The 576,716-nt window shown below is 37.4% G+C and overlaps 1 protein-coding gene across 2 annotated transcripts; it reads right to left on the bottom strand.

The window, feature by feature from the left end:
* Positions 1-294,219: 294,219 nt before the first annotated feature.
* On the bottom strand, positions 294,220-525,960 carry DIAPH2 (diaphanous related formin 2). 2 transcript variants are annotated; one of them, XM_080624841.1, is made up of 27 exons: positions 525,687-525,960; positions 505,522-505,698; positions 503,992-504,096; positions 499,748-499,768; positions 494,052-494,191; positions 493,620-493,694; positions 493,468-493,537; positions 492,012-492,148; positions 490,711-490,819; positions 486,911-487,021; positions 485,379-485,497; positions 484,343-484,459; positions 483,013-483,131; positions 482,310-482,374; positions 480,400-480,504; positions 479,090-479,683; positions 472,019-472,133; positions 449,213-449,314; positions 447,644-447,738; positions 441,278-441,379; positions 435,021-435,260; positions 427,149-427,278; positions 413,598-413,721; positions 390,400-390,565; positions 374,364-374,499; positions 356,160-356,255; positions 294,220-294,755 (listed from the first exon to the last, which is right to left on the bottom strand). In XM_080624841.1, exons 1-27 carry the CDS (start codon positions 525,804-525,806, stop codon positions 294,691-294,693), a joined length of 3,555 nt encoding a protein of 1,184 aa, XP_080480967.1. In that variant the 5' UTR covers positions 525,807-525,960; the 3' UTR covers positions 294,220-294,690. The 2 variants fall into 2 exon arrangements, with proteins under 2 accessions (XP_080480967.1, XP_080480968.1); XM_080624842.1 differs by lacking the exon at positions 499,748-499,768.
* Between the last annotated feature and the right edge of the window lie 50,756 nt (positions 525,961-576,716).

The following is a 576,716-nucleotide window of genomic DNA, read 5'->3' as shown; positions in this document are numbered from 1 at the left end:
CCTGAAGTTTGCACAGCCTGTGGGAAGTGCGCCAGCAGTAAAATATTTACACACCACATTGGCTTTTTCAAGCTCTGCCACTGTTAATGGCAGAGGAATCTCATCTCAAACTTTTTCAGCATACTGATCAGAAATGTTTTAAGGAGCTGGAAGCCAAACCACATTGCAACAAAATTATGTTCTGAAAGACTGTAACTTTGAGTTAAATAGCAAAGATATTTTCTTAATATTGGTAAACATAACTTGACCCAACTAGAGGTCACAGTGATGGTGACTGACAGGCAAAGTCATTTCAGATAGCAAGCGAAAGCTTTTGGGTAGGCACTTTGAACTCAAAATTCCACATACTATGACTTGTAAGGTTACTAGAAACGCTCACAGCAATCCCACCAGCATCGTACCTGGGGCTGACTGACAGTAAAAGCAGCAAAGTTGATCATGGAGTGTAAAAGACACAGCCATTTTGAGTAGACTGTGCTAACCTGCCATTGTCACTTGGGGCTTGATCTTTGGAAGGTCTGAAGGTGTTCTTTTCAAGTGGTTCTTCAGGCCTGGTTTGTCAGGATGTCCAGTCCTTCCAAGGATATTAGCAATTCACTTGTGTCATCCCTGAAAGAGCTGGTAACATTTTACTGTGTTCTCAGCTTTCCCAGAACTGCTTTTTCTGGGAAGAGCAGGTCTTCAAATGCCTCTCCAAGTTGTTTCCCCTGTCCATAGCAATTACCCTCTCGATGGTTAAAATAAGATTATTTTCTTAAATCTCTCCCAAAGAATTACATGCTTTGTCTCTTCTGCAGGCCGTAGTCCAGCGAGGAAATGAAATAAATTAGATTGTAGACAGTCATATCAGAGTTTCAGTAGTGCATTATGAAATGGGGTCTCTTTTTGTATAGGCCAACGGAGACGAGGTTTTTAAGTTTTACTAAAATACAACAATGAAGAATGTTCATACTGTGGCTGCTCTACAAGACAACTGAAAATGTGCACTATACTCATCGCTAGGTCATAACTATCCATTGAGTGATGCAAATATCAGTTCTAGCACTTCTAAATAGAAGTGCCTTGGTGCTATGCTTTAACACCCAATAAAAACAGAACACATTGCAATCCCTTTTTCAAACTGGGATTAAAGGACCTGCCTAAAAAAAGGTCCGAAATACACATTTTTATCTCAGACTACTGTGTGCTGAGTTTCTCTATTTTCCAGTAAAAATTTTGTCCTGTTCTATTTGGTTAGAAATAAGTCTTTATTTTCCTGGAATTTCCAGACATTAAGCAAACAGTAGTTCTAAAGAAAAACCTCAAGCACATGGAAGTCCAAGGCCAGCAGTCACAAAGGCATATGTAAGACTAAGCACATAAACACTGTCTGCTATGTCCTTCATTTGATGTGCCTGCACTTCAGGGATTTTTGCCCTCCTATTTACTGTCCAGGGAGTCCCAGTAAGGATATACAAGTTCTGTCCTTTCTGAAGAAGATAAATATGAACAAGAGCAAAAAGGAATTGAACCAGAATCCGTCAAGTACTTCTGGGGCATCCCGACCCAAGCATGAAATAACCTGACAAATAAAGAGTTGTGCTCTTAATTCTGATCTTAGCCTCTAAAGTTCAAAACAAAAAGGTCATTTAATTGTAAGATTCTGATGCAGATTTAAGCCTTTGAGAACACAATACGCAATCAGGGTTTTACTATCTGAAATGAAACCCATTCTAAGAGGATGATTAAGTGTCTGGAGATTGACGTACTATATAGGTGTACTGTTTCAGATTGAGTATTGTCCTGCTCTAGTTACAAGGACAGGGTGCATTAAAGAGGAAGCCCCTGACCTCTTCCGACTTGTTAAGAGTCTCTATTCTTATCTGTACCATTGGCCCTTACATTATGAAGGCTTCCTTGTGAAAAGCTAGCTAGGATCTTTTTGAGGTCAGTTTTGGAGTCTGGCACCAGTCAGGCTATTAGAGCTTCACTACCAATGTTTGTTACAATGCCCAATATTGACTTACTGTTTGCTTGCACTTCCTCATGTTTATAAGCTTTTAAGTTGCTATTTTATAAACAAACTGCATGGTTGTTGATGGTGGGGCTTTATCCTCTCATTCCTAATGCTGTTCTGTCCAATTATTTTATTCTTGTTTACCCTGCTACACAATTCCTGTTCAAAGGGCACGCAACACAGAAGCACAGTGGTCTACAACTGACATTGTCAATGCCAAGAAAACATCAACGGCAAAAGCAGTGAACAGCAACTCCTCTCCTAAATAGATGCAAGATGCTGCTTTCAAATCACAAATAACAAAGGTGTGGTTACTCTCTTCAATCAGTATTTGCATTGCATAAAAAGCAGCTATTTAATACTTGTCTTTTTTTTTCCAATGAGAGATGCGACAGAGAAGACATAAAAATTATGGATAAGTTGTTTAATGTCTCAGCAAGATACGCTGATTATGATTCTTGGCCTGGTAATGTGGACAGTGAATACTAATGAACCTGGAATCCTTATTTGCAGATTCCAGTTTAATCAATCTTTTCTAAAAATAGATAAAAATGGAAGTACCATTTCTAAACCTATGAGCAAACTGTCCCCGTGGCAGGAATCTCCTGGGAAGCTGAGTTTTCCGTGTGACTTGATACGCAATTGTGAAAAGATGGGCAAAGATTTTTCCAGTTATGATTTACACTGAAACTTGAGCATATCTGTAACCTAGCAGTCCTCTGTATTTTAAGGTAAGGTCTTCAGTTGCTTAAGTGGGTTTGCTGGTGAGGTTTTAGGGGTTTTTATTGTGTTTTTGTTGGCGTTTTTTTTTTCATTTTGGCTTTTGGGGGGGATGGGGTGGATACTTATGAAAAGATAAATAGTTTGTACAAGTTATTTTGCTAGCCTAGACAATAACTGAAGAAATCCATCCCCCTGTGGAAAACATGTCAACTTGAGAACTATTTTAATTTATCATCTAGTAGCATTTTAGAAAGTGGGTTTTGTTATTCAAATGTCTCATGTGTGAGCAAATATGCATCTACTTCTAAGACTTCGGAATCAAGAAAGTTGGGGAGCTAACAAGCATAAAAGCACCAGCCATACTAAAAAGAAAAAAGAAAAGCAAAAAAGTGCTCACAGTTTTCGTACTGGATCCTGAGAACAAAAGTAACCAGAGACATTAGATTTGTTCAATGTCTATGAAATTTTTACTGGAACGCAATGAACTGTTGATTTTCCAATATGAACAGCTTAGTAAATAGAAATAAGGCAAAACTAATGGATTTTCATCATGAAAACTACAATCCAAGTATGACTTTCCGGGTCTCAACAGAGCACTGCTTACAGTCCATTCAATCCTTAAAACTTCAAGTAAAATTCCAAAACTGAGCTAGTGATAGGACAAGGGGTGATGGGTTCAAACTGAAACAGGGGAAGTTCAGGTGGGAGATAAGGAAGAAGTTCTTTACTGTGAGGGTGCTGAGGCAGTGGCACAGGGTGCCCATGGAAATGGTAAATGCTCCATCCCTGGCAGTGTTCAAGGCCAGGTTGGACAGAGCCTTGGTGTGAAGCATCCCTGCCTATGGCAGGAGGTTGAAACTGGATGATCTTAAGGTCCTTTCCAACCCAAACCATTCTATCTTTAAAACAAATGAGAGACCAGCAATAAGACCAAACAAACCAATAGACCATCTCACAAGGAAATATTTCATAGCTTTGGAAAAAAACAAATTCTACAAAGTTTTAGTCCAGAAGTCATATTCCATTCTATGATTGACATAACAAAGTTATTTGTCCAAATTTAGAACAAGCATTCTAGAAAAATATGAACTGACTCAAAACTAATTCAACAGCTGCAATGAACTGACTAGACAATATAGATTCTTCTATTTCCAGAGCACTTTTGAGACATTAACATCAGAGAAAAGCGATGGCAGACCTGAAAAATTTAAAGTAAACATGACTTATGCAAATCAATAGATTCATCTCTTTATTGAAACCAGGACTTGCAAATCTAAAAAGAAGAAGTCATCGTCTAAGAATCTAAGAACTTTAATTTGAATTTGTGGTTTTGTTTTGATAATCACCTTTAAACATCAGAATTTGGCCCTCTAGACACAATTCAAGAAGGTACATAATGTACTTTCTGATATAATTTACAGGTACTAGAAGTAACTGACTGAATTTTACAGCTGCAGAAAAAACAGGCACAATGAAAGTTACTGAGACATTGTTTCCATTAGACATAAAACTGCAGTAAGGATATTGCATTTAATTGAGAAGATTTTATTTAAACTCAGAAGTTACACTTGCTTTAAGGAGGATTTAGAGTATTTTCTCACTTTCTATATGGATGGGTAGAAATGGCAAAGTGTAAAGCTTCCAGCAGCTTATTATTTTATGCTATAGAGAAACAATTTAGTCAACAAGTCCTAGCCAGCAAAAGTTTGCCAAAATGGGAAGCTAGGAAATACCTCAGCACTTAATAGGAGAGTTAGTGTAAGGCCCTTTAAGACAGTTTAAATTATCTGTAAGTGGAATTAAACACATCTGAATCACTTGTCAGCAGTTTGAAATCAGATGCTTTCCCTTTCTAACAAGCTCTTACCAATTAATGTTTATTATTTTATATCTTGTTATCAATCACTTGTCACAATTGCAAGCTCCAACAGAAATTTATCATTCAATGCTACCTACAATCACTTTAATGGGGAGTGCAAACAATCCAGATTTTGCTGGCCCATTTTTACAGTGCTTTGTTCTCTGCCTAGGGCACAAAGAGTACTTGTCTGGAAGCATCTAGAGAAATAGAACCTTAATGTATACTGAGTGTAGTTACCAGTTGTGCATAGTTCAACAGAAACTCATTTTCCCTTTACTTTCAAAGTAGGTATCACACCACCAGCACTAACTGCTGTTAGCTAATCATTCCAAAGAATGTGCTATAAAGGAAGCTGCCTTTCTTGAGCAGCATAGTCTGCAGTTTTGTAACTGATTACCTCTGATACAGGTAGCATAACCCCATTTGGGTTTAAGTCTGGAAACTTTATGGGAAGTCAAATAACGCTGGTCTTCGTCATTGTCCCTCATCAGAGGGTAGAGACTTTGAATATTCCCCTTATGCTGATGATAATTCTCAGTCTATGATTTACAGACCATTGTTAGAATGCAAGATCATCCTAAACACTCCTGAGCTAGTCTGCAAATTTTCCTATATTGTTTTGGCTAACAGTGCACTGGTAATACTGCATAATTGTCTAGGAGGATTGAGAATTACTGTGGTTGAGCTTCCCATAGAAGTGTTTCAGTGTGTACACCACAAATTGCATTGTCTAGACTTACTTTCAGTGTTTTTATCATTTAAAAACCAAAACTTACTGCTTCTCTGTTTAAGAGAAGCAGTGTCATCTGAGTGTGTGCAATTTAAAGTAAGATTGCTTGCATCCTGCATAACAATGTGAAGAGTGAAATGCTTGGAGATCTAGTAAAACTGAGCTGCAAGAGGACTTCAAATAAGCCTACAGAAGCCAAATAAACTATCTAGAATTTTCTAACTGAACAAAGAAAGGGAAAAATAATAATTCATAGAAAAAGCATCTAAGTTCGCTAATGTAGGAGACTTCAGCCATTTTAAATTGGAGAGAAAAATGTTAAACTACTTCCACAGTGATATAAAACAAACTGGAAAAGAATTTACTTCATAAATGTCAGGACTGACAATTAGACTGGTTCAAGATGTGCATGCACAAAGTACCCTCTGGGAGCAGCTTCAGCATACTTCTACATAACAGACGATGCAGACACCTGAAGTGTCCAAAACTAAATGAAATTAGTAAATGGAATGATGAAGAAGAACCTCCTTTTATTACTGAGAAAATGAACAGATTTTTTCAGTATTACTCAACAAGCACAGATAAAGACACCGTCATTCCTCACAACCAAATGAGCCACACCACACAGCAACCAACCACAATAAAAACGTCCAACATTCCCAAAATTTACTTGGATACTTCCCCTTCCTACCAAAAAACCTCCTCCAAAAAACCCAACCCTCTGTCCCAGGAGCATTTGGTATTAAAGATAAAATCTGAGATTTGCAGAGAACATTAATCATGTGCTTTTTTCCAAACGTAATACAAAGACACATTTGTAGCTGCAGATTCCTCAGAATCATGTTAATTGTGTTGGGGTTTTCTATCTGAACCACACTAATTCTCCCCCCACTAGAACTCCCGCCCACTCAAGTTAACGTGCTCCAAAAGTTCACTCCTCCTAAATGCGCAGATTAAAATGCAGTGTAACAAACAGAGGCCACGGAGAAGAAATCCACAAGAAGTGACAGAACAGCCTGGAGAGCAGCTGCCACTTGAAAACCCCAGCACTGAGAATTCTCTGAAGCTGCAGAACTTCTCATTAACGTCTGGTTTTTTATCCCTTCATAGTCCAAAGATCACATATTTTCAAGGTGAGACACGAAGCAGGTATTCTCCTGCTTGACAAGACACCTTCCAGACATCACAGCTGTCTGTGTGCAGAAGCACTAGCATCCTGAGAAGGAAGGATGACTCAGATCTGCAGATACCATTAACCCCTATCCAGCAAACAAGAGAAGTGAAGCAAACACAGAGCTATTCCAGGCTTGAACAACATATTTTTTCCTGGAGTACTCTCCTTTGAATTCTTTGAATTTGTTTCTATCATAATCTTTTAAGAACATATCTTAATACTTGCAAATGTCCAGACATGCACAGTTTAGTAGTCAAGAAAAATGTCAGATTGACTCCTCTGGAGGTGTAGCTTCTCCAGGCACAAACTAGATAATAAAAATCACAAGGGTGAATCGTGTGATTATGTTGCCAGAGAACATTAAACCTGTTCCAAATTAAGATCCTCAAGCAGTGGAAAGAAGCCATATTTCAGTCACTAATGCTGTTTAGTCATTAGCTTCCCTCCAAAGACATAAATGTAGAAACACGAATTTGTGCCAAACATAACGATTCTGTGACCTGAAACTTTAGGACCGAACAAAACATCGGTTGATACCAACTGCGAAACATGACTGGCTTTGGCCACTTAAACACATACACCCAGAGCCAACTAATTAAGCATCCAATATTCCTATTTGAGCCCTCTTCATTTAATATGCCTTTGTATGATTTAAAACAGTTTCTCCAAAAAATAATCTCTCTTGGCTTATTTGCCTGGCTGTGTTCTTACATGTATGGAGTAAGGTGACTGAATAAACTTAACATATCTATTGCTGCGCATTGCAGGACATCAAGCACCTCTTTTGTTACAATAATACTACCTGTGTCTTGCCCAGATTTTTTTTTACCCTCAAGTACCTCATAAACAGTTAATCCAATAAAATAGTAGTACAATAGTGAAAGATTCAATTGTTTCCAGAAGCTTCAACTATTTCATTGCCGATACATTTCTGCTTTTGTACATGAAAAGCACTGAGTAGCCTGCCAGAAACAGCTGTGCATTTGACAGGAAGGAGACGCTCCAGGAGGACTGTTTCAAATCCTAAAAAGAGGGAGTAAGCAGTTTCACTTTGCAATTATTTTCCTCTAGTTCTAAACCAAGTCTCTTCCTGTTTTTCAGAGAATTTCTCATAATGCCTTTCCTTCTCTAGGAGGCAAGGGCTCAGTTGATTTCCAGTTTCAACATCCTTAACAACCAGTGGCTTTTTGGGAAAACAAAAGCTTATTTAAACCTCTAGCTATGAGTTCTCAATCTCGTAGAGCTGTGGTCAGCAGCCCACGCCACAGACACAGCTTTTCTGCTTCCTTACCCTCTCTAAGTACTTGGTGATCAGGAGTCTGCCGACCCTGCTGTCTTCTTTTGCTTCTCTGTGCTCAGAGAAACGTTGGGTCAAGAAGTTAAAAAATACAAGCATTTTCTCTTTGATCATCAGCCATTGTATGCCTCTGGGATTTAAGGGACGTTAGCTACGCGCCATACTTCCACTGCAGAGAAAGAGAGAAGGCAAACGTCAGAAAGAGATAAAGTGATAGAATAAAAGCCAGTAAAGTGCTCTGATGACAAAGGTTATGCAAGCGTGAAGGAACACTCTTACACTTCTCATCAGTAGGGAGGAAGGGACTTTGAAGCGCAATTTAATGGCCAAACAGAAGTCATGAACTGACAAAGTTTCAGTTCAGGTACAAAGTACAGCAGTGACAGAATACACAGTGACAGAATATATATCTATCACCCGGGACAATTCTGACATGCATAAAAAAGAATCTGATAAAGCAGCAGACCTTTTAAAACATGCAATTTTCATGCCTCAGAATCAGACAATGATGACTGCACACCCTAGAACCTTTCTCCAGAGAAGGTAGGCTCTGCTGTGCATTTTACACAATCATAAGCAAGAACAAACCCAGCACTGAAAAGCAGTCAATACATGCCAGATTAGCAGAATCGGAAAATTGTAAGGAATATTGTAAATACATTAAAAATTGATACTAGCATATTTTTTAAGACACTTAAAATTAACTAGGCATTCTCTATCCTGCTTGCTCTAAAGAAAAACATCCAAAATGGAGAGCATGCTGAATATAAAATAAATTTAAATCAGGTATCTTACTCTATATATTTTTCAAAACATTCAACAGGAAAACCTGTCTCTTGCTGAAATAAAAAATATTCAGGTCTGTTTTCTTTCGGATATGATTAGGCCACTGCCTGCTACCTCACATTTTCCTTCTGAGATAGCATGTTCTCTACTCCTCCTCCATCATATGCATTCAGCATATTCAGGCTCCCCATCCTCACATGCTGCAGGAGCCCTTTTCCTGACCCAGTGCTCCACGTGCAAAATGCAGGCAGAAAGAAACCCAAATAAACCTTATACTCCCCAGACACATCCTTACCCCCTTTCTCTGCTATATCCATGTATAATCCTGTCTGCCTGAGACCATACAGACTAGAACCCAACAAACCCTAAAGCTGTCAGCAAGGCTTGTTCCACCAATGTCTACAGCACCCCTTAAGCAGTGAGGTTGTCAGAAACTGCTAATGAAATCCTTTCCCCCATTTAATGAACATGGTAAACAGTAGATGGAAAATATCCCATGGAAGCCACTAAATCAAACGCAATTTGCTTACGTAGCAACAGCATGGCAATGAAGAGTTTTGAGTACACATACATGTATATAAATATAAATAATGGGAGAAAAAGGACCTTTAGATCATCCATAAAGTTCAAGCTCTGCTCCTATTTTCCAGAGCCTGATTTATAAATCTAATATTTAAATTTCAAGCCGCTAACCTTCCACAAAAGGAAACAAATCACACACAAGAACAAACAAAACAAAAACAACCCCACAAAAACTCCAACAAATTACCAACCTCAAACCCAAAGCAGGTTCTTAAAGCGATTTTGGTCTCCCATATTTTCTGTTTCCTTTAACTTTATGGTTGCAGTACATTTGTCTGTTATGTTTCTAGAAATAATGGGCTCCCTTAATAAAACTTACTTTTATTCCTAAGCAAAATTGCATAAAAATCAGATGCAGATTATAGCGACTTCTCCCCCAAATTATACCATGAAATAATTTTGATGGATTTTTATAAATTTTTAAGTAATGTTTACTTCTGAAATGCAGCAATAGTTGATGACATTCTTTGATCTATACTCAATTTTATCTATTTTTATTGTGCTATAGAATACACCTGGTTCATATATTGACATCTTTTGATGTACTGAAGTCTTCATATAAATTTCTGTTGTGCATCATACTTAAAAAAATGGATAAACAAACATATGGAGAATATTTATATACTGTGTGCAGCAGATCACAGGTAAATTCAGTCAGTTGTTCATGAATAATAGAGAGCAAAATTCTGATTGAAAACAACTTTTTTATGTTTAGACTGCATGCATCTAAACTTAACATTACTTATACCACTAACCTATGTTCTTAGCAAGATGCAGTCCGTAAGTTCTCATGTAGTTATACTCATTCCCTAACATATATGACCTCAAAGTTTTGCATGTATACAAAATGCACGGTTCTCTCTTCCTTCTACACAGCATAGGGACCACATTCACTGGCGCTTCCATTTCCCCTCCGACAGAGGCAGAGAAAAATCTAAGTGTCAGGTAAAGTTCCTAGGAGAATAGCAGTAACAGAAAAGCAGCACTTTTTCCTTCCAGGTAGAGTCCAGGTCTACGCTCTCACGCTGCAATGTACGCAGTTGCTCTGTGCAGTGTATCTACAGCTCTATTCCTGTAGAGCAAATAATCCCTGCCCAAAGTGCATCAACACTTCAGAGCGGACCACTCCTTCATTGATTGCTGAACTTAAGCCAGAACAGCATCCAGGTGAGCTGCTCATCTAAGTCTATTGCAAATAGGGTTTTTTGGCAGAGGTGATTTAGAAGGTCTCTGCCTATGTCTGCTCAGTTCACACACCAGGGAAACGAAACCTTGGTGGCTGCAATTGTCTCAAACAAAACAGGACTCCTGCACTGGACTTACCTGAAACTTGAAGGGATGACAATAATGGCAGCTTTCAACAAAGTGGCCATCACCAGCACTACACAAATACCTGGAACACAGGTGAGGAAATCGGCTACGAACCTCAGAAGTGTCACAAGGACAGAAAGCAGCTCTCTGAGAAAGCTTGTAAGATTCCAGAAGAAAAGCAAAGAGCATCACGCAGCAAGAGGCTGGACCAAACTGAAATGGTGGTAGATGTGTTTGCCCTCCACGGCACACATCAGGGTAGTGAAGGGAGTCTAGAAAGTCTCCCAAAAGAGCATGGACATGTGTCCACTGGGAGAACGCACAGCCTCTAAAAGAAGAGAGGGTGTGACATAGTGGTTAAAAGATCAACACAGAACTATTAATTTAATATGTTAAGATATGGACTTACAGAAAATCCTACACATCATAAATATCATATTTACATGTGCTAAAAATAACTTAAAACAGTGAAATCTTGAACCATGTGCCATAATAAATTTTAATGCAGCTCAATAAGGGAGCCAATAGCAAGGACTTTTGCATACCTTTGTGTAGTATCTTTTAAAGCAAACTAACAAACAAAACCCCAGTAAAGTTGCACAGGTTTTATCATCACATCGATGACCAGAACTTATTTTCATTTGCATTACCAAAATCTGCTGCTTCTTCCACTCCTTTCTTGGTTAAATAATTAGTTACCATGGAAACAAATATATTTCTGGTACAGGCACCAATTTCTGACATCAACATTAATAATGTGAAGCGTCTCCTCATTCTACAGATACATATGGACAGTGGTGACCATGAAATACACTCTGTGCTATAAACAGCTTCACACTGTGATGACAAACAATATTAACTTTGGATAACTTTGCAAAGCTGTACAAATAATAAGAAATTACAATTATTCTTTATTTTAATGGAAATTGTCTTAGATTTTATGGGGAAAGTGTTTCTTCTTCCTCTCTTTACCGCTATTTTAACTAACTGCTTTTGAAAAGTGAATCAGAATCAAATCTACAGAGGAGGAACTGGGTGTCACCCAGACCTCCAATGACAACAGAATACATGTATTTTTCACTTCAACTACTCCATAAAACCTGGCTGGCTGGCAAAAGGAAGTTATCTATAATGCCACCTCAAGAGACTTTGATTTAAGCGAGTAATTGGAGCTCTTTCATCAACTCCTCTCGCTTGAAGATATAAATGGCCCTCAGAAATATGAGGGTGCAGAAGCACTCATGTCAACATTTACCCTCACAGGTATTCCTATGCAAATAAATGCATGCTACTAGATGTAGGAGAGCTACTCCCATGAGTAAAGATGTGCAAGCCTACCCCTTAATTAGAACATAGCTTCCTGTCATTTAAAAACTGTTTCATATGCAGATACAGTAAGAGACATCTAAATGAAATCATTTATTCCTACGATTATTTCAACATGAAAAGGAATGTCAAAGTATGAAACTATGACTGAAAACTGACGTGGTTTTAAGGTTGTAAATACTACCCTGTATTTTCAGATTCATAACTGCATAAATACAGCACTTAATTTACTTTTTTCTGGCAAGGGAAGGGAGAGAAATAACGATTGGGAAGGTATGAAAGGATGGCAAAGAAGAGGAATAATCGTATTTTGGATAAATTTTGCATAAGATCTCTTTAAAATATTTAAAGCCTCACAATTCTGGGTAGTTTTCTCAGGCTTACCATTTCTATCTTCCAAATACTTAGGTTTACATTAGCTTGAATTATCGATTCGTTTAGAGGATTCTTCTTGTAACCCAAGTAAATGGATACACTGGGAAAAGAAGAGTGGAAATTAAAAAGAAGTCAACAAGAAATTCTTCAAATAGCACACGTCCTACTGTTTCTTCAGCACACTTCTTCAGAAGCTAAGAAAGCAGACTCCTCTAAAGGAACTGAAGACAGAGGATATGCTGTATATAACCCACAGTGATATAAAAACAAGATCAATGTGTGCATGGACTGGAGATCCATGTTTGTTCTATGCCATCATATACATCCTAACATATTAGGCACCCTCAGCTGCTGATACCCATAAACTCATCAATGAAGAGGATCATGGATCACACACTTCATTAAGGCACCCTTTTTTCCTCTTTGTTACTGTTGTCAACAAATATAAATCTGCCTTCCCTTCCACTCTAGGCATGAAGCATGCATTGTACAATGCACCCGTATACTCAGACTTATCTATGCCATGCTTCACTGAACCTCACTATAAGGGCCCCCAGCCTTCTGTGAAAGAGTAAAGGCAACACTCACCCACACCTAATTATCTCTGCCATTTCCTTTCTGAAAGAGAGGATCATAAACTGGGTAACCAACTTTTAAGACAGCTCAAGCACCCCTGGCCACTGCATTTGAAAGAAGAGACCTGCAAGTTGCCTCTAGGCAGAGTGGCAAGAGCATGCCAGGCTGCCAGCACAACAGTAAACCAGGCAGAAATACACAACACACACTAAAACCCAGAGATACATCAATACACAGAATATCAACACTTGGACTTCACCTTAACCAGTAGTAAAAACTCCTCTAACACAGACTGTCACACAAGAGTTGGGAAATGTAAATTGTTTTCTTTACATGGTTTGAGTAATTATGCAACTGTGTGGCCTGCAAATTAAAAAGACAACAGAAATTTAAACTGCTAAAATATTGGGCACAGTAAAACCTTTCACAGAATCACAGACTGGTTTGGGCTGGAAGAGACCTTAAACCTCATCCAGTTCCAACTCCCTGCCACAGGCAGGGCCACCTTCCACTAGACCAGGTTGCTCTAAGCCCTGTCCAACCTGCCCTTGACTGTCTATCCAGACAAATCCATAATTAAACTTTCAAATCATGACTGATGTTTGCAGCACAGTACATTATATTGGTTATAACTCCTTCAGTAATCAGCCATCAATTAAGAAAGATTAGATGTGCAAAATAGTTCATACTAGCAATGACAAGACTTCTCACACGGTATATGGTTGCAAAAATGCAAGCTCAATAAATTTTTGTTCTTTAACACCAAGTTACCAATGTTCAGTTGAAGCCCATTTTACTTTTCCATGTGATCCTCACCCTGAAATGTGACCATCACACTTCACCACGGTAATTATTTCAGTGGCTCTCTCAATCATTTGGTTACCCTCACAGTGTAATTGCATTCAAATTGTCACCAGGGTAAGCTGTTAATGGGATAGTAATATCACAGGTGACTACCTACCCATGCCCTGATGTCTCTCTCAGACCTGAAACCTAACAGAGTGAAGGTTTTTAGAGATACCACAAAAATATCTTTAACTATTCACCAGAAACTGTCTCCAGCTGTTGTTAGAAGAGCATTTTAGCTTTTTTGCCTTCTTTTCTAAGCAAGGACAGCTGACACAATCACACTGTGAAGTGCAAATTGGCAGTTTAAGCACCCATCACACTGCTGGATGTCAGTCATACTTGATAACTATTGAGCTGACTGACCAATTATAACCACTATGACAAAAGCACAGCAGCTTCACAGACCATTAAATTCCTGATTGGGGGGGGGTGTAAGGGACAGAGAATTAGAAGGGTGATAGGGATATAATATCAAAATTAGTGTGCCTTGCCACAGTAAAGCTTCCATGTCACCCGAATCGGTCTTTCTTCAATCAATGAGTACTTAGCTGGAATTATTTATGGTGCTTGTTTTCTATCATTCAGCTAGAACAACAGAAGAGTTTGAGAATGCTGTGTAAGAAGGGGCAACTGGAGGTGGGAGGAAGTACATGAGCCTGTTAACACTTCAGGAGAGCTCAGGAAATAAAGAATATGGTGCTGAAGTGTAAGAGACTAACAGGAAAACTACAGGAGGCCCAAGTCCATTAGTTCTCCTTAGGCACAAATCAATTTTGTCATCATCTGCCCACCAAGCACTCTAAGATGTCTGACAGCTAGTTTCTTCTCAAAGAGAAAATCCTCTACAGAACCACATTCAAAGCAGTGGTTTCAAAACTAAATCATCCAATCAAAATATGCTGATAAAAGATAAAGACATATGCCATCATTATCTGTCACATGCCTACCTCATTGTTTCAGTATTTACCACCTATCACTCCATACCATGCTCTTCTAATCATAGAATAGATGATGATGAATCATCATCAGCCTCAGAGAATGACCAAGTTCCATGGGCAGCAAAACAATTTTTCCCCTTGAGAATTAATGTAATAAAGAGGGAATATGTTCAAGGACTTCTGAAATATATAGACAGTATATACAGTAAGAAGGACAGAAGGCAGGAGCAGATTCATCAAGCTCAGTAGTCAGAGTAGATGCGGGTATTTTAGAGGCTGAAAGCCACTCACCTACAAGACTCAATTCCTGATCATCTCTCCTTTTTCCTCCACCTTGTTTATCGTCAATGAATTTGCATTCATCTGAGGAAAGCAATGTTGATGACAATGAAAATGTAACTATTGAGGAAGACACAGCAAAAACACTCATGCTAATGGATTAGCATCTCATTGATCAAGCGGCCTGGATATTTCAGAACAAAGATTCATTCCAAAAGAGCCAGTGTCTGCCTTGGACCTCTGGGGATGTCATTCACAGGATGCTGTGGATGAGCAAATCGATACTGAGGTTTTGTAAGGAATAGTCTCTGGAAGTTGGAGCCCTAAGAAAGCACTGATATGATGAGTGATGAAAGGATGATCAGATAATAGGGAAGCTGGAGAAGGTGGAACAAGACTGAACATGATAATGCTGACGCTGCTGGACAGAAGAGACACTGGCCAATGACCAGGCAGACAAATGGTACCTCTGCACATGTTTACCCTCAACTTTTCCCTCTGCTCACTAGCAGCCATGCTGCCGCACCGTGTGAAGGATACCAGACAGCCCTCCCAATAATGCTTTACCCCAGGAAAAACAAAACACAAAACCCCAAAAGCTCCCCCTACACACACACAGAGCAGATGGAGAGGTGTGAACAGACCTCTCAGCATGTGCTTGGGCCTCTACACCAATCTATTTCTCAATATCCTTGTATGTGGGACTTCCTTTATACAACACCTTCGTAGAATTTCTCAGATACTCCACAACTTGCATTTAGGTTGCAGTGACAATATGCCCCACAGTGACTTCATTTCCATGTTGGATTAAGAAGGAGCAAAGTGGGGCAAATTTCTTTGTCAGGAATTCAGGTCAAGTTCAGTTCTACCAAGAGCGCTCAGTACTCGTGTGTGAAATATTTACATGTGGATGAGGCATATTTTGACACGCAGAGAACCAGACACAGGCAAATATCTATGATCTGCCATCTTAAGTGGAGGAATAATAATTCCATTTCCTTTTGGACTACAGTCTGTTTGACAGCTCAAGTCTAGAATCCACAACACTGACACTAAGTCAAACTGTCACTGACATTTCTCTGTCTGAGAAATCCTGAATCTCACAGGTAAACTGTGAAGTCTGAGAAGCGGGGAGTGAAAGTGTGAGGCTCATAACTGCGACAGTAGACAAACTCTTAAGAATCACTTTGTATGACCTCTGCTTTTTCATGACTGGGGGCAGGATAAAACTGGAAAATAGGAAGGAATAAAAAAACCCACAGGACTTCTTGCAGACGGAAGAAACATATGCTCTACTAGTAAAACAAAAATTACTCATATGTGGTAGACTAGATGAGCCAGACATTATTTAAAGTGAAATATACCCTTTACATCTAGATAAAGAATGCAAGAAATACATTTATGTTGTCATTTTTATACACTGTTGATCAGGAGAAAAGGAAAATACAAGTCTGAATTTCTCAGCTGATTTTTCTTCTGTACTTTTAGAGAAGGAGAATGTATGGTGGTTTTCTTACAGGCAAAAGAAGAACCAAGACCTACCGAGCTCTATAATTACAATTTATTGATTTGACGTGTTTGTATCCTGGCAGTATATTTAATGCTGTTAACATTTACACAGACAGATAGATCTCATTAAGATGACACTCACATTCTGAATATTCCCTTTCCCCAAAAAGAAAGAAAAAAAGCTCTTCTCTAATACAGGAAAATTTTAGCACTTCAAAGGATCTAACAAATGTGACTCATGAACACCACAAGCCTAGAAGATAAATCACATGCCCTCTCAGAGCAAAAGTAAAGCTGAAGTTCCTCAGACAAAACAGAAGCACAAAAGCACATCTTATCTGTAGTGACTCTTTATCACCTCATTAATACAAAGTCTTCCAGACACAAAATAGCTTCCACTAAAAGGAGAAGGGCTCAAGATATTTACTGGAAACATTAAGGACCAGCACTCCAGGAGATATCTTTTGTCAAGTCAATTAATCCACTAAGAAAACAAGTAAAACTTTCAGGAGAACACCGCAAATCACTAACTGGATTAAAAAGTCTTTATTTTAAGCTATTTATAAGCACAAATTTGTGCATTATAGAAAACCAGAGAATATGCCCAAAGGCATTAGATAATATGTCATGAAACACACCTACGTTTTGTACTGGTTTAGGAACTTTCACCTGAGAATATCCAGAAGATGTTCACAAAGGAATAAAAGGGTTTATTAACCTTTTAGAAAATACAGATAAATTAGGCATAAAACCACAAGGAAAAAAATAAATCTAAGTCCTGCAACAGGATGGTAAAAGAATTAGGAACAGATTTGTACCCTGAGTTTTTGATTAGCTATGCTTAAAATTGAGTATTTTTCCTAACAGCATTGAATAAGATTCTGAAGCAGGTACACCTGGTTTAAATAATCAGGGAAGTCTGATGGGAATATAATACCTCCAAACACTGTATTGTCTAGATTTGAATTCATAATCTCTTACTCCAAAAGGACGAGAGGCAACATGCAGAAATTAAGACACAGGAAATTCCAGATGAACACAAGAAAATATTAAATACTTCTGTTTTCTGTGTACAAGTGGTCAAATACTGGAGCAGGTTTCCCAGAGAGAGATTCAAAACCCAACTGGGCACAGTCAAAGGCAACGCACTCTCTGACACTGCCTGAGCAAGGCGGTTGGACTTGATGATCTTAGGAGGTTGTTTCCAACCTTTGTATCTCTGTGAAAGTTGTGATGAAGCAGACATCAGTCATCTGTTTACCATCTCTGATATTTTTGGGCCTTAGCCAATATATGGTGTACATAATATGATGAATTTAATATCATGAATATAACCTGACTGCAGTTTTCCCAAATTCCCAAGTGCCGGAACTTTCCAGAGTTGAATTCACTTAAAAAGTAAACCAAGCAAAACCTCACCCCCATCCCAAACTGCACAAAGTTGTTCCAAGTACTTAATATTCTTCAATAACCTGTGCTCCTCAGCCTTCTGAAATCTACCCTGGATCTCTGCACTGTACCCCAAAGCTGCAGAGAAATTTAGGGCCAATTTTGTAATCCTGTTTTGTGAAGAACACACTTTGCATTTGCATAATCTTGTCCAAGCAATCTGCTACTTCATACTAAAGATTCTGTATGCAGTGTTTGTACCTGAGTTAGCTTTCCACAATCACCCAACCTTGAATTTTAAAGCCAGTTTAGTCATGTAAGCAGTCTGACAATACACATTTTACAGGGGAGAGCTGTCAGGCATGGAGGAGCTGAGTAACAAGCTAAATCAGCAGTACAAATAGGAGCAGTAGAACTACCTTCTCCAACAGTTAAAATAATTGCATGATGGATGAGGAATACAGAGGCATATTTTCCTTTAGAAGCCATGGAAGGTATCAGAAAAGAAAACCAAATTTCTGTACTGATCAACAGAACTACCCCAATTTCGGGATCCTCACACAGCTATTCCCCTGTCCTTCAGCATAATCTAAAGACCATCTGCAAAGTAGAGGAGAAAATGTATAGAAAAATTCCAGGCTCATTAAATTCCTGGCCAGAATGGACAGAAATACCTGTGGTGAGTAACACTGGAGGAAGACCTTGAACTGGTGACCCCACATGAGCAGACATATACTTCACCAATTCCCAGAGTTAGAATTTACAATGTGACTCAACCCGCTATTTCCGCAGAAGCAACCAAGAACTTTAACTTACAAATACATCTATCTTAATACTTACAAGGTATCTCCCAGTTTGACATGTCTATATATATATATATATTCAAACACATTGAACAAAATATCAAACTATGCTTGTAAGATCAGCATCTAAGTGACTAAACTCAGTATTTAATTTAAATTAACTTCAAGGAGCTAAGGTCACAAAGGTTAGCAAAAGTCTCTTAGCATTTTCCAGAGCTAGAGCATTGTATGTAGAGATTCTGCTGGGCTGCCAAGCTGTAGAGCCAATTTGGATTATTAGTTGTTAATAAAGAGTGACGTTTTGTGTTCAGGAAGCATATGACAGGAGCTGCCATGCACCTTGTCACGCTGCAGAGACTACAACTGCTGATAGTGCTGGGTAAAGTGGTTTTGAAACTGTTTCCAGGTGCACACATACACACACCAGGTCTTTATAATAAGAACTCTGTGTTAGTGGTATCAAAATTTTAAGATTTGGACATTTTATTCATTGAAGGAAAGGTTAAAATAGAAACTGCTCAAGATGCTATGCCCTTCACTTTACTTGCAAATACTACACCAATGTCTTTTCTAGCTCCTGTGGAAACAAGCTGTGTATCTTGAAATGACATTTGGTACTAGACAGAAACACACACATTGGATAGAATATAGATATGATTATATACAAGTAATATTTGCAACTATTTTGGTTTATAACTAGCTCTATACAAATGACAAGTCCAGCTCTCTGAAACATGGCACCATACAGAAAAAAACCCCACACAATAGCTCAGAAAGTACAGACTTCCTATTTCAGCCTCTTATTTTTGTTGTAAGCTCAACACAATTGAGAACCTTCTGTATTAAAACACAAAAATCTGATTCCAAGTCATTTGCAATCCAAGCTAACTTGAGCACTGCACAGGATGGTGCTGAGTTTCAAGCCAGAGCATTCACCCAGTGTCTCATACGGATTTATTTTTTCACAGGCTGCTCATGTAATATTTCAGTAGAATTATCCTGAGAACACAAATGTTCTGAAAAAATGTCTGAGAAGCTGTGATTCACATCCTTTATGTTATGGAGCCTGTCTACAGCTGGGTGCTTAAGAATAACCAGCCCCATATGACCAGTGACTTACTCTTTAAAATTTACCTGAAATTCCACATGGAAGTCAGACTTAGGGAAAGCTTATGTGTCCTATAGGCAACTAACAGTAAGTCTACATCAAGCACCTTTGCCAAGACCAGATGAAATCTAGGCAGTTCATTTATCTGGACTACAAAACCTTTAGTTTATTAGAAGCATACTGGATTCTCCCCTATGTGACCTATTTTATGAGTTTCCATCAGTACTGAGGAAGCCTCTAAATTAAGTAGTAACCTTAATGCTGCCTTTTATTAGCATGCTAGACTTATTCCTACACAATTTTTTTCTTTATTTTTAATATACGGTTTAGTATATGTTGCTATAAAAAGCTTTTAAAGAATCCAATGAATCTTTTACAACAGACTATGCAACCTCAAACAGCACATATTAAAACCTGATTGTTATAAGTGCAAAATGAATTAACACGGTAGAGTTCTGTGTACTACATTAAGTTAAAGAATATTTGACAGATGTGTATTTATAGCAGAATTACACAGACATATAAATTCGTTGCACAATAAAACGTCTACACATTCAGTACACTGCTATTCTATTCCATTTATGTAATGATTTGTAGTTTCTAAAAGTTGTTAGGCATTCTAAAAGCCAAAGTATGAATGGGATTACAATCTAACCTAAAATTTACTGCTTTCAGTAAAGTAGCAGAGCACTCAGGCTTTGAAATCATGTACTGCAAAGGCTGTTTATTCCGCACATAAAGTCTTTCAGGATATTGTACGGAAGAAGATATAAGGGCTGCAGCAGAACAGACTGCTAAAGAGCTCCAATATTAATTTATTATCTTCCAAAGTTGTGTTCAGAGAGCATACAGAATGGAATGAAATAAAATAAATGAAGGATTGGTTTTTAACCAATAACTAGTTGGCCATTCTGCAGTTTAGAGTTTGAGTATTTTAAGGCTGCGAGTTATGTGAATGGAAGATGAATGTGAACAAATGGATTTATAAAGTAGATTTTTTAATCCATATCATTAAGGCTATTTCTTTTCTCTACACTTACAAACATGAAAGATGGTAAAAGCAAGAAGAAGAGCTGTAAGGAGAAGATATTGGAACAAGAAAAGGGAACAGGAAAAGCAGCTCTGTAAAAGATTATTTCCCCTCCATTAAACCTTCTGAAATACTATGGATTTCCTTCCCTTCCTAAATTTAGTGATTATCAAGAAGCCATGTTCTTGCTTCCACCTACTGCTTCTTCTACGCATTTCTTGAATCATGCGCAGAAGGAGAAGAGCACTAATCCTGTATTCACACTGGTGGTGTACCTGCCCCAAATGTCTGAGAATATAGGTCCTGAAAACCAAATGTCCATTCCCAAAACAACTGTGACAGAAGTTCTTTTAAAAGGAGCAGAATTAATTTTTATCTACTGATGTGGATGCATCCATAAAGCTTTGTATTTATGACTTCTAACACTACAAAATAGCAACCCGAACATCCTTTTAATTGTGGAGCACTTGAATTAATATGCATTACACTTAGACATATTTATAATAGTTTCTTCTATCCTGAAAACTCCTATAGCGGATGACCTTACATATGGCACTATTTCTGTGTAGGTGTTCTGTATTTAAAGCTGGAAGGTGAGAGAAGAGGAGGAGGTAGAGGCATGTCCTGTCTCATTTCAACTCCAATTACAAAGAAACCTGATCACATAAGCTTTCACTAACCAGATGCCATTTCTTAGGGATTAAAAAGCAAAAGCTGAGAGGCAAGGGACTTGCTCAAAGAAACAGACCTCTGTATCTAGAGTGACCCCTATCTAGAGTGATAACCTAAAACTCAAGTTCTGTATTTCAGCCAGAAGAAAGTTGTTCTCTCTGAAAATTAATGATGATTAGTTCCAAATGAAGCATAGTCTTCACTGGGTGATTTTCCATACCCTGCAGCCATGAACACTAACGAGACAGCAACTGATATTAAGAATGCTGCTGGCTTCTGTAATGTGGGCATCTGTGTGTCAGGAACTGAACTAACAGGCCAAATCTTATTATGCATTTCACTGAGAAGACCAAAAGAAATCTTTGTGCAGGATGGTTGGAATCCATGATCTGTCCTGTAAACATCTTCAGACCTCTCAGAATCTAAATAATAAAGTTTTATTGCTTTGCAATGGCAACACCTTAATCCTTTAATAAAAAACTGCTTCACAACGTGAATTTTATATTGGAGATGTACTTCCAGTATAATGAAAGGAGTCCATAATATACCTACTATGAAACTGAACCAACAAGCCTGCATATTCAGAGGCAGTGGCTGCATCACTAAGTAATAACCCTTAGTAATCCCTGCCTCCAATGAAGGTTTCATTGGTTTAGTTTGGGGGTGTTTGTTTGGTGCTGCGCATTTTGTTGTTGTTGTTGGGTTGTTCAGGGTTTTTTTACTGATTTTTATTTTTAAAGGGATCATACCTCTTTCAGTAATTCCTATGCAGTTGATACCTTCTGGGCCAAAGGAAACTTGTGGAGCATCTGCTGCTTCTGTGCATACGCTAAAGAAAATGCATGAACAGAAGACTAGAAACTTTGAAGTTGCAGGGATAAAGAGTATCTGGGAGCAGACACAGTAGCTATCCCCAGAACTGAGGCACAAACGTCTTGCATTACATACACTGAGATTCCTGTACTGGTCATGTCAACTACAGGAGTATTTTTGCTAGCATGCGACATTGCTAATTTCAAGATTCACCATGTCAAGCCACTGACAATCTTCTTTTTCTTGCAGGAAACTGGGCCAAGCTACAGTATTAAGAAACAGCCTGTTCAGCCACAGAATATTTCTCTATGTCAAAGCATCCAAGGTAAAAAAGACAAGAAAACTTCTTCCTACTAGAGAGAGATTTGCTCTTTTTTTCAGCAACATAAGACCAACTCTGGATGCTAAAAAGAAACTGACTTCAAGCAGAAGACTGCAAGAGAAGTGCCATCAAAAGCCAGTTTGATGGGAGAGGCTGCTTGTTTCTTACTAACATGCAGCTCCACTCCAGTCAAAAGTAGCACAGATGCTTCGAGCAGTTACATTCATGGCGATGTTTTCTGAAAGTAATAATTACTTGCCAGCACACTGTTCCTTCTTTGAATTATACAGAAGCCCTGAAAATGTTTGTACAGATACAATATGGGAAGTTTTCAACAAGAGAAGCCAGTTTGTACCAAACAAGTGCCATGTGCCGTGATAAGGATTGACTGATTCCTATGGATATGCTGTATAAATTATGAGCACAGTAGTCAGTTAAAAACCCTGTACAAACAAGCATTAATTGCACCAGGAATATCACACCACAATTGACAGATCACATCTCTTCATCGAGTATTTACAAACTACTATAAAAATCAAAGTTTATTATTTACCTCATTCAGAATCATATCAAAGTTGTTATCATGATGTACTAGGGGTAAAGAATTCAAAAGTTCAATATTTGTCACTGACTGCATCAAGAAATCCAAATAATTAAGTGTTTTTCTAACAGCCTTTCTGGCTGATCTGTAGAGAAAACTTGTGTGAAAACTGCCTGCTGAGTTGTCCAGATCATTCTGAAATACATGCCAACTTCTACTGCAACAACTAAAAAAGAGAAATCCAGTGAGCAAGGTTCCCTTAGCAACCAGTAAAATATTATCTACGTCATTCATATTAACATTATTTACAGTACCCTATAACTAAGAGATACCAATTCACAAAGAGCATACACATTCCTCATTACACAACTCGTTAGCTTTGAAAATTCAGTGATGCTTTTAAGTCCTAACATTTCCATTTAGTTCTTCCCTGCAAGAACTATATCCTGCTGTTTTGTGCCAAACTAAATCTCCTTTCTGTTTCCGAGCACAGTTCTGTTTCACAATGACTGTAAACTCAGTTCAAAGGCATGTTTGACATGAATGAATCTTTTTTGATTCTGAACACGCTCTGCATACAGGTGTGGTATCCTCATCACACTGAAAGCAGAGCTAAATTCAGGTGGACATCTGTTTGGAAGATTTCTTTACAAACTAATTTAGTAATGTGAAAGTCCTCCTTGCTCTAAGGTATGGTCCCAAGGGATTTGTGGCATTATCTCTGTTGTGCCTTGCAAATGTGGTCATCCAGTTTGGTAGGAGAGAGATTTCACCCGTATCCTGTAGCCATTATAAGAAGCAGTAACGACTTACCAGTGTTTATAACTGAGGCCACTCAGAAGAGGCTTAAGTTTCCCATTTGTGGTTTTAGACACCTAGTGTACCATCACATCAATATTGAAAACGATTACTTTCATTCCCTGCACAAGTTATTCACAATAGTGAAGTAGACAAACATGTAAGCAAAAATGTATAACACCTAATACTAAAGATGAAATACCACTAAGAAATTACACATTGTTAGTCAGAGATAACAACTGTTTACAGCTGTACATTTAGCCTAGAAAATGTTGGAAAGTTTTGAGTTCAGAGGAAAAAACATACAATCAAATATCACTTCAAAAAACCAATTCCCTTCCCTTAACCAGAATATTAGATCAAGTAATGCTTCCATCATTTCAAACGCCCCGTTCTCAAGGTACCAGAGCCATGACTTACAGCACAGAGATATTTCTGCTTGACTTCTGGTTATTTCAGCAATGGACATGTAGGAAAGCATGGGAAGGAAGGAAGAACTGAAGAAACCTTTTACTAATTTCCAAAACTGAAAGATGTGCTGATTTCTGGGTGTAAGTTCAAGGTCTGAAATAATGTTCTAAATTTTCCAAACACTTTCACCTATCACTTTCCATTGTCATAATGGGAACAAACACATAATGTTTAAATGAAATGTAAAATTACAACTTAAGCAACATAAGCCTACAGTGATTTCATATATTATTACAAACTGCATGCACATCACAAATATCAGCATACTGACTCCATTAGTTAACAACAGAACATTGCTAACATAAGGGTTATAAACACTGAACTTCAAAAGAGTGGAAAAACATTATGCTAATCATGTGTTCTTATGGAACAATTAAAATTAGAATCAGGATGACACTAAGATCTAAAATCCATACATAGAGAACAATTAACCAAAGCCTGAATTAATATACTGTGAATTGTCTTACCAAGGGTCATTTCAGATGCATATATGGTTTTATAAATAGGATGAAGAACAGAGGAAATGTAAAAAGGAGCATAGCTCTTCAAGCATTTTTTTCATGAGAAGTGCATTTTCTTAATGATTAGAATTTTATTTATAACCAATACAAGACGCCCGTGTGATTACATCTGCTGCTTAGCTGTTCTTCACTATTGATGATAAAAATTGTTCTCCTTCATGCACTTGGAAAATACGAGTTTAAAGAGAGAGGAGGAGACTAAAGTGTTCAGCAGCAGATACGTAGGCGTTTGCTGAAACTCGGCCAAGACATACGACTTTTCTGATCAAAGAGGATAAAACTGAGTTTGGGGGGAAAGAATTGTTGTTAATGAGACTAACAAAGAGCGACACCTACTAGGAAGAATCAATAGCCCAGGGCACTAGCTTGTCAGACCCAGAACGACTAGAGTGAAAATCAGCTCTCCTTTGCTAAGGCTGTATTCTGATTGCATGTGAAGAACGTTCATTGCTCTCCAGATCAGCTTCAGGGAACCAAGTCATTTTATTATCATAAAAAGCAAATGGGAAACCAACTTTCCTCTACTTCATGTATCAGCTAGATGCCCATTCCAATTACAACATACTACACTAAAGAAACAACACAGCTTTTCTAGCAGAAAACTCTAGATCAAAAATGTCTAGTGAGACTTGCCTCACTGGCAAAGCAAGAGCACATTTCTTAGGAGAGGCATCATTAAGACTAACTAATTCACCTCACTGGAGGTGAACAAAAACAGGTCAGGTTTCTTTACGCATTCTCTCAAAAATGATATTCATTATTTTCGCCTTTAAATCTATTTAAAAGAAAGAGCCAAAATAATCTTCACATTCAGAATAACTTCTTTTTCTTCAAACGGGCAAATGACATAGGAAGGTAAATCACATACTTTTAACAGCTCTTTAAAACAACTTGGCTTCTCAAAAATAGACTGACTTGTTCTCGGTAGTTATAACCAGTTTATTTCAAAAGGCACTGAAAAGTAAATGGTTAAGCACTACTTAAAACCCCACAAACCAACAAACCCCCAGGAAACAACAAGAACAAACATTGCTCAATGTCTCTGCATCTGTTTGTCACTAAATGGCGTTATAAAATAGAGTCCAGGCTTCTCTGATTTTATGAAATCTGGCTTAATATTTTTCTAACAGCCCTAGGTTACCTATATGCTTTTACGCATAGTCTTTTTTTACAACAGCCTTTCTTTCTCCAATGTAAATGGTGATTTCACACCTGACATAGTGCATTTAAAATAATGCAGTAAAAGAACTAGAAGTGAGTCTGTCCAGATCCTGTTCCCATTTGGTTCCCTTCACTGGTACTTGACACATCCTAACACATCTAGTTGTGGATTTTCTGGTGTTTGTTAGTATGTTTTTGGGTTTGACACATTTGTTAAACACATCCCTCTCATCAACATATAGATCAGAGACTATCTCATGACCCCTAAATTCCTACAAATCCTAATGCCACAAGACGCGTTTCAAGGTGCACTTCAGTACAATTCTAAGGAGGTGACAAAAAAGGCAAAGAGAGATAGAAAAGGTGTGAACTTCATGTTTTTACTACTAATCCTAAATTAAATAGTGTTGCAAACCTGCCCCAATGTCCTTCTCTCTGCTTTAATAAATTTAAATTCAAAACAAAAAAGAACCACATTGGTTGAACTTGAAGGGTTATACAGAGGAAATTTCAATATCCCTTCCCCCTACGTAGGACAAATAAATGAATAAATAAATTTAAAGATCAAATACTCCAACTTATAAACTTAGTATCTTTGGGGGAGAGTAAAGTTATTTTTAGTTACTTTGGGGAGCAAAAGATTGATTTGTTTTTTCTAGGCAACCTCTGTATTCTTAAAGCTTAGCACAGGCAGATTAGCAGCAGTGCAAATAGTTGTCTCTATCAAACAAACCTCGTGTTGTGTTTCTACTTAGACTTTTTGCCTAGACCAACCTTGTACGTTTAGGGATTCACTTACACTTGCACTACATGGATACACCGGTAGCTCTTTCAGCTTCTGTGTTTAGCGTTGTCCTTCAAATACAAGTTAAGGGGCAGATTTACAATCTGAAAAACAAGGTGCTTGAACACTAACAGCTTTGGTGGAGCAGACCCAGAAGGCTTGCAATAACTCTGCACATGCTTTCATACAGTTATTGGATATCCTTTCTTGAGAAGAATGCTTGACAAGGGACATAGCATGTGTTTCCACTCCCTTCAGCAATTTGATATAAGGTTTGCTAGAAACCCCAGCAAAGGCAATATGAGTCTATTTATCAGCTGTGCAGTGTTCTTATTTTCAGCAAGCAGCTAGGTGATCCTTTACATAGTATGACCACTCCATGACATTCCCAGGCATCTTTTAATAGACAATAGTAACATTACACATGAATCAAAAGTTAACAGAATATAATCATATTGACATAAAGGTGCAGAATTCACCAACAACAGGAATAAGAAAAATGACATATAAACAGAAAGTCCACTTTCTACACGCTTAGTTCCAAACTGGCTTCAACGGAAGGTTAGTCACAAAATCACTTAGGTCACAAAAATGACATAAGCAAATACAAACCACCCATGGCTAAATATCCCAAAGTATACATTAACCTGAAGAATTCACAACAAGTCTAAATGAAAACCTAATGCTTCACAGCTTAAGTGACCTCTAAATATTGAATCTACACCAGAGAAAGAGAGCACATGCTGCATTATAACTCGGTAAGTATATGTCTTTTAACTCCTATATATGTCTAGTACCAAAGTAACAGCAGATCACAGTACAGGCATATAACAATACTTAAAATGATGCACACCACATGCACATAGTCCTTTCCTGTGGACTTTCAATATTTTTACATCCCCTGAGGCAGAGATTCATGAGTGTGATTCTGTATAAACAACCACTACCAAAACCATGGGGAAATCACCAAATCATCAAACAAAATTTAGAATGGAGAAACCACAGAGAGAAACCAAGCTACATTCCCAGACTCGTACAAGGAGCCATGTATTATTGTCTGCCATGTACCAAGTGAATTATACTTCTTGAATCTAACCAAGCTTGATACATGTCGCCCTGACCCTTCTGATTCATTTACACTATGCTCCTTAGCAGTATGAACAACCTGAACCCACCATGTCTTTGGTTTGCTTTATTTGCCTATACCAACATGTAATCAATATTTCTTGAAGTCCAGATGACTTAGATAACTTTGAGGAAAACAGACTTACAAAACAGAACAAAGCCCCCAAAAATAATCACCATGACACAGCCTTATTTTTAAACATTAACTTCTAATAAGTGTATGCATTATGGTAAACATTCATCTTGTTCTCTGAAAGCTATTTTTAGGAAACACATTTGCATTCAGGCTGAAATTCTGTAGAACCTGAACATGCTGCAATTGAGAAAATTAATTAAAGCAAAAAAAAAATGGAGCCTCAGAAATACTGCCTCAGCCCCTGTAATGACAGCAAAATGGTTGAAAGATTTTGCAAGCTGTATCTGATCCAGTTTGAATTTATTGGCAGAATCTTACAGGCAAGAGACTAAGCCACTTCCGAATACAGAATTAAACGGTTGGGTTTATTTAATATCCACATAATACTACTTTGAAAAGAAATCCTTTATTCTATTGCCGCTAGAACAAGAGAAATGCAGAGTTTCCTCTACTGCCTGTCAAGTGAAGCCCTTTTTTCTTTTTTCTTTATGTACATGTGCTGTGTGAAATCCAGCCATTTCGTTTCACAGACTGTCTCTGGCATTAGCCACAGTGTAATGTGGAACTACTGAAGTTCATCTGATTTCACACCTAACCCATGCAGCCTCAGAAATTGCACATTCCTTCAATGAAAAGAAACATAAATTGCCAAAGTTTTTCTGGGGAAAAATTTCATATTCCTTGAGTTTTCTGATCAAGACAAGCTTGCCAATGAACACAACATGTGCTTACGCTTTGTCATACGATGTCTACATGGAACCACGAGATTTCCGGGTCAAGGTTTTTTGCTGGTGTTTTGGGTTGTTTCTTCCTCCCTCAGAAAACACTGTATAATGATGACATTTAAAAAAATCACACTTCATGCACAACTTCTGTCTCAATATTGTGGAAAATTAATGCAAGACTTTCATAACTGGAATAAAATTTTTCCATCCTTCAACTATGTGAACATTTCTGTCCACGTTAATGTCTTCCACCAAATGTAAAGCAACATATTTGGAGGAGATTATGCAGGGATAGTTACAAAAGAACAATGGCTTTTAATGTTCTCACAGCTTCATCTAGATCACCACTGCACTCTGGATTTCATGATCCCAGCCTCATGTCCCTACCATCCTGCTGCCACAAATCCTAAGCTGGTTTTGACCACTTTCCAGTCATCTTCAGCTCTAATGATGCATTTATTGCCCCTCCTGTTGAAGTCCTCTGGCTACATACCTTATCCTAAAAGGCAGATCCCAGCAGTGGTTCAATCTTTGTGCTAGGTGCTGCAGAGCATGCAGCAAAAGAAGCACAGAAAGCGTCATCCCACCTAGCAAGTAAATAGCTCATTCTTGCTCAGCTGTTTATGGAGCCTGACTACATACAGCCTTTTACCTTCAAGCATGGGCTTAACAAAGAAACAGCCCTCAAATAATTCTCATTTATTTCAGGGTAAATGTTCTGCATAGTCTGGGATCATAAAACCAGAATAGTGATTGGAAAAAAGAGAGGTTATGGCAGAAAGCTGGAATAAACAACTGTACACGGCTCATCTTTTGTTCATTAAGGACTATCCTACAGTGCGCTTCTAGAAACACAACAGCAGTGGTGTAATGAATTCTACCACAGTAATTTCAGCTGCTGAAGGATCTTCAGAAAGTAGCTTGGGGCAGGGGAGGTGAAGCCCCAAAAGACACTCACCAGTCATCACGTTAGGGATAACAGGTAAGAATCTAGGGACATCAGAACGTATTAATTTCATCAGACCAAATCTTTATCCCCCCAAAATTACCTCTAGGGTAACTTGTTTAAAGGATATTCCCTGCATATACCTTTAATTACAAGTCAGCATACATTTTATCCTTTAGCCATAATTTACATTCCTTTTATCACCTCTGTTTTGAAACAATGTGCTTTCCCACTTTCATCTGGAATCCACACCACTATGTACCCAGCACTGCCATACCATTTTTCTGCAACTCCCTTTTCCCCTTAGCAGTCAATCAACACTCGCAAACATACAAGAGAGATGCAGCTTGAAGTACAGCTTAGCTATTGCCATTTCAGATGCGAAAAGACAGAATTTTCAGGAAGGAAGGCTAATACACTGAGGGGGGAGGAGATGTGCCCATTCTCTTACATCTCCTTTTTAAGATGCACATCTTATTTTCCTCATTTGTTTCAGCCGTCATTTCTGCCTGCAAGGGAGAACAGCTTCACTTTATCACCCACTGATACTTGGTACTATTTTGACTGGCAGCCTGTTCAGAGACAAAATGAGAGGAACAAGCACCCCAACATTAATGTCACAGAACACATCATTACGTTCCTGCCCTATCCCGGAGCACAATAAACTCCCAGCATCCAGGAATTACGCATGCAGGCAGCGGTTAACCAGCAGACACTCATCCTTCTATAACAAAAAAGTAACAGAAAATCTTTGTCATGAGAAGCTGATTCTTTATCTATATCAATATTTTTTCTTATAAATCACAGAAAGAGAGCTACTTCACAGGAATAGAAAATAACCTTGTGGATAAACAGCCAATGTCACTGAGACTTGCAGCTCTGCATTTCATGCAAATAAATTTCAGGTTTTCTCAATTTGGAGCCAACTATTTAAATTGATATTGAAGCACATTGATGAATTTACTGCCTGAAGTTATTAGGAGCACATACACTAATAATAAAAACAATGAATATGTCACCTAGGGCATGAGTGTATGATAATTTCCATATCTTTTTTAGACAAAACTCTCCCTGGACTAAGTAATTGGTCGTTGTTCATGCATGTTTTAATAGCCTTCAAAAGAAAGGCTTCCCAACAAATGCTAGCTAGTAGGAAAGACTACTTGAACTGCCTTTATTCTTATGGCAGATCTCCCTAGTTGGCCAATTAATTACAAGGTATGAAAGTCTTCTTAAAGTCACTTGAAAAAAGGAAAAACACAACACATAAGCCAAGACAGACAGTTATGGGGTTTTGTTCCTGTCTTGAACTGATTCTGCTAATGTACACAGAACTGCTAGAAATGTTATATCTAATATTTCCAGTACAAGCCTGTAAAGTCATCAACATTAGCAAATAAGGTTACATTTCTACACACTAATTTTCCCTCATTCAACTAACACAGATCACTTAATTAAAAGTGACAGCACGAAAGGTGCCTACTTGTAACTATGTGAAAAGTATACTGCTTTGTGTGTACTGTACTCGGAGAAACCAAAATTACCTGGGGAAGTCACAAACCAGCATGACAAACAAAATGTCATTGTAAGGAACTGAATTCACAGCTTTTCATGCTGGCATTTTTTTGCACAGAGATGTAACAAAAATAACGGCAACAAATGAGCTTCAACAAGAACCTTTATAATTGACAAGTTAGACGTGCACATTCAGAAAAGCAAGATGGCATTCCAGCTACCTGATTTATAGGACTAAACATTTAATGAATCCTTTATTCTCTCTGGGTGTAGCAAAAGCTCCTCCTAACAGGATGAAAGCTTCTGGAACACTGAAATGGAATTTGTATCAATTTCTTCAGATACAAACATGTTGTAAACCCACTAGCTGTCTGCCAGGAAGGTTCAGGCATCACAGCAGGACAAGGCATCATAAGAAAGATCCTCTGTTTATTCAGAGCAGCAGTGAAATCTAATTCTTGACTTACTTCTATCACTCTGACCATCCCACAGCTTCTCAACACAGCTGCAGCTACCAGGGTCATGATGAAGAACAAAGCATCAGAAACAGTGCTCAACAATCCAACAGCCATTAGAGGCTTACATTTGGTTTGGATTAGCTAAAAATTTAATGCATATGGAAAACTAAAGTTTGGACCTTTAGAACTGTAATGAAATGCTGGAAGCTACACTTCCAGATGCAACCTCAACCATCAAAGAGGCGATAATATGACGTTTAACTTTGTTCTACTTGTGAATACTATTTCTTTTTGTCTATGCATGCTCTTCATAGAGCTTTCTAGCCTTCTTCAAGGAGAGGAGGCTACTTCTGCAAAAAGAAAAGTAGCAGAGCCTAAGGGTATTAAAAAGGTATCACCAGGTTAATACAAACAAAAGGATTACAAAGTAGTAAATTTAAGACAGAGAAATTCATCCGTGGAACCTCATTTGAATTGTCATTATTATTGTCAGCACTAACAATTGATAAAGGACTGTTTTAAGATGACACTGATGGCAGAAGGGAAGAGAAAGCAGATTGTACAGAGCTTCTGTGGATGTGCATGGTATAGCATACTGCTTGATCTAGTGCAGCAACCGGAGAAGTCACCTAGCTGGAATTCATAGTATATGCATATGAAGCAAAGGCTCCTGATTGAATGTTCTGTCCTAACCTACTGCTTCTCACTCAAGTGTCTGTAAAAAAACCCGATACCCAGAGATTAAGTTAAGAAGCTATTTCCAGAAGCTCAACAAATTAAAACATGAGGAATGGCCCAACAGGAGCTGCGAATAACAGGGAATTAATTGTCTGATTTAATATGGCAGTGAATCAAGTTCACTGAAGTAGGCAACTTTCAAAGCATGACTGTCCTCTTCCTTAATTGTCATTTTTTTCTGTGCCATCTTTGTGCTAAAATTCTCAAGTACCTTGTTTGTTTTCTGGTAAAAAAGGTGTGGCTGCATTTATTCTACTTCCCAAGCCTGTTTTATCAATCTGTTTTGTGCCCAGATCTCTAGCAGCATCTTTCCTCCTGCTTGGTAAAGAAGCCAGAGGGATGAATGGAGGAGAGTGTTAGTTTGTTATGCTGCTGCTTCTTTCTCTCATTTTTATTTCTTCAGTAACAACAAAGCAGCACTCGGGAAAATTATTAAAGAAAACATCCCAGAAATAAATTAGAGTCTAAATGAGGCTGACATTGTCAGTAAGCTTAAACAAATTACAGCAGTTATTCTTAGAAAAACAGCCCTCTCCAGCAGACAACACATCAGTACAATGAAGAATATACATAGCACGCTGCTGAAGCCTGTTTCCTTGGCAATATACACCAAAATAATGCATCAGGAATGTTACCGTTATTATGAAGTTTTTTATCAACACCTAGAAATCAATAATCTGTGGCCACTCAAGCTTGCTGTAATGCAAGTCATACAATATTTCAGAGATAGAAAAAGAAATCCACAGTAAGCATTTCAGTAGTATAATTATTTTGGGAGGAGAAAAGGATAGAAGGGAGAGCTGCAATAGTTTGCAACTGTAAATCACAAAGTGATGCACGGTTTGCTAATAAAGGCCCAAAATATTATCCTTGGTGCCCAAGAAACTATGCTGGCCTACAAATATATAGCGTAACAAGAGAGATTAGGTCCTTTCTGTATGCAGCTATCAGTGCTGCGGGTCTTTTCCTCCTTGATGTTTGAAGCAGCTGTATCGTATCAAACAGGATTAATTTAGATCTGAACAGTACATTCTTGATTTCCGCTCCAGCAGCATTCAGACCTATTCAGAACTATTGCCTAATGCATAGCTGCTCACTGCAAACCATTAAACTCGCTCCATTTGTGCTAAGAGTTGCAACTGGACTTGTTACCCTAGGAGTACAATGCTTATATGTCAGACTAATGTATACTTCTTTCCAATACAACTTGTATGTCATTAAAGCAACTCTCCTTTCACTGCAATTCTGCTATTTTTTTATACTTCTCCTGTTAGCGAGCAAAGCCGATGTTATTCACCTACCTGACATACCTTAACAGCAGAATAATTTTCCCTGTTTGTAGAAACACTGAATACCCAGTGTTCAAACATGTATAGGTATAGCTGGTAATACAGCAATGTAAAATCATAGAATCATAGAATAAGGTAGGATATTAAAAATGTTCTCATACAGAAAGGATGAGGTCTCAATTCCATGTTTTGAAACACAGAGGGCACACATGATAGATGTATTATTACAAAGGAATGGTGCATTCCACATGATGGTCTAGCTTCCTTGCGACATTGGACGCCTTTTTATTCTCTACCAAGGAACAAAGTCCTCCTCATCTGTTTCTGTTATTATTTGAACTTGAGAGGAACTGTTAACTCCATCAGTGTCTCTAGGAAAAGGTAAATCTAGAAGAGTGAAAAAAAAGAATCACTGATCAGCTCTTAATTTTGACAGGTTGAGACTGTTCTCCAGACAATGCACTACGCATGGGAAGTCTCATAACTATCATAAATACCCATCTTAAAATCCCACTTACTAGATATATTAAATCACAAAGCAAACTCCCAGCGAAAGAAACAAAACCAAGTTTCCAGACTGGCTGTTGCTTAGAGTTGAGTGTAAAGTAACAGAAGTTGAAAACAGATTTATGACTTTAAGTGCAAAACTTGCATTTTAGAATGGCATTGTTCTTAATGGTTCACACAAGTTCTTATTTGAGCTTTTTTAAATATGTATTTTTCTGTTGAGAGTTCTGAGACCGTAATTCCAAAAGACAAAAACCTTCCAAAAAAGCCAGGAGACAATTAATCCAGCTACTCTAAAGTCTGTAAGGGTTAGTGACACCAAATGCAACAAATCTGAAGAAATTAAAATATTAGTTATTTAACATTCAGTTTAAAAGATACCTTTTACTACCCATAATAGTATTGATCTTACGGAAATTAGAGGGATTAGCAGACTTCAGAGGAAAAACTCAACAGTGTTGGAAGCATGATAGGCATAAAGAACACTTCTTTGGCTAACTAGCTCCTTTCATTTGTGAATATGATGTGTGAAAATCACTCAGTCTCTTCAGAGGGAGAAAAAAAAGAATGAGGCAAAGGACCCCCCTTTCAATTGTGTGAAGCCCACAGAAGAATCAGGCACAAACAATGCTTGGTCTTAGGCAATGGCCTTTTAGATAAAAAAAAGTCTAACTTTCCATACCAATCTGCTAACTATGTCTGCCTGAGGCACATAGATTGCACTCACCAAAACATGATTCTCTACACTGGAGAATCATCATACATGTACGTTTCTTCATAAAGCTTTCTAGTGACAGTGCTCTACAAGGCCTGGTTAGTAGGGCTTTTCGTACTTGGCAAAACAATGTCTCATGAACTCCATACACATTAACTATTTGGTAGACAGAGAAACAGTTTTCATACCTACAGGCACAAATTCTAAGTCTATTTCTTTATTAGTCAACTGCATTAGCCATGTGTATTGTCTGATTGTCTGTTAGCCATGTAGCTGGCATATCTTAATCAAGGCATTTGCTGTGCCACAGACAATGGGCAACCTAAAAGATTGACAAGAGATTCTATATGCATTCAAAACAGAAAATAATTCAGCTTCACACCTCAGCAACAGCAAAGCAGAGTTTCTCAGCAACTGCCAAACAAGGCAAGGAGGACTCAAAAGTTTGGATTTACAGTTTTGCATAAGTAAATGATAGAACAAGGGAAGAATATTGCAAATGGCAGTTCATTATGGATACTCCAACATTTTTTCTTGTCCTTATTCTCTCCACAAGAGTCTGAGCATGGATCCAAATGTGATCCAAACTTGTAAGAATTGAGACATATATTTTTATAATTGCATAAAAAGCACAAGTAGGCAAAAGAATGTTGCAAAGATAGAGGAGCCTGAATAGCACAAGTTAAAAAAGGAAGACATGAAAATGCCCCAAAATTAGACTCTGAGTGTTAAACCACTTCTTTAATTTCATGAACTTGTAGGGCTTGTAAGGAGTTAAGGTTCAAAAATAAGTATGAAAAATCTTTGTATATGCATTTTAAATTCAGATTTGCTCCCTCCAAACATTCCAATTCACAACTGTTTATTTGAAACAAGAATGTTTTCCCAGAGATTTGCCTAACTTGCTCCTGCCCCTTCTCCGCTCCTGGCCATATAAATCCAACAGAGCACTATGAGGCCTGAATATCACATTAACAGAGTTGATAGGCAACAATTGAACTACAAAGCAAAATCAATGTGACTGTTTAGTCCTTGGTGCAAATTCAGAAGTGCAACCAAGGATTGATTTGGTTGGCAGGATCTTTCTGGCAATGGTGCACAGAAGCTCAAAAGGATATAGCTCAATTTCCTAATTCTAAAACAAGCTTTCTAGAGATTTTAACTTCATATATATATATATATATTCTTTATAACTGTGAAGTAAACAAAATTTTCTCAGAAGTCACCAAGACAACATGAGATCTTGAAGGATGGCAGCTTCTATTTAACAATTTTAAACACGGAACTCACTAAAAAGCATGTTTTAAAAGTGAAATGTTACTATTAACATGCAAATCTTCAGCTTCTGAATTCCCAGGAAAGAAATGAAAACTCCTTTCTAATCATGCACATCAACCCCAATTCATGGCAAGTCAAGTGAATCTCATTACTGCACCTTCTGCACACTACAGAGGAGGTTTCAGTCGGTAGCAATAAACAGGAACCAGCGGGCCCCTTCACAGGAGGAATGACTTTTGACAAATGATGACTGACAGCTATAGTTCTCGTCCAAGCAATGAACAAGCTACCGGAGGATCCTTGGAAGAGAATGGCTCTTTAAGTGAAAGGAAGATGGCCTTATTTCTGTGACTTCTTCTTCTATATTTCCATGATCCTTCTAACAGCTCCCTATATGACAAACTGGGATGAGGGATTTTTTTAGATTACTGATCCTAAGGAAGACTTCAGGAAAAACAAAATCATGAAATTTAAATTCAGTTGACACAGTAAATACACGCTTTGGGGAAATACCAGTCATTTTTGTCAGTTTTTTCCTCTAGGATAAATGCTAAATTTTAGCTTTCAGAGACAGCAGAAAAACCAAGGCAAAACCAGCATTCTCTTGGATAGCATTTCCCTAAGGGAAAAGTCAAGGTCTTTCATAATTGCCGTAATTGTTTTTGATGCTGGGTAAGCTAAGCAATAAAAACAGGATACAAAAATGTTGCCTTTCAATATAAAAAACTCTCAGCATATGCCCTCCAGGAACACCTCTCTGTTTAAAGCTCGATCAATCAATCTTCTAAAAAGTGCTTACTTATTTTTACCTTTAAAGCAAGCATTTTCATCTAATGAGATTAACAAAGCTGAAGCAGCACCTGGGCTGCAAAACACTGGCTTTATGTCAGGTCTTTACCCATACAGGAAAATAAGCTGGTCCCAAGGCACTAGTGTATCTGGTATGGTATATATGATTATATCCCGCTTTTGAAATCTGCCTTTGAGCTCAGACATAGGAACCTGGCACAGAGAAAACAGAAGATTAAGCAGAGCATGATGGAAGGAATCATCCCAAAAATGCTTAGGTGAAACATGGAAATAGCAACTGACCTATAGGGAAGTTGAGGACAAAGACCTTCTGTCCTCTGTTTCTGGAAATCACTGCAGCACTCTCATAGAGAATGTGCCTGTGCCCAGCCTCTCCATGTGCAAGGGCTCTCCCCAGCCCTTTGCCAGAATGCCATAACTGGGCCATAACTGCCACACTGAGATATTGACTGGAAAAAAAAGAAATAGATGATGAAAAAAGTTATTTTTTTCTCTAGTGCCCAGTGACTTTCTACATCACATTGCTAAAGGACAAGCGAACCAACTCTACAAGGCCGGAACAATGGCACACAATGACACACAATGAAAACAGGCATCTAAGAAACACACGCACTTCTGACTATTTGGATGACATTTGTCATTTCTTTCTAAAAACATCCCAACAGTCCTTGTTTCACAGGGTAAAAAAGGGATAAATACAACACAAGATAGAGAACATGCAGCAATAAAAATTAAAACATGACCCTTAGAAGTAATATAAAGTTGGGAATAAGCAATTAAGCTGACAAAACATGCATTTCACAGCAACCTAATTCACATTCAGATGTCGAGGACTGACTAGATACAGGGTTACCCATTGAGCAGCTAATCACGAGCACGGCTTGTCTAATTTACAGTCAGCACATGAACTTCTCTTGTATGGTTCTTTTTTCACAAAGACAATCTCCTTCCTCCCTCCTTTCCAACAATTTCAATCTTTCCCCTCCTCTCATCTCTAGAATACAGTTGTCCATTAAAATACCCGGACAGCCATCAAGTATGGAGAGATGTGATTTTCACAGAGTGAAATCAATAGTTTTCTCTTTATTTCATCCAACAAACTGCTGCCAAGGAAGAAACAGCTTTGTGTCTCTGCTGGGAAGTGCCCACTGGGATCTCACTCTTTGTGGAAATCCCAAACTCCCAAACACAAGACTGTGACTGTGACAACCCCAGGCTTTATGGATGCCACTACATAAGGATAAAGTGAATACACTTCGCTCAGCTCTTAAATTTTATACCAGAACTCATCTGCAATGATAATGTACCAGTAATTAGCCACCATCAGAAGAAAAAGGACCGTCGAACTGTTTACTTTACATCACCAATAGCATTAACATAGAAAAGCAACACAAGCATATCATATTTACTCAGTCTATGCCATTTGTTTTCACTGAATGACCTGCTGTACAGTATTTGTGGCTTCTTTCTTACACTACATTTCCTTTTCTTGGCACGTTGTCCCAGCATGTACCAGGCTGCCAGTTTTGACATCCCAACTGTTTATAATAAAAGGAAGGGCAGTGAATGGGTTTCAATGCAGACACACACACTCAGGAATAACCAGCAAACCTGCTGCACCCTTACAACTTTTGAGAGCTGCTATCAAATCAAACACAAAGGCAGAGAACAGAACTGTTTCAGAACAGTGATGTTACAGTCTTTTTCAGGAGACAACCTCCTGACCCACTGAGGCTTATGTGTTGCAGCAAACTCAAGAACTGTGATAAAAGAAGTTTTTACTCCTAGGTGCACCACTCGAGGAGAACAGGGGCACTGTGGAAAGCAGGCTGCTGAACACCCAGGCTTGGTGCCTGCCCCATGCCTTCCTGAAAACACAGGACTATAGCATCACAAAACCCCAACCACTGACGGAAGCAGTATAAGGGAGGGACAAAGGCAGTGAATGGAATTGAATCCTCCAGGTGTTCTTTCAGTTTGCCACTGATCAGTAAAAGGGGGTGGGGGAGCAGAACCAAAAACAAACCCATAAAATTTTGTGGGTGAAAAAAAACCCACCTTTCCAGGGTAATTTATGGCTCTGGAATTGTGAATGTTGAAAATAAATGTTGCTCCAAATGGAATCATCAAAGTTTCTGTGCAACATCGAATATAAAACTTGAAGTGTCAGGATACATGGCAGGGGGGTTGGAACTAGATGATCTTAAGGTCCTTTCCAACCCTAACTATTCTATGATTCCATGATTCTACAATTTAAACTTCAGAATTCTGGAATGCAAGAAATAAGGGGAAAAAATCCTGGTAAAATTTTATTTCAGGGTGAAAGTCTTTTATCTCCAGTATTTTTCCTTTCACTGCATATATATGTCTCACGTGCACAGAGCCTCCACAAAACACTAGATATCACAGTCTGTATTTCAGCTCCCAGTCCAAACAGACATTAAGCCCAAGTCAGCACTCATTATTTAACATCCGAAAGGTAACACACTGGTCAGCTGCCACTCAGCAACACCCCAGAGCACTGCTACAACCCATGCAGGGTTTGCTTCCTATGACTTCTTTTATAACCTTCTTCCTGACTTTGAGAGTGAAGCTCACTTTCTTCCATTCAAGAGCACTACTCTCAGCCTAGGTGACTTCAATTTTCACTTTAATGAACGTCTTGCCAGTGCTTCTCATTAACCTTCCCCTTCACTCTCCAGCTCTGGCCTGTCTTTCACAGTCACTGGCTTGTTGATTCAGGGCCTGACCTGGCAAACTCGCATGCTCATGAATAATTTCCCTCCTGGGAATAGCCAGCCTAACTTTCGTGCGATTTCTCCCAGAAGTTAAATTACTTGCATGGATGTGGCCAAAAGGATGGGGTTTTTTGTTTGCTCATTTTTACTTTCTGACCTTCCAGGTCTTAGTTCTGGCACCTTCACTATTACTGATGTCTTCTATTATTTTATTTTAGGGTTTTGAGGCTTATTCATCAGACCGTAGTGAATAATTGATAAAGCATAATTGGAAAATACTGGACATATGTATATGCTATATTGCAGGTAAGTAGATACTCATGATTATATAGATATCATAGATTCTCCAAATGGTTTTTGTTCTATTTGATTAATTTTAAATATTCCAAAGGAAAACTGAATTGTTCTTAAGTCCACAAATGTAACATTCAAGTTGCCAGTGGTGTTAACCAAGTTAGTGACAAAATAAGTCATGTGCTGCATGACATGGTGGAATCCTACATACCCATTAACACTTCCACAACATTTACAGTCACTCCCTGTGAACATTCACCCTAGTTTTGCTCAGTTTTTTGACTGGAGAAATAAACAGCAGGAGAAAGGGAGTGAAACCAAGTTCTGTTTAGAAACCTGAATACTAATTTGCAGACATTTTTTTAGCCAATTTCAGGTTTGTGTTACTCTCCCCACATTTGTCATAAGCGATTTTAACTTCTTTGAATTAAAATTTCCTAGTTTTGTAATTCTTTATGCTTTCCTATCTCTTTAATCATGTTTCCCTAATGCTCCTATCTTCATCCATGCCCTTTCATGCATTTTACCCCCATAACCTACAGTATGCTCTGTTATGTTTCTGTCTCTCTTCATCTTTGTAACCTACTGACTCTTACACTATTTAACTTACTTTTCATTCTTGGTCTGCCACGTTTTCCCTTTCCTAAGTTGCTTCCCTACCACCCCCTGGGTATCTACACTTTGAGCTCTATGCAATTTGAATAACCCTGTGTCATAACTGATAGAATGATCCTTTAACCCTTATTCTCGGGGATTTTAATATTGGAACTAACCCTGAATTTTAAAAAATACTCTAAATGTGGGTTTCAGGACAACCTCTTCAGAGTACCTACATGGAAGTACACATGGTTGCACAAGTATTCATTGTTAATACAAATATGCACGCAATACTTTTATAACATGTAGTTTTATTTGTACACGCAGGAGAGACTGAAAACATAAAATACAAAAACCTGATTCTAGAAAAATTAAGAAGATAGAAGGCAAGAATTAAATAGCATCTTAACACCTGAAAATTATGATAGCAAAACCAGCTTTCTATGTTGGAAGCTAGGCAGAGTGGATTATCTCTACTGTTTGACAAGGTGGGTGACAGTAATAACTACACTAACATCCCAGAACATCCTTGATCTCATCACTTCACCTCTTTGATTTTACAATGACTGTACCTTCAAAATTAAATATTGCTCTCATCACTGATGCTGTCTAATGTGAAGACAATGCACTGCACAAATCTGAGAGCAGCAATTCAGTGCTGTTCCACTGCCTCGGAAGGCACTGGTTAGGGAGCTCTCAATAGAGAACAAATCAGAACCAAACAAGAGAATATTCAGATACATCACAACCAGTCAACTCAATCACATAAAGAGATACTCATGCATTATTCATTCTATGAAATCTGGGAGTTTTTCCAGAGAATATGCCAGAGACTAGAGATAGGGTTTATCAGCTGTTTTAAATCAGCATGTTTTATCTAATACAATAACAATTTATTTACTGAGGATATTTATACCATCAGAGCTTTTCCAGGCTTAATTGATTCTTTTCATCAAGATCCTCTGCACTGGGAAAACCAACTCACAAAGGAATCTGAAAAGAAACTATGCTGAATATCTACAAAATTATTTAGGTAATAATGGGGTGAAGTTATGGATCTGTTAGCATTTCAATTACCAGATTCTTTACCTTGGGAGCTATTCTACAAGGTCCTCCTCGTTTAAAGGATGGCAAAAATAGTTTTCCTTTTTAGAAAACAGTTTATATGGACTTAAATAATCATTAATCACCAAAGCTACAGTTAGGCAAGACAGTTTGCAAATATACCGCTTGCATTGACAAAAATCTTTACACAAAAGCTAACATAAAATGGAAATTTTAACTACAAGTGTATCAAGATTGATAGAAGTACAGATCAAGCACAATTCGGTTCAGTGCTTTTCCCCTAAGCTTGCCATCAACCACTTCAGTGAGGCAAGTCTTACCACTGCAAGAAAACCGCAGCAGGTCAGTGTTTATCCCTGCAAATCAGTAAGGTTAAGTATTGCCAAGCTCAAACTTCAAAAATCATGAGCCAGACACCTAAAATTATGAAAATATTCTAAAATGAGATTAATAAAAACCAGTTGCTGAGCTAATTCATCACTTGATGTTCAACCTTTAGTCTTTTCATTCCAGTATCTGGTTATTTAAGACATTAAAATATTAACTCAGGAGATAAATGACAGCACACAATTCAAATGAACAGAACTATGCTAGTCAGAAAAGCTGCAGTTACCAGACGCCAGCAGTAACTGGCTGGATTAATAGGAAGCCAGACCCTTGTGCCAGTCTGAGGCCAGGGAAATCAGGAGGAGATAATTAGCATTCCCTTTAATTGTAACAGAAGCTAATACAAGAGAGAAACACTTCCAGACTACATTCTGTTCTGACCGAAAAGAGTAATTGCAGAATAAGGTTTTAGATCCAAAAGCAAGGACACTTTCTAATTACCTATGTTCAGATGGCTAAGTGCCTAGTAGCAGGGTAAAGAATTCTGTTGTAGATGATGTTTGGATAAATCACAGCGACGAGGAAAGTCAACACAAACTCCTTTAACATATTGCAGCTGTTTAATTGAATAAAAGCAAGCAGATGTTGCTGCAGCAGGTAAAGGAATTTGCACCTTTAAAGACAGACTACATGATTAGAGAACATTTCATTTATGTCTGAAAAGTCTGTATGTAAAAAGTTTCACTTCTGTGTGGAATCCTAGCTAGAAATATTAGCCTCTCTGGTAAAGAGATTTCTTTTTCCCCTTCTCTTTAAAGGATTAACAACAGATTCTAGTGTAATGTAAAGAGTATTTATGATACATTTCTAACAAAACTCTTCTAAATCCTTTTGACACAGAACGCTATTCCTGCTAAGCACTGGCTGGAGTACAGCTGAATGACAAAGCAGCAGGGTAGCAGAGTACTAAGGAAATAAGAACCAGCATTCTGCCATCCCCTGTTGCTAGATCCTAGCCCTCCATGCCACGCTCTTTGTTCTCTGAATTCAGCTAACTTCTCCACATATGAGTCTTTGACCACTAGTTTCTTGTCTGCAGGTTTTTCACCTCGACCAAAAGAGGTTTTTTGTTTGTGTCATTTGTTGGCTGGGTCTCTGGGTTTGTTTGCTTACTTCAATTTAAATGCAAAAGCCTCTTTATCCAGGAAGGTAAATGTTCTTTAGTTCCAAATACCCAAAGTTGTTTTGTGAGGCCACTTTTTATAAGGCATAGTTTCACAGCTTCTGAACCCATCCCTGAATTAATCTGCCTGCACATAGCACCATATCCAGCCAATAACTGCAAGTCCTACTAAGGCCCGCTCGTCCCAGAGGATCTGCCTTTAAAGACAAAATAACTTGGAGAAGGAACAATACAATATGTAAAGGGACAGCAGATTAAAGTGTGATGGAAATTGAAAGTTTAAAAAGCATGAGATAGCAATTAACCAAGGAACAATCTTATGTTTCGAAGCATACAGAAACTCAGGGTCTGTGACAGAATCAAAGTCTCCCAGAAAAAAATGAAAAAAAAAAGGTAGCAAGGGAAACTGCTTAAAAATTAAAGTGTTTATCTTTTGTGTAAGGGCTGTAAGATAAGTGCTATTTCAGCTCCAAATCCACGGTACAGAGACAGAGGTAGAAGCATTAAAATAAGCAACGCTAAAACCAAGTCATGCAAGAATCATCAGCAAGGCTCCAGAGCTAGACTGGACTCCACTGACAGTGGTTTGCCAGTTATATTCAGGATCCAAATGAATTGTCAGATACTAATGAAATATTCAAATTAACTCTGAGATCTGCAATTCAACAGCTTCCTGATGTGAAATGAAAAATAGATCAATAGATTGATCTCAAGCTTTATTTAGTCTTACGACTTTCTATGTATTTTATATGGAGTAAAGAAGTAGCAACTCTTTTCCAGGTTCCTAGGGACTTTTGCTCCTCTACTCACACAGGTTTCCTCCTCTGAAATAGCATAAAGATATCATCTAACTTCTTTCAAAACACCTGTTAACAAAGTACATCACAAAAGTTTGCTGAAGAAGATATGGTTACAGAGGAAAGACACCTCTGCTCATTGGAAGTGCAGACAATAGAGCAAAGAAAGGGCTTTTTAGGAAGGAGTACATATTAAAGTGGCATAAAATTGCACTAGAATAAAATACAGTTGAGGAAATTTGAAGTGACCTGTAGAATACAGTTGATCAAGTATCATGACACAAGTGAATATGCAACATTTACAGATCCAAGGTAATGCAGAAATTTTACATACTTGCATATAATGGCACATTCTCAACCAACTATAACTTTGAAAACAGACCAGGACATTGCTGTGCAAAGTCAGTGAGACCATTGACTTCTCCTGCAATAGTGGATGAAACCAAAGAGAATTAAATGAGATAAAACTCATCTGGAGAGAATATAACCATGATGCAAGTGAGCAGTACAGCCTCCTCTGTAATAATCCATGTTCTTTTTGCCCCTTTGTAAAAAGACAGCAGGAAGAAAAGCTGCTAAATGAATATGAACTGCCCCAGATTGATCAAATACAAACTTTTTTGTCCCCCTGAGACTTCAATCAATCTCCAGTTGAACAAAAGATTATCAAAGAATCGTGTTCTAATGTGCTTGCTAAAATGAAGCAATGCGTGGCTCAGCAAATTAAGATTGTGACTGTTATCTGGGCTCAATGACTTTAAACAAGTTACCTAACCTTCCCTTACCTCAATTTCCTAACCTCTTTAAAAGGGTGAAGCACTTTTTTGTTGGAAAACCTCCAGCAAAACCCAAGCTGTTGTGATAATTATTAAAAAATTAATAAGCATTTCATTAGGTTAATTTTAAAAGATATTTCTAAATCCTTAATTCAGTGTAGAGAAAAACACCATTTGTTACCAGACAACCAGAGCAGAAAGCAATGTAAGGCAGCAAAAGCTGTTCCAGTAACAGAAACAGTAGCTACATCATTAAGAACAATTTTAAATGCTTACGGCTTTCGTAATCACTTTCATTTTATTTTCCAACTTTTTTATTAGAACATCGACTCCTCATTATCCCAGCAGAGCTAAAGTGGGACACAATCAATGCCCTGCAGACTGTCTGCTCTGCTGTTTGTGATAAACACTGTCTAACAAGTTACAAAATAATCCATTTTGATACTGCTTCCCAATTAGACCTGTTAAATGTCTTCTGAATGACTAAACTTTGTTTGGTTTTACACCTAAACGTGTTGCTAACCTAACAGTTTAAAGAGAAGAGCATTGTGCCATTTCTAGTCCCTTTCTTATCAAATTTCAAGCTAAGCAAATCAAATCATAATTGCTTTCTTAGGATTCAATGCAGGTTAATACGTACCTGGTAACTTTCGGAATTCTAGTCACTCATTTTCACAGCAGCTGACCTAGATACACACTCAGGAAATTATGTCATTAATGCCATGCTATGAGACACCCCTTCCTACATGTGCTCAGTGTGAAGCATGCCAAAATAAACCCACCAAATATAATTAACACTAATGCCTGCCCCATTTAATGATATCGCAAAAGTCAGTTTTCATAGAATCCCAGACTGGTTTGAGTTTGAAGGGACCTTAAAGCTCATATAGCTCCAGCCCCTCTGCCACAAGCAGGGACACTTTCCACTAGAGCAGCTTGCTCCAAGCCCCATCCAACCTGGCCTTGAACACTGCCAGGGATGGGGCAGCCACAGCTTCTCTGGGCACCCTGTGCCAGCGCCTCAGCATCCTCATGGTGAAAAACTTCTTACTCATGCCCAATCTAAATCTACCCTCTTTCAGTTTAAAACTGTTGCCCCTTGCTCTGTCACTACAGGGTCTGGTAAAAAGGTCTTTCTCCACCTTTACACAGTGAAAGGCTGCAATAAGGTTTCCCCAGAGCCATCTCTTCTCCAGGTTCAAAGGGAAAAAGTTTCTTCACATCCATTTTGGAAGGATCCTCACCAGTGGAGCTTCCACACAGGCTACAGACAGACTGCTCAGCTACACATCTCTTCTCCGCAAAACTTTTCAAAGCCACTCTCATTCTAGACTTGACTGGTAAAATACCAATGGTGCTGTAACTGTAAGATATCCAAGTCAAAGAAAAAGGCTACCTCAGATCATTTAAACAATAGATTCTGAAATATTTTATTCTCATTAAAGATCATTTTCCACATAAAATTAGAACATCTTAAATATGTTTTTTCCTTCTGCACTAGTGAACTTAAGAAACCTTTCATCTTTTTGTTCAAGCTGACCTCTGTCCTTCCTTCTCTTACCCTTTTACCCTATCTTCACGTTATATTATCTGTCTGCATTAAGCTTGTAATTTTTTCCACTTGCAAAATCATTTAATCATCGATGTAACTTGCCTCTAAGTTATGCATACTTCAGTTTAATGAACCTGTATTTTCACATCTTAACAGTCTGGGTCACCAACTGTAATGAATATTAAAAAATGTAAGCAAGCATATAAAGATCTAGCTAATGGACCTGCCACATAGAAACAAGAATAAACCAACTGAGTATTCTCAAAACTCTGTACTCTGGGGGTTATTAAGACATAATCTTAAAAAAGAATGAAGATATTAAGCTGTTTTATTAACAAAACCAAACTTCTATGAAAGAAGTTACTAGCTGCAGATGAGCAGTCTACCAGGACTGTTCATGTCTGTTCAGTGTACTCAGAGTGTTTAGACCTGAAGTGTTCCAACATCATCTAAATGACTACTTCACTCATTGCCATTGCACCAGTTTACACTAAACACATCCTAGTTTTGGCACTGAATTTTCATTGTTGTTTCTGCCAGCAATCTCCTCAAATCACTGCCTTAGCTGTTATTAATGACTAGGATCCTAGAAATACTGTTTTGGAAACATGAAGCCCATTATAACTAAATGATCAAATTCTTCTGACCAAGGAGAAGGTAAGGATATGATGTATCATGTAAGGGTAGTGCTGAGTGTCTTAAGGAAAAATTTAAATGAAGTAAAATTTTAAACCATATAGTATGGCACAGCTAGAAGAGACAGGATGTTTCGTTTAGGTACAAGAAGGCTTTATATGCAGCCTTACATTCAGCATGGATAGAAATTCTCTTATTTTACATTAAATGATTGTTAAAGTTACACCAAAAAATTCACTTGGAAAGGACAGAGAGCCTGAATTTGCTGCCATTTTATATCACCCACTCAGGAATAAATGACATTAAATCAAACAAAAGGTATTCTTCCCCAGATATTTATGATAAAAAGCCACACAGGTTTACTGTTCAGAAATGGTTCTTGAAATAATTTTCCATAGCAACTGATGGCTATTTTTGCTATAAATAATTGCTTTCTGCTACTTTTATTTACTTTTCTTTTCATTCTTTCATATTACTTGAATACATTTGAAGCCACTGATGACTACGGAATTCTTTCAATCTGTTTAAATAAAACAGGACAAAAAATTCTGGGCAAAATGCACAGAAGACCCTATTCTTCAAACAAAAATAGCAATAAAAGAAACTTTAAGTTATCCCAGAGCTGTGGAGACAATGAGAGCATGTATTTGCAGTCAAAACACTACTTGTTCACAACAAACATATTGTATTTTTAGTATGAAATCAAAACAACTTGATTTTATCAAAGTAGCATTTCTTAAACAATTAACAATGACACTATTCGGGTTTAAAAAGTCACAAAGTACTAGATAGGAGCTATCAGTAACATTTTTGTTTCTTCATTATGGGGGAATGGGAAGAAGCTCTAATTACTGCTAAAAGTGACTGTAGTATGAAAACTGCTGTCTTTAATTGCTAGCAGGAATTCATATGCTTTAGGGTAAAACAGGTATAAACACCTGTAGCCTATAAATAATGTAGCTGTCACTCTCACACCCTGGAGAAGTTAAACTGCTGCTGATTCAGCATGAGCAAAAATCAAAGTGCTCTTCCAAGAGGCTTCAGAAAGCACTGTTTTAGAGACTAGATACGTCAAGGTACAATAAATCCATGGAACAGGTTATTCTGTGTGTTATTTGAATTTAGAAACATGAATAACATCTGGTATGAAGAAGAAAATTTCCAAGCCCAGCAGGATGATGTTATTTCAACAGCCAGACCTCAAAATTAACTTGTAAAGGAAGTGCTCCTGCCACCAGAAATAATCCATGTTGCGCCACTTAAACTTCCAAGACCTGACTGCTAAACTGTGCCCCCAACTGCAAACTTGGGTATGTAATTTCCTATTTTCTAAATCTATTCAGAAATCTTCATCGATCTTGGTCCCCAATGAAGTCCTATAGAAAACATGAGTACACAAAAATAAAATCTCATCTTATTCCAGAGCTATTGGTTGTCTTAAGTTTTTGAAGGACATACATAATTCTGAGATCCTCTGTCACCCAAGAACAACACCCTGAAGGAAGTTGTTTGTCTTTCTTTCAGGAACAAATTAGGTCAAACCAATGAAGTAGGCACTGAAGCAGCCTGAGTTGGATCTCTAATTAGCAAATGATTTACTGAATTAGCTCTGGGTTTTGTTTTTGCTTTTTCCTAGTTCTTTGGTTTGTGGAAATCTGTGTTCACATGAGAATAAGATTACCAGTGAACCATTTGTGTACCAGTGATTACACTGATTGCCTATGACATCCATATGACGGCAATACTACCAGTCTTGGGAGAGTCTAAATGCACCACAATGATTGCCAGTTTAGTGATCATTTGTAGCAAAAGCAAGTAGATTTAACATTCAGGACTATTCCCCCTCTATTACCATGGTCACTTCAATAGCTAGAAGCCAATTTACTGTACAGAATGGATATAGTGAGCATATGAAAACCAGCGAGCTACTGAAGCCAGCCAGCCTCAGCAACCAGACAGTGTTGATGTCTTACCTCATGTTCAGCCAGACCATTTTTAAAGTCCTTTTTTATGGGTATGAATTTCCAGGCAGTTTTCACTCTGCCCATTTGTTAATAGTGACCATAAATTTAGTTTGGTGCCCTTAATTTGCTACATTTTGTATTCTTAGAAGTATTCTGCATTGCAGAATTTACTGCCCAACCAAAGACCTTCAATTTCTGCTACTCAGATGAGCTCTGGCAGTACTGCTGATTAAACATATTGCTAATGTTTCAGCTGATGTATTTTCCTGGGCTATGGAGGTATGCATGCATGTGTCTCAGTGGTGATGATTTGTGAATACTTATGAACTGATCCACATGCACAGTACTGAAAAAAAATTGTTAAAATGTAAATTATGGGGCATCACTGGCAATGGCTTGACAATATTATGACATTAAAAAGAGGCAAAACTACGCAGGACAAGAACATTCGCCTCTGAAATGAAACACTTTGAACAAAGTAAAATCATATTCACTGATAAAGGCTAAGGAAGAAAGCAAGAAAAAATAAACATCAGGGAGGGTCAAAACCAGAAGTGGAGCTAGTAATGTGATACTAACAAAAATATAGCCAATTTATACAGACTGATAAGGAGATTCAAAGCAATTAGTACAAACTTCTGATCTTGAACTATTAAACAAGTGCAGAAGAAAATAATCCATCAAATGGATTTACTAAGGCAATGCAGTCAGCAGGACTAAAACAATAAATGATAAAAAATAGGACTAAAGCATTGAACTGAAGAGCAATAACCAGAAAGTTATTATTGAAAAAAAAAATCAAGAATACTTTGGGGAAGACACCTCATACAGACAGGAAAGAAGGTGATCGTGGTTTAGACACTTCTGCTGATGCACACAAAATGGTGAACTAAACCATTATAACCATGCCAGAGCAGGCATTTAGTCAACACCTCTGGAATCATTTCACTAAGGGAAGGTATCAAACAAACCACTCAAACCCTCACACACAGAGATAAGGAAATAGATTCTAAACTTCTGACAGAAGTTCCAGCCGAAATTCCAATGAAGAAATTCCAATGAGAGATTTTTAGCGCTCAAGACTGAAATACCCCTTTTCTTTGAGGTGTTTGGCATATGACTAACAACAGAAAAGAAACATTCTTCTGCCACCACTTACAACTGTTAGATAACATAGCTTAAATCTCCAGGGTTAGCAGGTTGTCATGAGCCCTATGCTAACAGAAGGAGTATTTTACTCTAGAAGACACTTGTTATTTCTGGCAGTTAAACAAGTTATTCCAATAAAGTAGAAAAGATCGTGAAGGAAAGTTAATATTCCATTTCTCTTTCTGTACTGATTTGTATGATACATATTGAAATAATAAATAGACAATTAAATCACAGCATTTTTTGATGGGCATTTCTATTCCAGCTTTACCAGGACAGTGTTGGGTTTAGATTACATTTTGTTAAATGTGCTTGCCATTTGGCACAACTTGTGGAAGCTTAATGTCAGGAATGACACTGAAATGACCGAATTTGAGAGCAGGCTGAAGCCACCTTTCCTTACAGAACCTTTCCATTTTTACACAAAGATTTTCAGGAGCTCTGAAATATCATTTTCTTTTTCTACTTATATGATCTTGAAGAGTCAATAAACCCTCTGCTCGAAAAGAGAACTTGTCCTGTGCTCCCCCTTCACACAGCTCTGCAGGACTCCACAGCAGGTTTTCCTTTTCTTCATCTGGTTTATTTTAAACTATGTATATTGAATTCCATTGCAGAAGCCATCCAAGGGTTTTATCCATAAAAACTGAATGGGGTTATAGCTTCCGCTGCCAATGTGATATCTGTGTGATTGGATTAGGTTTAGAAATATTCCTGGTGGTGGTAAGGAGATAAAACCCCCACAACTCTATGGGCAGAACATTTCAAACAGAGCTTTTAAATTTAGCTATTCTCCTCAAAGTTTCTTGAAGGCATTCAATATCTTTCTGCAAATAATTGTTCTCCACTCAGTTAAATCAACCACTTGTGTTTGGTTTGTTGTTTTTGCAAGCTCACTGCTTTGGTTAAACCACTACCTACTCAGGACAACAGAAAGTGGCAAATGTCAATTAAAACTGTTCACAACTCCCTCAGTTAGCGTTCTGCAACATAAAATTGAGAGTGAAAATGAAAAGCAGAGCCTCCAAACCAAATATAATTCAACTGGAGACTTGACTTTTTACATTTTATAGTGAAACAATCTTTTTCTAAGGTTTGTTTATTCTCTTTCAGTACATTATAAATTAAATGAGTTCCTTCCTGGTCTGTTTCTATTCAGCGCTAACAAGAGAACCTGATGTGCTATAGAATCTGTAGAGATGAGAGGTGAACACAAATCCTGCATAAACCAGCATTTCTGAATGTCAGGGAGGTCTGAATAGAGATCTGATTTTTTGGTCTACCTTGAGCTATAATAAAGCCAACAAAGCACTAGATTCTACTCTGGCTAAGAACCTTTGTAGTTGAGGTGACACCACGGGGTCATGGTATATACTTTTCATTTCACAGGGGAAGATGTTAACAGTAAAATATACCCTTATATAGGGGTTAAGTAGGTATGTACATTTGCTAAACACTCCTTTTAAAAAGGCAAGTGTGAAGGTAGCCCTGTATCAAAGTAAACCGTCACTTCCTAGAAAATATTATCCAATTGAGAAAACACTTAATTAGATCACTTACGATGATTAAAAAGATCCAGCATAAGATTCATTATGCGGCAGATCTCTGAAATACATTGTATCCTAATTGAATGTTTGTGAAGAAATTCATATTGTGTTTTATGGTACAATTTTATGCATCATCAACTAGCAATTGGACCAATTTAAAACTCTGAACCCTTGAAAGCTTCAAGCACAAAGCAAATATTGTTGCCTATATTCATTTCAAGAGCAAACTGACAAGGAATGTTGAGCCTGTTACACATTCTGGAATATCCTTCCCATGTTGCTTGCACACACACAAGATCATAGAATAGAATCATAGAATAGTTAGGGTTGGAAGAGGACCTTAAGATCATCCAGTTCCAATCCCCCTGCCATGGGCAGGGACACCTCACACTAAACTATGTCACCCAAGGCTCTGTCCAACCTGGCCAAACAAGCAAGCAATAGAGCCAACCCCACGCAAATAGAACAACCTCAGCCAAAATAAAGCATCTCTCACGCCAAGGATGAAGAGAACCTGAACCCTGTATTCCAGAATAAATGGAATTTCAATTAGCACTTTGGATTTTCATGTTTTTATCCCCATGGCTGTTCTTATCCAAATCCTCACCAGAGTTGCATCAACCTCTTACTATATATGCAAATGTACTGTATTGAAATCTTTATAATCCTGTTCTGAAAATCCAGAGGATACAGATGAGCACTTGATATTGCTCCATATCATAACCTTGGTTTCTCTATCATACATCAATATTTGCAACAGAACTGACTGACGGAATTAAAGGAAAGACAAGAATGAAACACCACAGAGGCAGGAAGAATGCACAAATTCATAGCAGATTTAGTCTGAGATAGCTTCTGCAAATTAAGCTAATACAGTCTAGCTATACTTACATGGGAATAACTATGTACTCTTTAATATTTATTCACTGGGTATGATTCGCTCTGCTATAAAGCACTCAAGGACGTTACGCTTAATGCCTTGGTCTTGTGATCCCAGTCAAACTCAGGACTGACACCTCATCTGAGGCTAGAAACAGCAAAAACAACAACAAAATAATCACTCCCCCATTTGCAGAACACTCACATTTTCTGCATCTCACCTTAGTACAGGCAGCAAAATAATCTCATATCAGGAGATACTGCATTGCATTAGCAGCTATTGAAGATACTGGCAAAACTGCAGCACAGTTTTCTTTGAACTGACCAATGCATCTGTTTCTGGATAAGAACAAAAGGGGGTAAAAATTAAAATCCATCCCACCTATAGCTTGGCTTCCAGGATTTTCTGTCAAATTTTCATCATGTTTTTTCCAATGACTTTTTTTTTCCCGTCTGTAAACCTGTGCGAGAACAACTGGATGTTGGTACTATACTTTACTCACATGAAAATGTCAAGCCAAGCAAGGAAGCAATAAAAAACAAAGCAGAAATACGCTGAGAATTTATAATGCGATCTTAGTAGGCATCTTGCTTCTCTGATGTGTAGTGTTGTCTGCAAAAACGTAGAGCCAGATTAATGAGAGCTACAGGAAGAAAACATTTGTCATGTATATCGTTTTAACCAATAAAAGCACTTGTATAGTACTTATTCTCAGTACTCAGCAAAATATTTCTAGTGTTCATTTCTAGATTGGTAAAATAGCAAGTTTAGCTATTTAGCACCTTTTCATATTATTTAAGGTAATATTTGCCCTGCATGTGTTTTTACTTAGGAGTCACAGGTTCTGGGTGGATGTAACAGCACTGATGTAAAGCAACACAGATACGTGCATCATAAAATGGAGAGGGGGGGAATGAGACTAGTACTACAATTGTAAACTGCAATTCCAACCCCTGCAACAACCCACAGGGTTACTAAACACTTACAAAAACAGATCAGGCTACCCTTTAGTACTGATCTTGCCCGGGGCAGGAGCTGAATCTGTCCCTAAAATGCAGGACCTAATAACAGCCTTGTGCAAGGATGCTCTTAATGCAATACCACCTCTCTGTGCCACTCTGTACCCAGTACACCATTTCCATTTGTGACTCAGGGAGGGGACACTGCACCATCAACTATGTTTTCTTACAGGAGGTAGTATTCTTCTTTTGTATATGATTTCTGTTTGACATATATTGTTAGTGACTATTGATGTTAAACAGGCTTTGGCTGCTTGTACCGCAGCACTCCTGATTTATCTTTCCCACTGTAGAGAAGTTACTCTGCTTACTAATATGTTCTGTCCTCCTGACATGGACAATTGAGACATGAGATTAACAGAGCAAGAGCTGGGATTCACAGCATGTGTTCACAAAGCAATATTAACACTGGAGCTACTGGATCTTGACACTGCGTGTTCTACTGCAAACATGTGTGAGTTGGGGTTTTTGCCCCAATATAATCTCTTCTTCGCTTGCTTTTAGGTTCTTCCCTGTTGAGAACCACTGTTTGGTATGTTTGAAAGCACCTAGGGTAGGCACACACCTTTCTCAGAGACTCCATAAACACTGGCATGCCTAAGCAGCAGTAGTCTCTACTCCACAACACAGAAGATGCAAGACAGAGCAGAAGAGGAGATGTGGAAAAAAAAGCATTTAATACCTTTAACAGGCACATAAATGACAATAACCATTTAAGTGTTTGCTAAAGTAGCATATTGCAAGGAACACTCACAATGAAAAAGCTCTTGGAGATGAAAGAGCAGAAAGTGAGCTTTTTTTCCCTCCCATGTGTGGTCAAATAAATACATTTATCTCTTGTATTTCCTTAATTGTACACACGGAAGAGCACTCTTTTACATTGTCTCTCAGACACTCCCCACCCCTTCTCCAGCATACTTTTCGCCATTTGCAGTATTATATCTGAGAAAAGCCCAAGTTTGCTTCTCAGATCCAGTGAGCAAAGTTCAACAAAGGCCCTCTGGTTTTCTTTCCAGAGAAAGCTGGATCATGTTCTCCAGCTTTCTTTGGAAATACCGTATCCAGAAACATTTTTATGACACATCATTTGAATTGCTTTTTTTAATTCCATTAATACTTAGCACTTCTAAAAAAATCAGAAAAAAAACCCACAAGAAATGGAAGGTAGCATCAAAGTCACTAGCACTTGTGTCATTTTCTTTGTACCGTTTCTCAGGAAGCCTCAGCCAGTTTATTGCTATCTGCTGCAAACTAAAACATTCCACGGAGAGCTTCTGCACAATTTAGCCATGACTATTATCTCCATTTTTACCTGGTTCCTTCCAGCAAACACTTTTCGACTTCTGTATTTCTTCCTGTTCTTCTATTCTTAAAGGTGTATTCCACATCCTCTCAGTCACTGTCCCCTCCTCACTTTAAATTCATTTCAGCTGTAAAATCTCTACACTAATCTTCACAGCACAAGGCAAGCAAATCCTTCTGCCCCACTAACACAAACTGCTTTCGAGATGCAGAGGTGAGAGCAAGAAAATTCAATTCTGACACCTGTGTGCTTTACTCTATTTTATCACTTCTCTTTTGATTGCCAGCAGTATTAATTTGATTGTGCATCACGGAAGACTTTCTTTTACATCTGTATGAGCTTCCTGATAGGTTAAAGAGGGAATTTCTTCCCCATTCTGCATAATACAAAGCACGGTGTACACTCACAATTGTTTTGTTTTAATAACAATATTTTTACCTGTTGGCCTCAGGATGGAAGCTAAAAGTTCACAGGCTTCTAGTATTTGGAAACAACTGTAATGGCTTCTTTCTCATTAGATCAAAATTACCCTTGCAGGATATTTTATTTATTCAACTCTTCATAATTCTGGGGAATTTTGCAGATCTTCCCCACTGGCAACAGAAAATACACCCTAAGGAGTATGAGTGTATTTAGTTATTTTAGAGCTGCACTCTAAAACTCCTCTAACAATAAGGAAAATAATGACCCACTTAGAAAGTAACCCTAGTACAATCCATCAAACACTGCTTGAAGAGAATGGGATACGCATCGAATCTCAACTAGGAGACATTGTGGATCTGCTGTATAAGTTGGCTACATTCCTTTCAAAACCTGTTTCATGGGAACAAGCAGTAATCAAATAAAACCTGGGATTTGTTTATTCATGGTTAAAAAAAACAGAGCAGGGATTACACACATTGTCTTTAGGACGAAACTGACCAAAAGAGCTAACATTTTTTGCATCAGTGTAAATTACATTTACAGTGCATAAATACACACTCACTACTATGCTTGCATGCACATTTTGCAATATGGATAAAAGAACATTTAAACACAATGAACTCTAAAGCTCTGTTTACAGCATACTTTCATCCTTCTTTTCTGATTACGGGGTACTCCCATGAAAGATTACACTGATTTCAGTAAGGGCAAGATAAGGGCATACATGAAAATACACGTTTTCCTTTCCTTTAAGTGCTACAAAAGTTTGCTGAGCATCTTTAAAAAGGGCAATGAATACATCTCTCCACGTTTAAACAGTTCTGGAAAGCATTAGGTAAAATATTTACTTAACAACCTAAGAACTCATGTTCTGCCACCCAAAAAAGGCAAGCATGCCCTCCAAACAAAAAATCGAAAATATCCCACCCCCAAAATGAGCCAAAAATGTTTAGAAATTACCTATTAAAAATAAATAAATAAGGGGAAAAAAAGGACAAAAAGCCTGAGAACAAAACATATTTGGTGTAACAGGAAATGGAAATGCCTTTTACATGTTCTCTACTCTAGGATGCAACTTTGCCAGGAAAAACTCTAAGCTTCTTCAAGCACTGTAAACAGAAAAGAATTGTGGCAGACAATCAAAAAGTGGTAAGACAGTAGGAATAAACTAAATTCAGGTCTTCCTTGTTATGTCTTCAGTCAGGACAAGCAGTAATTACTCGATTCTTCCTTTCAAAGCCTATTTTTCGAGTGCCCATGCTGTCGCCTCTTAGCTTTGTCACCGAAATACCTTTTTACATGTAGTAAATTGCATGTCACAAACCTTTCAACTTCCCTAATTTTCGCAAGGTAAGCACTTACTTTCACTTTGCTTCAAACTGTGTAAATATCCTTCAATAAATTTTATCAAAAATGGTACGAAACATTTCCTTTTTCACTGTTACCTAAGAAACCGCATGTATCTGGGCACGATGAGCATGCTGGTTTTTAATGGGTAACTTTCTCTTCTACTGACACTATGATCTAACTCAGACAGCATTTTGAGACTAGAAGGCTTTTACCTTGATGAAAACAAAATACAAAAGTTACCACAGATGTTACTTATCATTCAGAGTTAAAGGTACAATGTGGTGTTTATACCAGTATCGCTACTAAAATGAGAATGGGCACGTGCAGAATTGAGTCACGTATCTTTCTGCTTCAGGTGCAGAGCTGTATGAACCACTAATTTCTTTTGCCACTTAGACTAGTTTGCTATTATTTACCAGATTGTTTTCTCCTTATGCATGCAAGAGGACTGCATTGGGAAATGCTTATTTGAATTACTCACATTTTCATACAGCTCAGTACCAGTTATTCAGCTACCAGAATCATATATTTATATCTCCCTCCCCTCAAAGGTCTCTGCAACCAGTTAGGGAAAAAGTACCACTTTATCAACCAGACATGCGGAACAAAACCAGAACATCAAGTGAAGGCACTGCTTAGGAACTAATCAAAGCAGTTTTACAGGTATTCACCAATAATGAACGCACTACATTAACTTTTAACTTACATGAAGTTAAATATTGGTTAATTTTGTTACAAGCAGCCACTTAAAAAGACAGCTCCTGCTGCTGGGTAAAATCCTTACAATGCATAGCCAAAATTGAGTTTTGCTGCTCAAAAAATAAGGCACTGAGGCTTAGCTGGGGAAAGGCAGCTGTTGTAAGAAGGAATGTGAGAGAATGGGAGAGGGAATTGCAGAGCCTGACTGGTTCTTGCCATGGCCAAGGTAAGCAGAGATTCAAGCACAGCTATTGCTTCTTCATGGAACAGCCATCCATCCCAGCACTGGAAAAAGCCTACTCTCCCATATATTGGCCTTCTGTAGCAGCAGCAGTTCAGCTCTCCACAGCATTAATGCTGCAAAATTAGCCAGAAAAATGATTCTGTTGCTCTAGGCAACTGCATGCATCATTTTTTGCATCACTTTTTTGTAAACTTGAAACTTTCTGTAATGCTTATTTTTGTTTGCACGTTACAAAGTGCTGGTAGAGTCTTCAAATCCCGCCATTAAACAGTATTTCCCATCAGCATCCACTTAAAGATCACAACCATGTACAAGATCATTATGCTTACAGACATGAAAATTCATTTTTATAGATCCTTATCTGTAGAGCCTACAACCATATTTTAGCAACTGCCCAATCTGTTCTCATAATTAAAAGTTTTTGCTCCATTCTTATTTTCACCCAGTATTGAATAGTTACATGTTAATAGCGTTCTATTTCTTAGAGTTTATTTTTAGTTCTGCTCCCCTTCATCTGTAAATAAGTCATGGGAAGAAAAGGAATTATTTTCCCTTTCAAGCTGAGCTGTCACATAATAAAATATTTCATCACATTTGACTATATTAAGAATATAACTTTCAATGTATATCCTTTCTTCCAAGATTTCTGAATATATATATGTCGAAATTGAGCAAGTGTGACATAGTTCTTGGTTCCCTTGGGAACAATATTCTGAGCTCATTTGAGTTGTGACCTGCTTATGCTGCCAGGGAGTATTAGTATTTTTGTTGGATCTTTGGAACAGAGATCTGGAATGAAGGACGAAGGTAAAAAATAAGACACTTTAACTTCACTGATGGAAAACAGATGAGATATTGCCCTATTTCAGAAGAGAGTTTTGTCTTTTTATAGGATCTGCCCCATTTTGTAAACTCAACTGGAGAGATTAGGTTTTTTTTCATAGTAAAATTTTTCAGATTAACTATGCATGGAGAAGCCTACACAGCTGTCTGCAGCACAGCTTATGGTCAAGAGGTCTGAACAGGTTTCAATATAGAAATAAGAATGCAAATTAACTTCAAACCAGACTATATTGGCAAATCCTATAATATTGCCTTTTGTCTCCTGACATGATCACCCAATATAGATTATCCATTACATTAAATGGTTCAGTTATCATTTCTGCTTACAACACAGGACTATGTACAATTTAACCCATGACTTGGGCCCTATGAGTTACATTAATTCAAATAATACTTATTGATGCTTCCTTCATCTGACTTTTAAACTTCACTTCTAACATATTATCCTTTCAGTGCATTGATACTCACAAAAATCCATCCTCTCACACACAGTTCCTGTCATAACAGGATCAGGCTCTCTTTCTGGCAATACTTTCACTCATATTCTCTTTTGATCAGTTAAAAGCAGGATGAGGCCAGTGAATACTTTTCCATATCTCTTCTTCAACCTGCTTTGGGTTATATTGCTCCTCTTCCAGTCCTTTCTTTCATTTTATGTAAGGAATGGCATTCACAGCTGTGTCATCACTTACTGATCTTGCATCAGTATTGCATAGTGCTTGTGAGAGCTGATCTTAACTGTGTGCATGCATCTATTTGAAGCCATGTATGTGCCTTAATATTAGTGCCATTTGGTGTAGTCATTCCCTGAAGTGTTTATCACTACAAAACATTTCTGAAGTAAATAACCATTTTACAAGTGAAAAAGTTTCCAGCACTCACATAACAAAAATGCTATTTCAAGACCTCTTAATAGCAGATGAGTTGGATTTGGAAAGGTTTGAGACCTTGCTTGGCTGACAGTGGAAGCATCCAACAAGCGCACGAAAATAAATAGCAGGGAATTAAAGGTAATAATTCAAGTCCAAGATTTCTGCTTCTGGAATCTCCTTTACACCATAAATGCAACACATACAGACAGTTTTATCCATCAGATAATTCACAAAAGAAAACTTTTTGCTTATGAGCTGCCTCTCTCTGAAGCCTTCTTCAGTTCTGATCTGTTTCTGGATCCAACAGAAGAAAGCAGCTGATAGGTCAAAAAACCCTGCTCAGAGACACCGGTTAGATACCAAGGAATTTTCCTCCAGTGCAGATAATCAACACATTTCTGTTAACATAGAGACATTTTTAATACTTCACTGAATCATCTTGAGCTTATTAAACTGCCTCATGTTACAAGGTTGAGACAGTTGTATTTAGACATGGCAACAAGTTAAGGAAAAAAGAAATCTTATTCCTGAAGAGAACAGCAAATATGAATGTGTTATATTAGGTTTCAAAACCAGTTTGCCTTTTCATGTATTCCCCACCCCCAACACAACACTGATGTTGTTCCTCCTGAATAGACTTAATTTATCATTGTTTTTTCAATGGTCTTGTTTTGCCACCTGAACTTCTTCTTTGCAGTACCTTTTTCCTGCAGCAGGACAAAAATCTTTTCAGGTTAACCTGCTAAATTAATAAACTGCACTTTCAGTTTTAGTTGTGTTAAATGGAGCTGCATAAAATTGTTATGACATAGCCACAAACCAGCAGCAGATGCAATATGTTCAAAATGATTATTTTCTTTTAATTTTATAAACATACAGAAAGTTTGCATTATAGCCTCTGTTTAATTTACATCCCTGCTGTAAATTAAAGATGTGCCAGATTAGCTCCAAACACATTTTGCATCAAAAAACCACGCGAGGTGGCATACTGCAAGATGACAGCAGCAAGGCAGAGTTGCAAGCATTGGCCAGTAAGGTATAAACCTCAGTCCTTAGGGAGTATATAAGCAAACCAGGTTTACCTACCCATGGAACAACAGTTCCCACATTCACTGAAACTAAGAAAGATTGCTCAGAGAAACAATGTGCTGAAAAATGGGGTAATGCACGATGTCACAGGCAACCATTGAAGAACACAAAGAAAGAACAGATAACAATGGAGAGGGCCTCCAACTGAGCATAATATAACAAAGTACTTTACAATATTAGTATAGAAGACTTCTTTAGAGATGGTGACTTGCTGGTCAGATGTCTTTTTGAAAAGCACTTATGTACAAATGTCAGGCTTTTAGGAAAGCTAATGCAGGATTTAAAAAAAATCATTACAAATCAACTGGCAATCTCTTTGGAAAAGCAGATGTCAAAGGTAACTGCACTGTGAGGGCTTAGAAAGTTTTCTGATGCTGTACAGAAGTAATAAACCTGCAGTCTTTTAATGCCAATTTGATTTTCTTGGAGGGTGTGGGGGATTTAAAATGAGAAAGGAAACAAATACCACACATTTGTGCTCTTCCTAATGCAGGTATGTCACATCTTGTATTATTATGCTGAGACATTCCAGAGGATTTTAGTACTGTTGTGGCAGCGAAGGCACATGCTGTCTTTGCACCTATTTGTCCCTTTTACTACTGAATTAGATATAATGGGGTTCTGTGTGGCATTTACCTAGATATATACAGAATATTTATATGTCTCATTTCATGGGAGAGGGGGGTGTTAATGAAAGACAGTCAACCTCAGCCTGAAAAATGTCAGCCTGATAAACACACAGAATAATTCCATTTGTCTTTTACGTGAAAATACTAACAATTCTGTGGAGGCCATGCTTAGAGTTACAAGGTGGAAAACAATTTGCCCGTTAGGACTGGACTTCTAAAAGTAAGGAGATCTTCCAAAACATTAAGCATGCGCAATTAATAACAATACCCACAACTTCTTTGGCATGCAGTATACCAGGGGAGTGTTAATTAGAACACCACAAAATAAGTAAGTTACAAGTAGGAACCTTATGTCTCTAGTTAGTTGCATGCAGAGTTTCTTCACCTGACTAAAAAGCTGTTGGGTTTTGGGGGTGTTTCGTTGGTTGGTTAGGCATTTCTTGGTGCTGTTTTTTGGAAGGTAGAAAAGCATTTCATTCCCCAAAGGTTTTAAACCAAGCTGTTGCACACCATCATGTCACAGCACTGCAAGAGCACTCAGCTCTTCACCACTAAACTGGCAGAATGAGAGAATACCAAGGAATTCAAACAAAATGCATTTAGAGTTGGCTTCCAAAATGCAGCTCTTTTTTCTAGCGATATAATAATAGCAGTAAAATTGTAAGATATAAGGATATAGTTCTTCAACACAGAGTAAAGCATTTTACAAATCTAGAAAGAAATAGTTATAGATCTCTATATATTTGGACAAATAAATGGCACCATAACTACTTCTAAACAAGGTTTTACACAATATTAATAGACTCTGCAGAGTTATTCAGAGATAAGACTATAAATAAGAAAATTATATTTTCACTCCCCAGTGTTATCCTCTGGGATCAGAATGAAGGGTCTGAGTGTCTCAGAAAATATGCGAGATGTCAGGGTACAAGACAAACTGGAATTGACTCATAAAGAGGATTGTGTCAAAGAACGAAGACTAGTGTAGTTTTAGTAGTAGTAGTAACAAAGTTTCTGCGCAATAGACAATTCTGTCAAAAGACCATAAAAAAAATCTAGGGTAAGTTATCTGCTGATGAGTAGAAACCTGAGTAAACCAGTACAGAGACAGAACAACAAGCCTCTCAAATTACATAGAATCAGATCTCAAAAGGAAAAAAAACCCCAAGGTAACAAGAGAACATACACATTCCTGTAAGCTTTCTATAAAGAAAAAAATCCATATTTAGAGATAACATTTGTATGCATTTTCAAAACGTACATTAACTGCCCTAATCTGCTTTAGCTTGGTATTGCAAAAGCATTCAAAATTCATGCAGTGTTTCATAGATTTGACAACTACTAAACATTGATCCAAGCTTCAATCAAGGTGAGAGGAGACCCTATGTTGACCTCAATTAGCTTTTGATCAAGCCTTAAGAGAATTAACAATCCTCTAAACAGTCATCGTTCGTGGGTATATGCATAGACAAAGTGTTAACACCTTCAGAATATGCAGTTACTCTAATTGAGCACAAGACCAGTCCATCCTGGGGGTTTTTTAAGCAATGATTTCATTAAAAGTCTGCTAAGTCAGGCTTGCCCAACTGCTGAACTAAACCTCCAGGTAACCTGAAAAGAATTAAATGCAGAGAAAAGAAAACAGAGTTGGTGACCTCAAGCAATTTCACATTCAACAAAGGCTTCTGAATCAGGCTTATCTTCATAACTGAGGGGCTGGGTAGCTGGGCAGCTTAGAGAAACTTTAGCCTTAGCAAAGTTCACTTGAAGAACAGCCGTGAATTGAGAAGCAGCAAGCACATTTTCCTACTTCTTCAAATCAATTCCTCACTAATAATTTGTATGCTCTTGTGATCCTAATTCTCAAGGGCAGAAGGAGAACTAATGAAGAAACTGAGAAAGAAAGGATGCGGATGGGGAGATTTATTATAAAAGTAAGATACAACAACACACAGCTTAAAAGAAACGCCACCAACATTAAGCCTTGATTCACACTTCTTCAATAGCTAATAAAAATATGTTTGATCGCTAGACACTCTCTTTTGATACAAGGTGACAATTGAGTAAGACTGCATTACAGAGTTCCCAAATGCAGGTTGAGTAACCATAGCCAACTGTCAAAGCTAGTAATGAAGGCTGAGATATCACTACAATTGAAAACAACAGGGAAATGAAGAAAACTGAATGCTAATTATTTGTGATTAGCTTCTCCATTCAAGGAAGACGACTCACTGCTCCTTCAGCTTGAACTACCTCAGCACGTGATTCTAGTGCTTTATATGAACTACATTATCTCAAATTCAAGCAAGGTGCAGATCTTAATCAGATACAGACAAACTGTCACTAATTTCTCTATATGTTGGTACCATTCAAAAGATGCCCGGTCAAAATAGAACCCTGCATGGTTTTGATCCCCTAGGCTTTTGGAAAAGCAATCTTTTTAATGGAAATCTTTTTCCATGCCCTTAATTTTCTCTTGTCCTAGCTCCTCCTGAGTACTGAAAGTGCTATAACCCCTGAAATACTTCACACTTCAATCTAAACAGGTCACTTGTAAGATGCCAGACCCAAGTAAAGTTCTTAGCATCTTCCATGAGACTTTCATAAATTTGCAAGGTAAAACTGTTACAAAAAGAATTGTTACACTCTTATTTCAAGGACGTTTTCAAGAGACACCGCAACAAGAACGTAATGAGAACTTCCTTGGTTCATGAAGAGAACTAAAGGATGAAAAAAGTGACATTTGAATATACATCCAGTTCAAATGAGCACATGACGCAGCTTTTGGCACATATTGAGAAATCAGGGGGAAGAGAAAGGAAACAAGGGAAACAACAAACCTTCAGCATATATATAGTGCTAAATAACTGTGCAGTGTAAAGCCTCACCAACCCTATTTCCATGATATGCATCATGGAAAGCACGATGCATACAGCAGTGTGAATATGGGCATTTGTATTTCAGTCTAACAGGAGTTACTAACACACTAACAACAGAAAAGGAGGCTCAGGGGAGACCTTATCACCATGTGATATTATCACTCCCTTTTTACAAGGAGTCACATGAAAACATGAGGAGTGATGGGCACAAGTCACTCATGGGGAGATTCTTACTGCACACAAGAGGAAAATGTTTCAGTAAGAAAAATCAGGCATTGGAATAATCTCCCTGAGGAAATGGTGGATTCCCAAACACTGGACACTTAAGATGTGGCTTGACAGGGACATCTAGTCTAGGTCATGCTCTGCCTAGAAAGACTGGACCAGCTGATCCTTGAGGTTCCTTCCAACCTAGTGCTCTGTGATAGTATGATACAGGGAAAGGAGAATACATAGCTACCCCATCATTTCTGGCCTATGTTAAATTTCAGTCAAGTCAGAACAAACCCCTATATTCAGCAGTAGAAACACTATTTTCTGACAATTGTATTGGACAAAATGTTGAAACATGCTAAGTAGTTTGCAGGGAAAGAAGTAGGATTATCTGATATACCTTCTAAAATACCATTTGAGGTATTTTAACTAGCCCATAACTAGTTTCCTTAGCTATCAATTCTCACCACGTGAAATATTGAAACCACAAGTGATTTCTCCCTGATTTACACCACAAGGAATCCTAACTATGACAAGCTAGCGAGCATTTAACAGAGACTGAGCCTTGCATCAGTTTGAAGATAAACACTGGGCACCAGCGCCATTGGTAACTGATCAGATTTAATCATCTTATACTGATACCATCATCTTTTAGTCTGAGGGAAGAAAAACTCCACATCTAGACTGAACTCCAAAGTACATGTACATGAATCATAGCTTATTTTTAATTTCTTCTGGATAAACAAAGGTTTTAATTATACAGGTCCCTATTTGTTCTGTTTGTTTTCTAATTAGAGAAAAATGGCAAGTCTCCCAACCCAAGCTCTTTCCCTCTGCAGAATTTAACAATACATTTGGACAGACACATATATTTATTTGGAAGCTACACAATGAATGAAATCCCATTTGCTCTTAACAGAGCAAAGTTTGCCAGAATTCCGTATGTGAGCCAAGGCTCCACACTCTGCTAATGGCAAAAATGGCTGTCCCTGCAGTTGAGCACTGGATTATGTATTTTCCTCTTGGCAACTTTAAGCCTGGAAACACCCACAACACCTGTTGTTTATTATAAATGGCTGTACTGAAAACAGACATGTTCCTACTGTGAATATGAAAAAAGGGAAAGAAAGAAGTGTGTGCACGGGGAAATTATGGACAAAGATGGTAAATGCCAACTCTGACCTGATCCTGCTGGAAGTACCTAGCTGCAAAGTGCATTTATATAATAACTTTCACCTAAAACCCTCAAAACACAAAAGCTTTCTGGAAGGACAGGTAAAGATTATTGTTAAGGCAAAAGGAGATGAGGGAACTTATGGGAGTCCGGATGAAAGCCAAGACACTTGAATTCTAGTGACAAAGCAAATGACCAGAATTCTGTACTTGGTTAAATCTGAACTAACACGTGTGGTTCCATGAAAATTCTCTCAATGTATTTAACCAATTTAGAACTAAAATCAGTAAATTGTGTGCAATTACTTTCCATATACTACTTGCATGAGCATACTGAAACATTACCAAGTAACAAGGAGATGGAATGCAAGTACCTTAAACAGTTATCTATCTAACGGGAAAAACAGAAAGAAAGAAAGAAAAAAAAAAATCACTGAAAATCCCCTACAGCTTTTACCAGTAAACACAATGAGATCTAAGTCCTAAGACCTCTTCCTATTCCCATTTGTTTAGACTGAGTCATTCTCCTGTATGACTCCCCAGCTCTATCCTCTTCTGTGAGGAAGCTATCTCTCAGCTTTGTCTTGAGAAAGTCTTTCTGCAGCAGGTATCAGCCACTGCATTGTTTTCCTTTTGTCTGCAGCTTTTTGAGGTGATAATGGAATTATGCTGGTATGAATTTTAACTGCCTTAATCCCTACCAGTAGGATACTGTGATCAGATCATGGGTCCTGACCTTGCTTTTTCCCTTTATGAAATATGTCACTGAGCATCTCTTTCAACAACTCTGTTTACATAAAAAATAACAGCACTAACAATTATACTGCAGAGCAGATACCAGTTATTTCTTTCACCTTGCAAACAGCATGATGGTATGTAGTTCCCATCAACAAACTGCACATCTTACAGTACACCACCTACTCTCTCTCAGGATTGTTATGATTAAGTGGGGTATTATCATGTTTAATTGTGAGAAACAAAGGCACAGAAAAAAAAAGCATCCATAGGAAATCCCCAACAGACATCAAAAGCAGACCTCCAAAGCCGATCAAATATCCAGTCTGTAAGACTTCCCCCTCTTTCTTTTGGCAAGTCACCTCAGTAGAAGGAATTTTGCTGGTTTTATTAAAAGGGTCTTGACATACTTACTTAAAGGATTAAAAAGATCCTAGTCATTTGTACTCAGCCTGGGACAGCATTTGTCAGCTTCAGCCCCCTGCTTAACAAGCTGGACTTAATTTCCTTTTCCAGTAGGCTTTTCTATCCTTCTTCCAAATTAAACCATGCTTTCCCCACTTTTCATACCCTACAACCAAGCATCCCTATGGACAATTCACCTCCAATACATTTTTAATACTTTGTCTCCTCCAGTGCACGCAGTGATTTTCCCAATTCTAAAACTGCCTTTGCATTTCTCTAACCCATCCTAAAAGCAAGCCAACCTATTGTATGAGTATTTTTTGTGTAACTCAGCTTTGAGCCTGGCTTTCTCACCCATCGACTGAAAGGCAGACCCGCTCAAAGCTGTCAACAGAACAAAGTCAAGCTGAGCTGTGCCATGATTTATGCAGGTAGGGCCAGACCTGTCAGTTCCACTGGCATGACAGCAGGGAGGAACAGAGGGGCACAATTCTTCCTGCTGAAAGTCTGGATTCACCACATCAGAAACTCAACACCGATTCCAAAATGACAGAATGTAATTCAAAAAACACATTTCCCTAACACAACAGCAGGATAAATAAATCTATACTAATATTTGAAGCCTAAGAGCAGACTGCTTACTTTCCCCATTTAGATTCCAGACTGAGGCTAAAACATTTTGGTTAAACAGAGGAACAGAAAAGAAAAAACCACAATTTGACTTATGATTTAAAGAGAAATCACATGTATTCAATTATTACTATTTATTTGTCATTTCTCACAACTCTGTTAGAATTTAATACCTTCAAAACATCAGAATTCACCTTGACAAGGCTACCTGCATTTCACCCCAAGCAGGATTTATGTGGATGAAGTTGTCCTTGGGTTATAAAATTATTCCTTTGTTACCAATTTCCCAGCATTACCTGAGTCACCTGATGAAAATCAGTATTTAAGTATTACAGTGATCCATATTTCAGCTCCTGTCATAACTGATAAACCATGTTATTTGGGAAAGGGAATAAAAGAGTTCCGGCCAGCTGCCAACACACTAAACATACTAAATGCAATGTTTTGCATTGGTGATGCACTTCTGCTTATTCTCACAATTAACACATACATTAGCAAAGTAGATTCACGTACCATTTTGTCAGACAACTCTGAAACTAAAGAAAATCACTCATTCAATTTATAAATGGAACCAGTGTTTCAACTGTAAGAAACACCTGCGTATGTAGGTAATCACTCCATTTGAACTGGCATATGTGTGCTTGTGGCCACTTATTTGTGGGAGTCTTGCAAGACATGCATGTAGAACTAAGCTAACCAAAAGGGTTCATTGGTCTTTCTGTCTTCAGTAGCAAGTACACCTCATAGATATTATGGACACTCATTAACAGTCTGACCTGGTTTCAGTTGCTTTAACCACAACACAGTGACAGGCTTTTTTTCACTAAGTTGTCTTGATTTGGTTTTTTTATTGTATGTTTGGCATTCTGCTAAGACTACAAGCAAAATATCTATAGCAGCTACTTGAACTGCCAGAATCAGCTTAATTTAAACTAGCTTTAATGCAAGTGAAATGACTGGCATTAAATATTTGGAGAAACACAGGGAAGATTCTTCAACATAGTAAGTTTCCTTAACATGATTTGTTTTGAAGCTTCTTTTTCTTGGTTACTAAGTGGAATAATTCATGCATACTAGATGCACACAGGAACCACAGACAGGTAAGAAGAGAATGAAATGGCTGATTTCAAGTTGCCAAAACCAAGAGGAAGGTAAAAAATGCCATCATCATCTGCCCTCTTTCCTTATGAAGGGATCATGCCTATAGCAGTTTCTTTCTTAGCATTTTGCTTGCAGCTATTTGTTAGATTCCTCCCTCATTCAGTACACACACTCCCTGTTATCAGACTGGGACTATAAAATGAAAACCCACTGTCGAAAAAAAAGGGCATCTAATTGCTCCCTTTCTTGGAGGTGCATCATTCAGTTCTCTTGTATGACTGATACAATCTGACATGAGCATTGTAATTCAATGCATCAACTAGAAAATGCATAAAGACAGCTTTTCTGAAAGGGCAGCCACATTATTTTTTCAGAATACAAGAAGAGAATAGGAAGTAAACCTAATGTATGCCTTATCTTTATCTTGACAGGAGGAGTATATAAAATGTACAACAGCAAGCAATATTGTGCATATCATTACACACACAAATCTAAGCACCTATAAATGCGAACAATAGTCTGATATCCTGTCAAAGTAAGAAACCTGGATCATAGAAATAGACAGTATGTGGTGGAGTTGCTTTTTATTTTTTAAATTAATGATGTGGAGATTATATATAAAAGCCAGGGGGAAAGTGCTTTTCTGCTACTAGTAAATATGCATTGCTTAAAACGTTCGCTGAGGATTATGCTTTTCTATGAGCAGTTCAATTTTTACCCATTTACTCTACCTGCTAAATAACATCAAACCTAAATGAAGGCTTTCTATCACTAACACACAAAAAAAGCATTCAGTTGGCTGGAAACATTCAGGGTTTCCCCCCCCCCCCCCCCCATTTTATCACTTATTTCCCTTCTTCATGGATTTCTGAGCTATACAGTAAAATACCAGTGTATGCCACTCTGTTTCGATAACCAAAAGTCTAAATGTAAAATGCCAAAGCAAATAAGTAACAATCTGAGACAGAAAGACACGACTTTTTTCCTTCTAGGAGAAGCAAAGTGGTTTGGTTTTGGTTGGTTTGCTTAGGGTTCTTTTCTGGATGTGTTTATGAAAATTAGCCAGGCACCTAGACCCGCAGAATACTACAATTCTCAAGAAGAGTCACTGGATATTCTGCTTTCTTGAACAAAAGCCCACAAAGAAAGTAAAGTCATCTGCCTTTCTTATTTAAGTTTTATACATATATATATATAAAAAAAAATATACATATGTATATATTAAAAAACACTTTCAGTCATTTTTCAGGATGCAACTACAGGATGTTTTATACTTATCAATCACTCAAAGGTGCTTACAGGAGCACTTCAGATCTTTCAGATGAAGCTAAACGCTAGCAAGTGCATGTGTGTGGATAAGCTGGAACTCCATTCTCCATATACCTGATTTCTTCAACCACGAGTAAAACCAATCTTTTGTATTTCTTTGTTACGAAATAAGCACCTGATCATGAATGTGCAAGCAAATGGTCAACTACTATTCCCTAGCTAACATAGAAAGTCCTCAGCATTTAATTTTCCTGTAAATTATAATGATAATGAAAGGGCAAGTGCCTAAAGTCATTACTCAGCCTGATAAAAGAAATCAAACTCAGTATGCTTGAATGACAACATACTCCATTTCTTCCCTGGAATCCATTAATCTCTTTTATACAACAGCTCTAACAGATGTTTTTATTATTTTTTTTTACCTAGATACAAGGTTCTTTTATTATCAGTTACTCTATCACATGCTGCTCTAAAAAACGTACTCTGCACACAGCCGGTAGTTAGAGGGCTCACAAATTAAATGGCTATCTTGTCTAGTGGCAATAAAATATCACTATGGAAAATAAAGAGGTTGTCAGTGATAGAAATATAAAATTCAACAAGATACCTGTTGACTGCAATAGATAAAGACTTAAAAGCCATACATGACAGAAAGAAAAAAAGCAGCACCAACTCACATTGATAACTGAAAGCTGTGGTTTACTCCCTTTGCAACCCTTCAATAGCATCTTACTCTGCAAGAAATCCAATTGAAATGAGCAAAGAGAGGTGGCATCAGTGCAAGTACAGGTCAGAGAAGACTCAACAGAAACTAGTGCTGAACTGGAAAAACACAGCATTGTGTTATGCCCATCTTCATTGACATACCATGCATCTACTCTACCTGGAGAAAATACAATTCTGTAATTTCAGTTGTTGAAATTAGTGCTGCCTTAAATTTCTTTTCCTACATAATTTATTATGACTATTAAGCATCTCTTTATTCCACCCTTTTCTCCATCCTTCACACAATGGATACACTTGTATTTGCCTCGTTACTCTAAAACTGAAGTGAGAAGCGTCTACCAAAACGTAAGCAGAAAACTGCATAGCTATGCTTATTTATTAATAAAAATTAAGAAATGGCAAGATGATATAGTGAACACATGATGCTTTAATAGAGTAGCCTTGGGCAACAGTAGTACATGAATAGTGTACACTTCTTTTAGTCAAGCAATTTATAATACATTGCTCAGGCCCTATGGGATCTCAGAGCAGCTTTTTACAGTCAATTCAGGGAAAAGAAATACAAAGGCTTTTTGCAGATGTCTGTTAACACTCCTCCAAGTCCTAAAGTAGCAAATTCCCTGTTTATCCCAGCCCAAAAGATTGTAAGAAATAGAACTGCAACTGAAAACTCCCAATATTGCTGCCCTCACTTTGACTTCCCACCCATCTTTCACTTACACAGCCTTCAAACCAGTTGCAGAGCCTATTTCTAGCTGGTGAGTGCAACCAAACAAGCTCCCAACAAGAGCTCAAAGGCAGAGAACCAGGTTTTTGAACCTTCCCTGCTCCCTTGTGATACAAAATGAAGATAAGGATTACTCAAGCTGCTAAGTCTTACGGGTTCTGTTTGTCTGTTCTGAATTTTTCCACTTCTTCAATAGGGCCAGGCCATGTTTTTGGAGAGCTCCAACATCACCTCCCTACCACACCGGACAGCTATTCCCATTGCTTCACAGCTTCCCTTCTTTTCCCAAGTCAAACGCCAACCGCAGCCCCTCAGGACTTTGTCAATCCAGTAAACTAAAAAGGCCTTGCAGGTACAAGCACTGTCCCACAGCCACTTACACTGCCAATCATTCAGCTGCACTTATATCAAGTAGCTTGCATTTACATCACTCCTTATGTCAAGTAGTAAAATAACTGGTCCTGCTTCAAGAAACAGGAAAAATAGGAACTGCATCCAACTGTAAATACAGATGACACTGTTGTGGGGCATTTGGCTTTACAGAACTGATTTGTTCCACGGCACTCACCCCCAAGACCTGGGAATAAGTGCTGTCCTTTTTTATTTCCAAATATAGGTGTAGCCTCATGGTCTCCGAACAGTAAATCGGCCATTGCAATACTATTATCTGGAGTTATACATGGCTACCTCCATTTACTTCAAAGAATTAAAGACATGCAGGAGTCATCAGATGCACAAAGGACTCAAGTTACAAGGTTGAATTTAGAGAGATCACTGCTTAAAATCCACAGTGCACAGAATGACAACACTAGTTAAAGTTGCACTAGTTAAAGTCTGTTTCTTATAGCAATATAAGCACTAATGCAGCTACCAACCACTGAATGCATGAAAAATCATGTACAATGGCATATAAGACAAAGGTACAGAACTGAAGTTGCTTAGACATTATCCAGTCCCAAATGAAACAAATAGCATTTAATAAATTTGATTTTCAAGGTAACTGATTTTGTAACCTTCCCTAGGTTATTTTTAAACAACAAAGCTGGGAAAAGGAATAAAATAAAAATCAAGGCTTAATTTGATCATTTCACCACATTTCACTTGACACTGAGCATGCTAAAAAGGAAAGAACAAAGATACAAATCCTGATACTGTTCCTTTGTAAAACAAAGGTATTTTGTATTAATAATTTAGCTAAAATTTTCTTTGTCTATTCTAAAACAAGAAACCCTACAATTTTTGTATTTTTTTAATGGTATTTGGCAATTAAAATTACTCTTCCCCAAAGCCCTAAAGATTTCTTTGTTTCTCCTGTGCAGGTGAAATTTCCATGAGGAAAACAGTAAATCACAAAATTCAAGATGATCTGTGCTATATTCCAGAGACACTGATAAATTTTTTTCATTAAAAGAATTCAGCACTTCCTACACCCAGTACATCCAAACGCTGTATTTCACACATCAGTTTTTGATCATAATTTATGCACAGACTTTGCTCTTGCAATACCTCCTTACTAGAGACAAATAAAAAAGCCTTGCAATCTCACCACTGTGGAAACATATGCTCGATTTAAATACTCTAACCCACACACACTCCTACCTATAGCAGTCCCAACATGACTTATGTCCTTTTGTCTGTTTATTGACTAAATGGAATAGCAAAGTCATTTGTATCCTTGCCTTTATGAAGTAGTCCTTTGCAAATACAAGTTCAACTAACACAGTAGAGAGCTTCAGCTTCAAATAATTTACATAGGAACAGCAATATTGTACCAGTGTACCTGAGCCATTTTAAGATAAGAAAATCACATACCTGTGTGGTTGAACAACAATGCTAACCTCTTTAAGCCCTGAAAAATATAATACAAATCTCCCTAAGGAAAAAAATAATAAAAACCAACTAGGGATAATAAGCAAGTTTACTGAGCTTTAATGTGTCTTAGTTCATGGTATATATGGTCAATCTTATTCAAGTGTAGTGATAGCTATAATTTAGAGACAAGTAGGTACTATGAGGTTGCCATCACTGTCTTCTCTGTTGCCTCCTTGATTAACAAACTGAGCTCCTAATGGCTTCTATACACCAAATGCACTGAGACTATTCTCAGCTTAGAGCAGATAGGAATTGGAAAACGAGGACATGCACTGGAACAGCCACCTAACAGGGGAGACACAAAAGCAATGCTTACAGATCATTTCCAGGACCTAACCTGAACAAGTCAAACTCTTTTCCTTCAATCTTATACCACGGTCAATCACCAAAAAAACCCTGAGCAAGTACTCACACACAAATTCTTTGCAGAAGCAGTACCTTTCAAGTCACTTGTACTGGATTCACGCTTAGCTCAGACCTCTCTAAAGCAACAGAAACTTCCATTAGCTGAAGACACAAGACCCTGGGAATGTCCCTGAGTGAGGAAGTCAACAGGTAGATAAAGAATACTGCATGCAGATTTACCTCCATCTCATACCTTCTAACTACTATAAAAAGAAAATTTGCATACAACATTTGTTTTAAAAGGTCCTGAAGGTATCTAGCAACTGAAGATCCACTGTCACATTGCTCTAACAACAGCAGGTGCCTCCCTCCTTCATTCAAGTAAACTGGTATTGCATCAGGTCAAAGAAAAGTAACGGGTTAACACACACGTAAATCAACAATCAAAAAGGATGAAAGGTTTGGAAATACTGTAATATTTTAACAAGCTCACCAATGCACATATGGTGTGTGCAGAAAACAGATTCAAGTTTGTCCTTTTGGATATTCTTTTCTAATGCTGCCTGATGTATGCTAGCAGGCCCCCCAAATATTACTGTTTCTGAAGAAAACAGATTTCACTTGGTGAATATATTTCAGAAATCAGAAAAGTGTAAAACATCAAAGACTTATCATGTCACTAATACGTCTGTCAACAGATGATGCAGAAATTCTTATTACAGTGCATTGGCACGTTTAGCTCAGTTATAATGAGATGAGGCTTTCATCATTTCCCTTTTGGAAACAGCTTCATCGTTTGTTGAAATTTACTTATTTAGGTTTTTTTGTCCTAAAATACAACATTAAGTCTTCTTTTCTTCAATTTTTCTTTGCTGCTTTCAGGATTTATATTGCTGAAAACATCTCTGTCCTTCCTGGGTGTCTCGACCACTCAATCTCTTGCATGTGCCTATCCACTGGACTTTTTAGAGCAAGAATCTCAGCTACTGTAGTTACCTATGGAAAAGTTAGATTGCAGCCTGCTCAGTATCTTAGACATTTGGATAATATTTGTCCTTTCAATAAGAAGAGAAGCCAAATATCCCTTTTTATAGTTTTCTAGCACACTAAAAAGGTGACAGAGTCAAAAAATCAGATTACTGCAGTCATTTGGCTAAGTATGGCAATATTAGGACTTACACTGCAGCATTTACATGGCAGATACGCTCATAACAGACAACCATTCATTCCTGACCTACCATTTCACTAATACTATCTACTGCGGAATCAACTGTTCTGAACAGCAGCATTTAAAGGCTGCATACTTGAGTGTAAAAAATTTAGTACAAAGCAGCACAACCACTGGTTCACAACAGACATACTTTAGCATTCCCAGAATTCACTTTAACATGCATGATCTAGGGAAAAGCCTTGCCAGTCTTATGAGGCTGTCTTTCCTATAACCTGTCTGCATTCTTTTGCAAGGCTGACTTAAATTCTGCCCTTGAAGCATGGTTCCAATATTGTTGTCAAGATGCACAAAATTCTTTCTCATCCTGGATTTCTCTTATCACAAAATTTCTGCAGACAATCTTCGCTCAGCACTGCTGGCATGACGTCTTTTGCTTTCCAATTACATTCTTCAGCAACACAATAGAATACAGCCCCACAGATGAGTCACAGCTGTGCTTATTGTGGTACCAACAGCTATCTTATGAGGCTATCATCAGTTGACACAGATACTAATCTAACGGGATATTGGCAATGTGACCTGCAGATATACTGAGCTTTGACTTACTCCTGAAGCAGCAGCAACATACAAAAAAGTGATAAAAAATGTTTTTGCGGAGCCAGTATGCATAAAGACTTCCCATAAACCATTGCCTTGCTGATGCCCTTGAGCCTTTCCAGGCTTCTCTAGGCCTTAATAGTGAAGAGTCCTGACCCAGAAGAATGAAAAGTGCTACAGTGGAAGTTTTCCATTCCCTACTTACTACAGTTGGTGCCTACATGAAAATCATGCTTGGAAGTACTTCAAATTCCTTCCATGTACAGTCGTGTCATGGATCTTGCTTAATGCACTACTGCCTTAGCAAAAGCATCTTTATGTCACTTATTGAAATGATACTTCCTAATTTAACAGTCTAATTACTCCTAGATGCAGGTAATATCAAAAATAGAGTTAATCCAAACCATGACTAATATAAAGAAATAACCATTCATTTTATCAGGGACATTTAACAGTTCTCACATACATTCTCTTTTTTATCTTGCCTTTTATTTTAATCTTTTTATCATCTGCAGATCATCAACAGAAAAAAACCTGATTCCTCCTTGGGAAAAGACCTATTTTTATTACCATAATTACTTTTGTTGGTCTGTAGACTACTGGTGTAACCCAAGTCAATTGAAAGCAGTCAGAATAAATCAAATGGATGTTTACTGCCATACAAAGAAAGTAGCTTTATACACAGGTTTCCACATTTCCCAAAACAATGCAAAGTGAGTATGAGGTCCAGTAAGAGTTCACAGACTTTGGAGATAAAAAACTTGATACACTAACAGAAGCAATAGTGATCCAAATATTGACTGTATTAACAGCTTTTAAGAAGCACTGACAGCTCCCACTCATTGCCTGAACATCAGACTTTATTCTGCTGCCTGAAACATACTGCCTTGGAACTGCTCTATATCAATGGTTATTAGGAAAAATCTCAGTATAGAGCTCAAAGATGACTATCTTTCAGTCCACAGGAAAGAGAACAGAGTCATACCTGTGTACACAGGAAACTAAACTGTAAGAGGTCCTTAATATTCTTCCACATCCAAAAGAATTTGTAACATTTCCAACTAAATATCTCTGCCCTTCATACATATGACTTACTGTATACTCCTTGGAGTACTGAGCTGCACTTTTCTGGGGGACTTTGAAAGCACCTCTCATGCTTTGCCAAGTACTGCAATAAATTATAACTGGCCCGAGAATCTTTAAATGTACATTTTTTGGCTGTCCCCATCCACATTAAGTAACTGCAGTCTATCATCTCTGTTTCATAGCATCTGAGCACCATGGACAAGTGAATAATTAGCTTCAATAAGAATAACCAGATTTATGTTAGGAAAAATTTAACTCCTAGAAAGCTCAGCAACTCAAGAGATGGATTTCTCTCTTCACGCAACACTAATCTCAGTTCATATTTCCCATGTAGTTAAGACAAATTGGTGAAAATGGACATGATTTAATTAAAATCTGAAGCCTTCACAGTGCTTGTCTCCTAAATGAAATTTCTAATGAAAATGAAAAAGACTATTTCTAAAAACTGCAAGCACTACATTTTTTTTTTATTTAATAAATAACTCATCAATAGAGTCTTCCTTGTAGTAATATAAGTAGACAGGAACCACAACTTTCAGGATCCTCCCCCCTCAACATGGAGTATTACTCTCTAGCTCTATAAAATCCATCCCATGTGAAAGCACCGAATGAAGGGTAACGGTCATTCCATGCTTCCTGAAGTAGCTGCCCAGCACACTGAAAAGAGCTAGCCCAATATGTGACATACTGTTTTGTCAGCATTTTAATGAAACAAATAACCAGTATCCCAACAAGGGGTGTTAGCGTTTGTCCTGTGAAGGTTCAGAAGGTTGACCTGTTTCATTTCCTGGCTGCTTCCTCCCTGAGGGATACCAAATAAAAATCAGAAGGCTAAAAATATTCCCCTTCCCCTCCCATCATTGTTGCATTGCAGATCTGAAGTTAAATTTCTTTTAGCAGACAAGTTTAAGCAGGTGATTTCTGGTTTGTTGTTTTCCTTTAATGCTCGCACAGACATAAATCCAGTACCTCGGGGTATGGCTTTTGAGCAGCATAGTTTTTAATTTTCTTCTTTGGTATGGGTTCACTCTTTGACTTTGTAAAACATCAGTTAAAAACTGCACCCCCAGGACTTCAGCAGAATGCAACACTGAGCATAGCTACGCAGAGAGCATCTAAGAGAAAAACACCTCCCTCTACCAGCACCAGTACCCTGAGATTTATATCCAGGTTCAAACACTATCTCCTACAGGGAAATGTGCAGGCCATCGAAGTTAAAGTATGAAGTGGAAATACAGAGAAAGACAACCCCCAGCATAGCATGCCTTTTATCATAAATCACTAGCTACAGTAAGAATGCAATATGAACTCTCCTTTTATTAAAAGTCTCTAAAAGCATTCACAACTTCATGACTACAGTAAACTGTTTGTAAGGAAAGGACATTACAAAAAGGTCACTATCTAGTACTTAAGTATGCACACACAGATTGTTTCAGAGTGCAACATCAAACCTGCACAGAATTAATGGAGAACTAGTAAAAAAACGAAGCTGAAATATAAGGCCGGCTATTATGTTCTCTCTCTCACTCATCTTCACAGGCATGAACCGAAAGAATGCTACAATTAAAAAATATCTACTGGTTTCTACTTCCAACGAGTGTCAAGCAGAAGTCACCAAAGTTGGTTTCATTTGTACATGGGCTCAACTGTTTTCCTTTCCACACATTTTTGATTAAGGGCTATTAAACACAAATACAAACCCTCTAGTTCAAGAAGCTCTGAACCCAAAAGTTCCTGAAAGCAAAAGGTATTATGGGGAAATATTGTTGGTGTTCACCTCATCCTTACATTTCTCTTTTGCCATCCGCTGCTGGCCACTATAGGCAACAGCACCTTGTACTAGATACAGGTTTGGTCTGATCAAATAAATACACAGATTTTCACATTATTTTAAGTTCTGTTTCTACGGGAAATGCCAATCAAGCATTCACACTCTCCATCTGTCTGCCTGCCCATACTTCATATCCCACTACGATTCTGGAATCAGCAAGTCAGTTTCAGCAAAGTTTTCAGTGATTATTTTATTCTTAACAGGTTTTGTGAAACTCTGGCTGCTGGGTGTGGGAGACCCAGTATCTATTGGTAGTGGCTCCCCAACAAGTACATTTAGAGCTCCAGCCAGTGTTGCCATCCCTTGCCACAGGAGGACAACACAGAAAGGAGGAACAGGATCATTCAAGTTACTCCATTATCACACTAGGGGTGGAAACTATGAAAAAGGAGACAAAAGAAGAGGAAAAACCTACTTCCATCATTACTCCACATAAAGAATTCATTTTCAGCTCAATCCTGTTAAACTCTAGCACTACATGAAAAGACAGAGGTATTAGAATAACCAATACTGAGAGAAATTGAAATTACATCTATATTCATTTCTAGCAGCCCAGCTAAAGATCTAGTTCAGAGTTCCTAAGACATTCATTATTAGAACTAAATGCAAACTAAGAAAACAAAGTAATTGCTTCTTCCAGCTGTTCTCTCTTCAAAATATAAAAACAAAAAATAGCAAGAATGGCAATTCTATTGCAATACAAAGTGATGGACTTTCAACAGGACCTTGATTCAATGTCTGTAAAATCAGAAGATTTCATAGCTGAAGTCTGAATCACCACTAATGATAAAACAAGAGTATTTTAACTGAAAAAGTCTTTGCTCAGTTTTGATACTGTTGTGTATTATAAAGTAGAAAGCCAACGGAATAAACTGTTCTTTATTTAATGATGCTGTGCTTTATATGCAAAACCATGGTTCTGTTTTTTGTAACCCACCAATAACAAACAGAGAAGATATGCATTATTGATTAGTTGCCATCTTCTGAATTAAAAAGAAGTGCTGAAATTGTCCACACAGCTCTTACGAACTTGAAGCTGATTGCAAATGCAAATCTCTCTTCTAGAATAGAAAAGGAAAAAAACAAGACTTCTATTAGAATTACATTTTTGTAGGGGATAAAGAAACACCAACCCAAAACAAGTGACTTTTCCAAGTGACTTAGTTTCTGGCAACAAACTGGGTTTTTAAACAACACATAGGCAGCTGAGGAGCAGGAGTTGTAAGGATGAAAAACTTTGCAAAGAGCGCTGGCATTAGCTCCCCAGCCTCCCTAACCCACAAAATATCAAGTTGTATTTCTCAGTTGATTTTCCAGCTCTCTTTTTCCAAACTAAGCTTCTCTTTCCATAGGAACTTCCTGCTGTCAAATTATACAAATCCTAAACCACTTTCTCGGTTCCACTAAACCTCACATTACAGAAGTGCTTCACTGTCTACATGCTGCATATGGAGCTTGTGCATCTAATTAAAGACATTTAGCTGAGTCACTTGATAACGTGACACCCAGAAGTGTTAAACTGCTCGACCTTAATCCCTAGTAAGGGCTGATGGTTCCAGGGTTAAATGCAGTTGGAGCTGGTTAGTGCCAAACATAGTTCCAAGTGACCCACAAAAATCCTTTTTGCTTTCCCTTCTCCCCTTCACTCCCCTCTATGTACACCTGCCACAATCACTGCTCTTTCTGTGGTCACCCTTTAACCTCTTAAATGTCATTTATCCTCCTTCAGAACCCACGTCTGAGAAGGTCTATCCACTGCAACCCCATGAAGTCCCACATCTATATACCACTCCTGCACTAAACCAGGCTTTCTTCCTCTCACCCGAAGATTCCCTTCAGCCTTTAATAATACTTCTTAAGCTTTAACTCACTCCAATGCCTACAAATGAAGGCCTTTTTTTAGTATCGTGCCTATTTTTTGCTATCCACTGAGGAATGAACACATTTTAACAAATCAAGAATGCATGAAAAATTCATTCATGTATTTGTACAAGTCTTTTACAACACAATAATGAATCCTTGATTTGCCATATTTTAGAAACTGTCCGATTAATAGCAGAAATCCTAATTTGTAAAAAGCAAATTGACCTACTGTACAGTTCAAGATGGTATCTTTATTTAGAATGAGTTTAGAGAGGAATCCAAAAGGATGTCTAAAAAATAGACAATATACCACTGGGAGATGTTTTATTCATACAGACACTGCGCAAAGAGAATTGAAACATTGAAGATGACTTAATTACAATCTTGAAATTAATGAAACAATTATATGTATTTCTCTAGGCAATGTATGAACTTTTAACATAGGATGGGGCAGTACCGGGCTACAGATTTTGGGGGAAGAATTGGACGTAACAAGATTTCAAATCTATTTCACTTTCTTTCCTGGATTTATTGGGTTTGTTTAAGGTAAAACTATAAAATAGTAGAAAAAAGGAAAAAAAGAGTATTTTTTTTTAACAGAAATTCTCTGCAATTCTACAACAGGCTGTATTGTTTGACCTTTAGGCGACAGCACAGTAATTCAACAGAACATATGACTGGGAAAGTGTATTTCCCACATGAAAGTAAGGACTTCAAGATGAGGGGCAACTATTTAAACACCCCAGGGCAAGTGTATAGAGAGTGGGGAGTGAGCACAAACAAAACCCTCCTTCCTTTTGTGCCTTCCTTGAAGGCACAGCTATGATGATGCAAGTATGAATAAAGATAAAGCAGCTATGACCTGGCATAGGAAGTATTTAATATACAGGAATAGCCAGAGTTGAACCTGTTCAGAGGCCCAACAGTAACTGTGGTCAAAGGCTGCTACCCAGCAATACCTATAAGACATCACAAAAGGCACTTAGAAATGGTCTTCTTAATACCTTTGGAATCATCTGGTAAGAACTCCAGAGCTGCGATTGCTCTGAAAGCTACAACAAATCTGGTGCTGACACCTTCTGTTTTTTAATTACAAAAGATACAGTGAGGTGATACAATTCAACTGCAGCTAGTATTTTCTTCATATCACTTCTACACAGAAAAAAATGTGTAAAACGATTGATTGGGACAAATGACAGAAATTTTATATTCAATATTGTTGTTGCTTTTTGTTTCCTTTGTTCGTTTTCTACTTTTTTGCCGCTGAATGCTACTCTGATGAAAACGAACTACAGAATTCATTTAAGTCAACGAGGTTTTATGCCATACAGTCATAGTATGGCCGAAATTACAGAGCCTGCAGCTTTGTACCCCAATGAACCCAGTACAACTCCCTTGTAATAGGCACCAGGCTGCATGTCATGTTAACACAGGGCTCTGGTTTTGTCTGGTCTTTCTTGGACTGCCTGAAAAAAAGAATTGGGTTTTGCCTGTTAAACAGCAGCAACTGGCTGATGATCACTGCCTCATTTCTTTTAGGCTTTGTATGACTGTGGTGTTACCTCTACTGTTACAAACATACGTATGTATTTCTTGAACTATTAGATAGTAATAGCACATAATTATTCTGTGCAGAATGAACTAGCTATGATCCTAGTATAATAATGCAAAGGAGTATAGCCATCGGATAGTAGCAAATGCCCTAAAAGTGTAGGCACAACATAACAGATGTCAGGCTAAGCAACCACTGGTCAATTATTGGCCAAATGCAGCATAACTTAGGAACTGGGTAAGCCTAGCTTTAGGAATAAAGTTAACAGAGATCAACTATTCAATATGTGTAAGACATATATGCAATACATTCAGATGTGACATATTTGCAGACCAAAGACATGAGAAAGAACACAGCATATGATATACTTAAGTATAGATCACATAACCCACAGAGATAACAGCCTCTCTGGCAGACCCACATATGATTACTCTGTTTCAGTTCATGTGCAAGGAAAGAGAGAGAAAGAAAAAAGGAAAACCAATCAAGCCTCCATTTAAAATATCAACATTTAACATGAGCCAGAAGTGAAATGCAGAAATGTTATTTGCTTTCTTCACAAAGAGCGCAAAAAGTAAAAGTTTACAGCATGGTTTTAAAGCAAAGAATGTAAGAAACATTTGCTTACTGATCTGCAGCCTATCAGACATCTGGGAGGTTTTTATTATAGTTTTGGCCTAAGCTAACTGACCTAGAACAACTAATTAATGATTCCATGCCTTAATTTGTCCATCTAAAAAACAGACTTTCACCTGAAGAGCCTTGGGAGGTGCCTTTAATAGAAGTGCAAATTCATATCGCAGGTTTACAAATTGCAGTGCATTTCAAACCACTGGAAATAAAGCCTTCTTCAGTATCCAGGGAGAATTCTGCAGACTTCCTTTGCTCAAAAGTAGATTTCCAAGTTTAAAGATTATCACTTCAGCAACTATTTCTATTATAATGTGAAGTGCCTTATGTTTTTATTAATTCTAAACAAGTAACTTCTTTATTAAAGGAAAAATAATTCCCTCCCATTATAATGCTTGAGGCATGTGGTAACACCTGAGATGAGTTTTGTCTGTCTCTAATTCATGTTAGGATTTACAACTGAGCAAGACACAGCTTACCATTTTTAAAACTCATGGTATAGGAAACGACTTCAATTCTCATGATGTTTCTTCACTTATTACTTTGTGGGGGCAAACAAAAACCAGAATACATCAGCTGCGCTAAAAACTCTTCAGCTTTTACTCCGACCCAGATGAAATTTATTTCTTAATGGAGTGGAAAAAACCCCACGCAGTTGGTGGAGTTACCCAAGAATTAAAAACCATAAGTAAATAAAATGTCTCAGCTATTAAAACTGTGCCTCAGATGTGTTCTCCAAATTAGTATGCCCTGAAAGGATGTTTGAAACAGCAACACACAGCTGGTGTAGTGAAAAGCTTTTAAACAGAGATGTAATGATGTGGAAATAAAATCTAAGGTCAGCGCAATATTTGGTATTGACTCACTTCATCAGAAAATGATGTTCAGATTGGTTTGGGTGCCCTGGTCCTCATAGCAGACCTGTTCTTTGTTTGCTAGAGCAGGAAAAACAAGTAGGGAAAGTCAATCTTGGTAAGATGAAAGAAAAGGTGCAAAATAAAGGGAATTAGTGGTCATTCTCTTACGACACCACTAAAACCAACTTCCACCTGCCTTGCAAACATTTACCTCATTGCAACTAAATTATTTCACCTGTCCTTCAAACTACCACATAAGGACACATTGCACCACACACACTGCACTTACCACAGAATGCTATGAGCTTGGCATTTATTTTGGGACAGCAAATTGTTACCTTTACTGAAATATGGACCACAAAGGTACCGGCTAGTGTGCTTTATGTTCACAGGTTTCTGACCTACACATAGCAGACACTCAGTACTGTAGTCAAGCAGTACACTTGGAGAATGATTTGCAAGGAAACTAGTCCTGCTACTTGAATACCTCCTACCAGTCTAGCACGATTTGCCACAACCATTAAATAGCAAGTAAACTACTCACACAGCACCAATGTGACTTCTGTGCTTACTAATCCTGTGTCCTACTTCATTTCCTTCATTCACCCACTGCATCAGTCAAAAATATTCAGGTCAGAGCAGTTTAAAAAAGTTCAATTTCTACATGTCTATTTTAAAACCTGTTCTTTCTAAAAGGTATTATCATATCATCACCTTCATCCCACCTGCCAATTCTGCCACCTCATGAACCCTCCCTGACATACAAACACATTGGAACAAAATCTCAGATGGCCTTTCAAAGAGATGTGAATGGGTGCTCCTGCGCTGTTGGGGTGGCTGCTGGTAAAGGCACAGCTGTACAGGGATGACTGGCAGGAAAATGAGGCCTTCAGAAAAGTTTTGTCTGTTTTGGCATGTAATAATTTGCACTAAAAATATTTTTTAAAAGCAATGTCATCTTTCATGTTTAACGATGTTCCTCACAAACCACAAGCAGGAAGCACTACAGCAGCAGTCTGGATTTTTCCAAATAACTAGCTGAAGTTAATGCCATTTTAAGAGAGTTTAGGAGCAAAGTTGTAGTGGAGAGCTAATTACAGTGAGCTGAGAATGTCTCCAGTTTAAAAGTTACTTAATCCCTGATGGTAGAGCTGTGGGTGCCGACTTTCTTACCCTCTTTCTAAAGTGCAACCTGTTAAAAATGCTAATTGTCTGAATGCACGAAATTCTCCCTTCAAAGATAAATAAAACGGGTTTGAAAGGCAGCTTTTGAATACTATCTTGATTCTAAAGCAGCCTATTTAGAGAAAATGGGATCCATAAATGTCAACACCACCTGTAGTCTGCCTGAAAATGTGCCTGCTTTCTGACAACAGCATTGATAAGCCACAGGCACACTAGAACAAACAGCCCTCACTTTATCTGCTACATGAAAGTTGAAAGAGGTGGTGGTTACTAGGAAACTTTCTGTTCCTAATTTGTTTCAACAGAAATCTCCAAATACAAGAATAAGCCCCAAACAATGCTAAATAAAATTCAGTAAGTTAGCATTTTTGCTTAAGAAGACAGAAAAGTTATGAGAAGCCTTCTTGGGTTTAGTGACAACCTCTGCAAAACAGGACAAAACCATGCAACATTTGAAGGCAAATTGTCTTCTGAGTGAATAGTGACCACGAGAAAAAGCTGTTTCACATTTTATAGGAGAAGTAGCCATTCTGATAGCGCAGAACACAATCTTTTGTCTTCTACTTACAGGAAGGGCATGAGAGAAATAGTCTTTAGGCAGGCAGAACACCTTAGAGTTATAATATAAATATATTTAGATAGTATTTTACATTAAACTACTGGATATAAGTTATGGCTGTCCAATTATAAAGAAAGCAATTTTGGTATTGTGATAAGCACAGCTAAAAAGAACAAAGGAGGAAAAGCTATACCTAATAAAGTGGTTTGGTTTTTTTTTCCCCCCTAGATATTTCCTGAGGGAACTTTTAATAATGGATGCCATATTTCTACAGCACTGAAAATGGTGGCTTAAACCCAAAGAGAAAATAAACACTTCAAAAGAAATGCCCAGGAAGTTGTAAAAACCTTTGTGGTCATTTTGTAATGAAAGGTGATTGTAACAGAAAGGGATCAAAATGTGATGTCCTGATGATCCCTTCTCTACTGCTTCAGAAGAATAATAAATGAAACCTGAAGTCAACAGCATCACAGTCCTCTATGAAATATTCATTACGACTTGAACAGAACAATTTCAATGTTGTTTTGCATGAAAATCTTCTGAGGAGAATAAAAAAAGGAAAACACACAGATCACTGGAGTTCCCATGCAAAAGGGTAAGGCCAATGACCCATCTAGATCAATATCTTACTAACGGTAACAGATAATTACAGTGATTACAGACATCAGAGAACATAGGAAAGGTTTTACCATCAGGAACCATTCTCAAACTGGGAAATCACTGTAAGACTGTTCAGATTCATGTTTTCCCCACCCCTCTACAAAAGTCAATGTATCTCAACCATCCAGAGTCTGGACCACTCATACAATTCTTCTTTTCAGACTCTAGGAATTCCCCTGTGGTTGCAAGAGCTGAGCAAAAAAAGATGTAACAAAAAATTTAATACTTCCCCACACCAGTTCAAGACTGTTTCCACAGCATGGTATGTGTACTATCCAACACAGCTTCCAATAAAAATCAAGCCAAAGGGCTTCAAAACTATTTCAGACAGATCATTGCAACATCTAATACATTTTGTTGGTTCTAAGTAAAAGACTTTCTTTCATTAGCTCAATTTAATTCCCTTAGTGAGTTGCTATTCTTTTGAGTCTACCAAAATACTCCAATTATTCCACAGTGGTTATAAAAGAGGCTTTGAATACTCGTTAATAACTCCTTTCAGTTTGCCAGCCTTTTAAAAACCTAGGCCAAACTCTCTATTACTATAAGTCAACATAGCAAAATTGAAATTCATTACAGCAAACATGAACCTGCAAGAATCCAGGTGGAAGAAGGATTAAGAAGTTGGACAAAACAGAATACACGGGCATTATGTCTCACCTGTTTATTTTGCCATCAAAGGATGACAAAAGGACGGGAATCCAGTTCTATTTAATAAGCCAATAATGCTTTTATTCTGCAAAAATATCTTGGGGAGTATTTGCATATTTATTTTGGTTGTCCACATTGCACATTCCTATTTGGACTTCTTTCCTTTTTCCTTCTCCAGACAGCTAGTGGTGGCTGCTTAAGTTTCAAACAAGTTCTAGAAGGTTAACTATCCCTGAGTGTTAGACATGACTTTCTTAACCTGGTGTCGTGGTTTAAGCCAGTCGGCAAGTCAGCCACACAGTTTCTACTCCCCCCCCCCCCAAAGGGATGGGGAGGAGAATCGAAAGAATGTAACTCCCATGGGTTGAGATAAGAGCAGTCCAGTAACTAAGGTATAACACAAATCACTGCTGCTACCACCAATAATAATGATGATAAGGGAAGTAACAAGGGAAGAGAATACAATACCACCTGCCAAAAACGAGCCCAACAGAGCAGAGGACGTGCCCTTCTGGGAAACTCCCAGTTACATCCGGGGCATGACGTGCTGTGGTATGGAATACCTCTTTGGTTAGTTTGGGTCAGGTGTCCTGTGCCTGCTTCCGCCCAGCTTCTCCTCCTCCCTGGCAGAGCATGAGACTCACAAAGTCCTTGGTCAGGGTAAACATTCTGATCAGCAACTGAAAACATCAGCTTTATCAGTATTATTCCCAGGCCAAAAGTTAAAACCACAGCGCTGCACCAGCTACTAAGAAGGAGAAAAAGTGACTGCTACTGCTGAACCCAGGACACCTGGTCTCCTTAATTTCATAGATAAACTCATGTGAAGAGGTTATTTCTATCAGTTCCAGTTTTCTCTTTCAATTAATAGAGATGCCTGCACTTTGCATGCACCAACTGAGCTACTTCTATGTTTTTTACCTAATAAAAGAATTGTAAGATTCTCTGGAGCTTTAAGACCTGCATGAAATCAGACACAACTCTGACATGAGTCATTTTTTGTTTGGTTGGAGTTTTTTCCTAAATGTTCTGTGATTTTTCTTTTAATCACCTCATCACATATACTCATTAACAATATTGATTTAACCACAAATGAAACCAAACTCTTAAATAGCTACTGAACAAAGAGAGCAGCGAAAACAGGAGCAAAGACTTCCCCTGTCCCAAACTGCCCTCCCTATATTCCTCAATACACAATGAAAAAGCATATCATTTGTAGGCACATTTGAAAAACTTAGCTTATATCATTTGCTTTGAGACTACTATAAAGGACATAAACCAGTGGCAGTCAAAATGAGAATCCTCGATTTCGATATACAAAAAGAGAACATTTGCCAGAAATATTATATATTCTGACTCCAGCTTTATAGACTTGTACTTCCACAATCCAGCACTGAAACTCTGTCAATACAACTTGTATCCTATTGTAATACAGAAATGCCAGAATCATACTACATTTTTCCTGAGGCATTCCATATAATGCTATTGTAGAATCCCTGAATAAAATCAGACCAGATAGGTCAACAACAACAACAACAAAAAAAAAAAAAAAAAAAAAAAAAAAAAATTTTCCATGACACTGGTTTCTTTCCCTTCTAACTTACATTTTGCATAGTATCAACCTCTTCCCTTCCTCTGACAGCCCCTTTTAGCTGGATGTCAGAGAGAGAGCAAAAGGAGGAAGTAACTTTTCAATGTCATCTTCCTTAGCTGAAAGGTCTAGCTAGGGCATGGATAAGCAAAGATTGCCTTCAGCATGAAGAGAAGACAGATGTTTAACACACGTTTTCTACGTTGACACTCTGGCTCAGGACTGACACTATGACATTGCTTCAGCTGCCAGTGGCTCAGAACGGGGCACTGATTTTCAACTCACAATTACCTAAAGTTTTTGGATTGTGTTAGAAGTTTCCATGGGCTTGACACCAAAATGTGCTCCTATTAGCAAGATCACATAATTGAGTTTATTATTTCATCAAGGAATTGACTGTCTTGCACTTGAATACTTTATAAAGACTTCAGAGGAAACATTTTGAAGCTTCATTATTGTGGTATGATGTCAGTTGCAGAAAGCTGATTTATTCTCAATACAGAAAGTTCTTTCAAAAAACCATGCTGCAGTCTAAGAAAATCTGTAACTAATAAAGAAATCCTTATGTATATCTGGTCAAACTAAGAACTACCTTTGTTGGTAAGCTCTCATAGAAAAAGCAAAATAGGATGACTCCTCACTCTAAGAGACAAACATTAAACCTTACACCTTCAGTAGTTAAAAGGATTTTTCCACTTGGTCATGTATTTATATGAAACTGAGGAAAGAAAGCAGGCCTCAAAATTCTAGATAAGAATATCTCCCAAAAACTAACCTATTTCCGGCTTCCATCTGTGATGTCATTAAAGCTCCAATCTGTTCAAAACCATAAAGTCAAGCTCAAGTGGAAGTGTCTCAGTCTGATTTTCATATGTCTTAGAGCTAGTTATCCAGACTTCTAATTTAATAACAGTTCGGGTCAGCTATAAATTCTACATTCTCTAATTGTCAGACTACTTGCTAGCACAATAAACCAAAGATTCAGTTTTCAAATGTTGGTTGCTATTCAAAAGATGGACATTTGCTCAAGTCCACTTCTGCTTAGAAGAAACTGAACTGACCAAGGTGCCTACAGTCAGAGATGAAATTCCCATGCATGATGCAGTATACCAGTCTGGGTCCAGGAAGTTGAGAACCCACTTTATCACATGGCTTGGTCTGGTAAACTCTGTCTCCTTGATGTCTATAAAAGATGTCTCTTTTATTTCCAGATCCTGCAGGCATAGGGCTCTTTGCACTCACTTGTCACTGCGTGGTGTAAAGGGACTGTGACTTGCTTCTAATTTACACTGTTAAAGAGGACAAAGTCTGCTAGTTTAAATGAAGATTTGGGCTAATTTTCATGCCTCAAAGCTGTGTCGCCCGCCCCCACCCCCAGCTTCCATCTCCTCCTCTACAACTTCCTAGAAAAAATAAATATAACTGGATTTTTCTAGAAATGTCAAAGGAAAGGTTAAACTGTTCCTGTCTCATTCACCAGCATTATTTTTTCCCTCTTTTCATACTCTTCTTTCTGTGGTACAAAATAAAGTAGCAGATGTTTTGAAATAGCACTAAATGACAAATACGGGAGTTTTATTTTCAACCAAAGAAATCTGCTGTTAGATCGTGTACAAAACCCCCTAACAGTTGACACTACATTTTTTTTCTTATATATCTGATTTCTGACATTCAAGAATGTGACCTTCAAAATTAATTTCCTTTTGAGTCTGATTTTTTCGGTTCCTTCTTCTTCAACAGTGAAGTATCTCATAAGCACACGCTGTACATCAAAGTAGAGAACTACCACAACACAGACCTTACTTTATTTTTCTCCATTTGTTGTACTTCAAGTTTTCACCTCTCCTGATGCATCTGCTTCAAGGTGTAAAGAAGATTCTTCCCATTTGAGCAAATCTTCCCATACTTATTTATTGCAAACCAGCACCTGTTGTCCCTCCAAGCCCGGCTGTTTGCTGCACCTTCTGTGATTGCACAGCAGTTGACCATGGTTGGTTTTGGCATATCCAAGCTTTTAAAGCAATACTCACCATGCCTCATTCCACTTCATTGCACCTAATGTGTAGGGGAAAGAGCTGGAGAATTTAGGAGCAAGGAAACAGCATTTTTGTTCTTGTAGAGTTTTATATGCTGAATCAAGAACACATAAACCAGTCTCCACAATGAATTATAGCAGCTTCCTACCATGAAACTGCATAAATAATCATTGAAAGAGTGGCTCTCTACCTGAAAAGCAGATAAATACCTCTGCAAGCATAAACACAGAGAACACTTAACATCTAAGTACTTTAACTGGCCCTATTCCATTACTACTAAGGAGAATTTAACTATTTACAGTTTCCATCTGGAATGTCATTCCAATGGCAATACTAGAGGCAAGCAAGAGTGCTGAAAATGAAAGCAGCCCAATCTAGCTTTTGCATTCCTTAAACTGTCAATAATTCAGATCCAAATGTATGATTTCATGACATGGGTTATGTCTAAAAATAGACATACTACAGCCAAAGGATTATAAGAATTAATAGGCCTAGTTTCAAGTTCTTTCAAAAATTAGGCTATCAAAGGAAGTTTAGCATCTGAGCTCCCACAGCTGCAGGATGGGGGCTGTGTTGTGTTTTAGATTTATTTTTCCACACGGAGATGAAACACCTATAAACTGCATGAAAGAAGCAGGTACATGATTTTAGAACAACATCAAGTTTCTTTTCCAGTAGAAAAAGAGAAGGGAATCTTCTACCAGGACTTGTTCTATCTCAGAAAAATAAAGATGAGGCCTTAAGAGAAGTCCAATCTAAGCTCAGTATTCCACTCATTAAAAGCTGATGCAGCTACTAATTCTCTAAATTGCCACAAAAATAACATGTCCCTGAGGAGTAGGTATAAAGAACCCGGTGAACCTAATCTTTGGGAGCTGACCTATTCTCCTTATCTACATACATAAATCTTGCCTATATCCAGTGCCACCAGGGCAACAAAGATAGCTCTGTGAAGAATCATTTCCAAGGAATTACAGACAAAATTGAGGGAGAGGCTTCCCATCAGCAATCATAAAATCCAACTTCAGTTTAAATTTTGAAAGCAGCAGAGGTAAACTGGCTCTTGATGAAACCTATGCAGCAGAAGGCTGTCACTGGTACAAACATTACACTATAGCACCATTTCATTAACTCACAACAGCACATTCTACTCTTTCCATTCCCTTCTAAAAGAAATCAAGCTGGGATGAGGCAGAAAAGCAGGATGTTTTAAAAGAACCTTCAGAAAGAGAGCCACCTGAAGAGGTTTGTTCTGATGGGGCTAAGCACCACAAAACCTAATTTTACCAGAGAGTAAATTAGGAACAAAGTTATTGAGAGTAAGATTCTTCTACTCTCATCAATGTAACGTTTATTACTTGCATTATGATAATGCCCACATGTATCTGTAAGACTAAGACATGTTGTAGTAGCCACTGTTAAATATTTATGGGTGTTATCCAAGGATTAAGACTGTCTTGAAAAATTAAAATAACATACCTACTCCTAGGCATGATCTTTGAAAGTTGAATTATCAATATAAAAGCACTTTCAGCTACTTAAATAATACACAGGGAAGCGAAAAGCACCATAACCCAGATGAAAGCTGTGTTGCTTGTCAACACCACTGGCCTTTTTCTTTTAAATCCCTACAACTTTCCCTACCTCTATGTAGGAAACAGAAGAAAAAGGTGCATGCTGAGGGGCTCAGAGACTCTTCATGTTTCCTTCCCACTCATAATCATGAGATGACTGTCAAAAGATTTTTAATTTCCTGTACTATGGAGATCAGGTTAATCTTCAGTGATAGGTGTTAACAAAATCCTATAAGCACAGCTAAGTTCTATGCACTGAAAGTTAAAACCATTGACATCCATCATTAGTAATTATTCCTATGCCCAAATAAATCTTTTTATATGCCAATCACTACATACATTAACTGGAATTCTGATGTGCATGTGTAACTACTGAATTAAAAGTGTGAAGTATTTACAACTTGTTCTGGACAGGTAGCAAGCCTTCTGGCTTTAGGAACTTCTGGAGTTTTACAGAATCTGACAGTAATATGCAAGAATTCTTGACGTGAAAGCCACTCGTACCAAAATCCCTAAGAATTATTAGCATGAAGATTGCCGATCAGATCAATCAAAGGCTTTAGGCTTTGCACATCTCTACCTAAGCAACATTCACTCTTGAATTTGTTTTCACTTGTATAGAATGAAGTAGCAGGACAGAACCCACTAAAGCTTCCAAACCTACTACTCACAGCCACTGAGAGTGCCAGGTTTCAAAGATGATGGCTAAAAGTTTACGTAATATTAAGCATAAGCTAATAGGTGTATTTCTCAGCCTGCATGTTATCTGCTCATGATATTCCAGTACCTGAAAACCCCCGAGCTGTCTGCTGATTTCTGTTTGAACATATACAATGAAGTATTCTTCCTTTGTCTTGATGTCTCATTCATTGCTTCAGATGCACATAGCAAGTTTGCTCTGAACAGTTCCCAAGCCAAAAGTACAACCTAGTCAGGAAAAGCAGCTCCGTAACTAAATGCAAGAAAATCGCGCACCACAGATAATCACAGAATTGTTAGAACTGTTCTCCTGTCCCTAATGGTCAGTAATGTGTTCCTCTCGGACACATCTTGGACCCTGAATAGAAAGGTATTAAAGGATCACAAAGTCAATTTCTAACACAGTATTTTAATAGCCTTATTATTACACCAGGTTTGACATATAGATTCAAAAGGTGTGTGTGTACCAGTATTTTAGGACTTCAGAAAATTCTGGCATTTGTAGCCTCCTTTTATACAGTGGTTGACATTGCAAAGTGATCTAAGAGTGCCTGAGTTGAATTCCTTTCAGACATATCTAATCCAAAAGATGAACTCCAAAATCATACTTAATGCTATGAAACCACTAACAGACTCGATTCACAAACTGGATCCTGTTAAGTGTGCAGAGCATGGACATCAGCTTCTCAGCACCATCATTTCTGACACTATAAATCCTCTTCTACTGTGCTGCATTAATTTGAAAGTCAGCTTTAATGTCAGCCATGATCTCAGTTTTTGAAATACATAAATGTTTCTATGTTGTCATTCATAATGACACAATGCTGAGCGATGTCTGGGCCTTCGCACAAGTTCTCAAGTGAACTCTTTCCAGTCACAGAAGAGATGACTTTCCCACAAAGTCAACATTCAATCACAACAGAAACACATTTGCTTTAATAGTACATGCAGTTATTTGGGCAAGAAAGATTAACTAGGAGAACTTAATTCTAACCCAGGGCTAGTTTTTGCTGCTGCCTTGTCATAGTACCTGCTACCTTTCCAGTTTTAATTTCCTCTAAACTACAAAAGTCTGAAGTATCAGCAGCAAGAAAAATTAAACAAGTGGAGAACAGGGCCCAACCACTGTAATGAGTGAGAATGTTAGAGAAGCTGACACAAAAAATTGCACAAATTACTTTTCTATTTTCCTTGCTCAGGGAAAAAAATCACCCAGTGGTATAAGTACATATCTAATATAGTCTGATTTTCATCCACTGTTCCTCTATTCTCCAATCAGTGTAGGTGCTGTCATGTCATTTTGTACCACTATTGACTTTTCACCATACAAGCTGCCTTTGTTAAAATTGCATCTGTGATAGTGTAGCTTCTGGAGCCAAAACTAGGTCCACAATACAACCTGGCTGGCTTAATCTGTCATCACACATACTCAAACTGACAACATTAAACAACCACAAAAAACAATGGTCTCACTATGGAAATCCTGGTAATGGATATACCCAATAATCATGTACAACTGTATCTGCTGTGGCACTCTGATAACAATCATGCAGTGCTACACCGCAATGCTGAAGCACTGTAATGGCAGCAAGAAAGACATTAGGTATATAGATTATAAAGGGAATAGATTATGTCTACAATCTTCCATCTCTCTGTGGGAAGACTTCAAGCTCACAGGGCTTTTTTTGGTGCAGTTTTTGAAGTTTAGTGTTTTGGTACTTCTATTCTACTCCTCTGCAAAACAAGTTAAAAGAGAATGGGGAAAATTATTTATTAGACTGCTGGGAGGAGGTGGGTTTTCTCTTAGAGCATTTATCATTCTTTCAAGTCTCTGTGCTTCAACATATTTAGCTACATCAAAGTCAAAGCATACACTTCTAAGTTTTTTATTTACTGCCAAAATCCACATTCTTGGATGCCAAAGTGTTTGCTCTGCTTTCTCCAAGCTTAGGAGCTAGTTTTGGTACTGACACTGCTAGAAGACCACTAGTTCAGATGACTGCAATCTGCAAGAATACCTACCAAGAAAAGAACAGGTTCATTGTTTAGGAAGCATAAATTAAGGCTAAACATTTACAGGAACGTTCTTTTTATTCCTTCTATCCCTGCAGCTAAATTCTCAGTCATACACTGGCTCCCAAAACTTGAATTTATGACATGAAATAAAACTGGTGTCATCTGCCTTCACAATAAAACACCAGGGTTCACACTGTGCTTTTAAGACAATGGAAATTTTCCCTTCCAGGTGTCAAGGTTTCCTCACACCACGCTTCTAAACTAGCAAACTGCACCCCAGATGCCCATCTCTCTCCTCTCAGCTCGTCTCAAACATCTGAGATATATTGTCAGACCTCAAACTGAGAGACACCCAAAAGCAGGAAAATATTGCTCGTTGTGCTGAGTGTGTAACACAGACCTGCTCTCAGTTTTTCCATTGTTGTTGATTAGTACTTCAGCTGGTTAGAGAAAGCACACGTGAGAGGTGCTGGCTGAACCCTATTTCTCAGAGTTGCTGTACTCAGGATTGGCAGACATTTCCAAAAGGCTTCATGACAACTTATTCCCTGTGCATGAAGGAAATAAAACAATAGATGAAGCAGAGCATAAGAAATTCAAAGAGAAAGGTTTTCACCTTGAATACTACAAATATTCTTCCCATTTATATCTAGAATAAGTCTCTTACCAGGTATTCACTGTAGTGACTAAGAACTAAGGAAATCAAGAATTACTTCACATTACACACCATGTTGTTGAAAAAAGAATACATATATGAGATAGCAAAAAGCCTACTTTGAGAGGCTACATAAAAGCAAAATAAGCAGAAAGCAATCTTCCCAACTTTGTGTTTACTTAAATTCTAAGTCCAAGCCAAACTATATGTCTGGCGATAACAGCACAAAAAGCTCAAATGTGAAGCATCTGACAGCTTGATACACACGTTTGGCCAAATTAACAGTTACCATTGTCAAGACACTGTTAGATTATATGGTTTATCCTCTGGCTTAGTATTTGTCCCTCTGTGCCAACCGGTTACTATCACCAAAAATCTTTCCTGTTTCAAAGACATGCTGATTACACAGAAGCTTGTTACTGAGCAAGCTAAACAAGCAGCTTGATGCACTAATTTGTATGCAGCTATCACATTTACAGCTCGACCTCATGGTTTCTAAAAAGCCAGAATACTTTCCACATACTACTTCAGAAAAGTAATTCAATAGACTTCAATCCTCTTTACAAATTAGCCTTCAGCTGGCAATTTTCACTGCAAAACTATTGTAACAATTTGCTTTTCTATAGAAAACCAATTCAGCTCAAGCAATAGCTATTCAACAGCATTTTCCAAGTACGGATAAATACACAGATTTGTCAGTTTACATGTCCAGAAAAGCCTTTATAGGCTATTAATATATTTCCTATTTTGTATATGGATTGTATGCTACTTTGGAATATAACAGTCAATTCAAAACTCTCACTGAAAAAAGGCAAACCCCAAAGAAGCCATGTGCTTCATTCACCTAATCAAACGCTACCACCCCACTCATCACCCTCAACCCAAACCGAACCACCCCACAGAAATGAGGAACAGAGGAAATTTTCAGTCCTTAAATAAGCAGTCACCACTCATTGTGAAGCACATAGACACAACTTCCCCTAAAAGTAACACTGCTTACAGAACAGAGAGCAGGATTAATCCCCAGTCATCAAGTACAATAAAAGCCTTGACTGTTTTTATTATGAGCAAGAGGACAAATCGGTCTTTTCTCAGCCAGAGATATGCCAATAATCCAATATGACGTAGTCACAAAGAAAAGAAATTCTTGCAGAAAAAAGTTCTTGTTTCAATATTTAATATCCAATAGAAAGATACACTTAAACCAATATGCTTTGCACTATGTAATAATGAAAATTCCTCTTGTGGAGTCCAACAGAAAAGCTACAAAGACTTATGAAATCACAACATACCAAAGATCTTTGCTGCCAATTCCTAGCAACTACCTGTGTGCTGTAAAGTTGTATATTTCTTTTATCATCAAGTTACACATTACAGACATTTAATATCATTCAAAGACCGTGTTTGACACCTTTCCGAGATACACAGCATTCACACTGCAGCTATGATTTGATTTTTTGTTTTAGCTAGTTAAAAAAGTACAGGAAGCATTACATAATTTGAAAAAGGCCATTCCTCTAAGACTTTATTCAAGAGTAGAAATAAGTTGCAAAGTGTTATACAAACTATACTTAGTAACAAGTATTATGGCAATTACTATGCCGTTTCCTGGAAAAAAAAATTCTAATGAATTAAAGTACAGAAGTGTGCAGCTCCAAATTCAAGAAATATGAATTACCAATTACCTAAGCATTTGTTAAGTAAGAAGCTGTTGAAATAAACCCTAACACAGTTCCCAAGAGTTTCAGTTAAAAACCTGTGATTTCAGTATTAGATATATGTTCCATTAGTGGTTGCACAAAATTCCCAGTCTTTAGCTCTGCACGTTTTACTGTAGTGGGTAATGGAACAAATTGTGTAGCAGCCTCTTATGAGCCAATGGTGGCAAAAACTGTATTAAAAAGGTAAACTAAGGAAGAGATTGCTATATAAAGGTTAAACATAAGAGGAAAGGAAAAATCAATGGAAATTAGGAAAAAAATTTCGAAAGCTTCTGAAGAAATATGAGTTTGTCCCAAAGGCTTTCTTACATATTGAAAGGCTGGTTTGGGGCTTTGGGTTGTCCTCGGTCAGTTGGTTGGTTTTTGTTCTTCCTAACCACAGAGGTCATCACAAATCAATGCAATGGAGAACTGAAAACTTTAAAGAGCAATACAAATTCCCTTCAGTTGCAAGGCATTTTTATTCATAAACATCTCAATTGGAATAAAAGTTTGCAGCAAGAGATCAGCAAAAGCCATGCAAAACTATCAATTTTCTCTTCACCGAGTCTGAGTGTTTCCAGACACGTAAGCTTCAGGGAGTCACCTCACTCCCTGCTCAAAACTGTACAATTACTGTGTGGGGTGGCATGAATCCAACCCTGATGAGAATGAAGGCTGCAGTAGTGGCTACACAACGCAACCTTTTACCTGACCCTCTCCCACTCGCAACATGCATTGTAAAGGTAGAACTAGTGGAGGAGTCACTGCTATTTGTGGGTCCCAAAACCTGAATTTTAAAGGCTGTTTGCTATGAGGACATAAATAAATAAAATGCACCAATGGGCAAGTTCTCCCTCCCTTCCTACCGCCTTTTCAAAACTCTGCTTCACAAGCTTCCAGAGATAGTTTATGCTATTACTGCATAGTAACACAGATAGAAGGATAAGGATGATTTCAGCTTTGTAAAACTAGCACTGATTTGACATGAAAGAGCATAGCTAATAAGTGGTTCCAAACAGACTAAAGGCAAGTAAGATATCATTTCAAAGTGCAAAGCTCCCCTGTTTGTAGTACTTAGCTGCCTTTCAATTACCTAGAACACCAAAACTACACTGCTCTTGGCAAGGGTTAAAATACATTCTGGAGATATTAAGTGGATACTTTAAGTCCAGAGGTTAAAAACAATGGACATGCAAGTGGAAACTCAATCACATTCACTAGTGAGAACTACTCAAAAATATGGAGATCAGAATGAACAGTAAATCCTGAACACAAAGGTGTAATGGTTCTAATGTAGCAATTAAAGACTGTGGCAATTGCTCCAGATAGTATTTCTGAAAATAGACTCTCTCAAAAGAAATGAGTCCCTTAATCATTATAATGGCAATGGTGCATTAGGTTCTGAAAAAAAGTGTTCATCATAACTGAATAAGATTGGGTGGACAATAAAACTTGAATTTAGCAGAACATAATGGAAGATACCTAAAGAACAGCATGTGTAACTGATCAAGAATGCCTCATTTAAGGTGGACAAGCTTAGCATAGACCATAGCACGACTGTGTCATTAATTGTTAAAAAAAAAAGCAAATGAATTAGAAAGCAGAAAATTCACGGACTCTGAGGTTCCTGTTGCGGAAGATTTTAAGTAACAGCCCTTAAGTGTAAGAAGCCATTAGAAATGTTACTGATACAGTAAAATCAGCCAGTTGTATGACTGGTTACAAAACTCGTATTTGCGCAACATGCACATACATGCGTCCCAAAAAATTCCTGATATATAAGTAAAGAAAATAAACAAGAAAGATGTAATACAAATTCTCTTGTAAATCATGTGCAATCCTGTCTTAAATTACTGCTGCCAGGCAATACAGTGATGTGGCTCAAAAAAGCCATCCCTTTTATAGTCACTGTGATTTCTATGCATTTCAAAATACGCTTCACTGAGAAGACAGCTCTGGAAGTAAGAACTGGCAGAGTCTTGTTGGAAGCCGCAACAATCAAACCTATCATACTGCCAAGCTCAGCCTGTAGTATAATTGTAATTAATCCTCAAATATGGGATCACTTGTTATAAAAACTGTAACAGAAAATGTAGAACAGAGGCTGGAGACCCCTTCATGGATTTCAAAGCGGAGCAACACCCACTGTCAAAGGACGAACAGCTCTCACTTAAACTTAGCAACTATAAAAGCCTTCAAATTCTCTATTCTGTTTTTCCCTCAGTCCTAACCTCCACTCTATAACCTCTGACTGGACCGAGGAAGGAGAATCACTCCATGGGGCCCAGAGAACGACAGCCTCCATGCCTGAAGGGACAGCAGCCATCATCTTCTGGAGTATCGCAACCTACAGTAGTCCCCAAAGGTCTCCATTCTGGAGTGCCCCTTCCCCTAACTTCCAATATATAACTGCAGCCTCATCTCAAATTGTACAGAATCAAATCATTAAGAAGTACTGAGGTGAAAAATGAGCAAGTGGCACCTCTCAGTCTTTCAAAAAGTGAATGTTTTCCTTGTCAGGACTCCCTTTCTCTAATTTAACACTCAGATTTTTGAGATAGCTGCCTACTTAGTAGATATATTCAGCTGAACTTAAAGAAATACATAATCTTTCAAAAATTATTAGTCTCTTTTTTGACACTTTTTCTTTATCTAGAACTATATTTATTGGGTTTTAGCTTTCTGAAATTAGTCAGCTAATATTTGGCAAGAATAAGTGAAAAACCTTTAACTAGTGCAATAGATTTTAGAAATTCTGCAACTTTTACAGAAATAGACATTGATTTTTCATGAAAGCAAGCACTGCTGAAGAGGAACATTAAAACAGTTCAAGCAGTACAGGAAAAATATGCAACACTAAAAGAAAGTGAAGGTGTTACTACACTTGATCAAAACTGCAGAAGCTTAGACACACAGCATGCAATTACTTGCATTTAAGTGAGTTGCCTAAAAGAAGGCAAACATGTCATAATAGTCTAAAGGTCTTCTGAAGAACAAGAGATATAGTGAAAAAAAGCCTTTTGCATATCACTATAGACAGTAAGAGACCTTACTCTTACCAAGAAAGTACTGAATATCTAATTAAAGACTACGCAGTGCTACAGACATTATTATATTCAGAACTGTTCCACAGAGAAAAAACATCCCTTTCACAGGTATAAAATTTGAGTTTACAGTTGTCAGACAAGAGCTCAACATCTATGTCAGTCAATAAGAATGACTTGCAAGAGACACACATCTATTAGCATAAGTGAATAGATAGTGCTTCTATTCAGAACACTTAGTGTTGCTTGTCCACATAATACACCACAAATAAAGGCACATGTTAAATGCACTGCATTATTTATAAGAATCATAATAATACCAAGAAACCTCTTATCTCCTTCATATGGCCATTTTAGTCAAATTAGAAATAATCAAATCCAGTAGAAAAGCTTAGTAAAAACCAGGAGCAATCAACTCTCAAATAGTCTCTTTAAAAGTTAATGGGCTTTGTTTAAAGAGACTTAAGTCAGAGCCACAATTTAGGGCCATGAAGAGGATTAAAGAGTTCAAACACCTCTCTTGTGAGAAGACACTGTGAAGGCTGGGACAGTTCCGCTTTGAGAAGTCAAGTCTCAGGGGGATTTTTATCAATCTGTATAAGTACTGAATGTGAGGATGCAAAAAAGTTGGAGCCTGACTCTCCTCAGTAGTATCCAGTGAGAAGAAAGAGACAATAGGCAAAGACTTATATACAAGAAATTAACTTTATACTGAAGAAAAATTAATGAAAAAAACCTACCCAAAACCATAACAGCACCACAAAAACATGCCACCATGTTCTGTTTGCTTGAGGTTTTTTGTTTGTTCATTTGTTTGCTTGTTTTTAAGTGAGGCTGAAATGGGTTTTGGAGCCTCTACCTTTGTAGGTATTCAAAACCTGACTGGAAAAAGATCTGAGCAACCTGTTCAGTTGACCCTGCTTTGAATAGGGATCAGACTAGATGGTCTTCAGCGGTCCCTTTCCACATCAGCAATCCTGTGAAATCCCTGCCCATAAATTATCCACAGGTTGCTGTCACTGATGAGTTGCTGCCTGAATTCCTTGATTTGTTGATCTTCATTAAAAACTAATGCAGATTTTCCAGGTTTTTCAGAAAAACAAAATGGTTTAAGTTGGGTTAGCACTCCCAGTTAACCTACCATAGCGTCTCAGTCAGAGCTACAGCCTTGATTTTTGTCCAAGAAATGATGCCAGAATCAAAGAGTCATAAGATGTATTATGGATTTTAGTTGCTAATTTATACTTAAAAGTAGATCTTACCCCTTTTCACTTTCACATTTTTAAAGTTGGGGTTTGGGTTTTGTTTTGTTTTTGTTATTTTTTTCAACAGATATGCATAAGTAATCTAATTTGTAGGAACAGGAATACAAGGTCAAACAAAAGACCCATGTAGTTCAATACTCTGTCTCCCAGCAGCAGCCAACAGCAGATGACTGAGTAAGCTTGTAAGAACATGACAAGTATACAGGGATAAAGAGTACACAGTGTTCTGTGAGAATGTTCTACAATACAGAGATTGGCAAGTCAAGAATTTATTTTTAAAAAAGTCATTTTTTGCATACAATAAGTCCTAATAATTTGAATTTGTCACCTGCTTGACTAACTGCTTTTGAAGCCACACAAACTTCAGGATGTACGTACAATACACTGGATCAGCAACTTCCACTGCCTCACTTCATGCTATGTGAGAAACCATTTTCTTTAATCATACTGAACCAACACTTGCTGAGTCTGATAGCCCTTAATTCTTTTACTGGAAGAGGCAACAACCTCCTGTTCTCTTTTTCCATGTCCTTCATATTTCCTCTGTATTATTCTCTTTTCCATACTAAAACCTCCTAGAATAACTGAGTTGTTGTTACTAAACAAAAGGTTCATTCTACTGATCATCCTTTAGCATTCTTCTCTAGATCTTCTCTGGTTCTACTACATCTCAAGAAAAATCAAACCAACAGACAAATGAGATGCCTGTACAGTACGGATTTCGAGAGATACGTAACGATGTTCTTCATTTTTCAGTCCCTATTCATCTCCTAGTAAATCTTAACGTTCTGCCTACCTTTCTGGATTGTTTAACCACTTCTCAGTAATTTTAACAAGCCATAAGGAGTGCCAGGATCTTGTTTTGGAACCTATCATTTAATTTGTAAAGCTAGGGCTGTCCAATATACATGGAATGAATATGGTGGAAACTGGGATATTTTACTTAGCCACATAATTTTAGCATCATTGTCTATCAGACTTCAAATGTACTTTGCAGGTGCATTTGCCAGCACTTCCCAGTAAATACATCCATCATGCATTTTCTTATTGGAAGAGTCTTTCCCGAAGGAAATACAAGGCTAACAAACCCATGGTTTTACATCTGGGAGAAAACAGTTCCCAAGCCAATAGAGCCAATACTAACATCTGCACATAATTTGAGAGGCAAACTGCAGTCAGTATGTGTTACTACCAGGGGCTGTACTACAGAATCTCATCTGTGGCATCAAATAGTTCTCCGTAATTCATGGCCCAATTCTATAAAATACATGTCCTTTTTGTCTCCACAGCAAGTTAATTATCTTGAAAAAAATAATTAATAAAAATTCAAAATTACCTATAAGTCTTCTAAATTCAATAATTTGCAGTTTTGCACACTCCTGAAGCATGTTTTCACAAGATTGTAAAGTCAGGAACTTTATGACCCATGTGCAGAACAGAAACAAAGATGGACACAACAAAAATTCACTGGTCTTATATGGATTTTTTTTTTATCATAGAAATTATGTTTTCTACCAGAAAAAAAAAATAAAATCAGTTCAATTCAAAACTCACAGTGCAACAGTATTTGGACTTCTTAGTCAAACTCCATCTCCTAAAATATTCTAGCATGCAAATTTTCTAACTTGTATTTAATAATCTGCTCTCCATGCCTACTAGTAGCATGTCACCATTCACATTTCTATACCATTTTATTCTTCTGGGATAACGGCTTAAGCATCCCTGCTGGATTTGTTTTGCTTTGCTCTGGAATGGTAACATATATCATGTGCTTACTTTTTCTCTAAAACAACTCAAAAACATTTGAACCTCTGTGCCAAAGTAGCTCAAACCCTTATTACTACCCCACAGGTCTTCATCAGAAGCTAATCCTTCCGAGTCAAACGATCCCAAATTTTATATCCATTCCTTGTAGTAAACATATCTAAGGGATGACATCCCTGCTTACGGCAGGGAGGTTGGAACTAGATGATCTTAAGGTCCTTACAACCCTAACTATTCTATGTTTCTACGATTCTAAGATATACACTCAGAATTAATCCAAAGCAATTCAATCTGGCATTAATTCTGGTCCTGAGGACTCACAAATCCAAAAAGTCAGTTTTATAAAATATATTAAGTTTTGAAAACTAACTTCAACCTTAACAAACAGACCTTTATCCCTTCAGATATCAGTCTATATTTCTTAGGCGTACAGACTTGTGCAACCCAGCAATCAACCCAACTCTTCAGACTTACGCTGCAAAACACTGATCTTCATATCCAAACTGCAGGGTCAGCCATGTAGCAAAAAAGGTACATCTGCTTCTACCAGTCTCAGACAACTTCTCAGTGTTTGCTCTGTGTAGAAGGCAAAAACCCCTGTGCTATCAGGACCACAGACCTGACAACACTTAAGAGAAGGTCCACAAAAGTAGACTGAAAATTGGACTAAGAGCAGCTGCCCTCAGTTTGTTCTGGGTATGGAGAGGTCGTGAGCCTGGAGCCAGACCTTGAGGTAAGAGACTTTACAGGAAGAAGCAGTAAGCATACTAAGCCCTACAGGCAATTTTAACCTTAGCAGGTTCAACTGTAGTCAGTGACATGAACTGTCTGTTAAATACAGCATTATTTAACTATACGTTAATATTTAACATATAAAATATACAACATATTTATGGCCAATGACAGTGTATCAAACCCAATAGACACTCCTGCCAAATGTGACAGGCATCCATTAAACCCCCTGCTTTTTAGAAGAAAAGAAAAAACAATTAGTAAATGCTATATATTGTTTTCACCCCATAAGTAATCATCTTATAGTATTTATTAAGCATCAAACTGAACACTATCAAAACTCTGGAATTCCCAGAAATATACAGAACACATTTAGGCAGCTCCTGAGTAGAAATGATGCCGCATTACTAAGCAGTTCACATTTTCATGTGTATTCGTTAGGGAATTTTCTGTACAGGCTTCTGTTATCAGAGTGGCAATTTGCATCTTTTGTTTTCTCTCTGAAACCTGCCAGGATAATTAAACTCACAACTCAGCATGTCTCAGTGACTACAGAATCTTCTGGACAGACATCAGAAGCCTGGCATGGCAGCAGCTCATGTCTCTTTTAACGAAGAGGAGAAAATCTCCAGCACCAGATGTCCAGCTAATCCAGCCTCAAAGGCAAAAAAAAAACCCAACCAAAAAACCAAATCAAACCAAAAAAGAACCATCACCCCCTCCCCACCAAAAGGACTGCTGAATAGATATACCTGTAGTATTTGACATGACCAAGTGCACATCCTGAAGAAACCAAAATGCAAAAAGAAACAAGAAACAAAACTTTATTATTGCAGCCTTCATTTCAACCCCGTCCTCATAAAAGTAACCCACAGTTTATTATGATGTCCACAGAGCAACATGCTTCTATTGTAGATCTGCGTTATTTCACCACATTCCCAAGCATCCCTCCCAGTATAATTTGCGTGTGGTCCAAACAGACCACCTGCATAAATTACAAAGTTCAATCTACGAATCTGGAATCTACCTTTAGCAGCTTCAAGTAATCACAAATGATTTAGATTTGATATTGGGAAAATTCCTTCAGTGAAAGGGTTCACCATCATTATCAGGCTGCCCAGGGAAGTGGTGGAGTCACCATCCCTGGAAGCATTTATAAGATGTGTAGATGTGATGCTTAGGGACATGGTTTAGTGGTGGACTAGGCAGTGCTGGGTTAACTTGATGATCTTATAGGTCTTTTCCAGTCTAAACAATTCTATGATTCTGTGCAGAAGTCTCAAATCCTGTCACTTGTGTAGGCCTAGGTGCAAGAAAACTCTTACACCATGCGTTCCTCCCATGTGAGGCTCATTTTGTCAAATATTCTCAGAAAATAAAAATTTGGCTTTACAAATGGAGATTTTTATATCTAATGAGTGCAAGAGGAAGGAAACATTTGGGAACTGTCTGGCTAGCCATGTGCGTCTGTCTGTCAAAAAGCCTATTTGAAGATATTCACCCAGGAAAGAGGATATCTATTCTCACTTCCTCTATCTGACTTACTTAAGCACGTGTTTTGACTCAGTTATTTCATGCTAAAGTCATTCTAAAAGATTAAGTCCACTGGATTTTCAAGTCTTTCTTGAACAGTCTTACTGACACCATGTTATTCTGCATAATTACCCATAGTCTTCAGCTAAGAGCAGGCCCAGTCAACCCTCTGAGCTTCACCTTAGCACTTCACAGTGTCTCCTTTAGGTATCTCCCACTCAGAACACTGGCTTCTGCAAATTCCACATCTAGAATGCAACACTTATTAAATATTTTATAGCAATACTCTTTTGTAATTCAAAACTAGGTATTTCTTCAAGCACTAACTAGTAGCACTGCGACTAGGAATCAGACAGATATGTCAGTTCACTGCATAAAACCAGGCACACCGCAACTCACCTTTCCCTATCTGAAAGAGAAACCTGCAGCTCAATTGTCAGAAGCACGTATTTCATCCAGTGCAAAAAAGATACTTAAAATATGCAGCATGAAGTAGGCACATTACAAGATGGTCAGATTTTTAAAGCAAAAAAAATGGCCTTGTTATAGAATCTGACCCATATACTGTGAGACTGAACAGATACTAAGGAACCTTTTTTGTGCATTTGGATTTGGTTTTAAAGACACAAAGTCTAATGACATTAAGAAGTTTCAGTAGCTGGATATTGACCAGATCTCTCAGGCACAGCAATGAGAAAGTCTGTAAGGTTGTCTCAGCCCTGTGTATACTATTGTCCAAAGTGATCTGAAGAAGACTTAATGTATATGCTCACTAACAGTTATGGAAGAACAGATACTGGTGGAAATGGAAGAGCTATACATTATAATCTTCTACTGTTTGACATTCAGTTCAGAACCCACTGCCAAAAAGCAAACATTAATAAATTATTTTAAGCTTCTTTTATACATCTTCTTGAGTCAGGGATCCAAACATCCCATTACAAACTACAGGATTTAATTGACTGTATGCCTATACAAAGCTGTCAGGGTTCACAGAATCTTTCTGAAGACAGGTACACCAGCTCAAACAGAACTGCAAACTAACAGCTCCTGGACCAAGACTGGGTGTCATTATATAGCACTCTCGATGCTGTGCAGAGTGTCACAGGCTACTCCAGGAACTTAGAACCAAGGCAGGTAATAGATATCCTCAATAAGCTCCTAAAGACCTTCCTCCATAATATGTATCAGGAAGTTCTAGTGTCCTTAAAGACATAATGAATGTTTTCCTCAAGAGAAGAAAGAAGGATTGCAAACTTTACACTCTGAAAGTAAGGTACCATTCTTTTTTTTCCAAACTAGCATCATGTGTCGGGAGATACTTAGTAAGAAGTTTTCAAAGCCAACAAATGCCTTATTTCAGTAGTTCCAGTAAAGCATCATTATTTCTATTGTTCTCCAGGGTTAAGCTTCACTTTGTCCATTTAATGTAATAGAAGAATAATCAGAAATTGTTCAAAAGTGTTCAAGTACCAGCACAAAGTTTGAGTGCTTTGATGGCAAAACGCCATGTTTCCAAACCAGCATGGCCTAAAGGCTCTATTCAGTGATAACTGATTTTTCAGCATTCCAAACTCCTTTTAAAATTCCTTTTAAAGTAAGTTTCTCATCTCTTATTTCACAAACACCAGTGAAAGTCAGAAAAGTACATTGGAAATGGTAGCTGAGTCTGATCATCTGCATATACAACACATTCCCATGACTTGACCAGTAACAACAGGACAGAAAGAAAAATACTGCAACATGGAGCAAATCCTTCCTGTCAACATGATGAAAGCTTGAGAACAGTGGAAAAGCAATTTTGATTTCAAGAATGATATACTAACTGTGCTGACCACGAAAGGTAAAACGTAAACTGAAGTTCTGTTGCAGCAAAACGCCACTAAAGTTCCATGGGTCAGCATTTATGATGCTGGCACTCCTATTTTTTCAAATCTTTCAGGGCACAGTCAAGGAAATTGTATTTGCTGTCCTTCAGTCTAGAAGAGGTCTTTTTAAAGAGCAAATGATGCATACTTTGTTTTTATAATAAGCTCTATTTAATATTTTGCCAATTTAAAGAGAATGTTTTCCAAAAGAAAAATAATTTCTAGATTTTTATGTTGACAAATACAAAAAAAAGCAACAACAATAAAAAGATGCTTTAGTTATGAAAAAGAAGGAAGTTATTAAAGGTTTTTTTTCAGGGGTGAGGGAGTGGGGGGACATACGTTTTTTAAATATGGCCTTAATTTGAGGGAGATAGTCTTAAATATAAAGATTCCCCTCATCTTTTAATGCAGCCATTAGTCATTTTTCCTTGAACACTTGTCAAATTCCTGCTGTTCTCCCATTCGAAATACTGCAAGTTTCATCTGCATCCCTGCGTATGGATTATCTTGAAGTTCTCTCTAATTAGAATAAAGGCAGCCTTGAGTCAGTAGAGCACTTAAGCCACCAAATGATCATTTTGTTAGATTTAACCTTTCCCATGAGATACATCTTCTAGCTACAATAGAAAATTTAACAAAATTAATTATTTGATAGTCTTTACTCAAACATATTGTACAATACATTAAGACTGCTTCTATTTGATCAATGTGTAAAAAAAGAGCCTTCTATGTTAACCTCTTCATTGGCAGGCATCTGTGTGCACTGTAATGTTTAGCGTTATTTCACTCAAAGATACACAACTGAGCACATAAACTATTTCCACACAAAAATACTACGAACAAGCAGAGGCTGGCAGACAGTTCCTATTGTATAACTGCTGTGTACATGACTGTACATTTACAGGCAAAAGATAAATCCAACCAAAAGTCTTTACACATACAACACACAGAAAGGAAACTATCGCTCCAGCAGACAGGAAACTCAGCTTCCCTTCCTACAAATCTTCACCAAACATAACCCCTTGAAAACATTTCTATTTCAAGAGATGGGCACACAAAGCTGCTGCTTGTTTTATTCACTTATTTAAATAACAACCAACCAAAAAACCTGTGCTATTTAATGCTTTTTACAGTCTGTAGTTCTGCTGATGTCATCAACTTAATCAGTCATAAAACTATTCACCAAGATCTCTATCTACCATCATGGTAATGTCAAAATAAGCTACATATATTCAGGTTCTGTGATCTAAATATCAAACTATGGCAAATATAAGACGGTAACAAAGCTAAAGTTTAGACACAATTATTTTCTCTCCACAATGACTATGTCATTTATAAACTGAGCAAACAAAACACTACCTTTATTCTGGCAATGAGATTTAGACAACTGGGAAAAGTCCAGTCCAGCACAATGAAACATATTTTTTTGTATAACATATGTTGAAAGATGTTATGTACATACCCATGCTATTCAAGGGAAATATAAACCATCATATGTGTGGAGCAGATCAGGAGCCCCTGCCTTTCATGTAGGAAGGGTTTGTTATGGCACTTATTGGGGTTTTGCTTCAGCCTTCAAACATGAAGGGCTGTACTGAAAAGGAAGGGGCTAATCTGTTGTATAAGCCCGGATTTGTGAGAATACAACATAATAAATGGCAGGAAGGAAAAGTCAAGCCAATACTAGAAAAAATTGTCTACAGTAAAGGCAAAGTGCTAGAATAGGCTGCCTGCAGAGAACATAAACATTTAAAATTGTCAGCTAGAAACAGGTTAGCAAAAGGCCTGTGAAGGATGACAGTTACAGCTGAATGTTGTCAGGGGTAGGAGACATTTAGGCCCATGATTTTTTAAATTGTGAGAAAGAAAGACATTCCACATAAATCCACACATTTCAGCCTTCCAATATCTGAAGGGGGGGGCTACAAGGATGCCAGAGAGGGACTCTTCTTCAGGGACCGTAGCAAAAAGGCAAAGGGTGATGGGTTTAAACTTAAAACAGGGGAAGTTCAGTTGAGATATAAGGCAGAAGCTCATCCCTGGGAGGGTGCTGAAGCGCTGGCACAGGGTTTCCAGAGGAGCTGTGGCTGCCCCATCCCTGGCAGTGTTCAAGACCAGTTTGGATGGGGCTTGGAGCAAGCTGCTCTAGTGTGAGGTGTCACTGCCTATAGCAGGGGGGTTGGAAACGGGTGAGCTTAAGGTCTCTTCCAGCACAAGGCCAGTCTGGGATTCTGTGAAATCCCTGAAAACTTAAAATCAACTCTCCACAAAAGCATCATTACTTTTTAATAAATGGTAACATTTTAACTTTTTTTTTTTTTTTAAACACAATCCAAGTGCCAATTATATTTATGCCCACTTGTTTGTGTTTTTAGGGAAGAGATCCATCTGAAAGCCAGTACAGCCAAAAATACTTCATCCACTACCACCATGTAGGCAGTTCTTAGGAAAGGACAAGAACACGTAGCTGTGGGTAGGAGAGAAAGGTAGGAGCATGGCATCCCTACCTCTCTTAGCTTTACCACTCACAGAATCACACTGTAAATAGTAGGTATGAAAATTCTTCTAATATACTGCAAAACCCAATGTAAATCTGAAAGTGATTTTTAGTTCCCTGTTTATATCAGGCATTTAACAATCAAAATAGGATGTGTTAATCAGTATGCTTTCAAAATATTAGTAAAAGCAGTTAAATCTTTCTTCAAAAAGAGATAATAAAGTACACCTTTGCCAACATGGAAAAATAACCACAGAAAGACACAGGGTGTAGGGCCTGGCAATAGCTGTAAGAATATTTTTATACTGATGTTATTAAGTCAGGATGCTTTTAGTTTGATTTTATTCCTAATAGCATAAAAACACAATTCAAGAACACAGTGATCAAAAACCTTTGTAAAAAACCATTTGCACCTGGCATGTATTCATTAATATGTAAAAACACAACCAAAAGTATAGTTTTATATTAGCTTTGCATATTTGCAAGGATAAAAAAATTCCAAACTAACTAGAATTTAATTTCCTCTTGAAAAATCCCCTACAAGTCTGCAACTATGAATGCTGAAGGAGGCAAAACACTTCCCATTAGATAGTGTTACAGTCTCCTCTAACAAACCTATCAATGGATGAGCTATACCATTAAGAGAAATTAAAGGATGCAAAACTAGCATCTTGAGGTGGGGTGGGGGCAGAATTTCATAGTAAGAGAGTTCTGTCCGAGCCCATTCTCAAGCGAAGAACTGCGTAACTTCATAAGCATCTTTGTATTCCAGAAGAATGATATAAATCAGGTGAATTTAATAAACCTGTCCGTGGTGTGTTCTTCTATTATCACCTACCAGAGTCAATATTTTCATATGCAAGGAATATCAGCAGAAACTTCATCCACAGAATACCTTGGAACAAACTGCTTACCGAGGAAAGTCCAGCGAGTTCACCGGTGAGAAAAATAATGGAGGAATATGCCCTGTTTTGCATTTTAATCTTGATTCATTTTAAAGAGTTCTGAAAACTGCACACATTTGCAAAAAAGATAAATATATAAAAATTATACATATATAAAATAAAAAATATGATAAAAATAAAAAATAAATATATACAACTATAAATTACAGAGCAAGACTAGTTTTGCTTTCTGATGTCAAAGCCTACTGGCTCTGGCAATATATGCCACATTTGTATGTGATGAAGACTGTTCCAGACCTCTTTTACCATCAAATACTGTACAGTAATGGCATTCAATGAGTTACTTTCTGATGGAAGCCACAGGCATTATGCCAACCCATTTTTTCAATGGAGCAAATCTGTTGATATTAAATTCACACTACTAGATTAGACCAAAACTACCACCCACATTCTGGGCCAATTCTTAATTTCTCCTCTGCTGGAGACTTCATCTCAACTTACTTGTCTGATAGAACTGGATGCCTTTCAAATTTCTTCTTGCATCTTTTAAGACATGTGATGTTTGCCTGCGTGCTTGCTCAGTACGCATAATGACCATGTAGCTGGCTCTTGTATACTTTAAAGTCTGATTTTGCTTTCCAAAACAATTTGCAACTTTTGTCTCTATTGAAAGTTTGGAGGAAATGAACACTCCACTACGTAAGATCAATTATCATTAATTTTGTTCTCTTTTGCATTTAGTTATTTTAATTCTCATTATCTTCAAAAAAACAGAAGATGCAGCTTCACACACGTTCCCATTCTGAAATGTCCAGTTTTTTTCTCCAGCAATGCTGCTTTCAGTTAACAAGTGTAAATGAGATGAACACACAATTAAGAAGCTGCTGCTGTGCTCAAGATACTTAAAAACTTTACAAAAGGCAATAAAGGTCCTACCAAAGAACAAGTATGCAAATCTGATCAATTCCTTTGCAGTGAGGGAGAAAACTATCACATACATATGCACAAATATCTTGCCTGTAGCTACTTATTTCCATTGTTAATTACAGAGCTTACTGTGGAAAGCAAGGAATGGTATCTGGTTCATAAAGATGGTTAGTAACCAACAAGTACTTATCACACAACTCCTCATTTAAAAATGCATACTTTATTACAGTTGTGTTGGTTTTCTGCATTATATTTACTGTGTAGGATTTTCTCTGTAAGGGATCAGATAACACAGATCATTATTATTTTGCTTTGAGATATATATATATATATATATATATGTATGGCAGAGACCCAAGATACATTATGAAAAAATAAATAGACCCTTTCAGTTCCAGGGAAAAAAAAAAAAAAAAAAAAAAAGAGAGAGATCAGTTAAAACCCAAAATAAAACCAGGAAAGATGACTCCTATTTAATGACAGCAAATTCTAGTAGAAAGTCAACTGCTCATTCAAACCAGGTCACAGCTATTTTTGCTTTTTAGAACTACATAATCTCAATGCACCTCAAAACGACAATAAAGCCACATATCCAGCTATTGTCATAAGCTCATTTTTAATATGGTCATTAATGGTTACATCAAACCACAGTTTGAGGTCTCTGCAAGCAGATAATCTGATCTGGTGTAAGCACAGTATGATCAAACACTGTTGGATTTTAGCTACATGCTCTTCAGTCACTCCTATGAACCTGCATTGAAGATTTTCAGGATGTGTTAACAAATAAGCCGCATAACAAAATTCAAGGGGCAGCTCAGCACTGTTCAGTAGAGGAGTAACATATTCCATTTTTGAAATTATGGTAGTTCAACAACATAAAACAAAATCAAAGTGAAGGTCCCTGAGAACTATTAACTATGATTCAGAAAGGTAAGGTACAGTTCTAAGTAGATTAATCTAAAATGCCAGAAACACCATCATCTTCAGCTGTCCCCACTACTCATCAAGATTAGTGCTGCACCACCAGGAACCACTGAGGAACAACGAACGTAAACCCTAACAAGTCAGTTGTTAATCTAGCACTTAATTATGAACTGCAGCTGGCAATGGTTTGCACTAAGATCTATAAACTATGCCCTATTCAGCTGTCCCTGCTGGCTATCCTAGCACCAGAAATTATCAGTTCATTCTCAAGCTGATTAACCTCCGGGTTTTGGACTTTTTCTTCTTTCAGTTACTCAACAGGCTATCCAAGCGTAAAGCCTACGTAAGAAGCGTTTCTTTCTTGTATCTTTTTTGCATTAGTATTTGTCTATTGGCATTATTTTGTTGAAACAGGAATAAGTAAAATATTTGCCAAGATTCAATCTTCTACAAGTCATGCAAGAACACAATACTAGGGACGATTGAAAATTACTTTTTGATTTGTTAGGGTACAAAAGCATTAGAGAATCCCATTATGTTGTTGCAAACATCTTTCAAATACAAAAGGCTGGACTTCCATAAAAAGTCAATTCATTGCTTAGGTTTTGTTAGTTTTGTCTGTGAACTGAAAAAAATAAAAAGGCTTATCACAATTCCATCCTCATCTTCGCTACTGCAGCCCATAGCCTCTAAGGGCAATCCCTCATTAAGGAACAGGTGGGATTGTGATTAGACTTGAACAGCAGCACCTGTAGAGCACCTCCACAGAGTCCACAATTTCAGTTTAAACCTGCAATTTGGAAATGAATGCATTTTTTGTTTTGCATTGGAATCAACTAGGAACAAAGGAAGACAAAGCTCCTCTAAGGCACTCCTTGGACTTCCACTCAATCTTCATAATCATGCTGATGATTTGTAATCATTCTCCTCATTCCACTCATGACCATCACTCATCTTTTACTTCTATAAACCTAACCCCACTCAATTATTTAGCTATAAACTAAGTCACTCAAAGGTATTAGAAAACAATCTCTCAATACTCTCCATAGTTTATTTCACAGCAGCAAAACTTTGAGGTAAATAGGTAAAAATTGTCTTGCAACAGTTCAGAAAAACATTAATCCTTGCTAATTTGACTGACTTGACCTACCTCAATCTGTGCTTCTAAACAACTCAAACACTCTTTTTGTTAACTGATTAGATTTTTGGTTAGAATATTTCCTCATCTGAAAAGGCTTCTATTTTAGAAGTATGTTCAAACAGCTATTCATTCATCTGGTTCTTTAAAGCAATCCATTTATTCCTTGAGGAAGACACTTAACAAAGTAGTAGATTCTTTGAGACTAAGAGCTGTAGCATCTCACTTTGGCTCAGTATTATTACCTTCTCAAGCAATTTCATTAGGATAGATGATAGACACCGTCCTACTTTTGCATTATTCTTTTATTTTACATATTGTGATTAAGGTCTGGATTGATGCATTTTAACTAAAACTTCCTTCACGCAGGTGTAGGAGGCAACAAAGCACACATGAGTTAGCACTCTACCAAATAAAATTCACTTCTTTCCAAAACAGCTCTTTAGAAAAGTTTTGAATCAGAAAACAAACATTCCAGCACCTCTCAAATGCCAAGAGACAGTACAAATTGCAGAACAAAATACAGAACCAGAGACCTCTGAAAACACACAAACCTATTAGCAACTGTACCAAAAGTGTAACCCAACCCCACCCCATTAATCTTAATGCTCAAAGGCCAAGGTTGGGAAGGTGCAGAAGGGCTCTGCTTCTAAGGAAGGGGAGCCACACGTGATAACACAAGCCCTTTCACACTGTACCTTTGCTTGTGGAGAGCAGAGAAAGCACCACGTCTAAGCAAGACTTGAGATCCTCCAGCAAGTTCACAGCAACAAGGCAGAGCCCAAGTCAAGCCAGGAAGGCAGTGCCTGAGGTCCGAACTCTGAAGGGAGAGTACACACAGCTGGGCCAGGGTGGGAATACCACAGCTGAAGCAGATCAGGGCAATTACGAACCACCAGTGCACACAAATCCTGACAAAGGTTCTCTTCTTTCCTGAAGGTATGAGTATAGGACCAATCTTAATTTCATTTTAAGGTGACTTAGCAATGAATAGATAGTCTACAGAAAGTCTCCTTATAAAATACTATCACGCAACTGGCAATCTGCTCTAGCTGAAGTTTTTCATTTGTTTCCGTCTGCAGCCCACAAAGAAAAGGACTGCAGTAACCCACTCTGGGAAGGACAAGATTAGAGATCAAAACACACAATCTTCTTCCAAAGCAGATAAAAGAAAAATAATATTCCACGGTCATGTCACTGCATCGAAAGCCAGGTGAAGATAAGCAGTACTAAGAAATTACAAAATGAGTCAGAAAATAGAACCTGGAAAAGAGATAGATATTAGTCCTGGTATCAAATTAATTGACTCTTCCCCCAACAACCCACAAATAATATCTAGCTTGCACCGAATCAATTGACTTTCCTCCAAAGACCAATCTCAGCCAAATTTCTTAATAAAAAATAAAAAAAACAGGGAAGGAGAAGAAGGAAATCAATAAAACCAAAATGAGCTGCTTAAAAACAAGCACTATGAAATATTTTTGCCTTTAATAATTCAAAACTGGAACTTGCTGCCTTATAAGTGAAACAAGGAAATACAGACTGTTCCAAAAATAATTAGACATGTTAAAGAACAATACTATCTCCATAATTACATAATGTTTCCCCTCGATCTTAAAAAGGAGTGAAGCTTGTGCTACAAGATACAGGTCAACAACTAATGAACAAGATGAAGGATAAATGTGTTTAGAGAGACTCAGGCAGCTGTTTGCAGAAGGAGCAATAAGGCAATGGCAACCTCTTAACCTTTCCTGGGTTAGCTCACAGTCTGGTAAGAGATAAGAGACCCGTAATCTTTTTATGGGATTTATTAGAAATAGTAATACAACAAATGCATAAAATGCATATACAAACCACTATATAGTAAGCTTACTGAAGATGAAACAATAAAATGAAAGAAGATCGTAAGAGAAATATCCTGTAGCAGATGCTTCGAGAAAGAATATGAGAAACAGGGCAACAACCCTTTCCTCGTTCTTCCCTCCCAGGTATAATCCCTAGTTTCAGAACACCTATCTTTGAGTTCTTTGGAAACCTATTTTCAGCTGCTCCCAGTGGACCTATCTTCCATAAGAGTTGCATATAATCCTTTTTGGAACCCATTTATAATTTGGCTTCTGCAATGCCCAGTGCAAAGACTTCCATAATTTATTTAGACACTGCATGAAAAAAAGGTTTTTTCTTAAACTTCCACATGATAAATTTATTGAAGCAGAGACTAGCTCTTAAACAAAACATAATTTAAATGGCACAAGTGCTAGGGACAGGAATATTTAGCAATAATCAATACTACCTATACCAAAAGAATAATTGAATTCCAGTAGTTTGCCTAAAGACAAAGACAAAAAGATGAGACAACATTATAGCAATCATCAGGAAAATAAAAGACTGTTGAAAAGAGGAACGGAATGATCTGTTCTTCATCTCCACAGCAAATAAGCAATAGGTTTAAACTGCAGTAAGGAAGCTCAAAGCTGGATATTAGGGAGAGGGGGATGTTGGGGACAGCAAGTAAAATGACTGCTTGGGATAGTTGCATAGTTTCTCTAACAGAAAACTGGATGAGAACTTCTCTGAAATGACATGGATCTTTTAATCTTGTTTTAGCAAAGAGAACTGCATTAAATGACCTCTTGATGTCCCTTCCTATGTAGTACCACACAATTAGAAATAAAGGAAGTCAACCGACATCTAGCGCAGTGGTTTATTTTACTCCATTAGTCTTGTGTTGTTTCTGACTTACTTTATATTACTAGAAAATACTTGAGCTTCTCTGCCATTCAGAAGGAAATACACAGCACTGAGACTACCCTAAATATAACACAGTAACTAGACAGTGAAGATACACAGAATTTATGATCATATTTACACTCAATCAACCATGTGACCATATTCCAGTTGCTTTGGCAATGGATAATTCCCAGGCATTGCAATAGCACCTGCTACAAACCAGCTTTCTGTACTCTCTAAATTAAAAATATAAATTAGAAAACAATAACCTAGTTTTCTGACAGCTATTGTGCCTTTGCCTTTTGGATAACATTGTACGAGTTGTGATCAAAACTGTAGTTTTCAGTGGTAAAAAGGAAAATAATTAAAAAATAAAGACCCAGTGACCATCTAAATCTAAATCCCTTGCTTTCCTACAGTAAGCTCAAGCAATGGAAATCACTGGAATTGTGTATGTTTAGCACTATACGCAGTGAGAATGTAGCTTTTGGGGTTTAGCCTTTCTAGCCACATTCTAGCCTTGGAAGACAAGCCAAAGGACATATAATAATCTCTTACATAAACCTTTAAAGGTAGTATATTCTGATGAGCAGATGATCAGACTGGTTCTTCAGCACCACAACATTTGTGCTACCACAACAGGGAGACACAGAATTAACAGGAAGTGGCTAAGAGCAGGGAAGTACTGCTTCCTCCTGCGGCAGCACCGCCTGGGACATCACCGGGTGGAGAGGCTTTACTGATAAATGCCTTGCAGCTCCACTGCAGCAAATACACTTTGTAGAATGTTAATCATGTAAAGCAGAAATCAATGTGTACAGAAATAAAGCCAAAACTTTGTACTTTGCAAAAATAGCAACTCTGAGGCAATGTATACCCATTCACTTTTCCAATATCAACTTGTCTACCAGCTATGCGGTTATTCATTACGCATTACTTGGTTTGTTATTTTCCTTTATTCCATTTCCTATTTCAGCATCCTCATTAATTTTTATGCACTTTTGTTTTCATTTGTATACTTTTCATCACTTCAATTTCCTAATATTTCAGCAGTCCAATTAGCTACTTGCATATCTTAATCACACCGAGACTCCTTATTCAGCTATAAATACAATTTTATTACTGCTGTTTTAATGACTAACTGTTATAATAACTATATTAAATAAAATAATTTCTCTTCAAACTTTCCCCATTTCCTTCACTTGTCTGCAATTCAGTCCATCTCTCACCATATTTTGTTCAGTGGATCTTATATCATCCTAACATGCTTCCTGTACTAAAAACTTATTACCTGCGGAGGGGGTAAAATTTCACTTTGCTTCACTATAAACATTTCCTCCCCATTTATCAGACTGTCCTAAAGTTGCTAGATGCAACCCAAAATTGAAGAGATACTATCTCCACATTAGAAGGCATACTCTTTCAATAAATATGAAAGTACAGCCTGGATAGGCATTATGAATACAGCACATAGCGCTGTTGTTGTGAATATTAACATCACCAATAAAAACCATGTGTGAGCAATATATGAAGCCATAACTTCTGAATTGGAAACCCAGCTCTATTGTCATCTTTAGTTTCTGTAACAAGATATACTTGCAGTGAAATAGTTAATATTTACTTCCAACTTCTATAAAATCTCTAATATTTCAGGCAGTTCATTAACTTCTCTAAGACCTGAGATGCTGATGCTTCAAACTAGCAAATAAACAGGGATGAAAGTCTCCAAAATGGACTGGTCTGATTCTGCTCAAACTATTAAATTTTTTTGTGTTCTAATGATCCACATTGTGTGAGCTACAAGATTTGTCTGTGGTGTAAAGGTACAGATGAGAGCAAGGGCTTCTATACGAAAAGCACATGCAAACGCTTATGTCATGTTCTACTGTATATAGAACTTCAATGTGATATGAAATCAAACAGAATTTCAGGTCTGCCTCATGAAGTATATTCAGGTTCAACAATTTTTATTTATTTTCTTTTAAATTTCTCTTGAACTGCTGTACTTCTAAACTTTAACTTGTTTCTAATTCAAAGATTAAAAGGCAGTGCATGGTTACACATTTTTAAAGTTACTCTGTGTCTAAGTAATGAAATTCACTGGTCAATCCCCATCATGCTGAAATTCTTACAAGGGGAGCTAAGACATTTTTGTGGGGCTGTTTTGTACAACCTGCTTCACTCACTTCATACACTTCATAGTGCACTTCTTGTCTCCGGTGAGGTGGGCTGGAGCTGTGCAGTATCACACTTTTACCAGTTCATGCCCTGCCACATGCTTCATTCTAAGCTCTTCTGACTCTGCTCTATTATAACCTACTGCGAAGCTGTCTCTGCTTGAAACCTTCCTTTACAAATGCTGGCTTTTGCTTAAGGGATTCAGAGAATACTGACATTCAGTAAGGATGTATTAGAGGACTGTTTTTACAGGAGGAAATATCTTTGTGCTTCTTGTTACCCAAAATGGAGACCTAAATAATGTTATTATGTACACACTGCATTAGTTTAAGACAAGTCAGGTGGGCATTAGACTTACTGTTGGATTTTAGACTCAGAAGCATAAAATCTTTATAAACCAGATCTAATTGTATTAATATCACTGTCAATTTCCATCAGCTGAATATGTGACTGCGTTTTACAAACCCTAAATTCATTTGCTGATCCCAAAGGATACCAGAAAAATGGTTTTGTCAAGTGTATATGTTTCCTAAAATAATTTTCAGTAAATCATATCACAGATTTAAGATATAAATCGATTATGTAATGTTTCATATTTGTTAATTTGTATAATGGATCACCTGGAGTTCTGCTAGCTTTGGAACATTTACCCTTTCAGTGGTAAATAAAGTAACTTTGTCAGCTACTGAGACAATTTGATTTAATTCCACAGAAATACACAAGCTTAGGCATGTTCTCAGGGCATTAATTGACATATCTAATTACTACTGATGTATACTGTTTAAAATCCTCTTCTACTTTCTACTGAAATATACTATTAAATATTTGAATTTAGCAATTGCTGGTACACAGAGTTTGTTAATGACTACTAAAAAAAATAGCACTGATACCAAGACGTAATACCTAGAAGCTGCTAAAATCTGTTTTAATGATAATTTCTAAACCAATTTATTATTGTTAAAAAATGACAGCTATTCACTATTTTACACATTCTTTCTTCACTTTGATATTCTTTTCACCCATCAGAAAGAAGTCTCCCCCTCCTTTATGGGTTTTCACCCCTAGGAAATAACTTGATATGTATTCAGTAGGAATTCCTTTTATAATCTATGCCGTGGCCCACAGTTGATTTTCTCCTCAAGTTAACAGAAGCTGAACTTCAAACAGCTGCTAACCTTTTTTGCAGAAGCAGAGGTGGTCATGTTTAACCAGTCTGACTGATCTTTACAAATGGCCCCATCCTAAGGACTAATATCCTAAACAACAAGGAAGAAAATGAACTTGTTTTGCAACATGACAATGTTTTCAGAAGAAATTCCAGAAGCAATCAACATGTCATACATCCATCAAGCATATAAATTTAACTGTCTTAAAGACCAGGATAGCAAAATAGTCAGATCTCACATACCTTACTATGTATGTACCATTTTGAGTTCTCTTAAAACACAGTAATCACTCTCCCCACCAAAAAAAAAACCAAACCAAAATGAACCCTAATGAACCCCAAACTCTAATGAACCAAAACTTTCAGCCATGATCTTCATGCAGATTAAATTCTAGCTCTGACAAGTGTTTTCAATGTGCTACACCTTTTCTGCAATGCCATGTATTATACTCATCAAGAAGCCCCCCCACCAAAGAGTATGTATATTGAAAATCAGTAACTTGCTGTCTTTCAGCCTTATTAAGAAACTTTACTGCCTTAACCTAACTTATTATCAGTGCAATAACACTTTCCTTGATTTGATACCTTCCATTACTCTTTTATGTTTGGATAGATCCATTTTTTTAACAATACACAGTTCATTTCCTTCTTACTATCATCACTCTTCCTGTATTCTCTACATTTTTTTCTCCTGTTTCAAATTCAAATAGCTGGCAAGATGCTGTCAAAACCTGGATGTTTCAGTAATGTCTCAAAACTTTTTGAGACATAAAAATATCATTTCTTCAAGCTATCTGGAACTGCAAAATATCACAGGACAAAATTTAAAATGTCTTGAGTGAAATGTTTTGTTCATCATTGCATCTCTGTTTCAGTAAGGTCTCTTCTATCCAAGTGTACAAAAGGCAGACTAGATGTCACTTGAGAAGGATAGAAACCTCTAACAGAAGGTCAACAAAAAAAAAGGATAGTAGAATATATAAACATTTCACATGAGGTCACCCAATACTGTATAAGCACGATACATGACCCAAAGGTCACCCAAATCTATGCTCTAGTCAGCATGTTTCCCTTTTATAAAGTTGGATTTTACGGCACTTCCAAGGCACAGCACTGACACGGGTAACTATTCATCCAACCAGTTTTGGTTTCCACTGGTAGACTAATATTGATGTGTCAATCTCACTGACCTGAGTTTGCTATCTCCAGAAATTCACATGCAGTAGGTTCATCACAGCCCAGATTCATTGGACTCCTTGTACAAGAGCTGTGCAGTAACTCTTTTTGTGCACAGCAGTCATTTCTTTGACATTTCTGAAGTTCTAAAGCTCATCAGGACATCACAGGGAATATGAACATCCTAAATGCTATGGTAAGAGACTATGCCTAGAAAAATCTGGATGTTCGAAAGACTCAGGTGCAGCCGTGGAAAAAACCCAACAAACAAATGAACAACTTCAGAATAACTAACCAATATTTTGCATTATTTTTCTTCTTTTCTTGTAAGCCGTGAAAGTATTTATCCTTCAAATCCAACCCACTGTGGAACTATAACAGACATTCTAACAGTACTCATCAAAAACTTATTCTTGATCACGGTTTTCTCCATAAGCAGTAAGTGTCTGTGCTTGCATTCTGTTCCTATGTCATGATTATAATCATGCAATAATTGGTTATTCTTCACATCAGACAAAGATAGAAGAATAATTGTTTTTAGAATGGAGTTAAAAGACACACTCCACTGCTTACAGAGTACCTTTGTCTCTCTGCATATGTTCCTCAGAGGATAATAAGATTTAGGACCTGAGAATGCTTGTAATCTTAGGTCAACAAGGGTACAATATAAACCCAAAACAATGGAAATACATTAATATTGATTTAGGAATGAAACACTGACAATGCTGAGATATTTGCTGAGAAAGGCAGTGAGCTGTTAGAAGGAATGAAAATAGATAGAAGCTGATTTCTCAAATTTCTTTGTTTCTAGAAGGAATGAACTTTTTATCCTAAATCTGCTCCTCTACCAAACCCAAAGTATTTCATACATTTAGAATAACAAAGTTCGTAATAAAGATCATTCTACTCAAAAAGCAGAAACTACAAAGCTATGGGAAGATATTTGGCCTATTCAGAGAGTCCTTCACGACTCTTCTCAAAGTCAACTCTTCAAACCGTATAATTACCCTTCCTTTTTATTATCCTTGCCAATGATTCCCTAAACAATACCCACAATTTTAAGCTGGCAGATTTCTTTTGGCATGTTCTCCCCAGGGACTAAACTTCTTTATCATCATTCTATACTGCTGTGGAGCCTTGGAGGAGCGACCACAGGTTTGGGTGCAGGGCTCCAGACATTAGGAATGACACCTATTTGCAGTAAACAATCATAACAAATAAGGGCAACACAAAAGAATCAAAACAAACTTGTTACAGCACTATCTTATTTCTAACAGCAAGGAGTCATTTCCTCCAAGAGATTGTCTTCCAGTGTTTACAAGATAACAAACAATAACCGTTCAGTGCTGGTTACATGGAAAGAAAAAGGTTATAGAAATTTCTAGGCCAAGCCTAGGTAAATATGACCGTTGTATTTCCACTACAGACATCTAGACATTTCCAGCTGTTGAAATTATTGCTAAATATATTTACAGTCTTTGTACAATAAAAAGCTTTATTACTTTTACTACAGGCAGAAGAAAAAAGCTTTAAATCTTTAGTTCTGAAGCAGTATCTCCTGTCTTAAAAGCAATGAAGCCTTTCAAAGGAAAAAAACAGCACACTCTAAAAAGGTGGTTTATGATGTTGTATCTTTGTTGCAATTTCGGTTCATATATTTTTATTAAGTGTAACCTTTATATGTAAATGAAATTATTATCTAACACAAAGTACTGTTTTCATAAAGTAAGAGTAGGTTTTATGTCCTAAAAGATAAAGCAGCATAAACCAGTCAGGCAGCTCAGCATGTATTTGATGGCTGTGAAATGAACTATTTGATTTCCTATTACAGCCTTAACACTCTGCACTGTACCATAGCCACCAAACCCATGTGATTAGGCAACTAACCTTTCATTAGGGAGCCGAGCAATGTAAAGCAAGTTCTGCATTTCTAATAGCTAAAATACCTCATTTAAAAATCTGTGCTTGGAAATAATGCTTACATTGTGAAAGTTAGAGAGAGAAATGGAGAGCATATTCTGAAAACCCAGAGAGAGATGAATGTACTTAGCACAAAAGAAAAGCTTCTAGATCAAATGTGCTTAGTTTGTATGTAAAATGTGGCTTTATTCTCTCCCTCCCCTTCAAGTGCAGCAGGCCCCATCTAGGAATAGAAAGGCAACTTTACACCTGCTTCCCACGTCACTGGACTGTGAGGCAGAACACAGCACCCTGGCTGACAGACAGATCTAAGGATGCATCACGCTCTGTCATGAATCAGGACATGAGGTTTCTGCGATGGCAATCTGTCTGACAATGCTAGCACTGATTCATAGAAGGGCTTTACAGAATCAAGGGAAATAAAATGAGCCAAATTCTACATTTTAATTTTGTCTATAGCTCTTATGCTAGGAAGAAGACAACTAAAGCCATAAGTTTAACCAACAGGTAGCATGAAAGAAGACAAGAGGATGCTTTTTAAGATTCATTTTTCTAATAGTTATCATAACAAAACAAAGCCTTGCAAGCATGGCATAAGCCTTCCTCACTTAAATTTGAATATAAGATAGAGGCTACCAAATAATGCTGCATGTCTATCTTCCTCTGGACAAAAACCTGATTAAGCCTGGATTTACCGAGATGTACAGGAAAAGATAAAATCACCTGACAAATCTAAAAAGCTTGCATATCTTTATATTTCTCTAAACCTCCTCTTTGGTTTGGGCACATACAGAAGGACAAAGTCCAACTCACTATGGGATCACCAGGAAAGCCCATAGAAGTGCCTCATTTTAACAGGAGTGAAAGTGGCTAAGAGCCACAAAATTCATTCTACTCCAATCCCAGCAGGCAAATTAGAACTGACGCTGAACAGCTTTTCGTGTAAGCAGCTGTCGCAACCATTTTTATTAATAAATTGAGGAATAAAGTTGTTTTGCTTCTACACATATTTCTTTATTCCTGAATCAACAACCCTCAAAAATCCCCCACACTTTCCTCAGAAAATCTTGCTGTTTGTTATACAAATCTGAGTCCTCACAATGCATCTATTTGTTATCTCTTTATTGTCTTGTTAAGCAGGTGTACAATACTGAGCACAATGTCTCCTCATTAGGTCCTGTAAATGCTACAACAACAAAGAATAAAACTACCACAAAACAATCCACTGCTTCAGTCCCTGTATTTTTCTGGGTTTACAATTGGTGGTCTTGGACAATAATTTATCATCATGAGAGAATCTGTCAATAAAGAGAGTTATGGAAACAAGACAGAATTGGAGAAAAAAATATATATAGATTTTTTACCTTGGGTGATTAAGTTCTCACTGACATTAACATATGACAACCTGTTGGAATGATTTGTACGTCTTTACAGTTTTATAAATAGCTTTATCTCTTCATTCCACATGAGGAAAAAGAGAAGTATTATTTATTGTACCTTTCTACCACCACAGCATGGAATATTTCAAAGACTTACTTTAAGTTTTGTGGAAGTCTCTTGATATTAAAGGACTGCAGATACAAGATGATGAAACCTTCTTTATATCATCTGCCCCCCTGCTGTACATGTTGTTACACACTGTTTTGTAAAAGAACTAGCTCTAATCCACACAAAGGAATGCTTTCCTTTTATTGTCATGCAGTTGTAAAGCTAAAGCAAGCCATCATAATTTCATTAAATCATGCTGAATTACTTAGAAATGCTGAGAATGACTCATAATATGTAATGTTTGCTTTACAAATGGATTGAATATTTATAATATTTAGTTTATACCATGGTATTTATTCTTAAAAAAATGACATATTTGGTTTTGTTTTCTTAGTAGAGCATAAGGCAAATTACATTAATTAGGCTATTTACATGATTTCCTAACTTGGAGCACTGAAAGTTGCCTTCAGCTAGCAAATAATTGCAATTACAATTGCTGGAGATATCACAAGTTTTTTAATTATATCAAGCTCCATCAAGCTCTGATAGGACCTTAATAGTTACTTCCCCTCACTGCCAGTGCTTTCTCTTCCCGCTAAGCCATTCCAGGCTACTCAAAGCCATAAAACAGAAATATATGACAAGAAACAATAATCTTCCAATTTTATTCCCCAGGCCTCAGGTTTACTGGTATATCCCTTTGGGAACATAATGACAGAGCTTGTCTTCTAAAAGGACATTGGAAATAGATTGTAGTCTAAAAGTTACCATAAGATTTTGGATAAGCAACCAGTTTTGTTAGAAATAAAAGTGAAGTATGAAAAATACAGAAAGGCTAACACAGCACAAATATATTTTAGCACAGTAGAAAATTCTTGCCAACAGGAATAGTTTCTCCTTTGCCTTTGGGAATCGAAGGGGAGGAAGAAGCTCACTAACTCAACATTTCATTTCTAAAACATAGGGAAAACTCAATGAAACACAAGTTTCTATGACAAGAAGAGAATTGCAGAACAGCTATGATAAGGTGCATGGAATCTAGGCTTATGTCAAGTTTGATTTTAATTAATAGGCGTCACTTGCTCTCATTAAAGCTGTGAATAACGTTTATTTTTCTAGTCTAGCAGTGTTACTCCAATAACTTTGGACAAAAGACTTGAGAGCATTAAAAAGTGCTTCAGAGGCAGAAAATGAACCTGTTCCAAATGATCACCATGAACGAAAGGGATACACAAACGTTATTCTTTCAAGTCAAATGCTCCTTGATTCGAAAAGATTGTCCTGTGCCAACCTATTTTAACCAATCAGCTATCTCTGCAGCAGTTAGCAAATGCATACAAAATGTAAGTGAAAATAGGTATCTCACCCCACTGGACAGAAGCAGCAGAGCAGAAACTCAGTTTCACCATCCTTTCACTTACCAAAAAGTGCCATGGGTTGAACACCTAAAGACTGATGAATATTTAGCCATTGTGGGCAGTTTGTAGAATTTTTTTGCCTGTTTTATATTGTTTGAACTTTTCCAGGCAATTCCAGCTCCTAAAAGGGCACAAATATGTGAGAGTTACAGTCTGGCTGGAGGTGTGCTTTGCTGAAGTTTTTACATCAAGTTTCTAGCCAGCTCCAATAGATGGAACAACAACTGTAAAAATCTAAAGGTTACATACAAATCTGCACAAGTTAAACACTAATGATCGAACACTAATGCTTGAACTTATTTCTTGTTTTAAAACATCATAATCCTGATTCCTTTAAAGAGTTGCAAATAGAAATGCCCCTTCCTAAGGCATCTTCAAAAAATCCACAGTTCATGACCTCCAGTGTTCACCACTCCAGTTTTATATTCCCACCATCTCTATAGCCCACCAGAACCTTGTTTTCTCATTTAAAGTATCACACGATGCCTTACCCAGCCCCTATGGTTTGCACTGATCATACATGAGGAGAGAGCATAAAGAAATACTTGTACCTTTTTTTTTAAAGAGGAGCAGGGACAGTTTTGGGTTAATTTCTGGTCAAAATGGTGTCTCTAGCAACACAAGAGAACAACATCCACTGTTGGACCTGAATGTCTACCAACAATCTTTTAAAACCACTACATTATGATGAATACAGAGAAAGACGCTTGTGCATTTAGTACTGAATGTTTACAGGTTCTCTATTTCTCAGATGCCAGGAAGCTGTTCAAAGCTTGGTATTGGGCTGGACTAACTACTTCAGAAAATCCATGAAGCACAAGAAAAAATGAGCAAAACTCCAGTAAATGTTTTCAGGAGTTCTGTTTGGAGAACCGAAACCTCAGTTAACCTCTCAGGAGTTGGTGTACAAAAATTTGGAGATTAAATTCAATTACAGAGTGAAATTGGGATTTTTTGTTTCTGCTGCAAGTGCAAGTTGCAACACATTGTTGAAGATTAAGCTATTTCTAAAGCCTCCATTACAGTTTTAAGGAGAAAAATAACCTCTGAAATTTTCATTATTTGTTGCCTGTTAATAATGTGAGTGCCTCAGAAGGAGTTAAAAAGGGTGCTGAGGCATTGGCACAGGGTGCCCAGAGAAGCTGTGGCTGCCCCATCCCTGGCAGTGTTCAAGGCCAGGTTGGACACAGGGGCTTGGAGCAAGCTGCTGTAAGTGGAAGGTGTCCCTGCCCGTGGCAGGGGTTGGAGCTGGAGGAGCTTTAAGGTTCCTTCCAACCCAAATCGGTCTGGGATTCTACCTATGAGGTAGATAACTAATTAAGATGAGATACAAACCAAGGCATGTGAATGCACAGAAGCAAAACACATTTTAGTCCTCTGAGCCCAGAGTAAATCTGCACCTGTCCATTCAGATACAATAAATCCCTTCTAAAGAGCAGAACTTCATTTGAACAATATGCTATAAAAATATGAATGTTCTAAATAGATGATGCTCATGACTTTGCTGTTGCTGCTGCAGCAACATCAATGCTCTTTTTTTATCTTTGTCCTTTGACTTGCCTATTCTATATCTGTCACTAACACTGTGTTAAGGAAAAGCTCGGCAAAGCACTACAGAAACTAAAAGGGAGTCGTGGAAGACAAATGACAGTATAATCTTATACTAGAAAAAACACCGCTGAAGATGAGTGCAAATGCACAATTCAAATTCTACTGCCCAAACACTACAGTGTGACACACACTGGTGTTCAACTGAGACAGTTAAACGTATATGCACGTGCACCCTTACAGGAGTAGTCCCAGGCAACAGGATGAAACACAGATATGCTGCCCATGACAGACTCCACTGCTACTTTAAGACCACGCCCAGTGTACTGAGTCCTGTCTCAACTTCTTATCACCCAAAATTCTAGGGAGTAAATGCTGGTGACAATATTTGGCCTTATCGAGGCTGTTGGGTTTAATGCCTTCCACAGCACTTGAGGAGATGAAATACTTTGCCACAGCCTTCAACCCAAAATTGAAAAAAATAAATGATTCTTTGAGGAAGGTGTTAGAAACAAAAAAAGAACCCACCCAAACTCAGCCTGGCACTGCAACCATTGCAATCTATTTCAGCCAGTGGTGGGCTGAAGTTAAGGCTAGGAGTTGGGTAACCTGATGTCCTCTTCCTGCCGGTATTCAAGCTGAGATATGGTTCATGCTTGGCATGTACAGTTGCTCATCTCATTAACACCCTTACCACTTGCTGCTGCTCAGACAAAGCCCTCACTTCCCAAACTGTTGAAGGCACACTGGCAACATATGCATGAGAGGAAGTTATTTTCCCTGGCTTGCAAATGGGGAAGCTTACATGCAGAAAGGCTGCAGCTTAGATCTTTAAAATGCCTGTGAATTGGCAGTGCAGGAGCCGGGTGCACTGATGCCCAAGCACTGTATCACTGGGCAAAGCGCTTGGGATAACACTGTGGGTGCAGTGCCCACTGCAGACACCAAAGAGGCTTTGATTCTCACAGGTGATAATTTAATGGTAAGGACATTTAACCAGGGTGGCCCAGTGAATGAAGCAAAGACGTGCCAGATGAAATAGGTGTACAGAAGCTCAGCAGACACGGAGCTCTATCCCTCTGCCTGCGCCAGGGCCTCCAGCCTTCTCTTACCCAACAGCTTTCAGTAGTTGCTGTGCCATAAAACCTGCTGGGGGAACCCTCTTCCTTCCCACTACCCTGGGGCTGGTCCCTGTGGCCACAAAGCCCGCATTATATATGGTGGCGGGCCCTGCCCTTCCCCTGCCTGCAGGGACCATCTTCCAGAAGCTTCAATCAGCCCATTGCAGTGAGTGGGGCCACCGCTGCTTTGACACTCAGAGCTTACAGTCAAAGCAGCCAGCCCCAGCAAGAAGCCATCCTTCAGCTTCATCGCCGAGGGCAGGAGTGCTTCCACAGCTCTTAAGGTAGGGACTTCTGTTTTACCGTGGAGCAGAAGGGGGGGATAGGAGCCACACAAAGGTGGGGTCAGTGAGGTCTCAATTATCCTGATTTTGCCCTCAATGTGATGCATATCAAAGGAAAGTCTTCACTTTCCTGGGGCAATTTGAAGAGCTGTGCCCTTAGTCTGAGCTTGAAGGGAAAAAAATGGGAATAAACACTTGACCCATTTGCCTCCAGAAGGTCAGTATGTGGAGAGGAGACTTTTTGCTCCAGGCAGTTTTCTGTAGACACCAGCTACTTCTCATCATATCGAGTTAATCAGCCTTTTCTGTGTTTTTAAGGATTACAGACAGTGATTACAACAAAGCTCTGCTCTTTTTCTGACAGTTTCACTGCACAGCCATGAAAGCATTACCACAGAAGTATTGCTGTGAAACAGCATCTTCCTGCAAGTGCAACCTCATTTAAATATCAAGGCAAGAGCCCAAAATGTGCGCCCAGCTTTCCACAACAAGCACGGAAGCATCCAATGCGAGAGATTTTAAGGAGGCTGAGTGAAGAAAAATTATGCCTGTTTTCCTTATTTCCAGCTCAAAACAGGATTATACAACACTGCTTATGTCTTAATTGGATTTTTTAAAAGATATTTTAAATTATTGTGTTATTTTACATTCTCTCCACTGGGAAATCAAAGCTGACAATGATACATTTTTCACTCATCTACATATTTCATCCTCATTAAGTGAACTATGCTGTATTCTATGCATTATTCTTTCAGAAATTAGACTTTTGGGGAGCTATGACCTATGTTTCTCTTATTGGGAAGAAAATGTACTTTTTGCCTTAGAACCATAGAATCATAGAATAGTTAGGGTTGGAAAGGACCTTGAGATCATCTAATTCCAACCCCCCTGCCATGGGCAGGGACACCCCACACTAAACCATGGCACCCAAGGCCTCATCCAACCTGGCCTTGAACACCACCAAGGATGGAGCATTCACAGTCTCCCTGGGCAACCCATTCCAGTGCCTCACCACCCTCTCAGTAAAGAATTTCTTCCTTAGATCCAATCTAAACTTCCCCTGTTTAAGTTTGAACCCGTTACCCCTTGTCCTGTCACTACAGTCCCTGATGAAGAGTCCCTCCCCAGCATCCTTGTAGGCCCCCTTCAGATACTGGAAGGCTGCTATGCGGTCTCCACGCAGCCTTCTCTTCTCCAGGCTGAACAGCCCCAACTTCCTCAGCCTCCCATCATACAGGAGGTGCTCCAGTCCCCTGATCATCCTCGTGGCCCTCCTCTGGACTTGTTCCAACAGTTCCGTGTCCTTTTTATGTTGAGGACACCAGAACTGCACACAATACTCCAAGTGAGGTCTCATAAGAGCAGAGTAGAGGGGCAGGATCACCTCCTTTGACCTGCTGGTCACGCTCCTTTTGATGCAGCCCAGGATACGGTTGCTTTCTGGTCTGCGAGCGCACACTGAAGCCGGCTCATGTTCATTTTCTCATCGACCAACACCCCCAAGTCCTCCTCCGCAGGGCTCCTCTGAATCTCACGCATATCTCATGCATATCTCATGCCTTCATGCATACATGCAAAGAAGTTAGGCGTTGGCTATTTTGATGTAATCATTCTACTATGAACTGAAAGACTTTAATTCAGGATAATTATATTTATCAAAATTACCAGTAAGTAAATAAAGAAAAAGCACATTCAATAAGCAATATATATATTGTGAGTTTAGGATTGTAACCTAAACTCATAAAAGATACCAAAACCTCAACATTTTTGTAGGTGTTGACATTTTGGTTTGAGAATTTCATCCTGAACACACCAACTTACAGTACGAAAAATGGTGAGAAACATAGCAGTAAGTTTTTTGGACCCATTCTAAACAAACTACCACAAGGAAACCAGAGGCAAAACTGAGCCCCAGGTACTGCATTTGTATTTGGAAGAACAGTGTTTTAGTAGTGGAATCTGTAAAAGAACAGCTTAGTAGCCAGTATATTGCTAGGCTTTAGGAGGAAAATAAATCAACGTACCTGAACCCTTCCCACTTTTACTCAAGAGTCTACATGCAACATGAAGCAAGTCATCAAGTTTCCACATCTGGAAAACACTCACAGTACTTCACTACCACAACAAAAGGCTGTTAGGAAGGGGATGGGTATGAAACAAATAGGACCAGATTTAGGGAAACAGAAGAATAAGGAATGGACATGCCAAAAGAGAAAAAGCTGAACTCTGACTACAGGTCTTAAGCACGATAATTCATAACTTGAGTAATAATAAAACACAAGGGGAAGGAATATATTAAATAGGGAGAGAAAGTTTATTGTGACTGGCATGTTCCTCCTGCAGTAAGAAATAAATCTGGTTTGGCAAGAACTAGTCTCGCTATACTGCATTTTGCACCACCAGTCTGCTGTTCCTTCACTGATACAATTAAAGAGGTGTCATAGGACCTACTTACTTTCACACTGAGAGTAAGGAACAACTGCTGATACAAGCTAACAGCTGGAAATATGTACAATAAACATCAGCTAAGCTACTGAAATCACAGATCCTTTTGAAGAAAAGGCTGTCTGTCAATCAAACCATATGCCATGCAGCCCTAAAGTAAAAGTTAGGAAGAATAATCAGGCCTAAGTGTTTTTTTTGTAAGGTAATGGATCAGAAAGATGCATTGTTTTAAATCAGTCATCAGCTAAAGAAGTAGCAGTTCTTTAATAATGCCAGGATTCATTTTATAAGTGAATAAACCAGCAAAAAGCTGGCTGGGTGCACTAGTAATCTTCAAAGCTTGATTGCTTTTTCTGATAGCTTTAGAAAATTAGTGGATGAAAGCATGTGTAATATATCTGGTCTGAGTAAAACACTTGATGTAGTGTCTTACAAAATCTCTACTTGCAAAATTAATTCAAATTGGCTTGGACATGGAATACTGTCACTTGGATTTAAAAATGGCTGGCTGAGTGCAAATAAAGGGTAATGAAAAATGGCAATGCATCAAGTTGGTGGGAGGTGTCTGGTGGAGCTCTGCAGGGATCACTGTTTGGTCCTGTTTATTTAACGTCTTCATTAACAATCTGGACTAGGGAGTGAAACAGCATGTTAATTAAACTGACACATAATAATAAATCAGAAATTGCTTCTAATGCCAGCAGTAATACTTTACAGAAAAGCAGCATACTACCAAGGTTTCAAGAAAGGTTAAAGTTTCAATAACAAAGACTCAGCTGAGATATTATAATGGCATTCTACCTTTCAAATAAAATAGTCCAAAACATACACTAAGTGGGAGTCAGAAGCCTATTAGCAATCTACTAATTTAGAGCATGATTGCACAGTGTATATAAACCAAAGTAACTAGAAACTTCCACTTTCTTTTCCCACTGACATTTGCATTGCATTACATTTGCTGGTAAAGACCAACTCAGTTGAGTTCACTAAACTGATAGAAAACTAGTATTTGAGGAGAGGGTTGTTAAATCAGTTTTTTAGTTGTTTCAAGAAGGGATCAACTGCTAAATACAATGTAAAGGATAAAAAAGAAGGACAAGATGAATCAGTGATAGGACCACATCTTTCAGTATCACTCAAATTTAAATTGGATTAGATAACATAAACCACCCCTTCAAGTATAGTTTTATAGTTTCATACGACTGCCAAGAGTCAGCATTTCAGAGTACTGTTTCCACAGCAGTCTACTGATACAGCATGCTGAATTTGCTTTAATTATAAATATTTCTAAAAAACCTCAAATAGGTAAGTAAAGATGCAGTTGTTGACTGAACAGTGATGAAAATTGATCAAAGACTACAGTGAGTCACAGAAAAAGAGTTCTCAAGAATAGGCTGGGATGATAGTACTCAGTCAGAGACACCGATTTCTCTTTTACAAATTTATGTATTAATAAGATAGGTCTTAATAGCGTTGTTATCTCCCTGCTTTGATTGATTTACAGCAGCTTTTCTAGGCTGGCCCTTGGGCTGCAGTACTGCACTGAATCATAAACAGAGACTTATTTTTAAAGGGTGGTTTGATGCTACTTCCTAAAAGGCAAAAAAAAAGAAAGATAATTTTTATGGTCTCCTTTACCCAGTTTAAATTGTTCTGGGAACTCATGAAGTCCCCAGAAAACGCAAGTGTAAAGTAAAGGAAAAGAAAGGAAAGCTTTGCAGTCCCCAATCTAAATGCTTTGTTCTGTCAGCTTGTTGTTGCATCTTTTGGAGGGCAAAGCCCTATAGTCAGACAGGAATACATAGACAAGCAATTCCATTGGTCCAAAGGAACTCCACTCCAGAATGGACCTCCAGAATTCCTTGTCTTCACTAAATTGAATCTGTCATGCTTTCTGTTTAAAATGAGCATCAACCTATTAGGGGAACCAGATAACTGGATGCACCGTTCTGATGTCACAGGTAAATTTCTTTTGCTGAACTAGATGCTGATTCACCATTCAGAGGTGTAAAACATGAACTGTCTGAAGCCAGTAGTAACACTGATGTAAACGAGAAGAGAAAAACCCAAATTCATTTGCCAATATGTAATAAAATATGATGTATGTATAAAAGTGTTCAATGCTCTTTAGCTGCAGTAGAGAGAAATTCTCTTGGCAGCTGTTATGCAATACCCAATAACCTCTCTTGCAATAGTATAGTGAAAACTCACAAAAACATTAAAGGTTGTTTAGGTATCAGCTATTGTACTACACTTTTCTCAAGTAATTTATTCTCCGTGGTCTTGTCCCAGATGCTACTATCCATTAATGGCACCAGTTTTTCTCTAGGTTTAGTTTTAATTCTCTCCTTTTAAGGATTTCTTTTCTCCTGTTGTTTGGCTTTTTGTTGGTTTGTTTTGTTGTGGGGTTTTTTTTTTTTTTGTAAACTCCAGTAATTTGTGAAGCAGCTGCATTGGTCACAAACTACTCACATTTTACAATACCTACAATGATTTTTAAGCAGAAAGAATCCGCTCCTGGGAATGCTAATCCTTCCATTATAGAAATAATTAAGCTCTTTTATTCACAAGATGAAAATCTTTAGGGAACATATGAAAACTAGCAAAGAGCAAATTTTCTTTTTTTAAGGAGGAAAAATGATGATATAAACATTCCTGCCAGTGTCTATTAAACTGTGGCATATGGAAAGGCATACAAACACTTACATAAATCTTTCTCAGTAGTTCTTCCATTTGGCTCAGAAAAAAAGGATATTCTACAAACTTTCTTTACAAAAACATGATGGCAAATTCTCTCAAGATCTTTTCAATGTTAATACACTTCCATGCTTTTATGCGAAATGTTAACCTAAACACTGTTATTCTATCTTTCTAGTCTATAATTATCTATAGACGGTACTTGTTTGCAAAACACACTCTTCCCCAGTTAAACAAAACAACTTGTATTAGATTTTTATTTACTTGATTTAGTTTATGATGTTGTGGTGCATTTTAAATGCAGCAACTTCTGTTCCTAAGCCTCCTACATTATTTGATTCTATACACTGCACTGTATCTACACATACAGGACTTAGCACATTTCCACTCAAATATTTTTGAAAGCTTACTGACATAGAAGTGCTATCCAATCATCAGATTATGGACTACAAAACAGAAAGCAATATAGGATATATTCCTTGACTGGCCACACCTGGTGATGATGCCATAGGGGAAAGTGAACAGCTGAGGTTACTGAATTGGGATGGAGCAGTATTTAGAGGATAAAAACCAGAAAGCAGACTTAATTTCTTTTTCCTCTGCTCACCCGACAAGTTGCTTTGTGAGTGTTTTATTTGAGGCTTGCTTTCCTGCTGGAGAAGACTACACACCTGCCTGCCCATGGGAAGTGGTGAATGAATTCCTTGCTTTGCTTTGTTTGTGCATGCAGATTTTGCTTCACCTGTTAAATTGTTTTTATCTCAACCCACAAGTTTTCTCACTCTTACCCTTCTGATTCTCTCCCCTATCCCACTTTCAGGGAGTGAGTTAGCAGCTGTATGGAGCTTAGCTACCTACTGGGGTTAAACCACAATAGGCAGGAAGAGATGTGAAGGAAGGGCTGGTCACTTACAACAGGATTATCTAAATGGAGAGAAAAAATATCCAGGTAGGAGGAACAGGGAAGATTATGTTCTTGATTAATAACACCATGACAAAAGGTATTGACAAGATCCCTCACTAAAGGCTTCTAAAGAAATTAAGTTACTTGGGGATATAGGTCAGTTTTTACAGAGGAGAAAGGTTGTATCAGGGTTAGACAGCACTTGTTCTTTTATTTCTGTTGTTTCTATTCTTCCAGAAGATGGACAGAGAACTTGCACCCCTTGGTTTTGTTTTGTTTTAAATAGAATGTGATGTAATAAAATTCTTGTAAATGAATATTAATATTATATGAGGTTGGCTTTTTATATTTCCTACTTATGTGCATACTTCACCAATGAAATATTTTAAACTGTTAAATGCTTAAAATGCAAAAAGGAAACCAAAAATAATCTATTCAGTAAGCAAGTACAACACACTGGAAACTTTATGACAGTATTTTCTAGCAGCACAGCTGGTATTTTGTTCTTGTCCTGGTTAAAAACAAGAGAGGAGCAAAGATTAATTAAAATAATATCAGCTTTTGAAAAAGCTCCTCTTGATTTTTGAGTTTACCTTTTTTCTGAATTGGAGCAGTGGCACAGTTCCAGATGTGAGGTTGCTGATCATGGCAGTTACCACACAATTCTGCCATTGTTCTCTTAAGAGTTTGTTTGTATTCTAACCTACAAAGCATCCAACATCTCATTTAACACATGCTTATTAAATATAATTATTTCTCTATATATGTCAGACTTCTATTCAAATGTTGATTTGGTTGTTGGAAATCAAGTTAAACTTCAGCTTCCAGCTGAGTTATGAACTGGGAAAAATAAGATATCATTCCACAAATACTGACCTAACAGCTTTTAAGCCTTCCACAGGGAAGGATTCACCAGTTCTGCTAAGAGCGTATAAGCTGCAGCATTCTGCGTTTGCATTTTCATCTATAAACTGTTTATAGACTGAAAAGATAAAAGAGAATAAGACAGAGTATTTCTGAAATCACCTTTTGAGAATATCATTTAGACCGATATTCAAACAGCTGCAGGTGATTGTTATAGACTAGTTTGAGAAAGTCACCATCTTGTCAAGTAGACTAAGTGATTGCTTCTGTACTCCTCTTTACTTCTGTGTGTCAGAGTTCCACAGAAGAAATCAGATTATGACAAATTATCCAGCTGGAAAACTTAAAAGGTTATTTCTTCATGGGTCAAACGAGGCCTTTCATGACCCATTGCAGAAATGAAGGCCTCCAGTCAGGCTTAAGGATACAGAAATCTCAATCCCTCACCCTGTGCATGCAGAACAAGGATAAATTGCTTCTAATAAAGACTAAGAGCCTAGCACAAACGCAGGGAGCACCACATGAAAAAGTGCTGGGAGATCCTGAAGTCACAGGGCTCCTATCCTGTCTAAGGCAGATACGCCTTCATCTGTGTAACAGTAGAGCTGGTGTGGCTTTTGAAGACTCTCTGTCCCTAGAGGTGTTTTTGTGGTGTGGGGTTTATTTTAACCACCATCATATAGATGATGAGCATCCTGATGAGCAGATGAATGATCTACAGCAAACTTAAAGTTATACCTAAAATGCATCTGTAGAAGTGATTTGTCTTACAGCACACAACTACCTGTGATACTATTCAGTTTGAGTTTTTCTGCAGTACGTGGTAAGCAATCAGACAAGATCAGTCCTTTAGTTGAGGAGTGACTTGCAGCAAGCTTTTCTGTGCTTTAACTGACTTCCAAGACACAAAGATGACTGTATCAGACTTAAAATGTAGATGAGACTTTCAAAGGGAGAGCTGCAGAAATTATAGCAGCTACTCTGTTGATTTCTACCATGAGCTAAACACTGTCTTGCCTGCTATATAGAGAACTTCCTCAACTCTGACAGAAATCAAGGAGAATTAAAAAAATCCCAGGATTCTTTCAATTGCTTTAATATTCAGTGATACCCCTGTAGACATCCTATGCTTCTTGAGAAGGATACGCTGAGGAAATGACTGAATTCTGACGCAGTCCGCATATGAGACAGGGTTTTGCAAAACATCATTATCTTATGAGCCAGAATATTTAAACAATTCATGGCAAACTAATGCAATTTGTGCTGCTATATTCAGTGTTATGGTATGTTGATCTGTGAAAGCAGCTACCAGCAATACCTGCAATGCCCTGGAGCAAATGTGCCCGAGTATCGAGTTTCCAAGGTACTATAAGAAGAAACTGCTATGTTTAACCTAATTAAAATATGTTCTAATAAACAGTAAATTGGAAGAAACTGACATAAAAAAGTGTAAAAACCAAAACCCATTTGCTTTAGGCAAAATTCAGTATTAAACAGTACCCAACAGGCAAAGGGTTAGCAGCCTTAAATTAGCTGAAGTAGCCTTTTTCTTTGAGTACCTCACGTCCCTTGTATACTCAGGCAAATATGTATCTGACAGGGAAGACAACAACTCTTCCAAATCCTTGTGGACAATACCTACTTAAAAATCCTGCAGTTTTGTATTGTCCTGAAAAGATAATCTTCATTTTTTTGTAGCTTTTGGGTTTTTCTGTGGGGTGCAGATACCCAAAGAAAAGAGTGTATCCTTCCTGCCCCACATCTGAAGAGGGATGGATTTGACTGAGAGGTTCAACTGTTCAATTTGTAGTGTCTATACGTATCAGTATACCTGATGAGTGATGCTACTCATCAGATGTACTGACGTCTGGCTTGTTACAGTAATAGCTAAAAACAGTCAAAGTTTTAGATAACCAAAAGCTATTTTTAAAAAAGCCTATTAAAAAAGATCTGTAAAGCTGAATAGAATGTTTCTCTGAATATTTACCTTTCCTTCCTTTTAGTATCTGAAGCTGCATTTGAAATGTAGCAAAAAGTCATATTGTATTCCTGCTGCTGAGGTCACGCAGATTCTCCATGAAACTCAATATAATGCAAAACTAATTAGTAAGAGTGGCATATTATTTTTATGATCACTAATTCAGACTACAACTGACTGTCAAAGATGAAAGAGGACAGTAATTTGTAGGGAGATAATGTAGTTGTATAAGAATTGAATTTGGTATCTAGACTTTCTGGAATCACAAGCTCTAAAGCAGATATAATCCACTCACTGTTTTATCTGCCTGAATTTAATAGACTAAGTTTAGTATTATGCAGTTTACTGTGATGCAAAATCATACCAGGGAGCTTTAAAAAAGCTTAGTGAGCATCCTTTCAGTCTTCCATCTTACTTTCCAATAGCATGTTACTGAGTCCATTCTTAATCATTTTTGGTAATTTGATGAAGGTTGCTACTTGATTTGAGAACTTTAGAATTTGATCTAAAGCGTTTAGCAGGAAAAAAAGAAAAATCACTGTAATTGCGACCAAATACTGTGATAAAGATCAGGCGCACATGCGCACAGCAATGAAAATGTTAGAAAAGTTAGCACTATTGTGACTTCCTATCTGAGGATCATTACGTGTGGATTCACAGGTATGAACCCTCAAGATTTTCTCCTGATCCTTAAAGAAAACTTGAGATTCTAATGAGTAACTAATATTTAACCAGAAAAAGAGGTGACAAATTTGAATTGGACATAATAATGTGACAAGCATGCACCCTAATATACCCCCTACTTGGTAGAGTATTCATGAAATGCTAGTTAACAGAAATTAAATACATTTTTTCATTACATGATAAAGTGGACTTAGATCTTTGTCAGGTAAACGGGTCATCACTGCATCTGTTCTGCCTGAAGTGGTTTGCAGGGAAACGTTTAAGTGCAAGATTTGGAAATATCATAATTACAGGAGGAAGTGGTAAGTAGAGCAGAGTTTACATAGACCTTGCATGTCTGGTAAATGACTGCTGTTTATTTCTTTGTGTTTCTGGTTATGTAGCATCTGCTAAATGAGAAATTGAGAATTTGGGGCACAGCAATTAAAATTCTGAATGAAACGTGCATACATAAAGCAATTACTTCACATTGCGCTGCCTGCAGTCATGTAGACATGAGTATGAAGGAAAATGCCCTCACCTCATCAGCCGATCTTGTATGAGCTGCTGGCAGGTCTCTGTGCACCCCTGGGGTTTCTCCTGCTCAGGAAACCCCCCATGTGCACCACAATATCCCACTCCTCTGCAGCACACACCTGCACCAGAGTTGTTCATCTCTGTGATCTACTTCAGTAGCTCTCTGAATCACTGTGTTGACATAAAGGACCCAGTTTTTAAGCATTATGCTCCCCCAGGTTAGAGATGCCAGCCTCTTCAGTACTGGGATTTGTCATCATTTCTGACATAAGATTTCTCAAGCTTGGTGAAAACCTGCAATGTCTTTAGAATCCAGCTCTTCCTGTATGCAGGGTCTAAATCATAGAACCACAAATTGGTTTGGGTTGGAAGGGCGCTTAAAACTCATCCAGTTCCAACTCTCTGCCACGGGCAGGGACACCTTCCACTAGAGCAGGTTGCTCCAAGCCCCTGTGTCCAACCTGGCTTTGAACACTGCCAGGGATGGGGCAGCCACAGCTTCGCTGGGCACCCTGTGCCAATGCCTCACCACCCTCACAGTAAAGAATTTCTTCCTTATAGCTAACCCTGAATCTCCCCTATTTAAGTTTTCATCCCTACTGCTATGAAAAAGAAAGAAATGAAAAATGAAAAAAAGAATGAAAGTGAAAAAATGAAAAGAGCACACCAAGCAATACTGCGGTCACTGTGGACTTTGTTATTCTCTGTAGTTAATGTGGTTTCAATAAAGAAAATGTCCCTGCCTAGACAGGAAAAGTATGCTAACTCCAATACTAAATCCATCTAGCACAATAAAGTCAATATATACTCCATGACTGTTAATCCTGAAAACACCCATACACAACAGAACAGAGTAGTAGAGTGCTGGTCTATGTAATCAGACCTCTATATAGACCTTTACGCAACAGAGACATCACAGAACCAAGTATGTATCCTAGGATCATTATTTTTGTTTTTATCATTTTACATGTTAGGTTTACTTTTTTCACTTCTATGTCTCCTGTACCTTTATGTAATGGATAATTACTTAAATCATTTTATATTCTAAATTCTGAGTTAATAAGCAGCATAAAAGTATGCCACTACCTAAAGTTTTCAGTTCTTTCATAACTCACTTGAATAGCCCCTGTGCTTTTCTGCTTTACAGAATTTATGGACCTGACCTCATTGATTAGCATTAAAGAATTTAGTACTTTGTAAATTAATGTCCCTACATAAAAGAGATGTGAAACAAAATGATCTGCCAAAAATCAATATACGTTCCATATATTAAATAGCTAGAAAGATGTTAAAAGTGTTATCAAGTGGGGATGTCAATTACTTAGAAATGAAAATACTTCTGTACTAGAGAAATGATCTGGGAGAAAAGTAAATATGCATTAAAGCTCACATTAAGAAAGACAACAGGAGAGAAGCTTGGACTGTACTTGGTGAGATTATACATGTTGGCAAAAAGACAAACCTTTAATGACTACCTTTGAGAACAGAAAATATCAGTAATACTAAAATGCAAGAAAATATTGCTAACTGTCCCCAAACCCTTTCTGAAGATGTCATCCCTGACAGTCAGATCTTGCTGTAATTTCTGAGCATTTAATTAGAAATTGTTTTAACATGAAATAAGGTATGACACTGTCAGTTGGACATTTCAATAGGTAAAACGGAAGCATTAAACCATTTAGACTTACAACTCAGGTGTATGAGCAGTGACAGAAATTAAAGTAAACAGAATTTTCATTAGAAGAAGGTTGAGTTGTGAGTAGTATGAAGAGTAGTTCCAACAAGCCTAAAGCCACTCAGAGTACAACAGTCTCTTTCCTACTCCAGAAAGTCTTTATTACATTCCTTGCTTATAAATGTCAGATTAGCACGCATTTCCCAACATTTAGATGAGCAACTCAATTTATCTTTTAAAATTTGTGCCCTGAAAACTCCCAAGATAATTTTTTTAAATTAATTGCAAGTATGAGAAGTTATTTCAGGAAACACAGAGAAGACAGCGTTTCCACACCACAGAGAAAGATATTAAAGCAGTTTGACACTTCTAATCCACTGGTAAAATATTTAACAAGAATTAAACTGCAGGTTCCTACTGGAAGGTCTAAGGAAAACCAGAAACTTAGTGGAATTCCTCTGTAAGAGCTGTTGTAAGAATTTCTGGAATCTGTCTATGCAACCTTAAACATTTTTATCTTGCCATGGAAATGTCTAAAGTAAAATCAGTGTTACAATTTAAGGATAATATACTGCTATCATGGGCTTGTCTGAAAATTCTGGAATGACTTCTTTTAGTTCAATATCTGTCTTGGAGTTACAATAGAAGTTTGGTCCAACTATTGAGATTTTTAAATGGTTGAGAGGTGCTCTTACAAAACTGTGTCTCCGACTGCTTTGCCTGCTCAGTAATCTGTCAGCTTCAGTTATTATTTCAGACTAAGAAATATTGTAGGCAACCTGGAAAAGTTAATAATTTGATAAATAAAGAAGAGACAAGTACACTCTATAATCCTGATAAACATGATTAGCAAGAAAAGTATTAGCAAATGAGAATACAGATTTTTTTTTTTTTTCCCCTGTTGAAATTAGAAATTCAAATCTCTTTCTGGAAAAACTCTGAATTTTGATTGATGATAATGCTTTTCCAACATAATTATGGCAAACTCTCTTAAAGAGCAATTAAACAATATAAATAGGATTTAAAAGCTGATTCAAAATGTGATTTAAGTGACTTTTAAGGGGACTTGCTAAGGTATTCAATTTCTGAGTCTGAAATATCTTTGCACTGAGTTGCCTTTTTATCCAAGTACATGGAAACTCACTATATTTATTCGCTGGTATAATTCAGAATACGAGGCTAAATTTTCACAAGTGATAGGTTTGATTCTTATTTTCTTTTCTTCCCCAAGCTTATTTTAATCAGTTTTATTCTATTTCACTGATAATATAACTGGAAAGATATAAATAATACTGTTTTAAGAAGGAATTCAGCCTCTCAATCTTTTTTAACAAGAAAATTTATCCGCTGTAGAAATAGCAAATATTTCAGTTCTTATCTAGGAAGTGACTTGAAATGAAAACAAAGCCAAATAACTGAAAGCTTGAGGTTCAACAAAATCACTATGTTTGAAACAACCCCAATACTCAGAAAACATTAATGCTATGATTATGGATTCAATTAAAACAATATAATTAAACATATAGCTGAATGGAATGTAGGAATAACAGAGTTTCTGATTTAGCATTCCAGAGAATCAGAGAGATGCAGAGTAGAAATAATACTCTTATTCATTCTAAAAATCTTCGGCAGAGAGAAAGGACCACTTTTCATCCATGGACTAGAAGACTGGTTCATTTTGTATGAGGGGATAAACTTAAGGAACTGAAGATGTGAAAATGTAACATTTATAAAATTTTAATTTGACAAACTCCTTAGTTTATCTTTCTATGGCAGACTGATAAGAAAAACTAATGTAGTCCAGGAGAGTGCAGGCCAATGAATTCGTTCTTGCAATGAGAAAATGAAACAGAGTTTGCCCATAAAGTATATGTCTACCCTAAGGCGAGTGGTAAGAATAATGATAAATTCTTTGGTCTGAGAATTTCATTAGAAAAAGAAGGTTGCATTTATCTGAAGAGTACATAAGGAGAGAAAAAGCATGAAAACTTTTATATTCATAGCAAATGAACAGGAGGGCCTCATGGCCAGAAGAAAATGCAAGAATAATTTGGATTTAAGATTAAGAACTTCCAGAAATTTAGTGAATATTTACAAATTATATTTCAGGGATTCTGAAATAGCAATGAATTTAATGTTAAATTTAGTATTAATGAAAGCAACACTAAAACGGAAATATAAAAAGCATTTTAGCCATAAATTTCAAATTGGTAGACGTTAGGTCACAGAGAAAAAGGAAGAAATAAAATGAAATGAAACTGTCTGCATAAGTATGGGAATTCAGGTTATTGTGGCTTTCCAAACAAGAAACCTGTATAGATACGCCCAGCCGAAATACTTTCATGTCCTTCTATAGCAAGCTGTATTTGTTAACACTAATTTTTAACAACTGGTTTGAACTGATCTTCCTAAAATCTCTAAGTTTTTTAAATAAAAATTAAACTGAACAATTCTTTTTTGATCCTTCAAAAACCTGTTTAATAATATGCAATTAAAATGTTCATATACTCAACAGTATGAATACTCTACAACACAGTCTTCATCAGGGCACTATATATGACACTTGTTGCTTGGAATGGTGGGGGTTTTTTCCCAGTTAGCTTCATTTGTATAGTTCCCAACATGCAGCAGTAAAACGTTCAACAGAAGTTACACTGGTTTAAACATCGCAATGGTGGCTTATTATGTCTTATTGTTGATAATAAAGAAGGCACCAGAGTTTCATAAAAATAAGAAATCAGTGTTATTTAGTTTACATTACGTCATCTATTTAGTCTGGGATTTATTTAAGCTATTATTTATTTAAGCACACATTATCTAAACTGGTGACTGACACCTTAAAAGCTTGGAGAAGCTTTATTCACATGTAGAAAATTGATTAATTTATATGATCTGTAAGTTAGAAAAATTATTGCTCTAACAATGATCTGATAATATCATCCTATAACACCCATCACTGCTAAGTCACTATCACGCTTATATTTTTTATATCATGCTTATATATACTTATATTTTAAGTATATATACTTATATTAAACTATAATATATATGTGTATATAATTAAATATACATATCTATAACATATAATATAAAGTAATTCAATTATTTCAACCATAATATTACTGTAATTTATTAAGTGAATAAATTATATGCTAAAATTGATTGTAAATAAAATATATTTTCCTTTTCCTTGCACTCAAATACATTTTACAGGTTTAGAACATCCACCTGGTCTCAGGCCTGTGTTTAATTGAGAAGTACAAATATAACCAAGGAGATTCTATTCAGCTGCAAATATCTCACAGGGGAAAAAAAAAATAAATGAAGGAATGAAACTAGTTGGGAAAACCAGGAAACCGGTCTCTGAATGTACAAATGCAGAAACTGCAGAAGTCAGTTATTTCACCATAGTGAACTTGACAAGTATTGACAAACAGTGTTTGAATTTGCATCCAGATACTCAGTCCTAGGGAATATTAGAATTATTTGGTCAAGTAATATAAACAGAATTACACTATTTACATGACCAAAGAACAAGAGGCAAAATCTCAATTTTATAGTTGAATCTCAATTCTATAGTAGAATGTTCTGTATTCCACTTTTATCATAATGGATGTGATTACTTATAGAAGATTATATGCTTCCAATTTCATTATCTGTTTTTTTCCCTTATGGTAAAATTCTTTAACATCACTGCAACAGAAAGAAGCTGAGTAAATTCCAATTTTGTTACCAGAAGCCTTCTGGAAGAGTGATTCCAACAACCCAGTCTTCAGTATTCTGGACTGCACATTCCCTCAGCAGTAATGGAAAACATCTGCATTCTACCTCAGGAATACGTTAGCACTTTAACTATCTTCAAAATATTATCTCTGAAATGCAAAATGCAAACTACTTTCTAGGGTATGTGGTGACATCTCTGGAGCTAAAGTAATAGGAAAAAGAGAACCAAACCAGGTATGTATCTCCTTATGTCCCTTGCTCCCTCCATCAGGCAGAAATCCTGATTATTCTCTTACTCTGTACAGTTTCAATGACCCACAAAAGCTTCATAGTTCATTAGCAGGTTCAAGCAGCTAAACTTTTACATATGCAAATGCTGCAGAAAGACAGATGTGAAGATGTTCTCTCGCTAAGGCAAACTGTAACATAATTTTTCAAAGTAAATGGAAGCTGCCACCATCTTTGTACTGCTTGGTCTCAATATCCATATGAAGCAAACCATGTTTGTCTTTAAACTACTTATTAGAACAAAGGCAGTTTAAGGTATAAGGAAACAGAAAGGACCCTTTTAGCTGTAAATATGTCTTAAAAGAAAAAACAAAGGGGAAGGTTTGATTCGGCTTTACAGCTAGATGTTTTGCAAGGATCTAGTTTTCATCTATGTGAAGCACTTTCTTATGCTTTATTTGTGTTTACACTACTCTAAGCTGATGATGTCTAGGTCTGCATTTTCTAATTGTCCTCTCTTTTGATTATGTTTGTCTTAGGGGCAGGAGGAAGCAAGGAGGTTACACTAAACTTCCTCAGACATCCTTGTTATACTAATGATTACTGTATCTTGCGCAACGGTTCAGTTTTAAATGCAGCTTTCTAGCAAGGAGATTGATAGTATTCAGTTTGGTACAGCGAACGATCTAACTGAATTCAAATGAACACCACACAAAGAAGGGTCAGAACCATTCAATTCCCAGTGCATCAATCCTTTCTTGCTGATTAAGAAATAAAACAATTCCAAGCCACAGCCTTCACACTATAAACAATCCAAACCCTCAAAACCAAAGACAATTTATGACAGAAAACATCAGGACTAAGTGCAATCCATGTCCTTACAAATACTAGGCTTCCTTTCTGTAAATATATGAAATTAATATCTAACTAAATATCTAACTATCTTAGCCTAAAGCACAAAAAAGGTGGAAAAGATGTATGTCCTCTGGCTTAGTGCTTTCCCTGGGGTGACTTCTAAAGTGGTTTCTACACTCTTAACAGAAAGTAAAGAGGGTGAGGGGGTGGGAATAGCTTATATAAAGGCAGAATTAACAAAATAAGCATCAGTTGAAAGACATTTTCAATTTTGTAAATGTTTTGCAAACTCAGTGGAACAATTTTATTTAAAATAAAGGCATGAGGATTCAGAACTGAGGTGAACAGCGGATTTACCTCTAAACACAAACACTGCTCTGTCACAGCGGAATTGCTTAAATACCATTGGATGGGGTTTGCATGGCAAGGTAGCAGGGAGGCTGCAGGGATGGATTCTGTGAGAGGCTCCTAGAAGCAGCAGCTTGTGAAGAACTGCAACCTCTGGGAAGGACTCGCGTTGAAGAACTCTGTGGAAGACTCTGTCCTGTGGGAGGGACCCCATGGTGGAGTAGGGGAAGAGCGTGAGGAGTCCTCCCCTGAAGGGGAAGGAGCAGCAGAGACAACGTGTGATGAACTGTCCACAACCCCCATTCCCTGTCCCCCTGTGCCACTGAAGAGGGGAGGCAGAGAATTTGGGACTGAAGTTAAGTCCAGGAAGAAGGGAGGGGTGGAGGGAAGGTGTTTAAAGATTTGGTTTTATTTCTCATTATCCTACCCTGATTTGATTGGTAATAAATTAATTTCCCACATCAGGTCTGGTTTGACAATAATTTGAGAGTGATCTCTCCCTGTCCTTGTCTGGACCCATGATACATGGTATTTTCTTTCCCCTCTCCAAGCTGAGGAGAAGGGTGACAGAGTGGCTTTGGTAGGCACCTGGTGTCCAGCCAGGATCAATCCACTACAGTCATGCTTTTGATCTTGTTTGATTATTTTTCAGGTTGTAAAATAATGATTTGAAAACAGAAGAGCGAGCAGCTTGTATTTGGAAGGGAAATACAGCAATTTCAGTCTGTTATGAACAAACCTCAGTATGACCTGTTGGATGTAGAGAGAAAAATAGAAAAAGTCGTATTAGCACAAAACCTTCTTTTATTCCCTCTGGGAATAAAGTTTTCTAAACTTGCATACTACAAAACAGAAATCGTGCCAAGTAAGGTCATTTACTCAGGTTAGAGGAGACAAACAGTTCTCATCCAAAGAAGCACACACACGTACGCCTAGCTGCTGAATATCAAAGCGCCCAGAACAGTGTGTCAGGAAGGGACAAAAACGAATGTCTCCTCTAAGAGCACCTGTAGTGAGAAGCTGTGCAAATTTCAGGTACAAATAAAAACTCTTTTGAGACGGTGAGGCTTCTAACAACACAAATCCAATCCAAAAGTCAGACTTATTATTCCGAGAGAGTGGAAAATATTCACATCTATTGCTGGAAGGAATACTGTGAAGAGCTGTTCTGCACATCCAGTGACTATCAAAGTCCCATGGAGAAAAACTGATCAAACCAGAAACATTTCCCCATTTAGATCAAAGCTAAAAACAGCAGTAAAAAAATAAACCACAAACAAACAACCCACACACACACCTAAAGCAATGGACAACATAGCACCAGAACTGCTAAAAGCATCAAATAAAAATCAATCCATGTTTTCCACACAATCTCTAAGAGTCTGGAGTCTTCGGCTACAAAAGGCTTCTATGACATTTATGACAGTAAAAAACCGCATAGGGAAGAATTCTGCAGTTCTGTCTGAAACATGCACCGAAGTTAGAGTTTGTACCTTATGAACAAACAGGGAAAAGATCTCCATTACCAGATGAGTTTATCTCTTTTTTTTTTTTTTTTTTTTTTTGTGATGTAACTTTAATTAAAAAGAGTTTTCTTTAATGAATTTGAAGATGGCCTATGCAGGATCGAGATTGTTTTGGACTTGCATCAAATGCAGATTTAGCTGCTTCCTCATATCTTTGGGGATTGTGAAATTTTAAACTAGTTTGAAATTTCTTTATAAGTCCTTAAGCATATTTTGGTAACATTATTAATAGAGTGTCTCTAATTACTGGGTACTTTCAGTGTAATTATGAAAATGTTCCTGGTACACAGTATTCATTTCTTCCAGTACTTCTGAGCTGGTGCACTGATGTATAACACATTCTAATGCTACCCACAAATGCAACCAGGAATGGGCTGAAAACCTGTATGTTTCACAGGGAAAAAGCAGATCAGTGAAGAGGTTTAGCTGCATGCTTTCTCCAGCTTAAAAAAGCAAATCAAATCCACTCTATGCAATTGCTGTTTATTTGTACAGCTGTCTCCATTTAACTTTCCTAACCTTCCCAGTGCCTGCTGTTGGAAGATGTGGCAAAGGTTCATCTATGTTTAATGATAAGTAGACTCTAGCAGTTGTACAATACTGTACGAGTTCCTGTAGAGACTTTCAAAATACATTATGAATATGACACAAATACAAATACCTGGCTTTAGAGTAGTTTTTCCCTCTAGCTCTTAATCTAAAGCTTTATGATTTCTTATTCCTAGAGGCAAAATAACCTACCAGTGACACTTGGCATGTTTCTGAAAAAGCCACCATCAAACCCCTTACACCCTGAGTTTTGGCACAGAAAGAACTGTCAAGCTTGTAATTGTTTATTCTCTTAGGAAGAGAAGACAGCGGCAATGCACCCCAGCCTTAATGAATAACTCAGATAAGACTTCTGTTGTAACCACCATGGGAATTATTACCCTTTCCATGCACAAAAGGAAAAGGGTTTTTTTTCATTTCAGATTAGAAAAGAAAGAAAGGAGTAAACATATTTCTATCAAAGAAAGCCACGTATTAGTCTCTATTACCAGCATCAGAAATGGACTCCTGACCCTAATTCTAGAGAAATCAGAAAAAAAGGAGAAAAACATTGGAAAAAAAAGTTATTTTATCTATTTATGTAAGTAAATGTGCCACCAATATAGATTTTTAAACACACAGTATGCAGCTGGGTAGGAAACAATGATCACTGGGATATCAACCATACACTTAGACTGTGAAAATCCTCACATTCAAAAAAACCAGTTGAGCAATTTTCACATGCCCATATACTTGTCTATATTTGAGCAAACCTGCAAGACAATTACTCCCAAGTTATGTACTAAATGCAAGACAGTGACAGAATGATTTAACGGAGTGTTTAAAGGAAGAACCTGACTTCTCAGTAAGTTGTATGACTACATTATTGCTCTCAGGATTATTATCAGATCTAAGCAAATATGACAAAAGAAGTTCTGCAATTGCTTCTCTCCAGCTGTATTTGCACAACTTTAAGACCCAGTTTTCTTTAACATTTGGCTGAGCAACCTCTATGGACAGTCACACCCTCAGAAATAACTGCGTTACCATGACTTCACAAGTCATCACCTATCAAACAACTAATAATACAGATACTGAGTAACAATTAGAAATCAAAATCTATTGATTTGAACCATCTTCATGGTGACTTAAACTAAGAGTTTTAGTTTGCAACCACAGGCAATGTGGTCTATTAGTTACTCAGGATAATCATTCATTTAAGTCCAGGAGCATGGTAGCTTTCTGCTGCATGCTGATGTAACTGCTAGAATGAAATCATGTTGGAACACTAATATAGTATGTTTTATATGAAAGCTTCGTATATTGCACAAGATATAGCTAGAGAAATCATACAAAAAAGAATGACTTGGAGTTGCGTCTAACAGACTCTTATTTTACTCTCTGTACTAATATATTTGCTAAATAAAGTATTCAGCTGGCATCTGAGAGCCTCTGCCACATTGAAAAGTTCTAAGAAGGCTATGTGCACTCAACGTACATTTCTGATGATGGTGGATGTTGGGGAATAAATCAGACAGTTATAGCTAACAGTCCCTGGGCCAAATGGGGCAGAGCTGCCCCACTGTGTATAGCAGAGCCTTAGTCCCTCGGCCTGTCTGGAGGAAAGCTCTAGGTCAAGAAGAAACACTTGTCCACCACTCTGGCACATGAGCAGGAGGGAGAGGGCAAGTGCTCCAGCCAGTCCCCTGCTGGGAATGGCCAAAGGGCTGGGTACTGTGCATATTCACTGCAAGTGCACGCTGCTAGGATAAACACCCTGGAATCAGAACAGAATAGCAAGGCAGGCTGCCATGGTAGCAGCTGAGAACTTTGAACATAATAATAATAATAATCACCATTTTTCATAGAACTCCAGAAAAAGTAATAAATTTAGTGAGAAAAAATATATAGTCTAAACATACTTGTCAGCTTTGCTTAACAGTTCTACTTGTGTGATCTCTGATTAGCAGAGCTGCCTCTTTTTGTCCACATGTAGAGAGAGGCACAGCAGTACAGATTCCCCTCTGGTCTGAAGACTATCTGAGATTTTACAGAACCACTTTTAGCCCAACCCCCAAATCAATTGTTATGATCTATAAAAACAAGAATACCTCCTTATCTTTGGAAGAGTTTAATTAGTAGGCAATGCTACATTTTAAAAAGAGAATATATAATTAATAACTCCAGCAAAGGTGAACAAAGAAGAAAGAGACAGTAGTCTTTGCACATCCTTAAAAGCATTTAACACGCTATTTATCTAAAATTAACTATCAAATTGTGTAGGAATAAGTGAGAAAAAAAGCTCAAATGATATCACTGACTGTATTTTTATTCTCAGTCTCTCAATGAAAGATGGTTTCACTGCCTGTCTATGGCTTCTTGCTGGGTCTGAATTAGGTCTTTTAATTAAGAGCTAAACTATTAAGAGCTAAACTGTCATGACTAAGCGATATATTTGTCAAGGATTCTTTTCTTGCCATTCTGAAGTATGTTGACAAAGAACAAATCATTAATACATAAAAGATTTATAAATTTGAGATGCCTTTCCCAGATAAGGTATTTTGAGGGAGCAGGTACGGAAGATGGATTGTTTTCCCTTTAATGAATATTCCAGAAGTTCAGATATTCCAGATTTAGAAAAGATTCTGTAGAACTTCACAGGATGCCTTCTGGGCTACCAAAGGACATATTCACAGTGAGGACAAGAAAACAAACATTATGTTGACTTCCTAGCTTTACTGTGTCACATTCCTTGTATATAATTGTGGGAATACTCCAGCAACAATTCTCTAATTCTTTAAGTAATTTGCTAGTGGAATAAATATGCAAACAGAGTTTCTTCACACTGTTTTGAACAAAGACCCTGAGGCTCTTTGTTCTGGGTATGGATTGACAGAATGTAACCCAGAAAGGAGAAATCAAACAGAAAAAAAATGGTCAGGTCTGGCATTTAAAGCGGCATACTGGTTGTGAGGGCTTGAATAGAACAAATCTGCTTATCTCACTTGTGTTCTAAAGATGATAGAAGATACGGCAGATATAAGATACACTTCATCTGGAAAACAAGCCAAATTATACCTTATTTACTTCTTAGAACAGAGTGAGGAATTTACTGAGCTCCCCAAGAAACTAGTTATTTTGGGCTTTTTCATTCTAAGACACCTGCAGACAGTTCTGTGATAGGTACAGTGAAGATTTCCGCTTAGAAGCAGTATTCAGACTCTTACAGATTGCCTATAGGTAGTCGCTGATGATTTTATACCAAGGACACTTTTGTTGGCAAGAGGCATCTGATACAGATTTCAGAATTTTCAGTAACAGGCTGAAAACGACAGCAATTTTATCAGTATTCTTATTTCTGTGTTTCAAAGCACAGGTTTCATTGCCTCTGCCTGTCAACAAGGCAAGGAAAGTAGTTTTAAACAACCTCGGGGGAACATTCAGGAAATTTGCAGCCCAGCCAGTTTGAAATCATGCAATTAATTTGCTCCGGGTTATTTATGCATGCAAAGTTGAAGTCAAACTTACCAAAACTTTGTGATTTGGTAAGTTTAAAAAGACTTTTATTTGGATCGGTTTTTGCCAATTCTGATTAAGTTATGGGACAAAGACTGAAGATTTGAGAGGCATAAACACACATCTCCCACACTACATTAAAAAACCCCAGAACAAAACAAACAAAATAAATTCTAATCACCATCTTTCATTCTATTCAAATGTGCTATTATCCCTAATGTGAGCCTTTACACTCCATTAGTCTACTGCTTAGACAGATTTATTTATTGTGTGTAATGTTTAATATTTTGATCTAGATTTTGCAATTTAACACACAAATGATATGAAATCAACATTGGGGGTACAACCCCCAATTTTTACTGAAATGGCAGCTTCAGATATGGAAGTTACCCCTATTCTATTTCAGCAATACTGTGTTAATGGAGGGTTTGTTTTACATAGGATGAACTCGCACGTTTTAAGATAAAATAATGTTAAAGCTCAGATTTAATTATTTAAAAAAGTTGGAAGTAAAATCTACTTTGAAATAATTAATAGAATGATTTAATAGCTAAATCCTATTGTTTTAGCCTGAATAATTGTTAATCATTTAGTTTATGTACAGTTCTATTAAGACACTTCATAATTAGAGAATTACAGAGAGAAAAGCTGGAGAGAGTCCATTCTCTTTTTGAAATGTAGCTTTTTGCACATATCTGCTTTTGTTTCTCTGTCTCCACTTTTCTATTTCTTTCATTTTATTTGTACCCTGCCTTCCACATTTCTTTTTTCTTAAGTTTACCGGGTTTTGCCCCAGCCTTTCCTTCACAGGTATATCGAGTTCACTGACAGGGCACAACTATACTATTCCTTAGTGTCTCCATTAGCAGCAACGTGCCCAGAGGGAAAAGGAGATAGCAAAAAGTAACTTCTTCAGGCTAAGTCAATCATTGGCAGAAACATTTTGGCCTAAAGTTCTATCACAATTAAAGATCTATCACAATTAAAGATCTATCACAATTAAAGATCTATCATCATTTATCCACATTCTAATTCTAACCTAGTATGAATAAATTAAATTAATTTTTGCAGTCAGGTCATTTTCATAGCAGCATTTCCCAGCTCACCTGGAACACGGCACTGTGATTCTGAGGCAGTACCACTACCTCTCTATATATGACTTAAATAAATCTCTTGGACTTTGGAAAGCTGCTTCCACCCCTCAAGCACAAACAGAGAAAGTATTTTCAATACCCACAAAACAAGACAATGAAGTTAAAAAAGGACCGACAATGTAAACCAAAAAAAATAAAACAAAACCAAAACCACCCTCCAAGGAACTGATCAAGAACAAAATGAAGTTAAGAGGATTTAAACTATTGATATCTTCTTTCTGAAAGATTAATTTTAGAACTTCCTATCTTAAAAGAGCCAGAAACCTTGTATTCCAGAGGCCGCAACTACAAATATTTGGTCAGGCAAACTGGAAATACTCTGATTTTGTGTGTGTATATATATATACAAAAAGTATTTTTTACAAGTTAATTATTTTCATATATATAAATAAATATGTCTATTGGGGAAAAGAAGGGGACCTAGGGGGAAAATGGGGGAGGAAAGAGAGACCATTTCCATGTCAATAAGCCATTACACAGGTATGTAATGGCTTATTGAAAATCAGATATAACAAACAAGATAATTTTACTTTTTTCCCCTTCTTCAGTGTTTTATTTAGTCCTTTATTTGAAATCCTTTTTACTAGTCTACAACTTCAGCAACATACCACCACACGTAAGAGGGTTCTGCTACTATGCCAACACTGAATACCACAAGGACATCTAAATCGCCAGTTCCAAAACCACATAAGCTCCATTTGAGCCACAATTTACTCTACCTGGCATTCTTACGTTGATATACTATTGATAAAATCCATAAAGGTAATCCTAAGATTCATTCTGGGGTCTGTCCAGCTCAGTTCATGAACAGCACTGGTGTTCAACTTACTGTATTTATGTGAGCTTTGGGGCAGAGGAAGGAGACATTTTCATTTTTCAGGGAATACTATCAAAGTTTTCTGTGCTATAAAGACAGAAGATGAGCACATTAACTAGAGTTGCAAATTCCTTCTTGATACATCATTGGAGATAGTTTATTTTACTTTATCATGAAGTTAAATGAACTCAAAACCTTAATCTAGTAGTTGAAAAAGCAGAATTGTAAAGCTGGATTTAGAATCAGAACAAAACATAGGCAGGCTCAAACCTAAAAAGTTAAGCTAAAAGTCTTCTTTTTGTCTGCTTGGTCTTTTTTCCCCCATTTTTTCTTATTTCTAACCTTACTACAGCATCGGTGTCTATTCAGCAGATAATATTGATTTGAAATTTTCCTCAAAGAAAACAACAAACTTTAATTGATTGTTTAAAAGCAGATTCAGGTACTCAGAAGAAAGGTGTTAGAGAGACAAAAGCACACAAGAAATTCAGTTTATGATTTCATCAAACCTTTCAGGAAATGCACAAGTCTGACACTTTCATCAACTTTTAGTGAACTCAGTGGAGTTACAGAAGTGGAGATTTTCATCCCCCTTTACTTATTCGATACTAACGGATTACACTCACTCTTTAGCCTAGTAACCTAAGTAAAATCCTTCACCAAAACTCAACATTCCTAAAAAAATATGGAAATCAGTTCCTGTTGTTAGTCTGACCTCCACTTTTTCCCTTCATGTATGTCCTCTGAACCGCAAGCTTTAACAGAAACACCTATTTCTGAAATGAAACAGCCTTAGAATATCATTCTATAGAGCTTATCTTTCCCATTACCACTTTAATAAGATTATCTGCAAATTCTGACAGTGAGTTTTTTCCCCTCTAATATTTTAACCTGTTTTAAATGGCAACTGGGCTAAAAGCAGATGTGTTCCAGGTCTCAGCTGAACCTCTCCTCCCAGACTCTTAATTTAAAGGGGTTTTTTTGCCACATTAAAATCCATATGATATGAGTCACATGAATGTAACAGAATGCTTCTATCCACACACATATGTATTTATGGGATCAGAATGTTTACTGTTCTTTTCGATGGATTTATGAGAACTGCATTAAGCAGGAATCCCATTGTTAAGGGCACGGGAGTGCAAAAAGACCTTGATAGTTCTCTAATTACAAAACAACTTTCAAAATACAGTGATATAAACAGTCCCATTGGGAACACTGTTCTGGTGGAGGATTCACCAAACAGTACAACAGTACCTTCCCCCTCCCCTCCCACCCTAATCTTCCTCAACATGAGTATGGGAATCTGCCTGATACTCATTTTATTTCTGGTTTTACAGAGTTTCTATAGGAAGAGGAGTAACAATCTGGGATTCAGTTAAAATTCTACAATTAGAAGAAAGACACAAATCACTTCTTGCTTCGCTCAAGTAGATTTTTACAGTATACACACTACCCAAATAATGACATATTGCCCAACATTCCTCATTACAACATCTTTTGCATTAATTAATCTTTTTGCATGCAAACTGAAATATTTTGTGTCAGAATTAAAAAAACCCAAACACTAAAATACCTAAAACCAGCACCCGAACCCAACCTCCACCACCAAAACAACATCCTGCAACATTTGTAGGTTGCTTATGCTTTGAAAAGAAATTTGCATTAATCCTGTCCTTTGCATCATGTAGTGGAAATAATGGAAATCAATCAAAAATGGACCCAGCTATAAATCATGTGACAATGATTGGTTGGATTCATTTGAAAAAGTTTTAATAGACCTTTGCAATAATAAAGAACTCAAACCACGCATGTTATTTCATTGAAGATCTGATTTTTGCCGAGCATGGTAGAGCCCAGAACCTTCTCTGTATGCTAAAGGCTTGTCCAGGTTGATGGTGAAGTAAAACTTTCTCACTTGTGCTCTCAACATTGCCTAACTGTTTGCCAGGACTCAAATGAGGAACCTGCCTAATTTAAATGCTAAGTGAATGGAAAACTAACTAGATGAGAAGAAGGTTCCTAGGGAGTCTATGGGATCTCCAAGATGAAAAGCACACTTGGAAAAAAGAAGCTAGGAGATGCAGACTGACAATATGCATTATTTCTCAACAGCAATATTTGTCCACTCTCAGAAATGTATGTGAGTCGCTGATGGAAAAGATCTTTTAGAATTGGTTTAAATTGAGGATCACAATCTGCTATTGTTTAAGTGACTGATACGGTTTATCCAGTTCCACATTCGCTCAAAACTTACATAATGGCAATCTGAAGAAAAACCTACACAATAGATAGCATTAAAACCATGAAGTTTGCAAAACATATCCTTGGAACTGGAAAGTATAAAGTTACATCATCACGTCTCCCCTCCTTTTCCATATGAGTACTGTCCCCTTCTGTCATTTGTTGTATAAGGCAGACCTCATCTAGACTTGAATTACTTGTTTATTTGTCTTTGATTTCCATTCATTTATGGAAGTTGGAAGACAGTAAATGATATAGGGTATTCTGTGGGAAAAACTATCCCTTGGGTCTAGCACTTCAGAATGGCTTTGGGAAACCGCATTCTGTGGGACTTTTTAAAGCACACTTCTTCATAGGAAATCAGTAGCTCTATGGTGTTGGGTTTTTTCCGCAGACTCTTGGCTGTATTTCTGGTCTCTGTGAAGACTCAAAGCATTGATTTAAATATAAAAAATCCAATTTTTCTGAAATTAGCAAAAGCTTTTGACCTCCACGTCTTTGTTTTTCACTGTCTTATCTGTGAAATGGAAATAGTACCCTTCCATCTCACAGGAGCATTATGAAAGCACAAAAATCAAATTAATGTCTGAAAACCACCTCTACATTGTATTGATGAGAACTACACAATAGACAATGAAGTGATTAACAGATCCTTCCTCAGATCAAAGCCCAAGTGGTATCCAGTAAGCCAGCCAGATGAACAGCAATTAACAGTAAAGATTAAAGGAAATACTGAACCTCTGTTCATTGGATGAATTAAATTATCCTGGTGTACAAGACAAAGCACAGAGTCTATGTTAAAAATAGCATATGTTTGTGCAATTGCACTGTATCAGAATTCACTCTCACAAGGAAGCCCAAAAAATGTTGTACTGGCAACATTAATTTTGCTATGGAGTAGGTTTTAAGTGCTTGTCTTTGCCATCCTTAATTATATATTGCCTTTTTTCTTTTTTTCTGGGCATATTTAGTCCAAAATTACAACTACCTTCAGTAATCACCCCCCCCTTTTTTCTGTATGCTATTCTAGATAGCTATTCAACAACTGTGATCTTCTCCAAGTTGTTTCATTTGTATTCTCTCTCAGAACAAAACCAGCAGTACGCAATTCCAGCTTCATTACCTAATGCACTGCAAGAAGTTTCTCATCACATTTTGTTTCTGGTGGCCCTGCACATGTGCACAGAGCAGCAGAAACAATTGATTAACGTGGTGATAGTTCCTAACAAGATATAATCAGGAAGAGATACTGTAACAACAAGACACTGCCTTCCACCCAGCAACTGCAATGTCACGCTGAAGAACAAGGCAGCATGCAATAAAGCTGGGAATTTCCTTGGAAAATATGTACTCCACTATATGCACTATGCTGATAGAACAAAGGGTTCTGTATCTGAACAGTAATGTCCCCATGAACACACTCATAACACTCTCACACAAAAGAACAACACACGTTAAATAGGCAAATCAAGTTCATGATGCATAACACCACTTAAATCCTCACTATGCCCTAGTTGTCCAGAATTTACCTAGGAAACACAGATCATCTGTCACCTCACACTTACAGAGTGCCGCTTATTTTATACAAAATTAAAGAAGCAAGGGAAAGAAAATGTGTTATCATGTTTCCACTCCTTTAGTACCAGAGCTACCTCACCCTGCTCCAGTTCTAAACTATTCACAGCTTTTATCAGCAGTACATGATGACGGCTTCCTATAGGTTTGGTTTTCTGTATACCACTCTGTAAAAATGCAGTATACAGCAAAACCATTGCCTTTAACCCTCAGCCTGCCTGCATCCTGTGCTAAGGAAAGCAGATTTATAGTAATAACATAAAAGAGACCCTGAGCCACCTGAGCATTTGGGGATTTTGGCATGTTGGAGAGTTGGGATATTTTTGTGTGTCTACCTGTTTTCCTCAACAGTTCAGTTAAAATGCTTATTCTTGGATAAAATATTAATATAATTTTATTTTCTCTGAAAAGCATAAAGATTTTAACCACAACATTATATAAGATTATGAAAGCATAGGAGTTATCTTTTTAAATTAATGCCCTAAAGTACAGTTCATTCTTCTTTAGCACATCACAAGGAAAGTTTGCCATGAAACATGTAACTTGCTGAGGAATAAAACCCTCCTCGGTGTTACTACATCTATTCATGCTGTGTTCTGAAAACATTTTTTTCCCTGGTCCATACAAATTACAAACCATCCACATTAAGTGAAACTGCATTTCACAATATCATCAACAGAGTAGTGGATAACTTGGTTAATAGGCATTCAAATAGCTGTAGTCATGATACTCAAGAAGACGGTTACATGCACAGATCATGGGTTCCAACAACATCAAACTGTAGCAGGATGTACACGCTAGAGGCAAAATTAAGCTGTTAGGTAGGAGACATTCCTGTTGCCATGAGCATGTCCAAACATAGAAGTAGAGGGGTAGATTGTATGTGACCAAAAAGAAAGCACAGATAAGATACGGCAGCACTGTGGGAACTCTTGAAATACAAGGGATCTGTATAGGAGAACCTGGGTTCATACAAACCCAGTCAGGGCAAAGCTTCTGGTACTTTAAACTGCAGACGAAGATGGAGGTAGTAATCGCACTGAGATCAGAAAATGAGTGAAAATGGGCTATTGCATATACCAAGCCACTAGAAAATCATCATCTAGGAGTTCATGAGGAACTGCTGGTGTAAATTTGGAACAATTTCAGTATAGTAGCAAAGTTGGACTTTGATCCTGCTTAGTCAGCAGGACAATTTAAATATCCACCACTAAAGCAACTGGAGTATAAATAAAAGATTTTAAAAATGGAAGGAAATTTCACATTAAAGAAAAATCCAAATAGTATCCTTGGGAGGAGTGCCATTTAAGTTAGAGGGAACAGATGTATCCATAAAGGGGTTTTGTTTTTAATTATAAAGCTATAATGGCATGTTTCAGAAGCTCCAAGAGTAATTATTGCCATTTCACATCTTTGATACTTGCTGTTTTTTCAGTAGCTGAAATTTACTTATGTGCAAATTTTGCTCTACAGTAATCCTTATATCAACTCACCAATTTACTAGCCTACTGTTGACCAAGAGCCAGATGTTCCCATTTTGAATTATTCTGGACCCAACGCACTCTGTTGCATCAAAGAATTTAGCATTTATGCTCTGGTGTATTTTGTTCAATTAACACTACAGCTTGTGGTATAGCTATAGCCAAAAAGTGTAATAGTGAGAAAGCTTAGCTGCACTGAGAAATGCTAAAGACAGTTCTGTAATCTCACAGAAAGCTTTATAACACATGGCTTTCTTCATATGCTCTGACAAGAGACATGGAGTCAACAGATACTGGCCCCTCCCTCTGGAACAGCTATTATTTACCATGAATAAGTCTGGTGTAAAAGTCTCTTGTCATCAGCAATTACATGCCATGCTTTTATTGATGTCTTCTCCTCATCCTGGAAGTGGGATGGAGTGAGTCAGACTTCTTATGGCTTGTGAATAGGTATTAGACATACACAGTACTACAGGTTATGGTTTAATCCATCCATGGATAACTTGTGGGCTTTCTATGACAGGGAAGAGCCAGGGCTTGACAGCAGGTGAGCTCTCACACAGACATGAAAGAGAGTAAAGGTGGAGCTAACAGTAACTGCAATAGTGATTCATAGTCATAATATGGAAGAAGAAAAGATTAAGTTCTGCAGAACAAAATTGATGGATCTTAGATCTGTAAAATGAAGAAATCCATATATAAAGTTTGACGATGGTTTGCTGTCACGTATTTTAAGTAGTGTGGCTTGATAGTGTAAATTAGTTAAAATCCATGCCCTGAAAACGTCAGATTATACACACTACATACTCAGCAAATCTTGTCACTGTCTACTTTTCCTTCATCTGATGCAAAGCCTTAAAAAATATGTATATGCTGAAATGCACAGACATATTTTAAAACCTACACAGAATTTGCTACCAAACAAGGGTCACAGCCTGGAAGGAAAACCTTGGCAGGTTTTCTTAATCTGCTTTGACGTTTCTGTATCTACCAAATCCATTCACAAAGAAAGGACTAACATAGTATGCCTGAGTAACCCTTACCCTGAACATCTCTGCTGGAAAGAGGTGTCCCAGACCTCCTGAAGTAGCAGGTTAAGACGCTTCATTTGGTTCTTTTCACAAATGATACAAGAACACAAGACAATATGTAATCTCCAGCACATATTATTCTGCAGAGATATATTAAATATGAGCTGTTTATGAATTATTTTATCTCCCATCTAAGTTGAAGTATACTCATTCTTTTTTACTTTTACTTTCTTATGAACAGCAACAAAGAAAAGGAAAGATGAGCAACTAATACTCTGAGCAGCAAAACTAACTTGGCCTTTTGTGAGTTTATGTATCATGCTTGATTTACCCAGCTACCTCACATCTCTACAAGCCTTTACAATTCCTCAGTCTCCAGCTGTCTCATTCTTTCTTCTTTTTCCTAAACTCTCATCCCATTCCACGTATACTAACAAATTCTTTTTAGCTCGCTGAGTGGCATATACTCTGTTTCAGTTTGCAGCTTGACATACATTGCCTGGTTAGCTGGCTGCTACTTCCTGATTCTTGGAGAAGCATTGCCTCTAAATTAATGGTAAGCAAAGCAAATAGCTTTGGAGGCTGCAGGTGTCTGAACAAGGTCATGCACACCATCACAGGACCTCAGATCTATGCCTTCTTGTCACATGTGGCTGAAATGGGGACACACACATAGAAGTTAAAGGTGGGCAGGAGGACAGAAAGAGACGAGGAACAAATAGTGGTGATCAGGAAGCTAAAGGAAAAGATTGCTTAAGATATAGAAAATCAAGCAAAAAAACACCCAGTTCTTCAGAACTTCATATATCGTGTCTGATTCTCCAGTAATGCAAACATACACAGGCACAAAATTAAAACAGAATGAAAAGGAAAGCATTTCTTGGTATTTGTTTTCCTGTATTCTTTTTCATGATTCGCCACAATTTAAAATAGCTAAATGGAAAGTAACCTGCTCCCACCCTTTCCATCTGAAGACTTTTAGGCAAGTACTTGAATATAACCTCAATTCTCTTGCACTTGAGTCACAAAGGTAGTATTCAAGTACATACTGAAAGGTACATTTATAAGTAAAACATGTCATTCTCTAAGTTAGGATGACAAGGTCAGTGCTTCCCTTGTCGTGGTTTAAGCCCAGGCCGTAAATCAGAACCACGCAGTCCACTTCCCCCCCCACCTTTCTTCCCTCCGCTTCTGGAGGGACGGGGAGGAGAATCGAAAGAATGCAACTCCCACGGGTTGAGATAAGAACAGTTTAATAACTAAGGTATAACACAAATCACTACTGCTACCACCAATAGTAATAATGATAAAGGAGATAACAAGGAAGAGAATACAACCGCTCACCAACCGGTACCTCACCCCCACCCTGCAGTGATCCAGCCCTTCCGGGAACTCTCAGTTCTACCTCCTGGGCATGACGTGCTGTGGTATGGAATACCTCTTTGGCTAGTTTGGGTCAGGTGTCCTGTCCCTGCTTCCTCCCAGCTTCTCCTCCTCCCTGGCAGAGCATGAGACTCTCAAAGTCCTTGGTCAGTCTAAACATCGCTGTTATCAGCTCTGTTCCCAGGCGGAAAGTCAAAAACACAGTGCTGCAACAGTAGAAAAACTGACTGCTACTGCTAAACCAGGACACCCTGAATTAACACTTTGGTCAGACAGTGGAAAACTTGAAGCACAGTAAAAGAAATAATCAGCTCTGAAATAAAAGCAGTGAAGGTATTTGAAGTCTACTGAAAATTTGCCATTGACTTCTATGTAGTTCAATGTTTACAAATTCACATTCAGATTTTTTTTTCAGAGAGAATTATAGAGATAATACATTTTTCTTTACTCTTACATACTTGATAAGGGTTTTCAACTGAAGTTACCATCAAATCCAACAGACTAGCTAGCTTATAAAAGGCTCTAATTTTATACATTTTCAGAACTGTGAATTCTGACTGAATGCCAGATGCTAAATCAGTCAGAATGCCTCTTTAATGACTGCCGATTGAACCAGAGATCTGTTCAAAACGGTTTGAAGCTCTCATCTGCACACTGGCTGCTCATTCGATTCGATAACAGCACTGTATTACTGTATTACTAAAATTTACAGCAGCTTTCTATTTACTACAATTCTAGCAGCATTATATTGCTAGCTCCTGAACTCTATCAGAAATTAACACTCGCTTGTCCTATTAAACTTTAAGGATAGAAACATTATCTTGCCTTAACGGCAGTAAAATTAAATAATACACAAATAAACAACATGTTATTTGGATACTGATTTTAAACAGTTTAATACTTTCTTGCAGGGCTAGAAGGGCTGTGTGTTGGTTTAAAGTATTTTGGTGTATGCAGGGAACACTGAAGAATACAAGAACAAATTATCTTTACTAGTGCTGCGGCACTGGCCGAGGGTAACTGAGAAGTCTGGCAGGACAGAGAGGCAGAGATTTAATTTTGCCCAAATCTGAGACACACAAACCTTTTATTGCAACAGAATAATTGCATATTTGAACTTAAAAAAATAATCTTTGAAAGAGGCTTCCTGCAGATAAACCAAATAAGTAACAAGGCCTCCTGTCCATTACATCTGTTATCTGCAATGGTAGAGAAAGGGTCATCTAAAGATTAATAAATACTTTTAAAACAGTAAAGTCCAAAAATATTTATATGAAAAGAGTTTTATCATACATTTTATAAATGGGAAAACTGTAAGACATCATCTTACCATAGACTGCATAAAACATATGCAATCATTGTTGAACACTTACCCTAAAGTGACTTTTCTAAGGATACAGTAAGGAAGAACCAAGAATAAAAAGAAGCAGGAAATCCATCAGTCCAAAACAACAGCATAAAAGAGAAAAATATTAACATTGCCCCCCAAAATTTTAAGTTCTGACAAAAATACTTGGAAAGCATCAAACCAAAAGAATTACCTTTGATAGAAGAAGCTGTTTACTGGAAGGAAAAGAGAAAAAAATTGTTTCAGAAATGTTCAAGCATCTAAATTATGGGATTTTTTTAAATTAGAAAATCTAAGTACTCGCTATTTCCTCTAATTGGTAGCGTCCACCAAAATAGCTGGTGGCTGATAGTCTAAAACTGTATAAACTAAATCCCAAAGCATGCACTGGGAGGCCATAAACAGCATATTACTGTGGATTTTCACTGGGAACTTGTGCTCTGCAAACACATATTCTGTAAGTAATTTCTGAATTCTTTCTATCTACACTAGAAGGCTATGGCAGAAGATATCATTGCCCATTTTACTACACCTAAAATGCCACAATTCTCCATTTCTGAAACTGAGTCTCAAACTACTGACTTCAAAGCAAAACAAGAAGAAACAGAGCAATGTATTTTCTTCACCTGAATTGGCTAGAGGAGCATCAGGAAGTGCTTCATCCCCTCCCAAGACCAGGTACTGCTTTCTTACTTGCAGCTTACACAAAGAATTATGATAGTCTGAGGCAGTAAGCATGTGAAATTTTTTGTCCATGTCCTACAACACATGATCTGTGTATCAACATTAGCAATGGAAACAATTATGTAATCTTACCTTAAAAAAAGTCAATTTCCTCAAAGTTAATAATGAGCAAATGAGAGGTTTTGCTTTTGGAGGGTCTGTAACTTGTGGAAATCCTAATGTGCAGCCTTTAAAGAGAATTAGAAAAATAAATGAATACAGTAACAGAAAGAAAACCTCTTTCAGTGCTTTGGTAATAAGTGGTGTAGGAAAGTAAAGGAATTTGTTCTATGTATTTAACAGCTTCTAATTCAATCTATTTCTTTTTCTCTGTTCTGTAAATGCAGATTGCTGGGTGGTGTAAAAGGGAGTTAATTAGCTACAAATACCAAACAGTACCCAAATAAAAAGGATCATTATTAACATACAGTGAACAGCTGTGCCATTTGAGAAACTGCTTTTGTTTCTAACAGCGCTTCTATCCAAACATTTTCTAGGTTGGAGAAAGCTTTTCTCTTGACATGACTCTCTTCCCTGAAAAACAAATCTGTTCTGTGCATGAAGAGCTATGGAAGGTCAAAGAAGAAATTAGCTATATTTTTCTAAGGCAAGAACTGAGTTTCTATCAGATTGCATTAATAATAAGTTATTCAAAACCAACAACAAAAGTAGTGTTATAATTGAGGGAGTTAGTGTAGGAAGTGATGGTTAAATTGTGATAGAGACTACAAATGTTGCTGGATGCCTTTTCACTTATTATTAACACAATTTTAAAAACATGACTTTATTTGCCTCACCCACAAAATAAAGAGCTATTGAAAAGTATTAGATGAATGACTGCAGAGTTTAAGATTGTCACGCTTCCTCTGTGGAAATGTTGGGAGCTTGAATCAGAAGAGACTTTACGAAAAAGCAGACCTTGAGTATTAAGATTTAAGGAATATCACATACCAGTCTATCCTCTATTTTCAGAAGTGATTGATCATGTAGAAAGCTGATGCAAACCTGAAATTAATAAAATACCAACTGTCCCATCAATAAAAAGTGGAAGCTTAACTCAACATAAAAGAAGCTATCAGAGCTTTAATTTCCTATGCTCACTGATATCCTTGACTCCTGAAACTTTCATCATGGATATCGTACTAATGAAATCCAGCTTACACTACTGAAATTGCATCTCAAATCCACACATTAAGAAATCACACAAACATATTTCAAAATACCCTGGAGTCATAGATCCTATTGGCTGCCACATGTTCGGAGTCTTAATCACTCTGCCCATTTCAAATCCACCACCAGTATCAAAACTTATTGAAGATTAAATTCAATCCTATTTGAGAAACTGCTTGAACGCTGGCTTTTTGTGGTTTAGGCATAAAACTATCTGGAACTGAATGGAATATTGCAGATTGTCTCACCAAATAGGGACCATATTTTCAAGTCTTTCAGCTACAGCTACTGGCCTGAACTATGAAACCGAGATGCAGAACCTTCTCTATTGTATAGCCACATTTCCATGACATCCAGTCATAATGTCTTCTGTCTTTGCTGCTAACCTGACTTTGTGCATGAGCAGAGTGAATTCTGAATACAGGGTTGTTAATTTAAAGCTACAATTTCAGCAGAGAGTATAGTGATTCACCTGTGCTATTCTGTTGATCTGAGCAGATTGTTCATACTCACAGTGCAATCAACACATACCCATAATCATTGATATGCTAGGCAATGCTTCTGTAACCCACAGATCCTGCAAGACTGTGTGGGGCTTAGCTGCCAGCTAAAAATTCAAACAAAAAGTCATTAGCTTCACATGGATTTCAGCTGTCAGATTACAGGTCCTAAATTTGGGACTTATTCCTATGGAAGTTTCCTATTTTTTTTTTTTTTTTGTACCAGATTGAGCATTTTCAAGTTATGTGAATTATTTTCAGACAAGGAAGGCCCTTGTTGCAGGATTTTTCTCTAGCCAAATTTGGTGTTAGACTCCTTAAAGTATCCTTAAGTTACATAATTACAAATGGACAAAATTGAACCTGTTATACATTACCTCCCCCTGGTATTTGTAGCAAGCGTATATGTGTACATGAGAATGTCAACAGAATGTCAGTGTAATACAGATCTCACTTAGTAAAATGAATAAAGAATGAAGACATTATCAGATGCCTGTTTTAATGGACACTTGACAATTTTTTCATTGATGGAGAAAAGATTTCATCAGTCCATTAGTATTCACAGGATTTACCCACACAGCTCTCCCATGTGAGACTGAAAGAATTTACCCTTGAGAAATGATATGGTAAAGGTTAATATCATCCACATGTGGGATATTACTGTAATGCCTTTACAAAAACAAACTGTGGATGTCAAACCAACCAACCAGGAACTGCAAAAACAATACCTCCAGTTTCCCCTTCCAGATACTTTCTTTCCCCTCAAAAAAATGCCATCCAGGTAGTGGAAAAAACTGCTCTAAGGAAGCATGTCAAACTTCAACCCCCCTAAACTGTAATAGTGTAAAGGAAAACAAACACAGTGCAGCAAACCTGAGGATACACCATTTTTGAAATTCTCTTTTGCCAGTGATGCCCTCAAGATTCTCATAATGAAGATGGGGTTTTTTTTCCATTTTTTGTCCCATATTTTTCCAGTTATTACATTATATCTGTATGAAACATCACAATATTAGGACTGATTCATGGCTTTCATTTCCCTTTATTGACGTTAACAGCTTTCTAGAGGCCCCAACATGTACAGAATGATTATAGAACTGAATAAGATGTGATTACACTTATTACTGAAATAATTTCAGATACAACCGAAAGCGTTAGTTATGCTTTTGGAAGCGCTATGAAGTTATCTCTTTCTTAGGCTGGCATTGATTTTTGAAACCTAGCAGAAGAAAAAAAGATATTTGTATATAAATGACCTTTCTCTTTCAGGTTCAAGCCTGAACCAGAAAATACTCAAGACATGGTATGAGGTTCGCCTTTTAATTCAGATGTTTGATTAGTTGTGACATTATTACGCAACTTTCAGAACTGTGGACTCAAAATAGAATCCTAAAAATTCCATAGCTCTTTGGCTCATTTAGATATTTTTGCACCACTGATGGAAGGCCCAGGAGCTAGCACTTTGTTGACAATTTGTCATAGGAATGAGCGTAGACTCTCAGCCCGCAGACCAAGCTGCATCGTAACTGCAGGGTAGACAGAAACATGTGGACAGGACATAAGGAGTCACAAGGAGCAACTGCCAAGTAGGTAGATATGTGCTGTTTTTTGACCCCGAACTGCAATTTACTCTTTGGTATTTTGATAGCATGGTAGGTTATGAAGAAATTAAGCAAGAGAAAGTTTTGCCCAGGGCAAAACCAATTTGAAAGTTCAGAATACAAAAGGAAAACAAAACTTTACTGCCTTTATAATCAATTATTACAGAAGAGATGGACAAAAAAGGAAAAAGAATATGAGCCTACTGATGAGGAACACCATAAAAAAAGCATAATGATTTCTGTATGACACCGACAGCATCAGCATTTACAAGTTTGCAGCCAACCTGCAAAGAGTGTTATAGCAAAAGGAATTCTTCTATGTTTACTTCTGTGTTATGTTTACGGGCTTTATGTTAAGCTATATTTATATTCACATGGCTGTGTTTATGCTTACATTGTTATGTTTATGTTATATTTCCACCTGACCTGATAGAAGGCAAAGCTGTTTCAGCATCAGGACAGCCAAGCACTGGAGCAGGTTGCAGGCAGGAGGACCCTCTCCCGGGCAAGCTTTCAGGATGTGGCTCAGCAAAGCAACCAAGTCTGGTGTCATAGCTGTTGCTGCCTGAAGCAGCAGATAGCTCTCCTTCCTGCCTGAATTACCTTACGATTTTGTGTTAAATATTAAATCCTTGCATTCAGCAAATAAAAGTGATGTCTAAAGATGAAAGGAGAGATAGGAAAACCAGAAAGATTGCAATATAGACAATTTTTTAAGTAGGAAAAACCCAAGACTGAAGTATGTAAGAATTACTAGATGACACAAACTTAAATCTTTCACATCTCTGTATAAAACTCTGTACACATTTTATAAGCCTGGCATTTACATAGTGATAAAAACTGGAGGCGGTCTAAATTAAATTTATTCCTGGAAGGGGATTACATAAAGAAATGACAGATCATAGAATCACAGCATCGTTTGGGTTGGAAAGGACCTTAAGATCATTCAGCTCCAACCCCCCTTCCATGGGCAGGGACGCCTCACGCTAGACCGTGTCACCTAAGGCTCTGTCTAACCTGGCCTTGAGCAGTGCCAGGGATGGAGCATTAGTCACTTCTTTGGGCAAGCTGTTCCAGTGCTTTTTCCTTATATCAAACCTGAACTTCCCCTGGTTTAGTTTGAAGACAAAAAAAAACAGAAAAGCCCAAGTGCATCTACTGTACATGTATTTTTTTTCTACAGAAGAACTGAGGAAGGGTCCATTGGCAATACAGGACTAGGTTGCAAAAAAGAACAAGTGGGTGAGTTCCTTCCTATTACTGGAATGGTATAATAGCTAACCATTTTTAATATCACTCAGCATCTCTATGGAACAAAATGAATACGAAATTTATAACAACATGATACAAATTTCCCTAACGATAGCAACTTATGTTCCTTTCTTTGGGGACTGAAGAAATTCAGATGTGTCTCAAAAGCCATTTCACAGAAATTTTTCAAGCCCTTTGGGAAATGTATACTGCACTGGAAACACAATGTAATTATTAGAAATGCGTGTCTTCTGAGAAAACATAGGGGGAAATACAGGTTATCACATGAACGGATGCTCTAATAGCCCTCTGAGCATGTGAGCTGCTTCTAATGCATAGTTCCGTTACTGAAATACATATGGATTACTAACAAATGGATAGTGCTGTGGAAAATTAGATCTTACATAGTTTAAGAACTGCGTTTGGGTAACGATATATCAAGTGGGATGAACTGATCCCATTATAAAATAGCTGCCTATTTAATTAGCTGTGTTCTGAACATTTGGTGTACTTGTATTTTAGGTAATATACTCTGTAGACTCAAAATTACCTTGGCTTTAAATAACACACATGGGCTAAAACATTCTTTGCTTATCTGTGGATCAGACAGATCCTTAGTACAAGAGTTCCTGTGAAGTAAACGTAAGGATTCACACTATTTCTTTCTTCCTTACTAACCTAATGCAAGAAAACACCCAACATCATAATTCATCAGACTGGGAAGAATCAGTGCAAGAGTTAGAGGGCTCAGGAGAAATAAGGTTGTCTGCACAGAACTGACATCCTTGTAGACCTCTAGGATTAGTGTTTAAGACAAGGCTTGTGTCCTGTCTCTGTGAAATATCATTTTCCCCTACTACTAACACCAATTCTATAATACTTCCAATCCAATTTACAGTTATATGTATGTCTATCTTTTACAAGAACCACAGTTTCTTGGAGAGGGAATGACAAGACTTGTTCAAGCTTTTATTCTTTCAAAGGTTTCCTTCTAGATTTTTTCTTTCTTTGGCACTTGTTATTTTTAATAAAATAATTCTTCTTTGGCATGTTAATAAAAACCTTCAAGCTGGTGCTTGAGTAGTTCTGTGTTCCATGTAGAATACCCTGCAGTTCTTTAGAAGAATTTTTCAGTTTAAGAGAGTGATGGTATGTATGTCAATGGTTCATAAAATAATGCTTTTAAGGAAAACTGGAAGCCCACAGAACAAAAATAAAAGCATCCTCAAGTGAAATGAAAAAGCAATAAATTAAAACCTTTTTACAAGTCATTCTTTTTATATTTTATTTCTTATTCAGTAAATCAGCAACTCATGGATTTTCACCTGTAAAATACTGCTGCAGGAAATTGCTCAATATGAATTATAAAGAGAACAGTTTAGTTAATTAAAAGTTTGACTAAGTAACAAGTTACTTAGACAACTAAATCCCAATTTCAAAATAATTTATCCACTTAGCCTGTCTCATGAAAAATTAATGGGAAAAGACTCATGTAGATTTTAAAACGCTTTTGCAGATATGGTTTGATTTGGTTTAAATGCATTTGACTGAAACTCATTCGATTTTCTCCTAACTAAATAATACTGTATCCAAAGGCTTTTTAAAATTATATCACTGTATTCTGAACTGTTCCATGGCTATCAAAGACAAAATGTGGCAAGACACAGCTTAATGACACAGAGCCTAATTGGCACTGGTGTATCCAGAACACCAGTTAAACAACAGTACCGTCCTCCCATTTCTTGAATTACATATAGCATACAAAGTCTTCACTCTGGACAGAATTTTTTTGCTTGGTAAATTCTGCTCATTCTGGGGCTTCCACTTGCATCCTGTCAGTTCTGATGTGACAGAAGAGTTACAGGATTCTTGGAGTACTCCATTAACCCTGTCCCCGGTCGCTGTCCCTGGCTTAGGCTCATCAGCTTATCGCAAGTTTTTTACTGGTCTCCCCATCTGTTTGTATCCTAAATGAGAATATTTATCTTCCAGCTCAGTTTTTTGCAGTATACAACACTCAGAAATCTGTAAAAAACCTCCCAGAATTGGCTTACTTCCCTTGATTTAACTGAAAACTGCAAAATTCTGCTTACAGCCAGCATTTTCCTACTGGAAAACATCCACTGCCTCAAATGAAATGCTGTGCAAGCCTTCTCCAGTTGTTCTTCACACTTTCTGAAAGCTCCACTGTTCTATTTCTCACTCAAAGTATTCCTTGGTTTGTTATTCTTCTGGCAATGTGTGATGTTTCAGCTGCATTGCAGAATTATTCTCCAATAAAAAGGGTCCAAAGAGGAAGGCTCGCTATTTTAGACTTACTATAGAGCATGAACAGGGGCAAAGAGAACAAATATTTGATAACTCGAAGTGCTTGCATTTGTGTATATATATACATATGGATGTATATTTGTAAAATAGATATGAAGCCAAAGAAACTGTTGTCTTTACAGAACTGACTAAACCAAATTGCTTTTCTAATATTAGCTTGTAAAGAATTTTCATTCTGACCTTACTAAGTGCAGGGATTTTCTAAAACATTAATAAGAAGGTTACTCGGCTCTGGTGGGACCATACAGCTACAGAACAGAGGCAGCCTCAGAAAGGTTTGCATGTACACAAGGCTGAAATACAAAGAAGCAAATATCCATACAATTTCCATGGAAATTTTAGGGCTTGTTTCTTATTATTTATTTTTTCCCTTTAAAATGTAACATGAGTATAAAGGAAACACTTCAGCATAGGAAACCTTTCAAAGCATGAAACACTTCTCATTTTGCAGGTCAACCTTAAAAACATGAAGAGTTCAATCATACTGAATCAGAACAGGAAAAACAATCACAGTAGATCTGCATCAGCATCAAACAGTACAAGACAAAATAAAAAGAAACCTCAATCTCTCGCAAAACTATCTCACCCCACCCCTTTAGGAAGTCCTCTGTGCCAAGGCCACAAATACAATAAGACTTACATTGCATCCCTAAGTTGTCTCCTGACCATTTAAAAACGTGTTAACCTCATTGTCTGTGAGAAAACAAACATCTACAATCGCTGGTTCTTTGCTTAAAATCAGTTTCGTTATGAAAAAACCCCAGATTTTCTTTGACCAAAGCTGAAGGTAATGAAGGTCTGCAAGGATTCATCAGAACAGCTTTCTGTGAATACTCGCATAAATTGAAATGACCTCCCATTGTTTCAGGAATGTCTCAGATATAATAAAAGCATTTGTGCTACAATTGCATTACACAAAAACATGCGTACTATCTCAGCCATATCTAACCAGTTAATCTTTATTTTTAACAGATGAAAGGCATTGGCACAAAAGCTGAATTTCTGTCACAGTTTTGTCTTTCAAAGCATTCTGAAACCAGAGGAGACCACAACAGAAAGTCTCTATCATCTCTCAGTGCCTAGAGATTACTTCTGAGAACAGCATTCTACACTCTATGTTAGCTTTTCACTATATTCACTTATAGGAAGAGAAATAAAACATGGTGATTTTAAGACATGATTTCAAACAAGGCATATTCTTCTTTGCTGAATTGGGCTCCAAACATAAAAGTTAAAAAATATAGAGGCACAAATGACTGAATATCCAAATGTACTACTAAAGTGATATGATTAATTAATATTACTTGTACAAAGTTATTTATTTTAATATACTTATTTAAAATATTTAACCAGGAAATTACCATCAAGATTAAAAGAATTACACTTAGCCGACAACAACAACATGCTAACATTTCCAGTATTTGAAGGCTAATAATTTACATTAGGGATAAAACTAAGCTTGGTGAATATTAGTGAGCAAGGAGCAATGTGTACGTCACTGAAAAGGAAGCTTCTATGATTCTATGTTAGGAGAAGAACTTCCTCACGTGAAGGAAGTAGGGCAAAGTATAATTCATATGAGGGAGCAAAGGCACTACTGAGAAGTGTCTCCAAAGCAATAAATAAACGAAGATACAATGCAAAGCCTTCTGGCATCTGCCACATGGCATTGATGAGGAAGGTGGTTTAGAATGCAGTATTTTAATTAGGTATCTTTAACTTGAATAAAACCTCTATAAAGCCAAGAGGAAGGTAAGTAATGTTCAGCAAAGTGCATTTGCCTCAGGGCTCACAGGATTATAGGCATGAGTTTCTGGCTCCTTTTCTGCAATCTGGAGAAAGACTTCATATTCACTCTGTCTAAGACTTAAGTATTAAAACGTACTCACTACTGTCCGCTGCAGGCTGCAGTCAGACGGGGAGCACTTGTGGTCTGCACAGTATGGATACTGCTCTGCTCCAATGTTAACAAACCCACTAATGAGCAGTAGGATGAAAGTGATAAGGACAGTGAAGTAATGCTGAAACTCCCTTAGAAACTGATGATAACTGGAATTACTGTGCAGGAACTAAGGCAATCATATCTTAAACAATAATATAAAACTGTAAAACTGTAGTAAGTTTTTAAGCCTTTGATAAGAAATAGCTTAGATTCAATTGTATTTTCATACAATTTGTATTTTGAGATTGTATTTTTTCGAACTGGAGATTTTAAGACAATGAACAGAGGGTGAAACCTGTACACAGTGGAAGAGAAACAGGAATACATTTTCATATGTGTTACCAAATGCAATAAAGTGATTTGTAGATAACAGGTAATGAAAACCCATGGGCAATATATTACTATAATAAGACCATCAATATATTTGGATGCATACAAATAAAGCGTGAAACTGTTTCTGTTCATTTGGTTACAGACTCTTAGAACTGCAAGTATATTGAAAACATGGCAAATTCAGAGTTCTCACTGAAGTCCCTGGGAGTTTTACAGGGGCTTAGAAACAAAGATCAGCCTCCCTCTTCTGCAAATGGTTTTGCAAAAGATAAACTACAATTCCACTAGAAATAAATACTATAAATACTTTCATTTTCACACAAGCCAATAAATGGTTCTTGTCCAAACAGGTTATGAAGCTAGTCTCTATGGTTTGCACTTCCCAAATGGTACACAAGTTCAAAGTTTTCTGAGTACAGTTTATGAAAGAGTTAGCCTCTTGAAGTTAATTCACTTACAAATTCAAACACACTGCACGTCACGTACTTAATGTAAGATTCACAACGTACTTTTCTACCTTTTCATTGTTGGCGCATACAGAATAATCCAGTTCCTCACAGATTGCCCATGTAGAATTCACAGCATAAGAAAGATGGAAATGTGGATTCTTCAACAAATACTTTCAAAGTAAGATAATTATTTTTACTTATCTCGCTGTTGAGAAGATCACTACTGCACTAAAGCTGAACTATGTAACTGCTATTTGGCACAGTTTCTATAACCTAAATGAAGACCTGACTCATTCCACCCCTACCACCCTAGGGCATGATGAACACACCAGGTTTTTTAACACAGCACACAAATCCCAATTTAAGCATACATGTAAATTATTAGGTAGCACTTGTACAGCTTATTTTCTGAGAGTGGTTCCAAATTTTGTGAAACACTTATTTTAACATTTTGGGGTTTTTTGGTCAATTCTGTGTCCCCTGCCTGGGTTCATGTCATCTTAACACAGCACTGTGCTCTGACAGCTTAGAAATTCTGTGTTTCAGCTCCTACAACATGTAACACTAATTATGAAAAGAATGGCTTTGGCATCTGCATTTGACACAGCTCTGATCATAAAACTTGATTATCCTATATGGGAATACTTGGCATTTATTAATAAAAGCAATACAATGTATATACATCATTCTGGACATGTTTCAGTCTAGCTTTAAGATAATCTTACTTTATTTAAGAAAATATTTACTTTATATATGAAATATTTAATTTACTGCAATCATGTAAATTCTGCTTTATCCCCAGTGTCACCCAGAAGAATTGAGAGAGTAGTAAGAAATAGAGTAGGGAGCTCATAAGAATAAATTGGATTTCTTATTTAAAACTGGAATCAAAGCCATTATTCAGTGCTGTATTATTTTATTCTTTTGGAGAAGGGCAAACCTTTTCAGCTTCTAAGTTTATATATAGTTTTCTACTTTCCCTCCCCCTACTGACAAATAGATTAGTTGAGGCAATTTCTCTCCATTAAAGGTTTTGCATTTGACACTAATGTAGCCACTGTTCAAATTAGCCTTTAGGGGAGCACTTTTTAATTCAAGGCAACAAAGGGATTTGCATTTGTTACTTCTCCCTCCCTTCCTCTGTCCCATGTAACTCTATCTCATTCTGAAGAACAAAACATTGTTATGGATTTTTTCTGTTAGTAAATAAAGTACAAATTAGTGCAAAATTTTTACAGGAGCTTTGCAGGTAGAACCAAAAATTAACCACAAGAAATTTATCCTGAGGTCTGATTAAAGAAGCATCAAATATCACCTGTAACGACAGAATAGGGGGCATGAAATGCATACAGAGCACAAAACAGATGTGGACAGGAGACTAAACAACACAATGATAGCAAAGATGTTTTTTTCTTAAGAGAAACTGCCCAACTGCAGATTGGCATCTGCAAAATCCAGACCTATAATTTCCGATGTAATACACAGGGAGCTTGACAAGAATTACCCTTAGAATGATATTTATTTAAAAAGGGGGGGGTGTGTCAAAATAAAAACATAAAGATGACAGAATTAATGTCATTAATATAGAGAGATCCTAAAAATTCATATGTTCTTCACGTAAGTATTAGCACCAGAATGGCTATTCTCCCTCATGGCATATCGGACAACCCAACCGTGCCAAGCCCAGGCAACTGACCCAGTTGTTTGCCTCTAAAAAAAAGACTCTTATTAAGACTCGACTATGAAAGCATGACAGTCTCTAATGATTAGCTGCCAAAATCATGTTTCTTTGAATTTGTTTTTCCTCAGTTCTGATGCAAAGTAGTCATTCCCTTTTTGTGTGCTATCAGATACAGAAAGGCAAATTCTAGGTTGTAGCAGCTGGAAGCAAATAGTGGATTGACCATGCTGAAAACTGGTGTGGTTTTTCTTTAAAAACAAACAAACAGAAATGAGACATAAAATACTCTCACTAAAACTATATGCCACAAAGTAGAAAGAAAATAAAGATTTTATCAGCAGTGGATACCATTATTAGTGATTAGGTACATGGAAATGAGCATTTTCCTACAGAAAGCTTGTCTAACAGAGACTTCAAAAAGGAGCATCATTCTAGGACAATGAAATACCTATAATGATTGCACAGTAAATCAACATATAGAAAATTGTACCTGCTATCTGACAGCTTGGTTAGCAATTAGGCTGCTGATCTAGAATTTGAGATACTTTGAATACTCCACAGATTTCCTTTCCTTGTTCAGCAACTAAGAGGTGCAGATGGTGAACATATCTGGGTAACTAATCCGCAGTGATTTCAATACAAATTTAGAATTAACAACCTAGATCTTCATCTTTTTATGACTCACATTCTCCGTTAGTAAGGATACTATCTTTTTCTTGCTTCCTATGTATGACATAATTATACATGATAATATGTATGAATTAATGCATTCATGACTATAAATAACTCCATCTTTGGAAACGGAGGTCACAGAAGTACCCAGGATCAGCAGTTTCTCACTAGAGACTACAGTACAGCTATGTGGAATCCGATGTCTTGATTGCAATTCAGAAGACGTACCTCATTCCAAAAGAACTGACTAAACATTTTCCAGTTTCTCCATAAAAAGAGATATCCAAAGATTAGATCAAACATTCTCTCCAGTTTCTTTCAAAAGGCAGTGCAAGTTAAGAAAATGAATAATGCTTTTGCCTAATATCAACCCCAAATACACATTGTCCATAAACGTGGTTCCTATTTCCTCCTCTGCCAGAAAAAACTTATTGCACTTGACATAGGGGTATATATTCAATAACAATGCCAAGGTTGAACTATACCATTGCATTAGATCAATTTTTTGAGATTTTGTTAAAATAAATCACTGGATAAATTCACCACATAGTAAGATAAGCAGGATTATGCCTTTTGTCTCTCATACAAAGCTGATTACAGTGTTGTTTTGTAAGAAATAATAAAGGAAACAAGTTTTGCACACGCTAAAATTACTTGTGTGGGAGTGCAATTATTATACAAGATATCACACATATCCCACACTGCATTGTTGTTTACCAGTGCTATTGTGAGACCAGTAAGAACAGGTATAAAGGGAATTGTAGAATTTAAGAAAACGCAAATATATTACAGTAATTTCATCTATATGCCAGAAAGAGAACACAATGCTAAAACACTTGAAACTTTCCTGGTATGTACAAGAAACTAGAACATGAACAAGAAAATATCTTAGAAAAAAAGCTGCATGCTCAATTATTGCAGGTGCTTTTTGTAATTTAATTTAAAGGTCAAATGTAAGACATGAAACATGCACTGGCTTATCAGATAAGTGCTTTCTATACCACGTCTCTTTTTTCCTTTCCCAGCCTTCTTACTTATTTCATAAGTATATTAATAGCTGGGAAAATGCATTTCTGCTAAAGAAAACTAATTATTGTATCAGATTTTTAAGCCAAATGAACGTTTCTTTTATAAAATGTCAAAAGACAAAATTAAACTCTGGTTTTGTCGTTGAAGAGTGGCACTCATTTCTCATAGAACACAGCAATGAGCATCTACAATGAGCACTTAGCTGCTAATTTATTAAAAAATCAGAAACCAACAGCAAATTGTTGAATCTGAAGTGTCATGAAAAGGCACTTCAAGCAGGAAACAATTCATTGACCTTTACACAAAAATAGTGGTATGTGTAGCCACTGAAAGTAGTCCAGTCAAAGGTTAGCTAGATTCTCCATGTTAAACGACACTCTTGTTCCTATGGGAAAACTGTGATCTTTCAGTATGGCACTCTTACTCAGCCTTGATCTTGAATCTCTTTCAGTTTAATCTGTCCTACTGTGAAAACCTCATTTTTATATCAATAGCAATAAATCACAAGCCTTGTTAATGATGACAGCCATGAATATTCAAAGCAGCAAAATATATTAGGAACAAGGGGGGGAGAACCAAAAAAAACAAATGAACCCCCCAAAAGCCTGGGTTTTTCCCAGAATTGACTGAATCTCTAGCCAACTGACAGCAGTCCAATGGTGCAATGCACTAGATGGTTGATGTTATTGCTTTTGAGGTGAGAGTTTTAAGGTTATGTTTTTTCTTCCAACACTGCAGTGGGTATCTTTGCCCCATTTGTCTCATTAATTTTCAAGGTCGTCTTTGATTTTTATGCAGGTAGAATGAAGTCCTTGTGTGGAGTTCAGGTAGGAGCTGATGAAGGGAGTGTCAATGAAAAGAATCTTAAAGGGAGTGTCCCTTATCCAACGTTCGGCATGGAGAATTGCCCAAGACATTAAAAAGCTAGTTTCAGGAAGCTGTCCTACGGACCGCAGCCACCACTACAGATTTCACCGATGGCATTCGCAATACATGGATCTGACCACACAACACAAAAGGCTAAAATCCATGCTCTCTTATTTTAAGTAAATTCAATAAAGTGAAACATTACTATTAAACGCTAACAGATAAGTCAATTACAAAAGAAACACTTCCAGTGAAATTTAAGTTATAAAGATCTCTAGGAAACAAATAAGATCATTTCCAAGTGGTAAACTTCACTATTGTTATATTCTTTTGCTAATTGCTCTTGCTTTCTTGGAAATTGTTTTGATTTTTCAATCTCAATCAGTATCAACAAGGTGTGAGCTCAGACAGCTTTGTTATTCTGTTTCTGTGCTCCAACAAGAACATGCCTACATTTCTATTTTGTGGATGCTACTCAGATAAATTACTGGATTATTTAACTGAAAAGCTGCTGACAAAACTGATCCGCTTTCTCCCAAGCAGAAACTATACACACTGACACTATGAAGTGGTGTAAGTAAAATTGAAATTGAAGGAGTTAGACCTATTTACATTAACTGAGAATCTCTATTCCTGTAAAGATAAGCAAAATTCCCACCACCACCACCCCCCCCAGGCTTTACTGATAACTCAAAATTATATGCAAAACCTATGATATAAGAAAAACATTCCCTTGGACTTCTTCCTTCAAAAGACCTCTGTGTTTCAAATAGCTCCTTCTGCTCAAAGACTCTTCTCCTTATGCACATTCAAGTTAAAGCCAACAAACGACACCTAGCACAATCAATCTGAGAAAATAAATTTAGCATATCTGTGCATTAATGGCATGGGTCAACAGAAGCAGCATATTGTAAATCAAAGAAGAAAATAGAAATAAAGCTTAAATACCATTAAAATCCATAATGCCTTTCATTTGCAAGCCATTTATCAGTAACAGTAGGTGTTATAACCCACATATGAAATTCTATAAGGGAAATTTTACAATACTGTGTACACAACTTTTAGACAGAAAAAGATTAATCTTTGACTAGATTTTAAACAGGCTTCATAATAATTTCCTTAATTATTATACAGCACAAGCAGTAATAGCCCTCCTTTTAGCAAAAGAAAACCACAGTTTTTAATATGGTCTGGAAACACCAGCTAAAGAAAATAAAATTGTCAATGTAATTTTTAGTCACAGTTTGGAATCAGACTATGGAGAAGAACCCCATTTCTGAAATCATTAACACCTCTTTGCCTCTTCTCCAAATACAAACACAGCTTAATTTTTCTTGAAGTGAGAATGGAAAGGTCTGCAGCACTAGGAGGTACAGCCAATTGCCAAAATAAAGTTATAAGCTGTAGTGGAATCATTTTCCAACAGATATTCTTCATAGCACCCCTTATAAGTCAAGTAATCGGCATGGGCCTTGTGGCAAAGAGATGCACATGCAGCAGATGACTTTTGTTTTGAAGTCTGCTTTTGTTAGCTAGGCATGCAAAATATCTTAGGTGTCAAGAGAGGGAAAATACCAATAAACATTTTGGTTTGTAGCCATTCTTCAGGTTCTTAGGAAATTATCACTGTTTAATCTGAGCAGCTTTACTGCTCCATAACTGTGAGCAGGTTAAATCAATGTGGAGATGCAGAAAGATTAGCAGCTTTCCAGTATCTGAAGGGGGCCTATAAGGATGCTGGGGATACTCCTCATCAGGGACTGTAGTGATAGGACAAGGGGTAACGGGTTCAAACTTAAACAGGGGAAGTTTAGATTGGATATAAGGAAGAAATCCTTTACTGTAAGGGTGGTGAGGCACAGGAACGGGTTGCCCAGGAAAGTTGTGAATGTTCCATCCCTGGCAGTGTTCAAGGCCAGGTTGGACAGAGCCTTGGGTGACATGGTTTAGTGTGAGGTGTCCCTGCACATGTCAGGGGGGTTGGTACTAGATGATCTTCAGGTCCTTTCCAATGAAGGACCTATCTATTCTATGATTCTATGATTATTAACCACCACTGAATTCTCCTACTTAAAAGCTTGGCATCTGGGAGAGCAAATTTTCAACCTTTATATGCAATGAACAGTCTTTAATGGCAACAAGTAATTGAGACTTTGATCAAAACACTCAAAACCCTGTGCTGACAAGAACAACTTTTAGATGTAATAGTGATTATGGGAGAGCACAGCTCATGGTTTTAAGATGAGTTTAACCGCAATCTAACCTGAGCCTTGCAGCAATCCCCACATTTAACTAACCTCCCAGCTTTGCTACATCAAATCCATTCAAACATCAAATGAACGAGTATTCCTATAATGTCACTTTATACATACAGTACAGTACACTGTATTTTAATGATCTCTTTTAAAAACACATTGCTTGATACACTGATTTGTATTCTAATACATACTGTCAGATGGTATTCATCTCTGATAGAGTAGTGATTTCTGAAATACGGTCAAGAGTAACACCCCAAATAAGGATACACTCCGTTCTTCCATATCTAGGCATTTTATCATGTAAAAAAGAGAATATTGGGATATTCACCAAAATAATCCGCAATTCCCATCCAGAACACATAAGAACAAATGTGTATCAATACAAGATTTTGCTGAGGCCAAGACAAGAGAGAGCGAGTTCCTCCAGAAAACTTCACTCCTTGATTTATCTAGAAACCTTTGGCCTAGAAGTTGAGAAGAAGATGGAACAATTTTGCTTCTGATAACATTCTTCTTGTGACCTATATCTTCTGCTAAATAATTACAGCAGCCTTGACAAATATGAGTTAAGCAGTGTTGCCATGCCAACATATGTCCTTCTCTTCTCAAACATTCTACCCATAGCAGAGACAATGAGCTTGGCATATACTTTCCACCTGTTGAACTACTGTTGGGTTTCTTTTGACCTCAAAATTATGTTAAATGCTATGAATTTCACTTCACATGATCAAGTAGAAATATTAATAATAAATGTATTTCAATTTCTTGTACAATCTTTTCTGAGGCAGAATAACATCAAGTAGCAAATTGTATGATCAGCATTGCCAATATTCAGTCATAAAACGGCCATTCAAGTTTACTGGTATTCCAATGGGAAAAAAGGTTATTCATATTTCTGGGCAGAACACATCAATACTAAATAAGTGGCATACCAAGAGTTTGTATTCACATGATCTATATCCAGATGAAAAACAAGCAGAAAATGAGAAACATGTGTGAAGCTTTAAATTTCTGAATTGAATCTTGCCAGTATAGCCTTGTACCACAGTGAATATATACCATTCCTTGCGACATGGCATGGATAGCTCTGTGTTAAGCTATAAACTCAGGCCTTGGGACTTGTCAGGCTTTTTCTGGATTTGCCTGGGCCTGCATGGAGACTTATTTTAGCGCATTTACCTGTGGAAAGCAGCTATGAAAAATATTACTTTTACCTACTTTTTCTTAGATTTTGCTTAGTGTTACATTATTGCATGGTTTAATGCTTATGGTCACATATATCTATTTCTGAAACAAATATGTAGTAATAATGAACAGTTACTCTGTACCTGTGAACCTATACCAAACTGCCACAGACAGGAGAAGAGGCATGGGATGACAGCAGTAGTCTTCAGAGTACAATCTCAGGATGATTTCAAGGCTATAAGCAATTCAGTTGACTCAATGGTCAATTAATAATCATCAAAAAATGCAACAGGACAAAACCAGTTTCAGGAATAAGAACAGGAAAGCAGCAAGTGTCCAATACATGCAAAACAAAACACGTGTGTTAAATATGGAATTTCATAACAAGTATATTAAAATGATGCAGTGCAGAACCTACAGTAACAAGGAAAAAAGCATCAATATTGTAGTTCTCTCAGCAAAGCTCACAGGATGCTAATGATTTCCTATACCCTGTGCCCATCCCATGAGTGAAGCCACTGGCCTTAGGACCTAGAGGTAAAGTGGTAGGCAATGAAATGTTTGTCTGTATTAATTTTAACCATATATAATTTGAACAATTAGTATCATCATTACTCAACTAATGATATTTTTAGAGAATGTTAAGACTCCAGTTAAGCTAATAATAAAATTTTGGCTTTGCACAAAAAAGTGTGTCTCTTTTTTCTCCATAAGATTCTGCATGTGAAATTGATGGCAAATTCATGCAATGTATTCCATAACTGGATGCAACAAACATAATACCAGGAAAAGCTATTGATTATTTAAGAACCTCTTGGATAGGCAGAAACTTCAAACAAGTTTTACAAAATATGTAGTCCAGTGCAGACCTAATCCTCATTTCTAGTCCTTTCCTAGTTTTTTCATAACATATTAATACTGTAGAATTACAGTAGAATAACCTGCATGAGCTATTGCTTTAGAAAAACATTACTTCCTGCAGCTGCATTAGCAGTGCTCTAACCAGCATTACCAGCAATGATAAAAAGACACCGGAGAAATTTGAAGGCTAAAAATAGATCATTCTGGATTAAGTATTCACCTATACATGTAAATAAATCAGCCTGATTTCCAGGAAGGCTTTAAGAGAAATGAGATTAACATAATATGAAAAGAATTCATTTATTCACAAGATGACACAATTATCATACAATCAGCATTCAAGAATCCAAATAAATCAGCATCTTCATATTTATACCTAAACAAAGAAATCCATCTGCCAATGACAGAAGATTCAAATACAATTAATTTATTATAGAACAAAAGATATCATTCTGACAATTTGAAAATCAGGAACAAGGAAAGCAACAGAACTTATAATGACTCTAATTTATGCTTTGATTACTTTCGGTAGAAATTGCATTATATAAACTGAATAAAACTAAATGACAGGTTGTTCTACACACTGTGGACCCATGGGAAGCCTTCTTTTATATGGATTCCTGTCTTGTGATAAGATTTTTTTGATCTCCAATAAGTTCTAAATAAAGCTTTTCTGCATTGCTTTAGCATTGCAGTACAGGAGTTGGAGCACTGCTGGTTCATAGCAGCCCTCTCCCATGTTGACTTTCTGGTGCTATAACACACATTTTATGTAACCCACATGACTAATAGGATCTCTCTTCTCTACCTAGCTGCCCATCTTCACTAAACCTTTAGGAATCTAATGTACATAAGACTGTAGACAATGTTGTGAGTTATCCATGAACTAAAATATGGGGGTAGTTGCAGAAACACACGTACAAATAAAATGATCAAAGAAACCTGATTCCCTTAGAATAATAAGGCTAAAGTATGTAAACAGCTACAGGGTTTGGCTCCTTCAGTTACATCTGGTAAAAGTGAACATGAGCAAAAATATTTGGTCAGATTTTAATTCATTTCAGAGAGAAACAACTGGATGAGCCAGTTGTTTCATTACAGAGCCTGTAAGGAAATCCCTGTGAACGAGAACAGATGAATTACCCAGAACAAAACGAAGGCAATCTGCAAACAGAACTCAGCATTATGCTCAGGAAAGAAACCTGTTTGGTACCTAAAACCTTTGATAGTAGAGTTGCTTCCCAATATGGAGAAACTTCAGGAAAATCACATTCCTGAGCAGCTGGGAAATTGCACTTAGTTGAAACTTAGTCAATTTAAAACCAATAGCATGGGTACAGCCATCAAAGCAATTCACATGGATCTTCATTTCTTTTCCTCAGCAGTCCTTCAGACAAGGAATGACACAGACAATGTGATTGTGACATACCGAGACTGTTCACATTTAGGCACTGTCTTACCAGACAGTGGGGAAATCCTTGCCCCTGCCCTCCTTATAAGGCTTCAGTGGACTGCATAACAGATAATGCCTTGCCGTCACCAGACGGTGTAGGACTTGCATTATTGGCAGTATTTTGTACTCGTAACAAACTGACAACTTACCTACACAAAAAAACCTCTACTGTTTTTAACTGCTTCCAAGAAAGTATAGACCTACCTCTCCCCTACAGCAGGGATGCGGTTTCATTGGTGTTTTGTACTGAAATGACTGTAGGATGCGGTCACATAAACATCGACAACGATGCAACTAACCTCAGTATAAGAAAACACTGAGAAGCATTGGCTTTGTTATCATTCTGTAGCAATATTACAAAAAATACTATTTGAAAGGGAAGGAACTAGGGAGGAAGTGGGAGTCTGAAGACTGAATACAAGTGTTTCATTGTGAACTAAAATGGCATATAAAGTGATACAGTAATCCTGAAACCAGTCTAAAGTAATCACAGCTGAATCTCCAATGGTCTGTTTTAAAGTAGTAATAATATTCTCTAGGAATGAATACACTAGACAAATATTTCCAGAGTGAATGGCAGAATGTTTAACCATATATTCTCAGCAATAAGCTTGTGCCTGCTAATGTAGAAAACTTTCAAATATATTCCCATTTATTATAGGCGATATGACTGCAATGAGATGTATATATTCCTAAGTATCTCTCAGTATTATTCCATTTCAATAAAAGGCTACATCTAGATATGTTCCATAAAACTGGAGTTCTCAGGGGAATAAGAACATTAAACAGAAAGTTCAGTTTAGGACAAAGGTATTTTACATATTTTCTTAAAAGCCCTGGGAGGGTTTGAAAAGCCTAGTTCATGCCTGATGTATTTTCATGATGAGTGACTCAAACTGTTCATGTTTCCATAATGTAAAATACCAGCTAATTTCAATGAGAGAGTCTATTTAATTTCTGCTTTGCTAGATAATACAGAATAAAGTCCTTCACAGCTTCATCATATGACTGGGGTAAAAGAAAAGGTAGGTGCTGCAGTTCAATAAATTGAATGGCTTTTCTGAGGCAAACAGAAAATAATTTAACCAAGATTAAGAAGTATGACTATAGTTGCTAAACAAAACCAACAGACTGCTTTTTGTGGAGATAACAAATAACATCAATAACAGGCAAAACCGCAAACCAAAGCAGTCACTTCAGTATCTACATGCACTGTCCTGAGAAGCACCCACCTACTGAAACCAATCACTGCCTTAGGAAATACAGCATTTAAATGCTAACCACACCCAACAGGCAAAAGAGACATTTTTGCAGTAGTCGGTAAGTTTTATGATTAATATATAAATAATCAATAGATTCTTATGGTGACCACTGCATCTTTCATGAGAGTTCTGAAAATGTTTGATTTTAGATTAATATCAAGTAAAAAAAAATGAATAGTTTTATAAATCTGGAAACTCTACAAATACTATTTCACATAACCAAATTCTTCAGAACACTTAGAGCATTTTGGAATAAGATGGAAGGGAAGTATCCAGCCAGACTATTAGTTCCTTGCCTCTGTGAAACCTGGAAACTTCTTCAACTTCCACATTGCTGTTGGAGTTATCAACACGCTCATCTTGAGCATGTGAGTGCTAAAACTTCCCAGCCAAAATCAAAACCTGAAGTTCATACAGGAAATGAATTGGCAGGAAATATTTGTTACAATCCAAGGGAATAACTGAATTCATTCAAAACTATTGCTTACAAAGGTAGTTTCTTTCTTCACTTGTTTGCATCTCTGAATTCACTGTCCAATCTAGTTTGAGACCTATTTAACATAACAAAACAATCCAGGGAAACACAGGTGAAGATTTAAGATATTTAAAGGAATCTGTGTATCTTTAATACACAGAATGAATACATCAGTGTGTACAGTACCCTACCTTCCTCACCTGCCTCCTGAAGCAACTCAAGAGCTCTTGCCCTCCCAAAAGCAATCAGTTACATTGCAGCATGCTGACAGACAGTGACTACTCTTTTGTAGTGTAACACAATCGATTTTAGAAACAATTCTAGAGCCAGGTCAGCCACGTTGCAGTTCCCTTTTTTTTTCTCCCTGGCTTTCTTTTTTTCTAGAAGTGACATTTAATAAAGATCGTGTGTTCGAGCACAGGAATTTCAGAAGACCCTGCAATAGATACACCTGCCTGGATTTTCACAATACATTTCCTAAACACATACTAGATTTATATCCATATTTTAATTTACAACGCTTTATGGAACAATAAGTCAACACTTTCGATTTCACCCTGCCATTTCAAACAATAAATAGATTCCAAAATAAAGCAACTAAAATTTTTCCAAAAAATACATTTAAAGAGTGTTAATTGTTAAGTCGTTGAGTTAATTGCAAAGTGCTAATTGAAAGTTGCTAATTTCCTCACAGGCTCTGCCATTTTCAGTGTACTAAGCTCTCAGAAGAAACGACAAACTGCGAACACAGTTAGAGATACAAGGCTGCATACTGGCACCTGCACCTGAAGACTCATTCTAAAATATAAGCTGTCTAGACATTTTCCAACTGACCGCAATCCAGGGTGCTGAGCATATGGAAGATGATCATGGTGAACATCTACCTGTAACCCAGCTTTTTTCATTTAATCCTGATACAAAGCTTTGGAGTTAATACTTACAAAATTAAAATTACCTTTAAAAGAAATATCAATTTGTACTGCAAGCCTGCTTGTGTCTCTCAGAGCCACTAGGCTCAAACAATGAGAAGAGGGAAGTAGACATTCCTATACTATGGCTGACTAGCTATTAACGGCCTACTCTGATGACGAGTAAGTGGAAACTGTCATGATACTGCTATTTCATTAAGCTTCAATTCACACCCTTAACTTAATTTACCTGGTATGTAAATACAGTCTCAAGTCTTGGGTATGTCTTTATGGTCTAAAGTGCAAAATTCTGCCACTGTGTCACAACAATGCCTGTCAATCTAATTTAATGATTATCAATATCTTTTGGCTGATCTGGAAGTCCACAGAGAGCTTCAGGTCACTTTGGTTCTAACAAATAATTTAAAACCCCATAGACATTGGATATTTATTGAAATCCACATAAAGACATCACAAGAGTGACAGTTTGGGGCCTTGAGGTTTTACAGTCATCCAAGTATGTATTTGTACCTATATCGATTTCTTCATCAAAGAAACTACTCTTTAGTAAGTAAGTAGTGATTTTCCCTTTATATTTCTAAGATGCAGATACCTTACTCTACATGGCTTATTTTCTTCCTTATTTTCATCCTTAATGGTATCTTCTTCAAATGGCAAGAAGTATCTCTTTATTCCTCCATTTGTGATTTTTTTTTTACTATATATAGCTATTTGCATGGGGTTTTATTTCCCAGTTGGTACACTTCCCACTTCATGCACACAGACTTTTTACCACTCTGCAAACGATGTTTATAGTATAGTTGTGTGAATGACATGATCAAACATATTTCATGTACATTATTACATTTTCAAGTATGGGCAGTACAATCTCTACATCACTGAAGTAACTGGATTAACACCCCCAACAATTATATACCCTATTTGTTAGATGCACTTACCACCACCTATGCAAATTGCATGTCTACCAGTCGCCAACCAACTATGAAGTGAAACAATGTGAGCAATGATTTACTTCTACCACAGAACTACCAGTCAGAGTGTTTAAGAAGAACAGATCAACTTAATCCAAATAAAAAGCTAGATGAGTCCTCCGTGGGCTTCCCTTTGACTTTTTGAGTAAGACCTTTTCTTAGCTTTCAGCAGCACAAATAACCAGCATCAAACTTGCGCATGTAGTTGCAACACAGGGGCCTAAGGAAGAACATCTAGTAGACAAACAGGACAAGTTACTCCCTTCTTGTTTTTAAAATTGAAATATTGACATTTATTTTTAATATTTTAATTTCTGTACCACTATATAGCAATGGGAGCTTAAAATATTTGTTGGTAAAATCATCAAATAGACATGATAATTACTGTAGTTTGTCATAGCATTCTCTGTAAAATAATTAGCATTTTTTTGTCTTTGGAGTCTGATATTTCCAATAGAAACTTTCATGACACCTATGCATTTCTCTGGGACTGATGTGCATTTTGGATATTATTTAAATACTTTAGTAATCAATCTAAGATGCCGAACTAATTCCAGTTAGTGCAGGATAGATTAAAAAAGCATTTTGCAGGCAACTGGGAGACAACTCAGGGCATGCATTCTTTTCAGCCAGCTGAGTCTGACACCAGGGTATTTCACTGGACTCTCCTGAGAGAAGAAGACCCAGCTGTGCTTCTCATAGAGCGCTTTCTGCCAGATGATCCAAAAGTGTGGGAATTCCAGAGAAACTGAACGCTTGCCTTTTCCTTGACTAGGAAGTGTTAAAGTTATACCATGTGTATTCCAGTACGAGGTGTATCTTCTTATTGCCGCTTACTTGTTATTTATTACTAAGAAACAATTGCACTAAAGCTTGAAAAGCAGTTATTAGAGAGACAGAAAATTCCTCACATTTTGTTTGGTTTTCTCTCATTTCCTCTGTCTGAATGTTAATTAGAAATGTGCATGAGAAAGAAGCAGATGGTTCAACTGGCTTCGCTATCACACCACTACTGAACAAAAGAAACAAGACTCCATTCTTCCTCTACCTTCCTATTAAAACTTTTTTTAAACCACCAGACACAAAGAACACAGGTTCTTTATTAATTGTGACAATATCCACTTGAATTTGCAGCCTTCATCTGGTGTCCTAAAAATAGGTGAGCTTGAGGCCATTCTGTGCAAAAGCTAAATCTTCTTGAAACTAATATTGCACAGCTAAGCTAGAGGGGCAAAAAAGTGTTTGGATAAAACCAAATAAGGAAAAAATCCTGATCAAATGAGGTTTTTAAGTGAAATGAAGTCAATTCAAACTTCCCATTTCAATTAGAAAAAATGTCTTTTGAACACCGGCTAGAAAACAGGGACTTGATTCATAAAACAGGTATTTGATGGCATGTCTTTTCTATCATCTCACTCTGCAAAGCTATTTCCCAGACTGTACTGAGACTCAGGCTCTGTACAGAGCTCTGCCTGAACACACCTGAGCTCACTTTTATGATAGCTGGACAAACTGCCCTGGGTGGAGTATTGAGGCATGCTTTTCTTATTATCTTATACAGAGTTATTCCACCCTGCATAAATCTTTAAGACTTGGAGAAGAGCCTGATAGGTACGTGCCCCCTTCTCCCAGGTGAGTTACCAAATGAGTGCCTTATTCTCCCTGTGGCTTGAAGATTATATAAATATTTTATACAAATATATTTTCTGGCTCCAACCATAAAAATTCAGAAAAATCTGTTTGAAAGTACAGCTTAACTGAGTAGTGGAATATACACACAAAAATCCACTCTCCAGCTGGTTCAGAGAAAGGAACTGGACAAGGATTTTGATAGATAATGACTCTCTAGACTCCTGAGAACTGAACTCAGGCCTCCCACATCTTGGGTGAGAGCTATTACTGCTGATCTTCCAGGGAAAGAGAAAGGATACCTATTTTTCTAATAATGTTCTGTCTCTAAAACAAAAAGTAGCTTTCAGAAGGCTATTTTTCTGAACAATTTCAGAATTGTTCAGATATTTTGGCTTCTATAGCTTTGAGGCAACAGAAATTGTCTCAAATTTGTTTGGTTTCTGCTCAGTTCTAGGGAAAAAAAGATCTCTGAGTTAGATTGTCACTGTAAAGCACCACAGTTTATCATAAAATGCAGTACTGGGCTACTTTTCCTGATTTCCCTTTATTCTATTTGTTTCTGACTCCTCTTATTCTTGGTTTTGATCAGCCTAGAATTTCTTCTGGGGGCCAAAATTAGAAGCTTAGATGTGTGCATTCAGGGGTAAGAGCAACAACTGCATCACTCTCTAAATCAACTGGAAATGACAGGAATTAGTAAGTCAAACAATCTGCTACTTTATAAACATTACTGGCTCATAAATATAGGCATATTAGATATCGTCTGATATCTCAGTCAAAGGAATAGGCGTGGAAGACTGAAGCAGGACATAGAAGAAAACCATGCCTTTTGGGAGCAGAATGTGGAGGGCACTAGCCAGCTGTATTCAGGCATGTATTTGCTCCCTTTCTATCATTATACCTCACTCCCCACACCAAAGAATATGTATAAGAAAATAACCCATACAAAAATAACCCAGCAATATCAGTGAAAAAGCAAGACAATCACAACCAGATGGTTAAGCACTAAATTTTCAGCAGAGTCCAAACTTCTCAGCCATGTTCCAAAGGAGTAAGAAAAATAAATCTCTGCATGTAGAACTTGGAAACATGTGCTCACGGTAATATTAAAGTAGACAGTTGGTGTATGCACATGTATTTATATAAATATATGGTAGTGGGTGTATTTCTCATAACCTAGGTTTACATGTTGATTATATGAATGGACTTGCACACTATTTCGACATTATGAAGTAAAACATTCTCCTACCTGCACCGGCATTAGGAACCATATGTTTTCATTTACAGTCCAATGCGAATCTGTAACTTCCATCTGCACTGTGTTTGTAAATATGAATTTCTGTTTGGAGTGCAAGTACACATTTGCAAAGTTTAAAGCGACAAATCAGAAGCCTAGAATTTCATTATTTCCAGCAGAACTGTAGTAGTTCTGATCACAAAGAAAGGTTCTGATCTTAGTTTGACTATTGTCAGAGATAGCTGCGTGAAAGTTATAGAAATCTTTACCATGTATGTGGTCACCAGTGTCACAGGGTAGAGACCTGAGAAGCTGCATTTCTAGACCATCTGATTGGAATTGGGAAGGAGTTTTGATTGTATCAGAAAGATCTTTTGCTAAAAGCATTATTTTTTTCTCATCAATTCCCTTTAGCTCCATATGAAGCTAAAGTATAACATATGCTGTATGCATCATATGTTTGCCTGCATACCCGTGCAGATTGTCACTTTGTGTTATTCCTGGAGTCTCTTGAGCACATGGGAAGCAGAGTTGCAGTGGGTTGGAAATTTATGCTTCAGTAAATGCATTGTCAATTGGTGCCCATCTGTAACTTACAGAATTTTGGTTTATGCTGTGGCAATAAATAAAGCAGAATTTAGATTTCAGAACAGACCCAATAATGTTCTGGAAGCCCTGTATTTCATGGGCTTTATAAACTCCAAGTATTAAGCCTTCCATAAGTTCTCTTACTTTAGGTGAGCACATCCCAACACAGTTCCTACACCAGAAATACTAACATTTGCAGACCAGTAATGCAGACCAACACAAGTAGTAAAAGAAAGCAAACCTTCCAGAAGCACTAGGTGAAGCACTTAAGTGCCTTCATACTACACTCTGGAGAAAATGAATTTTCAGTGGTGCACAGTTAGTAGACACAGACAGTACCTGAATTCTTTCCTCTGAATACAGATAAAATGCACAAATATCCATGAACAATGTATATGACAAGCAATTGAGTCAGAGGGAATTTCAACTTTATAATTAAAACTTTTAAAGAGCCATTAGGAATGAGTAAAATTGGTATTTTTCAGTTGAAAAAGCATTGCCAGCATAATTTATAGATTTTCTATCCAGCATTCAGCATATACATATGCCTGCTTAGACACTAGTCTTAAAGGCTTACTAAAAACTTAGTCAAGCATGACTACCTTACTCAGGGACAATTTAAGATGTGAATTGCTTGCCATTGCTTTATTAACAGCAGCCACTCTCCTTGTCTCACTAAGACAGAATTTATAAGTAAGCAAAAAGATGTAGTTCACCGAATCCATTCCCAAACTCCACAACAGTTTTCTTCCTTCCTGTGTACTATAATCTGTGATGGAGGAGATGGTATAATTGTACATTGTACAATAAACTGAACAATGAATGGCATTCATTATTCACCTGTCATCCTCATAAAAAATGATTTTTCAGGAGGGAATCCCGTATTATTTTCTGTATCTTTCCTCTAATACAATAAAATATGGAAACCCAGAAGAACACAGTATTTCCTTAGCTGCATTTACATAACCTGGGAAAATGCATTCTCTTAAATCATTTTGCTGTCTTTCTTATTTGCAGTCTTCTAGGCAGGATTTGAACATTACCATCTGAGAGGGATGCTAATGAATTCCCATCGGATTAAAATAAAACTACAGTAAATAGAGTTACCTTTCAGTCACACAGCTCCTATGCTTACATCTGTGCGAAGAAAGATGACCTGTATTAATATAACTTCCCTCCCACTCCACAGGTTGCTATGTTGATTTTAGAAGGTTTGTACTGCTTTTACCATAATGGCATTGTTAAAATGACAGAATACAAAGCTGAAGAGATACTGGAAGCCCCAAGGAAAGAGTTCATGCTGGAATTTAACAACAGTTTGTCTTCTAGCATTTACACTGAACAGAATCATTTTAGATTGTTTCATTTCTCACCTCATGAGCTTGCAGGTCATATAGATATATTTATCTATATCTATACCTACCTACACAAAATACATCCCATGACTGCTTGTTTGTGCACCAATACAATTCAAACAAGTGCAACAGGCAAGGGTTGAAATACAAGTTAAATGATAATGATCAAAATAGGAGGGAGTGGGGGAAAGAAGGGGAGTTCCTTTCATGAGGTTTCTTCACTATTGAGATACTTAAATCCAGGTGCTGGAGTTTGTGCTTCTGTTTGTTGATCTGGAAAAAAGGATACTGTTTACTTCATGTGGGTATTCCGACAGCTAAATACGTTTTGCACAAACCATTCTAAATTCTTTGAAGTTATGTGCTAGGATAAAATATTCTACTTTAAAAATTAAACTTTTAAAGTACGTATTAATCTTCAAAATCTGCTTCTATTCCTTGAGAGGATTTTTGGTTTTTAAAGACTTCATAGAATGGTTTATGTGAGGAAAAGACACTACTCCTGTAGTCAGAGTGCTTCTATCAATCTTCATGTCATAACCATAGGCATAGAAAATAAACCATTCAAAGAACTGAAAGGGAAATGGAACGCTCTCAGGAGATGGCATTTATGTTGTAACCTGTTTAGCTAAGATTGAAATAGAACACTGTATCTGGATTAGTTGCATGCTCCTCAAATTCACACCATTTATATATTTCTAAATGATGCAACTGCTTTTAACTGTTAACTGAAGATTACTACTTAGAAACATGGACATTTTAACTGTTATTTGCTATACGTACAGCATTTTAAAACTGTTTATTCCAACAGCCATATTTTAATGAAGCAGCTTAAAGACTCGCTCTATTAGGTAGTGCTTGTTAGTTTTTTCAGACTTTAAAGTGTTTAGTTAGGCTCAGTTTCATTTACTTCAGTAGTTGAGCTGCATAACCCTCATTACCAGGAAATACTTTCTCCACAAATAAGTCTTTAGTAAGCTCCTGAACTGGATATATACAGTTTCCTTTTGTATTCTGGAGAACTGCACTAGAATATTGGGTGATGCATGAATGATCTGAAAATTCATTTTAAAGCATTTGCACGCTCTCTGGGTTGAAAAACCTCAATGTTACTCACTTTACTCAATCTGACTGGCATTAGGCTCAAGTATAGCTAGAAAGCCTAGTAAATACAAATTTTGCTGCTATTAGTAGGTGGCAGAGGGCTTTACTATGACCTGGGCAGGGCAGGATCTCAGGACTTAGCTAAGCTTTCCTTGGTCTGAGCTGTTTTTAGCTTGTTTTAACAACTGTCAGTCTAGTGGTCAGCTGGCTCTGGTGTAACCTGCTCTAGATTCAGCACTGTAATGTCATATAAGATAAAGGCCTGGCAAATATGGAATGCCACGCATTCAAAGTGTAACATTTTGATCTGGATGAAAACCTAAGTTATGTAAATGTTCACCTTTCCCACAGACCTGTTTTTTCCACTTAAAAGATAATTATTCACTGTTTCTGCTGGTATCAGATCCAAAGTATGGCCTTGACACACTGTAATTCACACTATGTAAAATCTTTATGCGCTATAGCAGATCTAAAGTGATTAACATTTCCTCACGGTCTTGCTTTAGAAGCATCCATACATTTTTTAATACTTCTTCTTTTTTAATAGAACATTGGTATGGAAAAGGGCGGTTAGCCACATTTTCTGTCAGGATGTAGCAACCACATCTTACAAAATCCAGTTTTCTTTATTCAAGCGAAAACCTCCACTGAAACAAAAAGGTTGCCACTTGCAGGAGGTATGGATCTGGCTCAGCATTGTTGAAATGAAGCAAACACTTGACTTTAAAGCTATCCTCATTTTTGTCAGTGTAATTACGCATCACATAACTAGGCCAGGTGTGCAATATTAACAAGGATGTGAACATTTGCATTAGAAAACTTGACTGTGGCATAAAATCTAGATGGAATATTTAAGTGCTAACAAGAAGTCTGTATTCCCTGGATTTTATTTCAGGGCTAGTTCAGTGTGATTGAACTACAGTTCTGTACAGAATATTTCATAAGTAGTGGGAAAGGGTGCTTTCTCCAGTTTATGCCTTACAGTTGCTGCTGACTTTAGTATAGTCTTCCATTTCTAAATGACTTGAAATGTGTCTTGCAAGGTATTACAATAGGTATGCCAAAAGAAAGACAAAACTGATCTCCAGGTTAAAAGAACCAACATTCTTGTATAACACTTTGGGTACATTCCAGAAAACCTGGTGAACTATTATAACTAGCAGCAGCAATCTGAATTAAGCACTCTACTAATAATGACCATGAAAATGGCTATTTAACTAATCAAATACTTAACAGTGGTGTGTAAACATCTGTATAATATTTATATTGTTGAACACAGTAAAATTGTAAATGAGTAAAAAATCATAAAGCTGCTGAGAAAAAGGGAAGCAACCTGATTTTAGCATGTTTTATCTGCAATGCCACAGTCTATAATAATCAAGAAACTTCATGTTAATAGCTGTTTAATAGCTGATGTCAATGCAACTGCTTGTATGAACAAATAAAGTGAGAAATCCCCATGGAACTCAAACAAATTATTACCAAATTAAACTTTCTCTTTTCCAACTGCTGTTTAGGTAATGCAAGAGAACCTACTGACAAGGAAGAAAATGAAGTGTGTGCATCTTTCTACATTTACAATAGAGTTAAGCTTGTAGTATTTTACAACACAAAACTTCCAACAGTATTTAAATATAACATGTGCTGCCACTCTATCACACAGCTTTGACACTTAGAAGAATATATGCTGAGTTTCATTCACTGAAAAGGTAAGACTGTTGTAAAAGCAAAGAGTAAACTGAAAGGTACTGAATGGCACATTCGTATATTAGGAATTAGCATATCCTACCAGCACTGGCAGCATTGCTGAGACTTCTAAATTATTCAACATCTACAACCAACATGCCAAGTTTCAGTGGAATTTTTTGTGCTTTTGTAAGTAAATTCCTACCTTACCCAATCAAGTTTCTAACTTTTGACATGCTATTGACTAAGGCTTTCAAAAAGGTACCTTCAGCTTGCCTGGAAACACTGTCCCTGTGCTTCCTTAAGGAAAATATCAGCAACTTGCATCTGCAATTCATGTCATAATTTCCTCAGTCTTCAGATTTGCCACATATCTTATAACTATATTCTATCTTTAGAGTCTTTGGCTTTGATGAAACTAGAGGAAACTACAAGTAACCACAATCAGATCTATAAGGACCATACATTTATTACTTTTAATAAAAGTTATCCCAACCCACAAGGCTCAGATGTTTAATTAAAGTCAATGGAAAAAATGCAGTAAGAAATCATAGTAAAATTTAATATTAAATCAGCCTAAAGAAATTGAAGAGAAACCAGAAGGGACTGATAAAATACCTGATTGATGGCAAAGGATATGGTATTTCAAGGAGAAAGGATGTCATGCAGTTTTGTCCAAACACAAAAAAGTGCATAAGTACTACATAACTTAACATGCAGGAATGCTGACAGTATTATTGGAATTGCCAAAATACTTGAGAAGACAAATGCTGGTATATATGATTTAAGGTCTAGGGAGGCAGTTCACACTATTCCCTGCTCTGATTCTCGATTTTGCATACATACTTACACTCGGTTTAACCTATGTGAAGCACCTAGCTCAGGAATGAATGCCAGTGTAAGCACAGAAACACAAAGTTATTGCAGACTCCCATACTCACCCATGAGCTTGAATACCGAGTTGGGTGACTAAGTTGCACTGAACATTCTATCCTTTCACAACAGTGGCTAAGCGACTAGCCCATGCAGTCTTACTCAACACCCTCCAAGCCTTTCTGTCTGTTTTTCACTGAGCACTTGCAAAGGATGTTCTCATTATCTTGATTGGCTTGTCAAGTCTTCAAGCTCCTATTTCTCAGCTAGGATGACTAGATCTTTGCTATCATATTAAGCACAGTGCAGGAAGTGACTGAAAGACTGACAATCATTTTTTGAAGCACTCAAAAATAAGTTTTTCCTGTCTTCAAATTAATCCTGGTGTATTCTTAGCCACTCTCTCTAGCATAGTTTCTCAAATGAGAATTAAACTCTTTGTAGAAGACAAATACCGCAGCAACTTTTCTGGCAACATTGTTCGAACTCCTTTCTTCTTGGGTTGAACCAGCAGATAGTAATTCACGACCGGCAGCATGAAAGTTCTGAAAACTTTTGTTAAAAAAAGTTGCCATTGAGTGAAAAAAAAAAATCTGAAACCAAAAACACAATCTGTCATTTAAGTTACCCAGAAACCCTGACTTTTCCTGAGGCAAATCATAATCTAAATACAAGCAGCAGCTACTATGCAAAATTCTTCAGTCAACATCAGGTGTGATTAAGAAGATATTTCTTAAAACAGTGAAACACAAAATTACAATCTACATTAGAGTTTGATTGATTATAAAGGAGAAATGTTACATTCCTTGCAAAAAAAGGCTGAAACACAAATATTAATACTACCTAAGACTTCAGTGTGGCTAAATAATTCATAGAAGTTAATTGAATTTTGTTGGTTGGAAAGAGATAGGATTGATTCAGCAATGAGACAGATGAGGTAATCCTCTGTAGTCTGTCATGAGGATTGCCCTTTTGTACAATCTTCTCTAATTTGTTTCCTAATAACATATAGATCAGTCAGCAAACAGTTTCTAGGGACTCCCTAACAGTGGATGGCCCCAGAATCTCCTCGTGTATATCACAGGGAGACTCTACAAGTCATCACTAAATGAAATGGTTAATTCAGCACATCTTTAGTCCATGTGTACTTTTTCAGAGGTAAATATTCTCCTGGCCTCTCCAGCTACCAAATGGGTATTTGTTTCCTTTATAATTTTGTATATTAAAATTCTTCTGCATTGTCCATTTCCATATTAATCTATAATGCAATTTACTCTATAATACAGCTGTCTTGCCCCCAGACATTCCAGAAAATACAAAGTCAACTGCGTGCAAACTTCAGGAAAACTGAACAACCACCAAATAAAGATGAGTAAGCTGAGGGAAAGCAAAACTCTCCCCCATCTAAAATTCTAAGAAAGATGGTGACAAGTAATTCACCGACAAAATGCTTGTTTCATTACTGTGAAGAATTTACTCTAATGTCAATATCAGCCTACTGATTTTTGACATGTATATACAAGACTGGTAGGAAAAGGAGAAGAGGGAAAATAGGATACATATGCCCTAAATAATCTGAACTGTGTATATCCAGATTTGAGTATGTTTATGTGCAATTTGCCAGCTACACCTATGAATTGTTCTGTTAAGTCATCTATACGTATACATTCTAGGAAGAGAAACAGCTGACAGCTTCTAAAAGCAAATGGCAGTATCAAAAGTAGATCTGGGAGAATCACTGAATCACTCCCACTCCTCTGATTATGACATACATACAGGCATATCAGCAAAGCAACATTTTCATATATAGTCTTAATATCTCTAATTAAATAAAAATGCTGATTTCCACAGAGAAACTATAGAAGTGAGAGTTGTTGAGGGAAAAGAGAAAACTGCAATCTGGAAACCATGGTTATTTAAACTCATCTACAGCTTAAGGAAATTTATTCTGGTCCTCTCCTACTTAAATCCCCAATTCAAATCCTAAAATTGTAGTCGCTCATTCACTTTGTGAAACACTGTACCATGGCGAACACTCTAAACCCAGAATATTAAAAAGGTCAAAATAATATTAAATTCAGGGCTTTGTAAAATTAAAGAACAACCTTTCAAAGCACTGACTGGCCCCAGCTCACAGGAAAAACCAGACGAATTAAAGATCTGTGGTGCTTTGCACTTGGAAGGATTGAGCTCAAGGGGAATTCTGATACTACAGGCTTGTAACAAAATTCAGTAAAAAGAGAAGTGGCTAAATATTAATTCATATCAGTTGAGATTACAAAAGTAACACAAAAGAGAGACTACTGTGAGAAACATCAATCCTCCTTCTGTGAAAAATATTGGAAGGAAAAATAGAACAGCATTAAATTAGATGTGCTGTGATTCCCACAATTCACTCATAATCATGTATTCCGTTTAATAGGATTCCTATACACTTACTTGGGAGAAAATCTTGTGTTTATCTACACAGAAATATGTTACTTATTTAATACACACTTCTCCAACATGCACAGACATGCAAACACAAGCATACTTAAGAAGCTTTTGAGACTCAACTTCTTGGGGTTCTTTGAGCCAACAGCCCCGCACTAGGTTAGATTTATGAGTTCTAGTTCAACATATTTGCAGAGTAGCAGAATAGGCTTTTTTATCCAAAATTTCTGAAAGATTAAAGCACTGAACCTAACATCTTTATTTTATAATCATGTATTTATTATTGATAGGCTCTGCTCCAAAGGTGGTAGCTCCCCACAACTTTTTAGCTATTTAGGTTTTTTTCTGGTTCTCACACATAGGGTTTTTTGGCTTGTTCCTGGCTTGTCAGTCAGATAAGAAAAGACAGAATAATGTAAGAATTATATAGAGGCCGTTAACTTGCATCAAAATGAACAGGTAGCAAAAAGGTGTAAGTAAAAGCTGTTGGTTAAAACCATTTAGCACATACCAGTCAATCACTAGTGTTCTACTGGATTTTGAAACCACTTTGTGAATGACTCACAAGTGGAAACAAACTAATCTAACACCATCCAACAATTAGGCTGCATAATTCAAGTAATTTTCTGAGACATCAGCTTTATGTTCATCATACTACTGGACAAAATGCTCAGGCTTGGTGTTACATCTTAACATTCAAAGTCCATAGGCTTCTTCAATCAAAGACACCATTTGCAGGATAATAACCAAGGCAGAAACCTTTGAATCCTTTAAAAGAGTTTGATTTTCAGAGAATGGACTCTAGGGAATTTCTGAAAATCTCTGCATGTTCTTTTCAAAGGACCTTGACTAGAGCAGAGAATGAAGACTTTTTTAACTCAGTTCCTGATTTGGACTTGTTAATGTTAAGTTCACTTAAAGACAAGAATAACAGCAGGAAGAAACAAAACTCATAGAATTTTTATCGACTGAACACTTGTTTCAAGTACGCAGTTCTATGAAATACTAGAGATAGAAAAAGACCATTATTCTGCACAAAGAAATTATACCATGTGAAATGAATTCATCTGCAGGATTTTGTACAAAATACACAATCAATTCACTGACAAAATCTTAATGAGGCTAATTCTTGGAAGTGTTAAGCATCCACAATTGTAACTGATGTCAGTAAAAAGCTCATCACTAAGCCAAGGTTCACCAGTCTCCCAGTTGGCTTTAATGGTGTGCTTTATTGTTATATTCCATTATTTTTCCTTACAAAACCAAAACTCCACATTTGCTTTGTTTTAGTTTCCGCTGTGAGTAGAAAAAGAGGGGATTTTTTTGTGTGTTTCCTTATGACAAAAAGTATCAAGCTATCACCATCAACATGGCACATTCAGTTTACTTGGGAGGCTTCAGTACTTTCCTTTCTCTCACTTCCATTGCTCCATGCTCTAAATGACAATGTATTTACACCTGTGCATCCACATCTGGAGATCTCAATTTTTCAGAGCCTGATAACAAACCCAAACTTCTACCGTGCACATCACGTACAGGTACCCGCTTTTCTCTTGCCCTTTCTGCAAGTTACTATCTTTTTAAAAATTAAAATCCTACAATTTTAGAAGGCCTTTAATGAATTCTTTACACATGCAGAAACACAGTCATCTTAGTTCCAAGTACTACTTCTTCCAAGGGCTACCTAGGGTTTTTTCACCCCTACTTCATGTGTCTTCCATATGAATTTTCACTATTCAACATGTAGACAACCAGCTAAGGCAATTTTGCTGTTTCGAAGGGACACAGATAGCATTTTCTTGCATAAATTCTCAAGCAAGTACCAATTCCCTTTCTTCAGTAAGTTTCAAAAGATTCAAAGCTGTTTGTTTTTCTTAATATCTAACATTCTTCTATTTAAAAGAGAATTTGGTATAGAAAAGTATGAGCAATACAGTACATCCTACAACACTAAGATTACAGCAACACTTGGACACAATTTACTTTCAAAACATGTGAAAATGGTTATTTTGTATGTTCTAAATTTGCTACTCTATTTCCCTTATCAGTGATGCTTTTCAATCACAAGATAATACCACTGCCATCCTAAAATAAAAAAATAAAGAAATTTGAGATTTTTGTTTTCATATTCTAGTTTTCACCAGCAGTAAAATATGACATGGCTTTGTGACCCTTGTGCAGTGCCACTGTATACCTTTGACTAGTACAATTAAAAGCTATAGAAAGTTGGCGAATGGTTTTTTAGATTAACAAATAGAAGCACTTTATTTCATCTCCACTGACTCTCCAGTACTAAAGAAGGTGGAAATAACCCAAGCAGAAATATAATGGGAAAGCAAAAAATAATCCAGTGAAAGCCTACTTAGTGACCATCCCACAGTTCCTATAAAGTCTAAAGTACCTATTTGTTACAGAGTATTAGCAACAGCATGTACAGAGATCCGTGCAGTTTATACTGCAACAACCCATCTGTATCAAGATCTCTGAAGCAGATAGATAAAAAGTACCTAAATGCTGCTGTAGAAATATGTATTAGCATGATAGGTGGAAGGATCTGGATGGCTTTTTCTCCTGAGGGCACAAACATCCCAGTTATGGGGAGCTGCCATTACCACTTATGCTAGATACAAAAAACACAGCAATTGGAGGGGAAAAAGAAAAGAGAAAAGGTTTCACTATTTCTGTCAAATAAGAATTTGTTACATCAGTAAAACTCTCTGTTTAGAAAGCCTTTCAAAGGGTACAACAAATTTACTGGTATGAAGATGGAACTTGATGCAGTGGGAAGAACTCTGATCTGTCACATGGAAGACTTTTTTTCTGTTTAAAAAATTATGGTCAGAATCAAGCAATTAATATTACCAGTTACATGTTCTTACCACTTAAGAGTTAAATCTTATTAGATACATGTTTCACTCATCTACTGCTTTCAAATCACAGTAGCACTAGTACACAAAACAAAGACTTCAGGCTGTTTCCAAGGTGATAAATCAAGAAGCAGTATTACATATGGCAGTAAGTTCACATTGCAGTTATTTAAGCCTTAAAAACTCCTTTGCTAGAGGATCTGCAAGCCCCTTCCCCTTCATGCCTCCCCTCCTTTTTTCATGTGAAGGATTAACCAAGATAAGGAATGCAGGGAGATATTTCTACTGGTAAGACCTGCAAAGACACCTAAATGCAAAGAAAAACTTTCAGGAAAAACTACCCTCCGTCATGCAGTGCTGAAACCTTCCAAACAGCAGGTTCTTGCCTTGAGGAGGAAAAGGGGGGCTTTTGCAGCCTTCCCATCATACAGGTCCTCAGAAGGTTCTACCAAATTTCAGTGCTAGCCTGGTTTTCCTTAAAGGACACCACCTAGCCCTTTCTGTTACGTCTGTACCTAGTTCCCATCTGAAGTTATGCAGAACTCACACCTGTAATATTTGAATGTCGCACTCTTTTGGAATACAGATGTTACATTCATAATATATTTTATTAGAAGCATTTAATGGAGGGCACTACAACATATCAGTCCTTAAAACCACAGATGACTCAGTTTTGTATGACGATATATAGATCTCATACAGACTCTTACGCCCTGTACAAACAACTCTCAGGTGCCCAGAAGTGACACTTCACAGCCTGTACTGTTGCAAAGGGTTCTTGCTTTGCATGTATACCTGTTCTTAACCAAATCTCTTGAAGTTCCTTTGACCCATTCTCTACCTTACCTAGGTTCCTTTGAGTGGTAGCCATGCTCTCAAGTAGGGAGAAGGTGGTAGATTGCCAGGCATCTATTGAGCTCTTTCTAGAATGGATTGCCCCTCTGCTGTCAATTGATCCAGTTTCAAAATCAGAAGAGTTCTCCCATTGTACAGGAAACAAGAGTGCACAGTGTTTCACATTATATTCCATCACAGCTTAATAATATGAAGCTTTTACATTTTGGAAAACAATGCTATAGTCATCTAACATATGCAAAAGAAAGAAACCAGCATCTGAAAAATCAAAATGTCCTTGATTACCTTTTCAGGATCATAAACTGTGTTTTCAAAATACAGTCTTCAACCTTAGACCTTATTTTTCCCATGTTTTTTACTTCCTAAACCAATAAATTATTACTTTTGGGAGCTTGGTCATGACAGACCAACTTGTAAGGAGACAGCATGAAAAGCTGATACTATAAGCCATTATGCTATTTTTTAAACTCAAAAGCCTCAAATACTTTTTAGACTATTGTTGGGTTTTTTTCTCAGTTTTGGTTTGTTTGGGTTAGGGCTTTTTTCCTCTTTGGTTCCTTATGTCCTGAACAAATGTTTTTATGAGCACAAAGTGCTGTTTTTATCGGAAGTCTGGAGGGGTCTGCACAAGAACATTAAGCAGGGTTGTGACCCAAGAGACTAAGGGGCTTTGATCCAGTAATGAGATCATCAGATATACTCCCAGAAGTGCTGCAGATGTACTGTACAATAAAACAGAACTACAGCATCAAGAAATGCAGATCTAGAACAAGCATATACACAAAGTGATTAGGAAACACAAGACTAAAGAAATAAAGGCTGAAAAATTACTTTCACTCCAAGGGCTGAATGATTATTACAATTTCAACTTCAAAAATACAAACTGCATTAGTAATTTACATTACAAATACTATGTTACTATCTATGCAGTAAGAAATACAGATTAAAGGCAAAAGCATAGCTTTCAAAATCCTGGAAGATTAGATTGAATCTAATCACCTATGAACTATATTTTTTAACTGTATCATAAAGGAAATATATGTACAGATTTTATAGAGAACACCTATTAGTTTCACTCTTAATTAAGGAAGTGAGCAGGCAGTAGGTAAATGCTGCTTTACTTAGTATTTCCACAGTAAGGAGATTTTCTAGGCTATAAATTGCCTTAAGGACAGAGACAGAGCTGTCATTACAGTGAATTCTTAAAATATGAAAATGGGAATTGTATTTATATAGAGAATAATAGATTAGTGACAGCTCTTTTGAACAGTAACCAGTTGGTGGTCAGGTATTGGAAATGTGATTATCCCAAGCTGCATTCTGCTTAAGGGAGAATCCTTACCTGTGTCAACTCATCAATTATCATTTAGTAAGAACAGTTACTCCTGTTTAAATGTTCAGCATGGATAGAGATAAATTCAGACATTAACATAATGAAGTCTAATAACTCAATACAGGTCACAAGTCAATAACCGCTATGAGCCATGTCCTACATTTAGCCAGTCCTTTAAAGTTTATGGGGGAGACACAGTCAAGACAGCCAACATTTCAAGGAAAGACAATCAGAAAATAATGGTCTGTAATTGTAATTTCTTTTTTACTTAGTAGCTATGTGATCAGACACTTCTTGCCTAGCATATGTGGGACCTAGATTCAATTCTTCCTCCAAAAGTATATGAACTTGTACCTCTGCCTCCCAGGAAAATTCTCAAATCACCACTTTCTAGTCTAGCAGCCTTCCAGTATCTGAAGGGGGCCTACAAGGATGCTGAGGAGGGACTATTCATCAGGGACTGTAGTGACAGGACAAGGGGTAACGGGTTAAAATTTAAACAGGGGAAGTTTAGATTGGATATAAGGAAGAAATTTTTTACTGTAAGGGTGGTGAGGCACTGGAATGGGTTACCCAGGGAGGTTGTGAATGCTCCATCCTTGGTGGTGTTCGAGGCCAGGTTGGATGAGGCCTTGAGTGGCATGGTTTAGTGTGAGGTGTCCCTGCGCATGTCAGAGGGGTTGGAACTGGATGATCTTAAGGTCCTTTCCAACCCTAACTATTCTATGATTCTATGATTCTATTCTTTGCTGGATGCTCCCAGTCTATCAAGTGAATGCTTTATATAAAATGCATTAACCAGAGCAGGAGCTAGAAGATCCTGGAAATCTTTTCTCCACAGTGATTATCTTAGCTCTTGGCCATCACATCATTTGTTCAGTTTGTCTTTTTAAGCACTTTGTGCAAAAACTGAACAGCTCAGCTGAAAGCACTGAAACATATGCTTCATTATACACATGTACAGGAAACATCCTTTTCTAAACTTTACTCCTAATTCAGCACAATTAGCTGAAAACTATGAACACAAATATCGATATAATACCCACAAAAGTTCTCATGTTTTCCAGCACCTATAATTGGACTTTGATTTCGGCTTCGACGTTCATATCATGTATGTTTAGCCTTTGGCAAAGTCAAAAGCATATATCAACTTGAGAGCTTTGCATTATGACATTTGAGAAGAACATACTTCTTGGAAAGTAAATGATTTACATTAGCTCAGGTGTACAGTAGTTACAGAATCGCAGTCTCATACTGCTTCAGAAATACTTTAACTTCCTTGCTGATCAGATAATTCTACCCTTGCAGAATGTCAACAGCTAATCATATTCTCTCTCTGCACTGATATTATACTGAGAAATTGACTTTGCCATCTGGCTTTCTAGAATTTTTATCAGGTCTTTTTAATTAGGTTCAAATCATTGATTTCCATTGTTCCCCAGCTTCTATCTTTTTCAGTACCATTAAGACTGAATCCATTTCCAAAGCGCTACAGTGTTCTCAAGTGGAACCTAAAATGAATAGGATTTTCCCACAGGTTTTCACACCTTACATCTGCTAGCAGAAGTCCTGTCATGCTTGCCTAGTAGTGCATATAATTCAATTTTTGTTTTATTAAGATATGAGGATGACCATTCTATTAAAAAAAATAAAATAAAATCAAACAACCTGAATAACTCCAAATGAAAAAGTGGGCCCAAAGCTTACAAATTAGAGACATCTGCAGCAGGCTGGAAGGTTAGGTTTCTGTAATCATGTTGAACATATTTAAGTCAAAGTGGTTGCAAAGACTTTCAGAGACCAGACTGTATTTGTATTTTAGTTTGCTTGTTCTATTCTGTTGCTGTGCTAAAGGAATTCATGTAGCATTTCAAGCATAGTAAAAGTTCATAATGTCCAAATATTTACATACACTTCAAATAGACACTGTAAATTTCAGCTCTCAGAGCAGAAGCCCCTACAAGACTATTTCTTTTAAACCTGGAACAAAATAATAGTTAAACTAAACAGTATACATGACTTCCTAGGCTTTCTCACTGATGATCAAATAAACTAATTTGGTATTGCCATGGTTTAAGTCCAGCCAATGCTGAAAGTCAAAAACACAGCACTGCACCAGCTACTAAGGAGGAGAAAAATGACTGCTGTGGCTGAACCCAGGACAAGTATGAAAGCTGACAAGCATGTCACTTAATAATGTATCAATAACAGTGCTTATTTCAAAACAAAAGACGCACAGTGCAGTAAACTTAAGATATAAGGATCAAAATATAGTGGTACTTTGCAATTAAAGCCAGTCAACCAGCACATGTCTAGCCATTGGTATGAAAAGGGAAGGAGAAGGTAAACAGCAACTTCCATAAGTTTTCATTGTAAGGAGTCCTTCCGCCTACTTGAGATGTACACTCTGGACACTTTGATTGGGACATATTTGTTTGGAGCTTAGACTAAGCAAATTGTAAAGAAAAACAGCAAATTGAGTTTGTAGGTATGGTGCATGGTGTGTCTCTTAAGCAGGCCTGCTGGTACTGCTCGATAATCCCAATGTATTTACTTCCAACAAATAACACAAAATCACTGACTTGTATTTAATATTTGATCCAAAATGTTCCCCAAATCATTTCCAGAGAACTCCTACTAGACATCTCTTGTTAATTTTCTACTCATGCAGTTTGTCATTACTATCTACACATGGGGCCTTTTATGCTTGTTATTCTTTCTGACATTAACCTCCAATTTATCAAGAATTAAATATTGCTTTTTATCTTGACTGCAACCCTTCTCAGATTACTCTTGTCTGAAATCTGACAAGCACATTATCTTTTCCATCATCCTGATCATTAATGAACAAATTTAGCAGAACCAGACCAAAGGTCAGATTCCTAAGGAAACTCGCTTGATACAACCTACCAAACCAAAGTAGAACACAGATAAGTGCTTTTTGAGTGCTCTTTTCTAACCATTAACCCAAGGTTAATGTGTAAATTTCCCTAGCCTACACAGGAGAAAGTTGTACAAGTCTCAAGAGATTTTTTTTTAAATCAAGATATGCATCTACTGCTTCTCTTACAGCCAAAGGTTTGTTATGCTTCCATAGAAAAAAAATTGGATTGGCTTGATGTGACTTGCTCTGGACAAACCCACATTGATGGTTTCTTGTGATCTTGTAGGTGCTCACAAGTACCATGTTTGGATTACTGTTTTCCCTGAAATTTAAAGTGAGCTGCCTCACCTGCAATTCTCCTGCTTTTATGTTTTCAGAGCATCAAGGATGCCTCTCCCAGTCTTCCACAGCCTCACCTATCCGCCAGCATCTCTAAGAGCATTGTTAATGGCTCTGAGATTGATTCAGCCTGTTGGATTAATTTAATGTGATCCAACTAACCTGAAAACATATAACTCAACTATTTTATGTTCTTCTTCTATTATAGCCTATTTTGCATTTTGGCATTAAAATTAATTGCCTCATTCAAGTAATCACAGTTGGCTTTTTGAAGGAAGGAAAAACATCTCGAACACTTGAACTGTCTTGGACTTCTTGCTCAGTAACTTTCTATTTTCACCAAGTAGAGATTGAAAAAAAAACCCTTTTCCTTGGTGGTAGCAGACAAAAATGATGTCTGAATACTGTTACTTGGCTGCGGAATACTTTTAGATTTTGAATACTCACCTTTCTATTTCTGTACCATGTCCTCGCCCTCAGTAACCTTAGTTCTTGTATACTTCATTTGTAAGACAATTTAACAACTCATGATTTATCCAAATTGGGCTCCTGCTACACTTTCTTTCTCTGTTCCCCACTTGCACTAAAAGAATTGAGTAAAACCTGTTGTTTCTTTGCAGTCTTTCACCTAATCTAAGTTCACCTATTGTTTTATTAAATTATCTTCCTTTCTTTCCCAAAGACCATGAACTCTATTACCTTATGATCCACCTTCCAAAGCTGCGTTCCACCAGCATGTTCTTAACAAATTCCCCCCTGCTAACTTCTCTCCTGTCTTGACTAGCCTTCCTTTTCTTTGCCAGTTTCAGTAGATTGGTTTGTTTAAACCAGTGAAAACCAACTGAGTCTATATTCTAACCATACATGTTGCAGTAATTAAACTGAACTAACAAACCTGCAGTTTAATGTAAGTTCACAGAAAGTTCCCAAATCTTGGCCTTCTCTATCTGACGGCCTGCCTTAGATGTATACCATCAGAGTGATTTTATTCTTTTTTGCCATATATTTACAGACACTTAAACTCTGTCTGTGTTCCAGACGTAAGAGCAGGTTATTGTATGAGAACATCACCTTACTTGTTTTCTTTGGCAAGCTATACTCCTGTTAAATTCAAATATTATTCAAGATTTACATTACATGAAATATTCCTTCTAGTTTCCATACACCAATTACATCATAAGCATGACCCTGTGCTAAGACTTCCTTATTCTATGTATATTTTTCACATTTCTTTCTTATGCCTTCCATAGCAAGGCAGATACACAAGATGTTTGAATGAGTACTATTATTCTTCTGCTTGTTCCTCTTATGCACCATTATGAATAAACTTCTCTAATTTATAGTCCCCATTCACTTAGTCCTTTTTGCAGACACAAGCAGTATATCCTCCTCTAGAGGATGCTCAACCACTCAAATACTTCAGTGATTTTTTTGAAATTGATCATTTTCTTATGATTCATTGTTAAATGACTTTTACCCCATTCTGTGATAATACATTTGAAACATGTGCCATTTTCTATCCTGTGAGAGGCTACCTTGCTTTATTTTTTGTTCTAAAAGACAGCTATGCTTTTATCTATAATATTACATAGTATAATATAACACCAGTGCTGCCAGAAGCCAGCTGCTTACAGAACTAAAATACAGGCTAAAGATTCATTAACACAGGCATACAAGCACTGAGAGAGGTTCACGCTTTTAGTGCTGAGGATGAAGGGTTCTACAGGACTGAAGAATAGTCTTGACACATTTTACATAGCTTTTATTGACTGATAGAGCATAGCAGTGCAACACAGTTCATCTCTTCATCTTCTTAAAAGGCTTTTCCACCTTCCAGTGAATTTGCCTATATCATAGTTAAATAGGTAATCTCAGCCAAACAAAAGCCCTCAAGTATTTTACCCAGGTGAGACCAATGGCCTAAGGCACTCCTGCAAGCACTTCAAGACAGCAGAATGAAGAGTCAGGCTCTTATCTGCTAAGAAGCTTTCTTTGCTGTAAGGAAATCAGTAACACATGAAGATACATTCTCAGCTCCACCTCTGAATCCACCTCGACTTTTCCTGCATTTACCATAGTTTACCTTCTTCTCAGATCAGTTTTCTTCATGGCTATCCAACTATCCAGCTCCTCACAATAAGAACTATTTCCCCATGATACCTGAACTAAACCACACAATTTCCTTCTACCCTGTAGCATCCACTGGGTCAGTTTCTCCGTGCAGACCTTGCTCATGCCTGTCTATATTAAAGCTCCATATCTGGTTTTGACTGCAACGATGGAGACGGAAGCAGAGTTCTTGGCTCGCAGGTCACCAGGCGCCTCATCCTGTGATGTCCACCACAGCAACATGGTTGCAAAACCACCTCTCTACCTGCATCCCAGCAGCTCCAACACTGCACGGCCTTCCAGCTGTTCACTGCACCTCAGCCACCAGACAGAGACGCTCAACCCGCGCACACTCCCCGCGCAAGGACTCACCCTCTCCAGGAGATGGGTCCAGGCACCCGTTCTGACACCTCCTTCCTCCCAGCTGCGCGGGTGCGGAAGCAGCGCACCCCGCGGCCACTGCTCTGACGCGGCTCCGCGCTGTGCGCTTGGGAACGGCCGCGCTCCGCCCGTCACAGAGCGGGACCCCGGCAACGCCGCTGCCGTCGAACGCCGCGGCCTCGCGCTCGGACCGTTACTGACGCCGCGTGCCCCGCGCGGTGCATGCGGCTTCTCGCTGCGCCCCCTGCAGGTAGCGGCGCGTTACCGAACGGCGGACCTTGATCCCATAGAACAACCAGGCTTGAAAATACCCCTGAGCTCATCCGGTCCGCCCGTTCCCCAGCACTGCCAAGGCCACCGCTAACCCGCGGCGCTGAGGCCTCGGCTCCACGGTGTGTGAACACTTGCAGGGACGGTGCCTGCAGCCCTGCCCTGGGCAGCCTGTTCCAATGCCTGAGCACCCTGTGGGGCAGGAATGTTTCCTAATACCCAATCTAAGATTTTTTCCTAGTAATGCGCACCAAAAATACCCTAAAACCTCAACCGCACCCGTTACCTGTCTCATAGTTTGGCACAGTTAGCAGATTAAATCTGCTCTGCTAGGAGTCCGGCACTGCAGTTCCATCCCTTGGTGCAGCTGTAGTACAGGATGTGGCAAGTAGAGTCCCCATGTGCTGTTAACCTTTTCGGACCAGGGAAGAGCAGATGGTCCCAGATTAGCTGCTGACGAGCTGTTAATGTAACGATCCATCAATGCCTTTAATTACAGCTTTCTTGTTTTCAAAACAGCCCATATTGGATTTATTTTTGTAAGCGGAACATAAAATAAACTGCTCTGTAAACACAGAATGAACCTATAAACACAAATAGACCTAGGCAGTGTTGTTCTTTGTAAACTCCATTGTACATTAACCTGCATAGCTATCAAAAAGACATTGTAAATATAGGTGATCTTAATGCTCCTTTGGACCACCTCGACTAAGGACATCGTTTTAATTGCCTGCTCCCAGAAGCCATAAATTATGCACTATGTAAAAATTTCTAATTAAAAACATCTTCTTTCTTAGAAAAAGCAATTTAAAAATGTATCATTTTCTGCTTTGGGAGAGAATAGACATATTTCCATAAATACCTTATGGATAAAAAATTACCTTTGCCTTCACATAGTTGGGGTATTGCCTTGGTAAACTCTCTCAGGATACTACAGTGAAAGCTATTTCATTCTTATTTTAATTACAGTGAATCTCTTCTTAAATGAAAAAAGTCTTGCACAGATAACAGCTTCACCTACCAAGCCGCCTCCCTTCAGGAACCAGTTGGTAGCCAATCCAATTTAATACAGTCCAAGCCATTTTATGAGCATGTTATCTGTGCAAGTAATTCTGTCAGTCACATGTGCGCTTCCCAGCAATGAAGTGACTTTGTTTCTCCTGTGTTGGATGCTACGCTGCTCCCAATTTTTGTGCAAGGAAAAGCAGGAGGAAAGACTGATCATGAAGCTCTGTTTTAATTTTTTACTATATCAATGCCACAGATTCAGGTTTTTAAGTTCTTAGGTGTTATTTTTAACAAAGACAGTCTGGAATAAGCTGTACATTAAAGCATGAAACAGAGTTACTGAAAACGTACACATTTTTGGAAAGATTTAGATAGATAGATGCATTAACTAACGGAACCTGTAACTGTGAAGTATTTTAATATCTGTATGGAAAGGTTATGTTTACTATGATAATTTTCTTTAATGTGTGATAGTTGAATTCTTATGAATAAGAGTTTCTGGTTTTAGGGAAGAAAAGTCTACAACAGCTCTTTGCCACAAATTCACCTATAAACTCTCAAAACATATCAGTGTTATAGGAAAAAAACTTACCCTTGTAAGGTGAACAAAACTAAAAAGAAGCCATTTGGGGATCCCTACTATTTTCCTCCATTGTATTGCCTGGAATTACATCAGTTCACATAAAACATTAGGGTTTTACTTCCATGAAGGTAAATATAGGGATATGAAATGATGAAAAGTCTGCCATTTTACACCAAGCCCAAGGTCAAACTCAGAGACAACTGTGCTACACAGCAGCTGCATTTGTCTGCTTAAGACCACTGACACTAACCTCAAATTCAAAGCTAAAAAGAATAGTGACTTTAAAACTGACTTTCATGAGATAGTTTCATGTATTTTTTCCCATCATGGTCTTCCTTCGATGTCTTCATTCCAAAAAGGAACTAAAATTTTTATTATATATGAAGAATTCAAATAAAATCTTATTTTTGCAGGAAGGAAGGTTTGGAAGAAAGAATACAAATCTCTACAGACTTCGGAAGTTTCAATGCACTATTGTATATAACTAACACTTTAATAATTAGAGATATTAAACATTGATTAGCTTTGGATACCTGTAAACTCCCATTCAATACTACTGGAAAAGTTACTCTTAACTGGAGGTGAACAAACATATTTCTTCCTTCACACTTCTCCATTAAATTTTAGGGGTAGTGCAATGAAAATATGGATTTGATGCATGTCCCTCACCACCTAAGAACTAATTAAGACTTTTTCCCAAATTCTTTTTGGCATAAACTCCTTTTGCAACCAATTTAAAACACTTTCTAAATTAAAAAGATTCATTCATAGAGCACCATTAGTGCTGTACCTTCTTGCAAAAAGAAACCATTTTCCCATAGACTAGGGGTATTAATCCTCAGGCTGTTATAAACACCTATGACTGGTTTGAACACCATCAATTTGGCTATCAAAATAGGTAGAAGGGTCAGCATCTCAAACTGTTCAGTTGTACTTTTAATATCTGCCTCTTAACATACCCACCATAACTCACCTGCTGTGTGCTGATGTAAGCACATGGCAAGAGACATGCTGTTCAACCCAGTATAACATGATTCAGACATATGATGGTACCTGCAGAAAGACAAGACAACCATTAACATACTGATTCAAGGTCTCTACAGTATCTTGAGATGTAAGAAATTGTTGTAAGACATTGCTATGGTACAGTCCTTTAGGGAACTGGTGTTATGGCAAGTTTTAGTGCGCACTGGTAACCAACTACAGCTGAATTCTGGAATATAAGGTGAATTTTGAGTATGTAGCAACAGGAGTGTAAGCGATTTATGGTTTAAGGCATAGATCTAATCACCTGTTCCAACAAATGAAGGGACAGTAAATAGGATCAGAATAAAAAGGATAAAAAATTATTTATCATTAATAAAGGCAACAGAATTGCCAGGAAAGAGGAGGGGAAGTAAGTAAACAGAATGGAGGAAGGTATGGTATTCCTCCTGAATTATTTGGTATGTCAAAATGGCAGGCAAACGTAGATATCTTGCCTCAGGGTCTACTCTTGGCAGAGCTCAGTGGAGACAGGAGGTAAAAGAAGTCAAGCAAAAAATGGTGTAACAATAAAGATGAAAACCAGATTTTATATATATATATATATATATATACACACACATATGTATGTATATATATGTGTTCACAGACACACATACTAATCATGTGCCAAAAAAAACCTGAACAAAACACACAACCTTCTTAAAATGTGCCAATTACTGCTAAGTGTTGCAGAGAAGTATAAAAAATAGTAAACGTTTAATAAGTATTTTGAACCCATTAAAATATATACTGCCACGACATGACCTAACAGACTGTATTAATAATGTATCAACCCATTCCATGGTCTCTTTTTGTCATGGCCCCTGAACTTTTCCTTCAGTGACTGCTCAGAATCAGTTGTAATTTATTCTGACAACTGTAACTGCTCTGCATTTTTGAGCCACTAAAGCTATTCTTTATTAGTGACTATCGTGTATCTTCACCAGTTTTTAAATAGTATTTTAAATGAGTGTTTACAACGATATCTCTGACAGGCAATAGTGCCTTTCATGTAAAGGTCATTGGCTCACTTCTGGCCCTAGATAATAAAGGCTGAAAGTCATTGCTGCCCAATAGCTATTTTGTACCCTGTATGAAGTGAATTGATGGGTTTGGTAGAGCTTTAGTGGATAAATATCCACATCACAAACTATCACCAGAATTGGCATTACTAATGTCATTCTCAGCACAAGGTCAAGCAGAGAGTTGGCTTAGAGACTAAATTGTGTTTGCAAGCCTACAAGGCAAGATTAAAACAGACTAACTAGGTGGTCTAGGAAAAGAACCAGCACTTTCCTATAGCTGTTTCAGAGCTGTTGGCCCAAGGTTCTTAAAACACTAAATTCACTTCCCAAAAGAATATAAAACTGGGAGGATTTCTAAGACAACTTACTATTGATAAACTGAGATTTATTTGCAGTAAAATTCAAAGATCAAGGAAGCATATAATATTTGACTGTTGCAATCTCCTCAATCAGTCTCTACTTTATAAAATCAAATTAATTGAAATTAGTGAAGAAAACAGCTGATCAGGTCTTTCCATTATCCAATCTGCCAGCACAAGTTTATCCTTTGCTTTGCAATGTCCAAATAGTTGTACACATTCCAGTGACACCATTTCCACTAAATAATTTTTTATGTGTTTTTCTTTAGACTTTGTTTAGACGTTCTTGTTTAGAAATATAAAATTTGAGCTTACAAGACTTGTTTGGAACCATATGTACCCATTTTGTGAACAGCTGAGTGTTTTGTTCTGCTCCACTTTCTACCTCTTAAATACCATGTGGAAAAAGATGTCACTCTCAGATCCTTTAGAATGCGTTGTTGGTTTCCAAAGCAGATCCGTAGTGTTTGCAGCACATCCTCTCAGGAAAGGTTGCCCTTTTTCTGCACTCAGAGTAGCATAAAATAAACACTATAGGTTTAAGAAAACATTTTATTCCAGCATGTACTCACTGTGCACAGCTCATCTGCCACGTATGCAATTTCTTCTGTGTACATGACTTTGCATGCATTTTTTCTAGACAAATATATCTAGTGTTCCTAGCCATTTATACAAATAAATGAATGTGTTTCTTGGTTTTTTTAGAACCAAACACTAGTGCTATGTAAGTCAGTGGATAACTGATGGTAGTGAGATTACATGCCCCTGAGAATGACAGCTTTGATTTTTCACATTCTGTTACCTCAGGTCCCTTCTTTTAGAAGCTAATTCTGGACAAGTGAGAGCTCCTTAATGAAAAGCCCATTTGACATAAGTGGAAACAAAAGAGCAAGAAAGTTTAACAATGGGTGAATACAGTTTAATATAAATTCTGTCTCTGGTGATATTTCTGCTTATGGGACAGTGAGCTATGCCTTCACAAACCCATTTGGGATAGAACTAATGCTTCAGAAAGTTACGGTTGTCTGTATTTCTTCTGGAACTGGGATAATCTAATGGCATCCCCCACTAGGAAGTGTCTCCTTCCATGGTGCTTGCTCTCCTAAATAAAGGCCCATGTGAAATACCTCCTCCAAACTGTACAGAAATCTGTTTAAAAAAACAGGTAGGCAAGGCAGGAAGAGATACAAATTCCTCTTTATTTATGCCACATGGCAGAAAAGTGAACTAGAGCACTGAAGTATTATTTTGCAGGAGAAGGCACTGACCTCAAAGAGAGGAGTGAATTCCAATGTAAGAATGACTGAGCTTCAACAAAGGAATGGACTTACCAGCATGACGTGGGCTCTGTAGCTGTCGTTGCTCTCTCCTCCCTCTCTGGGCCTCCCATCTACCATGGAATCTTTGCTGTGTCCAGAATTCCTTGATGCAATGGGCTTCTCTGATTGAGCTGACTCCAGCCCCAGTGTTTCTTTAATAAACTAGATACCCCAGCCCTGAAACTGCACGATTCCCTACGCAGGTAGTGCAACAAATTGACTCCAGGATTGTTTCAGGTGATCGTACATATCCTGCCATCCATATGCCTTAATATTTAATAGAATTAATTAAAACAATTGCCTGGCTCTTCCATTCAAGTCATTGCAGTCTATAAAAGAGAGTTATTCAGGTTGTTTACTGACTCTGACAGAAATACCAAGATAAACAGACATATTAAAATGCATAAACAAGCTCTCTTTTGTAGGCACCAAGTTTATTTTAACAGTGTCAATAAATGTCTGCTTATATGGGTTCAGCAGTAACTAATGTTCACCAGGAGGTACATTTTAGAAACAAGAACCAGGCAAAAAACCTCTATAAACACAAACGGGAAGATTAAATGTGGAGTGAAAATTAAATCTGTTAGGAATTTTCCTTGAATTTATATAAATGAGTAATTTGGGAAAAGCTCTACTTCCATTTTGTCACAGGATGGAAATCCAGTTTATAAAGAGATTAGAAAGGTAACCAATTTGCTTATTAAAAATATGGGAAACATGAATGACAGAATTACTGTGTTATTAAAATTTAATTTTAGATTATAATTTATAGGATGAGAACTGCTCTTTCTTAATCACGCTGTCTGCCATGCAACAGCTTTAGCAAAGTATATTATTATATAATTTTATCTTCCTCTTAAGAAATTAATTCAGAGTATTCCATATTGCACGAGGTATTATACATATATATCATTCTACATATGCATATTTATGTCTAGAAACCCCCCATATTTTATATCAGTATCTTTTTTTCCCTTTCAGAAACTAGCCCCAGACTTTATATTCCCATTTCACAACCTCTCATTTCTCTTCATTATTCCAGTTTGACACCATCTTCCTGTGAATGATAACTGCCAGAAAAAGGAAGAGTTGGAATTGAAAGTTTTCCAGGCTGCTACCTGTCTAATGGCTCCTCAGTTGTCAGAAAGCATCCGGTGTCTCTCCATTTGCCACAAAGCCAGTTCCCTTCTTAGTATCAAGGAGCATTTAGGGCAGCATGGGTAAGACATGCCAATTTAGTGGTAGGCAAAGAGAAAATGAAAAGGAAATATGCAAATTAAGCCATCTTTTCATAGATATCCTAAAATCACATCGCTCGTTGATACCGATATTAATAGGAAGAGACTGGGTTAAATCCAAATCCATAGTTCAATTAAGGTGAAAATGAATGAACCAAACCTCATCATTGCCATCATTTCTTTTAACAGGAATATCGCTCCTTCAATCCCAATGAAAATCTAGTTTTAACACCGGTGCTTAATTTACTGTCAAATTAAGCAGGCAGGATTTTCAAATAAGAAAAGGACGAAAAGCATGTAATTTAAATCCAGCAGTTCTGTTCTCATATTAAGATTGGTCTCTCTGTGCTTTAAAATAAAAGTCAGGGCAGAGTCAGACCTGACAACTAACATTACCTGACCTCTGCATTTGTTTATGAATATATGACAGATTTATTTTAAAGAGATAGTCCAAGATGATTCAGATAAGTCACCCTGAATCAACTCCACGCCATGATTAAATATTAGTGATAAGTGACAACTATTACAGTAACCCCACTGAGAGAAGGCAAATAAATTTCTCCTACTAAAGTGCAGTAGTTTGGGTTTTTTACAAAGCCTCATGCGTGAGTACGGGGGACAAGTATTGGAAAAATATGGATGTCACAGGACTCTTACAATATAATTCTCCTATCTGCCTAATTGTCACGGAAAATGCAGGGAGATTAACATTGATACGAGCATTACTATAATTCCAATCACTAATATTCTCAGGAACGGTGTTAATTTTACATGCTAATGAGTAGATAAAGAGAATTAAGACCCCTGAGGGAGAAAAGGAGGTTGACTGAGTTATGAAATCCCCCTAAGACTGCAGTCAAATATGATTGTGAATGTGCTCTGTTTCTGTAAGCTGCCAGACACACTGACTTGCTTTCTGCTTGGGGCAGAGCTATTAGTTTTTATTCTTGTTAATGTTAGGGGGTTTATATGTAGAATGAAGACCAGTGTGAAGAGCTGTTCTTATGAATGTAATGCTTCATTGATGTAAATAGGGCTTTCTTTAGGATATTACGGTAAGGTGGCATAATTACAGGTGGGATAATTAACATGGAACGTGCAAATCTTTATTTTCAGGGAACACTTGCTATTGGACACCAAGGAATATTGCCTGAGTATAGTAATATCCTAGTGCTCTCTTTTAAACCTCATCACTGAAAAAGGAATTGATTCCTTCAGGTATTTTAAACCAAACTACAAATACTGCAGTGAAAAAAAGCCTCAACAAACAAATAGGGGAAAAAAACCCACGATAAAAAAAGCCAACAGGCAATCTATCTTGTTCCTTAAACAGAAGAGAAAAACAAAGACCGCTACTACTTTTATCGTTAATAAATGAAGCCTACTGATAAACTTATTGATAGACAGATATTCTGGCAACAGATTGTCAAAATGTGTCACCAGACCACACAAGTAACCCGCACTCACAAGCTGTCTGCAAAGTTAATCTAAGAACCTGTAAACTATCCCAGGTTTGGAGTGTGTATACATATATATATGTTTATATACAAAAGTAGTGAAGTAAATTCAGAATGTTTTAAAAGTTATTATTTGCATTTTTAAACACACAGGACTGTCAAATATGCAAAGACCTAAATTAAACTTCAATATGAAGACCTATCTCTAATACAAGATAGTATGTATTCAGTTTCCCAACCAGAAAATACACAGCTAAATATATATAATAGCAACTGCAGCACTGCGTGCTGCTTTTGGAGCAGGAACAGATAGCTGGACCCCACGCCAAATGTTGCAGTGCTTGGTGCTAGTTCAACCTCCAGCTGGGATATTCAGGTGAAGATTTTGCACTGGTTACTTATTGCCAGACTGAAGATTTCCCTAAATCTTTTCTGAGAGCTTGTTCCAGCACCAGGTTCCACCTTGCACAGCCTCTACATGAGGAAAAGTTTAAAGCCTGTAACCATTTAAGAGCCCATTTCTGTAGCTTCTGTTCCTCCTAAATTCTTCCTCTGTTCCAGCAGCCAGTGGGAAAAAGGGGAAGGCCCTTGTTAAGCAAACCATGTACTGCTACAGCAGTAATTGCTCTTTGGTTGCAGCAGCTATTCAGTCATTCTGCAGCAGCAGGAAGAGATGACATCTTAATGATTCCATGGAGATACTTGAAACCTGAGTGGATGCAATCCTGGGCAATCAGTTCTGCCTAACCCTGCTTGAGCAGGGTTTTGGACCAGATGATCTCAAGAGGTCCCTCACAACCACAGCAATTCTGTAATTTTGTCATTCTCACACTTGAGAATGTTGTTTGCTTTAGAGGCATTTTACTTCCATTTAGGTTTATTGTTAGGAAGCCTGAGATGTAAAAGGAAAGTTGCGTATAAGTAAAAATGTCTCTTTCTCTACCCTCTTGTTTCCAGATGGCTGAGCACTAGACCAAGTGGAAAAGAGGATATACAGTTACTGTGGAAAAGAACCAGCTAGACCCTTCCCTATATCTCTAAATGGTATTTCTCTGATTACTAGCTATTCTTGATCCCTATCAGTATTCCCTGTATGATGTTCCTGCTTTGTGTAAGAGGATACTGTTGCTTAAAACTAGCACAAAGACTCCACTGGCAGAAAAAGCAGGAAGATACTTGGCTTAGAAGAGTTTGGCCTCAAAAGAGAGGGAAATATTTGCAGGAGAGGTACTGGTAGGAGATGGGTATAGGCTACATGGAGGGCAGCTGGTAGGATAGAGTTTAAAAAAGAGATGTATACATATCCACTGCAGGATCCACATAGCACACCAAGAAATATAGAGGACAGTCTCCCTTTTCTGAATTTCCAAGAGTTAATAGAAATGGACAAATATATAATAGAATAGGACATAAAATGTCCTAAGCAATGCATCTGCTCTATATTGAACTATGTCGATGCACAGGCTTATGTATCCCTTAGGCCAAAGACTCTTTCAAACTGAACGTTTGGTAGCGGAAGCAACATTTGCCTAAAGCACCTGTCAAGCACCCGTGGAGAACTGAATCATGTGATTTCTAAGTACTTATCATCTTGGGCTACTGTCAAGATCTGGTGGTGACCTGATGTTGAACACTGCAGCAAAAGTATATTCTAATTTTGTTGAGGACAAGCAGGAGAAATACTTTGCTTAGAAGACCTTGTCCATGAGTAAAGGAAAAGCAAAGCAAAGCCTAACTCAGGAGCAGACAGTGTCACTGGCCCAGGAATTCTACCTTTTCATAGCACCACATGAACTGAACAATGCTCATCCTCAACTCTCTCTCTTCTTATCAGTGTCAGCCAATTTCTCAGACTAAGGCTACACTCTCTGGCTTGGGTGGCTTAATTTTTCCCCTCCAGACACAGTCAGGCAGTGTTTTCCTGTTAGATACATTACAAGTGGTCCAAGCTGCCAGCTGCAGTATAGCTACCCTCTTTTGGCAACGAAAAATTGTCTGGTTTCCCATGCTTTCCTTCCTGCCACCATTCAGGGCCACATTTGGCACAGAACAGCCAACAGGTGTACTTTGTTGTTCAAAAGACATGAGGCATCAGCGCTTTGAAGATGTCAGTGTGATGGGTCTCCCAGCTGCAAATGAGGCCACTCACCTTATTATGCAAAGTGCCTATATACAGCTATTACTGCTTGGCATCTCTGCCACAGTGAGGTGGTCCAACCAATTAAGATGCACAATATCTGATGAGAATGGACATGATTGCAGGCAGCCAAGACTCCCTGCATTCTCTTAAAGCTTTTCTTCTTTAATCAAAGTTAGATTTCCAAGTCAAAAGCATGGAACTGTCTATGTCTGTATTAAGCTTACACATCTAGTGGTAAGGCACAATAATAATCTCCTATTTTTCTCATTATTTTCTGTGATTTAGAAAATACAGATATTGAACAGATTCATAATGTATGAAAAGAGGTATCCTAAATACATATCTGTCTACAGAATTGAATAGTAAAACCAGCTGAAGCATGCAGCTGTGTTTCAGACTAACAGGCTGCTAAGAAGAACTGAAAACATTGTGAGAACTCGTATTTGAGGTATGAGTAAGGAGTCCATGGACTGCAATACAACCATGTACTTTACTTTTGCATCTGTGAAGGACATCCTTGCTAAGTGTGATTATAAATAGCAAGAGTTTCAGTGATCTTGTCCAACACCCTAGTTGTGCATATCCCAAAACTACTGCTTTCCAGTCCAATGGAGTTCCAGAATTAGAGAGGCGAAGGCCCAAGGAACATGCTCACAAGGAACAGCTAAACTGCAAAAGAAATCCCTTCTGCATTTTGCCTGATACTACTTCTGTGTAGGTTTCAGATTCCAAATCAAAAACATGTTCTTAAAACATTCAAATGGAACATTCACTCGAATGGAATCTGCCCAAAGACACCTTCTAGAATAATTTGAAAAAATCAAGACAAAAATGAAAAAGGCACCACACAGAAGTGGAACAATTAAAATAACAAAGCAGTTGCAAAGCTTAGTTTTATATCCCAGTCTAAGCAAGCCATGCAGGATGCTGCTTCTGCTCTGATACATCAATGTAAGCATAATTTCACTGAAGTCAGTTTAAAAGCCTGGATTTCCACAGAAAATGTTTGTTTTGCTCAGGAAGACTTATTATTATAAACAAAAAAACAATATTAGACTGTAGAAACTACTTTGAGTAAAATGAGCTTTAAGAACCAAGACTCTGCTTAACGGGAATTTAAGGATCTTTTTATTCCTTCTGCTACAAAAATAATAAAAAAGAGCAACTAGAAAGGTGGATATTTCAGCAGAATATAAAAATAGCAAATAATTGTTTGAAAAATACTCTCTTTTGATTTGCCAGAAGAGCTTGGTTTTGAAAAGCAATTCTAAAGTATTTCCTCTTAACTGTGCTTGCTATATGGAAAAGGAAAGAATATAAGACAAACTTGACACTTCTGTCAAAATGAACACATTCTATGTTCCTCTATCTTTTGTGTTTTGCACAAGTGGGAGCTGAGATCTAATGTATGAAGAGGAGAAATATTCAGCTGCAGATATATAAGATGTATTTCAAAAAATCTCCAGTGAATCCAGCACTGCAACAAAACTTAGTGCTTCACTCTTCAGCAAAGTGGTTTTATTTCTGAATGTCAAGGCCTTTTAAAATAACCTGGAATATACACAGAATGTCATCTACATACATATCTATGGCAGCTACACAATATAAACTCTTCTTTAAAAAATCCTTTTGAGGTGTTTTCTCCCCAGATACTGAATTTTCTGGTTTGGTTTGTTTTTTTTCCTGACAAACTAGTACAGATGTTATTTCATTGAAGAAGCAGATAACAAAAAGCCAGCTAAGGAATGCTGATTTTAGTTTATATAAAGATTAGGATTGAGGTCTCTTTTTATCCTGTAAGAAAGGAACAGTTTTCATACGGATAATTCTTATTTTGTGAATGGCTGTTTGAGACAAGCTGTGCTTGATACTGACTGTGAATACAAACAACACAAAACAGCTAGAAAAAGGAAGTAATTGTCTCCATACTCCAAATATTGTCGTATGTAAAGTCTGATTGAATATAACAAGATGAAAAAACCCCTGTACCTCCATTAATTGGATGACCATTGAAACCAAGAAGCCTGACACAGATTCTGAACTATACCCCCCCAGTTAATGTTGGTTGCTCTAGGGCCAGGCAGGGTACCTAGTGCACACATTATTGTCAGAACACAGCTGTGCTGCATTTGTGTTTTAATGATATTTGCATTCAAGCAGTGACTTGAGATCACAGGAACAGGACCTTGGTTTTCCTAAATGCTTAAAGATATGTTAAAATAAACCCCCCACAAATTAAAGTTATCACAGTATTCACCTGGTAAAGAGATATAAAGAAGATAGTAAGACAAGAAGCATCTCTATACTAACCTGTGTCGCTGTGGAGATACCCTGCTTCCCTTCAAGCTGCTGGTGGAGTCGGGATGCTATGTCAGAGATTTTCCCTTTCTAGGGCAAGATGACACAAACAGACCCTTGTGCCCAGTCCTCCAGCCCTCAGTAAAAATCTCTGTAAGGTTATACACCTGAGGAAGGGAATGTTATTGTGCCAAACTGCTGCTAGTAAACATACACTGATTGAAAGCTAAACCTGAATGCTTTGTCTAGGTAAAATGAATAGGAAGTGACTAAAGTCTGAACAAAACAGCATGAGCTAGGAAAGTGAGATGATTTCCCCCTCCAAAATACAATTTTTGTTCTCAGAGCATTGCACTTGGGTATCTTGGTGATTCAATTCTCAACCCACAGGCTATCAAGGATCTCATATCAGAGTCTGCCATAACATGGACACTGGCAAAAGACAGCCACACTTTTCCCTGCATCTTTGTTGTGGTGGGTTTACCCTTGCTGGTAGGTGAGTCCTCACCCAGCCATGCTCATTCACCCTGGTGGGATGGAGGAAAGAATCAAAAGGCAAAAGTGAGAAAAACTTTTTAGAAGTCTTTATATATGTAAAGGTTTTATATCATTACTTGTTTAGTCTCTCACTGTAATTTAGTATTTTACACAAAGAAATTTAGGAGATTCCTACATTTGAACACGAACTGTGCAGACACAATGTGGTGTCTTTTGGCAACATTCAGAATAAATCTTGTGGATAAATCTTGTGGTTAAACTAAGTTGACTATCATGTGGATTAATTCTGCTGTGTGATTGATATGAGCATTAAATGAACTGTCAGCCCTCTAAAACAGGTTTAGTTAGGGGTAGTCATATTTGTTTTCTCTTTCTTCCTTACCTTGCTTGTCCCCAGGCAATGAGAAGATTATGGGCATCATTAGGAGTGGAGATGATGTCAACAGTGAAATTGTATTCCACTGTTCCTTCTGCCAGTGATCTACTACAATATATTGAAGAAGATGTATTATCTCCCTGGACTGTTGGTTTCTTCTCTCATTATTTATCTGTGCTTAGTGTCAGGGAGGCCAAATATCCCATTGTTCAGTTCTTTCTGAATCCAACACAAATTCTGGCAGGAAGGCACAGATGTATCTGAGAACAGCATGGGCCATTTTACCATCCTTTATTGACAAAAAATTAAAGCAGTTGCTTACCTTGGTTTTCTGACTAGGCCATTTGTACTTGAAAGAAGAAGCATTCAGGTCTTGTCTGACAACTGGTCCCCATTTTCTCCAAATAAACTGCAACAGGCCATTTGGATTTCCTCATGCAGTTCTAGCAGGTTCACACTGTGGTATATAATTGAAGGTGAGACCACTGCTGCACAGTGGTTTTGAATCTAAGAACTACCAACCATAACAAGCCATTAACCACAGTATGAATTCCATCTACTTATCATTTCCTGACTCTAAAATTAATTTTAAGTCTCTGCATCTCTCTGCTGTTGTGTGTGAGCTTTTGCAAAACTAACGCTGCTTCAGTGCCATTGAACTCACTTCATGAGTCATGTGGGCTCCCAGAAAGGGAAGTTGCAAAAGAGATGTCAGAACAACCTGTATGATCCATCAACTATCATGCATCCAGACCACCAGAGGAGTTCAAAACACCTAGTGGATCCCAAATTAAGGGAAACTTTCAGGTACATCAACTAGACTAGAATAAACCTGCATCCATGTTGGCTATTGGAAGCCAATGGAAGATGTAATGGAAGAGCTGAGCTGGCCAATGGAAGAAGCAAATTCAATAAAACCAAAGAGGGAAAGAGAGCAGAACTGCATCTTCCAACCATTGCTCTATTTCACAGGAGATACGTACTGTCTTCCAAATGGAAATACACGTATTGCTACATTGAAACTATATTCTCCACTAATATTCCTGTGAATATTTCCACCGACTGGAATTTACTTGATTATTAAAAATAATTATTTTATTATAGCAAACTTCAAGTTAATCATATGAACATGTGATTTGTGCTTTACAGATGTAAAAAAATTTCAGTCTCTCCTGTTGGACTTTCTCACCCTAGTGCCTAATTGTGTTGTCAGATCTGTGGGCATGCCCAAGGAAATACAATACTGACAAGCACTTGCTCCACAACACACCTTTAAATATGTGCAACACTTGGTTGGCAGAAGTTAAGCAGCAATAAAATTCTCTGGTTGTGTAGACATTCACGAATGAGCATGCTTGTTCTGTGACCATGATTACAGGCTGTGTCTGTAGTATGGATAAGCACTCAGTGGGAGCAGACAGCATATCTTCAACTGGCTGTGCATAATTTCACCGTGCGCCTATCGCAGATGAAATCCTCAAGCCAGCTTTTTTGGTGGAAGATATGCAGGAAAAACATACCTACCTCATGCAAATCAGGAGGCCAGAACGTTCATCCATTATTTCTAGTACGGTGTGAAAGGGCTCTGCTTGCTATTCATCACTGCCAAGTGCCTCACTTTTCAATTCCCAGCTCCAGGGACCTGTGTGGCAGAAGCACTGCCACTTTAAAGGCTCCCTATCCGTGCAGCTGGATGGCTTCTCTTTACCCTTGAACTAGAGTGCTCTACTCCCCCTCTCTTCTGCCATTGACAGTAAACCAGGAAAACTGCCAAAAATACCTCCTCTGATGTGCATCTTTTCTTTCTTTACCAAGACTGCTTAAGATAACTTACTTCCATCTTGACACACAGTTCCCCTTATGCACCAGCTTTCTGTGATGGATACTTTCCTCCTACCTGCTTCTCTCATTTCCTTAAATCACTTTTACTTGAATCTCCCTTCCCTCTCATAAATGGCCTGCTCAAGATGCCTTTGCTGCTGTACTTTGAAACTGAACACTGGATGCCCCCTGACCATATGCAACATACAGCTGCTGATACCTACTCTCAGGCAGCTTTCAGAGTCTATAATCAAGATCTCTAAGGCTAGTTCTAACCTCTCCATGGCATAAAGCTTCCCCTTCAGACTGCTTCAGTTTACAGTTTCATCTTCTGAGACTCTACAGTACTTAGAATGTAAGTGGGGACTATAAATTCATATTAGTATGTGTCATGTGCATGGAGAAAGCACCTAGACTTACAACTCCCAGAATAAAAAGCAAACAAGCAAACAGAAATCCTGGAAATAAAATCCTTGTCTCTGGAACTATCAACACCATGTAAGACCCTGAAGTTTTGGACAATTCTTTCTTGGTATTTAGAGCCTCGCTGTCCTCCTGATCAGCCTGCAAGCTCTTTCAGCAAGCTTCTTCTCATTTGTTCAGGACCAGTTTTCTCTCCTTCATTCAGATAGCTCCCCGGCTCAGAGAGCCTGCATATTTTTCTCATCTATTATCTCAGTAGGCAATTTCCATTATTCTGATTTAGAAGCAGACAACCTGAGACAATCAGTTTCCTTTAGTTTAACCAGTCTATTTAGCATATTCAATGCTTTACTAAGAAAAAATCATATCATGTTATCTCTTCTTAGATTACTTTTTGTATCTGTCCTTGCATAAAGCGTGTGATCTATGACATAGTCCCAGCCAGCAAGTGACAGATTAAATACAGCCAGAGGAAGAGTGGTACATGAAATTCATAAAAGAAGTCTGGGTTTATAAATTATACATACATTCCCCAAATTGTCATATCTCCCAATCTTCTCTCTGCAGTTTGCCAGATTTTCTTCCACCAGTCACTGTCACATCATAGCTTCTCCTTTCTTTTTTATGTCCTGATTAACAGGACATCTATATTCTCCCTTGAGCTCTCTTTCTCCCAGCAAGATTGTTTTCTATACTCCTACAGAGAGGGGCCAAAAAAAAAGCATTTGTGAGCCTGGGATGTTTCTTTTTTAAAGACATACTATGTGGTCTAATAAAAGATACTACTTTCTCTTACAAGCATACTTGCATGAACACAATTCAAACGCTTCAACATAGGTTCAAAAAAAAATCTGAATGAAAATAATTTCTTCTCAGATTACTTCAAATAATCTAATTTATACTTTTTTTCTCTGTATGAGCAGATTCTATTAATCTTTGTGGGGAGGAATGGTTTGACTCTCTGAATATTGATAAAGACCACAGATTTTGCAATTGGAAAAAGCAACCAAGTACAGAGTGATCAGATTCTCCTGGTAGTATTGATTCTTTAGTGATGTTCAGGACACTTTTAAAACCATTGTGGTGATATACACCATTTGAACCCCATGCTCTATCCCAGAACCTAGTCAGCAGAGTAATTAATTTACAATAGATATAGAACTAAACAATACTTTACTGCTATCCCACAGTCGGGTCTGCCATCGTAATACCCAGTGTGCACGTGTGCCTGTTGCAAGTTCTTTTCCTGGTTTCACAATTTCATTCAAAATCAAGGGAAGGTGCACAGAGGTCCTTTGTTTTTTCTCTCCAGTGACTTCTCCTATATATTTCCATCTTGAATAAGTGGCACTTTGTTTTCCAAAATGTGTACTTTTATGATGTGTAATTATGCACACTAGAGACTCGCAGCAGCTATATAAGCATCACTTTATATGATGGGTTGATAGAGTAAGCAACCTCTTGAAAAACTGAACTATCTTGCAGTTTTACACTCTCTAATTGCACACTGTGTGTTGCTTTGGATTCCCGCTTTTTATAATAAGCTTTTGTTATACAAGTTATGCTTTTAGTCCTAAACTGATAAGAGGCATCTAAACACAATACATAAAACAAATATGAAGTACAGGGAATACAAAATCAATGTGATTGGGTTAGGAATGTCTCACTGATAGCATTTGGAGAGCTTAGAGGTTCAAGGAAAGTATTTTATTCTGCCTGCCTTACGATAAAATGACATTTACAGGTTAAAAGGAACACTGCGCACAGATTACACAACTACATATCCAGCCTTACCCTGGAGTTCAACTTATTTCTTCTAACACAAAATTAATGAACAAAACAGAAAGAAAGCAAAGTTCTTGACTATTACAAGGTACAGTTCTCAGTTGTCTTCCCATTTAATCACTTCATCTTTGCCAGAAGAATGCATCTTCTTAAAAAGCAACTTTGTGTGACAGACACATTTAGTTTCTTCTTATCTTGTCAGAAGGTCATTAAATCCTCTCCTTTTGATGGATAACTTGTTGTTATATACAACAGATATACAACAATCTAATGTTTGAACGTCACATTTTATTCAAGAATGTTACTTTCTACTAGATGATCGAAAAGCACAGTAGTCCTTCAGCTGGGACTGGTGGAAGTTCTCAGCTACAAAACAGTGATTTTCCATGTTTCACTTGGCACACTCTTTAAAGTTAGTATTTGTGTTGATTAGAACTGCAAGTGTAGAAACTAAATCTATATTTCATGGTTTGACCTTGGAAAATATTTGGCTTAGAAACTAGAAGACAAAAGCACTCTGTGCCAAACAGATCTTAATTTTTAAAAAAAGGAAAGTGTTGAGAATAGCAAAAGTAGCCATAGCTGAAGATGTGCTTTGTTGTTGTAAGAAAAGGCATAGAAAATGCAATAAAAAATGTCAAACAGCAGAGGAAATCACAAAGGGAATGATTGACAGAGAAATGACTTTAACTTTGTTCTACATTTTATTACTTCCACAACTAACTGCTGTTAGATAGAGGACACAAAACACCCTCTGTCAGTGCTTGACTAATGTATGGTTGATCAGGTGGGGCTCATACTCACCTCCAGTTCTATCACCACTGCTCTCACTCAAGGGAAGGGTCAGAACAGTGGGGATAACATCTTAAACTGTCCCAGTGAGTTTTGCTACAGAACATCTGCCTAGGACAAATCCTGAAGTGCCATAGCTATATAACTGAAATGTCAGTGGATGCAGCACAGATAATACCACTTTATTGATAAGATCAGCAGAGAGCCCATAGTATTATAAGCTCTCCTTTGGGGGATTTATTAAATAAGACAGAGTAAAATTTAATTAATCTGAAACTTGAATTTAAGAGTAGAAAACAGTTTACAGTGAACAATTTAGCTCTTGAAAATAACTTTATACTTGCTGAAGTGTATACAAACAAAGATTAAAATACAATCTGTTTTGAGAGAAACATGCCAGGGAAGTTGCAGTGCTGGCACCTTCTGGATACATACAGCATGGATGAACTGTATATTAGGAGCAGGACAAATGTGCACAGTGTTCCTTAAGATATCTTACAAAATTGTATTAGGCTAAACAAATGTGTATCCCTTTTGGTAACTGCAAAAGGATCAACATACACTTCAAACTGCTTCATAATCTAGACACGGATACAGAGGGGAAACCCCTGCCATTTAGGTTAATAACAGCTTGAGTACATATAGAAGAATAGCTGTTATGCATACAAAAGAAAGATATGAACATGCATAGTATATAACACTGACAAGTGGCGAATGAGAACACTGAATTTTTAGTTTGCAGAAGTTTGTGAAATAGTGGTGTCACAACCTCTAAGGGACATCATACACGCGTGAGATGTTAGTAAATAGTACATCTATCACCTGGCTACCTGAGAAAACTAGTGTTACTGGGTATGTTTAGACTTCATACATTTTAAAGAGAAGGGATGTAATTGAAGTTTGGAGAACTTTTTTAACCATTAAAGATCATTTTCAGTGAAAGTTCAGGTTTGAACTTGTTTTGGACTTTGGACATTTAATGATTTTCAGTCATTAAGTGTTGCTCTTCTAAAAGCCGTTCACCTCAGAATGGCTTTTAGATTTATGAATCTTAGGAATGTAGACCTTACCATTTCCATGGTTCATCTGTTTCCCTGCATTACTCTCAAGCTAAATCAATCTCCAGATTCATAAACCAAGTCCGTAAATATTAATGCCTACCAGAAGCAGTCTCATCTCTGATAACTAGCACAGCAGAATACTGGGGAAGCAACATCTTTTTGAAAGTCCTTTCCAGCAAAATTAAAGTTTTTATTCCAGCACAAGAATAGAGAAGAAAATACTGAGAAAAGATGTAAAATAATATGGAAAAAGAGTGGAGGCCTAAGCTGGTTGGAGAAAAATAAGAGAGATGGAAGGTCAAAAGTAAGGAAAAAGTGCAATGTGCCAAAAGGACAGAATCAAGGAAGGAAGACAGAAAAGAGAAGAAAGTCTACAGTAGTTATAAAAAGAGAATGAATAACAGAAAGCTGTGGGAAAGGAGAAGGAATACAAATGAGATTCCATTTCCTTTTTTACAGTTTCTGGAAAAGCATCGGTGACAAAGGATGCCGTTAAATGAATGAATGAGTATATAAAATGGGTAAGATATCAGCAGAGGTTGGGGCACATATAATCAGATTTACCAAGAGCAACAGAATGCCTAAGGCTGGTTCTTAATTCCATCACACTGAGACAGCAGCATATAGTGCCCTGGATCTCTCCTTAAAAAAAAAAAGAGCCTGGTTTGTATTTACTGCTAATCCCTTAATTTTAATCTTTGGCATGTATCATCCTATCAAGTGAGGATTACAAGACTAGCATCAAGTTTCTCTGGTGTCTTAAGCACTGGTTTAGTTTGATTCCTTGGCTATTTTTCATTCTAAGTTTTCCATTTGTTTTAATTAATCTTTCCTCAGGTGGCCACGTCTCACAAATGTGTTTTGTGTTTGGCTTTTTTTCCCTTTCCTTTCCTTCTCACTTAAAGCAAATTTACTCACCTGGTAGATTTCCTTTTGCTTTCACGGCTTTCTTGCTTTTTCTCGAAGGAGAGAAGGAAAGATTAGAGGGGCACCGAGTACAGGCAGGAGAACTGGGCACATGGCTTTGCAGTGCTATATTGCTATATATATATTTTCTTTCAATTGGCAATTCAGGGAATTAAATCAAGAGTGGAAAACAACAACTTCTGCCAAGACAGAGAGCAAGAACATGTATTCTTTCTTCCACTTTCTGACATGATATGTTCAAATACCTTTCGGATATAGTATGTCAGCTCGTGTTTCACCATATGATATGACATAATGCAACGTGACACACCAATTGTTTTTTGACAGAAATGTAAAGAAAAAGAGCGTCTCCACTCTGCTAGTAAAGAAATCATTTTAAGTAGAGAAATAGCCAGACTTCTCCTAAACATTAATGCATTGAAGTGTAATGGCCTTGAGAGCTTCCTCATTCCTGGAGCTCCTGCTGCCAGAGCTCAGGGACAACTCGGCAGCCGTACAGCTGCAGGCTGTCCCCTTCCCCAGGCAGCTCTGCTGACCCCCCCTTCCTGTAGGAGCTGCTTAAAGCTGACACTGTCATGCTTGGCTCCAGTTTCAACTACAGCACCAGCTGTGCCACAGCCAAGGCTGTGCCTGGCTGTGGGCCCAACTGATCCAGATGTGGACCAAGGTATGGATTGACTTCTCATCCTCATCTCAGACCTGCCTAATCACTAAGGACCTGGGTGGCAGTGATTGAGTTATATCCTACCTTGGGCAACATCACGAGACCAGTCCCTGATTCACTGACTTGGGTGCCCAGCTTGACCCCCTGGACTGTTACTGATCAGACCTGACTGCCATCCCCAGCATGCTTGTTCACCTTGCTTGAGGACCTCAGGAGGGGGCCCTGACTGTGCTACCATGTTCCCCAACACGAAAGGAAAGTACTCATTCAGCCAGAAGCAGTACTGCTCCTTTTAACCATGTAGGCTTTCCCATCCTGATCTATTTTAATTGTAAACCTTTTAATGTCAAAGCACGTTCGTAGGGCCCTGGGTGAGTAGATGACCTTTAATTTTAGACATGTATTATATGTTCAGATTGATTAAAGGAGGAATCAAGTTCAGCTTTTAACAGCTGGAAATTTCATGCAATCAGTTTGAGTATTATACTTTCAAAGCTTTTCAGCAGCAACATATCCAGAAATCTGGAGGTTTTTGTTTTTCACTTTTATCAACTACTCTCTCTTCACCAGCTCTGCCTAATCCCAGAAGGCTGCATCTGCTTTCCCAGAGGCACAAACTGTGGCTGAAGAAATGAGCATTGTAGTAAAGCAACAACAGGAAGGTGTCATCACTTTCATTTGAATCTAAAACTAATTGCCAGATTAAAAAAGACACCACTGACAGAAGGGAGAAGCATACCAAGCCACAGTTACTGCTGAGTACTCAACTGGTGGGCCAGGATTATTTGCATGTAAGAACCTAGAACAGACAAAGCCTCCCTTAGTACACAGTAAAACAGTTCATGTGGCATAACACAATGTAGTGCACTAATTTGAATCAAGACATATGCTCTAGAAACCCTACCAAGTAACTCCAGGCTATGGCAGTGCCACTATTTATTTATCCAAACAAGTAGGAGTCCATTGGCACTTTCAAGTGAGGAAGAAAGAAAAAGACAACCTAGTTTTGCTAACTTAGGTTGCTTTATCTAGATTTCTCAAGTGTTTTTCAGTAAACCTCCCTCCAAAATAAAGCCCATGGTACCCAAATCCCTACCCTAATCTACCTTCAGGATGGATTTCCCAAAGAAAAAGAATTAAGATTGAAAAAGTCGAGGAGGTATAACACAGGAACTCAGGGCCTCCTACTGTTGGGTGCCAACAAACACAAAGGAAACAAAACTGGTTTTGAATATTTCAATTAATATATTGGGAATACGATTCCTGACTTCTGATGTTTCAAGGCAACAATATTTCAAGCCCCTCTTTTTGCAACAGAGTTTGGTTTGGCCAGTGAATTTGCAGGAGGGGGGGAAAGGAATTCCAAACAGCTTTTTGTTTTTACTGCCTCTTCCCTGGTAAGGAATGAGGGAACGGGAGCACAGTGGCAATAATCCTCCATGTAGTTCCTGAGCCCATTCCGTCCTTTGTGCTCAGGTACAGAACCGATAGGGAATTTCTATAATGAAAAATAGGTTTTGTCTTAACTTACTCTTGAAATTCTTTCAACTGGGGAATCGCAACAGTGCTATTAAAAGAGCCAGTTTTATTGACATGACACATTTCCTAGGATAGGCTATTAATCATTGCATGTCACTGTATCAATACTGTACTTAACATCTGAAATTCAAGCAAAATCCTAACGATACAACTATCAGGAGGAAAAATATAACACTGACTCTACTGAAGCAGTGCTTCTGCTGTGACTGAGAAGCATATTCAGACTAATACCTATCAACTTGATTTCTGCTGGTTAGTGTGGATTTTCATTCCTTAAAGTATTGTCTGTAAAAAAAGAAAGAGGTTAGCAATGTCATTCTTGTAACCTATCAACTTGCTCAGGAGAACTGCCTGATGTAGAACCTTGCTGTGTCCTGTTCTCTAGAGTTTTCCTTCAAAATACAGGCATGAATAGATCCTTAACCATAATACTGGTCATCTGTTTCATCCCCAAGTAACACTGATTACTATGATTCTGTACCAAAATAACTTAATGAGACTGGGGCTGCAGGTTTTCTTATTTCCAAATAATAACCTGTCCTCATTTACATGTCACTCGGAAGGGGTTTCATTTTAACTTTACAATGTACAGGGATTTTAAGCCCCTAGCAAAGCACTTTATTAACCTGTGATTAGCTTAATTAGTGTCTATTACTTTTGTTGCTCCTGGCTGTTCCCCCAAAACCTTTTCTGGCAAAACAAACAAATAAATATCTTCAGCATTTTCAAGAGCAGAAGGGGTTGAAGGCAACACTGTTCGTGTAAAATGGAGGTCCAGAGATAAGGAAGTTGTCACTGATGCAGAATAGACATTAGCATGGCTGCAGACCCCAACCATTAGTGACCAGAGTGAAGCCTGAAGAGAATGAAGAAATGCCTGATCAACAAATCTCCCCTGCACCTCAAAATCTCACCCACCTGAAGTACTGTCACTCCTGTGATATCCCAGGTTCTGTCCTGCTTATTATGTCCTTCCAGATCCATGTTGTCCATATTGTTAGGGTTAGGGGTGGGCTTCACTTAATGCACTGAACTGAAAGTAGCCCTGCAGAGTTACATCCCTTGTTTCAAGGTAAATCCCACACCTACTCAGTTCTACCCTGCTGCTCTGCCTGCCTCCCCATCGTGCTGAAGGCAAGCTACCACTGTCAGACATGGGATCCGTGGTCATGTGCACTAGACTTTCCCTTCAGGTTTCAAAGATTCTTCCATGAAAACAGTTTTGTGGCAAGTGTAACATCAGGGGGTCTGGAGAGAGCAGCTGGTTAACACCTAAAGAGGCATCTAAGCCACCTGTGAATCCCGTAACACTACCACCATTGCTTTAACACTACCTTAATTCAATCTAGAACTGAACAAAGAATATAACATATGTTAGAATGTAGCAATAGAAACCAGAAAGTGACGAAAGAAAGGTGACAGGAATGGAACTGAGGTATGTTAGAAAAAAAGATCAGAAAACACAAATTTCACTAAAGCTCTTTTTCCTACCAAATTACGAATAACTATCAATCTCCTGTGCTGTTGCAGCCTTAGTTTACAAATATATTAGTTCACCATACTTCTTTCAGGTTTAATAAAAGAAATACAACTCAAATGAGTAATAGTCAGTTTTGCTGTCTTATAACAGACTGATGACCTTAAGATTTCTCACAAGAAATTCAATTTGAATAAGGATTAAACTCAAATTGTCAGCAAAGTATCCATCCCCAAATAATTATTTCTCTCATTCATTCTAAATTCTGGTTGTATTTTGTCTTCCAAAACATCATGTTTTGAAGCTAGCCCAGATAAATCACATAATATCCATATTAATAAAGATGCTTAATCTAAGAGCATTGTTTTTCTCACAGTATTTCATGTCTCAAAAAGGTCTTTTGTAGTACCACAGGGAAAGAAGATATATCTGTGAGAAGTGTCAGAAGTATTGAAGCAAAAATAAACACTTTTTTCAGTCTGATATTTCGTCTGAGTTTTCTAAGTTCAAGTAATTAACTTACAGTTTTCTGTGTCCTGCTGCCGCCGCTTGTCTATGTGTCAAAATAATTTCATTAAAACACTCACAGATGAGAATTTTAATGAATTTCTGACAAGTTAATATACTCCTTTGTAAAGGTGCAACTACAGGTTAGGTTTGGGTTTGATTCAGTGCCGAATACATGTACTGTTTACAGAACAGGAAAAGTACCAGGTGTAATGAATGGTGCTAAGCTGGAAGAAAATAAATTGAACTCACAGTTTTGGACTTCTAACCTTTCATGATCTACTGCCTTTTTACCCAATATTTAAAAGAAATACCTATCATTCAAATGAGCATAAATACTTTTATCCCAGGACTTAACAAGAGAAATGGCAGTCATTATAACTATGGACTGCACAGTTGGTCCTTAACAGCAAAACTTATAGATCCTTCCAAATAGCCATTGTAAGTCAAAACAAGCTGTTGAGATCTAAAAAAAAAGGCACTACTAAAATCACAGTAGAACATCACTGGAGCAAGCTGAGTCAAGGAAGCAGATTAGATAATTAATTTATGAGATCTCAGTGCCTTATGCTTGTTAGCTGCCTGGAGTAGCTTCTTCAAAGATACTCTAAAATGAAGTAATGCAGGGGGTAATCAGGGAAGGAAAAAAGTCCGGTTTTCATATAAGGCAGTAAGAATAGGAAGTCAGAAAACACTCTGTGTTTTTACTTCTCCTGTATATGGAAGGCAATGGGGATAGAGCTTAGATATATTCATTCAAGAATACTTCCCATAAATTGCCTGATTTTGAAATCACCTATAATTGAAAGCACAGATATTTTCAGCTGTGTATAGTAAGTATAATATTGTGGAAACAGCAGAAAATAGAACAGTATGTGATGCATCTGTTGAGCAAACCAAGAGGGAAAGGGTATTTTTCTCCAAAAAAAAGGTTCTGTCAGTTACTGGAAACAATTAGGTCCTAAGCAAGGTAACAATACTCCGAGCATTGCTCTCAACATATGAAATAAATAGAAAGCAATGAAAACCAGACCATGGATGAGGCATTCTTCCTCCAGCACACTCCATCCAAGGTGGTGGATAATTAGGAAAATCTCAAAACTTAATACTGAATTTTGCTTTCCTGAAGTGTAATGGTGGAGATAATATGAATACAACTTAGTCCTATCAACAGATCAACAGATTCAGCTCTTGAAAATGAACTTCTAAGCATATGGTCATACAGGCAGAAAAGCCAATACATATGAAGAACAATTCCTGAACAGCATGCTAACAGTCTGGAATTACATGCTAGGGCTCACTCAAGTGGGTTTACAAAGCCATAATTTCCACAAATAAATTTTACAGTTTGACAGTTAATCACACAGAAACACAATGAGGATTTCCAGGAAATGCTTGAACTCAGTTTTTGAACACCCTGATTTATTTCTAGTGGAGTATGTAGGAATTTTTCTCTTTAAATATGACTGATTTCTTCATTAAATAAAATAAAATGGAAGCAAAGGTGCTCAAATTCTACCAGGGAGCACTGCTTACTACAGGAAAACAACATAAAAATAGAGGTTTTATCAGTCCACTGATTTTCACCTCTCACACAGAGACAATATTAGCAAAGATTTAACCCATTGTTGTTGCATTGTTTCTTTACAAACATATCCCATCGATCCATCTCATGATAGTGATTTCCATCAATGGATTTGCCCTAAGGTCCTTTTACTTTTCTAAGCTATCAACCAGGCTCCTGATATACCTCTTTCTAATAAAAATGGAACAACAGCACCCTCTCCAAGATAAAGTGATTCTTTTTTGAGCATCCTTAGCTGTGAAAAGAAACACATGGAGTACCTGTTGTCTGAAGAACCCTAGCCCCCAGTAAAAGCCAATTTGAATCAAGTCTGGATATCCTGACAATACTTTTGAATCCTGAAATCAATATGAAGCTGCGAAGTGCTGAGGGAGGAAATAAAGCACAGTGGTCTCTGGCTTGCTTACTGGTTTGCATGTAACACTGCACTTGTAACTCGTGCACCATGCTAAGATGTCTGTTAGGTGTATGATCTCCTTAGACCTCCTATAAAGACATCTGCAGAAGATTGCTTATAGTTTTGGCAGGGTGAATCACATTCTGGAGCTGTCTGACTTTATCACGTATAGAGGGAACACAGCGCAATCAGTATCCCAACTTCAGTGCTGGAATTAAGTGTTCACATTAACGTTTACTACTTGCGGGTTAGGGCTGCATCCATGCAGTCTTCTATCAAGTTCATTGAGACTCAATGCAAACACAGGAATCTGCCACCACAACTAGGGCCAGATGAGGATGAAGGACTATAATAATAGGCTGAAAGTATAATTAGATGGTTCCTGATGCACTGCAAATACAATCACTTGTGATATGAACGATCTGTAACTGGAGTATCATAGCACTAGTAATCTAACCAAAAAATCCATAATTTGTGCTTAAAGGTGTCTTCAGAAAAGGAGGACAAAGTGAAGGTGTTATCACTGAGAAGTTTTCCCCATAGGAACAAAAGACAACATAGTCTAAAATGTGCTATAGAAATCCTAAAATACAAAAAGAGAACATTATTGTTAAGAAAAATCATTGCCAGCATTATGGAAATTAGATCAAAGTTCAAATACTGTTAGGCTTTTTTACTCATAAATCATTGCAATAAATTAGAAATGTCCAGTAGCATTAAGGAAAACATGTAAATGTCAAAATAATTTGTCACAAAATCATTGCCACCCTCACCAGCTCTTGTTTTTAAAGGAAACAAAACCACCTGTCTTTTCTTAATGAAGCACTCCAAACCTTTCTGTTGGCTTTGCATATTTCAGTGAAGAGCAGGTTTATGATCAACTTGAGCTACTCATATACTTGGAATTTCTTAAATCACCCCTGTTTTATTAGTGCTTTAATCCAGCTTGTCCTACAAAATGGATATTTGGAAGTAAATTTTCACCTGCCTTTTTCTTTCAGAATAGAGCATGCATACAGCTGGTATGAGTAGGCAAGTTTTGACTATCTCTGCACAAATCTGTATCTGTTATAGGAAGAATGCAGACTGCATTTCCAAATCATTCCTGCATATCTAACAGTTCCTGCAAGACTATACTGCAAAAAGAATAAGATCTTGGATAAGTGTTTTTACACAACATCCCTTTTTGTTCTTACTTTGGTTTTGCTCTGGAGACAGAAGTTGGCTGCGTATTTACTGCTTCCACTGGGAAATGGAGTGCTCCAATCTGTATTAATATAGGAGCCATACCCTTTTCATCATTTAAGCTGTTTTCATACATCTTTCTTCAGCTAGAGCAACACTGGTGAAATAATTAGTACCTTCAGTTTGTTGCGGTAGTTGGAGGTTACTGCCTCCTCTAATCTCCCAGCAGAGCTGCTTGTATAAGCAATTCCTCACCTGCTTCAGTTCCAATCAGTTTGATTAGCAAAATTCAACTATGTATGCTCTATTTGTTAACTTGGATCATTTAGTTCAGAAGCACACAGATAAGAAGATCCAGCAGACTAGAAAAAGGTTTACCTTTTACAGGGAATATTGAAGAGGAAGAAGGGCTGGGGGAGCAGCAACTGCTTCAAGCTGGTATGACTCCAGACAGAAGAGTATCTCTGCATTGAGTTAGCCTGAATGCAGGAGAAAATATGTATTCTGGTTTATATTTTATACCAGAACAAATCTGGCTTGTATCAGCTCAGGAGAACAGACAGCACCTGACCTAGCATTAAGTTAGATTATTTTCACAGACGGATGATACTTGATCTAGCATGGCCTCTTCTGAGACAAAGTTACTCTTCTCAGAAATGTTAATAAATACGATCTGGCATAGAACATTTATGAGTTCAGGGGAACGTCTTACCTGGACTCAGCATTTCTGGTCTGTGCTTACTGAAAGCACAGTTAACATCCCATAGATATTATCCCAGAGTCCTTCAAAACAGGGAAGAATACATCCATTTATAAATTACAAAAGGAAAATTAAAAAATTATTCTTTTCTGTCTATCTGAGTAGAAATACAGCAGAAAAGAAAGTAAAAGACCCATTTCTTGAGCTTGCAGATGTGTACAAATGGTGCAGAGACTCAAAATATAAATGAAGAAAAAAGTAGAGAGTAATGTCTGTTTTGACATTATCTCCAAGTTGGGTGACTCCAAGTTGGGTGACAATCAAGCTCTACCTGGACAGAAGTATTTTAAATACTGGTACCTATTCTTATGCACAAACTATTTCTTTCCTCAACAACAGGTATATGCTATTTTTAATCTCTGTATTAAATATGATCTGATTTTGCTATTGTAACTACAACATTTATTGATATACACTAATCTATAGTCAGTAATAAATTATGGTTTTGAAGCTGAGTTTGTGAATAATGCAGAAGTGTTGACTGTAGCTAGTGTGACTTATGCTCCTTCACAGTATTCTGATTCACTCTAATTTTTTCACATGATCACTTAGCATAAGAGTGAGCAACTTTGCTCTGTACCTATGTCATGTTTTGTTGAATCCCCATCAAGATGCTAGTGCCCTGCAGCACCTGGAAATGTGCACTGATCTTCTGCAACACTAGTTTCATCTCTTCAAGACTAAAATTGATTTTTCTCAAACTGGCAGGTAAAGGTACAGTGTACCCAGTGATCCATAGCTCGAATGAGTGTAACAATACCAGCCTCAGTGGTTGAAGAAGCAGTAACTTTTTAAGTCTTTGCAAGCAACAGTGCAAGAAAAAACAGACAGTAGTGAAGAATTTATCTTGTAAAATGCCAGGCAGTCAAGTTGTTTTACTGCTGCTGGAGGCTATTGTCAAAGTTGCTAAGTAAATGGTGGAAATAGTTTTCTTTAATTGGAATGAGCTGGGATACCATGGTGATAGGCTTTTTATAGCATCCCTAACATAAACAGATAAAAAAGGATTTCTAAACTCAGATTTTATCACTGCATGATTTTCCGAATTCTATAGTTCACTGTGAAAGGCTCAAGTCCTCCCTTTTGAGCACTGAAATAGGAGGGAAGGCATTGGAGTCTCTCCTTGCTCTCCCTTGCCACATAATCCTGCCTGTAAGGCCTAAGTTTATTGAAGGGAAAGCAAGGAGAAGTTAGAATATGCTTTAAACACAAAGACCAATCAAAGCTTGCACTTGCTTAGCTGTCATTAGCAATTCCCTGGCAGTTCATGCACTTCTCTAATGTAGCAGAGCAGTATGTATGTCTTGGACAGGACACACACCAGAAGCAGTGCCACCAGTGCCACAGACACCTTGCTACTCTGTTATGCCATGAAGCTTAGTACATGATCCAATAGGGAATGTGTGGCTGTGGATGTGATTTCACCTTGGCCCGTTATTCAAGAAAAAAGTAGGAAACTTCAAGATAAAGTCATTATTTAACACATCTCTGACTTGTTCTTTCACAATTACTCCAAAGTGTGTATGAACAACAACATTTTTACTACTATTGAGTCCTGACATAAATACAAACAGTTCACATTTCTGCCTGTACCGGTTTCTGCAGAATCCAGGGCTTCACAAAGCCTCTTTATTTAATTCTCACTATGTGTGCACAATGAAGAAGAATTTTCACATGCCCAAGGAAACATGGCACAAAGGTAAACAAAAGACTTGAGACATTATAACAGCTGAAATTTGAGATCTTTGCAGTTACAAGTGAAAAGTGGCCTTTGTGGGTTTAATTCCTATTTTTGTTTTCATTGCATGTGATCTTTCTGTCTTTTTTATCCTACTGGCAAACAAGGATTGCAAAAATGTAGGGTCTGACTTTCTAGAGTAGCTGTTAGAAGGCTGTTCAAAGTGAAGAGGTGTCATAGATGCTCAGCATGTTTCAAATTCACATGCAAATAAGTGAGCATGGCTGAGATGTATCAGGTCCTGAATAAATTTCCAGCATTCAGGAAAGGACTTGGGGGTCCTAGAGGTCAAGTAGCTGAACATGCATCAATAGTGTGTTCTTGAACCAAAGAAGGCCAAATGCATCCTGAGCTGTATTAACAAAAGCAAAAGCAAAAACCTAGGAGAAATTATTTTTCCGCCTCTCTTTGGCTCTTGTAAGATTTGGCTCTTGCAAGAGTACTGCATCCAGTTTGGGGCTTTCCAGTACACAACAGGTGTGGATAGACTAAAGAAAGTCCAACAGAAGGCCATCAGATCATTAGAAAGCAGGAGCATGACATACACAGAGAAAACTGGGCATCTGAACCTAATCTCTCTGGACCTGCTGAATGTAAGAGAAATTCAATGGAGTGCTAGGGCATCTGGGAGCAGCCAGAAATTCCACTGTGGCCATGGAATATCCTAATGCTAGCAGGTTAGATTGATGTCATTAAACTGGGGTAGATAAAATTGCAATTAATAATAAATCACATGTTAGAGAAACAACCATCACTTCTTCTTTCACTGCACTACACAGACCAGTATCAAAATGTGTCTTCTTCCTTTTGCATTCATCTGATTAAATGGTAGATGCTAACCTCTGTTCTGTGTTCAGGAACAGAGGGAATTGTTTCTCATCAATCTTGTGTGCTCAGAACTGGTTATGAAATTCTGAGAGTGCAAATGGGAAATTTGTACAAAATCTGAGAAAATCAATGTCATTCTTACAGGCATATTAAAACTGTATAAAATGAACACAACTTTGAAGGTTTAGGCTATTCCAACACCAAGTTTGTGCTGTACTGACAAAATGCTATGGAAAAGAAACGAGCTTTAGTAAAACACAAAGATGATTTCAGCTAAGATTTTCTCTCTTTAAAACTTTAATGGCATATGTATAAGAACAGATTATGCTAATTATATCTCTTGCTTGCAGTAACTTACCTTTTGAAATAATGGAGCTTCTGATAATCACAATTTCAATGTAACTGTTGGAGGAAATAGCTCCAGTTTTGGATATCATTCCCAGAGTGCTTCAGGCTATAATGCCTGAGAGTTTCCTAATTCTATTCACAGAAAGTATAAATCAGGATTAGATTTCCATAACTTGCCCATACTCCAACAGTGATTAGCACAGTGTGCAACTTGGACCACAATCCTCAGGGAAAATTCATAGAGGTAACTGCACAGACATAGGAATGAATTCTGTCACTGTTCCCTGGTACAAAGCAAAGACTAAGTTGTCACTGTGATGGGGAGCATTGCTTTGAAAAAGGATCTATCATGGCAGTAACATACCCAGATGTTCCTTTACCTCAAATGCAGAGATATTAATAGACTACTTAATTTTTACTAAAAGGAGAGCTAGTAACACAGTCTTACTTTTAATTTATGGTTCGTTAGGTCTGTTCCTTAATGTGATTAATGACATATCACTCCTTAAAGCATGGGACATTCATCAGCAGAACTGCATGCCCTTAAAACAGGTGTTGAGGGAATTTGAGAACATTACAAGGCAAAGTTTTACTATTTCTAGAATAGTCTAAAATGACAAATTGCCAAAGAACAAAAACAATTACCTCTTGAAATAAGAATTAATTTTTGTGGGGTTTATTTTCCTTGACATATATTTCTTTAAAGCTGCAAGGCTTTCATAAATCTGTATGTGGAGGGCATGTGACTATAGATGTAAATATGAACATAGGAAAGCTAGAGAAGAAATAATTCAAATTTCAAAGTTTTCCAGTGCTGAATGTGAGATAACAGGAAAATTGAACCTTTCTTAAAGCTAGAACCTAGCTTTGATCAAGATTTGTCCTTCTTAATGGAGGAAACACATTTTGAATCTTGATTATTGGGAGAAGAAAATAAGAGATACTGGAAAAGGAAGGAAATCCTAGAATACAACTATGTAGAACTAACAATTATGTAGAATACTGACCTCGATCACATTCTACATATAATAAAAATTAATAGAACTAGCTTCTAAGCAGCTCTGTAATTACAGCATGAAAGGTCAGTTCTCAAAATTAGTTATCTATTGCACATAACAACTGAAATAACTGTCCACAGAGAACACTACTGATAAAACTGAAAGATAAATCAGAAAAGCCAGAGACCCTGAGGACAAAGGCCCTCTAAATTCTCAGAGAAATAGAAACCAGTTTAAAAAGTAGACAGTAGCAGTGAGTCTCATTCCCTAAAATTTTAAGAAAGCCATGAAACTAATTAATTAATTAGAAATAATTGAAGTAGCTATTATTAATTATGACTTTTTTCCTAACAGCTGTGCACCTAAGGACACTTTTGATCATAATTTAATATTTATGTCTCTTGTTTCACCAGGAGTCATCAGTTGTTTGCTTTTCTGCTCAGTTCTGTACATTCTTTATTTTATCTTTCTTCTTTTCCCCAACCCTGATTGTCTGTCTTACCCTGTTATTTCATCTTCTTTTTCATGTATATTGTAAATTCTCTGGAGTAAAAACTTGTTTCTTTGTTATAGGTCTGCAGAGAGCCCTGCGTAAGCCAGCCATGATCTACAACTGAGGGTTTAAGTGATAGCATGCAAATAAATGAATAAAAGGATGTTTATTGCACTTACATCCTAACAGAAATTGCTGATTAATGGATATTAAACACTGATTTTATTAATTTAGAAAAACAACAAAGGAAAATCATTTCGGTAAACAAATCTTTAAAAAAACCCATCATTTCAACACAATCTGTTGAAGTTATTGCCAGAAAAACCTCCCAGTGCTGCTTTCAAAGACACAGCATATTCTGAGAGAACAAAAGAGAAAGAAAAGCAATAAGCTGTACTGTCTGTCAAAAGGAGACCTGTGAATTATGCAGTGCCTTAGCGTTCTGACCACTGCAGAGGAATGAAGACTGACTCATTAAATTTGAAATTGAAGAGATGTTGCAAAGTTTGCCCCCAGATAAACATTTTTCACAGGTCCAATTTATTCAGAACTGGTCACAGTATCACAGTATGATAGAGATTGGAAGGGACCTCAAAAGATCATCTAGTCCAATCCCCCTGCCGGAGCAGGAACACCTAGATAAGGTTACACAGGAATGTGTCCAGGCGGGTTTTGAATGTCTCCAGAGAAGGAGACTCCACAACCCCCCTGGGCAGCCTGTTCCAGTGTTCTGTCACCCTCACTGAGAAGAAGTTTCTTCTCAAGTTTAAGTGGAACCTCTTGTGTTCCAGTTTGTACCCATTACCCCTTGTCCTATCATTGTTTGCCATTGAGAAGAGCCTGGCTCCATCCTCATGACACTCCCCCTTTATATATTTATATACACTAATAAGGTCCCCCCGCAGTCTCCTCTTCTCCAAACTATAGAGACCCAGCTCCCTCAGCCTTTCCTCATAAGGGAGCTGCTCCACTCCCTTAATCATCTTAGTTGCCCTGCGCTGGACTCTCTCCAGCAGGTCCCTGTCCTTCTTGAACTGAGGGGCCCAGAACTGGACACAATATTCCAGATGCGGTCTCACCAGGGCAGAGTAGAGGGGGAGGAGGACCTCTCTCGACCTACTAACCACCCCCCTTCTAATACACCCCAGGATGCCATTGGCCTTCTTGGCCACAAGGGCACAGTGTTGGCTCATGGTCATCCTGCCATCCACTAGGACCCCCAGGTCCCTCTCCCCTACACTACTCTCTAACAGGTCGTTCCCCAACCTATATTGGAACCTGGGGTTGTTCCTGCCCAGATGCAGGACTCTACACTTTCCCTTGTTATATTTCATCAAGTTTCTCCCTGCCCAACTCTCCAGCCTGTCCAGGTCTCGCTGGATGGCAGCACAGCCTTCTGGCGTGTCAGCCACTCCTCCCAGCTTAGTGTCATCAGCAAACTTGCTGACAGTACACTCAATTCCCTCATCTAAATCATTGATGAATATATTAAATAATACTGGTCCCAATACTGACCCTTGAGGCACTCCACTAGATACAGGCCTCCAACTGGACTCCGCCCCATAGACTACAACTCTCTGGCTTCTGTCCTTCAGCCAGTTCGCAGTCCATCTCACTACCTGATCATCCAGGCCACACTTCCTCAATTTAGCTATGAGGATGCTGTGGGAGACTGTGTCAAATGCTTTGCTGAAGTCAAGGTAGACCACATCCACCGCTCTGCCATCATCCATCCACAATGTTATTTCCTCATAAAAGGCTAGGAGGTTGGTCAAGCATGACTTCCCCTTGGTAAAGCCATGTTGACTGCCCCTCATAACCCTCTTATCCTTGACATGCCTTAAGATGGCACCAAGGATAAGGTGTTCCATCACTTTCCCAGGGATGGAGGTGAGGCTGACCGGTCTATAGTTACCCGGGTCCTCCTTCTTGCCCTTTTTGAAGACTGGAATGACATTTGCTTTCCTCCAGTCCTCAGGCACCTCTCCAGTTTCCCAAGACTTGGCAAAGATGATGGAGAGTGGTCTAGCAATGACTTCTGCCAGTTCCCTCAGCACCCGTGGGTGCATCCCATCTGGACCCATGGATTTATGGATGTCCAGATGCTCAACTGGTCTCTAACCCATTCCTCATCGACTAAGGCAAACTGCTCCAGTGACCTGACTTCATCTGAGGTCTCAGGGGTACTGGGCTCTTAAGGACTGCCTCTTGCAGAGTAGACTGAGACAAAGATGGCATTCAATAACTCTGCCATCTCTGTATCTTCTGTCACCAGGGCACCCATCCCATTCACCAGTGGGCCAGCCTTGCCTCTGGTGTTAGTTTTATCAGCCATGTATTTGAAGAAGCTCTTTCTGTTGTCCTTGACCCCTCTGGCCAGATTTAATTCTAAGGAGGCCTTAGCCATCCTAGCTGCCTTCCTACATCCTCTAGCAGCAGCCTTATATTCCTCCCGAGTGGCCAGCCCCTCCTTCCATGACCTGTAAATTCTCCTCTTCCACTTGAGCATACCCAGCAGTTCCTTATTATCCACGCAGGTCTCCTGGCCCTCTTCCTTGACTTCCTACGTGTCGGGATGCTCTGCTCTTGAGCTCGGAATAAGCAATTCTTGAATGTCAACCAACTATCTTGGGCCCCTTTACCTTCAAGCAGCCTTGCCCATGGGATTTCCCCTAGCAATTGCTTGAAAAGGCCAAAGTTTGCCCTGCTGAAGTCCAGGGTTGCAATTCTACTTGCTATTGTACTGGTCCTACCATACAAGATCCTGAATTCCACCATCTTGTGGTCGCTGCAACCAAGGCAGCCCTCAACCTTTACTGCTTCGACCAGCCCCTCCTTGTTAGTGAGGATGAGATCCAGCAGCGCTCCTCTCCTGGTTGGCTGATCCACCATTTGCATGAGGAAGTTATCATCCATACACTGGAGGAACCTCCTGGACTGTGGCTGGGTTGCTGAGTAGTCCTTCCAGCAAACATCAGGGAAGTTAAAATCCCCCACGACGACCACGGCCTGTGACTGTGAGGCCGCTCTCAGCTGCCTGTAGAAGGCCTCGTCAACTTCCTCACCCTGATCTGGTGGCCTGTAACAGACACCCACAACAGTATCGCCCCTGCCAGCCTGCCCCTTAATTCTCACCCACAGACTCTCAACTCGCTCGTCCTCTGTCCCTGGACAGAACTCAGTACATTGCAGCTGCTCTCGTACATAAAGAGCAACCCCACCACCCCGCCTGGCTGGCCTGTCTTTCCTGAAAAGGACATAGCCCTCCATGAGTATATTCCAGTCATGTGAGCTGTCCCACCACGTCTCTGTAATTGCCACCAGATCATAATCTCCTGACTTAACACAGGTCTCTAACTCCTCCTGCTTATTTCCCATGCTGCACGCATTGGTGTACAGGCATTTCAAGGAGGGAGCTGAGCTCACCAATTCCACCCTAGGATTATAGGAGGCCTCCCAGTCTTCATCAATTCTAGAGTGCTGCCCCACTGGGGCAAGCCCAGTTACAACCCCATCCCCCTTCGAATCTAGTTTAAAGATCTCCAAATGAGCCCTGCTAATTCATGCCCCAGCATCCTTTTGCCTCTGTGAGATAAACCTTTCCCACCTGCCATTATTTGGTCTGGAGCCTTATAAAACCAGCTGTTATCAAAGAACCCAAAGCCCTGTCTGAAGCACCAGTCTTGTAGCCAATTGTTTACAGACTGAATTTTCCCATTCAGTCCCACATCATCACCGGAAGATGGAAGAACTGAGGAGAAGATCACTTGAGCCCCAGACTCTTTCACCATCTGCCCCAAGGCCCTGTAGTCTTTCTTCATCCCCCTCAGACTGCAGGAAGCAGCTTCCCCCCCACCATTGTAAAAATTTACATTAATACCAGATTTTTTTTCATCATTGCAGGGCTGGTGAACAAGTGCTAATGTCAAATGTTAATAATTCCAGTCTGAAAATTCTCACCTGAATGATGACTTCCAGCCACTTTCAATTCAGTTTGTGCTCGAAGCCAGAGCCTCTCTGACACTAAGCAGATCCAGGACCAGGAATGCAGAAGTAGCTCAGATCTGCTGTCCTTTCAGCTTCATTAGACTGGACTCTTGATCCACTAAGATGAAGAGATCTTGATCTCCAGCCACAGTTGCTCTTCCTTGTAAAACAAGGAACACAATTTTTAATACATTTGCATTTTCATTCAATATATCATAAACTGCTTTCAGAACATCAGTGAAAACCAAAACTATAGCCAACATACCATAATAGTCCCTGAGGTTTTGACTACCATTTAAGAACACTTTGGCTTCCTGGATTCCTAATGTAGTTCTGCATCATGAAAAGATCTGGACTTTGTAAATGGTGAAATATTAAAAATGGACATAAAAATGAAGACTTTGAAGTGCAAGTGTAGCTACACGGCTGTTGCCTCTGTGGACTATGCTGGGGGAGACCCTTTATCTTGGAGCCATTTGATATGGTGAAAATCATCCTAGAGCTAGCTTCTTCCAAATCACATGAGTGTCACAGACCAACACAATAGGTGATGTTCTTTGTAGCATGATGTGTGCTACATGGCCTTGATTGCTGTGCAAGAATGATTGATACTGTGCCAAGATAGTATTGGAAAAGTTCTCAAATAGGACATTTTAATTTTCATATCCATGTTGTTACTTTTGTTTTTTACTAAACCTGACTTCTAAATTCATCTTAAGTATTTCTAAAATAATGGTATTCCAAAATCATAATTGCTTAAACTATTCATGGTTTGTTTTACCTCCTTAACAACTATACTTACAAAAATGAAATTTCATCCTTATTCTCACCTCTACCTTTGAGTATTCTTCTCCTCTTTAAAAATCAACAATCTGCTACTAATAGATACTTCACATAAGATGTGTCAAGTGGTCTTTTACAAAGGATGTTTTATAGCAATGGATTACTGATAACATGCCAGCCATCTAAATCAGAATATGCTCTAAGGTACAAGTGGAACACTACCTTCAGTAATCATAAACTTTTTATGTAACTTTTTCTATATTTCACTTTCTATTTTCAGTTATCAGAATCTTCTAGCATCTGTAAAATCAGGATAAATCTGTACCTGTTTTAAACTGAAACAAAATAAAAATGGAATCAACTAGGTGAAGTAGCATCAGATGCTGTGTTTCACTGGATGACCATACCTCATAACACACACTTTTACACAGACAAAGTCAGACATAAAGGCCATCTGTCTCTCTGGGAAGTTGTGCTATTTGCCCAATTTTCTTGTTCTGACAAACACAAAAGGTTGCTTTTCCAAGCCGTAGAACTGGAGGTTGAACATTAGTGTGAGCCTTCCTAAAAGATAGGCCCTGAAGTTTGTCCAATTGTATTGGAAAAACTCCCACAACTTAACAGACTAATGTTTGTCTACTATTGCTCACCTTGAGCATGTCTTTCCGGACAATGTCAATCACAGCATAGCACTGTGTTATCATGCTTGGAAAAACAGAAGTCAGAGCATATTAGCAAAGAAAAAATTACCATTTTGTTCACTTCAAGCCTAATGTCCACCTTTCTTCTATTCAAGCAGTCATACTCATGCCTAGAAAAGTAAAAGAATTATTAGAACAATTTATTTTAGTTTTTGCACATAATAAAAATCACTTTTATTCATCATTAGGAACAAACTTCTAGGAACAGAATTTGGGCTTATTTTGCTCCTCTCCCAGTTAACTTTCTCTGTTTTTAGCAGTCCTTACATTATTTGTCCAGTCAACTTCTGACCAACATACTATTTCAGGAGTATTCAGGGACCTTGTATGTAATTTTTGCTTCCAAACAATCGAATGCTTTTGTCCTCTTTATGTGAATGCTCCTTTGATTACAGACTTTCTGGTCAAATTTTTCTCTGACACTACATGACAAGTACAGTAGAGACAGCATTGTTTCTGCTTGCTAAACACCTGTGCCATGAAAAGATATGGCCTGGGAAATGACTTAGGCATGAATCAGTTTTTATATCCCCATATAAACCAAATATGAAATAAATCAAATTATTTTTTTAATATACTTAATTATCTTTTAATGTGTCTCAAGTCACATAGCATATGTCCTGTAAAAAGCACTTGGTTTGGTCCTCTGAACATGTCATGTATACCTTAATGATGAGAGATGACACAAGAAGTTCTTGCCAGAGTCAGAATCCACTGGAAAAAAAATGAGTTCCAAAATAGAGTCTACTCCAAAAACTGTGTTAGTACAGGCATATTTCATTTCGAAATGGGTGCATTAATTAGAAATTCCTTTCTCTGAAGACAGTGAACAATCCATTTTACTGATTGATATTATCATAGAACCGTGGAGGTTGGAAGAGACCTCCTGAGCTCAGCTACTCCAACTGCCTGCTCAAAGCAGGGTCACCTAGACCGGGTTGCCAAGGGCCTCAGTCCACTCTCATTTTGATTATCTACAAGAATGCATATTTCACAGCTCATCTAGGCAAAACTGCTTGACCACCTTCACTGCAAAGAAGGCTTTTATCTTATGATTAACTTGGATTTCCTGTTGTGATTTGTGCCTAATAAAATTCATCCTGTCACTGACATCTGACTGGCATTTTTAAAGGCTCTTAATTCTAGTAATAGTTTACATGGGAAAAAACCCTAAAATTTAAAAGAAAAGTATTTGCAGTTCTGGAATAATGCAAAAGTTACCACTTAATCCAAAGTGTGTCCTCTCCACAACTGAATTCCTGTTACTGGTGAACACTGGACTCTCAAAATATGACAAAGCACCTTTCGGTAATAAATTCAACAGTAAAAAGTACTTTGAAAATTGAAAGAGATAGCATTTTCTTTATAAAACATTTAATACTATTTGCCTGGCTTTAAGCAAAAGTATGTCATAATCCAAAGTATTCTGTGGCCTAAATAACACTGAGATCAGCACATTTCTGTTAACAGGAGTACACACTTAGACATGAAGTCTGGAATATAAGTATCACTAACTATATATACTTCTTCTCTGCCTATATAAACTTATACTCACACATTTATTTATCTACACATGTGATGTCATGTATTCAGTTGGATATTGTTTGCATTTACTAAGCTCTCCATTTTTAACAAGCCTGATATAAGGAACCTGTTAAATGTCTACAATATGTTCACCTTTCACAGTGCATAATAATGTCAAACACACTCTTACAGCTACTTCATTGCAAACATACTGGCAAAGAAATGAAATCTTTAAAGGAGTGAACTCATCTGAAGGTGGTGATTGAAAGCATTTTCACATCTCAGGAAAGGAGCATTTTAACATCCTGTCAGGCCTTCGTGTGTTCCAGATAACACCTTTGGTATAGCATCTTCAAGCATCAGAGTGAACTTTTGCCACTGATTCTACTGTAAAATTAGATTAATGCATTGTACTCACGGGTGGTTGTATTCAAATGATAATTTTTTGCTTGCTTCTTGCTATTCACTAGGAAATAACCAGCTCCATATGACTCATCACGTTGTGGGAGTTCAATGCCAAGGCTGCTTGCACACAAAAGAAAATCACATAATTATACTAAATTTTGCAAATCAAAAACTTCTTTGTAATTGCCTTAAGATTATTTTACATTCCATTTTCAGAAGATGCTTCCCTGTGTAGCTATTTAGCAGGAACATTTATTATGAAAGTTAATTATAGGCTCTTAAAGAATTAAACAGGGCTTTTTTGGTTCTTTTGGGGTTCTTTTTTTGGTTCTTTTGGGGTTTTTTTTTTAACCAAGGAATATCTCTATTAGAGACACTTCTGAATTTGGGGGTTATGTTTTGGTTTTGCTCACATTCTTGGCAATCTGATTAAGGAAACGTCATTTATTTTACTCTACATATATCTGGTCTGCACTTCATTTTTTATTGAAAAGATATTCTATTGGGCAAAAAAACCCTCCAAACAAATGAGTACTGATGTTCTGAACTGATTTTAACTTAAGGAAAATACGTTTAAATTAATCAGGAATGGAAAAATTGCTGACACACTTTGAAGAACATGTTATCCAACATACAGATGAAAACAGACAGGACTTTCAAAACACCACTTCACTGGAGAAGAGAAAGGGACAGGGAGAAAATTGAGTCAAAAATAAAATTTTTCCACTTTCTGACATTTATTTCTTGTGGGTCATCTTGAAGCCCAACACTGCCAACCCAGCCATCAGCAGCTATTTCTGATGTGTTGCTTCCTAACTTAAGTACAGACTGTCACTAGAATCTCTACAGAACGTTACTGCCTAAGAAAGCTGAACTGGTAAGGGGGAGAAGAAACCAAGAAAATCACTTCTAATTACTGTTATGTCAATTTGGGGGCTGACTGGAAGTGTAAAAAATCTATCCTTATTTCTTATAATAGAGTAGAATCAAAAAAGGTCTCAACTTCTTGAACCACAGCTCTGTCTGGTTCCTGAAATGTGTTTCACTAAACAGGATTTCTGGACTGCAGGCAAGTGGGGAGAAGTAATAAAGGACTTCTCATTATTTAATGATAACTGGGCACAGAGTTCTGTTTAGCTAATTCTAATGCTTCAGAAAATTGGATTTTGATGAGGTTTCTGCACCTTAATTCCCTCTTGCTATGCATTTCATACAAAAGACTATTATATAAAATAGTGACTGAAGGCTAGCCCATACTTTGCATACTGGAAGATGCTTTATTGCCTCTGTGAACATTAGATACCCCACTTATATCCAACACCTACCAGCAGAATGGGACAGAAAATAAGATATATGCTGTGAAACTCACTGGTATTCTCACCCATCTTTGGCACTTTCTTCTGCCTTTCTTTGAATGTTCTGCAAAGCAGTTCTTTATTTTTCACTTTTCCCCTCTACCTCTATACATTGAAAGGGAGCAGAACTCTTAGCTTAATACTGTGTAGGTGACAAAACTTTCCTATTCCCTCTACTTTGGGGACAACTTTAAGACACATTTCAAAGCTGTTTGACAGATCCACAACTTCTTTTGCCCGAGTCCTGGCTGAATTCCCGTCTTGTAATTACATTCCACCTACCTAAAATTCTCCCTTTAGTTCAAGTGTGCCATTTTCTGGGCTCTGTTACTTTGCTTATAAACTCCCACTGAAACTAAAGAGAAAGGCAGGCAGGATTTGGTTCACTGGTCTAAAAACATTATATACAATGAACCAATTGTTCAGTAAAGCTAGTTAAACTGTTTCTGTAGGCCTAGCCTTGAATACTGAACCAAAAGCTGTTGCTATTAACATACTGGCCTGTGACAGCATTTGAGCTCCTCTTCTGCTTGATTCAAAGTGGTGTGGAATGAAAATCTTTTGATATGGAATCTGGAACTCATAAGCCAATGCCCAATAAAAATTTCGTAATAGCATCCCTCTCTCTGAAAACTGTTAAGTGGCTCCCTTTTTATTTCAGTGGGGAATTAAAAGTTTCCAAAACTTTGTTTTCCAGGAAAGAGACATGTCAGCCACTAGTGGAATTTGCTTTTCAGGTCCCTAATGTAAATCTCACTCTTGGATTAGAGGAGTGACTTAAACCTTCTTGTAGTTCTAGGCTTTCCCTTCTTTATTAACACCTTCCAGGCACCTGAGTTTTCATATGTACTTGAAAAATACTACTAAACTTTTGCAGTGCTCTTAAATCCTGATTACTAAATACTGATGAAACCTAAAGGAACATCAACCAGCCAGAAGGACTGACATATGCAATTTAAAAGCAGTTAAACTTGAGTAAAATATGAACTATTAAGATTTTCAAAACTTCCAAGATCTTTTGGTGTTTAGAAATTAAAGCCAGAACACAGAAGAGTAATTAGTAAGAGGAATAAAGGTGGCATCTTGATGCATATGAGAAGAGTAGCTACAACTATGGATACAAAAAACTGATCTTGGAGAAAGAAAAACCATCAGAACATCAATAAAATGAGAAAAAATAAGTAAGGTAGAGTGAAGACAGAGAAAGGAAGTAAAAAATGAGGACATGGAAAAGCAGGTAAATTGACATCATCTCTTGCAATTAATTCTTTTCCTTTAGCTTATGGCAGAATTGTGTATTCAGCATCATCTTGTCAATATTGTATTGATCACAGTAAGTTTTGTGGTGTTTAGATTTGCCACTAAGTTGACAGAGGGATTTTCTCAGCAATTTGCTCTGGTTGCCCAGTGATTGCCATCCCAGTGTTGTAATATATATTCACACAGAACATATTTGTTTGCCTACTGAGTAGGAGGAATGGAAAGAGGCAAAAAATTGTTGTGGACATGATGACATCCATTGTGAATTTGACTAAGTGACCTAACAGTTGCTGTGAATTCATGTAACTCTCATGCTCTTTTCAAAACAGGGATAGACCTGATGGTTACACACAGCATGCACCCAAATGATACATTTTCTCTTTTGAATCACTGGTATCCTCTCAAGAAAGCACTTTGAAACGTGCTGAGAGCTAAATGTAGAGCTGGCTTGACCTGATGGCTAATAACATGAAATTGGGAGCCAGAAAAGCCTGTCTGGAGTGTTTTTTTCCTCTACTAACTCTTAAGCCTTGGGGAAAGTCACTAAACTTCACTAAGAACCTCCTGTGCCTCAAAGGGGGGTGGAGGAAGAGGCTTTCCAAAAAGGATTCAGAGTCTCAACAACTTTACAAGGTAAAGACAAGATTTTGTCTACTACTTTGAAAATGTAAAAGCTAATAAAAGATGGATATCTATGGTGTTATGTACTTTAACAAATGAACAAAATGCATACTACAGTCATTTGTGTATGTGTGTGGAAATAATTACATTTCTACAGCAAAAGCAGAGAGTGCCAAATTCTGATCTTAGAGACATGTTATCAGAATGAGGCCAACAACACATGGACAATGACAGTATTTATCAATGTTCGCTAAGTGTATGACGTACAAACTTCCATCTACACTCAGTAGTTAATAAATACATTATATTAGAAGTCAGAGAAACCAAACACTTTCCATCAAGCTGGAACTCAGAACTGCCATTACACTTTCTCCTGCAGGCTGTTTTGCAGTTGCTCTAACAGTTGTTCTGTGTGGCAGGACAGGTAACGACTCCTATTTTTCCTGGGTACTATTGAACCTCCTAAAGCAGTCGAGCTCACTTGCTTTCCATTTATTGATGACATTTGCATCTGCTGCACCTGATCTTCTCTAATCATTTTGTCTAGTGCTAAATTTTTACCTTTTCCTTTTGAATTACTGCAGCTGTTTGCTGATCATACGCAAACTGCAGCTGCCTTTTAAACAAGCTTCAGATTTATCAGAAAATGCACTGGACTCAGAAGGAAATTTCGCTATCAGCAGACTTTCCAGATGACGAAAAGACAGAATGCTAGCAAAAACCAATTTACTTTTTTGTGTGAGGTAGAAGGGTTATATTCCTCTGGGCCTTTATTCCTCTGCATGCCACTTTGCAAATGAAACACCGCATGTGTACTGTATGAAGAAAAGCATCATGAATACTAAGTTAGTCTTGAGTTGCACAGGAATATAAAATGCATTGGTTCTAGTTAAAATCAATTTTGCCTTGAAAGTAAGTATTGGATTCACCTTCTCTCTCTCCAAAACACTTAAACAAGTGGAAAATACCACTGTAGCCACTGTATACTAAAGTGGTAAATATACAACGGAGCAATTCAGAAATCTTTTGGTAGCCTGAGTAAAACTCATTTTCATTGTTTCACAGCAAAGGGGTACGGCCTCTGGAATGAATTCACAGAGTTTAGCTGTGCTGATTCAATAAATCAGCAACTCCTTTTTTTCCCTGCCAGTACTAACAAGATATAATTGGAGCAGAGTAGCTTCCGGAAGTTGAGTCACTGGTTACTATGGAATTATCAATGGAAAGGAGAAGAAGTGGAAGAGAGCAGAATTTTTTTAGAAGTTTTTCATTTTTCCTTTTCAGAACAAGTTCAGGAAGGAAATGGGCTACATGAAATTATAGAAACAAAATTATGTGCACTGCTGTGATGAATGTAGCAGCTGCGGGATTTTTTCTGCTTCCCTTTATATTAAGTTAAAATAAATTACTGATCTAAAATTTTATAGTAATTACTGACTTTAAGTAAACAAACTGATGAGTACCGATGAGATTACTACACCAGTAGAACCCAACCTTCACAATCTTTTGAACACCTAAATGACTTTGAATATCTTAACCCTGTAAAGTGAATTAAAATATTTTTCTCATGGGAAAGTGAAGGAACTCTAGTACTTGACAAAGATTTTCAAGATTTCCATATGGGCTTGTTCACAGTCAATATGTCACTGAAATGTGCAACCAATTTCAGCTATATTGTAAAATATGCAGTAGTATTTAAAGAAGGGTTATTGATGGTACTGGTTCACCTAAAAAAGGCAGAGTTAGTCAATTTGGGGCTGTGAAAATGACTTCTATGCATTTCCTCAGTATTTCTTAGGCAGCATCAATTGTAGCCCTTATCAAGCCATTTTCACAAAATATAAACGCAAGAGATATCAGTAGATGAAGATTGATACTATTGATCTATTATGACTTGATCGATTGATAAGGATAAGCAAATCAAAACTTCCTTTGCTCTGCTTCCATTATATTCTAATGATATACACACAGTTAAGGTATAGCCTGCACATTTTTCTTCAACATCAATGAGCTTTCCATGTGGCTTGACAATAAAGTTAACCTGGCTTTGCAGTGCCACGTTGCAGATCAAGAATACTGTGGTAGATTGATATCATCTCACTCAGCTGATTCAACTGGCTCTAGCATTTGACTAATTACTTTGCACTGGCTGTTTTTTGTTCATTTGTTTGTGCCTGTAGAGGTTAGTCTGAGTGATACGCAAGCATGTAAACTTGCACTGCTGGATACTCCAGTAATTAATAGATCTGGTGTCATTGCTGTGGAAACAGAGGCTGAATCAGAGGGAAAAAGAAGTGCTTCTTTCTAACATTTTAATTTCTCTAACTTTCAGATAATGGGGCAGGCAAAGCAGCCTTGAAAATTAAGACAAATAAAAACCAATAAATTACCTCGTTCACATAGTGAGCAAGGAGAATAAAGCTCATACACAACCCAGCATGAACTGAAAGATCTTACTTGCTCAAGCAGGTGGATAAATAGCCACCAGAATTCATCAGTAGAGCTCACCAGAAATCTGATGCATATCTTTGAGATCCCAGATGTCTTGAACAGGCAGAAAGGAGAAGAGGTATGGTCTAGTCTTTCAGGGTTGGACTATATACTGTTAACAGAAACATTGGTGAACATTTTCTGTAAAGCTACCTTGGTGTGAATTGTGAAATGGATAAAACCCCAAATATTGTAAGGCATTGCAAGTGAGGAAAAAATGAACTTACAAGGTGCAAACTGAAACAGAGTTGTGTATGAAACTAGGACACAAAGCTTGGAAAGAACATTCTCCAGCCCAAGAAGCCTCCTGCCTACTGCCAAATATTGTGGATAGGAAACACCCACTGTGTTGGTGAACACAGCATGCTACAGCACTACTACATTGATGGCACTGCTGTGCATTAACACAGCAGGTGCTGTGCAGTGAAGGAATTAAATATTGTAAGAGCCTTCGCTCAGCAGAATCTGTTGCTTCTCCACCTCCCAGCTGTTTTTCTCTTTCACTGTGGATGTTGGAGGACTGCACAATCTGGTTTAAAGTATGGCAAAAGTCATTATCTTTTTGTTGTAATTCCTATTTTCTTTTGTGTTCTCTGTGAGGCTTCTGCAAATCCATCCACCATTTCTCTGCTGCATTGTATAAACTGCAGATTTTTGCCTTAAAAGATTAACTAGTATTTTGTGGAATTTTCATGCAAGCTGTTATGAACTGAGAATACTCTTCTGTTCAATTTGGTGCTTCTGCATTATCACAGCCATTTCCTTATTATATCACATCATCTATAATCCCCATTTACCTTATTACCTAATCAAACTGCAGTTAATAGATGTAACAAAACGTTTATTCATTTCTCTATCCTTTTGGTGTACTTTTGATTCTTTAAGTGAAATGCCACATTTTGCATATCTATACCAAAATCTCCCTTAGTTGAATTCTGAACCTCAGAGTTTTATACTGTATGAAATGTCATTCTTCAGGGTTGAATACATTCTGATAAAATACAGAGATTTCTTTTCCCAGCTCCCAAAAATACATCCTTTTGCCTGAAAAACCTCCAAAGCTTTCTGCAAATTATTCACTTTGTGCCTATACATACTGTTTCAACATACAGAAAAGCACTTGTTCAAAGTAAGAATTAGCTGTCTGTTATCATTCTTTTCTCTCCCTGGATCTCAGACATATGCACACAGACCCACACAGTCCTCTACACTTTTGAAATGAAACCAATTTGTCTGCTATTCTGATGCAAGATGTATCAGGAGAATAATGCTTCCAAGAAATCCAGGTGGAACTGCTGGAGATGTACAAGATTTGCTTGTTCAAGATTGGATTTTCTCTTTAGTAGATTTATATATTTCCAAAATGACATGGCAAAGAAATGATCTCTTTGCTTTTCCTAGCTGAGCATGGTGAGTAGTGTGCCTTGTGTAATTCTCCTGGGGAAAGGTACGGAGATAATGAGACATATTCATGTACAGAAATTATATCCAATTAATAAGGAGTCACAATTAGAAAAAATTAAATTCTAAATGATCCTGTATTAAAAACACATCTGTTAAAGCCTTACAAGGGGCATAGAGAGACCTCGTAAATGATAAGACAGTTATCTAATAATGGGAAGAAAGATGAGATATTGAAGGGTGGGAATTGAGATGATCATAAACTAATACTTGCAAGTTCTGCCTTAGTCCTTACAGGTACCTAGCTTATTGTGTCTACCGCTATGGCACCCGAGTGCTTCAAACATCTTTTGGGACATTTTTAGAGCCTACTGAGTTACCATGTAAAATAAATAATTAAACTACAGTTAAGCTGAAAGGTTAAAGTATAGTCTTTAAAGTAACTGAAAATTGAGAAAAATCATTGCTGTTCAGTGTTTTTGCAGTCTATGAATTTATTTAGTTACCACTTTTTCACTTACTTCTTCCATACAAATATTTTTAAAATACTCTTCGTTTGCAGAAATCTGACATCTGCCCTCTATAGTTCACTTTTCAGTTTAAGAATTCCTATGCCTAGGCCAATGGATGTCTTATATTTGGGAAGGTATTAATGTGCTTGTCCCACTTACATCTAGAATGCCATAAATCTAAACCAGAGAACACTGATTTTAATACTTTGTATTTTTTCTGATGCAAAGTCTAATCATCAATCTTGTGCTTTTATTCTGCATGTCCAACAATTTATGGATAGTAGACCTGGAAGTTTGGGTCTACACATGCAGTAACTTAGTGAATAATGGCACTTGTGTAACTGATGAGATGTACTGTATCTTTTGGGAACTGTGCAGAATCTCTTTTCTCAGCATGCTTATTTTATGCAGGAAAAGACAGAGTACATCTTCTGTGGATTTTGCCTGCCCAAAATGTATCAGGCAAAACTTATGATAGTTTCTGTTTGTTGAAAATATGAGTGTAGTTTGGCTTAATAATATTATTTTATAGAAGTAATGTGAAATGGAGATTAAAATGTAAGAAAGATGTTCATTTTAAACCTCACTGACTATATGAAAAGAACATGTTTTCAGGGAGAAGTAGAGCTGATTTTCTGCACTGAGTTGCAATCTAGACATAACGAACCCTTACCTCTTTAACAGTCTTAATGATATCAGAAACAGCCTGTATCCTATATATAGGGACCCCAAATGTATTGTCCTCCTTTCAGTTATTAAACAAAGGCTGGCTTGGATTTGAATCTGTTTTGCAAGACTTTCACTCTACAAACAAGATTCAGAGCTAGCTTATTGCAGGAACTTAAGCTCCACCACCAAATACATGACTTATTAGAAGGCAGAGTTAATTGTTACCCTTTCTTGACATCAACTCCTTGAAGAGCTGTGGTAACACACGGAGAGACAGAAAATGTGTCTAAAAAACATTACACTGGAAAGAACAGCACATGGGATTAACTATCAGATTGATCACTGTGTTTTAAGAAACAGCCCACAGAAGCTGGATAACTGAAAAGCTTTACTTTTCACTCATCTTCTTCCAGCCTGTTTTTACTTTGTCACTTGCTACTGTTTCAAATTGTTATGAGAAGTCTGAGATAATTGTACCATTTTTATAACATAAAAGCAAAACACCAAAATTAATGTTTTTCCTTGCAAGTTCATTGTGTTACCCCTGGATCTTCTGCTTAACTACTGAAGAATGCACTTTAAGATACTTTTTCAGATAAGTGTTAATAAAAGCCATACAGTACAGATGTTCACTTAATCTAGACCATTTGAAGAAATGTTTAGAGTAACTTTTAACTGAGGTTTCCAGTACTATCTTCTGGCTGAGCTGAAAACCTGAAAGTGATTATCATGATCGTAATGTGACACTTTTACCTGCTGAACCCAGGACACCCGTTATTAATTATGAAAGACTAAAGATGTAGAACTCCCCCCACCTTTTTCACATATCCATATGCATTTATTTCTTAATATGTAATATCTAACTTCCTTACAAGATTGTGTATTGAGTACATCTGTTTGAACTTCACTTCAATCAAATAATAATTGGTGCAAAACTTCCTTTTCAGAGTCACCTGTTTTGTCCTAAAGGTGATAAATTATAGAAGGATAGAAAAGCTGAACAAAGACAGGAAGTCTTCCGAAGAAATTGCCAGACACCAGTTCTTATAAATTTACATAAGAGCAGCTCATGCAGTACTAATACGGAATTCATAGCTAAATCTGATTTAAAAGAGGTCACATACCACATGACAGATTTCTTGTAGAACAATCTTGATAATTTATTCATCAAGATGGTATCAACTAGGATATGACAGTGAGGAAGGGAAGTAGAAACAGAAAGAGCAGGGTGGAGAAAGATGTGGTAGGATTGGAATATATTGTACAGTTTTTAGAACAGGAGGGAAACATTAGTAGTAGGAGTCAAAGATAAGAACTAAAAGCAGGTAAAAGAATAAAGCAACCTAATGAGGTAGTGTCATGTGTGTCTGATAATTATAGTGACAAAAAAAGGGAGTGGAAGCAAGAAACACTACAGTTGGAAAATACAAAACAAAAGATAAAGTGAACAACAAAACTGTGATTAGAGGTCAAAACATCAGCATAGAAGCAGTTGAGGAAATGTTCAGTAGTTAGGATGCAGGAAAAGGAAAGACATACTGTTGCTGACATAAAATTGTTGAATGAAATATAAAAGAAGAGGAATATGCAGTAAAAAGAAAAGAGATATTTGCAGGAGCTAAACAAAAATGAAGAATGGAGATAAACAATGTGCTCTGTATAAACAAGCCATAAATAAATAGAAAGTTATATCACAAACCAGGAAACACAACAATGATTTACAAAAAGAAACAGAAACTACAGTACATTGTTAGCATGGACAGAAATTGTTAGGGTCACAAGCAATTAAAGTTACTAAAATTAAATATGGTCACATCATCTGTGGAAACAGCAAATTAGTTATTGAGTGGGAAAAATGATGACGTTGTAGTTTTGTTTTACTTCATCTGACCAATTAGCAAAATTATTGTAATAGAAATTGTCAGGAGTTCTAGTTTTGAAGAAGGCAACGCAGAGGCACACAGGGTTTATTACTGTCATGGTTTAGCCCCAGCTGGCAACTGAGCACCACAGAGCTGGTCACCCACTCCTGGTGGGGTGGGGGAGAAAATCAGAAGAACAAAAGTGAGAAAACTGATGGGCTGAGATAAAGACAGTTTAACAGGTAAAGCAAAGCTGTGTGCACAAGCAAAGCAAAGCCAGGAATTCATCCACCACCTCCCATGGGCAGGCAGGTGTTCAGCCATCCCCAGGACAGCAGGGCTCCATCACGCATAATGGTGACTTGGGAAGACAAATGCCATCACTCTGAATGTCCCTCTAGTTTACATACTGATGCCATATGGTATGGAATATCCCTAGGGTCAGCTGTCCTGGCTGTGTCCCCTCCTGACTTCTTGAGTTCCTCACTGGTGGGGAGGGGTGAGAAGCTGAAAAGTCCTTGACTCTGTGTAAGAGCTGCTCAGCAACCACTAAAACATTAGTGTGTTATCAACATTATTCTCATCCTAAATCCCATATGCAGCACTGTACCAGCTACTAGGAAGAAAATTAACTCTATCCTAGCCAAAACTAGGACAGCTGCATAAATTGCTCAGAGGATTTCTCTAAAAGCTTTTAAAAATGGGGAAAGTATGCATTGAAAATTTTCCTTTAGAAAAAATACAATAGAAACACTTCTTAACTTCAATGAAAACCAGGATAGATGATCAATAGAGACTCACTGTTCCCAGTGGGAGTACTGCCTGAGGGATGGCACACAGCTGTATTTTGCCCTCCCCAATAACCAAAGTTCAAGTCTAGTGCCTCAAAACCCAAAACACTCAGTTGCTCATCCCTCAGTTACTCAAGATAATAACTTCAGGTAGCAGTTAGCTTGTAAGGTGAATATGGGGTGCCAGAATTACACAGCTTAATTCCTAGAGAAATTGCAACAAATCTGTTGTGAAGTGTGACTGATGCACGCTCAAGTTTTGTATAAGATTTGAAAATACCAATTGAAAACACCTGAATGGTGATTGCTTTTCAGATTAAAATAAAGACAAATAATGAAAAAAGGCCTAAGTTTGAGAAGAATCTTGCAGGTTTCTCTCTTTTTGAAAAAGTGGGCCACTTTCAACAGAGGCCTAATAATTTCTTAGTTCCAGAATGGAAAGTGATTCTGTTTCTGTCAGGGTAGATTTCAACAGCCATTGAGAGAAGATAGAAACTAATTCAGTGCTAGTTCTTCATGCCTCTTACAAGTTTGAGCATGTAACACAACTTGACTGGATGGTCCGGAAAGCAATAAATGAGAAACTTAAGTTCTGGCATAAACATGTTGGGAGAAGTTATACTATTATATACTTACATCAAGCAGTGCCAATCAATCACAATTCAGACACTGAATCAAGGATACACTTTGGCACCAAGGGATTCTTGAAAACAGAAATATATTAACAGATATCATGTCAGAACTAATTCTTTTTTTTCTTCCACAAGATACCTTGTCAGGTTTTTCTATCACAGCCCAGAAAGCCAAACATATACTGGGCTGCATCCAAAGGAGAGTGAGCAGCAGGTCGAGGGAAGGGATTCTGCCCCTCTGCTCTGCTTTGGGGAGACCCCAGCTGGAGCACTACATCCAGCTCTGGAGCCCTCAGTTTAGGAGAGACACGGACCTGTTAGAGAAGGTCCAGAGTAGATCACAAAAATCATCAGAGAGCTGGAGCACCTCTGCTATGAGGAAAGGCGGAGAGAGTTGGAGTTGTTCAGCCTGAAGAGAAGGCTCTGGGGAGACCTTGTTGAAGCGTTTCTATACTTAGAGGGGGCTGACAGAAAAGATGGAGAGAGACTTTTTAATAGCGCCTTTAGCGATATAACAGGGAGTGACTGTTTTAAACTAAAAGAGGTAGATTGAGACTAGATATAAGAAGATATTATTTTCAATGAGGGCAGTGAAACGCTGGCACAGGTTGCCCAGAGAGGTGGAAGGTCATAGAATCATAGAATCCCAATTTCTGGAAAGGTGGGGATTGGACTAGATGATGGTCCCTTGCAACCCAAACCATTCTGTGATTCTATCAGCAGCAGCAACATAGAGAAACACAGCTAAATTTAACATAGATAATGAAAAGAAAAAACACTGACTGCTTATAAAACATCAAGGCTTCTGTCAGCCATTCAAATATTGTCTCGTAGAGAACAGGAAGAGAAATAACACAGCAGGAAGCTAAAATCTGCAAAGCTATGAAATTAGCTTATCAAACAATTGTGATAACTCACCAGCAAAGAGTTTATCTCCCATGAGAAACAAGAAGATGAAGAACCTGTTTTCAGTCATGGCCCTTATGCACCCCAGGAAGTTTGTGTCCACCACCACCTAGATAAGGTCAGAAGGAAAATATACACTGGAAGCACAGAAATGCTGAATTCTTCAAATTGTATTTTTCATGTGCTGCTGCAAGATATCTTTTTAGTGGGCATTACGAAAAAGGTAGTCAGAGAAGTCTGCCAGCTAAAACCAGTTTTAGATCATCTAGCTTATGGGGGAAGACATCCACACAGTCTCTTAGCTGCAGTGGGACATCACAGATGAGAAATTGACTGGTGCTAAACTACTAGGGTGAGTTTCCAAATTCTTCCCTCTTCCAATGGTTGAATAATGCTGAAAATTAAATGCCCTTCACACATAGTCTTCAATTAATCTGAGCAGAAACTGTAAGCAAAATCTGAGAGCAAAGTCTGCCTAATTCCAAATAGTATTGGCCTGGGCAGAAATCTATTGTGACAGCCAAAATGGCATTTTCTCAATTTAAACTACAGCTATAGTTAAAGAAAGGTAACTTAAAAACCTACATAGAACACAACTGTAAAAACTCTCTCTTTTTCATTCTGGGCACCCCAATTAGAAATGTGCTTTCTTGTGTTAGCAGAGAAAAGCAAAGGCCAAAGGAAGGAAGGAAGAAAGGTCAGCAGTTCCTGTCAGTCTCACTAGTGTCTCACATTGCCAGCTGAAGTGGCAGCATATAACCCTTTAATGGTAATATAAAACCCGTCAGTTTTACTTACAAAAAATGTTGGTGCTAAAATTGCATAAGAAGTAAATAAGGGATAGAAGATTCTGAGCTAACTTATCTGTGTTTAAGCTCTGACCTCCTAAAAACCATAGCTGAGTATTCTCAAACACAATTAGACACAATTACATCCTCTGGACAGTAACATTAGGAACAAGACTGGCAGCTTTTTCAAGATAACAGAGTTTGAAATACATGAATTTGACTAATAGTGCACAAATTGTCAACAGATATTTTGGGATCGTGACAGCTGGGTCCTGTTCATTCTGCTGCCTGCTAATGTGCAGTCCTGCTATGCTGCAAAGGCAGAGGGATCAGGAAGGAACTTCAGGCAGCTGGTACCAAGGACTGTGTGTGTAGGCAAAATAAGTGCTTCTCAGGAGAAATGTGTGAGCTTGGACTACTATTAAAAGTTGCCAAGCCATGTTCTACTTCTCACAGTGAACCAAGGCCAGCTTTTATGCAGAAGCAATCAGATGCAAAATGCTGGCCAAGCAGACACCATGAATATAAACAAGGGATAAAAGAAGGCTGCTGGATGCCTACACTTCCACTCGATTAAAACTTCTGGATTGTTGTACTGGAGCTGCTAGTGAAGTGGAATAACATACTTGAATTTGGTTGGTCAACTAACTGGACAATCTTCCAGGCCTCCTGGCAGCTGACAAATAGCAAGCTAGCCACAACCCTGCCTTCCCAACCCCCAGCATCCTCTGCCTTGCTGGAAAGAAATGAAAGCATATCAGGGCCATGAACTACTTGATTTCTACTGAAAATAGCAGCAATCGTGTTCTCAACCTACAAACAAACCAAAGCCCCACTGTTTCTGTGAAGTCTGTATTTTCAGGAAGGAAACTCCTTCCCTGGAATCAACTACAGAAACCCTAAACTGATCCTATGAAATCTGCAGGTTTTCTGTTAGAAAACAGCTTCCCTGGAAACAACTTTAGTGTAAGTCTCTTTCCTTACTCCAGTTGTAGGGAGAGAGACTTATTTCACATAATGGGGCACAGTAGGAAGCTAAAAGTGAGGATCACTTCAGACATGCATTAATCTAGACATTTGGTTCCCATAAAGGAACTAAAATATATCTGGATTAATTTTTTTTCTGAAATTCAAAAACATTTTATTTGCACTGAAAGCAACCGTTCTAAATAGCAGTGCAAAATGAGCTTATTTACTAAGATAGTAAGCCACAATCTTACACCTTGTTGGGTAGGACTCCCTTTTTCATTTCTCCTCCAAGAGGTTGAATTTACATTCTTAAATATCCCAAGTATGTGTGTTGGTGTAACCTCAAAATAAGTCACACCAACTCCAGTTGTAACAAGTCTCTTATGTTCTCCAAAAATTATACTGAAGGCAAAACTTGGCTTCAAAATCCAAAATGTTTGAAGATTCCTTAAGAGAATCCAAGGTTCTCCAGCCTTCTCAGCATTACAGGCCACCTAAAATCTTTTCCTAGCTTTTCATAATAATCAAACTGTGCACTCAAGTTAGGGATTTTCTCTGTAGCTTTTAGCCATTTTTACTCGTAGTTCCATAACACCTTTTCTGCTTCTTTATTGTAACTATTGTTACCTCTGTGCAAGAGATCACTTGTAGTTTGTTTTTACAGACAGACATTTTATTGAATCAATGATTATGGTTATTTGGTTTGGAATACTTGTAGTAATTAGACTTACTATAAGAATTCAAATAGTTGATCAGAGGTGTGAAAGGCACTTTATAATTCAGACCTATATAACACCATACTATCTGTACTTTTCGGCTGCTCTCTCATACATCAACAGATTATATAGGCTACTTCACAGTTCATGGTATGAGTACCTTATTGCAAGAAAAAAAAGACCAAAATACCTTGCATTCCTTACCAAGAAAATTATGTTCCCAAGTGTTTTTTTCCTTATGATGGCTCTAGCATCAAATTTAGTGAACAACAAAAATTGATCCAGAGAGAATACCTTTGCTATTACCACCAAATAACATCTTTATCAGTAAATCCGAAGGATGGCTGACATTTAATCGATGGCAAATTCTTGCTGATTTTTTATGCATGAAGTTTTTAAAATTACACCTATTGATAAGCTGATCTTTGACTTGGCCAAATGTCCAGTAGGTTTGCATTCCCAAGGATTCGAACTGCAGAGCACCATGAAAACTGCAGCAAGAACCTGTCGCTCCGTAGTGATATCAATTCTTTAAAAAAGCAGTTATTTACTGTAGCCACTTAATGTTTCACCACTGCAGAACTAATAGCTCTCCCTTTACAGATTAGTATTTTGGCCTTGGACAGGAACTTGGGGAGCATTCCACCGATGTTCAACTTGGTGAAAAGCAGCAGATATGATTATGGATGATTAATTTATGTGACATCAATCATTTCTACACTAATTTCTGATACTAACATGGACTAGCTTGAGCAGTGTGAAACCAAATATTTAAACTCTTCCTCTAATATTTATAGACAAAATGTCATTTTTCACAAATATTGATTCTGTTTCATCTCGTTTTATATGTAGCATAAGTACCCAAAATACATGAAATTCCCAGAGCTATGTTCTACTGTGTAGGGATCAAAATAGAAATGCTTTTCTTAGATCTTCAGTTGCTACTGACTGTGAATACTTTAAACTACAGGGAAGGGTACAGACAGAAGTTCCAAATAAGCTTTAAGTTTCTTCCTTCCAAAAACCTGTGACTTTAAAAGCACAGGTGAGAGTTCCACTCCTCAGTAGATAGTAATATTGGCTTGCAATATACAAAGACGCAAGCTGCATTATGAAGCATCTAGTTAACAAAAACCATATCTCTAGATACTGTCAATTTTATGAAAGGCTATTCAGGAATGGTAAATCACACTGATTTGTGCTAGAATGAATAGGTAAAAGTCACCAAAATATTCTATTTCTTTTAATAAAGAAACAAATATTGTGGGGGAAAAAAAAACCCAAAACCAAGAAAAACAACCCTAAAACAATAAAACTATATCCTTGGTTTTCTTTAGAGCATAATAATAACTATTTCTTCACAAAGGTATAGTGTTTACTACAAAATCTGCTCCTAGGGTAAGCTATTATTACTTCATCACTCTCCAGGCTCCAAAAGGAATGAAAATAGTTTCCAAAATGCAGGATGTTCATGAAATGGAGAAACGGATGATGAATCTGTGCTACTTACCGCACCTTGTCAATTGTTTGCTTTTCATCATAAACTGAAAAGACTGCACAGACCAGGCACTTGGAAGCAGGGCCAGGCTGAGGGCTAGGGAAAAGAGGAGGCTGCTAACATAGCAGGAAATAAACAACTGCAAGAAGCAAATCTGGTAGCATGGAACATCTATTATTCATCTGCAGTAATTTGTTGCCTGGCAAGAGCTGATGAATCAAATTTTGAGAGTATTTTACAGTGAGTTACAAAGTTTACAAAGGAAAATCAGTAAAAATATTCTTTCCTGTTCTAGAAACAAGCTGAAGTCATCACTGGAAATCTGTTGTCTTTGATAATCTGACCAAAGTTAAAGAAATCAATGGTCAGCATCACAATAACAGCTGTAGATGGGAATGTTGAGGTTTATGGCAAAGGTCTGCTTCATTCACAGGCTGTACAGGAGAAGCAGCCGGAGAAATGAAAGGGAGAGGCTGTGGCCCCTCACAGGTGATCTGGAGCATGGTGAAAGGTATTCTTCACTCTCAAAAAGGGTGGAAACAGCCCAGAGAAGGTCTGAAATGATCATCAGATAGTCCCCCCAGCATGCCAAAATCACACTTGTTATTGCAGTGACTGAGAACGGTAACACAGGAGCTGGCTTCATCAGCAGCACTCTGCAATGGCCTCAGTTTGTTTGAACTGAAATGAATCTCATGGGATCACATAGGACAGCTTTTCTTTTTAGCTGATCAGCATATGTAGCATAAAAACATGCAACTTGTTCCATTAACACCACAAATACAGGATGAATGCTCATACATTCACTGTATCCGGATCTGCTTTTGTGCCAGCTTTCTAAAAATTTGGCTACAAAAGGCAGATTTTCCCCATAAATGGAATTCATGTGCTGGCTAAATACACTGGGGAACACACATCATTTCTGCTTCAGCCAGTGAAGCAGAAAGAAGCAAACCAATCTCAATTCTGTTAATTTTTGTCTCTTACTTGTGCCATAGCACTTGAATTAGCACCAGTGCAATTCAGAATAAAAACCTGAGTTTATTGATTTTGAGAGTGACATGATGGTAACTAAATTCCAAAGTTTTGTTCATAAACACTGACCTGTCAAGGAAAGAAAGAAATCCTTTTAAAGAAGAAAATAATCACTCTTATAAAATAATCACACAATTGCCCTGTCCAGTAAAATAAAACCTCAATTTCACTATTACTCTGACTTCTTGTAAGCCACAATTTATATTATATTTCAAATCCTTCTAAAGGTAATAAATCTGACAGAAAAAAATAATACAAAATCTAATTATATTTAATTGGATTAAATTTGAATGGACTTTTACTGTAATCTCATTTAATTCAAGACATTTATAAAACAGCAAAATTCCTAACAATGCCTAAAACCCCCTACATATGAGGTTATAGACATTATCAACTGTCTACCTTCCTCTACACTACGGAGGAGATGAGAATGGAAATCTTATGTTCTGGGCCAAATTCTGCCACAGGCAGCCACCTTCTACGCTCCGATGACCTCAATCTGTGTTCCTTACATCAATAGTTTTAAAGGCAGGGAAGAAACAGGGCACAGCGAGGGCAGAGTATTTCTACAAGTCGCTATTTCTCAGAAAATGTATGAGAATCTCACTGCTATTTCTCTGAAAATGAAAAGGAATCTCACTGCTTGTCTCATCACATTTACCCTAAAAGAATTCCCAGTTCACACTAGTAAAACCTTTTCCTTTTCAAGGAAAGAAGCTTTGTTCTGGCATAAGCCTCGGTCAGATGTTCTGATTGCTGGTACTGCTGATCTTAATATATGTGGGATGGAATAGTCATGCTCTGTATTGCCCAATGAAGGAGTTAAATCTTCAATCTGACCGAGGACCACAGTAGGAAACCTACTTTAAATGAACTCATCATGTGTGTTTAACATAAGGCGCAACTTAAACTAGCTGAAAACTCCAGGCATTCAAACCTGATACTTTCAATAGGAAGAACTTTTAGGAATGCTGTTCTTTCTCTCTTTTTTTGCCAACAAAGCTGACTTTGTAAGTTCTCTGATGATTATTCTCAAAACAGATTCCTCTGAAGAGATTTGATGCTTCCTTCTTAAAGTGTTTTGCTAATCACGCCTTTGAACTTTGTTCGCTGAAGACACTTATATAGTCAAACAACCATATCTTGAGTTAAAAACTTTTTGCATAGGTACCATTAGTAAATAGTTTCTACTGATGATCACCATGCAGTCTTTTCAACTACCAACTCCTCACCCTTCTGGGGGTCTAGACATTTTTGTTTGGTTCCTGTGAGAAGCTGAATTACGCATCTTGCATATCTCCAGATCAATCTGAGCAAAGCTCTTCTCCTTTACTTGCCTTTCTTCTGATCTTTGCATGCTGCAAAACTGGCTTTTAATATACAATCACAAAGCAGTACTTAAAAGGAAACCAAATCTAGTTTCGAGGAAGAACAACCAATGGTTTTATACATCACATATAAAAATGTGCTCAATACAAAAAAGATTTAGTAAGATTTTTTTAAATTAAGAGCCATGCTAAGGCTTTCTTAAAGATTTATTCACTTCAAGGATTCAGTATCTCATGTGGGTTTTATCATTTTTTCTGTGCCACAATAAACTAGGCTGTGAAATAAGCTTGGTTTAAGTAGCAAAAACATTATGGTTTCACATTTAGCAGTATGAAAATTGCCTTATGTTCAAATTCATTCTTCTCAGTAAGGTTCCCTGATAACTTCCACAGAGCAGCAGTTTATTATCAGAACAGAAAAATGCTTCCTATGTGTAAACTAAGGCTTGCCACCACATGCTGTGATGAATATACCATTTGGGTTTGTATTTGGTTTTTATTAAACTAAATTTGTGCCAATCAGCTAGGATTATTTTACACAGGGTTTTCTTTTTGTGATTATTAGAACTTTGCAACTTGAATTTATATGAAAGCAACCTCCAGCAAACCTGAGGTCTTACCAAGTTTTAATGGACTTGCATGAAAAAAGAATCAATACAATTGCTCGAGATAGCAAGATTATTGTGTACAAAACTTAAATTCTGAATGTGCTAATAAGACTGTGTCATGTATTAGTCAAGTTCAATAGCAAAATGGAAAAATTGGGTTAGAATGAATTCAATGTCAGTTTTGTTTTTTAAAAAATGGACTGAAATCTGAGATAAAACTGAAAATCTTAATAATACTGAGCTATTAAAAGGTTCCCATATTAATATTCATATCCAAATAGATAACACAGAGAAAAAAAAAATCAAGATCAAAACCCTGAAGCAATCAAAGGTAGATGAACCAAAAAGCACCTTCTGATAATTAAACATGGCAACATTATTGACATGAAATCTGTCAACAATTCCAAATAAATATGCATGACTTTTATTTTAGCTCCTTCAGTCACTTATCAAAATGAACATTCCTATTTTCAAGAAAATGCTGTTTTATAAAGGACCTTTTTTCTTAGTAAAAGGTTTTAACACTTCTATGCATGAGATTTATAGTTGTGTCTGTGTATTTGTGATTACAACTGTGATTTACGTATATAAAAAGTATGACTTCTATCATATTTGAGTCAATGAATTAATTTTACTTAATGAAATGAGTTAAAAATCTAATTTCATCTCAAGGTGCTGTTCTTTGGATAGCATTCCTACAGTTACTATTTAATATGATTTCAGTCTTGGTATGTCATAACTGGTTTATAAGAATGGCCTCTAAACATCCTGCTTCACTGTTATAGTTTCATAAAGGAAAAGAAACCTAAAGAACATAAATTACTGAACACTGAAAAGAAAGCTTGTTCTTTCTAATCTCTAAGACAAAAGGGAAAAACTCAAATGGCATATTCCAGCAACACATATCCATTCCAGACTTGGGAAATCTTACCAGAAAATATGGATCATCTCTTCATGCCCATTAAAAACAACATGTTTCAAAAGCCACAGAATAATTTATTCACAAGGGAAGCTAAATATAAAGCTTGTGTTATAATACATAAATTAAAAATTGCATTCTGGAAGTAAAGCCTTCAAAACCTGCAACTGTGCTTGGGAAACGTAGTAATGAAGGAGGAATACAAACCTCTTAGAAATATCACTGCTCTGGAATTCTGAAGGTATCAGAGTGAGCATTCATAAGATATTTGTTCCTTCACATCAAGACACGATGATGAGCACTTCTTTTAGCACCTTCCTACATGGATATTTGAGCATCCAGGCATTTCAAAACAGATGGAAAGGGGGAGAGACAAAAGTCTTAATGTGACCAAAATAGTAATTTCATTGAAGAGTTTCAATGTGAACCATTACTCTTCAAGTCTGACCTAATGGACTTGAACTGATACCCAGCACTAAGCTGGAAAGTAAACATATTTTGGGCTACATACTACATGTAATACACAGGGAGTAGCTGGGATGCTCTAAAAAGAAAAAAATACTGCCAGAATGAGTTTGCATGTCAGGGTTTATTTATTTTGAATGTAACCTTTATATATCACAAACCCTTGTGTAGGTGACAAGCTGTATACTTAGGATGTGTTTTTACTTGAAAACAATGTTAAACTACATACAACTGAAGTGGATTCTTTGATTTTTTGGTTATAATGTTCTAGCAAGAAAAAAGAGGTGTGAAGAATGCACCACTTCTCACATCTCCTAATTCTTCACAATACTTAAATATTGTTTAAATACAAACAATTCAAAGGAACATTTAACATAAAAATTACTGAATTGATAAACATGATTCAGTAACTAAAGAATATTTTATCTAGGGGTTTTTTTCATTTGTCTATTATACCAAATACATCAAGATGGCGTATGACCATCTTCAGTAGGGTGGGAGTGGGAAATGCAGCAGAAGTACACAGAGATGAAAATAATTAGCATGCACATACTATCCCTGTCTCCTGTATTGCAGCTACTATATATATTATATACCTTTAAGCTGCATGTTTGCATTAATTTAGTGCTCTATGTGCAAATCCAAAAGTGACCATTGGTAAAGTTCATCATCTGGAACATCCAAGCCCACTGATGCTGACTACAGAAGAAAGGCATCAAAAAGAATTAGGCAAGGAGAGTATCCAGCTCAAGGACAGTATGCAGCTTTACATCACGGTTCTATCAGAAAGAGAGATTAGGATAAAATCAGAAAGCTGCTTCTTAGGTGGAAGCCACAGTGTAGCAGGCATTCTTATTCTGTGCACAAAAAGTAGTATCAGCCTAGATGGTTGACCATCATTATAGTCAGTATGTGAACAACAAATTAACTGTCCACTGTTCTCAGATACAGTCAGAAGCAGAAGCTGCAACAAGCTCACTGTTGCAAAGTCTCGTTATAGTGAAGGCAAGTTTTTACAAGTCAGGGAGATACAGCTGCTATCTGATGGCTCTGCAAACTTTGCTTCTAAATCTTATGGAACTGCACACATCTGAACTGTCTTTCTCCAGCTCTTCTGAAAACCATGCCATAGAGTGACACCATTCTTCACTGATCATTACAAGGAAGGAGTAATGAGCACGGCTTCTACAGTAAGACTATCAGAAGGATTCAGCCCACCAAACTATACACTCTCACTGGCACCTTTTTTGACTTGGAATACAGCAGAAGCATTATATTAACCAGACCTTTTTATTTAGCTCTGACTTTACTGATTGCCAAAGTGCAATAAGTATGATTGCTTGACATATCCATAAAGCTGCTTAAGTAGCCTGTTCACCAATGGCTGAACATAGTTTCTATGTCACTTACACTGCTTTTGCAAAAAGAGAAAAGTACCATGACAACAGTGTGCCTCACTGCTTCCTCTCAACAATAATGACATTCTACTAATAAATTACATCAGTGTCCACCTTCGAAGTATCAGTCCCTGGCTTGATCTTTAATTTGATTAGTTTTAAATCCCCAAGGTTTAAACTGAATCCTGTACTTTCACAAAAACAAAATGATGCTACATTGCTGTATTAAGCAAAGATGCTGCTGATGTGCACAGTGATCCTGAAATCATGTTTTTCATTCCCTGTTCAAAAACTAGTGTGATCTTTAAACAGCTGCTTTGTTGAGTCCCACAGGTAGCTGCACTTTGTTTTGAGAAACAATTCCTATATACAGTGTCCATATGTTCCTTTTCTTTCAAAAGCTTAGTGGAAATTAGGTAAACAAACAAAAAATCCCTTTCAAAGTGCAGCGTATAGGCTATCCTTTGATTCTGTACTAGAAGGCTAGAAAGCCTTTTTGTGAAGACATTGGAGTCCCATACTAGTATAAAGGTGGTAACTGGGGTCAATTTACTGCTGACCTTTAGTGTTAAAGCCAATAGTACTTATCCGTGGTTAAAGCCTGGCAGGTAAGAACCCTGCAGTTTTGGGGCCTTCTTGTGGGAGTTCAGATTTACAACATGTTTTCAGATGAACAGCAAAAAAGTAGCAATAGATTGAAATAAGATTTTTACCTCATTCACATTGCATTAAAAAAGTAACAAAAGCTCCAAGACTGTGAACAACAAGCATTTGAAGAAATGGGGTCAGGAATCTTATCATTCTAAGTTAAAGATTATCTTCTCTATTTTTCTCCAGTACATTGCCACACAAATTGCAAGATAGTATTTATTTCATTCTTAGAGAAGTACAAAAGAGGCTCCTATCAATTCCCTCCAGTTCAAGTTTAAGCTCCTGCAGTATTTGATTTCATTTCTTGTATTACTTTTTTACAATTTTGCTTGATTTGATTCTTATATTTGTGCCTTGTCAGAATACCATAAAAAATCCCTTCAGTTTATGAAGGGGGAAAAAAAACTTTGATGCGGCTGATGTTCAATCCCAGCTTAATTTGTAAGTGATAAGTTGGGAGGTTTAATCTCAGTGCCCATATGTCACATCTCAAAACCAGATCACATTCTGGCATGAATAGCTGGCTCTGCTTAGCAAAGCTCTAGATTGACATATTGGAATGGGTCTGGAAGATGCTCCTGGGAAAAGCTTATTCATCTTTTATCACTGGTGAAAATATTCATACTTCAGACATGTCATATGGAAAAAACCAGTATTTTCAAATCAAAGGATTCTTATGGACAACGATGAAATCGGCTTTTTCTTAGAGTCACTGATCTATGTGTAAAGATCGTTTTTACCTGAGACAGTGTTTTATATAACAGGGACAGCTTCCATCTAGCAGTTTCTGGTCCCATAGGTACGAAACCAGAATACAGAGAAGCAAGATCACTGCAGGGTGCAGACATCCATGTAATTATTAGTTTAATAAAATCTTATCTTTTTCTCTATTAAATATGTTCCTATCTATACTTAGACTTTTCTAAGCAGTAAACCACTATGTACAGTGCACAGCTACTCAAACACCATGTTTGAGAATGTTTGCTCACTTTTCCAAAACTTGTTGCAAAAATTATTTCAAATATTAAGAGAAAGAGAAAACAGCCCTAAACCACATAATCCAGTTCCTAACAATGGAATGGAATGGAAAAGCTGTTATGAGTAAAATACTACTATGAAATATTATGGCCACAGCGTTAGTAATCTGATACACAACTGCATGATTAGGAAGAACTGCCCTAATTAGCCTATTTCACTGCAGGAAACTCACCAGTGGTCTTTGTTTCCTTCATTAGGTGGTTAACAGAAGTGATTTAATTCTACCTTTTCTGATGGGAGGGCTTAAAGACAAGACAGCTGCAAAGGGAGACGTTACAAGATCTGATACGATAGATCAAGCTTAACTAGAATGAAATACCTGTAAAGTTTAAAGTTTAAGAGAAGCTGATTTTAACAGAAACTTCTCTGTCTTTTCTATAAAAATTATGAAGCAATGTAATAGAAAAGTTACAGAATTGCTCTAGTCCTGTGAAACAGCTCAGAATTTCCAATGTTATTCTTTGGTTTTCATTTTACCCTTTCCTTCTCCACACTTCCTGATGAATGGAATCTGATGTTGCCTTCTTGTGTCCAACCAACAGGGCTTTTAGGAATTCTTTTCTTCCAGTTGCTCTGCTCCCTCACAAAAGCACTTGCAGATGTGATTTTTCACTGCTGCTCACATGAGCTCAGCTGCATGTAAGGAGATGGGTAAGAATTGTTCACATGGAACATGAAGCAGTGACTGGCCGGAAGAAGCTGACTATGTGGATAATGATAATCTGATAGTTCTTCATCATTTCTGGAGAGCACAGCTATCAATCCATGCCTAATCTAGACAATAAATTCCGAACATAAAGTCCCCATATATCAGGAAATGACAACTGCAAAAGCTGATTTATCCAAGCTGCTCTGCTATTTCCTATTCCATGACAGAACAGCTAATATGCTGACAGACAGCTAGCTTAAGGCTGAGCTGTTGCTTGATCTCATTATGTGCCAAGTGATGCAAGTTAGCAACCAAAGTAGTAAATTGTCATGTAGACAAACAAAACTTTTGCAGCAGCTAGCAGGAAGAGTTTCAAGCTAAAGCCAATAAACTTTCATTCTTTTGTATTCTTGAAAAGTAGCTTAGAAGTTGACTGGTGACATTGCAGCTTCCCTTGGAATAATTTGAATCAAAGCTGCTATACCAGAGAAATCTTTTGAAGAACAGCATTTTCCTAGTTTTCATGTTTGTTTAAATTCAAAGTCATTAGTGATTGATTAGACCCAGTTACATCTAGGTCAAAACGTTAAATATAGATGTAGCCATTTGCCTGAGAAATGCTTGGAGTGACATTTATTCTTGATTCTTGTGCAAAAACCAGCACAGTCTGACTCCATTCCTTTCTAGACAAAGCAAAGCACAACTAGGTTTTTGTGGGGAAGCATCAACAGTAATACTATAGCGTGTCAAAATCCGTGGGATGATTTCACAGAAGCAGTGCTGTCTTACTTCACCCATAAGAGAGTCAGTTCTATCTGAATCTTGTAATCTCACAGAAGCAGGGAGAGCAGAAGAGCTCTCTATTTGAATAATGTGGGGGCTTGATTAGATTTTAAAGCCTTCTCAACGTGATACAATTTTTAACAAAAATATTTGGGTTTAGATAGAGCCTATCCTGTAGGACTGAATTAATAACAGCAAGCAAAAAGTAGACACCAAATGAGTGTAATCTTGGAAAGCAAATAAAATATTTACAATTTTATTTTTTCCCTGTACATTTCATTGACTTTGAAAGTCATTCCTTTTTCCTGGCTTCATCTTGACACTTCATTAGCCAGTGGGTCATCACCTTTCACTCCACTGAGTAGTGGTTATTTTTCATGCCAACACAGATAGAGGATTCGGACCTGATTTGTATTGCAGGTAATAAATGGTAATTATCTGCACCTGTTTTGTGATGTGAATAGCTGTCTCTGAACTGGAGGAACTAAATCTTTGTAACTTTGATAACAGCAGATTAGAGTATAACCAGTCTTTCTCTGGTAATCTTACTGGGGCAAAGACTTAGAGGTCATGTGTCCAATTTTGTGCAATTACTGTCAGTTTAATGGTGAAGATGAAAGAAGATAGTGTATACTTGACCAAGCAGATAAGCATATGAAGCTTTTGCATTAAAGATTTAATGGAACAATAGACACAGAACTGGAAAAATGGACAGTGGGCAAAACATTCTGTAACATCTCATGCTTTACTCAGAATGGTCCGGACAAACAGTAAATGGTTTTTCCTTTTCCTCCATCCTTTTGTTAAAGATGCTCTAATGAAAATAAGGGAAATAGGAGGCCAAGAACAATTTCAGGAAAGGTAGTTAAATTTAATTTTTTTTTCCTATAGAAGACAAATGTGAAAGATGCCAGAGTAGATGCGCTAAAGTCTGAAATTATCTATAGAACAGAGACAACATCGACACAACAGCATAAGCTCTGTTTTCTCTGACTGTAACAGTATCACACGTAGAGATGAAATCTGCCATAGTTCACTAAAAGCAACTTCTATTCTATTTATCTCCATAACACTGGTGATCACTGTAATGTCTACAATCTGTAAGATACTACATTTCCTCATACCTGGAAGGACCACAAATTTAGGACTGCCTCTTAGTGGACTGAGCAGCTTAGCACAGGTCTCACACACAAACCTGTTCAGGCTGTCTGTCCCTTCTATGTGATGCGGCCCCATGAGCTGTTCTTGGACACACTACATGCATTATCATGCTCTGCAGGAAACACAGCAAGAATAGCAGCTTGCCAGAGCAAAAGCACTTACTTAGGGCTTGTAGTACAGTGGTTCAACAGCTGAAAGGATCATCTGTACATTTTACAGAGGGGAAAAAAAAGGTGTTGAATAAATATATTCCATGGAGTAGGAAACATGAGCGTGAGTCTACAGTACTAGAGAGGAATGCTAACACAAAGCTAGCATAATGCTACCACCTGCTTCTGGGAAGATTATTTCCACCATCCAAGCAAATGATAGGACCACAAAGTTGTTTTATGAAAGGCAATAGCAGGAAGCAGAAATAAATCTTTCTCTAGATGTGTATTAAGAGAAAATAGTGATTATTTAGACATATGACACAGTTATTCAACTCCAGCTAAGATTCTGATTAAATATATACAACCTCAAACCAGGATTAGACTCGTAAACGAACAAGGAATTTAAGATTTAATATACATCCTCCTTGTCATCATTTCTGACTGATCAGTGTGGATAATGTCCTTTCCTTGTGCTGACTATTGTAAAGTCCACTTCCTAATTCCCTTCACTGCACAGGAGCATAGGTATTTACCTCAGAGCTGTTGATCTCACACCATCAGGTTACAACACACCAAGCCAGCCCATGTATCCAGCTCTAAGGTCACAGACAAGGTTACAGCACAACAGCAACCTGAGTTCAGGTCTCCTGAATTTCAGGCTGTGTCCCACCTGCTGGCCTATTTATCCATTGGCAAGTAGCACTGGTAAAGAGCGATGAGTCCCAGTCTAGCAGGATCCTGAAGATTATTATGCTTTCTAGTTTGCACAGATTAGTCCACTAAAACAGAGATGGCAATTCTCAACTACATTTGAATGTATGAACAGGAAATGTAAAGTTCTGTCACTCATTTTACAAGCTCCTGAAGTTCCAAGGGGATACAGTGCTAATTACCTCTCATATCCAATTTGCCAAGATAAGTAATAATTTCTGCTCTTCTATTAAATGCAGATGTAAGAAGCATGTCAAACAGCTCAAGAGTACAGTGTTCCCCAGATGCTACACCTGTTTCTCATATATCATTTTCCTCTGTTTCATCATTTGTGTTTACCAGAAGGTTATGAATAGCTAAGCTCTGCCACCAGGGAAGGTCATCTCTGAGTGATCCTTATTACTTATTACTATTTACTTACATTTTATTAATGGTCCACAGGCTCTACTCAGGATTAACTCGGCTAAATGTTATAGAAACATATGGTGAACATTCCCTGCTGAACACTCCAGGCAGAGAAACAGATAACTGGCTGGAAAATGCTGTACTGGAACGATTATGAAAACTGGTTCACATATTAGTTCCATTCTCTCTACTTGTCCTTACTTCTGAATATTTGTCCACAAAACAAATGTTAGGTTTTATCTCTGTTGGCATTTAAGCTATAGTGATGTTAAAAAAGAAAAAGAAAAATATAGGGACATAGGGACTGGGATGATAAAAGAGAAGTTTGGTGAACAAGTGACAATGTCAAGAGGAGATGAATTGCTTTGGACTTCTTGCATCCCTGGGAAGAAGATCCTACCACTGTTGACGAAGTTACACAGAAGTGTGTTGACACATTTATTTATACAGAAACAGTGGGGCTCTTGTCCTAGTATTAGAAACTATTTCAGCCATAAATTCTCCCTAGATTTTAGACTCATCAACATCCCCAAGGACTTAGTGGGCTTCAGGGCTGATATCAAGATTTGGAGTCATCTACTACAGAAGAGACTTTGCTGGATAAAGTCTGTATTTGACCAAAAGTCCAGGGGCTTTGTAGTTGCCACCATCTTGTTCAGACTGATGAACAGCACCTGACACACAATACTGTGAAAGAAGAGTGCTACTGTGGAATACAGCACTTAGAGCAACATTATTTGCTGCATCTGGCTAGAGCCTCTAAAAGCAGTGGGACTGAAATCCCAGAGATATCTGAAGGCCAGCAATGGAGAGGTACACTGTGTTTTTTCTGAACATCAAACAATTGTAAAATAAGCCTTAGCAAAATATCTTGCTGTGTCATTTCTATTTCTGAATGCAATTCTTCACCTTCTGCTGCGATGGCTCTGTTTACCGGGGCAGCACTAGCGGTTAAATATCTCTTGTCTGCAACATCTGTTAGGAACTGGAGGAGGTTCAGACTCTGAACGGTAAAACTCTGATAACAAGACAGTAAGCCTGGCCCAGTGACCCAAAACAAAGGAAGCAGTGGATGTGAAAGGGTAATGCTGGGAGAAAGAAGGGAAGTTCTGAATTAACCTGGGATGATTATGTGTTCTGACAGAATGAAGTAACTTCTAGTCGCTCTGCTAAGCTACATGGCAGCAGTATGGAACAAAAACAGATGTAGGCTTTGCATGCAGTAGGTAATAGTGCATCTTCTCTCACACATGAGGAAGTAAAGCTGCTGTAATAAATTCTATCAACAGCCACTAAAAATACAAGTAATTAGACATATATTTAATATACTAGATTTAATACATAGCCTTATGAAAAGTCCATAAAAGTATAGCAAAAAATCAAAAGGAGCATGCATACATTCTGTAAGAAGTTTTGTTATGTTTACCTACAGAATATATTATTATTATTATTAGCCCTATCACAGCAGTTCCTGGTGCAGCTTTGCACCATCCACATATCATTTCCATTAAAAGCTATGGAATAGTTGTATAAAGACGGGGTTGGTTTGTTTTAATTTCCCAGTGCCCCTGCTGGCTCTTCCAATTTATACCCCTTATGGTTAGAAGGAACAGTAGAAGCTACATTGTGCAAACAGCACCCACCCATGCTCCCCAGCTCTTGCACTTCCCTGGCCCCTGACCAATTTCACCATGGGGAAATGGAGTGCAAACAAAAAACCATGCAAGCAACATAAACACCTCTCTAGTGATTGCAGAACAACCCTTACTGCTCTTAGAACATGCATTCCTGCTGCCACTGCTATGCAGATAACAGCCTCACCTGAAAGCAAGACTTACACAGGACATGGTTTAACATCTACATGTTGATGGTCTTCTCTATACACTTAAAACTCTATTACAATCACCTTAGACAGCCTGTGTATTGCCAAGGCCAAATCAGCAGGATCTAAAGAAACAGGTATTGTTTTCACTGGTCAGCAAGTTCAAGGGTTTTGAGGCAGATCTGGTCAAGGTACACAGGCAATAGTTTTCGATGCAGGTAAGTGCTGTAAGAACAATACAGTCAATAGTGCTGTCTCCTCAGGCAAACTTTGATTATTCACAGCATTCTCCTGATGACACCCGGTAAGGCTGATCATACACTGTGCGTAGTGATATCTGCCACACTGAGGAATTCCAAGGTCAGGATGCTACTGCTCATTTTTCAGCCTCAGAGTTAGCAACAGAGTCCTAGCAGGCATTAAGACAGGTGAGGCTTATATGGAAGCAAACCTGAAAGGCATGGCAGAGAAATCCCAGACTCCTGTATTCTCCTTCTTTGTAATGCCAAATACAGTGCTGTATTTGTATACAGCCTGTGTGAATACACACACCTTCCACACACTTTCATGTTCTTAGACTTGGCTTCCTGGCTAATGGTTCCCACCCTGTGTTAAGGAGTAAACCTCACTGAAAAGCTTATGGAAACTCCAAGCACTTGCAGTTCTTGCTGCTATTCAGTGTTGGAGGGTAGACAAAAAGTAGCAATACATTTGAAAGGTAATCTTCATATGGGGAAGAATGAAAGCCCAAAGCAGTTACTGTTTTTAAACAAAAGTGTGGGAGCCTGTGGAAAAGAACACAAACAGCCAGAGGAAGCTAATCTTTTAGGGTGTGTAATACCCTCCCAGACTGACAATTTCCCATTCACCCTGTCAATTTTGTTGTGCTGGTTTTAGCCAACACAAGGGGATAGCTAGCCCCAGAGAAATACGGTAGCAACAGCTGTACCTTTTCATGGGGAGGGAAATAGAAAAAGCACTGCACCCTGTAAGATTCCTTTTGTTTTTTCTAATCGGGAATTTATCAAAACATATTTTGAACTATGAGAACCTTTTCTGAGTTCTAATTTGAGCTGAGTCTCTTAAAGGACCAGCCTGTTGAGTTTATCAGAGCTCCATAGTTTGGTTTGCATATTTGAGAAAAGGGAAGTGGTGCTTGACCTGATAGAACTGTAATGTGCCAGTATTTCATGATGTTGATGGTTGACATTCTGGTCATCACTGGATCTCAGAGAAATGACATCTGAGAATGTCATGTTATTGGTGGAAAATGTGACTAGGAGCATCAAGTTCTGAAGGACACACTGAGTGAAAACAACAATAATAATGCCCCAAATGCCAGTACAAGAAATAATATTACAGGAAATATCTGATGAGATTTGAATCCATTGTCTGAAAATTTCCTTCCATGACATTCAATTCATGACATAGGAAGGGGCTTTTTCTGGAATTACTTTTACAAATACTTCCAAATTCCCAATATACAATGCCTTTAGTTTCTCACATCCCTTACAGTCAAACTATTTGCTATCATTCTGGTCCAGAACATTTTCTGTACCAAAGAATTCCTAAAGCTTGTTGGCTCCCTATGATGGAAATGGTACCCAGGTTTGTGCCTGTAAGGGATCACAAGAAAGCTGCCACACAGTTGAAAATGTGACAGTTGCCCTATTGTCAGTATAATTACACTGGTGTGTCAATGTGGGAAGGAAAACTGTGTTTATGTGTTTGAGGAGTTTCTTTGGCTCAGCAACTGTCCTTTCCTGGTATTACTGCATACCACTAACATCAAAGGGAATATCTGAGCCTTATTTTTTGACGGTAGTGCACTGTAGAAAGGTAAAATGTTAAGTTAGGCATGCATAAATGTTTCTCATGTGAATCTAGAGGAGTAGGTCTGACTGACAGGCAGAGAGAGAAAAGTCTATTTATATAAAAACAGGCAGTGTTGATCGAGGCTTCCTCCTCTTCTCTTCTGCTGTTTCTTCCCCAGTTCCTTGCCAACATATCTTAGGCTTAATTTGCATGGCCTAGACTGGCAGGCAAAAGAGCATTTCAGTCTCAAGGCCATTCAGCCTTTAACCTCTCCTCCTAAACTGCAAACAAGCTTGCAGATGTCTCTGTAAACCATGGGGATTCTCAAATTCTTCACTGAATGTTTTCCCATAAGGCCCCAAAGGTAGATTTGATAGTTGATGATCTGACCCACTGTCGGATAGTCAGATAAAGACTCCACATTCCAGTTAGAAGATAAAGATCAAGCCAAATATAATCTGTCCAGCATTCAGGATTCTCTTCCTGTACCTTTATCCATGAACAAAGAAAGTCATTTGCAAATGCTTCTGACCTTAAGGATTGAGACTACTGTACAAATGTTTTGCTCCCAGCAACAGTTCTCCATGAGAAATTCAGCATATAAGCTAATGAATCCATACAGGGAAAGAGAGCTACCACTGTGGTGACAGATCTTGGGATTACAGCACCTTACAAGACCAATTCAGAAGCCATTTAAGAATGGAGGGACTAAGGTTAAGAATCTTACTTTCGATTTTATCTTCCCAATTTTCTAGGCAAAGAAGGTACAATGACAAATGATGTCCTTTTGTGGAAAAGCTGTAAAAATAATATTACTGTCCAGTAAACCAAGGAAATAGAAATACAGATGGCATGGTTTAAATCTCTGTATTCTCCTAGAGTATCTTTTAATATTGTTGTAACAAATAGAGCTGAAACTGCAAAAATTAGAAAGCTGGTTTCTTCCATTTCACACATTCTTAGAGGTCCTTTTTGCCATTAGCCTTACTGTCTGTTGTGATTATGTGGTGCTTCTGTACCTTGTGCAAAATGCCTGGCTTGAAGCAAAAATATTGTAGTATGTCAAACAAAGCAAATTTAATACCAATCAGCTGCACTAATTCGAATGACAGTGACATTCTGCACTACACTGAAGAGTGGAAATACCTTACAGACAAGAAGCCTGATGTTTGACTAAGATTCCCTATTTACACTTCAGTATATTGTTTAGAAATGCAACCCCCGAAATCACAAGCATAGGATTCAAAATATCGGTTTTAGTATTTGTAATTATGTCTTAAACCTTTGACATGAGAAATTCTGTTTATAGAAGGATTTTAACAATATAGTTCTCCCCTTACCCTGTGAAAGAAGCCTCTCCCTTTTTTGCCTTTCAGAGACCAAGCAAGAAATCTGTCTGTCAACCAGTAGAGTAACATGATAGTCATCTGCCTGCAGGAGGAGTCCTTGCCAGTGTACACACACCTATAACCACCTCACCTCAGGGAGATGAGATTGACACTAGAGATAAAACCATTTCCAGCTTGCATGGTCAGTCTCTGGTAAGACTAAATGTCAGGTCTGGTGGAAATTCTGTGGTGTAGACACTTGTTTATTAAAAACAAAATCAACCAACACTAGCAAGGAGAATTGCATAAGAAGAAAATTATATATGCAAAGGAAAGAGCAGTTGATAGTAATTAGTAACTGGATTAAAAGATGCTTTGGGATGGAGGGCACTCCCTTTTCCAGGTAGTATCCATCTCAGAAGACAGACCAACTTATGGTGACCAACAAATGCTAGAAAACAGAACCCATTCTGGATAAAAGACCTTATTTCAAAAGTCAGAATTCTTTGAATAAATCTCTGTAATTCTTAGTCAACTATGAAGCAATCATAGAGTGCACTTCTGAAGAAATCTCTAGAACAGATACCTCAACTGTGACAAAAACAACTGACTTGGATGAATAGCTGCAGCACCTCTGGCTTTCAACAGGAAGCTTGCGTGTTGAATTTCCCCCAACATAATTCCCTAAGCACAGAAAACTGAGCACGAAAATCAACATGCCTAAAATGATGATGTTTAAAATTCAGATCTCAGTCTTTCTGTGCTTTTCCTTTTCCTAGCAATTAAAAAGGATAAACGTTTAGTTAAGAAATGTTAAAACAAGCATACTCCATAGAGCTAGGGACATTAAAAACTTCCAAAGCTAAAGAAGTTCAGAGTATTTCTGTCACCGATGCTTAAATTGGTTTAATTATTAGTTATAGTTAGAGCTGTGCAAAATAGACTTTGTTTTTCAGAAATTACACAGAACTTTCCAATTTCATAGAATTCCGCAGTGCCTCAGTTATGGGCTTCATTTGCAGAGCTGATTAAGTAGATTTTTGCATCAAAAATGTAAATGTATACACACTTCTGATGCAAAACTCACTTTGCTAGAATGCTGTTATGTCTGCTGTGATACTGGCCTGTTTGCACTCAACAAATTTTTCTGTTACTGGAGCTTCACAGTACATTATGGCCTCCAAACAGACCCACTTGGGGATAAAGAAAACATCCTGAAAGTTATGCAAAATATTCATAACAAAATGCAAATACTGTTTATACTTTTCAGCATCTCAGTATAGCAACTCATATTCTAAACTGCAGCCAGCTAGAAGCTATATGGAAAACTTTTTTAATCAGTCTCTGTGCTGGATGCTGATATTGTTGTTTGTACAATAGATGTTGCATAAAGGGTGGGGCCAGCATCAGATATAAAAGTACCAGTTTTAGAGTTAAGATAGTGGGTTTTGATACATTTAATACTGACACATTCAGAATGAGATTAATTTTTACTGAGATTTTCTGAGAAGGGCATTCAGCCAGACAGGAGACTGTTTCCTCTGGGAGAGAGAAAACCTGTAGTTAAAGGATTGGATTTTAATTCCACCAATGTTAAATTGCACCAAAAAAGAATTTGGGCCAAAATAATTATTCACATCACACACTGCTGGGCAGTTATAGATTGATGTATTTACATTTTGCCAGAATAAGCAATGCCTTCTGAGAAATATAAACCTCTGCTTCTCTTACCCTTGCATCATTGATGAATACAACTCTTGTCATTGCTCACTGACATAGCAAACGTACCTCCTCTCATCCCTCCATGCATATTTACTTTGCTGTGTCCCTTGCACTAAGTAAAAAGTCCTCATTTAGGACGCAATGTTCTGTTTCCTGGCATGCTGCATCAATAAACTAATGACACTTCTGTCAGTTTCTCTTGAGGTCAATTCTGCCTCCTCAAGAGATGTCCATAAAACTGGCTATTTCTCTCCACTGTACCTAACTAAAACTCACTGATTCACAAAATTATTCTGGAGAGCGAGAAAGAGAAAAGTTGTATTGCAAAAGACTGTCAGCTTGTAGAAAAAGAAACACAGGAACCTATATGAATGTGAACTCCACCATATTAAGATCTTGTTCAGTTTTGCACCCATTTTTCAACTAGAGATAAGTAAGTATGTTTTAAAAGTATATACTAACATGCAGGGTTTCGCTGAGGTGAGGTCTAATTGTGTGAGTGAAGAAGGCTCATGAGGACCTAGTCTCACTGATTCAGTTTGCTGAATTCTCCCACACATTCTGTTGCTTTTCCAGCCTGAAAATGTGTAGTGCAGATGTTCACTGATAACTTCAATTTTCTCTCTGCAAAGGGCAGCAACCACAGTGGCAACTGAAATTATGTGGTGAGGCAAAAACTGATCGAGAGAACAGTGGATGAAACGCAGGGTAAAAGCAAAAGATTTCAGATTTTGTTCCACAGGTAAAAAAAACCAAAACTAGGCATCAGATCCTACCTGATCTTTCACATCTGCTCCTTTTAGACTCAGGCACCTGCAACTGATCTTCCATGAAAGAAATCTGATTAAAATCAAAAGGAAAAAAAAAAAAGTGACTGTGCTGGTATTGGATTGTACCAAAATTGCAGAGTATGTCTTCATTAGCAGCAAATGCTTTATTAATGTAGGAAAATTACTATACTTTATAAGGAAAATAACTCCATGAAGACAGATCTAGGTTTCATATAATTTGTTTCCTTGATTATACTACAGTAAAAATACAGTTTTGCTGACAAAGCAGAATTTACACTGAAGTCTTGCCCTCCTTAACCACATCAGCAGGACTGATGTCTCTTGCCTACCTTGATCAATGACATACATAAGCTGAAATTGGCAGGGAGCACCTCTCCTCAAATATAACAGTGTTCATCAATCTGGCTCAAACTGAAAACCAATAATGGTGAAATTAGTGAGCAACAACAAAAACCTGGTTAGGTGAATAATCCTACTAGTGTGCAACATCTAAGACTAATCGTGGCATAACTCTTCTATTGGGTATTTTAATAGTGTGCATAGATTTTATTCAAAGCCAAAATCTTCTAACAGTCCAACCAAACCAGAGACGTCAGAGATAGCATTCAGCAGATGCATTTTTGCTATACTGCAAGTTCTGTTCACTTTGCATCTAGTGTTTTAAATTTTGCTTCACAAGAAATGATGCTTGACCCCCAGATTTGAGTCTGTGTAGCTCATAGATAAGTAGCTGCAAGTCTGACTCACTTGTTGGACAACTCAAGGGAGCAGATCAAGAGACCTTTTACCTACTATATTAGCTCTGTGTCAAATGCAGGAATCAAGAACACTCAAAACACATTGTGAGCTGAAGGCAAACACAATAACAAAATGAATGGGAAAAGACACTTCCCTGATACAGTTCACTGAAACCAACAAAAATGAAGTTTATCCTTTTTAAATTGTTCCTTTGTGTAAAATGGATTATACCACCTATGATTTAGTGCTTCTTTAAATGGCTGCTGCTGTAAAAGTAAGATTAGAGAAATAACATTATTTAGGAAGAAAATATAACGACAGATGCAAAAAGCCCCCAAAAGCACCTGAAATCGTTTTTGCTGAATTATTTAGCATAACTATATTCTTGTCCCCTTTTGTAACTTGTGTCTACTCTAGTTTCTGGTTATCATAGTCTGAAAAAATTCCAGTCTAATGAAACACTAAGCCACCTCCCTTGAGCATGTACGGAAGTCCTACACTACAGGAGTATTTCAGTGGCAAAACAGCTTCTCCTGTTTCCACGTATTAAAAGGTTAGATACGTAATTCCATCTTATATTTAAGAAACATCCTTTAAATCAACTTTAGCTTTATATATTGGCAAGTGGCATTAGAGAAACATGCTTCCTAAGCCAGGCCTGGCTGTCTATAGCAGTGATTTTTGAAGAGACTGTATATGGCCACTGTCCAGAGTTGTGGGCTGAATTTTGCTAGTGAAGTGCTGTGGCAGTAACGCCTAAAGGTGACCACCAAATCACAGCAGGCAGGAAAATAATGATTATCATTTTAAAAATGCAATGCAGACATTTGGGACCCAGCTCTGGCTGACTGAGTGAATTAATCCCCACCCTTTGCCTTGCTCCCACAGGGGCACCTTTCACAGGCTGTGCAACAGTATTAACCTTAGGGACAAACATGCTGGTGCTTTACATTGCAAGCTGAAGGATGAGAGCTGAGCAACACCTTGTGTTAGATGATAAAACTAACCATATGCTCTGAGTTTGCTCCCTCCTTAATATAGCAGACTTTTTCTTCCTGCTTTCTCTTTGAGGCATTTAGGTATTTTCATTACTTTTTGAAACACCAGCTTTCATAAATTACTTTATAACACCACTTGATACGCATTTTGGTTCTCCTCATTATTTCTTTTCTATCATTTCTGGCGCTACTTGTTATGCCAAATGTTGTTTTCCAGTGCAAGTCATGAAGTTCCTTGAGATATTTTTACCAGTATAATTGAGAGCTGAGACTGACAGCTGATTATCACTATTCTGCTTCCTTCTTTTTGTTGATCCTTCACAATTAATAAGTTAGATGCTTGCCTCAACTTGCTTCAACTGGAAACAGATCTTTTCTACCGGTGTATACTTTGAATACACAGTTGGGCAGGAATGCTGTAATAAAGTAATTAAGAAGTTATGTTGCTGTGAATGACTGCAGATTATTAATTTTTGTGAAGTGACTGTACTGTGCAAACACAATGTAGATGATTCAAAACGCCCTTACATTACATTTGGCTATATTCACAGAACCTATGCCCAGGTTTGTGACAAAAAAATATAAACTTATTTTTAATCACTTGATACCACAATTAAACTTACCTTTAAGCTTCAGAATGTGAGTATTTAAATGCAGAGAACCAGCCTTCTTTTAGGAACCAATGAGACAAAAAAATTATGTCAGAAAGAAACACAATCTATCGGCATATAAAGGGTATTGAAGAAAACAGCAAGTTTCAAGAAACCCATGTAAATTAATATTCTCTATTTTTTTAACCATTTAATCAAACTTCAAGAATCAAAACTTAAATAAAGATAAATATTTATGTAGGCATTTGCAGATGGTTTGGGGAAATTTTTTTATATAAAGAAACCTTGCTTTTGATGGAGAACTTATCTTTCATTAAAGCTATAGATATGGATAATTATAATTTGACATATAGATGGGGAATGATTCTTAAGTCCACAAGAAAGCTGCCATTTATTTAATTCAGTTTCAGAGCATCAGCCTGAAATCAGCAGAGCCAGGCTTAATACATGACCCACACAGCAGCATTCAGATGATGGACTACGGTACATATAAACCGTTACTATAATAGTTCAGGTAACCAGTCTAACAATACTAAACTGAATGGCATTTTGGATGTCTGGTTTGGCATATTAACCAGACCTAAAGATCCAAATATGAGCTTATTAAGGCTCTCTATAAATTATGGAAGCTACATTTTGTATGTTATCACTGCCTAACAAAAATTTATGTGCTTTTGCATCTAGTAGCTCTTGAAGCAGGGTTTTGTTTCCCCTAACACCTGCATTTTAGCTTCTGGAACCAGTAGGTCATAAGAGGCTATAAATTACCTTCATTACCTTAATAATCAGAGGATTGCTGAATAAGCTGCATTCCATCATAACATAATCACATTCCAGCATCAGCATCAAGCTTTAAGACTTCCTACTGCTTATGAGGAACATGGTCTGAGTCAATCAATACAGAAAGCATTAACATTGTGCAACATACTGTATATGTAACAGAGACACTTGCATATCATTACAGCAGCAATATCTCAATGATAAACTTATGTATCTAAAGTGAATCAATACAAATTTTTGCTTCAAATAACACATGCAGGTCATAAACCTAGGACTAGTTTGTTGCATTTCACCTCAGTACATTACTACTTTGTGTTTTTTTACTTTCCACTGCAATTCACTGTTCAGAATTCTATGTGCCACTGCACGTAAACGGGTTTGCAGACTGACTACAGAAATCTGCTAATGTCTTACCTAGGAAAAGGGTGACAAAATGAATTTGGCTAAATTTATCTTAGACAATGCAAGAAACAATTCTTTGCCAACCTTCCAAAAATCAAGCTGATAACAGCATACTTGTGCAAGTTTTGCTAATCTATCTTAACTTTAAAGGTGACAAAATGAAAGTCATAGTCTAAGTTACATGCTGTAGATTAGCTGTTAGGCTAAGAATAGAATCAAAGGACCATCACCACCAGCTTTATGCTGTATCTATACACAGGGCTCTTGTATTGCATAGAATTCCCCCATATTGTTCAAGCTAAAAATCACCTCTTTAATGCCTTAACCTTTACAGCACAAAAGAAAACAGTAATATACAAACAAACTGCTGCAGTAACAACTGCCTGAGCCTGCAGTGTGAAACTGAGACTTGGAGGAAGCAACAGCTCCTTGCTTCTCAGGCAGCATCCAAGATACTAGATTCATTCCCTTCCCCCTGCTTTGTCCTTCTGCCCTGCTGGGAACTGGCCTACAGCAGCATCTTGTTTTCTAAAATGCCTTTCCAAGACCTGCCAACCCAAAGGCAAGGCATGCCTCCTGCAGTGCTCCAAAGGCAGACAACAGGACTTCCCAGGAGCACTGCTGGCTGAGCAGACAGCACTGTGCTCAGGCCCAGGGCTCAGCCCAATCTGCTGCAGGTGAGTGGCTGTGGGTCAGGGCTTCACTTGGGAAAACCTGGGTTAAAAAGTTAAAACCACAACAGAAGAATGAAGAGTCACTGCAGTACTGATGTGGATCTTCTTCCCACATCTTTCTCTTTCACTAGTATATTTTTCCTCCTGAGTGTTCCCAGCTATAACAATTCAATGCCAGCTTTTTCTGCTTTCCATTTGACAGTGAGATGTTTTACATCAGCATTTTTTTTTCTCAGAAAAAGAAAACTGAAAGGATACAGCTAAAACCTTTTCAAATCATCTCTCACTGCCTTCTGGGGGAAAACAAAAAGACTGGTTGTCTATCCCAACCAGTTTACACTTTGATTTTACACTTTTCATAAACAAGGAGTAAACAATTTATTTAGACTTAATGATGCTCTGACTACTGACTTACATGGCAACACTGCTACTGCTACTAAGCCTTATTCCTAACTGTCACCAACATCCCGTGGTGAGCTAAAATTCTCTGTGTTAAAAAAAAAACCCACAACCGTCGCAGAAAAGGCTATTCCTTGGGCAGACTGCTTGAAATTGTCTATGTTCCTCTCTTCCCCCTAAGTAACACACTGTCAGCCTTCTGCAGTTAGGCAGTCTGCAAGACTGATGTTGATTTCTTGGCGCGCAAGAATTCGAGCAGAACTCTGGACAGTGAGATGCAACGGAGAACAAAATACTCACACAGAAATATATTCAGTTGAAATGCAAGAACCCTCCTGGTTTTAACTTGTTCATGCTATCTGAATTTAATATTATTTCATTGATGTTTGCAAGTGCATTTCCTCTTGAGAAAAAGATGCTATGACTCTTTGAAGACCCATCACCTAGACACGAAACAGGCTATACAAAATATCGTATTACTGTATTTAAGGTGTTATATGGAACTCATTATATTTGCTTAAATTATCATTCATTGGAATTAAACCTATAGATTTTAATTAGTTTCAGGTAAAGTACAAATGACATTTACACACACATTGCCTATGATTAAATTAGCTCTTTCTAGGCTTAACAGAATTCTGAAATACTTCTGGAAGCAGAGTTTTCATTGGGCCATTCTTTTACCACAGCTTTCAAAATCCCACAATTTCATTGAAGTATAAGAGACCACTTTCAAAACATACTATGCACGGTGCCAAACTCATATAGCTAAATTTGCCCCTTGTTTTTCTGTTTGGTTTTAGTACTACTCATTACATGGAGCTCAAAGGCCTTTACACAGTTGTGCCATTACTTTTTGCCTTTGCAATCTCATTTATCTTCATGGTGGTGAATTCAGTCACTGAATTCTTATTAATTTTTTTATCCGGTCTGTGTTTTCTTTTTAGTTTGCAAATACTGCTGTGCTTTAAGTTACCATGTAAGTAAAAGAATATTACTTGAATAGGTATGGTATCAAAGTGTGGTACATTTAAGATGTCATTTGTTTAAATTTACAACTTTATTCACAGTTTATGATATATATACCTTTGGTTAACACTTGCTTTTATCTCTTTGAAGTAATCCTTTTTCCTTTCTACTATCCCAGTAGATAAAGCACGTTGGAGAAAGTGTGATCATTAACAATTTCTTCCACAAATGAAATAGTCTTCTGAGCCACTTGAGGGTACCTGCATCACTAAAGTGTTAAAACACTGACAGCCTGACATGAACCTCTAACACCACTGAATTGCCAGTGTGGTAATTATGCATCAAGTCATCCTTGTACTCTCAAGGACTGTTTAAAATCGCACATTTCTGACTGTTGCCGGAGTAACTTCTACAGATATGTGGATATGTGGGGTTGGTGTAACACCAGTGGAGAATTACAACTAGTTTATACCAGATGTGACCACTGCCGTATCAGGACCAGGTCTCATTTATCATCTCTCTTCCTTAAGGACTCAGGCACTTTAAAAAGCAGATCAGCAGTGACAGGGCTTTTCAGGCATCTGGGCCTCACAGATAATTTGCCCCTTAAGACTCAGAGATCAATTATTTCAATGGAAGAAAGTTGGGCACATTGCCCTTATCAAAACCTGGCCTGGAGACCTGGCTGCAGCACTGCCTCAGTGCAAGTCCCTCCACAGCAGTGGACTGCAGGCTGATGCAAGCACAAGAGCCAGCTAAATCAAAAAGCTCTGTGATTTTGTTAGCATGGTGCCTGAGATAACATCCTTTGCCTCTCAGATGGGTTTCTTAGGTTGGCCTTGATACTACACTAACACAAATAAACAGCTTTTAGTACCTTCTGAATTTAAGTGGCCTAAATTAGTGTGTGCTCACAGCACACAGGCAAAAAAACCCACCAAAACCCTCACATGGAATTTTCTTCTTAATCTTAAATTTCACACCTATCAAAAGGGATTCACTACAGCCGTTAAGTACTCATCAAACAATTCTGAGCAAATCAGTTCAATGTTTTTATAATTCAACTACAGGCCAGTAACGCTGACTTCCTTAAAAATTGTAGAAAAGCTGATTTTGAGACGGTGACCAGAAGAAATAATCGAGGGGAAAAGTATAGCTCAAATTTACAGACAATATCCACATGTAAGAAAGAAGTCTGTGTGGCAGATTGCCATAACTTGGTATCAATTATAAGTTATTTTACAGGATTTCTTAAGTATCTAAAATAATAACCACTGAGAAAGGTAGTAAGGTACTTGCTACTTGTTTCAGGACAAATTCTGCCTGCCAGTGTCCCAAAGGCAAAAATAGCTGAGAGGATGGTGGGAATCCCAGACTCCCACACTAGAAAGTCAAGAACATTTACCTAAAAATAAGGAATAAGAATATGGTATATGTAGGAAAAATCACTACATTTTTCTTAATCATGACAATCATATAATTTACATTTATAGCTGGTACTTTGAAGTTTTCATTGTTTTCCGTATTAATCCCATAAGAAAATAAATCTCTACTGCTTCAGCATATATCAAACAGTGCATTCCAACCACAGTTCAATTCATTAAAAATAAAATGGTGCTGTTGACCACCCCTTGGCATATCTTTTCCACACAGAAAAAGTTACTTAAGAAGTGTTGCATCAACATGGCTGATCATATTCATTAGAATTCCATTAATGAACCTTAATCACTTAGCTCAGAAATTCCAAGTGCTCTCTCTATATGGTTGTGCAGTGCAGTCAGTTATGGTGACATCATGAAGCTGTTTACGGTGCAATATACAGTTTTGAAGGTAAAAGTCTCTCAAGTTTCTATTCCACTAAGACCATTTTGTGACCAAGTGAATTAAGTAATTTGGTCAACACCACCAGCAACTGTCTGACTATGGGTCTGTCTTAAAAAGCCTGTACTGGAATCCAGCCACTTAAAATAAATATGGACCCATGGAATTTGTTTAGTGATTCCCTTTTATTGTTATTTTTGTAAAAATAAAATGGTATCACCATGATTTAACGCTTTTTTGTTTTTGTTTTTAATTATACACTTTCGGGATGATTTTGGATTTAAAGTCCTCCTCCCATCAGAAAAAGGTACTTTTTTCCCCATATTCAAGTCAAATACACTTGACACCTCAGAGAAAAAATACAGAGATCCATAAAAAGTCAGCAAGCTAAAATGGAAAGTAATTTCAGTGTGAGAATTTCATATAACAAAACGAGATTTGGAAGTGATGGTACTCAATAGGTAATAACCACTATAAACAAGCAAAACATTGGTGCACCTAGCAAAATCATGTTATGGAGATCTTTATTACAGTTTTCAGAATACATGAATTAACAATGGCCAGGCTGTGATTTCATCAAATTCCTATTTTAAACATTACATACAAACACAGAGCTGTTTAAAAAATAGAAATGCATGAGTTTTGTCACCTTTTTTTTTTTTTTTTTTTCTTTTTTTTTTTTGTTGGCATCAGGAGTCATGAGACTTTCAAAAGGAAAACCAAATGGTGCATGATAGCAGACCAACTAAACTGCAGTAGATTATTGTTCACATTCTGTGGCATATGTATCACCTCAAACAGTGCTAAAAGAAGCACTACAAAACCAAATCCTTCTCCTTTAACATCCTTCTAATGATATCAGTGAGTGCTGAGTGACAACTTGCAGGACTGCAGAATTCACAGGCTTACACAACTCCCTCTCTTGTGCACAAAAGCAATACGTGATCTGAAACAGAGACACCTGAAGCTGAGGGATTTGGCTTTATCTGCTTTGATTTTTGTTAATTTATTTACATCTTGTGTGCATGCGTGTGCATGTGTGTATGTACTGCAGAGGAAGAGATGTCGAGGTTTCTTACGATACCTATTTAAAACTGAATAACTTGCAGATACAGTATGGCACATGAGAGGTGGGCTTCACACTGCTTCATCACTTAGCGTTTGTTGCGCCTGGCCTCTCAGCAATTTGAAGGCAGACATTAAAGTATAATTCAGCCAAGCCTTTGTTTAATGGATAAGAAGCAATCTACATATATAGGTAAGTTTGCTCCCACAGAACTATTACCGGCTTTAAATATTTACTAGCTATATCATTCTCAATGTAGGAAGTACTAAATTCACCCATCAAAGCAGGATTTGCCTGAGGGATGCAAAAGCTGAGCATTGCAAAGTTTTCTTAATGAAAGCTATAGGAGGATTTCCAGAGCCAAACCTAAAACTCAGCCAGATTCTCAGTTTTGCAAACCATTTGTATACTGTGGGATGAATTTAAAGTAGGTCACTGATGAATTGTGGTTTGGATAGAAACCATGAAAACATTACATGTTTTTACAGCATTTGTCTGAGGTAGTACATATACCACACACAAAAATGCAAAAATATACAGATATTTATAACTATTTGCATATTACAGAAGGGAACTATGGGAATTCTTGTATTTGTATCTCAATTTTCCAGAAAGAGCAGATAATTTTAGATAACATTCTTCATATTGACCACAGTTGTCTAAAAGCAGAACAAATTAATAATAATAGTATTTCTGGGAATACTTCCTGAAGCTGTTTGTCAATGCCCTCCGAGGCACTAATTTTCTTTTGGCTTTAGCATCAGTTCATAATATGATTAACACTTAAACCAAACATCATTTAAGTGCTGGGAAAGGAGATTTGTTGAATCACAAACAAACATACATGACAAACTGTGTTGCACTTTTTTCTCAGTAAATCAGAGGAAACTTGAGCAGAAAATGCCTAGTGTCTTTACATTTCTGATCTGTACAGCCAGTAGTTAAGCAACAGAGATGTATATTTGTATATGATTTAAACATTTCATTCCCACACCAACTGCAAATTTAGTTCAATTCATTGCAAAGGTAAGAGTATCTTCCTCTTAAATAAACTAAGAAATGTAAACAGTGTAACATCAGAACAAAAAAAGCCTCTTCAGTACTTGTACCTGGTAAAATGCGAATGCAAACGGATGTGCTGGTATATTGTTAACGCCATGTCTCAGGGGACATATAGAGAAACATAATCAGTGAGAAATTTATGTACGAACCCTCCAGCGATTTTCTTTCTGGGATTACTTTGAATACAAATATAATTTAACTGATATAGTTCATTTTCTTTAAAATTAGAAAATAAGGCAAGTGCATTTCTGAAAAAGGTGCTACTCTTCTACACTTCTAGATAAACATGTGACACCTCTGAAAATTAGAGCAAGAATAAAAACATTAAAAATATCTGCAATTTAATATAGACTGAAAAACTATCAAAAGACAAAGTGACCAGCATCAATTTCAGAAAATATTTTAGACTTCATAAATACGAGCACCCTATATTTACATAAATTATCTTCTAAACTAGTTTTCCTTTGAAAGACACTTTTGTTCTAACAGATATGTCCATTAAATTATATAAATGTTTCAAATACGAAAAAAATAGTAGTAAAATAGAAGCATCAGGTGATGTTATTTTGGATTTGCCTTTTGTATTTTTTTTCCCTAAGATTTGGTTCTTTAAAATCTGTAGTCAGCTTTCACAGAGCTTAAAGGAAAAAAATAACCACCCATGGAAATTAAAGATCGTGCAATAATTATTACTGCTACAGTATAAAGATTCTGTTGTGAGCTTTTGAGTTTGCACATATAAAGATTATACCAATACTTGTAAATCCCAGCAAAACACTCATTTTGAAATCTGAATTCTAATACACTGTTGATTGTAGCACAAATTTATACAGACATTATGAACCTAATCCTTTTAAACTGGCTTTGTACATTAAGCACATTTTTATAACTGTAAATGTAGTAGTTCCGTTTTAGGAGGTTATGCTTCAACACAAGGTTGATGTTGACCTTACACAAAACAGGATATAATTCTTTGTATCTGTTACTGATGAACAGGGAGACAGAATCCTGTTGCATGCATTCTGTTTTTCCTGAAGTACCATAAAACTCTTCAGTTTGTTACTAAAACCACAAAAAACCCCAAAGAGTTTAGGAAGAGTAGTAGTTGACAGCACACATTTCACTAGGCTTCAGTCATATTCCTATGTTTAGAGATACAGCAATGGGCAAAGCCCATTTCCTTTGAATACAGTAAAAATTCTTTCAATACTAGATTGAAAAGGAGCTGAATCTTTTCTTACAATAATTGGAGATTGACCACTGTAGTTTGAAACTGTGAGAACTTATCCCAAACTAGTCAGACAGTCTTAGGAGTATCTTACCACAGAAGCAAAAAGACTACTGTACAAAGATGCTTGGCTCAAGCAGTAGTGCAAAGTTACACTGCCCCAGGATCAAATGCTCTTCTAGAGCTAGCAGTTTGTGCACAGAAAACAATGGGACACCTTACCTTTCAAATATGCTTTATAGAACATTAGAAAAAAAAGTTCCCCATAACATCAGGCAATAAACATCAGTGAAAAGCAATAATAATTAGAGAACAAGTGCCATCTGCTACACAGGATCCTATTTTTCTTTAAATATCATAGCTGAGCAACAGGAGTAGTTCCGCTGGAACCCCCACTTACAATCCTCCATCCCATCCAGATAAGCAACGAACCTTTAGTGAAAAGGATGGTGAAGACTGCCCTGCCCACCAAACACATTGTACATTCAACTAGAGTCTGGGGAGAAAAGGGAACTATAGTTTTTCATTGAGTGACAGAACATACACAGTGTCAGCTACTGAACTGACTGCTCACCTGAGGTACTGCAGTGCAAGGGGCATGTGTACAAAGTAGAATGGGAGGAGCTTCCCAAAAAATCAGATTGCTGCAATCATTGATCACTGCTATAGAGTGCTCCAGGTAGAAAATCTGTTCTTAGCTGCTAAACCCTCAGCATTAAAATCCATCAGTAGAGATCCCACTACATTTTTTACCTGAGAAACAGAGGAAAAACTCAGAGGCAGTTCTGAATAACTTCATAATGTAGCTCATCTCTAAAAACCTACACAAAGGTCTTTTTAGAGTAATTAAAATAGGACAATCATTATTTTTCCCCAAATATCTTTATAAAGAATATATAAGTGCATTATTAGAAAAATCCCTCCTTAGATACAGTTAAAAACATATCCTGCCCTTGATACCATTCAATTTTGGTAAAATCCTATGCTCTGTTCCATTTAAATTCATTTAGCAGTGATAAGTAACTATACATCATCATCTCACCAAACGTGTAGATACGTGGTATATCCTATGTGCAGCCAAAATAGCTGAATCCACCAGGCTTTACACTGAGATAAGGTTTTCAGCAACCTGACTGGGGCTATGCATTGCTTTTTATGGTTACAAAACACATTGTGATAATGTAGACCAGCTCATCTCTGAATTTATTGACATTCAATTTTATTATTTTATCCTTTCATGTCCAAATCAGAACTGCAAATGGAATCCACAGCTGTATTCTTCCAACAAATCCGTAAGAACAAATTTTCTTACCCATAAAAAACATAACCTAAAAACCCCCAACTCTGTTCATGGAAGTTGCCATCTTTAAAGAACAAAAAAACTCAGGGACTGTTAAAAAAAAAAACAACAAAGAAAGAACATAAGAAAATAAGAAATATATCGTACTGCTTAACACTGTTTACAGATCTTGGTAGTTGGGGTGATAAGATACAGTATGTGGATTACTTAGCAATAGCTTTTAAAATACATAATATTTATACATCTTCCCATGTACTCAACACCAGTATTCCTTTATGATCATTGCCAATTTGTATGATAAACTCTTTTCAAAGTATATCCATTTAACTGTAAATAAAACAATTCACTAATTCTTTGGCATCAGAAGAATCATACGGCTGCAATTGTTCCATTGTGGCGAGAACGAGACCTTTCCAAAGTCACTCGTCTGTTATCTGCAATACAAAGAGAGGAAAAAAGAAATCACTGTAAGATCTGCAATACGGATAATGCAATGTCAAGAGGTTTTCAAACAGCCCTGAAAATCATTTCAAATGATATGTAAATAAATAACTAAGAGACTGGATCAGAGAAGTTTCACACTGCAGCTGCCAGACTGAGTTCAAGAGTTCTGCAATCAGTAAGAAATTACTTTCTCAATCAGAGAAGCTGGGTGATAAAAGCATAAGGAAAATCCTGAAACATTGTCCCCTTGGAAACAGCACACAATAACTCAAATTCTGGGTAAAAATCTTATTTTATAAACAATTATGCTCAGAAGCTCTGGAAAAATACATTAAGTTTCATGAGAACATACTGACCAGTGTGGTGGTGAAAAGCCTACAAGTACAGAAGCACTAACACCAACATAATTTGGTACACAGTTAAAAATAGAACAGTTAAATCAGCCACTTCCTAAGCATTTCCTGATCGTGCAATGTGAACAACTTTTAGTATAAAATATTACACAGTAATTATTGCAATGAATAATAAATGTCTCTATCACAGTAAAACAATTGTGAAGTACCAGCCACAGGCCTAAATGCCTTTAGAATAAAACCTTAAAGCAATGAACACACACACACACACATACACACACACACACACAAAAAAAAAGGGGCAGAAAATTAACCCCACTTTGTATGTGGTCCTGCCACACAAATTTTCTTTACTTTTTTGGGGGGGATGACTGCTTACTTTTGACCTTTTTCATTCTCTCATATCATATTCATATTGCTGCTCTTTGCATGAGTACAGTATCTACATTGCTACAGCATCAGGGTTTCACAATATGTCTGGAACTCCTCCATAGCATTGGGATATTCTAAACCAACAGTCACTTCAGAAGCAGAGTCTGACAGACAAACTGCAGGCAGGCAGGTTTTCTCAGCTGGTTCCCAAATGAGCTGATTTAGCTGTGTTCCCAGCATGCACAGACTGGAACAGCATGTGTTCCTGGTTCTCTGTGGGGAAGCGCTAAACTTGGGTTGAGGCTGAAGGTTCAGGCATAAAGCATGAGATCTCAACACATGTGACAGGTAGAAATACATTCTTGGAAAAAGCTGGCAATGGAATGTCTCTGTCACAGAGCCCCAGGAAAGGTTACAGCAAAGACCAGTGTGAGATCTCACTAATGTACATAAATACCTCTAAGGTGAAAGGGGCTGGAGCCAGGCTCTTTGCAGCAGTGCCCAGCTGGAGGACCAGAGGCAACAGGCACAAACTGGAACAGAGGAGGTTACTCCTGAGTATCAGGAACCACTTTTTTATTGTGAGGGTGACTAAGCACTGGAATGGGTTACCCAGGAAGATTGTGGAGTCTCCCTTAGAGATACTCAAAACCTACCTAGACAGAATCGTGGACAAGTAGACCTAGGTGACCCTGCTTGAGCAGGGCATGGACAAGGTGACATCCATAGGTCCCTTCCAGCATCAACCAGTCTATGATTCTGTTCTAAGCTAACAAAGCCAGAAGTGGTCCAAGCACATTAAAGAAGGTTCTGGAGAAGACAAGGAAGTCACCTCTGCAATCTGTTCCCAGAGAAAGAACAGAGGATGACTGTGGAGATCGCATGGACTCTGCAAAACCAACCTTCTTTTTCCCTGTTCAATGAGTGTCTCCAATGCTATAGGGAATTAACAGCTCCTTTAGCAAGATTATTAGTTCTTTTTATAGTTCTGCCTTGCCTCCTTTTCTTAATGAATCTATCCATGCATAAAGTATTCAAATTACCCTAAGTCAATCTCTTTTGCATGGGAATAAATCTCTACACTGGTTGCAGTGTCAGTAGGCACTGGAAATCAAAAGATAGAAATGCTGTCTAAAACCCAAAAAGCAAAATTATTAACTCAGCTGTGCTGCAGTTCCTCTATGACAATGAAGCAAAGAGTCTAATGGTACTTGCTCTCACTGGGGAGAAGCACCTTCACCAGTGGACTATTTCTTGCTTTAATTTCAAGATTATTAACTGTAGAGGTTAAAAACAGACTAAGAGAGTCTAAAACCTGCTCATTTCTTCATATTTGGTTATTTTCAGATTTTTCTCCTTTCTGTTTTGGGTTTGGTTGGTTTATTCCATCACGGTAGAGGCATTTTCTGCAAATGACAGTTCAGTTCCACATGTAATTGCACAATGGAGCTGGGACTTAAACACAAAACTGTAAAAGCTAGAAGCATTATCATTTCTTCAGCTGTTGGAGAACAAACTATTTTCTCAATTATGAGAATTGATCTATTCTTTTAAATTATTTCCAGTTTTTAAATGCAAGTAATTATATTTTCTATCTAAAATCTAAAAGATTCAAGACAGACAGGGAAGAACCACAGGTTCTTCCAATCAAGGAAACTGAGGTACAAAGGTTCAGTTATTATCAGTAAGAATCTAGGTCAGCAGTTGCAAGAAATTTCTTTGCCAAGCTTACAGTGCTTCATGGTGACTCTTACTAAAGGAAAAGCAGGTAGGATATAAATTACACTTTGATAACATTTTCAGTTCATTATAAAAAATGTGAGGATTAGATTTATATACTATTAATGTGAAAGCTTTAATGTATCTGAAAATTTTGGAGGTAAAACTGAAGTATTTCTTCTTTATAAAGAGAGCTATTTTATTCAGTGGTGGATTTGCAAGCCACCTTGTGTGTGTGTGTGTAGATTTACACCTGGTTAAAAAATGAAACATTAGGATGTGTACATATATATAGAGATGTATACAGGCTCCTTCACTAGATGTAAACTGTGCTTGTGTATTTATAAGTATATGTATAAACATATCCATTAGGTGAAAACAAAGGGTTTCGTATTAGGATCAGGAAGTGGCTTGGGCTGGTATTTCAGTGACTCGAGCACAAGCTTTTAAAATCATGACGTTTATAATGCTTTCAACATATACACTCAGTTATCTCCAACAGCTGTATTTACTTTTATTTATGTTACAGACCATACTGAACAGAACACAAAATAAGACTGGCTTATAAACATGACTGTGACTATTCTAGCATAAAACTACATGTAACATCAATACATGGTAAAACTATTCACTTGTATTGCAGAGGAAGGGAGGGAAAATAAAAGGCAATAGCAGGAAGCTAACAGTATGTAAAATTAAGCCCTAAATCATTGCCAAAAGTCTCAGGTCTACACTTCAGAAGCATGTAAAAATTACTAGAAATCATGGTAACAGGTTCTGCATGTATCAGTCACATTTTCTGGGTAACCCATATACCCATGCAGTTGAAAACTTTGTTTCTTTAATGTCAGAAGTCCATGTAGGAAACATCCACAATGCTCCTATTACAGACATTACAGTCTATCTCAAAAATGATACGTGAACTTAAGGTGATCTCTCAATCAAGTAACAGACCTTTTCTTGTTGCAGTAGAAGGTAAAGCAAGGAAGGCTTAAAACAGGAACAAAGCATATTTTTATTTTATAAAATAATCTTCATCTTTTAGCTCCTTGGATCAAATTCAAATGAAGCAAATACAGCATTAAGAGCTATGACATTTCCTTTTTAGCATATATAATACTGGAATATAATCTTGACCATACAAACTTTATACCTACATTGGAAGAAATAAATGGACTTTGTTATAACAACAATTACTTGCTCAAGTGTTTTTGTACTCAACATAGTACCAAGATGGGAATAAGTGATATCGAAAACATTCAAGATACTTGTAGAGACGCTTTAGATACGTACACATGATTCACCATGTAACATGAATCTACTGATGTAAAAAAAAAAAAGCAAACCTACCAATAAACTTAGTGTATAAGTACAATAAATATATGCCATAAAGCAAGCAAAAAAATCTAAACAATTATTTTCAGACAATATATTTTAATTGTATGGAATTTGCCAACTTCACCTTTAAGACCTTCTCCTTATACTTCGTATGTATTAAGCATTAGAAATTACAATTAACTAAAACCACACTGGTAGGGGAGAGGAAAATAGTTTGCAAAAACTATGCTCTGTAAAATGTATTTTTCCTTTCCTCAATGCTCCTTCATTAGTTCTGTTATTAAAAGAGAAGTCTCAATAGCTGCAACAGTTTTATTAACTCCGTAGCTTGTTATCACGTTAAAGTTATACTAGAAGAAAAATTAATGGTCTTTTGCAGAACACTAACATTAAGTGACTTCTCCATTTTGTTTTCCTCTTATCCTTTCCTCTAGGTAGTAACTTTGTGCTCTCTTAATTATAAACCTCACTTTATATGAGCAAGCAATGCTGGTATCAATATAGATGTTGTGCAATCGAACGGATTGGTCATGACACTGAGATATCTGATAATAGGAAAAGACAAGAGTCTACAAAACCATTCCTCGAAGGGGCTCAACTGGAATCTGGATTATTCTGTAATAACCACAAAAAAGATCTCTCTCTGACATGGCTTATATTTAAAATTATAAATGTATTATAAACTGCTACCTTGGGCTTGGTACCCTAGGTGACTAATTCTCCAGGATTTTTCCAGCCAGTTAAAGCATGGAAAGTGTTTCTTTGTGCCTTAATTACTGCAGTCAAGTCAATCAGTGGACTGATTTTGAATTCTTAGTTCCTTGCAGTCTTTCTTAGAGTGCTCATCAGCAGAGTATGTAAGTTCCTCCCTATGTAAATAACTGCAGCACCCCTTGGCTAGCATTAGAAAACCAGCAATAACAAACTCCCAGAATCACACAAACTCTCACAAACCCAATAGCCAAACATGACTGATGCAGATAATTACTTTTTGCCCTTTTTTGAAAGCAAAAGGTTGAAACATTAATCTATATGCAGAAAGCAAAGCACCTAAATGTTGTAAGAGAAAGGGCTAAACAGAATATTGGGGGCATCAGGAATAAGTACTACCAGAACTATTCTGCATTCTTCAAAGACAGTGGTTGCAGGACCCCTATACCTGAACAACATGTATTTTAAAGGATGTCTTAGTTAATAAGCACTATGTTAATCAAATTAATAACAGACTAATTTGATTATGTTAATGTTAAACTGGAAGAGGGGCAGCTTACAGCACAGGGTGCTCAGCTAGCAACCCTTGTGCTGGAGCACAAGCTGGAAGGCATAACTGCAGTAAGAACTCTGAAATGCTAAATGTATTTAAAGAACTCACACCGTTAACTTGCACAGTCACCACATCTTTGTTCTTTTTCCTTTTTTACCCTTTTTCTCCTTCCTGACTGATGTCCCCAAGGTGAAAGAATTAACCCTCCCATAGCTGACAATAATGAAAGGTGTTTAAAGCACAGGGAAAGAAGGTACTAGCTTGAGTTGACTTTAAAATGACCATATGAAGAAGGTAGAACATTTGAAAATGAATATTTAACATTTCATCTTTTGGAAACAATTTTGACTATGCAAAAGATGCAGAAATGCATGCTGCAAGGGAATTTGTATTGCCTATGCCTTCGGGAATCAATGGAAGCATTTCCATCAAACATTTATTTATTCAGTCATGGAAAATTTTGTTCACTAGGAAATTCTACTGAAACACATTTTGTTTTCATCAGCAACCCAAGAGAAAAGAGCTCACGCAGTTCCAGGTATTTCAGCAAGCACCACAAACATGTAACATGGAAAAGATAATTTCCTGTAAGTACAGAATGACTACGTAAAAAATGCATAAGCTGGTCATTTAAGAACATTTTAAATGGATAAACTGTCACAATAGATGATAATTCCAAGGAACAAAGAGTGCATCTGTGATGGCACTGACACTTCTTTGGATAAAGGTGGAAATCTGACTTGCATTTTACAAGTGTCACTTTTTTTCTGACAGATACAACTATTTTCTATATCGTGTCATTGATCAAAACTGGGACAAGTTAGAATATATTTAAATCACTGCAGCTTGGGTAGCCTCTAGTTTTCTCTTGGAGCCATCTCTGCATAGGTAAAACTGAAGCCAAGTTACAATGTCATCTGAGGTAACAGTGTATTATCAATTGCTTTCAAGAGCAAGCCATGACAAGAATTAACTTTATTATCTTTGTTTATTGACTGCATGCACCTTCATCAGCTTGGATTACCAACAATGAAAGGTAAATCTATTTGGAAAATGGAATTGATGGAACATAAGACAGAAGTAAAATTGATATAGTGTAAACCAGCAGGGAAGCCCATCAATCCCCAACATGTCCTTAACAGCTGCAGCTGAACACTGTTCTCTCTAGTGCCTGGCCTGTACCTATGACACTATTAGAAAATACCAACTGAGAAATAAGCTACTCAGGGAAATTAAGAGCTTCAAAACTGTTGTTGGTGTCTAGAACAAAGTCCTTTTGCGCAACAGCACTTTAAGAGAAAATAGCTCTCCTAACCTCAATTCTGTTAAGTTTCAGTCCATCTCTGTGAGATTTGATTTCAAATTGATCTTTCAAAATGGGTGGCCTATATAGAAAAAAAAGCAATGAGTTAAAAATCAGTTATGGGAGAAATGCTGCCAAAATAACACCTCAGAAAGGACTTTCTGCAATAGACAGCACTTTCCAGAAGATTTTTATTGCAAATAAATGAAACAAGCAAATAAAATAGTTCTCTAACTAGGTTAAGGAAACTGTGCAGTTAATATGTTTTCTTTTAATCTTTTAGTTTTTTAAACACTTATTTCAACCTCAACAGACACCCTACACACACCTGGCAAAATCAGAACTAGACCCTTTATAACCAACACATGGGATCAGTTCACATTCATTCAGATTTAATATTTTTGTAACCAAAAATGAGAAAAGATCAAGAATACCAAGCGATATAACATCCCTCGTCTCAGCTTCCCCCCCCCAACTGAATCTCTAATGCTTGACAACCAAACTTACACAACAGCTAAACTGGTTATTTTAGCATCAATTTCAAAGAAAACATTTAGGTTTCAAGCAAACCCTGTCACTGTGAGATCAAATTCTATAAAGACTGGTTTGGTTTAGGTCCAACCCCAGACTTCCATGTGAAAGCCGAGTGATAACCTCAGCATATACACAGTAGATGTTATTATGATGGAGGAAAAGAAGCCCACCCTTAGGCCAAAGAAACAGTAGGTTTAGTTTGCTTTTTAAAGCCCTCAAAACCAGAGAGCACATGTAAATGGCTGAAACACGTGAATTATAAAGGCATCATGTGTTGACCTTATAATAATTAAAAACCTATACTGTTAACCTGTGAGCAGGATGTTTATCAATATATTGATAAGTAAGAAAAGGTGTTGAAGAATAAGAAAAGGTTTTAGAAGAAATGAGTAAGAAAGAAAACCCCAATGAGTCTGTGTAGCTGTTCAAGAGATTTTTAGGATAGAAGAACTGCAACAGACTTAAGAGGACATCTCTCAAGATTGCATGGCTCCTCCTCAGGAAAAAGCAGACACACCTCTCCTGAGTTATTTGCACAAGTCAGGAGTGCCAAAATTATCATCATAATGTAGTAAGCACTAAGGCAAGACAGATTTGCATGTAGATACCTGTTCTCTTCAAAAATATTTGATTCAAAAGTGTTAGTTATTTAGATTCAAAATTTAGCCAAGGTTGGATGGGGCTTGTAGCAACCTGGTCTAGTGGACGGTGGTTGGAACTGGATGAGCTTTAAGGTCCCTTCCAACCCAAACCAGTCCGTTCTTCTGTAACACACAGCACCTTTATTTTAAGAAGTTTTCCAGACCAGCCTACATACACAATTTTTCATTGAAAACAAATATGGATGTTTGGGTTCTTTTTAACTTGCTAAATCAAAGTTGTTACTAGCCAGAAGCACTGTAGCACAGAGCGTGGTTTAAAATAAAGACAGCTAAAGGATTTAAGTCCTGACACTCAGATTAGAAGGGAAGGACATGTCTAATCTTACTGCTGTCATTCACACCTAGCTTGCTGGGCACTGTTAATCGCAGCCCTAGAGTTGTACGAAAATGCAGAGAAAAACGATTTATGTTCTATGTGTTATACATAAAAATGCCTCAAAAATGAACACTGTGAGAAGTTTTAATGTTAAATGACTTGTGTGATGACATTTACTAACAGCGCAACCCAGCTGTGACCACAGTCAATACAGTACGGGAACACAATAAAAGGAACACTTTTGCAACCAGAATCGAGGATGTTGACCATCTGTATCACAATTCCATTAAGCAAATAGATACTTGTCCTATTCAGAGCTGAAGAGAACCTAACAAAGCTAAGTATTTATAGAACAAAAATGGGTTTGTAAACCCTATTTTCAAGTAATCTGTTTAAAATAAATTTTACTATGGCTTACTCCAGGCCTTAAAGATTTAAAAACCAAAAAAGAATTAGTGCAATAAGCCAAGATTCCTTAAACCTTTAAATGATCTATTTAATATTTTAATTTGACTTTGCTTTCTTTCTTAATAGGACCACTTGGGATATGTATTGAAAGCTCTTTCACAAGAGCTGCAATGGAAAAGCCTTAGTTTGAGACAACACATGCCTGCCTCAGGGGTTACAAGACAAATCAATCTATTTTTCTCCTTTCCTCCAAGGATAATTGGCCTTTAAAATTACAGAGGAAAATAGGCCTTCATGTCAGTACAGTGCAGGCACATATACAGCCATTTTCCATTTCTTTTTCACTTTGGATTCTCAGCTGAGAACTAAACTTACAAAGGTGAGAAAACAAAAAGAAGATGAAAAGGAACGACTGCATCAGTTCAAATCCTCTCCAGTGACAAGCAGCCCTGTGACCAGCATCTGAGCCTGGCATTCACTGAAACCTGCTATGAATAGCTGTCATTTTCCTACTCAGTACTGTTTTATTCTTTTTCATGGTAAACTTTACTTGTATTTTTGTGTCAGCCTGTACTGCTGGCATTCACAGAGATTTGTCACAGAATTCAGTTAAACTGAGAAGTTATAATTATTGCTTCAGTTCCCAGACAATCTCACACAGTAATACTGATTTTTACCTCATCTTTACGAAATTGCCCCTTTCAAGCAGCAATCACGGCTCTGAGTATCCCTACAATCCTTATGCTGCACTAGGCACACAATCGTGTATGAACTCAGCTTCAGACTTTGAATGCTGTTAAATTTCATATAGTAAATTTTAATTCTGCTAATACATTGTTTCAAAGCAGTGAAACTCAGTCGACAGCCTTCCTGTTTTTCTGCTTGGTATTCAACGTGATTTGTAATACATTACTCATATCATACCTCTAGTAAGAAATTCTCACACTAAAATATTTTCCAGTGGAAAAGGGGAGTAACTGACTAAAGTACAACCGATAAACAAAACCAACAAAGTTGAAAGAAGTCAGAACAACTTAGTCTGTTAAAAACAGTAGTAAAATTCCCTTGAAACAGAGTATTGAAAGTGTACCATTAAACCTTTAATGTGAACTGGCTCACTGGGAGTGTGTATATAGGTGTAAAACAATTATTAGATTTGATATCTGAATGAACTTAGGTTCCCATTAGAGCCTGAATGCTTCAGTGACCCTATTATTTTCCTTCTAATGCTCCCAGACTTGATCAACTTAATTATTCTGACTAATGAAACATTTAGGACATGAATGATTTGTTTTAAACCAAGTGAGATGACTGAAAGTACTTCATAAAATGAACACCAAAAACACAGGACAAGATATGCGATGTGATGTGTCAAATCCTGGAAGAAGGTCGGGTCTAAATAACAGTAACAAAGGGAAAAAAGTCTACTTCAATAAATTACATTTATTCAGGTATTTTCCCGTGAGCTTCTAATTTGTAACCTTTATGGTATCTCTTGCACAATGAAAAGGTATATCTTATGAATCAGAGGGGAGAGACAGATTTCAGAGACTAAACTAGGTCGAAAACAACAAACCTCGAAACACAGAGAATGTGTCTCCTTCCACAGCTACACACACTTCTAGCACTTGTTTAAAAGTAAAATTAGATCCTCTAATGAAAACTGTTGCATGTCAGAGAAGACAGATCTGCTGGAAAAGATGTGCTTTCCTATTTTAATTGTGCCTGCTGTTTTACTGTTATGGAAATAAGTGTATGACAGTGCAAAAAATATGTATTCACATTCTGAACAGATTTGGTCTGATGATGATAAACCATACTCTTGATAAATAAGGTAATTTAAAATGGCCTCCAACATGTCCTACTCCCAGCTCCCCTATTAACACTACTGCTCTTACGATTTGTATTTGCTTTGAAGGGGAGTTGACTGTAAGGTTACGAGCAGGACAAAGAAATAAGGACAGTAATAGGTTCTGAACTTCAAGTATACACACAGCTATAAAGTTAGCATCTTCCCATCTGAATACATTTGTCCTTAAAAAGAATCAAACTGACACCAAAGTGGTCCCCTTGTCCCTTGCCTCCTCTCACTAATGATATGTAATGGCTGCTGAGCCTGCAATAAACATCTTTATGTCCAGCCAGATTGCCATCATTTTTCAAACTAATCTGATACTTTTAAGAAAGAAGAAAGTCGTGAGAAACCAGCACCAGCTTGTGCTGAAGGCATTTTTTGACATCAGCCTTCACTTCGCACTTCAACTGCAAGTATTCGATTTGACAAAACATACAGAAAGTCCAGAGAGAAGGCTTTTCACCTCCTCTCCAAAACTGCCTGATTGAAGTCAATAGCAATTCCTTTACACAGTTACATTCAAAACCTGACAGATGAAAGTCAAAGGGGAAGCCTTCTAGCTAGTCCTTACAATATTTTATTAAAGAGTGGCGTAAGAACACGTTTGCTTCGGTAGGATCACTGCACCTCCACTGCCCATTTTTATCCGTTAGCAGCTTAAATGCTGGAAGTTACATCTCCTGCACACAGATGTTTTATTCTTTGCACAGAACATCCAAGTAATGAACACAAAGACAGGGAAAAAAGAGAAAGCTCCCTTTTCTGTAAAGGAATTTCTTTCAGAACAGGAGTTGGATGACACTCCTGAAAAGCAAGTATTTCCTGCTGTTGCATGTAAACTGGCTAGGACAGTTTTTCTCCACACCCAGACAATGACAACTCCAGTCACAAGCAGTTTCTCTTGTAACCTGCAAAGGTCAGTCTCCTGTATTTTTTATGTGTCAGAAAGAAATTCTCTTTATATATATATGTGTGTAAAAATAACTCTGCAATAACTTATAGTCTCCATGTAAAGTTAAATATTTTAAATAATACAATAAAGGCAGACTATCCATAATTATTTTTTGATTAAATAAAATATCAACATTTTTTATTCATAGCTAGGTTAGCATTTACAATTCAGCATTTTGCAGTATTTAAATAGAACTGAATATGCTATGAGAAAACCTAAAACTACATGACTCCTCTCTGACCAGCTGGCACAGGCTGCATTTTTCTGTGCCCTTTGTCACATAATAAAGAAAAGCTCCTGTCTCAGCCTGGCAAGAGGATCTCACTGCTACGTCTTACTTCTCTATGCACCCCAAATGAGAATAACTAGATACTGTATGTGACTTTTACTATAAATTACATGCAACAAAGGTATATGTGGGTAATGTGAATGTGAAACTTCTGCTTAGTAAAAGAATTCATACAAGAAAGTAATTGAGACTACACATGGCAGACTGTGAGGTAAGATATAACACCTTTGAAGGAACTTAGGAGTCTAATTTCTTTCTTGGCTGAGCAGACAACTCCATTATGATTCAACGTGAGATCTCAGTACTTGCCTAAAGCAGAATTTGACCCTTTGTGTTCATATAAAGAACTGAAATATAGAAGCAGTTAATGCTGTGAGAGGGCAACAAGTTTGTATTAAAGAGCTCAACATAGCTTCTACTTATTAATACTTGAATCTGAGGAGTGTCACCTGTGCTGTTTCAGTAACCACTCTCTCAGATTAGTGGAACCCCAAAATGAACACCTGATGAGTCTATAATCCTGATCTATTTTGCTTGCAAAATCTACCATGGTGTCCCTTCCCCACCAATGCAGCTCCTCCTGATGTAATATCAAGGACCTCAAAAGAAGAGGGTCAGGGGTAACATGAGATTATAGTACATGCATCCCTTCTTCAGGTGGATCCTAAGAACCTGTGAGTACTTTAGGACTGCCTTAACAGCCCTTTTGCAGAGGCTAAGTAAGGGGAGAAGGATGTTCAGGTGTGCTATTATTGTCTGCTTTCTAAAAAGAGGTTTAAAAACTCTCGGGCTTTTTAAGACCATACACCAAAGTATTATTTCCATTTGAGTGTGACTACCTAAATGAATCTCTGTTTAGAAAAAAATATGCAATTACATAAATGTGGACACAACTGCTGCAGAAGCAAAATACCTATATACACGATAACTTCTTTCTGAGGGCAAGCTTTTCTGCCTTTCCCAGATGCATAACTACAAACCCGTCCTTTACTAAGCAATGAGCTGTGACAGTGCTGATAGCCTGTTTGTTAAGCATTATGAAGAGGGCCTTAAAAAATGTTATCATCTGTATTAAAAGCAAGACCACCTCTGGCCTGATAGACACTAAAGAACACATTCTATGAGTAACAAGAATATGTAGCAAGCTCTCAGTGCAAGTTCCAGAAGTTTTAAATAACAGTTTTACTTTATTTTAAAAGAAAATAAATGCTCTAGAATTAAAAAGAAGTAAAGCTCTTCCAATGGAGACTTCTTCATCCCACTATTCCTACCAAAAATGCTCTCAAGGTCATCAGTTAACAGATGTGTATAACAGGATTGTAACCTTATCACAACCCACAAGTGGTGCACTCTCTGGGCAAATGTCAAAACCAGAAGACTGGCATCTTTCAACCTCTTAATGCCAAGGCTATAAACTCTGATGAAATTACTTACTGGAAAAGGAGCTCCAGTGCAAGAAGTGCCAAGGTTAACAGTGACTGCCATTGGCTTTCTCAGGTACTGGATACAACCTTAATATTGCCCAAACATTCTTAAGAATTATTTTGTTAAATATTTATATGTTGTCTTTTAAGCACCTTGAGTTCAAACTAACTTCCACCAGAGTTCAGAGTAGGTGAGTTAAACAAGAGAGATGGATGAGTTAAACAAGAAACATTTTCCTATGAATTTTTAACTATCCTTTTGATTCCAAAATAACTATATCCAAATGTGAATGCTAACATTCAGAATATGAATAAAAACATTTTTATGCATATGAATGCTATCAGAGCAAAATGATAGTAACGTGCTGACTCTAACAGAAAATTAGTGCTTCCTTCATAACTTCAGGCATGACCTTTTTCTTTTAAACAACATACTCATCCAAAACATTTCTGGCAACAGTCTGTAGTCTTTTCTCCTGGAGATGCTGTATAAACAGATTCCTCTCTGTCCTTTTGGAGTTAACCAAGTTTATCTAGTTTCCTAATCTTAATTAAGATAATACAGGACTGCTGTTTATGGACACCTACTTGTTTGCTGACTTGTGCCCTGCAGCCTGCCTTCCCTGCAGCTTTACTGCCCTCCTGTTCCCTGAAGAATTCCAGCTCCACTGAGCAGCCAGAACTGCTGTTCTATGCTTTTAAGTCTCACTTGGTTACTCCGTTGTTTCTGAAAGTTAAACTACTCCATATCAATTGCTCACAATCCTCCGGTGTTCTCTGACCTCTTTTGTCAGTTATTAATTTCCTTAAGATGTTACCTATCAGTTATTCTTCCTTGACATGCTAAACTTGCACTATGTAAAAATTCTCTTTAAGATAACACTGACACCATACTCCAGCTTCTGCATTGACAGTTGAAAATGAGCTGTATATACAACTATGAACACAGGAACTGAGAACTACTGAGCAGATCTATTCTAAGAGGGAACAGAAAAATCACCTGTACTTTCTCAACTCTTGCACAAGCCAGAAACCACAAATTCTAAGGAACAAATACAACCACAAGGAATCCTGTGTCTCACCTTTTTGTTTAGCTAATAAACAGTCACTAGATGCTTTTGTCATTTATGCTTCTACCAGTAAGAATCTGAAGCACAACATACAAGGACTGGTTAAATGTTTGCCCACCTGATTACATTACAAGACAACATGATTTCCCATGACAGAACTCTCTTGGTTCCAACAGTGCTGAAGACAGAAGGAAAAATAAAGTATCTCCACTATTTTCCCTTAATTCCTTAGTAAGAATGACAAGGTAAGCTTAATTCCTCTTCCTGTTAATTTCAACCTCCTCTCCCTTTCTCAGCCTTTTTTCACCACAGAACATAAGACATAACAATTACACAGACTCTTCAAATCTTTTGGAGTCCTCCATCAACTTCCTCTCCACACTGAGCCCACTCTACTCATGCACCTGGTTTTGCTTTAAGCTGTGGATGAATCAGCCTCATTTTTACCTGATTGTGCTTTCAGCATTTTCCAAACATGGCTATACAGCTGTTCCTCTAACAATTTTGATTGGTAAAACTGTTACCACAGCATTAGGTAAGCATCACACCATTCCCCATGTCACTCCGTATCTCGGAAAAAAGGAAACAGCCACTGAGTCTCTATCCTGATGCAGTGGGACTAAGCCTATCCTCCTGTTCAGCACATGCAATGTGTTTGAATGTAAAGCTTGAAGAAACACACTCACATTCTCCTGGGCTGGATAGGAAGGAGTAATGACACCTTATATAAAGATGCTCAGGAAGATTGTGGAATTTAAATTCTGCTCTTTACCCTTCTCCAGACTGAAGCGACAGAAGGGAAGGACAGGGCAAGGGTGGCTTGGCTGTGGATAAGGTAGCAGAAGAGGCTCAGAACAGGTCACTGCTGAGAGTGCAGAAAAGCAAACAAGTCATTCAGGGACAAACCTTGGCCTTAAGCATCTTCTGAACACAGAGGACTTGATTTGCTAATAAGGATGAGGGTTGTCGGGTCAACTTTTTCACTGTCACATGGAGAGACTTGAAAAGAATGCTTTGTGCTACAAAATAAACATTACTTTTCTGTGCACCTATTATCCCTTTCAGAAATCTAGTTTACTGTCCCACACTAAAATTAGCTTTACCACACAAACAAACAAATTAGGAATTTAGGTTGGAAGAAAAGGAAGTCTGGAGCCTCTGTCTGGGATGGGAGACAGCAGGAACTTACATTTTGCTGCCAGGTGAAATGATTAGGAAAATACATCCTTAATGCCACTAAAATAACATTAACCCATCAGATACTTTTTGCCCGAAGGTGGCAATGTCCTTTAGAATTATGTTTTGCTGTATGTAAACGGTTTTAACAACAAGCTCCTGCAATTTCATCTCAGGGAATATTTTTTTACGCTTGAACTAGTTTCATCTTCGCAAATAACCAAGTCAGTGTGTTAACAGTTTACACCTACTTGTGATTTACTAGGCACTGTGACCTTTTAACTACCACCCACCTCTTCCTTGTATTTTCTTGTAACTCCTAAAGCCAAAGACTTCTCCTAAAGCCAATTAATCCTGCTTACTTTTAAAGCCAAAGCAATGAAATCACAAAGAGCTTATCCACTGTCCACCAGAAGCAGAGTGAATTGCATTTCAGAGCACACAATGCAAAGCATGTTTAGTTGAATTCAACTTTTGATCAAAGGACACGGTACCTTTTTTGTTTGCATTTTCTTTAACCAAATGTTCTACACAGCACTTTGTACAAAACAGGATGGAGACTTTGCCGAACACTGAAGATAATTCTTGTTGATGTCCAAGTACTTCTCCTGCACTAGATACTCAAGGAATCAATGACGTACACTCAGAGAACAAATGACATGGGGCTTTTAAACTACTTCATCAACTGTTTATAATGAATGGAAAAAAATCAATTAGCAAATGTCTTCAATTTTCCAGCCCAATATTTCCACAGAAAATGGCAAGAAAACCAGTAGTAAATAAAAGAGAGGCTGCATTTCAGCTTAACAATTTGACCTGCAAGCTAGCCAGGCTTTGGGCAGAGAAGGGCATCTCTACAGACTATTTTTCATGAGGACAGGAACTTTGAAAAATCTTTTCTTTTAATTCTATGAAGTTTACATCTGTGATTTTGGAATATCCTACTCAGCAGTAATGGAGAAGCAAACTGTACATGAAAAACTTTCAAAAGCTTTAATACAGAATTTGTTATAGAGGTTTTTTTTATAAAGTATGCAAATTTTACCACTTAGATTCCAAGTGTGCTACTGACTGCAGTTTAAGACAAATTATTATTTCATAAACCAGCATGCTTGCAAAGGGCTGAAAATGGTATCTATAATACAGAAGGAGAAAAAAATGAGAAACAGAAACTCTGAAGTATGCAAAGAGTTTTTATATGCCTTTTTAAAATTGTTGACAAGAATGCGTTTAAATGCTCTTTGAAAGACACAGATGCAGGAACAGTAAAAAGAGAGTCAAAAGTGCTAACTGCAATTTCATTTACTGTGTTTGGTTTGTTACACTTCAACAACAAGCTTTATGCACTTTCAAGTCCAGCACAGCATGAGACAGCCATAATGTCTGGCAAGTCCAGTAGGAAGGATTAGTAAATGTCACCGTACCTTCAGAGCACAGTAGAACCTTAAGATAGGTAATGATTCAAGAGTTTAAACAGGAAAACGTACAGTAGGTGGCCTTAAAACCAAATCTGCAACAGGCTGAAAGGTCTACTAACTTTAGCTTAATGATGAGTGAACTAAAAGGTCACTATACACTGTGATCAGTGGATGTTCAGCTACAGCTGTGTGATGTGACTGATGTTCTACATTATCACACGTACAATGACAAGACTGTTCGCTTTCTGAATGTTAAATAAAAATGCCTTGTATGCTCTAAAATAAGTTTGTATGTTTATGTATGTGCACATAAACACAGTTTATCACTTAGAGAAACAAGAGATTATGTCTGCAAAGTCTCACTGGAAAAAATGCTATAGTAGTTAATCTAAACAGCTGCTATTCCAAGACTTCTGGGTTTTATTCACAGCATAGGTAATGACTACCTGTATGATGTCTGGCAATTCATAAGCTTTAGAGCAACCCATTAAGAATGTTTACCGTCTATACTGTTGTTCACGTGTAAGCCTTTGAACACCGATTAGCATAGGAAAACAATGATGCCTTTGCAGTTTAAAGACACTATGAGCAAATAACTTTCAAACCAGTTTTCAAATTTAATTCTTCTTTGGGAACATTCTCATAGTAGGGCAGTTCAAAACATTTGCCATCTGAAATACGAATTAAAAAATACAGGTCTAAAAAACTTCCCCCTTCCCCCAATCATAAGAATAGTATTAAGATGAAGTTTTTAAGCACTGACATTTCCATTTTCCCTTGGCTGTTCCCCATCCAGGGGCATCCCTGTAGCCTTTGCACACAAGACAGCTGATATAACAGCAGTGTTTTGTGCAATAACTACTGAGAATCTTAATGTCATCCTTGTTTGCCTTCACTAGATCTCTCAACTTCAATGAAGGGGTTAACAGCATACTGCAATGTCTTATTGCAAAATATGTACATATAGTTACAGATTATGTTAACTTTGTATTCTTGAGCTTCTTCTCAGATGCTTCTGAGTTTGTCTGCAATCAAATTACACTGTATTTTTCCAAATTATTTTATTTCTGCCTCATAAGAGGAAGTACAAAAGGTTAAATCTGCTGCTAAACATCCATCTCCTTAGAGAACAATAATGACATGTGACAGAAAGTTTCAGAATCTTCACAAAAAAAAACAAACCAAAGCAACAATAGCCATGAGGGGTTCATCGTTTTGATGTGAGGATGAGGACATGTAACAGGATTTTAGCCTGCAGTTTGCCAAGGGCTAACTGATAAGATTGGTGATAGATACAAGCCTTGGAAAGTCTGTTTTGCATATTCAACCCCACAGGTTTCAAAAAAACCCTAAAATAATTATAAAAAGGCAGCATCTTCATACCTATTGATCAGAGAAAAATCATTTACATTGCACCAAGTCCATTTCCTCGCAATGTTTCATTTGGAAGTCTCTTAAATGCACAGGACTCATACTTTTGTAAATAAAACATTAGTTAACTTCATAGCTAACTTGCAGAGCAGCAGAATCTACATCTACTATCTAATTTCACCTAAGCTATTTAGCAACATGATCCAGCCACTCCAGTAAGGAAAGGTGAGTAAGTGGAGAGATGACTGGCAGAAACAAGTTGAGTTCTGTACGTATTACAGCTCGTAAGTGTATAAAATAACAGTAGTAGGAAAACATTTGGGTCCATACTGAATCAAAACAGAACAACAAAAATATTTGCCATCTGAAATCTCAACAGTCTGAGCATAAAGATGCTGGCTGCAACATAAGGAGGAGAGAGAAAGGATGGGCACAGAACACAGCAGCAATAGAGCAGCCTTCACCTACCCCACACAGATTGGGGAAACGTCACACTGGACTATTATGTGGAGATCAATCTTTATATCATCATCAGTGACTATACCTTGAAGCACCCCAAAAAAGGAAAGACAATCTTCACGTTGGTGCATAATAGCTTTTAGAGGACCTAGTTTAAGGCCCAACAGTAACCATGGCGCACTGTGACTTAACATCCTTGAATGAGTCAAACCACGACAAGAACGGGCTAGTTCTATACTATACAACGTCTAGTAGAAATCTTCCCTGTACATCTAAGTGGTGCTGAAAATCTCACTAAGTATCTTTGAAAAATCTAAGGTCAAATAGAGTCAGCATTTAAGAGAATCACTTAGCCCCTAGATACTCTGGGTCTACTCCTGGTAGTTCAGCCAGCAGTAAACTGCCTTTCTTTCTCTCCCACTGAAAATGGCTTCATCACATCCAGTCTGGCTTTATGCAGTTAAAAATCTCAGCTGTAACTGACAACTGATGTAACTAAACATTAATTCTTATCCTACAGAATTTAGGTTTATAGATTTTATATATATTATATCTGTAATACTAATATTTACCATATTCAGATAATACACTAAAATCATTGATTCCTACATTATCAACCCCCTTCCTTTGCAAAATTTACTTTAAGTATAACCCCCAAAAGTAACTAATATCACACAGCCTCTATATTTCTTCCTTACAAAAGGAAGAAAATTCAGTTTCTTAATATGTTTTGTCTTGCTTTTTCTTTCAGATGACCTAGAAGATGACTGTTTGCATGAACTACAAAAAGGTTGAAGGAGTTGGGCTTGTTTGCTCTTGTGAAGAGAAGGAATCTAACAGCAACCTTCAGTTGCCTGAAGGTGAATCACAAAACCTGAGTCAAAGGCTTCTTGGTCATGGCAGAAGGTAAAACAAGAGACAGCAGTCAAAACTGCAGCTTCAATGTTAGGAAAAAAACCTTCTGTGTGCTGGGAGTTCAGGGCAGCACTAGAATGGGTTACCCAGGAGGTCAGGCAGGATTTCAGGACTTGGCTTGACAAGTCACAGCTGACTCCATCCAGTGTGTGGATAATCCTGCTTCCAGCAAGAGGCTGTACTAGATGATTTCCAAAAACCCTTCCAAACATTTCTCATACCCTATCAACTCCCTGATTCTTGGCAAGCACATATCAAGGATTCAGAAATAATAAGTGTTAATATTAGTTATTTTTGGCTCGTCATTAGTATTTACATCCATAATCTCAGCAGTTCTAAACGCAAGGCTTTGGTTTCAGTGATAGTTTTCAAATAGGAAAGGAGTTTTGTCAACTTATCATTTCTAATCTGTTCAAAGCTTAAGCCAAAACTCTTCAGTGAGACATCATAAATAACTGTACATAATTAATAATCAAACATCTATTATTTAGCTTAGTTCTTAAAATAGTTAACATATACCTACAGGTTAAAGCATATATTGAAAAAATAAACCAAAATTATAGATAGGGAATCTTCACCACTTCCTGAGGACTCAGTGATAAGATAGGGTAGAACTAGGATTCAGGCTAGCTGCCTGATAAATTCCTGAGTGCACAAAACTAGTAGTAATGGTGCAGAATTTAAGAGATGTATAATACTATTCATAACTACAATAGCTGTAGTCAGGTACGATTGACCCTGTAACACAAGCGTTTTAAGAAGTGCTCTAATGGATATGGTGCAGGATTCCATGGTTTTGGCTGTGTTTACTCCACAGCATTTCACAATCCTGCATCCACAGTGCATGTGCTGGCCACATCCTGCTTGTGGAGCAGATGCATTCCTCACTGAGGTACCCTACTCATTTTATTTCAGGTACCCAGTAGAGAATAAACCAGGTCACTTCTGGCCTGTGTCTCTGGGTTTCCTTCCAATGTGCCCAGAGGAACACTATGCATCAGGATGCAGATGCAGTGAACACGTGGACCAAGACTCTAAAATGCCATCAAACATCTGCCCATGGTACAGATACAGCCAAAGAGACCGCAGTCAGCACTGTGATGGGGTCAACAGCCTCCCTGGATTATGGAGAAGTAAATAAATCATAAGATCTCAAGGTTATCTCCCATCACTTTCAGGTGAAAGCCCAGAGAGGAGCTGTGTAAGGATAATGGAGTGGGGCAGAGGGGAAGTGGAAGATTGAGAACACTTAGTTATCTTGCCTTAACTTGACTATGCCTAAATTTCTGATATGATTTCACCAAAGAAACACAATACTGACAGAAGCTGTTCTATAACAGGGAAGAATAAGAATATACCAAGAAGAAAAGCGAGCTTTGACAAATTCTTGGGATGTCACTGAGATTTCGGAATGTTGTGTACCACAGGAAAAATGACAGACAACTGACAAGAGAGTCAGCATGGAAACCAGAAGGAAATTCAGAAGTTAAAAGAAACTAAAGGAAAAATACAAATACAGCACTGAGTGCTCTGTGAAATATAAAGAGAAAATAGATTTCTGATATCTCTGTGGGGTTTTGGTGCGGTGGAGGCTTTTGGTGGCTTTTTCTTTGTTTTGTTACTTTTTGTGAAGGCCTTTCCTAGCAAAGACTGTATCTGTAAGGACAGGAGTGACTGACAGATGTCTTTCCAGTGTTCATGGTGTGAAAACATGAAGCACAAGCAACTTCAGCTTCACTTTATTCTAAATATATGACATGTGCTAAACCATTTCCTTTTTTTTTTTTTTAATCATAGGGCAACTTGAAGGAAATAGCAAATTATTTGGTCTAAAACTGTTTGAGCTGTGGGATAAAGCCTTTGACACTGTCCCACATGACATCCTTGTCTCTAAATTGGAGAGACATCAGTTTGATGGGTGGACCACTCAGTGGATAAAGAACTGGCTAGATGGCCGCACGCAAAGAGTTGTGGTCAATGGCTCGATGTCCGGCTGGAAACCGGCAACGAGTGGTGTCCCTCAGGGATCGCTGTTGGGACCGGTCTTGTTCAACATCTTTGTCGGTGACATGGACAGTGGGATTGAGTGCGCCCTCAGCAAGTTTGCCGATGACACCAAGCTGTGTGGTTCGGTTGATACGCCAGAGGGAAGGGATGCCATCCAGAGGGACCTCGACACGCTTGTGAGGTGGGCTGATGCCAACCTTATGAAGTTTAACCATGCCAAGTGCAAGGTCCTACACCTGGGTCGGAGCAATCCCAGGCACAGCTACAGGTTGGGCACAGAAGAGATTCAGAGCAGCCCCGAGGAGAAGGACTTGGGGGTGTTGGTCGATGAAAAAATGAACATGAGCCGGCTTCAGTGTGCGCTCGCAGCCCAGAAAGCAACCGTATCCTGGGCTGCATCAAAAGGAGCGTGACCAGCAGGTCGAAGGAGGTGATCCTGCCCCTCTACTCTGCTCTCATGAGACCTCACTTGGAGCATTGTGTGCAGTTCTGGTGTCCTCAACATAAAAAGGACATGGAACTGGTGGAACAAGTCCAGAGGAGGCCACGAGGATGATCAGGGGACTGGAGCACCTCCCGTATGGAGACAGGCTGAGAAAGTTGGGGCTGTCCAGCCTGGAGAAGAGAAGGCTGCATGGAGATCTCATAGCAGCCTTCCAGTATCTGAAGGGGGCCTACAAGGATGCTGGGGAGGGACTCTTCATTAGGGACTGTAGTGACAGGACAAGGGGTAACGGGTTCAAACTTAAACAGGGGAAGTTTAGATTGGATCTAAGGAAGAAATTCTTTACTGAGAGGGTGGTGAGGCACTGGAATGGGTTGCCCAGGGAGGCTGTGAATGCTCCATCCTTGGCGGTGTTCAAGGCCAGGCTGGACAGAGCCTTGGGTGGCATGGTTTAGTGTGGGGTGTCCCTGCCCATGGCAGGGGTGTTGGAATTAAGATGATCTCAAGGTCCTTTCAAACCCTAACTATTCTATGATTCTATGATAACGTTCAGGCACCACTGAAAACTGCCCTTGGTTCTGTAGAATTATGGTCTGAACAGGAATGAAGAGAGGAGTTACCAAAAGGTACAAAAAAGTAATATTCTGTCATCTTTTATGCCCACAAGGTGGATTATACAGGGGTGCTGAAGTCAAAACCCTCATGAGTCCTGTCTGGAATGGAAACAAACCCACTTCATGTGAAAGTGCATCAAATTCTCCTACTCCCGCAGAAACAATATCTGTCTGATGAGACTTTGTGCTCTTTGTCTGGAAGACATAATGGGAAAAAAGTCTCCGAACTAGTAAATCATTACTAAAAATAGCTTTTTTCTAGAAACAATCAAGGTTATTTTATATAGAAAGACCATGCATTATCAACAGGAAAGCAAAATCACCTACCTAAACTTTTATGATGGTAAACCAGAGTGGTTTCAGCTTTCTAACTCACTATTTTCCTGTAGCTTCTAGTAAACCTGCTTGTTATCCCAAAAAAGATTTATGTCCACTGGTATTAGATCTAGAATTTAAAATACTTACCCAGATTCAACTGCAAATATGCATTTGCTTGTAGCTCATGGCTTTTTGAAGCTGAGCTTCAGAAACAATGATTCAGATTTCCAAAACCTGGGATCACTGGGAACTGAATACTGTATCCCCAAGCTCAGCCTAAATACAGATGGAAGAACAAAATACAGGCAAGTAATTTTATTTACTTCAAAAAGGCAGATGGGATGACATATGGGTTCAAAATACTGTAAAGACTCCAAGCCTAAAGCTATAAACCCACACATAACATGTAATATACATGTACATTAACGATGTAGGCACTGTGTATTATGTGCATAGGTATACAAATATATACATATGAGATAAATACATGGGATGTGGGAAAACTGATCAAAAATCTGCCACACTAGGAAAAACAAGTAAAGGAAGTTGATTGATGGGAAGTAACATAGCTCAGGAAAACACTTTCATATGGCTTCAGATAAGACATTAAATGATATGCAGCAACATACACAAGTTAAATAAAGAAGAATAAAGAAAGAGAATAAAACTACCTCCCATATCTTGTAAATATAAAGCCATGCTACATGGTGGAGGAACATACTACATCTGACATGTCATTACACAAGAATATAAATTGTGGGGACGATACAGCTCTACATTCACTGATACCTCAGACACACATACGTAAAACATGACCCAGGCTACACAAATCTCTTGAATATTTGCAGCTCAATTGATTTTTCTTTCAGACATCCCTGTGACAGCGGCTGAGGAGTGAAAATATAACTAACATTGCCATTGAAAGTAAATTCAATCATAGGGAATAACCAGAAACACAGGCTCTAAAGTGAAGTAGCAGTTTTCTGCAATGTAGTACTAGAATATGAAAGTCTGTCCTTTAGTTTTCCTTTAAAATACAGTCGACTAGCTTACCCAGAAACCAATTCTTACTTTATTCTACCTAAGTTATTCTTAACTTTTAAGATAGTACTATGTGATCTATACTGGCTACATAAGTTCTTTAATAGAACTTGTGTAAGACAAGCAGCAACCCCCACCCGCAACCACGTGCATTTATAACTCAGTTGAGGGGAAAAAGAAATCTTAAAAAATTAAAATGCAAAGAAGGATTTATGAATTGAATTTATTCTTTTCTCCACCAGTCAGCCTAAGTTGAAACATGAATAACTGATTTAACACTGAAATGATATTCAAATATTTGACTCCAATCCCCCATTGCTTCTAAATTCACTCAGAAGTCAAGATTATTAATTCTTCCTGACAGAAAATCAAGATTTAATGATCATGTGATAACCCTTAGGAATTACAAAGTAAACTTAGATGATAAGTCAGACAAAATAAAATGATTTCACATATATAAGGAAAGCATCATGCAGAATGCCTTGTTTGAGGCATTTCCTTTGGGTCAGCAACTAATTTTTAAGAAAACATAGAGCAAAAAAGTATGTTTCAGAATGTCCACTAACAAGGCTGCAAGCAAAAAGGGGACCTTTATTAACATCTGTGGACCTTTTACGGTGCTACAATCTAATTAGATAAAATAGACAGAAACCCTCAAGCTTCACCTTCAAAACCTTCAAAAAGCTTCAGCTTCAAACACCTTCCAAAAAGCCCAAAACAGCAAAATGTAAGGAAGAATTTTAACCTAGTGACCTGGTTGCAATAAGAATGCTTACTTAAAGACAACATTACTTTCAAGATCAAGTTCCTTATTCATCACGGCACATCAGACCAAAGTTGTTGCAATAATGTGCTAGAGAAACTGATTTCAGAAATGATCTGCTGTAAATGATTTTTAGGTAAATTTTTTGCTTTCAGGTCATGTCTGCAGGGAAGGAACGTGAGAACTGACAGTGGTGTAAAAAATGGAGAGACACAAACAGCACAAGGTGTGCGCTGAGCTTTTCATTTATTCCTCCCCCCCATGCCAGAGCTCTTTGTGCCGGCAGAAATGCCCTTAAAACCAAGTACAAGCCAGTGACAATCTATTTATATGTAAAATCACAGACTCTCTCAAGTTGGAAGAGACTGATAAGGATCATCAAGTCCAACTCCCTGCTCCGCAGGACTACCTAAAACTAATCCCTATGACCAGGAGCATTAACCAGATGCTCCTTGAACTGTGGGCAGCTTGATGCCATGACAGCTACCTTAGGGAGCCCATTTCAGTGACTAACTACGCTCTCAATGAAGAGCCTATCTGACCATGTTCAACTTGTATTTTGTAGATTAATGATATTTATACTTCAAAGCAATTAAGACTGTATCTGTCCAATGTACATACATGGCCTTTCCTTAATGCAAAGTTGTTATTCCACACAAAGAATTCAGCCAGGGCAGCATTCTGTCTAGCACCAAGTAAAAGATTACGGCAGAATATTTAAGAGCCAAAGTAAGCTCCAAAGGCAGTTCCAGTGGTGTAATAAAGAAATCCTGACAGGTGTTTCTCTGAAATCCTTTAGCTGTATAAACCTGAAACAGGATTAAGAGGTTCCCACCACCATGACCTTGCCAAACATGTTTGTTTTACCCTGAGCATTTCAGCAGCACACATCACATGGAAGAGAGATGCATGCGTGCTCTGTGCCATGTTTCAGGGAAAGAGACCAGAACAGCTGAGAAACCTTCCCTGATCGCAGGTAATACTATGTAAGCGGATGAGAAATGTTAATTGCTTGACCAAAAGCCACAGCAAAATCTCCAACTGATCAATACAAAATACAAACTTCTATAACACGCAGTTTGATTTATGTTCTGTCATTTAACATTTCTGTACAGCAGTTGACAATAGATTTTGGATATCTTCTTTACATCTGCAGAAAAGCTGAGTGAAAGTGAAAGATAGTTCCTTTTCCCCTTATTGCAATTCTAACTCCCTCAGCATTTTTGCCCAATCAGCATGTATTTCACCCAAATGTAGTTTTATTTTTAACAGCATGCTTCTGAGATTGGCAAACGGCTTCATTGATTTCTATGACAATCTCCACACATTTGAATTGTGCATTTAATCCATTTAATTTCTTGATCTGTATATAGCTCTTGATTTGTACACATCACTAGTATTAAGTGAATTGCAGAATACAGACTCACTTAAAGGTGAAAGCTTCTTTGTGTTGTCCTTCATTCTAACTTTAGATGACTTCTGGGTTCTGTAATGATGCCATTCTTATCTGTGAAATCTATTTCTTTGCTATTTTTAACCTAAAACTTTAAAGGCACACTGAAAAGTGCTGAATGTCTTAAGTGGTACACGAGGAACTTGGGACTTGCAGGAAGTAATTAACTCTCTTTTGCCTTTAGACCCTCCCTTCTCTATCTTCCCATTCTGCTTTGTCAAATTGAAGAAGTATTTTGAGATACCATCTGGCTATTAAAGAAAGTGGAAGAAGGAAGCTTTAAAAGCAGCCATAGTAATGATAAAAAAACCACCAGTACGTGCACCAAAAAAGAATAGCCAAAGTAATTTATTTCACAATGTGTCGATGCCTTTCTTCTTCACTTAGGGCTTACAATAAAAGCAGGAAAAGCAACATGAAAGCTAGTTTAAAAATCTTTTTTTTTTTTTTTTTTTTTAGGTAGGTTTTTTGACCTAATCCCAAGAGTTTCCCTTAAAACTTCCTCCTCCTGCCCCCAAACATTCTGAACTGGATTGTCATTTCAGTGAGGCACTCAGCACTGAACTGAAACACAAAAAGAATCTGGGGAAGAAATTCCTATGAAAGCTCATATAACAAAACACCAATCAACAAACTCCCAACAGAACGTTGGAGGCTGGTAATCTGAACATATTTGCATACTAATCAAGTATTCCTTTAAGAATCGCTACAAAAAGCATATATTTATTATAAAGATCGGTGTTACTGTATCCTCTGCAGTAGTTATGATTAAGGAGACAAACACCATTACACATGTTTTAGAGAGGAGAGGCTGATGGAGGTGAGCTTTTGAAAAGAACACAATTTCACTCCCAAAGAATACAGAAGTTTCAATGCCTGTGTCATGTCAGATCTCAGAAGAAAAACACCACTTTCTGTATCTGTATTTAGCCATGAATTTTGTGGTCATTTTGGCAGTGAAGTTCCTGCTACTTTTCTCTTTGAATTCCTCAGTCTCTAAAGCATTTTATTTGTTCATGAATCTACAAAACGTAAGATAATTACTGGGCCTGAAAAGCTTTCCTCTAGGACACCTGCATGAGTCACATTCATATTTATTAACAGCTGCCTAGTACAGATGGGTTTGATATACAGTGTTGATATAATGGGTGTGCATCTCTATCAAGCTGCTACACAGGGAAAATCAGCATTACATATAGAAGCTGGTTTAAGTTAATTTTTCCTCTTCAAACTACATGTAGAAGCAATGGGGCTCTGTGTGTGTGTATTCGTGTCAGAGGCATTAAAAGTGAATGATATGAGGACACAACTGAGATGTAGGTTGCACTAAATATGTGAAATAGAGCTAACAAGAAGTACTTGGGAAGTTTAGTGAAAAACGCATGGAAACTCAAACATGCAGTGAACTTGGCCTGTAAGAGCAACAAAATTTAAGGCTTTCTGCAGTCACAGATCCTGATTTCAGTAATGCTGAAATCAGTTGTAAGATTCACGATCATTAGAATCATAGAATCAACCAAGTTGGAAAAGACCTTTAAGATCATGAAGCCCAACCATTCGGCAGCACTGCCAAGGCCACCACTAACCCATGTCACTGAGGGCCTCGTCTACAGAGCGTGTGAACTCTTCCAGGGACAGTGACTCCACCACTGCCCTGGGCAGTCTGTTCCAATGCCTGACTATACTTTCCAGGAAGAAATAGTTTCTAATATCCAATCTAAAGCTCCTCTGGCACAGCTTGAGGCCCTTTCCTCTTGTCCTACCACTTGTTACTTTGGAGAAGAGACCAGCCCCCTCCTGGCTCCATCTTCCTTTCAGGTAGCTGTAGAGAGCGATAAGGTCCCCCCTGAGCCTTCTCTTCTCCAAACTAAACAATTTTTAATACGTTTTTAATACAGCTTCTTATACCATCAGTGTAAGCATGGAAAACCAGTAAAATATAAAGATGGGAAGTGGCAATGCATGCCAAAGGGATAAAAAAGGGGAAAATATATAGGTCAGAGTGAACAGAGAGAAAACAAATAGTAAGGGATGTAAATAAATGCAGTAATCTTTGCTACCTAATAGCAATACACAGGCATAATTCTGTCATCAAGTAACTTCCTCAAAATAACTTGCTTGGTTAGTATTTCCCCTTTGTAAAGGGTAAGTAGTAAACATTCAACTTATAGAAGGCCTGGATAAACTTAAAAAAGCTAATATAGGAGCTTTAAAACAACTTCATATTTACTGAAAAGGAAAAGCAGCCATTTTCTTTTGATTTCCAAAATCCCACTATTTTACCTCTAAACTCTCTTCCCACACAGATATTAGTCTATATTAATTACAAAAAATTTTTTGGTTTGCAGCATATTTCCATCTTCTCTATCTTATATTTGAGCTTTGATTAAGGTTGAAGTTTACACCAACCTTAAAATTGGATGATCATGTTTTGCCTGCAAGCTCCTTTCAAGTACACACTGTTACAGATGGTTTTTAAATGTAAAAGTACAGAGTTCAAATGTTAATAACTTCATGCAGGAAATCCAAGCTTTCCTGCAGAAGGTGTTCTGCACGGATTTGTGAAACCTCCTAAGAGTATGGACAAGCAACGTCATACGAAAGATACTTTAAAACTCTTTGATAAGACGTTTTCTGTTTCCACCTATAAATCTTTATGTGCTTTAACTTAAAATTGCTCATAGTTCATGGCAAGACTATTGGAAACTGAGCAGGAAATAAGTTGTGATATGTTTTGTACATTTTGGCAGCTGCTCAGGAAAGCAGTGCTTAATCCACCCTGTTCATCTCACAGGGATACAGATCGGAGACAGAGCATTAAGAGGCTAGGTACTGCCATTTTGGCTGGGAAAGGACTCGCCTTACAGCTCTTAAACCATGATAACCAGAAGCTTGGCCCTGAAGAGCTTCAAACTTTGCGCTTATCCTGCTCCCACCTTCCCTCCCATCCCCCAAAAGAGTTGCTGTCTGCAATTTTAAATGCCAAAATTATAACAAAACATTACAGATGGTGGCATTTGTGGAACTGATGTAATTGCTGTCTTCCATGCAGTAAATAGAAGTGATAATGATAAATGATGCTAAAAAATATGCTGTTATGGTTTTAAATTAACTACACAGACAAAATTTCCCTTTAGATTAACATTCCATAGAACCTTTTCATTAGACTGGTCCAAAAAATTTAATTGTTTACCTTGTAGCACTTTTCTATTTTAACTTCCTAGGGAAAACCCTACTTCAAGGTCAAAGGCTAAGATCCATTATTTCTGTACACGATAAGGGAAAAAAAAAACCCAACTTTTTCACTAGAAGCTTCATTTCAATTTCAATCTAGAGGATAAAATTCTTCATTTTGAAGACTGTCGATGAAACTTTGAATAACTGCAGCTTACACTAAATACTACCTATAAGGTAGTCCCCAGACATATTCCCTGCAATTTCTTCATTATATTTCAATTCCCATCCACACTTGCTCCTCTTTTGCTCCTGACCATCCCCCTCAGCTGTGCTAAGGTCACCAGTCTGTATGGTCACAGTTTATTCAGAACCACACATGCTGTTTATGAACCACAGCCACTCACACACCTCCTATCAGCCTGAGTATCAATGATCAACAGAACAGGAATGTCACATTTCAAAAGTCATTAACAGTTTAATATAATTCCATATTAAACGATGGAATCTATTTTTTCCAGACAATCTGTGACCAAACTGCAGATTTCTATATATACAGCACTGTATGTATATGAATGCAGATACATACATAACTCAAGTAGGGTTGTGTGCACATATATATACCCCCTCAACACATGCACCCCCACTTCTGTTCTGCCAGACATTATTTAATTGGTAGAAAGCTGATTTTAAATATATATCACTATTAGATGATGCTGAAGAGGCTTTTTTCTTCTTCAGACTACATGCATGCACTTTATGTTTCTAATAGGAAATTACATTTGACATCTAATTTAAAATGCCAGTTACCCTAATCTAAGGCTCTACTACAACACACTGATAAAAGCAAGGAAACTTTCCATAGGAAAAAGCCATTTTTTTAATTTTAAGATAATTTTAGTCATAAGTAATTGAAAATGTAATTTAGAACTCATTCCTTTACATGGTTAATTACAGCAGAAAGATGATAATCCCATAAAGTAATAATTTTCTCTCTGAATCATGGTACCAGAGTAAATAAAATAATAAAATTCAAATTATCAGTATTCGAATCATACTGAAAACATTAAATGTATACCACTGTGTAATCCAGTCCTGACGCTCAGGCACTACAAGTTACAAGCATGTCCTAGCAGGTAATAAACTGACCAATCTAGAGCATTCTACAAAACTTATAACAGACAGTTCTTATCTCATTATTTCATCACAAGAACAAAATGGTTTTATTCAATCATGACCATGCAATTAGCCCACAATTCTTCTTAAGCTGAGAAGAATGTATTTCCTAATGTCATCAGCCAAATAACACAACAAAGCCAAGGCTTTAACTCCATTCTTTGTGAATTGTGCACCTCTTTCTTCAAAAAGAAAATAAAGGGCATGTGTTTAACCTAAATATCTGATTTAGAAAGAGAATGAAAATTCTTTTGCAGTGATGGTATCCAATCCACCTGCAGCAGAATCCATGACTATTCCTCTTTTGTAAAGGGCACAGGAACTAAATGAACTCCTTGCCCTTGTTCCTGAAAAACAAAAGTCTCATTTGACCTAAAAATCTTTGCATCAGTCCCCAAAGTCCATAGCTTTTCTCTGTCTAGATTCAGCAGATCAGAAGGGTATCGGTAGGTATGTGGTTGATGCAATCAAAGCCTTCTGAACATTTTTTCTGAAGACCTTTAGAATAATTAAAGTGGTTTTACTAACGCTGAATAGAAAATACCTGTCATGCATGAATCACATCAGAGATTTGCTGTGCTGAGCTACATGGCTAATTTTAAATTGCTAGCATTGCACCTGCAGTTAAATTTTCTAATTTGGTAACACAAGATGTCTTACTCTGGTCTAAAATATGGATTTTCCTAATAATTTCAATTCTCTAGGCATGGATAATTTTAAACTCTGAATATCATCTTCCCAAGGATGCGTGTCCCTGCAGAAAGGCTTTAGTCTCTCCCCAAGTATACTGTAAAGGATCGTTTCATGATAGATTATACCTGACAGTCCTTAGCAAGAATGTCAAGTATCAACAAATATTGGCCAATAAATAGCGCACACTGCAAAGGCTGCAAATGTCAGTATCCCAACACTAAACCTCAGCATCAGAAACATTTGCAGAGACAGTGTCATGATACCATGATTAGTGCACAGCAGTGCTTTCAACATAGGTTTATTAGAATCAAAGAATGGTTTGGGTTGGAAAGGACCATAAGATCATTTCGTCCTAACACCCTGCCATGGGCAGGAACACCTCACTCTAGACCATGTCGCCCTAAGGCTCTGTCCAACCCGGCCTTGAATGTTGCCAGGGATTAGGATGTTTTTAAGTACTTAGTTCTATAAAACATAAATGCCACATTGATGTCTATTTTCATTTGTATGTAATGCAGTTAGGGGATGTGAAAGTTAAGCTGTCTGTGGGGTTTGCTCTGGTAAGTCACCTTGACTATACCACCACATTCCTGCTGAAAGCAAGAAGCAGGCACTGTCCAATGGAACAGCCAAATTACCATTGTGCTCTCTCATCACATTCTTATTGCTCTTTTTCACTTCTCTCCCAAAAGCCTGAAATACTTACTTCATTTCAGGACCGTAATGTGCATTTCATTATCAGCATATTCATACTTTACTTTAAAGCAATTATTTAAAGACTGACTATATTTGAAGTTGCATGAAAAAATTCCAACTAATGTATTTCAATTTACTAACCCGGAGGTTGTACTTCAAAAAGCAACACTGTCTTAAAGGCAACTTGTTGCCCTTTGTGTAATATGAATTCTTTTAGAGTAAAATGACATATCACAAGCCTGCCAGAGCTTTATCTGTATGGAAATCCCTTCCAAACTCAACAGCCTTGAAGGCTGCCTAATATCTACAGTAATTTGGATTATGAATTTATTTGTATTATGAATTATACAACCAGAAATGAAAATAGTCACCATCTTATCAACATACTCTGCAGCCCCCCCAATATGCTAGTTTGAGATACTTTTCATTGAAAAGAACAGAAACACAGCTGCTCTGACATCCTTACAAGTAAGTAAAAGCTTATACAAGAAAGGTCACTAATTAAATGACAGCTGTGTGAAACAGAACAAAATGATTTTAATGATAAAAGCATTTTCTTACTTTAAAAGCGTGTGGTTATCTGCCTGCTGGAAAAATAAATACCTCATTACTTTTATACTCACTTTATGAGGGGCTCAGTTATACGATAGTGATGATTCTTACTGCTTTTAAAGGCAGTATAAGGTGAAGAAAAGCAACTTGTATTAAGTCTAAATAAAATGCTGTTTCCCCAGTAGCACTCCTCTCAGCAGAATCTCACCCATTTTAAAGCAACTGCGTGATCCTCACTTGTCACCTGGAAGCCCATTGTAGGAAAAAAAATCAACCTGATCAATGAAAGGGTCACTATCATCTGCCAAAACCCTGTCTTTTAAAACTGCCTTTAGGGCTTGGTGCAGGGGGTTTGATTCAGTAGGCCTGAATGGTTACCTAGACCAAATCCATTTGGAAATTAAATATATTTTAAAGATCAAGAAATGAAAAGCACATGTTTAAAATGAATACTAATTCACAACTATTAGACCAAGCAATGATCTTTCCATTGCTGACAAATATTACCTCTTAATGAGCACTATTTAAGAGTGACATCTGTCACAAGATGACGATTGCCAGCTTTGCGCTGTAAGACTTGCAAGCTCAGCACACATTTAATACACCTAACAGTATTTCATATTTGTCCCAGGATATAAAAGTCTGTTTTCATAAAACAAATAAAACCATAGTTAGAAGATACATACTACAACTAGAAGATACTGCTACAACTACCTTGCCCACTGCGTAGCCAAATAAAAATGAACTCAACAAAATAAAGAACTTCGCAAAGATGTTCTCTTGGGGTTTGTTTTTGTTTTGTGGACAATGTCAGTGGATCATTTGGTCTTTCATTAGTAGCTGGGAGAATGGCCAGGTAAGAAAATCTAAAATCAGCAATACAGCAACATGAAGTTGAACTGGCTACTGCTTGGTGGTAGAGCACAGAGGACTGATTACAAAAACCTGTTGTAACTTGAATACTATTTCCTTGGCCAGTAATCCAAAGTATTGCCACTATCTTTATGCCTGCCTAAGTGAACAAACTTGTGGAATATGAAGAACTGCTTTTCTCTTCCAGGTCTCATTCCAAAGACAAAGTTCTAGATCAGGTTGATGATGAAGTCACTGTCACTTCAGTCTTAAAGCACTTATGACTACTTATACCCACTACCGTGTGAAACTAATATACATACTTTTAGCTACAGTATCCACACTTGTGTCTCCTACCCTCAGCTGAAATGATTTGATCTAAGTAATGTAACTACTTAAAAAAAAACACAGAACAAAACAAGATCTGGAAGGTGAAGTGGCTAAACTGGTCACCTTATGCTTAAAAACTCCATCAATAAATACATAAAGTCAGTGCAATGTGAGAAGACAGTTCGCTGGCAATCCCAGGCTGCTCTGGCACCAGGTTCTATGGACTATATAGAAATAAGCTGCATTTTTACTTCAGTATATGCTACTGCTACTACATTAATACCATAAGGAATGAAAATGGTACAGTTAATGTTTAGAAAAAGTATACATACTGAACATTTCTGCTCAATAAATTTAACAGCAAAAAAGAGCAGTAGCAGCAAGACCTCTCTTTAATATAAAATGAGGAATAGAGACAAATGAAACTCATATTTAAAGAAATAACTACCATTAGTTTGTAAGTTAAACATTTTCCTCAAAGCATGACAATCTGATAAATGGGGAGTGACACTACAAGGAATGGGCACCATGGATTATCATAGCAGGAAAATTTCCACTACAACTAGCAGACACCAAGGATTATCCTAACAGGAAAATTTACATGGCAGATAAGCTGAAAGTGTATAAACAAACTGAAATTACATATCAGCTCTCTCTCACAAAGTATTTGATATTTTGGTTTATTTCTGCATGCAGAAGAGCTTATGTCTGCTTAGAGTCAATAGAAATTCTACAGGTTCATGAAATGCTTGTGCCAGCACAGAATTTTTTTACATGAATGTGTGTGTCCTTATAGATACAAACCTACCTGTACACATAGAGACACAATTTTCAGTCTCCTTTTCTGCACAGCAAAAATTAGTTTTAAGCCCTGCATGTTCCCATTCTAGAGCACCGAGACGAAGTGAATGATAAAAAGACATGCTATTTTTTGAATGATAGAATGTTTTGACATTTACTTTAAAAGTGTTTTACCTCTCACATCTGTAATTTGCACCACAGACAGGTTGTCTAAAGTATGTTCTCAAATATATCAGTCTTGCTCATGGAACATTTTACTCAGATTTGTCTGCTACATTCAAATATTGTCTGAGGTACTCCTATGTATAACATGACATAAAGGTTTCTTCATAATTCCTTTGGAAAATTGCTAGAATCAGGGCAAGTGCACACTGACAAACATGACAAGGATCACTGTCACCCTCTATGATTTAGAGGTACAGGTAACAAAAGAAAAAGCATTCAACAATCCTAAATAATGGAACTAAACTACAACAGAAAAGAGAAATGATGTGCTCCATTACTAGGCTTTTTGTCTTTTGGGTTACCATAAAATTCACAACCATCTGAACAAATTAATATAATTTTTGCTACTTAGATATTTCTGTCCTCTACCTAGGAACCCCAATAGGCTCCTGGTCTTAGAAGCAGAGCATTTTACTTCTGGACTGTCCTCTTTATACGTTTCTAGAGTTTCTGCAACAATGTCTTTTTAAAGACAGCAAGTACTGAGTATGAGGGAATCAGTGCTATACTTGTAAATAATTCACCAATGATCAGAGGTAAAGTCTGACATACCAACTTACACCTTCATCCTCCTTTGAAGCACTGCCACTTTCTGACTCTTCAGCAAAAGGTTTAGAAGCATGTTAACATTTTCTAAACTTGAAGTTTGGGAAGCTGAACACAGAATGGCCAAATTTACTTAAATAATGACTTGCAAAGAATGCCTTGTGAATATTTGAATCCTATAGAAATGGTACAGCATTTAAGTATCTTCAATACATATACACAGAGTGAAATCTTCATGATTTGTTTGTGACATTTGGGCAGTATATAAATCTACATGAAACAACCACTGCCCAGCTGAACTCAGAAAACCTGGGAATTCCTAATCACTGAGTGTGTATAAAAAATAAACAGTCCATACCATTTTAGATGCACCATACACAGCTGTATGGCATGGTTTAGTGTGGGGTGTCCCTGCCCATGGCAGAGGGGTTGGAACTAGATGATCTTAAGGTCCTTTCCAACCCTAACTATTCTATGATTCTATGTATAGTTCACTACTTGGAAAACGCTTCCGCTACTACTTCACACCTCCACTTTGATACCTCTAATACTAACTGTAGAAGACATTTGTAGAAAGACTGAATGATACACTCATACTTCTTTAACACAATGCTGAAGTGCACAACACTCTATTCTTTAAACAGAATGTCTAGAGATCCCACAAGAACTTCACTACCATTCAAAGTCTTATTTTAAGTATATCTTGCTTCATAATAGTTATTGTTGATAGATAACTGCAAGGTTGCTTTGCTTTCCAAATTCACAGGTAATCTATTATATGAATAATGAATTTATTTAGTTTTACAGCAAGATGCACTCTGCTGTTAAAACAGCTGTTTAAAACAGCTCACAAGTGAGAAATTCTAAGTGCTAAGTACACGTCAAAACTAACAAAAAATGAGCAAAAGTAACGTATATCCTCCAAATTCTGCCCATATATGCAAGTACACAACCACAGCTCTCTTATTGCTGTGAGAGTGTTCACAAAACAAAGCATAAAAGCACCTAAAATATGGCGAGAACAAACGGATACTCTCTATATGTTTTAAGAGATATGGCTCAATTTTCAGTGTGGTTACGTCTTATTTCTTGGTAAATGCTTACACAGTTTTATAATTTCTTCCAAGTGGCTACCTTGTGCCTTGAAATATGCAGGTTCCAGTTTTCAGTAGTGGTAATATATTACAGTATCCAGTCTGCAAAGAAACTCAGTGTCAAACTTAAGAGCGACTGACTTTCATATTTGCAATTGAGAACGTGTAAAAAACGCCTGCAAATTATTATTTCCAGTTCAATTACCACTGTACTGCTCGTAAGTTAATAAATCCTTATGAAGATCAGACACTGAGGAGGACGTATGATTATACATCTGATGGAGAGAAATGGCACAGTTAGGCAGGATGATTCTGTCTGCATCTTGAGGATGTGTAAAAAGAAAGTTTCTGCCTTAATATATGCTGTTTGAAAGCCCTGAACTAGTTTTCAAAACTTTATCCTTCAAAGGCATTCTTAATATTCAAAAAGACCTCGCTAATTAACTCCTAAAACTACCTCGAGTCCAGCCTGCTTCTTCTGCTCCTTCGAAAAGTTTTAATTACACAGATTAAGCACTGGAATTCCAGTTGTCACCTTCCAATCGCTTTCTTCCTTTTTAAATAAGGTGCTTCTGTGCTGATCTCTCCCTTTGCCTTGAGAAGAGCTTTGGACAGGTTGTTTTTATGATTTAGCAATTCCAAATGATGTGGCAGTATGGAAAGCACATTTAACCACTTACAGGACACATAACTCTTGCTGAAACATTATGACATCTGTTAATCAGATCAAGTTTTATCTCAGAGATAATTATCTGAACACTCAAATGGTAGTTACAGAGAAGGTCATGTCACTATCATCAGAAGGGTGCATGGTGACAGCACAGAGGGCCCAAGGCAAGACTTCTTTCAGGGTAAATTCCTTCTTTAGTTAAAGGAAAGCAAATCCAACTCCATCGTGACAACAATTAAATACAGCAAGGCTCTGAGACAAGTGTTGGAAACTTTTTTGCTAGAAATACTCCTGACAGCTTGTCAGGAAAGCAGACCCTAGTCTATGTCTCTTCTCTCAGCAAAAGGCTAGATGCAATGACCTCAGAGGTCCCTTCCAAACTAGAGTTTTCTATGAGTCTGTGAATGCATAAGGCTACATAAACTACCACCACTGCAGTTCCCTCCCCTTTCTGTATTGCCATTTGGAGGAAGGTGGCCAGAAGAAGAATATTTCAGGGTATTTTATCTATGTGATTGCAGCTACCCTTACTGTACGAATCAAGCAGCTAATACAGTGGGAGCAGCTCCATGGAAGTCTACTTAGTTGTGAAAAGGTCACTTGATTACTTTTGCCAGTGTGCAGGGCTCCTCCTGCCAGGCTCACGGCAGGGCTTGCTTAAGCATGTACATGCAGACAGTGCTCTCCAGCTAGGATGCCAAGCATGAGCCATTCCCTGGCCTTAAGCCTTGTGAAGGTCATGGGCTCTCTAGCTATGACTTTTAGGTAAGCATGTGCAGTAAGTGGGATGGTGATGCTGATCAATTTAAAAATAGGATAAGAATTATCAGAAATGCCTAAATCCCCTAGCCCAGAAATCATTATGAATAGCTCACACAGAATTTATGGCAAAAATCTAAATTACTCAAATTATACTTTAATCAAGGTCTGCTAATATTTACTCAGTGTGCTCAGCAGGAAGCAATCTCCTGGAGTTCCAGCACCGATAAACTGGCCAAGTTCTCTATGCTTATAAATACAGTAATTTGTCACAAGTGTCTCCAAGCCCATCCAAAGTACGTGCCCAGTTTCCCACAAATATGACGGGGAATTGTCACATTTTGGAGTAACATAAAATTTATCTGGGGTTCAGATCCAGACTAACCCAGCACACACTTGCAAAGGATCCAGAGTTAGGTTAATCCAAGCAACTCTCCTCACCAGCTGAACATTTCTCCTGCCACCACTTTCTAGATGTCTGCATGAAAATTGTTCATTGCTAAACCAGAACTCTTCAACTCCCCCTAGTCCCATCTTCCTCGCTAAATCATTTCTAGCTCACTGTGAACAACACAGCCTCCCAATTGCCACTGAGCTTCAGCATTATCTTCAAACTAAGACTTCTTACAGAAGTTCTCTTCTGAGAAGATACACGAACAGCATTTCATTCATTTCCTTCAAACTTCAGTAGGCAGATATGTTACAATTCCCACTTACTGTCTATCTATGCTGACATTTATCTAAACTGGGTATTTACCTTCATGAGAAAAACATAGAAATTAGAAGTAGTTCTATGCTACAGCTATCTAAAGCCCTTAAAAGTGGAACTGAATATGGTAAAAAATATTACTATATACAGCATTTGTTCTGTATAGGATGTTCTTCTTTTGCTTACTGTTAACAGACAATACAAGAAATACTAAAATAGCTTTACCTAATGAAGATACATTTTTCTTCTTAGCTTGAAAACAGGGGGTAACTTGTGGCATTAAAATTGCTTGAATTATCAAATCCACTGAAATGCAACAACACTCATATAAGCACAGTTTCATAAAACCTTTTAAAGGCATGGAAACAATATTTTCAGTATAGAGTAAGAGACTCAAATTTTAAGAAATGAATAATCTAGAGGTGGTAAACACACTATGCAAAGGGTATCATGGACATGTAATGACAAAATAAATCTTATCCCCAGGTAATCAGAGTTAGGGATGCAGCAGCTAGTCATCTCTATACAAAGAACTTCAAAACTAAGACTCAAATCAATGTCTAACAGCTGCCAATAACTAGCCCTCCTGTGTAAAATACCCTCTCCCCTTCCCAAAAGGAAAGAAATATTCTGTCCAAATATCTTTAGCATGAAAGCCAAAAAGGGAAATTTGGACACATGCAACACTTATATTTTGCAAGTCTTCAGGAGAGTTTTCTCTTTTGTGAAAAAACACTACAGCATTCTAGTCACTACCTAGCTGACATCCTGCTTCCCTAGAGTTCTGGGAATTGCAGATCACAAGGGGTTTATTGTTGAAATGCAAGTATACTTCAGGCCAATAATTTCTGTCTAGACTATCTGTGGAGAATGCGATCACCTTCAAACCATGGTAACAACTCTGTTCTACAACATATTGCAGGATTTGGGTGCTTATAGAGCTAGAAATACATTTTTACAAAAGCACTTCAATACACATTTATACATTGTAACAAGTGTTTCTGCTAATTATTTGTCAAAAGGTAAAGTTCTCGAATGTATGTTCCACTAAAAGCAGATCATACTTAAGAATGACCATATGATTTCTACCAATGTAATATAAATGATGCTATATGCTTACCATAAAAATCAAGCATATATATTATTACTTCTTGTAACCTGAATCAACTCCAGAGAAATCAGTGTAGTGACTGAGTTCAGTGGCAGCAGAGTCAGACACTGAGACCACTTCAATACAGTGATACCACTGGAGTCCTTCTGTCATCTGGTTTTGAAAGTTTCTGAAAATTCTTTGAGACAAACCAGGTATCATGCTTGAAATCCTACAGCTTTCTATAGAGCACTGAAAGCCTTTGCCAGCCATCAGCTGAGTAACATAGCATGGAAAAAAATCCCAGTGATATGTAGAGTAGTACAGGAAGTCTGAAAAGACAGGCAGATGCAGAAACATGCTACCCTTAAACTGGGGTGGCACTATTACAACTAAAGGAATACAAACCCCCTCAATAGGAACGAGTTTCTACCAAAATGAGGTTCCCTTGCAGATAAAAATACAAGTCCATTAAAATATTTCATAAACAATGTCATAGCCAGGCTTTAATACTGATGGCAGGCAACGGTTCATCTGCGCAGTGCTACCAGCATGACTGGATCCTGCTCACACTGCTTTGCACAAACTTTATTCTTTCATCATCTTCCCTCAGCAATCAAGCAAAGACAGCTACAGATGGTCACAAGACAGGTATGAGAGAGATAACGGAATAAAGCTGATAAAGCTCAGCTTTCCGGAGGTAGACCCTATTTTCCTTTCTTCTCAGCCAGAAAACATTCAACAACTGGGAAAGAAATCTAAAAAAAACCCCTTTAATAAATGGAAGTACAAGTCTGGAAAAAATAGAGAAAGTGACTGGGAATAACTTAAATATTGATGAGATACTAAATTTGGCAGTGAATTCAGTATTGCAAGCTGATACTCCACTACAGGCCAAATGGATTGGGGTCCTACATCAATTTCTACATTTGTGCAGTGATTATTTTCTGTAAGGGTCAGGTAATCATCTTCATTGCCTTGCATTGGGACGGGCGGTGGAAATCCCATAGCCATCATATGGAGGCGAGGAATTTAGAAATCTGTTTGACATGTAGGTCATCTAATACTGCACTGAACTCTGTTTCTGCATGTGCATAGGAAGAGCCACTTACAGAACAAGACCAGTCAATTCTTTATTACAACTTCATAAAACAATAGCTCTTCAAATGCATGTGTTTCATTTTCCTACCTCTCCTCAAACAACAAAAAAGGATCTAGAAGCAGCAGTGCATATCAGTCAACATCTTTCATGCCACATGCAATATCTAAGTTTCCCATCCATAAATTTAATGGAGTATTATGATACTTAAAAAAGAAATTTTATAGATAAGTCAACAGAAAACCAGAAAGAATACAAAGGAATACAGACATACAGGTTCTATCACTTTCAGGTACTTAATGGTTATGAAGCTCCAAGCTTCTGCTTCCAATATATTAAAAATGAATTTAAAAAGTTGTAATAAACAAGAAAATTGGAAATATTCTCCTAATGATTTAGTGTGTGTTTTACAGACTTTCTTTTAGATGCCTACAATATTATGCATGCTTACACCAGCGATTATCTACTTAAGGCAGGCAAGGTGCTTCCAAAACCTGAAAATCGGAGATGGCAACATTCATATATGACCTGGAACAGCATATTTACAACCTCCTGCTGCTTTGTCAAGCTCCTCTTGTTTAATCTTTACCAGTAAATTTCAGTTATTTTTACTTTGCTGTGTATAAAAGATTCAAGACTATGAATACAAAGAGCTCAGCAAAGTTGGAGGACTGCACTGGTTTTGCAAGTAAATAAGCATCACTCTGCAGACAAACCAGTTGTGATACAGTTTTGTGTTTTAATAGCTCATGTCTTTTATCTGGTTTGGTTTGGTTCTTTAAACCGATGACAGGGTGCACAATTGAGCAACCTGCAATTAACAGGTCAAGCACTGAATTAAATGTTTTCTAATCTACTAGCACCCAACTAGCACTTCAGGATCCTAAGTTATTCATACCAGCAGGAAGCTATGGGTGAACACTACCCCCTAGTCAAAACCTACAGAGACAAGCCTCATGATCACATAATCCAAGCACATACCCTGCCTTTCAAATTCAGTAATTGTTTTATTTTCCTTATTCTGAATTATCAATTCCTCAAAAAATTTAAGTAGTGCTGGTTTGCCTTTTTTTTTTTTTTTTAAGGAAAGGGAACCTTTTCAGTCATTACACAAAAAAAAGCAGCAAAAAAAGGTATTCCCTTGGACAGAGGGTGTTCAAAATCAGATTATTTCCACAGCATTCTGCTATTATTCACCCGCCAGTAAAATATGTACACTCATTGTCTCTGCCTGAATGCCTGTTTTTATCTGACTGAGGCTATATGGTCATTTTTGTATTTATTACTGAGTTACTAAGTTTTTTTTTTCTTCCTTCTTCTAAAGCATGTTTTTCTGTTCTCAAAAACTGGGCCACATGCCTCTGAGGAGAAAGTAGTGCATTATTTCATTCCCACCTTTTCTTCATTTTTGGCATCTCTGAGGCCTGCTATGCCCAGAAGTGCTTCCACTCAAGCTGGACCATCAAATCAATTATCACAGCAGTCTGCTTTCTAAATATGAATGGCAATGAATGACAACAGGCAAGGCAAACTTTCAGCTTTGATTTGTCATTGGTAATGTACATTTTTTGTGTTTTGTTTTATAGATGTTTGTTATAGTGGGAATTCGACCAAACTCTTCCCCCTGCTGTCTGCAGCTGCATTGTCTACATCCTGACACAAAAAGCTTCACCTTGCTAAGTCAAAGGCACAAGAGAAAATGAGAGACAGGGAACCATTATCAAAGTTCTTTTTTTTGCTCATCTTTTACTACAGTCACTACTGTCAATGAGAACAAAACCCCAACACAGTAACAAACTTCACCTGCTTGCATGAGTAGGCGTGCCACAATTTCAAGGTGTGACTGCTTTTACTGCTGCTGCATCGTTTCACAACAGATCTCCATTCACAGTAATATTTCAGGTTTCTGCAGTTAGAATTAGCAGTGACTGGCCCTGTGACAGTACTAAAAGATTAATTACTATATAAAAGCATCCATGTATAAGAGCTAAAATGTAAGACAATTCAAGCACACACAGTAAATCATAAAAAACCAAAAAGACATCTTATTCCATATGCACAATCAGAATTGGAATTCGATGGTTTCTCCAGTGAAGAATCATTTATTATTTTGTTAAGAAGAGAGTTAAGCTATGGAAATATAAAAACTGATTTTGGAAAAAATAGTGTTTTTTTCTAGTGCCTTCTTTCATTGAATCTACTGGTTCAAAAATGTACAAAACATGCAGTTTATATGTTTATATCCTATGCAAGTGGATTTTAGAGAGCAACTGGGACACATACTCAGAAAACTCAGGAGTGGGTACACCTGAAAGTTTGCATTCTTGCCAGTATATATGAACTTGGTGGCAGGACAGGAAAGCCCATATTGCCTATTTTTGTGAAAATAAGTTTCATCCAAGCAGGTAATAATTTATTTCTGCAGTCATAGACAAAAATAAAATAGAAAAAATAATCTTTTCTTCAGTCCTTTGAAAACACTGACTCAGTTTTAGGAGACTCAAAGAGGGAGGTTTAACGGTACCACCTAGTGGTATCCATGCACATATGGACCAAGCGGACATCATTTGGACAAGCACTATGGAAGCTTCCTAGACACTTGTTTCAGCCCCCAGAACTGCTAGTGACATCCCTTGAACCATGGCTTGATATGCCCTTGCTATTTCAGCACCTGGAAAAATTCAACTTGAAAAAGGCAGGCATGCTTTTTTTTTCCTGCATAGTATTAAAATCTTATCATGTAAACCAGACTACAATTGATTTCCAAACAGGCAATTCTATTTAAAATTATTTTTGTATACATGTTATTACCTTGACATTTAAAAGGCTATGTCTTTAAAAGGCATGAGACTACAGCAAAATGAAAGCTTACAGTATTTCATTCAGTGGGAAATAAGACTCCATAAAAGACCAAGAACCTTCTTGTAGGACTCCCAGCAGGTAAAGGAGGAGCAGTATCAAGCGACGGCTGTTTAAACCACCTCTCACACCAGATATATACCAAGAAGGTGAACTTTTCTGCATATAGACTGCATACCTGCATGCAAACACAGAGCTGTACAATTCCCCATCACATTCAAACTAAACTGATCCAGATAAGTTCTGAAAATGGAATTGGACCTTACATCCATTATTTTCATATCAAAACACAGCACTTAAAAATGAACACTTACTACTATAATTAATATAGCAGATAACTAAGAAGTGACTTCATCTGCACATGAATACCTGCAGTACCAGTCTCTCAGATTCAGTGAAAGTACAACTATCAAGAGTAGTTTAAAATTATTTTCTCCTTAAATCAAAATGGTTCAACCCCTGTACCCCTTCCACTTTATTTCTTTGCTAAGAGACTAAAACTTCTACAATGAATTGTTAGAAAATTCTGTGTAGTTAAAGAAGACGTTAGTGGGTCCTTCTGTTTTGTTGGGTTTTTTTGTTTGTTTAATACCTAGTTCTCTTCTATGATCAAGGAGCCAGTTCCTTCTGCACCAAACGACTTGAGCAGCTTAGTGGAAAGAGAAAAAAAGAGTGTTATGTGTGTGTGTTGTTTCTGTTGGGTATTCTAAAGCTCTCTCAAGATAGCTGCTTTTGCTAAATGAGCACATTGTGCATCAGCACATCAATTTGAGGACCATGTACCCAATCCCTTATACCTACCAACTGGCAGACACATCGTCTTTGGTAAATGATTGATTTAAACTTATTCTTCTGTATGCTTGCAGCAATAACGTATTTAGAAACAACTCGTCATTTTCCTTTCAAATAATCTGCAGATACTTTAGTTTACCAGCTGAATCAAAAAACCTTATGTAGCTACAGAGTACGAATACCTCTCTTGTGAAGACATGTTTAACATTATCTTTTGGTTCTGTGTGGAAGCACTATCCTGAAACACAGGAATATCAGTTGCAGCCACATCTACAAACCACTTCATATTGCATAAAAGGAGGAAAGGAAAGCTTGAAACATTTCCTTTGGTCCTCCCCACTTTCCATATGCCAGTTGTGAATTATGCTTCATAAAGTAAATAACTAGTCAGGAGTGAAGAGATGAGCTTCTCTGGAGCACATCCTCAGGCCTCATGGGCTGACTACCTGTCAGATAATGTTGGAAGTAGGATTATGTCTGAAAAGGTTGACAGACCACAGATTTATCTCTCTAAATCAAACACTGCATGTTTAGCTAAACTCGGTGAACTTTAACTAATTACCCATCACTACAGTAAATTCATATTGAATAATTTTCAAACAGCTAAATCCAAAGCTTACACTAATTCACTTGAAATACAGAGAGGAAAAGCAAGCTCTTATATGGGATTTCTGCTTAAAAAAATTCAACTGGAAAAATCACAACAACTGCAATTTTTAATCCTGATTGGTCAAGAGGAAGCCCCTTCTAAAAAAGACATTTCTAAAAAACCAAACTAAAAATATACCTAAATATATGTACCCCAAAACCCCCTTACTCCACTGGAGTTGAAAGTGGAAATCAAAATGTTACCTGGTCCTATACACATCTTATTCTTCAGTACTTTTTGTATTTTATATCATGTTCTAAAGTCATGAAGAAAAATTATTGGGGAACAGGAATTCCACTTGAAGAAAAGTACATTAGAAAGATATTCAAATTTATAAAATAAATCTGGTAAAAATAGAATTTAATAAAATAATCAGAACTGCAGAACACTTTTGGAAAATAAAAAGAATAACTGAAGAAACAAACCCATGTTTATCTTTCAGTTTACAGTGGCATGAAAGTGTTCTTGTAGGAAAGGGTACAGAACAAATGCAAGGAATGTTAAAGAAGAGACAACATCTTCTGTGCTTGGTAAGCATAGGAGAGTTGTAACTCTGCCTTGGACTCCTCTGAATGTCCTCCCCTTCCTTTGTCACTGAACAGACTACAGTACAGCAGAGGTGGAGCTGCTTTCTGCCTAGGCAGAGGAAGCTTCAAAGATTGCACTTGAAACAGAAAATGTGATGGCGAAATATTTTTCCAGAGTTCTGTATCAGCTCCTTATAGATGAATACTTGTTTCTTTTGAAACAGTATAGAAAGGAGTAGAAAGAACACGCAGCCTTCAGCTCACTCTGCCTTTCAGCAAAAAACCAAATCTTTCCAAGCTAAGGAAGATATTTCTGCTATCATGCACAGCAATTCTTGAAGTGAACCCTGGTTAGGAGCTAAGGGTCACTCCATTATAAAGGATCTTCATTTGCATGCACATATTTATCTCCAACAGGTGATGCATTTGCTTTACACGACTGACTTGCCTTTCAAGTACCCATTTCTACTTCTTCTGTTCACTGTCACTCAAGAGCAGTGAACAGAAGACTAAGTGAACAGATCACTTTGCCACCTACATCAATGCAAGCACCAAATATCCGAGCTCATTTTTAGCAAGATAAGCCAGAGCACTTTGTATTTCAATATCTGATGCAATCTCGATACAACACCAGCTGTGAATTTAATTGGTAAAGAGTTACTTTTTAAAAAATAAAATAAAATTCAGTAGCTATTTGTCACTGGGTTTACAATCAAATACTTGAGCTCAGGATTTCAACTACTTCTAAACATTCCTACAAACTTGAAACAACTATATGGGTGATCTACAGTGGAAGTGGTAGTTGCTTCTGTATTAAATGCAACCTGTTGTTAGCTGGAGATGCCCTTTTTTTGTAGGCTGCTTCTATTGAGATTAAATTTTTTTTTTTTCCCCACTTAAAAGTAAAAATGATGCTTTAGGAAGGAATACATGTTAATATTTTACCAAAAGAAAAATGGAATATAAAGTACATCACTGAAGCAGAAGCAGGCCTTTCACACAAAACGCTTCCGTATTCATGACACTGCTTGTAACACCAATGAAGTTATATACAAAACTTGGCAACGCATCGTAACCTACATTTAGGAGACCTATCTAAAAACATATAGTTGCAGTCTGAGGAAGTCTGAGCATTGTTTCTAAATCGGCTTTTTGTCATTAATTCTACTATCCTCCTCCTTAATCCCTGGATGAAAAAAAAAATAATCGCATTTTAAGGAAAGTTCCCCTTTTCAGTTAAAATAAGGTGTGTCATATTCAAATCCTGGTAACCTAAAGCCCTACACAAAAGCATTTTATGCTTTAAAACACAAGCTGTTCCAACAATACTTTCCAAACGTATTCTACCTACTGTGCTTATTAGGTCCATTTATAAGTAACTTAATAAAAAAGTCCTTAGCAGTCTAAAGTTATGGCCATTCTATTTAAAGATGACAACGTGCAATTCAAATCCACAGGTTTTATACACTTCTGTCTATGTAATTCTCAGAGTAACACTGCTTTATTAGCAGTATTTTGCAGAAACCTTTCTCTCAGATTGATGTTTTAGGGATATTTTAAGAATCCTCTGACATAATTTTCCCTTCTGAAATGTTCTGGGGTTTTGGCAGCATTAGGGTAATTTCTCCAGCACACATCACTACAAGACACAACTGAAAGACAGCAAAGAGGTAAAGTTTGGAGTAAACCTTTGCATTTCACTCTGAGACAGTCTGAAGTTTTTCCACACTACATCATAAAAAAGGGACATGCACATCATAAAATCTAATATATTGGAAAAGACCTTTTAAGACCATCAAGCCCAACCATTACTCCAGGACTGCCAAGACCACCTCCCTGTATTCCCACTGTTTTTTTCCCCATCCTATTTTCATAGAGCTGCAATTTGAAAACCATTCCATGTTGCAGTCTGAACAACAGTGAGTCACAGACAGCTTATCAAAGGTCCACAGTGAAGGAAGTTGACCTGTTCAAAGTCTGCGAAGCATTAAAAGAAGTTCAGTAATTTCTGGAAAACAAAGATTGTAACTTTTAAGAAACAGTAGAGATATGGAAGTTTATTAAGCATCTTTGACACAAAAGCCATTAATATCCAAGCTTATACTGATCTTTCTGTTCTTCAATACAAATGAACTGTAAAGAAACTGCAGGGCATGGGACACGTGTTTTGAGAACGTGGAAAATTCCAAGGCACATGAAAATCTGAACAGACTCCAGGCTCTTTTTGTCATGTCTTGACTATCTTCTTGGGTTTGCTAACAACTCTATTCATGACTACACAGGCCAGATGATACCTCCAGGAGCTGAGGGCACTAAACAAAGATTTTGGGGGATTTTGTTGTTTCAGTTTATTTTAAAATAAAAAGTATCAAATTTTATCTCCAATTAGAGAGACTTTTGACAATTTAAAGCTTTGCTTTCCTGAAAATGTCATCAGATTTCCCCAGGTCCGGGATTCTAGCCACACAAGAGAATTGCAAACTGTGTTGAAGCTGGTACTGCTGACACCTGGAGGGCAGAATGCACTGCAAACCCAGGCCTTGCACTACAAGCAGGAGAATTGCCTGTACAGCAGCATAACAAACGTCGTGCTCCAAAAGGTTTCAAACAGAACAAGAGCGATTGCTTAGTAAGAAACACAAGGTGCTTTATATTTGTTAGTCATTTCCCTTGCACTATAATAACTTGCTTAATGTTATGTTTTACTTTTATTTATGAAAGCTTATTGTATTCATGCAGAAAGAAAATCATACAGCAGGTACACAGACAAAGCAAGTACGAAACAATCACAGGAAATTACAGAGCATTAGTTGCCAAAGTTCTGCAGGAGACAAAGCCTATAAAGGATGGCATCTAATGACCTGTAGACAGAAAACTATCAGTGATAACTCAAAAACAGTCTTGATAATATGTGAAGCTTCAGTGCAAAAAAAGAATCATAGAGACAATTTCAGAAAGCTGTCTGAACATTAAATGTTCCTGTGATGTGCCAGCAAAGCAAAAAAACTCACATCATTTGGGCTATTCTGGAAGACAAACAAAAACCCAACAGACTATTACAGTATTGAAGCTGTTCAGGGTATTTTTTACCAGCAAGTCTGTACATATGTGCATATGCACTCCCTCTCACACACACCATCTTACCTCATGTGGCAAGAGACAAACGTTTCAGTGGCTATTTATATACCCAGGTGGTGTTTGCAAATGTGTGGCCTTAATATCAAATGACAAGGTCAGCTACACATCCACCTCAGCCCTACCTCCTGGCTCACCCATACGAGCATGTCTGTGGTGCAGCAGGTCTTCCTCATGTGTCTTCAATACCTGACAATTGATACTCAAGCACAAAATGTTTTCGTTTTTCTGTCATGATGTAATTTTATCCTCCATTATACCTTATGTGGCCAGAATGACAGGAATTCTGGCAGACCACGGACTGTGTCTCAACAAGATGAAAATCAGTTTCTCTGTAGGTTTTATGTTCCATTGGATTGCTTTGTCTTTGAATGTTTCATCCTTTCAACTGCTTCTCTAACAACGGGATCTGTAACAGACATGCAAGTCCAGCAAACTGCTAAAGCAGCTTTTTAAAATCTTATACACACCCCTAAAATCTCTCCCCTCACCTACAAAACTTGTTAATTCTTCAACAATACATCTTAAAAGATTTTCCTAAGTTGAAGCACAGCACAGAAATAGATATGAACTCTGTTCACTGAGATGATATATTGCTACTGCTTTAAAATCATGATTGCCTTCAGTGAAGAGGTATCTTTCTGAAATGTACATTTCTTAGTAATAGGCTCTATATTATTTCAACAGAAAATAAATACTCAGAATACTCCCTAAACATAATTCAAGCTTCCTTCACAGTGTTCATCCATTAGGAGGAGAATTGAAACTTTAAGTAAATCTCCCTTTCAGGTTTTCACTCTAGTAAAGAAGATTTTAAAGTAAAACACACTTCTGTCAAATCCACCAGTGGTGTAAAGAGCAGTGTTTACATGGAAAGAAATTAGGAAATGCCTCTGGAATGTCTGAAAAATGGTAAAATATTTTTTTCTGGAGTTGATCATCAGATATGGGTTTGGGTTTATTTAGTAAGAAAAGCATGAATTAATTTCCAAATAGTTGATTCAACACCTTGCTAGATTTGAGTCAGCCCCCAGGAATGGTGAGAATTGGTTTTGTTCTCAAATCAACTTATGCTCTATGAAGTCATAAGGATCTTTTGTGTCCTCCATCCAATTCTATCTTATTCATAATTCTTGCTACATAATTTGACAATGTAACTTGAGTACAGAAGGAAAATGCTCTACCCCCTTAAAGCTGTATTATTCCTTCTCTCTCTTTCACTGAGGAAGCTCTTGTCAGCTTAGCCTGACTGACAGCTTCTATAGGCTGACCTAAGGAACCTTTCAGCCCAAGAGCCTTCACACATCCCCTGGTAAGTGGTGAACTGAAGTTTTACCTTGGGCATTGTCTCATAAGCCATCAATGGTATCACTGGAGTTCCAAGGTCTCTAAAAAAACCTCACTGTAAACACTTGGAAGAAGATAAGCTCCTGTGGGAACACTGTCAATAGGATTTTCCCCCACTCCCCCATTACTTTATTTTAGAAATCTGTTGACTTTAAAATGAAATAAAATAAAAATGCTCATAATAACCAAACATTTTCCCTATTTCAGTGTGATGTGTCTGTTTTTCTTTGTAACTTAAATCTGTAAGAAAAGATGCAGAAAGGCTGACATTGCACTCCAGTAATATATTCATGAAGTTACAGGCGACAGACACTGCTGTACAATTTCATATACCTGACTTAAAATTATTTAAATAGAATTCTCTTCAACAACAGGATGAGAAAGAATTGAAATACCTAATGCATTAACAGCAAATGGAAGAAAAATCCCCAGAAAGAGAAAATGAGAAGTAAACACAGATCTAAAAAGAACTCCAGTTTCTTATTTTTAGGTGTCCATCTGGAAGCCACTGTACAGTATGTATATGGTTTTAAATAACAATATTATGATGTTATATACTTTCATGAGAGGGTAAAAGAGGATGAGCTAATGCCTACACTGATAGATATGCTAGTTATAAACTCACAGAATCTTATAGCCTATGTCACTTTTTCCTCAAAAAAGCAATCAGGAGTGTAATATACAGGGATCTACTGAGATAAACACAACAATTCACATCAAAGGTTACTTTCTGCATTATGTTTTGAAGAGAACTAAACAAAACTGAGTCTTTCAAGCTTGGTAACTTGTTTTTACAGAATATAGCTCATTCCAGGGTTTGGGATTAGAGTTACTTGAAATATGTCACTATTGAAATTATTATTAACCTACATCATCAATCTCTCACATCTGGTTTTAGTCATCATTAAAATTGTAGCATCGCATTGCAGCACCCTTTGAAATGTAATAGCATTCAAACTGAATCCAGCAATACAAATGTATTACCATTAACTAGCACTGAGAGGTTTTAGGATGAGAGCTCCATTTTGGAGCTACATGTATTACAAATGTAATAGCTCAGTTACACTATGCAGAGGTTATAATGTGCAGTAATTAGAGGAATCACCTGTGACACAGTTTCAGAAATTTAATGGAGTTACCAACGTGAAGCTGTTTAAAATGCTGGTTGACCAGGTCACAACATGCCCCCTGAAATTGAAACTTGCCTGCAGCACAACAGTAGGAAATGTAACTGCGCAGCAAAGTCAGACCTGTAGCCTTTTAAGCGCAATATACTACGAATGAATGGCCAAAGATGCTTTGTCAAAAGATGAAAAAAATCATGGTCTAAAACTACCCAATAACTTGACAATACACAAAATACCTTCCTAAAATTATCTACCCCAATATTCCTAGAAGCATCAATGTGATCAAATTCAGGCTGAGCTGATATTACAAAATCTATACTCCCAAACTGATAGTATTTTCCACATCTAATAAGAAGCTATAAAGATCAAAGTACATTTCTTGGTAGCATGTCTCTAATTAAGATCATAATATTAGTAAAAGATTAAGCATAGAAAAAATAACATGGATCATATAAAGTCTTATTTATAATTCAGACTAGTTTGCTTCCTCAGCTAAACTATTCTATTTTGTCACAGGCAAATTCTTCTGTTTCATGACATTTTCTGTTGTCTATCATTGACTTCCATTCTTTGTATTTGCAATAGCACTCTCCAGTTCAGTAGCTTTTGCATTCATTACTGTATGCTAAAAATATATTTAAAATTGCTCTTTTGCATTAAAATCTTAATAGGAACATGGAAACTTGACCAGCATCGTATAACTTCCAGCATATTTTCATCAGAAATTATTAATGTTTGTCTAGAAACAGTCTTCTGTAAAAATTAAGCTAAGAATTATACAAGTCAGTGAACAGTGTAAAATACTAACAGGCAGTGTTTAGAAGGGATTGATTAATACACCTGAACTGCTCAGCTCTCTACTGACTGCTATGAAGAACAACAAACTGGGAAAAAGAAAAGGTAGAAATGTGAGTTTCTTCCCTGTTAGTGAAACTTCTGAGAAGAAAGATAGTAATATCCTCAAATTAGTCTCAGCTGACTTACCTAAAAAAGGCATTCAACCAGCTGCTGAAGTTGGCCATTACAAAGACATCACCAAACACAGCATGCAATAAATCTCAACAAGGTATACAAAGAATGAGCTGAACATAAATAAAACAAGAGTTCTCATTCTCTGCAAGAAATAAGCAAGATATTTAAACTATAAGGAGACAGAAACATGGTCTGCTACAGAAGGGAAAAGAAGGCAACATGCAGAATTCGCCAGGGTCTGTAGCAAGCATAGTATCCACAAGTCTCATCATTTCTGCAGTTACACACAACCAGTGCTTGTTCTAAGTACATTTGCCCCTAAGTAAGGATTTTGCTCTGTTTAGATTAAGCACACTTGTTATCTACAACGATTCCATCAACTGAACAATGAGTAACTCCACCTGATTTTACAAATATACACACAGAGTAACATTTTGGATATCTTATAAGCCTTTTTTTTTCCCCCCATTAAACGAGATACTGACAGAATCTCATGCCACACTTAAGAACGTTCAATGTTGCATATGACCCTTTCCTAAAAAGTGATTTTGTATTTTCATAGAATCCCACACTGGTTTGGGCTGGAAGCGACCTTAAAGCTCATCCAGTTCCAACCTGCCATGGGCTGGGACACCTTCCACTAGACCAGGTAGCTCCAAGCCCCATCCAACCTAGCCTTAAACCCTTCCAGGAATGGGGCAGCTACAGCTTCTCTGGGCACCCTGTGCCAGCGCCTCAGCACCCTCAGCATAAAAAATGTTTTCCTTATAGTCTCAACCTATCCTCTTGTAGTTTAAAACCATGATCCCTTGTCCTATTTCAACACATTCTACTAAAAAGTCTGCCTCCCAAATCATGCCATTAGTTTGAATGCTTCCCATGTAGCCGAGAACTATACAGTTCTGATTTGAACTGTTTGAACTGTGAATATTGTTGAATATTTCAACTTTTTTTATTTCCAAGTATTTCTGTACACAAAAATGCATTAAACTAGGAATACTACAGAGATATTTTCTAGTTCCACTGTAATTATAATGCATCATTCCATACTAAGCCCCAGGAAAACTTACATGCAAATATAATTTCAGGACTCCTAAAAGAGCAATTAAAAAAAAGGATGCTCCTAAATGCTTTTAAACTTATTTTCTTGAAACACATACAAGTTTGGAGTTCTTTTTACTCCTTCAACTATTAAAAAAAAAAAAAAAAAAAAACCAACTAAGAAACGCCTATAGGGTCTTTTGCAGACAGATGAACTTGCCCTTGCCACACTGCAGGTCTCTCAGTAGCTAATAGAGTTGCATCAGTGCATTGTGTCAGAGTCTCCAAAGATCTTTACTGGGCTGGGATCAGCATCACCATAGCCAAATCTAAAGAGCATTTAGGAAAGTCCCTGGCACTTGACTGGTTTCAGATTCACTGCTCAGCCTCCTTTTGCCTGCAACAGATTCTGGCCTTATGTAGAGCTTGTTGCATGAAGAACAGTCCCTCTGGAGAGACAAAGAAAGCTTTGGGCTGGCCACAAACGGACACTGAATTAGTGAATTTATTACAAGCTTAAAAAAAAAAAAACAAAAACAAAAAACAAAAAACTAAGCTGCTGGAGCAAGACTGCTCCTTCAGCACCAGTACCAGGTATGCAGCTTGCTAAGAGGCAGAGCTACGCATCTTTCTCACAGTTTACTCATTGCCAAATGATGGAAGGAACAGTAAGTGCCCACTTCTGTAAAGAGCTTTCAGATTTCCAGGTAAAGACAGCACAAGGAATACAGAGTAATACCCTCTTTTAACCCCATCCCTTATTTTGACTTCAGAATAAAACATGGGGGTGAGGCAGGAGTCCATTAAACTGCTATTAACAAACCATCCCCCAGAGAAGAAGTATAAAACAATGAGAACCTACTGTTTTTCAGGGCAAAAGTACTTCAGATAAAGTACTGTAAAAATGTATGGACAAGTCGCTGGAGAAAGTGTTTAAGACAAAGATGGTATAGCATCTTCAAGTCACCTTGACTTTCGTTTTGAGTATCAGGGACTTGAAATGCAAAAGTAAACAGAGAAGAGAAAAAAGAAAAGCAGCAAGTTGGTGGGTTACACTGCCAAGTCCACATGTCGTGTCCTTTCTCTTGGCAGAGCTTTTCTATCATTTTCAGTAATCAGGGACTGCTGGCCATTACCTGTCTCTCTGCCACTGGACACCCTGTCTTACATCCTGAATTTAAACTGTCACAGATTATTAAACTAAAAAAATCAGTAAAAAGAGTTATGACAATACACAGCAACGGAGATTCTCACACAATGACATAACTGCCTAACTACTAATATATATCTACTGCTAAGATGGTATCAACACTTTATAACTAAACACTATTATTTTGGGCATGCTGAGCAGAGAATCTCATTTTCTCCTGATAATGCAACAAGAAACTTTCAGTGATTTGTTCTGTTACATCATAACCCACAGGGTGAATATTGTCTTTCCAGAAACAAAACAAATCAGGGTTTTACAGTCAGGATGGAAAACATTAGTAAAAAACCTGGGACATTATCTCCGGGCTGAGGTCAGAGGCCTGTCAATTCTTCATTACATGCTTAGGACAGGGTAGAATAGAAAGCAGCCCTATCTGCAAAACAACCATTCTGACCTAATGTCAGTCAAATTACTCAGCTACCAAGTCATACACTGCAGCAGCAGTTTTCATCTCTCTCCTTTCTTTTCCATTCATTATGTATATATTAAAATATTAAAGCCCATGTGCATTACCTCAATAAACAGTACTGCAGCAGAAGATTTTTCAACTAGAAGTGTTTCACAATAATTGGATGAGAACAGCATCACTGCTGACAAAGAGAATTCAAATGTCCAAATGAAAACTAAGTTAGCCTTGCATATCATTCTCTACTACTCATGTAGTTGGTAAATGAATACATGAATATCTTTTCTCTGTGTGTAAAATAGTCTAACTTCAGCTACCACATACAGATGGAGCCAAAACTCTGCCTGCCATCTCCAGAAACAGGCCTTACAAAATTCTACCACATGAACTTGGCAGCCTCCTTCTGCATGACTCTTTTTGAGGCTGGTTACTACACACAATTCTCTGAATTCTCAGAAAAGCTTTGTTTCAGTTCTACATAGTTCAGTTCTACATAGGACATTCAAAAAGGCTTTTGGAATTCTAAAGGCTTTTAAATGCTTCAGAAGCAACTGTGCCAAGTGAACTCTCAGAACAAGAAATTCCATCATCTACACTCTGTATGAACTCTATAGCTGTTCCGGATACCTGCAGAGTCTTGGGATGAAACAGACAAAAGCACTTTAAAGAAATAAATATTCAGTTTTCAGGTCTGAAGCACCTGGCACAGTCCTGCAACTGCCAGCCATAAGCTCACATGTTAGATGATGCCATTCACAAATGTCCTAACGCCAGCAAGTGCCATGTAATGCTCACAATCATCAATGGGCAATGTGCTTTGACTTCGAAAGGAAAGAGGTACTCTGCTATGCCTTAGGTCACAAGAAATTAGGACAATTTAATGAGGAAAGTAACACCAATGTTGATGATTTAAAATGCTAAAACTTGAAAAATGTTCTGATACTTTCAGTGTAAAACTTTATGCAACCATTTTGTACATTCGTTATAGGGAATACTTCTCATACTATCTGACATGCATTTTGAAGCATTTACACTACTAAAAACAAGGGAGAGGTAACTCTCCTCAACCTGTGTAACTTATTAAATGCTTCAGACAAATGACAAGCTCAGATGTGATTAGTAACAATTACATCGCACCATCTTTTTGAAGGACATTGCTCAGAATGTGTGTGTGCCATTGGCATTGCATTGCATATCTTCATTTAGCCAGGTAAATTCTTGTCTGAGAAAAAATTAAGATGCATTAATTAATTTTTAATTGTCTAATTCAATTAATTGAATTCTATGTTTAGATTGGATATAAGGAAGAAGTTCTTTACTGTAAGGGTGGTGAGGCACTGGAATGCATTGTCCAGGGAAGTTGTGAATGCTCCATCCCTGGCAGTGTTCAAGGCCAAGCTGGACAGAGCCTTGGATGACGTGGTTTAGTGTGAGGTGTCCTGCCCATGGCAGGGGTTGGAACTGGATGATCTTAAGGTCCTTTCCAACCCTAGCTATTCTATGATTCTATGATATAGCAACAGCAATATTTACAAAGTCAAGAGTTCAAAATATCACTTCTTTAGGGTTGTCTACCAAACATTCCTAAGTACTTGACACACGCTCTGTCAACATGTGAACACTCTCATGTATACTAAGATGAGAGAATCCATTTGAAAGACAACTCATCAATCTTCAATGCTTTCTCCAGAGAATTCGAATTAACACAGTAGCAATTATTCAAATGGATGTCAAATTTAGACTCATCTAAAAACCCTAAGCAGGCTGGAGGTTAAAGTCTACTTTAGTTCCTTTTCCCCCTCCCTTTTTCACTTCTTCACCCTGCTCATAAGTAGAATTTCTCTGAAATGCCAGTACCTCTGTGTACTACAGCCATGGCTTTCATGCTAAGCCACAAGAGTAATATATTATCTAATATTACTGCTTTAATTACAAAAACTGTAAGCCAAAATGCAAACACAGTAAAAAAAGATTACAGCACAAATACCTATTTTTAACTAGCTTTGAGACTGTTTATGGAGCTCTCTGGACTAAGGTAATATGCTGAGACTCAGTCTGAATGGTACTATGAATAGATTTTCCTTATACAACCCATAGTTATATTTAGCAGTAAAAGCAGCCTTAAATCTCACAATAATGCCTTGATAGCAAAACCCGTAAGTTTATTATTGGTCATCTTTATCTCTTGCTATTCTAGTTGTGATAATTCCAAAGCACTTAGATCATATGTGTAAGTCTCATCAGTCCACAATTCCTGACTGCAAGCAAAAGCCTTCCATTATACAACTGAGGTAGCAAACATGCTTTTAAACACTCAGTTTCTCGAAGTAAAATAACAAGAATTTAAGAGTTGTCAGCTGAACATTTCAGCAGGTATAGTAGTTCTTCACCATGGGTTGCTTAAAGAGATGCCGAAATATGTTTAAGATACATACTGTTTTTTTAAAAACGAGACTAGCATTTTTATAGTCCCTTATGGCTATTTCTAACTTCATAGCAGATACTTCATGATAAAGATGATGACAGACTGTTCCAAGTGAAAGGCAGCAAACTAGGTTACTCAAACACGATTTCAGCTGAGCACAAACCAGGATGTGTTAAAAATGCACCTACCACATTTTTGGATTTGAACACTGATCAATCTTCTCATCAACTCACAGACAGATGTAAGCATGTCAAAAATCAGCTTATTTACAGACCTGCCACATGATGCTCTCAGCAAAGCAGACAAGCTCTGACTGAAGGTTTCTATTGGAGTGTGTTTCAGTCAAATAAGTACTGTGCACCCAGAAACCTAATTAATTCTCAAGAACTCATTCAATATAATCAATGCAAATGTAAATATAGAAGTCAGCCTTCTATAAGTGAGTAGCTATGTCCTCAAGTAGAAGACACAGAATTCCTAAACCTAAAAGGTTATTCCTATAATTCCTTTAATTAGAACTGTGATGAACTTCCATGTTAAATATACACCTACTTTCTTTTTCTTTTTTTTTAAAAGAAGCCACAACACACTTTAAATTAAAGAAGGTGTCCAAATGCTATCTAAAACCTATCAGAAGTCATTAAAAAGCAGTAATATTCTATTGCCCCAACTGCCCTTTATCTTACAGAAGTTAAAAACGCCATGGCAGCACTTCAGAAGGATTGCATAAAAGATTCAGATGTTGAAACTGAACAAGGGAAGTTCAGTGTTTTCTCTTTGACTCTCCAGGTGCACTGATAATATGGAAATAGTAACAACAGTGTCAGTAACGTCAAATTGAGAAGTTCCTACATAGTGCCTACTATGCATCTCGCTGTACTGTTTTGATTTTGCTGCATGGATTGAAAAATGACCGAAAACATGTGTATTGACAGACCACATTAAATACTTGATAAATATACTTTACACTGAAATCTAAAGCAGAAAGAACGTGCATGTACTTTCCTTATAGCTGTACTTTCCTAGTAGTGAAAGACTGCAGCAATAATGGCATGTATTATCCCTGCAATACTTTGGATATATATAGGAGAGGGCATTAGTTATTATTAACATTGCTGAAAAAAATTAGACTTATTTGGCAAAAAAATGTATCAGCTTTACAGAAAGAACCATATTAGAATACTTACCTCTGGACAGAAATGTGCTTGAACTAATATTAGAGAGAAAATATTGCTGAATCAGTCTTTTTTAATAATATCATACCCCATATCCAAAATAAAAAAGGTCAGAGAGACCTGGTACAACAGTAGTGCTGCGGACACATTTTAACCTGGGCCCCTGTGATGAATGCCACCTAATATCATTCTTTATTATATTCTCATACTAGGATTAGCAAACTTGCAAAAAGCAAGTATACTTTTGGAAGACGAAGCAACATCTCTTGAAAGTAATTTCTAATTATTATTTTACAGCCTCTATGAGCAAAGCAATCCACTCAAAGCATCATCTCTATACTTAAAATCCTGTAGCTGAAAACAATAAGGATACAGAATAAACTTAGGAGAAAGAAACCACACAAACTTGTTGCACGTTCAAAAGTCCACATAACAAAGAACGTATACAAGTAAAATGAATGAAAAACTAGGGGAAGAGGACAGGAATTTTTTATTATTACTTCCATGACCAGATAACAAAACATTTTTACTGGAAAAGTCTATAGTTGTAATGCAACACATTAAAGTGCAACTTTTCATTTACAGGCTTAACCAACAGAAACAATGCAGTTAAATATACGTTAAATGAGTTTTACTTTTCCAAACCTGTCTGTATGTTTCACCAGAAGTTTTTTCCCCAGTAGGAAAATGCGGTACTGAGTAGTGCTCCCCAATGCAGGGTGCCATTCCAGATAAACAGAGCTCCATTCCCTTCCTGTCTCCACCTCCTACCCAGTCAGTGTGTGTCTCACTCTTTAAATATTTTACAGACATGACCACATAAGCACAAATATACACTACCAGGGACAGCAGTGACCTCTGTAAAAAAGGCTTTGGCAGAATGACACTCCTCTGGGGTAGCTATAAGCTTACAGTAATTGGAGTTCTCCTATTCAAATAAGATGATCTCTCCTAGGTCCAAACCTACTCACCCAAAGCTAGCAGTGAACACATGCCACTGCAGAGGTTTTTCTTTTGGAAAGTTCTGGGCTGTTGGGTTTTTTTGAGCCAGAATGATTAACAGTGACACTATTAGTGATGCTACAGTTTGCTCCTTTGAATTAAATTTACTCCGTGAAACCACTGGAAGCAAATACAACAAAAGCCAAATTTTCATGGTCTACTGGTTGTAACCATTGAGAGGACTGTAACCTTCCATAGTTTTCATTTTCACCCTGGGTAGATGCAAACACAATAAGCAAGTTTGCAACAAGACAGATCTAGAGCGTATACATGAAAATGTACACATGGGAACTTACGGTATTGCTGAGTATTTTTTGCAGGGCATTTTCTTGTTTGTGTCCTGTTAGTTTGTTTTGGTTTTAGGCTTTCTTTAGGGGCTACCTGTTACCAAATAACTAATAAACCCACAAAAAGCAAGCAAGCAAAAGTCATTTTTTCTCCTCACTAGATTTAAAATAACAGCCAAAACTGACACACAAAAATGAAATCTGTGTCCTAACAGGCAGAAAGCAACAATTTTTCTTCTCTGACTATGACAGCTACCAAGACAAGTTCAAGCTCAAAACTTTGCTGTACAAGTCTAACTTCCAAAATATCAGCACCTATATCCTTTTTCCTGTGTGTTAAGGATATATGCTGCTAACAGCCAGTGCAGCAAGCAATCAATAATGGAAACTCCTACACTGTGCACTGTGCATAGACAGCACTGTACAATTTGCTGTATGCTTGCCAATCACAACCACATGACCCAGGAAGGCCAGAAAACCCCTAGCCTCTTCTTCTCAGAACTTTTATTTACTTTTCCTTCCTTCCTTCCACTGAGGCATGGAGTTAATTGCTTACTAAACTCTCACGGGATGAAACTCTCCAGAACACTCAGAGTCTGTTGATGGCACCAGCGAGAAAACTGTCATCATCCCTTCCATTTTCTAAGGAGAGATATGGAAGCTGCAACATGGCCCCTGTTCTTTTAATGCTACAGTTCACTGCTTAAGAGATTTCATAGCCATATTTTTACATAATGGTCTTACCCAGTTATGAGAAGACCTTCAGTTTGCCAGAGCTTGGAAATGGATTACCTAAACCTTTTCTCACAGAAAATTCCCCAAACTCCTTAAATTTAAAAGCCAGACCACACTAGAATATCAACTGACACATTGAAATTTCAAACACACAGAAGTCAAAGTGACTTCTTTGATAAAGCACAAGAGAAATAAATGGGATTTTGAACTAGCTCTGGCCCTATTGTTGCACAGGAGTCACTGGTTTTGGAACTAGGTTCAGTCATCTTGCTGGTTTCTCAGCTGCAGCAGCGTTTGTGCAATCTCATCTGGTCTCTGGGAAGCTTTTCTTTGTCACCACTGGGTGACAAATCTCTCCTCAAGCCACAGTACAGAGAAACCATCTCCCATATTGAAATTTCTCAAGATACGGAAAAAACCCACATTTTGATCGAGGAATTCTTTCAGTTCTGATCTGAGAGCAGAAACAAGCCCTGAATTAAGAATTATACTGGAACTGTAGCAAAATTAATTTCTTTGTACGAGCATATTATGTAACTTCTTTTTATTTTTTTTCCATAAGATCAGGCATATGGCAAATAAAAATAATCGCATACCCTTTTTGCTAGCTAGATGGAAGAGGGTAGGGGAATCTGCCTTTACTCTTCTGTTCCTCTAAAAAACATAAAACCAGCCAACATGAATCTAACCCTAGCTCATGAAGAATTAGGCAGATATACATGGCTTATTCACAAGATAATCCAATTTGGCCAGCACATGCCAACATAAGCTTTTGATTTTATGTCAAATAACTACAATTTTTCAATTTTAAACTGTTAAGAGTATACTCTTTAGTGTGAGACATTTTTAAAAATTGGGAAATACAGTATAGTGCCATGAGCTTTGATGAAAAGTAAATGCAGAGTAAATTCAGCTCACAAACTGCATGCAACTGGCACAGCATAAGCAGAGGAGAAGTGTGAATACAGAGAATATGCAGTTGCTTAGCTTTCTCTCCTATTTTCTTAAAACCAACTTTGCAGGAAGCAATAATTGCTCAGACTAAACCAGTAAACCAGACTAAGTCCAGTACAATAGTATCGTCTCCCGCAAGCAAATTAAGCTACTTTATTGTGATTTTGACTTTTATAACTACACACAGTAAAACTTCCAAAACAGAACATATCTATGACCACTGCTTGAAAAAGACTATCAGCTATATGCCCAAACTCTTCCTGGTGTAAGAAGCTAATATTTTTTCACAGCACCACCTACAATACATTAATTATACTTAAGATTTTCACAGTACCTCAACGACTAACAGTAGCTCAAAGGTTTTCAGTGAAAACTGTTGGGAAACGTTTGCAACACAACTTTTGTCCACTCAGTTTCTAACTCAAAGTTTGTAGAAAGCATCTTACCATGTCCTCTTGGTGTTCGTTTCCTGCGATCTCTGAACGCTGCTCCTGACTGCAAGGCTTCCAGCAGACTATCCATCACTCCCGTCTCATCACCCTCTGAGAATAGGAGACAAATAATATTCATCATCTTGGTGCAACAGAAATCAGACTTTAGAAAGAAAAAAGCTAGCAGTGGTGTCAAGTTTACGTAACGCTTCCATATAAGAGCTGTGTACAATTTAATGTAATGGATGCTATCAGTGCTTCAGGTATTACTGTCTGTTTTTTGTATGATGCTCTATTAAGCAAAATTGATGACAATCCTCTGGTTCTTTCAACTTAGAGATGTTATCTCATGCATTATTGATGACACCTTTAGCATGCAGATAGACAACTGCTGGTGATTGACTGCTGTTCCACTGTCAACTTCTTTTAAGATTTTCCTGAAGTAGAAGCAGGTCACTTCTTTTTGATTTAACCAACACACATGGAAAATCTGTCGAGAGGTGGCACAAAGGTAAATACTGTAGTATTGCAAATATTTATATGTTGCCTTACACCTTCATGCATTAAATCCTTGAAAAAACCCCAAACAATTGTCTATACAATGTGGGAGGATACATACACCACACACTACACATGTAATAGTGCACCATGGGTGATCTTTAAGATCATGAAAGAACGGAGGGAAGAATCATGCAGTGAAAGTAAGTGGCATAACATTTCTTAAATAGCTCAATTCTGTATCTGCTAAATCTTCCTTTTTCCATATCCAAGCTAACCTGTAGGCTTTAAATAGCTGGACTTTATGGTACATTATGGAAATCTGGGTAGAAAGATGACTTCATTTTCATGTATTTAAGTCTTTAACTTCCTTTGCTTTTCAGTCTGCTATTAAAAGTCGATAGCAGTATGAGAACTAGAGGTCAGAGAACTGCAGTGTTACAAAACTATTGATGAATGCCTCTTTTTCTGTTCACGTCTGTTAGAACCCAAAACTAAAATACAGACTAGACTCTGCAGGTAGGTGGACATTTTAGTCACACCTCTCAGACTTCAAGCTAATATAAATATCCCCATCACAGAGTGGGAAGATAATTACTTTGTGCATAAGATTTACATTACAGTAAAATACTTCTGACTCACGCAAAGTGTAGGAGGTTAAATGCACATTCAAGCTCTCAAATGTTCAAATCTAAAAGCAGCTTATTAATGCAAAAGGTATTCTGCCCCAGTTCTCTATTACATTTAGATTTATCGGACTAAATCCAGACCTCATATAAGAGTACACCAATCCTAAACCAGTACCTGGCTCAGATTTCTACATGATGATGATGATGATAAGTGAAACTACTCAGTAAATTTAAATTATACATCAAGGTAATTCAAACTATTAGTATAATATACAAACACATACATAAAGTTCTCTCCCGTGTAAGACGAAAGGGAGCAGAGGAAGAGCAGCAACTAGCAGAAGACTTGGAAATACCAGGTTTAATTATGTTACACCTAAACCCCTGAAAAAACTACGCTCCTGCAAAACAAGTAAATTAGCTTCTCTCAATTCACACTCACATCTACAAGGCCTTGTCTAAACTTGTCTAAAGCACACAACATAATAATTTTAATTTGTGCTCTTTATCCTACACATGCCTATTCATTGATTTGTTGTTGGCTCTGTATTACATTTAGTTTCTAAATCAAAAGTCTGTGAATATACTTTGTCCAAACTAGTACTCATCAAACAGGTCTGAAACATTTAATGAATGTGACTGCAAAACATAGTATCTGCTAATATATTTGAATATTTTACACACAGAAAAATTACAATATCATTCGATCTTCATTAAAAGAGTTGACAGAGTTTACTCAAAAAGACAAAGATCCTTCAATACTTCATAAATGTTTATGAAGCCTTCGACTTTTTGCTGACTATGCTACTCCACCTCTAATTACTGCAACTGCTAAAACCCACTCTGTTGCTTGAATATCAAAATATACAATATAAAGACACATGAATTAAGGAAGCTGTAGAACACAATGAGGAGATTTTTAACTCCTCAAAGTTATACTAGGTCTGACCTCAACATTGCACTTTAAATCCCTCAGGCAATGAAGTGGGAACTGTACAAAGAACTGCATTTTCAGTCAGCCTTCATCTAAATTCTTTAACAAAATCTAAAGAAATTTCAGCTTTTCTCCACAGCTCTTGCTGAGGTACTTCACATGTTACCACCTATCTCCTTGATTGGCTTTTTGTTTTTATATAGCACTGTAAAAGTCACCCTCTTGCAGGTCCCACAATTTATACCAGTTTAGTCAACAGATTTTGGCCACTTTAAATGATGATAATGCAGACAAAACCAACTTCTTTCTTCCACAGAACAATATTATTGCTTCTTCCACTGCTGAAAAGTCCCAAGCGCGGCAAGAGGCACAGACAGAGGAAAACAATATGACACAATGAACAAAGTCACATTTGAGGTGAGCAGGCAACCTTGGTATCAAGACAACTAACCTTTTCATAATTTTCAACCACTTACAGCAAACAGAACAGAAGGGAAAAAGAAGAAGAATCAGAGTAGTCCATAACACTGAAGTGGATATGAAAAAGTCATAAGCTCCATACACTTATGATGGATGGAATGAGGAATAGCCATATTATGCATCTGTAAGCAAAGTTGTTGTGTATGATGTTTAAAGCATTAGCACTCTGAAACTAGACTGCCAATTTCAAAAAAAGAGACCTCTGATCAGACAAAAGAAATTAAATCAGAAATTGAAGATTTGAATGTACAAAAGAATGGTGTATATGTGCACATGGGGGGTGTATCTCAACATGGTCAAACTGGGTGAACTTTTCACCTCAATGTTAATGCACATGAACAGTGTTACCTTTTTGAACAAAAGACAAGCTAGATAAATGACCATGGACGAGTGATGAGTAATGCCAGATAGCTAATACAAAGTTCTCTCCACTGACACAGAAGCAAATGGCAAATCTCTATGACATTAATGTGCCATTTGAAGTGACCATATACCTATTATTATTATTATTAAATAATTTAAGTATGAGAATCTTCACCTGGTAATATGAAATGCTGTTCAAACAAGTTTTGAAGTGAACAGAACACAAGATTATGACAGTATAGTTCTGCCCTAGATATTAGACTACATTTATGGTTTTATGCTTTGTTAACGCAATACACTGCACTTCATCTGGCTGGAAAAATTCATTTATCTGGTCGTCAACATCGGATATAATAGCTGCTTAATTCATTAGTGGAGAGTGCAAAAGATAGTCATTAGAAAAATATCTGGCTAAATAACAACTGGTTATAGATAGGAAGCTTTAACAGTTGAGAGCTTATCAACCGAACTCTTCTGAAAAACTAATAAATGGATGCGATGTAAGGATAGGAGACATACAAATAAGCAATACTACCATTAGGAAAGATCAGAACATACGTAAGATTTTGACTGATTTAAAAAGACTAAAATAAAAGAAATAAGTGTGTATTCCGGTGCAAGCTAGAAGCTCTTCATTAGGGAATGAACAAAAGCTCCAATATAAATAGTGATCAAAGAAACAATGATGAATGACCTATCTGATCAGAGTATTCAAAAGTCACATACTCTATTTCCAGTACTAGCATACTGTGTACAAGCTTAATTACAGCATTCACACAAGACAAATGACAAGTTGAAAAGCTTTTACAATAACCAGGGGAGTGGATTCTAACGAGAAATGCCTAAGGCAGCACTATCTCTTTAGACTACATAAAGCAGCACTGAAAGCAGGTTTGACAACCTCTGCCTGTGCTTAGAATCTGCAAAGTCCCAGAAGAGAAAACTCATCCCAATAGATAACTTCACCAAGAGAGTGCTGTTTTGGTACAGCAGGAAAACATTTAGGCTGAATTAGCTGAATTATCTTTGCAATCAAGAACAGTGTGCTAAAACACATTTCCAAAGAAGATTGTAGGCATAAGTCTGGAGATTTTAAGGCTGAAGCAAAAAACTCTGACAGGAATTATATGATATAGCACATACAACAGCAGAAGCAGAAGTCGTATGATCTTTTCAACCCACTCTACCTAAAGCATCAATCTACAACTCTTTATTGATGGCATATATCGAAAAAGGTACATGATAAAATGGGGATGAGTGAAAGAAACCCACTGTTGTCATTTAGGCTGCTGTGTAAGTTACAGGGTGAAGAACAGCATTCCTGGATATCTGGAGTGGTGAACTAAGTCTTTACTTCTGCACAAGTGTTTTAATTTCTAAATGCCTTCTAGTGCAGACATGAGGAAAACTGTCCATCCAAATAACAACTGCTTCTTTAGAATATCTATCAAGACAATGTATTAGAAAGTGTCTGATCAGGTATAACTAATCTGTCTTGATTTTTCTTCACATAACACTGAACTCAACACTTTACAGTCAATTAGCAATTTAATTCTAATGTAAAGTACTTCCCAAAGAAGTAAATATCAGAGAGAAACAAAGCATCTAATCTAATCCCAGAACATTAAACAGGGGAGATTAAGGTTACAGATATGGAAAAAATTCTTCCCTGTGAGGGTGCTGAGGCGCTGGCACAAGGTGCCCAGAGGAGGTGTGACTGCCCCATCCCTGGCAGTGTCCAAGGCCAGGCTGGAGCAAGCTCGTCTAATGGAAGGTGTCCCTACTCATGGCAGAGGGTTAGAATTGGATGAGCTTTAAGGTCACTTCAACCCAAACCAGTCTGTGATGCTATGATTATTTTTAAACTTCAGCTTTCCCAAGACAATAACCTGTCTCAAACTCAAGCCATTCTTTATATTTTATCCACCACCAAATGGCAGGTGGAGATGCAACAACAGTATTAACTTTGCAATTTTAAATATTTAGAAAGAAGGCACAAAAAGAAACATTTTCTAAAAAGGTAAAATTAATCTAAATGTGTCTTTGCATGTGCACTACTACTGCAGGAAAGACTACAGTAGTGTACAAGCCTTAAGGCTCCCGCTGTAAAACACTAATTCAAGATTTAAAAGTTTAATAATCAATATGTGAAGGACTAAAAGTTTCAAGCACACTTCTTCTTCTTGGGTGACATGGCAGGGGGGTTGGAACTAGATGATCTTAAGGTCCTTTCCAACCCTAACTATTCTATGATTCTAGACAAGTCCTGCTATCACTGAGTCTCCCTTCTGCTCTGTAGGTACATGTAATTTTTTTGTCACCCAACTTACATGGAAGATTCGCTTTGACAACTACTTAAGATAGTAATGTTAGAAAAAACCACATCAAGGTGCTTTGCTGTTCTGCCTGCCTTATGTTGCTTGTGTCCACTGTATGAGAATGTGTGTAAAAACACAGTCAAGAGATAAAGCCCATCAAGCACATCAGGTCTTTCACCCAACACAATTAAGCACATGGAGTTGACATTTAACCTACCCCTGGAACACAGAGTAGGGATTAAAGAGTCTTCATTTTAAACAATAATTATTTGAAATAGCCTGCTCTTGCACTGCATTATGACTATACCTGATATACAACTACAGTTCTTTGGTACAGGTAGGTAATTTATTTTAGCATAATCTGTGCACTGCTAAATCAACCATGAGGACTATGTTCTAAAGGTAGAAAACAAACACTTGAGAATGATGGAGAACGTTTAGGCTACCTTTTTTTCACAGACCCAACACAATCCCTCACCTGCTTTTCTAGCCATTTTCTCTGTTTTAACAGTTCCTCTGAAACAAAGGAACCATTTCAACATGAGGATGAAGATAAAATATTTCCCTGTGCTACGAGTGCCAGCACTTTACGAAATATGACCCTTAAGTTAGATTTAGAATCCTTTTTGTAGATATTACATTCCTTTATCACTTCCTGACAAATCTCATCTAAACCTCAGAAACAGACCCCAACATCCATACCTCCTGATATTAAATGCAAAATCGTGTTCTTTTCTATTTATAACTCTTATGATTATACTGAAACCTGAAGCTGACAAAAAATATGCAGGTGAAGTATCATTTTTGCTTGCCTGAGGAGCAACAAAGTCTCAGCTGAGCCAAGATAACAACAGGTTTTACTGGCTTCTTTTTTTCTAAACCAACTGCTGCTCAAATTTCATACTGGAAACTGAAATGAGTTTAGTCTGTTGTAGCTTAGGAGGCTTTTAAAGTCATTAAGAGAGCCCTGCTTAAAGACCAACTAGAAAACATGTGGTAGTGCTCTTTTTAGGGGGACTAACCTGAACCATGAATGATAAATGTATCACAGCTCTTCTGTAGACTGTACATGAAGATGGGAATATTGAACTTCCTGGGTTTCCTCTGATTCACTAAGCATTCTAGAACTTGCTACTGTGGTCATGGCCACCCCTGGCGATTTTAACTTTATGAGTTCTTAGTTTCTCACCTCTAAACAATCATCTCAAGCTGTCCTAAAAATAGATTTGTATCTTCTTCAAGAAGACAAGCAGCAATTTCCCTGAAGCCAAGCTCACTTCCAAGGAGCTATTTTTAAAGAAATAGAGAAATATTTACCTTTCTTTTTTACTCTTTCTTGCATAGTAAAAGGAATACTTTTAACATCCTTTCCTCTCCCCTCATTACAGAATACAAAGAGAAAGTAGATCTAGGTACATTCAAAGTAAATTTGGAAGAGATTTTATCTAAACATTGCCTCCAAATGTCAGCTAGACTTCCATGCACTACATAAACAGTCACGTTTTTCCCAGCTCTGAATGTTCAGTATATACTAAAGAAGGGAATTTGAAACCTAACAAGGACCTCCTGGACAAACTCAAACACAAAGAGGAAGCCTGCAGAGGATGGAAGCAAGCAGCCTGGGAGGAATACAAAGAAATTGTCTGAAGAAGAACTGGACAGTTAGTGAGACCTATTTCAGTTTCTTTTTGCAGCCTCTATCGTACAAAACTTCACCTCAGCCTTTACTATATTATCATCTATCAAAAAGGTAGGAATAAGCATCTTCTAGCAGGTTTTTTCAGTACCTTCACAATAACTAGTGGGGTTTTTTTTCAGTTTGCACTAGAAAAGAGACCATTTTGATCAGAACATAAAAAATCCCAACAACTATTACTGTTCTTAACACAAAATCTAAGAACTGAAGTAGCACTACTGATGGGAAAATAAAACAACAAAATAGCTTAAGGTTTCTGAGGTACGTGAACAACTGAGGACTATATAAACTGCACCACGCTTGAAGCCACAACAGACCTCAGCCTACTCATCCAAATCATGACCCACATCCTAGCTATTTGGTTTCTTCAGCTCAGATTCTCAGATAAAGCTCCGAGAGGCCCTGGGAACATGCTTTTGTTTCTGGACTGATTTCCTGCTTTCTCTTCTCTGCACTGATTACTACAGGAATACCCATAGGTTTTACTGCTGCACTTTCTTTTTCCAGTGTACTTTGCAAAAACATCTTGTAGGCATTATTACAAATATTCTAACTGTAAACTAATCTGAGTTAATAGAAATGCAGGTACAGCACAGCCATCCGGGCTAAAGTTTACAGGAACTTCCCAGGAAAATCTTCATTAATTTGGGCCCTTCCTAAAACAGTCCAGTCCTGTACCATGGCAGGTAACACATGCTGGCTACCTGCCTGCTTCTCCAAGTAGCCTTAAAATTACACTTCTGTTCATATCTTGCACTACCCTGTTTTACCTTGAACTTGTAATTACTTTTTGTAACTCTAATGTGTCCTGTATAAACTTCTGAACAAGACTTTCTATTCATAATAAGTATCAAAAATTTAAATGCAGTATATTCACTCAAAAAGGTCAGTTTTCAGTGTCTTTCAGAAAGTGCTGTTTTCTGTTCTCATATATTTGCATTTCATTCATTTGCTAAAATCATTCTGCATGCATAATAAATACCTTCAGGAAGCAGTTTTCCTTGGCATTCTAGATTAGAATACAGCCTCATGACCATTATTTACTTTTTAATTAAAGGAGAACAAGTTAGAATAGGGCAAGTGGTAAGTGAACCTATACCTCGTGTCAGTTTAAAAACCAAGGCAAATCCTTGCTTACATGACAATTAAGCTCCCTGTTTACGATAACCTGATCTCAGGCTTAATAAAGTTAAGAGAATGAGAAAAAACTGTTTTGTTGTATGGGCAGGTTATTGAAAACAACTTTTGAAGTGTGCACACTTCTTCATTTGCTGAAAATGTCACAGTGGTCAAGGTCTACTTCAGCAGGAATGTATTGATTTGAAATGCATCAGCATTACCCCTGGGGCCTCATTCTGCATAGACCTATGGCCCTAGCAAGGATAACTTTCACTAAACTTAAAGAAATAGGCTTTAATACGGATTCCTTAGTAACAAATGGGAAGACATTGCCTCTATGTGGGAAGGAAAAGATTGCAATGCTCAAAAAAATGACCATATGATACCTAAACAATTTTATGCATCTGTAATCAAGTTCTACTGTTTGAAGGCTACATTTCAGTTACAGTACTAAGCTACTTCTCATTACTGTGATTAGCAGATCCATAAGGCAGCACAAATCATCATTGCTTTTAGCATTAGGAAACTATTTTCTTTAAAAAGTTGCTTACAGTTGAACAACTGTTCCAATATTTTAAGGAAAAAAAGTCTTGGGAACTGATTTTGAGGAAGGAAGATTTCCTTTAATATTCTTCCAGATTTTTGTGGGTTTTGTTTGATAGAGTTAATTTTCTCCATAGCAGCTAGTATGGGGCTTTGTTTTGGATTTGTGCTGGAAACGCAGAGATGTTTTTGTTATTGCTGAGCAATTATTACACAGAGTCAAGTCCTTTTCTGCTCCTCACTTCATCAGCGACAAAGCTGGGGGTGCACAAGGAGTTAAGGGGGGAAGCAGCCCGGACGGCTGACCCCAACTGACCCAAGGGATATTCCATACCAAAGGGACACCCAGAGGGATGCCATTTGTCTTACCAAGTCACCGTTATGCACGATGCTGTCCTGGGGACGGCTGAACACCTGCCTGCTTGTGGGGAGTGGTGAATGGATTCCTGTGGTGATTTAAGCCAGTTGGCAAGTCAGCCACACAGTTTCTACTCCCCCCCCCGCCCCCGAGGGATGGGGAGGAGAATCGAAAGAATGTAACTCCCACGGGCTGAGATAAGAACAGTCCAGTAACTAAGGTATAACACAAACCACTGCTGCTGCCACCAATAATAATGATGATAAGAGAAATAACAAGGGAAGAGAATACAATACCACCCGCTGAAAAATGAGCCCGACAGAGCAGAGAGCGTGCTCTTCCGGGTAACTCCCAGTTACATCCCTGGGCATGACGTGCTGTGGTATGGAATACCTCTTTGGCTAGTTTGGGTCAGGTGTCCTGTGCCTGCTTCCTCCCGGCTTCCCCTCCTTCCTGGCAGAGCATGAGACTCACAAAGTCCTTGGTCAGGGTAAACATTCTGACCAGCAACTGAAAACATCAGCTTTATCAGTATTATTCCCAGGCCGAAAGTCAAAACCACAGCACTGCACCAGCTACTAAGAAGGAGAAAAAGTGACTGCTACTGCTGAACCCAGGACAATTCCTTGCTTTGCTTGCGTGTATCACTTCTGCTTTACCTATTAAACTGTCTTTATCTCAGCCCACGAGTTTTCTCACTTTTACTTTTCCAATTCTCTTCCCATCCCAGGGGGTGGGTGTGTAAGGGGAGGTGAGGAGGTGGTGGTGAGCAAGCAGCTCTGTGGGGCTCAGTTGTCATAAACTATAACAATGTTTTTAGTTAAGTTTGTAATAACATTGTCCAATTTATATTTCAATTATTTCAAGTCCTAAAACAAATTTAGCCAACTGTACTGATGTCACAAAAAATCACAGATTTCAGTGCCAGAACCAGAAATGACCAAGGTCGATCCTAAATTAATTTTGGGATGACAATTATAAAGTCAAACAGGTAACAAAGAAACGTCTCTGTGACACATAAAGATACTCCTCAGACAGTTATTGCTTTATAGGAGCCTTTCAACCTCACAGAAGAAAACTTCTGAAACTCATCTTTTCTTATTATAGTCTGCAAGAAACAGAACTTTCTGAAAAGCTTTTATTTAATTTTAGAGAAAAATCAACTGCATGCCCATAAGATAGCGAATCAACAATATTTTATCAAATGGCTTAAAGAATTCTTGGCCAGCTCCTGATTGCCGTATCAGTATAGGCTCACTTTAATCATGCATTAAATCTCAAAAGAGGGGACGTAATTAGTTCAGACTAAAGTGCTGAATGTCATTTCTTAGCACAACAGCTCACAATACACGCTGTCTAAAACAAATTAAAATAATAAAATCCTCCAAAGGATCTTTATTAAGCTTCATTGTTGTGACTTTGCCTTGCCAATGGGGGTTGGCAAGTCCAGCATGCCGTTCCAGGACTTTTCCTACTAAGAATGTGTACATAGTAAAAAGCAATGGCAAATGTCAAGCTGTAACTTGTCCATGGTTTTGAATCCTTTCTACAGAGATTCCAAAATGACCTTGAAACTACTTTTTTTTCCATGATGATTAAACTAATATCACATGGACTGGACAAGTATGGAAGCTGAATTTGACACCGCATTTAAACCACGACAAACACAGACATCAAAACTTACCATATTTAGAATATGTAGCCCCAGATACGTAAACTGAATATAGATTTGAGTACACATTTCCTCATTAATACGGTTCCCTGTTTTGTTATACTAGTACAGTCCAACTACCAGTTCTTTGACTTTTCTGCAGTTTCTAGCTAATATTTTTCTCATCACTGCAACACTTCAGTGACTAAAGAGGTATTTTGTTTTTAGCTTTTGATGGCTCTCCGAAAATCATTTTTTATGTGGTGAAGCTGAACATTCTGTACTCTCAAGACAAATGTTACTACATTACAGCTCTCACCTTATGGAACATGACACTGAATCATGTCTCTCTAAGTTTAAAATCTAAATTTTCAGACCTGCAAAGTCACACTTTTACCTTTATTGACCATCTGGCAATGTCTAAAAAAAAAAACCCAGCCATATTTCCACTTTCTCTTTGAAAAAAACCCTCTATATACTGGATACGGAAGCTCTGTTTCTGCTGCACATTTAGAAGATGAAATGCAGTATGTTTTGTGCCTTCTAGCAGTGGACTGCACAACCCAGCAATGACCAGCAACTTCAAGTCAAAAAGTCTGATTATATAGCTAGCAAAGAACCACTGAAATAAACATAACATTTAAGTTCATTTAGATCTCTACATTTGAAAAGAAAAGACTTTTGTCATTAAAATAAATGTGCTCTGATGTCTTACAGAACTTTTTCTTCTAAGTATACACTGCCTTAGCATCAGCTTTTTAAATTGCCTTTAAGCACAGTGACTGTACTCGGATGCAAAACTGCGCTAGCATTTGTGGCAGTGTTGTAACTTCTTATTAGTCAATATTTCAGACAGAAATTTATTAATGAAGATCAATTATGATATATACTGGCAAATTATTATTTAATTTATGAAGTTAACTATGTATACTACTGTTAAACACTGGAGAGAGGTGTTAACAGCAAACATTCAGTAAAAAGAGGATCACCAACATATTCTTTCCTTCTTAATTTGAGAAATTACTCTTGAGAAGGCAGCAAGTTCTATTAGAAATGAGTCACTAGCACCACAGGAAAGCATCATCATTTCACTAAGACAGAGCTTGGTCACCAAACTTGTCCTGCTATTACAGTCAAACAAACTTCCATTTTGAAACAGTTCTACATGTTCTCCTCCTTACTACCCGATTCCCAAACAAACCTTATATATAGTTTATCAGCTAATTTAATTGTTTACACAAACATAATGTTACAGAGCACTTACACGATAAATAATACTGCAAGTACTTTGAAAATTAACAGTAGTACCTGCTTTTTGAAATAAGAATAATTCCTCCAAGGAAAAGGAGAGCTGAATATGCATTCACAATCCAAAGTTGCCACTTGTTACTGTTTGGTAACTAGTCCCCAAGAAACCTACTTTTAAAGGAAAAGAATCCAATTGCTTTGCCTTTCTCTACCTGTAGTTATCCCAACCTCAGATTTCAGAGAGTCTAATAATTCCCCCCTTCTTGACTAATTACCTCATTAAATCCATTTGATTACAATGCACCACATGCCATATTCATAAACAAACACTAATTTTTCCATTGCAACTTTTTAAAAGGTGAGATTACATTTAAAGTTGTAATTTCTTTCTAACTTCTTGTCCATCCTCACATCTATTTGCATTTCTTTGAGCTGCTTTTGACCCATATTAATAACATTTAGAGTAATTTTCATATCCCTCGCCATTCTTAAGGCAGTTTCAAACTCTTGGATAAGTAGATCTTAAAAGATTTTGAGCAACTCATGCATAATTGCTTTGAAGAAACAAAACCACTCAAAACTCATCCTGGTTCTATAGGTGCTCACACTAAAGCATAATGTGAATCTCCATCTAATTTTTTTCAGTGAATATTATATTTCAGAAAGACTGCAGCATATTCAAACAGACCATCGACATCAATACGAAGGATAATGACTTCCCAAAGGAATTGTAATGCTTGCCTCATTGGCATCCAGCACCATAAACTAATAACCTGTAGAATGCAAATAAGCCCCAAGATTTATCATTCCAGGTACCCCATATAATCACCCGCCAATAGGGAAATACAAAGGATTAAGGCTAAGACATTTACAAAATAATATGTATCTCGTAATAAAATTAGTATGGATCTCTGTTTATGTAAAGCACATAGAAGACCTAACAATGGGGAAAACCTGGAATCATAAGACAACTTTAGCAGCAGTAACCTCTAACTATATTCTGCAACAGTCAAGGCAAGTGTAACAGCAGCTCAAGGAAATGCAACAGAATTATTGCTGATACTAGCACATAGCAGTCTGAATAAGTGGCATATGAATTCTTTTATATGAGTACTCGAAAAGGGAAAGTAGGAATATCCATCAGCCACTAGTACAGAACTTCATTTCCATTATCTTCATCTGCATTAGGGGAGAATGTTAATATATCTTCAAAACAATTAATTCAATACTAATTGGGACTGAGGAAGCTCATTCTATCTTTTATCCTAATACTGGTAGTTAAAAGGTGATTTTAATTGCCAGAGTAATCAGATATAATGAAGAGCAAAACTGTTTCTGATTAAATAACATTTGCATCAGAATTGCTGTTATAGGCTTTTCAGCTCCTACAAAGCTGTCTTCAGTTCTTTTTTTCTCTCTTGTTCAGATATGCACATGGAGGCTCTGCTGCAAGAATTCTGCAGATGTTAAGTCAGATGGAAGTCATGAAAGACTGTGTATAAATGTATCATAGCTCAGCCTGCAAGAGCCCTCAAAAATTGGAAACACTGCTGAAAAACAGCTATAAAGAATGTTCTCTTTCCATGGAATTAGTGAATGCTAAAGAAGTGAAGGGACTGTTTAATCCTTCTCCTACAGAATTCCTCTCCCATAATAAATAAGACTGGTTCATGATTTAGACTGTGACGTTTAAGATCTTTAGGTAGGTGCATAAGTCACTTGAGTCTTGCAATGTCTCCAGGCCTCACCAGGAAAGCAGCATAACCAAGTACTAACAAACAGATGCAGAAGTAACAGCAAAGCGAACAGAACCCCAGAATGGAGCAAATATTCCCAAGATTTACAGCTGCCAATCTACAGCAGCACTGTTCAGAAGGAAGAGAACAGCAGCTGTCAGAACAGCTCGCCATGGCACTGCCTGCACCACAGACGACAGTGACAGACTTTCAGGCACTACATAATGGGAAATAAAGATTTATAGTAAGAACTTTTAAAATGGAGGTTTTAATATTAAACAGCAGGTCTTACCATAAATTGCTTTAAGGTTTAGTTGTAAATCAACAGTATACGAAATACACTTCACTAAGAAAAGTTTAAAACTTATTTGGAAAAAATTATGCAAATAAGAGCAGAATTGCATGACAATATAAAAATTTACTTTTCTCAGCAAAATTCAAGCAATTCTAACAATCTTGATAAGGTTTTTAATGTTAATTTTAATCACTTGTTAAACAACCACTTTTATATGGATATTCTTCAAAACTGCTTGAGCATGTCAGATAGGAAGAAATGGTGTTAACTTCTGAAAATACTTTGCAGAGATTGAGGTTTTCCATTAAGTTGACCACTATGTAAAGCCTCATCCATCAAAATGCTTTTATAGACAGTCACAAAAGTTGCCTTTGACTCAAGCCATTACATAGCCTTTGCTGTCCAAAACATCTCATCTGTATCAACAATTTTACCCCAAATAATGCTGAATTCATTGACTACACCTCAAGAAATTGTTTCCAATAGAACCATAGACTCAAAAGATCTTAGTTTAATTGAATGCTCATTTTTGTTTAACTGACAACCACTTCACCTTTCTGTATGTCTTACTCTGCTTATTTACAGCAAATCAGACACATTGATATAATGAAGTTTCTTGAAGCAGAGACATACATGTTGGGTAAGTTCCTGCTGTAATTTCTTAGTTTAAAAGGTATAACATTGATTTTGTCACCTCTCAGCCCATTTTGTTTTGCATGAAATGCAAAACGCATTTTGAAATGTGGTTGTGCTTTAAGATTTAGAATTACTTAAGTTCGTATGAGGCTGTCCAGTGTAAATCACCTCAAAGTTTCCATGGAGTTGAGGGCTTTCCTATATTTTTTACATTCGTCTTTACATATTTTAGCATGTTTAGCAGGATTTATATCAGTTTACACATGGTATTAATGTGGCATCTCAGTTACACAGAGCACAACTCACCAAACTGAGTAACCTGGTCTTTAAAATATTAGCAACTCTGGGTTATTTCATAACTAGGTACTATAGAGGACAGGACTCAATTCTGGCCATGCTGCAGTTTTCTTCTTTCTCAGTTACACTAAGAAGCAGATATTAAGTGCAATATTTAATTAATTCTAATCTGGATTCTCCAGCGCCCACAAAAAAATAAAAAAAAAAGGTAGCTGCATAGCCAGGTAACAGCAAAATATAATTATTAGAGAACTACCCACTAAAAGGCTGGAAAATGTAGGAACCCAATTACTCTGATCTGAAAGGCTGGAGCAATGCATTAAAATTTTATTCTTGAAGATACAGCTAGCGAAATGACTGAAAGAGTTACGTTAAAACACCCTTTGGGTGAAAATCACCTTGTCAAAATGACAGCTTGGGAGGACATCTGCCTCCTTCCTCTAAGTGTTTTGTGTCACATTCACTTAGCCAAATTTACGAACTATTTATATAAGCAGCAATGAGCATAAGGACATAGATGGATCAACGAAAAAATAGTTGGCAAAACCAGTATCAATGTGGTGGAGTTCAGTGAGGATAAACCTATCCTCCTGTCTCTGACCCAGGCAATAGAGTTGTGATATGGCTATTTCAATGTATTAGACAATATAATTTACAAGTATAAAAATAATTTTGTGTCATTGGTTTAGAAACATTAAAAATTGCAGTTTTGGTCCATTTGGCCATGTGCAGTTATTCACATATTTGTTAGTTTCAGTAAAAAATAAATGCAAATGCAAAATTAAATTCTAGTTTTATCTGTCCATACGAAAAGTCTTTCATGATGAAAAGAAAGATGTTAGCAGTATACATGTATCACTGCTAAGCTTGGCCTACTCCTCACCTGCTTGAAAAATTAACAGATGGACAGAGGCTCTCACCAACTGCGCTGAAACGATTTAAGGTGTAACTTTGAGCTGTTTGCTACAGCCCTTAAACACAGATCAACCCACTGACAACAGTACCTAAGTGGGCTTACTTTTCAACAGCTAATAAAACACATTAGCTTACATTGTCCTGAACGGTAGTTACAATTAACCTCTCTCAGTATGTCTTCAAGCACACTGGTAGAGGAGAGGGTGACGATGGGACTTTTAGGTGGTTCTTACCCCACTCACAGGAAAGTGCCAGTCCATATTAGAAAGGACATTTGTTGTCAGGTGACAGATAACAAACTAAAATTAGTCACAAGGTGAAAGAAAGGATTAGAAGTCTCCATGAGCTTAACTTCACAAAATACAGTAAATGTACTTATGTTATCATCTGTATTTAAATTCTGTATATTGTTTATAGTTAAACTGAAATTATTGGAAGAATCTTTATATGGTATAAAATTAAAATTTGTCATCCATACGAAGCCAAGGAGTTGTTCACTAAAACTTATGCTGCAGTATAGTCCATGCAGTGCCACTGCCACCTTAAGCAAAGCCAAAAATAACAGGATTTACGTTACCACTGCAGAAACCCTTCAAACCAGCCCTGGGGAAGTCACCTGAACACCGACAGAAACCAAGCAAATAAGCAGCAAAACTTAGATGCTTTGGGGCAAAGTGAAGAACAAAAACACAGGAGAATTTTTAAAAGATTCCCACATAAATAATGTGCTTTCTATCATCATACTCAAATTAGAGAACATTACTATAAGCTCATTTTTAAAACTCAGAATGCAAAGACTGAAGATTTGGGAAAAACAATTTATCACAATGACCAAACACAACAGCAAATCTAAATTATGATTTCTTAAAATATAATTGATAGCACATATAAAGTGGTCACAGAAGAAGGATTTTACACTTGTAAATAAAACTTGTTCTCACTTTGTCCAGTTCTCTGGTTTTGCAGATTTATATATGGGTTGCCCATTTTTACCAAATATAAACTATGAAATTACTGGGGCAGATAAAAAGCACAGTATTGTGACACCTGCATACCTATATCAATAAAGATAAACCAGCACTACTTGCTGAAATCATTGTAAATAGGATTCAGTCTCACAAAGCAATGCTGAAATAGATGATACAGTTCTAAGATATATTAACACAAGTGTAACTGGAGGTTTTAGAAAAACATGGTTGCCAAACAGGAAGGGGAGGCTGGCTGACTAACATTCCCTGAGGACTGGCTGTCCACACACAAATCAGCTTTTCTGGGAAATGTTCTGATGTGCCAGAAATATGTTCTAAATAACTGGAACACCAAACAGTACCATTAGTATTACATGACACTACTTTCGTACTGCCGCATCATCAGCGACAGGAATTTGGATCCCTCCCTTGTTTTTATTGCCCTGTATTTACCTCCACACTCATCCTCTTAAACATTGGAATGAGTCTGTTTGCCTGGTCTAATATTTCTCCAGTATTTTTAATCCTTGTATAAACTGACTTTACAGATTCTGTGTATATGCCTTTGAAAGGCACCCAATCAATCCCATCCAATCAATCTCCAGCATTGCACTATGTTAGTTTGTCATAATTAACATAGTTTGCTGCAACATCATCCTTACACAAAGTTAATTCATCATCACCTCTTCCATAACGTTCGTCATAACAAAAAAAACCAAACAGCATTTTTCCATGAGTATGTAATTGAACAAGTGTTCTACACCTAGGTCCGACCAGCAGATCTCGTGGAAATGGAACAAAAAATTGCAGTCTCAAGTCATCTCTTAAACAATGCAATGTACAGTTATACCACCTCTACTTGCCCTCTGGAGTCAAAAGTAAAGAATAAAGCCTGGATTTTACAACGTTCTGAAAACCTGCACAGCATCAGAATCAGGACCACCCAACTCCTCCTACTGTCTTACATTGCTCTCTCTTAGAGTGGCCTCATGCAAAATACAATATTCTCACAGCTGACAAGATCAACACATTGTGTTTTAGCATGCTGAAATGTCACTCTGTACTTAGGCTCCAAGCTCAACTGCATTTTTCAGCTCCTCATAGGACTGTTGGGAGAGCATTCATTATAACATAGAGCTTCCAAGGCCAAAAAGAAAGGCTGTAATTGCCACACTAGCTTGATTATAGAGATGTTTACAGAATGAAATTAACAGCAAAGCAGGGAAGATACTTCTTCTTCTTGGAATTAATCCATATGAAAAAAAAATCAATTAACTGTTGCAAATGAAAACAGTCCAGTAATTCCCAGCAAAACACCTCGAAAGGAACATTACACGTATCACGCGGCACACACGGAATTACGCAATCAGGTAGGATAAAACAAAACTGAATTTTCACTGAAAAAGATAATTTATTCTCAGTTTTCAAAACAGACAGCAAGTATTTTTCATAGTGATCAGGAACAGCCTTCAGTTTGTTACTCCTTACTTTCTTTTTCCTCTTAGCAAATCTCTCTACTAAAAGTGATGCCTTACCTTTGTTCATATCAATCAACTGCTGCTTCTTCTTCTGTCGCTCCAGCCTCTCTTGTTCAGCCTTCTCTTTTGCTAATTTGGCTCTCCTTGTTTTCTCCTCCATTTCTTTTCTTTTGTTGTTTTCTTTTAACACCTCCTGCATTAGATAAAATGAACATGGGTGTGTTACATACTGAGGAAAACCAGAATGAGTAACAAAAATAACCTTGCTTGCACAGATACTATGATTACATTCTATGAAGGGAGGAAAAAACCAGGGACTGGCACTCAATACTTCAAGCATCTTTAGAAATTTTAGAGGGAGCATAACTTACCACACTTCCTGTATACGTAAGTGCTATTAAATAATCAGAAAAATGAAAATTGAAATAGCTATGGCAAATGAAAAAAAATTCAAGTTTTTCAGCAGCAAAATGGTTGGTTTTCATTTGTTCTTTTTCAGTTTGGTTTGGTTTATTTTTGTTATTAAGACTGTAAACCTAGCTTAAATCTGCATCTTGCTGTTAGGAGGGATGAGTGGGGATGAAGCCCAAATTCCCACTACAATGAACTTTAATTACAAGCAATCAAAGCTCAGTTACTAACATTTAAGCTACAAATACTTGTGTTGAAACAGGCAAAGCAGTCTGGATCATGTAAAAACACAAAATACATCAAAAGTAATGGAAAACAGTTTAATTCATAGGTTAAAACTCTAAATCTAAAGTCTCTGAATCAATAGGTTTCACAGACTATGAAACTAAAACCTACCCATGCAAGAGAACATACCTAGCTTAAAACAAACACACAAAACCCACCACAAAACAACCACTTCCCATGATCTTGTGTCGATCCAGTCCATAAGACACCCTTCTTTTCCAAAGGAGGTCGATCCTGATTTCTTGCTGTGGTGGGCTGCCGCACTCAGCCACACTCTCACTCATCCTCCTCAGTACAGCCAGGAGAGAATAAGACTGCCATCTCAAACAAGAATGCAGTTTGCAGTCAGTCCATTACAGTTCCTGCCAAGCTTTCCCCCTCACACTTTTCACCTGCTCCACTGTGGGTCCTCCATTAGGACACAACTGCCCCAGTGTGGTCTCCTCATGGCCACAGGGAGCCGCTGCTCCGAGCTCCTCCTCTTCTCCTGTAGCTTGAAGGGCTCCTGCCCTTCACTCTTGGTCCTTCTCAACCCTCACTGATGTTGCTCTTTGCTACACAGGTTTCCACAGAGGCACCAGGAGCTCCAGTGCCGGGCTCAGTGGTGCCCTGTGGTGGGGCTGGGGTGGAGCCGGCCAGAACCGGCCAGATCCTGCTGTGTCCGGCGCAGCGTAGGCCTGGCCTCTCCTCATCAGAGGCCCTGCCGCCAAGCAGCCGGACCTGCAAACCCATCTCAGTCACTCATCAGTTGTGTTCACAAAGACCTTCGTAACTCCTTTACACTCCCAAAACGAGAAATACTTGAATTCCCTTCAGCTGTTCCGCAAGGCCCTAAATTTCTCCTCAGATTCACTTTCCCTAAGTTTCATTTATCATGAAGAACTCCACTGAAATCCATCGTGATGGAGTTTCACCTGATGCCACAGACAGACACGATAAATGTTAGGGATAATTTTCTTATTTATATTCACAACAGCTACAAATTTATTGCTCCCGTTCCAACTCACAGGATACTAACAACCTCTGCTACGAGTACCATAGGTCTGGGCTTCAGGTGATTTTGGGAGGCTCAATGCATGAAGTCCAACAAGTATTATTAATAGTAAAGAAGATACTGGATCCAAAACCAACCAGAACTAACACAGCACATGTTCATTAATGACGTTTTAGCTCAAAAAGCTGAACAGTCAAGACTTACTAAGCACAGGGCATATAAATGTTTTCATATCAATGCTCACTTTATTTCCTGTGCATTTAATAATGCCTTAAAACCAAGGAAAATCATTTACGTTCATAAATACAAAAGCAGAAGGTTTCTTTGTGCATGTCTTTGTAAATATCCAAGACAATAAAACACTACTGCACAAGTAAAATTTCCTTAATAAATCTGTGTCAGACTTTATTACACAGTTCCATGTAATTCCTCCAAAATGATGTTTCAAATGTTTCTAAGCAAAAACGACCACTCGTCTTACTGTGTACGTGGTAGGAAGACAACTGTATCTTCCAAAAGAAAATCCTATCTAAACGACCTTTAAGTGTTAGATCAATTATATCAGGATTTGGTAATCCAACACAACCAAATGCTTCCAAGAACAGAATATTCACTCAAGCAAGGGACAGCATACTTCAGCATGCACATAGCCATTTCAAGTGTTTACTGAGCTAAAATACTACATATAGCCCCTTCTTTAATAGCTGATACTGTTTTGCAGTATACCACAGTCACCAGTGATGTTACTCGTGCACACACCTGAAAATTGGATCAAGAACTGCATTTGCTGTGCCATCACATAACCAATCGCACTTGGAAACACCTTTTCTTTCAGAGAAGAGAAAAGAGAATTAAAGGACAAAATCAATGTTTTATCCTTTTTGGTTCTGGACAGTTCTGTCTCTGCACATTCAATCACACTTGACAGAGATTTCATTTTACTGCAGCTTCACAGGCTGTAATGAAAGTAAATGCTCACAATCTTATGAGAGAAAGCAAACAAGAAATGTCATGGCTGAACTAGTAGCCCACCAGCCATTGACATACTATGATTAGATCACAGATTCTGTCACATTTTCTAACAGGAAGACTACAGCAGACTGAACTAAACAAGCTCTAAAGTTATTGTATCTGGAAATTCACTTAGAACCAGTCCCTACAACTGCAAACTGAAGGGAGATTATATGAAAATACAGATCGAAGTTCATAAAATATGCTGGCTACTAGTGATGATTCAAACAAACCCCATTCAAAATAAAGGTTTAATCTTCCTGAAAAACAGCAAGATAAGAAAATACTGATAACTGTTCATGAAAGCACCTATCTTTGTCTATCCACACCCATCCCTTTATACAGATGCATAGCAGATGGGCCATTCTTATTTCTTCAAAACGCACAATTACTACTATTTTATTTCCTTCCAGGAATTAAATGCCTTAGAGTATCTTCACATATAGTCTCTTTCCAGAGACTGCAAAGAGAGAGTCAAGGGCAGCAGAGAACTAACAGTGCAATGCAGCACTGCACATAGAGCGTCAAAAAGCATTTTGATAACAACATAAAAGGGTTACTCCGGAGAAAAAAATATGTCTTGTCCACTCTTAGCTTTGCTGGAGTACTCTGGTAACTGCTTGGTAACAGCTCTAGTATTTCTGGTTATTTAGTGCATTCTTTGCATTCTTTACTGCCACCTCAAATTCTCTTGAACCTCCTACCCACCGAAATAGTTTTATGCCACATTCCTTGAAAGTTAACATATCTTTTCATCTACATTCCAATTCAAACGAATACTGTGGGGAAAAACAAACAAATGAAACAAAAGAAACAACAACAAAAAATCCACTAACAATCAAGATAATGCATTTGAATCATCATCACTGTTCAATGCATGCAATCCCTTTCCTTTGTAAAGTACCTCAGAAGCAAACCACCTGGAATGTACTTGTCAGTTATTAATCTCCATCAGGCAGTCTGACTCTTAATAATTTGTAAGAAACAGTCCCAGTTGCTTTCAGGTTATGTGCTGAATGCAAAATAAATATTCGTATGTATTTATAAGCACACTTTATATTTGAATTAATATTATTAATAAATTAGATCATAGTTTTTCCAAGCTGATTGAAGATGACCATAAAGAAAGATAAAGAGAATTTTGACTCAAGATGTACAGTGGTTTCTACAACATTTGCTGTGCCTGAATTACACCACCAATCCCTTAAGTTTAATTTTGTACTGTTTTACTGCAAAGGATTATTTTTCTATCTCATGTGGCTTCATTATTTTCTATTTCCTCACTTCCTAGACCTCCACACTGTGGAGGAGCCTAATATTTCATAATTCAAAGGTGACATGATTCTGTGCCTGCCATGCAGTAGTGTTATTTGGGTTCTACCAACCTGAAGTTAAAGGAAATCCGGACATCATCTCATGCTTTCACCTCTTTTTCTTGGGCATGCTTTTATACTCCTCTATACCTATTCTCTTCCAAACTTCTGTGTTTCAGTGGACTTCTTTTAATACAGAACAGTGCTATTTCGAGTTATTAAGTTATATTCAAGTATCATATGTCAGTGATGGCCTTTCTGTGCACTTCTGCAGGCTAAATTACCTAAAAAGGTAGAGATCAGTTTGAATACTGAAAAAAAAAATAGCTCTGAAATTGGCATTGCTTTTAAAGGGGAGGGGGAGGAATCAGCAATTTTGTTTGCAATGTAGCTTAACAATGACAAAGTACATAATGGTGTTCATCGGTATACACCGCACAACTAAATTTATTCCCTAGTTAAAGAATAAAACCAAACTAATACAACAGTTACAAATCCGAGAAATGTCACACAGCAAGAAGCAATCCACAGTTAAGAGTAAAAGCCTTCCCAGTGGCTTTGGAAAACATTCTGAGAAGTATTCATCTAGATTCAGTGTTTCAAAACACGCAAGTGCATGCAAGAACTGCAATCATTTTCAAGTGAATCTCAACAGAAACATTTTAATGTAAAAAAACCCCTTTTTTTTTTTGATGTGCTATTCATGACCCTCTGTTTTTGCTTAGTGCATAACAGCATGCAGTTTTGCTAATTCAACTGCAAATCAAAAACACAGAGAACTGTGGTCTTGGGGGTTTTCTATTGACAAAAAAACAAACCTAAATTATTGTCTCTCCTAGCAGAGGAATAGATTCAGCAAGGAATATTATCTCTTGTTAAGAGAGCTAGTTGAAGGGGCATATAGCTTGATGTTCCCCCCTGTGTTTATTAGGATTCACTGAAGTACTCAGGATTGCCAGTTTATAGCTCAGCTTCCTTAAGAAGCAGATAAAAAATTAATGTGTATCTCATTCTGTGCGTATCTTAAGTTTTGACAGAAACAGATATTCACACCCCAACTTGGTTGTAAATAGACTCTCAAAGGTAAATTATTAAAAACAAGAAGAAAGAAAACCTGTAATGCACAAACCTCCTTGGATATTAAAGATGCAGTTGGCTACAAAGCGGTCATGCACCAATAATGAAGGCTGCCTGCGATCCCCCATGCCTTCCCTAAATTTGCCCTGCAGCTGCAAAATATGTGAACTGAAGTTCCAGTAAAAATAAAATATAATCTTTTTCAGTCATAACTCATTAGGAACAACAAACCCAGATTAACTGGAAATTAATCTACAGAAATAGAGTTAAAATCCAGCAGATAGAGCAATCAGTTTACATGTACAAAAGATCTTCCATGAGTATTCCCTGGAGGATAACATACGCAAATACATTGCTATCCTTACAAAAATAATGGAAAAGAGATGCAATGAGCTGGTATTAAACAAGTGCCAACAAATTCAATTTCCTGATGGGTGGTTATGAAATAGTAAGTAGAAAAGATGGTGTTTGGGATACTGCCCCATGGTTCATGCATCAAGGCCTCATCTGACATGAAACGTCTCTGGCATGCCATTACAGATGAGGATTTTTGGCAAGTGTAGCTGCCGTTGTATATTCAGGTAGGGAGAATGGGGGCGTTGCACAACCAGCTGTGTCGCAAAACCACTTAAAACTGCCTAGCAGTGTAAGGTAGAAGAGGTGTCGGTGTTTACTGAACCAAGTTTAAAGCTGCCAAAGAAAAGCTATATATCTTAATTACTTAACAGCATACATTTGAATAATCACTAAATCCGCCTAACATGGGCAGACTTGGGATTGGTTTAGTATCTTCTTTAAATCAATATTTGGATAGCCAAATAAACATGCATGCCTAATTCAGGTTATTCCTGAAAGACACACAGCTGAAATACCACACAGATATTAACAAAACTGTATTATTGACATTACAATAAAAACCCACACACAACCCCCCCCAGCAAAACACGTTAGCTGTTTCAGGTTCAATCTGAGAAGAGAAACCAAGGCCCAAAGCAGATAAACTCTTGCTTTGTTCACAAAGTGATCTGTTGGATCAAGGACAAAATCAGTATGCTGGCATGTGAAGCCTTGTGTCATCATGCAAGTACAACCCTTTAGATTTTTTATCAAAAAGTCACTTTAAAGTAAATCTCTAAAGTCTGTTCCTATAGAAGCCTAAATCCAGTAGAAAAAGTGAACTTTTTTTAAGCAGCAGAACCCTGAATACATGGGTTAGAATCACAGAATAGAACAGTTAGGGTTGGAAAAGACCTTAAGACAATTCAGTTCCAACTCCCCTGCCATGGGCAGGGACACCTCACACTAAACCATGGCACCCAAGGCTCTGTCCAACCTGGCCTTGAACACCACCAGGGATAGAGTATTCACAACCTCCCTGGGCAACCCATTCCAGTGCCTCACCACCCTCACAGTAAAGAATTTCTTCCTTATATCCAATCTAAACTTCCCCTGTTAAAGTTTGAACCCATTGCCCCTTGTCCTGTCACTACAGTCCCTGATGAAGAGTCCACCCCAGCATCCTTATAGGCCCCCTTTCAGATACTGGAAGGCTGCTATGAGGTTTCCACGCAGCCTTCTCCTCTCCAGGCTGAACAGCCCCAACTTTCTCAGCCTATCTTTTCTCAGCCTATCCTGTTGAAAGGTTTCAAAGCTTCTGGTTAGAAGTTCTTGACAAACTTCAATAAAGGCTGTGAGAATTCCACACAATATTGTGTATATTGATATAAAATATTTATATAACAAAATAAACTGCCTGGGGTTTGCATGCTTCCTTCAGGACAGGGCTGAGGGACTGTCAGGAGAAAGCGTCCTAGAGGCTGTGTGGCATTATGCTCCAAAGAAATGATGGATGTAAAAAAAACCCCCAACATTGAAGGGATACACTTTTCCATCCACAACTTTTTCCTTGAGGTTTCTTACACCTTCCACTTCATGCTTCATATTATATTTTGACAGGATAATCCAATTCTATTAGCTTGCTTTGGATGTTCCTGAGCTAAGCAAGCAAATACAAATTTAAGGAAGTGAATGAGCTATAATTTACTACAACATCAGCAAGCTAATTGAAGGTGCAATAATGCAGTGATCGCTCTGAAATCACGATTAAGACAAACATGGATTCAAATTATCAAATTATCTTAATATGATATATGAACAAACAGAATGATGAGACTGTGACTCTATGAAACATCCCTGTGGAGATTATAGAAAGAAGTCAGGTTCCTCCTAATCCATGAGAGCATTTTAGGGATAGGTTAGGTGCAGATGTAAGCATCTGCAGCCTGTTAAACATCCTCTATGGAAGAGTCTGCTTTAGACTTAAAATCTTGCCAAAGGGAGCCACTTAGAGCAGGTAATAAAATCTACTGGTTTACAAGGATTTTTCAACACCTGGATTAGATTCACAGGTTAGGTATTGTGATAGTCAAAATCTCAAAACTAAGCCAAGGCCAATGAGGACTTAAAATCTTCATTTAAATACTATAAACTTCTAAGATAACGCCTGGGAATAATGACACTGCTCAGTTGGACTTGCTGCCATCAGCACCAAACAAAGTCTGTTTAAAACCATCAAATGGAAAATTCTAAAGAAAACTCTTAACTGTTTCCCTTTTCAAGATGAGGAAACTTAGCTTCCGTTTTGTCTAGATCATGTTTGCCCATTTTATAGGGCAACCACGCCACCACAAGTTAGACTTGTCAGGAAAAACCCCAACTCTAACTGTACTGCCTATTTTTACACTTGCCTACATTTAAGTGCTTGCAAATGCAGTGTACTGCAATTCAGTTCCATTTCTTCATTATTTATTTTTACATCTTCTGCGTATTTTCCAAGAGAAATGCCATCCTTACCTTCTGCACCATGAATAGAGTAGCTACTTATCTACCAGTACTAACAGCTTGTTAATAGAGTTGATGAGTTACTGCTCTTAGGTGAATTCCTTTGCTTCTGATTCCATTACTTTTAAACTTTCCTAGCCTACATCTAATTGCTGAATTGTTCAGGAAAAGAAATCATCTCCTCAGCAGTAGCTGGATGTATACATTCAGATAAGAACTTAAGAGGTTGCTTACAAAAGGGTCTTTGTATGGGGTTTTGGGCAGGGGGGAGGAAGGGCTTGCTATATACTGCCTGTTAATAAGCACAGTGTTTCACTTTTGATACTATCTCTTGGGAAATTTTGCTGGAGAAAATACTTCTTGCTCATTATTCTTTATTTTTTCATAGCTTCCTGCTAGCTAGAAACTGTTATCTTTCAGACTACATTAAAGAACTGTTACTTTTTAGGCAGAAGGGGGAAAGTGTATTCCCAGACAAATAACGAGGGAAAACAATGAATAAAGCCTTTCTTCTAAACCACCCCTGAGTTACAAACCCAATTTATGAGTTTGAAAGCTGGGAATTTACCTTATGTATTGCATTTGATAGTAAATCACATGTTTATTATGTATAACTTAGGTATTGTACATTCATTGATTTACAGTATTGTAGCAAATGACCTGCTGTATTGAAAGGACATTTCAAAAAAGCCACAGAAAACATTCCTGAGTCATGGAGCTTAAAATTTACTTTGAACCAAGTTCAAACAAACAAATGTTATAAAGAAGTAAAGGTCTTACAAGTACATTTATACCCAAGATGCTGAATCCACTGTTGTGGAAGATTCGTCTTATGAAGGCAACATAACAAATGTTCTATTTCTCGTCTGGTACAGGGCATCAATCTTACAAAATCTTGAAAGACCAGGGTAGTGGTCATCCAATAACAAGTGTTCTGTTTACTAATCATATGTCTTCTCATTTCAGAGAGATGTTCACTTTCTGCATCTTGTATTACAGGGTTATGGTAAAATATCCCAGCCACGCAGTAACTATCAATCAATAGCCAGTGTTGATACAAAAGGGCAGTTTATTTCACAGGTCTTTTACAAGAACCCATCTCTCATACTGAGAGTTGATGAGTTACTCACATCTGCTTTAAGATTTACTTATTAGAATACAACCTTTTCTCCCTAAGTACATTTATAATGCAATTTAAAGATGTAATTCCTTACTTGAAGAGCTGCATTAACACAGACATGAGGAAAGCAGTCACCACTGATAAAACTGTCTACCAGATACAAAAAAATATCACTTCACTGAAGGAAAAAGCTTCTCTGCTTTTCGTAACAACCATGTCCATAAATGCCTGTTACTGCCTCAAATTTATCTATTCTTATAGGCATTATTACAACAATGGTTTTTAGACTCTAAATTCACCTCTAAGAATACCTGCATTAAAGGGGAGAGCAAACAAAATCAGAAATGTTTAAGATCTGTACGAGAAAAGAACATTTCCTATCTAATGCTGAAGTATCTATTTCATACAACTTCCACAAAGCACACAAGCTAATAGAAGGACCTTTATGTCCATTTGCCAATGTAGGCATGACAGATCCGGTGGATATTTTTAAACACATTAGCACCTAACAGAAACAAACATTCCCAAAGTGACAGAGTAAAAATATTTCAGATCATGTGATATAAACTCTGTGAGAGAGCAGGTTAAAGTGGAGAACCAAACCAGAAAAGAACAAACTGGCATCTTGCTTCAGGCAACTGATTAAGCATTAGTTAATAAGAGCCAGAAACTAAATCAAACCAAAATGTATCAGGTAGTCACTGTCTTCAAGGACAACAGAAATTTGTGTTTACTTTCAATGAAAGGACTAAATCAATAAAATCTAAAAGAACATCTCTTCTTCAAAACAGTACTAAGTATAAATAGCGTATTATTATTATTCAGTGGATGCACTTTTCTGCAAAGAGAGAAAAAGAAAGCAACCCAAAAAAACCCCACTGCTACTTCTGTTTGGATTTCTGTGTAACCATCAAAGTGAAGAATAAACCTTCCCTTCCCTCCTTCCCCCTCCAGGCTTGATTTGGAATCATGTTCCATGTGCAAAGGGACGCCATGCTCAAGTGCTTTATTTAGTTCTTGTGATACGCCTTGAATACAATGAGGTTAACAAGACAGTACAGCCATGTGGGGACTATGAGGACTCTAAGAGGTAGAGGGGGGTAAAGTGATGCAAACTTTATTTTGTTGTCTCACTACACCATTGGCTCTAATAGCATTTCCTGCAAAAATGGTCAGAAAAGCCTGGGGATAAAATGGGAGCAGATAAAAAAAATAACAAACAGTTAATAAACTCTGTTTCTTCTACCTGCAGCTCCAGGTTGGTTCACTATACTGCAGCTCAATGAACTTAAATGGCCAACAAGGAATATTTGGTTAGATGACTGGTTCGAGGTCCTGTGAGTTTATCTGGCTACTGGCCATCATATGATGAGCAGTTTTAAATGTGTCACTTAGCCTGTGAATTCCTAACTACGTGGAGCTTTTTTCCTCCTCCTAACATCACACAGCCACAAAAATCTCTCACACGAAGGTGGACAGATGTTGATAAAAACTAAGTACAAAAGATGGATTTGGTACTTAAGAAACTTTGTATCTGGGCAGTTTTAAAGACACAACCAACAACAAAATGTGAGCAAAGAAGCCAATTCCTGGGGTAATTGTCTACTGCTGGGAAGAGTATAGAAAGTGTTCCCACTGCAATCAGTGCATCTCACACAAAGAAATCAAAAACGATCAGTTACTGCATCATTAGCCCACACTGCTAACTTGTAATTTCCTTTACTCCTCTTGTTTAGGGATAACAGAATAAAAACTTATTTATATGGAAAATTTTGCTGGAAAATAACTTGAAGACAATCTACTGCACCCACAGGAATATCACTGTATTGCTGATACATTTCGATCAGAGGAATGAAGGATGAGAAAACAACATGACTGTTCCAGAAAATGTTTTTCTCACAGACTCTGCATGGTCTCATTCAGCCTAACAACTTGTGAATGCTGAGACCATGTGGAGGTGCATTTATTAACTATTGTTTCTGTCCAACTTGCAAAAGGCAAGCAATTAGAAAAGATAATGCATACATATGGGTTTATTTATTTCAAGGCATTATTTCCCATTTGATATATGGCACTTCCTCTAATGATCAAACTCTTTAATGTGAGTTTTCACAGCACCAGCTGTTTGCTTAACATTAAAAGAGCTTAATATGAGCATTTTAAGACAAACACGTCTCCAAATATACTTTTATATAGATGTACACATACACATACAAACACAGACAGGTAATTTTCTCATGACCTGGGATGTGCCATTCAGAATATATTTCTGATTTAATTCTTGTAGATTCAGCTTTTAAAACATTCATTTAAATTCCAACTTTTTCAAATAGCTGAATTGCATTATTCTATAATGTAAGATATTAACTGCAAATGAAAGGAAGAAAAACTCATTACAATCAATCAATTTAGTTGGTATTCTCACTTTCACATAGCAGAATCTTACACAGAATCACAGGTTCAGCAAAGGGAACTACAAGTAATAGCTCTTGTACAAAGGTAATAACAGTCAGGTGAAGATTTTCTTAAGGATTCAATTCTAAGTGCTCACAAAGGCCAATTATCTCAAATTACATACACTGTAGTTTCAATTAAAACATGATGTGTATCTGGAGCACTCATTGTTTGTAACTGACCTTCAAGGGAAACCTTCTCAAAGCACAAGTATCACCCTTCCATGACACTGAGGAGGGGGAGCAGGGGCAGGCTGGGCTGAACAGGCGTCTCCTGATGGAGCTCTGACACAAACCAGGAACATGGAAAGGCAGAAAGATGGCTAAACTATGCAGGAGGAACACTGCCCAGAGAGGGAAGCAATGAAGAAAGTGAAAGCTCAGATGGAAATAAAACTGGCAAGAGATGCGAAAAATCAATGAGGAATGCTTCTACAGCTACAAGAACAAAGCAAGATTAAGAAAAAGTCTGCTGCTGAATGGAGCACGGAACCTAACCTCAAAAGAGGCTGAGGTGTTCTGCACTGCCTTCATCTCAACCTTTGCCATGACTGTTTCACAGGCAGTTCAGGCAATTGAATGATGTCATTGCAAGGCCTCTATTTCTTGACAATGTTGTGGGACTCCAGGGACCTCTCCAGTGCCTGGGAAAGGCAAATATATGCTCATCTTCAAAAGAACAAGGAAAGCTTTGTGAACTACATACTAGTCAGCTATTGCTTCTGTTTTCAGGGAGCTCACAGAGGAATTCCTTCTAGAAGCCATTTCCAGGTACATAAAAAGCAGGAAGGACACATGAAACAGCCACATTGGATTTACCAGGGTAAACTGTGCCTGACAAACCTGACTGCCTTCTCTAATAAGACGGGCTCTGTGGATGATGGGAAGGCAGAGGTTATCACTTAGTTTGGCTTTAGCAAAGCCTTCAATACAGTCTCCCACAGTCATTGTATCCTCATACATTGAGATATTCAAATCTCATCTGGACACGGCCCCATGCAGCTCAAACTAACGTTCACACTAGTCCTCCTTTGAGCAGGATTTCTACTCAATGACCCTGAGTGCTTTCCTCCAACCTATTTTATGATTCTATGGTTTGTCCCATCATCATACCTGCTCACACCAGAAATGTTAGCAACAAACCCAGAAGCAGCAATCTGAAAAGCTTCTGAACTTCTAAGCTAAAAGTGAGTAGCAGAACAAACAAGCTTTATCAATAGAGAGGCATTAGCAATAACAGACGAGAATGACAAACAATTCATCAATACTTCAAGAATATCTAGAACTATACTTCATTTAATAACATACTAAAAAACGTTAATGGGACCACTTAGAACAAGCCTGCAGGCATTGCAATAGTCTGAACTGGACAAATTTGATATGCATGCTCCCGGGAATATTGGGAGCAGCTGTACATGCTCAGCCTCTTCTGACTGCATCTGAATTCTGACCAGTAGTTACATCCCTTTTTTACAGTAACTTCCACAGATTAAATGAGTTTTGGGGTCTTTTTCCTTTTGGGAAACTTCTCACAAGCATCGAAATGTTGCAGAAAATCTTAATTGTTTTTAGCAATTTTTGCTTATAGAAAAAAACTCAACACAAAAATCCCCCAAACCACCACAAAAAAAACCCAAACAAACAAACAAACAAACCCCACACCACTCAAAACAGCCCGAACAGTGTCCCGTGAGCTTTTAATGCTTGCCCAAGGCCTTCCTCAAGCGTCTGGAAAAAATTAAATCCCTAAACAAGAGCCTTTATGCCACTAAAGTCTACAAGGTTCTGCTCTACTGAATAAAATAACCCAGGAAATTCTCAAAAGACCCAATTACAATTACTACTACTACCACTGTATATATCTAAACAAGTGAATTGACTGAAAGTACAAATAATGCCCGAGAACTGACCATACGCAGGTTTGTAGAAACTCCAAAAGCAGAAAGACCCCTGGTTCCTGAAACACCCTGTGGATTGTTACCTTTGCTGGGAGAAGTTCACATCTATAATGATGCCTCCTTAACACAGAAGGCATTTTATGTCAATTAAGTAATAATACAACTATGTCTTACGGTGGTGAATTTATTGAGTGTATTTACACCGCAACATGAAGGGTTTTGATGAGATGTTATCAGAACGTGACAACCTCGTACCAAGGACTGTAAGAATGTGTATGTGAGGTTACTGCCATCCTCAGTAACAAGTGACTACTAGTTCGTGACTAACTACATAGTGCCTACCAGAAGGAGGCCGTACTCTTGATTCGTCCATAGCTACTCCTAGTATCAAAACTTTAAAAACGAAGTCCATGAAAACTGATTTAATGTATAACTGAAATATAAAAGATTAATTACATTCAAAAGAGCAGAGTAGCTGCATTCTGCTGAAAATATCCAAAACCTGCTTGCTCCAAATCATATCTAGCAGAAGTACTTAGCTACTGAGGATGTTTTAACTGTGCCAACCACTTTCATAACAGCCTCTTCTCCTCCTATTAAATAATAACTATAATAATAAAAACAAGGCAAATCTGCTGTCTGACACTAATACTCAGCAGAACACAGGTATTTGCGCACTTACATATAAAGAGCAAAGTAAAGGAGGTTCTGGTAAACAAAACCCAGGTGGTATTTTTCAGTATAAATTAGTAGAGTGGTTTGTGCAATTCACACCACTGTTCCATATCCACAAAATATATGCAGAAGTAAAATGCACATACATGAATAGAGCATTAACCAGAGGATTATGTGTAAATAATAATTAACAGTACTTTGAACGGTTAAATCTCACAGAATTCCTTTTGCCTTAACCAGTGATCAATAAACATAGGGAAATGCAATCAGCTAGATTGCATTTCATCTCCTTTTCAAAATGATTAGAAACACTCAATCAGTTATACCCACACAAAAACATTGAAAAGAACAAGTGTAACTGAAATCATAAGATGAAAAAATATATCATTAATTACACATCATGAAGTCGGAAGCCCACAACACTGAGAAAAGCCAATAGTCAAGTTATCACGATCCTTTTTCAAAGTCTTAAGCACAGCATTTTGCTGTGAAATAAGGATCTTGTACAATGTGATTCAGTAGCCCCCCAACTCCTGAAATCAGCACTTCATTCCTACAAAGTTACTTACAGAAGCTCATTCTAAACTTGAAACAATGATGACTTCCTCTGTGTAATGTACACAGAGTCATTTCTTTACTGCTTGTGGTTCATATGGAAATATTCCAGCTTTGTTATTAGAAAAGTTACTGCATTTCATTTATAATGTCTCACATTTCCACACCAAAAACCTGAAATACCACTTTTTTCTCCTCCTCCCCACTATTACTTTGTCACTCCAAAGCAATATATGAATCTCTCAAAAATATTCTCCCTGGAAATTCAGTTCCAACCATTGAAGAGCAAGAGGCCATCAGCCAAATCTTTAGGAAGTCAAAATGAAGGGGAAAAAAAAAAGCAAGCAACTGAAAGTATTTTCATTCTAATGCATCTTCTAGAACACACGTGCCCTTAGCTCTTATCCCCTTCAAGGCACTTAGGTGCTTAAGGACAGATTTTCATCACAATATCGGGACACTGCTACTCTGAAGTCTGGTCCAAGTAGTTATAACAACAGATTTTCAAATTATTGGAAAAAGTAAGCCTTGGATTTGTGAGCCAGTAACTGCACTGGAATATCTCATGACAACTACTCCCGTTCCTGACAAATCTTCATGCAGATGTGTTGGCATACTTACTAATTATAAAAGAAATGGTGATTTGCTCATGGGCAAAAATAGAACAATTTCAGCCAATTTAAAAAGCACAGTTAAATATATTGTAATAGGTGTTTTCTAATAAAGTAAAATTGGCATGAGAATAATGTTTTGAAGCAGTTATTCCTCCATCACACTGAAAACTGAAAGCCCTTTTGATTAGATGATAAATTAATCCAGCTACTGGCAATAGACGGCTCAGTGAGCCACAGCTGTATGGGAAATGGTGGTATTTCCAAGTGATGTCAATATTCTCTAGAGACACAATGTGACATTCGAGGCATCTGTTTTCCCTGTACACTTCCTATAGTGCAGCTAATTATGGCTCCCAGGCAGCCACTAGGAAAGATGACATTAAACCCATTAGAAAACTGAGCTGTTTAAAATGAAATTCTTAAATTCCTGCATAAAAAAGCCATACCCTGACATCAACCACTGTGGATGTCTGGAAATAGTAACATAAGTGTCTAAGTGAACTTCTTGAGTTCTGCCAGCAGTACCGAGCTCATATTGGAAGCCTCAGCCATAGCATCACAGCAACATTAAGGTATCAGCCAGCTTGTAACACAACATCCATGTACATATGGCCATTCAGGTCTTGATTTTAACATGTTTTTCCTAATTATTCATATGTCTTAACCCTATCCTCCAGTTGAGTTGGCAAGTTACAAACTGGAGGATGATAGCTCCCAGTGACTAATACCTAAATAATTCTGGAAACATTCATCTGTTTCCTGCCATAGAACAAAACACAAAGATAATCGGAACAGCAGAAATAGAAGATAAAAGAATATGTATAATGTTTAACAGACATTACTCACCAGAAACAGAGTTCTGAAGTTGCTCAGATCACCGAAGAATTCTTCTATGCTTATTGCTTTGGGATCAAAGGTAAAGTATTCTCCCAGATTTTCATACAATTTTGTCATGTTGTTGTGCATGTTGGACAATTTCTCATATTGCTCTCGGGCACTCTCAGCAAAGCTGTAAGGTTTTGTTAAGGAAAATGATCCAAATGTAATCCAATCTAACAGTAAAAATAGTAAAGAAAACAAGGTACAAATGCAAAGGTCAGAACTGGAAAATATGCTAGTGCAATTCTGCTTTCAAATAGGACATTTTGATGTATTAACAGGCCTGCAAGTTCTTACCAACATAAGGTGGTGCCACATTTTTCCACTAAATGATTTCTTTCCAGTGATGAAGATTTGCCATCAATAGACTACACAAACTGACTTGATAAAATTACCAAGTATCTTGGACATTTTTGTTCTAATAAACTATTAACTTTGTGAAATACATTCTATGAAAAGACATACTGAAAATTAGGATCTATGTTTCAGTGATGTTATGTCCTCTATACACATATGTAAACTCTGCATTCTGCATACCTACCAGTGACAAGATTATCTGATATGACATCTATTTTTCTTTGTCTATTATTACAGATGCCTTGGCGGACTCAAACGCCTAGTGACGTAACTCAGCTCCTACTACCTCAAGCTTCCTGTAGTAGATAAACTTATTTGGGGCATGCCCTCAATATGCAATTTCACAGAACTTATAAAACTGGAATATCCACCCACCTGCCCCAGTTAACTGACAAACAGCTTTGAGAAATTATTAGTAAGAAAAACACCACGCAACAGCAGAAGTCTTGTTTTTTTTAAAGGAGGAAGTATGGAACTCTAGAAATGAAATGGAGTGAGGCCATCCCAGCAGGCACCATTAAAAGTTTGACATAATCTTTTTAAACAGAAAAATGTGGCTTTTCCTCCCCACTTCAAAAACATATTTTTAGAATAATTCTTTGTGAATACAGGAAGGGTGCAAACTATTAAAGGAAATATTAGTTTTTCCTTGAAGCAACTAAGTTTTCAATCTGCTGTTTTCTTCCGCTGTGGTTGTTTATATCCACAAAGATATAAAGTCACAAATTGCTGTAAACAAACCCAGTTAGTAAGGATTAAACTGGTTCTGCTGATGGTGTATGGTAGCTGATGAAAGCGTTGTGCTGCACATATCAAAACCCAAGAACAAAAGACACAAGTTATAACCCAAACTACAAAACTCATGCAGCCTGGTTCCCTGTGGCTTTCACTTGCAACAGATCTTTTCCATGCTGATTCTTATTATTAATACAGCAGAGTTTGTGATTCAACCTTTCCCATTACTAAAGACTTTCATTTGAAACTCTGCCTGGTATCACATTTGTAATTACTCAGTATTTCTGAGATGCCCACCTCTCTGCAACAGAAACAACCTGGAAACTAACAAGGAGGAGATACAGAGAAATCATATGAGCCATTTATGTTTGAGTTGAGGCTAAACCCTATAATGATTCTTTAGAAAACAGTCAACAGACTGCAGAATGAAGAGGAAATTCAGGTGGATATTCTATTCATAACATTTCTCTAGTGTTTGGATACTGTTTAGTACTTTACAGGCTGTCATTGCATGTTCTACATACAAGTGTAACAAAGCTGAAATTATCTTCCATTGAATATAGGCCTAATATTTCACTTGGATTCTCCTAGTCTAACTGAAGGCTATGCAGTCATTTAAAAACTGGTTCTTAAAAGTATGATCAAAACCTTTATACAACATACATTTTCCTCTTAAGAAACTTATTTTCCAAGTAATTCTTTCTTCTTCATTAAAGCCTCAGTAGCATAAAAACAAAGATGTATTCCTTCGTTAGCTTGTAATGTTCACTTAGAATGCCAAAAAGTAGAAATCAGCTGTGTGATGGATCTTAACATATAGGTATCAAGATTTTGAAACAGTAATATGTACCGATATGATTTCATACCAGTGCAAACACAGAATAATGCCCATATTTGCAGTTTATTGTAATGAAGTTTAACCTGCTTGGTTAGAATCTCAAGCTTGGACTGTGAAATTGCTCATCTTAATTAATGCAAGACAAACTTGGGGTAGTTCAGTCTTCAGTGACATTTAAGTGTGCAAAAGGAAATGAAAGTTTAACGGCAAGAATACATTAAATGGGCAATAATGGCACGTAACTGAATTATTAAGCAGCGCCTCAAAATTTTAGGAAAACATGAATTGCCTTAGAGTTAGCAGACTACTGTCTTGGACAACTCTCCAACCACAGGGGAAAGAAATATGAAGGTATATAATGATACAAATTATATCTGTGGTTCCTTTAAAAACAACCTCATAGAATATGAAAGCAAATTAATATACTAAAAACTACTGAAAAGTGTGAAAAAGAAAGGAAAAAAACCTTTGAACATTCCAGATTTGGAATCAATTCTTTGAAACAATGCTCCCAGAGTCAAATTCTCCATTCAGGCTGCACATTCAACATGAGAAATAACAGCAGTTAACACTATAAAATAAAACAAGAGATAACCACACAATACTGCTACTGAAACCACCAAGATATTTTGAAGTAACACTGTAGAAACATATACCGTTATTGCAACATTATTAGTTTTTATCTAGTAAGTACCAAACTGCCAATAAGAAATACCATTAATGGATGGCTTGTAAGACAAAAGTGTGTCGGTAAGATGGATGAATATGTTCAGCAAAGAGAGAATAAAGTACTTTAACTATACCTAATTTGTAAGAAAAGTCAGTGCTGTAGAGGCAGTATTTTCCAGTCATATAGCATGTCATATTAACAAAGTTACACTGTCACGTTCTATATGCTTCATACAATCTTCATGCTCATAAAATATTACTAACTTGAAACATCACCTTGGAATGCACTACATCAAGTCATCGTGAAGACTTAGTCACTATAACTCCAGAGAAGCAAAGCCATGCCTGCCTATTTCATGAAAAACATTACGAAAAGTCAAAACTGTGCCTGAAAGAAATGCTTAATTCCAAGTGCTCCCATTAATACAAACTGAAATGAGTGCTCAGTTAAATTATGAGTGATCACTTAAAAACTGTGAGCAAGGTTCCATTCTCATTGTGAACCAAAAAAATCACAGAACTATTAAGTGGCAAAGATGCTTGTTCAACGACAAGAAATTACTTTATTCACAACCTGGTTTTCCCATACACACTTCTTTCATAACCACAAGAAACTACTGAGCCAAGACTTGCCTACCAAAACAACAAACAAAACAACATTAAAATCATGACTGTCCCCCAAAAGCCCTGAACCCCCACTCTGAAAGACATTTTCATCTTCTGTACCATACCTGTCTCCCCAAGTTCCACATAAAGCAAAAAAAATGGATTTGTAGATCTGAATATACAGAGAGTTACTACTTCACTACAATTAGGAACTACACCACTGCAGTGACCTAACCACCATCTGGGTAACTTTATACATACAATCCTTACTGAAGGTTTTAAATACTTCTTTTGAGTGTTTTTTAGGTAAAGTTTATGCTCTTTAAGCCGTTTCCTTACTGCAGAGGGCAACCACACAAAACCAGTCCGAGGTTTTCTAAGCGTCTCGTTGTATTATTAAGAGTTTAAAATTCACAGGTGTCCTCTGAAAGTGCTCTCCTATTTCACTGGTTTTAACACACTGCCCCGAGATTAGTAACTAACTAAATCACTGCTCAGTAACCTGTATCAGAACATTAATATATGCTTTCCCATGCAATCCAGTAAAATCCTCTGCACTGCACATCTCTAAAGAACTCTTCAAAGAAAATTTAAATGCAAACAATTAACATCAGAGAATCTCATGTCTTTTGAATTACAAAAATAGAGGTAAATTCAGACCATTAACTTCCATTATTATTACTGATTTATTAAGTTCTCTTGCCAAATTTCAGTTATCTACTAATAATACCTTTTCCTGACTGTTTTTTCTGTAAGGAGAGGCTGGGAAACCACCAAACTTCTTTTTTATATATATATATATTTTTTAATTAAGGATTTTGTTTCTGTGTTTGCATCACAACTGCTGCCAACTTAAGTTCCCATCCAGTTCTGTGGTTTGCTTGACAATGACCACCACCAGGAAGAGGGGGAAAAAATGTTTAGATACCCAGAAGGATTTCCACAGTGAGAATATGAAGTGTGGTGTCAGTAGCAGAGTACAGGTAAATATTAGCACAGCTGGATAAAGCCAGCTGTAAGGACTGAAAGCCTCTTTTCTGTAAGTAAATCAATTATTTTTTACACTTTGAAATATGACCAGATGACTGCAGTTTGCTGGCATTTCAGTGCAATGCCTAAATTAATCCACTTCATTAAGCAAGCAATGGATACAAATGTTACCATGACACTATGCTACCACATTGTGTCGGAGATAAAGAATCACTAATTACCATCAACAGCAGAATTAAAGCTTTAATGTCCGTAGTAGGACCACTACCATAGCACTTCCATGCTTTCTACTGGTTTCTTTCATGTAAACATGAGAAAAAAAAGATGGGAGAAATGAAGGTTAAAGACCTCAAATCAGCTGGAAGGAAAAATCATCATTTCTACCATTACATCTGCTATGAATTTCACATCAACATATTAATTACTCATATAATAGCTAATAAAGTACCTGAACACACACAAAACTCACTTGCCCCAAGGCAGCACCTATTACTGTCACATTTACAAAGAAAATTAAAGCCAACACTGACAACGTGGCATTTGTCAACAATAAATATGCCACGGTAGAAAGAACATTGGCAATTTACCTATAACAATGAGAAATGCACTGGTGTTCCAGCAGTTAGGGAGGCCCCTCCCCAGGGCACACAGTCACTATAAAAATGTAATTTAGGACAACAGAGGCCAGAGTTAATGTCTTTGATACCTCCAGAACAAGAAAGAACAAAAAGGGGATTCCTGCCAGAAACTTCTCAACACTCTCCAGAAGGATTTCACAGACTGAAGTTCTTTTTGTCGTGTCCTTCCAGCTGCTGGTTACAGGAAGCTGAAATCAGGTGAAAGCATCATTCCATTGGGAGCGTTTTTCATGTAATGCTTGATTCTCACAAGTTTGTGCTGACACAAAAAACTCCATTTAAGAAAGAGGCAGCTGGCATTATGATACAGATGGATTAACTCCTAACAGAGAACAAAACCACAGGGACAGACGAAAATAAAGGCCCACTGAGACCAGAGGGGGAAGATGTTCTCATTTACAAATATACTAAACCTAAAGGAAAAGAGTCCAAGTATTTAGCGTATTATATAAATTGGCACTAATGAGGAGGTAAAAAATAATCAGCCTGGGGTTTTCTGGGAGTCTGGAAAGCAGAGCCACCTAACCTGCATTTGTTTAAATAGACAATCTATGTATTTTCCATCTACCTTCAGTTTTACTGAGTGTATAAAGGATTCTTATTTTATTTCTTACTCACGCTGACCCTAATATTGATTCCAGACAGAAACTGTTCTCAAAAGAGAGTACAGCAGCATTTAAAACAGAAACATGGCTTCATTCTAAATCTCCATACGATTACCTTGAAATTTGCCCACACCAGCCTTCTTAAGTGCATTTCTCTTTGATTCTACAGTCAATGCAGTGTGTGTTTGTTAGCTTTTACTTGCAGGTTGATAAATCTGCACTGAGAGCAAGAGGCCCATGAACTGTATCATTACACAACGATAAAGCCCCGAGCCTTAATAATCATAAATACTGCAAGACTGAAAATAGATGTCAACATGTATTCTTCATGCTTTACTAAATTTACAGCTTCACATAATTCAGAGTTTGTTAGCTATTCCAAACTCCTGAGGACTCATTTGCTGCCTGAAAATTGACAGTTTCCATCAGAATGTTGCGTCTCAGATAATACAGTTTAATTCCAAATGGCTTATTAATATTTGCATGACAAGTTACGTGTTTGAAGGTTTCTCCCCTGTCCTGAGCAGAACTCTGGAGTTAACACCAGCAGTACTTGAAGCAGGAGGGAACGCAGCCACTTACCATAATGCCACGTTATTATTCAGCAGATACACATACACACTACAACTCTTTAAATGGACAGATACACCTGGAATATCTGGAACAGCATACCAATAGTTGATATTTTGATAAAATTACAGTTTAGTTATTAATGCAGTGCAGATTATATACATTTTAACAGGGTCAAACCAGCCTCTTTACTGTGTATTCTTCTATTTTGAAGAAACGTAAGTTATTTTTACTTCCATTAACTGTCAAACAGCACAATCCACAATATGTTACTACAAACACTGTGGGAAAAGTTAATAAATGTGCTGAAAAACTGCCTATTCAAAAGCTTAAAAGTAAAATCATTGGAGCCTAAAATGACATAGTTGGGGGAGAATTAATTAGGCAGAAAGAATAATGTAAATAATCACACAACAGCTGATTGTTGCTTGTATGCCTTTATGATGTATGAGATAAAGCATCCGAGAGTTGGATTAAAACACATTTGTGACACCGCTCATCACTGTGTGGATCATCAGACCTGCTTGTAAATTAACCTTATTCAGAGGTAGCACTTGACATCCTCAGCAGTAAGGAATTAGCCACAAAAGGAAATTACACGTATGGTAGTGCAGGCAAGGAATCAGAAAGCAGTTTAGAAGATTCAGCTTCCACAGAGGGCTCTGCATTTATACCTAGGCGTGATTTAAGGGAAATTCACAACCTAATACATGTTTGGCCTCCTATATTTCTAGGTCTGAATCAAGTGTTGAGTAACAGCCAAGCTGAGCTTAAATGGGTGGCTGAGCACTGGAAACGGTTGTCCAGAGAGGTTATGGAATTTTGCAGATACCCAAAAGCCATCTGGACACAGCTCTGCAAGCCTGCTCTAGAGTAGGCGGGTTTGGACAAGATGACCTTCAGTGGTCCCTTCCAACCTCAGCCTGTGAGTCTGGGAAACCCAAATGAGCAAGGCTTTGGTTACTCTGTTTACACATCATTTCAACTTCAGAATATAACATCTCTATTTCTTTATATATAATGCAACTTCATTCCATTAAAAAAATCCCAAATTCACAGGTAAGTTCTACATACTGTACTTTACCCAAATATAGCTTTTCCTACTCCAAACATGCCAAAATTAAATCAGATTGAGAACTGCTGAAGAGAAACATGAAACACTAAGAACAAACCAGTTGTCAGAATCCTCACTATGAACTATAAACATCCTGTTTTAAAATTACCTTGCTGAACAGTTCATTATTTCAACAAATCAAATGGTATTTATTATTTAAACTTGGTTTTCAATAAAGCCAAGTATTCTTATTATCATCAGAATTTCACAAGATATTAATAATTCAGCTAAACCAAGTATAAGGACCAAATAATTGAATTTCTGTATCTGCATGGAGTTTGATTTAGCTTCCTATCCACACTTAAGCCAAAGCATTGTCTGCCTTGACAAAAAAGAGCCAAACCCACGCTTCAAACTCATTTGTGAAAATAATGTAATCCCTTGGCATGATCCACCTGAAATGAAAACCATCAGCAGACTGCTCGCTAATGCCTTGCCATACATTGTTCATACAGCAAAACTCTCCCTTCTCCCCTCCCCACTACACTTATCTACTACTAATATTAAAGAAATACATTTCAACAGGAATATTTTTGTAATGTTTTCCAAAGTGTTCTTTCAAAACTCTTGCATAGCATTTTAGAGCAGGATTCTGGCTGAAAGAACCACCAAACAAGGCTAAAAAATGTTTTCTATAGCTAAAAGAGAAAGTCTGATTCAACAGCATCATCTTTAATGAAGGATGTACCACTACTCTTAGTTTCTAATCTCAAAGCTCATTCATAATAGAGCATTCTTTGAATTGAACTGGAGAAACGCAACAGAACATATTAGCTGAAGACAGAAATCCAACTTTAATAACAGTAAGTCATTTGCACTGATAGCTTTTATTCACCTGCTATCAGTATGTAAACAGATGCTAACAACTTCATCATTCACACTAGATACATAATGTTTCTCTGTGACTGTGCAGAAGACAACACGTCTGGAGCATACACAGATAATTATGAATCACAGTTATAAACTAATGTCTTCCTCCTGGTGAAAGCCTTTGAAAATATCAATAATAAAAGAATTGGCAGGAATCCTTATTACAATACACTTATTCTACCCAAATTAGAACACAAAGAAGGAGCCAAGACCCACAGAAGGAGCCCCATTTCATCAGTTCACACAAAATCATTTACTTCTGAAGAGCTTCAAGACTCACTAATAAAATACCCATAAAAAGCCCCATGTGAGAATTTTTTTCTCATTACAAAGCAAATTACCTCATCATTCAGCATTTGACAGAACAGCCCAGGAAAATACCCTAACAAAATAAACCAAACTGCAACAGTTCTTTCTCAGTCACTATTCAGCATTCCCTGGCCTTCATTACACTAGTACCTGAAGAAGCTATTAGCTATTAGAACTATTTGGCACAACTGCATTCACTGTGCACAGACACGATTTCGGTGTTTGAGTTCATGAAAGTGAAGTATAGAAAGATCATAACCAGCTGATAACACTTGCTGTCATCTGCTCCTTCTCCCTCAAGTGCAGAATCATGGTTGAGTTTACGTTTAAGATGAGGCATTGTGACTTGTCCCTAACTGGCCATAAAACTTCCATCTTGATAAACACCAGAAGAATCTGTCAATGTTGACTCACTCCTAGCACTAAGCAATCATATCAATCCCTAATTTTCAGGAGTTTAAGCTTCTCAATAATGAAAAGACTATTCCCATCGATTCTACACACACCGCTTGACTATGCACAAGAGAGAGCTTATGTCAACATCATTTCAATACTGCCTTTTTATTTGTACTTCTGTTAATCAGGATGCAAAGATCAGCGCTCGTTTCTCCACAACTCCCATAGGAACTCTCCAGGTAAAAACTGATAAACAAGTGCCTGCTGTATAAAATACTCAGTCCAAGGAACAGAGCTCCACAGGCTGATTCTTAAATTGGTTTCTCCTGGAAAAGTCTGCTCAAAGGCTTCCAATGCCAATTTAGGAATTTCCTGTGGTAGCATGAAGAAAACTAGAAGTATATAAGAGCATGCAGCTCCTCAGACAGAAAACATAAAAGGCAGCATTTGGAAAGCCACAGGCTGGAAAAAGGGGAAGATCTTATAAACATTTATATTGAAGATAGACAACAAATTAAAAAAACCCCGAAGTTAGTGCTTGGTATTAACCTAAATTTGCTTAAAAGAAGAAAAATAAAGTTGATGACCTCAGAAGTTGAGTTTTTTCCCCCTTAAATGTGACAGAGAAAAAATCTCCAAAGTCCACACTCTCATTTTTAACAGAAGACAGAAAAATCAAACCAGTTTCTAACAGCTTGAGAAGCCCGGAAACAAAACCAACCTTTCATCCTTGCAAAACCAAACCTTTATTTCCACTGATGAAGTCACCAGAATTTTGAAGCTGCTTTTGCAAACCATGCCAGGAAGAAGTGAATTGACTGCCGCTGCCTGACATATATATATACATAACCTATAACAAGAACTAAAGTGTGATGATGGTTATGACGAGGGTGTAACTGATGGGAGTGCTAGAATAAGAGATGTGAGGTGACAGGACAGAAGAAAGGCAAGGAGAGCTGTATAAATTTACAGAAGAATGTAAAGAATTCTCCAGTCCATTATTCCACTTTGTTAATGCTTTACAGGTTATCTTCCTGTACTTCTACAAAATTCATAGATCTTTGCTCAGATCCTGCAAAGTCATGGATCACATTTTTACCTGGAATCCCATACTGAGAAGTCTGAAAAGCAGCCACTCCCTACAGACTTCATGCAAGTGTTCTTCCAGTACCTTTTACAACAGAAATCATCTAGATCTTAAACCAAAGTGCCACAAATAAGAACAGAGTTTAAAAGAATTTGAAACCCTACAGAGAGTGGTACTTGTAGCTTTTTCAAACTCCAATCTCTCTTATGTTTTATGGTGGCACACAATTAATCATAATCACCATTCATGCATTAATTAGAAAGCAATGCAGAAGGCATGATAGTCAAGAATACATCAAGCAAAATGTTGCAAGAGTAATGGATTTCTAGCATAGCTTCCCTGGAGAACAATTAGATTAAAATCTCCTCAGATGAATAAGAACAAGAAAGAAAACAGCTAAAATAGAGCTAGTACAAAGTGATTTTGCAAAATTCGTTTTGCATATTATATTCAAATTAATTGTGACTTTCAAACAACACAAAGCATTGACAAATCATGTTGTAACAGCATTAAAAAAATTGGATGTTGATACCTATCTCAGCAAAGCCCTTGGGAAGGTAGCCACTCCTAGAAATATTAAATTACCTTCGGAACACACAATGAGATGTCTTAAACAATAATTACAGCTTTGTGTGCCTTAAATCTTTCAGAGAAACTGCAACCACATCCACTTTCCCTTTGATCATGCAGTTTTTCCTGACTTCATCTGGATTTAATTACGAGAGGTATGTTTGAGCTGTCAGTGGTACCCTGCTTCAACAAGCTTCGCTCAGTAGATCTGATGGTTACTTCATCTAGATAAAGGTTCTTAGTAAAATGTGGAGAAGAGAAGGGTCTCCTTATATTTCTAGGTTTCCTTTAATAAAGCCAAGCCAGAAACCCTCATTTTCTTGTTTGTAGAAATCTCAAAGAGTTCAGATCATACAATGTTTCAAGAGCCCAGATGTACAAAATCAAGGAGCAAAAGCAATGATTTTGTTATCAGATAAAAGAGCATGGAACATATTTATTCAAATTGAGATTTGTTTAGTGCAAACAACTGTTGTAATGAAATGTTCACAAATTCAAGCACAAAACGTTGAGTGAAAAATAACACTCATCTTCAGTCATCTTTGCACCTAAACAGTATTTTGAACACCAGCTGCATGCTTAAAACCACACGTCATACATGATCTGAGTGAAATGGTGCACGTCCTTTCCCTCCTCTTTTCACATATAGTTACATATTTTTGGTACCAATAACTTTCTCAGTCAGTGATCTGCTTGGAACTCACCACCAGATGCACACAAACAGCCTTGCCCCAAACAACTGGGATTAAAACAAGAAGTCAGGAAGGTGAAGTCAGCCCACAAAACCATTCTATGGTTCAATGAAATTTCTATCTCAGCCAACAAACCTTTCAGGATATTTCTTAGACAAATGTTCTAGTCAGACAGAAAAGCAAAGAGCATAATCACTACGCAACTAAGATCTGTAATGAAAGTTTCCTATACTCAAACACGCTGCTTTAAGAACATGAGAACACCTGCTCAGGGACATCCTTCCCCTTCAAAAGGTTGGGGGGTTTAATTTCTCTTGGAGGAGCACAGAAGGAGAGAGAGCAAAAGCAGTTGCATCAACACCAACAGCTTTGATAACGCTATGTCTTATGCCAATTTCCGATATCTAATGCTGCAGCTCCAGAGATTTGGACAGCGCATTCTCCCTTTAATTTCAGATTTTAAAGTACGCATACACAGCAATTAGAAAATGGATCTCTAATGAACTGCCATTCCAGTAGCGCACAGTTCTCTACAAAAAGATCTCGCGCTGATCTGGACAAATTGGTTTAAATATATATTTAAGGCTGAAAGCACAATTTCCCTCAGGCGATTACCCACAATCAAAAAACCTTTAGATTTCAATGTACTTAAATGGATTTTGTTCATAACACTTTATTCTTTGGAATGTCCAAAACAAGCTTTTCCTCCTCTCGAATTCTGACGTGCCTATGTAGATTATTATAAAAATAATTTCTCTCACTCATTAGCCAACATATACCCTAAAAAGGCATTCCAGCAACCTTGTTAGACTTTTCATCATCCTTGTATAGCATTTTCTCTCCATCTGACTCAGTACCAGTTTGCAGCACAATCCTGGATGAGCTCTTCCGGGTGTGGAACAGAACAGAGCTCCCCCATGTGGTACATCTACATCATCTCAGGGATTAAACCAAAAACCCAGCACAAATCTATAGCTGAATGTCTGGATTTCCATAGATAACCCACTCAAATTTTTACTATGCCAGTTATAGAATCCATGTTTTTCACTAAACACAAAAAAGAAAGATAAGCCATGTGAAGGTGTTAATTGCCACACAGCTCCTGTCTGTTGCATATCATCACACCTCCTCATTTTTAACATTTTACAATGTCTTCTTTTATTCATACTAGAATAGAATTTACAGATTATTTGTATACTCCTGCTCACAGGATTCATAGGATAGCCCACTATGAAAGCAATCCATATTACCTTATGTCCCTTCCTAGCAGGGCTTTCCTTAAAAAGAAACGAAGACCCGAAGAGAGAAATATACTGTCAGAAAGAAAGTTGATAATCTGCTTTGTATAACACCATTTTCATTTATAATGTTCCACAGTTCTTGTATTTTTAAATATTAACTTTATGAAAACTGTACCTTAGTCCAGACAAGTTAAAATTCAAAGGATCATTTTCTGAAGGGATTTGTCATTTCTTTTACTGATATCAAATCATGGTAAAAGAAATGAATATTATGCATTAAAACACGATACATTATGAGGTGATTTTCAAGTTCAATCCAAGTAATGATTTCACCTATATAAACCTGTAGTTATCATCTGGAACACAGTGAACATTTTTAGTTTTAAGAAAGATTAATCAAAAATAAATGAAGAAAGAACATACAATAATAAAGGAAGTGAAAAGCTCTCTAAAAAGCTATGTGTGTTGAATCTGGCAGAACAACATTTTGCAGGTGATTCAATTGTTTCTGCATATGCCTGAATGAAGAAGAAAGCAAGAAGGAAAGAGTACTTTAATGAGCCACACTAAGGTAACAAAAAATGAGGGTCAACTGATCTGCATTTCCATCTGTGCTTGCTTCTTGATTTTTACCTTATAAAAAAGAGAAGGTAGTAAACAGCTTATCTATATTCCCATGCATGGACACATGCACTACTGAGTCTCTCAAATGAAGTATCACACACTTTTTCAGTTATTCTCACACTACTAGGTCCTGATTAGTCTCCCAGTTCATGCCCTTAAGGAAGCCCATAGTCTGTGAGATTGATCCTGTCTCAAAGCAAATCAACAATTTTCACATAACTGGTCAAGCACTGAAACAATGTTTTACTAATATCTCTCTGTTGGCTTATATCATATTTTGTTCATAGAAAACCGGAGTATCTCATGATGAATTATGCAAGCCTGGGTAGGATTCTTTTTGCAACAATGAACATAAAGATATTCAAATACAGGAATACAAAAAGGAAATAAAGCCAGTTACCAAGCAAAACCAGTTTTGTAAAACACTTATATTAGGACAAAAATAAGCAGCCGGAATCATGCCTAATTAGACTTAACCAGTTTAAAGTTTTCCAACTTCTATTTTACTGAGCAAAGCACAGACTGGATCAAATTAAACAATTACCATGAAATATCTGAACAGTATCTCTGTTATTTGATAGTACGTAATAAAAACAAACTAACAATTCTTTTGATGTATAGTGCACGACAGAGGAAAATACAGCATTTCAGTATACCTTAAGGAAAACCTCATACTTTGTGTGATTAAATACATACGCGCACAAAACCATCCACATTTATTCCAGAAAGCTTCAGTATGCCTCATTACAGCTGAGAAAGAGAGGTAGTAAAATAAAGGAGATGGCTTTAGATTTGCAAATGCCAGTGTGTTCACTATGGCTCAAAACAAACCTGCTACTTCACATACAAGAATACAGGGGCTACAAGAAGCCCTCACAATTCCACAGTGACCGTTTATATTTACAGATTTAACGTAGAAGACTGACAGTTTCTTCCACTACTATTTCTCAGATAACTCTTAGTATCACGTTTACTCAGAAGAAATAAAGCAGAGCATCAAAATGAAGGTTAAAACCATGCTCAAACCTCTGCCACTCCTCAATCCTCTTTTGTCAAAGAAACAGTTTAAGGAGAATACCTTCATGTTATAATGTGTCCCAGTAGGCAGACTGGACATGACCAAGCACGAATCTATAAAATGTTTTTTTCTACAAGGTTAAACTCATCTTTAGTTGGAAATTCTCTCTTAATTCTACAAGGGCTGCAGCTTAGTAACCATGGATGCTCAAAGCACATCAGTAAATGAATGAAAATAAAGTTTCATTTCAAACAACTAGTATAAAAACCTGTACAGGCATTGTGAGCTAAGGACCCACAGATGCTCAAAGAACATTAGTAAGTGAATGAAATTAAAGTTTCATTTCAAACAACTAGTATAAAAACCTGTACAGGCATTCTGAGCTAAGGATCATGACAGCATCATGACAAATTGATTTCTTCCCAGTAATTTAGGAAAAAGATAATTTGGGAAAACAACTAGCAACACTACCATTTACTGCATTAAATAACAAACCAAACTCACATGGTTTTCAGTTATGATCGGAAAAGGAGACTCATTCTATCAGGACAGTAAAATAACTTGCATTGTTTAAGCAATACAGTTTTCCATGTTGCTACAACGACTGACAGCTTTCATCTGGTGCTCATTACAGTAAACACTATGAGATAATGTTTTGCAGGTCTAGAATATTTACATGCAATAGAAACATGCTTATGTTAATTCAACGATGTCTGTTGACCTTCGTAACAAATATCTACTTAAACCAAATGTGGCATCAGTCATGAAAATATTTCAAAGCCATTTTAGTGGGGGATTAATTTATTTTATCTTTCAGGGTGAAAAATGAGCTAAGTGAAAGGATTAGTAAATGCCACAAGGCCACACTGATGTTTCTCAGTGGGAGTGAAATTGAATATCCCCAGCTGTATCATGACAGTCACTGATCAACAGGATCTCCTAAAGAAAAGTTAATAAATGATTTACAAATTGTTTCCGTGTGATGCTGCTGTGCCACTCAGGACTGAGAGCTTCAGAATCTGTTTCTGATACTGTGCCTTCTAATTGCAGGAGGTCCTGACCATGCTCCTGACCTGCTGATTATCTAATTGTTAAGCTACAAAAAGGCTGGTCTGCACAAGCAGATCAGTTGATATGCTAGAGAGACACACTCTCTAAAGAGTAAGTAAACAAGTACATTTGAGCTCAACATCAAATAGCAGGCTCTCTCTCCCATATCCCCCATAGCTTAATAATGCCAATTGAATTTATGTAACTAAACATAGCACAAATTGCTTGTAATCTGATTTTGAACTTGGCAGGGTCAGTTCTTCAGTAGGATTTAAAATGCTGAGATGCTCTGAGCTTGAACAATTAGCAATGCAAAAATGGAAAAAGAAAACTGTTTATTCATTGATGCCCTGAATTTGCTCAAAGAGCCTTCAGTTTGGAAATGCAGATTAAATGTGTGTACTAATTCTTCCTATCTTCTATCACAGGGCTTTCAGAAGTGGGATTTTGTGCCTACGCTGATGAAATACGTCAGACCTTCAGATATACTAAGAATTACAAGCACGATCAGTTTAATCAAGTGTGTCTTGGTTGCTTTAGCATACCCATTTCAATATGATGTGAGTGTTCAGAGACAAAAGGGTTTTAAATGTAACCTCTCATAAAATGATACACCGCTGATTTCCTTTTCAAAGTGCATTTCAGTGGGGCTTTTTCTTGTATTTGGGGCAACATAAAATAACACATATTTGGTGCATACACATTTGGCGGCTGTCAAACAGTAAAGCAACTCACTGAAATCCCAAATCTGGTACTCAAGTCACAAATTCAGCTTTCTCAGAGGTACATGTACTGAAGAACAGAGCATCCTGGATGCAAATTTTAATGTAAGCCAACAACATGATTTTTTAGTTCTTTGCTCATTATGTCAATCTAATGAAAATTAGAGTTAAAGCCTATAGAACGTGCAGAAAAAAAGTAGAAGTTCTTAAAAGCATTTTAAGATCTCATAAATATTGACTTCAAATTGACCCAGGGATGGGAGGTGGGAGGAAATACTGTATTCCTAGTACTTAAACATACATTCCACTTCAAAAAGTTCCTTATAAGATGAACAAAGTACATACTTGGGCATGAACTACAGTAACAGAAATCCAGAGAACTTAACCATCAAACAGGAAAGAAAGTTGCTTTTAGGCAAAAGCAGGCCTACACATTAACCTATACAACTGCTATTCTAAAGAGACACAGGCAGAAAAAGAAGAGAAAGCAAACAAATCCCACATTCAACTATGAAATGAATTGTCAAGTAAAAGACGTACAGCATGACAGAGCTTGTATTTTACTGCTTTAAGCATTTTCCATTTAAAAAACACTGAGAATGGCTTATAAACAAGGAAAATCATAGAATCATAGAACAGTTAGGGTTGGAAAGGACCTTAAGATCATCCAGTTCCAACCCCCCTGCCATGGGCAGGGACACCTCACACTAAGCCATGGCACCCAAGGCCTCATCCAACCTGGCCTTGAACACTGCCAAGGATGGAGCATTCACAACCTCCCTGGGCAAAATATGTTTGGAACTTTCAGGGTGTAGGTGGAAAGAAAAAGTTTGCATCCTTTTGTCATGCTGACATTTTCTTGCCACTCTCTAAACCTCAGCCTTCCGCCCTTTATCTCAAACCCTTTTCATCTTTCCCTCCACTGGCTACTTTCCATTCTCCTCTTGCTATGTGGTCTTCCAAACGTTCTCTAGCTGATGGCATTCTCACTTCCCTGTTATTTTACGCATCTGGCTAGAACAGAACAATGAACTGAAAGTGATCAGAAAAGAAGCCCAACAGAATCATGGCTTCAAAATTAATTCCATTCACATTCCTGCTTGAGCAGCTCTCAGCCCATATGGGCTTGTAAGATTCAGAAGTCAAATAAGAAATCAGCATAGAAAGAGCCACCGTATGGGGTGATTTTACATTTCATCTAACTTAGTATTTTTAGAGGGAAAGTGAATGGGATATTTCAATTGAAGAAAATCATGTATTGATCACTGTAGTTCTAATATACTGCACATAGTTGTACATTGAGAAGGTAAATGTAATGTCTCTCTTCACCAGGAAGGTCATACGTCGACAGATCTCTTTTCTCTTGGGCTTGAAACTTGTACACCACAAGTAACTCAAAAGATATTGAAACAACAGAAGATTCAGTTCAAATCCCATAAACTAAAAATTCAACAACAGATAGTTACTTTCTGTGCTGTCCCCTTCAGGAGGCACTGCAAAGTCTTTTTCTTCTTTCACTTACTATTTTAATTTAGAAAAAATAGGGCTTTTCTTGTATTTTGCTAATAGAAAGTCAAATTAATCACAAGAAGTTTGAAGAAATAATTTAGCTCACAATAAACGCAAAGTACAAAAAGCACATACTCTTCACTAACACCAAATAGAAGTCTCATTAATGCTGCAGTACCAGCACTACTACCAGATGCTCATTAGGATTTGTTTATATTAGGCAAGATCCTACAGTTTCAACAAGTTCCTAATCATTTTCTGGGTGCTAACAAAATTGACCATAGGATAGCCTCTTAAGAATCAAGTAAGTTCAAAACAGTTGAGTGCAACTCCAAGTAGTCCATCTTTCCCCACTGGAAAAACAATTAAAGACTTTAAAGTTCCATTGTTTCAGCCTTTCCTCATTTACAAACAACATCAATTCGGGGTATTTTTCTCTAGATTAGCAAGGAAGACTAACAGCTGATAGTTGAAAACAATTTTCAATTGCTTAATTAAGTATTTAATCAAGTATTAATTTTTTCTGACCCAAGACTTGGAGAGAACAGCTAACGTTTTCATCTCTTCAACTTGGTAAATCACTCCTCCTTCATTTCCTCTACATTTGAAAGCACATTTAAATACAGTCATGCAAAAGATAGTTCAAGTGTAGGGCTATATAAAGTTCCCAGAAATTTCCCCTATTTTGGGTTCTTTCTGAGAAGCCCCCAGTTACGAGCAATTCAGATATTAATGCACATTTTGATGCAGAAGTGAAGGCATTAGCTCATATCAAATGGTCTGAAAAACAAAAACAGGCTAAAAATGACATCTCAGAACACTTGCAGTGAATGATTTTTCCATAACAAGCTAGGAGGAAATCCCAAGTGTTAACAGATGACAGGAGCGTTAATGCCATTAACATTCTTTCAGCACTCCACGTCAGTGTGTAAATGTTGTCCTGCTGCTCAGTCACTCTGAGGGAAAATGGTTCACAACAATTCCCAGATGCTGAGATTCTGATTCAGAGGATATTTGTTTCTTCCCTAGTAGCCTGCTCTAAGAGATTCTGTGGTGCAGCGGTTCAGACAGGAGAATTATCAGTTGATGTTTAGCGCACATGCAATATCTAACATTCCCAATGCATAGAAGTCCCACGCACACTTCTCCCCAGATCCTTTCTTTACAATTGAAGTAGATCAAATAAAGAACTAAAACCCCCCTCCTATTTAGTTGTGAAACAATAGTTATTATTAGATAGAACTATGAGCAAAACATCTATCCAGTGAGAATATAGTCTTTCAGGAAGGCAGCTTTTTCAGTTCATAAAAAGGATTTGGTTATGAATGGTGCTCCTTTCTGAAAATTCAAATTAGTTCACAAATGGCTGTTTCCTATTTAATAATAAGATGAATACACTCTGCTTTGAAAGTCTTTTCTCTACAGTAATTTTTATTCTTTCATTCATAGTTGCCTTAATTTTGCAATTCTTTAAAAATAAGCCTTTAATTCTTCACATGGATGCAATCAGTTAGAAAAGCACATTTATTGAGTTTGCCCCAATAAAGGGTTGGCACCATTTATTGCTCTGTTAAGGAAAAGACTAACATGACTGGGCATGTTCATATCTCTTACTAGAGTAAATGATACAGCTGAAATACAGAAAAGCTATATAAAATCTTCATTTAAGGATATACCAGCAGACTTATGAGACATTATATAGGTTCATGTAACATTGGTCACAAATTATACAATGGTCCAAAAACAACACAGCAGAAAGTCCTTCTCTCCAACTAGCAGGATAACAAAAAGAACAAACCCAACACCCTGTGACCAGAGAGCCCTAAGGCTGCCTGGCTCTCCTACTTAGCCCTTCTCCTCAGACCCAAGCTCAAAGCTCCTGCCTGTTTCCTAGAGGAATAAACCTTTGCCACTGAGGGGGGTGTGTGCACGTTGGGATGGATGAAGAGCTGGTATTTATTATTTATGTATCTATAGCCCTAAATCAAGATTAATTAATAAATTAACTCCATTCAATTTGCCATTCCCTCTGAAACAGCTTCTCATTCTGATGTCCCTAATCTTTCATAATAACATTTAAAGTTAAACCCCATTAATCTGAGTATCTTCCTCAATCCCCAGCTAGACACTCATGTTTTAACATCACTGAAAAGAAAGCAGCCCATACCCCTATGGCAAGTACAAGTTTTCCACTTTAAAGAAATCTTCCATTAGAGGCACAAACACTGAAATAAAACAAGGAGTGAAAGCTACATTTGTCATAGTCTGTAATTACTCTCTAAACTGTTGAATCAGACTCCCCAGTGCTGCATGAAGCTGGGCTAATTATAAAAGAAACCTCCCACATTTAAGGGTAAATTATTTACAATTTGATCTTCAAGTAACTACAACTGTAGCCATGGAGCAGCTGATGAAAAAGTTGTCTCAAGAATCACACATCAGTTACTTAATAAAGCATGAAATTCACAGAAAGAATATTTTAACTTCTCTTTTTCTTTGTTGTTTTTCTTTTTTCTTTTCTTGTTCAACCACAGTGTATTCTCCCTTCTGCTGCAGCACAGCTGTAATCTTCATTTTGAACTGAACTATTTCTGGTGGCCAACCATTCAGTTCAGCTTCATGCCTTCGTGACTTCAAAACTTATGCAATTACTTAGGCAATAACAATCCCAATTAAAGCCTGACAGCAAAACAGTAACTACAAAAATAATTCCAGAATCCCATAGAAGTATTTCCATAACTCAAAAAGTCCACAGCATTCATCACAAGGAACATAAGATTCAAGATGAAGTACTGTTTCCCAGCAAATAGTGATCACGGAAGTTTGAACTGTGTTACTAATTGAACACAAAGCTCCTCTACAATGATGGTGGGAGGGCCAGATTTTTGATACAGAAAAAGAGAGAAATAATACATTTTTTTTACTCCTCATGCCTATGAAGCTACAAAATAACTGAAATATTTTGTATGTCAGATTTAAGTCTATTTAGTTGAAGTTTAAGTCCATTTAAGTCTGTAGTTCAGTATTCAAGTCTAATGAGTTGAAATCTGTATTTCAAATGCATATAAAAAACCTTCACAAATAAAGATTGGGAAAAAAAGTCCTTAAGTAAAGAAGTGAATCCATTTTGTTACTGTAGATAATTCAAGTAACCTGATCACAGTATAAATATTCTTACATGGAGGAAAAGAGATCTAAGAAATGGGTCCAAAAACCTTGAGCAGTTCTTAAAGTGTCATAGTGGCTAGCAACTGAAACATAAGGAGCCAAACCAGCATCCTTATGCATATTTGAGAGGAAAATCACTGGTACAATCCATTAGATATGCAGAACTTACACTGATTGAATTGTGAAAGTCAAGACTGTATACTCACATAAAATAGATGCTTCTACTTAAAAAGAAGCTATAAAGTTGATGGTGGTATTACTTGTTGAGATGATTCTATTTTATTATCAAAATAAAATCAGATGGTCATACCATACCTTAATAATCAACCTATAGCTAGATCACCTGAATTTCTTCTATCATATTCATTGAACCTTATGATCAGAAATAGAAAAAGTACCCTTAAGCAGGAAGACATACTGACTGTATTCCAGCATCAATTCACACGAGTATCTGCAGAGCTCTAAAGGAAATGATGTAAAACTGAATGTGCTCATGTTATCGAGTGATTTCATTTAGTTGCCTATAGCTTTATTTTAAATATAAACTCTTCAGCTAACATGAATCCATTTTCCTCAGTTTGTAACTAATAAAAATGTTTTCAAATACCCTTTTGATATGTATCAAGTTAGATGGCTGCAGTCAAAACTACATGAATTGAATTCTGACAGCTTTAATTCAAAGTTTTTTTGATCAATGCGGCATATTTACCTAAGGATATTACTTTTGCAATCTCCTGCAGTTTTTTAAGCAGATTGTGGAATACTAACACACTACTCTTCCTGTCTTTGTGCTTAATTCCTAAAGTAGTTTTCAGTTCTTTTTAAGCATTCAGAGTTTCATCAGTAATATGCATCGAGATGAATAATTGTATGCACAGTTAAATAAGGAAAACTGATTAAGTGAGATCACAAATTATCCTGTTTAGGAATACTGCAACAAAAAATCCCTAGATCAAAATGGAAGGAGTTAATTCTATTCATCCTTTTGTCTCTCACAATAACAGGAACATATTTACTAAAAAAGTTTAAAAAACCACCAAATCAAATAACTTCTTTCATAGTATTCACGTCTATATTACAAATACTAATTCATTTGATTATTAAGAATTGATATCATGAATGAGATTCTCATTGTAATTGATCTCCTACCTTAGGACAACACCAAGCCATGTCCTTTAAATATTCCTGAAGAAAGTCTCATCCACAGTTAGTGGTAAACAGCTTTGTTAATTAGCAGGAAAGGGAAAAAGAAATTAAGCCTTTAATTATGGTAGAATCCCTGCATCCTAAATCTCTGTACTGAGAGACGATTTATGTTCAGACACATCTCAAATTTTCTGAAACACTCAAGGAGTTAGAGAGATGTTCAGCTCGAAAATTCTTAGTTTCTAATCTCAGTATGTGCTATCAATTCTTCAAGAAGCTGATGGAAACAAGTAATACATACTGAAGATTAATACACAAGAGTAGAAAACTTAAATCTACTCAATGATAAGCAGAAACAAATTTCATCACTTGATATGACTGGTGATGACTTTCTAAAAACAAACAGCACCATTTATCAGGTCATCTACTAATTATGAAAACATATATCCTTCAGCAGAATCAGTTCATTTCTTAGAGCCTTATCTATTGTCAAGCCACCAAATTCACTAGCATGATAAAAGTTGGCAGACACCTACGGTTCAGGGTACCTATTTTAATTACCAGGAATTGGCAATCTGGCTGGGACATCAATGTAGGTGCACTGAAACAAGGCTGCTCAGGAGACCTTCAACAGTTAATTGTCAAAAATTCCACAGAATCCTCTTATTTTTGCCAATATAAAAGCATTAATACACTTATTTTTTCACTTTTGCACTGTCAGACAATCTTTCTTCTCTAAGAAACTCTGGAGATAAACCGCAACACAGAAGAAGGTAAACGTTACCTACATGGCTCTTTTTCCTCATCAAATCACTTGAGCGATCCAAATCAATTTTAGAAGTACAGTAAATACATAGGTAGCAAAACAACAAATGGCAAAGCATTTACTCAACACAAGTGAAAACAGAGTTTTCACTTTTATAACCTGTAAAACGGAGCTGTCAAGATCAACGAGAAATCACAGTTGCAAAAGCATTTCAATATGCTGGTTTCATTTATGAGCAAAAGTGGGACTTACTTGACAGTATTCAAGCCTATGCACATGACGACAAGGCAAAGGAAGATTTTCTGACGTGAATGTATGTCACAGGAATAATAAGGGGTTTTTTTAATAGCAGAACTGATAAATGTGATTATTAGCAAGTCTCTTAACCTTGAAAATAAGACAAGGTGGAAGAGAACATGTAAGTAACAAGACACAATTTTCCACTTAGTCACGAATTGTCTTCCTTCAGATACTTTTCCACAGTCTTGTCAGAAACTTAAAATAAATCCTTATAGAGAAGGTATTCAAAATCTTCTGGTGAATTTCTGTCACTGAACCCATTCAGATGGTTAATCCCACTAGAACTTACTTTCCAAATAGACAATAGTTAGGAGAACCTCTTTATTACAGCAACCTACTAAATGCGATGAGCAGTTATAAATGGCTCTGGACATCAATCCCCTCTTCATTTTTCTTTGATAAACCCACAAAGCCACGATATCTGACTGACATTCAACATGCCCTGTTACACTCTCCTCAGCACTAGAATAAAAGCTTGGATGTAAAGCCCAAAAAGTTATTTTCAAGTGCTGTAAATACTTATCCAGGCAATCAAAATGTTCAGCTCACCAACGAAGACACGCAAAAAGGATATGCTCATCTTCTCTACAAACTTGTCATTTTCATCTTGTGTTTTAGGGAAATTCTTGATGTCATTTTCTAAGCGCTGGATCTGATGGTTCATTGAATCAAGGTTGCTCTTCAGCGTTTGGGCTGAAACTAAGGAAAAAATGACAATGAGGAAAATGCTTCCACATTCCAGAAAGGCTATCATCATAAACGGAAAAAACAATGTCAGCATAAATAGGAAAACGATTCCATTAAGTAGACTCACATTTTTCTGAATTACTGCTCATAAAAATCCCACTCTTAAAAATTGAGTGAAAATCTCTCATGTAATATACCAAATCATTATATTTTATGTTGAAATGTCACCACTTAAATCTAGCATTAGTTCAAATGATTCCAATTCTATTTAAATTTATTGGTAAAAATTCTAATATTTCATTCTTCTAAATCTAATACAAAGATTAAAAAGTAACTGAGCTTCAGAGAGATTTTACCTTATTAATGCATGTACTTGGTTAAATGAATGATCTTATTAACTCATGCACTCTGTTACAGAAATTATTTAAGGAAGAGACATGGAGAAAAGATCAAATAGTTTTCTTCTATTGAAATTAACTGATTTCTAGAAACCAACAGCTGTGAAACCCTCTGTTCACCTTAAAGGTAGGTCTGAATAATAAAAGCTACTGATAAGCAAAAAAGAAAGAAAGGACTCACAGTACAGCACCAAGAAACCTCTAAAGAGACTCTGCTTACTCTGCCGCGCTATCCCATGTAAACCAATGTTTCTGTAATTTGTAGTAAGCAACCACTAATTGATACATCATGAGAGAAATCTCCACTGGAAATCATGGCAAGACACTTCTGAAGGGGAAGAAATACCATACTACAATGCAATTCTAGACCTTGATGAAAAGTGACAGTCTCCACAGAGAAGCCCTGAGCACGCTGTAATATTAAAACAACCCGAACCCGTAATATTGACTTTTATGACATGATCCATACAGTCCACTTATCATTCTCAATTTAATCATAAAGAACAGTTTGACAAGCACTTCCTCTCAATCTAAAGATTCATTTTAGAGCCAAATCCCAGCTTCTGCTCCCTGTCTCCTCTTAGGCAGGTTACAAATATGAGCTTCTAAGAACAAGCAGACAATCTCAACACCACCTTTCCCCAAAATGCTCAGTAACATTTGCATTATTTCATGTCCCTCCTCTAACTGAGTACACAGTATTTCAAGTATACTTTGTTTCAGAGCTGATTTAATACCCCACAATTACTTAATCTCTAATGACAGTACATATAATCCTGGTCAATTCTTAAAAAGACAGGGCCACAAACAACTTCTGATGCGTGGAACCAGAGGGCAGAACATCCAGCCCGTTATCTACCTTTCAGTAATCACTGACTGCAGGCAGCTGCTCTACGAAACTAATGCTGGAGTTGTACATCCCAGCTAACCCAAGGATTCCTTGGGTACTCAAGCACATGACTTCTTTTTAAAGGGGTTTCCACTTTTTATTATCTTCCAATGGTGATTGGAAAGTTGCAGATTATTTTCAAAAGAATCGTTTATTTTCTTACTCTCCTGTACTTTAAAAACGTGTGCTGGGACTATGTGAGATTAAACAGTAGCAGGCATTTGATTCAAGATGATAGCTTGAAAAGGAATAAAAAAGTAAATAGGAAATTGGAATCCTATAAAGAAGGAAGCAGTTCCCAGAGCAAAATCAATTCGGTATTTTTGGTAAGTAATGGTTCATAGCAGCCATAACAATGATGTAACTTGTCACAGGCACATTCAAATACCTAAGGCACCAATAGAGCTCTCTATTACAGTCATAATCTTGATTTTATTTTCAATTTCATCTTTTCTATTGGGTACCAATTAGTAACTAATCATGTAAATCTTAGAATTCCAATGAAACAGCTTTTTAAGCTTAACTCAACAGGGGTGGAGGAGTAATAAATCTATGCAGAGCACAGTATCCTTGTAGCTATTAACGTAACGTTCAAGAGTTAACTTGAAATCAACCAGTAAAGCAGTTTAAATAATAAACACTGTCAAAGCTTCGAGATTATGGCCGCATTAGTTTAATCATTGGATATTATTGTCAGAAATGGAGCACACATTTTTGCTTCAACTGAAAAACTTTCATTACGGAAATATTTTTACAGGCTGTTATGTGGCTAGAAAGGGAGACAAACAGCACTGAAGTAAAATCCTAGAACTGAAAAATAAATTAGCAGAAAGCAAATGGTAATTTTGGTGCTAAAAAGAATAGCAGCTTCTGTGGCATTTCTCAAGCAAATAGGTAACCTAAGAGATAAAGTTTAACTGTTTTCAGCAATTTCGAAATATTTAAATGCATGACCACTTAGCCAGAGCAGTTTATTTCCGTTTGAAATGTAAAGTGTAAAGGAATTCAGCAAGCAATGGCAAATGAGAATTTTTAGTCTCTGTCATTAATATGGAAGAAAAGTATTTTCAGTAACTTTATTTTACAAAACTAAGTTTTAAAACAGTTCAGATGAGGTGCCCCTGACTCTGACAGTACAAAGGAACTCCATCTAAGCAAGAAGACTGCATTCAAAAACTCCTCTTCCCATAACTAACATTCCCACTGAATTGCCAACAAAACACTGTGGAATAGGCATTTTCATTCACTTCATTTTTGTTTTGACTAGCCCAGACAAATCCACAAGTTCTGTTTAAACAATTTATGAAGTTATTGTTCTGCAAGACAAACTTCAGAAGACCATGTAACAACACAGATGTATATATATATATGGACACTATAATAAAATATCTGCCTTTCCTCCCATGAACTGTTCTATTAGAGATTAAGTACTTCAGTAAGGTGAAGATGAGGCACTGTGGATACTTTTTAGTCTTTCAGGGAAAATGATGTAAATCTATTAAAAGTCTGGAAAGATTTTAATTTACGAAAGCATAAAATCTACTTGTCACAAAATGCCATTTCTTTGAAACCATTCCATAAATGCACGTACTGATCACTATACTTCTCAAAGCCCATGATCACAAGGCAAAGGCTTGTCCACCTTCAATTTGCCCATCACTGCACATGAAAATTAGGCATTCTGGTAGAACTAGCCTGAAAATCTACATGAAAGGTAGCATTCGGTCTTCAGTGGCACGCAAGCACTTTCAAGACTATTACTGGGAAAGCCTCTCTATAGCAGCAATGAAATTAAATGTTGCAGCAGGAGAGCACAACCAACTAAATCCAGTACACAAATATCTCATTTCAAGATAGCAACAAGAAGACAAATACTGAAAACTAGTGAAATGATGGGGGGAAGGGAACCCAGGCCAGAATGGTTTGGATTGAAGGGGACCTTAAAGCTCATTCACCTCCAAAACCCTGCCACAGGCAGAAACACCTTCCACTAGAGCAGGTCGCTCCAAGCCCCATTCCAACCTGGCCTTGAACACTGCCAAAGATGGGGCAGTCACAGCTTCTCTGGGCAACCTATCACCTTCCTATAATATTTTTCTTCACTTTACTATTTTCCCTATATTAATTCCTTCTTTGTAAAAAAAATAAATCCCATCCACTTATTTTGGAGAAAGCAGTTGCACAGACTGCACGCTACGGAAGGCTTAGTGAATGTCTGGTAAACCACTTTAGTCCTAGCAAAATGCTACAAGCAGTTAATCTCATGTTAATGTCAAATGCTAGCTAGTCCCCACAGTCAAGGTAAGCATTTTATATGTACAGTAATACAGTGATAGTACCACAGGACAGCCTAATCCTCTCTAAAGTAAGACTGCGTCAGACTGAGTCCTCCCCTATAACGAGGTAAAATGATACATTTTGATTAGGTGCAGTGTCTCTTGCATAATAAATTTAAAGAGTCTCTGATCACAAAGCAGAACAGGAATGGCCATAGCCACGCTTAGTAAAAACCTTAGTGAGAGCCAGTGATATGAATTAGTTCAGCAAGTAAAAGCAAGTCTATGTGAAGCAAACGAACTAGTGGATTTGTAAGTCTAGACAGTATTTGTACCGTAACTACAGTCTGAGCATAGAAATGATTATTTATTTCTTATTGCCTGAGGGCAGGTGGAAGTAAGTCTTTGACAAAAGTATGAAAAACAGCTTGAGAGGAAATGGGTGAGCAAGCACCTAATCTGCAGGAATTACAGTCATTGATTACTCAATTCATAGCACTAAGTCTGTATTTATTCAGAAAATAAATGTTTTGTTGGACTTAGGTGAATAGTGCTGCTGCAGTCTACTTGAGGAGTCTGTGTATCTCAGAGTATCCCTCTATATTATGTATGGGTATATATGGACATATACTGTCATAAATAGATCTCACAGGTATACATATGTATGCATGCATTTATATAGGGGGGTTTTTTGTGTGATACAGGTGTATCTTATGTATAACTCATAAGTATGTGTATATATATGTACATATATTTATGTGTACCTACATGCATACACACATATCTGTGATATACAGCAGAATATGCCTGCGTCACACAAAATAACCTATACTTGAGGCTTCATGGTTGAACAGCTTCAGACTAGAAAGCAGCACAGCTCCCTTAACATGCTATTTCTCAAGTTATTAACATGTCTCTGCTCATTCTAGAAATCTTTCCTAACCCAGCTATCCTGTGTCCTGGACACAAACTATGATCAATCACTTTGTCATATTTTGATATACAGATAAACCACTGTGCTATAAAGGTACATCCAGCATTGGAAGAATGCTTCTGAAGAGCATGGTACATGGCTTTGATCATCATTGCTCCTGAATATCAGAGAGGAAAAAAGCATTGGAGTGACCACGTGCAGTATTTCCTTTATCAGAAACAGGTCTTCCCTAACTGTGAAGTGCAATAGACCTAGAACAAGCTTCAACAATAAAAATAACTTAATACTGAAACGTTTTTGCCAGGTAAGACACTGAACTCAACCATTAGAAATTCAAAGGAAGATGTCAGATAACCAGTCCAGACAGGTGGGATCAAACTCTTAGGATTACATCCACCCACAGCTACCATTGATAACAAGCAAATGCTCCAATTTCTAGATACACATCCTGTGTTTTTAACAGAACTTGGGCAGAAGTGAAGGATTATGGATAAGTACATTCTTAGGCCAACAGTGTCTAAATTTCAAAGCAAAACTCCAACTACAGTGAAAGAAATGGTGTTAAGTTCATAACCTCTAAAGAAATGTTGAAATGCTTAGAGGTGGAGGTTCAAACACCTTGGGATCAAAGGTTAAAAACCAGAGTATTTAACTAGCTAGGGCACATTGCCACACTCTTGTTCCAAAAAATGGGTAAGATTTCTGCCACAAACTATTCATGCTCAACAATCGAAACACTATTTGCATGCCTAGATTTCACTCACCAACAGAGTCTCTGCATTTTAGCTGACTTATCACATACATCATATGTGTAAAGGAAGGTAATGACCCAGCTATGCTTTAGCATTTCAAACATCTACTGTAACATCATTATCTTAAACAAAGATAAAGCAATTGTGCATTGATTCTATTGTTCTTTCCATTTGCCAGCAAAGGTGAACCACAATTTCAAGATAAGAGCACTCAGTAACAAGTCCAGCCCCAAGCAGCTCTTAGCTTTAGAGTTTAATGAGAGATTCAGTCTAAGACACTAATTATCTTTCAGTCTGAGAAGATGCTTAATGAAGCATTTATGTGCAGTGACTCTAGACTGCAACATTGCTCTTCATCTACAGAGAGAAAGGAAGGAGACTCACCAACACTTAACCAAAATAATCTTAACTGGATCCAGACTTAAAATCAATGTAGCACAAATGTATATATGACATGATCACATCTTATCACAAAAAGAAAACAGATATAGGTGATACCATTTAAGAAAAGGATGACAGTTCTTAAACACACATTTGGAAAAGAAATACACCACACAAGGTAAAACACTAAAACTACAATTCTGGGTACAAACTATGAACAAAATTTCAGCTTCTCAGAACAACAACAGCAGCCATCTAAAGTGAGGAAATTGAACCGGAATACTGCACACACTGAAGTGCAAATGCCATTATCAAGTTTGTCTTGACAAGTGAGATAGTAGGGGAAGGAGAAAAACATTGCCTGTTAGGCCTAAAACCAGAGCATCATGAGCAGCATGTCTTCTTCTCCCCACTGCAGCTGAGGAAATTACAGACAGTGCTCATAATCCTGAAACACTCAATATATCCACAGAGCAAAAAGAGAAGTTTCTGTGGGTAGCTTATGTTTAATATCAACGTATGTACAGAACTGTACTCTGGTTTGAGGAATAAAACTACTTATCTCAGTTCCAATAATTACGTGCTTATGTATAAGTTTTAAGAATCAAAGAGTAATTCTGATGCACATAATACAACTTACTAGGAGATTAAGAATTGATTATAACTGACAAACAGTGCCCTAGGAGCCCAAAATGCATTGTCATTATCACTATTGACATAAGCCAGTTGTTAAAACTCCTTTCCACAGCACAGCACCAAGTCATTGATCTCTTAAGTCATATATCAGAACATGAAATACCTTCCTGCCTTTGGATAGGTCGTATTATCCAACTCATAATCGACTCAATATTTTTTACTACTTAAGATTAAATTAATTGTCAATAAAAACCCTCAGTTTTCTGAAAAAGAAAGCACTCTGAGCTGTAAGAGTTCTTCTGGTTGAATCCTGACAAGTGGTGTGCTATCTCCATGACCTGCACAAATTCTGTTGTGTGCCAATCTCCTATTGCGTCTGAGCCCTCCTGGCAATACCAGCCCTTCAGCTAGCTAACTTTTCAGGTTTATCTCCCTGAGTAACTTCACAACAGCACATTGTAGAACAGCTTTATTAGCTGAAGGTGAACTGACTTTTCACACTACAAATAAAATCTTTTACAACACAAAATCATAACCAGTAGTATTAGAACCAATGAGTGAGAATAGCTTGTGTTCAGTATCATTCTCCCGGATACACGGATATCTTCTCCTCAGAATTCCAGAAACTCACATTACTTTGATGTTAATTTAATTATAAATGTTATTTCAAGATTTCAGAAGTTAGCTCTGAAAACAGAGATTGTAATTACAACATCAGTGTCTACTACACGAGCAGACTGAAGCAAAACTGCCTGGCAAAACTATAAAGCACACTGCAAGCAATGCAAAGGAAAGAAGCAACTGGACTTTTAAGTTCTATCAATCACAACCAGATTTGGAAGTGTTAACTGAACTTGTTAAATTTTGCTGTGCTTATTTTAAAAGCCCGTATTTTGCACCATCACTATTTCTCCATGCTCGCCTTTGCTTGGTTTGTGTATCCAACTGAAAGGTGTCTGTATGCTGTCACTCATTGTGAAGCAGTTGTGACACAATACATTCAGTGGTACACGTGCAAAAATCACAGAAAGCAAGGAATACAAAGAGAAGGAGCAAAGCTTTTGTAACACAACCTATCTGCTGTGACTGAAAATTCAGAGAAGGTGTTGAGCAGCTTCATCCAACAGACCACCCCTGAGGCTCTCAACTTGCAACAGGAGTTTGGTCTCATTAACTGAGGTGCCAGCCAGATGTGTAATAGCCTTTCTTACACCAACAAAAGTGCAAATTCAAGAACAGAGAGGAGGAAAAGAAAGAAGTGATGTTCTGCAGCTTTCACCTCTCTCTAGTGGCTTGTACTAAGGAATCCTAAATGGATTACATAATTTGAGAAGTCATTTAAAGCAGTCTTCAACTCCAAAATGGTTTAACTACAGCCAGAAATCCTTAAATGCTTTCATTTCTTTAACAAGCAACAACCCATGAGAGTCATTTGGACTATTCTTTAATTTTGCCCTTGATATTTAAACTTCAGGGAGGGAAGTGGATCCTTAAAACACGTTGTCGTGGTTTAAGCCCAGGCCGTAAATCAGAACCACGCAGTCCACTTCCCCCCCCACCTTTCCTCCCTCCGCTCCTGGAGGGACAGGGAGGAGAATCAAAAGAATGCAGCTCCCACGGGTTGAGATAAGAACAGTTTAATAACTAAGGAATAACACAAATCACTACTGCTACCACCAATAATAATAATGATAAAGGAAATAACAAGGAAGAGAATACAACCGCTCACCAACCGGTACCTCACCCCCACCCTGCCTTGATCCAGCCCTTCCGGGAACTCTCCATTCTACATCCTGGGCATGACGTGCTATGGTATGGAATACCTCCTTGGCTAGTTTGGGTCAGGTGTCCCGTCCCCGCCCCCTCCCGGCCCCTCCTCCTCCCTGGCAGAGCATGAGACTCACAAAGTCCTTGGTCAGTCTAAACATCAGTGTTATCAGCTCTGTTCCGAGGCTGAAAGTCAAAAACACAGTGCTGCAACAGCTACTAAGAAGGAGAAAAACTGACTGCTACTGCTGAACCCAGGACACACGTACCACAGAAAACAAATTTGTTTAATGTAGAATCCAAATCATAAATTCAAAATGTGGCTTCAGAATTCAGAACTACACCAATTTTGCATACACACTAGAAGACAGCCTCTAAATAAAGCCTCAAAATCTTCACAGACTGGGAATATTTAGTAAGCAATTTTGCAGAGCAAAAGGCAATCCAGAACCCCACTGAGTCTCCAACAGATCTCTTCCAGAAACTGCACCTTGGAACTATCACAAATACTATCTGTGAAGTTTTTCCTTCCCTGTCTTCCTCACTGACACTTGTCAATGAAGGAGAACACATCTGTGGAAAAAACTTTTAATGAGGTGATGCATAAACTACCACTGATATGCTGAGGCTATATGCAAATACAGGAGTATTACCAGAGGGAAAAACTCTTCAAGTATTTGATGTACCTGACTGTGTGTTTATTACATTTAGAAAAACACATTGAGAGAGTTTCTGACATTTCAATATTGCAGTTTACGTGAATGAAAAGAATGACAGAAGTCACTAAACAGTGCAAGATTGACTTGTGATTATGATGCAAAACGCCAGCTTCAGATTCTGTTATAGAGAGAAGAGTCACAGATGCAGGCATTAAATTTCTCACGCCAGAAGTCATTGTCTATTTTATACCCATTAATGTGCCAGATTGGGCAAAATCTGTTTCAGCAAATTAAACAGTGCAAGGTGGAAGATACTGCAGATCTCTATGTAAAAACACAGTTTCTTCTACTGCAATGAACTATAAAACTTCTGTTTGACAGAAAAATGACTCCTACTTATGGGTATGTTTAAATTGCTATACTTGAAAGCAAAAATGGTACAGAATGTTTTAAAATATTTTCTCCACTGTAAAATTATGACATTAAATCGCAGTGAAGTACCTGCACAGAATTTAAACATTAAGGTTTTCTTAGAGCATTTGTAATAATAGATTAAGTATATACATATTTGCATTGCACAGTGCTTCTGATTGCTGGTGTCTTTCCTAGAGACATGCCTCAACCATCAGAACCATATGCTTGCAAATGGGAGAAATAATTTTTTGTGTCAACAGGAGAAAGAAATCTGTGCTCTTGTTATTAGTACTGTCTAGTTGTCTACACACACATAATTCACTCCCCTGCTCCAAGGCGTCTTTCATTTGATTTTACTCAGAATGCCCCTTGTTTCTTTTAACAGTACTTTAAAAGAATTATTAGTGGTGTACCTTTTTACCAGGCACACAATTCTCTACCTTAAGCACTGGAAAAAACTCTCATTATTTCTGAAAGAGCTTTTATACTGCATGTACAGTTAAGGTCAGCTTTTTCCTTAGAGTTAAGCTGCTCTTCAGAGTCCTACAACTGCTCAGATAACCCCAAGATCCATACCCCATCTATACATGAGGTATCACATTAACTTGCACAGCATGTCAAGATAACATAGAGAATGGCCAACTACAGATAACAGCATTCTATATCCAACTGATTCTGACCTAAACACCAGGAGAACAACACAGGCTCATAGAACTTCCCATAACTACACAGCCTAGTAGCTCCCACTCTTGGCAGACAAAAGAAGCAACACAAGTATGTCAAGAATTGTAAAATTCAGGAGGGGCTTGAACCAAAGTTCAACTGATAGAGGTATGGCTGTGTTTTATTTTAAATACAGGCACAATGTTTAAGCCATGAACTGTGATTTACAACTGTTGCTCTTTGAAAATCTGAGATTAAGTTGCTATAAAATACATGGCTGATGTTCCTCCTCAAGTTTGCATGTTACATATTTCTTTTTTATGATTTCTGGGAGTCTTGGCATTCAGAGGAGTTTCAAGTTAAAAAATACATGTCTTTTCTAAGGAATTCCACATTACACTTTTTACGTGACTTTGCCTAGAAACCCCAAACTTGTGATCTGACTTGAGCAAGGTACCTTTTGTTCTTGTTGTGAAGTTTGGTTTGACTGACCCTACAGAAAGGGATGGAAATTTGTCAGCTATTTAATAAAATCACAGATTGTAGGATGATAACAACAAATACCACGAAAGGCAGCAACTGGAATAACAAGTAAATAAGGTAGAAATATGAAAACAAGGCTTCACACACTTGGAACAGCAGGGGAACAAGAGGAAAACACTGCAGACTGGAGGAAGGTATCTCTTCCATTTAAGAATCCAGTTTGTCACAGTCTTGTGAGATTTTTATTGGTTTTCATTTCACAGTCTGCTCCAAGCAGGAAGCGCTGCTTTTCCAATAATGTCCTGACAGTTAAACAGTTTAACCTTTGCTCATACTTTCCAGAATAAGACTGTTTCCTAATTTGTTTTTCCTTTTCATAAACCTCCGGATTGATCTGCCATCTTTAAAAAGATCAAATATTTCATTATACCTAATATCAGATTATTGAAGACTTTACTACATGCATGAGCAGTTCATCTAATCCCATTGACCTTTTCATATGAAAATCCACTTTCATGCTTTATCTGCTATTTGTTAGAAAAAAAAATATCATCTATTTGTTATAAAAATCATCTGTTGTTCAGATGCTGGTTCTTCATTCTTATAAGGAAATTAAAGCAAAACAAGACTTAACTTTTATTTATGTGAAACTGAGAAAATGCACCCAAGATTGAAAAGAAATTGTATGTGTTAAATCTTGTATTTGGAGTTTTATGTACAATTTAAACCATGAGGCTGCCTTCTGCCTTAAATGTAAGCAGCATCATTCTCAGTAATCAGACCTATTCAGTTATATTTCCTTATTTATAATTCATACAGAGACAACATTTCCTGGTAGATTTCCTTCTATTTTATGTATAAATGGCTGATGCCAATGTCCTCACATCTATAGCCAGTTTACTCCAAAAGAAGCCTCCTACAGGGAAAATAAACCCAACTGTCCATCTCTGAAACCACTGGTTTATCAGCAAACAATAAATAGGAAAGAAAAATCTTCTCTTCAACAAAAATCATGTTAACTTCCTGCACAGAGAAAATGACTACCTGTGACAGAGCAGATGAACATTACAATTAAGCAAAACCCCAAAAGTACCAGGGGGAACTGTAGCAAGTGGCACAAATCACGTTTATTCTGCCAAAAATCTGCTTTGTTAGAGAAAGCAAAGAAAGGCTGAAAGGGAAGGTTTGGTCATTAAAAACCAACAGTAATTTATACTGCTGATAATAAGTCAACACTGTTTGTAGGAAATATAATGAGCTTTTATCTTACAGAATGAAACAAATGTAACTGCAATAAACCCTTTTTCATATATATTCTAAGCATCAGGATTATTAGTGACTTTGCTCCCAATTAATATGCTATGTCTCTAGGATGCTATAGCTTATTTTAACTTGACTAACTCTTACAGTTTAATTCCTCAAGTCAACTTACAGAACATTAGAAGCTTTGAATCAAACTATAAAAATCTCAGAGCTGCAAGGTCAAGCATCAGCAACAGGAGAAAATTAATGAAAGCTCATCAAAGGTGCCTGGTAAACCATAAGGCTTTGTAAAGAATTCCAAAGGAAAAAAAAAAAGGAAGAAAAGGGTTAAACTTAAAAATCACGTCCAGAAGAATGATCACCAGATAGAAAACATTGCTGGAATTTAGATAAGATGACAAACTTGTTCATAAGTAAAAGGAATCATCAGTCACTCTAGCATAGTCCTTGTGAACACACTGGCCACACCAGTGATGCTTACAGGGTAAGGTTGGGCGAGAGAAGAAAAAAGATTGACAGCAAAATTAATAGTAAGAATTCTTTGTGTAATATCCATAGTGGTGCTCAGAGGTAAGTATCCAGCTGTATGCTGTTCAACCACGCACCATAAACGTATGTGTGTGTGTATACATATATAGATATCGATCTGGTAGATTCAAGACAGTAATGCACAAGTTACCTCTTCAGTGTCTATACTGCTGTAAAACACAACACCATCCTCAACCTCTACAAACTGACTGGCTCCATTTTGTCAATGGGCCTTCATGTTGCTGAAGTATTCATCAGCAAAGAGGAACATTAAACATGGAGACATTTAATCAATACGAATAGAATGTAGTTTATATGCAGACAAGAAAAAACCATACAAAAGTACTTGTGAAGTTTGAGAAACAACAAAAAATTGTGTGACAAATGCAATCACATAAATCTGTGAATAAGCTAGAGATGAAGCAATAGCAGTGCTAGGGAATAGTTCATCAATCAACCTAAGTCCTTGGGGAAAGAAGAGTTCTGCTCTCACTCGACTAAAGTGTAAGACAGAAAACGACAAACTGAGAGAAAATGATGGCTTAATTAAAAGAAGTGTCTATCTAATAAACACTGCACTGAACAGAGACGCTGACTGAGAACACCAAAAAAAGGAGACAAAAATTTGCAAGACAAACCTGCCTAGAGCTAGCAGAAATGTTATTTTCCCCTCTCTTTCTCTTCATATTTGTGTGCTATCCCAAGTTTTTCTCTTCTGATGAATCAGTAATGCCCAGTCAAAACAGAACAGTTTGAATTACCTTCTTCAACCGCTATCACTCAGACTTTGCTTTTGATAGCTAAGCAACAAGCGTGGTGAGCAGCACAGCTTATTTCACTTAGATATCCAACACATGAATTACTCTATCACTTGGCTATACTGCTGACTGACCAAGAATGAAAACAGTATTAAGTGTTGACTGTATGGTACAATTAAACTGTACATTTCATATACACTCTGGGATCCTAAGAAAGCATATTTGTTATTCTCTATTCAGTGTTAATTCAAGTGTTAATATGGGAAGGATACTGTGTGTATGCCCATGCACTCATGCACACAGATGTTCACTCTCAACCAACAAGACTTCAAAGGCTTAATGCTAAACTAAACATCATCATTACACTGCTTACACAACTTCCCCCATGCTGTTTTGCCAGTACTTCACCAAAACAGGTCATATTATTACCACTACCTACTTAGAAGAAGAGAAGTAACGTCTCTACTGTTTTTCCCCTGCCTACTTTACTCAGGTCAATAAATACCAGAAAAGCAAAATCCACATGGATTATGAATGTTTACAGGTTATGTAACCCAACAACCTAATACGAAACGTTGGAAGTATTTCATGTCAAAGCACACAGCTGTTACTTTCTGGTATTTTATCTATTTGCTTACCTTTACTTGCACTCTCAACATGCTGCAATTCCTCAGGAAATTTTAAGATGTCCCTGTAGCTTTCCTCACAGATTTCTGCCAGAAAATGTAGGAGCGTTGTTTTATGATCTGATGATTTAGTGTCTCGAATCTAGCAAGCGAACACAAGAGAAAAGAGAGAATTTTTTAGTCAAATGTTTAAGCAAAGTGATCATTGCAATTCTAAACTCTTCAGCAAAAAGTTACGGTGGTTGCCTGCAAATGGAAGAAATCATTTAAAACACGAAAATTCTCCAATTCTTTATCATTTAAGACTACAAAGGGAGCCTACGCCTATGCTCCTATGCTGTATTTCTTGAAAGAATAATTATACCAAGAACAAAACCTGAAGACAGTCCATAAAGTCCTGAGATTTGAGCAATGCAGGTTCAGAATGCTTGCTGTGATTAAAAAAAGAGCTGTGAATAGAGACTAAACAGAAGAGCATTTAATTCATTCTTTCAATGCCCCCCACTGCCAGATTTCTCAAGGATTCCCTCTGAAATGCTGCAGAGCTGGACAGAGTGCTAAAAGTCAGAATCTACTCTTTTACCAGTCAAGTTTGACAAACTCCTTGTCATAAATCTACAGGTTTTTTATTGAAACACAATTTAACACAGGCTGATTTATCCTGAAGACTTTAAATTTTACACAGACACATTAAAGAAATGCACCCCACCTTCCTGGAATACAAAATAATACAAAAGCAAAGGTAACTAACTGCCAGTAGAGAAAATTTAATACATTCAGCTTTATTTATGAAGAGCTGCCTGAAAATTGTGCACAGTGTGAGCAAAGAGGTAACTGCATATTTTCACTAGACTCTAAGGATATGTTAGAGGCAATTTTTAGTGGTCTACAATAAACTGATCTTCTTGAAGGTGGTCAGACCCTCTGTTCTCCATTAACCTGAGTGCATTAACTGCTAGAATCAGTTTGGTGTTTTAACAAACAAAGTCTGAGACAATTGTTAAAATAAAGGGCTAGAGGCAAATTTCCAAGGAAACAGATCCTGGTAGCTAAATCCTGTGGCACAGTGCATGTATATATGCAAAGGAACAGCATGAACTTGAGAGGGAGAAAATTAATTTAAGTCTAAATTTAGTTTCTCCATTTTTATATGGATATGGAGAATGAATGTATGAGTTGATTGAAGATTTAGTGGAAGTAGAGATCACCCCTTATTTACAAGGGCAACAGAGAGAGTAGGTGTGTGCAAGAGTTTGAGATAAATGTACTTCACTCTCCTTAGAGAATTACTATTACAAGTATATCTGTAAAGATGTATTTAACCACATTACTAACTCATCTAGTACAGTTCTTATACATGAGTAAGCTACAACATACACAACAAATGAAATTAAGGATTTATTTAAGAAGAATACATAAATGTGTGTGTAAAATCTCCTATTTGTTTTCTGATTCTCTAAATCACTAGAAGTTCTAATTCTATAATCCTCATGACAGGCTTGCCATCGATGTTCAATTTAATACAGGCCTTTCAGCTTTAAGGATTACCCTGTTAAGAATAATTGAGTACAGTCAAAAAACAGGCTTTTAAAAATATAGGGTATTTAGGCAATTAAGAATGCAATTTAATTCATACCCATTCAGTGATTAAAGACTAAACAACGCTCAGTAATGGTGTGCAGGTAAAAGGTTTTAATGTGCTATATACACGGAAGTTTCTCCAACTTGAAAAAAACTGGTAGATTTACTGGCTAAACATCTGCATGGTAGAAAGGAATTGCATTTCAATTTGTCTGTGAACAAGAACTGTGGGATTTGCAGTCTTTGATCTCTCTGACATCAAGTGGATAAAGCTTTTTCTTTTTTCTAAATGGACAAAATTATTTTGCCTTCAGATTACAACAGAAACATCTTTTGTCACCAGTGGTAACACCACATTACCAACAGTTAGTAATAGCACCTGCTGAGTGGTTTAAAACCTGTAGTAAACATTCCTTCAGATCTCAAACAACTGTGTCAAATTCCTTCTCTGGCACAACCAACAAACATGTCTCTGCTACATTCATCTGTATTTCCAATAGCTAAGAGACAGAACTGATAACACAGCTCTGCTTGATCTTTAGAATTAATATGTATGCTTTAAAAATCAAGTTCTAAGCCTAGTAATACAATTAGAAGATAAGGAATTTAGTAGGGTTTGAGTGTGTTTTAGCAGATATTATTTAAATGTAAAAGTAGAAATGAAAGATAGGAACCAGAATGCTAACAACAGCATGGCTGTGTCTTGACATTCTCTGGATTCACAGAGTATACTTGTATTCAGGATAATTCTTTTGTCTCCTCTCTTCTTATTCTTGGGTAAAATTTAATGTTTCATTCCTTTATGGAAGAGACAAACCTGGGTATTTTGAATGACAAAGTGAAATCAGTTTTTTCTCCTATCTAAATTGTCCCTAGTTTCAATTTACAACCCTTGTCTCTCATTCTTTTGCTCTACACTGTGCTAAAGAGCTTGGTTGCACCTTTCCAGCAACTTACTTGGTATCAGAAGGTTGCCACAGGTCCTCCCTAAACCAGCTCAAGTTTATCAACAAATACAATTGTTTGTATAGAATCCTGAACACCATGCTGCATACACAACCCACCAAATCCTGAGTTAAGGGCAAAAAAGTCACTACCCGTGATCTGCTGACTACAAGCCCAGGACACTGTCACCTATCATTGCTGCGTGGGCACACCGCTGGCTCGTGTTCTTCCATGAGGACAGGCTCCAGGTTTTCTGATGACTTGTATTGTGCATAAATACAAAATCAACTTTAAAACATTATTTTGTTTCAGCATAAATCTAAACTCTCCTTTTACACCCAAGAGCTCTGGAGAAGGGCAAGTTTAAGATGCTAGATTTACAAACAAAATACACTTAGGGCCTCCGTCACATTAAAAGGTAAATAAACAGGAAATCAAGACACGTGTCTAGTTTGCCACAAGAAGACTACTGTCTAAAAAAAACACCCCTCATGCAGCTGACATTTAGTCAATGTCTTCTCAACTAAAGAAATGTCCTATTTGGGCTAGCAGACTAAGAGCAAATCATGGGGAAAAACATAATCAATACCTTCCCCCTTCCTTTCATTCCTTGCACTTTTACGCATTACTTTCTCAGATAAGTCAAGCTAAGATCTACTGTAAATAGCAAGTAGAACTTTTATTTTAATATGGTGGCTCTTAATTACATCTTAACAGACAATTTAATCAGAAACACAAACTTCCATTAGGTATTCTATGCGTTCTAAATGCCAAATGACATTATGGAATAGCATGGGAGCAGAAAAGGAAAGATTACATGCATTTTACGGTATTACTACATGTTCCAGCTTCACAACTGCAAGTATGTATAGACCCAGGCCAGTACTAAAGAAAGGGTGGACTGTACAAAGGGTTGCATCTTTAGAAGCAGACAGAACTGCCTTGCTAGTGACCCCTCGTTGTATTAAACAAAAAATAAAGCAAAAAAAAAAAAACCCCGAATTTCTACTTAATAAATATATGCAATGGGAAAAAAAAAATGTGCATCCTAAAACTCTCTGCCTCTCAAATATTTCTGCATTGTGCCCCTTGTATTTTCACCCTTTTCATTCCCCAAGCATTACCATATTAGAGAAATCCTAATAGTTCCCTAAGATTTAGCAAACCCACAAAACCCACCAACAGTAATGGAATTCCCCATTTAGAATATAGATAATTGCTTTACTTCTGCATCTCTAGTAGTGTTAACACATTGGAACATAAAAGCTTTTACAGAGCAGTACCTGAATACATGCCACGTGCAAAACATCAACAATGCATGTTCTTGACTTAAGGTTTTCCAAATTGGTTTCTTCTATAATAAAATACACTAACACTGTGGTATTACAATTTATACTACAGGGGCTGATTCTATGGCCTTTCTTTACTTGAGAAATGGAACTTGGGAACAATACATTTAGGTAAAAATAGAAAATAATAAAAATATAGGAGATAAGTGCAGGCTACAGAAATCAGCTTCCAGCTGAAAGTTGAAGCATCATTTTGAGTGGTCAATACTATCAGATTCATTGTTTGGGAAAGGATTAAAGACCAATAAACGCAGAGCATAATAATCACAGCACAGCCATTCAAATCAAGTAATATACAGAGTAGAACGTTTAGGCCTGTGACTCGGAAGTAACATCAATGCAACAAGTCTCCCTTTACATGCAGTATCTTGGTAAAACACTAAAAATATGCAAACCATTCTGTAACCCACTTCCAAAACTTTTTATTATTTTTATTATTCTATTTTATTCTTCTATTGTTATTCTGTGCATACATGAGAATAGCTGCTCCTGCTTGACAGTCTTGATGCAGCACGTGAATTCTAATGTTGGTCTCTCTTATTTGAACAAAATTAAGTTCTCTGCCTTCTGCCAAGTGTTGTTTACAAGTCATTTCTTTCTTCAATAACATCATACACTGCAATATAGCATCCAGAGAGATAATCTGGTTTTAAGGATTTGCAATTACTCTACAGGCATTAGCTTTTTAGCTACGGCCAGACAAGTGTGTATTCATGCTTTCTTTGCTTTATTTTCTTTATCATGATTTAAAGAAGTTGTTAGATAGTAACAGATTTCTGCACACAAAGTGACCAGCTCTGTTTTAAGAACACTTATTTTCTCAAAACAAACCTTTATCTCAGATCAATACTTCCTTTTATCCGTTTTTCCAGATCATAGAACATAACTACTAAACAGACAATTAATTTGAAGATTGTTCAAAGATGACCGAAAAAATCAATATGAAAATCAGGTCTTATCTTACTGAGAAGTGAATTTGTGAAGTTCGAATACCTCATCATTAAAACAAGGTCTGGGTGTATTCTGCACAGAAGAATGTGCACACACAGAGATGTGTTCTACCTGCCTGGTTCAAAAAAATAAACTTAATAAATTACAAGCTCTCTTGTCAGGGGCAGGAATTCCACTGCCATTAAAGGCAGTATAAATCACTGCTCTCTAAAAGAAAAGAAGAACAAAGATAGAATGAACCACAAACTAAAACACTTGCAAACATCTCAAGCCTTTAAAAACCATTGATCGAGCTCCCCACCTAGTTTGATTCCCCTTATCCCAGTACGTTTTCTGGTTATTTTTTCCTGAGACTTAAATCCTTGTCTTTAGACAAAACATCAACCTACAGTAAAGAACAGCTAAAAACTGACATGAGTCACAGCTGGATGTATTATAAATTCCGTTCACGTAACAGCTGAAGTTCCAACAATATTCAGAGGCTAATACTGTTGGTTTAACTTCTATCTTCCTTTGTTCCATCAAGTATCTAACAGGGAGAGTCACCAAAAGTAGTAAAAAAAAACTAGACAATGACAGAAATGACCAACATTTTAAAATATTAATCCAGATAATCCTGTTTGATTTTAAAACTCCCATTGAAGCAGTTCTTACTTTAGGCAAGTAATGTTTAAAACCAGTAAGAAATTATTTTCCTCATTCTAAAGTTGACCAATTGTAAATTTTGACACTGTTTGAATAATGTGATAATTTACAGCCACTTTTGTGGCTGTAGACAGACATTAAATCTCATGCTTATAAAACATAATTGCCACCTGGTATAGTTTAATATGTTGTCCTATTCATAACAGTTAAGAAAGGCCTCTCAGACCATAGTCTTAGTTAATAACACTAAGCAAATAAAGGCATCTCACTATTTCAGGTGGAAAATGGGAAGGCAAAATTTGAAAGCAAAAGAACCAAACACCATTATCAGTTGAAGCAATCAGTGCATAAAAAGAGTCATTACCCAAATATGAATTCAGATTCTTAACAGCAATCACTAACAAAACAACAATCATTGTCAGTCCTAATGGTGTCAACACCTCCTATTTATAAAATTAAGCCTCAGTGGAGGAAAAAGTTACTTCCCTAAATACGTGTACTGCCCTAAAGTATAGGTACAAAGTTACTTGAGAACAAAGAATTCTTGCGAAAGCACATTATTATACTCATCTAATTCAAATTAGAGTAGCAACTACATAAAGCAAGGAAAAGCAGAGCTTTAAATAGCAGAAATTATCTTTTTTGAGTAATAAGCAATAAATTTAAACTGCACAATGCACATGTCACTCTGTCCAGAAAAATTTAACTACATTTCCATTAATTTAAGTGACTTGTTCTGAGTGTGGAACTTAAAAGTGGTAATTCAGAAGGTTTAATCAATATGCAGAGATATTAATGACACAATTTAAACTCTAGATTTTGATCAGACCTTCCTTTTCCTCCAACAGCCACCTCTGCTTTGTGATTGTCTTCATTTTATCCATCTCCTTAAAACAAAAATATACCTCTTACTTAAACGCAATAGTACAGTTATAGTATAGTTTTATTATGATTAATATTAAATAGTATAGTTTTATTATGATGAACGTTTAAGTATTTTCCCCAATATTCCCTCCAAGAAGAGGAGTAAAAAACCAAAACAACAAATAAAATAACCCATCACTTCCCTCAGAAATAACTATCTTGAAAACAAACAAAAACATTAAATAGATTTTGTTTCTGAAGGCAAGGCTGAATTAAGCAGTCATAGATTGTCACAGTTACTCTAAATGGAATTAAGCTGTAAGCACAGATAGCTATGCTTCAGCAATTATTCAGTTCAGTAGAGAACAATTTGCAGGATTAGTCAATCTACATTAGCTGTGTCAACATCTGTGGGATTTGCATTGACAGCAATTCATAAATCTATCACCTGGAGTGCAAGGATTCCTTCTCAAATCTATGCCATGCTAGCGTACCATTCATGCACAGTCATCATTTGCCCTTCCCCTTATTAACAAGTAGTTTTCTACTTAAAACATTAATTTCCCTTTAGATTCCACTATTATCAAAAAGAAAATGCAGCACTAGAACTGTGAAAAAAAAAAGTCCTTCAACTTGGACCCTTTTAAGATAAAGCTATTAAAGAACCAAACTTTTTCTCAGGTGATGGTTTTTATTTTGTCAGAAGTTAGCAACATCTTTGCATTAAAATAGAGCAAACAGAGTCTCTCTCTACTGAAATATGTCAGATTGCTGTGTCTGAAATATTATTTCCCCCTCAAGGTTCCATTTTGTCGAAGTACACATAACATTTCCTCATGGCATCCAAAAAAAAACAGGACTTGAAACCTGGATCCTCTAATTAGACCGAACAAAATAGTAACTGATGAATTCCCCTGCAAGATTTATACTGACTACTTTGTTCTTGAATCTGTTCAGCAAATGTAGTATCCATTTAAGATAAGGTAAAGTACCTTCCTTTCAAACGCACTCTACGAACTGAGACAGTCAAGTTCAGATCAATGCCTTACACTCATTTTAACATATAAACAAACAAGCACTGCACATTAAATACTGACTGCCATAGATTCTGCAGTTCTCATTGCATCCCATATTTTGCCACCACAACTGAAGTTCAACATCGTTTAAAAATATTCATTTTTAATCATAAATACTTCTTTTTGTGACACTGCTAGAGGGATATTTGCATCAAAGATGGGGAGAAAGATGAGCAACTAGAGCTACTTCAGAGCTCTGCGTATATTCTATTGACAAGATGATAGCTGTTCTACTCATATACTCCAGAAAGAGTATAACAGACGTAGAATTAAAATGCCCTAAATCGCCACTGCACTAAGACAGCTACAGCAGGGGAGCAGCCCAGAAATGCTTACTCTGCACTTGTCTATCCGTTATTTAATACAGAGGTGCAGTAAACTACCCTGACTGAATGTTTCCATGTTTAGGGTACTCTTTCATGTGTCATGAGTTTTACAGATCTGCACTTAAAGGTTTTATAGGTCCATCTTACCTTGCAAAGAAAACTGATGTTAAAACCAAGAGACTGTGCATTTCTGGAGCCAGCGTTCATGTAGTTTCCAAGGAACAGCACTAACTCTAACAGCTTGCTAAAGCTTTCACTCTTCTTGAGCTCTTCACAAGCCAGTGTAACCGCCATAATGTCAGGTTTGATATTGTTTACGTGTTCTTCAAACATAAGCTTGAAGAGGATCCCGTTGAGACGTGAACGCAACATTTTCACTGAACTCATCTACAAAATAAGAAACATTGAATCAGAACATAGAAAAACCCAGTAAAGTTATTTAAGCAAAATAGCTGATATTAGGAAACAATATTGTGCAGCAAACAAGACTCCAGTTTCTGTATGTTTTCACTGCCTATTTTGTATTTCCAGGAATCTGTACCTGCACATAAGTATCTGTCCCCAAACCATATGCTTGAAGTGGAAAAAAATTCAGTGAAGCTACACACTGAAAGTAAGAGTGTGCTTTTTGTCACCAAATCATCTAATTTCATCACAGACAATAAATGCACACTGCCAAACCTCTTCCTCCCAGCAAAGGAAACCTAAGCCACTTCTACCAGTTACCAAGAACTGAAGATGAAGCTGAAGGTACCCACAGCAAACATTTCATCACATCTCCACTGAAGTTACTCTTGAACTCTGATATTCACCAGCTTCACTGAACAAAGCTTTTCAGTTTTCTTTCCTTCAGAAATGGTACTACAATCTCTCAAGTGTGTGTGTTGATACCAGCACAAACACACGCAGCACTCTTCAGTCTGACAACGCAAAAGAATGAAACCTTCCATTTTTTTTTTTGATTCTTTTACTGAGCTGATGCAGAGCTGTCAGCTTGCTCTTGGTCACTAGGAGAGCAATAGGGGAAAGACACAATGAATTGTTAGGGACCCTTGCAGAGGACATGGGAATATCTAAGTGAGTCTGAGACACAGGAGGTCAAGCTTCACTGGTCAGGTATTTGTGTAAAGCAAGGTCAAGTATTCTATGCTATTGTACTGATGTCAGCTGTTAACTGGGATATTTACAGATGACATCAGTGCTACATCTAGTAAGGCGGTTTGTTTTTGCAGCTTTTAATTGAAATGAAAGCCAAACTGGTTTTTGTTCAGTTTTCTATATTTACAGCAAGTTATAAAATAAATAATATGGATCCTGACAGTACTGACAGTTACCAAATAGCTCAGAGGTATTTCAAAGATAAACCATGGTATATATTTGCTACTAAAACTTTTTAAGCTCATACCATCAAAAGCCCCAGTCTGTGTATCCCAAAGAATAATCAGAATCAGGAAATGGATATGGAGGTTTTGGCTGAAATTTGTGACAATAAGTACTACATTAAAAGCAATACACCTGGAGATACTAAAGTAAGGATATACTTTTGGAACCCATGACATAACACCTTGTAGGCCGCATACTGACTGCTTTTCAACCTTGTCTTTTTGTCCTTTAAACAAATATTGTAAAACTATTGCCCAAGATACTATCACCTTCATACAAACACTTTCCAAACACTTTGCAAAAGGTAGTACAGGGCCAATTCCTTCCTGAGCTGATAAAATGATAGTAGGCTATAAAACAGTGTTGTAACACGGTAAATGACCAAGATACTGAAAAGTATCTACCATAGTGATTCATCAGTTTAAATCCACAAGACCAGTTTCGTTAGACTAGCTACCAAAATATGTCCAGTCTTTCACATTTTGCACAAGTGATCAGCAATATTTCCCCCTTAGTAGCACAGTATAACTCAGGAGAGATATTTAAGAGCAAAATATGCACTGAGACCTTTAATCCACTTGAAAATTCTCATTTAAATGCAAGAACCTTTCAAACTTAACTCCTGATTTTAATCAGCAGAATAGAGAAAGATTTCTTCCCCAGTGTATTCACAATCATTGGCGTTCCTGAAGCACTCTGTCACCTTGTTATGTAACAAATCACAGATCTTGACTATCAAAACCAAGATTTTTAGGTGCTCATGTCTCTGTTGCCCAAAGCTTTACAGCAGCTCTTTGACGAACCACGATTTCTCTACAGGTGTTATCTATCGGACAGCTAGCGGAAGCAGCTGCAAAAACTTTCACAGGAAAGACTTGGGTGACCTGAATAATGATGAATTCATACTAAAATTACTATAAATATGAAGGCACTCTAGATGGTCTCAAACAATTCATATGACCAGACTGGAATGAGGAAAAGGAAAGGAACAGAAGCGTTCCAGCATAACTTTTTTTTAATCTATCTCCACTGTCACAAATTTCTCTGAGTCTCTATAAGCCAAAAGTCTTGAAACATTATTTTTCTAATCATTCTGTATTTCAGAAATACCATAATGAAAAGCTCTCCCTTGAAAGTATCTACCTTCACTAAGCTGTGGTACATAGATATTTAAATTAATCCCATCATTTGCTTTTAATTTCTGTAGAACAATCTCCAATTACTGTTTCTACTGAAAATGGCACAGAAGTTGCCAAAGGCTTTAGATCCTGAAAACAATGCAACAAAACACATGTAAGCCAACAGAACAGTATGACTTCAACATTTCTGATAAATAATCCTTTACAACACTTCAGCCCATTTGTTCTTCCTTTAACACTGTGAAGTGCAACAGAACACTGATGACAACTACTCTGCAAGGTAGTTTGACTACCAAACCAGCAAGAAGTTTTGATTTCATTTGCTGATCTGCATAATATTTTACAAGTACCTTGACAGTTTTATAAGTGCTGTTTAAAGTGGGTTGTTTCCTTAAAATTCAAGTTATTTTTGTATACATTATGCTCTTTATGTATTGATAGAAGATGACCATAAATGCTATTTTATTTCCTCCTCCCCTACCCTGCACTGGTTTCTCTTTCATCTGCATGCTTCTGAATACACATGTTCAATGGCTGATAAACATATTGAACTCACAGGAATCTTCTAAAAATAGGTAAGGTGCAAAGATTATATTCACTTAGAAAAAGGTCAGATTGTTTACAGCTCTACAAAATTAGTGTCAAAGGCATCTAAGAAATAACACATTCAAAGAGGTGCAAATAACAGCAAGCATTAGCTTCCATTATGAACAATTAAAGCAAGAAAATGGGCATTTCTTTGCCAGCTAATTGTGACCACTGGGCTGCGCATCATTATTTTCCCTTCTGAGCTTTCATAAAGGTCCTTGTCTGAATTCTCTATCTAATCAAGTTCTTTATTCAGTTCTTTATTATTTTTTATCATTGTTCAGTTTTCAAGCCCTGTATTGAAACTAGGTTCAAAGGTTATCGGAGAGAGGCAAAAAGCACAACTAAATTTGCCTTGCTTCCTAAAGGAATAAAGCTGACATTCCTATAATATAAATTTGTCACCTTACTAAGACAACTTACTTAGCCCCTACCTACAATATATTCAAATAGACGTTTTTTTCCTAGCAAGGTTCTAGAAAGATTAACTCTTCAGCGGCACTAGAAGTGACAATGAGGTAATACAAGTGGCAAATAAATTCAATTAAAATGACTGAATTACTCTAAACCAATGCAAGTGCAACAATCTTGTACAATTCTTCCCACTTCATCTACCTCCCACCAAGGACATTCAGGATAGCTAATACTTACACAGCAGAAGAGGGACACAGAATCTGCAAGTCTCTATAACTAGTCAGTGAAACTCTTGCATTCACAATGAAATTAGTGATAACCCGTTTTTAATAGCCAGGGGAAATTTTGCATTCCCTAGAAACCAGCAAAACAACCTCTCACTTTTCCAGAGCACACACCAGAAATGGAGTTCTTTGGTCAGTTCCAGTCACTTGTTTTGTTAATCCACTAGAGAGGTATTAACTAACGTGCACCACAAATGGTGGGGTAATCTTTCTAAAACTGGTAATATTCTCAACTTCAAAACTCACAGCTGGTGGTGAAATGGGTAAAGTTTTCTAAGTTTAAATACCACTAATTGCCAAAGATTGTTTTTTCCAGCCTGTCCCTCTGCGTTGGCAGGAAACCACTGATACTCCCACAGTGATTACGGCATTGATGAGATTTATGCTTTTGTAATACTTAAATTGTTCAACTGGCACTGAAATTGAACACCAGCATCCTTACTGAGGTTGTAGCTGGTCCCACGTCATAAAGAAACTCACTTTTAAACATGAGTTTATATTAAAAATCAGCGAATATTCTGCCTGGCTTATTTAATGTTATACATTAAATATTCAGTTTACCTGTTTTTCTTGCTCTACTTCAACATCAGCACAAACTTTTCTTTATAGGAAGTTGTGATGCCTTTTCTGATCCCAGTTTAACACTTAAAAAAACAGCTCCAACAACTAATTTGATTATATAATTGATTTTAACATTTCATCTAAATGAAAATGCAATTCTAATTTTCATTTACGTATCAGCTGAATATTAAGTTAATCGTTCTCTTCTAGTAAGTTAATCATTTACTAAGTATGGTTTTTATACACCAATTTTAAGCAACTTATTCCAACCTTTATTAAATTTGACAGGCACAGTGATTACCCAATTAACATCTCTTAATAATTAAGATCTCGATAATTAACATACCTTAATGTACATACAAATAAGGGTACACATTTTAAATACTACTTTAGCCCTTCTGTCATTTTCTATTCCTAAACGCGTTCTTAACATCAAGGTTAAGATTATTATTAATACAAAACACAGAGCTTCATTCAACACATAGTGAAAAAGGACTCCAGTCAGTAAAGAGCTGAAGTTTAGCTGCATTTCTTCCACTTTAGTGGATTGTCCACTAAATTGTCCAATTCAGTCAAAATCGGAAACAAAACCAGCATTTCAGTAGTATTAATGCAGTTCAAGGTCTCTAAAAAGCAGTCAGAATCACTACCCATAAGGAAACATACTATTTGTAATTAAACCAAATTGTAAAGGTAAATAAGCAAACAAGCTCCAGGAAACAGTCCCTTCATCAGGCCAACATCACCATTTGAAGATGTTAGATTAAGCAGTTATTTCCTGATGTTCCATTAAATACTTTTAAACTCTTTCTCAGCTTTTTTGTAGTTGGTCATTTCTCAGAAGAATGAATCAATGAAAAAATGATCATGACTGTATTAGCACTGTCAGAAAATAAGGATACTTTGATGTCTTTTTCAATACAATCAAGTGAAAAAACAAAGACCATTTAGTTGCAAACCAGTAGTAACCATAAGTCAGATAAATGCATGGTCCTCAGGCACTTAAGACAACCAATAGAGATGATACAGAGAACAAAGTAAAACCAAATAGGGAGAAAGGCTGAAGCAGAGGAGACAAGGTAGGTGTGATCTTCATAAAAGAGAAATGTGCAGCAGAAGAAGAGATCGAGTATGGAAAGAATCCAAGTTACAAAGATCAGGGGTGAAACATTTTAGGAACTGCAAGCAGTGAAATGGAGCAATGTTTGTAGAGCCTTGTAAATAACCATCATTATGCATAATTTTCTTTATTTCTTTACTTACTTTAAATATTTAACTGAATAGAATCCATATACTTCCTAATGCCTCCACTCCACCCATACCTTAGACACACTTCAGATATTCTCCTTGAACAAAATCTAAGTAATTTCCCACTTTGTTTGGCTGTATTTATGCAGGAGAGAAAGAAGCAAATAATCATTTTGTAAATCAGCCACTCCATGGCATCCTTTGCTCACTGCTATTGCAAAACCAGGCAGGAAGCAGAGTAGACAGGGCAATTATTCCAGCATGCCTTCCTTTCCAGGGATCAAAACCCCATCTTGTTGATGGGCTGGAAGCACTGCTGTCATTTCATCACAGTGTTTTAGTCACACAGCAAGTGCATATTACATGACAAAGAGGGAACAAGGCATTCCTCTACTGTTTGTAAATAGATTGCTTAATATACATACACATCCATGTAATTATACAAAATATAATACAGAATGTACAGATAATGTATATACCTACATATGTAGATATAATATATCCATATGCATGCATATGGTAAATTTCAATGTATACCTAAAAGATATTTTACTACTATATTGCATCATAATTATTTATTTTATTGCACGCCTTAATCCCTTCAAGAAACTACTTACTATGTATTTATAGAGATTTTTCAATTGTTACTGGTCAATAAATAGATGGTGACTTCTTCCTGCTGCAGGACTTGCAAAACACCAACCAAACTAACTTAAGCCTAAATTTTTTCCTTTTAATCTATCTGACAAAATAGATCTCTCCAGATAATTATTACACTAATACATACCACAACTCCAAATTGTTCTGGTTCAGCAAGATCATTATATTCATCTTTTAATTCGGCTAAGGCATTGAGTTCCTTCTGCTCAGGAAGAGTCTTCACTAGGTTCTAAAACAAACAAGATATTATATCAAATTAGTTATATTAAACTAGCTGAGATTTTAAATTAACACATTTAAAATATCACAACATGGAAATGCGGGAGGAAATTATGGGAAGCTTATTTTATTTAAGCAGCTTTAACACTATGTAAACAACAAATCAAACCAGTAATTATTTAATACAGACATCAGCACCTCTGTTAGTGTCTAATTTGAAGAATGCCTTCTCAGTATTAAAAGTTAGATGAAACTCCTTGATGCTGTCAGACCCTGAAGAATTATACTCCATCTTCCACCCCCCACCCTCCCATGTTTGCATCTTGCTCATTAAATGTTACTCAAGAAATAGCTGGTCTGTGTAAAGCAAGACATAACTACCTAAAAAAACAGAACTCCCAAAACATTCAAAATAGCTGTGCCCAAGCTTCACTTAAAGCACCTTACACAAAAAAGGAGCAACATCTCAAAGCTGGATAGATCTGCACAGCAAATATACTGGAACTCAGCAAAAAGCACAACTTGCTTGAAATCCTATCCATGCCTACAGATACGCTACATCTATTAAATATGTATATTAAGGCTGGAGCATACTTTGTTTTAAGAGATACTCAGTCAAAGTTTAGATTGTTGAGGGCACTGAGCAATGGGCAAGCACCAACCACTGAAGAAATCAAAGGGTCTGAGTTAACAACATTTACCTATAGAACAGAAGCAGAGAGACCTCCAGGTCTAGGTGAACACAGCACCTCCCGCCTTCTCACTATGCCATTAGGAAGATCTGGGAAGAGGGGCAATCACCTAACCACATTCAATGAGGCAACCTGTTTCTGTATGCTGAATAATTTATAAACACTTAATATGCATAGAGGGGCCAAAGAAGTAGCACACCTCTGTTATCAATATCTGTGGAAAAATCAACCTGAGATTCACCCTGTTCCACAGTCTGATCCAAGTAACTAAGAAAAAAGATGCCTTCATGAAGAAATCAGTTTTTCTTCTACACAAACACAAGGGTCCCAAGGTATTCAAGAGAAAAGGGAGAAATCCATGTTCTTCAACAAGAAGCTCCTACTGTAGGAAGCCACCCTCTTCAAACCTGCCTAAGTAAATGGCAATGGCAGCACCACTATCAGGTTTAGAGGTTCACTTGCAATAAAACGTCGATGGAACTGCAATCTAATAGGATTTTAATTACAACACATATTTTAGTGAAAATAATGTGTTACAGATAAAAAAAAAATAATCTAACTCTTTCGATAATTTTGGCAATACCATTCATGAAAGTAGAACACTGGAGTATTGTGTGGAGTTCTGGTGTCCTCAACGTAAAAAGGTCATAGAACTGTTGGAACAAGTCCAGAGGAGGCCACGAGGATGATCAGGGGACTGGAGCACCTCCCGTATGAAGAGAGGCTCAGAAAGTTGGGGCTATTCAGCCTGGAGAAGAGAAGGCTGCATGGAGACCTCAGAGCAGCCTTCCAGTATCTGAAGGGGGCCTATAAGGACGCTGAGGAGGGACTATTCATTAGGGACTGTAGTGACAGGACAAGGGGTAATGGGCTCAAACTTAAACAGGGGAAGTTTAGATTGGATATAAGGAAGAAATTCTTTACTGTGAGGGTGGTGAGGCACTGGAATGGGTTGCCCAGGAAAGCTGTGAATGCTCCATCCCTGGCAGTGTTCAAGGCCAGGTTGGATGAGGCCTTGTGTGGCATGGTTTAGTGTGGGGTGTCCCTGCCCATGGCAGGAGGGTTGGAACAAGATGATCTTAATCTAACTATTCTATGATAATATGATTTGAGAACATGTGCCCTTAACTTAAGTTATAAGCACATAAGTTCTCCCCTCCCATCAGAGTAGTGCATTTCCATGTGTTCCCATAAGATCTGATTAAAACAGAAGGGACATACACACTGACACTGTCAGAGGACCAATAATGACTGTTTAGGTTTATGTCACAAAAAAGACTCTGGTATAAAAAGAAAGTTATGTGCCTTTTAAAATCACAAAAGCAGCCACTGCTATAAAAGCATGTTTTTTTCCAGATATAAAAACCTTAACTGGAGAAAACCTGTACTGTCAGAGGTACAGGTGTCTTACTTACACAACATACCAATCTTGCCATCACTCTTGCAATATTCTTAGTCGTTAGAAGAATTTGATTACTGATCACTCTGCCAGGCTTGATAAAACAAGCATTAAGGTACAAGTTCGAGAAAGGCATCAGTCTAATTTGTCAAATTTGCATGTGGTAGCTAACTTAATCCTCCGAGCTGAAAGAATCAAACATTCACTCATCTTAATAAGGGAAACCAAAGATGACAAGCATCCTCATACAACACAACCCTCTTGGGGAAATATCTTTACACTTATACCAAGGAGCTACTGAGTGTCTTAGTAAGTAGAGCTCAAAATACTTGACAGAGATAGGCCAGAGATTCACCTTAACGTCATAGCATTAAGCTGCAGCCTTGTGTTTTAACCCAAGCATGTTTCCTTTCCTATTCACCCAAACCCACATCTCACTTACTTCTACTTCTAAAAGAAGAATCTGTAAAAAATTCTTGCTCGGTTGACTGTTTAATGCTGAAGATTAGAGACATGAATTAAGCAATGGAATTTTTTATACTTCTTTTCATTAGGTAAACTATTTACCAAATATTGCAACCTAAAATTTCACAGTATTTATCAGAAAAAACTCAATGCAGAAATACAACTACCTAGTACTAAAACTGCCTTCTCTTTTTTATAGCTACATAACCAAAATCCGTAGCATGCCTGATCATTACTTTTTCCTCATCTATACCCCTGTACAGTCTACAGCTAACAGATGAACTCGTTTTACCCTCAGCCTCTAAGGAGACTTTGGCCCTACTAGCACTGCAGCTCTGTATATATACACGTGTGCATATATATGCATATGTTTAAATATGTTTACTTTCATTAATTGTATTGAATAACTGAAAATGAAGCTAAATCATTCAGGGATCACATACTCAAATCTTCCTCAGTACTTTAGGAAACAGTTTCATAGTGTATTCATGACCATGTGAGTTTAAATCAAAATAGGGTAAATAAAGGCTTACATGAACATACAAAGTAGAAATCTAAGGCTGACGTTAAGAGGCTGAAACTGTCACTCACTATCAAAACACCCTGAATTCTGCTAAACACGGTGTTTGACAACTGCATGTTTACAACAACTCACTTTCTCAAAGACAAACTAGGAATTGAGAATCTTTTTTTCCTGGATATCTTCTTCAAGAAGGAGTTACAACCGTATGCAGCCTTCTACGTACTCAAACTGATTAATCCAATTAATTTCAGTATGTACTACAATCAGTTTGAAAAGCAGCAAGAAATGAGGACTTAAGAAGCATAACTGAAAAAGACCTTCCTATCTGTTCAATTACACTCTGCCCATTTTGTTCTCATTGCTTTGATACTTGGAACAAAGCAGTTTTTCCATGAGCATTTCTATAAAGCACAGGTTTTGCTAAGCATGAAAGCAAGCAAGGCTTGCTTTGTAAAATCTTTCCAATCAGTAGTACTGAAAACTGTTAAACTGGCAAATTAGTTAATAACTCCGTTGGGAGATTAGAATAAAAACAAACCAGATTAGACTGAAAATGAAATAAGTGATACAGTCCATTTACCCTAATACATCTTAATGTGTAAGAACATCTTTAGGAACACCGAAGGAACCTCTTCTCTGGATTATCAGCTCAACTTCTCCACTATTGGGAGTGACTCTGCCAGACCATTCCCTTCAGGAACAGACCAACCTCCAAAGCCTCATGTTTTTGAAGATTATAGGCAGCTGAGTTCCTAGATAGTTGCATTCATGACGAATTCATGTACATCTATTCTGCTGTTAACATACCCTTTTACTTAGGCAACTTCTTTTTTCTCCCCAGTGCTTTGGCACATCACTCTTTTCTCCATCTAGTTCTAATGTAGCTCTGTCCCCTCTCAGCTATTTATATTGCTAATCTAATCAAGTCAACCTTTTCTAGCTTCTTTCTGTAGACTGTTTCTCCATCCCTCAATCAACTAAAGTAATTCAGCTTCTCCATTTTAAATTAATTTTTGAGAAATAAACTCAGTCCTTTAGATAAGGTCTTCGAGGTACATTATTCAAAAGCATAATAATTATCCTCTCTACAGGAAATACTTGACCTGAAACACCTTGCAATCACATTTGCTTTTTTTGTGGCACTGGCTCTGGCTGCTATGAAGTTGATTTTCCTCATAGCAGCCAATATGGTGCTGTTTTGACTTGTGACCAAAACAATGTCGATAACACACTGATGTTTTAGCTACTACTGAACAGTGCTTGGGCAGCTGCAAGGTATTTGCTGTTTCTCATTTTGCAAGTAGGCCAGGGAGGGCAATCTACACCCCCTCCACACTGGGAAGTAGGCCAGGGCAAGTGAGGTAAGGGCTTAGCTGCTCCACGTGCAGCTACACAAGTGGTAGCTATACTTGTCCCATTGAGCACAGACTCACTATTACTTCTCCTCAATCATTTAAGGCTGATAAGCAACCATTACAACATCAGCTTCCAGCATTTTAGAATTAACATGCAAGACCTCATACTTCAGCATAACATATTACATCCTATTGCTATTAATCTAGGTCTCAAGATGTCTCTATGTTTGTTACAGAAGTAACTATACCAATATGAAACTCCTCTGCGTCTGAGGTATTTAAAGTAGTTTTTTTCTTCCTGCTGAGTTTATTTTGCTCATCCTGTAGGCTTCTCAACCAAATGTTCTGATTTCCCTGATCAATAAATATGAATTTAGGACTTTTCATTTTCAAATACTAAATATCATGTGCATAAGCTTTTCGTAAGACGACATACTCAGTGCAAATAGATGATATTTTTAGCAATGCAGATAAATATTAGAAATGCAAATCAATTTCATGCTGACATGGCCTGAAGCAGGACACCATAGTGAAACACATCAAAGAAAGTCAACTGGAAACCATTTCCCATCAAATGGGAACCTCCAAAAGCATTAAAGCATAGCAATTAAAACAAACAAACAAACAAAAATATATCAAGGATTTCCCAAATGAAATATTAATGAGAATTTTGGATACATAATACAGATTTCCAAACACATTAGTTTAGGTACTATAAATCTTAGAATATGGCACAGTAACAAAACATAACAGTATGTTGTCCTGTTGAGTGCAGTAGTTGGAGATCTGAGACAACAGCAGCTTTTCTTTTACAGCCTCAAGAAAACCAAACTCCAAACTTGTAGGAGGGCCTTAGTGACACAAGAAGAAGTGCAGGCAAAGGACAGGCAAATTTAATTTCATAAACAGAATTCCATTTACACAGTATGTTTATCAACACAGTGATTTGATTAAACATTCATGTTAAAATTTGAAGAAATTATACACTTCCTAACTGTGGCAACTCAGTTTAGCCCCGTGTCCCTGGAATAACCAGCTTCCAGGTCCAAAAAAGGAAGAAGAAATGAATTTAGAAAGCCTTGAATGGAATGCGACAGGGGTGCAGGTGACAAAGAAGGAGGACAGCATAAATTAAGGGCCAGTATGTTAGCTAGAACCTGAATCTGCGTGATATTAAAATAAACCAATTTAACACCAGTACCATTGGTGTGCTACATCTGCATAGCATTTGCAGGTTTACATGTTTATCTTGCACTCTGTCACTCCCCAGAGATCATGACAGGCAGTGTATGCAATTGCTCTCCTCCTACTGTGAGGAAGTCAGAGAGGGATGTAAAGAAGCTGTATTCCATACTTTCTTCTTTCCAGCTGAGAAATTTTGGGTTCAAAATAAGACCAAACCAGCTTGAGAGCAGGTCTGATTTACAGATGGGTTTTTTGGGCTGTAGCAGTATCCTAAAACATTCAGATAGTTTCATCTGTCACTAGTGACAAGCAGAGTTGTTCCCACAAGAAGCCTGCTGAAACTCCATCATCCACCAGCCTACACCTGGAAAATGCTTGTCTTTGACACTGATAAACTACAATTAACAGATATAAGCTCCACAAACTGAGAGATTCAAAAGTACTTTTGTTAACAGTGTCTTTTAAATATAGTTACTGCTACATATGATCATATTCAAAAGTAGAAGTGAAATAAACAACACAGTAAACACAACTGCTGCACTTGTGGCTGATATCCAGCACAACCTACACCAACCTTCCTCTCGAATTCTTATACTTCTACAACATTTTACATGGAAAACGAGCTATGAACAAAACCAGAGGCATTTTCACATACCTGAATCAAGGATTCACTCAGTTTCTCTTCATCAACCTCTAAGATAATATTTTTTATTTCTTCATAAGGCAAACGGAAAGAACCCAAAAATATTGCTGAAAGTCAATAATAAATCATTAGGATCAAAAAGGTCATAAAAATTTATATAAGAAGGAAAACTTAATTTAGAGAAACCAAAAAATCCTACCTTGATCCAAATAAAGGGATTCACTATTGATAAGTTTTCTGTATAAAACAAGTGCTAGATGAGAGTATTCATTGTAGTTCGACTTGCAATGAATTTCATTTCTAAGAAATGAAACTATAACACTTAACTGTTCAATCAGCCTCCCTTGCTCCCTGGAGTGTTACTTATCTCTAGCAATAAAGTCCTATTTTCATGAATGGCAACATCTGCATCACTACTTAAACAGACTTATTCAGCCACTTGGAAGACCTTATAAAATACTACTTTGTTTCATAACCCTGTGTGAATAGCTGTACTGCATTTACAATTGGCTGAGTGATATTTATATGACATTCTACAGAGAGAATCACTAAGGATAATGAAGAGCAGGGCAAAGGAATAAAGAAATTATCCTAACTGCCACTTTTTTGGATAACTAAATTTATACAAGAGGCAATGTATATACACTTCAAAGATGGAGTTCTCAAAGAAATTTCATCGCAGGATATTATAACATCTCAACATCAAATAAACTACAAAGTATTCCTAACGCAGATGTATAGACATACCATTTCAGAAAAATGCTGAATATATTCAACCCATCTACTGTGGCTGATTTCCCTGCATCCACATTTTCAAAACTTGAAGTTTCATATCACTTGTGTCATTGTTAATTTTCTGCTTAAGAAAACGTGCTCATGGATGTGGTAATAAACAATGCACAGATTTGGTTTTTACACACTTCATTTGCCACGGGCATAGTTGGACTAGTGACATTTTATGGTATTTTTAATTCAAATAAATGAATGTACTACTCCTGATGATTGATTTCCCTCCATAAGTAAAGAGAGAATCAGAACATTAAAACAAAGAGGTAGGGCTGTTTTCCGTACAGTTTCTAGTAGCAGTATTTGCACCCAACTTAACCTCTTTTGGAATATTTTTCTCTTTAAAAATACAACCCTCATAAAGCTCCATATCTCCATTACTTTAACCAGAAAGAACCCTTTGGAATGGCCTCTCAACCCCAACCCACAAACCCTACAAACACCATGCCTTCCCTGAACCAATGATAATCCTTTAGTTATACTTCCAGTCTAAAGCAATTAATGAAAGAATCAACATTTTGTGACAAAAGCATATAGTTCATTAACATTAAAGTAACACAGACAACTGATGTAGATGTACATACACCATCATATAGTTATAGAGTGAATTGAAAGTTATATAGTGAATTGTTATATAGTGAACTGAAATCCCACGTATGTGAAACGCGAGCCTAAGCCTCATGTTCATGAGCCAGCGTACAGAAAAAGCATACTGTACATGTAAACAAAAAAGACCGCTTAAAAGTTGTCTGTGTACATGCCAGATAGTCACCTAATGCATTTCACATCACTTACATAAATTTTGTGCGCTCTTTGAATCCAAAATCCTTAATTCTTTAATCTTTTTCTTTGACTGAACTGTTTTCTTTTCTTCTGATTCTTCTACTGGCTTTTTAGCTGGAAAAAAAAAAAAAATAAATGTATTTATTAAATTCTGATCCATTATTACAACTGTTCAATCTTAACAGACTAATAGCAACTCAGCTAGGAAGCCATAATAATGCATCTATTAGCATCAGTTCAAGACAAAATGAATGCACTGCCTCAACGTACTGTAAAATATCCACAGAAACAAAGCACAGAGACAAAATTAGTAGGAACATGAAATGAAAATGTTAATATGACAATGACCAATTTTCCCCAAGTGCTACCAAATTACATTCATACATTTTAACCCACTGAATTTGTTTTCTGCAGCTCCAGTTTATTCTAAGCACTGTGAAAACGACAGCGACTTGGTGTTACCTCAAAGCACGTGAGTGCCCTCTGTTGAAACACAAATGACTCTAATACCATTTGTAGTTCTTCATCCACAACCAATAAGATAAACTATTTGAGATTTATCACACTACAAAAAGGTAGGCTTTTACTATTTATTTATGTTGTCACTGGTAAAAAGGAAAACCAAATGAGAAAATATCATATAATTTAAATTATTTTTAATTAGCAGGGATTGCTAGCCTTTACATTCAGCACTTAAAATTAAATATAATGTGGTATTGAGAGATTTAAAATATATGCTGATTTTTTGCATAATTTAACATATTTAATTCTCACTGAATTTTCTTAAGTATTAATTAAGTAAACGCATTAAGAAGGATTTATTTCCTTTTAAATATCACCACGTATTTGGCACTGAAGGAATAGAATCCTTATGCTTAATGTGAAACTTAATATTTCAAGTCATTCAAAAGTAACTGAAAAACTTCAAAGTCAAGTTAAGAGCAAGTTTTAAATATGCCTTTCTTTTCTGAGATTGTTTTTCGCTGTACTGGTTTCATCAGGATGGGTTTCATTACAAGTATCTCCTAAGAAGAGGTATTAATATTTAGTGTGAAGAATAACACCAAAACCGCAGTTACAATTTCTCTATTAAAAAAAAAAAAAAAAAAAAAAAAAACAACCAGAACAAAGAAAGCAGTTATTTTTCTCCTTTACACATTACCACTAGGAAAACAAGTGGCATAAAATAATTCTACTGGGCTTATACCGCTTGAATAATTAGTTTACCCTGGGCATTTTTATGCCAGCATTAATTAAGATAGGACAAGATCATTCCTTCATCCCCAGCTACCTCTAAAAAGCCTTACACTGAAAAAGCTGAGCAGAAGTGAGGGTTCAACAACAATGCAACATTTGTTCTCCCCTTAGCCTGCCATTATTCTCCGAGCGTAGCTACAAATGACCAGCTTCCTTGTAAAAGGAGAGCTACACATCAACTTGTTAATAACCAGGTAATACTCTATATTCCCACCAGTGCTGACCTTTTAACCACCATGAACTACTGTATAAAATCCTGAAGTGACACTCCATGAGGTAATCACACCCTTATCACTAATTGTTCTCTATTAAACAAGGAAATAAAACCAGGTGCTCAACGAAACAAATGAGAAAACACCCCAGAGTCAAAAATTACTTGTCCCATGAGAAGGCAATAAACATTATGAGTTCTGTTATATGAACAGAAGCTAGTGAACAGCCTAGGTTTGTGACTGGTAAGACAAATGATTCAAGATGAGTGACCCATTCCAAATATCTTCTGTTCAACAATTACACCCTCCAGATTTCTGTATGTGATTGGGTCTTTAAAGACAAACAAGCCTAACTCAAAAGATGTATTAAGCTACTCAGCTACTACAGCATCAAGAGACGAAAAGAAGTTTGGTTGTTTTTAAACTGAATGGGGAGGGGCTCAGTTTTTAAGCAAAATATTTTATACAAAGAGACAAACACAGGATGGGCCCAGTCAGGATTCAGGATGGTAACTCTGCCTGCACAGGGCAAACAACCGGTTTTCATTATTGTCCCTCCTCACCAGCTTCCCAACCGCACTCTTCTATTGGTTGTGAAACTAGTAACCACATTTGGAACACAAAAGACCAAACAGTCAAAGGTTTTGTAACAAACCATGGCTACTCTTACCTGCTTAAGCCTGAAGGGCTGCAACACCATCACATATAAATCATACATTTCATAAATATTTAATGCTTCAGTTAAGATTAAAACTTTTCCATTTGGGAAAGACCAGAGAAGATGTTTTTTTCCAAAGGTTTTCATCTTTTCAAGCACGAGACTTCAAAGACTTTAAGTTAGCCAATTCACAAAAACCATGGTGATATACTAAAACCAGATGCTTACATGACTGCAAAGTCCCAGCATAACACCGTTAACATCTTCCCAAACTAAGACTCGGAGACAGAAAGACATTACATTTACTAGCATTTCTCCAACACAGTTTGACCCATGCTGGAGATAACATTACACATCACAGAGCTATCAAAAGTGATGCTCTTCCCTCTTCTTCTCCATCTGATCACAAGAGTCCATTTCAGCAGTGACTCAACTGCGACAGGACCATGGCTTATAGAGTTTTAAAAAACAAAAAACCCACTTGATACATCTTAGTACTAACATACTATTGCTGACCAACATCTCAGCCCTTTTCAGGTTCTCCCTTCACAAGTGCCTATTTAAAACTGACACATGCTTTTTTGTTTGATGTCACAGAACCACAGAGAGAGAGATGAAAAAACGATTGATTTCACAGCAGTCAACATTGGGTAGCTCAAAAAAGCAAGACCCACACACAGAGAAATTATCAACCTGGAAGCTAAAGCATCTGTATTACCTGGAGTTTAGTGCTGTAATTATTATTATTTGCCTTTTCTTTCAGAACACAATGAGCTTTTTCCCTTCTTAGATGTGTCCTGATTCAAATTCAGCCTTCTAAATTCATGTATCACCTGTTTCACTTCCCAGAACACACTCACTAATCAACTTTGTGTCAGCCTTCCACTGCATTAACAGCCCTGGAACAATGGCAGAACCCACAAGCGGTTAAGCCTGTCCAGGTACAGCAGCAAGTCACTCTTTGCCAAAGTGATGAATACTGCCTTCACAAATTCTGAGTAAGAGAAGCCCAAGTATTTTCTCATCACATGAAAGAAGCATGTGTACCAGCAAAGTTCAGACTCAAAATGTCCTGTCAGGTTGTCCTCCTGTATTTCAGATCACCTCAATCGCTGTCTGTGACATGCAATGCTAATGCACGTCTGTTGTGCTGATGCAAAGCATTTTAAAATCCTCTACCCTACATCCCTGGTTTTCTTCTTGAAAGCTAATCCCTTTTCACAGAACTGCATGTAGATTGAAATGTGGACTTATCTGGAATACATATATATACACACAAACATATACACACAAATAGGCAGACTCGTGTGTGTGGGACTTATGTTTTGGAGAAATGGAGAAAAATATACTCTTGATTGTTTAAAACTATTTCCCCATTCAGCTGGGAAGCAGAAAGAAGCAAGCACTTAAAACCCCAAACAACCAGCTGTCACTGAAGTGACAGAATAAACTAATGCATTAATTACCTCACACAGGTTAAACAGGTAGATAGAATGTTGTTTTGGCTGGATTTACTTTTCTTTACCATTTACCTCTAGCAGACACGAAAGGGAAAGGGAAAGAGAGCCAATATTCCAAAGCAGAAGGGGGAAAAGTAGTTTTAGCACAAGCAGATGCCTCTTCGAAAACCAGAAAAAACAGATCTAAACAGTAGCAACATGTAACCTACTTTTTTCCTTTTTCTTTTTTAAACTTAGTTTAGAGTTCTCTTTGGTTAGTAACAACGTATTTGTTTATCAGCGTTGGAGGAAAAAAGCTGATGCAACATGTTGCAAGGGATTGTTTTCTGTTCATCTTCAATTATGCAATGCATCTGCAGCTCAAGTGTATACCTTCAGTGATACCTTCAGCTGGGAACTAATTTAATCCCATAGAAAGTGCTCTGCTTGAAAGCCATTTGGGGTCTAAATTAAAACTGACAACACTGAACAAAATGTTACATAAGTTTAAGATACATTAAACAAGACTAATGGTAATCATGGCAAAGAACATGCACAAACATGTTGAAACACTTCAGAGACATAATTAAGAAAAGATTTCTACCATCAGTACTCTTGTAGCAAAAAAAGGAAGCATTGAAAATTACCAATCTGTACCTGGTCATTAATTTAGCTACTGAATGGCATTAGAACTTATCATGACACATTTTCAGAGATACATACAGTTTGATTTCATTGGAGCTGTTAAAGTATTTTACTCTGAGCCGAAATGTCCACTTCATATTAAATTCCTTTCTTTATAAAATAAGCAGTGAATAATTTTAATAAAGAATTAGTAGTAGAAGCTGCCAGTCATGAATATGATGAAGATAAAAATTAAAGGAGATAAAACAGAGTACATAGAATCACAACGTGGAGAAAGCAGAGACTGAGGTGAACTTCAGCATACCCGAACTTGAGCCTTAATCTCCAATTTCTATCAAGTCTGCACTCACAAAGAACACACACCTCATATTGTGCTAGGAAAAGAATGAGTAATTTCATCTTAGTTCCATCTAGCTAGTGGCTTACCAATTGCATCTACAAATATTTGGAAACAAAAGTAAATATACAAAGGAAATGAATTGCTTCATTATTCTCTTTACCTGAAACAAGATCTATGGCTAGTAAAGGAGGAAAAAAGTTAAGCTGTGGGATCTCATATTTATTCCCAATGCCACCTGAGCCACTTTTCTGTTCACCTAAAATCACTCAGCTATCAATTCCTGCAGTAAAACTAATTAAGCACTCCTGCTGTCATTCTGTCCTTTCTGCAGGCAGAAGAGCTAAATACCTGGTACCACGTTGAAAAAGAAAAGAGAGACTTCTGTTCCAAAGCAAGTGATTGGGCTGAAAGTGGATCTAGTTTGAGTTCTCAAGATAAAAAAAACAGCACTGACAAGGGAAAAACCATGGAACCTCTTGCATGCTTTTTGCCTAATTAATGTAATCAAGCTGAAGGAAGTGACATCAACCCAACAGATGATGCTCTGTGGAAGAAATAAAAAGCCATAACTTAGTTTTACAAATTAATTTTGTCCAAAAATAGCAGGGGATCTATAATCCTATTATCTTTTTCTCATAATACAATTGATGGTTATTACAGTTGACCACCACATTTAATGACTACATGAAATATTTCTTGTTCTTTCAAAATTGCCCTAAAATAGTTGTAACTCATCTAATTTTCAAGTGCAGTTTTAAAAGCTGCATCAGGAACTTGTGCAGTGAAGTTGTATGGTTAAAGTGTACTTAATTAAGCACTCCAGATTGCAGTTCTTTCAGTTTTCCACCAACAGCCTGAAATCAAGTAGATGTCTGAGTCACAAATAGTCTACTTGAAAAAATAAGTAAATAGAATGCAACCAAAAAAACCAACAAACAAACCAGGCAAGTGATTTTGCCCCCTTCTATTTACGCTGCTAAAGACCAATGCAAAAGATGTTGCTTTTGCTGAAAGACAGTAAGAAAACATTAACAATTCATGGCATACAAATGTCACAGAAATATATGCAAGTACTCCTTCCGAACATCAGAAATCAAACAGCAGCAAGCACACAGTGATTAAACTGGAAATATCCTCAACGGGCCTACTTAGCTGTGTTGTACGATGTGCTGTAAGAAGCTGGAATAAAAGCTAGTTGCCTTTTCCATGAACTCTTCTCTGACATTCCCTCCATGAATATTTATATGGAAGGAAGTCGCAAGGTTGTCCACCCCATTTCTGCCTTTGCCACTGCTTCAACATTTGTGATACTCAACATGGACACGCTAGGTTTTGTTCCAAAGAGATGCTTATCCTTGGCAGGTTATGCTCAGCACCAAGACATTACACATGCTTTCTGCCTACGTATTAGAGCTTGGCTAACGACTGAAGAGACCAGTCAATGCATTTTAGATGCAATACATTAAGTTACGTGTGTCAGAGAAGACATTTGCCTATAATAATAAAATGCTGCCTATAATAATATCTCTAATTTCCCAGTTATTTTTCCTCTGATACCAAGCCATCACTGCCACAGAACTGTGAGATAAAATAGCTAGAATTATTTTCCAGGCACTGACATGCCTGTTATCCAGGCAACTTTCAAGAGCAGAAGTACCAAGACTCAGACAAAAAAACTCCAAACCTCAAAGTTAAACAAAATGTCAACACAATACTTTATTGAGATTCTGATAAACTCATTTTCTGTTATTAGTATGAAAAGTCTAGTAAATTAGTCTTTTAAATAAATACTTCAGCTCTTGTTCTTCTTGATTAGGCTTGTAAATGGCACATCTTTTCCATTAAAGGCACTTACGTCAATCAAATTTCCAGAAGAATTTTGAAATAATGAAGCTTAAAAAAAACATCCCAAGACCCAAAAATTCCTTTATATAGTCAAGTAGATATTGGTGTTAAATTGATTTCTTTTCCTCTTTCACTGTGATATTTGATATCTAAAGCTCCTGACTAAATATTTAAACACTAAGTAAAATACACATCTCCAAATGCACATTTCGGTACTCTCTCCCTTTTTGAAGTACTTCTCCACCATCAAGATTTTAAACAAACATGCTTGAAAAATTGCTTCACTTGCACATATCTAAATTCCCAAACCCTCAATTTGTTTAGCAGCTTTAAGACATATCATAGCTTCTAAAGTTTAATGTGGTACATCCTGGTTATACACTGTGACCTACATAGTGACATACACGGTTTTACATTTCTATTGACCTCATACTTAAGAAATTTGATTTAATGTTTAGTAAAAGAATTATATTCTCCAGCTAATTTAAAGAATTTATTGGTAGTTATTGCTATACATTGAACTCAAAGGGATGCTTTCATAAGCATCAGGCCCAGAGCATAACTTCACAGGGGAAAAGGAGATTATTAAAAAGAATTGGGAAATTATCTGTCTTAATAGATTCCATCAATTTCCATAAGCAGTAAGCAGTGCCCTGTGAAACAGACTGGTAACCACAGCTTTGATAGTTGGTAACTACAAATAGCAACTTCTATCCTTACTTATAAAATGTCAAGAAATTATTTTTCCATTAACAAATGTTTGAAATTGTGGCCTTGTGGTAGACAGTACCAAATGAATCTCATTAGTTCCTGTAATCTGTCACAAACATACCTTTCAACCTCATCAGATGTAGGCACAAATATTTTTGCTACATGTCAGTCAAGAATAGAGTCTATCATAACCTTGGATCAAAATTACTTATGGTTTTAACCAGACACATTAGCGCACAGTAACTCATTTGGAACAGGAACTGCCACACCACATGTCACAGGGAAAATGTATTGCGTCTTTCCACATCGCAATGATTCTGACTAATGATCGTTCTAATGAAGGTCATCCCAATAGGTTCAATACACTGTGACAGTGAAACGTTTCTGGCATACTGATGTAACTCTCTAAAAACATGATGATTCCATATCTATTTGGGATAACCAAAACCATAATGTCTTCGCCCCCCAGCAACTGTGGTAGATCTACTCATACTTATTGGATAACGGCCATCATTCAATGAGGTATTACTGTGTCTTTTGTGTTATGCACAATTCTAGTCTTCCCCTCTGTGGTCTTTGAAAGCACAGAGAAAGCAAATACAAATTAGTTATTAATGGGACTTACAATGGCAGAAAAAGGAGGCAACAAACCAGGAAGATGTGATCCTGCAAGCAGCAGGATTGAAACACTGGAAAAGTAAACACTGGTTTGAAATACAAATATCAGTGCCACAGGTTATGAATGCTACAAGAGCCCATGTTCACTGAAAACAAAACACAATAAAGACTTTACTACGCATAAGATTTGACCTCTGACTTAGAAAACAACCTGTCAACTGTTGGAAGCTAGGAAGTATCACTATTCAGTTTATTCTATGTACATAAAGAGACAGACATTTAATGTATTTTAGTTAACAAACTTATTTACCTAAGCATCTGCTCTGTCACCTGCTGAAGAGAAAATACCACGCTCACCAGGTGAAGACAACCAGGTATGGCTGTGTATGTTACTGATACCTTCTAACATATTTACATTTAAAAAGCTTTCTTAAGGGCCCACGTACCTCAAAGTGTGTTGAAAACACCCAGGTGCTTCCTGAATACACGTGCAATGATTATCTGTCTTCATGGGGTGAAAGATAAATTACTTCCACACTACAGGATTAGTCTCATGGGACCTACCAAGGTACTAAATTAAGCCACTTGTGTTGTAATGGAGTAAAAATAGCTCAGAAACACAAGCTACCAGTCTCACCTTCACCAGCATAGTCAGGTTTCAGTATTCAACTCAGCACATTTTAAGCGTATATGCATACAGAATCCACAGTATATTCTAAATTTAGCATATGTAACCTATGTTTCGCTGACCTTTATATTACCAACATAAGCAAAATTGGCCTAAAATGATTCATTAAGGTGGCAGCTTCTTACTGCTAATAATACAAATGTCTTAAATGCAAGAACAAAAGAACATCAAAAGGAAAGCCTCAAAACTTATTCCAGGCATACTATCCTTCAGAATATGCTATTTCGGGGTAATTCCACAATGAAAATCAGCCAGTTTACCAGGCGGACTCCATGCTCTCAGAAAGCATTTAAGCCATAAATTTCTTATTCAGCTGCCTTTTGAAGCTGGGAAATTATTCTGCAATAATTATTGTAAAATAATTATATTCCCACTTACAGAATGGAAAAAACAAATGATGTTTCTCTTAGAAGAATTAAGATGTAAAGAATGTTCAGTTTCTTGCAACTAAACAAGACACACAACACTTGCAAAATACACAACGTTGTAATTTCAACTTTACATCCTTAAGAGATTATAAACAAGTAATACAATAACTCAACAAAATTACCGGCTTTTTATCTGTGTTAATGCCTATGTACCTAGTATTTTCAGTATCTCTAGGAATTCATAAACCTAACAGCATGATGGTTAACTCTTAATCCTTGAGACAGCTTTTTAATGTATCTTCCTCTAAAGAACCTTCATTTAGATAACAGATCCATCCTTACTTTGTGTATAGATTGCAGAACTTTGTGCAATGACAGATATTCTGTTCAAAGCATCTCCTACTAACATTACAGTTGGAACAACTATCAATCAGATGAAAGCTGCAATCTCAAAAGCGTACCTTGTCAGTAACCAAGGAAGAAAAAACAGTTTTGCACATGAAACCAAGAGGCATGGAGAAGGGAGCACTTTTTGTAATTACATCATCACTGAGGTCAGCACGATATGAACCAGCACAGGAACCAGACCACATTTTCTCCATTTACACTTTTACAGAAAAAAATGCATTTCATGGAAATTTGAGAGAAAGTACATTAAGGAAGTCATGTGGCATGTGCTAGCTACGATTCTGCTGAACAATGGAGGGTACATCTCTTTAATACAGACTTAAAAGAATTATTTTACAAGTAAGAGCACAAATTTTGCTTGCAACTCCATTTTTGTGTTCAGTGGGGTATTATTTATTTAAACAGGTACACTGTTATTCCTGCAACGCTGCTGGAAGCTTTCAGGATATTAAAATACAGGTGCATAGCCTACTTAATTGCCAGCACAAACTTTCCTGCTAAGTAGTTGATCTGTTTTCCATCCTTTTCTCCAAACTTTTTCTTCCTTCCGACCTTCACCTGGGTCACAAAACCACAGCCAACTCCATGGCTTTACTGCAGGTGAACCTACTTTTCAATGCTCAGCTTTCCAGCAGTAACTAGATTTGGAGCTTCCTTTACCAATATTGAGAAAGCTTTCAGAAAACACAGCTAGAAATAATAGATCAGAAGGAAAGAGGCATTGTTTTAAAACCATCCTGCATAGAATTACATAACACTGACCTAGAAGTGACAAGAGATTGACCTCCAACTCATTATCAGTGTATTTTATGTACATATAGAGACAAATCCTTACACATAAAAGATAAGACACCCTTTAGGAAAATTTCCACAACAGATAATCTCAACAGCTCATTTAACAAAAAATTACTGTAAAATCCATGGAATGGGCTATTTAATCATGCTCAGTAACTAGCTTCAGATTTAATAGCTCTTTCTAGTATCTTACTTAGATTCCCTTGCAAAAAATTACTTAAAATACTTGAAGAAGAGTCTCTTCTGAGGGTTATTTCTTTCTCATTTGACATTAGTGAAAGCATTCTTTCCAACCTAATCTTTTTACCTATTCATACAGCATGCGCTTTATTCCAGGAATACAGATTTTTGTTTAAACACAAATAAAACCCACACCTTTGTTCAGTTCAACTCATTCTTTTTTTCAGTTTTACTTCTGAATTTCTTTTTCATTGAATTAATGGAAAAAATACTCTCCATAAAAGCATTATAGATCAAGACTACTTCATGAATGTATTCATATTTCATGCTAATTAGTCTTTGTATACAATGCCTTTCCCTGGTGTGCCTAGTACATGTGTCTCTGTCCTGAAGTCCTCGTTAAATGTGCTATGGTTTATTTGAGCACTGCATCACCGAGACCCAAATAGACAGTTCAGAATACAAAACTGCCTTTCTTCTGCTGCTGTATTTTATAAATCTGCTGCAAACAAAAGTTCTATTTCCCTTCAAAAAAACAAAAACAAAAACAAAAAAAACCCACCAAGGTACAGAATGTACTAACCACAAAGAGAGCTATCACACAGGAGGCTGGCATTCCAAACTTGTTGAATAGATGTACGTGGGTAACCCATTTGTCTGTGCATGACAAGCGGTGTTCCTTATTGCTTTCTAATGGGAACCTCTGAGACATCAAATATAAGTAAAAAACACTGCATGCCTTTGAGAGCTTACCTCCCCTGACATTTCTCTAGAGTAAAACTTACTCTGCCATCTTTCATTTTCAAATGCTGAGAACTGGGGCCTAACAAATACCTACATGTGAATTCTACAAGCTACCACCTAAAATGTAAGGCATTATAATTAAGACAGCTCAGTCACAACACTGTTGAAAACAATCTACAAGAGACCTTTTAAGACAATACATGGCTGCTCTCACTCCAATATTTCTCCTTCCAAGCCTTTAACCCAAAACATTTACCTATGAGTTCACCACCAACCAAACTTTCTGAAAATCAGTTCTTAGAATTTCCCAAATCAGCATTTTATGAATGAAATAAAGAGGTTCATTCATTTATTACATTTTTAGAATTATCAGCAGTTCCCAAAGTTTACTGATGGAATACCAACACACACCTAAAATTGCCCGAGCAGCAAAACCATCATACTTAAATGGGTAAAGCTATGATTGTAAAACTGTCATACTTCAGAGCAAATGGAAACATCCTTCCGTAAATCCTACTACCCAAGCTTTTTGACAAAACTAGTAGTTAAAACATGCAGTAAAGCTGAGTAGCAGGGGCTTCTTTACTCATACTCTTCAGAAACACCTTCGGTTCCACAGATTTCTTAACCCAACAATGGCCTCGGCAAAAGCATACACACACGTGGCTTCCTTTACAATCTCAGTTGCACACCTAGCGCTAAAAAAAGCAGATACTCAGTGCCTCTCTACAGAAGCAAGAGTCACAAAGTAACTAGCAGGGTTTCTTATTTTGTATCCTTACTCCTCAAGCCTCCAGGGGGAAGACTAACTTATCCTACTGAAACTTCAAAAGGGTTAAGCAGTGCTAATTACACTAGAACTGAAGAAATCACCTCCACAACAGGGCATTTGACCTGAATTCAGAATAGATACAATGCTGACTTTGAAAATGAACTTGATTTCTATAGGATTGTGTGGAATACATTATGATATACTTCAAAGCAATCAATGAATAAAGCTAGCAACTTTCAAATACCCCAGACCTCAAGCTATTTCCCATCTGTCTCGATCTGAATATAATTTAATTCACATAGACTACTTGTATTTGGTTTTTTGAAGCTGCAATCATTAGTTCTTTAAGTAAGGCTAACCAAGGTAGTATCCAAACTATTTAATTCAAACCCCTCTGATACAACAATGCTCTAAAGAATGCTAACTTTAACTATTGCACACATAAGGAAAGCAAGCTCCAGCATAACAAACATGAGATCTAGCAAAACTGCATCTATCCGACCTGCCCCTCATTAATTTTTCCCCTTATGAATGTACCACAAACCTTTTAAAAGCAGAGTCTTAAAGCTCTATTCTCATTTTAGTCCTTTTGTACTATGATGAATTAAATGGGCACCGATGCTCTTGAACTAAGACACCCATTTCCTTCGGCAGAAGCAGGTGCTATAGAACAGCTACCATTTGCCCAGTGGCTTCCTCACATGAGAAGACTTACATGGGAACTTGCATACAAATAATTCTTGGGAGGCCTCATCTGTGGCTCTCCTGAACAATAGCCCAGCTGTAGCAAAACCCCATGCATCATTCCTAACATCCTTCTCTGTGTCACTATTGCAAGCTTACAAATGAAGTATAACTATGAAGGAGTCTACTTCTGCTGTTGCTGCATTACTACCTCATGCAAAACTGACTACAAAGAACACATACACCTTTTAGCCCCCTTCTTTTTTCTCTTGATACTTTAATGTCATGGTTTAAGAACCCAGGACATTTAAACGATCCTGTACAAAATGCCCTGACAATTCTGGTTAAAAAAGCTTTTATTTCATGGGTAATAATATAAAAATATATTTTTCCTTATCAAGAAATATATTCTTATGTATTTATTATGATCATTGTTTAAGTAACTCTAAGATAACTTAAGAATTAAAAAGAGCATATAAGTAATATAAAAATACAGATATAAACACACACACATAAATCTAAGCTAAGTGGCAATAATCTAAGGCACCAGTTTATTTAAACAATGCAAAACTTTTTCCACTCGAGTTTGACAGTCCACCTATAGCATAAATCCAGTTGAGAAGGATGAAAAATGGCACACTAACAACTTTCTCTTTATGGCATCTGACTTGATTCTGCTGTTGAATAAGGACAACAGTTTCAAACACATTGAAAGGTGAAAACAAAGCAGCCTGCTTTAGTTTCCGTGAAACTGAGCTATACAGATTGATGACCTAAGCATGCAATCCAAATAAATGAAATTCCTGTAAAACACAAAACATTTGGGGACCCTACACTGTGAAGCAGCATCTGCCTTTGGTCTGGATTCATATACTTCTGAAAAGGAGAGAATGAGGAGCAAAAGGAAACGAAACATCCATGTCCTGAATTAATCAGAAGACCAAGGGAGCCACCTGCAGTTCGCAATCCAGAAACAAACACATTGTAAGTTAGGGTTTTTTTAGTCCTTTCTTTTTATTTCCACAAACCAAGGCATATAGCTGAACTACTCCAACATGTCTGTGCTTAATACCAGAGACTCCTGTATTACACTGAAGCTTGCTCTCTCATACCTACAAGTACAGCTGTGTTACAGAAACATGGCCAAACAGAACGCATTTAAAGCTTGTAAAAGTTCCAGTTCTCTGATGCATTTGATCTGGGGTTCTCTGCATATCAAATTCAGATCCATTTTTTTAAGTACTAATCCATTTTCCTTCTCTTTATAAATACCAAATGTAAATGAATGCAAATAGTTTTCCTTGATGCACCGACCTCATTCTTCAGCTGCTGGTTATCTCTTAACTAAGAAATAACTGAAAATATGAGACGAAACCTTCTTTTCGCCACTAAAAATGTTCCACTGTATCAAGCATAAAGGGCAAGCTGATGAAGAATGATGCATATTTCATATCTGTCAGTCAAGACTAACAGTGAATGTAAGCTGTGCAATATTCACAGAGAAACACTGCAGAGGTAGAATCAGACCTGAAACATTACGTCACTTCAGTGGAAGAATAAGAACTTCATAACTGCATTTAATGCATGGAAACTTAACTATTTCAATGAGAATTCTGCTTCAGCAGACTACCTGGCCACAGAAAGGTTAAAAAATAATAAGATTCAGATCAAAAGACATCTCCTTTAACTAGAGGGGCAAGGAGAAGAAACAGAAGTCATGGCAACTAGCCTGTCTTTCTCCCTTTCCTCAATATCTGCCAGAGGTATAAATAGAAAGAGTTTAAGTCACTGTAGAAATGTGGGGGTTTTTTTAAGAACCCTGTAAAATAAGACACTGTCCTTTAAGAATGGGTGGTTTCACAGAGGAAAAAAATTACACACTATTTTCTTCAGAGATCAAAAATCAGCCTGCTTTATATCAAATGTAGAACACAAAAGATATGAAGGGCTTTAAAATGCCCTTCCTGACTGGGTGATTTGGTAGTCACTTGCACATTCTCTTCTCGCATGAAGGTACCCTGCACAATTGAAGTTTAAAAGTATAATACAGATTAAAAGACAGAAACTATTGTGAACATTCAATGGCTCAAGGAATAGCAGCAAAAGGGCCTCACAGAAGACTGTCCATGGGTATTCCACATGCAAACATAATGCGAAAATCTCCTGCATGATGTTAACAAATAAGACTACACCACTTACATGCACACAGATATTACAGCCTTATCCGTAGTATCAAAAAATGTGTTCAAACCAGAAGGGTTGTTTTAATTAAAGCCTAATAAAAACAAACTAAGGACAGGGCATTTGCCTAGTTTATATTATCTAATTTGTTCAACACACAAAGAAATTAAATACATTTGTGTCTGTCATTGCTACACTGTATAATCTTGAGAGGAAAAAGAATGATATCAAATGCTGAGGTAGTTAAGTTGTTCAAAATTTCTGGCATGTGTTCTCAGCAATGGAAAATATGAATGCAGTATATAACAAGGTGTTCATGTGGATGCCGCAAGCAAGGGAAATTGAAAGCTGAAGTGGGTGGGAATAGCAGCCCACCTACATGATGGCCTTTTAATTCAAAACTCTAAGAAAGTTGACATTTAGACCTCAAATGCCATGTTATCCACAGAAAGTAGGTGGCAATCAAAATACTACCACAGCTCAAGTTTTATTAATTCACTTTATTAGAATGTAGTCACCCAAGTACTTTGAGGCACAGAAGAAAAACGTACAGAAACTCTACCAGAACTGAAAGTCTTGATAAGCTCCCCAAATCAACAAAGGTAAACAGAAGACACTAATTACTGATCTACTAGAATGTAAGATCATACAACTTGTGGTAAAGAATAAGACGCTGATGACTTGCTGCAACACCTTTTGAGCTTCACTCTTCAGGGGGACAGAGGGTTGGTGAGCATAACAGCAGAAAAAAGAAGGGGTGGGTGATAAATTAACATTTGAGTGTTAGTATCAATGTAACTGGAATAATGGAGTTGGTTGTATTTTGATTGGACTTAACACTTGAATAAAGTACAAACAAGTGTTAAAGTCTCCATATAATGATTTTGTACTTTCTGTTAATGAAAACACTGAGCACAACACCCGCATACATCTATCATACCCCTTATGTACAGTAACAACCTCACCTATTTTAAGAGCCAGTTTCTTCACTATTTCCAACATATTTTAAAAGAACATTTCCCTTACAATGTTTTCAATAGGCTCATTTGGATAAGCCCTGTTACCTGCTTACGGTTCTACACAAGTAGGGTTTCCTGTACTAATCACAGTCTAACCTTTATAGCCTAAAACAGAAATTTACCTTCAAATAAGCATTATTAATAATGTTGACAAAACAGGATGTTGATATCATTGCTGTAGGTGGTGTTACTTAAACATAACCTTTTTCTTCGCCTTATCATGCCTTATGTTGCATCTTCCTCAGAAGTCACCTTGTTTCCCTGGACTGTTCTTCAGCTTTTCTGGTATGCTTGTTATGCTCTTAAATTTTTCCCACAACCTTTTAATTCTACTTTCAGATATACATTGTAACCCTCTTCCTCCTTAACCAGAAAAAGAAGTTTAGACAGTAAATCCTGGCATTCACTCAGAATATGAACAAGTTAAACTATATTTTAGTTAGTTCTGTCAGTGTTTCACTAATTTCTCATGATTGTTAGTATTTTAAAACTACAGATGAGTCCCCAAAAGTTGTTCAGAGAGAGGTATCAAACGCGGGACTACACAGCACCTAAGTTTTAATACTCTAATTACTCAAACAAGACCACATGAAACTAAGCTATTTAATCTATTTTATAGATTATTACATTGCATTATATATATAATATATACATATATTACTACATTATAGATCTAAAAATAGTTTGTTCATGTCTTCTTTAATTATAATTTACATGCAAGTTGGTATTTTCTCTCATACTTTCTCCAACATCCATAATGTGAAAAATGCAATCTGGCTATTAAAACCTTACTTCAATTTTGAAAATATCAAAATGATCATTGAATTGTCTTTTAGAAGTCTAATCATAAAGAAGTAACAGAACCCTGATCATTTCCCCTTGAGATAAGTTGATGGATAATGAATTCTGTACTGGAACAATCCCAGTAGTTAGAGACTATTATGTACTAATTACTACCTTTACAGATCTACTGTACACATAATTAATTTCTTCAGAGCACCACTATCATTCTTGACTGGCAAAATACACAACCTAAATTACAAGAGCCAGAAATTAATATGATCCTTTAGGGAGAAGGCATTAACTAGCTTTGTAGTGCTTTGCAATTAGACTATCAATCAAACAGTGAAAAGTGATTTTGATAGCAGTAGGCCTGATATATTGAATATTGTCATATTATTACGAAGTTATCTGAGGCCCCATATGATGTTTCACAACTTATCTACAGAGCCATAATGTTTTAATCCTTTACTTTCATCTGCTAGAAGACACTTCATCACACAATTATATATGTATTTAATACTCAAACATCAACATGGGGGAGCAGGTTGAGACCATGTTCCAAAGCACTGCTTCCATCTCACTGCTGCTGCTTTTCTCCGTGACACTAGTAGCCAAAGGTCAAATTTGACGTCAGTTAAGGGACAAAAGCAAAAGTTATACAAGTAACATTCTAGCTGCACAATGCAATATAAGCTGCTTAAATGATTTTAAGCATTCTCACCTCTGTGCCTGGCAAACTATTGGAGCAGATTCTCCGGGAAGGCAGGCTAAGGCACATGAAAAACAGCAAGGTGCTTGGTGACAGTCAGCATGGCTTCACTAAGGGGAAATCCTGCCTGACCAATTTGGTGGCCTTCTATGATGGGGCTACGAAACTGATGGACGGGGCAGAGCAGTTGACATCATCTACCTGGACTTGTGCAAAGCGCTCAACGCTGCCCCACATGACATCCTTGTCTCTAAATTGTAGAGACATCAATTTGATGGGTGGACCACTCCGTGGATAAAGAACTGACTGGATGGCCGCATGCAAAGAGTTGTGGTCAATGGCTCGATGTCCGGCTGGAGACCGGTAACGAGTGGTGTCCCTCAGGGATCGCTGTTGGGACCGGTCTTGTTCAACATCTTTGTTGGTGACATGGACAGTGGGATTGAGTGCGCCCTCAGCAAGTTTGCCGATGACACCAAGCTGTGTGGTTCGGTTGATACGCCAGAGGGAAGGGATGCCATCCAGAGGGACCTCGACACACTTGTGAGGTGGGCTGATGCCAACCTTATGAAGTTTAACCATGCCAAGTGCAAGGTCCTACACCTGGGTCGGAGCAATCCCAGGCACAGCTACAGGTTGGGCACAGAAGAGATTCAGAGCAGCCCTGCAGAGAAGGACTTGGGGGTGTTGGTCAATGAAAAAATGAACATGAGGTGGCTTCAGTGTGCACTCGCAGCCCAGAAAGCAACCGTATCCTGGGCTGCATCAAGAGGAGTGTGACCAGCAGGTCGAAGGAGGTGATCCTGCCCCTCTACTCTGCTCTCGTGAGGCCTCACTTGGAGTATTGTGTGCAGTTCTGGTGTCCTCAACATAAAAAGGACATGGAACTGTTGGAACAAGTCCAGAGGAGGGCCACAAGGATGATCAGGGGACTGGAGCACCTCCCGTATGGAGATAGGCTGAGAAAGTTGGGGCTGTTCAGCCTGGAGAGGAGAAGGCTGCGTGGAAACCTCATAGCAGCCTTCCAGTATCTGAAAGGGGGCCTATAAGGATGCTGGGGTGGACTCTTCATCAGGGACTGTAGTGACAGGACAAGGGGTAACGGGTTCAAACTTAAACAGGGGAAGTTTAGATTGGCTATAAGGAAGAAATTCTTTACTGAGAGGGTGGTGAGGCACTGGAATGGGTTGCCCAGGGAGGTTGTGAATGCTCCATCCCTGGTGGTGTTCAAGGCCAGGTTGGATGAGGCCTTGGGTGGCCTGGATTAGTGTGAGATGTCCCTGCCCATGGCAGGGGGGTTGGAACTGGATGATCTTAAGGTCCTTTCCAACCCTAACTATTCTATGATTCTATGATTTGCTATTACGAATTCCTTCCTCTTGCTATTTAAATATCAAAACACAAATCAATCCATGATAAGATTATTTTGCAAACCAAGTACTACCAAGCCTGGAATTTTCAAGTCGTGACTCAAAAAACTGTAAAAGGATGATGCATGTTTTCACCAGCAAAATCACTGCTTTCAGTTTTAAAGCAACGCGTGAGTCACAAAATAAATTTATGGATGATATTAGATTCTCTCTCTGAATTAACCAGGTCGAAAGAAAACAAGTAACTGATTGGAAACTAATACCATCTTTACTCTTTTCCTCTGTCCAGCTACATGAGGAAATATGTATCCACGTGTTTCATTGCCACCCACAATGCAATAACTGTCCCACATGTTAATACTGCCCAACTCATTAGCAACCACCACAGTAGCCCATTCATTTTCAAATGTGCCTGATCTGGAATATCATTTACTTGCCAAAATGGTCTCTCAGACTATAATCATTGTTTCCACCTGTGCATCTGGAAGCACAATTCCAAGCTCAAAACACTCATCTGATATCTTAAATGAAAATTTGAAGCCCTGGAGTCCATTTGTCAGAGGCCTCTAAGAGGAATTTGGACTATATGTACTTCTCTTGAAGAAAAATGGAGAAATTCCTTCCAGACTGTGGTGAGGCCACGATAATTAGATCTCAGTTAACTAAGTTCAAAGCCCAGGATCTCTAAAACTCAAAGTCTTAAAGGGAATACTTTTTGATGCTCCAATTGCTCCCTGTTCAATAGATGTTTCCGTAACTATGCTCAGTAACTGATTTCACAGACCAAATAATGCAATTTGACTGTTAGTACTGATCTGTACCTAACTAAATACATTATATATATTCACAGGGCATCAGTATTAAATATCTAATGTTACAGTAACAAGTAAAGATTTAACCTCATGCATACTTTTTAACAGAAAATTCTGATTAAAGTATATTTGACTTTAACTTATTTTATCAGTTGGCGACCATTTGTTTTTGTTCCTGGTGCTCTGTGATTAAACATTCTTATGCTTTACAAGCAGAAAGCTCATGCAGTCATTTGTTAAGTAGTAAAAATTGTGTCTCAGAAATGTCTTATTATGACTTAAACACACAGAGTTTTGGTCCCTGTAAGTACCACTTCTCTGCAACTTTGACTGCCTTCCTTGAAAATAGGCAGTACTCTGGCAGCAAAGGCAGCAGATGGGTTAGTGACAACCAGTATAAAGTTATTCTTAAATCAAAACTATGTTAAATGAAGAAATCCCCAAAGTTTCATTCTCATCGTGCCAGAATCATTAATAGAATTCAGAGGTTTAACCAAAGTTGAGCGCTGCAACCTCTATGAAATCAAAAATTTTTAATAAGTGTATATCCTATCATTTGTTTTACTTCAGTTTTAATTCCCACTGGCATTCCAAAATGCCATGAAACACAAGACAGTAAACACTAAGTCATCCCACAATTGCTTTTGGCAATTGTCAGTTTTCTTCCACTCATCCATTTATTTGTTTTACATGCTGACTGTGCTCTTGAGGGAGCATAAAATGCATTTCTATTTGTCTTGAGCTCATTTTCCTGTAATACATTAGGAGACCACACCAAGCAATAGAACTAAAGCAGAAGAGAAATTTGATCCTAGATTATGCTTGAAATAAGTATTTGGGGGATTTATGAGCTGCCTGTGGCTGTTAAGGCGAACGGTGAGGAAGAACAGTGAATATCATGTAGCGTGTCCCTTTGCAGACAGCAGCTGCAGAAAACAATTGCTTATGGAATGCAATCATTCTGAAATGCTCAGAGACTCTCCTTGACTTCTAGTAGGTTTTCAAGTTTTAATATAAACTTTAAGACAAACCACACTGATGTTTACTCATCAGCCAAGTAAGATTTCAATATCCTGGGTAATATGCAGCAGCATTTTTAACATGCCACAATGAAGGATGGGCAAGCTTATTTTCTACAGCCACTGACTGAGAACAACACGAGGAAGAACAGGAAAACATCTGCCAGGCTATCACCACAGTGAGCTGCTGGGAGAGTTTCTGCTGTTCCTAGTTTTAGAACTGTTCAACTACATCAACAGGCATTTCTTTTCACGTCAAACCTACAGCTACGTCAACATTTCGAGAGAGTTTTTTCAGCATTTTCAATGAAGAATCACTTCAGGAATTCAGAAACATTTCTTCAGATTTCTGATGAAAGAATTAAGCTCAAGGCAGAAGCTTGTTGTTTTCATTAAGAAGGGTCTCACTGTATTGCAAGTGTTAGCTGCTGCTGAGGGTTCTTTCCCGTCTTGCTGTCACACTAAAAACACTGATAAGCTCCACACCACTTTAATCTCACTGCAATGCTATGAACCAAGAATCTATCAAACTTTGGTATGGAAAAAAGTGTTAAATTACAGCAGATGATGCTTCTGTATTACTGCATTTAATATCTGAACATTTAGAGCAGAAAGTGGGAAGCATTTGTAAAAGCAGAATACTAATGGCTCAAATTCAGTGACTACTGAAAAGAGCATGAGCTCTGAATGAAAGAACTGTATATTTACCTTATGAAAAACACAGCTATGACTAACTCTGAAGGGGTTTCAAAGAACACAGAAAAAGACATATTCAAAAATAATTCCATCTTCTCAAGAAATGGTAAAAGAAAGTTAAGGCCCTCTGAGAGACCTTCCTTGACTTAACTTTTCAAACTGCAGTTTTTACTCCTGAAATTCACACACAACCACCAGGATACCACAAACCTCTATGCAATACAACTTAATGTTGAAGCAACAAAATCCTCACGTAATGGATGGAAGCGAGAGTAGGCTAGCAGCATGAATTTAAACAAAAAACTCCCTATGGTTAAAATACAACTCATCACATGAGCTGTTAATTCTTAAAGCCACAAAGTAAGGGAAAAAAAATGCTTACAGTCAGTTCATACATCCAAAATCCTAACTGTGGGTTTGCTTATTCAGATTTGGCCTACAAACACTTGAAACATCTGATTCCAACCACCTCCAAGAACTGCACATACCTAAAGTATATCATATTTTAACTGGCTGATAAATAGACAAAGGATTCGTAGCTAGCATTATTTCACTATCTACCACTTCCTGGACTCTAATTCATTGGGTTTCTTCATTAGTTCCCAAGTTATTACCGAACCGTACTTCAACAGTACTTGCCTCTTTTCAGTGCCTGAAACAAATTAATGGGAAATGGCCACATATGAAATATTGATCAATTGACCATTAATCATGGAAATAATGAAGAGGCTGTGCGCAGCTTCAAAAGTGCTCAAAGACCATTTGAAAGCCATGAGGAGCTAAGGATGGTATTAAAGCATCAAAATCATAACCAATATTCAGCTGCTAGGAGCTGTGCTTCCAATGCGAGGTATTATCATCACATCTTGTACTGAATACATTGTTTGAGAAATTAATGATTTTTTAATTTAAAATCAACAGCAGAGGAGCTATTTACGTGACATACTGAACAGTCCCAGTTACACTTGACAGAAGGCTCCAGCCAGGTTTTTATTCTCCTGGCACTGTTCTCTCGTAGTTAAGCAGACCCATTTCACACTGTGTTCCAACAAAACTCAGCAGACCATCAGACACTTTCCCATGGTATCATGCAAACAGTTTAAAGAGTGTGCACTCACACATTCAACTCTTTGAAAACTAACTTACAGCAGTTTAACTGCATAACTGGCGTGTGTGTGTGCTTCTTAGATTACAACACAAATGTAAATACTAATTAAAGGGGCATATTTAAATACTATTTTCTTCTTAAATGAAAACTGCATATACTATTCAAAAAAGGAAAAAATTGAAAGCAAAGAACAAGGACAAAACCACAAAAACTTTGAAAAGAACTATGGCTCCAATGTCCATATTCCCAGAAACATTACAATAGGCATATTACAGAGTTCTGATTCGGTGATTCAGCTGCATATGGTAATTGCTACATTGCTTGTGGAGGATTTTAATTTAGCAGAGTGATACAAGCAAGTAGATTTTTCATACGCAGACTCTCCACACGTGGAATATCTAAAAGAACCTGACAACTTACAGTTCCTATAGCTTGGAATATTAAAGCAGATAAGCATGATTTTAGGATTAGAATTTAAATATAAATTATTATGGAGAAAATTCACATCCGCCTGCGACATACCCTCCACTTTTCAGAGGTATTACTGCAAAAGGTTCTTTCCCTCACGCTGTATACTGAGGGAAGAGCAATTCTTGTAATATACTGTTATGCTTAATAAAAACATACGTTTTAAATAATCTTCCTGCTATAAAACCATTGTATGAACTCCATGGTATTGCACAAAGCATAAAAGAGACTGTCACTGCAGAGTTTGAAACTGAATTAAAGCATAACACAAAGTAAAACAAGAATGTACCTTTCATTTGCGTTCCAAAAGTAAGGGCCAGTTTCGCAAACAGTTCTGGGTTTTCAAATTTCTCTTCTTCAGCTTTTACCCAAAAGCTGTTTTCTGCTATCTCTTGAGGCTCAATCTGAAACAGAAATGGCATCTCCAAAGTTAGTAACTAGTATTTGCAATAGCCAAGTTAAATCCAATGCTCCTAGACTTCTAGGATAATTGGACTGAATTAAGTTTAGCTACGTTACAGGCATTATGTTCTCTTCAGGATGCTTCCTGAACAACACACACTTGGATTAACTGCCGTTTATCTATGCAACAATTTTTATTGCACTTCTCCCACTCAACACGTTTTCCACACAGGACTGACAATGTATTAGCATCTGGGTTTGAAAGTGCTCCAGCTTTCTCTTGATTGCTTTGTAGAGAATTCCCAAACTCTTCACCACTGATATACATCCCTGCTACTTGAGAACTGTAGAAGGAATAGTCTTTCTTACACTGCCAGATTACAAAGTACCTTGTTTGTAAATGAGACATCAATGTGGAACTTTCAGTGACACAATATTGCCTGTAGAAAGAATTCTATTTTTAAATATCAGTAATAATTTTATACTTAATATCCTTTTTTACTATACTTCCCATTTTTCAAATGTAAACCCAGATTTCATTATCACCTTTATTTGACACTGACTGTATTAAAAGAAGAAATTACTCTGCCATATAGAAGCTGAACGTCAATTTTACTCATGACTCAGAACATCTATTTTGTTTTCAAAAGATGTTCCTCTTCCAGTTTTTAAAGTCCTCCCATTTCTTGTTTACAACTTTGTTTAAAAGACAATTAATTTTCAAGGGCTATTTAACTTCCAGATGATATACGTGAGATTCATTATTACTATATTTACAAGCCTCACTGGGATTTCACTGCAACACACTGGTCCTCCACCTTTTACTATATGATCAATCATTTCACGTGTAGCTGATTTACCACCAGCTGCAGGTGAGACATTTGTAAAAACTATCTTAATCCAGCTCTAATGGCGAAGACAGTTACAACAAGAGGCACTAAATTAAAGAGTAAGAATTTCATTCCCAAACTGATGGCTCCTTAAAAGCAATGATCAAACAGACTTTCCTTTTTCTCAGTATGCAGGAGATCTTTGGCACCACTCCCAGAGCACTTAAGCAAGGTGTCCATCTGCAGTTACTTCCCACTGTCACACACAGTGTGCAGATGTACACTTTATGAATTATTTCTATAAACACGGGAACATAACTGATTACAATCAAAGTGGCTGCAATTACATATGTATTATAAACTAAAAAGGTTATGTTGGCTGTATTTCAGTTACAAAACTAGAGCAGCTGACTCTAGAATCACACAGTACTTAACAAGGACAACTGAGTGTAAGAAGCCTAAGTTACAAGCAGGGAAGAATTATTTAATTAGGCATTTCACTAATGTACAGCAGGAAAAGATAAACAAATTGTAGGACAGAAACTATCTTAGCCAGACAAAGCAGCAGCAAGTAAAAGATAAGCAGTGACTTCGGGAATGTATTAAATTTCAATGGCATACAAAGTTCATTCCCACCACTCCCAAGAAAACTGGCAAAATATAGTTCTGTGACAAAACCTATATTCTACAAGGAAAAAACCCCAAAACCTCCAGATGGAAATAACCCCTTGCATCTGTTTGGGTAATATAAAAATCTGGATGTCAAAGATGATAAGAGAAGGTAACTGAAATCACAGCCACGAAAGACTTTCTTAAAAGCCCAGGTGGAAATGCATTTCTAAAACCTAAGAGCTCCATTTCATAAAGAGGTAACATAGTTCTTAAAAATATACAGAAAACTGTATGATATGAGCTTTGAAGACAGTAATCTGCTAAAAAGAAACAAAACAAGGACATTCACTGGTAAAATACCTTCAGCAGACAAACATTTCATAGGAGGGGAAGTGACTATTTTTTATATAAAGGTTTTAAAGGTTAAAAAAAAAAAGTGTAATTCAAATGATTCAAAAGAGTACATGAACTAAAAGGACTTTTATATAGCTAGATTAATTTCAAAGGGAAAAACCAATCCCAAATCTCTGGATTCCAATACTGGGTAATGCCATACTCCTCCAAGTAATACATGAGCATCTTTTCCAGTATGACAACTCATACATTCTTGTTTCTTTTTAATAATACAACTAGGCAACTTACTCAATTTTTTCTTCTAAAAAAATATAATACATTGGTGTGGCTGGCAGGAGGGTGAAGGTATTTTGTAAATGCTTTAAGGAAACAGCAGGACTATAGAACTTCTTTTAAATTCAGGATTAAAGTTAACATTTATTCTCAATAGTTCTTGAAAATGCACTGAGAATTATATTTAAATGAACACAGAAAACCTCTCACTGGTTTCATTTTGCTGCACTCTCTACAGTTACTTGCAACATCACCCTCATTGACAACTCTATTACAGGCCAGAACTTTCACACACTGTCATACTGTGCTGTAGCACTGAGAACACACACTGATGTGTGTTACCCACACCCAAAGATTTAAGGTATTTTTCTCCCTAGATAATTTTAATTCATCCTCCCACAATAAAGGAGAGTTATCATTTAGCCTCATGTGCAGATTATTTTATAAGAATTACAGATATAGAAGAGGTTAAAATTTATTTTAATATTTATTGCAATAAGTATTTATTCAATATCTTTTTTACTTCAGCATTTTGAAAGCCTGCTCTTAAACTACTGCTGCTGCTGCTACATACACTTTCAGATTATTTTGGCACATCTCCATGTATTTTGAAATCCAGTGGCAAAATACTAAGTGTAGCTTACATAAACATTAATTCTTCCACAAACTACAACTTGACATGTGATGCATTTCCACACAGGTTTTACCTCAGCCTTCTACATTCCTCCTTCCAAAGTCAGTGGGATTGATCATTCATGATACTGGTATTATTTAGTACTCCAAAGCCTGTTCAACTCCAAACACTATTGAACGCTTCAGAACTCAAAGGAACAAAAAACCCAGGCTCACTTTCTATTTAGAAAAACAAATTATTATTCTAAAATATCAGAGGACAGCCTAGTTCCCCTTCCAACAGTAAACTTCTGTCATTACCAGCTCTCAAAGGGTTCTTCAAGTGTTGCCAGTAAGCATTCAGAAATGATACAAAGTAACTTACTTAGAATCACCTGAAAAACCTCATGAGAAAAACTAGAACGATTTCCAAACACAGTCCAATGCAGTTGCCCTATCACCATCCATCAGTACCTACGCTCTTAAAACCAAAATTCCACTGTGTCTGATAGGGCAGATCAGCTACATAAGAACTCAACGGACACAGGATGCTGTGTCCTAGCAGTACTAGGAAAACAGTCTACAAAGGACTGTTATTGTATAAAATTACGTGATTCCTTTCAGAGGTTTCATATTGAAAGAATGTAGTATTTTCAGGCAGGAGCAACACTGGCATCTCACGTCATCCAGCTCCATCCAGGACAACACGGTAACACCCAAATTCATGCAAAGATCTACACCTACGTTCATATTGATTTCACAACAGTTTTACTAGCTGTGAAGTATCAAAAAAAACCCCAACTTGCACCATCTCAGAGTGCCATTTGAATGACATGTCTGACAATTGTTCAATGTTAAATTGCAACCTATGGTCAGCAATAACCATCTGTAGCCACTTAACAGCTTACTTTCACTAATAATTTGGTTTTACTAAGTTTGTGGTACTGACACACTGTCGAGATAGCATATGGTTTCAAAGCAAGCGTCAGACACTAGCTGGTAGTACAAAGATTGATTACCTTGACAAAAAGCAGATACTAAAGTCCAAGCTAGAGTTCAAACCAGATGGCTTGCAACATATAAAAGTTCCCCTTTGATTTGCTTTGAGGATTTGGTGATCTACGTATTTTTTCTACAGCTAACATGCATACATCTATCACATTTTATACTTATAAAGACTGCCAATCACTAACTGCTTTTAAGATGTAATGGTTTAGTCTTGATGATAGATGCAATTAGCTCATACCCAAATCTATTTCCTTTATATGGAAGAACAGTGTCTATACTGATCAAAAAGGGGATTTTAAAGCAACAAGTATGCAAACACACACCTGGATATTTGCACAACTTTTCTTGTCACAAAGTGACCTATTATACTCAGAGGCAAGTAAAAACAAATGACTGCTCTTACCAGTTCATTTGCAAATCAGAGACTGCATTTGCTTCTATTTTAAGATGCTTTTTCAAATCAGGTTTGATTAAATATAACCATGTTAAGACTGTGCAGAAGCTCACATTTAGTGGAAGGTAATGGTGCCCACACATTTCCCTCGAGCAGTCCCACAGCTCCTCCCTGTGGCCACAGCACACTGACGATTTGAAAAACCCAGTAAATCTCCCTGATTACTAACCTTCAGGTATCAGTACAGCACAAATACTAGCATTCTCTGAACCTGCAACTACATCAGACACCTCAGAAAGCGTCTGCAGGAAAGAGCATCCTGTTACCAGTGTTTGAAAACTGCTTTAAAACTATTGCTAATGGTTTGCATATGTGCAGACAACTTAATGCAAAGCCACAATTCATGTCCACTGTGTGGTACTGTGTCTTTTCAAGTGGATCATCACAAGTTTTCACTCTGCTTTAATACAGGTCAAAAATACAAGCAGCTCTTTGCAGAACAATCACATTCAGTGAGCATTCTCACACCAACCACACTCCACATCGCTCAGCAGTCACAGATGTCCACTCAGACCAGCCCGCATGACAGGGCCAAAAGAGAAGGAAAACACAGCAGTTACCTCCTGCCCTTTCCTGCTGTCATTACATCAATCCACTGAGCTTAGCACACGTTCTCTGAAAGCTCCCATAAGAAGAAACCTCTCGTTCAGCAATGTGCAACCCCCTGACTTTCTAAAAAGCATTTGTATTGGAACTAAGATAAGCTTTCCCTGGGATGCTCAGCTGTCAAACATCAAATACAAAGCTGTCAAGAAGAATCTTATTCCAAAATTCATTATAGTACACAGAATATTTGTAAATGGGGTGGAGGGGGAACATCAGCTTCACACTACTAGAGCCATGATTTGAACTCAAGCTCAGTATGAAAACACACACTCCAAAATGAGATGTAGTAATAATTTTACACAAAACTAGACAGCTAAAAATTCACCTGATGCTTTACACCACTGCCTTTAGGACCTTCTGGCAAGTTTTACAACTTCCGTTAACAGGGTAAACATCAGCCTTCCTTGGGAAATTCAAACACCTTAAGTGTGTTCTGTAGTACACCTGTCACCGACAGGCCAGTAAGGCAATGAAAGCTAAATCTCCTTTCAAACATCCAAAACATGTCACAAGGACTAAAGGAACGTGGACACAAAATAATTGGTTTCATTTCTTAATCAGATGCTTTAACTTATAATAAATTACTGTATTTAGAGGACTGATCTGAAAATAGTTCTTTACTTCATGTCAAGGTATCTGCTCTTAAACAGAAAATTTTAGTAGTTTAAGTCTGTATACTTTTCACCATGGTCAATATAGAGATATTTCTTTTAATTAGGAAAAAAAAGAAATTCATAGAAGGCATAACAAATCAAACACGGTTAGGAAGATATCAAAGCTAAAATTATAGTCTCTGAAAGCCTGATCCACTTTCAACCCATCCTCAAAAAAAAGCAAGGAAAAAAACCATTTATAAACCACATAATTACTGGCTCCCAAGGCTTGCTTAACCCAGAGAAGACCAAACTGAAATCAGAGCTCTGCTTTGCATTGCTTCCAAAATTCCATTCATACCAAGTTTTACTCCATTTTATACCTAGAGACTCAAGTAAAAAGTCTTACTATATATCCTTTTCCACCATATTTTCTCATTACTCAGACACAGCTACTTCAATTAAGCAAAGAGCTGTAGTTACCCCTTGATTCCAGATGCTTCTTTCTGTCAACTGCCAGACTGTCCAAGTTCTGAAATGGCAGTCTTCCCATTCAATTGTCTATTCGAGATTCACTTCCCTGTCCTAAAACTCAGCAATCCTTACAATCAACTTTATTGCTAAAACCAGTAGTAACACAGTTTATGAAGAAACCTTTTTAAGTGTCTGATACCTTAAACCTGCTTTCCCTCTGAAGTGCTCACTTGGGAAGTCAAATATCAATTACAGCTGAAAACATGTACAACGTAATTCTACGTAAAATCAGCCAACATTTCTGAGAGCTTTTAGCTACAAGTACCCCAGAATATGGGGTGTTACAGGCTCTTGGCAGCATTAAACAATTGGAGCTTACCTCAGAGTAGAAGGTGTCTTTGAAAACCAATACCAACTAAATCACAGTTAGTACATCAAAAATATTTTGGATAAAGAAGCACAGAATCATCAGGGTTGGAAGGGACCTCTAGAGATCATCTACTCCAATCCCCCTGGCCAAGCCAGGGCCACCTACAGCAGAAGTTACATGGGAACGTGCCCAAGAAGGCTAGGAATGTCTTCAGAGAGGGAGACTCCACAACCCCTCTGTGCAGCCTGTTTCAGTGCCCTGCCTCCCTCAATGTAAGGACGTTCTTCCTCACGCTGAGGTGCAACTGCTTGTTTCAGTTTATGGCCATTGCTCCTCATCCTCGGCACCACTGAAAGCAGTACAGCAGAATCCTCCTGGCACCCGTCTTTTGAGGTATTTATATACATTAATCATATCCCCTCTAAGCCTGCTCTTCTCTAGACTAAACAGCCCCACCTCCCACAGTCTCTCCTCATAGGAGAGATGCTCCAAGCTCCTGATCATCCTTGTGGCCCTTTATTTATGGGAGTTCACACCACAGGGGAGAGCATATTCACTGTGCCTCCCTTTCTGCCTCTCCAGGGTGCGTTCCCTTATCACAGCACTCTCCCAGCTACCAGGGAAGCCTGGGGACCACTCCCACCTGGGACCAATGGAATGAATTCCTCAAACATCATGAGTACAATTAACAACCTAACGTAAATTCTAGCATGTTATCTCCTTCTTCCTCAAAAGTACTTTTTACCAATGGGAATAAAAAATATTGTGATACCTTTGACCAGTTGATTCTCTTCATTGCAACTTCCAGCTTGTACTTTTTCTTCTCCTTCATCCCATGTGGTAATGCTGGTATCACCGGAAAGGGAGCAAAAGGAGCACCCCCAAGAGGTGGTGGCATTGGAGGCCCACCAAAAGGCAGTGGTGGAGGAGGAGGTGCTCCACCTGGTAGCGGAGGTGGTGGAGGTGGTCCTGCTCCACCAGGCAGTGGAGGAGGAGGAGGTGGTCCTGCTGCTCCAGGCAGAGGAGGAGGAGGAGGAGGAGGAGGTGCTGCTGCTCCAGGTAGTGGAGGAGGTGGAGGTGGTGCTGCTGCTCCAGGCAGCGGTGGTGGAGGAGGTATTGTTCCACCAGGTAGCGGAGGTGGTGGCGGAGGAGGAGGAGGTATTGCTCCACCAGGCAGTGGAGGTGGTGGCGGAGGAGCTGCTGCTCCCCCAGGTAGCAAAGACGGTATTGCTGCACCAGGTAGTGGTGGAGGAGGAGGTATTGCTCCACCAGGGAGGGGCAGTGCTGGAGGAGGTGGCACATTCTCACTTGGTAGCGTTGGAGGTAATGGTGCTACTTCTGCCAGTTGACCTGTCAGGCCTGCACCCTGAAATAAAGAGAGGGATTCCTTTCAGTGGGACAGAGAGGTAGTTTAATCCCAAGTTGAACCAACTAGGATGCCCTGCAGTCAGCAGTACCTCAGCAAAGTGAGAAATGCAACTGTCCTCCTATTTAAATGAGAAGCAATAACAATGTACCATAAAACTGCCAAGCAAACTGAATGACCTAGCATTTTGATAAATATCAATTGTTTCCATTTTACAGAAAATTTAATAATGCAGTAACATTTAAGTGAACTGAACAGCACTTTATTTCTTACCAATGCACAAAACATTCATCCCACTTAGGATATCCCAGCAAGCTGGGGCAGAGATTGTAATAACCTAATCTGCTGGTGGAAAGATTTCCACAGAAATCACTTGAGCAGCTATTGCAGAGCAAGAGGTTAGCTGTTCAGAAGAGCACAGCTGTTCAGAAACATCCTGACATCTTGTTGGGGAGACATGACCCAACCCCTCATGCTTTTTTTTAAATCTGTCCGCAGTTGTTTCTGAGGTGGCAGGAAGAAAGAGCAATTGCAATAGCCATTCAAATAACTCACAAAAAGAACAGTGAAGAGTAACAGCAGGATGTTAAACCATCAGAGAGGCTTCTGGAGTGGTAACATGATGCTAGTCATAAATTCCTCACAGATTTTTGTTCCTCAAGACAAAAATAGAACTCAACTCAACTGTGGAACACAGTGTCACATAGCTCTATTACCTGGGTTCGTAGCTGTTTTATTTCTGTTTCAAGTTCTTTGATTTTCTCTTCTCGTTTCTGAAGCTCCGCTTGTGCTTCTTGTCGAGCTGTGAACTCTTCATCAAACTGCAATGATTAACCAATACAGAAGCGTTTGTTCATTTATATCCATACTAAGTACTCTATTTGCAGGATTTCTTGGAACAATATCACAAGTAGAGCAATAGATGCAATGTTAAATTAAAAGCAAAAAAAAACCCAACAACTACTTTTCTAGCATGTGCTCTTTTAGTAGCACATGATTTTTTCCATCACTAAATCACCTCCACAGAACCAGTCAGATCCAAGTACTTAGGGTATGTTCAACAGGTTTTTTTTCTCCCTAATAAAACACTGCAGACTTACCAAACTAAACTTTAGTATACAGCTCCTGCAGCAAGCTTAAATACAAAGACATGTGCACCCTCAGGACTATTATCCATAAAATAACAAGAAAAGAGGTACCCAAACAAGCTAGTGATCCCCTTAGTCTTTATGTCCCCATATAAACACAAGTCCAGTTTACATGACTGTGAGACATTTGCTGTATATTCTCATCCTACTACTGTTTGCTAGGCTTAAGAGATTATTATAATCTTCAAAAGCTTCTATTAGTCATTCTTCCACAGGACACAACACGTTATCACCAGGAGGAACATGTGTTAACTGCTAGTAGGAAAGTACATTATGATACATAATGCTGCCAGGGAAACATCACAACAATTTGTTTTCTGTAAAACTCAGACACAATAGCTCCTATTAAAAATGCATCCACATTGAACGTTCCAGAACATGTACTGCCTTTTGGCCTGCAAAAGGCTTCTTTAACCAGACCAGAAAAAAACCCTATATAGTGAAGGCTTTTAATACACAACAACATGATACATGAACTTCAGCACTATTGCAGCTAATACAGTGCATTCAGCATTTCATATCCTTAGGCATGATGTAATGTGCCAAGATGAACAAATTAGCCATTAACAATCTAGGAAATAGGAATTTAAGAAACTTGAAAAAACATGCTGTATGAAGATCCTTTCAGCACAAACACCAATGGTGATAAAGCAGGATGATAAGCATCAATTTCTTTAGAAATACCCCCAAAAATTTTATTACAAGAAACATACTGATCTGCAATTCTTCCTGCAGAAATCATTTTAAGTGTCTGACCTTTCATTTATTACTAGATCCAGGAGAGCTGCCCATGACCAAAACAGGATTTAGTTATTAAGTTCCTAATAAAGGAGAACTCTATCAGAACAGCAAAACTTTGAGCACAACAGGTGCCAAAATGCCTCGTAGGATTCCTAAACTTGAATAATAAAGAAGTAAATTACTCTCCCTTATAATAATTTACCATGGGCACTACAAGGAAGTAAAGCAGTATTTTAATGTTAGCATCTCTCTGCCTAAAGAGTCAATGCTTTTTTAAACACTGAATTGCATTGCTTCTCAGTAAGTTTCTTCAGGTTCTTAATCAAAGCTACATGGAAACATATGAGCATCCCCCCACCACCACCTGCAACACCTTCTTTTTTTTAAAAAAGCATATACCTGCACTTTAGGTATTTAATTATGACTACGTATTTCAGGACAAAATAGCTACAAGTGGAATTCTGCCCATCACTTATATACAGCAGAGGAATACAGCTGAAGATATGTACAGCTAATACACCTCATCTGCTGTGTAATTCAGAGTAAATCGATTCTGAGCCTTGCACACACACAAAGAAAAACCCAAAACCCTCAGAGCTATTACATGTGAAAGAACATCCTGCCTGTGAGATGCACTACTTCACCATTTATACTAAGATTCCACTGTGAAACAAGCCTACTGTGTTCCCGTCAGGCTTCTGTTCCATACCGTAAAAAGAATGACAATTAGGACTTACTTTTCTGGAAAATTCTGCCGCTTTCTTCTCACTCTCTTCTACTTTAGCTTTGTCCACACATGCATCTAGAATTGAAAAAAATACCACACAGAAATCAGGTAAAACTTATCACAGCTCTGAGGTGCCTCCAAATCATAATTACCCTATGATCCCATGACACAAAAGCAGCAAACAAATACAATGAATTACTAAGTTGATCTGACCGAGCATTTTCTTATTTCACTTAAATTATTCCATAGGCAAGGAGAATTTGAGCAAACCGTGAAGCACAGATTTTTCACTCAACAATGGTACAAAACACTTCTACTGAATTCCTATGCAGTGTAAAACTCTAAACATTTTATAAGTCAGGCAAACACAAGTAGCAACTGGCATGGAGAAACAAACCAATTGTCCCTAACTTAGCATTAATTTAAATTACAGCTGAAATTCACAGAATTTACAAACAAGCACTTTTGGGTTATTAAAACTAGCGTATTCAGACACAAGTCAAGACACGCTTGGAGAAGCAAACTTCATCACTGTCATTTTATTAACAGTTGCAGCATTTGATCTGGCCTTCTCCACAAGTACACCTGTAGCTTACATGCTTACTTCCAGAAAACTAAATACATTCAGAGTCAGTTGAAGTCTAGACAGAAGAATACAAAGTAAAACCACGTGCTTCAATAAAACAATGTAAAATTGCTTATAGTATACCAACCAATAAGATGAGTAAAATCCACGTCCATTCTTCCTCTACATTTAAAATCAGGGTCCATGCCACTGCAGTGCAATACTATCTGTGATACACATTCTTCTATGATCTTGTAATACTGAGGTCTAACACAGAAAACATTTTATAAGATAAGAACAACACGAGTAATCATTTATGCAACATGGGGGGAAGCAATTTTAAATACTAATGTATGAATTATACAATTGCCAGTAAAGGGAACAAGTTACAAGTCTTATTTGTCCTCTGGCTAATAAAGCAGAGTTATCAGTCTCCCAGAAGAGAATCTCATGTTCAAGACTCCACAAACACTGTGCACTTCTCATCTATCCTTTGCCAGAGAATATCTCACAAAAGAATAGCATCTTTATTATTTTCAATATATGCTGCAAGAATTATTTAGCACATTCTCAACACAGTGAATTCTATCATTGGCAACAGTACCAGTATTCAGTTACTTAGAAAATTAATTAAGTAGTCCCTTAATCTCTACCCAACAACATCAGGAACCTCCAAGATTAGGGGACTCTGTGCTCAAATTTACTAGTTCTTACCAGTGCAAGGTATTCTATCTGAGCTGCTCATATTACTGGGCTCTCAAAGTAATAAAACCTTAAACCTGAACTGATGAAATTCCAAACCTTCAATTAGGAAAAAAAACCCAAAATAAAAACTGAAGCTTTCTTTGGTTATATTTTACTTCTCAGTTAAATCCTTTTGCATGCTGATTGTTTTTATCATCCCTTTACAACAAAACAATTACTTCTTAAAACAAGAAGCTTTCTTGAAAGTTGGAGGACTTTTTACAAGGGTATGAAGCAATAGGACAAGGAGTAATAGTTTTAAACTAGAAGAGGGGAGGTTTAGATTAAATATCAGGAAGAAATTCTTCAACATGAGGGTGGTGAGAGGCTCCGGCACAGGTTGCCCAGAGAAGCTGTGGCTGCCCCATCCCTGGCAGTGTTCAAGGCCAGGTTGGATGGGGCTTGGAGCAACCGGCTCTAGTGGAAGGTGTCCCTGCCCATGGCTGGGGTTGGAGCTGGATGAGCTTTAAGATCCCTTCAATCCAAAGCAGTCTCTGATCCTATGACTTTGTAGGTGAAGTGATTCTGGGATGAGGGTGTTATAATAAGCTTCAAGTCTTTGAAATAAGCATTACTGCATTTAACAAGGTCTTTTCAATATTAACATCGAGTGGAAAGAACACAAACATATCACCTACAGAGCAACTATTCAAGTATGAGCTACTCAGTTCACTAGTGTCTTCATTCAATTCTTTGCCCTACTCCCCTCCAAAAAAATCAAACCTAGCACTTACCGGACATAGTAATCACTCCTGATGAGAAGGAAATGTTGGAGAATTGACAAGAAGTAGTTTTCAGAAGAAGTATCTTTCAACATATTATACAGTAGATGAAAAACTTCATTCACATCAGTGCAAACATTATTAAGGAAATATAATGACTTAAAAAACAAATTAAAACAAAAATATAAAAGGACAAAACACCAGTTCCCTAGATGCAGTTCATACTGTTCATATAAAACCTTTCAACACTGAAATACTATCTTTACCAGTATATATGCTTTTCCCACTAAGACTAACCACAGAAACTATCCTCTGGTTTAACAATTAAGACATTTCATTGCTGCTCAGAAAACACCATACTACATACTTCCTATCACAAAATCCTGTAAACATATTTTACACAAAGCTCTCATTTTCATTCTGAAGTGAGCCAGGCTGTTGGCAAATACACACTAGTCAATCCTTTTCATTTCTTAAAGAAAAAAACTACCTGTAGTAACCTGCTTTATAATGCAACAACCTTACAAGTTAGTGATTTTATACTCCTCTCACAGATTGCATCTACCTTCTCTTTGCTTCTTACGTACCAGCTACTAATCTACTACTCTTAAAAACTGCAAGCAACCACTCTGAACTTTGGGTAACTTGAAATTTACTGCTTCCCCACAACTAGAGCTTAAGTGCTTCAGAACCTACTAGAAATTTTGTATCAACTTAGTTCTCTCATTTTTTCCTAAAACTTGAAAACTTCCATGGGTGTAATTTTATATCTTCATGTACTACAAGACAGAGTTTAGCTTAGTGAAGTTATTTACAAAACATTAATTCAATTTCCAATGACTTACATTTGACATGTAAATTTAACCAGTGATTTTCTAAATACATTTTTAACAAGAAACAAGTGGAAAAAAATATGCTTGAGAAAGTTCCTGGTAAGACACAACTGTGACAAACTACACATCAAGCATACTAACCCTGTCCAACTCTGATGTTTAGTGAAGTTACTGAACAATGCAACAAGTTATAACACCATTTCCATAAAGGATATTCCATTTCAGCTCTGATATCATTGAGACGATGTGACAGTTCAATTAAGTCTTCTTCTTTGTTCTCATCAAACACTTTGAGCTGAATATCAAGTTCTTCATTATCTTTATCTTTCAAGCCCTATTTTTCAAAGCATAGGATTTCTTAATTTTCCCTTTTTTTTTAGCAAAAGATAAGATATTAACCTTTGGAAAAGGAGTAAGCTGTAACTGAGTGGGGTTTTTTATATTAATTACTCAGTTGAGAAAAATGAAAGCAAAATATCAATGAATATCAGGTATGGGCTGCAAAACAAACATGGAACTTCCTGATTGAGTTCTCTTACAGGGCTACAGTCAGCAGTTTATGCTTGGTAATGTGAGAGCTTCTTAAAAAAAAAAGTAAATACCATGATAGTATTGACTATTATAGATTACATAAAATATTAACCTTACTACAGACAGAATTTCAACACAGTATCTGGTCAGCATTTTTAGTAAAGATTTCTATCACTAAATATTAGTTGCTTTAAAACTCATACATCTGTATGTCAGTACACTCTATGAAGTTTCCTATCACAACATATTACAACGTAGTTTATTTCCCACCCAACCCACCCTGATTCTTCAAGATTTTCAGCATTTATAGATTGTGTAAATGAATTTTCAGGAGATAAAAAAAAACCCTAAAAGTTCTTCAGACTTTCAGATGTTTTACAGCAACTCAAGACAGTACATCACATTAACGTATCCACATGATGTAAAACCTAAGTACATACTCTAAGAAAAATTAGCATACACACATCAGAAACAGTTTCAAAGCTGCATGTGCTAAAACCGAACATTTTTATTCCTGACAAATGTTGATGATTCACAACTTCGTATCTTAAAAGTTATGGCAGTATAAATACTGTTTCAGAAAAACATAAGCAGGTAACTCTCTTAATGACTCTCATCTTTTGTGAGAAACTGCTGAGTAGCTTAATCATACATATTCTTGATGTTAGCATCTGAATGGTTTCTTGCTTAAGAGCTATAAATCTACCAGAGTCACAAATACTTATACACAACTGCCCATAAAGGCACAGTTCTATGCAGCTGCATGAAAACATGCAGTCTCATAGAGAATGAAGGAGTCTATTTGATTTTTCCTTAGAAACTCCAAATGCAGTTCAAGAAGGCAGATTAAAGAAAAACAGATTTCACAGAAAACAACAGGAACAGCATATACAAAGAACGTTAATCCAACATTGGTTCCACAGCCAGACTCGCATTCAGTGCAAGTGCTTTGAGCTCATTACGCAAGATTTGGCTAACCTTATTTAATTTCTGATATATTGACTTGTTTCAACTATCATTCTAGTTTACATAGCCCATAAGAGCCTAAATTCGCAACTATGCAGAATGAAAGTGGATTTGGATTGACAGTTCCTTCCAGGTCTGGCCTCTTCCACCCCCAGTCTTTCACATCTGCTATTCTCAGTAAAATAATTTGGTTATCTTCAACATTCAACAACAACTCATTTTGATCAATTGCTATATACAAATTACTTACAGGCAGTATTTTCTTCAGGCCACAACGTAAAAACTCATTTCTCAAGTGTATCCTGAAATCAAGATCTTCTGGAGATGTAACAAGGGCATTGATGAGCTGCATACATGCTACCTGTCATTGAAAAGAGACGCAAAAACTTTCAGGATGTATAAGATGAAAATAAATACTGTCTTAGACTATTTCAGCTTAGTTATTATTTTATTATTATGCAGCACATATGCTACACAACTTCAGTTAATTTAATCAACATCAAATACTGCTCTGTTTTCATATTGAGCCCTTCTGCTATGTCAAAATTGTATCACATAAAGGATCATACTTCATTTCAGACAGTTACTCCCACACTACAGGTCCACACTGCAACTCCTTCTCTTTTCCCATACTATTCACCACTTGGAAAACAACCTGGTTTTACAGTAACCCAAAAACACCCCAAAAGCAACCACACACAAAATAATTCCCATTATCACGTGTGTTTTCTACTCCTGCACAGTACGTGTACAAAATGCCTGCAGTCTCTGGCTAATGCTTTAATTGAACAGCTGGGCACTTTAATTGACTTACTTTAAAACAGGTAGACAATAGCGGAATGACAAAAGTGCTGATCCAAGTTAAAAGACTAAAATGGATCTCCAGGGAAATACGAAGTTTGGGAAAAGATGTTAAGTGCAAATAGAAGTAGAGTGAAAAATATATAAATTACAAAAATCAATAGCTGTGGAGAAAAAAAGTCAGATAAAAAGCCCCCTTCCTGGTTTAATTACATTCACTATTTAGTTTTAATGGAACACCTTATGGAGTCCAAGATTTCTATTAAAAACACCCTTGCAAAGGCACTCCCTTTATACAGCTGCATCTACAGATAATGTAGTATCATCATGCTCGCTTGAATGATTCTTGTTATTTTACTACTATGACATGACTTAACAAGCCAAAGTACATGTCCAATCTGAAATTAATAGAGAGAAAAGGTGCCATCTGCTATGATTGCTTTTGCCAGAAGAGACTCTGGCTTAATGGCTTGTGCTAACACATTACGAGTAAAGAACGATTTTGTCAGAAGCAAGTTAATGAGTCTTGCAATTGTACCTTTACTGACGTATAAGTGAGGGTTAGGGAAACAGGAATGCTGTGTGGTTATGTTTATTTCTTTTAAATCAACAAGGTCAACAAGTAGGAGACAACTTCAAAATCAACTCTTTTGTGATAACATTATTAAGTTAGAATGTTATTTATAGAAACCTCTTGAATAGCATCAATTCATCCGCTCTGAAACAAGAGCTGTGGTAAACATAGTGTTCAGACAACTGTAGCTGACATACATATGATTTCATAATGGAAAAAGGCATCCCTCCCTTGCAGGCATACCTGTCCTGCTTGCTTTCTGCTTTTCCACATCTTTCAGCTATGGTAGCTAAAATTTACTATAAGGCATTGCTAAAATTTGCACAAATACTGTATTATGAGAAGGACATAAGCAAAGTGACCCTTTAGTAGGGTATTCAGCCACTTAGTCTCTATGCTAACATTTGCAGTTACCAAAAAAGGCAGCTGAAGCTTGCATTCTAATAGCAATTAAACCTCTGTGGCTATTCAGGTGAATACAGAGAACAAAAAACTCCCCACTGGCACATAAGTAGCAAAGAACATGTCACACAGGATATGACTCAGTAAAGAAGACTATGTATTATTTTATTTTATAAATATAATATTTAAATCTCACTAGACTACCCTTAAAAAGATGCACCAGTGGCTGATGGAGGGCAGATATCAAACACACCACAAAGGAATGCACAGTTCTCGTTGACAGAAGTAGCAATGACATCCTGCTGCACACTACTGATCTCCAAAGGGACCCTGCCAAAAATGGCCATACCCCATCCACATCCGTCATATATATCTGAATATTTAAGAGGCTGCATACAGTGCTGCCTGAAGTCCCAACAGTAGTAACAGAATGCATGTGTATCTTATAGATGTCTTAGAAATTGATAAGATCTGCATGCCAATTCTAAGGAAACAGGGTTTGAATTTATAACAAAAGGACTCAAAATGACAGGTTAACCTGAAAACTAAATCTACAGTACCCACAGGGCAACTGCACTGGTTCTCTAAGTAATTCTTTATAATACATGATTTGTACGAAAACTAAGCACTCCCTGCACAAAGACAGTATTAGGCTATGCATCTACCTTCAGTTTACTATAAAGCCAGTATATTGAAGGTGTAAGCTATGAAAAAATATATTTGACACTGATCAGTTTTGACTGTGGCTTATTTCTGTTTAAGAGGATGACTGTGTTAAGAGGATGGCTATGTTGGATGACATTGAGCTTTAAATATCTAAAGCTAGCAATTTTACTCCCACTCAATTTACTTCTCATATTACTAAATGATTGCATTATCACTGATCTTGTATCATTAATTCTTTTCAAAAAGTTCAACCATTCAGTTTATCAAAGATGGGCTGGGATGTAACCTAAGCTGTCATTAGCAGAAGAACGGTAAATTATCAAAATCCTCCATAGACAAATCAAACTTAAGACTGAAGTTCTTAGAAAATTTCAGTAAAAAAAAAAAAAACCTTTCAAAATATTGAACATTTGAACAAGATCAATTCTTACCTATTTCTTCATTTAGTAATATTACAAAAGGGTGAAATACACTGGCAATATGTTCCTGCCACAGGTAGTTCAAACAGTAAGATACTAGAAGTACATGCTTAGTTGAAACATTCCAGTTACTCATTTCAACAGCACAACACAAACTTGTTCTGTCCTTTTACAAATACATTACTTTGATGAAATCAGTTCAAAGCTGTAAGTACAGGAGGTTTTGCTTCCTTTGAGTGGGGCCAGACTGGGGGAAAGAGGTGTTTAAACAAGCAGTGCAACTTAAAGAGTACTTTTTCATGCTTCTTCCTTAAACGCAAAAGATACAGAGGGAGCACTACCTCCAACTCCTTGAACTCTAACTTCCTCAGGGCTCCAGTAACAATAACTAAAACGTTTCAGAGGACAGACTGAGATCTGGATTTTCACACGAAATTCCTGGTCAGGAAGATTAAGCAGTGACAACGAAATACTCTGACAGATTTAGGCTGAGAAAGGTGGGGCTGTTCAGCCTGGAGAAGACTGTGTGTAGACCTCATAGCATCCTTCCAGTATCTGAAGGCAGCCTACAAGGATTCTGGGAAAGGACTCTTCATTAGGGACTGTAGTGATAGGACAGGGGGTAACGGGTTCAAACTTAAACAGGGGAAGTTTAGATTGGATATAAGGAGGAAGTTCTTTACTGTAAGGGTGGTGAGGCAATGGAATGGGTTGTCCAGGGAAGCTGTGAATGCTCCATCCCCAGCGGTGTTCAAGGCCAGGCTGGACAGAGCCTTGGGTGACCTGGTTTAGTGTGAGGTGTCCCTGCTCGTGGCAGGGGGGTTGGAACTTGATCTTAAGGTCCTTTCCAACCCTAACTATTCTATGATTCTATGATTTATGACATGAGCATTAAATCTGGCATCCAAGAAAAAGAATACTACTGATTACTCTTTTTTATTAAGGTCAAGACTTTTTAATCCTGTTTTGGGGACAAGAAAGTGAGTTTCTCAGTTTCACACTGTTAACAATTACAGTATCTAGTATCAGCAGGCCATTTATACCAGTTTTCTGTCTTTTACTGAACACTGGAGTAACAGCATTAAAAGACTTTGCTGGTAAATAATTTAAGTATCATAAAGTAATAAAGTCTTCTTGTATTTTAGATTATTTTGGAAGCATTACTAAGCATAAAAAAAGTAAACCCACCTGCAGCTGTAAGAACTCATGGTTTTCCAGTCCTTCAACAATCTGAGAAAAACGTTCCCTGTTGTGCCTTTCAGCAGCAGTTGTTATAGCACCTAAAAGCTTGTCCAGACTAAGAGAAAGATAAACTGTAAGAAAGCATACCAGGGCCAGCTTTCTCATTTTAAAAGATACTTAACCCACTATTTAAATAACTGAAGACTTAAATGCATTCAGATTATATGTCACTGCACTAATCTATATCTATCTGTATGAAGCTGAAAACAAATCAAGAGCTAAGTGTTAAAAATACCTACAAGATTAACATTGAATTAAAGAAAAGGTGAATAAATGTCTAAGTTATCATGACATTCAGCTAAAAAGCACTCAGGGAGGGGAAAAAAATTACTACCTTAGCAAGACTGTGCACTAAGTGCTAGCTGATATATTTAACATCTGGGAATTCTAATACATTGTCTTTCGAGAAACCAAACTGGTTTTATCTATTTATTGCATAGAACACACAGTTTGCTGGTTTTAACCTTCACTACACTACAACACTCAATAATTCAAAGCAAATGTATGCCAACTGATCTTTGTTTTAAAAAGCTCATGGACATGTACTACATAACTCCACACAAAACTTCAGCTATAAACGTAAGCTTTTTGCCCCTGTCAAATTTGTTATGCTTGGGTAAACAGGTGATATTTTAATTAAATCCATACATTTATTTCTCTGTTATTATCTTCCAAACTACCGAAAAACCTCAACAACATGTGGTGTCAAATCAATAATTTTCAACTATAATTATAAGTTCATTTCCCCTCGCCAGGGAAGATGTGCCAATCCCAAGAACAACTGTAATCCACAACAGTAAACTCAGTAGCACTCTATGCTAACAGACATTGTTCTCAAGTGGCTTTAAATCTGACAGCCCTCCTCACTGCAAGTCAAGGTTCACAATTCCTCATCACACTCAGAGATGTATGAAATAACTTCTTTTTGTCAGCAGCCATATATGAACAGTTACAGCTCATTAACTCTTCCCTCCTCTGTAGTGAACAATGGCAGTCCTTTCAGACTTTCCACTTAAGCCACAGTTTGTAGCTCTGTGCTCATTTGTTTTTATTTGATAATGGATTAATGCATCAGAACAGGGAAAAGTCTCTTTGCATTTAAACTACACTAAGAAAAGACCTGACAGATAACATTTGTTTCACTGACAAGTTTTTTCACCTGTGTCCAAACTGACATGAGTATTCCAAAGAGAAAAAACAGGGGGTGGAGATGGTGGGGTGGTGATGTGTTTCAATATCTTACTTACATGTTTTCCTCTCCAACAATGCAGAGAGCAGAAAGTATTTTCACCGTTTCAGTCATCATGTGTGGTTGCTTCGGATCAATTGCTCTTGATAACAGCAAGAGACTTCTTTCATCTCCTAGAATCCTTTGCAATCCGTACTTAAAGAAACAAAAAGCTTACAGTGAAAAGACTGTATTTGCATTGAATACTCATAATCATCTTTGGGCTTCAGATCCTTAGGAACTCTCAGGCACACAACCCTATATGAAGTTGGGCAACACTCTACTAAAACCTCCTGGCCATTGCCACTTAGGGACACAAGTTAGTCTTACCCATCTTATATTTGAGGCTTTCTCCTATGAAAGAGAGTGAGTTAGCTACTAAGGAAATTAACTTATCTTTGAAATTCAGGTATCCACTAGAACACAAATCAACTTTTATCTTCTATCTATATCTGAAACGCCTCATAAGTATTACTTCATCTTTTTTCCTGTAACTTTAACAGCTCCTTGCAGGTCAAAATAGTATTTTCTACACAATGACCAATAGAGGTAGAAATTCTTTTTTGGAAACAACTATCTTCTTTAATTTATTGTATTCTCTACCTCACTTTCCGTATAGATAAATCAAAAAACCTCACACATGACATTTATGTAAATTGTAGCATTATTTTTCATTTTAATTAATTACAGGATAGTTGGTAAATCAGCTACATAAGTGTTTGAAGTTACACTGTAAGTGGAGGGGTAGCAGGGGGGAAGTATGTGGCCATTAAGTTACATTTCCCACTTCAGCAGACAGACTGCTTTGTGAGATTTTACTCAACTGAGTTAACAGCAGTTTAAGTAAATTTAATGCATAGTTGTATTTACTAGAAGGAGAAAGAGGATAAAACATTGTAATAACACTGTAGGTGTTGCTATGAATAAAGCAAAATAACAAGTTAAACACATCAGCTTCTAGAAACAGTACTTACACTGTGAACTAGGAACCCAGGTTAGAAACAAGTTAGATACAACATAAACTAGACAAGTTTTACCCTTTACCCATTACCTACAATTGTGAAATTGTAACTATAAAGATATTACATCATACACAGTTTAAAATCAGATGAAGAGTACATTATATAAAAAATCATGTACTGACAGGTATTTTTAGAAACAATTATTTTCCTTTTCCATTTCACAAGCTATCAATTTCCAAATTCACCTACCTTAAATCCATACTATCATCCTCTTTCAAATATCTTACTTCCAAAAAATCAGTCATATTTAACAAAAGTAAGACAAAAGTGCATACTGAGAAAGGTTTATGAACAAGATTGTCAATAAAATTTAAGACCTGTGCTTCCAAAGAGTCACCTGACACCGGATATAGAAGCTTTCCTTCCTTTTCTGAGATTCAACACACTACACAGATCTTCAAGCCAACAAAACCCAGTCATACTGGAAGCATTTGATTTTAAAATATTTCTTACTTTATTGTTCATAAATGCTTTGAGGCACTGGATAAGTTTATGTTGATTCTTCTTATCGATACTTTCTTGCCTTGAAAGAGAGAAAGAAAATAATGTAAGTACAATCTTCACAAGTTCCCCCACCCCTGCCTTCAAATGATCCCAGTGCTTACTGTTTCTTGTCCAGAAGCTTTTCCAATACATCCAACAGAAGCCCAAGACCTTCATGCCCAAAATTGTTAACCCAGCTGGAAAATGGAAGAAATGTGTTTTTAATTATTTCTTAAGCAAACGTACAACTTGCTAAGTTATGTCTCTAGTACTGCTTGTACATGTCTCCATACACACTGCTTTAAGTCTCACTTCCCAGGAAGACCTGACCACCCTTTAAACAACTACAAGTTGATACAAACCACTGTGAAAAGTGACAAGATACTGCAGCCAGTCACAAACATTTCACTTACCCTTCTGCAATGTGCTGAGAACTACATTTTTGTGCCAACAAAAACTAGTATAATTGCTCTGGTTTCAAAAAACCACCCCACAAGTCTTCACTGCTTACCAAAACCAACATGATGACAACTACAGCAGAAATCATTACTTACCTGACTGGATTGCTAGTTAGAGACACTCTCAAAGACTCTAGACAATTAAGAAGCTTTTCCTCTGAAATTCCAGATCGCAATTCATGAATATATTCCTGCGAGGACAGGGTGCATTCGTGCTTGCTGTTTTTCAGTCCACCCTATCACAGAAGACAGAATGCTACTTAATGTTCTATTGATCACAGCAGTGTGTAGATGATAATATGTACAGCCAGTATTTCCACGCGAATTTTAAAACCACTGCTTCCCTGTATAACTATTAAGGACACCTAACTTGACCTTGACTACTTGTAAGTGTTTAATAGTTTAGGTTTCGCATTACAAAGGTAAATATTTTTCCGGAATCTTCTTCACTTCTTGAACAGCATGTACTACATCTTGGATATAAAAACTTTATTCCATCATTCAGTTGTGCTGACATGTTTAACTGCTACTCATTCATTTAACATCTACTTCACACCACCATATGAGAAACCATAAACAGAGACACACAAACCCCCACACAATTGTTATTAAACTTTTCTGATCATTCCCACTGTACTTGTCTTCCATTTCAAAAAGGCTGTGCACTATCACTATGGATATATCCTGACTCTACAACTAATTATCCTTTCTTAAAAAGAAAGGAACAAGATAAGCTACTGAAAACTGCTTCGAAAAGGAGCTGCTATCCACCTACTGTTGAATCAGTGCTTTTAAAAATCATGCAGCTGTATGACTTTGATTTCTTGCTGTACCATAATTCTATGTCTGGCCGCTAATAAAGATTTCTGGAGGATCTTGTTTGCTACAAAAGAATCATGTAAAAGACTTGAAGAAGAGCTCGTCTCCCAGCTGAAGAGCCATTACAGAAGAATAACTACCTACAAGGTTTTTGAGTATTAAAATACGTGATAATCAGTTTTTAGAGCTGTAGTATTCAGAACCATGAACAATATACAAAACATTTTACCAAAGGGTGCACCTAATCTTTTGTGCAGCTCTGACAAGTTGCAGACAAGTAGGTTTATCTCAAAGAGTGCTTATGATTAGTATGCAGGTCCTAAAGCTCTTTAGCTCTAAATAGTCTGCTGAAGAGAACCTGATAAAGATGTCATGGGTGTAAAGGCAAAATGAAAAGCCCCTGACCCAGAACAGGATTTATATGTATTTGGTTTTAATCGTATCAAACTTCTCCTGACTACTGTAATCTTCTAATTGTCTCTCCTCCCAAAAGCTACACTTTTAATGATGTTTCCGATTTGCTCTATTCAAATTCTTACCATTCATTTTCCAAAGATGACAGCAAGTATGGCTGATAACAAAATTACTCCTCTACATTTGAGTTAATAATTTTGACCTACATACATTCCAGTATTCATGCATCTAATGGAACTAGGTAAATGTCCACAACATACTTTCAGGTTGTTTATCCTCACCTCAGCAAAACAAAAACCTGACACAGATTGTAAATCCATTAAAACAGTGTCCTCTGGACTGTGTCAACAAATTTGTAGATGCTTCTTGCTGACATGCATAGCACCTTTAGCTGGACAACACATGCCAGTTAGACATCAAAGGGCCAAGACAGACAACGATGAGTAAATACAATATAAAGAAACTACAGCCTGTCACTATGGACCTCCTAAACAAATAGATCCTCTTCCACCAAAAGAAAAAGAAATAAATGGGTGGAGGTTATCTTCATAAGAGAAGGAACTGACTTTAAATCAGGGAAGTACATTAGCACTTCACAGAATGGTAAGGATTGGAAAGGACCTTAAGATCATCTGTCATATTAAAAATCATCATAATCCAGATGATGAGATAAAGACTGAAAGGTGAAGAACTAGAAAACAGGAAGAGCTTTGTGCCATTCACTGCATTGGATGGAAACTGTAAACGATTGTATATGTAACTAGTACACTATCTACAGAACACTGGATACAGTTTTTGTCATTTCAGACAACAGCTGCTGCCCAAACACCAAGAGTGAAACAACAGAACATGACCACTGCTGTAGACACAGAATCCAAAAAGAAATGAGGTAACGGCAACTTCAATCAAATGCCATTACATGTTAAGCTAGACCCCGAAAAGCATTCTAGAATACAAGAAATATTTGTCTTCTCAGAAAGCTTATCTCCTGGTTTGCTTCAACTGTAGCCTGCCGTAAGCTCCAAAGGAGATTCCTATTCAGATGAGGCACTTAGGGTCTTTGCTACCTTTTCTTTCATATTTAAACCAAGGTGGTCTTGTTGCCTCCTCTTTCTATGCATTGAGGACTTCAGGGAAGCCCTACTCCTCTGTCTAGCCCCTAGTTTTCAGAAGACTCCCTCAGAAACAGTTCAAACAAGTTAACAGATGACTTATCAGCACTATCTCCTAAGCCTCCTTACCGTGCCTTACAGTGCAGGCATACTTTTCATTGTTCCAAAGCACCTTCAACTGCACAGCCATAAGGAACCATCTCCTCTTCTTCTTGTTCTTCAAAGATCATCACTAAAGATGGCTCATAAATCAAATCCATTCTCAAAACCTTTCATCCAGATACTCCAGTTCATGCTAGAGAATTCTCAGCTAAACAGGATTACTTTCTGTTATTTTCTGAAATCAACTTTTCATTCTCAATCCACTCTTACCTCCAGCCATTCTAGCTGGAATGCTACAAGCAGGTGCAATTTTTTTTATTTCCCTATTAAAAGCAAGTTTAATTGGAATACTATTTTCAAGTAATGCTATGCCTTGACATGGATCAGATTTTAGTATTTAAGTTTCTCATTTACTTTGAAGTAAAAAGTTTCAATAAGAGATATGCTTTATGTAAAAGCATCTAATAAAGACTAAGCGAAAAGCAAAGTACAAGGAACCTCAGAAGTTAAGTCTCACACCAGATACTCAGACAGCCTGTCTGCCTGGTGGTAAAGAACTGTGGAGCTCAGCTGAACCAAATGTATGAGCTGTAACAGTTAAAATACAAGATCAGAAAAATCTGTACAAACTACTCCTGTTTGAGGCACTCAACAATTCAGACCTCATCAGAACTCGGGCTAAAGCCGGGATCAGCTGAAGAAGTTAAAGTCTGTTACTTCCATGAGACAGTGTTTACTTCAGTGAGGTTTTTAGCAGCCAGCACACTGAATAAAAATCTCACAATATCACAAGTGCCCACTTCTATCCAATTCATCATACCTGTTCCACACCTTGGAAAACAAATCACTCCTTAGACAGAAAGAAGTAACTGACACCAGCATAATTATTAATGAAGTGGGAGTAGTAACTCAGACTTTTCCCCTTGCCAATGACTAATTGTAAAGTTTTTGCATACTCACTATTAATCCAATTCTATTTCTATCTCAAGCAAAAGAAACCACAATATTTTAATTAGAGTATAACAACAAAGTCAGACAAGTTGATTCTATGATTCTAAGTTGTTGTGGGTGGCGGGAAAGGGTTTGCTTTTAGGAAATGAATAAAAGCATTTCTAATTATTTTTTTAATCCACATATACTCCAGTTGTTGCACATTGAACTTGGAAAAGCAGTATCCGCGTTCAAGCTATGAGGAAACACTTTATCAGCTCCTGAACTAGCAATTCGAAATCTACACAGTTCATGTCCACTCCACCCTGTAGATATTAACTAAACACATTAATTCAAGCCATTAAAACAAAATTAACAAGATAATCCTAATTTAGACTTAATGCCCTAAAGAGAAACAGAAGATGCACAGCTGCCATTTCTGTGCCATTATCACTATCTATAAAAGCACAGAAAGGTCACTTTGCAGGCAACTAAAATGACAAGTGGACACCAGAGCTTGAGAGACCAAGTAAAACTCCAAAGTCTTAACTCCCCATTAACAGACAAACCTCTTCTCTGGAACTGTTACTACAAGCCAAAAATACTAGAATCAATAGCCCTAAATGTTTCTCTTCCCCTACCAAAGTAAATCTGTAAGTCTTCAGGAAAATAAATACATATGCCAGCAGATGCTATCAACTCCCAAAAGATGAATCCCGTAAAAACATACTGAGAAGCAGCACACCAAGATGCATGCAACCCTTAAGCAATAATATGCAGAAACTGTACTCTAAAAGCAGCATTTCTTGTTTTACCATTTTGAAAGTTATCTGTGCAAAAACACACTTTTGACTCAGAACTACATCAGATCCCAAATTAAAAGGCATGGGGAAGAAGACATATTACAGAGTTTCTCCACTACCCATTCTGCATATACCAGTTTCCTTTATAAAATAATCTCTCGTAAAGCAGCTGTTCAGGCTAATTCATGTCATAAAGAAACTACATGGCAATAGGAATTATTTGAAACTGGTTTTAGTGCACTGAAATGGAGAATGACTGATTTTTCCTCTCAAAAATGAAATACCTTTAAATACCTTCATTATGCTTACCTATTTTCTTAATCAGCGTAAGAACCAGTACTGTTTACGAAACTAAAAAATATTGGTGAATACAGACAGAAAAGTCTGTTTCAGGACTACTCTGAATGAAACAAACCCAACAGCAATTTCTTTAGTCCTACATGCTATATCCTTATACAATTAAGTACAGCTGAGGTAATGATTAGACAGTTTTAAAATCATAGGTTGTTCTTTATTATTTTTACTACAAAATCTAAGTACTGCTAAATATCATCTGTAGTAAACCTTGCAGTACCTGAAAAGCCTGGTTTGGCTGCAATCAAGAATGAAGTCCATCCGTAATTAAAAAGAACATCTTTGCTTTCAGCTATCATTTAAAATAAGTATGTAATTATTTTCTTTTAATACATATTTAATACCTAAAATATGTATGTAATTAAAATACCTTTTTTCCCCAGGAAATAAAAATTTGCTGATTTCAGCACAACAAATAAAGTCCCAAATACTTGTTAAAACCAAAAATTCACTAAATTTAACCATGACAACATAAAGTGTAGCTGAGCACTTAATAAAACTTATGCTGTGGTGCCCCCATCTTATGCTTATTAATTGACCTTCTGAATCCTCTATATTAATCTCAGTCTCACTCCAATACACAGCTGCTGACATTTCCATGACAAACCATGAATACTAACTCTTGGGACATAAAAAAAAATACACATCTAATATGATTAAGTAAGCCAAATACTGTAAATTTAAAGTCTCAAGTGATTGCTTCAATTAAAAGCAAGTTAGCCTGAATTATTGGCTCACAGTGAACAGATGAGTACCCAGTGAGTCTCCAGAAATTGGAAATAGATGCCTGAAAACTTTGTAACAGATCCCTCAAAAATGCAATCAATGTTCTTATACTGGTAAGATAAATGTGACTGAGGTAACTGATAGTTATTTTGATAAAAAAAGGACTTGGCTATAGAATCACAGAATGGTTTGGGTTGGAAAGGCCCTTAAGATCATCCAGTTCCAACCCCACCTGCCATGGGCAGGGACACCTCACACTAGACCATGGTGCCCAAGACTCTGCCCAACCTGGCCTTGAACACCGTCAGGGATGGAGCATTTACCACTTCTCTGGGCAACCTGTTCCATTGCCTCACCACCCCCACAGAAAAGAACTTCTTCCTTATACCTAACCTGAACTTCCCCTGTTTCAGTTTGAACCCGTGCCCACTGATAATTAAATCAAAGATCAAAGTCCAAAATATTGGAGCCTAATCTCCCAAAATTAACATGTATTCATGAGAAGAAACAAAACTATCATGTTCATACTCACCGGAACTTTACTTCCGACTATCTGCATGCAGTGGTCAGCCAAGAGAGGTTATTGTGTAAAAAAGATAATAATAATAATACATAAATAAATACAGCAAAGTACTTAGTAGGATGTAGCATCACACAATCTTTAAGTGTTTAATCATTAGTAGTAGTAGTTACATTCTTTATTACTTTATCCAACTGTTTAAGAGTTACAGCTTCGCAACAGGAAAACAATAGTTCTACTGGAGGAGAAATCATTTGAAATTCTTATGTTCCGCTGCTCAATCATCAGCATTTTACACATTTAGAAACAAATAACTAAATACCTCACTTGACATCTACATCTTGAAAGATTAATAGGTATGCCAGTTAGCTAAAATTATCCCGTCAGATATTTTCCATATGACACTGAGAAGAAACAAATGGCATACTGACTTCCTTGTACATAGAAGAGCTTCATTATTATGGAGCTTTTGATCTAGTTAGATGATGTCATCACTGAATTTAATTAAGTTTTCATCATCAAAACTATAGCCTACAGTTATAAATCTAACTTGCATTTCATGAAAGCTCATATGGCATTTTTCTTCAACTGCTCAGTATGGATGCTTTTAATTACATGGATAATTAGGCAGTGATTTCCAGAATGACATCTCCTTTTTACCATGGAACAGCATCTCTGCATATTCATGAACAAGAAGCTGACTTTAAGCAGAAGAAACTCTGCAGAAAGGCAGCACACCTCTGCCCTGTTCTATCAAAGCTGCACAAATGTTCTGACCATGTTCCTGTGAATACCTGTACTATAGACATCTGCTGAAATATTGTAAGTTTTCCCTTGTCAGCCCTTTGCTGCAATCTGATAGCAGCCACTTCAGTGTATAACCACTTTTACCTTATCAGGGCCTGAGATAGTAAGATTTTGTTCACAGATCTCAATTTGATTATATCTGTTCAGCCTCCACCTGCTTCATACTCCACATTTATCTCTTCCATTACTCTTTCAGAAAGTCTTTCACAAGACAGAAGACTCTGCAAGACTTTCACAATCACCTCTTCTCTCCCATTCCTGATGAGGCTTCCTCATGAAGCACAAGATGGACAGTCATCACCAGACAATCTCTGGCATGAGTTGTCACCAAGTTCAATTATGAAACAGAATTCCGGGCTTTCACCACTTCCCCAGTGTAATTTCCATAGGCAACAATCTTTCTCTGAGTGAGAGAAGGACTCAGAAGCACAGATAACCACTCCACATGAAAAAAAATCTAGCTTTTAGCTTCCTCCCCGCAAGGAAAAGGAAAGCTTTTATTCACCCATTTGAAAACAAGGTTTCTTTCCCCCTCGGAACTCTGAAGACAGCAGGTTTTTCAGAAAAGCATGGTCAACATGCTGCAGATGGCACACAAGGCAGAGAAAAGGAAGCACCAAATTGAAAAATCATTTGGTTAAGATGACATCAGCAAGTGACTGATGTTCAAATGAGTGGACAGAACTCAAAAGCCTAACAAAAACAAACTTCAACTGGAAGAAAAGTCGCATCAAGTGTTAAGTGTGTTTCGTGAGCTCTAAGCAGAAGAAAAAGCCCAAGTATTTTCAGTATAAAAAAAAAGGAAGACAGATGAACAGTTATCTGTGACCAAAGAAAAAGGTAGAAAACTGTAAGAAAGTTCATTTTGAATGTGATCAGCATTTTCATGGATGACAAGCCTGAAGGAGGCCTGAAGAGAAGGAAGTCTGACAATTCGTGATGCAGTAAAAACCGGTTAGAGCTCAAAAGAAAGAGTGAAAATGAGGCTTTGCTTTAAGATCCCAATCAACATTTTACAATTGAGCTCTGCTTTTTCTACTTTTTAGATCAGTTAAGATGAGAGCTATTTAAAAGGTAAATTAGAGTAATGCACTACAGAAAGGTCATTTATATTTCTGAAAAACCTTCAATTACTCCATTCAAATGCCACGATTCAATTACAAGTAGGACTTCCTGAAGCACACAAACTTCCATCCAAGCCCTTTTCCCATTACAGAAAACATTTTGCATATGGATTAAACATCCATACTGGCATTGCCTTCAGTTCAAAGCGTACATGCATGTATGAGGACATTTTGGGGTGGTTTTTGATTATTTTTTTTTTTAATTGTTAGTACATTTTGACAATATATCTGCAGCTCTGTTAAGTTTCCCCATGCTGTAGCACAGACAGTGGCAGTACTGCAATCTGTTAAAGTTGTCAGCAGGTAGACATGCAATGGCAGCCATGCTCTCCTTACTCAGTGATGAAGTTATGGTACTTGAGGCAACTACATTTCAGTATTAGTATATCTAAGAGATCACCATCGTCCAGCTACTTTTTGGGAAAGGGTTGCAAGTACTTCCATTGTACAAGTTTCTACTGCTTCAATAGTTATGCTTACTAAGAAAGATTTAAAATTTATCATTGATCAGGTGAAGACCTAAACCTTAAAACACATAATCAATAGTTCCCAAAGACAGTGTAGGCGAAGTATATTAACAGCAAATTGCATAATATTCACCGCATAAGCTTGAGTAATTCTCCAATAACTTGCATGTTTAGCTAGAGCATACTTTCAGCACTGGCTTCCTTCCAGGACAGAGCAAAGGACTGTGGATTTGGTTTAAGATGAACTCATGCAGAAATGTCACTCCTCTCAAACATAGATCACCATTTCCACATTATAATGCAACGTTTTCTTCAATTCAGTTTATAATGTTTAATGAAAAGAATTTGCATTTAGCTTTAATTGTTTGAAATTTAACTCTGCAGAGCTTATTTTAAAAGTTCAAATAAGACAAGTCAACTGTACTCCTTGGTAGATTCATTGGTTATAGATTCATTAGGCAGACACCAACATAATCTTATTTGCCACTTATTTCATTAAGAAACAGATTATTATTTAATGCTATCTGTATGTAGTGCTCCAACTCAGCTCTGTAGAACTGCCAGCAGTGCTGCCATTATGCATTTTACCAATTATTCCATACACAGTCTTCATTTCAGTAACCTTTATTGCACACCATAACTTAGGAGTGAAAAAAAAAAGATGAGATTCATCCTCATTTCCAAATAAAATCATGTGCGTTACCTAATTTTATTGAAGAACTATGCTAAAAGCAAATTTTATCTCTTGAAGCATACTACTGCCCCTTGGATACACACAGCTACACACACACACACACTTCTCCCCTATACTGCAATACATACAGTTCCTCAGAATTCACCACTAGCTGCTTTAGTTATTTATAGAAAAAACAGTGCACTAATTGGGACAAAATCTATTTCTATGAAAATCACAATAAATATATATATGTTTTAACCAACATGCATGAATTTCTGTAGCAAATTCTCCCTTTACATGGTAAGAACTATATCAGCCATACTTATTTTTAACACAAAAACCATCACTGATGTATTTTATTACCAATTAGTACTAACAGTCCCACTGCAGAGAATAAATTGCAGGTCATCACTATATGAAATTGTATTTCTCAACCCCAAATGATGGGGCTTCTTGTCAGTCTCTTACACTTCAGGCACCATGAAAGAGACTTCAAAAATTCTGCATGAAAGATCCATAAACTAAGGGTTAACTGATCAATTTAAGTACAGAGAATGACCAAGATGATTTAAAGGTCTGAATATATGGGGTTTTCTACTCAAAATATAATTTGAAAGTTATTCTCGGACCATCTTTTCACTAAAGGAATCATTTTATTTACCTTCAGAGCATTTGTTAGCAATTTAAGCCAGTGACAGTGTTCAATATACTCTAATTAAACTGAAACACTGACTTGACTTCAATTTTAAATACTTGCAATATTTTGATTCCTTCATTTTAACACTGCAAATCGTACATCTAGTATGTATGTTGTTGCTGAAACCGTGAAGTCATGCTACCCCTTCCAAAAACTTCTGGTACCAATAATTCGTAAGATGAAGTCCACTGAAATGAACTCCGGTTTCATCTATTACCCTACATCACTGGATTTGCAATATCTTGTGGTTTACAAGAAAGCACCAAGTTTTTACGTTGCCCAACAGCTGAAATACAAACTAACCCTTCAGATGCAGCTGTAAGCATTTAAAAGTGTATTAGTAAGTACAGATTCATTTCTTTTTTCTCCTACCACTCTTAGAAGATAAATCCAGACCGAAAAAATGAAAGTTTCAAGCTTGAAAAACTAACACTCACAAAGCTAAGCTCCTTACTTTCACATGTCTTGGAGAGGTGACTACTTACGGATTTGGCAGTTGCAGAAATGTACTGGATAACCATCTCACGTTTTGTGCTCAAGTCTTTATCTCTTAAAGGAGCTTTCCGTTCTTCATTTAGATTCATGTCTTCCTGCAAAGAAACAGGCCACACAACATCAAGACTATTTCATGCTTTTTACTAGCTTTTGGGGTTTTTTTATACTCCTTTTCTTCTACAAATGGTTCATTTTTAAACAAGTAGAAATAATTTTTTCCAGCTTATCAGCATTTGTGTATTTCTGAGCCACCCAATTTTCTCATTTTATTCTGTCACTTCAAGTGTTCACAGTTTCCAAGACAAACAAATTTGTAATTGCATCAAGGCTACTTACCATTCATGAAATTTGGCTCAAGAAATAAAACTAGAGGATGAATCCCTAAATTCTACACCTCAAGTTGATCAGTTAAGTGTTAACTCTTGTGAAGTTCCTGTGGTGTTTTATAAAACCTTATCACAAGACACCATTCCTGCACTATCTAATCACAAGGCTGTTATTACCTGGATTATTAGCTTGTGGTAGGGGATAGATGCGAAGGTGTTCCAACTGATGTATTTAAAACAAACCTCAAAATCCAAATATTCTGGTAGATTAAATCTATACGCCTGTTTCAACTGATTAACCACAACAAAGACATTACTAATCAAGACTAGTCTTCCTATTAAAAGTGCAAGTAACTTCAGATTAGCAACTAAAACCACATTTTTGAAAGAATTATTAGTCTCTGGAAGACAGACCTATTGCCTGCCTCAATGAACACTACCTGGAAAAGTTAAAAATCGATCTCTTAATTTAACAAGCAAATCAAGCAAGTATTTATTAACCTTTATCCAATCTTTCAAAGAGATTCACAACTTCAGTGAACAGAACAGAGCTACACAATGGAACAGGCCAGTTCTGAGGCCATAATGACTGTATGGAAGTTAATAACAATTTTAAAGGATAAAAGAGGAAACTAGTTTTACCAATACTCAAAAGACTGCAATTTCCAATACTTTATATATCAACACCAATGTGAATTGCAGAATTGATACACACCTACTTCAAATGTTTCTTTCTGCAGTACTAATCAAAAAGTTTGCTTGTGAGTAGAACACAAACCTTGACAGAAAATACTCAAAACTGTACAAAAATTCAGCTTTCTAAATATCAAGATTTTACTAATGGAAATTACTGTTTTCCAAGGGTATCTCTATCCTTCAACAGCAGTATTTAATTACAGCAACTAAGGTCTATAGAGGTCCTGTTAATGAAGCAATCAACAGCATAAGATTTTCATTTTTGGTTTTTTGCCTTTGTTTTGTCTGTAGAAGTAGACCAAGTAATTACAACATACATAGTACCAGCATTTTGAGTTACTCAATTGTTCATGTGCCAACTTAAGAGAGGTCTATCAGGCCTACGCTATGCCCTCCCAAGTAGTTATTATTTCAAAAATAACATATGAAGATCACTATTACATAATTAATTCCAACATGAAACAAAACCTCATAAAATGATGTAGCACATCATCTTACCATCATTTTTTCAAAGAGATCCATAACTTCTTTTTCTGATAAATTCAAGCAACGCTCATCAACAAGCGCCTGAGCAAGCGGGATTTCACTTATAGAAGGTTGAGAGTCAATAGGATGCTGAATGAGAGGTTTCTCTTTTTTCACTGCTGATCTTCTGAAGCTTGTTATTCTGTCACGCTGCAAAGACATCCATTTAAAAATAAGCAGAAATAGAAATATGGGAAAGCAGCCAATTACATGGCAGTAACACACACATTTTTAGTTAATCCAAGCAGCAGAGTTAAAACTCAAACTGAACTGTAAGTAAAAATACTCTAACAGTCAGAGATTACTTTTCATAGACAACATTTAAGGTAAATTCATGACAGGTCACATGCGAAAAGGGATACAGTTGGTATACTTTTGAAACTGTGAGAAATTATGTTAAACTCTTAACATTGCAAAATCTTCAGTTCATCTTCTCACACTACTCCCTAATTATCCTGATAGTGAATAAATATGGTACCACAAAGGTAATGTCCAAGCGGTCCTTCACCTGAAGAGCTATAAGTCTTTGGAGGACAACTGAAAAAGCCAGCGTTGGGAAGGAGGTACTCACAAGTTCATCAGGCTTATAAAAAATTCCTGCTAAAGTAGAATAAAGTTTGTAGAGGAATTAATGCTCCAAGTATAGTCCACAATTCCTTGACATGTTTCTCAGTACGAACTCCTGAAATTCGTGCTTACTTTTAAAAAGCAAGGTAATGGATTACCCACACAGAAGCAGCCACCCATAGTTAAATACACAAAACAGACATTAGTGAAAGCGTGTCAGACAGTCTGCAGTGACGTTTCACTGGTTAAGGCTGACTTGGTTTATACCTTATGCCAAACCCCCCACCTTTTTGTTTTTAAAGCATGCTTACTCAGTTAATTTGTTAATATTGGAAACAACCAACAAGAGCACCTTCCTTATAAGGCCATTTATTACTGTGTTATTAATACATAACTATTCTGAATAAAGTAAATTTTTCAAGTTAATAATACTGTATTTATACATACATGTTCATTTTGAGAACATTTTATCTATAGCAATTTTTCTAAATCAACTGTTTGCAGCAACAAATACCAGTGTATTTGTTTCAGGCACTGAACAGCCTTATGAAGATGTGCTTTCATCTAACAGCAGCTTATGTAGGGCTACCACTATCATTCATAGCAGTTACTGCAATCTCTATGAAGACATGGACACCAAATGTTTTATTTTCTATAATTAATCTCTGTGAAACATGAAAAGTTCAGTGGAATATTTCATTTGTAGGAAATTTGACTTCATTATGGATTAGTCCACTCAGCAGTGGAGAAATCTGACCAAGTGCTGTGGAATATGGGTAAGAAAGGTTCTTATTTTTTGTTGTTCTGTTTCTTTTTCTTGATTTGTTACATTGGAGTATTTTTTGAGATCCTGTAAGACTACCTTACATTTTTGAAGGACAAGTATCCCTAAATAAGCTGCATTCCCTTTGAACTTCTTTGTAGGTATTTCTTCTTTTGTTTTGTTTGCGGTTTGGGGGGGGGGGGCGGGGTTTGGGTTTGGGTTTTCTTCTTAAGTCTTACATTTGTGGACAGAAACACATTACCTACAAGGATACTGTTAATGACTACAACAAGGCAACAATATCACTTTAATCCCATTTTTTCCTTACTAGAATAGTTTATATGACATTTTTTGGAACTAAAATTAGCACATGGCCTATTGAAAAGGCCCAAGGTATGACATAATGCCTGAAAGGCAGCATTCAATACATAAATGCAGTTATACTGTTCACTTATATTAAAATGCCTATTCAGCAGTCACAAAAAAGCAGTTAAAATCAATTTCACCATGCTGCAATCTGATTAAACAAATTTGTTTAATCAGATTCAAATAGTGATATCACTTTAAAGCCATAAACAAATCTTCTACGTGATTCATAGGCACAATTTCTTCATTTCAGACATATGATGTTTAGCTAAGAGGCCAGCATGGTTTAGCTATTACATATAGAAAATAAAAGCTGATCATTTTACTGAAACGAATTTTGATATACAGTTTCTGTACAGGTACTTTACAACAGGTTTCAAAGTATTCAGTTATAAATGAATACAAACGTGCTGTTTGACATGCAGTACCCCCTTATTACCCAAAATGGTTCCACTTGAATCATGTGGCAACCCACTTTGAAGAACCACTGCAGATCCTTTACTGTTAAAAAGAAGGTCAAGAGAAATAACTTGAACTGTTGAATAACAATTCCAACATATCCACAGTATTACTGAAGTATTTAGAATGTGGTTAAAGAAGCTTCTCCAAATAGGTATCATTAATTACTCCTTTTCAACTGAAGTTACAAATTAAGACCTCTGGGAATTGTAGCTCAGGTTTCTAAAATCTAATGCTTTAATATCCTTATAAGAACATGTTACATTGTCCACAACATTTGGAGTAAAATAGCATGCAGCATGGAGTTACCATTGCAAATCAAGATGTTACAAAGGCCTTACCACATCATCTGCCAATGTTTTTATTTGAATATTCTATTAAAAAGAAACAACACACACAAATCAAAGAAAAAAGACAGCATTACCTACTGTTTCAGAATAAAGCCTGTCTTTCATGTATTCTAACATTAAGAAGTACTTATTTCCAGTAAGTATTCTAACAAAACTGCAGCTAAATGAGCATGGAACTTACTGCATTTTATATGAAAAAGCAGGCTTGCATCCCCTTTCACCTTGTCTTTTGTCTATTTAACTCAAGAACTTGAAATGTGTGAGCTCTAGCACCCCCACTCCTGCACAAAAACGCACAAAGATGTCTTTGAAAGCTTTCCAAAACAAACATAGACTACTGGACTTCAAACTGAGTCAGCAGATAGCTCATTTCTGACAGAGTTTCTGAGGCTCAGAGTTGAGGAGGATTCCCTATGCCCTTGCTTCTTGAGCCTCCTGCCAACATCAAGTAATGGAAATTTATAGACACAGTGGTGAAGCCTGTGTACTGATGATACAGACCAGTCACTGCCATGTCTCCCTTCTACCCTCTCACTTTTGCTTAACAGCAGTAAAATCCTGCTGATAAAGATCATGGATGTAACATTTTTATTCACAGCCAGAAAAGCAATCTATATTGCATACCAATATAAATAATCATATCAAGGAAGCATTTAGTGAATAAACATGGCTCAATTTACACCAAGCAGTCACAAACAGGTAATTAAGGTCTAGCACTTTGGGGGTGTGAAAGCCAAGACAAAAAGTACTGCTGAGTTCTTTGTGACAAACTGCTGAGTTTCTGCATGGGAAAAAGTGGAGTAGTTGATCCATAATAACACAGCCCTGCAAGTCACTGGTTAGGAAAGAGTGACACTATTTTCCGAGACAGCAAGGTTTCAGATTCTTTGGTTACGTTCCCAGCAGCCAAAATGAGCAAGGTGCTTCTAGTTAACATCCCATTCCACTATGTTGTTAACACAACAGACGAGTTCAACGTTACTGGAAATGAACCTTTAACCGCTCAACACCACACATTTTACTTGCCTCTAATTCTACCTTCTGGCTACAGCTGTCAATATGGCATTTCCGAAACAAAAAACTGGCAAGACTTTACAAAGAGTGGAAGAGACATCATGGTGGGAAAGAGGAGCAATGGGAAAGAGGAGCAATGTGTTCATACTTCAGAAGGTAAGCACCCAGGTATCCAGGACAGTGGGATGGATTGTCCCTGGCCAGCAGATCAGTCCCTCACAGCAGGATTAGGAAAAGAATCAAAAGTGCAAAAGCAAGAAAAAAGACATGCGTTGAGATGAAAGGGAATTTAATAAGTGGAGGGAGGAAAAAGAGTAGATGAAACAAATGATTCAACAGCCATCACTCATCACTCACCACCAGCACAGCAATACCTACCCAGCCTATCAGCAACTGCTAGTTTGGATCCACCCCACCACCCCTAGTTTTATTGCTGAGCACAGCATTATGTGGCATGGAATATCTCTTTGCTTAGTCTGGATGTCTCAGTGAATCCCCTCCCCACCTCTGGCCTACCCCATCCAATCTGAGGGGGAGACACTAAGTAAAAGTATCCCTTGACACTGGGTAGACATTGTTCAGCAAAAGCTAAAACACTGGTGGTTTAAATCAACACTGTTTTGGTCACAGAACTGGAATACAGCACCCATATGGGCAGCTTTGAAGGAAATTATCTCCATCTCAGCCTGACCCACTTAATACAGCTAGAATAAAAACTTTTTCTCTTACTAATCCAGATGCTGAGACCAACCTTTTAGCTTCCTAACTGCCAAATCTCAAACCTCTTCCTCACATCTCTCATGTGTTTTTATTACCTGGACTTAATATGGAATTAAAAGATAGAGTAATACTCTAATCTTCAAATTAAAACTAGGATATCCTTACTCCTGTAAACAGAACTTTTCTTCTTAATGGACATTATGAAGGATGAAGTCCAAACGAAGTAAAGCGTAACCATGAATTCAATCCAGAGACAGCTATGTGAGCAAGAAGTTTTAAGACTCTATCTGTTTTAGCAGTCACTTGTATTAGAAATGTTTTCTTCCCTTCTCATCTAAGTACTGTCAGTCTCTCCCAGAACCTGGAACAGGATAATCTACTCCATCTCTACATTTATATTGCAGTTGTCACTCAAGCTCCTCTGGGCAAAATACAGAATACTATAGCAAGATACCACACAGCATTTTTTCAGACATCTCAAGCACACTTCCCAAATCTCCTTATGGTACATAAGCTTACATTATTGCCAGTAGCTACTCAAGATAAGCAACACATTTAACAGGTAGAAGAGAAACTGCAAGTAGCTGGAGGCGGAGGCAAGGCAGTTATGTACCTGCAGATTCTCACTGACACACAATTTTGACAGTCTCTTTTACCAACAAAGAAATCATGTTTCTAGTCTGATTTAAGAATATAAACCTGAAGTAGTTTACCTCCCCAAGAGGAAGTTTAAGTTATCACAGGTTTTTAGTCAATCCTCTAGTATTATTCTTTCAAGCATCTTTAAAACAGCCAGAGCAATCACAAGGTGAAAAGAAGTCAAGCCTTTTCTAGCTTGTTAAAAGTCACTAATTCCCTGGTTTTAGAAGCAGGCCAAAGGCAAAGGGTTTGCAAAAATCTATGATAAAAAACTGGCAGATAAGGGATATCAAACCAGCATTTGTATGTATAAACACACATACAATTTAAGAAAGTCGCATATCATCTCTCTTAGCTTTTAATAACACAAACCACAAACTTCATCAACTCTTATACCAAAGAAATATTTCCTACTGATGTACTTTGTTCGTCACTTCGAAGGCTTACATAACAGAATTTCACCCTGTAGTCTTTCCAGTCCACCAACAGTTAAAAATATAATTTTCTGAAGTACAGAGAATGAGCAACATTCCCATTAGACAATTTAACCATCTGGTAACATTCAATTTTGCTATTAAATGTAAAAAGGTACCTAGGAAATTGTGAAAAGATACCTGAGTTACCTTCACTGATGTGCAGAAACTGGAACTACAGAGTCATTTAGGACTTTCAGAATCCTGATTCATGGCAAAGTACACCTGGCATTACTAGTAAAATTTGTAAAAACGTAATTCTCAAAGTGTTTGCTTTATATTAACTTTTTTGACACTTCAAGGAGACTTTGTTATGCTTTCAAAAAGGACTTATAACAATAGCTGTAATCCATCTGGTGTATCAAAGATACTTAAAGTTAGCAACACTAATAGTTTTGTTACTATTGTTGTACATTTGCATTTGGTCCATATGACACCACATGGGAAACTCGTTTGCTTTGCAGCTGTTTGCTTTGCAAATTCCTTATATATGTGTTATTTAAATTAATTTAACTAACGCTTAATCTATAACCTGAACATGAAGGTAAAACATTCCCTGGGGCTCTAAAAAGCGAGACCAAGGAGCATGTGAACACCTTACATCATGCTGCCAAAACGAAGCTGGAAAGTTACTCATGTTGACAGCACAGAGTCAGTGATGTTAGACTGAAGGCCAGCCATCGTCTTCCCAACTAGAAATCTGCCTGGTTTTCCTCAATTACTCTATACTTTTTTTCCTCAGGAAACCAACCTTCCAGAAACAAACTATGCTAGGAAAAGGAATTTGACAACCCCCCTGCTAAATAAAGCAGACGGTCACCCAAGTTGGTGATTATTAACAGCAGAGGGCACCAATTCTTTAATCACAGTGTGATGAGATGGACTGCCCCAGTACTGCTCCTAACCAGGAGGGAGGGGAGGAGAGGCCAGAGGCAAGTGAGTCACATTGGATACTTGCCCTCACAAATGCCATTGCCTGGTCCTCAAGAGACGAGAGAAAAGGGCACCTCCACACCATGCTTCCGTGCAAGGGGAACAAGTGCAACCTAAGCAGCAGCCTGGTCTGATGAAAATGGAGGCTAAAGGAAACTGAAATGGCTTCCTCATTTTTGTCTGATTGGCAGAACATTATCACACTCCCAAAGCAAATGGACTGCTCTGAACTTCTGCAGATGACTTCAAAGAACTCTTTACCCAAAACTGAATGAATAAAGAGGTTGAAAAAAATAACTGTAAACAAACTTATGTAGCCCTAATTTAAACAGTTCCGTAACAAGATAAATAGGAGTCAAAGAAGGTAACTAACCTGGTTTTCTTATTTGTATCTCAAACTGCCATTACTGTTTTGAAAAGCCTATTTCAGACAATAATTTCTTAGCGTTAACTAACAAGTAAGCTTTAAAAATCACAGCAAAATTAAAAGTTTCTTCCAAAAGCTGCAGTTCCAAGTCAGTCTAAACCAACAAAAATGCTGCTTGTGACCAAAAAGGGCAAGGGTGGCATCAGGACAGTCAGATCAGCTTAGACTACTGTAGAAACAAACTATTTGAGAAAGCCTACTAGAAGTAGCAGTTTTCACATCAGCCAGTGCAGAGCAAATAAAGCAAGCTCTGGCATTTGCTATTTTCTACTGCCAGAGTCCAAACATTTCCCATCAAGTCTAACTTGCGCTAACCATATCAGATAAGTCATCATCACTAAAGCAGCACAGGATCAGCAGAGTTTGTAAGTTACGATACATAACTGCCAAGTTCTTTATACAGCACTTTGTACAGCCAGGATCTGTTTCTTATTTTGATATCTAGTGATCATACAAGACAGGTTTTTCTTTTGGAAAGATGTATTGTGACAGTATAGCATGTTTTTCAGAATAGATGAATGAACATCTCCAGGATGCTCTATAGCTTTTGAATTCCTCACTTAAAACTATCAAGCAACAACATGCTAGTTACAAGTTCTACAAACTAGACTTCTGAAAGAGACATGTCATGCTTCCATTCATCAATTTCACAACAAACAAACATTGCAATAGTGCTTTCATGAAGGGCATACTAGCTTACTAGGCTCAATATGCAGGTTTAATGTTTTAAGAAATGTTTAGCTAATCAACACTTGAGAAATGACAAAATCTGGCCTTACAACATAAATTTTAAACCTTTTATTTTAGTTTGAAGCTTTTTATTCCGAAATTCTTGCCACTGGTTTTAGTATTTAACTTAGAAATGTGTGACATTGCATAATCATTAACCAACAGGAGGCTTTATAGCACAAATCTTAAAAACAAAAATAAGCAACCAACCCACAACCCAAACAACCCAACAACCACAACTCACACAAATAACTGGGTATAAAACTCCATGGCTACATCCTTAAGGCCCATAAAGATGTAATTAATGATCTTTAATGATCCTGGGCAGTCTAGCAAATCTCTATAAAATAAGCCTAGCAACAGAAAGAGATACGAAGTTTCTGCATAGGAACTACAGGTACCTACAGGAAGACTTCACACTTCAGTGCCTCAGTTGCACTAGAACTTGTAAGTATTTGCATAAAGAAAAGGAAGTCATCATTCACAATATAAATGCAGCATATGGGACTGCATCAATTATCAGCAGTCTAAATGGGTAAAATAAATAAGGAGTTGTTCTTCATGTACTTGAATCATCAGGCTAAGCATACACACTGCTGCCATATACATTTTATTTTTTGGGTCATCTGCAGACTAGCACTGCATTTATTTTGGGCTTATAATTTCACTTTCATAATCTTGGTAACGGATACTTTAATGGTCTTTCTTATATTAAACAATGTAAGATTCAGGGAGTTGGGTGCCCATTACATTTCATGCTTTGGTAAGATAAGAAAGTGCATTTCAAAATCTGCACCTCCTAAGCTTCCTTTAGTAAAATGTTAGTAGATTACAAGTGCACTGGAATCATTTCACGAGTCCTTTGATACACCCATGTCGTTTTCCGTGCATATATTTGGTGCCTGCAAGGAGTGCCAGATAAAATTTATCAGACAAGAAGCCATCTGTCCAAGTGGTTGCTATTGTGCTGGTCTGGGCAGGACTGCTTCTCAGTATCAGCATATTTTGCTTACTGCACCTACAGCAAGGAAATCAGTTGGTTTGGAAGAAAATTGCAAAGCAGTTTTTCCTCAGAAAATAGACTGAGATCACTTCCTAAACTGGTCACTTGAATAGTCATTGGACCAACTTCCAGGACTTAATTAAAAATGAACACAGAACAGCTCCAAGAGCAGTAAATGGATGGTTTAGATGCTTACTGCCCTGGTGTCATGCCTACTGCTTTTCTGCCAAACATGACTGTCAGTATCATATTCAGCCCTCTATCTCTGCTGTTTGTGTTTAAAAAATGCAGTTGTTTGAGGTTTTAGGGAGCTTGGCTTTTGCTTTTTGGTATAATATTATTGTGAAGTGCTTTTGAAACATACTGGAACAGTTAAACTGGCAAAACCATGAGAAAACAATTCTTGATATAGTAAGTGTAGACTTTCTATTTTATGCTTTGATCGAAGCAGTGGATTTGAGCCCTTTGTTATCAATGCAGCAGGAGAACGAAGCCTGTTTTGCTACACAACAATATTTGTTGTGCATCAAAGTGCTGTTCATTTTCTTCTCTTGTTCTGGTCAGTCCTGAGTGCAAGTGGCTGATCTCTTCATTCAGACACACTGTGAAGCTGCTCAGACCAAGTGAAAGCTATTACAAAGCTACTGAGTTCAGTCAATTAAGAGTCGTGAGAATAGGCCTCCTTCTTTTATACCTCACTTTCTAAAGAGAAACACCTTTTACATTGTGACAAGGTTTGCCTTCACTCTCACTGAAGTGCAGTCTTTGTCTTTACCCTTTTATAGACATGTAGCCCTTTCAACTGCAATTACACGCTTTGAATTTGGGATTAACCTTTTGTTGAAACCTAGGATTTTCTTTCAAGATGGGCAATAACCAGTTAAATGACAGCAAGAAAGCTCTTCTGGCAAAGCAAAAACTGTGTTGAGAAACTGACTGGAGAAAATTTGAGAGCATTTTACTTTTGACAGACTTTGAGGAAGTGAGGATGTGTGTATTTGCTTTGTTTGGGTTCTTTTTCAAATAGTAAGAAAATCCCACAAAATCCAACCAACCAAAACACAGCCCACAAAGGAACTGGCAGTGAAACGGATGCAGCGAGCCAAAGAAGCAGGAATTACTTGTGAACATCATTCATTTTGTCTGTAGCCAGCAGTCTTGGAGCATATGGTCACAGGGATCACGTCAACAACTGCTTAGAATAATGTTGTCCGTCTTCCAAGACACAGCCTTCCCAGCAAAGAGCAAGCATTTTATCAGAGCAGTATTTGATCCTTACTTTAAAAAAACAAAAGTTGATATTAAAGTTAATTTTTCCCCCCTTATAATAAATGATGTTATGCTAAAACCTGGGAAAATGAGCGATGCTGCTGCCATAGCGAGGAACTTCGGCTTTTCCTTAAACAGAAATTCTAAATTGAATAATTTCTGTAAGCATGGAACGTAATTTAACTCAACAGTCAAAACATACTGGATTAAACTGACTGTATAGCTGCTGTGAAACACACAAGGAGTTTCTGTTCCATTTCCTATTCTTTTCTAACAGCTTCCCGAGAAGAATATTTGGCCTTCAGGGAAGTAGGAAATGAAGCAGCACGTGAATAGAGAGGAATTATATTGTACATAATAACGATGGGGTCAATAGAATTGTTTGACTTCAGTACAGTTGAGATTCCCTGTTAGCAAGTAACAGGAATTCAGGAGGACTACAGATGCTTGTAACATGTTACAGAAAATGCGTTACCTTCTCCTAAAGGTGAAAGTAAGGCAAAAAGATCATTTATCATCATATTGATGGTATGTGCCTAGGTTACTCCTGAACACCTACATGAACTTTATAAAGGTTTTCCCATAAACTCACAAAACAATTGTTTTTTAATCTAAAATGTTAACTGACGGGATTACTGCTTATCACCTAAGTAACTCAGGAATCAGTCTGAATCACAGAATACTGTGAACTAACCTTAATGGATTTAGGAAGCCTGTCTTATCAATCCAAGCCTTCTCTGAAGTTCAAGCATGAATGTACATTTGTGAAATATCAAAACTGTATCTGTTTTAGAGATGGAAATTTCACCAAGCCTACTGCTGTACTCATTGCTTTTCCAGTTTGGAAAGGTGTCCATCAAGCTGAAAATAACTGGAGAACAAAATTTTAGCTTGTCCTGGGTTCAGCAGTAGCAGTCACTTTTTCTCCTTCTTAGTAGCTGGTGCAGCACTGTGTTTTTGACTTTGGGCCTGCAGACAGTACTGATAAAGCTGATGTTTTCAGTTGCTGGTCAGAATGTTTACCCTGAGCAAGGACTTTGTGAGTCTCATGCTCTGCCAGGGAGGAGGGGAAGCCGGGAGGAAGCAGGGACAGGGCACCTGACCCAAACTAACCAAAGAGATATTCCATACCACAGCACGTCATGCCCGGGATGTAACTGGGAGTTACCTGGAAGGGCACTCTCTCTCTCTCTGCTCGGTCGGGCTCGTTTTTGGCAGGTGGTATCATATTCTCTTCCCTTGTTACTTCCCTTATCATTATTATTATTGGTGGCAGCAGTAGTGATTTGTGTTATACCTTAGTTACTGGACTGTTCTTATCTCAACCCGTGGGAGTTACATTCTTTTGATTCTCCTTCCCATCCCTCCGGGGTGGGGGGGTGGGGGTCGAGAAGAAACTGTGTGGCTGACTTGCTGACTGGCTTAAACCACGACATAGCTGCACTGCTAGAAGACAGTAGAATAGTAGAGAATGGAGGATTGCAAAGGTTGGAGACACTGCAGCAGACATTCCCTGGTACATTTCTAACTAAGCCAAGAAACTGTGTGCTGAATCAAAATGAGTCTCCTCACCTCACTGTTTCCTGTTGATAAGAATAAAGCAGTAGAAGATTCACTTGCTACAGAGAAGTCAGAAGGAGGAACTGAAGCCCTTCTAATAAAGTAGATTGCCTGGGAGCAACAGCTCTTGCTGCCCCACTATGTAATTAAACTCAAACAAACAGGACACAAAAAAAAAAAAAAAAAATTAATCAATCCAGAGTCTATTTTTATGGGAATTAAGACTGGCAGCTGCAATACCAGGAAAAAAGCACTGTACTGACACCAAAATCAGTTCCTAGGTGTTCCAGTCTTGAAGTTTTATTTGCAACTTCTGTCTCAAATCTGGTTATCAATTACCTTCTACTAATCTATCATATTCCTTAGCTCACTCGGCCTGTGAGTGGCTAAGGCTTTCATAAGCAAAAGCTTGCAACAATTATGAAAACAGTTCTTATGTAAATTGTACTTCAGTGTATACAGAATTAAATCAAAATGCTACTGCATGCCTTATAAAGAGGGACAGCCACAGACTGAAGGATGTCAGTTAATCCAAGTTCGTGTGCTAACTTTTTTACCTTGGCCAGCTGACATGGGTCTACCCTTGGAGTTTCAGAGTTTCTGGTTAAACCTTTTGTCTTTAACATACCCCCTAAATCTCACTGGTGCAAACACTGAAATATATATGGCATCAGTGTATATGCTTAGCCTGACATGCTGTCATCTTTTTTATTCTTTATGCAAGAAAATAAAGTGTTCTAATGGAACTGAAACACTGCATGTAACTGTTTCAACTACTAAGAACTGTCAAGTTCTCATCTACTCGTGCACTCACACAATTACAAAGGCAAATATCCAGCACAGTTCCATTATGAAGCCATAGTATTTTAGAACTTACTTCAATATAGGTATAAAATTAATTCACAGTAGGAAAATAAGAAGAACAAATAAAGACCAGAAAGCAGGAAACTTTATAATGTACAAGAACTACTCGTATCTGTTGTTAGGAGCCTAGAATCTAATTCATCTCATTTGTTCCTCACAAAGCTACACTCATTTAAAACACACACACACAGAAGAATCTTTAAAAGTCATATTCTAGGAACCCCCACTAGCTTTTACCATATTAACTCAGAATAATAGACCACAGAACTAACATTTTTCCTGACAAAAAAACTTATTTTGTCTTGTTCAACCATACCCAAGAGACCAACTTGAACACAGAGCCACTGTTAAACACTTAAGTAGACAGTCGTGACAAAAAGTCATCCTCAAGAACTTAAGGTCAGTGGCCTGCCTACAGGACAAAGTTATTAATCTTTGACTAGCTAATACCTGAACAAAACAAAAAAAGAACAGGAAAATGGGCCTCTGTGTATACCTTCAAGCCAACCTGCACCCACCAGTACCCTTACTGCAATTCCCTTGGCCTGCATAACCTAAAGTAACAGTTGCTGCTTTACTGGCTGTACAGCCACAGTCCCACAGCTCCAAGTGTTGGGATTCTACAGTACTGAGTCCCCACTGTCTCAAACTTAACTTTCTTATTTAGAAATTTGTTCTCAACTACTAGGAAGCACTGCTCTGAAAGTTTTCCGTTCCTCAAGCAACTTCTCCTGGATTTATTTTCACATAAATATGCTAATTTGCTTTTGTTATTAACAGATAACTTCATATTCCCACTTCTATTAGAAGAGTAGAAAAAGTATGTGTGTTAAAACAATAAATATATACACACACAAATCATAGAGGAATAAAAGGCAGGATTCTTTCCAATTAGATTTTTTTTTTAATCAGCTGGTGACTTCTACATTTACAGTCAAGACTTTGGTAACAAGCTTAAACACACTTGACTGTTACTAAGCATAAATTGAAAATACTTTCAGTAATAAAAGCAGTTTTCGATCTTTAACATCCTCTACATCTGATAACACTATGCAAAGAACAAGTAAAGCAGCAAACATGCATCACACATTGCACATACCTAATTCTTTCTCAGTGATTGACTCTGAGGATCACTAAAAGCACCCAAAAGGGAACTTTACAGGAAAACCACCTGTTATGTGCATCACCTTGAACTTCTCCCACTCTCACTCAAACGGTCTGAAGGTAACACAAAAATAGAGATTCCCATTTACACAGGAAAAGCCTGCATCTATTAAACTCTTAAACACATTTTTGTTTTATATAACAGAGAAGGTGTGGTGATATCACAGTATACACTACACCTTAAGACTAAATATTACCACACCCAGGTGGACTGAAGACCTTCAGTATCCGTATCAAACCATACAACATTTCCTACGTGTGGGCTTGTTCCAGAATGGAACTTCCAAAGTAATTCTCAACTTTTATAAATCTAATGATTTTATGACTTATATCCCAACGTACATTACAATATCATTTAATTGCCGTAACAGATCCTTTTCAGATCAGCCCATATGCATACAATGTCCTGCTTTCACACCATGTCCAACTGTCATGACAAGATGGACTGAAAAGCAGACACAATCATAATTTAACAGTACTAGTGGATGAACTTTACACAAACCAATAGAAGAGGAGGAATTCTAGTGTTCTATAACTAGTCTTATTCATTCAAGCAAATGCTCAAAGAACAAGAAGTAATAAAGGAGGGCTTTTAACTGGCTCAGTTGCATGATCTTGTCTGTCCCAGTGCCACACAATATCTTGCCACTAAGGCACCAAGGTGGATATGGAAACTGCTTAAACCCGCACTGCTGCCTCAAAAAAGGTGATAATTACTGTCACCCCTTTCTCCCATAATAATTAATAGTCAACAAGTAGAATTATTTGCCTTGAAGACTGTATTAGTACTACTTTTGTCAAGCAAGATCCCACCTACCTACCTATTAGGAAGTTATAGTACAAAGTGGGTAACATAGAGGTGCTCAATCCACCAACGCTGTAGGAAAAAGCTACTTTATTCACAGAATCTTAAATAAAAGGTCAGTTTGCTACAAAACAAACATGTAAATTTAAGACAAGTTAGCTTCATCTACCTGCAGCTCTGTAAATTGCTACACAAATACTAAGCAAAGTCTTTCAGCTGTTAATATCTTCAACTGAACTGCTCTGCCACCATAGCCCTTTATAATGAAACACTTAGTTCCTCCCAAAATAAATTATTTAAAAAGTAATAATAATGTAATGACCATGATATACCCAGTAAGGAACTGGGTAAAAACATTCATTTCCTAACAGCTTGTGGTTTTAAGGTTGAACAAGTAAACTGATGAATAACCAACTGCAACTGTCAGTTGCTTCAGCAGCAACAGACATCTTTTGTTCTTCTTCACGTCTTGATTTGGACAGGGATGAAAAGAATTAGAGGAAAATTATTAGCCATTATTGCAGAAAAGTTTTCTTGTAACCCACCCAAATGCTTCTAAGCCTTGTTTTTTTTCCTTCTACCACGGTGCTTAACATCTCAGAAAACATCACTTCCATTTGCTACACACACTGTCAGGTCTCACTGTATTTGTCTTTCACATTGCCTAGGTGGAATCTGCTTTGTTTGCAAAGCTTCCTGTACTGTACAGACTAGCTCTACAGTTTTGTCTTACAAGCAGTAGCTCAGGAAGTTAAATTACCACAAGCAGATCAGCTTATCACTGTATCTATCACCTCGTTTAAAAAGTGTCAATATCAATTCACATTAAAAGCTAAACATTTACCAAGCATCAGCACCAAGCATACTCTCCTCTATCAGAAGTACTGCGTCTTCAGTATACTTTTCATCAACAGAACCAAGCTTTCCCAAGACATTAATTTTACTCCTCAGTGATGGTTGTACCCTAGGTAACTTTTCCCTCCAGCATACACCTGAAGCAAGAATCTGCTGCAGAATCAAGGCCTGCAGTGATTTTAGTCTGCAACACTATGATCTCAAGGGTAATACATTTTATTCACTTGCCAAAAATCCCTGCTCCGCCTGACTCATAGTTCACATACGCAGCATACAAATGTCTGAAGAAGTCACGTAAAAAGCACATTATCTCTCTACAGGAGAACGACATCAAACAACCTTAGAAGTCAAAGGTGATGGCGCAATGCAGGTCCTGCAGCACGCAGCCTGTCTGGCAGTGGCTGATACATATAATTTAAAGCACTTGTCAACTCCTGCACTGGTACGGGTGGAGCAACATAACCAAGAACCTATCCTCCTCCCAAACACACTTGGGCTGCTCCCATTTTAAAGCTGATTGATAAAAGCTTTTATTCTACTGTTTGATGCTAGTTTATGGCACATTAGTCAGTGTAGGGTTCACAGCTTTTGATTTATCTCAAAGCTCACAGGGTTTACAAGACTTCAGTATAAAGCATGAACGATTTCTGCTTTTAAAACAAAGTATGAGTTGCTCCTTGCAGGATGAATCACCAAATCCAGTTGTTCTCTGATGAAATAAGCTCTCTCTCACCTCCAACAACTTGTTTTTAAAGATTTCTTTCTCCTAATCTACTTTTAAAGACAGGATCACACTCAGAAGACAGTCTCTTTCCAAAATTTAGTTTACGGCTAAGTCAGGTATCTATCACTGAACAGCTACCATGCAAACCTGAAGTGAACTCGATAATAACAGAGCATGCTTTTAGCACAGCACTAGCCAATACACGCATAGAAGTAATTCTACTTCTTCTAATACTAAACTGACATGCTGACATATTATTAACTTTTTAATTAAAATAACATTGGCCATATTAACATCCAGTTAGCCAGTGATCTAATAGTCAGGGAGGTCCACAAATCTTGTTGCAACACCTTTTTTCAAGTACTGATTCATAAAATCACAGATGTTTGAAAGGATCTCATTCCTTGCTCAGTTTAGTCAAAACTCCTACCCAAAAAGCAGGGCCAACATGAAATACAAACCAGCCTGCTAAAGGCATTGTCCAGGTTCCCAGGTCTTGAAAACCTTCAAGAACGGAGATTCCAATACCTCTGGTCAAGTAATGCTTAATCATCTTTCAAATTACTTTTTCTCCTTATACTCAGTTGCCTCTCCAGTGTTTTCTCCTGCTCTTTTTTATGATCTCTGTCTCCCACTCTTCTCCCATGAACTTGTATAAAAAGCCTGGCTTCAACTTCTCAGCTTAAAACATGAGCAATTTGACAAGTGATAAGCCTTGGGGTTCACCTAAGCTACGCTATCTATGCTAAATTAGACATGACACTTTGAAGCACTCACTCATTTCCTAGGTACCAAACAGAATTATATACTTCCCACGTGATACTGAAGTGTTAAGGAGAGCAAACAACATCTAAGTTAACGATTAATCAACACAGGAATCCCAACAATCTCCCTGACAACCTTAATTTAGCCTGTTTCCACTCATATAACAAGCATACTTTTAAACAAGCAAAACAAGTCCATTGCCAAACCCAGTTAAGAATGTAACTGCTCACTGCCATCTCATGCCAGCTTATTCTCAGGGCTGGCATGAGATCAGATGACTGTTTGCTGAAACAATTTATTTTTTTCTGCCCATTTCATTGTAAACAAAAATAATGACAAAAGCACTAAGCACTCATTCCACCTCCAGTCCTTGTGCCAGCAGAACACTGCTGGGGGAGGCGGGGGGAGGAAATCAGAGCTCTTTCAGCAACTGTGACATGTCCAGGAACCTGGAAAACAGACATTAAATTTCATAAAAATACTTCTGGTTTCACACTATTAGTATAAAACCCCAAACTAAACTCTCATTGTGCAGTTCTGTCACACTCACCAGATCTTATGAAACTTGAATGACACTCAAAATGACCTAAAGCAGGAAAAAACTTATCTAGGAGTTCTAACATAGCCCATATTCATTCATGTGCTTACATGTACATAAACTATCTTACAGAAAAACACTTTAAACCATCAATTTTTAAATCAGTAGCACAGATACTCTCTTGATAGACTAGTCTTGCTTCCTGTCAGGCAGGAATAAATGCCAATGATAAGGCTTCAGTCCTTAAAAAAACCCAAACAAACAAAACCCCACATCAAACCACTACGCTTCTGCAGGCCAAGCACCATTACTCAACTTCTTGTTTCAGATGCAGAGCATGGGGAAACAAAAAATGTCCACTATCTTCTTCTAGTCTTCTTTCCCTGAAAAGAATTACTTCAACTTTGCCAGCTCCCTGTCATCTAGAACCATTTTTAGTCTATCATATAAAAATCATTCCCCTAGACTTCTTTGCAATGACTTGACTAATTTCAGCTGCTATGCCAGGAACTAAAAATAAACCCTCTGTTATAAGTAGTTGCACACCCTCTCCCACTAAGCCCTTGTTCAGCACTCCACTTGATGTGTGAAACAAGTTTTCTAGAAAAGAGACACACTCCTCTCAGCACACTGTAGAGTTCCTGGAATTATACACAACACACTGACAAGAGTACAGGTTGATTCGTCTCTGTAAGTCTACTGAAACTTGATGAATTATAAGTTATGAAGCTGAACTAAGAAAATCTCCACACCATACTCAAAGAAGCTTTGCATAGAAACTCTATGACAACTTAAAACTTGCAAAAATAGTATGCCTTCTCTTACAGAAATCCCAAATATTAATTCATCTTATTTGCACAGTGAAGAGAGCAGAGATGAGGTACAAGTAAGGTCACTCTGAGTAACTAACCATACTGCTAGCATCAGTAGAACGAATTCCTCATTCAAAATTAAAGCCAGCAAAATTTAGCATGATTATTCCCCTATATAATGGACGAAGACTTTCCCTGTTACAGTTTTGTTTTTCCCTTGCAAACCCATGGCAGTGATCGATAAATCTGGCTGTCCACTCACACTGCCTCAACTTAAAGGCAAACCTGAACGCCATCCCTTTTCTTCCTCAGTACCAAGTCCTTCTCTGTCACTTACACGCACTGCTTGTGCACATCATGTCCAGAATGGAAAAAAAATAAAATATGTACTTTCCCATTTCAATCCATTCATTCCATTGTATCATCAGAGGCTAGTCACTTGATCTCAGGGCAAAACTATCTTTTAGAAGGTACCAAATTCAAGCAACATACCACTGCTCTATTCACGCTGCTGCTGGACTGTAATCATTCCCTCAAGAAACAAATGACAGCATCTGACAAAGTCAGATACTAACATACTGTACCTGTTCCACCGAATGTAACAACCAAAGTCTACTCTAGTGATTCTAAAATAATTGCAAAGAACATACAATGGAAATAGTTGCCCTGTTCAACCCCATTTTGAGCTCATTTCATAGAATGGTTTGTGTTAGAAAAGACCTTAAAGATCACCTAGTTCCACCCCCCATGCAAAGGGTAGGGACAATTTCACTTGGATTTTTTAAGTTTACATATTTCTTTCAGAACAAAGTGTTCTCTACTAGAGCAAAACTCAAATCTGTGTCCACCACTTCCCACAGAAGCACTTTCCTGTGTGAGTTTTAGATCAAACCCCTGCAGGCATCTTCAAACAGCCTTCCTAGTTACTTTCACTAGGAAATAGTAAAGGTAGCAGAAAAGTAAACAAACATCTTGTTTATATGAAGACGTTTGTTTTTATTTATCCTACCCTGGGAAGTATGAGTTTATTTCCAATAACACCATAAAACAAAGACATGACATTTGGTTACCTGTTGCTAAGATACATACAGTCCTTTCAACACAAGCATACTTAAGTTATTCAGTATTACTGCTTCCTGTCATCCTTCATAGTATTTGTAAGTTTCAATAACTTGTCACTGCCTCATATGTTACAAAGTTAACATCTTCCCTACAAGCATTCTAACTTGGTTTTCAGTGACAAAAACCCTGTAGTCCTCAGGCTAAGCAGCCAAAGGCTCTGCTGCCCCGTATTGATGAAAAGAACACCAAGTGGGAGCGCACTTACATACTGACTTAATTTCACCAATATCTGTGAAAGCCTTTGCTCAGATTAAGTAAAGTTTGGAACTAGTACTCTACTCAGTAATAGAATTCAGGTATGTTTCAACTGTCAGCTACGCTGCTGCTGTTGAAACTCCACCTGAGATCAGAGCTAAAATGACTTGATTCAAAGTTAAAACAAGTAACTTTAAGTAACAGAAGCAAACAATTAAAAAGAAACACAGTCATATTAACTGGCTTGCTGCTACTGTATTTATAAAGCTAGATACAATCCAGTGCTGTCAACTTTTAAACGTACCTATGTTTCAAGTTACATATGTAAATAAAAATATATTCTTTTAAATCAAAAAGCATGGGTATAATGAGCAAACTCTACAGTCCTAAAGAGGATCTCTGTGTTCAAGAGCTTGTCAAATCTTTCCCAAGGACAATATCCAAACTTTTAAATTATTTTCCCTTTAATTCCGAAGTTCACTTGGGAAGCACATTCTTGACATCATAGCCACCAATGTTCCGAATGATTCAATAGGCAGGAAAAAACCCAAAACCCGTGCTCTTTCACTCAAAAGGTGAGCAGAGCAGAGGTCACACCAACAGGTCCTGCTTGCAGAACAGCGCGTTACCGCACCTTTCCCCAGGGCATGGTCCAGACAGTGCCCCGGCTTGGCTTCTGCCCTCCCGGTGTCACAGCCCACACGGGTAACAAGGAAATTCCCTGCTCCTGTCAGTGACCACCCCCGGCGCGTTACCGCAGCGAGGCCTCAGCACCCGCACGCCCCCCTCCAGCTGTCACCTCCCTCTCCAGAGACACCCAAAAACCATCACGGAAGCTCACAGGAATTTTAATAGAGAGCCTTTAATTCCTACAAACCCAGCCGCAGCCCCCCCGCCGGGCCCGGCCGCACGCCCCTTCGCCCCACGTTCCTCAGCAAGACAGCATCCGCGCCTCCGCCTCCCCCGCCTTCCTCGTCCCCAGGCCGTGCCCTGCTCCTCTCCCAACCCCACAGCTCGCTCACCAGCTTGAGCTTGTTCCGGTTCTCCTCTTCCGCGGCGCGCCCGCTGCGCTTCGGGTTCATCCTGCCGAAGCTCAGGGACTCGTCGCCTCCGCCAGCCCCCGGCGCCGCTTGACCCTCCATCCTCCCACTGGCTCTGCGCCCCTGCGGGCACCCGCTCTGCTCACAGGGGCCGCACCCTCACGGCCCCATAGGACCGACCCGCAACCACCGGGCGTCTCCCCCGTCCGCTCCCAGCCTGAGCAGTTCCTGGTGCTCTGCCCAGCCGCCTCCTCCTCCCAATCCACCGCCTCAGCGACACCGAACGCCTCCGCGCATGCGCGCCCCACGCTACCGCGCATGTGCTGACGCGGTGCGCACGCGCCGTTGCGGCGCGCGGAGGGCGGAAGGCGAGGCGGGGCTGTGGACCAGTCTAAGGAAATGGCGGTGCACGGTGGAAAGGTGAAGTGAGAGGTGTCGCTGAGGCGTTACTTAAAGCGTTAGGAGGAGAAGAGCCTGCTTCTGGTGTTCTATCGCACCTTTTGAAAGGGCGCTACTTGGTCTAAGTGCTGGTAGAGAGGTGAGGCGGCGGGGGTAGCACGGCTGTGGAGGAAGCGGGGCAGCCGGTAATTGCCGTGTTGAGAAAAGCCTTGCCTCCATCGGTCCTGCGTCAACCGCCGTGCCCTGTATGAGGAGCCCCCAGGCGCTTCATCACACACAAAGCGCTTGATTATGAGATGGCTGTGACTAAAGTGTGCTTCCGTGAGGTTTGTGTTTGAAACGCACGAGGGATAACTGCGGTGTTGGAACTAAAATTGAACTATTGTTACCAGAAGCAAAAGACTTAATTTTTGTTCTCTCAAATTTGAGAACGCCAGTCCCAGATATCTGAGTCATGTACACGTGCTCATGGTTCACAACAAAGAAAAATTGCTTAAACCCTTTCTGTGGATTAAGAGAATCCCTTTGGCTGAGTCTCGTCGTATGAACCGGAGATCTGTCAGCACTGGTGTATCTGAATAATGGAGACAATGAGCACATGCCTGATGATGAGAGGGCTCATCTTAACAAGGTTCTCCTATTCATATAGTAATTTTTTAAAGAAAAATTCACATTTTGTGTTGATACAGCTGAATCTATGCTTGCTAACTTACACTGAGAAGATGGCCATGAACACAATCATGATCTGTTGTTTTGATGAGACAAGGACAATCTACAAGCCTTTGGAGTCCCAAGTTAGATACAAATGTATTACTTGATTGCCCTCTAGAAAAGTGTCCCAGCTCAGCACTGCGTCCACTGGAAGCTTCTCTTAAAATGACAATCAAGACCAGTACAGTGAAACTTCCCCATCTCTAATACACACGTAGTTCAACATGCCTGAGATTCAGGTAGCTGTCTGCATTTCTTGTGACTCTCTTAGATTTACCTGACTCCCAGATGACTTTTTGTAATCCAGCAGTGAAAACCTGTTGATAAAATTTGACAAAAGCAGCTTTCAAATAAAATGATAGGTCTTAAAACTGCAGTATAACCTTCACAGCAGAAGTTAATAGGTGATAAATAGGACAGCTCCATCAAGCTGCACAGTCTAAACTTCCCTTTGGGATAAATCTCTTCATTTTAGTATGTGTTTTCCTTTAATTTTGCCGATTTTAACTAAGTATTTGGGCACAGTTTATTCTATCACTTAAAGACACGTAACTTTGGAATTCTGAAATTAAACAATCACAAATTAAATCGCTTGTTTGCAGTGACAGGCGATATAATGTTACTTCCAACTACATCAGTTTATAATTTACAGTTCATCATTCTACAGCAACCGCTTAATAACAACTTGCCAATTTCAGCTAAAAGGAAATGCTCGGATGTCTTTCATTCTTCCCTTTAGTTAGCCCTAATGGCCATTTTGTTTTTCCATGCTGCCTTTATTTGTCTGTATTAGCAGTACCCATAACTAGAGCAGAAAGGTCAGTCATTCCAGAGTCAGAGAAAACAGGGAATAGTTTCCAACTGGCTGACTTACCTGTGCACAAATTTAAGAGTTTCTAATCCAAACTCTAGCATTATTTGTTCAGCATAACCCTTAGGTGTTCCACAGCTTTTTCTACCCAGGTTTTCTGCATTTGCCACAGTACTGCTCATACTGCTGTAGCCAAGTCTTTTTCAGCAGAACTTTTGCATTGGACTGACATTTAATATTCCAGAACAGCAGGCAGAACATTACAAAAATACTTTGTGGTATGAGTGAAAATAAAGTGCACATGGCAGAAATCCAGAAGATTGAGTAAATACACATTCAGGCATTGACTTAATTTAGGTTTTGATGGAGTAAAACTCAGATCATGTGCGTGATCTAAAGCAAAAAAGTAAAAAGCACTGAAGTCTGGTTTAGGGACTATACATATTACGTTGAAAGGAAAAAACACGAACATTTACTACTTTTAGTGTTGGTAACCAGTAATGACTGTACCCTTGTGTAAGTAACGGAGGGAAGACATGCAACCATTAAGCTATAGCTACACCATGTGATGAAAGAGGTACCCCATAAGTGCTCTTAGTTCCTCTTTTCCTCCTGCCACTTGCCTGTTCTCCTGGGACAAATGGCTGATTGGGTAACACAGTTATGGTCCCTTTCTTTTAACTCCAACTTACAAATATTTTACACGTCTCCACATTTGTGTGCTGAGCTGTGACTTAAGCATACAAGACATTGCTGTGGGGATTTTCTGGATACCAGCTTTTGAATAGATTACTCTAAATTAAGGATCAGTAGATCTCCTTCACAGCCTCCTCAGCGGAAGTTCTTTTGGAAAATGTTTTTAGTCATACTCCAGTTCCCCAGTTTCCAGGACCAAGAAACAAATATTCCATGTATGAACCAAGGACATATAAGCATATAGACTCTGCAGGCAATTCTAAGCACGTGGGATGAAGTGGAATAATGTAACTAGCCCAATTAGGAAAATTTAAATTGAAAAGCCCCTCCACAACAAAACAAAACAAAAAATAGAAAACCACAGCTCTGCTTAAGGCAACCAGACAAACCTCAGATCATTTTGGCAGTCAGTTTGCAGTGCAGTAACTTGGCTCATCTCCGAGAGCAACATAGTATGGCCTGAGGGTGGAAACTAGTAGTTGTACGAACTCTTCTTGTCTTCATGTCTGAAGAAAATGTATTTTAAGACAATGCATTTTACAAAAATAGTTTTGTCATTTCACATAGTTATTCATTTCACAACATTAAAACCATGTAAGTAAGAAAGACCACTGCCATGTAGATGCCAATGTTTCTCCTTGTGATTTTACAGGTCATCTCAGTAACATTCAGTCACGTAACCACAACAACTGCCAATGACAGAAAATGGCAAACGTGCATCTGTAAAAAAAAAAAAAAAGTCACACAATTATCCAAAAGCAAATGATCACAGACTGATAGGCGTGAGATACTTTGAGCCTCCCTAAACCAGGTACTATTTTATATCTGAATTTGAACAAAATAGGCCTTTGAAGATGACTAGCTGAGCCAGCAATACACAAGAACTTAGCACTCGAGCATCCTCCCTCGAAATGTCTAAAAAATACGATCATAAAGTTGCAAGAAGATAGCACTCCAAGTATAACTGCAAAAGAAAAGTTGACTGGTCACCAAACCAGCTGTTGAGATTTCAGTCCTTCAGAAATGTTCTGTTCTTCAGGTTTCTAGTACTGAGGAAGAAAGTTGACAGTGTTCAAGTCTTTGTCCTAACTGCACTGGGAGAAGAAATTAAAAAGGAACTGTTCTGTACACTACCACAAGAGAAAACACAGTATTTAACTTAACCACTAACAGGAAGCATGCTGCTAAGTCACCCAGTAGTACATTTCCCCAGCTTCTCATCCAGAGATTCCGTATCATTAACACAACCACTCTACCGCAGAAAACATAACACAATCCTTCTACTACTCCTGCTGAGCTGTAAGCTTTCTTCAGACTGCCTTGTCACTCTTCCTAATCAGTATCTTCATCACAGCCAGTTTTTATTCTCCCGCCCCTTGTTTTTGCAGGTTTAGTTGGAATCTGTTTGCTTTTAGGAATTTTAAAAACCCCCAGATTTATCTTAAGAAGGAAGTCAGTCTAAGATTGTTTACAGTGCATGAGAATGTAGTAAATAAGAAAATCACAGGGTATATAACTTACCTTAACAGGTAGGAAAATAGGATTAGAAGTCTTAACTACCAAGCAATGAATATCAATGATGAGCATTATTTGCATATGAGTAGATATTCCCTATTGACAAAATAACCTCACTTTCTAAAAAAATACTTGATTTGACTATTCTGATTCATTTGTAAATCAGTCTATCTGATTCATTTGTAAACCTAAATCCAGTGAAAATCCACTCAGTGATAATTCCAAGAAATACTTATTTGCTAAAGCTTTATTTAATGTAACCCAATAATTTCCTGGCCTATTATAGGCAATGAGTGTGCATTCTGTAGTGTTCTGTGAATTAAGTCATGAGGAGTTACTATTATATTTAAACAAAACTTGTTAGTTATCTAAGGTACATTAAGACATCCAATGCTATCCATTAAAACAAAGTGAGATATCGTGTTAACAGTCACGAACAGTATCACAAATGTTAATTAAAAGCACAGCTAATTGTGAGCACTTCTGTAAATGGATAAGGGTTACAGCTTCAGTGAGGTTAATTTTCTAAGACTACAGCTACATTCTGGTTTTAATCAGCTGTGAGATGCGTGCCCAACAGTTCACTTCTTAGGCTATAAACTTCAGTTTTAAGTCAGCCTAACATTTTGCCTGTACTTTTTTAGAGGAAGAGGAAGCTGGCAGCTTCCCACGTATTGTTTAAAAACAGTTTTCACATTTCATATGTTAGGGAAGTCATTTACTCTGTGGTCACAGCAGAGCTATAGTTGAGCTTTACTTATTATGTCTAGCTCTAATTCAAAATCTGAAGCACTGGAGCTAGATGAGGTATATCATTATTAAACAATACATTGAAAGTACAGTGTCAAGACACTTCTGTCATTAAAGTGACTTAGATAAATCCAGAAATAAACTGAATATTGGTTTTAATCTGAACACATCTTTAGTGATTTTCCTTTACTCCATGCCAGAGTCCCCTAATATTTAGGAAGTGTGCTTTTTAAGTTTATGTTTTCCAATGTGTATATCTTCCAAAGGGGTGTTGGAACTAGATGATCTTAAGGTACTTTCCAACCCTAAGTATTCTGTGATTCTGTGTGTTACTTCTTTGTTACAAGCATTTTCCCTTTTTGAGGCAGTTCCCTAATTTAGGTGAATTCTGTTTTCACCACGCCCTGTATTTTGATCACTTACTCTACAATTCTAGATCACAATTAGTTTTATCTTGTCCAAATGGTTTTTTACTTTCGGGTTTTACCAGAACAGTAAGAAGACAGCATTCATGCCCCATCATGCTTTCTAGAAACAACACATGTATGAAAAAAAAAATGGCCAAGGTTACTTCATAGGATGATGTAAAAAAAAATTAAGTAAAAAAATTAGAAAAATTGAGAAAATCCTTTTCTTGATTTTGGGCTTTTCCCCCAGGAAAAACAATACAAAATAAACAGCTGATAAATGAAGTAGACAGTAGAGATAGTAATCAGTTAATTCTCTTTTTCCTCCTTTGTTTCTAAAACACCAATCCATAGTCTTACCTAGTACAAGATGTATCAGAGCAAATAATATATCAACTGTGCATCTAGCAGTAATTTCTCAGTATTGCTGTCAAGCAAAATGCCTACTGCCTTTTTGGTTGAGTTGGTTCGGTTTTCTTCCCACAAAGTAATCCTAATTGTACCATAGAGAACCTGTTGGATTAGTACCTCCAATTTTTCACAAAAATTTATATGCTGGACACAACTACTCTATGTAAATATAAGCGAGTTTTGTCTTATATTATAATACTGAGTTTTCTTCCCAGCCTGAAAGAGCAAGAGATGAGTTGCACAGCTTATCATGCTGTGTTATCTCCCCAAATTGCTTCAAAAATGTCTTTTGATTTTCATATCTCACAGCACAATTTGCTTCTCAGACATAACTAAACAGTTCAATACAAACTCCTTTTATTTACTACCTGGGCTCCCTTCACCATGTTCAGCACTGGAGACCTTTGTCTTTATCTGTTTATCGTGCTTTTCTACATCTTCACAGCTTTTCACACAAAATCAATACCCAGCTCCAGCCACTCTTTAGAAACCCCCTAATGCATGCTTTGTAATCACCATGGGCTGGGCAGAACAGGCTAGAACAGAACTGGTTGTTTAATGGTCAGCCTTACTCTTAAGTGGTAACTTTTCTGCTTTATTTTGTCTGCAGAGAAAGCTATATCATGGGCAAATAGTGTTTATGATTTCTCTAAGTGATATGAAGGCTTACTAAATAAGCGTTCTACAGTACAGGGAATCAATTATTAGTGCAGGAGTTTTAAATGTATCTCACCATAGCCCATACTCCAACAAGTAGGTTTCTGGGTGGAATTAAAGTTGTTCATTTTAATGTAAATATACATATGTTTAAGGCATTAGTAGATGCTAATGAAGAGCTTCCAGGCAGATGGACAAAAATAAGCCTGATTAGAGCTAAAGACCTTATTAAGAAATCAAGTTGTTTAATGGTAAAATTAAGTTAATTAGGTAAAAAGACATGGAATTTTTACCCATGGTAATTGGCTGTCTACCATCATAATAATAGTTTCCTTTGGCAGAAAGAGATTGTTGTGTTGGATGGGTTTTCCAGCTGTTCTTATCCTTGGGTGTAGCATGTATTGTGTGTTGCGGGTATATACTGGAGGAATTACCATCTCCAGGTTTGCATCCAGGTTTTTTCATAGCTCTGCTAACTTCATTGAAGAACATTTTTGGAGAGGATGTTGGGACACAGTTTCAAAGTGTGTCCTTTTGCGTGAGCTAACAGTGGGTTTAAACAACTTCTTTAAAGGGGGTTAAGCTAGTTCTATGGTGCAATTATTTAGTAGGTAAGCTAATATTTTATTACATAATTTCTTCATAGTATTTAAAGGATTTGCTTAGCTAAATATCTTGAAAAGCAAGTATTGCAACTTTGAAGAATGAGAAAAATTGCCTTCAGCGGGAATGTATTTGGTGTGCTCCCTATGTTGGTTTGGGTTCGCATAATATTTATGTTTAGCTGATAAGGATCTTTAATAAGTACCACTGAAATAAACTGTATGCCTAGTTTTTATGATGGAAACACCTGGCTCTGACGTCTAATACACTTAAACGTCATCTAGTACAGTTTTAGCAAGATGGCATTTCATGAGGCTTACAGACCCTTCTCTTGTTCTACATTTTTTGTTTGTTCTGAATTATTCTTCCTTTTGTGTCTGTTAATTCTGTAAGTATTGCTTACAATGAGCTTACTTGTGAACAGCAAAATTCTGCACGTATAATATCAATTCCTTGTTTGTCTACTTAGCTGTCTTTATAAATGAGTGGAGTGTGGAAAAATAGTAACACCAATGAAAAGCAAGCTTATCTCTGGTCTTATCCTGCACGTGCACGATTGTATATTTTTAGTCAGACGAATAGCTGAAGATGAGTTTGAGGCTCAGACCAAGCATGTGTTTTTTCACGTGATGAGAACACACATTAGACCTCAAGGAGGTGACTCTGAGGGTGGCAAGTAGTATATATTTCTGTCTCTTTTACGACATACAAAGTGTATTTCTTCTTATGTGTCTTATGATAAGCAATCTTACATGATGCAAAATTAATAGATTAAAAAAAAAAAAAAAAAATCTACCAGATTAGCCTACTGAGCCAATTTGCATGTCTGTACTATCCCTAGCTCTGGTATAAGGAATAGGGGACAAATATGGCAGTGAGAGATTACCAGACTAACAGTAACATAATACCAAGTCTCCATTGCCTTCACCTTTAACTCTTCACTGAAAGTGCTGTGATTCATGAGATGTGACAGTCTATCATACAGTCATGGAATGATTTGGGTTGGAAAGGAAAAGATCATCTAGTTCCAACACTCCTGCCACAGGCAGGGACACCTACTAGACCAGGTTGCTCAAGGCTCTGTCCAGCCTGGCCTTGTACACTGCCAAGGCTGGAGTAGTCACAACTTCCTTGGGCAGCCTGTTCCAGCACCTCACCACCCTCACAATAAAGAGTTTCTTCCTTATATCTAACCTAAATCTCCCCTGTTTAAGCTTGAACCCATTGCCCCTTGTCCTATCACTACACTGCAACTATCGGCAAAACTTTCATCATTTCATGTCTACCACATTAACTTAAGAAAGGAAACTGCACTCACACTGCCACACTTCACAGCCATGTGTTTTGAGAGGAATTGAAATTGGGCAAAAATAGCATGGCATATAGTCTGAGTGTAATTTAAGCTTGTCAGCCATGTCAGTGCATATTACTGCCCATTTCTGGGTCAGAACCCTTCGGCATTATGTTATTTATTGAATCTTCAGTGATGTGAGTATGAATACTAAGCTACCAAAAAAAAAAACCCTCTCTCCTGTGTGTACCTCTCTGGAGGAGCATGAGTGAGCACAGCATGTGACAGGTTCCAGTGCTTAATGCATGATTATTGGAAGGTGACGTAATACTGCGATGATAAGGATGGTACAAGAACTACAAGTTTCTCATACAGAAGAATATAGACTCAATTTGCAGGAATGATTACTGTCCAGTTCTTTAAAATCTTATTTTCCTGTCAATCTTACAATTTCAGAATACAAATGAGAGAAAAGCCTGTGGATGAAATTGCTCAAGGAGAAAAAGCAGAAGTAAAGAGTTAAAGTCTAGAGAAAAGGGCTCTGTAAGCTGCATCAGCTGGAGGGAGGCAAGACTCTCCAAAAGTGTTTGAAGGAGAAGGGAAGATAAGAGAGGGTAGTGAGGTAGCAATGTGGTTAGCTGCTAAAGGTGTCTTAATAGCACAAGAAAGGTCAGGGTTTCCCAATTTGGCCAAGGTCATTTCAGACTTCACTCAGGGAGGTTTCACTGCAGCCTGAGGAAAGAATGGAACTGGTGTGGACCTTCATGGCCACTGGCTCTGCTGGAATTTGTGGTTCTGTGGTCTAAATTATGCTTATTCCTTAGGGGCATTTGTCTCTTTAAGTCCTCCAAGGACTTCTGAGCCTCCCACCCTGTTATTAAGAAAATAGGTTAGCAACTTGAGGGAAGTGGAAGTATACATGGGTGGGAGACTGCTTATGTCCAGGTAATAGTTGTGTTCTGAGGGCTTTAATGTGAAGTTCTTGCTTTACTTTGCCTTTTCTATATATAGCTGTTACAGTTGTACTAATGGGAAGTTATTACTTGGAAGTTGCTTCAAATTTTATTTGAACAGTGGTTTCTCCTTAAAAAGTTAGCACTGCTGTGGAGAGAATTCTGTTTTCTGCCTGTTACCCTTTCCTGGCTCCTGGTGCTGCCTTTCGTGTACAGCAAACATTCATGTGATTGTTGTTAAGTGGATTGCACAAGTGACCTGGCTTAAGATTTACATTACTTAAAACTAGTTGCTTTTAATTTAGCTCAGCTTCTCATTCTTGCTTGTTATGTGGTCTCAGAAATGCCTGTGTTGGTACAAGAGAGAAGATAGGTAAATGGGCAGTGTAAACCCCCGTTACTGTTCAGGTAACCCTTTCAGGATTCTTAACTCCCTGCTCTGATCTGGCCCAGCTGCATTATCTTGGCTTCGGCTGCTGAAATTACTAAACATTGAAGAACAGCTGTGAGAAGGCTGGTGAAACAGAGCCAGAGAGGTGAAGCAGCAAAATTACAGGCTGACGTGGGCTTTTTGGTGGTTTAAGGATTAAAAAGAGCAAATACTAATATGGGAACATATGAAATGTGAACTGAATAAAATAGGGATTTAATGAAAGGTAGTTATGTAGCAATAATAAGGTTCTATTGCTCCAGCCAGTGAAAGCTAACTTTTATTTCACAGGCTTTTGCCTGTTTGGCCAGCAAGGATTCTTTGGGTGTTTTATGAGCCTGGTGAGTGTACTATTCTTAATGAAGTAACTTGTTAAATCCAAGTTATGTTTTATGGGTGTTAACTTTTAAATTACTGCTTTATATTTTTAACCTGCATATATATTTTGCTTGTGCAGTCTCTGTTCTGGGCTTATGGTATCTGAAAAAGTGACTCAAGCAGTGATGGGGGTATATTTTAGTAGTACTATTGGATTGCACTGTGTAATTATAGCAAGGCATGTGTTTTGACTCACTCGTATGGGAAGTGAGGTAGAGTGCTTCCAATTTCATGACAACAGAGGAGCTTTTCTGGATTTAATTCCTTTTGGACAAAGCAGTTTATATAGCAATAAATGGTTTGTTTGTTTCTGGTTCTTTTTGTATCTTAACATAGTATTTAAAATACATTCATGTTTTTGGGTCATTCTGTGAGTTCTAAATGGTGTTTTTGATTTTGCTATTTTCTTTACCCCTGTTCAATGAACCTAATGTTGTTGTAACCCACTTGATTTTCGTGAAAGCTTTTGAGTTATTCATAGAAAAATAGAGTCTTATGGCTCAAATTTTCTTTTTCATCCTTTGTGCTTTACTAATTTAGTCTTGGTATAATTTTACTAGTTATGGTTAGCCGGTTAAATTGACTCTTGAAATTACTTCTCTGAAGTGAATCTGTACTTTAATGAAGCTATTTCTTTTTCTCTGTCTCTAATAAACAAATACCTTTCCTGAGACAGTGTCTATAGTTAAGAATCTATTAAAAGTGTATTCTACTAAGCTAAAACCCCAAGTTAGTTTATAAGTATAGGAAAAAATAATTAACGTAGTTAATGCAGTACGGTCAGATTATGTTCAGAAACAGCCTGACTACAACATCATTGCAATCGAAGATGTGGTTGTCTGACAGTACTGTGAAACAGACTTTTTTCAGAGGAAAGATGAAAAAACACTGATTGTTTTCTCATCTCTCTTAAAGGTGCAATTTAATGGTGATGTTTTCTTGTAAGGTCCTGCATGACATCTTGGCAGGCGTGAGCAGGTCTGACTGTGTGTATTGAAAGTGTCCTGAAGTTGTTCTTTAAGAATAGTTCTCTTGCTGTTCTGCATAGGTGGGTATTAGAACATCATGGCTTCTCTGGATGGGATAAAGCATAATGTTACTTGGATGTTTTTTCTAACAACAAAAAACTTTATTTTTGTTTGGAAGCTGGTTAAACAAGCACTGGCAGTGCAGTGTGCTCAAACAGGCTATGGCACAGTAAGTATGTTGGTGCACAGCAGTATGCACTGTTACTTTTGTCTTACTGAAAGCTACATTACCATATTATCAATAGCGATGGCATAATGTTGCTTAAACTCAAGACTAATCAGTTCAGAGTCTTCATGTCTCGCCTTAGTATTGAGGCACACCTAAACGAGCAAAATAGCAGTGGAGTACCTGTAGCTATAGGAGCTTTTACACTGCTTCCTTTGAAATACCTCATATAGCACATAATTTTTTTTTTCTTTCTTAAAAAGGTTTCGTTGTATGTATTTGCTTTATGACAGAAAAACAATTCAGCAAAACCAGGCTTCAGAGCACAGTACCCCTGCTCGGAGCAGTTTTTGTCAGACCAGTCATTTCACTGAGATGAGTCACTGAATCACTTAATGTAATTACCTAGTCACTTGTTTATGGTTGAACAAGATAGAGTGAGGTTAAAAATATTTTAACCATATGAATGTTTAGATAAGGGAGATGACACAATTGTGAACACCTCCCAGTTTTTAACTGAGGCATTATTTTAAGTTTCAAAATGGGCCCTTTGGTTAATTGGGAGCTTTGAGCTTTACATCAATTATGTGAGACTTCCTGAAATCCTCAACAGTACTTTCCCCAGACTTCAATAATATCTTATTTATTGTTATAGGAGAGCTGATCAAGTAAACATTCCTCTGCTGCTAAATACAGCCAGCAAGCTGCTTATGAGTCAGGACTCTGGCGGATAATTCTGCTGCATATCAGTGAAAACTTTACTGGCTAGCTGTCATATTCCTTATGTGAGCAAATACCAACTACTTGGATCTTATATTTCACATTCCAGTAAGCAGTGTTTTCAGGGCTCACTGTAGTAAGCTTATGCTTATGAAAGACTAGAAAAACTCCACAACTTAATCATGCATTTGTTCTGGAGCATAATCCACAGTGAGTTTAGGAATTTACATTGTTATGTCCATGGTTGATTAATAACAAGGCTTTCAAATATTCATTAGTCTAATTTCCATACAGAACAGCAGTTAAGAGCAAGTTAGTAGATAAACACAGTGATAGCTGAAACAAGAACTATAGCATTCTTATAGCAATTTTAAATTTCTGTGGATGTTGATGCAGATTTTTGGGTGGGAATAGCAAACTGTAAACTCACATTTGTAAAATATAGGGTGTATAATATGAATATTAATTAACCACTTCATAGAGACTGTGAAATTGTTTTTCCCCTGTGGCGGTAGATTGGGAAAAACTTTCCTGTCAGTTATGTATATATCTGGTGCCTCATCTCTTTGAATTTTTTAGTATAATGTATAAAATAGAGAAGGAGCTGCTAACCAGCAGCTTGTTAGAATTCCTGAAATTTAATAGCAGCTTTGAAAGGCAAGTGATGTCCAATGTTACAGTTGTTTCTGTGTAAATAATTTTATATTGAAAATAAGCTAGCATAATAAGAGGCTTGTTATCATCTTGGATTAGTGGATCAAGGGTACTCATGACTAAGCAGCTGTGCACTTGACTGAGATGGAGGAAACAATCTTTGCTTGTTCTGGCCAATTACTTGAACCTTGGGCTCTTACAATGTGACTGCCCTGACGGATGGGTATATTAAGCTAATAATCTTTTGACAGGAACAACAAGAAAATCAAACTTGATTGGCATGGTAAATAAAAACCCAACAACAACAAAATGCTCATTCAAAGCACTATCTGGGAGACTGATATGCCCAGCACAGCGGAGCAGAATGCTAGAACTGGCCTACCAGCACCAAGATGAATGCTGTTGTTGCAGGATGGCAGGTACCACATGCTTCATTTTGAAGATGAGAAAGCTTTTTTTGAGACTGATACATCATCTCCACATACACCCTGCTAGTCTAGATACTGCTTATACTGCTTGTAGTGCTGTGCTTTGACTATTGCTCTTCCCAGTTCAGGCTTCTGTTGACAATCTGTCAGCACCACTGATTAAACACTGGCATGAAGAGGTTAGTACGTAGCAGAGCACTTCCTGTGCTTTGCCCTTCTGCAGCCTGGAAACAGTTGGCTATGTCTACACTTCTGCTTTCTTGCTTTAGAGTAGGCAGAGAATGTATGTAATCTGGTCATTGATAAAGCATAATTTCCTCTGTGTAGCTTCACATTTGTAATTCAGATGAAGAATCCAATGCCTTTGCTGTCAGTTTCTGTACGTTGTATGTACTTAAGAAGTAGGAAACTGTGGAATAACTGTTTGAACCAGTAGAATACAGTACCTTAATATTAGTTCTTGGATTTATGTATTCGTATTTAGAACTGAAGCTAATGAGATGTTAAAGTGATGCATAGCAACTAAGATTATGCTAATCTGGTTTTAGTGACATGAACAGGAGAATTTTAGAGCTTCTTTTTTAAAAGCAAGTACTTTGTTCAGTCAGTTGAACAAAGGGGTAAAGTAGTCTGATTTTCTAAAATGAAATATATTATAGCATTAACAGCTGCCTAAACCACATTCCTATTTGGCAGTTTCCTCTTCTGATTTGTGTAAAAAGATGGTTAAAAAAAATATGGAAAAGTTAGCCTGAAATGAAATGTAACATGTACATTTATTGTTAACATAAAACTTATTTGATTGGGGTTTTTATTTGTATGAAGAAAGTGCTCTAGGCACAGCATGCCGAGCATCTTTGGAATTTAATGTTTTTTCCTGTTAAAATGTCTGTATGAGCAACCATATTGTGCTTGCGCGATGTCCTCTTTGGGAGTTCAGGTATGATTCCAATGTAATGGCAGTTTACTTAACAGAGAGAATTGGGTGAAATTAATTAAAAAGAATAATTCTGCCTGTTTCCCCCCTCAATCTAAATGCTGAAGTTCTTTGCATTGGAGGGAGGAGTTTCTGGCTTGATATTTGCATTTCTGCATTTTAAAAGAACTTAAAATGTGTCAGAACTCTTGGCATGATTGCTGTCCTTTGTGCAGAAATCTAACTAGTGACTTTTTATTTCACATAAAACTACTGGAACAGTAAAATCACAGCTTTCATTAATTCTGTCATCATATTTTATTGATGTCTGTGAGTGGTATTCAGGTGCATAGGGTATGATTTCTGTTGTCTGTACCTAAAACTTGATTAAACTTCATCTTAAGCAACTCACAGCACTAAATACATGCTTTGTAAAAATTAGAGCAACCTGAAACAGTGGTAATAACAGGTTAGATTTATTAATGCCATTGATAAGTAGCCAGTTCTTTTTGGAGCCTCTTGATGAACTAAAAGAGAAGGAGCACTGTTGCTGCATCTTCAGATTATCTTGCGACTTTACAAAGGTAGAGACTTATAAACAATTCCGTGCTTCTTTATCTTAACTGCTGCACCACTGACTGTTCTAGGGAATGTTCTAGTGCTTATTTTTCCTGTGTAGTACACGGCCAGTACCACAAATAAGCTAATTTAGGCTGTGACAATAAGAGATATTTTTACCAGTGTAAGGGTATCTTGTTAGAGAGGTGGTTTTATGTCAGACTTTACACTTGTCCAAGATGTACTGACCTGTTCCTTTCAAGTGCTATTTAAATTTCTCTAGTGTGAAATAAAAGCTGCTTTTGCTTCAGAAATAGGTGTGTGCTGACTCATTGTGGGGCAGCACTGTTACATCCTTTAAATCTGCTTGTTCTACCCTGTGCCTCGTTCACAGCAGCTTGCATAGCTTTCTGAACAGTGATGAAAGATGGGGGAAGGAATAACAGGATAATGGGAAAATTTAATCATTGAAGAGTTAGGGATCCTGGGAATATGTGGGCTTTCTTCCTACTCCTTTGCTTTACAGAAAGGTTATATACTTAGCCAGTCTCTGGCTGCAGTTCAGTTTTACTAGCTCTGAGTTTCTCCAGTTTTTGGCTGCTTCTAACATTCCCCATTTACAATTAATGAAGAAATTCACTGTATTCTGACTTTAATGAATCCACTTCTGTCATGAATGACAACAGCGAAGTGGAGACTTTGTACAACTGACACAACAAATGCATTTGAATAGTGCCACACTAGTAAGAACATTGCTGTAATGGAAGACAAATGCGGTATCTTGGGAGGAAGAATGACAAATGTCATAAGCACAGGATAGATTTACGTGAACAATAAAGGGCAAGTATTTGTAGGAAGTGAAAACATACGGATTTCACATAACAGTTTTCCTGGTTTGGCAGGTTTTTGGTAGGCTTTTTTATATATTTACGTCTGAGTGAAGTGTGTGAAAGCAAGTGCTTTCTCAGTAGACGAACTTGAGCTGTTGTTAGTTACATTACAAATAATGTGACCACACAGTTTGCAGAAGGCAGGAAATGGCTTTCTGTCATACTTCCTTTCTGGGGGAATGCTTCATCATGACACTGCTCAAAACTAAAGGTTAACTTGTCAGCTCTGGGAGACACCCAGTTTAACTCTGGAGAAACTGGGTGACAGCAGATCAGGTTTGGTTGCTAGAATGCAACGTATTGATTTATTAATGTAATTCCATCAGTAACTAACTGATTACTCAGTTTCTCCATGTGCATGTACCGGAAATAAAACGAAGTTTTCAGTAGTGCTGTTGATCTTTCTACAAATGTATGAATTGCCATATACCAGATTTTCTGAGAACAAGTGCTCTGTTTGCTGCAGGATCAGTACAGAAATTGGGTTTTTTTGTAAGAAAGAAGTACATCTCATCAAATAAACATTCAATAAGAATGTGGAGTTTAAGCAGCAATATACAAACAAATAGAAGTTTATGGAGTGCTTCTTAAAAGAAACCTAGATTTCTGCAGTCAGTCAACACTTCTTTTTTTGCCATGTAGGGTATATGCTTCAGTTTGTAATGTTTTAGATAGCAAATAGTTGTGGCTGAGGGCCTTTAACTCAGTTTGCGTTTGCTTCAGATACATGGCAAGAAACAGTCTGCGTTATCTCAATGGCAATTTCAGATTTCCATCTGATCCAATTTGTGCATCTATAAAGTGAAGGGTATTGTTTTAACTTGCATTGGCAGCAGTGGTATAACAATGATTAACAGGTTTAATTTGTGAGTCTTGCATGAGGCTGAAATGAGTAGTGAGTGAAAAGGAGGTAACTATTTACTGGCAATATCCTTTAAACCCTTGGTGATGACTAGTATATTAATTAAAACCTGGGTGAATGCAGCTGATGATGGCCCGCTCTGGTATTTCTGGAGCTGAAAAACAGACCAGTCTGACTCATTGTAACACTCCAAAAAAGCTGTTAAAGAGAGGTGCATTAGACCTGTATCCTAAAGAGTTCTTTACACTTAATATGGTCTCTACAATCAGCTCAATATCAGCTGAATTCCCAAAAAACTTGTTTGGTGTGGGTGAAGTAGAATGTGTAGCTTCTAGGAGGGAATTGAAAGCCTAATAGTACTCATAAAAACAAAACAAAGTTCTACTAATATAATATTCAATGAATGGAAAAGGGCATTGCTTTCATTATTAGAAAATAGTCTATACGTGTATTTAATTTTTAATTTCTATTTTTCCGAATGCTGCTCTTAATCTAATTCCTTTTCACATTAAGACTGAACAAATACTTGTTCTGGAAACAAGAGTGCATGCATGTTTCTTTCTATTCTGGCTTTTTTGCAGATAAGGCTTTTACTTTCCAGACCTCATTAAGCAGTCACTTGAGCAGGCTAAATGAGAGTTCCAAGTGGTAATGGATACTTGCTCGATGTAAGTACAACAAGATTATGAGATACTGGAATGCTGAGTACTTAACTGGCACAGTATAATTCATATTACAAATAAATGCATCAAGTAAATAATTTGGGCATTTATGATAGCAGCATGATCTCCTACCTCTTAGTAGGGCAGATCTGGGTCACCAGATAGGGGGAGGTGTTTTCTACTTTGAGCCTTGTATCTTCCATGCCACATATCTGATTGGATCTTAGCCTTTTCCAAAAATAAGTGCCTCTTTTTTAAGGTATTTAAGCCTGAATGGAATATGAGTAGGCAGAAAGCTTCCAACAGAACATGTTTGTGAAAACAGAGTTGCCTTATGTTAGCCCAGTTTACACACATGCCTAGGTTCTTATTTTGTTTTGTAACATTATAGGTGGTTGTTATGATGCTTAGATAATAGTGCAAATCTTGGCTTGATTTCTCCAAGCGCAGATTACAGTTATTCAACTATAAAGAAGTTCCGATTCAAATAATTCATGCTTTGGGAGTTAAGAAAGGTTAGAAAAATAAAACCAAAACCAAGGCTATAAAAGGCTAATTCATCTTAGGGCAGCAGAGTTAGTGAAGCCTGAATTCCTTACGTCTTGCTCAGGTTCTCATAGCTAAGACTCTGAAATTATTTCAGCAGATGAGGCACTTGCCTCTCTCCCATACAGGTTCTCTGGTATATAAGGGATAAATTTATGCTGTTGCATAAAGTAACCATGGATCTTCTCTATATTGCTGACTACCTTCAAAGATGACGCAAAAGCTGTTTTCTGAAAGAAATTTCTCTTTGTGAAATTTGGTTAAAATGGGTATTTAAAAAAAAATAATGAAAGAACACAAGTTATTTATAACACTGGTAGTTCACAAATGTTGGGAATCAAGGTCTTGCTCATAGTCATCTGAAGGTTTTCTGGTTTGGCAGAATCAGCAAAGTATTTGTGACATGGATCAGGAAGGGTTTTAACTGTCTTTTGTCATCTGCTTATGCTGGCAATCTCTAAATAATTAAGGATAACTTGTTTTCCTTACCAAGTGACCTGTGAAACATTAAATAAGCAGTGGGAGCAGTGTAGTATATGTCACAAGTAATGATGAAGATGATTTTATCTTAGTCAATGTCCATACTGTTATCAGAAGCAGATTCTCCAAATGTAATGATTTTTCTCTTAGTGATCCAAGAGCTCTGTTTTTTCTAGATCATGTCTCATGAACTGAACATCAGTGATTTACTCATGATTTAGTACATGACTGTACTACATATACTAAATCATCAATTAGAATGCTCTTGAATTAGTTCTTTTTCTAACTTTGCGGCATCCATCTTTCCCTGTCCCCCCTGATTTGGAAGGGAGAGCTTGGGTCTACAATCCTAGTAGAACTTGGGTACCTTCTGGTAGGATTTGTGTGACAGGGTCCGAAACAACTTAATTTCATACCTGGTTGCTCCACAGTAACTTAGTAAATGTTGGAATTCTACGGGTTTGTGTTTTTTTTTTTTCTCTCTCCCATGGAAGAATGATACTACTCAGCCATGCACCACCCCTGCAGAATGCTGTCTTCAGTTGTTGCCTTTAGTAGCTGTTGAGTACATTGCTTGTTTTGAAATACCATGTCTGAACCTTTCTACCAGTCAGGACTTTGACATTCAGAAATATTTGAGTTTATTGTCTTGGGGTATGTTTAATTAAAAGTAAGTTATCCTATTTCCCAGTCTTGCAGTCAAACCTCAGGGGTAGGGCTGCTGGTTTCCTGACAGGCTCACTTTCTGACTATACAGTGTATAGGTTTTTTGCCAAACTGCAGTTGGCAGCCATAGGAAAACCACTTTGCATCAGTTGCTATCTCAGCAATGATGAGGCCGTAGAAAGAAAGATACATAGAATTGCTGGGAGATAAGTTCTGTGCATTTGAGGGTGGCTGCTTTAACTCATCAAGAAGATGTGACAAAAAAAATAGCCTGAAATACAAAGGCATAATGGCACATAACAAGTGGATGAACTCCTTTGTGTCACTGCCTTGAGCAGTGAGAGAATTTGCATTATGTGAAGAGAAAGGGGATCAACTCTATGTTTACCTTCAAGTACTTCATTGTTATCATGAGGTTCTGTTCCACTTGGTGCTGTGCACTGGTTCTTAAAAAGGAAGAAAGTGAAATGCATGGCTTTAGAATGAGAATTGCTACGCTAAGTGAATCCCTGAACCGTATTGACCAGGTATTTTTTTCTTTTCATTAATTAATTTTCATAGCAATAAAAATATTGGCAGTTACGCTGAAAAAAACCTAGGTAATTCTTAGCAGAGTCTGAATATAAATCACCTCTGGACTCTCTAGTTCTTTCTAACTGTTAAGTAGTCACATGATGAGTAATAAAATCTGCTTATTCAAAGCAAGTTATAAAGGTAAGAATGTGTTCTGAAGAGCAAGGTTGTTTTGTGGTGTCTTTTATTGTACCCAGAAAAAGGTTGTTGATCCATTGCCTGTTTGAGTAAGATGGAAAGAAACAAGGACGGATTTCACTACCCAAAAATAGTGTATACCTTGGCAGTTAGTTCTGTGGAAAAAAGTATGCTGTAGGTCAGATGCTGTGTATAGATGCTTCATTTATGGGTTTAATTAGTGAATAACCAAACTCATCAAGTTATTGCAGGGTCTCTCATGTGATTTCTGGAGTAGTGATTAATACCTGTTTTGTAGACCATAGTTTCAGAGATGTTGAAAGCCATACTGAATAAGATGTCTTCTCATTTGGCTACTCTAAATAGGAGGTATTACCTTAGACAGGAACTGGGTAACATCCAATGTCTGCTTAAATGATTTGTGCACTTGCACGCTGGCTCATTTGGTTTGAAATAATTTCTTTTCCTCTCCTGCTGATGAAATAATTTCTAATGCTAGCTTGTATTTACATGTATGTTTATAGGGTAAAATGAATTTAATTACAAGGAGAAAGGGGAAAATTGAAAAAAGTATATGAAAATTAACGTTTATGATTGCAGCCACTCATTGGATCGGTAACGTGAATTGGGTACAGCAGATGATTTATGTGCTTGTGTATCATGCATTTATAATTTGTGCTGGAAAAAAATTTCTCAGGTGCTGTAATTTTCCAAAACTGATCTCTCAGCCATATGGAAATGTGAATTGCAAATTCAGTGCACAACACAGTAATCCCTTGGTACGGAACAACCAATTACAGTAAGCAGCCACAATTAAATGTGCTTAAAACTCTTACAAAGTAGCTCTATTTCTAACTTCAGGTAGTAAGTAAAAATAATTCTGCAGTTACAGACTGTGAATTACTTACCAGTTAACATATATATGTTTTCCTTAGGTTTACCTGGGACAATGATGGTGTAAAAGGACAGCTATGGTTGCTTCTAGTGGAAGGTAACTCACGACTCAGAAACAGTGCTAGACATCTCAATCATTATCTTAGATAAACCAGCTTAGCTTCTGAACTTTAAGTATTTCCTGATACTGGGTAAGGCACAGTCATGTTTCCCTCCCTTCACAGTAGAGTGTTTGCATATTATTTTCACTCAACTTTGTTGCGTGCCTGATTTTTCAGTTGTGTTTAATGTTATTACTTGTTGCTCTGGAAATAAACATTAAATGGAAATGGGGCATCATCACTGTACACTAGCAGTTCTGTGAAATACAATTTTAAATTAACCTGGTTTTCCATGAGCATGCAGAAGAGCACCAAAGGCTTCCAGGCTTTTGGACTATTTTGTGCTAGAACACAAAATAGAATGAAAAAAATATACTTTAAACAAGAAAAATGGAGGGAAAATTCAGATGGTTCCTACCAAGAGGCAATAATATTGCAGAGGCTGCCTCTGCAGAGAGGCAGTAGATTTTAGAGCACTGAATAATTTCAGAAAGAGATTTTTTTCTACAAAATAACCTAAATATGATTAATGTGATAAACATGATTTCATAATCAGTTTAAATGGTCTATTGCTTTATCATGTCAAACTCTTGCTAGTGATAGGAGATCATTTTGGTCTTCAATTTGTTTACATTGAAGCTCCAAAATCTGATCTAGACTCAAAAGTGGACTTTCATGGCTAACATTTTATGAATTTACCCTTGTAGTCTAATGCTAATTGGTAATTTATTGCACTAATTGCCTTTTGGTGTCTATTTTGGGCTGTGTCATTACTGATAAAATATGTCACTAACCTGCGTTACTACACAAAGCGTAGGGATTTGGAGGGGTGTGTATCTCTGAGGGGAGGTATGAGTGGATAAAAAAAACATCTTTGTATTGAAGAAACAGCAGTTTGTGCACCTTTTATCCACATACATTTATCTTCTACATAGAGAACATTGATTGCTGTTGAAGAAATACTGGATTTGACCTTTATCAGCACAAAATGGAAGTGCAGTTTCTACACATTTCTAAGTAGTAAGTTTTGGAAATAGGCATATTGGTAAGAAGAATATATCTGCAGTGCTGAAATAGGTGGCAGTACAAGCTTTGCGGAGACGGTACTGTAGACTCTGACAGCTTTTCTAAGTGACAGAAGTGGACAATTTTATTGCCATCAGCTGGATCTCCTTTCATATAGTTCCTTTTCATACTTTAACCCCTTTACAAATTCTGCTACTATCTAGAGCTGTTGATGTGTTTGAATATATAATTTAGGCAGAGAGTAGAAAGCAAGGCTGTGGAGGCTGGTCTTGAAGCTGGAAGTTGATCTGTTGAGACTTGCTTATCTTGAGTCCACCTCTGTTCTATGATTCCATAATTCTCCTTAATTATAGATGCTTTCTTGATGTTATGTAGTGCCTGGGGCCAAAATAAGGGTCTAGATGCGTGATTAGAGTCTCTTCTCAAAAGGTCTCAAATTTGAGTGCATGAAATAAAGTTAGTTTTGGAAAGCAGAGGTGATTTAGAGTCTAAAAATCATACAAATCGTGGTTTTTAGGGTTGCAATAAATCCTGGATATGGAAGTACCATGGTCATGATACCAGGTAGTTCTCTTCATTGAACTTTAACTTATGTCCAGGCTCACCTGAGTGAGATAGGTGTTCCTCCAAAGCAGCTGAGCCTTCTGTAGCACAGAATTGCGTAAAAGAAATAGAGAACAGCATGAATTAGAAAGGTTGCATAAAATATCCCATTTTATCATAATTTACATGCCTGACCCTCAAGTTTTCCGCAGTTTTTGAAGTCTAGACCATGAAACTTTGCAAACTTTCCAGGAATATAAAATTTCATGACAAATGGGATGGTGGGTTGTGTGTGTGCATGCTTAGATCTACATATATTAACACAGCATATACTTTTGCAAGTCTCTGTATGCTGTTAGGGATATTAGTAGCATCAAACCACTCCATTGTTTCCTGAGTCTACAGAGAGGACATGAGGGCTAACACTGATTCACCGATAACATTGTGATTTATGTCCTCTGGAGCTTTGTTAGATAGGAAGCGATGGTGAAACAGGAAACCAGGCATTGTATGGCATTGTCCATAAGTGTGTAACTAGAGGAAAAAGCTGCAAAAGTAATTTGTGAAATAATACATTTATTATTGTGCCTGGCAGGATACTGTAATTGTCGATAATAATGCAAGTGACTAGTTTCAGCTAAACCTGACTAACTGAACTGAAGGAGTGGGGGGAGGAAGAAAATAAGCTTGCAGACACTGATGAAAGTAGCAACATTTTGGTGTAATCAGGGCCAAAGAAAGATATTGAAATGAGAAGTTACTCAGATTTAGGTAAGCATATTGTTTTCAATGGTATTCATAAACTCATATGTGCTTAACGCTAATATTGTAAGTATGATGATGTTTTGCTGTATGGTGAAATTTACTAGAAGGAAATGTGCCAAAGCAGTTTTACAGTTGTATTTGGCATCAAAGAACTAATTGAACTTGACCTATTGAAAATGACAAGGTGAAGTTTGTGTGTGTTTTTTGGTTTTTTCTTTACTCTTTTTAATGGCTACTGAAGGATATGTGTGAATATATGTATCTGAACAGTGTAAAACACTTCATAATATGCTTAACCTTGATGACTTTTTTCACTTATTTTACTGAACAGCAGCAGTACTGTATTACAAAGCTAACTTGTTTACTACAACGAAGTTGTTGACAACTCTGAGGAAGTCAAGGTTAAATCTTACTTTGCCTGGCATGATAGGCCTTGAAGGCTACAGATATGTTGTACTAACCTGAGTTTCTTTGTGTGGAAGAAAAATTCTTTCTTTAGCTAGAAAGTTTGTACTCCTGCTATTTGGTTATGCGAAATAAAATAGAACAGTGTGGCTGTTCTGTCATTGCATTCTACGATACAGGTCTTGCTGAAGTACGTGAGAAATATGGAAGGTGTCATTGTTTCTTTTGCTGTCTAGTCTAGGACTAGTATTGCTTATGCTGTATTAATGTCTTCTTCTGTTCCACTCTTCCCTGTTTCCACATCCTTCCAAGTGTTTACAGAAGAGCATGTACTTAAAATGCATGTGCTAAGACTTAAGTGAAAATAGCATGGTTCACAGCAAGTCCAGAGGTGTCAGTATCCTGCTTGTAATCACAAGCCACCCTTACAGAAAGTGTTCATAGTACTGTTATGTAGGAGTTACATAGTATGTTAAGTTGTGGTTAATTTAAAGACAGGAGGAGATCTCTCTTTCATTTCTAGGGGGAAAAAAACCCAGCTGAGGAAAAAGGCACTTGGTACATTAATACATTTCTGTGTTGTGTTTTTCAGTAAAGCTGTCCCTTTAGTTGTGAGCTGCTTCCTATTCTGACGTTAATCTAACCACGTCCCCTCTGCCCCCAACTTTGTAGCAACTTGATTGAAGTTTTGCATAGATGTGAGTTTACAGGATGATTGTGGCACATAAATCATCAGCAGAGGGGAGGCTAGCTGTTTGCTCTGATTTACTGGTCTTTGTAACTCTGTCATAGAAACATTTGTCCTGCAATTCTAGGAGTTCAGATACTGGAAACAGCTATCTGTCATTCCTAGAACGTGACTGAAGTTGCATTTGAAATGATTTCTGGTTTTGTGCTTCAGCTGAATATTGCAGGTTTTCAGAACTCGAAAACACGTATCTGTGCTGCCTAGGAGTTCTGATTTTTACATTTAGTATTAGTACTATTTTATTTTTTTTCCTTCACTGTGGCTGAATTATATATACATAATAACTGAAGTGATCTCAGATTGCAATACATCAAGTAATACAATCATAGCTATGTGGCCTTGCTGGGCTCCAAGCGATCTGTGGCTTCCTGTTGAAAATACTTATTGTGCTTGCAGGTTTGGTTTTTTTTTTTTCCCCTGACTTGAAAATGCCACAAAAAAATCAGCAGAAATGCACAGAAATATCCACATACTGGTATCTGTTAGTGTAACAGTTCTTTAGTTCAATAGAAGTTCTAGTAAGTAGCCTTAAGTAGTAATATGATTTACTTACAGCTCAAGTTCTACACATGGTAAGGATAAATTGCTTCAAAGATTTCCCACTCAAGCTTTCTGATGTATTAATCACAGTTAAGAAAAACAATGTGTTTTCTCCAGACAAGACGAATTAACTTCTTTGTTTCCCTTCCAGAAAGGGTGGCACATTAAAGGCTTAGGCTTTCAATTACTGAACTTAGGTGCCTAGGATTTGTATCTCTATTTTTTTCTTCTAAGGTGTGACTCAGTCATCACTGGAAAGCAATACATCCTCATGAAAGAAAACCATCCACGGATCTATTGCTGAATTTAACTTAATGTGTTCATCAGAATGTACTTGAAGACACTCATATTAACATAGGTAATATACAAAATCTTTTTCCCATTACTTCCAGAGACATGTACGTTGTAATGTGTAAGATAGTAGGCTGGAGAGAGCAAGATGTGCTTGGACTGCATGACTTCATCGGATTACTGTGGACAGAATAAAACAATAAATTAAGTGAAGCCAAGTAATTTAAACATCTCATGCAACAAATAGCGGATGCAGTAGTTTCTGTATGGAGTGTCATGAGACAGGTCTGTGCAGAGTTATTGTTACCCTAGATATCACCAAAAATAGCTTTTTGCTGTTGTCCAAATTCTTATAACTCTACTTCATAGTCTGCCTAGTGGTGTAGGAGCTCAGTGCAATCTTTAGTTTCGAGGATGTCACTTGTAGTGATGCATGAGAAGAGGTTGCAGACTCTTGAGGTTACAATGCTTGAAGGTTTGGGGAGGGAGTAGCGTTGATGCTAAATAAATGGGTGAATAGATTAAATGTGATCACTGGGGAATAGAACATATTAGTTGTATGTTCCTGGTCAATGGCAGGCTGAGGATTACCAGCCAAATTCTATGTTAGAAGGAATGGATGTCGAGAAAACCTTCCTCTCTCTTTTTCCTCATAGGAGAACTTCCCACTCTATTCTCAATTTGAAAAGTCAAGTTCATAGAAAGTTACCAAGGCAATATTGTAATGAGAAAGTGTTTAGCCCTTATCTAAGATCAATAAGCCTGTCTGAAAATGATGTGCTTGCTTTACAGGCTGCAAAGGTTAAGGCGTAGCTACATGGAACTCTAGGGTTGTCTGCAACTGAGCACTATGACAAATCCCTATTTAATAAATATAGTGATATGGAGGCATGAGATCAGTAACTTGATTGAGCATGTTCAGGGAAAGAGTAAGGAAGGACTAAATCATCCCTTAATCAGTGTTTTCTCTGACTTACTGCCATTCATAAGCTCTGTTTCTGAAAGTTTTTTGGAGAATACTTCTGAAATGGCCTCAGATGTACAATTGTACGAACTAGTAAAAAATTCTTCATATTGAATGCTAGGCTTTTATTAATTTAAGCCTATTTTCTATTTCCATCAGATGTAAACTAACAAATGACAATGCAATAACTGTAGGAGGAGAAATTATGGTGACAAAGGATTTCTAGATCTCAAAAAAATAAAAATAAAAAAAAATAGAGCATTTAAGCTTCCATGTGTACCAGAAACAATTCTAGCTTAAGTGGTCATGCTCAGCAGAGAATGCCTTTCATCACAGTCCAAAATGGAATTGCATTTGGACTTGTAATGTCACTGAACGCTGATTCAGTTACCCAGGTCTTGTTTGTTATTGCAGGTTTGCAGGAAGTTGTGACAGTATGGCCCCTAAAAATGCTTTTTGTAGACTATTAGCGAAGTAATAAAGGAGTAATGAAGAAAAACTCACCTGTCTGTTATGTGAAGTTGACTAGAAATAAGGTTAGAGAAAATTTGGGCTGATTTGTTTCCCCTTCCTGCTTCTGAGCCCTGGAAAAGAAGGGTACATATGTGTTTATTCTGTTGTGAGAGGTAGATTGTGCAGGCGCTGTTTTATTTGAAGGAAAAAGCAAACGAAGCTGGTAGTGGAGTAGGTTGAAGAGGAGAAAGTTGTACCAACTTCAACAAGAACATTTCTCCAGTGTTCCCAAACAAGGCACTGCAGAGAATACTGACGTTAAATAGAGGAATGAATATAGAATGTAAGTTTGAAGTTGCAGTGGGTTACAAGAGGGGCTTTAAGACTGAAATCTGTTTAGGTTGTTCTTTTTTCTCCTTCATAATGCTTCATAACTCTACGGCAAATATTGGTCTTTGTGATTTCTGGAATAAATGAAACTTATTTTTTTTGGAGGGGAAAAAAAAAAAAAAAGAAAAAAACCCAAACAGAATTGCCTTTAAAAAAGTATGACATTAATCTTAATTTGTGTTCTGTTCTTGAATTCTTTTGCTTTTTGTAAGTATGATAGGCTTATGGCATGGTCAAGTTCAATATGGGAATGATACTAGGTCATGCCTAGCTGCTAATTTGCTGCAAAATGCAGTGATTCTGTGACTCTAATAGCTTTGAAGCACCAAGACTTGTTCAGCTGCTCATCTGCTTTTGTTTCCCTCCACCTTTCTAATTGTTTTGCTTTGCAGAGAATCTCATGGTTTTCTTATTCTTGATTCCATGTATGTTAAAGCTGCCGAAAAGGCTGTTGTGTTTGCTTTTATACCAGCCTGGGGTAACAACTGTGCAACCTGTGAGTTTAAGCACAGGAAGCTAAATATCCCAAAATGCCTGTGTTAAGTACCAAAGACAGGACTTTACCTTCAAATTACTTAGCAGCTTCTGGTGGTAAATTAAGGCAGGCAATAACAAACTGAAATGAGTATTCTTGGCCAGATATACTTCTCAAGTAGTTCTGCTTATATTAACACCTCAGTTGCTATTGAACAGTCAATAAGCTGTTCAGGCACTCCTACAAAAATATAGTAGTAATACAATTTTTATTCAGTGTTAAATGTCAGGTATTGCTTTATAAAAAGTGTCTTGGTGGGACACACTTATTAATTCTTACCTTCACATGATTTCCGAGCAGAATTTACTGCTTCAGTTTATTTTAAAGGAATTTGTATCCCTTCACCTTGGAAATTGGAAGCATAATTAAGATGAAAACAGGAAAGCCTTTATGTTAAAGATTTGCTTCACCAAATGTTTAACTGCCACTGTAATCAGGCAAGAACTGAGTTTTATAACATGTTAGGGGGAAACAACCAACCCCAAACCAAGCTCTGAGTCCCAGTAAAGTATTCATGACAAACTTCAACTCCCCTTCACAGAATTTTGCCTTATCCTTCCTCGTGAAGCAGTACTTCAAAGGGCTCCAACAGCGAACATCATCTGATGAGAAAGCTGCAGCTTTCTTTGGCAGTTTCAGCATCGATTCTGTCCACAGCAAGTAACTGATAGCTTTAAAAAGCTTAATTGGGGAAGGACTTTTTTTGAGCTAAATCATAAAACAATCGAACTTGTGCTGGTGCGTTACGGTAACGTTGTGCTGTGTTCGGTTTGGGAATGCGATGCTTCCCTCTACTGGCCGACACAGAAAGGAAATTTTATTATCTGGTGAAACAAGCAACAAAAATAGGTTAAAAAGAGCAGCCTATGCTTAGGACTGACGTTAGAGGATTGTCATCGCAGTCTCTTACACATAATGGATCGAATCTCTTACCTGCATCACAAAACGGTTTCATGTTGTAAAGTGACTAAAATTACACCGGGCAGTTTTGGGGAAGGGTAAGTACACAGATATTTAGAGCTAACTCATGTCTACTAGTAGCAATAATGCAAAGTATTTGCAGGACATTACAAAGAGTGTACAATTAAGTGTATGAGTTTTTCAAGGAAGACTCTTATTCAGTGTAGAACCCATGAACCATATAGCTTTTGACTAAAAATGGATTTATCTTTCAGCTCAACTTCAAGAGTTTAAATGCTCCTTTAATTTCAGATGCAAATTTGTGTATAAATCTCATCCAGTGAGTTGATGCAAAACCCCCACAAGTTTGGGCTCAGTTCCAGTGTCTAAGATAACAAGAGGCTTTTGACTGTAATGTATTCTCCACTAAATGAGTTACCAGTGATGGTAATGTCCTAATTAACATGAGCATTCAAAGGTGCTCAGTACAGTTCAGGACTGTGTTGTGTATGAGAGCTTCACCTTGTCAAAGTACTTGCGTATCACAGGGTGCTCTTTCAAGTGATTAAGAGACTTCTATGTTTGCAGCACAATTTCTTTCTTCCTCAAATGATGCCATTTTTGCCTCTTGTGTAATGTTGCAGATTCTTTGCCTTTGTAGCTAGAGATGAACAGCTCGCTGAGAGACCTTTTCTTCCCTTTAAAAGTGTAAGTTCTTATGTTAAATTGGCCATAGCTACTGGGAGGCTTCTCAGGTTGGCTCCCCTGAGATCCACAGAGACTGAAGGTCTACAGTCAGGACTGTTCATTTGTTCAAGTGGATCCACTGCGCTCTTGTGCAGCTGTTACCCTGTAGTAACAGGCAGAAGGTTGATTGCTCTCGTGTTGGGAGTGCACATTCAACAAGATAACATTGCTGGGAATTGCCAAGGAGATGAGTATCTCGTGTGGTGGGCTTCTATCTATTTGAGTCTCCCTAGCATATTTTTTTTATCACTACAATTACAACAATTAAATTCTTGGTATGTTGACTTAGTTTTCTTTCGTGTTCTGTGCTTTTTGGAGTGTAACCTGTGCTAATTAAATAATGTTTCCTCCTGAGGGCTGTCAGTTTTGGCAAGCAAGGTAGCAGCTGCACCATGCTGATGAGGAATGACAAAACCTGTTTTAAAGTGGTGCTTCTGCCCAGTCAGATGGAATAGCTATAGCATTGGGGATTTTACAGTAAGCTTTCACAACTGTATAGCTGAAGTCACACAAAGTAAGAATTTCTAGTGGAAGGCTGTCATTGGCAAATATGCGCATTTCTGCCTGCTTGGAGTTAGAAGCCAGAAGTAGGCTGACACTTGAATTTCATTTCCAGCTGAGATTTTGACCTTCAGAAGTTTTGTGCTTTAGGTTCCATGTCCATATAATAGAAACAGATTTGAGGTCACAGGAGTGTTGGGTATATAATTTTCATAATACTTCACAATATCTTGATGAAAGGAGGTATGTAGGTGCAATTTACACTAGATGAGTCTGAATTGCATTCTCAACTAAGTCTTTCAATTAATATACAATAAAATCATAATTATATTCCTAGTATCCTTGGCAACAGATTACAGTCACAAAAGGTGATATTACAGTTCAGTATTACTGATAAAGAGATCAAAAAGAAGGAAGAACAGAATCATTTGTGGGGTGTAAGTAAACATGATGTAAGGAATATTAAATGCATCACAGGGAATATATAGAGGTATGGTCTCTGAAGAAACAGATCACTTTCATAGTTAGGGCATGAACTTTAAGAGATTGTATGCTTGATGATTCAAATTCATACAAAGTGATGGTGTTTATTGGATATGGATTAGTTTCTTAAGAGGGAATTTTGTCAGATTTTCTTTCTAAGGAAGGCAGCCCATGAGACACAAGGATTATCAGGTGATGAACTGAAGATAACTTGTTTTATCAGAACTGCTTTAACAGAAGCATTACCTGATTATAAATCCTTGTGCTGTAGGTACTTATTAAACTCTCTGCAGTGTTTCATGATAAAAATTCCTTATCATTTTGAGCTTGAGCTTGCAAGCCATGTATAGGAATACGGGAAATGTATTCCCTTCCCTTATATACACCCTCAGAAAAGGTTAATATTGTAAGAAACACTTCTTGTACGAGTTCATCTTTTTAAATATCCTCCATCTCCATTTACTTTCTACTCAGTACATTTTAATGCTATAGTTCTCACCAGCACATAGTGAGCTTACTTTCCTGTCCCCCTTTCTCCCTACTCCCTTTGAAATAAGAACTGATAGAAGTAATAACCTTGGAAGGCAGAGTTCTTCTGTTTATTTTTGAAGAAATGGTTCTGTCACCATCTGGGTGACAAATTCTACTCTTCAATTCCTAGCTCTGGCATCAATAAGGAAGATGGAAATGAGGAGACAGTTAGCAAGGTGTGTGAAGAATATTTGTAGAAATAAGATCTCTGAAATAGGACAATAATGAATAGAAGGAAAGGGTAATGCAGGCATATGAATTCTAAATGCTTTCCAACCTGAAATAACACTGGCTTCTGGGAACATATTTTAACTGATTTTTGTGTTGCTACTGAGGCAAAGAAGAATAAGGCATAATATGGCATTACTGGACACAGTTTGCGGTTGGAAATGACAATGGTGACTGCTTTGAAGTGACTTAATGTAAAGTTTCCAGACATGCACAATTTTAAGTCTAAAATTGGGTGACAAGAGCACTGCAATTTATTATGTGATAATACATCTTGCCTCTGACAGATTGGGTTACTAAAGTTTATTAAGGTGCATTTGGTAGTAAATATCAAGACCTGGTTTTCCTTTCAGTTTAAATAAAGATCTTTATAGGAGAGGGAAGACATCAGAAGACAAAATGATTCTGCGATTATTTATTGACTTACGGGTGGGTGGTTTGGAGCCAAGCTTTGTTTTGTGCATTTATATAGCTGCTTAGTGGTACAGTAGCAGTCTTACACTGTGACTGTTTTTACAGGAAACCATGAGAATTTAAAATGAACTGTATGAGGATATATTGCTAGTGCATGCATGGATGTGCACATGTGCACCTGTTACTGGGTTGTAAGGTTGTTCTTTTTAATTGTCTGGAACTTGTGCAATATTGTGGTGGTGTTTAACTACTTGTGCTCTGATGTTCAGCTACCATCAGGCTGCAAAATAATCAGGCTTCAAACTGTGTGGTTAAAGTAACTAGCCGAAGGTTTAGAAAAACAAGTGTTAGCAAAACCTATTCTGTGAATAAATGTTACAAGTAATTTAGATTATCTAATTATATTATAATTTATATTTCAGTTGGTGAACAGAATGTCCCAGCTTGAGTTATCTCTATATTTTATGCCAAATTGTGTAGATTAGATTTAGTTCCTTATTGCAAGGCGTTTGTAATCCCTGTGTTTTCTCTCAGTCCCTGGAGGTGTAATGCTGCATTGCATACTCATTCTGCTTGGTGTGATAAGGAATTGCTAAAGTACTTGTCATAAGGGTAGGGGTAGCTTTGCTTGTCGGAAGTTTAATAGTTTAATTTAGAAGCAATTGTCAGGAAGTCTTGCATTTGAAATAGCTGTTACACTTTTATGCTCTGTCCATACAGTGATGCTTCCTGTACTCTGCTCAAGTGCCTGTTTAACTGTTCTTGAGGATGCCCCTTTGGTAGAGGTTAAAAGCGGATAAACACTACTCCTGTCTGTGGCTGCACAAGATGGCACAAGTGTCTGTAAGGCCCAATTACACATAGTCCCTGTACTTTCTAAAGTAATGCTAAACTTTTCTTTATAAATGTCCAGTAAAAAAGGAAGTGAAGTGACTGTGTAAAAGGAAGTTTCCCTGTGTCTATAAATGAGCAATAGTAAACATAACAAATTACTTCCAGCTGCAGAAATGCTGAATATTAATAGTCCTCCTTAATGGTGAAGTGAGTTTTTTTTAACTAAAGTTCTTGTCAAATTAGCATAGCTCTAACTAAGCATTACACGTGTCTATGAGGAACATGTTGAGAATGCCAAAACTGAGCTTGAAATGTGCAGGAGAAATTGTGCACTTTGTTTGCATAAAAACTGCATGGCGTTTTCAAATTTGGCTAGCAACATTTGAGTTATATCTGGAAATTGTAATTGTTGAAGGTGCTGATCTATAGATACAATTTTGGAGGTTTTTCTCAAGTGTTCATGAATTTGTTATGCAGTGGATTATATCCTAGAAAAATACAAGTTTGGGGTTTTTACGTGATTTGTATTAATAACGTAATTCTAATGTCTACCAAAATTTTACAGCATGTGTCAAGACTTTCCTTCACCTTTAGAGTCTGGAAGTCTTCTGATTGATATGGACAAGCCCATCTTCAGTGTGGATATAGTCTGCTGAAGTTCTGCAGGATTAGGGTCTCATGGGTTTTCAGAGTAATGTTCAGAATTTAATACCAAAGAACAGTGAGATCATGTGGAATTGTGATGGAGTTGTGTTTGCATTCTCTTCACAGGAAAGGCTCAAAAAATGGGAGTTATATTTGCCAGTTCAGTTCTAATAAGTGCATGAGTTCCTGCACAAGCTTGTTTGTTACTATGAGGTAATTTAATGATTTTTATTCTACCTGGGCAAATTATTAGTACAGTAACTTTCTTTTACTCTGATTGTACTCATTTTAGTTCAGTTTACTGTAACGTGCCCTCAGTTACCTGCATTAAATAGCACTTGGTGCATAATGTGACTAATGAGTGAATACATCCACATCAATAACATATTGTATTTTTAAAAATCATTTTTGTTGAGGCAAGGAAAGCATCTGTTTGGACACAAAACATTGGCTGCAGTTAGCATGTGTGAAGAGAGAACAGAAGCAATGCTTAACGCTTTCATCTCCTCTTTAGAGGCATGATAGGAGTTGGATAGGAGGCATGATGGTGTAAAATTGTCTAACCCTTCCCTGATGAGCCTTGCTGAGATTCTCAGAAAGGGTAGGCACTGGAATAATAATAATAGGAAAACTTAATCTTGGCTGTGAATCTGTTACTCAGTCTATACATTAGCATTAGATAGGAAAGGAAAATAAGAAATAACTTAGGTCTGTAGAACTGCGTAATTTTACTATAGATAGGCTGCAAGATTAAGGAGCTGTCTTGGCATGTTATGATTCAAAGACCTGGAGCCTTATCTGCCTTTCTATCCTAAGGAGTTTTTCTAGGAATTTCACGCTTGAGATATCACACTGTAATTGGGTTAAATCACTGTATTTTGTCTCAATTTTCCTCAATACTTTGATTTTATCATTTTGTTCTATCATTATCCCTTTTCTGTCTCTTGGCTTGGCTCTAATTTCTTGAAGTAATTTGAGAAACATATACCAATAGTGGCTGGGTGAGTGCTTTTGTACAAATGAGCACGCACAGCAGTGGATCCCAAGACTCCAATGCTAAAGTCTCTGTGGTAGGTAATTTCTAACACCAGGCTGAGCAGTATTGCACTGGAGTCTCTAAGCTAATTGTATGACATCTGCAAGACATGTTTGTAATGTTTAGTGTGATGAAAACACATATTATGCATCTGGGAAAAAAACACAGAAAGATGAATTCATCAGTTTATTGCTTAGATGTATTAGGTAAAGTAAAGCCAAACCAAACAAACCCCCCCATCTTGACTTTTTCTAATAGTGCTGTAATACTCATGGAAACCTATTTTCATTAAGAGTAGAAGAGGGAAATAATTCACTCTGTTCCTCTGAAGTAGAAAGGTACTCAGGGGCTGGTGGTGAACCAGCAATTCCATTGTGGAGGGCAGCTTTTATTATATTTCTTACTATGGTTAGGAAATGTCTTTGTTCAAAGACTCATTGCGTGATGAGAGTTCAGCAAAGGTTCTTCAGTTCACTTCTCATTTGGGCTAGAGAAATGGCTTTTAAGGTCTGTCTTCAAAATGTGGCATTTTTATTTTATTCAAGGAGATTTTGGTGTTTGCTGGATCTTGTTAGAAAATGAGAGCATTACAGGTTACTTTGACTTGTCCCAGTCAAATATTCAGCAGTCCACAAATGCTGACTTCCCTTAAGTAAGTCTAAACTTCTGTGCTGTGGAGCTATTCAAGTGAGGGATTATTTGCTGCAAAGTTGAAAATTACTGCTAAAAACTTCGGTTTCTTTATTACTCTTTTTAAGAATAATTCATTGTCTAGAATCTCTTCCTCCTCCCAGGTAAAAAGATGGATGTTTTTGTTTGAGTTAATTGTTTTGTTTGGACACCTTTGGTGCAAGCCAGCCAGTTCTGCTGGTTTTCTGTAGCTTTGTTTTTCATCCCATCAGAATACATCAAAGGTGGAACCTTAAGTTTTCTAATTTAGCAGTAAAGTGCAACATAGTTACTTCCCTCATCCTGTGCAGTATGAAAACCAGAAAGGTATTTCTTGAAGTCCTGTTTGGCTCTTCTGGGCTTTTTATGGCCTGTGCAGTGGGAGAAGCAATGAGACTGCTCTCTGGATAGAACTTTTGAACTGAGAGTTTTGGGGTAGCCTGCAGTCATCGATACATGTGACAATTTAACTTTTGGTCAGGTAAATATGCCCTTAACTCTTGAGGCTGGTAAATTAGTTCCTCTCTTCTTTTTTGGCATAGCTTAATCTCTTTCCTTGTACGATCAAGTGACAGTCTCATACGTTATTAATCCCATTTAATGTTAAGCTGTGCATGAAGATCTGCTGGCTACCAAAGTGCAAAATGATCTGAGTGTTGCATGTGGTTTGTGCAGTGATGCTTGGCACTCTCTAAGGAAAGCAGAGAAATGGTGGAAAAGTAACATTGATTTTAACTTAATACTTGATCTCTGCTAGCAGTTAGAAGGCAGGAAATTCTTAAAAGTAACGTAGGAAAGTAGTTGTTAAACTGTTATGAGAGGACTTGCAGCACAGGGCTCATCTTCTGAGAACAGGGGTTTTGCCTTGAGAGTAGCTTGAGGAGATAATCAATAGTGGGACTTCTGTGGTAAAGCTGTTAGTGGTTGCCTGTAATCTTTGAAAGAACTGCTGTAGTCTAACAAGGATGAAATCTTTTAGTTCACATTGTGTTGTGTGTATGCTCTAGGTCATGACTGAGCCAGCTGAGGAGGAGAGGGAGGTTGTACATTGTTTAAGATTAACAGAACAAAATTTGCATGTCCTGGCAGGGAGGGTATGACAAGCTGGTGAGTAGAGAGTTCAGGTGTGGGATGTGCCTGTCTGGAGTAGAGACCACAGTGGGACACAGATCCAACAGGAGAGAGGGGTTAAAAAGCACTGCGTGGAGTCATTTTTTCCACCATTGGGGTTTTCTGGGCTGAAGGAAGCCATGGGCCCTGTTACCCCCCTAAAGGGAAGTGGAGTCTGTAAAGCCCCATGCTTTGGTTTTTGTGCTCTAGAAATTCTAAGCTTCTCTTTATTTAGAATTTTCTTGTCCGAGTGCTTTCTAATGCTCTATTTCTAATAAAATAACTGGAGTTCTTATTGTTATCACAGTGATATGTACCTGGATTATGTTAAAGAAGTAGAAAAACTTCCTTGGGCAGGGAGGAATGGGAAGCACTTTAATGAGAATACTGTATTAGTATTATTCATGATAGTGAGAAAGTGAGGCAGTCTGTAAGGAACACAAATAGCATAACTGTCTAACAGCTTCTATTTTTGAAGCTATTAATAACATTCCAGTTCCTGTTTACTGTGTATTTTAAGCCAAGCAGCCTTTCTATGCACAACATTTTGGTATTCTCTCTGAATGTTGACAGGGAGCTTAAAAGCATTGGGTAAGACATGTCTGGCTAGTGCCTTTTCCTGGGATTCTTGCAAGTCTGGCCTGTACTCTGCAGGGAGCTTAGCTGACTGCAGAAAAAACTTGATGTGATATAGATGAGTGCCTGAACACCTTTCTATCTTCTAGGCCAATACTCTTGCGTACGTACATCTCTTCCAATAACTTGTTAACTGTAACCATCATGCCCATGCCTCTGACTTGTTCTTGAGTCCACAAGTGAAAACATGATTCACTCGTAAACTAACTTCATTGACACATTGGTGAAAGTGTTATTTCTTTAATGTCACTCCTTAGCTTCTGTCTAGAGCAAGGATGACTATATAACTGGAGGAACTTGCTATTCTAAGTATCCTTATTGTATGTGGAGAATATGAGTGGGATTTAATATACTCACCTTCTTAAAAGATTTCTAGTAAACTATAGATTTTCTTACTTATCCCTGCTATGCCTTCTTGTCATCTGTTGTGGAAGCTACATGGATTTTTGCTGTACATATTTTTCCTGGGCTATCATTTGTACATGTCTGTGTTATTTTATATACTTTCTTTAGTATTTTTGAATTTTATCTACTGCAATGAATTTATTATTCTATTATCAGAATATAGTACAGTCTCTTCCCTGGTTTTGAATCTAAAAGTGTATGGAAAAGAAAACTCCCAGATCTCTTTCAAAATATAAGTAACTGAACTTCCCAGGTTTATGAATCAGATAATTACAGGCATGACTTTTGCCAGACCTTACTGCTTGTTTTTATTTCTGTAGTCTTAAAAGCTTCAGATAATCATTCTCAATGGACTGAAAAGTAGTTTCCATGTAAGATAATAAATTTGGCAGCATAGTTTTGAAATCCTTTAACTGATCCTGCAAACAGATGTTTAGGCGAAATATTGCTCATCTAAAAGCAGATACTGCTAATGTATAACAACTTCATAAAATTGCTCGAAACTCTTGCTTTTATATTGAGAGAATCAGTGTTAATAAGTCAGATCAGTCATTTTTATTTAGGCAATACATAAAAGCATATGTCTTCCTGCTTTACCAGCTGTCATAAGATTGTGGAGAGAGGTTGTTTCCAAGCTTTCCAAAGGGAATATTTCACAGAAGTATTTTGACCTTTATAGCTTACAAAACCAATTGACTTCCTTTTCCCATATACTGTTTTTTGGCTGAGATTTGTTTTACAGCAAAGCTTTAGTTGTGAGGAAAAATACCAGCTCTGAAGAAAGTAACTGGACTGCTTTCTAGTGGTTTTACTTATTACAGATTGCCCTTATAAAAGAACCCAACTCATTTCTCCAACTGAGTCACATCATTCCAAATTTAATGTGTCCACCTCAATATTTCTTAATAGTCAACAATTATTAGTGCACTTCAATGATATTTGCATCGTAAGAAGCACAAGGCACATTGTACTAGTCACATAATTTCACATAATATTTTTTCTTTGTTTTTAATCTTAAGGCCTTTGCCTGTTTCTGTTCTTTCGAGCAGTGTATAGGCATTTACTGCTAGATCAGCAGATCCCAATTTCAAAATGAATAACTCTTTTTTTTTATTCTTGGGGTAGTGTTTAAAAAATCCCCCAAACCATCCAGCCAGCCCACCAACTGAAAACCAAAACCCCAACCCTGCCTGAGGTGCTGCCGCTAAGGAGCAAAGTGAAGTTGTGTGACAGCGGCACCATTGAACTGAATATTAGGATAGTTTAAAAATCATCAGGTGACCAAGGAAAGTCATACATTATTAGTAATCTTGAACTTGGTTTGCCATTAGACAGCAGCCCAAGAGCAACTTATGTAAATCTGCAATCTTCATATTGCAAGGTGTAGGGAGTTTGAGTGTTTTGCATTAATTAAACAGACCTGATTTTTGGAACTCCTCAGTAGATTTCTCGTCTTAACAAATATTGAAAATATTATTGTACTTTCCCCTTCTGCTGTATCTGCCACTTCTCAGTAAAAAATATTAATATCTCTCTAAATAGATGTATTTTTTACTGAATACTGACTTTAACCTACATACGAGGATATATATTGTCAGTATATTCTCCTAATGACTCTTCTGTAGTTCATGTTGAGTTATTACAAATCAAAACCTGTCATTGTTATCATCATTTCTATTACTTGCCAACTTTGTGTAACCTTCTATGAGGTCTTTAGTTTCTCATCAAGCACTGAAACTCACACTGGGAAGCGTGAGCAAGTTGTTTTCTTTTAGCATGATATAACAGAAATGAGATAATAAATTATACCCTCAGAAAATTAAAACATCATAGAAACACTCATTTTCAGTGAGTCCCGGAAGAGTTCTTGTGAAGAAAAATATTGCTTTTCTCTCAGATTCACTTTATTTTATAGAAATAACATAATTACATATGCAAATATCTTGATACTATTTGCTATGCACTGATATTAAAGATAAAATGGCAGCAGGATGGTGTCAGCTTCAGTGTATAAACTTCTCTGGAGGTTATGTAAAAGGCAGTTTCTGGGATGGTGTTTTGGAGGCACAGATGAAGAGCTGTGAAGGCTGCTACAGTTGTAGTAAGGTAGGGTAAAGGTGCACTTTAGGAGATGGTGAATACTTGAAAAAATCAACCCTTAAGTAAGCAGGAAAGTTAAGTTATAAGATCTTGCCTTTACCTGAGTAGCCTTGTAAAGATGCTGAAGAAAGGAAACTGGTAACTGGTGAGGTGTGACACAAATTGAGGTATAGTAGTCTTAACTGATGGGATAAGTGCATAGGGGGATGGCAGCAGTGCTCAAGGCCACTGTAATATAGATAGTGTCAGGAAAATCTTGAATCAGCAAATTAAGATCAAGTTTCTGAAGTTCATGATCCCTGGGGAAGATATACAGTGCTCAGTGTGAAGAACTAGTGCCTGTGGGCCCTTAAATCTCTGTCATTAAACTAGAAACAAGCCAATTGCACTCTGTGCTGTCCAAGGTAAGTGCCATGTAGAGGCACAAGTTATGAGAGGTATTACAAATGCTCCAGCTACTTACTAACAGCATGAGAGTGATGCTTCAAACTAGAGGAGGAAAAGCAAGTCCCAGTGGAGTCAAAAATCTTGTGGTGAAGCCTGGCTGACGGCTGTACTAATAGCTTCAAAGTGTGAAACTATTGGATTTCAAAGTGATGGCACTGGTGTATTCTTAAATTAGCAGGACTCTATCCATGTAATAGTTTACATACCTATTCCTGCTGCACTAAGTTAACATGGAATTTTTAATTCAGAACAAAATCTTAATTTTCAGTGGTATGTGATCTGTAGTAGCCTTAGGGGTGTTTAATACTTGTTTGGGGCCAGCTGAATTTAAAGCTGGTTTTTATCATTCTACTTTAGTGTTTGCAATCCTTGTCCTTATTTCTGTAATAAAACTGCAAATGCTTTTCATGTTCTTAATGCAGTAGTTACCTGAGAGAGAAAACACATAAATGAGATTTAGTGTTTGTCATGTAATTGCAGTGTTTACCTTAATTCAGTTGGATTCTAGACTTCTGTTGTGAAAGATACGGTAGGTTCCTTGTAAGTGTTTTTTCTCATTGACATCTCTCATTTCTTCAGATGCACTGCTTTTAATCTCTGAAGAAAACTAAGGTATAGGTTGAAACCTTTCCTTCATAAAAATGCTCAGCTACCTGACAATAATCAATTAAAAACACAAACTGGAGGTAGGATTAAACTAACCAGAAAGTTAGTATAGAAAATAAGCTTTCAAGGACTAAAATAATTATTGACTAGAAAGTCTTCAGGGACATTATTTGAGAGTTGCCAGGGAAACATAACCTTCACAGTGATAGTATGCATTGCATGTAATAAGTAAGTGGAGTATTTCTGACAATGACTGATTCACTTCAGCATACTTATTCTTCAGCCTCTACAAAAATTACAAATATGTCTGCGTCCAGCTAGATCAGTGTCCACTACATATGCTGAACTCTATGTACTCCCTATTTGATGCTGCAAGTGCAATCAAAACAAAGTCAGGGTATCATTTTTTTTTCTGATGGGAAAATTGTCATTTGGTGGAACAGGCAGTGAGTGTGTTTGTGGCTGGTCATTCTTGATTAACCCATAGGGTATCTTGCAGAATGTAGAGGCTAATACAGACTCAAAAGTTGGATTGTGTTTATGCTACAATTGATGTAGTACAGAAATGGTGGATTTAACCTAGACAGTCTAGAATAGCTGCAGCAAGTTTTGCAGTGCTTAGCGGCCCCTAGCTTGGACATGTAGAACTCTCTGTGCTCCTGTAGCAAATGCAGCATGAACTTCATTTATGTCTTATGCCTTAGAGTGAAAATGGAGTGTTGACTGAAAGAAATTCCCTGTTCAGATATGGTGCAAATCTAATGACCAACCTAGGTAATAACCTAAACCAAATTGATACATGAAGTTTTCATACATTATAAGAATTAGTACAAAATGATTATAATTGGAAGATTTAAGAGTTGTCAAAGTACAAGTATCAGATGGATCCTCTACCTGAATAGGAGACCCGAGTCTTTAAAATGGTTAAATAAGGTCTAAAGGAAGCAGCAATGATGCCTGTAATGGTGGCAATGGCAACATCAGAAAAAAAGGCCTTTCCAGCTCTACTTGTTTCTTTAGCACTGTAAATGATTCAGGGTGACCTAATCTGCACGGAAATTTGTTAGGCAAGAAGTATGTTTTAGACCAAAAGTAGTATTGGAAGCTTTTGTATATAGTCACAACATACTGTAATATTCTCTGAGGAGGCTAATGTTGGGACTGTGAACAACTTGCAGCATGGTTACAGTTGAGGATAAACTTGTCTTTGAAAACTCAGATTTCACAGAGAAGATGCTGTAATTGTAACTGTAAAAGCAGTTAAAGATAGAAATGCTCACAGCAATGTCATGTATGTAATGCAGTGTTTGGTAAAGTGTGGGAGTGGAGCATCTGCACAGGTCTTGGGAGCTATGAGAGTGATCCCTTGCTACTACTTTCCAGGGAGGAAATACACCCTTACTTACCCTACTGAGAAAGTGCCATCAACCTACATGTAGCATAGTGCTATAGGGTGCTGTAGAGGTCATTTGTCTGCAGCCTGAATTCCATGAATTCAAGTAAATAGAAGATATATAAATTTAAGTTTCCCTGAGAAATATTAAAAAGACTGAATAATGGTTATTTCTTGCCAAATAGGCATTTGCACAGATTTTACCTTGCCTGCAGAATTGATTTTTCTCCATTAAGGAGACTGTTTTATAATTTAGCAGTACATAATCCTTTCTTCGTTTTGATGTTGGCATTTGGATGATTTTTAAATGGGTCTTACTAAGAAATGAAAGTTGATGACTTAATTGAACAGGGGCTGAATTAATCCCAAAAGATGTCTTTTTATATTGTACATTAATGCATGTTGTTGTCATTATCTTATATAAATGACTGGGGTTTTTTTTGCCCTGCTTTCTAGGCTCATCTCTGCTTTATAAAATAAATCATAGTGAAAATCCAGTGAAGACCTCCCTGTCCTGTAATCTGCATGAAATATGCCTGTATCCATTATCCAAGTACAATCTGAAAATTGATCACAGCTCTTGCTCAATGCCATGTTACTGTGATATTTGGCAGCAAGAATGCCATTTCTAAGTCGGAGAAGGAAGTGACTGAGAATATCTTGAGTTAAATACGACCCTCATCTTTATGGAGGAGGAGTCATGAAGAGATTGAAATCATGTACAGCCTTTCCTTGGCACAAAATCTAGCTGGAACTAAGTTATTTGGAGAAACCATAACTTCGGCTGAATTTACGAAATGCAAGTTGTGTAACTTTAGTCAAGCATCTATGTGGTTCTTCATGTTGTGTTTTTACTGGCATGTGAGATAGAACATGGGATGTTTAACTTGGGATTTATGAAGATGTTGCATACTAACTTTGCACATTGACCCAGTGCTAATGGCACGGACATTGCTCTCTTGGTGATGTTTAAAAAACATGATAGCTATGCAGTTAAATGAGTACAAATCAATCCTTGAATAAATGTCATTACTTCTCTAATACAAGCATCTTAATTTATCTTTGTGTGGAGCAAACAGGAAGTTGAGACTTTTGTTTTATGTTGTTCATATTTAGAGGATTCTTCAGTACATGCAGTTGGGTGTGGAGGGAAAAGACAAGCGTGTTACTGTATGGGGAACTGAAGCCTGTCCTCTCTTCTGATGTATTTATGAAAAAGCTAATTAATACAGTAATATAAAGTGTGAAACTACAACAGTATTGTTCAAATCATAATATTTTGAAAGGCATTTTTGTACAGCTCAAATTCAGAGCTATTTTTCATCATAAGCTTGTAATGAAGTTTTAGACTAAACTTAAGAGGTTCACTTAAAAACAAAACCCCGAACAACTGAAAGTAAAGTAAAGTTTAAGTTTGGGTGCTAGCTTTTGCAGAGACACAAACCTGGTTCTATTTGATATTAGTGGTGTAGTAGTATTAGTTCATCTTCAACCTTAGATCTAGGACCAAAGTGAACCTTGGAGCTAAGGGCAGAAAGAGCTGTAGGCCAACTGGCTTGCTACAGAGATTTGTCTAGTGCCTTATTTTCTTCCCTGATCCTCTCTCAGCAGCCCAGACTTCCCCTCGTCTTCCAATGAGATGATGCTAACATGGAAGAGTAATAACAGGGATTTGTTTTCTCTTGTAGCCACATGATTTGCTGTTATGGGAGTTAATAAGAATATATAGGAGAAAATCAGAAAAAACAACAGTACCTAGTGGCCTAGCTCTCTGAAACTATGTCTAAGTCGTTTACTTGGTATCTGTAGAAAACTTTGGTCTGTAATATCATTAATGAAATGTTCTCTTGATAAGATTTGTATCTTATTAATTAAACCGTAAGAACTTTCAAAAACATGCCAAAAATCTGTGATGGATAAACAATGAACTCAACTCCAAAAAGTTTGGGAAAAGCTCTTCCTAGAATTTTGTGTATATGTGTGTGTTTCTTTCATAATAGAGCTGGTTTAACACCTCATTTTTCATGTTCACTCAGCGTTATGTTTAGTTACAGTTTCTGGATGTGTGCGTAGACATTTTCAAGGAGAACACTAGAGACCAGAATCCAATTTTGTTATGCCAGACAGGATTTTTTTTGTTGTTTTCTAACAGCGCATCACACTTCTTTTTTTTCCTTTAATTTTCCCATTGGATTCCTTAGAATTTCCTGCTCATGTTACACTAAGTGTATGGCAAACAGTGCTGAATATCTTGCTCTCAGGAAGGAATTTTACAATTAAACTCCTGTTATCGTTACATATAAATCTTTTCCCAGGATTATTATGCTTCAGACCACTGAAGGAAGAGTTCAAGTTGTGTTTGGTTTCTCTGTTGTTATCGCTGTTGGTTGGCTGGGTTTGTTTTAGTTTTCTCCCTGTTACTGACAAGCTTGTGGAACTGAGCTGAACATTCAGAACCATGACCTACCAAACACATTGCTCAGAGCTCAGGTGTTTGACAAGGTAAGCTTAGGTAGTGGTAATTCAGTCAGACACATACTGAAACGTAATAGAGAAATGTGGGAAATTAACACCGATGTCAAATAATGTTAAAATCAGGTAGTTTAAATGTGTGGATGATTTGTTTAAAAAAAAAAGCAAACCACCTATAACAAACTTAAATGGAGGTTTTGTTTTTTTTTTTTAACTATTAAAAACTGGGAACTGAACTTTTGATATCACAAATACAAATAGTTATACCTGTGACCTTGGCAGTGGAGGGAAGAGGAATGGCAGGACAAAAGGTCGCTGAAGCCAGCTGTATGCACACTTGTGTACTTGTAGTTTTCTCTGGGGGATAAACAACTGTGCAGAAATTCTTCAGGCGGATTTATTTAGTTATTTCATCCTTATCACTTCTGCAGCTTAGCTTTGGGTCTGCTCCTGCAGTAAACAAATCTCTCTCTTTTGTCCAGTCTCCTACTTTTCTTTCCCAGACAGCAAAGAGCCTATTCAGCTACGAGAAGCTGCTGCAATGTGGAAGAGTGGGAAGGAGAAAAAACAGCAATCGGGGAGCCTGCAGCATATGAGCAATCTCCTCCTTCAACAGTGTTCTCCTCGAGCTTGCAGATAGCAAGCTGCAAAGAAAGGACAACAGGAATGGGCAGCTGTCAGTTTTACTGTTTAGCCACAGTCATTTTAACAGAAGACAGAAAACAGTACATCAGGAGTAAACTGAAAACAACTAGCTACACCATCTGTTATGGTGGGAGTAGCCATATGGAATAAAGTTCAAAGGGTGTTACGTTATGGCTGTTAACTCTTTGACTACATCTCCCTTGTACTCAATCAAGTAACTGAGGTAGCTACTAATTATCAGGGACTGACACTGTGGAATAGGATGGATCTCATCGATAGTGTCAGAAATAATTTACTATAGTACGTGATACTGAGGGTGAAGCTTTGCTCAGGCCAGTGGTAATCAGGAGTGGCAAGGGGGAAATAAAAGGTGTTTTCTAGGGATAGCTGGCAGGTATTGCAGCAGTGCTCCACTTCACCAGCAGATACAGCTTCAGAATACTGAGTATGTGCTAACTGAAACTAAGAGGAGAGAAATTAAGTAGTGACTTTCTAAACTAGTAGGTTTGAATATGTGGAATAAACTAAAGGCAAGATGATAAAGCAATGAGTGTTATGCTTTTTAATTCTTTACTGCATGCTTTGCTACCTTCTCCAGTGTAGCTTCATCTTCCCTAACTGAAGGCAATATGCTTTGATCTTTAAGGTAACTTCCTAGTTTGGCTGTTACTATACTAAAGTTTCTTCAAACTGATAATTTCCTTTTGACAGGGATTAGAGTATAGTGTTGCGATCCCTTACTTGCATACCATTGTTGTGGGAGGAACTTAAGCAGTTTTGAAAGAGGTAAAAATAAAGCATTTTATAAATTTAGCAAGATCTCACTGTAGCATCTTGTGCCTTTCCAACCATTCTACTACATCATTGGATGCTATTTACATCCAATGTGAATAGCAAACAGATTTATTACACTTATTATGAAGTCTCTGAATTGCTAATAAATAGAAAAATTTGTATTATTACATGTTGATAGGTTCTGCAATGGAAGTGGTAATATGTCCATATTTCATGTGGTGCCGAGCCTTCAACACATTAACAGTTCTTCCAGTGAGGAAATAGAGCTTTTTAAAAAATTATTATTATTTTATGTGATACCTGGGTTCAGTCTTATGTCAGATTCCTTACATCTACATTCTCTGGTAAATGACCTTGTTCTGGATATAGTGCTTACAGTTAATCTGGGCATACACTGATAAGGATCTAAAGCATAGTCAGATGGCCTTGTAGCTGAGATTGTAATCATATTATTGGCTGGCTGTTTTGGTTACTCATCCAGTGATCCCAAGGCACTCCAGCGATTGATACATAATTGTCTTAACAGACTGCTCAATACTCTGAGGAGTCAGTTCAATGCCATTCTCTTCTAGGTGGCAACTGTAGCACTTCTGTGCTAATGACATTACTACTTTGAATACTTGTACAATAAAAGTGGGAACCCCCTGACTGTAGGAAAACTGAAAAGAGTATTTGGTGTGTCCTAGAGTTTCCAACCAATATAGTTAATCGAGTTCCATGGATGTTAAGACTGATGTTTTCTTATTAACAATAAAAGGCCAATGATGGCTGGGTTGGTGGGAGCATGTGTGGCTCTTTGTGGAGCATCAGAAATTATTGTAAGTATTTTATATAGTGTAGCGAAGAGAATATTTGCAATAAAGATTTAAAAAAAATAATCAAAAGCTTTCTCAGTGGAGTGCAAAATGTTACACAATCATCTGTCAGAAAGGTTCCCCCATCAGGAAAGGGATGGGACTAAATGATCCCCCCAGGGTACCTTCCAAATCTGTGGTGTCAGACTCAAACTGATCTCTGTTGGGTAGGAGCTACTGGAGTAGCCACTAAATTTTTCCACATCTCTGGCATAAAAGATAATCTTCACTACCTAAGCGAGATGGCAAAGATGTTGCGATGTAATTGCTTCATGGTTTTTATGCTCATAAACACAGTTTCCAAATTGCATTAAGGAAATTTATTTTCAATCAGAAGCGGTTAATATTTATGGTGTTATGATACAGTTGTTATTTGCTGAGTAAACGTCATCTGAGCGTTATTCCTTATTGAACTATAATAAATCCAACTTAAAGTTTCATTCTTAAAGGTTAATCTATGTTAGTTTTATAAATTAAGTTAGACAAGGACTTAGCTTCTCTTGATTGACCCAAATTAGAAAGATGAAAAGAGCTTAAGGCCATCAGTGTAGGGATGTGAGAAATCTCATGGCTTCAGCTGAGAAAACTTGATTTGCAGAATCCAAGAAGTGACAGCTATGTTTAAAGATCTTTCATATCCCCTCCTCACCCCCAGCAATGACCTTTCAGTGGGAATGTGGGAATGTAATGCAGCTGGTGTGTAACAACATGTTAGGGAACCCCATGGTGAGAAATTCCTCATATGCTTATTTGTTACTTAAAGCTGTCACCAGCTCATGATAAAGAAAGGTATTCCACCTTTCATCATTCCAAGTTGTTTCCATAATTCTAATGTTTTGAAATAGGTGTATAAACTAGAAAATGTCACTGTGGTTTTGTTCTGGTTTTGTTTTTATTTCCAGTCAGGTGGCTGCCAAGGTCTAACTAATGGGGTTGTTCTTTCTAATATACTGGCTCTTTATTTGTGCTTGTAAAAATCTGTGATTCATTTGGTTACATATATTTATGTCAAACATTGGGTATCAAAAAAGCTTTAAAGAGCAAGTTTAGGGAATGAATCCCTTTAGTGTGTTGGGGTTTTGCTTACTGGAAAGGATTTGGCTTCAGAATAGAAGTGTGATAAAAAAATTAGGATAAATTCTGATGAAATGTTATCTGCAGGCACAAGTCTTGCCCGTAACTGTCCAAGCCGTAATTTTTATTGTTGGGTATTTTGAGGTTGTTTGGAGCAAGCTAATGGAGATAAGCATAAATCCAAAAGGTTTTGAGGCAGTAGTAAATCCAGTAAGTGACACTATGAGCGTGACAACAACTAGTTCTGGTATGTAATAAAGAGAATGTTGTTGTACTTATGGGTTTCTTAGTTCCCCTGGATTGCAAATTTGTCACAGGATACAGGTTCAAATATTCATACTTGTATGGCAGAACAGTGGATCTAACTGCAGAATGCGATCTACTTAACTCACTGTCAGCATCCACGTTGTCATGGTAGCATTTTGTGTATGTAGGAGTTAGATGAATGCTGCAAAATATATGTTTTGAGTACGTGGGATGGAATTTCTTTTCGCTCAGAAAGGTAGTTTGCGAGCAGGAGAATAACTGAATGCTGCGGACAGTTCTTGAGCTGTGAGAAACTCACTTGTAATTCACCTGAATGCTTTTGACATTGGACTTCCTTAGATGGGTTTGAATTGCAGCATTTTTAGGGTTTCTGTTGGGTTTGGGGGGATTTGTGGGTTTGTTTTAATCACTATAGAACAACAGGAATTTCCTTTGTTCAGTATAGAACAGAACATATTTGGTAAAATATCTTTTGTTTCAGGATCAGAGTTTCAAATTGGAAGTTACTCCTTCTTTTCACCACTTTGCTTAATAAGGTTGATGCATATAAATTAAAAAACATTTGTTGTTGCTAAATCCAGAGCTATAATCCAGTTCTCATACTTGGCACTAGATAGCCAGTCTGTTACAGCATTTATCAACCCTGTTTAATTCTATAGTCGTGGCTAGTGATGCTGGACTTCAGTTTGTGCATTTGCAGTAAAAGCTTCTTGACATTTTGGTCTTCCTCTTTGTAAAGATGTTCAAAATTACAGTTAAAAGCTGTGTTCAGAGGTTTTATTGAACCATTGTGTGTAATATTTATTCTCCTATATTAATCCCTGCTCAGAACAGTTGTCTATTGATAACTGCCTTTTGTAAGATTTTGGTTGCTTGGGTTTGTAAGATTTGGGTTTTGTAAGATTTGGGTTGCTTGGCAGCCTGTTGCTTTTCTGTACAAATTAGCAATGTCCAGCAATAAGTTTCTTTTTACAGTTACTAAAGTATCAGACAAACTGGCTGCAAAAAATTCTAATGATTAGGCATTTTTATGTGTTTCTCCATATGATGAGCATTTCAGGCTAGAAACAACATTCTAGGAACTGTATGGTGGAATAGATTTGCTGTTGGGTTTCTAACAGGCATCAAGAACTACCAGGAAGAACTTCTTTGGTTTAACGTAATGTAATGGCACATTCTGTTATTAATTTATTCTTTTCAGTCAAAGTCCTTGACATTCGTCTAATGTGCAAAGGTAGTCTATACATGCTCAACACATTATGTTGGTCAGTAGTACTAGAACTCAGATTTGGAAAATGGAGTTCATATTTGCAGCGTTCCAAGTTGTAGTGGTTTTGCTTCCAGCCTTGTTACTTCCCAGTGTAAGAACTTTGTGGTGCACCTTCTGTTACTCCAGGTATAGATTTGTTTAAATACACCCCTGCCTGTGAAAAGTTGCTTTATAATGTAACTCCTGTTATCTTCGACTTACTGAGAATGTCAGAAGTGTCAAACAAGCGTTTAAATATGAGGTAAAGCTGAAAAGACTGATAACTGCGAAATAGAGAACTGAGGTAATACTGAATCTTAAATTCCTATGCTGAACTACGGCTGTGTTTTTTACAAGTTACATAATGGAATTAGGTCTCTGTGTTGTAGAGGGTGGCAGGTTATTTAGGGAGTAGTGGAATGGCACGAATTACAAGGGGAGAAAAATACCTTTTCAGGGTGAGTACTGTGTTGAAATTTCCTGTTATCTACTCATTATTTTGACAATACCACATGCTGGGGGCTGTGCCATAGCTAAAATTTTTCCTTAAATAGCATGTTTTGTGGCTGTAAGTGGAAACAATAAATGTTGATTGCTCAGCAGTGATACTTATCTAAGTTTAGCCAGCTGATGTTGCAAGTCCCATAATTCACACAATGCAATGAGCCATTTTGTTAATCACGCATTCTGTGACAAAATCTACTGAAATGAGTTTCTTGTTAAACAGCATGTGCTCCCTTGAGAGGAGAAAGCTGAGCGTGAGTTTATCACATGAATGGTAAACTTGGATGAAAACCCAAGTTGTATTTCTGCCTATTGAGGACTAAAAGTTGTCCTGAGCTATATGGCAGATATTTGTGGTAAGCAAATGAAGGATTGAGCTCAGATGAGAAAGAACCTGAGGCTCTGGTAACAGTGAGTGACAACTTCTCTGTTTAGATAGAGTTTTGAATAATTGTTTCAGCATCTAGCATGCATGAACAGTCAGGTGATGTATTTGTTAGGATGCAGAAAGCATCCTTGGTAAACAACAAAAGCCTAGGCCTTCGGTTAAGCAGTTTCTAGTAAATGTTAACCAGCAAGAAAAAGAAATCTGGTCATCTACTTTATTTCAAGTCCAAATCCAAATGTGTTTGCCAATATTTAAGTTGATCTGGGTGAGGGATGATGAATACAAGTTGCATTAAGGAAAATTCCAGTCGGATGCCAAGAAAAGGAATTCTGCAGTATGGGTCATCAATACTGGAACAGATGCCCAGGATGTGAAATCTTTATCTTAGGCAATAGTCAGAGCTTGGCTGACGTGTTGCTGAGTGACCTGCCCCAAAAATTATGTTAGCCAAGTTTAGAGCCCTGGTGTAGGAGGGGAATGGGAATTAGCAGGATGATTCTGAGGTCACATTCCCAAATAAACAATCCTGTGATTTTTGTAGGGACATGCAAAAAATGCCTTAATGACATCTGGATCTCCTTTTTTTTTAAAGCTACTGCCTTTTCTGCGTTAGAGGCATAATTTAATTTATGGTCTTAAAACCTTAAAAGGCCAATATAATTTCTAAAGATAGTATGCAACTACGTTGAATAGTAGCTATTTTGAATATAGATGTGCTAAGCTTATGATTTGAATATTCTTTGATAAAAGATGGAGTTGACTAGGTATTTTCTTTCATCTCTAAAGCAACTTTGATTCATATTTAATGGTAGATTCCTCATAGAATCGTAGAATGGTTTGGGTTTGAGCTTGCTGTGCACCCTCCTTGTCCCCCTAAGGATTTTGAACTCCACCATTTCGTCGTCACTGCAGCCAAGGCTGTCCTCGAGCTTCACATTCCTCATGAACCCTTCCTTGTTGATGAGAACAAGGTCCAGCATAGCACCTCTCCTCGTTGGCTTCTGTATCACTTGGAGAAGGAAGTTATCATCAATGCATTCCAGGAACCTGCTGGCTTGCTTATATCATGCTGTATTCTTTCTCCAACACATATCTGTGGGGTTGAAGTCCCCCATGAGGACCAGGGCTTGTAAACATGAGGCTTCTATCTGTCTATAGAGGCCCTCATCCACTCGGTCTTCCACAATGCTGATTTTTTTTTTTTTTTGATGATTTCATGTTAATTCTTTACTGACATATATGTGTATATATATATATATATGGGAATTGTTGTTTTTATTAGCAAATAACTTCAAAAGCAGAAGCAGTATTGACTTATTGTGGTCATGCCTGTAACTTTGATTCATATGCAATATTAGATATTTCCTATGTAATACTTATAATCCCATTGAAGACCTGAAGGTAAGTGCAGAAGCAGAAGTGAAAACCCAAAAAAGGGATCACTGAAAGAGTGAAAATACTGAGCTGGAATGCACAATTTTGGATTATGTATAAATGAAGTGATTCATGTGGTCTTTGAAATTCTGAACAGCTGATGAAGCTAACAGATGATATCTACTGTTGTTGTAGTTGTGCAAAGAATTAGTGTGTTTTCTGCGGGAAGTAGCATAAGCTGGAAATAGTAAAAAATGCTGAGGCAATTTTATTATGGTGCTTTTTGGTTTGGTGTTTTTTTAAGAGCTGTTTATTCCTAATGCAACTACCAAATGCATGGTTCCATGCAGTTCAGAGTGATTCTGTACAAATCTCTTTGTAGTCAAAATCTGGGTGAGGAACAATCTATAGCTGCTACTCAGAAGACTCTAAAGGGGAAAAGAGAGAGAACTGCATCAAGATGCATGCTGCCTGGGATAAAAACAGGCTGATTTGAGGATGGACCAAGATAAGATTACCTTTAGTCCTTTGAGTACCTGTTAGTATTTAAGTCCTTTACACACATTGCAAAATTGGGCCTTTGGCACTTGTATCTTGTGACTGCTTCAGTCTGCACTTGGTACAATATTTTATTTCTTTTTCTTTGGATCTTGCCACAGAGCAAGTAAGGTGTTGATTCCGAATGCAATGGCAAAGGGGATGCACAAACTTGCTTTTTTCTGCTTTCAGCACAACTGAGTTTTTAGTACCT

This window comes from Psittacula echo (genome assembly GCF_963264785.1).
Source record: "Psittacula echo genome assembly, chromosome: 8".
NCBI classification, from domain to species: Eukaryota; Metazoa; Chordata; class Aves; order Psittaciformes; family Psittacidae; genus Psittacula; species Psittacula echo.
This window is presented reverse-complemented; position numbering and strand designations above follow the sequence as displayed.

Bases quoted from the DNA above. Each gene is read 5' to 3' on its own strand.
- DIAPH2 (XM_080624841.1), bottom strand. From the start codon at position 525,806: ATGGAGGGTCAAGCGGCGCCGGGGGCTGGCGGAGGCGACGAGTCCCTG. The intron at 487,022-490,710 runs GTGGGTTTACTT...TTTCAATGACAG, and splicing joins ATGAGTTCTTACAGCTGCAG to GTAGCATGTATGCAGCTCAT. The intron at 472,134-479,089 runs GTATCACAATAT...TTTCTGTTTCAG, and splicing joins AGAGAATCAACTGGTCAAAG to ATTGAGCCTCAAGAGATAGC.